This window comes from Microtus pennsylvanicus, chromosome 4 (genome assembly GCF_037038515.1).
Source record: "Microtus pennsylvanicus isolate mMicPen1 chromosome 4, mMicPen1.hap1, whole genome shotgun sequence".
In the NCBI taxonomy this organism is placed as follows: domain Eukaryota; kingdom Metazoa; phylum Chordata; class Mammalia; order Rodentia; family Cricetidae; genus Microtus; species Microtus pennsylvanicus.
Window position 1 is genome coordinate 21,577,815 of NC_134582.1, and position 576,716 is coordinate 22,154,530.

Sequence of the window (576,716 nt, forward strand, 5' to 3'; positions counted from 1 at the left end):
TACATGTGGCGTCATGCACTGCACCCGCCATGAGTAGAGTTGTGAGTGTCATTCACACTGTTGCCTCATGCAGAACTCGTTCATGTTCTTTGCAAGATGAATGCTCACTATGTTATGAATAGCTCTTATTTTGACCATGAAGGCATGTCTTGTGGTGAGTGGGTTAAGCAACTGAAAGCATCCGGTTTCTTGAGGGGAAGAAAAATCTCTTTGTTAAGTAGAAGGTGTTGTGCCTTTAAAGGCAGGCAGATCTTTGTGAGTTAGAGACCAGCCTGGTCTACAAGAGCTAGTTCCAGGACAGGCTCCAAAACCACAGAGAAACCCTGTCTCGAAAAACCAAATAAAATAAAATAAAATAAACAGTACAAGTCTGAATCTCTTGGATGATGAGATTGGCCCCTGTCCCTGTGATGAACTGTGGGTTTAGCACCAGAGTCTGACCTATATTCTATTTTTTTTTTGATTTTTCGAGACAGGGTTTCTCCGTAGCTTTTGGTTCTTGTCCTGGAACTAGCTCTTGTAGACCAGGCTGGCTCTAACTCACAGAGATCCACATACCTCTGCCTCCGCGTGCTGGGATTAAAGGCGTGCGCCACCACCACCGGCTCTATATTCTATTCTTGAGCAAGGGAAGTAGCAGTGCCATTAAGGTAGGGGGAGGTTGATTATGAAGAGTGCTTTTGTTACCTCTTATAATTTATTTTATTTCTCTGTGCCTCACTGTTTAAATCTGAAAATGGTGACATATATATTTTGTTTGTCTTGTTGAGAAACCAAAAAAAGGGATAAAGCTAATGAGAGAATTCTGAGAGATTTATCATGTAAATGCAATTTTCTTTGTTAGAAGTTGTAGTAGTCAAGATTCTCTAAAAGACCAGAACTTTTTAAAAATTATTATTTATTTATTTATTAAAGATTTCTGTCTTCTCCCTGCCACCGCCTCCCATTCCCCCCCCCTTCCCCTCCCTCATCAGCCCGCAGAACAGTCAGGGTTCCCTGCCCTGTGGGGAGTCCGAGGACCTCCTCCCACCTCCTTCCAGGTCTAGTAAGGTGAGCATCCAAACAGCCTAGGCTCCCACACAGCTAGTACGTGCAGTAGGATCAAAACCCAGTGCCATTGTTCTTGAGTTCTCAGCAGTCCTCATTGTCCGCTATGTTCAGCGAGTCCGGTTTTATCCCATGCTTTTTCAGACCTAGTCCAGCTGGCCTTGGTGAGTTCCGGATAGAACATCCCCATTGTTCTATTGGGAAGACCAGAACTTATAGACTAAATCTGTCTTCTTTCTAAAGAAGACTTACAGGCTATGGTTCAACTAGTGCAACAATGACTGCCTACCAATGGAAGATTCAAGAGGTTCAGTTCATGAGGCTGAATGTCTTCAGTATACACTGGACTCTTGAAGAAGTAGGCTGTAAGGCAAGTGAAGGAATGAACTTGCTAGTGAGAGCAAGAGCAGGCAGAGGCAAGAGCGAGAGTGAGATAGAAAAAGCTTAGATAGATAGATGGATGGATGGATGGATGGATGAATAGATGGATGGATGGATGGATGAATAGATGGATGGATGGATGGATGGATGGATGGATGGATGGACAGACAGACAGATAGCGCTCTCTCCTTCCTTGTCCTTTATATAGGCTGCAATAAGAAGGTGTGGTCAAGATTGAAAGTGGATCTTCCTACCTCAAAGGTCCAGAATAGAAGTGAATGCTCCCACATCAAATGATTTAATTAAGATAAAACACAGGTATGTCTGGCCATTTAGGTTTTAGCTTGTGATAGGTATAGTCAGGTTGATAACCAAGAATAGCCATCACAGTTGTATAAAAACCATAATTTAAGTAGGCAATAAATTGCTTCGAAGACTCCAGAGAACAACAGTTTTACACTGTAGTGTATCAGGAATGAGTGATAGCATCCTGACTCTGTGCACTTGCCAATTATACACATTCTGTCATCAAGACTATTGGTATGGAGAAACGCAAACAGGGGACAATTGGCAGCGCGCCTACACCGTGAAGCACACTGTATGAAATTCTAATTCCTTTTATTGAAAACCACCAATATTTTCATTTTTATTAAGAGCTTCATAAGAATTAGGAAAGTTGGATAAGGAGCAGTTTAGATGAGATCCACCATGTTTAGGATAATATCTTTTTGAGTCAGTGTCCAAAAGGGGCCATAGATCTCCAAATACCATGTTATTATTCATTTTCCACAACCTGTCCTATTGCTAAAGACACAAGTTGCTTATGTCATCAAACATGGAGAAATTGAACTGGTGTTCAACTAGCAGTTTTATCCCCCACTGAGTAGCATTTAAAGTGCTGGAAGGTACTTTTTACATTACCAGAGGAGAAAATAATTATCAGTTTCACCTAGCTACAAACCCCGTGACCTACAACAGAGACCTGTCTACCAGATATGTTGGTGCAACAGTGGCGCAAAGTTATGGGAACTCCGATCACTTTTTAAAACTGGATTTAAAATTTACTTTATAATATGGAGCCCACTCCTGACACTATTAAGCGGCTAAGAACCAGAGACTGGACAGGTAATAGACCTAAGGGAAAATCTACTGCTATTATTTTGCTTAAGGAACAAAACAATAAAATAACTCCTAATGGCATTGCCATACCCATAGATTAGTCCATCATTCAACCTTCCTCAGAGATACTTCTTGCAGTAGATGAGAACCGACACAGAGAACCGCAACTGAACAATGAAGACAGTGAGAAACTTTGGAGCACTCCGCCATACGTGGGATGTGTTCCCTAAAGTTCACGGATCTGTGCAGAAGAGGAAGCAGAATGATTGCAAGAACCAGAGGCTCTAGGTGACTCCAAAGAACCCGTGTTTTCCAAACACAGCAAGGCTGATACACATATGAACTCAGGAACTGTGCAGCACACAAGAGCCCTGCACAGGTTCCACACTGACAAAATCCCAGCTCTGAAAGGAGAAGTGATCACAAAGTTCCACCTCTAACCAAGAATATTCCTAATTGATACCCTCTGGGCAGAAAACAAGTTTTCTTCAATGGAGTGACAATGGATATGTCAACTACACTCCAGGGTAGGCCCTAAGCTGCAAGAGCATTTGGCCAATACAAAATGGACTCTATATTTGTGTGTGTGTGTGTGTGTGTGTACTTTTGGGTTTTGCTCTTGGCGTTTTTTGTATCATTGTATCTCTTTAGTTTATCTGATTTGATTTTTGATTTTTGTTGTTACTATTGTTCTTTGTTTTCAAGAGAGAGAAAAGACATGAAGTTGAGTTGGTAGGGAGATGCAAGGGATCTGGAAGAAGCTGGAGAGGGGAACATATGATCAAAATGTATTGTATTATATATAATATACTTCATAATATTATATATATATTCTTGAAAAGCAATCTAGAATAGAACAGATATAAGAAAGAATTTCCTAAGTATGACACCTCATCTCTCATTCATTTTAAACCTGGGGGTATGGACAAGTCACCCAAAGTTTGAGTGCTGGATTGAAACTATTGTTTTTTACAGTGGAATCCATATCCCCTTGGTACACTTTAGTCACCTACATGCCAATAGCTTCCTCCTGCGGGTAAGTGTGATTGAGGCTTTCTCTGTGGTTATATTGACTTTCCAAAGAGCCCTGCTTAACCCAGGCTGAAAGGGAGCTGTGCTAATGACCCAGCCTCCTCATGCCTCAAAGCACAACCTGTGAAGGTATATTCTCCACAGCATCTTACATCGTCAAAGGCACTGAGCTTTTGGTTTCCTGGCAACCCCATTATGAAAATAACTCATTGGTCCTGTCACCTCCATGTCTCAGTTCCTTACTTTTTCCCCTAAGAACACTTCTTAAGTAAACCATGTGTACCAAGCTCTTCTCTTGTCCCACAGTAAGTACAGAACTTTTGGTTGTTTCTTCAGGGGGCAGGGTAGCTTAAAATCTTTTGTTGCTTTTAAAATCTTTTATTGTTAAGTATGTATTTCTATTCCTGAAATATAAGAAATGAAAATAGAAGAAAAAATGTCTCAAGGCTTTTTTCAGAGTTAAACAATGGAAAAGCCTTCGAATTTGCATAGGCACACATCAAAAAACTGTCTAGAAAAGTTACAGGATCAGATAGCACCAAGTTTGGATGCATCATGAAGCATGCTTATGTTGACACTTTGGTGTGGGAAGTCCTTCTGTATATGTGTTACTTTTATTGGTTAATAAAGAAGCTGTTTTCAGCCAATGGCTTAATAGAATATAGCCAGGCCTGGAAAAAAATGTATATAGAGAGAGTAGGCAGAGTCAGGGAGAAGCCATGTAGCTGCCGCCAAAGACAGACACACCAAAACCTTGCCTGTAAGCCACAGCCACATGGCAATACACAGATTAATAGATATGGGTTAACTTAAGATATAAGTGTTAGCCAGAAAAATACTGAAGCTATTGTCCAAAGAGTATTGCAAATGATATAGTTTCTATATGATTATTTCGGGTCAGGGCAGCCAGGAATGAATAAGCAGCCTCCGCCAACAACAATTTAGTTCAGAGAATTACAAAAATGATTTCTATGACGAGAAATTCTGACTGCCCCTTATAAAGAAAATAATCAACCACCAGAATTCTGAAAATCCCCGTAGTGAATCCCAACACAGATTCCAGAGTGAAGCCTACTGCTCGCTTTACGCCCATGGCATTAACGTGACATTATAATGGTAGTTGTTTTTTGTTTGATCTGTGAGCCAAGCACTGGGCTGTCTCCCTTGAATATCACATGTCCTCTAATTCCGACAGCAGCTTGTGAGGCAAGCTTATTTTGCTATCTACACTTTGCACAAGGCAAGTCTCTGCTGAGAATTTAAGGAGCTTGCCAAGACCGCATACTTACTTGCTTTGCAACTGAAATTCAGGCTCTGATGTTTTAACCTTCTGTCTTTCTGAAGAACCATGTGTTCAGTTGATTTCTTTCTTAGTGAAACTTGCCAAATGTGGTTCTTTTCAAAGGTTGGATTTTTATTTTATTAATTATAACTTTTTTTGTAAAAGTTGTACTTCCGCTTTCTACTTTCTTAGAATTATTTTATTACTTTTCTCATTTGAGAGTTCAGTTAATTTCATTTCAGTTTGCACTCGAGTCCATGTGTGAGTGTGTGTGTGAGTGTGTGTGAGTGTGAGTTGTGTGTGTACTGCGAGTGTGAATGGGTATAAGTGTGTATGTGAGTGTGTGTGAGTCTGAGTAAGTGTGTGTGTGTGTGTGTGTGTGTATGTGTGAGTGTATGTGGGTGAGTGTGTGCTGGTATGCTGTTAGGGTTTTGTGTTGTCCATTGACTTCTGAGAACCACCTTGACTTCATCCCACAACTGCTTTTGTTGAGTAATACATGGTTTGTGATTTGCTTGTGTTTCTTCTCAAGCTTGCCCTAAGAGCCCATTGAAAATCTATCTGAAAGATTTCAGGTATAGATTTATTTTGTCTTTTTGTTTCAGATTTCCATGGGTATCGCATGGTTACCAGTAAATCTATCCTACATAATATCCTCCTTGTCCTCATAGAATGTGGGAGGTTCTAGAACTTCCATCTGGATTGGAAGAAATGTTCCACCTCTATTGTCCACAGACCTTTAATAGGAAAAGAATACTTGCTGTGATGGATAATCTTGGTTGTCAACTTGACTACAACTGGAACCAACCAAAATCCCAAGCAGTGGGGCATGCATGCAAGGGAGTTCTTCAGTGGATCGTTTAAGGCAGGAAGACCCACCCTAACTCTGGACCACAAGTTCTGGTGGCAGCCTATATTAAAGGACACAAAAGGAAGGTTTTGCTTTTTGTCTGCTTGCCCTCAATTCTCCCTAGAAAGCTCATCTGCCCCATTGCTGAGGCACTCCTTTACTGGTATTAGGACCCACCTCTTCCAGATGCAATGGAGATGGAAGACCAGCTACTCTCTAGGAATCCTTTTGGATGCACTTTGGAGTGCGACTGCTGTGACCGTCATTCTCATGGACTGAACAACTACCTTTCCATTGGGAGACAGTCATTGTTGGACCACAGTCTCGAAGTCATTCTAATAGAGCCACGTTTAATAATAAGCAAATATATGTTCACTATATCTGTTTTGTTCCTTTAGGTTAGCATACCCATTAATCATTTGTGTTAAAGACTGGAAGATTAGATAGTGTGGCCCACACCTAAAGTTGTAGCACTTGGGAGGCTAAGGCAGGAGGATGACAAGTTTGAGGATTGCCTGGGCAACATAGTATGATACTGTAGAACAAAACCAAAATAGAAAACATAATCCAATAGAAAACAAAAAAATCCAAAATAAAACAGAAGTACAGGAGGTACTCTTGCCATTAATACAGATCATTAAAATCAATCTTCAGATACATTATCCAGCATTAGTTACACCCAGTTTGGTGGTATGTTCAAAATACATCATATGTGTGTATGTGTGTGTGTATGTATATATATATGCATGTATATAATATATATTGCATTTATAGTTATGCCCTTAATAAAATAATTAGCACCATGTTTTAGTGTGGAACTGCCAGCTATGAAAGTAAGAAGAATTAGAGCTAAAACAGTGGTAGTCACATGTCACTAAGCACCACAAGGAAGGAAAGGAAGCTTGATGAGGTCCCCGTGGAATGAATGTGGAAAGTTAGAGTGGAGTTGCCGAGGAGGAGGGAAGTGATGTCCGTCTGTAAGTAGTCAGGGTGAGCAAAATCCATTCATTTGCATTAGGGTAGAAACATGGCAGGTAGAATTTGACTACAGAATATAATTCAGACTCTAATTTGGGAAGAAATTAGCAGATGGGACCAGCATGGTTAGGGTTAATAGTATAAGAAAAGAACTTTGGTTTTACACAGGAAGTGAGCGTCTCTGTTGTTGAGGTTCAGTGAGTGTGCTAAGGAGGCTCGTTCTTCAGTGATGAGCCAAGGCGCTAGAAAAGAGAGAATAGAGTGGCAACAAAGGGATGGTATAAGCCTGCGGGATATTTGGAAGAAAGAATCAGTGGCGCCTGGAGACTAGCTGCATGTGTGGGTTTAGACTAGGAAGGGCTCAGAGGATTCCTGGATCCCAATCCGGGGGCAATGAGAAGTGGTATTCAAGCAAGAGAAGTGTGGGCCTGAAGAGAGGACCCCAGTGTGGTTCTACATATGTTTCAGAGAATTACAAGAGGAGAGGTGTGAATAGCTCCAACTGAATAAGACAGGGGTAGTAGAAGGGTTTCAGAGAAATCTACAGAAGGCAGGAAGAGAGAATTTCCAAGAAGTGTGGGTGTGGGTATGGAGGGGGGGGTCGTTGTGTGACATGAGGGTGGGAGGGAGTTGTCAAATGTGTCAAATGCTGTAGAAAAATGTGGGCAGGGAGGTTAGCTAAAGCACTTGAGGTATGACCTTAAGGAATCCTGTGTCAATTAGTGTGACGGTGACAGACAGCCACGATGACTGAGCAGAGTACGAAGCTTTAGTGGGCAGAAAAGGCAGCAAAGATGAGGAGCTACTGGCCCAAAGGACATGAGCAATGTCACTTTACCCAGCCACCCTTCCCTTTCCTTTATCTGAAATCTCTAAACAAAGATCTAAGAAGTGGAAGTGGCCTTGGAGAGGAAGGCACTTCGAGGAGTTATGCCAGCCTGGTGCCCCAGAAACTAAAATTGTGCTTCAAACCTTCCGGGTGGGACTCACTGATAGGATGGCAGGTGACAAGGGGCGGAGTTAGAAAAGAAATGTCAGTCTTGACTAAGATGGTTGGAAAATGGGTCATATCCATAGTGAAGGGCACAAAGAAACCAAGATGATCGAACTATGGACAAATGGCTTTGAGTGCTGGGGCAGGGTTAGAAAAACTGGCAGGTTCAGGGGCAAACTCTTCTTTGGAGAAGCTGAAGGAAGAAGGTAAGATGACTTTGCACCAGTGCTCATAACTTTGGGGGCATTTGGGGGGTTTCCATGGTGACCATAAGCCGCTACTCATGCCTCTATAAATTCCACTCAAAGGTTTGCTTGGAGAACACTATTGCCACATCACGATCAGGGGAAGGAAAAGCTTCTTGTTTTGATGGGCCCGAGAGTTCAAACTCTTTTTCTTCCAGGTCAAAGTCAGCCCAGGACCGAAACTTCATTAGCTGTCCTCCAGCTCTGAGAAGAATCCCCGGAGGACTCAATATTTATAGCTCGGAATGCATAGAGCTTCTCCAGAGGGAACGCACTGGGTAATTTCAAGTCTCTGAGGCCTTTCTCCTTTCTGTCAGGCCACTAGAACACAGTGAAACTTGTCAGTGACACATGATGATGTGTACTGCGGACAAATATGCCTATCTGAGCAGAGGAGAGCTTGGGTTTATACCAAGTGCGTTCGGTAAAGTCACTTGTGCTCTCTGGCTTCTGCTTGCCTTCGCTGTAGATCACGGACATAGTACTGGTGGAGAAAAATAAATTATCTGTGATTTTTGAAACCAAATTCTCTTTGACTCCAAGAAGAAGAGAGTGTCATCAAGAGACAGGGAAATTAAAGCATTTTGTATCTATTTTGGGGGAGGGTCTTTTCATGCCTCGGGGACATGGGGTCTAGTAACAAATATTACAATCAAAATTCTGACTCAAAAATCATTGGTATAGGACTGGGGTCGCTGCTCAGTTGATAAAGTGCCTGTCTCACAAATGGGGGGCGGGTCTGAGTTTGAGTTTCAGAACCTACATTAAAAAGGCCAGTCGTGGTGATGCATGTTTGTATACCCAAAGCTTTGGAGGTTCTATGATGATATGCAAGATATTCGTCAGTATTGCTATAGGCTAGGGTCATTTCAGGTTCCCTATCCTCAGCTGCCCAAGGAACTAACTGGGGACCTCGGCTTGGGCTCCTGGGAGCCACTCTAGGTTCAAGTCTCTTGCCAACCCTAGGTGAAAACAGGTAGATCCCTGAGGGTCACTCAGCCTGTCTTACTTAGGAATCTGTAAACTATTGGCACCTGAGGAATGACAGTTGGGGATTTCTTCTGCCATCCATATGTGCATGCACACACATGAACACATACACGCACATGCACACACACATGCATATGAACAGACATGAAATAATTGGTGCAAAGTACCACCTAAAATTGACTGTAGGATTTCTGCCCCCAAGAAACAGAAAATGCAGATGTAGGAGGCTGGTGATCAGTCTTCAGATTTCGTGGGATGGATGGATGGATCAACGACACTCAGGGTTAGTTCACAGACAGGCCATACATGCTCCTCTCTCAGGGTCAGATGGCTTTCCATTGTAGTGTCAGCCCCCCACAGAGTCTGTAAAATACATGCAATCCACTGTAAAATTGAATAACCTTCCTTTTCTATTCGAGCTAGTTAATTGATACTATACTCTAGAAAACTCTATGAGCATTGTGTTGGTGGGGTGTACACGCCTATGATCAGAGACCAAACACAGATGTTGGTTCTCACTTCCCACCTTATTAGAGGCAGGTTCTCTTCATTGTTTGCTGCTGATTAGCATCCATTAGCTGCAGGGGATGCTCCTGTTTTTACCTCCCTTATTGCCAAAGGAATACCGGGATTACAGGTGAACTATCCGCCCAACTTTTACACAGGCTTTGGAAACTGAAACTTGAATTTTCATATTTACACAGCAAACTCTCTACCTATATTGAGGCATCTTTTATCCCCGAGTTAGTAGTTTTTTGATCAAGAGAGTTCAGCCTACAGAGTTAGGAAAAAGTCAGGCCTCACTTTGAAGGGGACTATACCCTCTACACTAGTTGCAGGGAGAAAGCATGTGCCTGTAAAAAGGAAGGCATCTCAGGATGGTTTGCAAGAAAAAAGTATGCAAAACAACAGCTCATGCTCTATTACAGAAGAGGTAACCATCTGATCCAGAGAGACCCTGGAGTCCTTCCCTTTGCATGGAGACACAGATTAGTCAGAAATAGAACTTACATTCTGTAGGATTCTATCACGAATTAACAGCATCATCAAACACATGTGAACAGCACATCTGAAAGCTACTTAGCAGATCCAACCAATATCACAAGTGAAGTTTGATGCTGCCTGCTTGAAAATTGCTCCTTTTAATCATATTCTGGAAGCATCAAAATGTAAGAAAAGTAATTCTTGTCTAAAATTAATTAGGATTCTCTATGGTTGAATGCTTTCTCAATAAAAGAAATGGAAAAATATTTAATGCCACATAAAAGATGATGTGGAATAGGGTTGTATATGGGTATAACGACTGTTTCAACTAATTGATGCCTGAAAACTATCCAAAGCTTTCTTTGGGAACACTTATAATAGGGTCCCATTGGGGAAGAAGATTCCTTTTCTTCTTGAGCTGGCACTATGAAAGCCATTTAGAAGGCAAAAGAGCACACAGAAGCTACAGATTCAAGTTTTTCCAAAGGTTGACTGTTGGGAAGAAAACCGTCTCAAGGCAAACTTGAGCCAGTGGAAGCTCCTAGCATCAGCATCTTCCAGGATGTCCTTCTGCCGTATCCTGTGTTTACACACATCCCATACTAACCTCCAAGCATCGTGGTCCCATCCTCTGATATTATTCACTTTTGGCCAAGTCTCACGTTTTCTTTCAGCCTTCTTCCCTACATCACATCCCACCCTCTCAAGACCCTTATCACTGTGAGTTGTGTGTGTTATCATTTTGCTCACCTTCCCTGTTACCTGGGTACCCTGTCCCTTTAAGAGACAAGCTTTGCCCATCCCAAATTTCCCCCACCTAGGCAAGTTGATATCTCCTTATCTGTGCTCTCTCTTCCAAAGAGGTAACTATTGCCACCTCACTTCCCCCGCTCTATTTATCATTTCACTTCATAATCCCCTCACCCATTAAATAAACTCTATACCCAAGTTCTCTCTGCACGGTCTATCTGTCTGTCTCTCTCCTGATCACATGATCTCCCACCCAGCAGTCAGGGGACCTGCCATGGTTGCACTGCCATGAATCTTTCTGTGTGAGCTATGTTACTTCTCGCTTTATTAACTGAAAAGCAACCTTCTACAGAGAACAATGCAAGGTTAAGAGTGGCTTACAGGGAGGAATTACAACTGCTCAACAAGCAGTTCTCTGTGATCACAGCATGCTCAATGTTGGGCATTAGAGTTTTCATGGTCTCATGTTGGAAGTTCTACCACCACCTTCCCAAGAGCTTTTGGGAATGTTGCTTAACCTCTTTGAATAACCATTTATTTTCATTTATGAATGATAAATTGGGATCTGTACTGCTCAGGATTGAAGAGAATAAGAAACAGTGAATGCCATGGTCTCAGTCTTGTGCCTAGAATGAAGTAGATGCTTCTTAGACCTAAATTGTGGCTGCATAGGTCACTCATCCTGCCAATAGACATGCCATTTTTATAAAGTCATCAGATTTGCTTGAAATAGTAGCAGAGATGAAATGACTGAAGAGGATGATGGAGCCCATGTGGTATAAGAGTGAAGGAAGAGTACTAAGGATGGGAATGTTTAAGTGGGGATAAGGGAGTGGAGTGGTGTGGGAGGTCCTTCTGTCTATGTGTTGCTTTTATTGGTTAATGAATAAAGAAACTGCCTTGGCCTGTTGATAGGGCAGAACTTAGGTAGGCAGGGAAAACTGGACTGAATGCTGGAAGAAGGAATGCAGAGAAAGAGAAGCCATGGAGCCACCAAAGTCAGACATGCCGAAACTTTGCCAGTAAGCCACTGCAATGTGGCGATACACAGATTAATAGAAATGGGTTAAATTCATATGTAAGAGTTAGCCAATAAGAAGCTAGAGTTAATGGACCAAGCAGTGATTTAATTAATACAATTTCTGTGTGATTATTTTGGGTCTAAGCTAGCCAGGCAGCCAGGACCAACAAGTGACCCCTCCTCACACTACAGATTGGTGCCCAACGTGGGACTACCCTCCTCCTCCAATGGAGAGATAAGGGGGAGGATGAAAGGGCTAAGCAAGTCAAAGGATGTGCGAAAAAGACATAAGGAAACCTGATATTTTGCAAGCTAAAAGAAAAAGAAATTCAAAGTTTGAAAAAAGGACAAAACCAAAAACCCCTAAATCTTGATTGTTTCTCTACCAGTCAATCACAGGTCCATACCCTGGCTGTGTTTCCATACCAGTCCAAAAAAGATGATCTCAATACACAAAGATCCTTCAAAACACATGTAGATATTCTAGTCATCAGAATATCCACTAGCCCAGGAGTTAGACCCACTATTATTAGTGTGCTCCATCCTAAATTGTCTGATCTAGAATGTTAGATTTAACTTGAGAATTAAATAAGCAGCTCTTGTGGAAGTCTCTGAAATACACATTTCTATTTAAGTGTTGGCTGTGAGGGATATCATGTCCAGGTCAGCCTCTCATGTGTTGAGGGAAGCTAGATCTTCAAATCTGCCCAACTTCATAAAAAGCCCCAGAAGCAGAGGATCTGGGAGATGCTTGTGTAGGATTGTCTGGGGGGACTTGTTTCCAGGAGACTTTCCAGAGTGTTTCCACATCACCGTTATGTAAAGACATTCCCATTTCCTGAAGATGCCTCAAATTCTTCTGAGGAAGTCTTAGGAGGTGAAACATGGAATTTTCCTTCCTTCCTGAGTAACGTAGAAAGCCTGCATCTTAGATGCTGACTCCTTCATCTAGGGCAATACTTCCTTCCATAGACGTGAAGGTGGGAAGGCTGGGTTTTAAAACAGAGCCTCTCAGCCCTCCGTGGAAATCTCATTATTTTAGTATTTCCCCATCAGCTTTGGATACTCATCAAGATTCTGGGACAACAGAAGGAACCTTGCCTCATTGTGACACAGCGTGATTGCAAGAGGATGGTGATGATGACCCTGACATTTGCTTCAGCAGAGAAGCTCAGTGATGTAATTTAATTCGTCACCTACCAAACTGCTGACTCAGCACAAGTCAGGGACCAAGATGAGAGGGAGCTCAGTGATAGCACATACCACTGAGATACCTTTAAACATTTTTAGAAAGTCTTTCTTGTTTTATTGTATATTTAGCAGATATTCACTATCTGCTTGAGCTTGGCAGAGGGGCTAAAGAGACATGATGTTATCCAGGGATTCCTTAGAGAAAGCAGGCTTGCAGTGATGAGAACACTGGACCTGATAGAAGGTGTGTGAACTCTGGGTGGGATCTGCAGTACTGCAGGAGTGCAGAGAGGGAGGAACAGCTACCTCAGAGAGGCAATCTGGAGAAGCTCCATCAAGACGCAGAGGGTGAGACGGGTGGAACGTGGAGCGGGTGGGAAGGGACGACCTGACCTGGGCTAATGATGTCACATGGAACTGCATGGAAAGAACTGGAGACAGACATGGGACGTGGCCATCTTCTAAGGCTGGAACTGCAGATTGGTAGAGCAGAGGAGGAAATGGGGCTGAAGACACTGCAGAAGGCAGGGTTTAGAGGAAGGAAGTGCCTGTGATAAATGGAAGTACCCTTAAACAAGAACCTGTTTGCTCACAACTGCTTTCAAAACCCAGTGAGCACCTGGAACATGGTAACATCTAATAAATATTTGATAAATACCAGATGTGGGAAAGCTTCCGAAGGAAATAACATGGGTTTTATTATTAGAGATTTATAAAGAAACTGTTGAAGTAAAGGCTTGACAGAACACTAGGGGTTTCCAAGGTAGGGTGTTACTGTTAGTTTCCCAGAGCATCCCTTCTTGTCTGGCCACAGATCTACTTCTTGAGCAGTACCTAGTCATTTTGTTTCAGACATCCACATCTCTGACCACTAAGATGCAGTAGAGTTTGGAATATGCCTCAGGCTAAGCCAATGAGAACCAAGGGCTTTTCTGACAGGGATGTGTGTACTTCAACCGATTTCTGCTCAGATTGTTCAGTAAGGGGTCAACTTGGAGTGATCAGCAACAGCCGTGAACAGTGTAACAAGCAGACAGGACAGGAAGAACTGACAAGTGGAGAAATGGAGCTGTAACTATGTCCCTGGCTGTCTTGGTTGTGCCTGAAACTCCCACAAGTCTCCATTATGCAAATTAACGCATCTCTCCTTTAGCTTAAGTCACTTGGGGGTAGTCTTTGAACAGTGCTATGCCAGCCTTGAGGAGTACAATCAATTAAGAGCCAATTTCAGGAGTTTTAATGACTATTACAAGCTGACAGCAAGATAAGCAAGACTTTGACCTGCACTGCAGAGGCACCTGGATGGGCATTGTCTGTCTTACCCAAAGGCATAATAAATGTAAAGATATTGTTATTCATATCACATATGCTGTGTATTCTTGCTTTGTCTGCTTCTAGAGGAACTCAGCACACCGATGGCCTTGTGAGAAGAAAAGGAATGTTTTTGTGGAAGGCCATTGTCATTCTTAAAATTTCTTAACTATAGTCATTGTTTTCTTGTTCCATAATAAATCTCCTTTAATTTTAAACTTCCCAAGGGAGTTTTGGTTGTGGGCTTAGCAGTGTCTCCTCCTATCCCACTCCCATGCCATGTTTACCCAGAGAAGGAAGTAGAAACTTCTGAGTTGAAAGAGGGGAGAAGTTAGTAAGAAAGAAGAGAAGACTTTCATTCTATTTCCTTTTTTGAGCTTCTGCTAAGGTCTGGAAATCTGAGGGTGGGTAGAGACTTCTGTCTCTCACTTGACAGGCAAAGTCCTGGAACTCAGGGTCATAAATAAATCCTTCCAGTTGCAGAGTAGCAATGACATGAGATGAAGTGAGAGGAGAAGAGAAAAGTAAGCAAGTTTCTGGGTTTCTGGGGGCCTGTGAGAGCGGGATGGACAAGCTAAAACCAGTGACCACCTGGTCACCTGGAGGGGAGTGATGGCATCAGGGAAGCAGAGGACAAAAGAACCCAAAAGAGTCACCCTCTTTGGCTCCCAGGACAAGTCATAGCCACATTGCATCTGGATTTCCAGGGAGGTTCCGGAACATACAAACAACTCATTCTAATTCTCTTGTGAGATTAGCTCTAAAGGCAAGCTGAAAGTTTTTAATGGGGTGGGGGGGATCGTTCAAAGGGTATGATTTTCTAGAAATTGACAGCAACTACGAGAAGGAAAAAAAAGAAGTGCCTGGAATAGACATGACATCTTAATCACTGGTACCAAGAAGCCATAATGCCAGACTATAGAAAGCTTAAATAAAACTGTAGCTCTTTTTTTCTTTTATTAAAGAAAGAAAGCCCAGGAGTACAATACCAGAACAAGAACTAATTTGGGAAGCTCGCTGGTGTTACACTGTCAGTCACACCAGCCATATGGATAAAAGGTTTTAGCACATGAATAATTTCAGAGAAAGGGCTGCATTGCTTTCTGTTTGCGGGACATTTACAGGAAAATAAACATGCTGGTATACATTATAGATGGAGTCAAAACCAGCAGGTGAAAGGGAAGACCCTGGGACCCAGTTACCAGGACAGACAGGGTTGCTTAGCAACTGGGCAACTGGAGAATTCTCTCTCCCTTTCTTTTGTTTTTCAATTGTTGTAACCTTTGATCAATTTTGACTCTGTAAGAAAAGCCTTGGATATTTGGAGAGAAGGGCATCTGCTAATTTGTAGTAGCAAGGATATAGAGATATGATAACAATTCAGAGATATGATAACAATTCATGTCTCTGATTTCATGTTAAACATGAACATCTAAACAAAACAATCTAAAATTCCCTTTGAAGTCTTACTTCGGATGGCTGGGTCTCTGATGAATCAGAAGATACACGATAATTGCTTCAGATAACGTTTGCTGTCTGTTGGTTACTCTTGATTTTTCTGTTGTTGACCAGCTTTGGAACCCTTGTTTTTGGTTCTGAATCAAATCCCCAAATCCTGATGCCTTGGGAGTTTTTTTTATGCATGTTTTAAATGACCCTGGAATCAGGGTATGCCAATATGGAAAGGGTTTATATGTACCATCTCTTCTGATTCCTTTCTTTATGGTCTAAATTTAAATTTTTTGTATGTGTGTACATATGTGTATGCGTGTGGTGGATGGTGCCTGTGAATGGAGGTCAGAGTTCAACCTTTGACATCGTTCCTCAGGATGCCACTCACCTTGTTTGTTTATTTGATATTTATTTATTTGCTTACTTTTTAAGATAGGCTCTCTCATTGGTCTGGCCTTCACCTCTTCATCTAGACTGGCTAACCAGCAAACTCCAGTGTGCTACCTGTCTCTACTTCCCCATAGCTAGGATTACAAGCATAGGTTCCAATAACCGGGTTTTTCGTGAGGATTCTGGGGACTGAATTCAGTTTGCTTGTGTGGCAATCACTTAATTAACTGGGCCAGAGCCTCAGCCCCCTCATTCAAATTCTTATATGCCAATGTGCCAGTGTCGACAGGATCAGCTACATGCCAATGTCCACAGGTTTAGCTACATGCCAGTGTCCCCACAGGTTCAGCTACCAAGCAAGCGAGTTTATACTTTTTTCTTCCCTCAAGGACCTTGGAAGCTGTGAGGACAGACCTGATCAGATTCATATGCCCAGGATGCAAGGAAAACATGGCACAGTCTGCATTCAGCTTGTTGATACAGGCTATGCACTATAATTTCCCCAGGATCCAGCTACCAATAGCTGAACTGCAGAGGTCAAGCCCATTTCCATGAGATGAACTTTCCTGAATCAATCAGTCAAGGACTCCTAATAAATTAATGGTGCCTAGTTTGTCTTAGGTTGAAAGAAATAAGCATGAGAGATGGTTTTGAAGGAGGTAGCAAGGGAGGAACGAAAGCTGGGAAACTTGGGGATCCTTGCTTTCTGAACTCTGGCTCCCCCTCCTCGGGGTCATCTGCCACAGATATATGGCGGAGTGAAGAGTGTGGTTCCTGGGTTCATTAAAATGAAAAGAGATGAGCAACGATGTTTGGAGGCACAGCCTCGGAATGTGTATTTCTCACAGAAGTTGAGGCTCAGTAAGTGAATTGTGCACGGCTCAGTTTATCTGAGAAATTTCTTTCCATAGGTAGGGCCCTGGCCTGGGTGGGTTGTGTCAGAGTGATGGTGGGATGTCATTCTTTCACTTTCTTTAAATGTCTCAGTATGGTACCATCCCATAATGCTTAAAGGCAAGTCATTATTCCAAACCAGCCCACTGCATGTGATAGGGGCAAGAGGAGGGGTGCCTGCCCCCACTTCACTTTTCCCTCTGAATCCATGTTCAGACACGTGGTCACCCCACTGTTTATTAAGAACACACAGCAGCTCTTTGCTGGGGAGAGGATATGCACTGTCCTCCCGCCCCCACGGCTGCCCTCCCCCAGCTCAGCCTGACCTAGTTAGGCAGGTACCTGACACCTGGCACAATTGCTGCTACCGGAGCAACTGTTGGGGCGGGGTAGCACTTTGGACTCCAAATATCTTGATGTTTGCACTAAAAGTTGAGCCTTAACTGTGGCCTCCCCACCCATTTCTGCATTCCAGGGGACTTCTGCAAACTCTCCCAGGACTCATTGAGAGCCCGGAGAATCCCTAGGAGACCAGTCTCAGATTCAGGGGCACAGAAAGAGGAAGCAGCCCTTCTGTTTCCTATGGGCTGCCACTGACTCCCTGCGCCCAGGAGCAGACGAACATTAAATGAAATTGCTTCATTACTGCTTCTTTTTCAGGAAGGATTTGGTCTGAACACCCTAGGATCTGAGACACTGTTCCTTCCCTTACTACCAAAGGAGCCAAACCCCAGAAATAAATAGGTCAATGGAACAGCTGAGCTGTTAAAAGCCCTACCAACTCCAAGCAGTCGCAGAAGGGCACGATTTCGAATGGTTGGGTTAAACGTTTTACAGCTGGGACTGTTCCATCCTGAGGTCTGATAACGTCTGGGTGAACCTAACCCAGTTATGGACAAGAACTCCTCCTAATGTACTCTTCATGCCCCGGTTGATGCTAGAGCCGGGCAATTCCGTGTGAGGTCAATTTAATTTAGTAAACCATATCAACAAAGCTGGTAATTCTGTGATGCAGAGCAAAGCAGAGGCCTGGCAGGCGCAAGCTGTGGTTTCATTTCAACTCGAGTTAGACTCATGCAGGGGCCATGTGTAAGACCCCTATCTTCAACTTCACTTATGAACTGGGAACTTGTGGAAGAAATAAGGAATTTGGTACCATGGCATTTTGAGAAAAATGCATCATAGAGAAAACAACAAAGATATATATTCTCAAGTTTATAAACTTGGAAATATGTATTTTTAAAAAGGCATTGATGGGTGCATCTCTCAGCCCTCATCAGAAAGCCTCCTGCAAAAGATGACAATTAGCACGGGAGCTACAGGGGGTCAAGGTGCAGGGAGCAGGAGGAAACTGTGGAAAGCCCTAGATGGGCTGCCTGCATCTTCCTCCTCCTCTTAAGGCTCCAGGATCATGGTGTGTGTGTGTGTGGGGGGGGAGGACTGTAAATTACAACAAGGAAATAGCGTTTTCTGGAAACAACAAGGCAGCTGCACATAGGCACTCAAAATGGTTGTGACAGCATGCCAAAAGATATGCATAAGATCAAGCCAGATGTTATCCCGGCTTGGAGAGCAGAGCTAGGCACCAAGTCCTGCCCCTTAGCTGAGGAACTACTGGCATTTTATAGCTACTGGGAGAAAAGGAGATTTATTTATCTTTAAGGAGGTGAACCTGTAAGTTACCCAAGTTCCAGTGGATAGTTACATAGCCAAGAGTAAATGGGCAGCATATGTTAGACCCAGGAGGCTTTAGAATAAGACGACGACAAAGAAGGAGAAGGAGAAGGAGAAGGACACAAGTTGTGTGGGTAGGGGAGGGAGTGGAGGATCTGGGAGGAGTTGGGAGAGGAGTTAATATGATGAAGATACATTATATGAAATCTCCAAAGAACTGATAAAAATTAAAAATTTAGTTAAGTGTGAGTCAAGATCATGGTTGCTGTAATTTTAGCTTTATCACCTAATGGAGACAGTATTTATTTGCAACCCCCATAGAAACAATCATTTGGTTACAGAACACCTCTCTAATGTACTTCTTACCTTTTGGTCATAGACAGCTACACAAATTTGTATTTAGAAAATGCACACTTAACTAAAATGCCACCCGTAAAAGTTGAGTTTGATTTACCCAACCTCAACTACTTCCCCAAAAGCCTAGCCTCCTGAAACCACTTCACTGGGGGCTGGGATTTCAACATACAAATTTGGTGGGAACACACACATTAGGATGCTCCATTTTACAGTACAAGGGTCATGAACGGCAGCTTGCTCATCTCCCAGTTGATCAAGTCTGTTTTCATTTATGAAACAGGAAATTTCATCCTAGGCTTGCAGTCCATCTCCTTGAGTCCAAATCTTTCTTCGGTAAGTAAATTTGAGTCACTTAAACTTCTGGTGCCTCAGAGGTTACCATGAGGGGCAAGTGGGAGGCGCAGGTGCAGAACTGAAACCAGTTCCGTTCATAGTGAATTCTCAGCAGTTATGGTAGGATTGCCTTGTGATATTACATCATCTGCTCGTTCATGGCCATGGAAAGTGGGCTTTAAAGTGGGACCGTCAAATGAAGTAGAGAAGGATTCAGCTTCCTCTCACAGGACAACTGGACCAATGCTCCCTTTGGCTTCAGTTATTTTCACTCGTGATGAATAGCTCCATTTGTCCTTTAGGATCTGGTGATGTACTGAATGGCTCCATAGTGGTCAGATCACCTCTTCTAATATTAGTGGTGGGTTGGGACTAGAGAGGAGGCTTGGAAGTTCAGAGAACACATACTGCTTTTACAGAGGAGCAGGGTTTGGTTCCAAGCATCCACATCAGGGGAGGGGAGTGCCCACAACTCTAATTCCACACCTATGACTCCTACTTCTGGCCTCAGTAGACACCTGGTTCATGTGCACGTACTCACATACACACATACACAGGGTCACATAATGTAAAACTGAAACTAAAAATCTTGAAATTAGTCATAGAATATGAATTACAACAGAATCCAGTTGTAATCCTCTGGATTCTATTAAAGTAATTGTTGAGACTTTCAGGCCAGCTTGGTTTCAGCACTAAGTTCAAACAACTCCAGGGGCTGGCAAGGATGTCTGGAGTTCCCGGTGTCCACTACAAACATCCTGTGCTGACTGTCTGAAAGTGGGAATATAGAAGTCACTCTAGATGTGGAGCAGATAGATGAAGCCGGCTGGGTGCCACATACTGGGAATGCACAGAACCCAGCGATAAGTGTAGTACACATTGAGGACACCCATTCATACGAACACTTGAAGTATTTAAAGTTTCCCGGGCCTCTAAGCCTTCTCTAGACTTGGAAAAGTCTAGCCTGTGGCCAGAATTAAATCTTGACCAAGGAACCACATTTAGAACCTAAGAAGTTTTGTTTTTAGGCTAAGCCTCCAGTCGCACAGGCACAGACACAGTTACTTTTCTGAGCCCAATTTGTAATACTGCGAGAATAATAAAACCTGCCCCAAATAGTTATTGTGTGGCTTCAATGTACTGGGCACGTGGTAATTATAAACTATTATAAACTCTACATTGTTTTATTTATGGGTGATATCTAGTTAGCTAAAGATTCTAATTAGGTATGGTCATTTGAATGCAGAGACCAGCTTGTGGGGAGCCCAATCCCAGTGGAAACATCTATATCACAGATCTTGAATCTATGGTTCATGGAGCACCATGGAATAGGGGGTGGAAAGATTATTAGAGTCAGGAAACCAGGAAGTCTGCTGTGAAAATCTGGGTTGCAAGATCTGAACAATGGCAATATCAGTAGACAAGCAAAGGCAGAAGTGGAAACCCTCACAGGGTCATGGCCTAGATAAGGAACTACAGGCAGCTGATGTCTGCGGAGAGATGGAGATGTAACCTCTCCCAGAGATGAGCTCCCAGTTGGTTCCTACACAAACGGGTCAGCCCTGAAACTGCATACACACAAACAACAAAAATGGGGTAGGAAGATCATATTTATGTATTTGTATACACATGCCACATGCAACAATGATAACTGGGGAAGAAAGGGCTATCAGTATGAGAGTTGGGGGTACATGGAAGGAGTTGAAAGATGAAGGGAGGGATTTTGGAAGGGCTGGAGAGAGGACAGGGAAAGAGGAAAGGGGTGCAATTACATTTTAATTAAAATATATACAAGAGACTGAAAAAATACCCGAATAGTATTGCCACATAGACTAGAAATTCCACCACTGAGTCTATATCCAAAGGAAAAAAAAACCAAATGTATACAAAAGAGATCTGCAGTGGAGCATTTATAGTAGGCAAGATACAAGGAGTCAGCCTAAGAGTTCCCAGTGTTATGTCTGTAGAACTGTCATGCATGGAATACTATTTGGAGTTTAGAAAGGGATATCTGTCATCTGCAGTAGTATCTATGAACCCAGGGGAATTGAATTCTGAATTCAGGGGAATAGCCAGGCATAAAAAGACAGTGTGCAATGGGATTCATGTGTGGAATCCAAGACTTGAACTCATAGAAGAAGAGAGAAGGAGAGTGGTTAATAAAATAAGTAAAATTTGGGGGATGTTGATCAAAAGATGTCAACTCAACATAAACAAGCTTGGGATGTGTTTATTGTACAGTGGCAACTGTGGCTAGTGACCTTGTACTGGAGTCTAGTAACCACGCACTTTGGATAGTGATCTGTACTTTTGAAAAGTGACTGAGCACGTGAATCTTGCTGAAAGAGTAGACTGTAAACATTCCTGACCTAAAATAAATGACGAGCAGATGAAACTTTTTTTTATCAATGTAAGGAATATCCTGGCATCAAAGACTGTACCTAGGTGGATTCTGGCTAATTGAAATGACTTCATATCATATAATAGGCAAGTCTTTTAAATAAAGAGATCTGGTTTTCACTGTTCAGGAAAGACAGCACACTGTATCGTCAGCCTTCAAAGTGTCAAGCATTTAAACATTTGCCCTGATTTTCCTTTTGTTGAGCGAGGCTTAAGTCCAATAAGAGCTGTTGGCCACCATTAAGGTAACCAATCTCCACATAAGCAAACCACTCTGATTACTGAAAAAAGAGGCCCTGAATTTTAAAGAGGGCAATGAGGGGTATAGAGAATCTGAAAGGAGAGAACGGAAGGGAGACATGATGTAATCACATTATAATTTCAAACAAATAAAAGAATTATTAAAAAAAAGTTTGCCCTGGTGTTTCCAGAGGTGTCACACCCACAGAAGGGTGCCCCAAGTCCTGACTGGCTGGCGAGAGATGGGGAAGCCTTCCTCCTCCTGCAGTGGTTACCTGACGCTCTCAGGCTCAGTCGCCAAGGCCAGCTACACCACAACAGGTAATTTCCCCTGGGCTTTTGCTGAGTTCTACAAAGGATCGCTCTTTTGCAGTGAGAGCAAGGTTCCAAGGATTGCTTTACAGGCTGCAACGCTCGCTCTCCGAGTCTGTTGGGGGTGTCAGCGTTCTTATTATGAGATAGCTTATCCCAGCAGGAAAAGATTGGAACTCCAGGAACTGGAATTGAAGTTTTAGTTACTGGGGCAAGATAAGAACTGCTGAGGGCCCATCAGGTCATGGGATTGTCGGGGGCAGGGAGGGTATTTTATCCAGTGCCCAGAATCAACATGGCTGCCGTCCAACTCCATTAGCTGTTATTGGAGGGGACACAAAAAGCGAGCGACTAATGTGTGGTTACTCTAGATGCCCTTTTCCGTGTCATTCTTATTATGATTGTGATATATGATACATTCTGACCTGTTCATAATTGTCCTAAATGTCATCCTTCAGACACTTAAGTAAAGAAATAAATTTCCAATTAAAAAAAATTGGCACTTGGTAAAAGGAATTTAATGCAGAACAAATTCTTAGGGAAGTAAGTTGGATGGAGACAGTCACAGGTCCATGTGCCTCCCCCGTCTCCCCCGTCTCCCCCTTCCCTTCTGGTATAGACTGTAGAGAATTCAGAGAGGCGAGGATTTAGAAAGTCTCCCTTTCTTGTGTTTGTCTTTCTCTTCTCTGAGTGTAAAGGTGGAGTAGAAGTTTACATTCTCTATATTGCTGGAAGTAAACATATTTCAAGATATGTTGCAGTGTGTTGGCAACCAGCTATTCTTGTGTAGTGACAGCTACCACCACGGAACCTTCCTGTTGCTTCTTTTCTCTTCAAAGAGGAAAAAGCAGCAAACCCGTGTAGGAAACAGAACTCCCAGTAATTAGCACACCCTGGCCTTCTACTCCTTAGAAACTCATTTATCAGGTGTGCTCCTAGTTTAGCCAGTTACTTGAAAAAGCAAACATTCTTTATCAGGCATGTCTCTATTTTAACCAATTACTTTATTGCATCTTTATTACAAGTCAAAGGTTAGGCAAAGTCAATGCTCGCCGTCTACCTGGCTCTTAGTCACAGTAAACACTGCTGATCAAGGAAGTTTGGAACTAGGCTTCTTATTGTCTGAACTGTCATTAGTCCTCAAGTAATTATTATAAATGTCTTTTATATGTCAACCATTATGTTGAAAGTCTTCCCAAGTTCAAGCCCATGAGGGGAAGTCACCTCTCACTTGGATTTCTCTGATAGTCCTGAAAAGATTATTTCCTTAACCTTAAATGGATATGTATAAATCCAGTTTGTCCTTTATCCTTCCGAGATAAAGCTAATGTACTGACTGGCTATAAATGGAGGTGGGCAGAAATATAAGCATTAATTACATAGAATGTTCACTTGGGTCAAAATTTCAGTTTGCATATTATTTGAAGTTTGAAACCTATTTAGCTATTTGACTATTTGTGTTGGCTCAGTCCACCCCAACACCTGCACTTACAACGTATTTCATGAACACACATCCTCTGTGATGGGCAGAAGACAGAAGGAAAAGAAGCAAAAACGATTGAAATAGAAAAAAAAATAATGTAAGGGTTTGGAATAGTTCTAGTGTTCACGCAAAGGAATCCTGCTCCGTGTTTGAGTTTCCTTCTTAGTCTGTGCATTTCGTAAGAGAGACCGAGGTCTAGAATGAGACTTCTGGAAGTGGGCAGTCCTATGGGGCTCCAAACTGACCATCCCGAGTTAATGTCATCACTGTTTTGCTCAGATGACAGAGGTCTGCTGGACTTTCTGTAGACAGTGCTGGGACCTTGGGTAAATCACTACACCTTTTACAGCCTGAATGCTCTCATCTGCTGGGTGGAGGCCTCCAAGTGTGGCCTGTAAGCATTACCTAGTACTTACCAAAAACATGGACACTGGGGCTGGGAAAATAGCTCAGTTTGTAAAGTCCTTGCCACATAAGCATGTAATCTAAATTTGATCCCATATAGAACCCATATGCAAAAGATGAGCATGGTAACATGTCTTTTAATCCTAGCACCGAGAAGGTGGAGACAGGTGGGGCCTCAGGACTCTCTGGCCAGGTATCCTAGCTAAATTGGCAGGCTCCAGGTTTATTGAGAGGTCTCATCTCAAACCTTAAGGTGGACAGTAATTGAGGAAGACACCTCTCATCAATCTTTGGCCTTCATGTATACATGTATGTATACATACACATATAGAATATGCAATCACATCCATATACCCTCCACACCCCAACAATTTATCGCAGCCCCATGAATTTAGGGCTTATTTACTATCCCAAAGTACAAGTTGGCGAGTCAGCAATCTAGCGAACACACAAACAGATGCGATCTATTGATTGAAGATTGACCAACACAAAACTTGTAGTGCTGAGGAATGAGCTAAGTCATGCTGCAGCGTCAGCTTTGAATTGTTTGAGCAAGAGCTTCCACGCCGTTCACTACTCCAATGCGCAAAGTCTCATAGCTCTCTATCACACTATGTTTGCCAGTACTCGACTCCTCACTAGATTGTGAGCTCTCTGAGGTGGGCGAGGTATCTTCCTCAGCCTCATGTGTCCAACGCTGAACCATGAACCTGGTGCACAGTAATCCAACATAGTACTGTGTAAGAGCAGCTACAACTAAGTACCAAGGTCTATTCAGCTTAAACACCAGACATTAATTGTCGTATCATAAGGGAATTCTGCAGCCAAAGATCAAGCTGTCAGCAGGGCTGGTGTCTTCTTAGGTCTCTCTCTCTGGCTTGTGAGATGAGGCAATCCCATCCCCGTGTCTTCCTGTCATCTCCACTCTATACACATCCATCCTGATCTCCTCTTTTAAGGACTGCAGTCTTATTGAATTAGGGATTAGCTAAATGGCCTCATTCATTTAACGATCACTTTAAAGGTCCTATCTTCAAACGTAGTCGTATTATGGGATACTTCCTGTTGCTTAATATTTGAGTGTATGAATTTCTGAGGATACGATCTAGCCTATAATATCCACCAACAAATGTTCGGCCGAGGTCTAAATGGATGAGATAGTAAGAACAACCTGTATCTATGTTTTAGTTACAAACAAATCCTGTGTTCCTTGTCCCTTCCAGACCCATATAAACAGGTATGGAAGATTTATTGGACAACAAACAAATAGGAAGACACATTTTAACAATAAGGTCAGGCTCCTGATGGCTAAACCTGTATTTGAAGACTCCTCAGAAGGTCCAGCGATGGCACAGGCTGCAGTTGGATTTTTTACCTTCCTACAGTCCCGAGCTCTGTCAGGCTTAGAAGTGGCCCTTTGGCAAAGGAAAGATTTTTCAGGAGAGATAAGATTTTGCTCTCCACTACATTTTCCATACAAACGCCCATCTCCCATTCCTAAGTGCACGTACACTTGAATGAGTGTCTGTTGAAAGCCTGCACCTCGGTGGAGCTAGGAAGTCAAAGAGAAAATGACAGAGATGGCCATTTGTGTTCCCTTCCACAGATGAGGAGACATCAGCCTAGCTTCCCTGGTCTGCACTTTTCCTTTCCTGTCATTTCCTCTCCGGGGCACATAATTCAGCGGTCACTGTACAGAACCTTCCCTCTCTTCATCCTGCATCGTTTGTCCTCCCTGGCCATCAGCTTTGCCCCCGTGTGAGCCTTTGTACCTGCACCTAAGAGGTGCTCAGTCATCTTGCTGAACTAACCCCCGTATCTCACATAGCCTGCTGTCCACTGAACTGTGACCGTGCGCTGGCCACTGTGCCCTTCCACACATGTCGTCTCCCTTCATTCTGTGCCTCTGTATACTTTTCGCCTGCTTTCAACATCACAGAAAACCAAGGCCCTGTTTGCATGATCAGAGGACTGGCCCCAGACCATAAAGAGGGATTCTAAGTGATAAAACCAAGATCCAAAGCTGAGCAGATTGGCTGGCTCGGGTCCTGGTTGTGCTTCGTGATTGCCCTACATGGAATGGTGCTTACACAGACGCTGAAAACAAACCAGACTCGATTCCAGGTTTCCTCGCTCAGTAGTTGCTTCCCGGAGCTCCCAGGAAGGCAATGAGCATCCTTTAAAACCATCTACCCACACTAAACAGCTCGCATTCCTGAATGCCTTGCCTTTGGTTCATTTTAGGTATTTGTGTTAGAACTGCATCCCTCCCAAACTTCCCTATCCCCCCACCAACTTCAGTCATTACAAGAATTCAGCACTTTCAAACCATGTCCTTTCTAAGGCCACAGAGGCAGCCCATGATGTCATGTCTAAAAGACTCTTCAAGGTACACAGTTGAAGTTGAGTACACCTTTCCCTTGGTAGACGGCAAAGAGTTTCACCCCAGTGAGCAGTTCCTCTCTAGATATCTCTCTGTCATGGTAGAATTTACTGCCAGCCCTGATTCTCAAAGCGTACTTTAGAAATCCTCGCCATACTGAATATTTTCGTTCACGTCGACCCTTTCTCTCTGTAGGAAGTGCTGATTACCCCTGTGAGGAATTTCATCCCTTTCAGCTGGCCAACAAAATCCTGTGCTTGGGTGTGCGTCTCTATCCCACGCCTCTGGGAGTCAGGTGTGTTCTTCGGCTGGCTGAATGTGGCTGTAAATTACGCCCTACTTTCTGTCAGCTCCCTGACACTGAAATCATATTTGCTGTCAGAGGCGACAGGGGCCACGATGATGATGTATTTGAAGCGTTCCAGAGTGACTAGGGAACAGGCAGGGCAGGCTCCTTTTGGATGCCTGCTGTCACCTTGTGTGTGGCCTACGTAGTCTAGTCACATTTCCCCTGGGAGAGCAATACAAGAACTTCTACCTCATCCCAGGCTGGCGAGCATGGCCATCTTCCATTGAGGTCCCTTAATAGGCTTCAGATGTTGCCTGGATTCTACCTCTTAATTGTATTGTGTGACAAAATGCAAAATCCATCTCCCAATTACTTCCAAGCCCTGGGTTCTAAAGCATTCTGACTGCATTCAAGTGGCTAATTTGAGCTCACAGACAACAGGCTTTATTTTCTCCAGGTGACTGATCACTTCTTGCCATTGTCCCTGCTGCCTTCCCTCACCTTCCACCAGATGTCTCTTTCCCTTTTCCTCTTTAGGAACTCAGGTGAAGAAGCACCCGACAGGTAAGATGCTCAACTTTGCAGCCTCGTGGCTGCCAGAAGCTCACTTTGCTGTGGCCCTGCCCAGCCCTTAGCAAGCAGTCTGTGTAGCCCTTCTTCTGCGTTTCTCTAAACTCCTCTCCTTTTTCTGGAGTCCTCCTCTGTAGGTACTGGCTTCTAAGACACCGTTGTTGGAAACACATCTGTCTTTCACTTCACTGGCATTAGTGCGTGCTTCTTAGGGACTCTGGTACACACTGAAGACCAACTGAGACATACAGTCCTGTGGACTCAAAAACTACCAGGCAGACAGTCATTGTTGAACTAGTTGGACCACAGTCTGTGAGTCATTGTAATAAGTCCTCCCGTATAGGTTTGTTCGTCCTATAAGTTCTGTTTCTCTAGAGAACCCTGACAAATACACACAGGTTAGCCTTGAACTTGCTATAATCCTCCTCCTTCAGTCTTCTGAGTGTTAAGGGGTTTGAAAAGTACCTCCAACCAACTCCTTCCTTAGGCATCGAGTTTAGGACCCCATCCTGATGAAACTGCAGACTTCAGTGTGTCGTGTCCTCCAGCTCAATATTTACCGCCAAATTTAGAGGGAACAATTCCTTCCTGAAGAGAGGATGGCAGACCTGGGATTCATCCATTGAACCTACATGACCCCAAAATCTCTACCCTGATGCCCATAATTTGCCTTTGGTCCAAGGAGGAAGCATTGTCTGACCCCAGTCACTAGGCCTAAGTTCCTGGAGTCTGGGACAGGCTGGAGTAGGATCCAGAGTAATGTTTCCCCACCAGTAGGAGAGTATTTATCTCCCCTCCACCCCGACTCCTGAGGGGTTAGTTATATAGGGCCTCAGATTACCCTCTTGGGTTTTAGAAATGCCCAAAAGGCAGAGGATATTACCTGATTTCCCAGAGAGTAACTTTGACAGGATTCTTGGGAACGCTGGTTTCTTCTAGGATCTGGTCTAGGCAGAAGTTCCTATGAACCCCAATATTTCTAAACTTGTGCTAATGTTCAACAGTGCCAAGGAGAGAAAGCTGTTTAAATGAGGTTGAGAGAGAAGACAGATGGGAGGTATCATGTTTGGGCCAAACAAAAACTACGCATCAAGAAGAGTTAAGCCAAGAGGAAGAAGGTGAATAGCTGGGATCTATCAAATAGCAAGTATTAAGATGTTTATTTCAAGGTCAAGTTCTCTTTCTTAATATCCACTGCGTTTCCCTATGTAATGAATGTGTTTAAATGTGAACACAGTTACTTCATTTCTTACCATTATTTCCATTTTATCTCACATTCACGAACAATTCATAGGCGTGCCCATCTGAGCACAGATTCCAAATTTATGTGAATGATGAGGCAACAGCTCATACCCAAATAACAGCCATTTACCGAGCCCCCTCATCCATTCCAACCCCTCTGGAGTCCACAGGGCTCATCTTGCATCTGTAATACCTTTTCAACATACGTGCTTTGAATTCAAAAGAAACAGAATTGGCAGAGGATTGATTTCTTACCTTTTGAAAACTAGAAGAGAGGAAACCCAGGAGTGTCTGACTGAGCAGGCTGGACAAGAATCTATCAGGCTAGTCCTAGCCAGAGGCAAACATTAGCCATAAAAAACTAGTTTCCCTTCAGAACAACCCCATTTGTGGCTGCAGAGATGGCTCAAAGATTAAGAGCACATACTAGTCTTGCTGAGGACTTGACTTTGGTTTGCAGTACCCATGCATAGCAGTTTGTAACTATCTGTAATCCCAGCTCTAAGGGATCTGATGCACTCTTCTGGTCTTCATGAGAGCCCTTGACATGTGGCAATCACACACACACACACACACACACACACACACACACACACACACACACACACACAGCGTGTGCACATGTGCATGCACGCACACATGCATGCAGACAGGCACACACACACACTCTCGGGAAAAATAAATAATAAATCTTAAGGAAAAGAGCAGCCCTACTGCTTTTTCCACTTGTCCATCATTCTCTGTGTCTGAAAATGCTGAAGGCTGCTCCTTTGCCTTGTTTCTCATCTTCCTTCTATGGAATGAGGTCATCAGTAAGCACCAGGGTAGAAGCAGGATGAAACTTTGGCTTTAATGTCAGAAAACCTTGAATCCACTGCTCAGATATTTGGCCTTAGACCTGGTTTCCTCTTTTCATGCATGTGGACAGTCAGTCGTAACCCCTTCAGCATGGTTGTGAGAATGGAATGAAAATAAAAATGCATGCATAATTCTTTGTCCATCATTCAGGTTGATTAGATCAAGCTCGCTGAAGCGATGGTGATAACGATGGCCAGTTGGGGCCAGTGCTTTTGGTTGAGTTTTGCATTGAAGGTAACTCCAGATCTCAAGTGTGAGAATCCCCTTGGGTAGGCCAAAGTGAATGCAAAGCGACGGGATATCCTTGGCCTTAAACTGGCCATTGTTGGTCCTTGATCAGATTGGAAAGTGCTGGCCCTCTGACAAAGGACTTTTAGAGTCAGGAAGTGCACAGAACAGGGAGGAATCGCCTGTGCAGTTCGGTGTTCTCCCAGTCTTAGAGGCTGTGGTGAAGTGTGTCTATCCACCGTCCACCCTGCACACAACTGTGATAACAAAGCCATCCCGTCTTTCTGGAGGAAGGCGAGTGCTGCAGACACAATGTCCCCAGACACTGGTCTTGCGAGCAGGTTCCATGGAGAATTCCAGAACTGGATTTGACTGGCTCCTTCCTGTGACGTCTGAATCAGCAAGTAAGTTGCACGTATCACACAAAGTTTTAAAGACAGCTGTACCTAAGTGGGTGACAGGGCGCCTGTGGCCCACTTGGAGATAGCACTTCTCTGCCACACTTTATCCCGGAGCCTGTTTTCCTTTCCCCGCCCCCTTCCCTGGTCAACATGAGGGAGTAACTAAGCTAAAGGACAGGGAAGGGGAAGAGGCAGAAGGTATCTGGGATTGTATCTGCTGTGATGGCCCCCTCACCTCCCAGCTCCCCCACCCCCTCCCAAGGGATAGACAGGGACTTTCAACACTCTGGGAGATTTGAGAGTGGTTCATGCTCATAGAAGCAATCAAGTCATCCCAAGGAGGGGACACAAAACTGGGAGACAGGTGACAGGAAGGCAGAAGGGAGGCAACCATGCAGCACCATGAATTCCTAGGGCTCAGTGACAAATTGGATAAATTGCCTGTGGGTAGCAGACATGATGAGAAACAGCTGGATTTTAGTTGCCATTCCCACCTAGAGGCAGGAGCCAACTGGGGATGGTGATCAAGTTAAAGAACCCATTTCTCTCATCCCAGAATCCCCCCAGTGGCTCCTGCATTCACCCACTGTGGTGTGTCACATGAGGTGTGAGTGGTGAATCTGTGCTAGCGGAGAGAAGACTGACAGACAGCTCCTGGTGACTCCGTGCAGCAGAAGATCCAGGGGGAGGGATCGGAAGGGCAGATGAAAGACTGACTTTACCAGAAAGGAACTAAGAGTCAAAATAGCCTCCAGTCCAAGACCAAGATACTCAGGCTGAGGGGAGGGGAGAGTGGAATGCATTAGCTACGACAGTCAACTCTTGACCTGGATTGACAAAGAGTTGATGAGACTTCTTAAGCCACTGTGTCCCAGTTAGGGTTACTATTGCTGCAATAAAACATCATAACCAAAGCAACTTGGGGAAGAAAGGGCATGTCTTTTTCTTACAAATCTCAAGTTTGCACTCAATCCCAGCGGACAAGTCAGGGCAAAACTTAAGACAGGAACCTGGAGTCAAGAACTAAGCAGAGGCCATGGAGGAATGGTGCTTCCTGGCTTGCTTCTCGTGGTTTGCTCAGCCTGCTTTCTTATATACCCCCGCCCCCAGAACCATCTGCTCAGAAGTGGCACCACTCAAAGTGGGCCAGACACCTTCTCACTATTCAAGAAAATGCCCATAGGCTAATCTGATGGGGGCATCTTTTCCATTAAGATTGCCTTTCCTCAGATTGCTCTAGCACGTGTCAATTCGGCAAAAACAAACCAAAAAAGCAAACAATGACAAAACACCACCAATAATAAATGCGAAAGATGCCTCCTCCCCCCAAACCCTTCACATACTGGAAGGCTCTATTTGGGGGTTAATATCTACAAGAGAGTGATGGAAGGGGATGAGCAAGACCGAGACGTGGGAAGAGAAACGCCTGGGCATAGCTGGTATTGTGGGGTAGATTATATACCCTGGCATTCATATGCTGGAACTCTAATCCCCAGGACCTTAGAACATAGCTGTTTGGAAACTGGATTGTTTCACATGGGCTTAGTTAACATGAGTCCATTTTGGATTAGAGTGCCCAATTCAGTGTGAGTCATGACCTTTATAAAAGGAGCATCCATATCTGACGAATATGAGAATTATGTTTATCCAAACCCAATTATGGTAAACAAAAGTCAAGAAACAAATCATGAAGGTCTTTCCTAACACCTTCAGGGGGATGGGGATCCTGTGGATAGTTTGATTTTAGATTGCTGGCCTTTAGGAATGTTGGATAATGAATTCTGTAGTTCCAAGTTACTGAGTGTTTCCTAAGTTATGGTGTGAAGGGCTTTGCGCCTGGGATGCTCTCCAAGGACTTCCCTGTTGAATCCATAGCCAGGCTATCGACTTCTCCCACTCATATGCTTTCACCTCCTACTTGGCTAGTTTACATGGCATAGGGGCTCCCATCTGAAGCACACCCACTAAGGCCGACCTCTCCGGCTATTGGTATTCCTGGAAGGTGAAAACTGTCAGCCATCAGCCGCCAACATTTCCTGCCAACGGTGAGAAAGGGGGAGAGAAATGAAATGCTCACCCCAAAATACAATATTCCAGAGGGTTCTAGGTCTCAGCACTCAAAATAAATAACTTTAGGATGGAAAGTTACAAACCTCAAAATTAATCTGTAGCCCCTTGTGTTGACAGGTATCTCTCAACATTGTCCACACGTGAGATTTGTAATACGGATGCTTTCAACTGATGGTGGCTACTGTGCATCCCATCATGGCCTGGCTTTCGGCTACTGGAGACAAGAGTGTTCTGGTCCCACAGTGACCATATGGGTCCCATATCAGAGTGCCCGCCACACTGAGGAAGAAGGGAGTTACATATAAGGCTTGGTGGTCAGACCCTGCATCCTAGATGTTTACCCCCTGTCCTCTATTTCCTAGAGGAAGTCAGAGGAAGTATTTCCAGGGCAAGAAATGATACAAGCAACAGAGGAGTTCATCGGTAGAGTGGACAGTGTTTGGACAAGGCCTGTGATGCAAAATTAAATCTATTTGCCCTGCATTGCCTTGTAACTGCCAACTGGGCTTCAAATAGCTGGAATCAGCACAGTGTTCTTGAATCTGTGTCTACGGGCGTGCAGCTGCTTCTGGACCTGGGTCAGGAGAGAAAGAATCTGCCTGGGCTGTTGAACAAGTTTATTGTGCCACCACTGGTACAGTCTAATCAAGGTCATACTATCCACAGATGGAGGGGCTTGCTTGTTCTTTCTTTCCCAGCAACCTTGCCTTTTGAGTGATATAGAGCTCGTGCATTGGATGTTACCAATTGTTTTAATGACAAATATTGTAGGTTTTATGTCCCTGGTGCTGAATCTTTGAACTCAAGGCCAACAGGCTCTAGGCTAGGACGGATGGATGGATGGGCTCTTAACATTGCCCTCTGGCCTTCATCCAAAAGCCAGCCTCTCCAAGGCCACCTGAGTAATTCCCTCCTCTCCTTTTCAGGCCTTGATTTCTGCACCTCCCCTATCTGTTGACAGAACTTGAAACAAGAGACAATCTTTCTTCAGCAAGCTGTGACAATTTCGTAGCTTCACGGATTCCAGGTGATGGCCTTGGCTTGTCTTTGCAAATGAGGGTCCTCATGAGTGACAGATGGCTCCACGCACTGGACATTTTATCTAAGTGGAAGCATGTCCTGTAACTGTTTGACCGCACTGTTTTGCAGGCAATGCCTTGGGATGGCACTGCCCCTGGGTGGAGCATTTCTGACAGATGAGAGTCACTAGCAAAGGCCTAGTTCCTCCCTCCCTTCTGCTGAATGATTGAGTCTGCATGTTGGCTTTGAGCTCCAAGAGTCCCTGGCCTTCTCAATAAACATAGCAACGGAGGCTATCTGCTCTTCTTCCCAGCAAGCCGAAATTTGGCAATATTAGCATATGGATTTTTTTTTAAAAAAGTATACTTTGTCATCACAAACAATGTCAGATATTTTTTTTTCCCGGAGAGCTGTCCATTCCCACTCCTTTCCACGTCAAAGTTGTCAGACCCATAATTTATTCATACTTTTGACCTCCAGGGAGGACAATATCCGAAGGGTCAGGGAGCGTTATTGGATGTCAGGAGGCAAATTCACTGCCCCAGCTCCCTTTACAATGTTACATTTAATCAGGCTCACATGAATGTGGCCGAGGCCTCCCTGCTGTAATTACCCCTGAAGGGTTCCCCCTCCTCATTAGTGATTATGCAATATTTATACATTTCCCAAAGTCCTCGACATGGAAGACGGCCGGAGCTTGCTGGGTTTTCTCTGTAAGCAGGTAGAAGTCCTGTCTTTTGTTTCTTTGTTTGAATCTCCATCATGACCTCCCCTGAGTAGCAGCACTGTCAAGATGGGGGTGAAAGATCCAGGAAGCATCCAACTGTGGATTGGTTCATGTCGCCTGCGTGGGTGCTTTCACGGCCACTCACACGTGGGTTATTCTTCAAAGGCTCATAATAAAGCTCCTTTACTCCGAATGTCAAGGCACAGGCAAACTCGAAGTATAACGATTTTTTGAGAACTGTGTGGAGAGGTCTTAGGGGGCTGGAGGAACAATTAATCAATGCTAAATAATAACAATAGTTGCTCTGACTCGTGGGCAGAATAAATCCTTCATTTCTGACCTCCATCAGGCATAGCTCAGATGCATACAGCCAAGCTTGGATGCTCATTAGAATTCTTACCAAGTGTGTCCGGCATATTTTCCAATGTGTTCTATTTTTACAGTCATTTTTAGACAGCCTGGATAGAATTCTGGAAAATCCTCCTATGTGGTGATTGTGTTTTCTTCCCATTTTCTATGGCTGCCCAGGTCTTGATTCATTCAGACAAGGAACAAGAGTCCGATCCGGGCTTTAGAATCAGGCAGACCCGTGCCTGCGTACTGGCCCTTCCCTTTGGTAACCTTAATTACATCATATAACCTCTTAAAGCCTTAATTTCCTCTTTCACAAAATAGGAAGAAGAATTGTGACTCCTCCTAGGGCTGTTGAGAAGACGTGATTCTGAATATATCTGAGACAAAGACCATTTGCTCTTCCGAGCCGCTGCGAGACAGAGCCAGTGATGAGGAGCGAATGCTTGATGAGGTCTCCTGGGCTGAGATCAGGGCTTGGGTCCCTGTGTTCAGGGCAGAGGCTTCCCCAGAAAGGACAGGAGAGACACTGACAACTGGGGTTGGGGAGGGGGCAGGGATAGAAGAAAAAAAGTCAAGCAAAATGAGGAGTGGGTGGGCAAAGCCTCCTTCCTAGAGTCCTTCCTTTAAAATTTCCCATGGTCTGAAATACTGAAGAGTGTTTCGTGTACCCAGACCCTTTATGAATCCCAACGAAGAGCCCTGGATCCCAGAGATGGCAGGAGGCAAAGATTTGGGCTTTAAAACGTGGTAACTGGTAATAGAGAAAAGCCATTGGCAGTGCCATGGCCCCTCAGTTAGTGTTTCAAACAGTGCAGTTTCTATGGTGTAGAGTAGACATCTTAGCCCGTATGAGATGCACAGGAGTCTGATTCCCATCAAACCAGGACTGCAGGAGCACTGTGCCCTTGGGGAGGAACTGACAGTTCAGAGGTGTTGGTGTTTCCTGAGAGAGGGACCACTGAGAGACAGACCCCGCAGAGATTCCTCATATCCTCTTATCATGCCATGACTTGGGCAGTCTTATGTATCTTGTACGTGCATTAGTGTAAGTCTTGGCATTAAGTTTACTTTTTAAATTAAAATGTACCCGATATTGCTTCTAGCAGCCTGAGGATGGGAGAGCTGCTCCCCTTTGATGTTTTGTATCTAGTGGGCACAGCAAAAGGCTTTCCTTCCTACCTCCATCTTTACAAAGCTCTTCCCTCTGCTCCAAAGATCTGAACCTCACCTGACACTCCGGGACTGACTCAGGTGATATTCCTGATATTAAAAGCCGTGGCCAAAGGGCCATTATTGGTTCCACATGCCCACTGCAGCTGGAGATGCCCCCTTTTGTGGCATATGACATTTTCCTCAAGGAACAATGACAACAGAGTAGACCTGTGGTGATCGCAAAGGATGTGCCTCCGCCCTTCACAGGTGCCTACCTCACAATTCCCATTCAGCACCATGGATGATAACTTCTGGGCCACCACAAAATACTGTTCAAAAAATATCCTGGCTTCCTTTTCTCTTCCCTTCCCTGTCCAAACACTTGTTTTCCATTGGAAATCGTTTTTCCAAAGCAACGACATTTTCTCCCTGTACTTGAACTACTGTAATAACCAGCACCGTCGACAGAGTTTCCTGTAGTGGCAAGAACCATGCCAGTTGCGGCGTCCAAGTGCTGCAGTTGTTGGGGACTACCTACAAGTGGCTAGAGCAACTGAAGTTCTGACTTTATAATATTACCTAATTTTGATTCCTTAACTTGTAACTACCATCCCCACATCTTAGGCACAGACAATGGCAAGCAGAAGGTCCTACATCTGGGTGAGATGTATCACTCTTGGCTACACAGCCTGTTTCTGTAGACATAACCTTAGTGGTCACAGGACTGAACATACACAGCTCACCAGAGTTCCAACTTACCTCACAGAGAGGAAAGGAGGCAGAAATCTTGACGTGCCAAAAGTAAGGCTTTTGTTTGTTTGTTTAGTTTTTTTTGTTCTCAGTTCCATTCCTTTGGGTGAACACATTCTAAATTTTCTGAAGCCCCCAACAATCTTAGGAGAGATAGTGTTTTTTAAAGAATGTGTGGGTAAGTAATATTGGAAGAAGAAATAGGTGGGGTCTTTGTGAAACTAAGCAACAGTTTCCAGACACTTTGAATTCTAAAAACTGGTGGCAATTGGGGTGAGGACATCAGGAGATCGGGAAGAATTCATTCAGTAGACATACACCAAAGTAGATGCTCTAAGTCTCTTCTCCCTTACAGCACAAAATTCTGGAAGCTTTTTTGAGAGACAACGGGGGATATTATCCACGTTGTCTGGTTTTATGGTTTGCATTGTGTCCCCTCAAGAGATCTATAGAAATCCTAAGCCTCAGCATTTTGAGATACAGTTTACTTGGCTGTCATCCCAAAGACAATTAGTTTGGATGAAGTCTTCCTGGCAGAGGATGCCCTGTGGTGCTGTGCCCCCAAAGGAGATCGTCCAAAACTCCTTACTTTCTACTGAAGACTTGGTGTCTAACGCAATATAGATGCTCAGGGTTTGCTAGGATGAGGAATTAGTAAGTCAAGGCAGAGAGTTTCCTGAGATCCCTCTGCTCCATGGGGATCGCTAGGCCATTAAAAGCTTCCAGGGAAGGACTCACATTTTTCTCAAACGATGCAAGCCACTGGCAAGGTTTCCATGCTCCTAAACATAACCTCTCACCCATGCCTCTAAACAGCCCTAGCGAAAATCACTGGGACTCATGCACGTATAAACACACACACACACACACACACACACACACACACACACACACACCAAACATACAAGTTAAAGGAGGACTAGCTGGAGAGAGGAAGGAAACCAGAAGGACTGAGAAGAGGACAATAACAGGTAATGGGGGAATACGACCAAAACATATCTTATATGTACATAAGTATGTAAAAGAAAGAATAGTGAATCAGGGCTGTGAATGGAGCTGGTGAATGGAGGGCTGAATCCAGGCTCTGTTGCCTATGTGCGCCCAGTGTTTATTGTGGGCCCGTATTCGTGAAGTACCTGAGCATTCTCTTTTTTTCTTTTTCTTTTCTTCTTTTTTATTTGTTTGCTTGCTTGATTGTTTTTGGAGACAGAGTTCCACTGTCTTGGAACTTACTCTGTAGACCAGGGTGGCTTTGAAATCACAGAGACCCAACTACCTCTGCCTTCTGAATGCTGGGATAAAAGGCGCATGTGCCATCAATGCTCAGCTGAGCTCTTTATCCATATTGTTTTTATCCTTTGCATTTCATATGGATGAGGGAGAAATCAAAAGAGACCAAGTTGGGCTGGGACCACTGGGATCTGCTCCTGACTTAAGGGCCCCGAGTCTCCATTTTCCATTTGCTGGCTGGTAGGACAAACAAGTCAAAGCATGTTTTAAGGGTGATGGCATACTTATTGCTCTAAAGACGGCATGGAATATGGGGAGACTTGGTATTTCTGGTTGCTACTGCCTAGAGAAAGTCTAAGCTAATGAGTTGGAGTTGAAAATAACCTAATCAAATGCCAGGCAGGCAACAACTCCACCGAGAACAGTAATCCCTCAACAAAACAAACAAGCAGCAAAATCCATCTCCTCTTAACAGGATGGTCCTCGACCCATCCTCACCTTCTGTCCCCTTTCAAACAAAACAGATGAAAAATCTTCCATGTGACACCAGACTTGACTGGGATGTTTTTGATCAAATTTGAGCAGGTCTGCCTAGCGTAGTTTTACTGTTCACCCTTGTCAAGGTCTCCAACTTGACCAATCATTATTTCCTTGGTTGAGCATCTCAGGGGAGAGGGATGGTGCTTGGGATTCCTTCACCAAGAAACAAGGCTGGCAAAGGAGATGATTACTCCAGGCTGCCCTCAGCCTCCTACAGCCCCCACAGAAACGGTAACTTTAGTTTAACCCGGACACCAGACTGCAAAGCTGCTCATTTGTCCTCTCCTCCCCATGGCCTCCTGCTCCTGAGCCCTGGCACTCTGTGGATGTGAAGCAAGCAACTCCCTTTCTTGAGTTCATCCTCACTGAGAATAAAACAGGCTCTATGAGAAAGAGCTGTTGCCTTCCTCTGCCTCCAAAGGAATATTTATGGATCCAATTTCTACAATTTACATCTTTCACTTAATATTCTAGTTTTCTTTCCCCAAGGCTTGCAGTACTATTCATGTCAGAAGGGATGTCTTATTTCCCAAATGTCTTTTGCGTTATTAGTTTCATTTATTATTTTTATGCTTTCTATTGAGTCTACATACATATTATTTCCCTCGGATAACCTGAGCAGCCTACAATGAGCTGGTGGCTAGCATCTTTCAGCACTGGTTGTGTGTGGAAAACTCAGCCCCATTAACTCATCTGCCATCCCTAAAATGTCCGTGGAGATGCTGTCAAGCTTTCAACTTTGATTCTTGTCTGTTCCGGACAGTGGAGGACTTAAAAGGGCAAAGCTGAAGTTCTGCTTTCTCAGAGAGCTGCAGGGCCCTTCTGTCACTTCCGTTTGGAGCCGAGAAGCATGGCAGCATAAAGACAGCAGCAGGTATAAATGTACACAGTTGTGTCTGGCAGTGCTGTTCAGAACATCCAAGTCATGGGATCAACCCAGGTTGTCCATAAACAGAGGGACAGATAAAGAAAATACAATAAATGTGATACACATGTACACATACATTTCATTCATCCATGAAGGAGGATGACATTACATTACTTTCAGGAAAGTGGATTCAGCTAGAGATTATCAAATTAAGTGTATTAAATCATACTTGGAAAGGCAAATAGGTTTTTTTCATCTACAAATCCTAGGTTTTGTATGTCATATATATGTATATATACACATGTATGCCTACAGATACATATATACATACACATATGTATACATAGACACATGTATGTTACATGAAAGTAGAAGCAAAGGTGTCTAGAAGCAGAAAGAGGATGATGGGTGGTGGGAAGGGAGAAAGGGGGGAGGGGAGTGAGGTATTGGGATTGAATGTGGTCAAAGTACATCATATACTGGGATGAAGCTGCTGTCATGAAATCACAATGAAGAGATGCAAACGAAAATAAATTGTAGCTGTTTTAAGGTAGAACAGAAATCCGTTTTCAATTGGCCCTTTAAATCCAGGAAAGGTACAAAAGAAGTGAAACCCCAGAGTATCCGTGGATGCTACAAAACCAAGAGGACGGTTTGCAAGGTCACACTTTACAGTGACAGTCATTGGATGTGCCCTGTCACTTCTGAATAGGCACAAGTCTCAAAGCTCCTTTCTGTGCTTGCATTGGCCAGACAAACTGATCCATCGTGGGAGCAAATCAACCCTCACTTTGGGTTGAAAGGCACTGTGTTTTGAAGGGATTTTGATTTGGGGCAAGAAGATTGTGGAGGGCACGTGTTGTGGTGACTGGGAATGGAGCTACTTGTTTGGCCCTTGGGCAGTCCTGGGTGCATCATGTGACTCTATCAGCAGTTGCTGGGCTGTGAGCTCTTGCCTCTGTCCAGTCCCCTGACTCACCCTGTGTCTTGTGTTAAGGAGCTACCCAGCCTGCATCTATATCACCCCTCCATCTCTCCTGCTTTTTAAAGAGCAATAAGCTGTTGGTAAAGGTGGCACATTGAGCCTGAGTGGGCAGGGTACTCCTGAGTTGGGAACATATGTGCACCGTATGCTTCGTTGCTAGACCTCCTGCTACTTGGCTTGTGGGGTGACAAAGTATTGAGGAAGCCATGTATGAAGTCCAACTTGCAACGGACACCCTGGCTCATCTGAGGTGATTCCGTCTCATATTCATCTTGGAGTTGGCTCAGTTCCATGGCCCACAACACTCCAAAGGCTACTGATGCTAACATACCCCAGAAGATTTAGATCATATGACTGAATCTGTATCTTGCAGACACTTCGTGCTTAGTAAGGTTTACAAAGTCCTTGAGAAAAAGTTCTTAAATACAAACGGACAGCCCCTGTCTTCCACTTCCACACTGTGGTCCATCATTGAAGGAAGTCAGGACAGGAACTCAAACAGGGCAAGAACTGGGAGACAGGAACGGATAGGGAGGCCATGGAGGGGTGCTGCTTACTGGCTTGCTCGGTCTGCTTTCTTAGAGAGCCCAGGACCATCAAGGGTGGTTCATGGGTGGCAGCACCTACAAGGGCTAGGCCCTCCCCCATTAATCACTAATTAAGAAAATTTCCTACATCCAGATCTTGTGGAAGCATTTTCTTCCTTTTTCTTTTTTTTTAATTGTTTTTATTGAGCTCTACATTTTTCTCTGCTCCCCTCCCTGCTTCTCCTCTCCCCACTTGAACCCTCCCCCAAGGTTCCAATGCTCTCAATTTACTCAGGAGATCTGTCGTTTTCCACTTTCTACTTCCCATGTAGATTAGATTTATGTAAGTCTCTGCCTAAGTTCTCTGGGATTGTGGTTTATAGGCTGGCTTTCTTTGGGAAAGCTTTCTTTTCTTAATGGAGGTTCCCCCTTTTCAGATAACTGTAGCTTGTGTGAGGTTGACATAAAACTATCCAGCACACACCACATGCTTTCTCATTCAGCCTTTTTAAAAGGCTTAGTCAAAAAGGACGGATTTTCTGTTTTATATGTCATCTTTTCAGAGAAGATTCTTGGAAATTAATTATTTTTCTATTATGAAAATGAAAATAACGAAAACCTGCCTGTTATTTGGGGGTGGTTTAACTGAATACCCAACTTGGGCCAGACACATTAACAGATCAGAATTGCTAGCAATTGGGCCAACACCCTATGTTCATTTCCCGAGTAATAGTAAATTAGTAATAACTGAAAGGAGGAGGTGGATTTTTTAAAGTATACATTTGCTTGAAAAAATTCTATGCATGACTTTTTAAGCTCCTTGTAGACCTAGGTTTCTGTTGAAGCATAGCAGTATGTTTGCATGTCTATTTCCTCACCCTCAATGAATAAGTAAGTCTCTGAAACTCACGTCCTGTCATGTTATTATCACTCGGTCTGCTGTGGGGTCTTGCAGTCATTTTTTCAATTAAAAAATGCCCAGTGCTCTATTAACCTTTTGCCTGCCACTCCATCCTTCACAGCACCATTGCCCGAGACGGCTAGCCACTTATTAGAAAAGGGCAGATGGTGCTGTGAGCCGCCCCAAGTCCTCTGCAGATGGACTCTTTATAGTCTTTTCATTAAAAAATATGAGACGGTTTGTCATACTCACAGACACTTGAACTTCCTGAAACAGCTTTGTTCTGAGAGATGAGATGTAACTCCCAACACACAACATCCTCCAGCCAACTGAGAAATTCTCTCTCTTGGGCAGGGCTTCCTGTGGGAAGAGGAACTCTAGGCTGAGTGTATGTGCTCGGCTCTCTTACATGATGTCACACCTTAGAGGAAGCTTTCTGGCATGGACAGTCAGTCACGCTACCAATGTTCACGTCAACTCAGAAGATGGCAAATTTAGGATGTCCGAAACCCAGCCCCATGGTTAACTTTGTAGTACTAAGTGAGAACCAATGGCTTGGCTTTGACTTTCCAGAACACTTAAGAATTCCTTTTATTTTCCATTCCAAAGTAAACACAAGGGAGAAGTACCAAGGGCAAGTCTTTGGAAATCTGTCTTGTGACAGTGATTTGGGTATAGGGCTAGGTTGGGCTAAACTCTCTATCAAGCTGCACCTGATAGAGATCTATGGAGCCTTCTTTTCCTTCCAGTCAACTATAGGTGGGGCCTGATCCAGTAAAAGAATGAAAGGTCCTAGTTTTCCTGTTCTGTGTCTCCCTTGCCTTTCCACCCTGTGAGTCTCAGGGCCCTCCTAACCCCTCCCCATTAGGTTTCCCAGGGCCCTCCTAGCCCCTCCCTACTTACGAGTCCCTCCTAACCCCTTCCTACCCACGAGTTCCAGGGGCCTCTTAACCCCTCCCCGTGTAAAAGTCCCAGGTCTTTTATAATGCCTCTCCACCTGAATCCTAGGACCCTTGTAATTCCTCCCTCCATACCCCTCCCCACCTGAGTCCCAGGACCACTGAGTGCTGTGAAGTGATTTTTTTCACTCACATCTGATTGGACGCAGCTGCTGGGCTATTCATTCAGCTTTTCCAAACTCTGCTCTTTCCTGGTGGAAGAGACAACACTACCAGGCCATTCACTCCCATGTGTCAGATGTTGTAGGATGCAGTTTGGTGCAGCGGTTGATAGGATATCATACTGCTTAAGTTCTGGTTCTGTGGAATACCACTAGCTCTACACACTTGGAAACGTTATCTGATGTTTGAGGTGAGTTTCTCATCTGTTAAGTTGGATATAACAGAATTCACTTCATAAAGAAGGAGGTTAGGGAGAATGGCAGAGGACAAGAGAGAGTAGCAGCGTTTGAATATGATTTGGAAATCTATTATACAATGTCATAATGAAAGTCATGTATAATGAATATATGCTAATTAAAAGACCTCATCTCATGAAGTTGCTGAATAAACTTAATGAGATTATTGTGGAAATGCTCAGTCTGTTCCTATCATGTACTTACACTCAGTAGAGAGCAGCTCCTATCAGTTTTTGTTGCTATGATCATCTATCTGCCTATTTAACACTTTGACACTCCCTCAAAGTAGATCTTGAATGATTTGTTAACAATGGAGCTGCAGTTTGGTGGGAAAGCTGTGGCGCTATGGCGCTCACACGCACATCTCTGGCTTTCGCAGTGCACTCTGCACCGTCTATTCTCTTTCCTTCCCACTCCTGCCTAGATGCTCAGCCGATGGCGAGTGAGTCTCAGTTCCTGAAGCACACACTTCACTTCCTCCATGTTTGATCTTCCTTCATCTCTACTCCATTCCAAATTGCTCAATATGCGAATTATCCCGTCCTTCTCAGCTTGCAGCCATTGCACTATAGTTTTGTAAAAATGTTTGTTTATTCATTCATTCATTTCTTTGCTTGTTGTTTTAAGATGGAATTTCATTACACAGCCCAGGTACTATGTAGTCCAGCCTGGCTTTGAACACATAATATTCCTGCCTCAGCCTGAGTGCTATGATTGCATGTATGTGTTCCCACGCCAAGCTATTTCATCATATTATCTCCTTGTATAGTCCATCTCTGCTTCTCCATTTGCTTAGCATCAATGAAAAAAATTCCCTAATTTTTATATCCACATAAATTTTAATATCCATACTCATTAGCGTCCTGCCCAGTGACATGATAGGATGAACTCTTACCAGGTCACAAGGGCTAATTGTTCCAGTTTCAGGAAAAGTTTAAGACAGTTGACATCACACTGATAGTTTCAAATCAGTTGTTGTAGAAATATTTGCCCTCTGCACATCCCCAAATCCCAGAAATAAGAACACAACTTCTGCTTCAGGAGAGTACATTGTGATATATAACACAACATTGCAAGCCCCACATTCCCAGCCAATTTCTTCTCCCCTTTGAAACCAAAGTTCTTGAGAAGGAGATACACTTCTCCATCTCCCTGCCCACTTCCACCCAAAACAAAATGAAAAAATATATACTTATTTCCACTCTTCACCAAGGTCAGCAGTGGTCTCAGTCCATCTGAGCTCAGTCACTGGCCTTATCTTCTTCTGCATAAACATGCTTCTGGCTGCTGCCACCTTCTGCCTCTCTGGTCACTCACTGTCACTTCTCTGGATTCTGAGGTCCAGTCCTTGCGCTGCTTTAGATTCCCATAGCAGATGCTATCTGTGCTTCATTGCCTCGTCCCTGTCACACTGAGATCCAGCTGTCTACTGAGATAACTAAACACACCCTCTATATTGACTTCTCTGTATTCTGTCTGTCTGTCTGTCTGTCTGTGCCCTCTTTTTCACTCTGCTTCTCGGCATTACCCCTAGCTAAGCTGCCTGCAGCAGGTCTTATGTTTCAGATGCTTTGGGGAGGAGATAGGTGACAGAGCAGAATACTTGAGTTGAACTTTTAAAGTTAGACTTGTCACATCGGATTCTAGACCTGTGCCATGTAAAGACACCACATCTTATTATCCCAGAACAATGTCACATACACAGCCATAGACAAATGTCATCTAAGGAGCAACACACTCATGAACCTAATCTATTGCCTTCTGCATCTGTTCTTGCTTCTCTGAATGAGTATGGACAGACACACACTAGCATAAGCCATTCCTGGTCCAAGCTGGAAGCCTTCAAATTTCTGTCTTCTACTTTAGCTACCCAATCAAATTGTTCAAGTCATCTAACTTTAAAATGGCTCTCAAGTCAGCCCTTTGCTTTTAGGATAAACTGATAAAAATTCACGAAAGAACTTTTTTTTTCCTGCAAAGAAACCATTCAAGCTCCTTTGTAAGCTTTCCTTTTACACACGCACACACACACGCACACACACACTGGCCTGGTGGGGTCTTGGGCACAGACACTCTGAAAACATTGAGAAAGTGCTCTTCCTCTGTAAGCACTGGCACCGTGACTACACGAAAGAAAAATTTCTTTTCTCGGGAAGCAGCTACTGTGTCATAAGGCAAAATCTCCAGAATCATGATTCAGTTAGATAAAATTTGTTTTAAAATGCCAACCAATTAAAGAAATGGTAATTAAATATGACAACATCTGTAGCCCAGCAAATGAGCTTTGTTCCCTTAGTTTTTGACTCTGGACCCAGTTTATCACATTTGGGGTCCTTTGAGGCGGGCAACAAGTAGATGCTTGCTTCTGACGTTCCAGAGCCTCTGGTCTCAGAGCACTTCTCTGTCTTCATGACTGCGCAATAGAAAATGTCCCCCAATGAAAACATTACCAGGGAAGAATGACACACGTACCTCCTGAGACAACCATATTCCTTCTTCCAAGAATTTGAGAGACATTCAGAAATATTTTTCTGCTACCCAGATTGGCTCTAATGTAAAACTGTTGGCGGATGTAAATTGCCTTGGTTTTTGAAGCAATGGCTCTGAGTAGCATCAGTAAAGCTAGTTAGTCTGTGCTGGGTGTGGCAGTCCACACTCGGGAAAACAGTACCCTGCAAGGGGAAGCAGAAGGAGTCTGGTAGGGGCCCGCACGATGAGATCCTGTCTTTAGAAAAGGGATTCATGTGAAGAAAGATGCGGGGGGTGGGAATGCAAGTGAAACCGCTATTCTGGGCTGTGATGAGTTTAGTCGTTTGACACCGGAAACTGCCCCAATGTACAGCCTCTCACATCCATATCCTTCTACATCTAGGAACCAGTTCCCACGACACATTTCTACAGACAGACTCTCTGGTCCTGAGATTATTCACATGTTGAGGGTCTTTAATGCATGTTGACAAACGATTCTCAGAAAAGTGTGTCTCAATCTTTAATCCTGCTTAGTCTATGTCTGGTCCTTAAACTCTTGCAGTTTCTAGATGAACACACCTTCCACAGCATTCCTGTTTAATACATGGATTCACTTATAACAAGAGAAATGCAAATTAAAATTATCCTAAAGTTTTACCTTCCCTTCACCCATGGCTTAAATTCCAGGCATTTGATAAAGTACTGGTGCGAGTATATAGAGAAACAAGCACCCTCGTACGTGGGGTAAATTGGGAGGCAGCTTGGCAACAGTTTTCTGATGAAGAATGTACTGCTAGTCCCAGTGACTCCACTTTTTGGTGGCTATGTTTTAATTACTGCAGAATTTATTTTTATTTTCTGCATGAAGCCAGGACACAGCTTTTCTTTGTATCCAATGGCAATTAAGCCCCTCTAAACTCTCTGTTGACTAGGTCTTATGTGCCCAGTTACTGTCATAGAGCGTGCGATTCTTATTCTCAAGCCTGTTTCTAGACTTGGTGTTTTATGCTTCCATTTATCTGCCTGTCTAGACCTCAGCAGACCAGACCAACACACACTAAGAAACCTCGATGAGTTCAGAACCTTGGGTTTCCACCTAACCTCTGTCAGGACTCTGGGCGGGAACTGAAGTTCCCTTCTTGCATCCGTATCTCTTGCTTTATTGTGTGATCGCTTATGGACACTGCCGTTGTGTCTGAAGATCACATCATTTGTCTCTCATCTCCAAGCCCCTTGCATCAAAGCAGAGTCTTCCATTTTCCACACTTCTCCCTCGTGCCTAACATCAGCAAGAACGCATGGTATCAGCAACCAGTTCTGGAATGAAGGAAGAATCTGTTAAACTCCAGCTTGGCTGTTCCAACAGCGCTTTTGTATTCTCTTTGAAAAGCCCTGTCTGCTTTCACCCTTTTAGGTTATTTGCCACCAAGGTGAAGGTAATAATCCGGATGTCAAAAGACAGCATGAAAATTAAAGTAAAAGATACTCCTAAGCATTCCTGGTGCAGGTTTGCTATGTAGAAATACTTCGGTAAAAAGCTTCATTTGTGCATTCATTTACTCGCTCATTCAAGATTCATTTTAATCAGGTATATATAAAAGCTGTCATTGGCTCATTCTTCCATGATCATGAATGTACCTATGCAGAGCTAGCTTCTTCTATAGTGGCTTCTTGAGCTGGAGATTAGGTTTTCCTCCTAATGGGTTCCAGATGGCTTAGAGCAAGATAGAATCCAAAACTTCCTTAACTGGGAGTTTGGATGATGTTGCGGTGTGTGCAGTGAGAACAACCAGATGAAGAACACTGAGCTTAGAAAGTCCAGGGCTCTGGTACGTGTATGCGTATTCCCCCTCTCTCCCTCTTTCTCTCTCTGCGTATATATGCATGGGTGTCGGGACTAATTGAGTCCTGGCCTTCAGCTGCTCTTCCCTGCTAGAACCTTCTAATTGAAGTTACTAGAAGCTATGCCTAGCTTAGAGGATCAGAGGATGGGATTTTCACCTGTTGGCCATTGACTGCAGTGTATTTAAGCCTCCATGGTGCTATTAAAGATGGGCTTTTGGTACCAGGTCTGTGTGTCGGTCTGTCTCTGCGTGTGTATTCTCAACCTCCAGCCCCTTGCCTGAAGCTCGCGAACTGGGTTCTAGTGCTTAGAGCACAGAAGGGGGCCGCGATGCGTGGCACATGGGTGCCTAAGTTCACTTGTGTATATGTGTACATATATGTATATATTCATGTGTGTGTATTCTTTCCTTGTTTATTTCCAGAAGTAACCACAGAATGCATACTCTGGAGATCGAGAGAAAGAGAGTGTAGGGTGTGGCCCGGTAAGTGGTCCATGTCATCATCTCTCGCCATCCCACTGTCTTCTCCTACTTTCCTCTTCTCTCTTCCACACTTTCTTTCTCCAGAAGATTCAGAGTTGTTACCTCTCCCGGAGACTATTGTATCTGTCAGCTTCCAGAGATGGGAAGATGAGTCAAATTTCCCTTCTTTCTCCATAAGCATGGTGGACTCTATTAGCATAATAGGGGTAGAAGATACAACAGGGTAAGGAGTGTGAACGTGAGAATGGAGAGCTAGCTAGGGGAGAGCCTGCTCCCACATCAGACTTTCTCTGCCATTCTGCTCGGGGTCACCCCTTGATTCTATATGACTGTGTATCTGCATGTCCACTTTTTCTCTAGATAGTCACTTCTCCAAGGGAAAGCATTGATCATTTTCTATCTACAGGTATCTGGAATGTCATGGACACTCAGCAAACACTTGCTGTATATACATAAAAAAAATGAATGGATGCCATATGTGTTCTGTTGGCCAAGACGAGTTGAGTCTTCTACAATACTATATGTTCATATCGCTCAGCTCTTGTAGGAAATGGGTAAGAGTATGCTGAAGCCCTAAATATGTCTTGGGTATCAGCACAGGTGTAACTGGCTTCTCTTTCTTCTCTGAAACAGCTACATGGAGCATTTCATCCTGGCTTCTAGTACTCATGAAGAAGTTGTAGGTCTGTGATGGAGTATCCTCATTCCTGTTCCCTAGATGAAGAAACTTCCTTATCATGCTATTTATAGTACTTCAAAAATGGGGGGGGGGGGTATTTCAGGGTAAGTTCAATGGGGAGTAAGCCAAAGGAGATCGAGCCATGCTTCTTCTAGCCATGTGACTCTGTGCCACAATGTCACTGTTATTTAAGTTACCTTTAAAAGGAAGCAGAGACCCATTCCAAAGAATTCAAATATGTGGGATGTTAATAACAGTGTTGAGCATGCAGCTGATACTTGACGAAATTATCAGTAAACAACACCAAGTTGTGTGTCCATAGCTATGCTGGAGCAGATGAAAAAAAGGAGGGTAGCAGCTGAGGCCAATCCCTGGACTTCACCCTTCTCATTCTGGAAATCCCATCATTTTAAGAATGAGACCTTGCATAGGGCTGTCCAGACACTGAGGAAGTGGGGGTAATTCGATGCGCATGCTTCTTTTGCAAGTCGATAATCACAGCACGAACAAGTTCTCAACTCGATCAGTGAGTGAGAGAGCTTTGTGCCTTGTGTCTTTGGGATCTGAACGAGGTTCTGGCGATAGAATGATTTTCATATTGATTACACAGTGTACATTGATTAAACTCCTACTGTCTGCCAGGGGATCCGAAGAAGAATCACATATAAATCTGATCCCCCGAGGAGTGCCCAACCTACTTAAGCAAAGAACTCAAGAAAAGTTAAGTCTTGATCCAAGAATTGAGGGCTAGTTCAGCAGGTCCAGCATGGGGTTGTTTGTGAAACTTACCTTGTGAGCCACAATGACAAGAAGGGAAGAGAGAAGTCAGGTCTTTGAGCTGATAAGAGAAGGTGCCACAAAGCTGCTCAGGATGGAACCTGGACCCAAAGAAGAACAGGATCCTGGAAGAGTAGAGAAAAAAAGAATTTGTGTATTAGAACCAGAGTAGGCTTGCCTGGATAGAAATTTACGCAGTAGGGGAGAGGTGTGGTTTCACAGACCTAGCTCTGAATGCCAAGACAAGAAGGCTGGAGCAGATTCTAAACCACACGAAGCTTTTTAGCAGAGAAGTAACACCAGACACATTTCTAGAATCTTCCACTTCAGTCCTTTCTGTGGATATGAGATCACACTAAAATGCTAGCTGGACCTCAGTGGAGACTTCGGGTACTTTGCCTAGGCCCAAGTCAGGTTTTCTTCAGGTTGATTTCTTCAGATCTTTAGTGACAGAGTCTCTGGTCACAATAGGAGGTGGAAAACAAAGACCACATTAACATTTCTCATAAAGTTACTATCAGATCTCTGGGGCAGGGCTTGTTTCCTGACCACAGGGTTAGGACCGATCTAGAGATCAGAGTTCCCTCTGAGAGGGCAGGGTCCTCAATGTGGATACAGAAAGCTGGTGTGAGCCAAAGTATTTGCCTTGAAGGGCATTTGACGTAGTCTGTCAGAATAGATGCTATTTCCTCCAGTATTCATCTTTGAAATGGTTGACAGGCATTCAAATATGAAATAGTTCTTCAAGGCGTCATGAAAAGTTGCCTTTAACCTCTCCAAAGTGATAGACTGATGTTTGTCCGTGAACATCAGTGGGCTGGGCAGAGCTGACAAATGGCCACGGAGACTTTGATTGATAGACTCTTACCTAGTGAGTCAAATGGCAGAGGGGCGGAGTAATTGATGGAGTGAGCAGTCAACACAGACATAGCCATTTTAGCCCCGGCTTAGAAAAAAGCTCCCTTCGACCCCTTCAGGACCCATGTTGAGCCAGGCCTGGGGACTATCCAAAGAGCTAAATAAGAAAGATAGGGGATAGCAACCCAATCTGGCAATCCACAGACCAGACAAGATTAACCTTCAACTTCAAGGGAATTGACAAAAAGAGCAGAAGGAACCCTTAAATTTTCTTTCACATTCTGTCTCCCCCACTGATGAGTTGAAAAAAAAATATCTCTTCTGCAAAATATGTGGGCTCATAACGAACTCAGACTCAAGGAGAGTTTCTGCCATTTGATGAATCATCCCCTTTATTTAAAGTGACGAAAGAGAGAAAATGTTTTTCGAAGTGATATCATTTATCTCATGATAATCAATAAAAACGTCATGACCTAATATATTAAAGAAAACATTTAAGTTCAAACAGAGCAAAAAATGCAAGAGTCTTAGAAATATAGCAAGGCCGTGAGGAGAGTAAAGGGGCCTTCTCATTTGTTTAGGCAAAGTGTGTTTAGCCACCTTAACTTCCCTTACTCTCTTTCTTCCAAGATAGCCGAGGGCTACTGACGCACAAGGCTGTCTGAATTACACCCTGTTGCCTATCACTGACCTTCATCGCCGCCAACTGTGCAGCCTCCAGTTCTTACTTGTCCCAGGAAGGCAGTCCTGCAGGTTTGACTTCCTGGATTCCTAGGCCGGCGGACAAGGGGACCCTAGGCTCTAGCAGCTTCATCTTTCTTTTCCACTGCTCTGCGAGGGAAATATTGTTTACTCACGAGCTCCCATTTTGCTTGACAAGAGAGGAGGTGTAAAGGACGAGGCTCCCCTTCCGTTCTTCCACCTGCGCACCCCACTAGTGTGTGGGAGAGGCAGCCTCGTAGTCTGCCGGAGAATCGCTTTTGAGTACTTTTCCATTTCCCACACTTTCTGACCCAGTTTAGCAGGCATTGTCCCACATAGAGTGAGCGTGCATGGGTCCGCCTTTCCAAGAAGAGCGTTGAAACATTGAGAGGGAAATCTGGCATCCTTGTGGGCAGAGGAGCAGAGCTACCCTGCATTCTTTTAGAAATAGCAAGTCTTCAAGGGAGGTACAGCAGAGGAGCTAGTAGCTTTCTTTGTGACCTGAGAAGTTTGAAGCCTGACTTCCGCGAAGCATCTTACTTTCTAAGATGTCTGAGTGCCTGTCCCAGCTTTGTTCAGTGCATACTGGGTAAACAGTTCTCACTTTCTCTCCACCCCTTCATCCCTGTCTTTTTATTACCCCTTCTCTCTTTCTCCCTCCTTTATTTCTTTTCCTTTGTACTGTGTTCCCTTCTTTCTCTGTCTCTATCTCTCTCTGTCTCTTTCTATCTCTGACTCTCTGTCTCTGTATCTCTCTGTCTCTGCCTCTCTGTCTCTCTCTGTTTCTGTATCTCTGTTATTCTCCTTCCTCCCCCACCCCTATTCTGGTCCCTGAGCATCACCTCAGCATCTTCTCAGAAGAGACAAGCCTTCTGAAGGGCCACATTGCATCAGTACACCCCAATGAGATATAAGGCCCAGGATGGGCCTTGTTTGCCCACTAGAAAGTAAATTACACAAAAGAAGGAATTAGTAACAGTTTTCCCAGAACACAGTTCTCCAGACACAGTGGTAATTGCAAGGTATCTGTTAAATGCATGAATAAATGCCTCAGTACGCTCATATTGTGTTCGTTGCCAGGAGAAGCCAGACACACTTTAGAAAGAGTAATTAATATCTTCAAAGTCTTCCAGTGAAACGGTTGTAAATTCTGAGATCTAATTCAGGTCTGTGTGACTCCAGAGTCATGACCACACAGGAGAGCGCTCAGAGAGAACCTCAGAGATGAGCTGAGACTCCAGGTTTCCACTAGTTCCCATCTTGCCAACTCGACACCGAAAGCATTAGAACAAGTGGCTCATGCCCTCCCTCTTTAACGTGTGCCGCTCTCAACTACAGACCAGGCATTAGTTTAGCTTTATGATTGGATCACGGGAGATCTTGTAACTAACTAACTTACTCACCCATTTGATGTTGGAAATGCCTTGGAAATCAGGGAAAGCATCTTCAAAACAAATGTCATGTTGTCACTTTGGCTTCACCCTCTCACCCTTTTTCAGGTGAACTCTGTGTATTTTTGGCTTGAAGACAAGACTCCATACATTTTTACAAGGGATATTTTCATGGAAAACTCTGGAAGGGTTGTAGGAAAATTGGTCCCTCTTGGACTCTGTGCTGGCTGCATGGAGCTTCCTGCCTGCTTCGGCCAATAGCCAAAGGAGTTGGAACATTTGGATACTGTCTTTGTTAGGGTTTCTATTGCGGTGAAGAGACACCATAATTGTGGCAACTCTTAACAAAAGAAAGCATTTAATTGGGGCTGGCTTACGGTTCAGAGGATTAGTCCTTTTTCATCATGGTGGGAAGTATGGTGGCAGGCAGACATGATGCTAGAGAGTTCTACCTCTGGCAGCAGGAAGAGACTGAGCCAGAGGGCCTGACTTGAGCTTCTGACCACAGCTACTTCAACAAGGCCACATGTCCCAATCCTTTTGGATAAAACCACTCCCTATGAGCCTATAGGGGCCATTTTCATTCAAACCACCACAGATTCCTAGGTCAGTCCTGGGAGTCTGAGGGATTTATTTCTTTTCTCAGCTCCCTTTCTTGTCCTTCTTTTCTCCTTGCTCTTCTTCCTTTATTTTTCTTTGCCTTCTCCTTTTCTCCTTCTTTTTCTCTTTTATTTCTTCCTCCTATTTTTCAAGCCGGGGTTTCCTTAAACTGAGCAGCTGGCTGTGGTACCGTAAGGATGGTTGAGTGTGGGAGACTGTGGGAGAAGACTGCCTTTTTCCTTTTCTAAGCTACAGCCTCTGGCTGTTCGCTCTGTAGGAGGATCACGAAGAATCTGTTGGCCTAGAACACAGGATCTCTGTCAGTTTGTCACCTCCGAAATGGGGGTTGGATTATTCATCACTCTGCTGGGCTGAACACAACAAAGATAGGGTCTAATCACCAAGAGCTTGAAATGGTGATGGAGACACCATGGCACAGATGCAATCAAGAGGTATGCAAGGTACCATGGAATATGCAAAATTAGAATACCAGAGGGCATTTGCTCAGTGTTTTGAAGGTTCTTGAATATATGTTCTGCTCAGGAAGTTCCCTAAACACATTTGGCAAATGAGGGATCCCCTTTTGACTTCTTTCAGGTGTTGTCAAGTCATCGCTGACTGGATCCTTCCATTATTTTTGGGTCTCAAGGATCATGTCATGCATTGACGTAGGACATTAAGATGCCTGAATTATGTTACCATAAAATGAAAAGTGTTTTTAATTGCCAAGAGAATCAGCAATGCCTGCCTGACCTTGTTTGTAGACCAACACAAATAGTTCCAACCCTTCTAACCATTCATAGACTGTACCCACTGCAATGGAAATCTCCACTGCTTTCTGAAGTTTAATGTGGATAACGGAGTATGAGTAGATATACGGCAAAGAAATTGGCAAATTCTCAAAAGGCTTTGGGGATAAACAGCAGGAAGGTTGTGTTAGACATTCCAGAAAAAGACTCATGCCACCGACTTGGGAAATCTGGGAACAGAATTCCTTGTCTTCTGTTTCCCAGTTTTGGGTTGACAAATAAAATTCTCTGCCAGAGGATGAGAACGAGGGAAGAGAGTGAGGGCAGGGTGTTCACCCTCATTACCACCTCCTCCTCTCTTGGGTCACGGTCACTCTTTGTAGCACTAAGTCTAACAAAGAGCACACCTTTTATGGGGCAGCCTTTTGTTTTTTTTAACACAATAACAGCTGCTGCCCTCTCTGAGCTTTGAAGCCTGCTTTCTTGTTAACTATTTAGTCCTAAGAGCAGATTCCCTTTCTACCGCACTAACCCAGGCTTACTCATCATCTTTTGATGGTTTCCTTTAATCTTGTTCCGATTTGGAAAATGTGTCTTTGTCTCTATACCTGGATGGAGGGTGTCACCTCGGACCTGACCAGGCTGTTCCTGACACACACCTCTGCCTATCATGATGCTGCATGGATCTATAAAGTCAAAGAGATTCGTGCAGAATGAATGGCTTAGCATCACCATGTCTTAGTTCACCCTTACGAAAACCTAGGACAGAGGTGGAAGGGGCTGCAGGTGGCCAAGTTCCCCAGTTAATCAGTTCAGGGTGGCAGTTTTGATCTTACTAATTTCAGACCCTAAGGAAGGAAGGAATAACTCCCCTCTGGCTTGGGCTTCTCTCAGAGGCAGGGCCTTGCTTAGCGCAGGCCTCAGAGCTTTGGCTCCACCTGTTGCCGCCCCCCCCACTGTGCTTCAGAGTCGAAAATGCTGTGCCCAGTCAGCAGCAGCCTTCTCTCCCCTCTAATGAAGCATGTTCTGTGGGGACCTGGGGGTTCCATTTCGATTTTCAGGGCCTACAAATGAATAACACGCCACAGCACATTGTTTGCCAGAAATTACCGGGAGCTCTGCTCTTCTACGTGCATTCTGCCTTATACAGAAAGAGGCGGCGGCGGCAGCAATCAATGGGTTTTCCATGGTCCCTGACCATCTCCTAGCTCTTATTTTACTGGTTTGATTTTGCTTACACAGTCCCAGCTGTGATTATCAATATACGCATTGAAGCTACTCCCGGTGCTGGCTATAGCAACAATAATAAGATGGCGGGGGGGGGGGTAGAGAGGGTAATCCACCTGCCTCCAGCAAGGCTGTAATCATTGGGTTAAAGGGGATAGGTGAGAAAGCTGAAAGGAAAAAAGAGAAAGGGAGGAAAGGAGGGAGGGAGGGACAGAGAGAGAGAGAGAGAGAGAGAGAGAGAGAGAGAGAGAGAGAGAGAGAGAGAGAGAACACTCCAGGAGTAGGGACTGGAGGAGAGACAATAGAAACAAACTGGCCAGCTTGAGAACAGTCAGGCAGCCACGGCAGCCACGGCAGCCACGGCAGCCACATGCTCGTCTCTCTGTGTCGGCACACTCAGCGCATCCACCTGTCTGTGAAGGCAGAAGCCCGTTCACAGATTGAATACATCATTCCAGCTGTTCCCTGTCACCCCTTAAATCCTTTAAAGACAGACAGATAAAAACCAGCTAGTCGCAGGATAAATTAACATGCTCAGGCAATTATAGAGGCTTTTATGATAATTCAAGTACAAGAGGCTTAAACACTGGGTCTGGAAGAAGGGGAATGAACTTCGGGATCCCTGACTTTTTTTTTTTCCCTTGCCTTAAATTAAAAAAGGAAATGTTTTCCAAGTGAAGTTAGGATAAGGTAGACATTATATTACCAACTCACTTGTAGTTCCTAAGTTGTTCTGAAATGTCATTTCAAATCTATCAAATGCATTTTTTTACATATTTAAATTGTGTATGCCTTCTTGTCAACTCCTCTTCTAATGCCTCAAAGCATTTGGTTTATTAATATCTTAACTATAGACACTGTTGGCCACTAGACAGTCTTTGGATTTGAATGACCCTGAAGAACTGATGACTTGAATCCTATGAGATTTCAATCAGTTACTTCATTAATATCAATATAAGTTGCAGAGTCCTAATAGTGAAGAAGAAGAAGAAATAGAACAGAGTAGAAGGGAGTAGAAAATGAATTGCTGAGCCGCTGCTGCTCTATGTATAGTAGTTAGAAAATGGGATTCAGCCCAAATGTCCGTCAGCTGACGATCGGCAATGACATGGTGGTTCATTTGCACAATGGAAATTCAACTGCTAAGAAAAATAAAATTCATGGATAAATGGCTGGAACTGGAAACTATCATTCTGAGTGAGGCGACCCAGACCCAGCAAGACAAATGGCATGTGGTTGTTGTCCTTTATGGACCTTATCTTCACATTGAAACTTACATGTTTTCTGATCAGAGAGGTCAGAGAATTAGTAAAGGGTCATGGGAAAGAGACTTTCAAGGGAGGAAAAATATAATACAGCAGTATAAAGGGTTAAAGGGGAATAATGAGGTAGGAAGCATTAAGTGGAATGGGGGTACAGGAGGGTGAGGGAAGGACACTCTAATACTACAGACCCTTGGAAAAGGTAACATGGAAACCCGCTACCACAGAACCTTCTTAAAACACATGCACACACATGCTCACGCACACAAAGAATTTAAACAGAGTGACCCTATATTAGGGCAACAATGCCACAGGCTAACAAATACCACCCCCCCCCGCCCCGGCGTGACAACCATGCTCCAGTGTAGGGGCACACAAATTGGAGTCACTGGATTTTTAATAAATTGAGGACACAAAGTTGGGTGCATAGGGGAGGGGATATTTGAAAGGACAGGGCAGAGCTGGAAGGGGTTAATATAATCTTAATACCCTCTATTATTGTTACTTTCACAATGAAAATATACCAATACACATACATAATATGCATATGTGTAATATGTACAAATATATACATTGTATATATAGAATATATAAGATCATGACAGCAGCTATTATCTTTCTTATGTGTCAAGCATTTGATTAAGTAGGGTCTGATTGTATCTTACTCTAAATGGAAGAAACGAGTACTTTTGTTATTTCTATTTTACAGATGAGTAATTGGGATAAATTTGTGGTAGATCATATATGTGTATATATTCATATATTCAATGCTCTTCTCCACCCTATTGATGCCTGACTATCTTGGCCGTATAACTAGTTTAGTACAATAAATAAAATAGAGTGATGTAATGCACTTCCTGTGGGAAACTCTGAGTCACTGAAGATTTTGTGTTTATCTTTTAACTCTGTTCAGGGTCAGTGTGGCTCCGATAAGGACTCATTCCTTAACCTAGGTGCCAGAACGAGAAGCTGGAATGAGAAATGAAAGTTTTGTTCATCTGATAGCGCTACTGAGTTTTAGGTCAGTACTTTCACAATCTTGAAAATTAGCTCAGCGATTTGTTACCACATCACTATTTTCCCTCAGCTGATGGTCACACACCCAAAAGGCCAAGTTAGCCTAAATAACCTATTTATTAAATGGACAAACCAGCCATTTCTGGGATACCTGAAAGTGTCCCTTGACCTACCTTTGTTTATTCTGTTCTGCGCCTCTTTACTTACTCTCATAAATTTGGGTATCCAAGCAACAACCATGTAGCTTATAGGTCCAGAGTTTCATATATATATATATATGTATATATATGTATGTATGAATATAGATATTCTTTTGAGCAATGAGAAAGTTCACAATCTACCATTGGCGAATTGGAAGCTAATAAAGATGGCAGGGCCAAGAACATACATCAGTTGTAGAGAGTTTACTTAACGTGAGTGTAGTCCAAATTTCAATTTCCAACCCTTAATAAGAGAGAAAGGAAGAAAGACAGCTGTGTAATTTACTTCAAGTTCAAAAGGCCTGAGGATCTGGGATCCTGATAATACCGGTCTCATTACTGAGAACCAGAAGCCTTAGGTCAAAGGGCAGGAGAAGGGGAAAGTCTAGCTAAAGAAGTAAGAACATTTCCCCTTTTCTGCCTCTGTTTTATCCGGTATTTAAAGCATTGCACCCACCCTCAGCGAAGATGGCAAAGCTTCACTGAGTTGGTGATTCACAAGCCAACTGCACGTGGAAACACCCTCCTCCCAGACCCGGACAGAGATGGTTTCTCCAGCTCGGTAGGCATTCTCTAACCCAGCCAAGCGGGCACAGAGAACTAACCACCACTGCACAGATAGCAGCACATGGATTTTAGCAGAATCTTCACGAACCCAGCATCTTAGCACATGGCTATCCTGGTTTCGCTCCATTAGTTTAGAGATTCTGGGCGTTGGCTTAGGCTATCAAGTCTCAAGCCTGAAACAATTCAGAGAAATGGGAATCTCTTCTTTCTGTGAGATGTACAAAGTTGATAAGGAGAAGCAGTAAAGACTCGGAGTAGGCTCACCACTGGCTGATACTTTTACACAGAACCTCTATAAGACTCATGGAATATCAAGGAAGGGGGACAGAAAAATTCCAAGAGCCAGAGAACCAGGATGTCTGCTTCAAGATAGTGTCTTCTATACAGGACAGGGAGCTGCACCCATGAAATCACAAAAATAAGGTAACTTAAACAAGACCCAAACACTGACGACATGCCAGTCTGGACAGAGAAAATCTCCCAAGGCCCCATGCCTAAATGAAGAGCTACAGACAATTAATGGGGACTGAGACCAGAAAAATCAGTCTCTCCGGGGATAGGCCTTTGAGTTTATCCAATCTGAACACTCAGACCTAAGCACACATAGGAGCAACACTAAGTGGACTCAGCAGGGCGCATTTATAGGTGCATATGTACATATGCATATGTATATAGGCATATATAATTACAGAAGAAGAGGTCATAGATTTTAGAGGGAGTGGGGATATGGGAGGAGTTTGAGATGAGAGAAGTGAAATGATATAAATTTATATTCATGTATAAAATTCTAAAAATCCTCTAAAATCAAAAATATAACTGGAATGGAAGAAATGAAAGAATTTTCATCTTTGGGATTATATATGAAATTGATCAGAACACAGACATAACCCATTGGTAGTAGGTAATGTATCTCTGAAATAAGTCATTCTGTGTTTAGTCACTGTCCAATGAGAAGGTAGACATGAAAAGATGTTGTCAAAAATGTAATAGCTAGATCTTCTCCAGTTCTACCTTTTCTTGATATATTATCTGGCCATATCTTAGCCCCAGCTACTCATCCCTTCCTTTCAAGGCCACCCTTCATAATATACATGTGCGTATGTACACACACGTGCACGCACACACACACACATACACACAGGAGGGCTTTTTTATGTATTATAACCAATCTAGAAATATGTTTGGTATTAATTGCCTTTAAATGTGAGAGACAACTGTAGTCAGAATTGTGACATCGCAAGGATGGAAGACCTTGGTAGCCTCTTAGTCAAACCCTGTCAGTTTACAAATGATGGAATGGATGCTGCCTGGCTTGCGTCTGCTTGCTTTACTCACACACCTCAGACGCAAACTCCAAGCCCCACTCTCCAGAGCTCTTTTCAGCCTGCACCTCTACACGACTAGGTTAAAAATGATGGGTTTTCTTCCAAGATGCTAATGATTTGGAGAAAGATGTGGCAGATGTACAGCCATGAGCATCTCATTGCACGGCACTGAATTGCTTACTTTAAAATGGCTAGTTTGATATTAGGTGAATTTTACAGCAATGGAAAATTCTTAGAAAAAGAATACAACGAGAATCAATTAGATAAGAGCCCATCACTGTGTGTAAGAATAAGGCCACTTGAACAGCCCTAACCCCTAAGGCCAATGTTATTAATTCAATCCCCCATATCATGGTGGTCTGCCGTGCAATGCTGGGTAAATAGGTTCCATGTATTGGCTTTCATCTCCTTGGTTTTAAGACCAGCACTGCTGTTTCCACGGTACTATAATGTCGGGGAATTATATTTAAGCCGTCATTAACTCCTCCAGTCCGCATTGATCTTTTCCGTCTCTGAAACTCTGGCACTTATAGCCTGCACTCGATCATTTAGAAATTAATTAGGTTCCATCTTGTGCTGTTCTTTAATTGTTTGATGTAGGATAATCTTGCCTTGCAAAAGATTGTAAGCACTTTGAAGTTGCAGACTCTGTCTTGTGTTCACTTATTAATGCATTCAGGTATTCATTTATGCATGCATATGATAAATTCCTTTTACCACACAGTACATGTTAAGTGCTGGGGGACACAAAAATAGAGAAGATGGCCTGATGACAAGATGTATGTATGGGGGGGGGGACAGTATGCTTCCACTGCAGCAATGTCTAACACCATCGGACATTCTCAAATGTCCTTTCATGTCCAGAAGCCCATCCTCCTCCCTGGGTTCAGCTTACACATTGGTGGAAAACTGCCATTTCCCCATAGTTGTGTTGGAGGTCACTGAGATGCTCAAGGTCAGCATCCAGCTGTAGTGGGCATCATGAGAAGAGGGCAGGGGCATTTGTAAGAGCAGGGAGTAAGGTGGTGAGGAAACACCCAGATTGACCGGGGGTACTAAAGGGAGCAGTGGGCATTCCCTGCTGTCTGTGAGGATCAGCGGTGACTGTGCACCGCAGTACTGTGACACTTGATATGGATTTTTTTGGGGGGTCAGGAATCTAAGGAACCAACTCTTCTCCCCCCAACTCCCTGTCATGTATAAAGTATTGTAGAAGGCCACCTAGCAAGGTAGAGGGCTCCCCATGGGAATCAATAGTGATAGGCTATGAATTGTGATGAAAAACATTCAACAATCCTTCCCAGTACAGACCCTGAAGGGAAAGACTCAAGTGCTTGCTGGGCAGGAAACATGAGAGAGAAAAGGCCAGTGCCGAGAAAGGGCTGGCAAGCATTCCCGAATGGCCTGGTCAGGAAGATGAGTCATGTTCCCTTCGGCCCAGGCTGCAGGGAGAGCTTGACCCTTGGCCTCCTTGGTCCCTTAGCAGGGAGAGCTTCAGGAGAAACAGACTTCATCACCCAGCAAGCCCCGCTTGTTAATGCCTGTATTTTTCCTCTTCAGGTTATTTCCCATATCCTTTTTCTCTATATCAGGGCTATGAAGTGAAGAGTTTTTCCACTAAGGGACAGTTTTCAGGGAGGTACAGCTCCTGCAGCAGCAGATATATGTATGATGATATCCCCACTCCCCAGAAGTTTAGTTAAAGAGCAACCATGCATTTCACAGTTCCTCACTGTGGTTTCTTCAGCTCCCACAGTTTCCTGGCTCTACAGTGCTTTGGGAGGAGAGATCAATGGGTCTAGTGGAAATCTTATTCACCCTCCATGTACTTTCTTTGCTGCCACAGCCTCCCAGCTCTAAGGAGAATTCAGGAGTTAGCTGTAGTGGGAAGTGGGTGTGAGAAGAGTTACTCTCAGCATGAACCAGAAGGGTCTTCTCTCCTCTCTGCCAGCCCTCCACCGAATAATATGCCACAATGTGTCATTTTATACCAGCAGCATGTCAAAGCTCAATGGGCCACAGAGGTAGCTGGCAGGTGAGAGATGGGGAAACAATCTAAGAGCAGACATGGAAGCTTGCTTCGGACTCTCCAATAGCCAGGATTTTGTGCTTTAAATATTACTTATTCTATCACCATGACACAGGGAGACACACTTGTCTGTTCATTGTTTGCTCTCCCCCAGAAGATGGTAAACTTTTTGAGAGAAAAAGGATGAATGAATGAATGAATGAATGAATGAATGAATGAGATAATAGCAGGGAGAGATGTAGGCTTCAGAACGGCTCATTCCATGTTGAACAAAACAGAAATTATTTTATATTTACATGTATTCACCTGACAGTGCAATGCTTGCCAAAAAGAACACAGCACTGTCTATACACAACTATAAACCATTAAGACCATTAGTAGTTCAGTCTATCTTAGTCTGATTCGTAAGGACGTTGTAAATTTAGATGAATGGTTTCTGCATTCAAACTGACTGAAGTCGCTTTGTGTTTTGATCTTCTATAGATGTTGCTTCTATAGATCTTGCACAAGAACTCTTCATGATCAGAAAGAAACTCCGGCTGTCAATAATTTAAAGGAGAATCCTTGGAGGTGGCTCTGGCCTGCTGAAGTGTAGCTCGGGAAACGTCAAGGCACTACTTAGATTCCATACTGTTGTGGAGAATGTCACATCTGGCACAAAACATGACTGCCAGTCCTACCAGCCCACCGGCATGAGTCAGCCTCCAAGAGAGCGAACGATTGCCATGCACGATCTTCTGAGCTCTGCACAGTGGCCACACCATCTGTCCTCTTCTTCCAAACCAAGCCACCTGCTGGAGCGGCTCTCAGACATTGGACCCCACTCTGACAAATTATTTTCAGTATAGGCACATTACTTTTTCATGATTGGTCAGCTTCTTAGCATGGAGCACGCTGATGGGCTTGTGGCTTTCTCTTTTACAGGCTCTGTTCTTTCTCTGGAAAGGAACATTACAGCCTTTATGGGGACCCCTGAGTAAGAATATTCATTGTGACCTTTTGTGCCTGTCTAGTCTTTCAATCTGGCTCTTGTGCTACATCCTCCAGCCCTCACTTCTCTAGAGATGAGAAATAGCAAGATCCTGAGACATTGGCCCATACGGAACCATCAGCACAAAATCCAAAAGGTCCATTTCCCCTCTGTGTTGATCACAGACTAGATTTTCATATTGTAATTATAACTTCAGAGTGCTAAATTTGAGTCTACCATATGGCCCATTCATGTCTTACAGGAACCAGATCAACCATATGCCTTTCAAGTTAAAATACCTGAAGAGTAATGGGCATCAAGTTTAGACAAAGAAGACAGTAGGAAAGAGGCGTACCAAGATGAGACTGTAGGTCTGTGAGGTGTGTGTGTGTGTGTGTGTGTGTGTAGTGAGTGTTACTGGGCAAGAAGGCAACAGGTGCTACACTTTCCTCCTTTTGAGATGCCCAAAGCTTGCCTTGACATAGTCCATGTAAAACCAAGCTAGGGCTCAAAATTCTACAATCCCTACATCACTTGGAAAATTTCAAACCCAAAGGATTTTCCACTACAACTAAGAGTCTCCTACTGACTAGAATAGTGTCACCTCCCATCAGGAGATGATTCCTGGAGTCACCCCAGCATGACATAGGTGCCCCTTTTAAGTGCCAAGTATTATATCCCCTGCCTGTTCAAGTTCCTTCCTTTAGCCTTTAGGTCTGAGATTTATTGTTCTACAGCTACGGTGTTGAATTGCATTTGAAATCAATTAGCACAGGTATTCAAAGATGAATGCTGAGACTCCAAAGAAAGGTGATGAAAACATACCATTTAAATAGAAATCAATTTCCTTTCATGTATTTCTTCCTTGCCGCTGCCTAAAATTAATAGTTTTTAGATATGTGTGTAAAAGGGGAGAATTCTTTTACGTCAAATATTTCCATCACCCTCATGTATCTCTGGCCTACGTCATAGACGTAATCCTCAGTTTCCAATATTACCCCCAGAACTATCTCCATGGAGACCCATGGCTGTTAGAATAAATATGGCAGCCGAGAAACCACAGGGAAATGCTGTTGGGTTCTTGCTTGTATCAATAGTATTTCGATGGCGTGGGAGGAAGTCATTCAGCCCCCACAGTACCAAAAGCCATAGCTGCAGACAGCATTGTCCTCTTGATCCCCCTCATCTGTTCTCTGTCTTAGCCTTCATCAAAGACTCTGAGGGAGGCAATCAGATTTCTAATGAGGAGAGGCTGCCAAATAATAGAAAAGAAGGCAAGAATCAGATGCAGGCTTGAATTTCAAGTGTCAGGATCAGAGCCACTATAAAGAGAAAAAGTAGGAATAGGACAGCAATGGAGTCCAGAATGGAGCAACAGCTACATAAGGATGAGTCAGCTTGGACCTTTTCTAGAGCTGCTTCGTTCCTGTCCTACCCCCACCCCTTGCAGGATGCTGGAGCACTTACGTTAAGTATTTCTAAATTGATGATGTCATTCTCACTCTACAAATGAGGAAATGGGCAGGGAGAGATGAAGTGACTTTGGGTCAAGGCTGTAAAGGTTAATTTTACACGACAACATGACTGATGCCCAGATATTTAGTTATATATTATTCTGGGTGTGTCTATGGGTACCTTCAAAGAATAAAAGACATTTGACTCAGTAGATAAGATTGGAACAGGGTAGACATCACTCAATCTTTGAAGGCCTCAACAGATAGAAAAGTAAAGCCAGAGAGAGCGCATTCTATGCTTTAGTGCTCACACAAGCACATAGGTCTTCTCTTGGCTTCTGACTGATGGATCTTTCAGCCACGGGTCTTATTCATTCTCAAGTCTTTGCACTGTTTATTTTGTGACTTTTCAGCCTCCAAATCACCTGATCCAGGCCATTATACTACTGAGTGTCTCTTTGGAGAATCCTAATGTGAAAGTCATACATTTTAATCCCTAAAACTATGACTCTAGATGGATCCTTTAAAGTGTCTTCTTTATGCTTTAAAAATACACATCTCAGAAGAGCACATTAGGGACACTTGAGTTTTAGGGCATATTGTGTCTATACAAACCCCTCTAGATGTCTGGAATCTCAGGGAGGTTTATTTCTACACAGCATCAAGGCAGATTGCTGTTTAAAAGGCGCTGAGCAAGCACCCAGGAACCACTTAAAATTGTTTTAGATTTCTTTATTTTTGTGTATGAATGTTTTACATGCATGTATGTAGTGTACCACAGGTGTGTATGTGTCAAGAAATCAGAAGAGGGCATTGGATTCCCCAAAAACCAAGTTATGGACATTTGTAAACCATCATGGGGGTGCTGAGAACTGAACCCTGGTCTTCTGAAAGAGCAACAAGTGCTCTTAACCGCTGAGTCATCTCTCCAGCCCCTTAGGAGCCACTTTAACTTGATCTCTGCTTCCCATTCATAAGGCTGATGTGGCCTCGCCCCTTTGTGGAGTACAGAGGAAACACCAGGCTTTTGATTGGCTTTTGATTGGAAGACTGTATCTTCGTGGTGGAGCATCTAGACACTAACATGGGTGCACCAGCTCTCCCTGGGAGTGACTACTGCCCTCCTGGTGATCATCCTTCAAAACTAAATATTCAGCTACTATTACTCTCCAGACCTTCACTCTTTATTTTATTAATTTTATCAAAAGAAAAACTGTATTGAGATTCTTCAGTAGAATGGACCAGTCAGTGTTCCAGGCATTATATTTACTGAAGTATAAAGTTATAGAATTTAGGATGGAGAAGAATGCACTACATGGCAGATCTACATGCTCAAAGCCCTGACTGAACTTCAATTCATCTTCTTTGGTTGTCAATTAGAGGGGATATGGCAAACTTTGTTTCTCTTCTAGTGTCGTTGGCTTCCTTTAATGCTAGAGCTTTGAGCTTTAAGGGAAGCAGCTTGCTTCTGCCAGCTTTTGTTAGAGCATGATGGGCCTAGCATTTCTCTAATTTCACCATGGAATGGAATTATTGCTGGAGTGGTGTGAATAAACAGAACCCCCATAGGTTCATAGATTTGAATGCTTGGTCATCTGGGAATGGCAATACTTAGAATGTCTAGGCGGTATGACCTTGATGGACTAGGTATGGCCTTTTTGGAGGAAGTGTATCACTGGAGGTAGGCTTTGAGGCTTCAGAAGCAAAAGCCAGGCCCAGCGTTACTCTCCCTTTTGCCTGTGGATTCAGATGTAGAATTCCCATCTCCTCTAGCACCACGACATCTCGTGTGCCACCATGCTTCCTACCATGCTGATAAGGAACTGAATCTCTGAAATGGTAAGCAAACCCCAGCTGAATGTTTTCCTTTATCAGAATAGGCAGGGTCATGGTATCTCTTCACAGCATTAGAACACCGACTAAGAAAATTGTTCAGACAGACCAATGGGTACATCTGGTACATCTGGCCCTCATTTTCTTTCCTCACCTTCCTCATTAAAGCATATCACCGAATGAAAGAGTATGCATGAGTGGGAAGAGAAGCATCCTGCTAACCTTTCATCATCAGATGTGTTGGCAGGCCCAGGAGAGCCCAGGAGGCACCAGCTGGTGTTAGACTGTGGAATTAGATGACAAAGGGACCTAAAGATTTACCACTGAAAAGGGGTAAAGAACAAACTCATAAGACTCACCTGGCCTTGGCAGCTAGCGATTCTCGGATTTCTAGTGAAATCCAACAGTGTGCTTGGGCTTCAAAGAGCACTGTGACCCTGTAATCCATAAGGCCCATCTTGGAGCCAATCAGCATAACACAGGAGTTGTGCTGAATGTTCCACAGGCCCTTCTGGCTCTTTCTTCACAGACATAAACCATGATATAAAATCAAAACATAGCCCAAGTGACTGACATGTAAAACGTTGACAATACCAAACGTTGGCAATGATGAAGAGCAAATGGAGCACATCCGTCTTAATAGTGGATAAGCAAAATGGAATGGTCACTTTAGAAAAACAGTTTAACAATTGCTATTACGGTAAGTATATACTTACCATGAAACCACACACATAATTGTATTCTTAGGTATTTACTCAAGGTAAATGAAAACACATGTTCATAAATCATATATGCTTGTACATGAAAACTCACAACAATGCTATTAACAATAACCTCAGAATGGAACCATCCCAAATGTCCACCAGCAGATGACTGTATAGAAACAAGAGCGCCCTGGTGCAATGGTGCATTTAGAACATTAAAAGGGGGTAAGCTACGAATGCATGATAATGGATGAATTTCAATTTGAAATATTGCGTTGAATGTAAAACGTCCAACACTAAAGAGTACATGACTACACTTAGTAAACTTCAAGAAAGAGAGATCTAATTGACAGGGACAGGAAGTAGATCCGTGGTTACTGACTATCTGGAAGTAATACGTGACTGGAAAAGGCAGAGAGGAACTTGATAGGCAAGTCCTCTACTTTGAACTGTAACGGTATGAATATACAATTTTGTTGAAACTATACCAAAACATATTCGTTGGCACATTTTATTATATGTTGAACATATATAATAAACTTTATTGTACAAGTTTCCACTGAGGACTTCTGAGGGAAGGAGAATCAGTTTATTCAAAAAGATGGCTCCCAGTAAGCCAACCACACTCCAGTGGCTGACCCAGTGTCCGTAAATACATAAGCAGCACAAATTGCAATCAGCTAGTTATGAAAGAAAAACAAGGACACAAAGTTGGGAGGGGGTGGGAGGTACAGGGTGGATCCAGGAGGAGGGGGGTGGAGAATATAATCAAAATATTTTGTATGCAAGCACAAAATTCTTTTAAAAAATAACAAAAATAATCTACATATAAGCGATGAACCTCACCCTCTCTGAGGAATGGTTGGGGGATGGGGAGGGTAAATGGGAGAAGGGGATGGGAGGAGGGGAGGGAGAGGGAACTGGGATTGGTATGTAAAATGAAAAAAAGATAGTGTGTTTTCTTTTTTAAAAAAAGAAAAATAAAATAAATTTTAAAAATAGAGCTCAATTTAAAGGTAAATCCCGAGTCTTGTGGTCTTGGCACCAAAGTAAAAGATAGTAAATATAAAGTAGGCCTTAAAGTTCTGTAAGTTACCACAGTTAATGGAGATCAAAAGCCAGAGGGATTAAAATTTATTAGTTAAATAAAATTCTGAGGACAAAAAATTAACTTTAGGCACTAATAAAGCTAATTAATGGTTGCTACAGTGAGGCTTTATAAAGCATTCATTATTGCTAAATTAGTCCATTGTTTCATGAAAATACTTAAAACATTAGCTCCTAGACAATTATTCAAACACTCTCATGGAAAATGCATTTGAGTAAAATTCAGTCAAATCCTGATGAAGTAAATTCTTTATGGGTTTTTCACCTAAAAAAGATTCATTAAAAATAAATAAATTCGTAAACATATTGGTGGCTTTTTTCGAGAATTTTGAAATCGAGGCTCAATGCAATTTTTTTCTATTAAAAGATGATAATTAAATATCAACATCAGATGAATAAACTCCTACTCTTAAAACTAAATGAATCCCATACATAGGGCAGACCCCTACTCTCTTTCAGCTCTCTATTATCTAAAATGTTATAAGTAAAGTTTGGAATTCTAGATGGACTAAGTGTAGACAAATATTTAACCGATATAATCAATTACCTCTCTGACCAATCAAGAAGTAGATTCAATTACTAAGATTAATAAATGGTGTCAACAAAAAGTTTTATTTCAGAGTCAACAGTACCACGCAGTACTACAGCACATGATGTTTTGCCTGGGGGATTAAATGTCTGTGCATCTCTGTGTTCCGAGTTTGCAAAATTCTAAAGTAACTTGTAGACAGAGGCTGTATTTCATTTCCCAGCCATCCAGACCAGAATAATCACACAGAAACTATATTATTTACAACTCTGTTTGGCTGATGGCTCAGGCATATTTTAAGCTAGCTCTTACATCTTAAATTAACTCATTTCTATTCATCTATATATAGCCACAAGACTGTGGCTTACTGGTTAAGGGTTCGGCTTCTTTCTCCTTTGTCAGCTAGATGGCATCTCCATGACTCTGCCTTCTTTTCTCTATAGTTCTGTTCAGATTTCCTGACTGGCTATATTCTGTCCTGCCATAGGCCAAAGCAGCTTCTTTATTAACAAATAGTAATAAAACATATTCATAGCATGCAAAGTGGAATCCCACATCAGTAACTGATCCTGAAGAACATGCGTGTCCGTGGTTTACCTTCCTTCCGTCTAGAATGAGTCCGACATCCGGCAAACATGCCCAGGGCTCTCCATCTCTATCTCTGTTCTTTTAATTAATTAACTTTTTTTGAGACAGGGTTAGTTGTCCTGGAACTAGTTCTAGTTCTGTAGACCAGGCTGGCCTCAAACTCACAGAGATCTCCCTGTCTCTGCCTCCCAAGTCAGCTTCTCCAATTCCCTAGTTTTCCCTCTCACACAGTAGTGCTTACAGCCCCATACTTTTCTCTCCTTTCATTTTTAAAATAAAATATCCCTGAATGTTAATAAATAATATTAATATTAATAAATAATCCCTGAATAATAATAAATAATACTGAATGTTCAGTAGTTTCAACTGGTTCCCTAACTTGCAGTGTCGTCCTATTTGTAACAAGAGTCTCTGCAGCAGTGAGAGAGGAGTACCCTTAAGCACCGGTGTACTCGGAAGAGAAGCGGAGTCATGGAGTGTGGGCCTCTGCCTGTTTGGGGAATCATCTTCAGACCCTCTCTCCCCCCTTTCTTCATTCCTCCCACTGCCAAATATTCTGCAGATAGATGCTCAAGACGCAGCTTTCAGGCAAAACATCCTGGAATCACACCAGGAACTCTTCTTCCTCCTCACAAGTAAGTATAGATTTGACAAATTCTTGCAGCTAAGAATTCCTACATTACTATTTTAACTTGTATATTTACATGTAAAAGGGCAGGCGTCTGAACACCCAGCATTAGGTATGATGAGTAACCATGATATCCCCATGTCAAGGCGCACCATTGATCCAATGAGCATTTTATAAGGGAATATTTTTTCAGGACAGCATTCTAGATACTGAGAAAGCTACGGAAAAGAGGGATACCTTGTCCCTGGAGTAAATAGACCAACTATTCAGAAACGGTGCCTCAAAAGAGCAGAGCTAAGACTTACTAATGCATAGGAGTGTTTCTCCATCTTAGCTGTACAAAGAATTTACATGGGAGAACATTAAAAAAATACACACTTGAGTTGACTTGTAGCTGGTCTAAAATAATTTATTGGAATGGAAAACAATGCATTTGCAGATTTTACATTTCCTTAGGTATGTCTGCGTGTATCCTTGAACATACATCCCAGGGACAGAAACACTGAAACAGAAGAGTACAGTCAGGAACACACACCCCCCCCAACAGACACACCAAGTTACTCACTATGAAAAGTGAGACCAGGTCAGCACCTACTCTGACAAGGAAGTGGGCTTTCGAACCAGAGTTCGTCTTTTCCTCCCCCAAGTTTCTTTTCTTTATTGATTTTTATTGTGCTCTATATTTTTCTCTGCTCCCCTCCCTTTCCCTCTCCCAAGGTCCCCATGCTCCAAATTTACTCAGGAAATCTTGTCTTTTTCTACTTCCCATGTGGATTAGATCTATGTATGTCTCTCTTAGGGTCCTCATTGTTGTCTAGGTTCTCTGGGATTGTGATTTGTAGACTCGTTTTCTTTGCTTTATGTCTAAAAACCACTTATGAGTGAGTACATGTGATAATTGTCTTTCTGGGTCAATCAAAAATCAAAATGATGTTTTCTAGTTCCATCCATTTTCCTGCATAATTCAAGATGTTGTTATTTTTTTTCTGCTGTGTAGTACTCCACTGTGTAAATGTACCACATTTTCCTTATCCATTCTTCAGTCGAGGGGCATTTAGGTTGTTTCAAGGTTCTGGCTATGACAAACAATGCTGCTATGAACATAGCTGAGCACATGTCCTTGTGGCACAATTGAGCATCCTTTGGATATATACCTAAAAATGGTATTACTGGGTCTTGAGGAAAGTTGTTTCCTAATTTTCTCGGAAATCTCCATACTGATATCCAAAGGGGCTGTACCAGCTTGCACTCCCACCAGCAATGCAGGAGTGTTCCCTTTACCCCATAACCTCTCCAGCATAAGTTACAATCAGTGTTTTTGATCTTAGCCATTCTTACAGGTGTAAGATGGAATCTCAGAGTTGTTTTGATTTGCATTTCTCTGATGGCTAAGGATGCTAGGCATTTTCTTAAGTGTCTTTTAGTCATTTTATATTCCTCTGTTGAGAGTTCTCTGTTTAGGTCTATACTCCATTTTTTATTGGATTATTTGTTCTTTTGATGGCCAATTTCCTGAGCTCTTTGTATATTTTGGTCTTATTGACCATGTCCTTTGATTTACAGAAGCTTCTCAGTTCCAGGAGGTCCCATTTATTAATTGTTTCTCTCAGTATCTGTGCCATTGTGCCTCCCCCAAGTTTTAAAGAAAATTCTAGTTATCTTTCTCATCACCAGTTGCTCTATTAGTATTTCCAAGAGAATATTGAGATTCCAACATGTTCGTTAAAGGCTTTAGCGGGTGCCAGTAAACAGGATTAGAATTAGAAAAGAACTCCTTCCTTTGTCTGAAGAGGGAAGCAGATGACATTCACAACTCCGGAGGAGGGCTGCTCCCCTTAGGGGTGTCTAGGATGAATCCTTGCTCAGGAGATCATTGAGCCCACATTCTGCACGCGTTCCTTCCAGGTTATTCCTACCCTGTCCCTTGCACATTAGGCAACATTAATAATTTATTCCTATGGAAGGGAAATTCAGCTAAAGTTGCATTTGTCATGCCACTTCCTCCAGCCAGAACCAAGATTGGTAGAACAGCCTTTTGAGCTCTTAGCATCTGAAACTAGATATATTGGGGGGGGCAGTGTAGAGAGCCAGATGTGCTGTTATTCTTCACTCCAGTTACATCAACACCCTAAGACCACACTCCTCAACACCCTAAATCATCTACATCATGGTCATCTGAGAGACTTACCAAAAATAAAACCCTTTATGTAGCATCCCAAAGTCCCTTAGATCAGATACACCCTGGGGGTGCAGAGCTGAAATAAGCTCTTGGAATGATTCTTTTGCCCCTGTAAGTGTGATCACACCTAATGCAATGGAACAAATACCACTCTTGGCCCCAGCAGACCTCAGTTTGAGCTCTCAACCACTTACCAGCAGCAAGACATTGGCGACTCAGTCTCTCTGAACCACCATAAAATAGCTTCCAGGGTTAGAAAACAGCCTGGGGCACAGCTAGGTGTCTAGCTGAAGCTTCATGACATGAACTCAGCACAAAGTCAGCAGTAGACTATGATGATAGATCACCCCAAAGAGGAAGATACACTAAAGCAAGGAGGAGTCCCAGGAAGACATCACTGCCATCAGCAACTGCCTGAGCACCAGCTCTACACCCATTACAAGGAGAACCATCTTTTCCCTATTACAAAAATGTGCTAATGCTTTCAGCATAGCCGATGTACTTGTGCCTGCCAGATAAGTCAAAGGGTATCCCTTGGACACTGCACTAATTTAATAAAAGCCAGCAGAGCCCATTTTTCAACATTTTTAGATCATGTCCACCCTCCCCCCCCCACATCCTTTCTAATCAAGAGTAGATTTTTAAAAAAAAAAGCAAACACCTTTGTCTTTGTCCTCAGCTCAGACAGCGGCAGCTCCCTCAGTACGGGAAGCAAATTTCCCAGATTGGTGAGGAAATTTCAGTGTTGATGAGTTCATCCTCAACTTCACAGGTCCCACTTTTGTCTTCTAATTCCAACCTTAGCTTATCGCATTTGTGGCATTGAATTGAGTACCTGTTATGTGCAGCGAAGACAGGGAGATGGGCCCAGCATAGTTTCTGTCTATGAGTCTCTCACAAGACACACAGTCACACCCTTTCACATACAAACAGTTCAGGCTTGGAATAGAACCTTCTAAACTCTGCCTTCCTTGCTCTATTTGAAGCATAACTTCCCTCCCCGATTGCAGGGTCTTCCTCTATTCTGCACAAAAGGAAAAGGAGACATGGGTTCTTTCAGATGTCCTTGTCTCTCTGAGAGAAAGATCTGGATGTTTGGAAACATCGTCACTCTCCACTGACCGTTTTTGCCACTGGCCAGGTACTTTCTACTCACATTAGATTCATTACCCATTAATCTTCAGGTCTGGTTTCCAAGATAGCCAACTGAGATACAAAATGGCAAACAACCAACCTGAATGCCGAGATCTTATAGCCAGAAAGTGAATTCAAGTAGTTTCACAAGCTCCAGTCTTCTCTTAGAAATGAGACCTTGGCCTTTTTCTAGATAAAATTAGCTGGGTTTTTTTTTTTTCAGTCACCTGAGTGCCCTTGAATGCGGAGAGCTTGTCTTTTATTAGTAAAAACAAAGCCGCTTGAGGCCCGGGGTAGGTCCACCTAAAGTAGAAAAAGAGTCCCAAAGGCTTTATGTCTACTTTCTTCAGACGGGAGCCTACAGGCTGAGTTTGAGCCATTCATAGTATATATGTAAGGTCGTATTACTGATCAGCCCTCGTTATCACACACACAGACACACACACACAGACACACACACACACACACACAATGTGACACGGCTGTTCTGGTAGAGAGCAGTATAGAAGACAAGGCTCAGGGGTTAGAATAGAAAGAAGAAGAATGACAACCACAGGAGGGGAGACTCAGAAGCAAGGAACTAATCGAAGACCTAACTTTGTAAAGAGGCAAAGAACAAAGAAACCAAGCAGTAGATCAGCCCTTGATTGCTAGTCCCTGGGGCATTGGCCTGGGCACAGCTGTGGGTAACTGAGTAAAGGGTCTAGGGCCAAGGAATTTCACAGGGGTCCTAAGCTTTGGCTTCTTTACTTCAGGCTAAGAGCAACACACAGAGAGATGTTTGGTGTAGGGGCTGGACAAGATGGGGCAGGACTTGAGAGCTTTTCAAGTAAACACATCATGGGACTAAATAGTGAATCAAAAGCTTGAAGGTGACTGCAGGAAGTGGACAGAGAAAGTCAAAGGAGACTCTGAGAATCCCCGGGGCAGGGGAGATGCCTCAGAGGGTAAAGGTGTTTGCCACGGGAGACTGGAACCCATGGGAAAGTGGGAAGAGTGAACCGGCTCCCCCAAACTGACCTCTGACCTCCACATGAAAGAATGCATGCCCCATACACACAATTATAATAAGTGAATAACTTTAAAATTGAGAATGGGAATGTCTGGAATGCCTAACACAGGGCAAAACACCAAAGCGGGTCCATATAGTGCCATTTTTTGAAGCTATGAAAAATTATACTTTGGAAAGATATTTAATGACATGAAATGTTCCCATAAAATATCAAAAGGAAAGAAGCACAGAGAACTAGATGATATGATTCCAATTTCCTTGGAAATGTGTGCCTATTTGTACTGACAGGAAATACCCTAGAATGTGCAAGACTTTCAAACATTATCTTCTGTGTGTTCCAAAACTTCTGAAACAAGTGTTACTTTGATAATGATGGAAAGTAATGCGGGAGTCTGGCAGCTTTGATTAAATGATGAGTTAGTTGCACTGAGATCTTATTCCTTATCTTCCTATCAAGGAATCGGGAAGGAGGGACTTTCTCCTGAGGGCCCTGTTCCCAGGAGTCCCAACACAACTCATGCTATGTGGGAAGAAAGTGGGAAAATGTCAAGACTTACATGGAACCCAGGCGGTGGTGGCGCACGCCTTTAATCCCAGCACTTGGGAGGCAGAGGCAGGTGGATCTCTGTGAGTTCAAGGCCAGCCTGGTCTAAATAGTGGGTTCCAGGGCTACACAGAGAAACCCTGTCTTTAAAAGCAAAACAAAACAAAACAAAAGACCTAAATGGAGATTGGAATAAACATACAAGAAAAAGCAAATTCCTTGTAATGTAACTTTGGCCTTACCAGAGAGGGAGTCTGTGTACAAAGGCTACAATACGGATGTAAGGCTGAATTTAGACCTTGGTAAGGGGAAGGGTTTCAATGAAGGCCTGTTGCTTTGGGCTGGAGTCACAGATCACTGGCTCAAATCAGGGAAGCCAGAGATGTGCTAGTTCCAGAGGGAAAAGATGGTTTTGCCTAGCTCCTGTGGAGAAGCTTCAGAGGGTCCAAAAAAAAAAATGAGAAATCATCACCACAGCTTCTGTACTTTGTGGGTCACACAGTTCATAGCTTTCAAACCTCCTCTCTCTAGAAACTTGGGAGCAGGAACTAGAAGGCTTTCCATAGGGCTTGTAGATCCATATACTACTACTACTCACCGACTCCAGAGGAGCTACCAGTCTTGAGAGATGGAGAGAGAAAAAGAATAAAAATAGATTTCCGTGACTCCAAAGCTGGGGAGAGAGGGATGTGATTTGCTGCCAGACAGCCTGGCAATGCTACTTGTCCCATGAAAAGAGAGAGAGAAGGGTGGCCTAGACATGGCCACTTGGACCCCACAGAGTGTCTGTGCTCTGCAATCGTCACCTCGTTCAGTTTCTGATTTGTGAACTTCCTGTAATAAATGTGAATCTCTTTCCTGCCTGCTCTCCTGTGTTTCTGTGCAGTCTGCGTGCTCTGCCATCTTCTGACTGGGAATGGGGCTGCTGGGTCTCACCATAGGAGTCCACAGAGTGTCTACTAGATTCAGAGCATCTACTCTCAGTCAGACCCTGTAAAATGTGTTGGAAATGAAAAGGAGAACATGAAGGGATTGTTAGGAATAAGACGAGCCTCTCTGTAGATGCAAATAATTCCAATCAGATCAAATTAGACCAAATAAAAGATACCCATGTTTAATACATGGGGCACACCTCTCTGTGTTTTAGCAAGAAAATTAGAAAATAAAGTAATGAGCTACCAGTACCTTAAGTCATCAAATGTAATACCCGGCATCCATCTTTGGAAGGCCCTCCCCCTGGGAAAGCCCACCAAGCACTGACCCCTCTGCAGGGAGGGTCAGGACCACTCTCACAGGCTTTTTAGACTGCTGCCCAGAAAAGGAACACGTGGTCTTTGGGTTTTGCATGGTCTCCCCTGATTTCTCTTTCCTGCCATGCTTTCCCGCCACCTGGGAGCGCTGCATTAAACGTGGGCATCTTTTATTCGGTCTAATTTTTGAATTATTTGCGGTAGAGAGGCTCATCATATTCCTAACAGGGATCTTCGATGCTTTACGTTTTCCTCGGAGAATAGATGAACACATCTAAACCATAAATGTACAGTGGGGTGAGAACTTGATAAATACTTGCAATGGTTAATACTGATGGCCATCAAGATTTCCTAAGAGCATGTCTATGGGGGAGCATTTAGCCTGGATTAGCTGAGCTGGGAACCCCGCTAACTGGATTCCATGAGCTGGAATCCAGGACTGAATGTAAGGACAGAGGGAAGTGAGCACTATCACGCATCTTTCTGTCTTCCTCACCCCAGATGCAATGTGACCAGTTGCCTCAAGACTTCGCTTCTATGACATCACCACAATGGACTCCCCCTCAAACTGTGGGCCAAATACACCCTTCCTTCCTTACATGGCTTTTGCCACACATGTTGTTACAGCAATGAGAAAAGTAACTATTGCAATTTAGGAAAAACTTAGATGGGAAGAGAGAAAGGAGTGTGTGGGATTCATTTCTTCAGTTCCTAAACTTTTCTCACCAGGCAGCCCCAGCATCTTCAGTCAGGGGCTTCTAGTGCAAACATCAGGAGGTATAGACCTGAGACTCAGTGCTTACACAGAACCCATTCAGAGGATTATCCCAGAAACAGCCCTGTTGTGACAGAGGAAGGCTGGGCACATACTATGCCATGTGTTCATGAATTCAAAGGTCTGCTTTGCTTTTTGATGATACTCTCTCTCTCTCTCTCTCTCTCTCTCTCTCTCTCTCTCTCTCTCTCTCTCTCTCTCTCTCTGTGTGTGTGTGTGTGTGTCTCTCTCTCTCCTTCTCTCCTTGTTACTCTTCGCTCCCTCTCTCCTTCCTCCTCCCTCCTCTCTCTTCTCTCCTTTCCCTGCTCTGTGTGTGCATGTGCCCACACACGCACACGTGAACACACACACACACTCACACAGAAGTCAAAAGTTGATGAGTGTCTTCTTTGATTGCTCCTGTCCCTCCTTCTCACTGATTCAGCTAGGCTGACTGGCCAGCAAGGCCCAGAGATCTCTCTGCCTCCCTAGGGCTGGGAGTACTTTACAGACACAAGCCCTGCCTGCCTAGTGTTGAGGATAAATTCAGGTCTTCATGCAAGTATTTTACTGACCCATCCATCTCTCTGGCCTTTTTATGGTGTTTTGACATTTCTTTAAGCATTTTTTATATTAAAATGTATATATGTGTTTGGTCGGGAAAGACAAACTTTAATAATAAAATCTTGCACCTGATTTTTTCCCTACTCAGAGGAACAATGGAACGTGATGGCCTGTGCCCTGTTTACCAAGGGCATATTACCTACGCTCTCAATGACAGCGGTTACAACTGACACCGTCTCTTTAGAGGAGCTGCCTATATTTGCCCACCCACTGAGTCACCCCATCCTTTCCATCTTCTCATCCTGCTCCCCACAAGTGCAAAGTCTATAAAGTCTGTGCCTCGGGAAGAATGGCAGTTATCAATTCCTGGTGTCTTCTGCCACCTGGGGGTCTAGTGTGGCCTACATCTCAACATAGACCAACTACACCTGAATAGGTCAGTGTCCGTCTTGAACCTTGTTTCATGTGCTTATGGTTCTGGTCTGCTTCTTATGACTTATTCAAGTTTGCATTATTGAAACCCTGACATTCAAGGTGCTAGCCTCCATGGCTGCATAAGCACTGAGAAGCAAATTCTGCTTCTCATGTTGCACCTGCTTTTCCTCAGTTTGCTAAGAATACAAAAAAAAAAAACAAGTTTTGGGGGCTGGGAAGATAGCTCAGTTGTCACAAAGACCTGAGTTCCATCCTCTGAACACATCTAAAGATCCTCGTCTGCCGAAGTGTTCTTGTCATCCCAGCACTGAGGAGGCAGAGACAGGTGACTCTCTAGGGCTCGTGGTTCAGCCAAACCCATAATCTCTGGGACAGCGAAAGACCCTGCCTCAAAATCCAAGGTGGGTAACACTTGAACAAGACACTCGAGGTTGACCACTGGTCTACACACACCACACCACACACCCCGCACACAGTAGCATATTGAGACTTGGTTGGGCTCCCCTGCGTCAGTTCCCCTAACACTGGTAATTATAGCATAAGCATTTATTCAGTGTGTATGTATTAAGGGTCAGTGGTGCATATAACCAAGAGGCACAAACCAAATGTTTGCCAAATAGAACTGGGTGACTCTGAGCATCATCTTCTTGCAGTAAAGAGCAGACAGGGGGACTGTGTGACAGGAACCAGATCCCCCCACCATCTTGTGTAAGAACTCCTGGGCTGATGACCCCTGTCCTGAACTGTCGCAAGTGGGCTTGTCACTGAGCTGTCACGTGGGGCAGGAGCAAATGCCTCGCTGAGGTCTCGGGTCGATTACATCTATTGCTTGTATGTTATCTACATAGGCTGTCACTCTATCATAGAAGGAAATTAAATTGGCCCCAACTTGATTTACTTCTTGCAGCTACATGGGCCTTGCCCACTCTGGCTGACTACACATTGATTGCCTGGTGATTTGCTCTCGCGCCTTCTCCAGAAGCCCGGTTAAGCTCATGGGGTTATGAGGAATGTGGTCATCTTTTCTGCTTCCTAAGAGATGGGCAGCCTTATGGCTGCAAACTGTGACGCTTCCGAGGTAACACCCCCTCTCTGCAAATGCTCACAATAATTGCTGCTTCCTTCCCAGGGACTGCTGGCAATTCCCTGTGTCCATTCAACTGAACGTCACGAGTCCCTGTGGGTTTAATTTCAGGCAGCTTTTTGCAGAGGATGGTCTGGTCTATTTTCAGCATAGTAGCCCCAACCACATCGTGTGGTGTAGAACGGGGACTCCAGGGCTAGAAAATAAGCCTGGGAGTTAAACACAAAAAAAAAAAAAGGACAAAGAAATATCCAACTCCACCTAGCAGCAGCCTTGGGTGGGGCTGAAAGGGGATCAGAAATCAAGAGAATTACTGGGCACTGGTTCCCTGGGAGACAATATGTCGGCCTGTGGTTGCTTTCAGAGTGAAACCCACAGACCTTACATCAAAACATAATATGTTTTGGTAAAGACAGAAGTAAAAGTGGACATGAAAACCTCTGCTGTTTGAAATTCTTTTGTTATCCATTCACCCTGTTTGTCCACCGGGAGCAGTGCTGTCCTGACTCTTCTTTTGTGTGATGCAACTGGAAATACTGTTTGGACATTCTGCCCCGTGCCTGCATCATTTGGCCACCGTTTTGTTTCTCTGTGACGTACTCTTGCCTCTTCCCTCTTCTTCTCTTCCACCCTTCCACCAGATTTCACTCTTTTCCATGTAGTTCCCTGAATACACCCCTATCTTGTTGCTCTTCCTCCTGTGTTTCCAATCTACTTAGTCAAAGGGCACCTGCTTTGGTCCCATATCTCTGTACCTGTTTCTGATTTTTACATTCTATTGGGTGGAACAACCTTCTCAGGGACTCCCTGATTCTTAGAGTGTTCTTTCTGAGTCTCTATCTCCTTTTCCAACTTCTACTTAAGTAACAGTTCTGTGCTCACCTTTAAATCTCTACTTCTTCCCAAGTCATAAACCATGATATGCTAATATTGGATAGAAGGATTCTAATGTACCATTAGAATTCATCAATTCTTGTGAAGACACAATGCCTCTCCTTTCTAGAGGACATAGCATTGAGGAACCATCTTGGAGGTAGAGAGCAGCCCTCACCAGACAGCCATTCCCTTTTCCAATAGAGCCTTGGTCATGGACTTCACTGCTTTCAGAAATGTTGAAAAATGAACCCAATCCATGGCATTCTGCTATAGCAGTGCAAACAGACTAACTCCCATGTGAACACAGGGTAGAACATTTACCTTCCTGGAATGGCTTTATCTTTGGTGTCTAATTATTGAGGGAGTGAGACTAGGATGTTAGAAAGTGTTCCTGGAGGCACCGGTGTGAAGAAGTCTGTCCTTCTGTTCTTCTGTGTGGTAAGAAGCTGTTTGTTTTTTCCCAGCCATCCAGCCGCTCAGACCCGAAATAATCACACAGAAACTATATTATTTAAAACACTGCTCGGCCAATGACTCTGACATATTTCTGGATAACTCATATTTTAAATTAATCCATCTCCATTAATCTGTGTATCGCCAAGAGACAGTGGCTTACTGTGTAAAGTTTCAGCGTCTGTCTCTGGCAGGGCTACATGGCTTCTCCTGACTCTGCCTTCTTTTTCCCAGCATCCAGTTTAGTTTCCTATGCCTAGCTCTACTCAGCCCTATCAGGCCAAGGCAGTTTCTTTATTCGTTAACCAATAAGAGCAACACATAGACAGAAGGACCTCCCACACCACTCCTGAGATTCCTCTGTAGCATTTTCCCTTGACTCCTCAGACTTAGGAACCTACACAGGAAAGCAAGGTGAAGTTTAGCTCCCTCTGCTCAAGCCCCTGCACATCTGACCAAGCCAATGCTTTGCAGTTAGCTCAGTGGTTCCCAGCTATGGCTGCATACCAGAATCACCTGGGGAGCTTCTGAAACACCACCTCAAACCAGCATGAAACTAGACCCTCTGGGAGCAGAACACTCCAAAATGCTGCCAAGGCTGGGAATCGTAGCAGGCACTGACTTTTCTTATCTTCACCCCAGTGAATTGGCTTTGAGACTTCATTTCTATGGTAGTCAATGCTTATGTATTTGTGTCACACTAGTCCCCTTTCTCTTTTAGCGTCAGGGATTGAACCCGGGACCTTCCCCACGCTAAGCAAGGAGTCCCCCTCCCACTTACTGAACCACAAGTCTCACTTTTGAACCCTGAGATTTTGAGTGGCACACTTGATATGATTAAAATATTTGTATGACTAGTGATGTCCAGGCCATGAGTTCAGCACAGCTGGCACTGCTATTTTACATGTGACCTACAAAGGTGTCTCTACGCTGCTGCTATTACATACTGTTGAGTGGTGAACCGTTTCCTGCCTTGCTGGAATTCCTCGGCCACACCAAGGTATTCTATATGCACTCGAGGTAAGGTCCTTTTTGGCTCCAGTGAGCACTCCTCCCTCTAGCACCAAGTTGACCTTCTGCTGTGCATTTGACCTATTTGTCTCAGATAATAGTCAGTTCTACCCATGGTATAGAATACCATTTATTGATACCAATTTGTGGTGTACTTCTGGGAGACCAGGACATATAACCCAAGAAGATACATAGTTTAAAAAAATCTTTTTTAAAAAATATTTATTTAGTTATTTATTTATTATGTATACAATATTCTGTCTGTATGCCTGCAGGCTAGAAGAGGGCACCAGACCTCATTACATATGGTTGTGAGCCACCATGTGGTTGCTGGGAATTGAACTCAGGACCTTCGGAAGAGCAGGCAATGCTCTTAACCACTGAGCCATTTCTCCAGCCCCCTAAAAAAATCTTTTTAAGTACATTTATCTATGAGTGATACGGAAGTCATTAAGACCTTTGGTGCAAAATTGTCGCATCCAGTCTATCTGTATTTTCTACTGAAAATATGAGTTGCTCATAGGAGGTCTCAAGAAGAGCCTCCAATGTTATATACGTCTTAGTATTCATGCCCTGGTGCCTCCCCTGCCCCTTGAGTGTGGGTTGGATTTAGTCACTTGATTATAGAGAACAGAGTACAGTAGAGTTGATCAGATGATGCCTCCCAACTGGGGATGTAAATTGCCTATTTTTGCTTTTTCATGTGCTGTGAGGAAGACTCACTGCCACGTTATTATTTGCTCTGCATTGAAATCCCCACGGAAAAAAAAATAGAGGACCACTGGCCATCAGCCATCAATGACCTGAGAGGTCCCGGTCCAATAGCCCGCAAAGAACTGTATCTTGGCCTTGCCCTAGATGAACTTCAGGTGGGACCACAGCCCCAGTGGAGTTCTTGGCTTTAGTCTTGTGGGGCATCTCAAGCCTAACAACGTTCACCTGACCCACAGGATCCAGGAGAGACTTGTTTGCTGTGTCAAACTGCTTAGCTTTTGTTTAGCTTGCTATCCCTCACTAGAAACCAACCCACATATGTAGTGGTTTCTTTTTCTTTAGGAATTACGTTTTCAAAACTCCTAGGGACACACTTGACAGTGTACCACACTCAGCATTAACTTCTTATGCTCTACTTCCCTGTCCCTTGTGCCAAGTTATTTCTTCCTGATGCTGCCCCAACTGCCCAGATCCAAACAGCTGGATTCTGAGCATTGATGAGTCATACACCACTCCCGCTGTCTCTCCAGATTTCAGTTTCTTTTCCTTTCTGAATAGGAGTTAGGACAAACCCACCAAGGACTCGCTCAGTCCCTGCTTACATCAATCCCCCACTCTTTGGAAAGACCCCTGTCTGGCTTCTCATGGCTGAGTGCTTCATTGATCTGCCTGCATTTATTCTTGTTTTTTTCTCTGGTTCTCATTTCAGAAACAGGTTGCAAGAAGATGCCATTCGGAGCAGAAGAGATGGCTCAGCAGTGAAGATCACTGGCAGCTCTTCTAGAGCACCTGGCCTTGATTCCCAGGAGACCCTTTGTTACACTTAAGTGTCTGGAACTGTAATTCCAGGTCATCCCGTGACCTCTTCTGGCTTCTATGGTTACTACATGCACATGGTGCTACAGAGACATATATAGGCAAAATACCTACATGCATGGAAATGAAGGCTGTAATGTTCACATTCTGGAGAAAGAAAATATGAGAAAAACTAACCCGAGGAGCCGTGGGGAAAAATACGATCTGAAATTCACATTTGGGTGTAGTATCGGGTTATAGAGCTATTCGGCCATTGATCCACCTCCTTCAGCCAGTGCTACAACAGAAATAAGAATTTCACAACACACAGAGAGACACAGACAGACAGACACACATACACACACAAGGGAGTGGGGGAAGCAGAGAGGGAGAGTGGGAAAGAGGGGCAGAAAGAGGGAGAGGGAGCTCCTAGAGAGAGACTGACCTCAAACTCTGCAATGTAGCTCAGCTTGGCCTTAAACTCACAAACCTCTGGCTCAGCTTTTCAAATTCTGAAATTATAGGCATTTACCACCAGGTCCAAAGAAATAAATATTGGTTTAAAACATAACTCCCAGCATGAGCCATGCCCTGCACGATGTCTTTCCTACAAATTCTTGATCTGAAGGAATTCAGTAGCTTGGGCTCTGAGAAAATGCAGCCTTGCTTAAGACAAAGGCTAAGGCGAGCCTCTAGACTTCCGCAGATGCAGCTTTCCATCTGCCGAGACTCTCGCCAGCCTACCAGGCATAATGAGAAATTGGAATGATTCTTCAGGAGTCCAACCCCGCTGAATGCGCTGGGAGTATGCTTCTGTAATCATTAGTGGAGTTAGGCAGGTGGGGGAAGAGATCAAACAAACATCTCCAGCTTCCACTCTGCACCCCTAGAAAAGCAATCTTGTCAGGAGCCCCACGGGGAGGACAAAAGCCTCCGAACTCCCCTGTACCCCCAGATGAGAACCAGTCTGTTTCTCCCACTAGTGTGACTCGGGGCAAAGGCCAAGGAATGCCACTGAAAGTCTGAAATGCTGTACTTCGAGGGAGATTGAGCACTAAATGTTTGCACAGATTTGAGTGAGCTGAGCAAACACAGGATCATAATCCTTGCAGGAAACAGATTCCAGGCTAGACTCACATTTTAGTCAAGCTCCTTGGGCAGTTTGAAGCTAGACTTCAATAAACGCATAGGGAGACATCTACTCAGTCAGTTTCGGGCTCCTCCTACAACCATCTTTTTGCTCTCAGAGAGATTCTATTTCCCTGAGAGGCCGCGACTGCGTGACCATGAAGAGGACAGGAATAATAACAGATGGGCACTCCGTGCATGTCTTTGCTTTTCATCAAAGTGGAAGACGACTTAAAGAAAGAAAGCGCTACTTCAGCATGACTTCATAAGCGTCAGCCCACCATCTCTTGGCTTCGAAACTGTAGACGTGCGTTGAGGTGTGACGCCATGGTTACTCACTCCGTGATAGCCAGGGAGACAGATGAAGGCAGGAGGGGGGGAGATTTATTGACTGAGATTCAGATGTGGGGGGAGAAGAACAGAGGAGGGGAGAGAATGAACTGGAAAAAGAGCCATGCTTCCAAGTCATGCCCCAAATGCCACCAGTTACCTCCCAAGGGTAGTTTCTACCTCTTCCCAATAATCTTTTCAGATTATGATTCCTTGATGGAGTAATAATCCATTGATGATGGTCCAGTCACTTGCCCAAATCTTATATCTCTGAACCTTGCACTGGGGACAGTTATGGTCTGAATGTGAAATGTCCCCCACAGGCTCATGTATTTGAACAGTTGGTCCCCAGTCATTGGTGTTGTTTGGAAACAATTGAGCCTTTAGGAAATAGGTCACTGGGGCTGGCTTGAGGCTTGATAGTGTGGACTCACTTTCTATACTTTCCACTTCCGGACTCTCACTGTGGTAGTCTGAATGTAATTGGCCCCCATAATCTCAGAGGGATTGGCACTATTAAGAGGTGAGACATTGTTGGAGTAGGTATGTTGGAAGGAAGTTAGAGGGAACGTTCACTCTGAGGGCAGGCTTTGAGGGTTCCTATATTGGGAACACTGCCCAGTGAGTCAGTCGACTTTTTATTGCCTGTAAGATGTAGCCCTCTCAGCTCCAGCACCCCGTCTGCCTGCATGCCACCATGCATCATGAGGCTAATGGACTGAACCTCTGAAACTGCAAGCCACCCCAATTAAACGCTTTCTTTAGAAGAGTTGCTATGGTCATGGAATCTCTTCCCAGCAACAGAAAATCCTAACTAAGACACTCAGTGAGTCTGGGGTTCACCTGCTCAGCTGGACCAGATGGCAACAAGCCCCAGTATGCTCGCTGCCTCTGCCTATCCAGGACTGGGATTCCATGACCTGGGGAACAAACTCAAGACACCAGGCTTGCACAGCAAGTACTTGTCTCCCTGAGTCCCCTGTCCAGTCCCACAAATCTTTAAAAAAAGGTTCTGGTTGATTCTGACACAGCCCAACTCACACTGATCTTTTGCAACAACTGGTCTGAATGCCTTAAAATATTTTTCCAGACTTAAGAATGTCTTCTGGCAGAATGTCCCATCATCACTCGTCCTCTCTCTGAACCCGTGTTAATATATGTTACAAACCTGCCACATTCAAAGGGATATGTTGTAAATATTGTCTTCCCACCCTAACACCCAGCCGCTACCCAACTGGAAAGATAGGTCACAGAGTATACCATGTTTCTCAGCTGTAACCTATCATTCCCTCTGGGTCCTGTTTCTTACCCCAGGTGCCCTGAGAAACAGAGCCCCAGGCGTCTGTTCTGTGATCCAACCAACATTCTGGGTCCAGGATGCCCCTAAGGCTCGAGGCTTCAGGGAGGGGACTTCTCAGTGGGTCTGGGGACTTCTCAGGGGGTCCAACACGCCAACTCTCCCTCCCCTCAGTGAGTTCCCTCGCAGGCCCCTATCTCAGTCTATGAGACGCCAGAGACCTGCCAAGCCTTTTCTCTCTGGATAGACTGCTGTGGATGACATTCTAGGCCTAAATTTAAAGTCCGTGAGCATCTGTTCAAAGGCTAAGTGGCCTCTCAGGTTCTTTCTGTCCAACCTCTTTTTCTTTCCTACTTCACCTAAACTTAACACTTCATCTTTCTGTGGCCTGACGCATTGAAGCTTAATACCTACAGTTCACAGGAGGTGGACATACTCCTCAAATTATTCCCCACAATAGAAACAGAAGGAACATTGCCATCACGTGACGTTTTCCCTAGAGCCGTTCCATCCATTTTCTCCAGTTCACTCCTTGCCCTGAAAATGCTGACTCCTCAGAGTTTCCCTGAGGCTTTTTGCCTGGGTTCGCCTTCTGTATTTAACCAGGTTCTTTATTCCAGATTGTTTTCAAGTGTATATGTCTTGTTTTCTGTATTATTAGTTTTCTCACTGTCATAACCAGGTACCTAGCACTTAAGAGGGGAAAAGGGTATTTAAGGCTCAAGGTCTCAGGGCACAGTTTATCGTGGCAGGGAAGGCAGAGAAGAGTTCCTGGGGACTGGAGAGGGCGGCTGGGGCGCTTCACATTTCCGCAGACAAGGGAAGAGAAGGGAGGATAAGCGTGCTAGGCTCATTCCTCCTTTGTCCCTCTTTAGTCGCCCCAGAGGTCAGTCCACGGACGTTGCTGTCCACATTCAAGGTGACCTTGCTCCCTAAGTTAAACATCTATGGAAATACCCTTACAAACATACAGATGTGTATGTTTGACGTCCAGCCAAATTGACGGTGAAAAATCTTCCATTCCCTAAAAGTCTGCTGAGTTGGTCAGTGGCAAAGCTATCAGGGTTTAACTCTCCCCCCAGAGACGGATTCGTCCTCCCAAGGAACTTTCAGAGCTATTGTTGCTTCAACGGTGACACTTGGGGATGGAAGCTCTTACATCAAGGGTAGACTGGAGGTGGGAGATGCCAGGAAAGAGGGAACAGTTCATGGCAGAAGGGAAATGACCAAAAGGATACATGAAAAAAAATAGGAGCTGCAATCTCCACTTCTTACCTTGAAACTGAAGCTCCCTACTTCTCAGAATCCAAGTTCATTCAGAACACATTGTTCATAACGACGTTCAGGACAATTGCATTCTCTGAAAACGTGCTTTGCATCTAGAAAAGACTTGTTCAGGACTGTCACCCACCCACCGGTGAGTGTCTCACGGGACCCAGATTGCCCTGTTAAAAATGCCGAACTCTTTAATGGCAATCACTTAGAAAGAGAAGTGGAGAACTGGTCTATCCTCTTTGCCCCACTTTCTAGAGATGAAACTTATACTAAAATACTTGCGTAATCAATATTTTCCACCTTGCTTCAAACTCTAACTCCAATGCCTTAGATCTGCATAGGGAGTCATGGCCATTTTCAGCTACGTAGCAAGTCTGAGGGCCGCCTGAGATATTCAAGAGTCTGTCTCAAAAACCAAACAAGACAACTCCCCCAACAACTTCAAACTCATTTCTTTCCTTAAATTGATTTTATTGAGATATATATTTTTCTCTGCTCCCCTTCCTTCCTCTCCCCTCCCCTTCAACCCTCTCCCATGGTCCCCATGCTCCCAGTTTACTCAGAAGATCTTGTCTCTTTCTACTTCCCATGTAGATTAGATCCATGTATGTCTCTCTTAGGGTCCTCATTGTTCAAACTCATTTCTGTGTATGTGTGTATGTATGTGTAGGTGTGTATACATATTTAGCATATATATGTTAAAATTTTTGGCATTTAGATTTTGGTCATTATACATGTTGTGATTCTCTTTCCTACCATCCCTCTAGATTCTAGAGTCTGGAAAAGAATATTAGATTGGGAACATATATCGGGGTCATATGGTATTTTGTGTATTTGTCCACAGTTTTGTCAGCTGTAGTCTTCTAGTTTTTAGGGGGGGGGAGGAATGAGTTACCATTCAGACCTATTCAGTTGGAGAAATCTGTTAGACACCCAAGATTACGTCTTCCACTTTCAAATAGAAGCCTTTAAATCACATTTTCAAATAATGTGATCATCAACATCCTTATTGACTGTTCCCCTATGATGAGAAACACTCAGGATTTTCAAGATTCTTCTTGCTTGTAGCATCCAGAGTCAGAGTCCTGCAGATAATGGCTGGATAGCAGGATGGATGTACGTTCATTCTGTAATTCTTAGACGATGTCAGATATTACTGGTACTCATATCCCTTTGAGCCTCATCACACTGACGTCTGCCAGACTCCAGTTTGTGGGTACCTGTGTGTGCTATCCAAAGCCTGTCTTGTTCCCAGAGACCAGCAGACTTTCACTCCACAGGGAAGCCTTCAGCCAATAACTCAAGGGATTTCGAGTATAAAAGCCACCATGTCCGCACTCTGCACTGGACTGTATTACCCGCATGGTTATTGACATGATAGCGTCTACCACTCCTCCTTCACACACAGAAGGGGGTTTCTGGAGTCGTAATACAGATTAATTACTTATGCTGGAACTTTTATCTGCTACTGGAGGGTGAAGCAAGATAGATCTGATATTGCAATCAACTTCCTCATTCTGATGCTTCTTTTCTTAGGCTTCTAAGCATAAAAAGCTCCCAACAGCTTTTTTCAATATTAACTACAACCTAAACCACAGTCCCACAAGCCATGTCATTGTGATTGATTTTATTTAACTTAAACTCAGACATTATGTTTATTCCTGTTATACTCTTGGCTCATTTCCATATACCAAACTAACAGAATAACTTTGAATATTGATTTGTTCTTTTGCTGTGTTATCTATCTCTCACAGACATGAGTCATACTGAGAAATCTGATAACCATGTCTTCTTTTTTTTTTTTCGTTCACTTTTTCAGAAAAACTTTGAATAACACTGGTTGGAGGCAGAGTTGTAAACCCAACTTCGTCTTGTCTTAGCAGCCTAGATTCTTGCAGTAGGAAAGAATGCTCATTAATGATTGTCCAAAAGCAATGCACAAATTCAACTAATTAGAATAGCAGGCTGCAGTTGCTTTGTTGGGATGTAGATGGTCTGTCATTAAGACGTGCTTAGAGTCTAGAGCCCTATCAGGAAGATAATATGCTAAGTTGCTTTATTGTTAACAATGCTGTGCTGCCCACTAAGGAAAGCTGGATTCTTTAGCCTCTCTCTTGCTCCTCTATCTCTCTCTATTTCTTTGTTTTGTTTGTTTTATTGTTGTTTCCAAGACAGGGTCTCTGTGTAACCTTTGATGTCCTGGAATTGGCTGTGTAGACCTCCAACTCTTCCCCCAAGTTCTGGAATTAAAGGCATGCACCATTATGCCTGACCTACTGGATTCATCTCCAAAAACTTCCAGTCCTCCTTCTGGTAACTTGTTCTACAAATTTGCCAGGGACTTACTTATGTATGTTGGTGGCAGGAGCTGGTTGGCTGGCAGTTGAGGGAAACACTATATGTCTTTACTTGTGAATTTTGCCAAGACACTTTCTTATTCATATCTCTTCTTCCTTAACACAGGAAGCAGAACTTGTGAAAGCCCGATTTAAGAGCCCAGGGTGCCTTTTTCTTGAAGACATCAGTGACTTTCATATAACCTGAGCTACCTTTGTCCCTTCTGTGGAAAAGCTGATTCATTTCTGGAGAACCCAGTTTGACTCTATGGCCCCATCTCAAAGCTGGGCTTCTCTCTCCACGTTTATCTTCCTACACCAAATACAAGTGTCAAGCTTCTGATAGTTCATTGAACGGTTTGAAAACCCAGGCTTCTGTGGCCCCAGCCCCTTGAACCTTACCTGGGCAGAATTCTACCACAAACTGTGCAGTGAGCTCTTCTGGGAGACCCTACAGTTCTGCTCCTCCTTTGTCTCTCATTCTCTTCCTTTTCACTGGCCTCATTCACATCCCATAATCCCACTCACTCTGTGATCCCATTCATCACATCCACCCCATTCATCCCATCCATTTCTTCCTGTCCTTGTTCATGTGAAAAATCGTCTCCTCTTCAATGTGTCAGTCTGGAGTACTAGAGCTTAGGTGGCCATTTCTTGGTCTTGATCACTCCCTCCACACCCAGTTTTCCTCTGGAAGATGGCCCAGTTCTTCTAGAATTGTAAGAATAATGTTTCAATCCGGTGAAATCACCCTGAGGATCGGGATAGGTCTTTGTTCATGGTCATGCCCACACCAATTGGTCGACTCAAAGCAATCTCGGGATATTTGAGGGACGAAGTGACTAGATTCATCCTTTCCTTCATCCAGGATTGGGGTCCTTTGTCATAAATGTACTCTAGAATGTGTGTAGTGAGAGGCAGGGCTGGAGATGCTTCTGGGGAGTTGGAGAGCAAGAATCTGGTCTCTTAGTACAGGCTGCCTCACTCCTGAACAGCTTAGCCTTCCTCCACGGGAGGCCATGGAAATCCATCCAGCAGGAATGTCCACAGTCTGAATGTTCTTTGCTGAGTAGCTTAAGAGTAAAGGACACCAGCCTGGGCCATGGAAAAAGCACCTATAGCCCAGGGAGCTCTGACACACTCTGCTGAGTGAAGTTCTAACACACACCTGTTCCTGCCAGAGACAGCAAGAAGAGGGGGAAGCAGAGTAGGGAGCCGAGAGGAAGAGTCAGCCAAGATTCCTGTCTGTATTCCAAATCCCTTTGCATAGCCCGTTGCCAAAATCGATTTTAATAACTGAAAGATTTACCTGGGTCAAACATGGTTTTCAACTGGGTAGCAATTAATTAATTAGCTACCACTCACCTAAACATCACCCTGGGATGCTGTTTTGATGCTAGCACATATCAAAGAGGACAAGCCACATTCTCTTTTCCAAGCCATCAATTAATCAACCCAAAATGAAGGTCTAGACCCTTGCCTGTGCTTATAGACACTTCAGGGTGTCCTCTACCAGGGTGCCACATCCCTGAGTTAGGGCTGCAAAACCTGTTAAGCAGCTTGAGAAAGTTAGTCAGTGTTAACTCAGTATTCAAAAGAAAATCACAATAGTTAACATTAAGAAATCACAGAAACAGCTTCATAATTAATAAATGAAAAAATGTTCCATCAGTTAATCAATAAAGTTGTGAGAGAGAATTGATCGGATGGGGGAAACTCTTTTTGTGGGTACAATTTTTCACCTCCTTGGAACAGAAGACTCCCCAGAGAGCTGTCAACGTAACAGACACTAGGGAGTCTGACCCAAAAGTGGGGGGGAGGAAAGAAGGAGGATGATTAGTTAAAATCTCTGTGAGTGGCAGCTTTCATTCTGCAGGCACAAGCTGGGTTGGGTCCAGAAGAAGCAAATAAGAAACTTATGGAGATATCAGAGCAGCCCAAGTGGCTGGGCTTCACCCGTCTTGAGAGGCTTTCTCCTGACAGAATGGAATTGCATCCACTTTGGAAGCTAGGAGCTGGTCTGGCCCGTGGTGACCTCGGTGACTCTAGTTTATCAAGTGCACAGAAGCTACATTCCCCAGGTGTGATGTGTCAAATGTGTGGAGAGCTACTGAATCAAAACAGCATCTTGCAAATTATTTTGATGTTTGAAGGATTCAGCATGTTCAGGAGCAAAGAATTCGTGTTTCGCTAGGTACCCGATCTCAGAAATGTTGCCCAAATTTTTCAGTTTATACACATCTCCCGATCCAGAATCAGCGAGACTGGGGCCCAGAAATCCAGGTTTGTGAAGATGTGCCCTGAGATCTGTCTCTAGCTTCCATCAGAGTGTGGTCATCACAGAATTCGTCCGCTCCCCTCTCTCCCGGTATATGTTCTGGTAATGAGACGCATCTTTGCCCCTCTCTGTTATTTTTATTGGACAAGTGTTAAGTCACAATATTTACTGAGCCCATGCCATACGCCCAGAGTTGTAGGAGGTTCTTGCAAAGTGTATTAGTCACTTAAACCTCACAGCCTATTAATATAGCATGGCGACCATCACCTCACTGATGAGAAAGTGAAGTCTTGAAAAGATGGAGCTGTCTGCTAAAGTAAAGATTTGAACCTAGGCCTGTCCCCTTGCTAGGAAGACTCCTACTGTTGTGTTATGCTCCTGCAGAGAATGTGTCAGTTGGGAGGACACAAGGCAGTGTCCCTGGCTGCCAGCTGAGAACATTCCTTATGGGAAGGAAGTTCTTCTGCCTCTCACTTCCAGACACACAGAACTTTGGTTCATATGACTAAGGTTAGAGTATTGTTTTACTCCTCCTTGTAGAACGCTGGCTAGCAGTCTCTTTTAGGCTACAGAATGGTAAAAAAGTGGTAGAGAAGCAGATCTGAAGAATACCTGTGATTTCCCCAAAGCTTGCTTTCGTATTAGACTAATGTCTTAGCTGGAGTTCTATTGCTGTGAAGGAACACTATGACCAGAGCAGCTCTGATATGAGAAAGCATTTAATTGGAGCTGGCTTCAGTTTCTGAGGTTTAGTCCATTGTTACCAGGGAATTGAACATGGTGGCATGCAAGCAGACATGGTGCTAGAGAAGGAACTAACAGCTCTGCATCCAGATCCACAGACAACAGGAAGAGAGAGCCACTTGGTGTAATTGGGGACTGCTCGTTCATTTCCTGGCCACTCAGACCTGGAAAGTCACAAGGAAACTATATTAATTACAACACTGCTTGGCCGATGACTCAGGCGTATTTCTAGCTAGCTCTCGCATCTTAAATTAACTCTAGTCTATTAATCTATGTATCACCACAGGGCTGTGGCCTCCTGGTAAGGCTCAGTGTCTTCCTTCTTCAGCAGCTCTACATGGTGTCTCCTTGACTCCACCTACTCTCTCTATATATCTCCTCCAGCCTGGCTTTATTCTGCCCTGCCATAGGCCAAAAACAGTTTTTATTAACCAATGACAATAAAACATATTCACAGCATACAGAGGGGAATCCCACATCAACTGGGCCTAGCTTGGGCTTTTGAAAACCTCAAAGCCCACCTCCAGTGACACACTTCCTCCAAAAAGGCCACCCTTCTAATCTTTTCAAATAGCACCACTGTCTGGTGACCAAGCTGTCCTACTTATGGACCTATGGGGGCCGTTCTCATTCAGACAACTAGAAGTAAGTATTACTAAACAATGCCTCAAAAGGGCAGGTTCTAGAGCCTAAGATGGAATCGCTGAAACAATGAGGTAGTTTTTATTTTCAAGGCCTTTCAGGTCAAGTATGAGAATCACCAAGGTTGGGATTTCCTGGTAGCCGCATCTCCACCCCCAAGGAAATGTTGGTTGATTTTATAATTGGGAGTGTGCTGGACAGGGACTGGCCTAGTCATTTATTGCTGTTAACAAATCATGCCAAACCAGTGACTTGAAAGCACCATATATCCAAAAACAAACATTTATTCAGTTTATTAAGCTGTATCATAAGCCAGTCTTACAGAGAGGATGTTCCAGCACTCCCATCTAAGCCTAGGGTGCTGGTGAACCCAAGAATTCACTTCCAACATGGCGGAATCACATGGATGGTACATTGGTGCTGATGGGCTAGAAGCTTAGCGGGGTCTTCTCCTTGGGCAGGCCCGATTCCTTCCAGCATGATAGCTGGCTTCCAAGAGCATGAGCTGCAAGGGAAGAAAGTGGCAGCTGCCGAGATGTTAAAGCTGTGGGGCGAGAAGTTGCTATGGTGTCTGTTTTGCCATGTTTTATTAGTCAGTCAGTCATAGAACACAGACTCAAGGAGAGGAGGCAGGCTTTTTCCTCAGCTGAAAGAGCATCAGAGAACTTGAGGGCCATGTTTCTAAAACCACCACAGTAGAGATTTTCATCATGGGTGACTCTGCAGGAAGCTGTGTCTTCTGAAATGGGCGTCTCTGCCTTGATAGTTTTAGAGGTTTTTTTCTTTCTTTTTTTCTTTTTTTTTTGTTTATTTTTATTTAGTTGTTGAAATAAAAATTTCTGCCTCCTTCCCATTTCCCATTTCCCTCACCCTCCTCCCACACATTGCTCTCTCCCTTCCCCTCTCCTCCCCCTCTCCCCCCCCACTCCATTCCCCCTCCCTCTCGAGAATGAAGAGCAGTCCAGATTCCCTGCCCTGCGGGAAGTCCAAGGTCCTCCCACTTCTATCCAGGTCCAGGAGGGTGAGCATCTAGCCAGTTTTAGAGTTTTTGAAAACAAAATGAGGAAGTTGGACTGTGATCTTGCCTTAAGGACTCTGACCCTCCTTCACACATAGGTGAGAGGTAGGTGTGAAGAGAGTCCTCTGGAAGAGTTATCTCGGTTCCTTAAGGTTAACTCTAAACCAGGACTCTTGCAGACATGATTGAAATCCACATCCTTGCGGGGTTTGTTCAGCTCAGTGGTAATTTTAGTCTACTGTGGAATTCTTCCTGCCTCCAAAGAAGGCTGTGGAGATTATCTTATTAGGTCGCAAGCTTCATTATACTGCTGGCCCCTCCCTTTGGCTTACTCAGAGTCTAAAGGTCATTCTTCTGAACAGTGTGTGTTTTGCGTGGGGTTGAGGGGCATCAGACAGTGGCTAACGCTCTGTGGCTACTCCTTTTCCCCCTGGATCTGCCTGTGAGAGCACCGCACAGCCTCATGTTAAAAAGGAATAGAGGAATAGTCCAGTGTGTTACATATGGCCAGTTTAGTTCCTCCTTACACGACGTTGCTATTTCTCCCTCACTGTGCCAGAGGGACCAGGAAGAAGACCCAGATTGCTTGATTATGAAAATGCATGGAACCCAATGTGAGAAACTCATCCCAGGATTGCATGTGGTGTGTAAGCTGAGAAGGGGATACCCATCAAACCAAAATGATCAAGCTGAGGAGATGGATCAGTGTGGAAAGTGGTCACTGGGTATGCATGAAGACTTGAGTTTGGACCAACAGCACTCACGTAACACCTGGGCATAGCAGTATGTGCCGGTAACTCCAGTAATTGGTGGCATGGAGACAGACAGAACCAGGGAGTTCACTAGACAGCCAGTTTGACCACAAGCGTGTGATTCAGGCTCCTGCCCCCCCCCCAAATGTGGAGAGATGATTAAGGAAGACATGCAAAAGTCAGTCTCTCTGACCTCCACATACACCCCACACACAGACACACACACACAGAGAAAGAGAGAGAGAATGAATCAAATGGTTCAGTATGAAAAACGTGACACCCCAGCTCTGTATGGTAGATTACAATGTAATTATGATATAGCCACTAACAGAGTTATTTTTCATTTTTCCAAGGCATGGTTGAGGGCATTTCTCCAGTATCTCTTTTGGTTGCTGTTGAGTGACAGAAATTCAATTCATTCTGGCTTAAACAAAGAAAAGGGTGGGATAGATTTCGTGGTTACATGAAAGAAAGATGAATCTTCAATAACAAACTGATCAAGAGCTTCAAATAGTATCAAGACATCATCTCTCTCATTAACGAGTCTCATCTTAGAAGAGGCCCCTGACAGCATCCTCCCTGTTGTGATTTTAATATATGACTCTGAAGTTGTATGCAGCCCCTTCCATTGAGATTTGGGCTATATCTTCTGTCTTTGAATTTCTATTCTGCTCTAGCAGAATCTATATAACGGCAAAGACAGTCACAAGCAAAGGCCATCACAGATCAACTTAACAGCTGATTCCCAAGGATATTCTGCTATATTCTATGCATAGATTGGAGTCAAACATAACTGTCATCAGAAAGATTTCATCCAGCAACTGAAAGGAGCAGATGCAGAGACCCACAGCCAAAAATTAGGTGCAGCTCAGGGAATCCTGTGGAAGAGAGGGAGGAAGGATCATAGGAGACAGAGGGGTCAAGAACACCCTAAGAACACAGCCCACAGAATCAACCAAATGGGGCTTACAGGAATTGACAATCAGGGAGACTGTATAGGTTTGAACTAGGTCCTCCACCTATACATCAAGGTATATAGCTTGGTGTTCTTGTGAGACACCTAACAGTGGGAGTTGGCCCTGTCTCTTGACTCTTTTGCCTGCTTTTGGGACCCCCTTTCTCCTAATGGGTTACCTTGCCCAGCATTGATTTGAGGGTATGTACCTAGTCTTATTATAACTTGTTATGCCATGTTCAGTTGATACCCCTGGGAGGCCTACTCCTTTCTGAAGGGAAATTGAGAAAGAGTGGTTCTGGAGGAGATGGGATGTTGGGGGGAGAAACTGGGAGAGGAGGAAGGAAGGGAAACTGGTTGGTATGCAATATATAAGAGAAGAATAAATTAAAAAAAAAAGAAGGAGAAAAAAAAGACTGTGGAATGCTAAGCCCTAAACAGAACATCTACATCTCATTCCCTCCTCCCAAGACTCAGAGATCATTGCAGAAGAGGAGGCAGAAAAATCACAGAAGTCAGAAGTGTGGATGACCTGAAAACTGCTTTCCAGACACAGCAGGACAGTTTCACATTTGAATCCACACAAGACTTGTATAAGCTCAAGCCAGACAAAATCTTAGCATGAAGAGGGAAGCAGGCACACATTTCCACCCTCTAAGCTATTAGACCTTAATGTATGCTGCGAGAGGGAGAGTCTGACTCCTTTAACAGTCTTGTCCCAAGGGAAGTGGGCAGTTGGTTCAGTTAAGAGCACTGGTTGATCTTATCAGATCTCATCCCCAGCACCCACATGGTGACTCACAACCACCAGAGTAGCTCCAGTTCCAGGAGATTTGAACCTTCTTTTGACCTCAGGCACCAGGCATGCCCATGAAGCACATGTGTCCATACAGACAAAACACGTGTATATGCATTGTATAATAAATAAAGCTAAAAAATTAAATAAGGGTGTAGCCTTTGTAGGTCAACTACCACATATCCAAGGCTACATAATGAAGAATATATGGATAGCGCAAACCCAACTTGATGGACAGGACATAAAGGTGGGTGGGTAAAGAACGAGTGGAGGATCTGGGGAAAGCTGGGGTATAAGCAAATATTATCACAACCCACTGTACAAAATTCTTAAATAAATCATTTTTAAAAGAGGAGAAAATATTATCACAAGTGATCCTTTCAAAATTCTGGCAAAAATCAATATGCTGGTAGGGCCTTGGCTTTGAAGACTCTAGGAGAGGACACTTCCTTGCCTCCTTTAACTTCTGGAGGGTCCCTATATTCCTTGCCTAGGGGCAGCAGCAATTGATCCTTTGCCCTTCTCCATCTTCACATAGCTTCTTACCCTGCTTCCAAATAATTCAAGATTCTGATTGAACACAAATCTGGGAGAGACACTATTCAATCTATCATCTGTCTCACATGTACCTGAAAATTGCCACATTCTTTCTAGAGATTCCCAGTATCACTGAAGCCCACCAACAGATCCCAACAAGGAGTACAACCACAGTTGGAGACGTAGACTGGGGTTTCACAAACTCAGACTACATACAGATAGGCCAGATGAGACTTTATTGTAGGAGTTGTCCTGTACACTATAAGATACTTGGCAACCTTGTTCATCATTAGATACCAATAGTATGTCCTCCAACCGTGACAATCAAAATGTCTCCAGACATTGGCATATTTCCCCCAGGTGTGTGTAAGGAGGTTATCTCTTATTAGGAACCTGCGGTCTATATCAAATACGATCAAGAAAAACAGCCATTCTAGGATGAAGCAGTCTTGGGTAGACGAAGTCTCAGATGGCCACAGATACAAGGACACCCATCACAGTCTGTGTCAGTTGGAAACTGAGGTCCATTCTAAGTGCTTATCACTGTAGAAAATTAATAAAGTGTAGTCTTTCCAACATCAGTCATGTTATTAAACCAAGACTTCAAAGTACTTAAAGCTTCAACTTGGTACCTTGAAGCCAAAATTCCATAAGCAGGTTTGCTTGGCCCTTCCCTCAAGATTCACTGTTTCGTATTGTTTCTGAGTACCTTTCAAGACATCCATCTCTGTTTCCTTCTAAGATGCAGCTCAGTGTCTAACACTCAAACATCATTCAGTACGTTCTAAATCTATTAAATATATAATACTATTACCTAGAATTTATCTGTTAATTCTACATACAATATATTGGTATTGGTTAAGATCAAAACAAATGTTTAATTCTTAAGAAAATAATCTATTTTTAGAAAGCAAATATAATTTAACTTGGTTGCCTTGCATAAATAGGAAATCTGATTATTCCTTCGTCTTACTTTTCCTTTTTAAAATTTAATTCACAGAGAGATGACCAATTATGGATGACCCCTCAGTTTAATAACACATCTGTTAATGTTCTAGAAAAAAAAGAGCCAGTGAATTAAATTAAGTATTAATGGGGTTTGAATTGATTTGAGGAACTGAAACAAAGAAATATTGGACCTTGTGACCTAGTTCTATATATTTTTACTGAAAACTGATTTGAAGTTTGGAAATGAGAGGTAATCCTGACTTTGTGTCTTCACATGGATCATGGCAAAGCTTTCGACACTTGGTTAGGTATAGCAACAGTAAAAATAATAACCAAACTGTAAAGCATGGTTGATACATAATTCATCCATCCATCCATCCATCCATCCATATATACATCCATTCAATGACTATTCATAGTCACTACTGTGTTAGACAGTGTTATAAGTTTCAGGATTTAGAGACAAACATTAAATCATTCCTGAAGATACCAGCAAGGTGGCCCTTAGCTTTTGGGTCATTGTGTGAAGCTGGGCATTGACAGACTCCCAATAGTAGCCTAAGAAGATGAGAAGTAATGAGAGCTTTTGGAACCTCAGCCTGTGAAGGAGACCAGAGCAGGACCTGCTGGAACTAAGGTCCAATCCCTCTCACTAAGACACAGGAGAAGTCTGCCTTAACTCTGCACTCACATCTGAAACCCAAGACAAGCTTGGTGACCTTTAGTAGATGACATTCACTCAGTGTTTAATAGGTCATGGCTTGGGATTTCTGGAAGAATGAAATGAGTAGATGTTGATAGAATGACCCAGCTCAGAGATGCGACCACTGAGTAATAGATATCCTATTATTAGACTTTGTGGGAAAGACAGGGTGACAAACTTAACCCTTTCACCACTACACTAGAACACAGGCATGCTTATTCCAGAAGTGTTTCCTGAGCATCCCCAAGCCACAGGAGGCATGTTCTATACTCTTGTCTGTCTTTCTCTTCCTCTCTTTCTCTCTCTGTACGCCTGAGTGTGTCTAATGGGAGCTGGCCATGCAGGCCAGAAGGAGGCATCAGATTCCTTGGAGCTGGAGTTACAGGCAGTTGTGAACCATCTGATATGAGTGGTGATGTCTGAACTCTGGTCCTGATGGAGCAGTGGGCATTCTGAACTGCTGACCTGTCTCCTCCCCAGGCTTCTTTAACACAGGTTTTGGACATCAAACTTAGGTCCACATGCTCTGAAGGCATTAGCTTTACTGACAGAACCAGCTCCTCAGACCCCTCTCAATGTTTTTGTACATAAGCATTCTGAATCCTCACAGTAGCCCAGTGAGGTGGGTGACATGCTGAGCCTTTTACAGGCAAGGAAACTGAGGTAGGGAGAAGTGAAATGACTTGTCATCTAGAAGTCTCGGGGTGGGGGTTCTTGGAGTGTGTGGGGGAATGACCTAGGTAGCCCAGTGATTAAAGTCCCTGCTATCTACCCCAGACCTGAAGCAAATGATCCATGGGTTTAGCTGTGGGTCCCAGATATCACTTTGGGGGCACTAAGAGCTTTAGCAAAGACGGTGAGAACTGACATCATCAAGAATTGACTTTGGAGCCTGGGGAGGTGGTCCAGCAATTAAGTGTACCTGCTGCTCTCACAGAGAACTCAGGTTCAGTTCCCAGCATCCACATGATGGGCAACAGCTGTCCAGAGCTCCAGCTCCAGGGACTCTGTAGCCCTCTCTCTTGGCCTCCATGGACACTTAGCATGCATGAGCATACGCACAAGCAGGCAAACCATTCATGCACATAAAATAAAAATGAGTGTAAGAAAAGAAGGATTGACTTTTACATGGGAATGAATAGGCCTAAGCTGTCCCCTGCATCCCTTCCATAACATCCACACTTGCTCAAGCAAAGGGCTGAGGAGCAGGGCAGAGGCTGGACCGAGGAAGCAAGCCCTAATTACTCTGCCTGGAGCAATGCCCCTAGCCAGTCTTTTCTACTGACCATTATAAATATTCCAGAGCCAACTGCATTATTATTAATGCTTTAATGCAGATCAGTTGTGTCCAATTTCAGGAGGATTGTGAGGGGAAAAAACTCCAGAGCAAAGCTGGAAGGGAAGTGAAAATGGGGTTTCTGGTACATGCCCAAAGTCAAGCCTACTCTTCCTCACTGACAGAGCCACCTCATCCTGAACAACCTGGGTAGGGGTGGAGACGATGGCTATGGCCTCCCTGAGTCAAGGCTGAACCTCAGAAGCAAGCTGCCCACCCTGTCAGTGATGGGCCCAGTGGACTAGAAAGAACTGGCTTAATAAATGTTTTACTCTGGCATTTGGTGGAGGGCAGGCCCTGGCCTGGCCTCAGAGCTGCCAGGGAGTGCTGTGGGGCCTGCTGACACTTCTCTGCCCTTTCCATGGTGTTCTCATGACAGCTGCTACCTGGGGGCCACTAGGCGGGAGTGTCCGCTGTGCAAGGTGGTGACCTTCTAAATCCGCATCAGTTAATAAACTCGGCTGGCCCCAGAGCCCAGAGCCTGCCCGCCTCGGCGGCTTCTGCCGATTCCTCCTGTTGGTTTTCATTCCCCTCTTCCTCCTTCTCCGTCTTACCATTATGCCTGACATTTCTAAGGCCAAGTTTTGTTACAAGCAATTAGCCACGTCAGTGCTCTGAGAAGATAAACTGCACTGCAAGCCAAGACACGGGAAGAGCAGGAAACACCTGGGAGATCCTGATCCAGGAGCGGGTTGCCCAGAGGGTCCCTGTGTGGCGGCCCCGCAGAGCTCACTGCCCCCTACACTGACCATTGATGTCCCTGCTTTTTCTTCTTCTTTTGTGGGTATATATATGTGGGGAGCATCCGTGTTTATATGGGGGTGCACATTGTGGAGTACACGTGCATGTGTGTGTATACACGTGTCTTTCTTTCTTTTCGCATTCTTTTACTGAGGCAGGATCTCATGCTGTACCGGGAACCAGTCTGATGAACCACATCCCAAGTGATGGGATTGTGGGGGTGGGCACTGGTCCAGCTCTCCTGTGGGTGGTAGGAATCTGACCTTCCATCTTCATGCTCACACAGCAAGTATTTTATCTACTGAGCCATCTTCCCAGCCCCCAATTTTCTGATGTTAATTTGGAAATTCTCCCCCACCCCCACCTGAGCTTCTTAGGCCTTGGGAAGTGCCCAAAAAATGAAATCCACACCTATTTCCAGTGTTTGTAAACAGAAAAAGAAATTGCATATTAATCCATAATAAACTATATGATACAGGCGAACTTACTTAACTTTTTCCATGGACTTATCCACTCGATAGGGCTGTCTAGACACTCCGATTGCCAGTTTCGTATGCTGACTAATAGGAACTGAATCTCCCAAATTTCCATTCGGTCTACATTGTATCTGCATCCCTTGCAAGAGATATAAAAAGAGGGTCTGTGCGCTAGCCAAGACCTGGATATGCAGCAACAGTCCATTTCATTCCTAAAGCAAACAGTTACGACTAACCCACTGCAACCCTTCTGGGAGCCCCACCAGAAGGCCTGCCTTAGACATAAAGAGTGACAAATGAGTAAAGAAGAGGAAAGAGGGGTGAAAACAATCTTGGGAGGAGCTGAGACCAAAGAGAGCTAAGCTGCCCAGTGCTTCCCAGTGTTGTACACCGTGCGGTTGAAATACCCGGAACTCTTCCCCATAGGGCTGTCTCTCTTCCTAGTTGGAGGTGTGGGAAAATATTACTGGCAACCCTTCAGTGCTAAGCAATCCCCCACCTCCTGTCTCACCTTGGGGAAGACTGTGGCTACAGTCTGAGAGCAGAGACTGTTGGGACCCCGTGGGATAACCCCTTCCAATCATAATCCATACTATTCCTGGCACCAGCCAAAGAGGTTCACCTGCCTCCTAGTAACACCCCCCACAAGGTTGTTTCCTGTACTCTCTCTCCATCAGGGGCCAGAATAGCTCTGTCCATTTGCAATCCCAACAGGTGGTTTGGGAACATGCCATGGCATTTTAGACTAAAAGTTTTAGTACTAAAGACAGGAAAATGGCTCCTCCATGTTGTCCAAGAGGAAAGGATGTGGTGTTCAGCAGTCTACCTCCCGCCCGTAGAGTTTTCTGCTCCTTTGCCAAATACTCAACGACAGGAGATTCGACAGGAGATTCGAAGGCATGGCAGTAGAGCCTGCTGGGCTCTGGGAGGGCTTTCTGTCTGTAACATGGCTAAAGTAAATGCTTCACAGCAGAACATTTGTAAGAGGAAATAGCCACTGAATGATCTCAGAAGCCAGAGAAATTCAGGGACCAGGTTTGCCCTTTTTGGAATAAATCACCCTAATAAGAACTAACCAGGGTCCTGAAACAACTATGCCAAGCTAGGCCAGTGGCACACACCTTTAATGCCAGCATTCAAGAGACAGAGGCAGGAGGATCTGTGAGTTCAAGACTAACCTGGTCTACAGAGTGAGCTCCAGGACAGACAGAGCTACCCAGAGAAATCCTGTCTCAAACAAACAAAGAAAGAAACAAAAACCCACCAAAAAAGTAAAACTATGTCAATCCCTTCTGATGGTAGTGCCGCTGTTATTTAATTACCACCTATTAAAGATCCCATCACCAGCACACCCACACTGGGGTCTAAACTTCAGGCACGAACTCTTCAGGGACATGCTGAAGGCATAGCACATTGCGATAGCATCTGTTCAGTTTGAAGTAGTATGTTGGCCTGGTGGTAACGTCACAACCGTGATTAATTTTTAAAAATTAGATGCAGCAGCAAAAAACAAGGAAACGCCTCCCCCATGAGTGGTCAGCAGTCAACAACACAAGCTCCTCCCACAAAAGGGCTAAAGCTGAGTCTGGGATAGCTCTACTGGATAACTTCTGTCTTTCAAACGTAAGGGCCTTCTGGAAATATCCAGTGCTACTACAATGGATAACAGGTCTAAAGCTCTGATTCCAACAGAGTTCCGTCCTGCTCTTTCTGTCTGGAGTTCATTGAGTCTGAGGCCAAGACATAGAGAACTAGCAAAACCTGTTGAGTCCACTCTTTTAACAACGCTGCCCAGATCTGCCCCCATCCTGCGGGATTTTCATTGAAGGGACAAAGAATAGGGGGAAGGCTACTATGACTACCATTCCTACCGGATATTTGTAATTTGTGGTGGGTTTAGGGGAGGCTGAATTGGAGGTGGGAGTGAGAAAAACACGGAAATAATGAGACTGACTAGAGAGAAAAGAGAAACTAGAATTATCTTCCCTCTCCAGCCCATCCTACCTAACAAAACAAAACAGTGATGAGCTGATAGCTGATACCATCTGTTAGTTTTCATAAGAGACTGGAAAACAACCAGTTCTAGTAAGTGGAAAGCAAATGTGTCTGGTCCTCCTGTCAGTCCTAGCTACATGATCTAGAAATTGTAGCATAGCATCACCAGGAACCCAGCACAAACGTGTTCTCATGGTCTCGCAGTGCTCGAAGGTCTCGAGTGGTCCCGGGCCCAGCTCCCTACAGGTGCGTCCACTTCCTGAACCAAGGCTTACAAGGGCTTTATCATCCACTTCCTGCCTCCAGCATTTGCTGTTTATCTGAAATTCAAATTTACAGAGTCTTATGGTTTGAGTGCTACCCGAAGTTTCATGTCCTGGACACTTGTCCCTGTGTAACAAAGTGTGAAGGGATAGGGACATTAAGAGGCAGCCAAATGCATCTGCTGCAGGTGTTACTCTCTCAAAGGGATTAACCAGGCACTCATGGGAACCCAATTAGTTCTCCAGAAAGGTTTGTTATAAAAGGACAAGCCCCATCCTTCTTCTCCATCCTCTGGCTTCTTGTATTGCCACGTGACCTCATCCTCATGGACATAGCCCCACCATGGTGTGTTGGCTGTCCAATGGAATGGAGCCGAGGAGATTCTCAGCATAGGCTGACCCTATGTGGCTGTCTTTCAGAGGCATCATCCCTGCATTTATTTCCGCTTCCCGTATTTTTTTTCCAAAGTCCTCAAATTTATTTTCTTCCAAAGACCCTGAACTGCCCCTGCTCCAGGGTTTCAAAACTCATTTAGGAACATTCTCATCTTCAGTGTTCACAGTTAGTGCTGCTTCCCAAAACAGGTTAGAAGTGCTTTGAGGGAAACGGACTTGCCCTGAAAGGTACTATGTCTCCCAATCCATGCTTGCACATACCAGACAGGCTCTTATGATGGAGACTGTGCCACTCCTAGGTCTCGGGCCAGAAAGATTTTCCTTCAAGAAAAACCCCAAATCAGGTGTTTAAACCAGAAGGGTAAGCCAGGGCAGGACCGGGGTGGGAAGCGGTCATCACCGTGTTGTCTCAGAACTGTGCTACAGGCCAACTCCAGCCCGTGCACAGGCCCTCCCAGGGAACCCCCGCATGTCATTCCCCATGTGGATTAGAAGCTGATACGAAAGACAGAAGGCAGGGAGCTGGCACTGCTGTCAGGGTCTATGGAAGTCTCACAGATGACAGCTAAGCACTGGCTTGCTGTTGCTGCCCTGTAACCCAAAAAGAATCGATTTCAAACCCATGGCCGAATAGTGCCTCTGGGGGCCTCAGTACTCAGCCAGCTCTGAAAGCTGAAGTTGGGGAGGAAAGAGGGAACCAAAGGAGGGACCCCTTGCAGTCTAAAAGGGAAGATGCTCACGTACATACACACACACGCACACACACGCACACACACGCACACACACACACACACACACACACACACACCTACGTCTGTCTGTCTGTCTGTTGCCTCTGTCTCTCTGGCCCCACTGCTCTAGTTCTTCTCTGAAATTCTTTCCCCTCACCTTTGCGGAAGGGGATCACAGCTCAGGAAATCATTGTCCCTTTTGCTTCATGAAAGTTCAGCTATGACCCCAGTGACAGAGACCATAGACAGCACTTTCACCTGTGTGTAAGTCCCTCCAAAACATACATTTTCGTAAACATTTAAATTCCAGAAATTCTATCCGCTCATTCTGGACTACAAGAAAGGAACCATTCCTGAGAAAGTAGTGAACATGTCATCATGTGAGCATGTGTCACGTGCCTGGATGTCTCAAGTGACAGGATTCATTCATTTATTAGCGACTTACTGATTTCTAGAAGAGGGAGCTCCCATACAGGTTTGCATTTTTCCAGATTTCCAGATTCACATGGAAGAAACAAAAGCCCTTAGGTGAAGGCTGTCAGACCTGGCAAATTAAAGTACAAACAACCAGCAAATTTGAACTTTAAAACAACAAAAATTTTTAAAATATAAATATTTTCTAAAATTTGCATGGGGTTAGCATTTGCTGTTTATCTGAAATTCAAATTAACGGAGTCTCGTGGTTTTGAGTGGCACCCAAAGTATCATGTCCTGGAAGCTTGTCCCTGTGTAACAAAGTGTGAAGTGGTAGGGACGTTAAGAGGCAGCCAAATGCATCAGCTGTGGGTGTTATTCTCAAAGGGATTAACAAGGCACTCATGGGAAACCAATTAGTTCTCCAGAAAGGTTTGTTATAAAAGAACAAGCCCAATCCTTCCTCTCCATCCTCTGGTGTCTTGTATTGCCACATGGCCTCATCCTCATGGACATAGTCCCACCATGATCCTGTTGACTGTTCAATGGGGTGGAGCCAAGGAGACCTCAGCATAGGCTGACCCACTCCAGGTCAGCCCCAATTCTTGGACCTTTAGCAAAGCTGAGATAAATCAACCCTTTTCTTCATAAAGCACTAAGTCCTAGAGTTTTAATTTTTTCTTTATGTGTGTGTATAAATATACACACACATATGCACATGTATATATCTACATATGGAAGCCATAGGATAACCTCAGGCATTATTCTGCAGGAGCCATTCATTTTGTCTGTTTAGAATTATTTTGTTTATTAGATTTATTTTTATTTTTATTTATGTATGTGTGTAGCACATGACTTTGTGTACCCACAGGGGCCCGAAGAGGATGTTGGATCCCTTGGATTCCATGGAGCTGGAGTTACAAGCAGTTGTGAGTTAACTAATGTGTGTGCTTGGACTTGAACTCGGGCCCTCTGGAAAAGCAATCATTACCCTTAAGCTACGGGGCCATGTCTCCATCCCTTTCTTGCTGTATGAGGCAGGATTTCTCCCAGGGTTACCCTGGGATTCACTGGGATGGCCCGAGGACCCACCCATCTTTCACTGCTCTCCAGCACAAGTACAAGCATGGGTCACAAAGTCTGTTTTTCTTTGTTCTGTTTCTGCTTTGTTTTTCCTTTTGTTCTAAAATTCAAACTTGGATTTTTGTGCTTACAAAGCAAGCGCTGTATTGACTGAGCTCTGTCCACAGCCTTCAAGTCTCCAATATTTTGCTACAGAAATGGAAGTCAGAGGAGGATAATAAGTGTCCTATATTTTACCTGGCAACACAATCTCAGGGCAATTTAAGTGGAGAAGGAGGAAGGGGCACTTAGAGAAAAAAAAAAGAAAAACTTTAAAGTTTATGATGCTTTATCGCATTATTCTTAAAAGAACCCGAATCCAAAATGTCTCAAGCAATGCATTTCTTAAAAGCAGAAATTCTTCTGTGTGAGTGCAAAGGGGGAGGCCAAGCTGGTGTCTCCGATGGGGTGACTTTAAAATACCAGAAAGAGCTCAGCTGCCTCTGCAGAAGGGAAGTTGGCAAGTGATTGGTGCTCATGCGGCCCAGCTGCTCTTTTGTACTTTGAAAGAAACAATTAAAACGGCTCAGACATTAAACTTTAAAGAGCTGACTTGTTCATATTCAGAAGCTAATTTTCAAAAAGAGCCCAGTACCTAGAAAAGGGAGGGGTGTCTTATAAGAGGGCCTTCTGCCTCCAGACTCCCAGTTTTGTGAAATCATGTTAAACCACTTACAAGTACACACGCAGGGTTAAGAAAGTCCTTGTTTTGCTTGGACTTGTTGATACAAGATATGACATTGTTTTTCACCTTTTAAATTATAAAGGCAACAATTTGAGACATTAGGTAAATTCTGGAAAAGATAGATGTAGAACTAGCTTCTTTCTACAAAACGCTGAGCCCTTGTGAGCATGCATTGGGGTTAGGAAAGAAACAAAACTAATAAAACAAACTCCTACTCGGGCGGAAGGTTGCATTTGACCAGCATCAACAGATCTCTGGGCAGGGACAGCTTACTGTGACAAAATGATATGGTTAAAGCTTAGTGAAAAGGGCTGTTAAATGTGGGTTCCATGCTGGGGCACAGGCTCATGTGTTTGATTTCCACGGTCTCCATATGATAACAGAGGAGGGTACCTTCATTAGGTTGTGAAGATTAGCTATGGAAAATAAAGCTTGATACATTGCCCATCATGTGACAGGTGCTTCTGAAGACTTAGGGACTATAAGTGTCGGCATATCTTTGGGGACATATGGGAATAAAGTAGTAGAAGTCAGGAAGGGTGTGATGGGTGTCTAACCAGGGAGTAGGGTTAAAACTCAAAGTACAGAGGGCTTGTGGGGGGGGGGGGGGCTATAGAGAGCACAAGGTATCCAGGACAGCAGCAAGGAGAAGGGACAAAGGGATCTACCAAGAATGGAGTGTACCCCATAAAACACTCAATAAAGGCTGGATTTGATTGCTGTTAAGCATACCCAACATTGCTGATCTTCAAGAGGTTCACCGTCTGTTTGGAGATGGAAGACTGAACAAGGAAGGGCAATTAGGACCTGGACCCAGGCTCTGTGGATCATGGATGTAGCATGAGCATGGAGCATAGAAGTACTAGATGAAGTCCTAGTTCTGGGTGAAGGCAACACAAATACAGATGATGGGTGGATGGCTTGTCGTGTGTTGGAACCACTCAGAGGGTGGGAAGGTGTGGCAAGCAGGGAAAAATGTTTGCAAATGATTTGGGTCTGAACACAGATTATTTTGGTTCATTCTGTGTGTGTGCCCTTCAGATTGTGGAAGCCTTCTCTGTCTTAGACTGCAGTAGTCAATGTGAATAGGCAAATAGAAGGCAAGATCTATGGGATTTTCCAGGAGCTTTGTACCCTAGGGGAAATTTACCTAAGATAGTGGTTTTTCTTTTGTCCTCTTTTCCTCTGTGTATTAGTAGATTTTCTTTGGTTGTGATAAAAAACAAAACAACAACAAAAAAAAAATGACCTAGGCATCTTCTAGAGGAAGCGTTTGTGTGACTTATGATTGCAGAGGAGCCCATAATGGTGCTGGGGGAATGGAAGCAGGCACCCAGGGCAGGAAGAGGAGAGATCACATCTTCAACTGCAAACACAAAACAGAGAAAGAACTGGTAATAGGGGACAGGTTTTGAACACTCAAAGTCTGCCCCCAGTGAGTTTCTTCCTCTAGCAAGGCTTTTCCACCTCCCCTTAGCATCACTGCCAACTGGGGACCAAGCATTCAAATACCAGTGCCTATGAGGTGACAATCTCATCCAAACTACCCCTCTCCTCCTCTTCCTCCTGCTTATCTTCATCCTCAAGTCTCAAGTGACGTGCTGACATCTTCTCTCCTACTTACCCACTACATAGTATTTGTAATAACAGACATTAGGGTTACCATAATTATCTCATCACTTTTGTTGGGGTTGAGGGCACAGGACAGTTCCCACCGGCCCCCAACTACTCCTCCTGGTTGCTTGGCAAACTAGCAAGCCACTAGAGTAGCTTCACTGACCTCTAGCTGACCTGAGGGATCAATGGACAATTAATTACTATCAACTCACTCTGGGAAAGATAGCGCGCTGCCATTTCTCAATCACAACGGGAAGTGCCCCTTGGCTGACAGCTGCCTGGTGGATAAACTAAGCCTGCTACCGATTCTCAGCCACGCCTCCTACCCCCAATTTAGGCACACGTGCACGTGCACACAGCCTCAGACAGTACAGGTCTCCTGCTACGCTCCCTATTGGTCACATACCTGAGTGTCTGACCTAGTTACTTCACACCAGTGGTCTGTTGGCACTGTTTTTCCTGGTCTGTGATGAAGCACTTGGACCAGCACCATCTAAGGGCGGGGAGGCCAGCAGCAGAGGAGCAGCTCAGGAAGACTCTGCCTTCGCTTTGCTTCCTGTGCCATCTCTACAGATGCCGCCTTTTCTACAGTCAGCCTTTCTCCCCTAGTAATCCTAAGACTCCTCATCCTACATTTTCTATGGTCACCTGACCACATAGCTCACACATTTCCTACCCCTCCCTGTATGGGACTGCGGTCAGCGTATTTAATCTTCTCAGACTCAGTAAGTCTGTGCTGATCTCTTCAGCTGCCGCTCCTCCATATAATCAGCTACTTTAACCTTGAACTTCAGATGCTCTGCCCGAAGATAGTAGTGGGCTAGTTTCTGGCCACAGAAGTGCTGAGAATCTTATCTCATCAAGCGTGTTTCCTGCTTTATTTCGATGGACAATTGTCTAGAAACTGTTGATTTTGTTGTAAAGATCCTTAAGGGCTTTAGCCAAGAGTTTTTTGTTTGTTTGTTTGTTTTGTTTTTTTTTATTATACGCAGCAGAAGTCCAGCTCAAAAAGTGGAGGAGAGATAGACAGGCTTAACTTGGAAAGACAGATAGCTGAGGATGTGGGTATACACCTTTCATTCCAACACGTGGAAAGCAGAGGCAGGTGGATTTTTCTTTTATTCTCTCTCTCTCTCTCTCTCTCTCTCTCTCTCTCTCTCTCTCAAATGGTGATGATGTTTAATGTCCTCCTGCAATACCAAATATGCTATCAAGATTTAGCTCTCTTTGCAAAACAAACAAGCACCCCCAATGCCGTCACTGCACAATTTGCTCCTCTTTAATAAATGATAAAGTTGTATTTATACACCAATGAATCATTTTAAAGTTGCTTTCCTTATAAGATATAATGAGTAAATGTTTGATTTATATATTTCTATGCATTCAGGGCCAATCTGGTCTACATCATGAGTCCCAGGCCAGCCAGAGCTGCATGGCAAAACCCTGTCTCTAAACAAACAAAAATAACAACAAAAAGCCAGAAGAATGCCCGGCTTTGGTCCTATGGGAATGGGGTGATTGGACAAAGGCCTCGTAGTTTTCTATCTAGTTCCTCTGGATTGGCTTTTGTCCTAGACTGGATCTTGCCATTGGGCCTTCCCAACTGCACCCCCGTGAAATCAGCTAATAATTTCTGACAGAAAGGCAGCTCCTTCTGAGAAAGAGCAATTACTACACAAGACCCAAGATCACATCTGCTGGTAGAAAGAACATCAGTCTCCAAGCTGGAACCGAAGTTAATGGCCGGTTGCCTAGAATACAAAACCACAGCAAATTCTTCTCTTGCCCAGGTTCCTGATCCCTAACACTTAAGATGACCCAGCCTGTGGCCAGTCACAGTCTGTGCTTCCCACAGGGGGTATAAAGGACTCTGCTAACCCAAAGCTTGAATACGAGAGGCCAATGACTATTTAGAAAAACTGGCCAAACCATTGTTTCTGGACCTTTGTCAGGAAGCAAAGCATCCTTAGGTTGACAGTATACCACCACATGTGCCCTCCTGATCTGAGTGCCAGGTCTGTAAAAGGTACTGACAACATCGTGCCTACCTAAGTGACAAACACAAGGCCCTCCTCCTGATGTGTCTCCCTCACCCATTGCCCATCATGGAACAATACTGGAATAAACACCTCCCATCCCTTTTCATACTTACGTCACAGGCTGTTCCATCCAGAGGAACAATTCCCCCATTTGGTGACATTCAATAGAATAAAGCAATGCCACTGGCCACATGCACTGGGATCAGAGTCCCAGAATGCAACACGGATGCTTCTTGCGACTTCTCGCTTATCCCTGGCTTCCTCCATCTTTCCTTCGGCGCACCGATCATAAGGAAGGCTGTGGTCTCTAGGGTGTGAATTCAGACCCGAGAGCCAGTTAGAACTTGTCCAATTCTTCCAGATAACATCGCTAACTCTTTTAGGGCAATTTTCTCTAAATGGTTACATCTAAGAGAATTGGCGAGCACCTTTACAGACACAGCAATAGCAGCCATCATTATTGTTGTTATTATTATGATGAGGGCCTTTCTCACACTCGGAAGCAGCAGGAAGCCAGGCCAGTGGTGACTCTGGCCTCTCACTGTTCTTCCAAGAGAATCATCTATCTTGAGTGTCCCCTACTGGGGCTGAGGCTTGTCTTCAGAAGAGAATTCAAAATGAATTGGAAAGTCCCCTCTCCAGCCTGCAGGAGTTCACCAGTCCCCGGGGCTCAGACATTAAATCATACCGGAAGACCGTATATCTGCCTGCCGAAAGAGGAATCAATTGAAACCCAGTATTTAAAAGCAGCCCCAAATTTATCCTTCCTCTTGACAGCCTACCAAATGTTGGAGAATAGTTCCAAGCCTTTCTCTAGACAATAAAACAAAATCTATTGTCCAGAAATTGGTCCTGGGAAAGTGCCCTGTTCAGTCTCAGGTTATCTTCGCCCCGTGCCGCACAAAAAGGAAGGCCCAAACTTGAACTCCATTCACCAGGAAAGCAGAGTCTCTCAGATCTGAAAGCTGTTTTGGCTTGGGGAAATCTCCATGGAGATAAATCTCTCTCCACCATATCACTCCCCAACATGGCTCTAGGAAAGGCTTTAAGATCCAGACAGGTTGACTTGTTTCCATTCAGAAAACCTGCCTATTTATTGTTTGGAAAGCAACAACAAACTCAAAGGAAAAATCCAGGTTCCTTGAGCAAATACAGCACCCCCCCCCCACCTGACTTTGGAATTTGCTGGCCCCACGTCAAGCTGATTACTGAAATCCGGCAATCACTTATCACACCTTGTCTGAGGGCAAGTGAACCCCACCAAGGCCAGCTCCAAATCACCGCAGGGTTGCATCACCTACAATCATCTACAGCTCTCAGTGTAAAGAACCAAAGGGTGATGCATGGGCTGAGGGGGTGGGGGGAGCAATTACCCCACTCCCAGGCTTGCAGTAGTAGCTCACCCTGTGGGTAACAATTAACCTGATCTCAGAGACCCACATAAATCAATCACCACAAGAAAAAAAAAAAGGTTCCTGATTTCCAGTAGCAAATGTATAGACATGGTCAGTGACCTTGTTTGTAGTTTTGTTTTCTGCGGTGAGATTTTGGGGAGGAAGTTGCCAAGGGGGGGATTAGGGATGTTTCCAGAGACCTATGCTGGGCAGTCTGCCTGCCATGTTCTGCTTGGGTCTTCAGGCTTGTTTCTCAGATGGCATCTGATGCCTGCTTTCAGGCTTCTTGGGGCTTCTGGTTTTATAAATACAATTTCTGAAGGTTCACCCTGGCATACAGGACCCCTGGGCGGCCGTTATCTCTGACCACATATCTCTCCCGTCTTCCTCAGCCCACACCACCTCTTTCCTTCCCTTGCTAAACAGTGACTCCTTCACATCCAGACCACAGCCTCCTTGGTCCAGGACCTGAGCCCTCTTGGTCACAGTCTGCATTGGGAGGTCCTCCTTTCTTCTCCAGCAGAACTTTAAGCCTCTCTGCTGGTTGGCTTGGTGATAATTTGACAGAAGCTAGAGTTGAGACTTGGCACCGTGAAGAGAGCCTGTTGGTGACAGTGCAGCCCAGTTGCAGCAGAAGACCCCAGCATTTTGGAGATGCCAGGGGATAACCACCAAAAACAGTAGCAGCAGCTCAGTAGACCCAGTCGGGGCCTAGAAGACATGCCGTGTGCGCAGCAGAGGGCAGAGCCAGAGAAGCGACTCCTTCGCAGGAGTCCAGAAGCTCATGATAGATCCCAAAAAAATTGGACAGTGAGTTATTTATATTTTTGGAGTTTGGTTTCCTTTGGCTCAGATTGTGATGGTGCTCTGGTCCTTCCCTCTTGAACAAGATATTTAATTTTGATTTTTAAAGGAGCCCTCAGCTGAAAGAGCCTCTTCCAGCTGTTGTTGCAAAGGGCCACAGAGTAGTATCTTTAAAAATATAAATTTACTACTTATAATTCTGGGGAATAGAAATCCGAAATCAGGATCTTAGTCTCAAAGAGGCCTTGGATTGAAAACTGAGATGGAACATCTTGTTTAAGCATCTCTCCTCAGCTTGCGTGGAGTTGTATACTCTGAATACTAATTTTGTTTTATAAAGACAATGATCACATTGTATTGGGGTCACTCTAAGGCCCTCATTTTATTCTGAACAACTCTGTTAAGACTTGTCTCCAAACAAGGCCCCATTCTGATACAGATGGGTAGGATTTCACAGATGAATTTGGGGAGAACCGTACAGTCACAACGGGGACCTCATCACTCCACGTCTTCGTAAGCAGTTAGCCACCCTCCTCTTCCTCTCATCCACATCACTAGACACCCGACTTCTCCCTTTGCCCCCAGCATCTGGCATAAGATAATTCTCTCTATTAATGACTTCACATACCTTCTCCTCTCTTCCTTTGAAAAATGACTTTATGCTGTGTCTCATAACGCCTTTTGCTACTGACATCAAGAGCCGCAGGGTCACAAGGATTCCTGAGCCATCTCAGCATCTGGGGATGGGATGGGCAGGGGAGATGCTTGGAGCCAGGTTGCTGTTGGCAGCATTGTCATAATGACCCATCTGCCTCACCTCCAGGGAGCTGCCACCACTGGGGACGCGTGTCCCTGCTTGGCAGAGTGAGCATCAAGCTAATTTTCTGGCTCCGTTTTTGAATCTACTCGGCGGTTCCAGGAATCCAGCCATGTGCTCTAATGGGCCCTTGTCATTAGGGGCTTGGCAAATGTTCCCGCTCTGGGGCTTCTCAAAGCCCAGGAGAGCTGGCCAAGGCCTGAGAGGCACCAAGGCCATTTTCAAAAGCAAAAGGGCAACAGGATCACAGTCCGACATTTTTTTAAACCTGCATTTATTTAGTAAATAATGTATGTTAATGCAGCATGTGCTATATTATGCAATAATTATGGAAACAGCCCGAGCCTCCTATCCCAGACCTCACTTGTCTAATACAGCTACTCAGCAGGGCTCATGCAGACCCCTCCAACCAGCAAGTGTTCAAGTCCAGGAAAAGACAGTCAATGTCAGAGGTCAGCCCCTGGCCACCCAACCCCACTGGGCTTCCTGTCCTCTGTTCTCCCACAAAACCACTGTTATCACCTTTCACAGATACTCCCCAAGGCATAAGACCTCCCCAACCCTGTTGGCCTGTGCCGATCTCCAGACTTGCCAATGCATCCCTTACCTTTTTGGTTCAGGATGACAAACAAAGGTATTGCAACTCAATCTTTTCCTGTTTGTCTCTAGAACTGACCACAGAGCTAAGAGCCAGCTTTTTATTCTTTATCTCTCAAGTCACTGGACAGTACATCAACCAGGCCAGAACCACTGACCTCACTGCCAGAAAGTCTACTGTGAAATCAGACCAATGCTAAGCACGCATATATGGAGCAGAAGCTTGGCTGAACCAGCACATGATGGAAGTTTTCCTATGTGTTGGAACTATTCTGATTCTTGCCTGAGGTTACCAGGATATGCACAGTTTTCTAAATCCACACAACTATAGAATTAAAATCCGCATCCTATGCCAGGTAAACCAGACTTCAATAAAATTGATCGAAGGGAAACAAAAGCCCAATGTCATCATACCACAAAATAGAACCAGGCTTCCCTCGTGTTCTGACAACAGTGACGTTCTAACCCCATCCTCATAGACGTCTCTCCTAACAAGCAATTATGGTGACATGCTTGCCCCGTGGTACTTGTTAGAACATGAGCCTGTCAGAGAGAGCACGGTGCAGGGGAATGGTTTAGCTCCTGTATTATCAGGAAAATTTTGTCTTAACAACAGTTTCTTTTTTTTTTAATTCACATAAGACTTTTTTTTTTTAATTCACATTAAATGGCCCAGAGTCCAGTACCAGGATTGTAGTTTTGTGTCTGACAACCCGTGGGAATTGTGGCAAGTTAATCTTACATCTGTTCCTTTAACTATCAAATGAGGCTCCAGACTGGCTAAATTTGTGACATTTCTTTTAACTTTGCAAGTTGATCATCAGAGTTCATGATTTCTGGGTGCTGATAAAGTCGTGGAGTGACTGACAGACGGGGACTGGTGACATCCATCGGACCCCGACACGCTCTGCCTTTCCACCAGCATTTCCTTACCTCCTGAATGTTCCCATCCGGTCATTTTCCTGGATTCTTTTCCAGTGGATATTCTTGCTTGCTTTTTATGCTGGCAGCTCATAAATATGAAGGTTTAAGGAAAAGAAAGTCACCAGCTTTTCAAGTAACCACCCCCTCCCTTTCCTTAAGGCTTCTATTGAACTGTCTTAGGGGCCAGAGGTAGACTAAAGCCCTTTTAAAACTCTGTACCATTTGATTTCCCCTGGGTAGTGTGTTTTATTGTTGTGCTTATTTTGCAAATAAAGAAAGTGAAACATCAAGTAGTTAAGGAGACTCCCTGAGCCCCGAGGTCATGTGTGGCCAGCAGAGATGTGAGAGGTTTGCTTGACAATGGCATAATTTCCTCAACTCCAAGGTAGTTCAATAAGATTGGAGACGCCACCTTCCTAAGAAAAGATCCGAGCTTAACGTGACCACAACATGGAAACACTTCACTACTACAAAAACAGATGGTACAAGGACTGCATCTATTTCTTTTAAAGACTTTGCCAGGAGTCTTATGGTTTCCATTGGCCTGAAAATGGCAAATGTACTAATCAAGAAACAGGTGATCCTCAGGCAAACTCACCCCTCTACCCTTCTGGTAGCTCCACAAATATCTCAATGGAGATCGAAAAACTTCAAGATAGATCAGCTTTAACTTGGAACATGTCCAAAATACAGTTGCCAAACCATATCCTTCCCAGGCCAACATTTTTGGAGACACTGACATATGTTCTTTGAAAGACAGTTCAAGCTCACAGGGGTTTAAGAAATCCAGTTCCATCTTACTGGAGTGAATGCTAACGCTTTTCTGACACCATGGGAAGTACAGCCGCATATTTCTTTGGAGCTCAGAAGGTTAGGATGGTGATGCACCATACTATGAATGCTGACAGTAATCAGGAGCTAAGACTGGCTTTTGTCAAGAACCTACTAATATTTTGAGGTAAACCACGGAATGACACTTGAAATATTGTCACAGAAATCAAAATGAAGATTCTCAGCGAATGTGATTGCCAATTTCCAATATGGCCTCCAACGTTGTTTCAGCTCTTAGCCTTCCCACATTTGTATAAGTCTTTCCTACACAAGGCTGAGCTGTGGGACCAAAAGAATATTACAAAAATAATGACCATAACAAATATTTGGGCTTCTTTCTTGTATTTACAGTGAAGGACTCTAGCTGGCGGGAAGATCTATGGGAAAATCCTAGTAGGGAAATGTTAGCAATTTCATTCTGATGTATTTTCTCATCCAGTTATTAGAGTAGAAATCTAGAAGACAGGAACCACTTCTTCCAACCTTGTCAATCAGTAAAATAAAATAAACAGCCAAAGCATTTCATTTGGAATATTTTTTCCTAAGTGAAAGGAAGATCAAAAGCGATTAGATTAAGCCCTAACATTGGATCCAAACTTTCATCCATATGAACTGGATGTTAAATGTTTTATTTCATCTAATACAAAGTAGCATGTTATATAACATTAATTGAGCTATGTAGCAAGAGCATAGGATGTCACCTAAAAGAACGTCTTGCCTGCCTTAGACTATAAGCCCACAGCTACAAGAATGATTCTAACTGGTACCTGAAATGGAAGTTCTCATTTTACTTACGAGTTGTGTTAAAGGAACAGCCAGCTGTGATACCCAGAGAACTACCGAGCCCACCCACCAGCTCTGATCCTGTTCCCTAAGAGCTGGCGAACCTGCTCTTAACATCCTATAATCAAGGAAATTGCAAAAGCTTAGCAAGAGGTCCTGTGCTACTGTTTACTCCTGTTTTGATACTTTGCTAATTTGGGGCTGTTGCCTAAAATAGGATGTGTCCTGAGTAAACAAGCTAGTTAAAGATTCAACATGGAGAGATGGTTTGGTGGTCAAGAGCACTTGCTGCTCTTGCAGAGGATCTGGGTTCAGGCCCAGCATCTGTACTGCAGCGCCCAATGGTCTGAAACTCTAGTCCCAGGGAATCTGGTGCCCTCTTCTGGCCTCACAAGGCAACAGGTATATGTGGGGGATGTATACACACATGTGGCAAACGCTCAAACACATAAACTAAAAACAAAATAAATATATTTTAAATCCAGTGTGGAAAGTTTCAAATACCAGTATTTGCCTAGTTTAAATCTTCTTACAAATAATAATTAAGACAGAGATGTCATAATAGATGACTATGCCCACCTACTTTCCCATTGGATAAGGGAGGGGACATTTTCCTGAGCATTAGAGCAAGTATAATAAAATACTGTTTTGTGGAGCCCCTTTCTTGGAAGGAACACTCATAAAACTTTATCATACACATATTTGCTTTACTAATGCCATCATTTAATCTCCCTTCTGCTTTTTAAAAAGACATCTTTATTACCATGTGGCAGAGACCCCAGACTAATTGTATTTACAGACAGTATCAAGCCATCTTCTGGAAAGGGCTGATTTTCTGAAGGAATTCACTGGTGGAAATCACATGATTTCCCCCTTTATCAAATACCACACTTAGGTTTTCATTAAGATTATAACCACTGTCCCTGTGAAGCAGCCAGCCTGCCCTGCTGATTAACCTTATCTGCCGTCTCCTTGTTCATTCTGGGTCACACAGGGACCATGGGAAAGCAAACATTACCGCTGGCATTACCTTTTCACCTCTTCCTAATCTTTCTGTAGGGCTCCTAGCAACTGTCCTGCCCAAGAACCCAAGGAAGAAAGAAGTGGAGGGGTGTGAAGTCAGACAGAGCAGCTAGGATGTTTGCCTAAGATCTGCTGGGAGGCTTCACTCTAGCATCTTCCTCAAGGAAGTCAAACTGATGTGCGGAGACACTGATGTGTCCCCTGTCAGGAAGACTCCTCACGGAAGTGCCGACAGCCTGTGCCTCGGTGGGTTCCAGATCCAGTCAGGCTGACAACCAAGGTGGGTCAACACACAGTTTCTCCTATGACACCTTCTGACAACCCAGCCCTGGAAACAACGGCTCCCTGAGTATATGCTCACCCTTCTTTCTTGCCTCATTGCCTCAGCTAGATCGTCAAGCGCTATTCCTGGGCCCACTTGTTTGTAGTGGTTTGCATGAGACGTTTCTGCCATAGGCTCATGTATTCGGACACTTTACCTTTAGCTGGTGGCGCTGTTTGGGGAGGCTATGGAACGTTCAGGGTGGAAAGCACTGCTGTAGGAATTGTGTCCCCAGGAGCAGGCTTCGGCAGCTTACAGCCTTGACCCCCTTCTAATTCCCTCCCTGCTTTCTTCATGGGGCTGATGGGATCTCTCAGCCTTGGCTGCAACCACTTGCTTCCATTCCTGCCTAACCATCATGGACTCTCCCCTCTGAAACCATAAATCAAAACTAACTACCATAAGTTGCTTTTGGTCATGGCGTTTTATCATAGGAATAAAAAGTAACTGATAAACTCTGAAGTAATCATGGCCACACAGAACACTCAGAGAGATTTGCTTGCATGACCAATTTTAAGTAAGTGGGTGTAGCACCCTTGAAAACGGTCTGACTGGAGGAGGTGCGTGTGTCATTTATCTCGAGGCAAAACCAAGAGCCCACCACCTGTCCTTTCTTTTCAAACCAATAACGAAGAGAAATCAAGAATCAGATAACGAGAGAATAATTGATGTGGGTGTCACCTGGGTTCCTGCTACTTCTGAGCACAGCCTTGGTAAGCAACCAACAAGGCTGGTTGTTCTTCTTGTCTGCGTGAAAAGAATTTCTTTTAATTACTTATTTTCTACGGCCATCCCCATCGTTCAGGTTGTATGACTCTCTCCTCTGGAATCAGTCAGCAAGCTAGGAACATACTGCAGTGGAAAAGAGCAATCCCCTCCGCAGGCCCATGGGAAGACCTAACTTTTAGTACTATGAGAGACCCTGTGGAGCTCTGTACCTTGGTCCCTGTGTGTGTGGTGGCGGGGCGGGGGGCATGCAGAGAGTCACTATGCTTTCAAGGTTCCTCTTTCTTCAGACAAGAGTGACGGAGGGCTAAATTTTCACGAAAAGCTGTAAACTTTGTTGCCTTCTATGTCTGGTTGTACCACAGTAAGTCCACTGGGTGGGAAGCCTAGCCTCCAGGGAGTGTAAGGGGCTTGCCATCTTGGTTGTTCCCACCAAAGAATGGATCCCTCAGTACCAGAACTTAAAGGTGTTCTTCTAGAAAATATTTTAAATCTTATTTCTATTTGAAACCTCCTGATATTTAAAAGGAAAACAAATGTGTTTGATGCTGGGGGCTGAACCCAGGGCCTTCCCTGTGCTAGACAAGTGTGATACCACTGAGTTGTAGCTCTCTGCCTTTTCAGTTCATTTATTCATTTTATTTTAAGATGGACTCTTAGGTTAAGGCTCAGTTGTAGAATATTTGCTTTGCGTGTGTTAGGCTCTGGGTTCAATCCCCAACACTAGAAAAAAAATTAAGCCAGTCTCCAGTCTCACTAAGTTACCCCAGCAGGCTCTGAATTCACTTTAGAACCCCCCCCAAAAAACAAAACTTTACATGTGACTCTCCTGTGTCCATGTTCCATGTAGTTGAGGTTGCAGGCATGCACCATGAAACCTGGCTCCAGGTATTTAAAGATTTACTGCAAATTCTACTTAAAACCAACAAGCCAAAGAGCAAACGACAAACAAAGATACGATTTTTAGAAAAGGGTAAGTCAAAAAAGACCTGCCAATCGTGGAGAACAAAACGGTCACTGCCCTCCAACCTCAGGATTTTGTGACTTTGAAATCTTGCTACCCTTGAACCTTTGCAGTGAAGTTGTGATTGCTTATTTCTCCTCCTGGTGTGTGGCTGCAACTACAGAAAGGACCAGAAGCAGGGGCTTCCTGCAGGGGATGCTGTGGAAGAGCAGGACCAAGGATTCACCTCCAGCTCCGCAGCCATAGTTAAACACATCTTTCACTACCATGAACGGACACTTCACACACCTCCCAGAGGCCTCCAGGCCAACGACCTTTGCCACACTCCAGTCCCTCCAGGTGTATAAATGAGCAGCTTTTCTCTCCTAACTGGATGCATGCAACGTACTGTGCTTGCATGTCGCGCAGCAGCTATGTTTAGGAAAGCCTTAGTTACAGAGGAACAAAGGTTTTGAAAGTATCTTAAAAATATGGATAGTATAAGGAGGTTCATCAGAGAGCCTCAGCGTTTACAGGATAGACTGCTCAGAGGACAACCTATAGTGTACTTTCCACAGAGACTCAAAGAGGGTATTGATTTATTTTAAGAGCAGAAGGGTTCAAAATTATATGCCTCACACAGCAGAAGCCACTGTTTCGCCACTCCAGACCTTTATGACAAAGAACAAAGCCAGGAAAAGGCCAAAAGACAGAACTGGGAAGGAGGAAGAAGAGAAGACCATTTGTCTGGTCTTCGCAAACCTCCATCTGGCTGCAGCACAAAGGGAATCTTTTTAACACAACCAACCTGGTTGCGCGTAGTGGCTGCTGTAGTTGACAGCCATCCCCAGGGACGCCCGCTCTGTGTCACCGTAATGGAGGGCTGTGGCCTGATGGCGCTGGCCACCAAGGATTTCCCAGGTTGATTTGGCAGGCCCTGAAAGTCCTGAAATGCCGGAAGACATGAGGCATTTCCATAGTCAAGAGGGACGGCAGTGGAGCCGGCTTCGCAACGTCCTGATGGCAGGCTCCTCCTGACCCGAATGCAGATGCCCGATGGTGTCTCTTGCTCCAAGAAGTCAGGCAAATGGCAGGGAAAGTTCTGTGCAGTTGGAGAAGGTGACCCAGCACCAACATTGACCACGAGAGTCTGGGAGGGATCCCTAAAATGGAGAGAAGGTGTCCCTAAAAATGGAGTAGGATTTCCAAATCAGAGGTCATTTTCCTGTGTCTGCATCTACAAGGACGATTAGAATGGGTTAAACATAAAAGAAGCACACAAGTCATGGCATCTTTTTCTTGCCATTTAATGGGAGTGAAGAGTCCCTGTTTTCTCCCTTCCACATCTGGCCCCATTGATAACTGAAGAAGGACGCTTAAAAGAAAATCCCACACTAGCTCAGAATTGAGAAATGCATGGTTATTTATTTAGGGGTAGACTCACAAATCAGAATCCTTTGCTGGAACAGAGCACAGAAACCGAATCCCACAGCCAGAAAAGAGAGGTTGGATACATGCTCTATATAGGCATAAATACTACAAGTGGGCGGATAACTACTCTCTGTAGGGCTTCCTACAGCAGATAACTGGACCAAATTTGCAGAAAGAACAATCTTTAGCTAACAACCTCAAATCGAAGGTGTTGGAAAGGCTGACTTGTCCAGAGAGTTCTGCAAGTCATCTTTCCTACCACTCCAATCTGAACTGTCATTCTCAAGCTTGCATGGAGAAAGAAACTGGAAAAGGAAATTCTATAGTTGAGAGACCCAGATAGATGGCTTATGTTGCCCGGGTCTCAGTGGAGTAGATCTGCCTTAGGAAAACCTGGCCCAAAGAGACTTCACCTGATTCCAACAAACATTTCCTTGGGTAGACTATGATTCTAATACTGCTCCACCACATGGAAACAGAAAGAAGAGAGAGATAAAAAATTCTCTGACCCCTCACAGACTCCTAATGGGTGGTAGCCAGGCTATTTGAGAGGCATGGACTGATATAAGAAGGTCTAAGCTATTCAGTAGACTGCCTTGAAACAAATCTGGATCATCTACCCAGTTCGCACCTGTCCAGTAACCAGGTGTGGCTGCCGAGCACAAGGGCATGGGAAGGAGGGTCTAGGGAAATGAAAAACAACCAACAGGAATGAGAAAACAGACAAGGGGGCAGCCCCGACTTCACAGAGAACTGTCACAGGCTCCTTTGAAAGCCATCGTGGGATCCCTTCCACAACTTTTCCGAAAGATTCGGTCTCCAAGGTTGATATTAGGATAAAGGGCAGATGTGGGTACGATGAAGCCGTTGTTCTGCAGGAGAGTCCAACACTAGCATTGTTTGAAAACTGTTCAAGACAGCCAGGAGCCATGGAGTTTGTGACCACAGAACAAGCAAAGCAACAAGGAAGGGGATGAGGAAGACAATTAAGGTCATTGACAAAATCCAGCATATTCGGGGGTGGAGTAGACTGTTGAGATCACAAAATCAAAGTTTCTAGAGAAGGATGGAAATCAATCAGGTAAGAAAGTTCTGGAAGTAAGAAGGCTCAGGCTTCATGTGATGCCTTCAGAGGAAAATAATCTCACCCCAAATAGCAAATCTCCCCAACACTGAGTTCCTAACCATGTTCAACCATGGCTTCAAAAAGTAAGACCAGGCACCTAGAGGCCAGTCCTTCAGTATTTAATCTAGATGAGGTCTGACATGATGGCAGCCATATTCCCAACAGCCAAGGTCAAGTCCTAGAGCAGTGCTGTGCCTTGGATGGTTTTGAGATAGAGGGAGCCCTAATTCAAGCAACCAGCTGGGTTCTTGTCCCATGTTAGAGTTCTGTGAGAGAACATTCTGCCTGGGATGAACTTCACTTAGGAAAGCTAGAACAGCCATGAGGGCAGGGATGGAATGAGTCTCAGGTCATATGCAGGACTCCTCCTCAGTGAGGTAAAACACTTGGACACCATAGAAAAGTCTATAGCTTCACGCCTCTCTCCTTAGGGCAGTACCAGTCATTCATCCCCCTTGCCAAGACTCCTCCCCTTCTCCTTTCACACATCCCTCTATCCTTCCCTTGGGAATCACTTTAGGCTCAAGCCTGAATTTGAGCTAAAGTATTTATAAAAAGGAACTATTAACAAAATTCATTAATTACGGTAATCTTATAATTCTGTTACCAACAACAGTAAGTTCATCTTTCATTAACTTCATTCTCCTTCCTTTGCCACTAATCGGCCATGCCAGTCACTGACAGACAAAGGACTTCCGGTTGCTCTCAGGGTCACTGTGACTCGGGAAAGCTCATCTGCCACAACAGCACCCCAAAGTAAACCTAACGGGCCTTTAACATATGGAAATTCACCTAGGGGTTATTAATCTAGCCTACGACCTTCCCAAACAAAGACAGACCTCAGGAAGGAAGCCTCTAGGGGACCGAAGTGTAAAAACTAAATGCGGTATGGTACATATTTGCTAGTTGTCCCCCTTATCTCCCTCACTAGAACGTGAGCTGACCTATTGGGACTCGGCTTTATCATGCCTCCCTCCTCCCTGGCCAAACTGTGGCTGCTGCAAGGAGGCATCCTGTAGATATTTACTGGACATTGAGTAGTAATAATAATAATGATGATGATATATTGTTTATGGTGATGTCAGGGGTGCCATCATAGATGACTCCTCTGGGTGGAGTCAGGAGGTGATTCTCCTCGTCTATAATGGTTCATGTCTTTTAAAAGTGACTGGAAGTCTAATGGGCAATATGAACATTTGTCACATGTGGGCGGTGGCTACATGGAGTGGCACCATGTTTTCTGTGTTCTCTTAAGTGTTGGTGGCATTTTGCGGTTTAAACACAACTCAATGAAAGAAGGTGTTTGCCGTGTAAATGGGGCCTCAGGTCACACCACAAGGCTGTAGGCCACCCTGGCCACCTCTACGTAGCCACCATAGGCTGCTTTAGGACAGCAGCCCTGGCTGAGTGCTCAATTGCATTCAGACTTTTGGGTCTCAGAGGAGGGGCCAGATGGGACCTTGCTCAGAGAACCACTCTGGTTGAGCTACTGGCCCCAGAGTGTTCCTGGGCCTCAGTGTGCCCTGAGGCAGGGAGTTTGTTTCCAGACCCATGTTACGATGTATAAGCACAATACCTTACAGAGCGCTGCAGAAATGCAGGCCTTCCAGGAAAGACTGCCAGCAGCAGGTTCAGGACTTCTCTCAGGGAAGAGAGAATCCCTGAGGGAGGCCGAGGCTGCTCATCCAAGTTCTGTCCTGGGAAGGCTCACCCATAATGGGAGCCTCACTTAGACTGGGTCACCCCAGGGTGAGGGCTGAAATACTCTCCCGGCCAAATGACCACTCAAAACCCATCCAGATGTGCTGGCAGCAGAGGGCTTGGGGAGTAGGGCTTACATGGTCTCTGTCCCCACATTTGGGGAGGATAGGCAGAACCTAATCTCATTTACCTTGACCACAAAGGACCCATGCAGCTCCGTAGCAGACATCAGGCAAGAGGGAGCCCTTCTGTGTTGGAGCCTATTGGTTGTAGGGACTCCTGGGCCTTAACGGAATCTGTTGTTTTCCTTTTATGGGAAACCAGGCTGCTGCACAAACAGCACAGTTTCTTAGTTAATCACCTGGGAGAGTGGAGGTTAGAAAGGGAACTGCAAGCCACAGAGGCCGGGTGCCTGTGAGATGGTTCAGGTGTAAAGGTGCTGATTATAACAAGCTGTCTTCTGACCACCACATGCATGCGCACTGGGCCTGATTCTGCTACATGTCCTATGAGTTTTGACAGATATCCAGATGTGTTACGGTTGTAGCATCATTTGGGGTTTTCGCACACAGCAGCTCCTGTGCCCTGCCTGCTTCTCTCGTCTTCATCCTCTCCTCACAGTTTGCCTTTTCCAGAACTTGTAGAACTGGATCCGGACAGTTTGCAATCTTTTCAGACTGATGTCTCTCAGCAACACACATCTCGGGTTCTTCCATGTCTTTTCTTTGTATGTTAGGCAGGCATGGTGGCTCCAGACTGCAATCCTGGAACTCAAAAGGCTAAGACAGGAAACTAGACCTGAGCTTGAGTCCGGTCTGGGTAATGTAGTAAGACCATGTTTCAAAAACAATAACAACAGCAATAGTATTCTGGGGTATGAGTATATTCCAAGCCTGTTTTTTTTAAACTACCCACCTATTAAAGAACATTTTGATTGTGGAATTAATTAATAATAACATTGTTTTCTCTTAGATATATTCTAAACAATATCTCAATATGCAACAATATTTTACTCTTACTGAAATATTTTCATTAATTTCATACTAAATCTTCAAATTCCAGTGTGTGTCTTATATTAGTAGTCAACAGTTTTTTTCTTTTTTTCTCATTGTGTGTAGACATTAAAATAAGGGTGATCATTTTTAAAATTGTGACCAGATCACTTTTGTCTGTTTCTAAGATCCTAGTGTTGGCCTTAGAGTTTTATAACTATGCCATATTTTTATTATCTGAAGTCAACAGGAAAAACTGGCTATTGAAAGGAAAAACAGGAAGCCCTGTTGCCAGATTTGGTCTGAGAAGCTGATAGCTGTTTATATATGATGCAGATGATGTTACAAGTGTTCTCAGCATCAGCATCACCTAAACAAGGTGAAACAAGGAGCTCAGACCCAACTGTTTTCACTTCACTAAATGCCTTTACCCTATCCTCTTAGCTTACATGCCTCGAGGCAGCCAATGCTCCTAAGCCCCAGCTGTGACTAGGATCTAACCTCATCTTAGCATTACATGACCTTCTCAGTTCTCGCCTCAACCTTCTCAGCCTTACCCTCTCAATTCTGCCTTTTTCATCAGGCAATTGGAGAAAAGTCTTCTTAGGATCCTGCATTGACTGCAAGTGAATTTGTCAAGATATCAATAATAAGGGTATCTTTGAGAATGCCGTGTGCAAAGTCAACACTACAGCATGCAGAGAATTCCTAAAAAGCAACAAAAATTCTTGCACTAAAAAAAAAATTATTTCACCACAATTTCAAATTGACCACCATCCTTTAAATGGCTGCATGCAATAAAAAAAAAAAAGGAAAATGTCGTGAGGGAGGAACAGAAAACAGGAAGAAGGCAGAGAGTGAAGGTAAATTTAGAAAGAAAGATTGGTTCCCTTAACTCAGAATCCAATCTTGTCATCTCCTTGACAACTGGCCCTGCTGAGGGACAAAGGGGCAGAGGTCAGGTCCCAGGGGTTCACCTGCCTCAGCAGAAATACAGGCATGGGGCCCCGCTGCCTGGCAAACTGGAAAACCTGAAATGGGACGCTCTCAGCCAGTCTGTCTGCTGCTCACTGCTTTCACTCTCTAGTGTGACCGTGAAGGAACAAGTCAGCGACACACAGGGAGGTGGGAGGTGACACTCATGGCCAGGCCATGCAGGGCCAACCTCCAGCCAGGCAGGCACAAAACATGACCAAGATTACAGGAGGGTCGGGATGCATGCAGCATTTGGAAAAACCTTCAAATCTCTGCTTTTAGAGAGCCCCCGACATACAAACACTCAGGAACAATGTCACATGGTTCCTGTGGCGTCATCAGCAGTAGATTTGGTAACCAACAAATGTCAAGTTCAAATCAGATCGCAGTATGTTAGTCAGGGTTTCTATTGCTGTATTGAAACACCATGACCAAAACCAACTTCTATTTCATCTTAGAGCCTGTCCATCATCCGGGGAAGGTGGGGCAGGAACTCAAGGCAGGAACTAGAGAAAGGAACTGATACAGAAGCCATGGCATGAGGTGCTACTTACCGGCTTTCTCGCCCTGGCTTGCTCAGCTTGCCTTTGTATAGTATTCAGGACCACTAGGCCGGAGGCGGCGCTGTCTGCATCAGTTATCAATGAAGAAAATGCACAACAGACTTGTCCATAGGCCCACTGGTGGGCAGCATTTTCTCAACAGAGGCTCCCTTTTCACAAATGATTCTCATTTTTGTCAAGTTGACATAAAAACTCTAGCCACCCCAACAGGGAATATTGGTATAATCACAGGCCAGCCTCAGTAACTTTGGATTCCTCAAGCAACTTTCACGTCCCGAGTATGTTAACAAGAGCCACAAGCTTGTATTTAGTTTAGTTTTAATGATGCGTTGTGAACACTGATGCCCATCCTGCCCCGAATGAATGTTTTCACTTTATCCTCAGAGTGACAGAATTAAGAGGTGATTAAGTCATGAGGGATTAGGTCTAGATCAGGAGGATCGGGATAAAGGAAGGTTGGATAGGGGAGCACGGAACCACAATTCTTAGTTAAGGGACCCACTTTAGGGTGGGCAGGAGACTTGACCCTAGAGGGGCTCCCAGGTGCCCAAGCTGAGGTCCCCAGTTAGTTCCCTGGGCAGCTGAGGATAGGGAACCTGAAATGACCCTACCCTAGAGCAATACTGACGAATATATTGCATATCATCCTAGAACTTGCATCTGGCGATGGATGGAGATAGAGACAGAGACCCACACTGGAGCACTGGACTGAGCTCCCAAGGTCCCAATGAGGAGCAGAAGGAGTGAGAACATGAGCAAAGATGTCGGGACCACGAGAGTGCACCCACCCACTGAGACAGTGGAGATGATCTACTGGGAGCTCACCAAGGCCAGCTGGACTGTTACCAAAAAAAGCATGGGATAAAACTGGACTCTCGGAACATGGCGAACAATGAGGGCTGATGAGACGCCAAGGACAATGGCACGCGGTTTTGATCCTACGCAATGTGCTGGCTTGGTGGGAGCCTAGCCAGTCTGGATGTTCACCTTCCTAGATATGGATGGAGGGGGGAGGACCTAGGACTTACCACAGGGCAGGGAACCCTGACAGCTCTTTGGACTGGAATGGAAGGGGGAGAGGAGTGGGGGGAAGGGGAGAGGGGTGGGAGGAGGGGGAGAAGAGTGGGAGGAGGGGGAGAGAAAGGGGAGGCTGGTGGGAGGAGGTGGAAATTTGTTTTTTTTCTTTTCTTTATTCTCCTTTTATCAATAAAAAAATTAAAAATAAATAAATAAATAAATAAAAATATATAAAAAAAAGAATTTGAAGGCGGCTGCTTAACCCTTGTCACCAGATGAGGACATAGCAATAAGGCACCATTTGTAAAGAATAAAACCTTGACAGACACTGAATCTGTTGGCACTGTCACCTTGGACTTACCAGTGTTCAGAACTGTAAGCAATAATCTCCATTATTAATACATTGCTTAGATTCATGTGTTTTCTTATAGCAACCCTAAAGTGCTATGGTGAATGTACTCATTTTGAGATGAAACACACAGTTGTGGAAGAAGACATAAGGCCTCTGTCTATGCTCCTGACTTCAGCCCTTCCTCTTTGTAGAACAAGGTCTGGCTTTCCTCCTGTCCCCTCTGAGACCTACACATGGCTTCTACTCCCATCAATCCCCTCCCTTTGGTTTGAAGGAAAACTATGCAGATCTCAACAGACTTAGGTCATAAACCACAAGGATTGGCTACACAATGGATCCCAAGCCTGCTTCAGGTCAGACATTTTCCAAAGTCCACACTTTCGAGAGAACAGCTCAGAACATGGGCCAGCCTGCCTCGGGGTCTGAGCCACTGCGATGGTCCTGATGAAGAAGTTGGTCGAGGGGACAACGGTGGAACCTTACTGTAAGACTCCTCTTCTAACAGTTCTAGACTTCTGTTTCATTCCAAGTAAAACATTTCCAAGCGTTTATGCTATAGAGTAGACGGAATTTACATCAACTTTAAAAATAAAAATCACTTTATGATAAAGAATTTGCAAATACAAACATCATGTAGATAGGTTAATATAGTCACTCAAATCACCTCTTGCCCAGACCAAAAGTCTATACATCTCAGTGAACTCCAATGCTGTTAGAAGAACCATTCCGATGACATAGGGCTTCACATTGGATTTTCACCTTCACTATCAATTTTTATTCATTTATCCACTGTACAAAATCCATGATTGTTAAAAGTAGAAAAATATTAGCTTTGTAATATTTTCTACGACTCACGTATTCTCTTATTTTCCCGTTATCGTTCTCCTTTCTACGTGTTGTACTGAAGCCACATGTACATTTGTTTACACTACACACTAGGACCAGCATATGTCTCCCTGAGAATGGGTGTGCTCACTTAGTGTGACACAGTCCAAGTCCATTCATTTTCTGCAGTTATTTTATTTTGTTTTTCTTTAGACTGAATACTATTCCATTTTATATTTGTGCTAGATTTTCACCATCCGTTCGTGTTTTAATGAGCATCTAGATTGGTTTCGTTTTCTTGCTATAGTGAATAGGGCAGCAATAAACATGGATATATATATATATATGTATGTATATAAATGTACATGTGCATACATATACATATATAGGATATAGGTTTCTCTGTGTATATGGCCAAGAGTGAAGCCACTAGATCATATGGTGGTTGAATCTTTAAGTTTTTGAGAAACCTCCACACTGATTTCCATAATGATTGTATTAATTTACACCCACACCAACAGTAAATAAGGGCTCCTCTTTCTCCATATTCTCTCCAATATTTGTTGTCTGGTTTTTTTCAGACTAGGGTGAGGTGGTATCTCAAAGTAGTTTTAATTTATGTCTCCCTGGCGGTTGCTAGAACACTTTGTTTTTTTTTCCTTTTTTTCTCGTTTATTTATTTATTAAAGATTTCTGTCTCTTCCCCGCCACCACCTCCCATTTCCCTCCCCCTCCCCCAATCAAGTTCCCCTCCCTTGTCAGCCCATAGAGCTATCAGGGTTTCCTGCCCTATGAGAAGTCCAAGGACCACCCACCTCCATCCAGGTCTAGTAAGGTGAACATCCAAACTGCCTAGGCTCTTACAAAGCCGGTACGTGCAGTAGGATCAAAAACCCATTGCCATTGTTCTCAGTAGTCCTCATTGTCCGCTATGTTCAGCTAGTCCGGTTTTATCCCAGGTTTTTTCAGACCCAGACCAGCTGGCCTTGGTGAGTTCCCGATAGAACATCCCCATTGTCTCAGTGTGTGGGTGCACCCCTCGCGGTCCTGAGTTCCATGCTCGTACTCTCTCTCCTTCTGCTCCTGATTTGGGCCTTGAGATTTCTGTCCGGTGCTCCAAAGTGGGTCTCTGTCTCTGTCTCCTTTCATGGGGGCACATGACCTCTAGGTGATGTGGCCAGTCACTTCACTGCTGTAAGACCTGTCTGGATTTTGACAAGGTTAGGACGGCAGAGCTTAGTCTTCAGAGTTGCTGTGTTGACCTAGTAGGCACTCAGTGGATTATGTTATTGTTTTTTGGTAGCATAAGTTAAGGGGCTCTGGATTCTTGCTATTCCCAAACATTGCTCCACACGTACTATTCACAAATCCGTCAGACTTACATTCAGTGTGCCCTAGCCTGCTGGGTCTGCCCCCACCTCCACTGCAAAGAGAAAGCAGGCAGTGGGAGGAAGACAGCCTGATCAGGCAGCCTGAAACCTGTTCCCAAGACTAACCATGGACAAGAAATGGCCCACCTGAGCCAGGAACTTCACCCAAATCAGGAAGGTTAGGTGCCTGGGTCCAGAGGCCACTGGGTTTTATGTAGCCCCCACTTACCCCTGCACCAGATTTTATGTGGCCCCTCTTCCCCCAACACGGGGTTTAATGTGACCCCCACTATCTCTTACATACGCACAGGGTTTTAGGTGACCCCCACTTTTCCCTCCATCAGATTTTTGCGGCCCCTCCACCCACACAGGGTTTTATATGGCCCCGACTTACCTCTCCACTGGGTTTAGGGCCCCCACATTCCCCCCACATAGACACAGGGTTTTGTGTGGTTCCTGCTTACTCTTCCACTTTATGTGGCCCCGCCCTGGAGCCTCTGCCAGGAGCTAATTATAGCCCTTCCAATTCTCCCTCCCCTTCTTATGCAGAGACCAATTTTTCACCCATCCGGAATCCACTGCAGCATTTTAATGTCTACGTCTCCATTTCAGCCCACGGAAGAAAAATGGCTTCATTTCTCCAGCCAATAGATTTTTGCCCCCCTGATCCTTCAGACAGTAGAAAAAGACTCGGGAAAATCAGCGGCTGGACTATCCACAGACATTTTATGATGACCATAAAGAGGGTTGGGGTGGCTGACATGCCAGGCAGCATCCTGAACAGGGGGCCTTAACACTGCTATCATCAACCGCCTACAAAGTGAGAGCCTGACAGGCGGGTAGACGCGTGGATGTGCGGATGGACAGACAGATAGGTAAGCAGAATGTCAGCTGGCTAAGGGCTGTGGTTTCCTCGCCATGTTTGGAGAATGTCATCATCCCCCCCCCCTGCATTTTCTCTGTACACACATGAGACCAAATCAGTCTGTGCGCCCACCCACTACACCGAAGCAGATTTCATCAGGAGGAGAAAAATCTACTTAGGAAGGAAATTAGAGGCAGAATTGGGGTTAATCATTTTAGCTGTGTTTCCATTGTTCAGCTCCCAAGGCACAGATGGACACTGTTGGCCTACGCTGTCTGTGATTCTTCCTCACGACCGAAGATGGCCTAGTCTGGCTTGGGACAGATAGAGGCCAAGGACAAAAACAGACCAGACTCCCCCCAATTTATAAAAAATCTGGAATTTTGTTAGAAGAGTGTGATGTAGACTCTGGATAAAAACCGCCAGGGTTCAAATCCCAAATTTAGATTCATCACGTACTGACTTTGTGACTTCAACCACTCACCTCCCTATGCCTCAGTTACAAATGGAGATAATACTAGTATTTTTTTTTGCACAACTGTAATGAGGATTACTAAGCTATCATGTCTAAAGTACTTAGGACTGAGCCCACACTACTGACACAAGTCCCTGTCACAGAATCTCATTACACAAAGACCAGGCCCTACCCCCAACAAGAAGATAATCAAATTTAACTAACTCAGCCTTAGGTTTAAGGCCAAAGGTTTTGCTTAAGCATAACCCTCTTCCTTTATACTGTTTATTGATCTTCCTCAGGAACCCAAGCCACACTCATTCAGATCAATAGCCTACGGAGCTCAATGAGGAAGGTGTGAACTGTAAGCCCACAGTGGGAAGCCAAGCTCTCACTCCCAGGGCCTGATCTCGGAGTCAAAACTGTCTGCCTTCATCCTTTATGACCAGTGAGTAACCACCTGGTGAGCAAGATGTCCTCAGAAACCACGGCGAAGTTGGCAGGCTCCAGTGAACTGACTGCTGCATAATCAAAATGTCTCTATGTTTCTCAAGCATAGCAGAGAGGTTGCCCCCAAGGCCTGCATAATGCTAGCTGCCCTCAGTTAAATGTGCTTATTGATGTGAGGCTAGATTCGGTGCTGGGGACCTTTGAGGACATGAGGGTGACGAAAGCTGGAGGCTGGCGTGTGTTAATGTTGAACTTTCACCTTTGTTCCAGGGGCTGCCCCTGCCCACGTATTCACTTCTTAAACCACATCCAAAGAATGCTTAATTCCATACATACACTGTGTTTTTGTGCTTCTCATAGTGTAAGTCTATTGAGATGCCCCGTGCCATCTGGTTGTCATGACTACCAATCTGTATGGTGTAGTAGTATGGGTGGCGGGGCTGCGTCCCCAACACCCCAGCCACCTGCTCGGCTAGCTTTTGCCCCGAAATAACAACACACAAACTGTAAACTGCTTGGCTCATTTCTACCTAGCCTCTTCTAGGCTAACTCTCGCACCTGGACTAGCCCATTTCTTATCATCTGTATAGCATCGGTCTTACCTGGAAGATTCTAGCCTGAGTCCATCCTGGGTGGGAGCTTCATAGCGTGCATCTTCCCTGGAGCGGGGAGCATGGCATCTCTCTGAGGTGTCTGCTCCGGAGAGGAGAGCTGTCAAGTCTGACCTCACTTCCTCTTCCTCCCAGCGTTTTGTTCTGTTTACTCCTCCCACCTATCTCCTAACCAATGAGAGCCAAGCAGTTTCTTTTTATTTAACCAATGACCTTCCTCCATCAGTATGGAACTAGTACTTATCTATGGAAAGCAGGACATGAAATGAGATTGTGTTGACAGATGGAGTACTACATTGTCATAAAAAATGCTAAGTCTATGAATGGTGTCTTACTAAGGACTTCTATTGCTGTGAAGAAATGCCATGATCATGGCAACTCTTATAACGGAAAACACTTAATTGAGCTGGCTTACAGTTTCAGAGATTTAGGACACGGTGACATGCAGGCAGACATGGTGCTAGAGAAGGAGCTGAGAGTTCTGCATCTTCATCTGCAGACAGCAGAAGGAGACTGTGTGTGCCACAGTAGGTGTGGCTTGACCATAAGAAACTTCAAAGCCTGCCTCCACAGTGACACACTTCCTCCAACAAGTCCGCATCTCCTAATAATGCCACTCCCTTTGGGCAAGGTATTCAAACACCGGAGTCCATGAAGGCCATACCTATTCAGACCACTACAGATGGTGTCAGTATAGGGAAAGGAGTAGAGGAAACAATACTAAATGGCAGCAGGCAGAAAACCCAATGTTTTGCAGGTGCTCATTGCCACTCCACCAATAATTCTATCTGTATACGCATCAGCATGAATATACAGAATTACAAGCAAATTTAGGATGGTAAAACAGACAGCTGTTTGCTGGATTTTGTTTTTCTGTCACAGAATCTTATCTCTTTCTTTCTTTTATGAGAACAGGAAGTTTGGACTGATACCAACAGGAGAAGCATTTAGCTGCTGACACAATTGCTAGACAGGAAGAGGTATTTGAAGTGCTTGAAAAGCTGTGCCAGGGGAAGCTGCAAGCCTGAAAACACACTTGTCTTGATGAGCTCCGCAGACTTGGCCCCTCCCATGCTGGCCGCAGTCCTAGACTGAGTGGGGACTTCTCCCAGAAGGACACAGAAACAAGCTCGAGGATGCAAAATTCAAAAAAGGCTTCTGTCACAGGAGCCCTAGATTTTAGGAGGCCCCCAGACCTTAGCACAATAGACGCCATGATGGAAGTGCCATTCAGACCTTGGAACCCAGCACACAGGCTGCCAAAACGAGAACCAAAACCTAATCCATCAAAGTCCAGAGTTCTGGGAATGTCCCTTCGTGTAATAACCTTGCTTCTTAGCTTCTGTAGTTCCACTTCTGACCAACTCTTCTTGATAGCTGAGGTGTGCCCACATAGGTGTGTTTTTTTTTTTTTTTTTTTTTTTTTTTTTTTTTTTTTTTTTTTTTTTTTGCTAAAAGCTCACCCTGAGAAAGGCTTGGAACTGTGCTTGAACATACAGTGTTGTCACCGGCTGGCCAATAGAGACTTTCTCTTAGCTTGAACCCCTGTCCAAGTGGTCTTCTCTGGCAGATACCTCACAACATCTCGATAGACCCAAGATTCCCTTTCTGTTAAATTCACACACTGCCTTGATATATGTGCCCACATTGTTCCGGTTTCTCCAAGTGCATCCTTGGTTGTCCTAGTGTAATTGTTAATGATATCCCCTTTTATCTCAAAAGTGTTCCTGCTAAGACACTGGAGAACACAGTCCTCTTAATAAAGAAACTACTGCAACCCCAGCAGGATTCCTAGGAATGTAACAATTGTGCCCAAAGACTCTAAAAGACTCATACGCAGACTCCCCATTCTGAACTGACAGAAACCAGGGGATCAGGATGGCATTTCTGTGCTCAATCCTTAAAGGACATCTTTCTGTGAATGTGCTGGGACTGCTGCTCTTGCTCTGCTGGAGCTCCCAGGATCAGCACATCTGGAACATCTGGCACAGCCCACCTCCACAACTAATGACATTATAGGGCAGCTTGAAATTAGTGTTGATGGAATGTTTTCACCGTGGGAATCAGGAAATGCTACAGATTTTTTTTTCTTACCCAGGGAATGGATTATAAAATATTTCCCAGAGATGCAGATATGGCCTGCACTGGCTGAGCAAGCGTGAAGAGCTGAGTTCAGGTGTCAGCATCCACCGAAAAAGCCAGCTGGGTGCTCTGGCGATGCACACCTGTGACCCCAGTGCTAAGAAGGAGAGAGGAGATGAGGATCGCAGAACCTCGCCTTACCAGACTGGCCAGCCAGCTGGCAAGCTCCAGCTTCAGTGAGAGACCCTGTCTCAAAAATCAGGTGTGGGCAAGATCGTTGGCTTCAAATCCCTGTTGGTGCCTGAGCTTCCTTTCTGGGTATGTTACTACCTCACCCCACTGCCATCTACATACCCACAGGCCTGGTTCCAGACCCATAGCACACAAACCCTCTTTGTGTGAGAACCACCTTGCTTAGGCAGGTTGCTTCTTTCCTTTGCCTTCCCTCTCTCCAGCCTACTGCCATCTACAAACCCACAAGCCTCGTTCCAGACATGCGGCCATGAACCCTCTTCATTTATGAACCCTCCTTGCCCTAGCTTTAGACCCGTGGATTGGAAGCCATGTTTCCATGGTCCAATTAAATAGTTCACCAATCAGCTTTACCCAGCCTAGCTCAGGTCAGGCATCTCCTCTACCGGCCCAATCTAAGGAAGGCCATATTATTACATCAGATCCAAAACCAAAGAAAGAACCTCACATGCCCATGTCAAATTACAGAAACAAAACCATCATGAATGGTGAAAATATCGTGTCTCCCATTAAATGCACTAGCCCTACAGAAGTGTTCTCTAATAAGAACTACCTAGATGGTGCTGGCATAACTGGATGTCAACAAGTAGAAGAATGAAAATAGACCCATATCTATTCCCATGCACAAAAACTCAAGTCCAAATGGATCAAAGACCTCAACATAAAGCCAACCACACTGAACATCATAGAAGAGAAAGTGGGAAGTACACTTGAATGCACTGGCACAGGAGACCACTTCCTAAATATAACCCAGCAGCACAGACACTGAGAGAAACAATTAATAAATAGGATTTCCTGAAACTGAAAAGTTTCTGTAAAGCAAAGGACATGGTCAACAAGACAAAATGACAGCCTACAGAATGGGAAAAGATCTTCACCAACCCCATATCAGACAGGGGGCTGATCTTCAAAATTACAAAGAACTCAAGAAATTAGTCTTGAATAAATAATCCAATAAAAAATGGGGTATAGACCTCAGAGAACTCTCAACAGATGACTATCAAATGCTGAAAGACACTTAAGGAAGTGTTCAACATCCTTAGCCATGAGAGAAATACAAATCAAAACAACTCTAGGATTCTATCTTATACCTCTAAGAATGGACAAGATCAAAAACATTGATGACAGGTGAGAACAATGATGTTCATTGCTGCCCTATTCACAATAGCCAGGAAATGGAAATGAGTTAAATTCCCTTCATCAGATGAATGGATAATGGGAATGTGGGGCATGCACACAATGGAATACTATTCAGCTGCAAAGAAAAATGAAACCATGAAACTTGCAGATAAATGGGAAGAACTTGATAAGACTATATTGAGTGAGGCAACCCAGACTAGAAAGGAAAATATCCATGTTCTCTTTCATCTCTGGTTCCTAGCTCCAAATCCTTAGGCATAAGTATATAATGTGGGGTAAACACAGAACCCAAGATCGTAATAAGGACCATAGGTAGGGACAGCTTGTGAGATAAATAGCAGGACACAGTGGATATGAATAAGGAAACAGAACAATATGGAGAGAGTGAGGGAAATCAAACAGAAGGAGAAAGACAAAACGGCACATACTTATGCACAAAATATTTCTGAGCACATATGAACTGTTGAAATTGGATGGTAAATCACCAACTAGTGCTGTCATATTAGACAGGTCCTCTCTGAGCTCTCAGCCAAAGCTCCCAGCCTCACTTCACACAGCCCTCACACCAAAGTGTCCACGACACTGGAGGAAAGAGCTGTCTCTTCCAGGTGGAGGAAGTACAGAAGCATCTCCTTTACATTCCACTCCTGTCGGAGACAAAATGGGATGCAAGCACAAATCAGCTCAATTGTCTGAGAGTATGGCTGCCTGATTCACAGCCCAGCTCCTCCAATACCTGACGAAGTTGTTTGCATCCCATTACGGGAAATAAGCAGTGTGCCATTGATGGAGTGCCAAGTAGTCCCCCATGACAGCTTTTAAATTATAACCATTTCCCCATCATATGAGTCATCCAAAACCCTGCCCAAATGACACCATTACATGAGTGCCACTCTACAAACTGGGCTATTCTTTGATACCAGCAACATCTTGCTAATTTCTTTCTTCACCACCCACACCTCACTCAGCATTAACTCAGTAGAGCCCTCAGTGGAAGACATATTTTATGATATTTTATGATCATGGAGAATCCATCACTTCTTGTCACATGCTCTTCACTTTCATCTCCCTTTTGGATGCATGGCAAGAGAGTAATCAGCTTCTAAAGCTTTTAGCTGGGTTCTTCAAGGTGAGAACAAATGGTTTTTTTAAAAACAAAAACATGTATTATTGGTATTTTGGCAATAAAATGGATGTAGTTACTCAAAGAAGGATGATGTGGGAGGTCCTTTTAGATATGTGTTGCTTTTATTGGTTGATGAATAAAGCTGTTTCAGTCGATGGCTTAGCAGAGTAAAACCAGGCATGAAATAGAGAGAGAGTAGGTGGAGTCAGGGGTCACTATGTAGCTGCCAAAGGAGACAGACACCTGACAGAAACTTTCCAGTAAGCCACAGCCTCATGGCAATACATAGGCTAATAGAAATAAGTTAATTTAAGATGTAAGAGCTAGCAAGGAATGTGACTAAGCTATTAGCCAAATAGTATTGTAATTAATATAGTTTCCATGTGATTATTCAGGTCTGAGCAGTAGGAAAAGAAAATAACAGTCTCCGTCTACAGAAGAAAGGTTGGACTCCAATTATACAAAATGACAAACCACATGCTCACCCTAGATTTCTGTCTGCTCATGTCAGTCAACTGTAAATGGGATGAATATTTAAAGGAAACTTTGTACATTTTGTATAACACTTATATCCATAAGTCAGTCAATGGCATTAGGGCTCTATCCTCCAGATGTTTGTCTCTATCCTTTGGCACAGCTGGACTTTACCCTCTACACAGACTTGGATGCTGGGAAAGGCATCTTTAGGGCTCTCCAGGAAGCCCTTGAGTACCTGCTGACTGCTCAGAACAGCAGTTAGGTCAGACATCAGCAGTCCTGAACTCAAACCTTGACTGACAGGGCACTTGAGTCCAACTTAAAGTTGGTTCACAGGCATGGCGATGACTCTTGAAAGAAGGAGCTCACCCTGCACAGCTCCCCTCATACCTAAATGCTTTGATGGGAATGTGATGTGTGAACTCCAATAGCATTTTCTGAAATCCAGCTTGGCCTTTTTACTAATTCTGGGAAATAATTGACCAGTTTTTATGACTCATGATTCACTAATCTTCCAGTTCTTAAGAAACCTCTATTTAGACAGCTCCTCACTAAAATAAGTACTTAGGCTGAGTGTCACAACCATGCCCTTCTTCCACTGTATACCTGCAGAAACCTCCGACTTTAAACGTTGGCATTCATGTGATGTTCAGTCTCCAAATAAACAAAGAAGTAGAGAACTAACTTCTCAACAAGGGCAGGACACTTAGGAGCAAGCTAAGCCCTCAGTATGAGCACCAATCCTCAGGACTAATGATCAGCTGGGTACAGCCCTAGGTCACGCACTTTTATTTTTCTCTCCAAGAACCTATCTGTGTTTACTATCACAAAATATGAGGGCCAAACTTTATCGATCTCGATTTAATTCCTATTCCAGTCAAAGAATTCTCCTCACCAGCTTCCAACTCAGCGTCTCTAAAGGTCTATGCAGATTTTCATGCCTTGTACAATTTACTCTATAGTCACACAGCTAGAGGGTAGGAACTGCAGGGTTATATTCCAATTCCATTATTTCACAGATAAGAACACTTTGTCTTAGGAAGAATAAGTAGTCTGACTACTATCACTTGGCAAGTTGGTGGCAGGGTATGACCCATCTGGTACCCGGCTCACACCTGCGCAGGACCTAAAATGCCCCGCTGCTACTGTCACATCCTCCCACTTCCTATGACTTCTATCTCCTGACAATCTATTTTGGTCATATAAAACATCAGCTTTGACTGTTGGAACCCAACCCCAGGGTGCCTCATCTTTCAAGGACCCTAAAAGTTAGCATAATATCCCATCATCATGGATTAATTGCTGTCTTCTCATTTTCCAACCCTTTGGTAAATGCCAAATGCTAAACTTTCTGTTGATGTCCTAATTGCAATCTTCCTGTGCCTTTGCTGGTGCTGTCCATGGTGCTGATACCAGTCACAGCTGTGACTATGAGAAACCAACACCATGAAGACCAGACAGAGCCTTCCCAGAAACGGAACTTCCAGACACCTTGTTCTTGCGCTTCCAGGTCTCCAGAATATTTTTGTTATGTTACCTGAGCAAAACAATGCATTAAGGAAAATAGTTACACATCCTTCATAGCACACCTAATGCTGTTAGTGGGAAAGAAAACAAAGATTCCAATGCATTGCAGTATCCATGACATAAATAGCACTAATACAAATCTGTCTCCATGTAACCATGAGATGATGTGAACTTTCATAGACAGTCAGCTGGTGCAAGTTGCCTTCCGAGTGTTTCAACATTAAATCTCAAGCTACTCCAAGTGGGCTGGGCCCAAGGTATAAAGTAGCAAGATGGATCAAAACAAAAACATCTGGAAGAGAAGCATTTCTGGGTCAGGTCCTTAGATAATGTCTATAAAGACAAGGCAAATATATGATATAGCATATGTGTATGTTTGTGCATGTGTATGTATGTCTGTGCACATGTGTGCACATGCATGTACACAGCATATGTGTGTGCGCAGGTTGTCAAAAGGGAAATGTGATAGGTGTCATGGGAGATGATTGTTAAAAGTCAGAGTGGGCTAGGATAGGTAAGTGCTAAGTACTGTAAAAGGGGGTAATTCTCTCTTCCATGCAGATCCACAGGCAGCAGGAAGAGAGTTTGCCTTGAGCATTTGAAACCCCAACGTCCATCCCCAGTGACACATTCCCTCCAACAATCCCACACCTCCTAATACCTGTCATGTAGCCACTCCTTAATAACAACGCTTTCAAATATATGAACCTATGGGGTCCATTCTCAGTAAAACCACTACAATCAATATAGAAGGGGATATTGTTCAATCATAAAAAGGTAAAATTATGTCATTTTCAGAAATACAGATAAAACTGGATGATATTATGTTAAGTGAAATAATTCAGGAAGTCAAATAATACATTTTTACCTATATTTGGAAGGTAAAAGGTTTATCTCAAAGAAGTAGGGGACAGAATAGTGTCCCCAAAGCATGGGAATAATCTAGAAGGTGGAATGAACACATGTCAGAATATAGATATAGAAATGCCATTATATGGAGGAATCACACTTCTCATATTTCTGTAGCACGTGAGGATAGTCATGACTGGCAACAATTTACCTAACATTTCAAAGTAGCCACTAAAGATGACTGGACACTCCAAGCACAAAGAAATGAGAAGTGTGGGTCAGAGAGGTGGCTTGGCACATAAAAGCCTTGCGGTCATTCCTGATGAACTCAGTATGATTTCCAGCACCCACATAGTGGAAAGAGAGAACTGATTCCCACAAGGTATCCTTTGGCTTCTATATGTACACGTTGGCATGCATGCACCTACACACAGAAGGAGGTAAATAAACACATGAGCGAATAAATGTAAAAATAATATTATTTAGTTAAAAAGAATAAATGATGTATGTGATCCAGTCACTGTGATTGGATCACAGCATGCTGTACCTGTATAAAAATGACTTATGTAACTTATAAATATGTACGATTGCATTACATCTTAATTAAAAATTAAAATATTTTTTAAATAGAGATCTGTTCTTCCACATGAAGTAATATTTTTCTCCTTGGTACAACTAGCTATTTTCAGCATAATAGGAGCCCATGAAACCATGTGCTAGCATAGAAGCTTACTAGGCAAACAAGACATTTGGCAGAATGTCTGGCAGGCACCTCTCTCACGCAATATCTCAACTCTACAACAGCACGGTGCAGAACATATTGTTGCAGATTGTTTGTTTACACTGTGAAGACGTGCCTGTGATTTGCCTCACCTGCCTAAGACACCTGATTCGTTTAACAAAGAGCTGAACAGCCAATAGCTAGGCAGGAGAGGATAGGCTGGACCTCTGGGGAGAGAGAGGAACTGTGGGATGAAGAGAGACGGAATCCACCAGCCAGACACGGAGGGAGTCGGGCGTACAGAATGGAGGAGAGATAAAGAGCCACACGGCAGAACGTGGATTAACGGAAATGGGTTAATTTAAGTTTTAGGAGCTAATTGAGGACAAGCCTAGGCTAAGACCAAGCTTTTATAATTAATAATAAGTGTCTGTGTAATTATTTGAAGTCTAGCAGTCCAAAGAAAGTCCAACAAGAAAGACCAACTACAACGTATCACCCTTGTCTCTGCTTTTCAGATAGGAACTGAGTCTGGAAAGATGAGGAAGTAATGCCACAGCTTGACTGGAATTCAAACCACTGCACTGTGCCATTTCCTGGAGAGGGCATTTCTGTGCTGTCAGGAACAGTAGAAAACAACTGCTCTCAACGACTTTGAACTCAGTTGGCTTCATGCATTGGTGAGTAAAGAGATTACCCCTACCATAAGACCTAAGAAGTTAAGAAAAAGACTCCAGCTGACGAAGTATTTTCCAGCTGGTGTCAACAACACTGCTCCTGATGACTTCATCCCTTGCAGGAATGATACACTGAGTTCCAAGGACCTCACAGGAATAGCAACTTTACCAGGCCTAATGCCATTGCCAAACGAAGTCACAAATGCTTATGGGAGGAAATAAATAAATAAGTAAATAAATCTAAAAGAAGCAGAAAAGCAAGGTAGAAAGCAAAGACCAACCGTGCGGGCTTCTCGTCCTGATTAACTCCCACATGGAATTCTTCTGACCACTGTGGATGTCAGGGGAAAAAAATTATTCTTAATATAAAGCACAAGTAAGAACTGGTTCTTTGCCGGGCAGTGGCGGTGCACACCTTTAATCACAGCACTTAGGAGGCAGAGGCAGGCGGATCTCTGTGAGTTCGAGGCCAGCCTGGTCTACAAGAGCTAGTTCAGGACAAGCTCCAAAAGCTACAGAGAAACCCTGTCTCAAAAAAACCTCAAAAAATAAAATAAAATAAAAAATAAAAAGATCTGGTTCCTCAAGAAATGCATTTTGAATATTTTTATTATATTCTCAAACAATATGTCCATATTGTGAGCTTCCCCCACCACAAACCAGCCTCCCTGCCATACAGCTCAGGTCCCAGATCCTCTAGTGTGATGTGATCAGAAGGACAAATAAATGTGCCCACTTCCTGAAGTCTTATTGATCATTTTCCTTTGGCTTCCACAGCCTGTACATCTGGTTTTGTTCCTTCTTTGGCTGCAGCCACTAGGCTTCCTTCCACCCCCTAAGCCCCGCCCCCATCCTGTGAATCACCCTCTCACTCCCCACTGTTTGGCTTCTGAGCCTTTGTAGCCTCTGCCTTTCCACTTTGCTCTCCACAGGAAACCACAGCCTCAGTTTCACTTCAGACTGAAGCCTGAAGTCTTTTCATTGCACTTGAGAGCATCTAAGAACCTTGTAGAAAGGAGTTCCACCAGTGAACTCTCCTGTTAGCTGCCTTCCAGCATCCCGGGATGGCAAATGCCTCAGAACCTCCCCAGAAAGGCAGAACAGTGTGTGTGAGGTGAATCATTCCAAGCTGTACCTCACCAACTACGAGGGTTGCGTGTGTGTGATGTGGGGATTTCCCCCCACCCCAGAGCTCTGCCTTTGTCTAACTGACTGGGGTCAGCACATCTCTTTGCTACTTGATACAAGACACCTCACTTTTGAAGAAAATTATTCTTTGCCTTTTCACAGCCCAAAAATTTAGGCTAGGAGAAGGAATATGAAATGAGTTCATTGGAAATGAGACAGTAAGAGTCAAATTTTGATTTTGCTAGGCCATGTGTCTTAGTGAGCTTTCTATTGCTGTAGGGAACACCATAACCGAAGCAACTTGGGGTGGGGAAAGGGTTTATCGCAACTTGTGTTTTCTTGTCACAATCCGTCATTGAGGAAAGGCATGTCAGAGTCACATGATCAGGGATGGAAGCAGCAATGGTAGAAGGACATCATTTTACTGGCTTGCTGTCCATGGCTTGCTCAACCATCTTTCCAGGTGTGGGATTGCTCTCCCCTCCCACATCAATCACTAATCAGGAAAATATCCTACAGGCCAATCGATGGAGGCATTTTCTCAGCTGAAATTCCTTCTTCAGGCCCGTGTTTTTAGGATGTTGACAAAAAAAAAAAACCATGAAAACAAAGCAAACCAAACAAACAGAGTTAACCAGGACACTAGGTGCCTATGTTCTGCTACTCCACGTCATAGAAGCTGGCATTAAAAGGACCTAGAATTTAGGAAAATGCTGCTACGGTTGCCAAGGAAGCCGGTAGCAAGCTTCATCTCTGACTCTGAGGTACCCCTTTCTGCTTCCCTTGCCAATTTCTCCTTTTGAGAATCAGGGAGAATCTAGCCCCTACTATAAACTTTCCAGACTTGGAAATTGCTCTAGTTTCTTTCCCATCACTGTGGTAAAAACGCCCTGCCACAAGCAACTCATAGGAGAAGGTTCATTTTGGCTCCCAACTCCAGGTTGTGGGGAAGTCGAGGCAGGAACTTAAAACAGCTAATGACATCGAGTCCGGGTGAAAGCAGAGAGAAATAAATACATGAGTGCTTCCTTGCTTGCCTGCACTCAACTTGATTTCTCTACTCACACTGTTCAGGACTTTCTACCCACAGAATGTTACTGTCCACAGTGGGCTGCTTCCTCTCACATCAACTAACTTAAGACAATCATCCCCTTGTCCCAGTAAAAAAGCTAAACGTCACAGTGGTTGTCTTAGTTTGGGTTTTCATTGCTCTGAAGAGACACCATGACCACAAGGACTCTTTTAAAGAAAACATTTCCTTGGCGTGGCTAGCTTATAGTTTCAGAGGTTCAGTCCGTTATTATCATGGTGGGGAGCATGACAGCATGCAGGCAGATGTGGTGCTGGAGGAATAGCTGAGAGTCCTACGCCTTGCAGGCAACAGGAAGTCGACAGACACACTAGGCAATATCCTGAGCATAGGAAACCTCAAAGCCCACCCCCACGGTAATGCACTTCCTCCAAGGCCAGGCCCACTCTAATAAAGCCACACCTCCAAATAGTACCAATCCCTATGAGACTATAGAAACCAATTACATCTGTATCCCAGGGCACTAGATTAACCAGAACTCTAAGACTCTGGGTACATGCCAGGGATTGTATTGGATGATATGAAAAGCTAGGTGCTATCTAGAGATTACAACTTTGACCCCAGATCTGGGGAAGACAAGGAAGGATTCTGACAAGGGAAGATTATACGCAGTAGGGGGAGGGATGAGATAGGCAGCTAGATCAAGAAGAAACAGAAGCATCTCTACGGTGAGGGATGCATCCTTGAAAGAGGAAAGGGCGCATAGTGAGAACTACCCCAGGCTCTCCAAAGAAGACTAGAGCTGCTGCTGCTGCTGAGGCCACGTTCCTGCTGGAGAAAAAGGAGGTGATCAGAGAGTTCCCTAGAGGAGAGGGAGTCTGAGATGAGCCTGGGGCTTTGCAAAGGCCAATGTAGCTGAGAGAGCATAAAGTGAGGGCTGAAAAGACAAGGATAAAGTTGTGAGGGAAGCAGGCTGTGCAGAAAGCAGGCTGTGCAACCCCAGAGCTCTGCAAGCGGGTGGCTGGTTCAGGATATTTGAGGCCAAGACTCACGTCTACACCTCCTGGTGAAATAGTTGCATTCATCCCGCCTCTTCTTTCTCCCCTTCCTTCTCATCCTCCTCCTCCTCTCCCTTGTCTCTGCCCCCTCTCTCTGTTGGCTTTTTCTCAATTTCTCTCCTCTCTCCTTTTCCTCTTTCCCTATCTACCACCTCCCTCTTCCACAGCATTCATTTGGTGAAAGCCATTAATCTGACATTTGTTCCATCTGACGTCCACAGAACCAGCATTTAAATTCATCTCTTGCACATTAAAGTGATTGTATTCCCTCAAACACATACAAATGGGCAAAAGAATCTTCTCTTTCACAGGGAACAATCTTTGTGAAAATTTCTGCACAAGGTTTTCTGTGCCTGATATTTGTTCATGCATGCATGTGTGTGTGTGTGTGTGTGTGTGTGTGTGTGTGTGTGTGTGTGCGCGTGCGCGTGCGCGCGCGCACACACTAATGTGGATCACTTTGCCAGACTTGCCTTAGGGCAGACTTAGTTTCCCCCTTCTCCTTCTCTCTCAACTCTGGTCTTAACAAGAGTATCTCACTCAGGAGATTTTCACTCTCTGCTCCGCCCCTGGACTCCGACATGGGATGGTGAGCATGAGGCTCTGTGTTCAGAGGGTGCACTCATTGGCTTGTGTGTTGCCTCTACTGACCCTACACAGTCACTTGGCTCTTGACAACCTTTCAGTGGCCTCCTTCACTCAGTTGTTAGTGTCAGTCCCTAACAAGGTTCTGAAAGAAGAGGGCCTTGGGGTGTGGAAAGCACTCTAAAGTCAGAAATAAGGTCATGGCTGTGGCAGGGCAGGGGTGTCTGGGAACTGGCAGATGACACAGGGCAGAGAAGACTAGGATTCCCTTAGTACCAAGTGTGGAAAGGAACTAGTAAAAGGAATCTATACATACTTTGACACAATTCCTGGGCCTAGCCTGGCATATGACAAAGTCACAGATATTTCCAAATCAGTGCCCGGTTTCCCTCAGAGGGGACCGCTGTTTCCTTTGCCATTGCTGTCATAGTCAGGAGCAAATGTTTACAGCTCAAGCACCCATGGAAGCTTAAATCACTCTTCAATCTGGAGAGAATACCACAAGTCAGAGGAGGCTAAGTTCGGCCTTGAGAATGTCACAGACCTGGCATCTGACCTATCTGTCAACTTGAGTGACAGAGCCACCATTTTCTCATCTGTACGTGAGGACAATCAAGCTCACTTCTCAGTCCTTCCTGAAGGCTGTAGGCCCTTTAAGAATATAGGGTCTCCATCAGTGTTCTGAGACCCCTCTCTTCCCAAGCTCTAAGGCAAGACAGGCTTACAAATGTACTGAGTGCTGATTATTCAGACATTAATAGAGCTTCAGAAGCATTAATGTGAGGAACATAATAAGTTCACCCTAGCCTTTTGTGCTTAAAGTTATATGCTTGGTCAAGAGGCAGCCCCAGGAGTGGATCACAGTGCGGGATCAGAGGGGACTCACAGGGGTACTGCATTTGCCGCTCTCCCTCCACATCTGAGTGAGATTATCTTCACAGGGCAACTCTGAGGATGCTCAGGTGGATATATCCCTCGGAAATTCCTCCCCTTGCCATGGGAGTTATCTTAGTTAATAAAAGCTGATCCTTTCACTACCCAGAATTTCCCTGGTCATGGTGATCATTTCAGGGTGATCCAATTAGCCTAGGCCCCAGAATTCATACTTTTATGTTGGTGGATACCCAGTTGCTAGACTTGACCTGTTGCCAATTGCTGTCGGATAATTTGAGGGAAACCAACCTAAATATAGCATCAACCCAAATGGGAGAGAAGGAGGATCCAAGACCCCAGGTCCCTGCTTCCACACCTCCACAATTCTGGAACCCTACTAAATGTAGGATCTTGATACTGCATTGGTTCCCAACCTGTGGGCCAGATATTAGATATCAGATATCCTGAGGATATTTACATTCCAATTCATAATGGTAGCAAAATTGCAGTTTTGAAGTAGCAATGAACAGGTTTTATCGTTGGTATAGTCACCACAACCTGAGGAACTGTGTTAAGGGGTTGTAGTATTAAGAAGATTGAGTACCACTGCTCTAGGGACTCAGAATTCCATATTCTTCATTACTTATACATTTTGTGGATTTCTATTTTCTGAAACTCAACATATTCTACATTTGATTCTGAGCACACAGGGACCATCTGGACTTCTGGCTCAGATGCTGTCTTTCCTGTGATGTCCAGGATATGTGATGTTCCAGGCATGTGTTCCTCTCAGGCTAATTTCTCTCTTGATGAGCTTGGGTTTCACCAGATCCAGGTCTCAACGTTTAAACTTGGACTTGGTAATATCAGTCATAGACCTCCCTCATTCATCCACTCAGGGAATTTTTATGAAATCTTTCTTGTGTACCAGTGAGCACTAGAAACAGGCAGGAAACAAATCATAAATATCATCTCTAAATCACATCCCAGAGTCATCTGTACTTTCTGTGTCTAATGCATCCCATCTCTGTCAACCACATCGGTGTCTCATTGCTATGCAGTTCTTACCTCAAGTTCTCAGAATTTCATGAGAATCCTGAATTCCATTTGGCTGGAAGGCAAGAGATTCCAGTTTCCAGAGTCCCTTCTTCAGGAAGTTTGTATGGAGTTGGGAAGGTAGCGGTGATACACAACATTGCTTCCACAGCTAGGCAGGACTGTATAATTAACTCCAGTTAAAAATCCATCTACTCGCTGAGCCCAGTGGTCTAGAAAGGGAGTCGGGGAGGCCCCATTCCCCAGGTGAGTTTCTTAGTGGCCCTCCATCTTCTATATAAGAATGCATCCAGCAATCTCAGAAGCTCAAAGATAATTAGAGAATTCTAACCTTGGAGTCAAGGTTCTTGTGCACAGACATCAGAGAGTGGAGGAGCAGGCAACCTAACATGCATGGGATTGTGGTTTTACAATGTGGCCAATATCCAATCTGTCTAGCCCCTCTGCTTTGCTTACAGGTAGCTGCCTGAAACTCTCTGTTAGCACTTCCACAGCCCATCTAGTCGAACAGCTGCCTACCCATTTCTTTCCCACCTGTCTGACCTTGACGGACACGGAAGAAAAGAGGCAAAGAGCAGCTCTGGCAAATAAGGACATTACATTTACCTAGGCACAGTGCACACATTTAACTAACCTCCATGACAGTCCTGTAGAACTATTTCATTATCCCCATTTCAAAGTTATGTAAACTGAGGTGCTAAAAATTGAAAGTATCTTAGCTGTAGGTCTTGGTATGCTTTGGGTGTCTATAGTGTACAAAGTAGCAGTTGGCTTCATTTTGAGATCTTTGCATGTGGACACTACTACATGTCCAACAATCATGAGAATAAATAAATAGCTTATTCAAGCAAGTAAACTGAAGCAGACTGGGAACACACGGGCATGTGGGCATATTCAAACTATATCAGAAAAAAAAACAGGCTCAAGAACTTATCAAGGACACCAGACCAATGAAGGACACAACACTCTTACCTGGACATCAGAATACAAAAGATACATAATGTTATGATGGCGACGGCCCCACTGACCTGCCATCTGACTACTGGGTACACGCATCAAGGGGCAGATGGGCAAAGAGCTGCATGTTGACCTTGAGGTTCAGCTCAGCGTGATCCCCATTGCACGGTGTAGCCCATTCCAACTGTCATGCATGCAGCTGTCAGCCCATCTGTGTGGACTGGTCCTGCACCTCCCATCCACAGCTCTAAGAGTCTATACCCTTGCAGCTCAGCCCTGCTATCCTGCAACTCAACAGCTCTGCAGCAGTGCTGCTACTATTTCGTATAGACACCCACACTGATTCTCTGTACATTGGTATAACGGTGTGCCTCTGATTCCAGTAAGGCCTCTGGGAGCACGGCTGTGTGCTCTTTAACCCATTTGTAGCCATTTGGTAAGACAGACAGACGGCTGGCTGGCTGGCTGGCTGACTGATGTGTAGACAGATAAAGATAATTAGTGTGTGAAGATGTAATATGTGATTTGGAAGTTAATACTCGTAATTAAGATTGGAATAGAGGAACCTGTGATTACTAATGGTCAGTTATCAAGGTAAATTAAGTTGGCAGCAAAGAAGAAGGAGGAAGAGGAGAAGGCTAGCACTCTTGATATAATTTATGAATTCACCGTTAATTCTGACACAAACGTTTTTGTTTCCAACGTAGTGGGCCTTTGACAATTTTATTTTTAAGATCCAAGTGAATAAAACAATACAAACAAGAGGAACACAATGGCAGGACAGAATGACAAGGACTCCAAATCCTTCGCAAAATGATTCTGAATTCCGCAGATTCCTCGAACTCTGAAGTTCTTCTCTTCTTTCTACTGGGCTTAGAATCAGCTTCCACCAGCAAATTCAAGGTACTCTTCTGTCTTCCATATTATTAGATGTGTGTCTTGACACTTTGGGAAGAAGTCACATAGGAAAGAAAGAGAAGGGGTTGGATGCTATTTTGCCAACAGGGCTCTACACTATACTCTTAGAATCAAGGGGCCAGTGCCAGCAAGGGATGAGGGTGAGCCCCAGGAAGCTCGGAAACGCCATTTAGGGAAGATGGCTTCTCTAAGCTCAGAGAAATCTTGGAGAACTGGCTTGATCCTGTGGTTACTGAGCCCTTGGTACAGGTTTTCTGATGCTTCTCTTGGAATCAGTTCCTCTGCTGACTGGATTTGGTCTTGGATTTCTTATAGTACCCACTTCAGGGTTTCTCATGAAGTAGAAGCACCTGGTGCTACTAGAGGTCTGTGGCAAATAAAAAAAATACTTTGAACTAATCTAGATGCCCTAACTTCCTTAAGCAAATCTGGGTGCCCCTATATCTGTGTAATTTTTAACTGGCTCACTGCACAATGGCTCTAACTCCTTTATACATCCCTCAATCTTCCCTTCTATGACTTTGCTGCCACATCACACCCCAGCCCTGCAACCTTCTCCAAGGTAGAGTGGTGGGACCACACACTGCCATGCCTTGATTTAAACTCTTTGTGCTTTACTTCATTTGATGGGACTTTTCTCGTGGCATCTTTAATATAGAGTTAGATCCTTGTTGCCTGGAACATGGGCAGTGTTTCATTTGGCTTAACTCTACTTGGTCAAATTCAACAAGTGTCCTCTGTTTGTCTTTGTTTTCCATGATAGGAATCCAGGCCATGCCTCTGTCAGCCTTTTCCCATCTTTCCCGTATCATTTGCACTGACTCATGTGTCTTTCCTAAAACTCATGACCGTCTCCTTTTTCCAATATCAACAGATTCCACTTCTTTCTTTCTTTCTTTCTTTCTTTCTTTCTTTCTTTCTTTCTTTCTTTCTTTCTTTCTTTCCTTTCTTCCTTCCTTCCTTCCTTCCTTTCTTTCTTTCTTTTGCATTCTGACCAGTTTCTACTCTCTCCTCTCTCCTCCAGCTCCCTCCCCCCACCTCCCTTCTAGCCCATCCACTCCTCCTCTGTCTTCATTCAGAAAGGGGCAGGCCTTCCCTGGGAGTCAACAAAGCATGGCACATTAAGTGGAAGCAGGACCAAGCTCCTCCCCCTGCATCAAGGTGGAGCACAGGGAGCATGTTCCCAAAAGCCAGCTCAAGCACTAGGAACAGGTCCTGATCACACTGCTAGGGGCCCCACAAACAGACCAAGAGACACAGCTGTCATCCACACCCAGAGCAGATTCCATTTCTGAGGGGGGCAGCCCACTCAACAGCCAGGAGGCCCAGGGGGAATGGTGTTTCAGTGTCCTGAGCTCTGGAACTGGAATTGCAGATAGGTGAAAATGAATGTAGGAAGGCAAAAAAAAAAAGAAAGAAAGAAAAGAAATAGACAACAGACAGCAGTTTCCTTCTTTACTGGTCCTATTAAAGTTATTTTAGTAAGTTCAGGAAACAACTCAAAAAGTAGGACCCTGTTAGGGACAGGTACCATGTGGTTACAGTGTCTAGAGGCTGAAACAGCCCCATTTTTTGTTATTTATCCTGAGGGCTGAAGTCTGACGAGGGTAATTACCACCTCCCCACTCATGGTTTTGTCTCACACTTCACACATGCTTTCTTTTCTCCTTCCCCATGTTCTCTGCTTTCCTATGTGGATCAAGGAGACAGTCAAGGACACAGTTTTACACGTGTGTGGCCCAGAGGCTAACAGAGGCTTCAGAAATCCAATCCCAACTATGCGGAACAAGTTCTCAAGTGTCCTGGTTTCTACTTCCCGCAGCCTAGCTTGAGCACGGAATCTCTTAGCAGTGGGAGACAGGCTGTCAGATCTCAAAAGGTCCACGGCACCTCTTCAAATCAAAAGCTCAGACAGGCACTCATTCCCCTCTTCTGGACATTTCTAGGATATCCACTTCCTTCCCTACCTCGTCTTTTCTGTTGATTGTCTTCATCCTGGTTTTTTTTTTTTTTTGTTCTTTTCTCTTCCTTCTCAGGACACAAGATAGATATATACTTAGAGGTAGGTGATGTCATGCCCAACATCACCCCTTGACAATATTCTGCATCTAAGTAGAAATATTGAGCACCCACAGTTCCATTACGGAATTCACAGTAGGCTCCCAGCTGGCTATGACAGGAGACTCTCCTGCCCCTCTTTGTTCTTTGGAGTTCTGCACTCGCGGCTGGAGTTCATATTAATATTCCTGAATGAAAGCGGTCACTGAGAGGTTCTTCTAGGGTGGTTAAGACAGGTTAATGATTGTCCTGCCGCCATGCGCGAGCATTCGCTGATGAACGTGGAACGGAGAGGAATGCAAGGCAATCAATGTTTTCCATTTTCCAGTGCATCCGTTCATCCCCTGTCTCAATCTTCCAGTTGAACAGTCAATTCTCTGACATTCTAGTGGTTTTCGCTTTTCATTTTCTTGCTCTCTCGTTCATGCTGTATAGTGAAGTAATAAAACACTGAGAGGGAAAAATTAATATAATGAACCACACACAAATGAATCAGGAGAGAGAAGCATGTGGCGGGAACAAAGATAAAAATTTAGATGACACTGGAGGAAATTAGAAGCCCAAGTATGACTAGAAGCAAGTATGTAAACATTAGGCATTCCAGCAGATATCAGTTATTTGGTGAGTGGAAGAACAGATTTCATGTTGATGTATGTCAACTGTCTTTCCTGTATGCCAGTAACGGCCAGTTACACAATCTTCAGTCACAGTCAGTATTGGGCACTGGCTCACACACAAATGTCTAGAATCGATGAAGAACCACGTGTAAGTTCTTCAGAGTGGCTGGTGATCCACTGGTCAGGGTCCCCTGGTTGTCTGCTGACCCTGGCTTACACTATCCAGTCACTGCGCCTATAGTGCGGCAGGAGGAGCTCAGATTCAAAGGGCAGACGGATGGCTGTGGGGAAAGGTGGAGAAGTGGGTCACTGCTGCAGTCACCCGTGTCTGGCAGAAGTCCAAGAGCAACTTCTGGATCAGCACTTACTACGATGATGAGTCGGTTTCTCCCATCCTGACCCTGGATCAGGCCTGAGAACATGGTCGTTATCCACAGCCATGCTGGTACAGACACACTGAGTGGTTGGGGGATTTCAGTTTCAATCAGCAATGTCAGCATTGTGTGGACTGCGGGAGAAGCAGCATACACATCAGGATGATATGTGTTTGTCTGTTTTGTGTTCCTAGAACAGAAAGGTGGAGACGGGAGGAGTTTGATAGAACAAAACTGATTTCCTCTCGGTTCTAAAGACTGGGAAGTCTAGTGTCAAGGGGTTGGTATCTGGAAAGAGTGTCTGCTTCTTATCCATTGTAGATGAAGACAGGCTGTGGGAAGTCCTTAGAACAAAAAAGGGGGGCCAAACATCCATTCATAACAAACCCATTTTTGTAATAATGACACCAGTAATCCATTCATGAGACAGAGGCCTCACTTAATGACCTCCACCCAACACTGTTGCCTTAGGGATTAAGTCTATAGGGCATGGCCCTATTGGAAAGCATTCTAACACAGCCCCATGGCTTTGCTTTTCCTATAACTCAGGTTTGTGTGTCAGTGCCCCAAAGACTCTCTCTGTCCAGACTCTTCCCATCCACTACACTGAGCCATGTTTCCTCTGGGACAGATAAAATCATGGTCAGCCGATCAGTCCTGAGAGAGTGAATGACAAATATTGAAACAAATATGTTTTGCTACCTTTTGTGAATAAGCAATCTTAAAAAATATTTGTGAAACATGGTAGTAGGGGCCTGAGAGGTGGCTCAACAAGGATGACTCCAGCTAAGACCCTAAGTAATAGTGGAGAGGGTACCTGAACTGGCCTTGTCCTGTAGTCAGATTGATGACTTAATGTCACTATAAAACCTACATCCAGCAACTGATGGAAGCAGATGCAGAGATCCACAGCGGAGAACTAGAATGAATTTACAAAGTCCAGTTGAAGAGGGGGAGGAGTGAGAATATGAACAAAGAAGTCAAAACCATGATGGGGACACGCAGTGAAACAGCTTACCTGAGCGAATAGGAACCTAGCAACTCCGACCTGACAGCGAGGGAACCAGCATAGGACCAAACTAGTCCCTCTGAATGTGGGCTGGGGCAGACTGTGGGGCCACTGGCAGTGAGACCACAATTTGTCCCTACTGCTTGTTCTGGCTTTTTGGAACCCATTCTCTCTGAAGGGATGCCTTGATCAGCCTAGATAGAGGGGGAAGGGCCTTGGTCCTGCTTCAAAGTGATATACTAGGCTTTGTTGACTCCACCTGGGAAACTTTAACCTCTCTGTGGAGTGGATGGGAGGTGGTGGTTGGTGGGGTAAAATACAGAGGGAGTGGGAGGAGGGGAGAGAGTAGGAGCTAGATTTGTCAGGTAAAAAGAGAAAAGATAGTTTTTTAAAATATAAATTAAAAAAACAATACACTTAAAAAAAAAGAAAAGCAAGCAATCAAGCAGTGGGCTGGGTTTATTCACACGGTGAGCTCCAGAGGGGCATCCTGGACTTCACAGTGCTCAGCAGCCATGACTATTGTGTTCAAGGTACATGCCTGACTGGGAAATGTTTTTCTTTTGTGTTAGGGGTTTTTATATTTCCACGCTGAATCTGGTAAGGATGGAGCCTCTCATTTGACCAGAGCTAAAGAGTGACCGTTTGGAGGTAAAACCACTATTTGGTCCCAGCCAGCACTTTCCCAGGGTCTCACCTGGATGTGCAGAGCCGTGGGCCTCCCAGTTGATCTATAGGCCTCTCGGGTCTTCTTCTTTTGCCTGCATCTGTTTTCCTGGCTGAAACTGAGGGGGAGACGCAGAGAGGAGGACTCTGCCTTCGGAAGCATGCACAATGAGAATGGCCTCAGTTGGAGGAAGGAAGGACTGGACAGACCGATTGTCCATTAGTAGCTTCAGAGCCGGTTTCCAGGTTTACATTCTCAGTTCATAAAGGTTTAAAAACTACGGGTATTCATTTTGTTTGTTGTACCTGTGACTTTGGCAAGCCCCCTCCAGGTGTAGGGCATCAACAGCAAGCAGCTGGGCCCTCACAGGAAAATGTAGCTTCTCCACAGTCAAGATGGGTACCTGGGGAGAAGGGACATTAAACGGATCGGCTAGCGCAAATCAATCAGGCCTCGCCTTTCAATGCCACTGACCGCGGCTGCTCGGTCAGACCTTTCACGTGTTAGGGTTCACGCCGTGTGTAGGGAAAATGAGGGGGTGGAAATTTCTAGAAAGAACCAGAGCTTCCAGTCCTAACCAGGGCCTGAGGAAGCAGGCCCAAGCTCTACATTGCCAAAAAGCAGCAAGTCCGCAGGAACGTGATGAGTACTTTCAGTCTTCCTTGCCCAGCCCCAAGTTCATAGGCTGTTAACTGTACTCAGCCCTTCGCTACCCTACCAGACTCGGCTGAGAAGGGCCACACAGCACAGTACAGCAAGCCGAATCTGGAGACGTCTGCTCTTTCATCCCACATCATCCCCTACTGATCTGTTCATGGGCAGCCTCCATCCCCGTTCACATCTGTCCTGGCCCATCCCCTGTCCTGTCCATGCATGCACGCTTGCTTTGACACTGGCCGTTTCTGAAGGCTGTAAAGAGAGACCGAGCCGTTTTGGCTCAGCGCTTCTTTCAGCTACAAGCAGATCAGGATCATAGAGCGTAAGGCTGCTATGACCACAGTTCGGGTTGAAACACCTGCACGGATACAGAAAGGCAGAGGCGAGGGGGAGGCAGGAGGGACACCCCTACCTGCCCGCCACCCGAAGTCCTGCACAATTTCCAACAGCATGTGCTCACAGACTAACATGCATAGCACTAAATATTTCAGCACGTAAATGATTTCGGAGGCGTGGGGAGCAGGCTAGAATAATGATTTATAGGATTTAGAAACCACGATTCCTTCAGAGTACTTCACGGCAGGCCTGTCACACACAGAGAGATAGCGATTCACGGTTGACCCTTTCAGAAAGAAGAAAGGGAGGCTGAGAGCTCTTTATGCTTCCTTTCTGGAGCACTTGGAAGACGTGTTCAGGTATGTTCACACATTCGCACACACACTCACACACACACACACACACACACACACACACAGCTTCTTGTAACAACTAATGTTGATCCCTCACCCTCCACTCTTGACCAAAGAGTGACCAGACGAGGCCTCTCAAGACATCCCCAGAACTGGCTTCAGCCTGAGCATCTTCTAAGAGATGTCTTCCCTGGATGGCTGCTCCCAGAATCTAGCAATCTACAGCCCTGGGTGGAGAAGTTCCCTGTTTGGGGTCTCCCTCCCTCGGCAAATAAGCCAACATCAGGGTAGTCCAGGTAGCCTGAACAACATACCAGGCAGTGTTACAAAGGAGCCCTGGATCTGGGGTGACCCTAGGATGAAGTACTCCCACCCCCATAGCCTTTACACTGGCAGCTTCAGTACCTCCAGAGAGGGCCACCCTTTGTGTAGGTGATAAACTTCAGCTGAAAGGGTGAGAGGACAATTGAGTGGGGACAGCCACTGACAAACCCCCCTCCCCCTCAGGACTAGGCAGTGCCTTGGTGTTAGAGAAAGGCGTCTTGCAGGGAGAATGAGGAGGAAGAAAGGAATGGCAGCTGCCCAGAACAGGCAGCGAGAGCTTTCGTGTTTGGGGAACAATTAATTATCCAAAGCTCCTGATTTGAAAAGGGAATGTTTAATCTCCTGTTTCCCCCAGGGTCTTAGCCCTTTGACCCTGCTTCTTGACCTTTGCTCTTCCACCTTGCCTTATTCCCTGGAGGCCTGGAATCTGTAGAGCAGTTTTATTTAGTAAACACAGCTCAAATTGGAGAGGTTAAAGACTAGACTCTACAGTGGCACCTTCAGGTGGAGCCACACTTTCCCCGGGGCAATGTTTCAGGCTGAGAAGGGGCTGGGCATGGGAGATCAGACCTCCTCAGATTCTAACCCAATTCCCCACACAAAGGTTCATGGTGGATAATGAGAAAAGCGAATGTTGCCTTAAGTCAGGCACTGGTATCTCTGTTCTTGTGCTAAGCACTTTATGTAGAGAGGTAGCCAGTTGCATTGGTGGGCAGAGCTGCAGCAGATGCAATAAAAGCATCCCCAGAGGAAGTAGGGCCAACATGAGAACCCAGGTCTTGGGCTAATAGAGCCGCTGATGTCTCTAAGTTCTAAGGGGGAAGGAGAGAGGTAAAAGGAAAGGTATGTTTACAATCTTAGTCTTGCTTCAAATTAGCCCTTTGGCCTCTGGCAAATTCTTTAACCTCTCTGCCTCAGTTTCTTCATCTACGAAAGAAAAAAAAAGCATTCACTGGAGAGCTGACTCAGCAGTTAAAAGCTGTTGCTCTTACAGAGGACCCAGGTTCATTTGCCAGAGCCTACACAGTGACTGGGGTACATTCTTAACGCTAGTTCCACGGGATCCAGCACCTTCTTCTGACCTGTGTGAACCAGACACCAACGTGGCACACATACACACAGGCAAAACACTCACACACATATGAAACAGACTAGAAGAAAGAAGAAGCAGGGAAGGACCCCTCGTGGGGGGGGGTCTACTGTGAAGATTAAATTAGTTCATGGGAGGGAAGTGTTGGGCTGCTGGGAGATCTTCATCAGGGCTTCCTAACTTGATTATTTCTTGTCTGGCTAGAAGTTCTCCTCTTCTGCCCAGCCTTTTTGCAAACCCCGCACACTTTGCTCCCCTGGAATACTACTCTAGGATCTGAAGCAGGTGTGGGCATTTTTGGTGGTTGATACTTGGGTAAAGGTTGCTATTGGCATCTGCTAGGTAAAGGCCAATAGTGATAAACCTGAGTGGGCCGGGGCACAGCACAACTCCCCACCACTCCTCATGACAAAGACGTACACAGCCCTTACTGCCAACGCTGGAGCCTGCCTACTGACTGCCTATTTCCTGGCCTGTGCGAATGTAGCTGCTGCCCAACCTCAAATGAGGAGGCTCGGGGGCTGGGGTTCAGTCTGAGGAGGATTTTCATTCTTCCACATTTCCCTCAAGAGTTCCCGGCAACAAAAGCAACCCTTTGACACAAATTATGTATCCTGAGACACCGGCTACAATATGCATTCATGTAAATCAATGAACAAAAACCAATTGCTGTGGTACCAATTGCTAAACAAAGCCCTGGAACTAATGCCTGTAATTTGAGGTGTTCGTGAAAGTGATAAGCATCTCCTGCCTGCTGCGTCCTCCTCTGTCTCGTGGTGACACATCCAGTCTTTCAGCTGTCACTCAGCCCTGGCAGATGTGAGGAGAGGGAGTCTGTACCGCTGGTCATTCAGGTCCCCTCTGGGGTTAACCCGTGCTGAGCAGCCATCCTCTGACAGAGAAGGGTCCATTCTGCTGAGGCTCTGGTTACCTTGGTTACAGCGAGAGAGTAGCCATTAAAGAGGCAGGGGCAAGGGTAGAGCAAAGAAGGCTTGAGGAGAGGTTGCCCTTGAAATTCCTAGAGCCTCCATAATTCTTCCATGAAAATGGAGATTCAGCAAAAACTTACTTCTTGGAGGCCCCTTTGGCTCCTATAGTGATTTCTTGGTCTGCAGCGGGATGCTAAATTATTCCTGTAGATGTTGACATTGGCATAAACAGCACACCCGGCATCAAATCAAATCCCCATGTTATGTAAATTACAAAATTATACAGAGGAGAAGTACTGAACAGGTAAGCCAACAATGCACCATGCTACCCGTGTCTTTCTGGGTGATCACCACAATTTGTGAAAGTTGACCAACCCCAACCATGTAGAATACAACACCAGAGGAAAAAGGAATTCTGTCTTCACCTTGATGTTGTATGCAAAGTTTATGACAGCTAATTGAAATCTTAATTCATTTCTTTTAACCTCTAAAGTAGTGAAAATAATTATTTTGAGCATCATTTTTCTTTCGGTGACTGGTGATTTAGTATGCTGTATTAGTGTGTTATACCACAGGCTCAGTTGCGGTGCCTACTTTCAAATGTCTGTGAGGTTTGACCCAGACACTGCCAACCATTGAGGAAACAGGATTCATTTGTAGAAGCAGAGCAACCCTGCCTCCAGCCTGAGCTTTCTAAGGAGCTCGGGTATAAACACCATCAGGATTCACACTGCAATAGCCAGTGCTCTGAACCCTGAATAGACACCAGGCAGACCTTACAAACATAGAACAAGTGTAATTTGGTTTGCTAAACACTTTACAATTTGACCACTGGGAATCCCGAGTTGTGGGTAGGTGTATCCTTAAATTACATCACCTCCCTGAGTAGGAACGCCCTCAACCAGCCAATTGCGGGTAATAATAGTACTTACTTGCTGAAGACTGTCAGAGTTAAGTAGATGATGACAGCAGAGTCTTCGGCAGATCACTTTGTAGATCTTTACTGTTTGTTGGATTACAGTCGATTGTGCAACGGAAGTACAAGTGATCCCTTAGATGTACGGGTTGAAGAAATTTCCAAGGTCCTTTCTGCTTAATTTCAGCATTAGGAGCCGCTGTCCAGCCCATCTGATAGAAAAAAGAACTGCAAGATAGATTTAAATCCTACCAGGTCCTAAGCGTGCAGACCATGGTACCTGTTAGGAACGGCAGAACTGTCTGCCAATCGCTTGCCCTGAGTTAAAATTTAAGACATTTTAGTGGATGCTAACATCAGCTCCTTTATTCAGGGGGTTTCCAAGCTCCTCTCTAAACTGAGGTCCTGTTATTTCAGGACCCAGTCTGTGGACCCAATGTAGTGAGTGGTAACGTCCCTGAACGTTTCTGTCACCTGAGACAGGGATATATTTGTTTCAATGAATCTGCTATAGCGTGCAAACCAGAGTTTTTCCAAGCTCAACAGATATCTGCCGATTGATCCATTGGTCAGATCCCAGCTCTCGTGACCCACAGCACCTTGCTCTTTTAATTTCAAAAAGGTCAGTCAACCAACTGATATATTCTCTGCAGCACCGCAGTGCTGCTGCACAGTTTAGGAAGCTTTTCATAAACAAAATAGCGTCCCTATCTCAGTCCAACAAGTATATAAAATTTCACTCATACACTCACACATGAACACAGGGCACACACGCACACACTTGTGCGCACACACATGCGTATCCATGCGATACACCCCTATCTGTGAACACGTACATTCACCCATATGCATGCTCCCACACTTTAGAGGATGTGGTGACTCAGCCATAAAACAGGACCCCCATTTCTAGAAGACACCTCATGAGATATATTCTTTCACTGGGGGATTTTTCTGGAGACATTTCACTTAAGGTTGAATATTTGCCGAAAATCCACCCAACTAGAACACATGACTGGAGAGGTGCAGGAACTGCATCCGCCTGTGCTTTTCAACCATATGCCTAGATACTTCAGCAGAAGCAACTATACCCGAGTGTACCATGAAAGAGCCTGGTTGTTGGGAAGGTGGGCAGCAGAAAGCATCCACCTAAGTAACAGGGGTGGAATAATCAGCTTCTTAGAACTCTAGAACTCTAGCTCTCCCCAGTCCCTAGAGAGCTCAGAGCCTGACCCTCAACGTTTCCAGCTTCCTGTGGCGTACCCTTCAGCAGGGGAGAGCAGCGGACCGGTGCTCCTCACACAGCCCCTGCTGCTGCCTACGTAGAGTCTGAGTTTGCTTTCGAGCCACTGGGATTCATTCTTCACCCACAGGAGATCTTATAGAAGCTGCGTAGGGTTGGCGCTCCACCACGCCTTCCCTCCTCGGGCCTCTCCCGCCCCACAACCCCAAGGTGGAGCAGAGAGCCACTGTTCCTCTCTGAAGTTAATGGCGCTTAGGAGATTTCATTTTGCTATATCGCCTTCAGTCCCAATATTTTATATCTGCCTCTGACAAACTAGGAGCCCTGGAATCATCGTTCAGGAAACAAAGCTTCACCGGGAGCTCTGAAGAATTTTTTTTTAGTTTTTTTTTTCTCTCTCTCTTTTTTTTCCTTTTGGTTTTAGCAGGCTAGTAAAAATCAATAATGCCGTGTTCCCATCTGTAGACCACCTGACATCTCATAAATGGGCAATGGTGCCTGTGAGGCTCCTGTGAGAGACAGGGCCAATCTGGCCAAGAGCTAAGCCCTGCATTCTTTTTCTGCTAATTTAAAAGCCGCTCTCACCCTTGGGATAGTCCTGGGGGCTCCTTTTGGGGAAAGTTGGGTCTTCCTGGTTAGAGTTTTGCAAGGCCAAATTGAGGCAGGAAAATGGTAGTGGTGGGCAAGGGAAAATGCACTCAGCGTTCTGAAATGATCAAACCTTTTGTCCCTCAAAGGATTCATTAAATAGTACAAGGCCGGAATGGAGATTTGAAGGGCATTATTCCAGGGCAATTAGGCATGAGCGCCAAGATTTAAGAAGCTGTCACTGGGTCCAGGCTCGTGCCAGAGGATTTGGGTCTCAAATCTCAAATGTCTGAGGCTCACAGTTGAAGCAGAGGCAAAACCATCCCGGGCAGCCAACACGCTCCTGCCTCTTGGGACTCTCTGTAGCTGCCCAGAGGCATCAAAACTTGCCACGCTGGAACAGCTCTGAACACAAAGTGGCCTTGCAGAAGCACAGGCACAGGAAGCCAGTGTGACTTTCAAACAATGGAACCAAAGTTCGGGAGCTGCGGGGTCCGCAAGACACAAGAAAGGCACCAACCCAGGCGGGAGGGGGCGGGGCTCTGACACTGCCACTCCCTTCGCCCCACCCAGAGGCCTTTTCAAAGCCACAGACAGAACCATATTGTCCTTCCCAGGCCAAGTTTAACTTCTAAAGAAATCTTTTCAAGATGTTCAAAGCAAGCGAGTGCAGTTTGGCTCTGAGCGGTACCATCTGCTGCCGCACGCAGACCAGTAATCCTGGCTGGGACAGAGGCCCTGCAGCAAGTCGCCTGCTGTGCCCACTGGAGAATGCACACAGGCTGCTGGAGACAAAGGGCCGTGCTCCTGGGCAGTGACACTGGGAGTGCTGGGGCGGGAGAGGGGGCGGGGGTGGGGTGTGTGTGTGACGGGGAGGGCTGGACAGAGCCCGGAGAGCCGCTGTTAATGCAATCAGCTGTGCAGACACAGAGCATGCCCAAGCCCGGGCTCAATAGAGGTCCTCACAACCTGTGTGACCTCATCTCGTGGTCACAGGGAGCGAGCAGGAAGGCGGACTCAGTCTGCCAGAGAGGCCTGGAATTCCGAGGTCTTGAGAATGTCAGGTACCAATGGGAACACATCTGAACAGAATCCTGCCTCCTTTGCCTCGTTCTCTTATGCTCGTGTTTTTTGTTTGTTTGGTTGGTTGGTTTTTTGTTTGTTTGTTTGTTTCCTTTCTCTAAAAAATGCTATCAGGAGTTAGCAAGCAACTTGTTTAGTATTCTTGTTGGTGGTGTATCATCAGGCCTGCCAAATCCCCTCACATGTCCGGTGTTGGGCTAATTCAAGACAGACCAGGAACCCAACCAGGGTGCGTGATGTGGACTCACAATCCCGAAAAGGGAAAGGAGTGCAGGCCCAAATATGGCAGAAGAGGGGAAGGCTCAGGGTGAGCTCAGGGACCCAGAGGCCTGTGTTGGACCCTTTGGTTTCTTCCTGGGCTGATCAGAGCCTTCCTCTCCTCCATGGCTACATTCTCACTTATAGAGGAAGGCATCTTGACCAACGTCTCTCTGAGAACATCACTGGACTGGCTTTCTAACTTCACTGCCATAGGGAGGAGGTTTCCCTCCCTTCAGCTACCCTGAGTCTGCCCTCCTGAGGAAGCATCTCTGCTTCACCCCCAACTCTTACTATATCCTAGGCACTCACTTGGACCTCCCCCCCCCCGCCCCCAGACTGGACAGCACACTTCGCCCTTACCAAGAGCAGTTGCCATTTCAGATTTTTTTTTTAAAAAAACCACACACTTGAATGTTAAGTCACCAAGACAACAATATTCTTTGTTTGTATCTATGTGATGACATCCATTTGAAGAGAGTTGGTGGTTCAGAGATGAAGACTACATGCCGCTCTGGCAGAGACTTGATTTGGTCTTGCTACTCCTCCTGGGTGATTCACAACCACCGGTAACTTCAGCCTTAGGGAATTTGATGTCAGTTTCAAGCATCTGGTGCTACCTTCTGGCCTCTGCAGGCACCTGTACCCAGCACACACCCCACTCAGACATATACATATAATTAAAAAAATAAAATGCATCTTTGAACAGACTTGTTCCTTCTTTTCCTAACTGAACTACTTCATTATGAATGAATTCCCTGTTAGATTTCTCTTATAGGGAATGCTATTGATTGCCATTGTGTAGACAGGCAGGTTATATTATTTCTGGATGCACTATTAAGATAATAAGGACACCATTATCAAATATTTGTCATGCGAGGAGACTAGGGTTGACAATGCTGAAAACTCCCTGAGGAAATGAAGCTCCCATGGGCCCTGGGCCATGGATGAGTTGGAGCGTGGTAAATATTACACTGGTCTCTGTGTTTATTTTCCTCTCCGTGGAATACAGGGACTCAATGAGATGACCCTGGAGACACTGCTAGTCTGAAGTTTAATTGACAGGAATGTGGCCTGCTTTAGATTGTCTGACTTTCCACCAAGATGCTTCCTCTATTAAGGAAATCCTCCGAAGATGGGCAGGTAGCGAGAGGATGCTCCCTTGAGTTAGATTCTACTCTCAAGTCAGGACACACCACAAATACTGGTGGCTATCATCACCACCTACCTGCCCATGAGGCTGATGCCTGTAGAGCTATGAAGTCAGCCCCACGCTGGGTCCCAGGTGTCCTTTGGCTTTGTCTAATATGCTGTGTCACGTATCCAGGATTGCAACTGCCTATGACCATTGCCCCATTCCTGTCTCTGTCCCTCCAGAAAATTATCCCTGACTCTGCTCCAGGAATGAGCTTTCTGGGAGCAGGGAACTGCATTAGGTCATTGCCCTTGAGCCTCCCTCAACCGAGGCATGTGTTTTATGCACCTTCAGTTACCAAATTACAGTTTCTAGGTTGTATTCATAGAGAAAGGAATGAAGTTCTGATGCATGCTACTACCTGGAAGTTCTAGGTCCGTTGAAGTATTTAGAGTGGGCAGGTCCAAAGAGATTGGTAGTTATCACAGGCTGGGTACAGGGAGAGAAAAACAAGAGAGTCAGTTATTAACAGGTACAGGTTTGGAGGTGGATAGAAACATTACTCAGCTAAATAGTGACATCTATCAAAACTTTGTGCATATATCAAAACTCATTGACTTATATACACTCTAAAATGGTGGGACTTTTGGGTTACATTTTATCCAATTAAAACAAGCCACAGCTGGGGATACTGCTCAGTAGTATTTGGCTAACCAAGTAGAAGGTTCTGGGTTCAAATTCTCAGTACTGCCGAAAGAAAAAAGAATAAAAAAAAGCAAATGCAAACAATAGCAGCTCCATGTTTCCCATGCCCCTCTGCACCTGCTTCTGGCCACCCCTAAGTCTTCTGTAATGGCACCTTCGGTCTCTTGGATTTGAGGAGTGGCATGGTCAGGTCTCAGGTCAGGTCTTCCTGTCCTCATTCCATCCCAAGCCGCCTTTAGCCAGGCACCCAGGTCTGTCAGCTCCCCTCTCACCTCGTCTGCCTTGCTTGCTTGTACACCTCTGGCAGGTACTTAGTCTTGGCTCCCCGAGGAGGACCACTCTGCTTACTCCCCTAGGTGGTTCCTCACTGCCTAACAGAATTCCCTCCCATACTGACCCCGTCAACATCTTCTCGCAACCCATCCCTTCTTACGGCCGAGTTTTGTGCAACGTGCTAGAAAGGACTGGCAGCATAAAAGCAGCAGGCTGCAGAAGCGCTACTCATTTCATTTTAAATTCCATGTAACAGGAAGGAAAGTCTAGTCAGAGGTGACATGCGCATTTGGTACAAAGGTGGTAGAATTCCTTAAAGACCTAGAAAACATCGCCTGCTTACTACAACAGAGACTCAGCTGGGACAAAGTCGGGAGGTTGGTTAGACGCCTGCTCAAGACTTGGGTTCCAAGAATCCTGCCGTAAGGCACATGCCTGTGATGGTGGCACTTGAGAGGTGGCAATAGGAGGATCAGGATCCTTGGTTACATAGTTTGAGGACAGCCTGAGATCCAGGAGGTCTTGACTGCAAAAACAAACAAGGAAACAAAGTTACTCAGCTATCAATGAGAAAGTCAGAAGGCACCTGCATTCTCTAACATTGCTATACCAGCCCTCCTTACCCCTCCTCCCCCCCTCCCCCAGGCTCAGGAGAGAAAGACCAGGTGAAGCTGGTCTCTGGGCAAGGCATTCTCTGGTTTGGACGTTAGCAGTGGCAAGAAAAATGTCCCAGGGAAGAAAGTTCAAAATATGACAAACCCCTCAGGATAGGAAGTCCCACTTTGAGCAGAATGATTGAGTCCCTTCTGTATTAGGTGTATCTCCCTCTCTTCAGTTCCTAAACATCACCCCTCTCACAAGCATCCAGAGAGGAGAGAACCATTAATGGGAACCCCATTTTCGTAGGAGAGGCAAGAAGGCCTCCCTCACAAAGAGGAAGCCTCTTTTTCTGAACTCCCTAAACCTTCTTACTGAGCTCCCCAGATCTTCAACATGCTATTGCCTTTGTGGGGAGGACTTAGGGAAAGCCACTGTTTCTCCTACTATTACCTGATAAGGGAAAACCAAACATAGTCAGGGGGGATCATGAGACAGCAGGTCTCTGAGGAGCTGGAAAAGTTGAAGACCTCTTTGGAGTCAGTGAGGGAATACTTTAGCACAGAGGGTCTTAACTGGTGACTTGTGACCCTTGGGGTCGAATGATCCTTCCACCAGGGTTGCATATCAGATAAAGATGTCCCGAGACTTCTTCATTTCAGAGGCCAGGGAATTTAGGTAATTCCCTTGGAAGAAGCCTGGTCAGAGGCCCAAGGCCCCAGGCCCCAGGTCCCTGCAGAGTCCCAAGGCCTTTACAAAGTCCCAGGGCTCTCAACAGGGTTAAAGAGTGGGAATTCTACATGCAGTGGGGCTTTGGGGAAGCTTAGGTTTGTTAATGTGTCTCCAGAGTTGTGATTAAAAAACAAGCCCAACCAAACAACAACAGCAAAACAAACAACAACAACAACCACCACCATTATCTGCACACAGAATCTGTAGCTCTGCTAGGCCAAGGTATTGCCCTTATAAAGCCTGGCTTGCAAAGTGTAGACCGCGCCATGCACCTTGGAGCCACCATCTTGTATTTGGGGACCTCAGATTTGGGGGACTTTGCTGTCTCCAAAGAAGAGCAGGGACTGTTAAATGAAGATTAACTCCCACTTGAAGCATTTCCTAGGCCATTTCAGATGTCCCAAAGTGTAGGTGACAGACCAGCCTCACAGAATTAAAAGGGGGAAACCACTGTTTCAAATACAGATTTCTGAGCCTCACTGTCCCTCTGAATGGGACCCCCTGGGATGATGCTTCCTACAGGCTTCTGCAGATTTGCGCATACTCCAGTTGGAGGGCTTTCTCCTGTGACAGCCCTGCTGCAGAGGTTAAAGGCCAGGGAATCAATTTTATTGACTTCTGGAGCTGAGGGAGTCCAGAGGCCCCAGGCCAGCTCACAAGGCCCAGTACAGCACATTGAATGTTCTGAAGGAGTCCAGGGGCCCCAGGACAGCTCACATGGCCCAATGGGGAACACTGAATGTGCTTAAGGAATTCAGAGGCCCCAGGTCAGCGAAAGGGTCAGCGAATGTGTTCCCCTTCCTTCTTGTCTGTTCTCTTCCATCACCTGGCATACAGGGAAGGGTCTAGATAAGATCCTTCTTCTCAAGGGGGTTGTTGTGTCATGATGGTGTCTTACATTTAAATAACACTTGACTTAATAAACATGATCATATCACAGTCTGGCAGGCTATGGTTTTATACACATTTTATAGATGAAAAGAGAGAACAGACCTTGGGAGGGAGTGATTTTTGTCCTGTCAGCCTGAACAGTCTTGCCGTACCTCAAAACAGTGTTTCTCAAATCTGGTACCTGCCCCACTTCCCCAGAATACTCTAGCAGTGCCTAGAGACATTTTTTGGTTGTTACAACTGAAGGTGTTAGTGGCACCTAGTAGGTAGAAGCAGGACATATAACTTAGCATTCTATAAAATGCTCAACAGAGAATTGTCTAGCCAACATGTCAACAATATCTTTGCTGTGGACAGAAGCAGGGTAGTGATACAAACTCGAGGGGCTGCCAGAGACAGCATCTGATACATTAACCTGAAAATTTGTTTCTTTCTTTTTTCTTTTACTTTTTATTGATCTATATACTTTTCTCCACTCCCCTACATTTTTCTCTGCTCCCTTCCCTGCTTCTCCCCTCCGCTTTGCTCCTAATTTACTCAAGAGAGCTTGTCTTTTTTCTACTTCCCATGTAGACTAGATCCATATATGTCTCTCTTAGGGTCCTCTTTGCTATTAAGGTTCTCTGGGATTGTGAATGGTAGGTTGGCTTTCTTTGCTTTAGGTCTAAAATCCACTTATGAGTGAGTACATATGATATATGTCTTTCTGGGTCTGGGTTACCTCACTTAATATGATGTATTCTAGATCCAACCATTCGCCTGCAAATTTGAAGATGTCATCATTTTTTTTCTGCTGTGTAGTATTCTGTGGTGTAAATTTACCAATTTGCCTTATCCATTCTTTAGTCGAGGGGCATTTAGGTTGTTTCCAGGTTCTGGTTATGACAAACAAAGCTGCTATGAACATAGTTGAGCACATGTGCTTGTGGCAAGATGGAGCATCCTTTGGATCTATACCCAAAAGTGGTATTGTTGGGTCTTGAGGAAGGTTGTTTCCTAATTTTCTGAGAAATTGCCACACTGATATCCAAAGGGGATGCACCAGCTTGCATTCCTACCAGCAATGCAGAGGTGTTCCCTTTTCCCTACAACCTCTCCAGCATAAGCTGTCATCAGTGTTTTTAATTTTGGCCATTCTTATAGGTGTAAGATGGAATTTCAGAGTTGTTTTGATTTGCATTTCTCTGATGACTAAGGATGTTGAGCATTTCCTTAAGAGTCTTTCAGCCATTTGATATTCATCTGTTGAGAGTTCTCTGGGATTTATACTCCATTTTATTTGTTCTTTTGATGACCAATTTCTTGAATTCTTTGTATATTTTGGAGATCAGCCCTCAATTTGATGTGGGGTTGGTGAAGATCTTTTCCCGTTCTGTAGGCTGCCATTTTGTCTTGTTGACCATGTACTTTGCTTTACAGAAGGATTTCAGTTTCAGGAGGTCCCATTTATCAATTGTTTCTCTCAGTGTCTGTGTTACTGGGGTTATATTTAGGAAGTGGTCTCCTGTGCCAATGCATTCAAGTGTACTTCCCACTTTCTCTTCTATGAGATTCAGTGTGGCTGGCTTTATGTTGAGGTCTTTGATCCATCTGGACTTGAGTTTTGTGCATGGTGATAGATATGGGTCTATTTTCATTCTTCTACATGTTGATATCCAGTTATGCCAGCACAATTTGTTGAATATGCATTTTCCTTTTTTTTTTTTGCTTCTTTCAAAAATCAGGTGTTTGTAGGTGTGTCAACTGATATTCATGTCTTTGATTCAGTTCCATTGGTCCTCCTGTCTGTTTTTATGTCAATACCAGGCTGTTCTCAGTACTGTAGCTCTGTAGTAGAGTTTGAAGTCAGGGATTGTGATACCTCCAGAAGTTCCTTTATTGTACAGGATTGTTTCAGCAACCTGAAAATTTCCAAATACACTGAGATAAATAAATAAAGCAAGGAAGTAATAAAGTAAACAGTAAGTGTCCTTATTCTTAGCATTCAAAAATAAACATAGATAACTCTTTTAATGGAAAGAAAAGAAAATAACAGCAAAATAACCTTGAAAATATTTTTTTTCCTTTTGGTATGTTTGGATTTTACAAGAACCAATCTCATTTGATCAAAAGCATCAACGGAAATGCTTTTCTTCAAGCTAGGGTTGGTCGTTGGTACTCGGTGAGCTAGCCACAGTAGCTCACCTGCAGTCGTCACGTCATCCCTGCCTCCACTGGGTCCATGATGAAGGAAACCTCCCGACCTCCTTTCCCAGCTTTCCTGCTAAAGAGCTTCCCAGAGTCCAACAGCTTCCCTCAATGAACCCCTTCCCAGGAAGTGGGGACTAAGGAAGACCCTCCTTTTCCTCAGAAGGATGGTATAGGGCAGGATGTGGGGTCAAATGGGATTACCCTCTGGATACTGTGAGTGTGTTTTATTGCCATTGGTTAATAAAGAAGCTGCCTTCTGCCAATGGCTTAATAGAGTAAAGCCAGGCGGAAAATCTGAGCAGAGATGGAGAGAATAGGCGGAGTCAGAGAAATGCCATGTAGCTGCTGAAGGAGTAACATGCCTGCACCGGTAAGCCACAGCCTAGTGGCGATACATAGATTAATAGAAATGGGTTAATTCAAGATGTAAGAGCTAGCTAGAAATACCCTAGAGTCATTGGCCAAGCAGTGTTGTAATTAGTAAAGTTTTTGTTGATTTTTCTGGTCTGGGCAGCTGGGAATGAATAAGCTGTCTCCGCCTACAGTGGGGCACCACAGATGTCTTCCCAGTTAGAGGTGGTGGAGTTGGACACATCTAGTGGCCATGTGGCTGCTTCTGTTTGTTGGTATGACTTCAGAGGGTTTTCTCCTAGGTAAATGTTTTGATCCTGATGTGTGTTGGATGGCTGGCCCAACACCCGAGACCTAGGGGCAGGGTGGGAATGGCATTTGTGAGTGTGAAACAGCTGATTCCCTGGAAAATCCCCTCCATCGAGGCAAATGGTGAAGTCAGGGGTAAAAAGGAAGAGGGGTGGGAAGTGGAGAGGCCATCAGAGAACACTTTGCAAGAACCTATCATCTGTCTGTGTGTCCCCTCCAAGGTGGGGACTTGTGTCACCAGGCCTCTCGTCATTGTCACCTTAGGTGGACTCTGAGTGGGCATCAAGTGCCACTTCAGGACATATTTATCTGCTACCCAGGGCAAGACTTCCCAGTGCCCCTGAAGAGCATTTCAGAAGGGAATCAGCCCTAGGCTTGGGGAGTAGGAGGCATAAAATAGTCGGAAGACCAAGAGAGAGGCTCAGAGACAGCATCTACCTGTGCAATCAGGGCTGGCGCTTTCGGACACAGGCCTGGCACGGTAAGACTGCCCCAGCCATCCGCAAGGTCAGGAAAGTTGACAAATCAGAAATGCAAACTGTGAAAGCTGGCAGTTGCTTCCCTGTTTAAACCTCCTTTTGTCACACGCTTGGCCAGAGTTCAGTCGAAGAGGCTGGACCGCTGGGAGTGATGGAGGATAAAGAACTTACAATCTAGATCTGACCTCACACTGCTAGGGAGTCTTCTTGGTCAGGCTTGTTTCATCTTCAAGGAGAGCAGTGGGGAGGTCCCACTGGGATCTACCACCCCTGTGAGGCCGCTGCAGCTTCTAGGCAGGGCAGGGGTGACAACAGAGAGCCTGTGGGTACCTAAGCGCGGGCTAGTTTCTCTGCTGCTTTGTTTGCCTTGTCCAGGTCTCACCCAAAAACACCCAAAAGGGAATTTGGTACATTTTTTAAGTTTGCTTTTCCTGTATCTAGACATTTGTTCCTCTGTCTCAAGTCCTTGCACACCCCCACCTGAGTGTGTTTGCATATGTGTGTATAGATATAACATATGTACATATGTATGTACATACGTATGTATGTATGTATACTCCCCCTAAATTGAACACATCTCTGCTATTTTTCTCTGACCTTTGAGAATCCCTTTAAATTCTGACAGAAAAACAAGCGCCATAGCAGAAAACCTACTAGTAGAATGTGCTTGTGTGTGTCCGTGTGTGTCCACGTGTCTGTGTGTTCAAGATGTGTGTGACTTCACCTACGTTCTGTTTCCACACGTACTTTGTGTTGACGTGGGAAGAGGAGAGGAAAGAGTCAACAACAGAAACAGTGCAAAGCTGCAAACCAGGCCCTGGGAAGCCTGTGTCCTTTCTCCCACAAACCAGCTGCAATCCCAATCAATTCAATCAATGGGCAATGTTTGCTGGTCATAAAAATAGCCCAGAGGTTGCTGGTCAGCGGCTCTAAGATGGATGACCAGTGGCCCTGGAGGTCCCAAAGGTCAAAGACAGCTACCACCTTAAAATGTAATCTGCATTGGCCCTTGGCCGGAGGCCTGGTGGGTGGGACAGGCATTGCGGGCCCTCTGCAGCCTGGTTTCCAAACCAGACAGCTCTCAGCTCAAAGTGGTTAGGGTTAGATCTTAGGAGTCTCATGGTCTGTCTGTCCATATTCCTCACCCCTGGCTCGGTGCCACCCCCCATCATGGATTTCTCTACTCAAGGGGTCTCAACATGACATCCCACAGAGATTGCAAAAGAGCTAGAGGCTGCTTCCCTCATGACCCCTCTGCCCCCATTCACTAACAAGCCTTCCCTTCATCCGCTTGCAGAGGCTGCTACAGGTATTGCGGTGTCATCAGGCTCCATCAGAAGCGACAATGGCAGCCATACCTGTGTTCTCCCATCATGCACCACATGACAGATGACTACCTTCACTCTCCTCCACTCTGTCCCTAATGGCTGTGGGCTCTCTCCAGCCATTTGGAAGGCAAGCTTCACACTCATTTTAGAATTCTTTCCGGTTTCTTCTCTCCAGACAAGTTTGTGCTTTCTGCTCTTGGTAAGTCAAGGAGGACCTCAGCATTCCAGCCTTCAGCAGCTTTTCATTTCCCTGCCCCTTGTCTGATGAGCGCCCTGTTCATCATTCTTGTTACAGGCCTGTGGTTCCGTAAATGTTCTCGGCAGACTGTGCTAAAAGATAAGACACTCGAGAAAGCTCTTTTCGCTGTGCAGGATGGGCCTGAGCTACACACACAGCTGCATCAAATTGCTCATTGCTGAATCATCTCCTGGTGCTGCGTCCATGGCTGAAGGCTAGTACTGGTGCAGGATTGCTGAATCCACCAGCAGGGTCTGGCTCCTGGAAATCAACTTCCTCCCACAAATCATTGCAGTTTGGGTCTTTAATGATCGGCATGTCACACAAAGATGCAGTATTTCCCAAAAGTCAGGAAGGAAATAAATTATTACAGTTTAAAAATGAATCTATTTATTGATCTTCTTTTACACTATTAATGCTAATTGTTTTTCATGGTGCATGCATTTGTGATTCATCAAAATGAATTCTTAACGAATTTCCAAACACAGAAATTATAGCAAGATAACGGTAGAGCCAAATCGTCCCTCCATTTTTCAAAGACTTTGCTCTGAAAGGCTCAGTAATATGATATGAATCACAGATATCTGCCGGTAAGATTTGAGAAATTGCTGCGAGCATCAATAGATGGGGAGGTGGACATTACAACCACACAGTTTGAGTGCCAACTATACCTTAGGCCTCAGCCAGGGTTGTTTGCCAATGCTGTTTCACTGACAGCTCACAGGATCACCCCAGATCCAGGTCATTTTCACTTTAATAAGAAATGAAGCCACAGAGGTCGCCACACAACTCTCAAATGGAAGAGCCAGGACCCAGGTCAGTTCTACTTGGCTCTGCCTACATACCCCTTCCATTTGGCCACTGTACTGGAGTTGATGTCAGTTGGCTGAATCAGGCTGTCCACCTGTCTCTCTCAGAGTTGACCTAAATCCACAGCAAGACGTGGATTTGTTCCTTTGCATCAGTTAAGTCTGACAGAAGTTGCTACGCCCACTTGCCTGTTTTGGTGGGGCCACTTCTGATCCTTTCCACTTTTTCCTTAATGGCATTTTAGCTAGACAAGTGGTTCCAGTCAAAGACTACACTTCCCATCATCCTTGAGCTGGATATGGCTATGTAATTAACAGGTTATGAGTTGACCTGATGCAAGTCAAATAGAGGTTTTGCAATCTTCTTCCTTGGCTTCTTCCTGCTGTCTGGAATTCAGATGTGACAGTGGTGTGGAAGTAGCTACATCAGACCATAAGAAAGATTTGCAGTGAGATTAGAGACACAAGATTTAAAAAAATGTTTAAAAAGCTTGATGTGGTGGTGCCAAATTGTGATCCCAATACTTGGAAGGCAGAGACAAGAGGAACAGGAGATCAAGGTCATCCTCGGCTACAGAGCAAACCTGGAGGCTCTGTCTTCACCCCAACCTAGCCCCCTTCCCCACACAAATCAGGGAAGAAAATAAAAGATTGAAAGAACAGAGCCAGGGAGGTGGCTCATGGGCAAAATACTTGCTGGTAAACCTCATAACCTGAGTTCAGTCCCCAGGTCTAATACGGAGACAACCAACTTCTCAAAGTTATTCTCTAACCTCCGCTCAAATTATACAAATGTCATAACATGCATGTACATGGACACACATGAGAGAGAGAGAGAGAGAGAGAGAGAGAGAGAGAGAGAGAGAGAGAGAGAGAGAGAGATTGAGAGAGATTGAATGAAAAATATCCTTGAGCCGGCTCTCAGGATGGAGGAGAGCATTATGGTCCTGAACTGCATGTGGCAGAGAATTAGATCCATACTTCATATTTAAGCCACTGTGAATTTTTATCCTCTGTTTCAGCAGTGTTTTGGTGTTTTGTTTTTGTTTTTTGTCTTTTTGTTTTTTGTCAAAGTAACACAAGGTAGCGTTATCTGCAAAGAAAGCCTCAACTGGGAAAATGCATCCATCATATTGGCCTGAAGGCAAGGCCGTGGGAATATTCTCGATAAATAGTTGATGTGGGAGGCCTTAGCTCATGCTGGGTTGGTGCCTGGACTGGTGGTCCTGGCTTGTTTAAAAAATACAGGCTGAACATAATGGGGAGAAAGCCAGTCAATACTGTTCTGTAGTTTCTGCTGCAGTTCCTGTCTCCGGTTCCTGTCTTGAGTTCCATCCCTGACTTTTCTCAATGATGTAGTTTAATCTGGATGTCTAAGGCAAATAAATGCTTCTTTCCCAGTTGCTTTTGACCATGGTGTCATTATCACAGCACTAGAAAGTAAACTATGTCTAAACTGCAAGCCCAAGACAGCATGAGGCCCAACATGAACTCCCACTGAGTTCCTCAGATGACTCTCTGATACCTGACATGAGAAATGGGATCGTGTCTGTGTGTGTTTGTACATGTACATACATGTGCACATATATGTACCGATGCAATGTGGAAAGCAGGTCAAAATCTGTGTCTTCCTTGGTTGCTCTCCACTTTATATTTTTTGAGTAGGGTCTCTTGCTAACCTGGAACCCATTGATTTGGTTTACTGGCTAGCCAATATGCTTCAGAGATCAGCCTGTCTCTTCCTCCCCATTCTGAGATCACAGAGATTCACAGCCATGCCTGACTTTTATGTGGATTCTGGAGAACAAGAAGTCATGCTGGAGCAACAAGCATTTTACCAGTTGAATCATTTCCCCAGGCCCAGAAAAGGGATCCTTGTAGATGTATGCAATTTAACAGTCTCGGGATTATCTTGAGTTGTCTCGGTGGGGGTGGGTACGCTGTAAGCCCATGAGTTCTTATAACAGCAAATCCAGCTCTGTGGCAAGAAAGCCGCATGGAAACAGAAGCAGTGGTAGAGAAGAGATGCTATGAGACTCAATTTGAAGATTAGGAAAGGGGTTGTGAACCAAATAATATAGGGAGTCTCCGGACCTGGGAAAGGTAAGGGAGAGGTCCTGCCCTATGGCCTCTGAAGGGAAAAGGCCACCGGACACTATGACTCTAGCTCAGGGAGGGTGATTTGGGTTTATGCAGAACAATGAAATCATCACTTTGTGTTGTCCTAGGCTGTTGCATCGAGGTGATTTGGGGCAGCAGCAAAAGGAAATGGCCATAATGGGAGATCCTGAGGAAATAATCCAGGTCCTGAAGGAAAGAGCAAGTTCTGGGGAAGTAATAATGCCCTTCTACCTGCCCCTCATCCCAGCAGGGACACTCTCACCCTACAAGGGCTAACAGCATGCCCTGGAAGTCATTATGGTTCTCACCCAGTAACTGGCTCCCGTGTTGATCTGGGAAGAAGTACTACATACTGACATAGGAAGATGTGGAACAGGAAAGTCCTGTTAATCTGATACCTGGCACAAGTGACCTTGGTCAGGCAAATGCCCTGGCCCAGTGGCCACTATCTATGTAAGTCACAGTGCTTTGAAGCCTCAGACATTCACAGAAATAAAGTGTTCCAATAAGAGGGAAGAGGTGGCTAGGCAGAACCCCTGCTAGCAAGACCTCAGAGGCTCAGCATGCAGGCACTGCTGTTTATATGACTCTCATCTGCTGAGAAAGCATGACCTCTGACCCTAATCCTAATCACACAGTGTCCCACAAAATGATAACCAACCATTGTAACTTTCCCTTTCTTCCCTATTGTTTGATAAAGAGGGCAATAATTCCAACAACTTCACCAACAGAAAAATCTCCAGTTGTGAGGGGACCATCGCTATAAGGAACTCAATAGAGTTTCATCCAGGCGCTGAGATTTAGCAGACGAAAGAATGATAGACAGACACAGTATCTTTGGATTGTCTCAGGGCACCTCTCCCAAAAATGCTCATTACACTGACTGTGAAATCACGGTTTGTTTGCCTGGTTTACAGGCAACACCTCATCCAAGGGATCCAAGTGAGAGCCACAGGGAAAGACCTCACAGATACACCACAGATTTCCTGCCATAGGACAGCTAGGAGAACGTGTGTGTTCACGTTTAAGTGGGAGAGGACATGATCTTGGCTGCCAGTTCTTTCCTTCCATTGTATCTGAGGCAGGGTCTCTCGTTTATCACTACATACTCAGGCTAGCTAACCAGTGAGCTTCAGAGACTGTCTCCTCTCCACCTCCCAGCTCACTGAAGCCCTGGAATCACTGATACATGTGACTTCTGGAGACCCAAACTCTAATCCTTATGCTTACACAGTAAACACTTTACCTATGGACCCATTTTTCTAGCCCCCTATGGCTCCAATCTCCTTGCAAAAGTGTATACCCTGTACCTAGTCACAGGAAACATCAGACAAACTCATACATGATAGAAAACATCACCCTAGTCAACAAAACGACTGGGCTCTATATAGATTAACCTGCATTCTTTCAAAGTGTCAAACTCCCAAGTGACAAAGGAGGACTAAGTTCCCATTGGGGATTGGAAGGGTTTCTCTGTGCAACAGTCCTGGCTGTCCTGAAACTCTCTTTGTAGACCAAGCTGGCCTCGAACTCACAGAGATCCAGCTGCCTCTGCTTCCTGAGTGCTGGGATTAAAGGCATGCACCACCATTGCCCGGCCACTTTTCCTTTGAATAAAGACTCAGAAGACAAATTCTAGAAAGAGACAAAAAAAAGGAGAAACGGAATTATAGGTGTTCAGAATTCTTAGCTGGAGTCTAGGAAAAGCCTGAAGCATGTGTGGAAATTGAGTCCTGGGTCACTGGGGAGAATGCCTGGGGTCCATGCACACTGCTTTGACAATATTGACTGAGTTCAGTCATGAGAAATGTGTGTGTGCGTGTGCGCACGCGCGTGCACGCACATGCATATGCAATATGTATAATGGGCTTTATGAAATGCGCCACATTAGCTAGATAGATTTTGAGATGCATAAATGATGTGAGTACTTGGGCTGTATTAATTTAGCCCATCTAGAAATGCCTGGAAAATAATAGGCATTCAATAAGTCACTGTGTAATAAATAAATGAAGAATGGATTTTGAAGTCCTCGTTGTTGTTTTTATTGAGGTCAATATAAAAATAAACCACGTCTCTTCAGGTACTATAACACTGCCCTTGAAGACCCCGTCCATCAGTGAGAGGAAAGAGTACTTTGAATTTAATCTTAGCTCTACCACTTAGCCACCCGTGTGACCTCAGGGCAGTTACTTAACCTGCCAGTGTAGTAGTTCTCCAAACTAGAGAATATAGTTTAACTCATAGGATTATTGAGAGGTCTGAGTGAAATGACATTTATCAAATCTACCAAATGGCTAACTTAGTCTTAAAGCACTCCTGGACCCTCGGGGGCCTCCTTGACTTGTTAGGAAGGCGACATGGGAATTGTTTGTCACAGGGGCATGAGACACGCTGCAGTCCCAAAGTTGGGGCTACGAGATAGACATATGGGGCCGTGTGCTTTTGTTTTTAGGAACTTCTGGTATATTCTAGTATTTCCCAGCATGAGATGACCATGGGTAGGGGCACGAAGTGACATAAACCTACCACGTGACAGGAGATGCTGCAGTGGCCTCATCCCGGCAGGATACTCTGATGAACATAGGCTGTTGGGTTCAAGAGGCTATGTTTGAATACCAGGGAGACAAGGAGTAGACTTGAGGTGGTTAATCTGCATTTATCAACTTGGTGGATTTAAAATCACCTTGCTGAAAAAATTCTGGGTGTGGGCTGGAAAGTTTCTGGAGGCGGGGAACTTACTCTGAATGTGGTTGGCCACCTTTCTTGGGGCTGTGGGCTCACACACAGTGAATTAAAAGGAAACATATGAGTACTATTGTTCTCTCCTTGCTTCCTGACTGGGGACACAATGTGACTGTCTGCCTCATGCCCGTGATGCCCCCTCTAGAATCACTCTCAGCACCATGCTTTCATTGACACACTATTCTACACCCTTAAATTATAAGCCAAAATGGACCTTTAGGAATTTGGTCATCATAGCAATAGGGCAGTAACTTATAGACTGGCTAAGGGGAGTTAAGTCTTGTGACACTTTCGTGCAAGTGGGAGCTCAAGTTATGGTGGGGGGACTCCAAAAGGGGGAGACCTCCAAAGCTGGTTTCTAATTCCATTTCAAAAATGCAGGTTTCTAGGTATCTTTCATATTAGCCAATAAATTTAAACATATATATATGTTTAAATATATATATATTTAAAAAACCTTCCCTATGGAGAAAAGTATCCATGGGAAGAGGCAGTATCAGCAAAAAGTAACCAGGAGAAGCAGAGGGACAGACATGGCTACGCAAGGGGGAAGGAAGATCTACTCCATGGGACAGGCCAGCAGTACCACATGCTGTTAGGTCATCAGTAAAACCCAGGGCTAAAGGCTGTGACTCTGATTCTGCCCCTAAAGATATCCATTTCTTAAGAGAAAAATCCTAGCTCTTCAAGTATACTAAGTAAAACCAATCTATGGACTACAGTACTTAAAAAAAACCCCACCTTGTCTCTGTGCCTCTGTGTGTGCTTTGGGGTGGCCGTGGGGTTAGGGTTAGTGTGCACACGGCACAAGAATGGACATGAGAAGTCACCCTTTGCCATCCTCCATGACCCAGTCTTTTGCTGTTTGCCACTGCATAGGTTACATTATCTGACCCTCAGGCTTCTGGGGATTTTCATATCTTCACCTTCAAACCTCACCACGAGAGCAGTGGGATTTACAGCTGCACATTGCCGTGTCTGGCTTTCTGAAAACAAAGGTTCCGGGGATCCGAACTTGGGTTTATGGAGTTATCTCTCCAGCCCATGAGTTAGTTCGTTTCAACACTCACCTTTTTAACTCTACTGTTTCATGGTAAATATAGTCCTATTATTTGTAAGTAAAAATCAATGTAGCTTGAGCCATTTAAATATTTGACCCCATGTTTATAATTGCAAAGAGAAAGAACAATGTCTGCAAAGACTCCAAGTCTTTTGTTGTGCCTATCCTCTATGCCAAGTAACTCCAATCTTTGGGCATTCAGCCACATGTCTTTGCAAAAGAATTATCCCATCTCAATTTATTGATTGTTGACATCCTCTTATAGAGGGAGGAGAGAACCTTAGGACTCTTCCCAAAACATCCAGCCAATCATTATCTGTTATGCATAAATTTGCCTTAATGCGTGTGGCCCCTGAAGAATAGGGAGTGAGGAGGCTCCATCTATGCGGCTTTAAAGACTTTCCAGGTGTGTCCTGTGAGGGGAAGCATTGGAAGTAATCTGTTGCCTATACTATATAAAAAAGCCCAATAAACTCCTCAGTTCCCCAGAGTGATCATTGGCAGAAACATGCTTTGGTTTGTCATCGGGGCCTTAGGAGAAGGGGTAAATGCTGCTTCTATCTCCCCACAGGAAGGAATTTTAGCAACAGTTGTTTCTGTTTAACAACATTTCCTTCATCTCTCTAGAGGATTTGGCCGTTGTTGTCCCTCACCTGAGCAGCTGCCATCAGCAGGTGAGCATTGTTAAATAGCACTAATAAACACGTCCTTGCCTTACTTGATATTGTGTCTTCTCGGGATCCCCCATATACGCTGTTATTTTCACCAGTTCTCCCAGGTACCTGTTGGTGAGGTCTCATAGCTCCTTTGCGATCTAGCTCTTTCCCAGTCAGCAGACCCAGCCTTTCAGCGGCTGGGTGATAGTGTGACTTACCTGGTCAGCTGGTGTGATGGGGGGGAGAGGAGGTAGGGACATGCACTATTAGCCTCGGGAGACGGAAAAGGACACCAAGGAAGCACTAAGGAGCAGGGTCCACTGGAAGCGGGTGATTAAAGATTGTTATAGGACATCAACCTGTGTCTTTGCCCGTGTTCTATTGCTGTGATGAGATACATGACCGTGGCAACTCTTACAAAGGAAAACATTTAATTGGGACTGGCTTACAGTTGCAGAGTAGTTCATTGTCATCATGGTGAGACATGGTGGCAGGCAGACATGGTGCTGGAGAAGGAGCTGGGAGTCCTACATCTTGATCCGCAGGCAGCAGGAGTCTGTGTCCCACTGGCCAGAATTGAGCTTATAAGACCTCAAAGCACACTTTCGCAGTGACACATGTCCTCCAACAAGGCCACACCTATTCCACAAGGTCTACTCCCTATGGACAAAGCATTCAAATACACAAACTCTTGGGAACTATACCTTTTCAAAACACCACAAACAGAAAAGCCCTTTCTGTTTCAACCAGGGCTTTGTTTTGGGGCAGTAGACTGTGAGGTCACTAGTTCCACCTGTCCTGGAACTCCACATCCCAGGTGAGTACTGGGCCTGATGCACTTCTTGCCTGTGGCTGTAGAAAAGGCCTTCTTTGATGCTGCCACAAAGTTCTCTGGCTCTCATGTTTAGTTTTGAATTGGTGGCTAGTCACCCTTAGCCCTGCATTGTCTCCCTTCGGAGCACTAGAATAGCCATCTAAACTTATTTTTTTGTTGTTTTTTGTTTTTTGAGACAGAGTTTCTCTGTAGCTTTGGAGCCTGTCCTGGAACTAGCTCTTGTAGACCAGGCTGGTCTCGAACTCACAGAGATCCGCCTGCCTCTCTCTCTCTCAAGTGCTGGGATTAAAGGCATGCACCACCACTGCCTGGCCTGATTGCTGTTTTAAACAAACTATATATTTATTTAATGTGCTTTGAGCATTGTTTTCCCACATCTATGTATGTGCACCATGTGTGTGAGTGGTGCTTGCAGAGGCCAGAAAAGGGATTTGGGTCCCCTGGAATTGAAGTTACTGCTAGTTGTGAGCCACCATGTGGGTGCTGAGAATCAAACCCCGGTCCTTTGCAAGAGTAGCCAGGGCACTTAGCCTTGGAGTCATCTCTTCCACATTATCTATGCCTGCTAGGGTGGTTCTTCTAATGCCACCCTCTATGGGAGCCTCCGTTCAGAGCCATCATCAGTGAGTTTTAACAACTCTACATCTCCAGTGTGCTGGAGACTATGTTTGCCTTTTACTTCTTGTGGGTCAATGGTTCCAAATCCTGTTCTAGAATGCTTTCTTTGGATACTCCTGGTACCAACTGTCATAGGCTGGGCTCTTTGGGATGCAGACTGAGAGAAGCAGGAAGTAGGAAGGGGAGGAGGTAAAGAGGGAGAGACACTGGATATAGAACATTTTGGTATAGTAGTCTCAGGCTCAAGGCTGCAGAGGAAACGTAAGTCAAACAAAGGGAGGGTTTGATTGTGTTGCTGTGAATGAAGGCTCCAGCTAACCTCCAGTGCAGTTCTGGAGCTGTGAAGACATATGGTCTCACATTTCTTCACATCTAAAGGTTTTGGTGAGAAACAAGGTCACTATCGCACCTGGCAGAGAGGCTGGCGAACACTAGAATCTTGGCGCTCTATCATGCTCAGAACTACCCTAGAGTGAAGGCATTGGAAGGGATGTTCAGAGTGAGGCTAGAAAGGAAATCTGACAACAGATCACCCTGCACTTTCCAAAAGGCATGGCCAATCATTTTTGTTCGTGCTCAATAAATTCTAAGTGTCTGCTAAAAATGTTCACTTACATTTATGGAACACTTAGCGGATATTGCTTTTTAACGGTGTAATCTCGCAGATTTAACAGTGCAGCATCCGCTTACTTGATACCGTAGATGGCAAACCAGGCATGGTATTGCAGGCTTTCGCTGGGGATTCCCAGATTATCCAGCAGTCTTGGATATCTGCCTTCTTACTTTGCAATAACCCAACTGAACATCTCCGGCTGGACTTACCTCCTCTGAACAGAGAGTGTTTACTAATGAGAGGGAAGGTGGGCAAGTTGAGGCTGTACTTCAGTAATCTTTTTGGCAAGCCTGATGAGAATCAGCTATGAGCACTACCCTATTCTTAGGATTCCTTTGTCCTTCTGAGCTTGTCTGGAAGGTCTGGCAACATAGACATCCTTGCCTTCTTACCTGTAGGAAAACAATCCACGTCTGTACATGCATGTATGAATACACAGAATAAACCCAGATCTTGCTGGCAAGAACGGCCTGAGTTGCTTTTCCTCTTTTCACAAAGGTGCAAAGCCTCTCATTTAGAAGGGTCTGGTTAGGGCTCCCAAATGATATGCTTACCAGGATTTGGGAAACTAGAAACCATTTCAGCTCTAAAGGTACATGAATCCCTTTCCTATGCAAAGGGTTAACCAAATGAGAAAACAAGTCTAAGTCATGGTCAGAATCGACACAAACTGCAAAATGTTCTAGAAATAAGGAGTGTGAATACCTGTTATCCTGATATATTCATACTTTTGACTTTACAAAATTTAAAAAAGGTGATACCCTCAAATACCCAATGGCAGGCTCTGATCATTTAAATAACAATTGCAAACACAAGCCCCTCAATAGGTCGTCTCTCTTCAGTTTGTAAACAGCGGAAAGAACTGGAACATCTAATTTTTGAAATTCTTCTGGCTTCTCTGTTTGACCTTTGGTATTTGTATGTATTGACGATCTCTAAACCCTTGTACAAAAACACCTTGAAGTGTCAAGCTTTAAAAATGAGTCTTTTCTTTCTCCTGTGCAGCTTGTATTATCTTGGCCTTGTCAAAATATATTCTCTAGTTAGAGGGTGGAAATATTTCCCTCCTGGCTCTGAAGTATTGATTTTCTCCACCACTCAGTTCTGTCAGTCAGGCGGAGGGGTGAAAGGTGAAAGTTCAGCCAGCATTGCTTGTCTTTACCTTCCTATTAATGTCATGCCCTTTCCGCATTTGATCAGTTTATGTGATTGCCAACCACACAGAACTGTTACTGCTCTTATTTTCCTACAAGGCCACATTTAAGTCATTGTTGTCTAATTCCTGGGGATGCTATACATGTCCGACGAGTCCAGCTGCTCCGTGAAAGGCACGAGAAGTACGGCCGGTATTCACTTGCAATGCTCTGTAGGTGACGAGAATTTTTGTTATTCTTACCTCAATGATTCAAATTCAACTTCAAACCGAAGAGTAAATGAATTTAATGATCTCAGTCTGGCTCCCAGGCAGCAAACCCGGGCCACGAGGTCTGACAAGGTTCAATCTGGTACAGTGTCGATCTGTTTAGGTACAAGTGAGGCTGGAGATAAAACAACATGCATGCAATTGCCCTGCCCAAGCCACAGAGGGCGCTGTTGAGTTTCTCCATCTGGTCTCAAGCTTCTGATGGGTAAGAGCTCTACCGTCCTCTGAGGAAGTAGTTGCCTTGTCTGAAACTTGCTCTCCAATGAAATGAAGAGCTAGAAACATGAGGGCAAGAGGAGCATATGGTTTCAACAGAGCATGTTTAAGAGGAACCACAGTAAACAGTAAAAATGGGACAAATGCAATTTTCAGTACAATTCTGTTTATTTAACACAAGTATGTACACATCAATCTTAAACACATAGAGAGGCTATCAAGTGGAGCCATCTAGAGATGTCTTAGGAGACAGACATTTGCATTCACTCACTATATGCAGTTCAAACATGACGATTTTCACACCAGTGTACAAGAGGTCACTTTTGCTTGTAAATTACCAGGGAAGTCACATAGGCTTTATGCTTATAAGGACAGGTCCAAATGCTGTGTCAACAAAATCAATAGAACACTACAAGCGCACACTGGAATGACAACACCAAGTTTGCCCCGGTGTTGAGGAATATACACTGAGACGAAGCTGCGAGCTGTGGTTGTCAAACAGCCAAGGAGAGCATTATGTAAATGAGAATGTAAATGCACTTCTTCAGTTAGCCATTCTTCTAGCATGGAGCTTTACAGTTGGTGTGCTCTTCCGACTATACACACAGGGCACGGGAGAACTATCTCTGTGACCTCACTGCTTTGCACCCAACCTACGACAGGCACCATCTGCTGTTGCTCTCTAGTTCAACGCCTTCCTGAAGCATGGAACACTTTGCTTAACAGAATGTCTAAGATTGTGTTTGTCCCATCATTCCAGACGGTTGAACTCTTCCCTCTGAAGTTCGCAGAGTAAACCTGTGCTGGGCAGACAGCAGTCTCTGGAGCCCGCTGGACATTTCCCCATTCACATTAAATAGATCCACTTGCTCACCACAATCTACACTGTACAGCTCTTGATTTCCTTCTTGAAAGCTACATATATAATCATTATAAATATGATACACATGCGTGTGAAATAAAATAACTTTTGAAAGAGTCCCAACATCGAGACAAACCAAGGGACAGTATGGAGTTGCCATCAATGAAAAGAACATACATCGGTAGGCAAAGGACATTCTGAGATGTTAGCTTCTTCACATATTCCTTAAAGTACTGTAAACTATGCATTTATTCATGGGCCTTGAACCTACTTTCCTACATATTACACAAGTTTTGACAATCTATGAGTTTAAAACTAAATGCTCTCATTTTTATTTTAGCTCCCCTGTTAATATTACATATTTTCTCTGAATTCAATAACTTCTTTTTATTTTTGTATTTAATAAACAATCTTGGGTAAGTGTCCTTAATCAACCAACAAACAAATCACCCCCCTGCTGCTAATATATATCAAATTTTTTAGGAACAACTCATACAAAATACTGTGTTATGGATTTTTTCTTCCGTTACAATATGAGCAACATAATTGGACACAAGAAGAAAATGGAGTTAAAGCTCGTGTGGTAGCACAGTGGACACTTTCACTGTAGGGTCCACTCGGACACACTGGCAGTCTTCATGCTTTTCTGCTCACCAGAACAATGTGTCTACGCAGTTATCAGATTCTCAGGTGTGCACTTAAAGGAAATGCCTTCCTAGTGTTCTTCTATTAGCCGGAATTGGAAAGCGGGGTGGAAAGGACCACTGTAACATCATCGCCACACATGCGGGAGCTGCGGATTGTGAAGTTCCCGAGGAGGAGGCCTTTTCTGCACAGAAGAATCTATTGTGACACGGGGAGACCTCCACTGTACAAATGTGCTAAACTTGGTTCTTTGTTGAAAGGTTAACCCCTTAGAAGGTTAGCTATAGTCAGCACGTGGGGAGTAGGGATGATCTGTATTTTAAACTATGAGACACACTAACATCTGAGCAGGAAATGAGCATTTTAGAAAGCGAGCTATCTGGAAAACTATTTTCTAAGAGGAAAAATACATTTTTCCTCATTAATCTCAAATTGGGATTGGTGTTACTGAGAAGGTAGTGGCTAAATTCGAGGAAGTGGAACTGAGTAACTGCCTATCAACTGCTAGCAGAGAAAAACCAATGTAAACATGAAAAAGGTTTGGTAAACAACAGTAAGTGTGGGAAACCCAAAGGGAAGTCATTTCAATAATGAGGACTCGCATCGCCCTAGAATCCAGGTCAGAGCTGAGCTGCCAGGGCTGACAATGAGGATCAGGACTGGGGCGCAATCACAGTGGTTATTGATTTTCAGGCTTTCCTTACATCAAGCAACAAGAGCATCTCCGGGAACCATGAGCTCTCCCCTCCTTTCTCTGGCAGGGAAAAACTACCCAGTGACAGAATGGCCACATCCTGTTGAGTGGTATGTGTGCCTTTAAATCGATAGGTCGCCCGTGTGGAGTCTGCCCCCACGAAGCATGCGCAAGTGACACAGACCTGGCCGTGGCCCCTGGACGGCATGGAGGAGGGCAGGCAGCAAACAACAGTCCAGTACGAGTGAGGACAGAGCAGCGTCGGCCTAGACAGTATAGAACGAACAGGCAGCCAGGGCAGCACACAGCGGTATTAGACCATGAAGCGGTGCTCCTTCCCGTCATGGGCCATAAGGATAACATTCCGGTTGGAAGTCCAGATGAGGCGGGCCAGCCTGAGGGCGTTGTGGGAGCCAGGCGATGCTGGCTGTACTGGAGGAACCTGGTAGGTCTTGATGCAGCGCAGCTGAGGTGCCGAGTTCAGCATGCCAATGCTTCCCAGGAGTGATGTGTTCATCTGTAGGGACAGGGACACACATGTCGGTTTAGACAGCTTCCCTCTTCCTCCAAAGACAGTGACTTATTTCTTCTACCCACCGGCTCCTCCTGAATGGTAATTCACACAGAGTTTTGAGTTATTCTAATTCGAAATGGCCCCTCTCAGTAGATTTCAAATTGGCACGATGCCGTTTATGTGAACACATAAACCTTGAGAAATTTTACTCTGTGAGCAGAACCTGACAGTAGAGGGTCCATTGATCTTGAGGGAAAAAAGCTAAATTACGGCTGCTAAAAAAACAGTTCAAGTTAGACAATATGTGGTTTATAATTAGCTGAGGAAAGTCAAGTACAACCACGTTGTAGCTAGACTGAGAGCTGACTGGGCCACACCCTAAGCCCCATTCCCATCATCACCCTCATTGCTCCCATCTGCCTTTTCAAATGCTTTGGGAAAACATCCCATGCATGTAAGTATATTATTTCGTGTGTGCACGCACGTGGTTGGAGGTCAGAGGTTCATGTCAGGTGTCATCCGCAATCACTCTCCATCTTACAAATCGGGGCAACATCTCTCCCTGAACCTGGGCCTCACAAATTTAGCTTGTCTAGCTAACCCACTTGCCCAGGGGATCCCTTCCCCCCCAACCCTTTCTCTGCCTACTAATTTGCTGGATTTTCCACACCTGCCCAGCATATATGTAGGTGCTGGGAATCCAAACTCAGCTCTACAGTGTGCTGTGGGAGCTCCTTTCGCTCCTTCAGCCAGTAGCCTTTAAGATTCCAGTCCACTTGGGCGTGGTCTCTTATACTATAAATGAAGCTGTAAATCATGGGCTCGCTCTCTTGCTTCCAGCTCTTGCTTCTGGATGCTAGCCTCTGTTCCTGTTCCCCATTGTGCAGAAAACTGATTTAGGACAGTGATCTGGAAGTCTCCCCTAAATAAATAACCCTTTATTATTCACAATTCTGTACTAGTGTGGGATTATTATGTGACTTCTGCATCATCAGTGCTTTACCCACTGAACATCTCAGTCCTCAGCTCCTGCTCATTTCTAAGAGAGAACCCAAAAGCACTTTCACCCCACCCCTCTGCTGCCCTACTAAGGAGAGTATGTTTTCCATGTGTACTGACAACACCTTTTTATTGCTTGGACATTTTTGCCTTTTTGAGGATTTCCTAAATTTAATAAAATAATGTGATTTTTCTTAATCCATTCACAAAAATGAAGACAACATAAAAATTGTAGATCATGAGCAACTATGTAATTAGATGAAGGTGATGAATATAAAATGGTTGTTGTCTAAGTGGGCTGGTTTTGGAGCCACTGAATTTGAAGGCTTCTTGAAGTTCTAAATATTACTTCGATGACTTCAATATGCATTATTTGTGCTACCATAAATCACAGAGAGAACATTCTGAAAACTGGAAGGAAGCCTTGGAAATAATCTTCCTCTGAACTAATATTCACTTCCTATTCCTCTGGTGAATAAAGCTTCATCTACATGGATCACATGCTAGTTCTGTGGGCAAAACATGCCTATCATGACCCAGCTGCACGAGCAGCTGAAATCCTAGCAGATCTTGGGACCTTTAAGTTGTGTTATTGTGATACCATGCTCTGAATTTGGATCAGCACAAAATACAGGCCATTCCTTTTCCAGCCCTTCTCAGGAGCAGGATGGTGTCAGAGGGCGTAAATCATGGCATCTCTAGCAGGCCGCGTGCAGGCTCCACTGACATTTTCACAATTTAAATCATCTTGAGTAATAACCCTTTTAAGATGACTAATGTTACTGATTTTCCTGCATTAATAATAGTGCCGAGCACAACACAAGAGGTGAAAAAAAATCACTAGTGTACGAGGTCACATTTTAAAGCAAATGTACGGTCATGGTTAACTCTTTCTGCAAAAGTTCAGTTCAAGATAAGCAGTACCTCACCTGTCATCCCTCCAAGGTCTCTTTTCTGGTTTCCTTTTCTCTTTTTCCTGAAAAAAAACTTTACACTAGATAAAAATCTAAGCCTCACTGCCTCATGGAGGCGTCCCACTGTGGAACATGTCAGTCACAATGGTGAACCCGATTAGCTAGTATCACACCTACAAAACCTACCAGTATATAACTAGTCCTCTGATAAAACAGAGATAATTGAACTAGGAAATTGTTGGTTACAATTAACTGGCATTAATGGATGTACTGTGCTTTAAAAATATGAGTTCTCAGTTGATAAAGAGCTACAAAGTACTTTTCATTCCTTATGGATTTCTTTGAAAATATGTATGAAGCTTGCTATCGGCTGGTGGCTGAGGATGCAAAGGGCATATAATAGGTTCGGTATGTGTGCCTCAATGTAGCCATTAAAGGGAACGGACTGAGAGCTGATGGACGGGAGTATCCTGTAGAAAGGCCATAGATGGGCAAATTTTATGAAAAAAAATCACCGCTATATCTGGATGCGATAAGCTGAGTCATCCCTGCTCTGTTCAATGCCTCCACTGAACGGCCTTCCAACCTGGAACAGATATGCCGAGTTCTCGAAGGCAAACACTGTTAGAGCTGTGCTGATGAAGATCACTTGCTCACTGGTTTCATTTCTCTGCTGACCACACTTCCTACACCCATTCAAAGGAGGATTCCTGAGTTTCCAGGGTGAATGTTACTTCTCACTGAAGCAATGACCCATTCTGCTAGGCAATGTTATTTTTTAATTCATTGATGTCTACCTATAAACTATGCTAAACTCAAGGAAACTTAAACTTTGAATGAAAGCTACATGGAATTAGTTTTAGCAATATTAAGCATTTTCTCTAATTAGGGTATTATAAATATGACATATGAAAATTTAAATAAAATTATAAAAAAATAAAAGATCCTCCAAACCTTACTTTCTTGTGATAATCACTGCCAGCATTTTGATAAACAACCTGTGAATATCCCAGTTCACTCATATACCATGCATACACATGCACAACGCATGCACCCACACAAACTATTTATGCACACCAATCACACACACCTGGCACTAATATGCAAATTGCACACACAATTATACACACACACAATGAATGTATGTGCACACTGTGCACATACAAATCATATGTACTCTCAAGCAAGGAAGCACCCTGTTCTCACGTGCACACTGCATGCATATACTATGCACACATATCATATGCAAACTGTATACACACATAACACACACACACACATAGATCTAAGAAACAGGCTCACATTAAAAGGCACTTTTATAATCTGCGTTTTCAGTTCAACACATGTTAAGGAAATCATCGTGATAATGACAACAGATTTCCATCACTGTTTTTGGATGGCTGAGTGGCACTCTACCGCATGATGGAGTAAATATATAGAAACCCATCCCTATGCAATTTATTAACATTTTTGAAAAACAAGATTTACTTGTTAGGTGGTATTGGTAATATCTGCATGAGAGAATTAAGGATGTTTTTCATTACCAAACTTTTCTCTCTGGAATACCAAATAGATATACTGAAGTGGATATTCAAATTGTAGGAAAATGGTTTATTGCTGCCATATTTAACAGTTAATTATACAGAGTGACTAAACTCCAACAGCGGCTTCTCCCTTTCCTTCAGAAAGATGCATCACAACAGCAGTTATGTGAAGATTATTTTCTGAACAGAAAAACACACACAGACAGATATAATTCATCAAAACAGAAATGTTTTAATGCCTTCCCCAAAGTAAGCAGTGCTGCATACAAACCTTTTACCGAGTCTCACTTGAGTAATTACCCAACCAATATTTCTCATTAACACTCATTTCTCAGCAAAGATTTTACAGTTGATAGTTTTAGTAAGGCTCTGTATTAATAAGACTTCATTAAGTTTTCAAAATATATTATAGTACACTTCCTGGAACGATCAGAAGTCTTCTCAGACACCATTAGAACTGAGCGGCACGGATCTCTGTCAGCGCAGCAGCAGCAGATTTGCCCACTGCACTTAGACTCTCTTTAATTCCAACAGAAGCCACCACAATCCAGGAAGAGCTTGGATTTTCTCAGACAGACAGAATGGTCTTTTTTCTGCCTGCCATTTAAATTTGGACACTGGGTGGGGCACAACTTAAGCAATGCCGGAGCTGGGTGCACCTTCAGGTCTGATGCTGTTTGGAAGTGGCTGGGCTGTCTGGTGTCCTTGCACATGCAGATGGCACCAGGCAGCCTGTGAAGCAGCGGACTTGTGGAGCTGTGTTCACAGGCTCAGATGTTCTCGAAAAACCCAAAAATGTCAGGGAGCCAGCAGAGAGGGACCGGAAAAGGAGTGAGAAACATACAATCTAGTTCTAGTATATGGTCTAAGCCTCCAAAATATGAAAGAACATTAGATTAAAAAGTAGTAAAAGGTTCTGACAGGTTGGAAGGTGTCACATTTCAGTAGGATGTTGTTAATTAAACAATTTATTATATTCATTTTACATCCTATTAGCTATTGATTTTTTAAAACCATCATCAAGTTGTGTTGAAGACCTCAAAATTTTAATTAATTTTTCAGCTTTCAACGCAATATGCTGGTCTTATTAGTGCATTTGTATCTTCTGAAAATGAAGTTTTATTTTTCTAATTGTCAGGACTAAAGGGAGTTAAAAAGAGGAGGAAATGGTGGCAGTTAATAGTCTCCTATAAAAATTAGTTGCTCAAAATTAGTGTTTTGTTTAATCAAAACTAAATATGTATATATAATATTTAATTATATATTATAATTATAGTACACATTATAATTTATATAGAACATACTATATTATATGTGACATATAAGAAGATATTTAATTATATATTTATTTTGAATTATATTTAATTTTTATATTATATATAATATTTAATTTTATATATAAACATAATTAAATATGTGTATTTTTCTTCATGAAATGTCACATAAAGATATTCTTAGTCTTTTTTCTGAGACAAGGTTTCTCTGTAGCTTTGGTCCCTCTCCTGAAACTAGCTCTTGTAGACCAGGCTCGAACTCATAGAGATCAGCCTGCCTCTGCCTCCCGAGTGCTGGGATTAGAGGCATGCACCACCACCGCCCAGCTCAAGATACACTTAGTTTTTCTTAAAATGCTTTGTATATTTTAGAAATCCAGGATATTATGTGAGTACCAGGTCTGGCAGTACAAGCCTATAATCTCAGCACTGGAGAGGTAGAAGGATATTGAGTTTGAGGTAAGCCTGGGTTATAAGGTAAACAATTTCAAAAAAAAAAAAAAGGAAAAGAAAAAGAAAAGAAGCAAAGCAACAACAAAAAAAGAAAGAACAAACAACCTTCCACCAAAACAAAAACATGACAGAAATGAAAAAGGAGACAAGGGACAGGCATAAAATACCAGGACAACACCCAGTATCCTATGCTCCATTAAAGAAGATCCCAAGACCTTGTTAGAATGCTACCATAAACCTGATACAATGCTATTGCTTGACTGCGGCTTCCCGTGGACTCTGATCCAGCCAAGCTTCACCTATGTTCTTCCTCTACCTCGCATGGCTACGCCCAGATGTCCCTTGCTCTGAAGGCTTCCCACCATCTCATTCTCAGAGACTCTGGATTTTAACTGCTTGCATCTGTGCTTCCTTTAGAGCGAAGACTCGAGAGAGCTTGTGTTCCTTCTCTACGAGATTGTTAACTGTATTCCCAGCACCCTGCAGGTTGGCACTTTGCACATAATCAGTAATCTGAACACTTGACCTTTGTGTAAGGGAGGGTGGGCGGGCACAAAGGAAGAACGGCAGATAGGCCCAATAGGAAGCCCTTCCCACTAAAGCCCACCACGCAGTACATATTTAAGCCCTGCTTACCTGCCAGAAAGAAATGTGGCTGTCAGTGTTTGAGTAGGTGGCAAGATAACGCCCATCAGGAGCAAAGGACACTGCAGTGATTGGTCCCTTGTGCCCATGGATTGTCTGAAATGAAATTAATAGGACATTAGTGACATGCATTCTACAGACCTCTTACAAGTACTTCTATGAGCATGCTCAATGTTGAACAGGTAATACCATAGATATTGGATACTGAGAGCTATAACATTCTTTAGTTATAAAACCAGGTTATAAAAATGAAGGAAAGTAAAAATTCTTCATGTGTGTAAGGGAATCAATCTTGTTCTGAGGGGTGGGTCTGTCTTCCAGTTTGAAAGGCGTTATGAACCCAAAGAAAAAGTACGTATTAGTGGGCAAATCAGATCTTTAATTCTTTACATTACAGGGAAGGATTCTGCACTTCATTAGAAAGATGTGATGACTGTTCTTGCTTCTCAACTTGGGGATTAACTAAAAACCAAGTGGTTGGGCACACCTGTGAGGGAATTTCTTCTTAAGTAAATCTTTTTTACTTAAGAAACACTTTTAGTCCAGATCTTCTGAGGTAAGAAGATTCATTTTTAATCTGGGCTATCCCCTCTGCTAGCCGCTTATCTAAAGGACATGGAAGGAGGACGCATGCTCTCTTTAGCCAGTTGCTATCACAGTCCATTCCATGACTGGTATTAGAGACTTCTTCTTCGGGATTCGGGTGTATACCGAAGACCAGCTGAGACATTCAACTGGTGGACTGAACAGCTACTGAATCTTGGGCCTTTTGTTGGTAGACAGCGACTGTTGACGTATTTGCTGTATCACAGCCTGTAAGCTACTCTAACAAATCCCCTTTAGGTACAGATGGAGATTTACTCTATCAGTTCTGTCCCTCTAGTGAATCCCAACTAATATAAAAAGCAAAAAATAAATCAAAATTTACCCAAATTACCCAGAATCTTGCTTATCTGAAGTGAAAACTAGTCAAACCTATATTATAGCTTCCTTGCTCTGAAAGAAGTTAAAGATTAATTCCAACTCCTTAATAATTACACATTTTTCATGATTTATCCTTGACTTTCCACCAATAACACTGTGCTTAACTGCACATAGCTGCAATTAGTAAATTACTAAATTATATATATTTGCACTGGAAGTATGAGCACATCTAAATCAAACACTATTAAAAACATGGTAACAGGGACAGTCTTGAACCTTTGCCAATAGCTAATCATTGATTTAACAATGAGTAATGAAAAGGAAGCTCTTTTTAAAGTAGGTCTCTGACAAAAAGGTCGTCACTAATAGAACAATACATTCATCCAGTCATATTTGTAATTACTGAAAATAATCCGTTAAGGAAATTGGCATAATTCTGTAACCCATATTCAACCATTAAGCATCATACCTCCTCTATGTTAGTTAATGTCCAGAATTTTCCCTTTGTCTTTAGTGGATTGTGAAAACAGTCTCAGTGAACAACAGACCTGTAATGCCATTGGGGTCATACATGCAGTAAATTTTTATAAGAATTTTTACATAATGCATATCTGAAAACTCAAATGAGAAAGACTAGGGAGGACAGAGACATGAGCCAACCATGTCCTTAATGTCCTTTGCTCCCTTCTTTCCTGCCATGTGATTTGATGGCCAAGGTACTCAGAGAAAGAGTGTTATTCTGGTAATAGAGAGCCGGACTCTAGGCTCACTACATATGCACCGTGGAACCAGGGTCATATTATTTAACCTCAGAGTATCAATATCTATAACATAGGGATGATGATGTTCATAGTGATTATATGTGTGTCAAAGAGCTTTGTGAAAATTAAATGAGCTAATATACATGTTGTAACCTGCACATAATAAAAACTCAGCAAATACTATTGACATTTTTTGTTCCGCTTCCTTACCTAGGAATGACCACACAAACCTAACAATCACATAATTCAACTGTTTACTGTTTTTTTTTAAATAACCCCTCACCTACAAATTCCAAACCGTTTATGTGCAAATCAGTTTCACTTGGCATCTAGATTGCTTAGAAACAGACTTCAGACTTTACTCATTAAAAGAGACACCTGGGAGCTATCCATGGTGCTGGCAACAAGTGTGCTAAATAAAGCGATGGATACTGACTTGTGCTGAATAGCTAGTGAAGGAAAGCAGTGTAATCAAATGTCAACCATGCTAGGATGAAAATTATTCTAGCCAGGAGACGAATCTTTAAGAAATTAAAGGTCTAATGACACTTAATAGACCAGCTTAAAGAACTCAATGGAAAAACACATTCATTTTTAAAAATTAATATCCAGTTCTGGAAAGGCACAACAAAAAAAAACACCTGACTTCCTTTTGGCCAATCTGAATTTTTTTTTTGTTAAGATGATTTATCAGGAAGACCTTGGTTTATAATAGATGGTCATCAAAACCAATTATTATTATTATTATTATTATTATTAGTAGTAGTAGTAGTAGTAGTAGTAGTAATACTAATACTAGTGGATTGAAGCCAGGGCCTTGAAAATGATGCAGGCATCCTAGAACAATCCAAGCCCTGGACTATGGGTGTATTTTGTTGTCCTGAAAACTGTTTTTAAAAGGCTGGTGCCTTCATTTCCACATCAGAAGACATGGCTTCTTGTTAGCTGCTATCTCTAACAGATGCTGTAAATAAGTTCGTCCTGGAGATTTTATTTTAAATAAAGAAAATAGTTTGTTTACTAGACACATTTCTTTTTATGGTGTAAGAGTCATTACCTAATCCAATGGTATTTCCTTTACTGCCAGGAAGCTCAGAACTAAATTTATGCCCAGCCTGTGTCTATAAATACTGCCTACACATCCCGCTCATCTTCGCTCTGCTTTCATCTGAGTCATTTGAAGTCCAGATATACTCCAAGTTCAATTCTAAATTTTTTGGAAGGATGTTTTGGACAAACTGGGGTTCACCTTCAGAGCAGGTGAGAAGACATGCCAGCAGGTACCTGCACATACCCGTGAACACATGTGCACACATAAATACACAGGTACACACGTGATAAAATGCTTCTGGGTACGCCACAAAAATCCTTCTAAAGCAACCCCCAGAGGCTCCAGGAGCATGGCTGCAGCTGACACATGGGTCTGTGGATGAGGAAAGAGGACCGGGGCGGGGCAGTTCTTCTGCAATCCAATGTGGTCCAGCTGCTGGGTGCATCACTGCCTCAGCTCTGGAGGTACTCTGGCCCCCAGTATAACCAAATGATGCCATTGTCATTTGCTCAGATTCTCTGGACTTGAATACTGTTTAGAGATATCACCTGAACTGAATCAGACGCCAGTTGTGGAGGATCTCACTGAACTTAAGTGACTTGTGAGGTGCAAACCCAGTCTCAGATGCTAAAGGCCATTTTCAAAACAACAGGTGTCAAAAAGTAGTTTGACTCCCTTTTTGTTTGCATATGGGTATCAATGTCTTGTTATGCATCTTTTTTTAGGCAAAGATATTGCTATATTGAAAAGACAGAGAAGAATAAAATAATATAATTTGGAAGTGCTGGAGAAATAAGAGAAATTCTACAATTATCCCAGGCAAGAGACAGAAAACTAGATTGTTAAATACTCCAACCCATTGCCCAGTGCAAGAAAAGGACCCAAGGGACAGGACTAACATTGACCAGTGTTTATTTATATTGTATCGAGTAATAAATATTTCCCACCCATTTCTCTCTCTGTGGTTCCGTTCTCATCCATGTGGTTGAGACACAAACAAAATATTTGTTACTTTTAACAAAATTAGGAAAATTATAAACTTAGGTAAAGTTTTATAAAGAGAGAGTCCAGTATATGATTTGCATGCCTTTCCAGGGCCCCAGCACAGGAAGTCACAGATTTCATGGCAGGTTGTCAAGGAAGCAACTTTTCATAGTAGATAGGAAACAAAGACATAATTCTGATTGACAGTTTTGCTTGTTGGGTGAAGAAAAGGCTCATTCAAGCAGAGCTATTTCAGATGAGTTCAGAAGCTAATGTTCCCTGCTCCTTTCTTCCAAACAACTACTTTAGGAAAATTTCAGCAGATATTTAAGAGTCATCAGTTCAAGGAAACAAATGCTAAGTGCAGTAAATCACTAAGGCAGAATTAACCTTAAACCATTAAACAGTGATCATCTCACTACGGCTGCTCGTAAGGCTCGGATCATAACATCGTCAAAAAGTGGATTTAACTATGGTCAGTCACAAGACTCAAGTGAATGTAAATTATCATTGCATGGAGCCTGCTCAAGTGTTTCTGTGACGAACTCTTAAGACCTCATGATGTTGCCAAAAGGTTATCTTTTTTTATTTTTACCTTTTTTTGTTTGTTTGTTTCTTTGTTTTGTTTTTCGGGACAGGTCTCTCTGTAGCTTTGAAGTCTGTCCTGGAACTAGTTCTTGCAAACTAGGTTGGCCCCGAACTCACAGAGATCTGCCTGCCTCTTCCCCAGTGCTGGGATTAAAGGTGTACACCACCACCGTCTGGTTAAAAGGGTATCTTTTTAATTTTAAGCAATGAGACCTACTTTACTGACAACATATATCTTTAATTTTACCTTAGTCTTGATCTTTATAAGTCATCCAGTTATAATGTTTTACAAAAATAAATGCATAATAAATGCAAGACTTACCTAGTACAATTCAAAAAAGAAAAAAAAAACCCATACCGTTAGAAGTTAGAGAAGAGACTAAGAAACTGAAATGAACTTGGCTGTTTGCATATATACATACACATGTAGTTGGCTTTACTGTAATGTAAAGATTCTTTTACTAATGATTACTCTTACCAATTTTATTCACCAACTCATGGCTATAATGAATATAAGACATACTGGACACTTTGCTAATACTTCTAGCCATATACTGTATACTTAATCAACATTCCCTATAGATTTCTCTAAAAATTTCCCTTCAATGAAAAGTGAATTAAACACTCTATTAATGAGGTTAGCTATAGAGGAAGGGTGTATTTAATGTTCATAAAGTAGGTATGTTTAAACCTTTGTACCTTTAATGCAATCATATTGCCTAATAATGAGCAAAACTAAAGCCTGAAGTTATTAGCCAGCCTTACTACAAAGAAGACGGCCTCAACACTGGTTCTTCCTGTTCCTAAGCTGGTGAAATATATCCCCCACAGAAAAAATCAAAAGGCTGTATTGCTTAGTTCATAAGGATTATCAGTATGTAGATATTTAAACACTATTTAATCCATCAATGTCCGTTAGTTTATCCCCAAATGACATATAAATCACTGTTAGTGACTGCACATGGCCAAAAGTGCTATAGTTATTTTTCAAAGGAATAGAGTCCATTTACTTGGTTTCTATCTTATAATAAAACTTATGGTAGCTCACTTTGTTATATTTATCCTTAAGTCTATTCCCATTAAGATGTTACAATGATATCAAATATACTTGTCTTCTCCTCAAATGTATATTCGGTTCAATTAGACAGCGGTAGAAAATAATTCAATTCATTGACTATGTCCAGTGACTCTGTTAGAGAGAGATGCCATAGCAGGCTGACTCTGTTAGAGAGATGCCATAGCAGGCTGACTCTGTTAGAGAGATGCCATAGCAGGCTGACTCTGTTAGAGAGATGCCATAGCAGGCTGACTCTGTTAGAGAGATGCCATAGCAGGCTGACTCTGTTAGAGAGATGCCATAGCAGGTTGACTCTGTTAGAGAGAGGCCATAGCAGGCTGACTCTGTTAGAGAGATGCCCTAGCAGGCATCATCTCAGCCTTCCTTCAGAAAAGTAGCAAGAGAGAAAACAAACAAACAAAAACCCAATTTCCAACCCTTAAATCTCTTTCAAATCATTGTAAATCACCAACAGGCTTGTGTGTTGAGACAGTGGGAAAGAACAGAGCCATTGAGAAAAGCCGTGCTCCTTTGAAGACTATAGAGCCGCAGGCTTACAATGACCACATTCTTATTTTGCATATTTTGTGTCTCCAGCAAGAAAGAGGCAGGCTCTTAATTTTATAACCATTCTTTTTTTTTTTTTAAACTGCTGACTTTCTCTGCCTACAGAGGACACACAACTAGGTGAATCCATGAAAACCATCAGCCATAAGGACTGTAGAGGGCAGCTGCAGTAAAGACGGCAGTGTGCTCCTTTGTGGAGGGTTCTGGGAGCCAGCCCTACACCTTCCTCCATCCTGCGAAATGAAGAAACCATGGTAGCTCTGTGTTCAGAGGTTTAAGCTGCAGGAGAATCCAGGACAGGGGATCTGCTTCACTTATGGCTGCTCTCTGACCAGTAAGCCCTGTGTGTTGGTGCTAAATTCTGCATCTATTTGCCGCATCCTCCTGAATGCTTGCATTACAGGCATTTTCCACCATACCTGGATCTTTTATTTTCTTTGAAAACTATGAGTGGAAACACACACACACACACACACACACACACACACACACACACACACACACACACACAGAAAATCACTTCTAGTCTATTTGCTTTTTAGAAGTGCTTGTAAAAAAAGGAAGCACTCCTGATCAGATCCCATCCCTTTAGGAACTACCAGAAATCCCTAGATACGTTCTTCTAGGTTTACATTTAAGAGTTTATATTTGTTACCACGGCTTATGTCTGTATATGATATGTGTGTGTGTGTTGGGGGAGTGTGGCCATGAAGCCTGTGTGAAGGTGAGAGGACAACTTTGTGGAATTGGTTCTCTCTTTCTAACTTTTTCTTTTGTTTCCTTGCTTGCTTGTTTTAAGATAGGCAACTCATAGAAGAGAAAGTGGGAAGTACACTTGAACACATTGGTATAGGAGACCACTTCCTAAATATAACCCTAGCAGCACAGACACTGAGAGAAACAATTAATAAATGGGACCTCCTGAACCTATAAAGCTTCTGTAATGTAAAGGACATGGTCAACAAGACAAAATGACAGCTTACAGAATGGGAAAAGATCTTCACCAACCCCACATCAGACAGAGGTCTGATCTCCAAAATATACAAAGAACTCAAGAAATCAGTCATCAAAAGAACAAATAAAATGGGGTACAAATCCCAGAGAACTCTTAACAGATGAATATCAAATGGCCAAAAACCACTTAATGAAATGCTCAACGTCCTTATTCATCAGAGAAATGCAAATCAAAACAACTCTGAGATTCCTTCTTAGACTTGTAAGAATGGCCAAGATCAAAAACACCGATGACAACTTATGCTGGAGAGATTGTGGATAAAGGGAACACTCCTGCAATGCTGGTGGGAATGCAAGCTGGTACAGCCCTTTGGATATCAGTGTGGCAATTTCTCAGAAAATTGGGAAACAACCTACGTCAAGACCCAGCAGTACCACTTTTGGGTATATACCCAAAGGATGCTCAATCGTGCCACAAGGACATGTTCATAGCATCATTGTTTATCATAACCAGAACCTGGAAACAACCTAAATGCCCCTCAACCAAAGAATGGATAAGGAAAATGTAGTATATTTACACAATGAAGTACTACACAGCAGAAAAAAATAATGACATCTTGAAATTTGCAGGCAAATGGATGGAGCTAGAAAACATCATTTTGAGTGAGGTAACCCAGACCCAGAAAGACAATTATCATATGTACTCACTCATAAGTGGTTTTTAAACATAAAGCAAAGAAAACCAGCCTACAAATCACAATCCCAGAGAACCGAGACAACACTGAGGACACTAAGAGAGACATACATAGATCTAATACATGGGAAGTAGAAAAAGACAAAAGCTCCTAGGTAAATTGAGAGCATGGGGACCTTGGGAGAGGGTTGAAAGGGAGGGGAACAGAGAAAAATGTAGAGTTCAAAAAAAAAAATCCAATAAAAAAGACAGGTTCTCCCTATGTAGCCCCGCCTGTCCTAGAAATTACTATGTAGACCAGGCTGCCTCAAACTCATGAAGCTCTGCCTACCTCTTCCTCCCAAGCACTAGAATTAAAGATGTGTATCACCATGCCTTTCTGTCTTTTAAGATGAGTTCTAGGGACCAAATACCTTGCCAGGTTGGTGCAATGAATAACTTTACATGCTTACTAATCATCTCCCCAGCCCACTTTCCAGATTCTATGTTAGCTTGTCTATGAAATCGTAAAACTTGTCATTTTCCAGAATGATCAACTCTGAAGTTCTCTGTGCTAAGTTATTAATAGTGTGTTTGTTCAAGCTTCAATTGTAAGACTACGTAAAATATTAAAGTAGTAGGTTTAATATTACACAAAACATGCACAGTTTGGGGAATAAACACATTTTGTGTAATGTTAAACCTACTACAAGAGCAATAAAGAGACATTGTTTAGTATATGATATTAAGCTGCTTTTATAGCTGGGTTGGAGACTAGTTGTCCTGGTTTGCTTTCCATAGCTGTGATAAAACACAATGTGGAGAAGAAAGGGTTTAAAGGCTTATAGGCTACAGTCTACTATGAGGGGAAACAAGACAGGAACTCAAGGAAGGCACCTGCAGGCAGACACTGCAGCAGACACACGGAGGAATGCTGCTGCTCGCTTGCTCCTTATGACTCGCCCAGCTACTTTCCTTGTGTGGTCCAGGCCCACCTTCCCAGGGATGGCACTGCCCACATTGAGGTGGGTCCTCCCATATCAATCAACAAACAAGAAAATGTTCCATAGACCTGTCCACAGGCCAGTCCAAATCAGATCACCTCTACCCAGGTATGTCTAGGTTTGTCAAGTAGACAGAAACTCTGACACCAGTCATCTCTGTGAAACAATAAAGTGTATGTGGTATTTTAAAAGGGACAAGTCGTACAAATGGGAATACAGCCTTTTGTTAAATACAGGAGTATGATTGTTTAGTTTACATTAAATAAGAAGTTCTTTTTATATTTATCTTGTTTGGATTTCTGCAAATACACTGTCACTCAATATCCTGGTACACACAAATTGAACATTTATTTATTATCATACACTAGAGAAGTTTTTCTATGCAATATGTTACAGTGTTTCTATCCCTAAGTCTGTTTGGAACGCTGCACAGTTATTCACTGAAACAGTGTCATAGACAGTAATATGATTTCTAGGCCAGCTTCTAGAAGCTCATAGAATTCTTTTTTTTTTTTTTTTTTTTTTTTTGGTTTTTCGAGACAGGGTTTCTCTGTGGTTTTGGAGCCTGTCCTGGAACTAGCTCTTGTAGACCAGGCTGGTCTCGAACTCACAGAGATCCGCCTGCCTCTGCCTCCCAAGTGCTGGGATTAAAGGCGTGCGCCACCACCGCCCGGCTGCTCATAGAATTCTTAATGTTTGAGGAATTACAGTTCTATAGAAGCACTACTTCTAACAGTTTCCACAGGGGAAAGCATTCCAAGTTCAAGTCAGACAGTAGGAAACTAAAATCTGCTGTAGGAGCCAGAAACCAGCTGGCCTGGGTCTGAAAAAGCATGGGATAAAACCGGACTTGCTGAACATAGCGGACAATGAGGACTACTGAGAACTCAAGAACAATGGCAATGGGTTTTTGATCCTACTACACGTACTGGCTTTGGGGGAGCCTAGGCAGTTTGGATGCTCACCTTACTAAACCTGGATGGAGGTGGGCGGTCCTTGGACTTCCCACAGGTCAGGGAACCCTGATTGCTCTTCCAGCTGATGAGGGAGAGGGACTTGATTGCGGGAGGGGGAGGGAAATGGGAGGTGGTGGCGGGGAGGAGGCAGAAATCCTTAATAAATACATTAAAAAAATTAACATTTCTAGATATAGAATGGACATTTCCAGGTGTTGTCAAGCTGGCGGCAGTCTGTCTGGCATGTACACTAAAGAATAACATTAACTATCCTGCCTTTCTAGACCTTGGTTTTACCCCCAATTCTAAGCTAAAATCAGGGAGAAATTTTACCTTTTCCCATATACACTTTTGGGTAGAGATTAAATTATGGAATTACTGTAAGGGTAGGCAGAAAGCCTTTATACTTTTCTGATTATAAATGATTGTGTGTGTGTGTGTGTGTGTGTGTGTGTGTGTGTGTTGGGGGGGAGACACGCAGAGAGAAAACACATGCTGGAGAACACAGAGGGATTGCAGGACTGAAAGAGCACTCCCAGCAGACAAGCCAGTCTAGCCTAGGGAGAGTGGTGGCCCCACCACCCCCAGAATGGCTAGGACCTGTAGTTTATGGGCCGCAGTGATGACATTAGGAAGGATGGCAAATTAGGCTGAAGACAGCAGGAAAGGCTTGGGATTATTGCTGAGTGTGTGTTGTGAACCCAAATTGAGAAAACTTCTCTTAAACTGAATAAGGATGATGTCTTTAAAACTACTTACAGAAGACATTATTTTCCAAGCCATCATATTCTCCATATGATTTATACATCAAAATAAACTCAGTTAATTCTTAAACATTTTGCAATGTTTGGAGATTTATAAAACCATGTAATGACATGGTTTATTTCTCTCTCTCTCTCTCTCTCTCTCTCTCTCTCTCTCTCTCTCTCTCTCTCTGTGTGTGTGTGCGTGTGTGTGTGTGTGTGTGTGTGTCAAGTTGACATTGGGTAATTGGCTATCTTCTCCAGTTTTCTCTACCTTACTTTTTAAGACATGTTCTCTCTCTGCATCTAGCATGCACTGGCTGGAGACACTGGCAAGCCAACAAGCTCCAGGGATGCACCAATCTCTGCCCCCTGGCACTGGGGTTATAAGAGACCACCATGAGACCTAGCTTTTTATGCGTGGGCTGGGTATCTGAACTCAGATACTCATACTTACATGGTATACACTTTTACCAAGTAATCCATCTCCCTAGGCCCCACAACCAAGTTCTAGATGTTCATATTTGTGCAAGTACAGCTTATTTGAAAAAAAAAACCATGGTAGATAATTTGATCTTCTCATGGAGTACTTGTGAAGCTTAGAGTGCTAGGAAACACACCAAGAAGAATGCTGTGGTGGTTTGAGTGTGGGTGCCCCACACAAGCTTATGGAGAGCTGCACTATGAGGTGTGGCTTTGTTGGAGTAGTTGTGACCTTGTTGATGAAGTGTGTCACTGTGTGGATGGGTGCGACAGACAGACCACTTCTTGCTGCCTGCATATCAAGATGTAGCCAGTGCCATGTCTGCCGGCATGCTGCCGTGTCCCACCATGATGTCAATGGACTGAACCTCTGAACTGTGAGCCACTCTAATTAAATCCTTTCCTTTGTAAGAGATGCCGTGGTCATGGTGATTCTTCACAGCAATAGAAACCCCAACTAAGACAAATGCTTTTTAAGGATATAGGGAAAAAGTACAGAAATCTTACTTTCTATATTTTTAGTGTATACCTTATTTCAAACACACAGAAGTCTTGGCACAGGTATATAGCATATTCTTAGAAACCATGAAATGATCGGTTTGATTCTCAACAAACACAAAAAGAAAAAACTAAACACATACCAGTCTTAACAAGAAAATCCTTCTGCTTTGGAATTTTGCTTATAAGAATTTTCACAAATTTTAAATAGCACAGAAAGAACAAACAAACAAGTACTGAAGGGCGAATTCCCGAAGTCTGACTGTGTCCACGTTTTGCTTCTATGACTACCTTAGTGCGTTTGGATATGTTCGCCTGGCCAGTGTCTCATCAGTGCTTATCATTTCTTTGATCTCAAATCAAATTTAGACAGTGGCAAGATAAAGTTGCAGTGAAAACGTACACTTTACCTGCACAAATAAGATACAGACTGGCTGACATTTTAAAAAGTAAGGCTCCTTACACTGAGTATTAGGACTGTTTAGGATGTGATGGCAGTAATTCAAGGACCACAGTGAGTGACCCCGGCCGCAGCGTATGAAATACATTTATCACTGAGACTGCGTGCTGGCCGCCAGTCAATATGCGCCTCTCATCTGTTAGGAGCTCTCCTGCTGTGGCTCCCTCATTACAATTTGCTTTCACTTCCTGAGCAAATGACAACTAGAAAATGAGGCAGTTTCTTTCCTGACCAAACTTAATCCAGAAAAAAATTAGATGACAGCTGCGGTCACCCAAGTGTTACAGAGCACTTTACATGTGTTCGTTAGGTACCTGACACACCGGGTCACTAAACGTGACAGCCAACAAGTTAGTTCGCTTCCTTCAATCTAGTTCTACAGTGGGACGAAATGTTTCAGAGACAGAATTTTCTTTTTTGCTTATGTCTTAGAATATCCCATTTATTCAATTAAACAACTGTGTTAAAGGAGACCGATAAACTTTTGCTTTAGATACACACTGCAGAACATCTTGAATGCTTCAGAAAGAACATCCAGCTAAAGTCAGTCTGGGAAGGAAAGAGACTGCACTAGGTGCTTTGCTCAGGTAGGCTCTTTTCTACGAGAAAATCCGTGCAGCCACAAGCTTGGCTGTTTAATTTCTGGCCCAGTAATTTGTAGTGCTGGCTTGAGGTAATTCAGTGCTCAGTACATTATTACAAAAGCTGGGGAAGTATCACAAAAATGCTAAAAATATTTCCCACTTCAAAAAGTACAGATACTGAAGTATATCATAAGACATAGAAGGCAAAACAGTGAAAGCCCAAAGAAAACCAAAAAGGTAGGGAAATCAATCCAGAAATGACAACAGCTCCCACGATTGCTGTCTCTATACAGTGCCGTAAAAAGTTCTGCTCCAATGTAAATGAGACCATCTTTCCAGACAGTCAAATCTGCGACTCTATAGGTACAAGTTTAGTATCATTTATCAGTAAGGAAACAGACTGGAATATAGGTCCATAGGTGGATGTAAACATGCTGAGCTAAAGAATCCAGTCCCGTTCCACAGCTATACACACACAACTACACACAGCCATACACAGTCCCCCACACAGCCACACACAGACACACACACACATACAATACCGCATGTGATGGTGACAGAACTGAATGCACAAATATTATTCACCCACTACGTATTCACAACCAGTAAATTGAGTACAGTATATGATAATATCCCTCAAAGGCAGTTACACACATGTATGTACAGGAAAAGACATTAGAAAGAATAAATTGTGTGATGCTTCTGTTGCTGCTGCCTGGAAGTACTGAGAAATGGACTCACAAAGGCTAGCTATTTAGAACACGAGGCTAAAAGGCTGCTTCGTGGAATGCATTTTCTAGTTTTCATCAGGCCTCAATGGACAGTGCTCCCACCACCTCCCTCGGGGACCCTTAACCACAACTTACCATCTCTGCCAGGAAGGCTTTCCTGGAAATCGGCTACAAATGCTCTTTTCCTAGAACTGTATCTATCACTCTGTAGTAGATCTGAGCATGTCACAAGTGACAGCTCTTCCTTCCCAATAAGCCATACATTTTTGCTCAATTTATAATATTGCCTATTGATTCAGGATTGCTTAGCCTTTTCGTTTTCCAGTTCTAAATCTAAAATTCTGTCTTATTGTCTGCTCCCATTTCTAGTCAAGTAAAAAGGTAAAAGACATAGAAAGTATTTAGACAAATTCCAGAATCTGTAGGTTTAAACTTCTATACATGGTAGACCAGAAATTTACTATGATCTCCATGAAATAAACAGCACGGTGACGGGATGAACCATAAGCGTTTTCTCTGAAGCAAACCTCTGGGTACTTTCTAACACAAACAGAACTCAAGAAAACGCTAAAGCTGCCCCGCTCGAGCCTAGAGTGCACTGTTGGTTCTAGAAGAGTCTTTTTTGTCTTTTCATGTTTGTGAATAGTGGTTCGGTGAGGTATGGCGATGTGAGCTTTCTGGTCCTCAACAAGCCAATCCTCTTTAAAACAAGAAGTTTACAAAATCACCAAAAAACAAAACGAGCAGGACCTGGGGGGGAAAACCAATCTGCTTACAGATGAATATGGCATTACTTTTAATTAATGCAACATTCAATATTTGGATTTGAAAATAAAAATGAATATCCAATAAAGGAATAAAGCAGGGTTTTGCTGTCATTCTTAATCAATACCTTCCTTATTAAGAAAATTGTCAAAAGAGATTCTATAAGATCAGCGAAATCAGATATGAAAAACACAGCATTATTACTTAGTAAGTCTTTTCTTCCCCATGGTCACGGAATAATTCTGTTTTATGATAGTCTTTAAAAAACTATAAATGTAATTCTGGTTTATTAAATATAAATACTAATAGATCTCTAAAACTATTTCAGAGAGGCAAGAATTAGATAGGCAGGGTTTTAGTTCAAGGACACACACCTTAAGCCTTTCTGCACGTGTACGTCCCAATGTGGTTACCAGCCTAGTTTCCCTATGTCTACTGTGAGAGGAGAGCTCAGGAATTGGTCACAGTCAATTTTGCCTGAGAGACACCTGAAATATAGATGGTGGAGCGACAGCAGCTAACAGAAGTCACAAGAAAACAGAACTCCTTTCAGTTCCCAGGACTGCCTTACTTAACAAACCAGGGCCTCCTCTCTTGGAGAGAGCCCAGTTTCTGAAGTACGTGGTATCTGCTAGTTCACTCTTTTTTCCTTCCTTCCTTCCCTCCCTCCCTCCCTCTCTCCCTTCCTTCCTCCCTCCCTCCTTCTTTTCTCCCCATCTCTCTTTCTTGTGTGTGTACATGTGTGTACGTAGGTCAGAGGACACTGTGTTCTTTTCTATACCTCCCACCTTATTTTTCAAGACAAGGTCTTTTATTCAATGTAGAATAGGGCTGGTGGAGATCCTCTTATCCAAGGGGAGGCGGATAATCCTGCATCTCCCAGCATGGGATTACAGGTGTGCATGGCCATTCCCAGCTTTTCATGATTTGAACTCAGACCTCACACTTGCACAAGCTACCGAGACATCTCTCTAGTCCCTGTATCTTTACTCTTCTATTTTTACTTGCTATCCTTCTTTCTATGCCTTTGGCATAATTTAACTTGTTGCATAAGATGTTGGTAGAAAGCATTAGCTTGCCATTGGTCTTACTTAATTATTCCGATAGCTTTTTTCTACCATAATAGAACTATCTCTTCTTGGCTTTCCCTAGAAAATCCTTCCTAATTGGTTCTACACTATTTTTTGTTTCTGACCAGTTTTTCTTTCTTCTGAGCCATTTTTTCGATAATCTTTCAAGGTCTTAGATGGCTAGCATGAATACAGGAGCTGCCTCCATGGGGGAGCAGTGGAAAGAGACTCTCCTTTCCTATTACTGTTGCCACTTCAGAAGAGGGGTCTTAAGTGTCCTATAGTTTCTCTTTTGCCCAAACCTTTGTTTAATACATAATCTATTATTATTATTTAAGATATGCCGTTTCTTAATGATTGTTTGTTAAGTAAAATACTTATTTCTAATATATCTACCCAAGAATCACTTTTCTGTATTTCTGTGCTAAAAACATCTTGTTTGCAATCCTAAAGTCTTCACTGGGTTTATTCTCCTCTACAAGAAAGCAAAAGAACAGGCAGATTCTACAGCACTTAGAAGATGTGGAATTTGCTATTATTTTCTATGAAGTTTCAAGTCAAGCAAAGAATTTTGTCTTACTGAAATTTTCTGTAAATACCTTTATATGTTTCCTAAAATAGAGCCTTATGAATATTCTTAGGGATAACTTACATGGAGGACAGCTTCAGACACTGGAAAGCATGAGCTGAGTTATGCCTTCTGTATGATACACCCTTCACACTGCTAGGTGGGAAATCACTGCCAAAGGCTTACTTTCTTCAGTTACTAAGTTCTGTAATATACTACCAAGAACATGGAACAATAAATAAATAAGTCCTGTAATTTCTCAAATATTTAATATGTCTAAATATTTTAAGGCACTGTATTAATTTAGAAACAGGATATTCCCATTTATTTTGCTGTTATAAATGACCATTTATTTAAATGACATTCAAATCCACAAAATACTATTCCTTAAGTAAGATGTCTGGGCAAATAGTTTTGAAATTTTTATGTTTTATTCTTTATAAAGATTTTCACAGTTACTATTAGACATCCTTGGATGTCTAACGGACTAAAACAGATCTCATTTCTCCAAGCAACCATTCCTCAAAAGGATTCCATGTATGAGGTGCTATAAAAGATGACAGCATAGTAGAAGACACAGATGCCCAGTGACAAGGCAATTAAGCTCTTTCCTGGAGACTATCAGGGACATTCCCACTTTGATGATTCAGGAGGGGCCTTCTGATTCAATTTTACTAAATGAAACCCATTAAAACCCAACCTAAATAATGCCCTCAATTGCACTGTCAGTTTGCATGTAGAGAGATGGCAGCAGTTGGCTTTTACTGCCCTGAGAGAAAATTCATGCTGCCCAAATGTGCACTTGACTTGACTTCACTCCTTTCTTGCTCCACTCTCCGTACAGCACAAGGAGTACTACGTGCGTGCCTGGTGCTCACGGAGGCCAGGAGAAGGTATTGGATCACTTGGAACTGGATGGAGTCAACAGATGGTTTTGTACGGCCATGTGGGTGCTGGGAATTGAACCTGGATTCTCAGAAGAGCAGTCAGTGTTCTTAACTGCTGAGCCATTTCTCCAGCCCTACCAATTCTTATTCTTTTTTTTTTAATTTATTTATTTATTAAAGATTTCTGTCTCTTCCCCGCCACCGCCTCCCATTTCCCTCCCCCTCTCCCAATTAAGTCCCCCCCCCCTCAGCCCAAAAAACAATCAGGGTTCCCTGTCCTGTGGGAAGTCCAAGGAACCCCCACCTCCATCCAGGTCTAGTAAGTTGAGCATCCAAACTGCCTAGGCTCCCACAAAGCCAGTGCGTGCAGTAGGATCAGAAACCCATTGCCATTGTTCTTGAGTTCTCAGTAGTCCTCATTGTCCGCTATAAGAAGACAATAAGTGAGCATCCAAACAGGCTAGGCTCCCACAAAGCCAGTACATGCAGAAGAATCAAAACCCAGTGCCATTGTCCTTGGCTTCTCAGCAGCCCTCATTGTCCACCATTTTCAGAGAGTCCGGTTTTATCCCATGCTTTTTCAGTCCCAGGGAGCCTAGCCTGTTTGGATGCTCACCTTCCTAGACCTGGATGGAGGGAGAAGGACCTTGGACTACCCACAGGGCAGGGAACCCTGACTGCTTTTTGGACTGGAAAGGGAGGGGGAGGGGAGTGGGACATGGGCAGTGGGGGAAGGGGGAGGGAAAAGGGAGGCAGGGATGAGGCGGAAATTTTTAATAAAATAAAAACAAAAAAATTATTTTTTTTAAAAAGAAGACAATAAGTCATGCATAATGATCTAAAAACTAACAGAACATAGAAATGAAGGTGCTTAGCACTGCTGCAGTCAGAGGAGGACTTGGGTGTCCGTGAGTTTTCAGTTCCACAGACATGCATACAGAGGGCAGTGCAAATGTCCCTTTAAACAATCATGGGTGAAGAGTCAGAACTGTTTTAACCAACAGCATGAAATTCACGCTGTATTAGCAAAGGAGAGTCTGGGTCCCCCAGTATTTAGCATACACTGACAACAACTTATCTGCCTGACTCTTGTAGAATACGTATCCAGTAATGAAAGAGCATCCGGGGAGATGACTGATCACTTTACAGGAAAACAGCATTTTATGAAAGGGTTTCCTATAAATTCGCGTGCACAGGAAAACGAGACAGAAGCTCCCTTTGACAGCCTGGGCTAAAGTGCTCTGCTAACACAAGAACCATCACAGAGCTGAAAGCTCAAACAGCCCATCTAGGGAGACCTGGGCAAATCAGATACATTTCTGCACTTCTTTTTGATACAAATTCAATTTTCAAGAGCCTTCACCCAGACGCAAAGTCATTTTCCAACTGTAGTGCTGGGGGATGCAGCCTCCGAGCCTGCTCAGCACTTCCTGCTTTTCCAGGCAGCCTGGTCTCAGAGAAAACGCTTCATTCCCAAGGAAGAGAGCTAGTGGAAAAACCTAAATTGATGACTATGCCAACACTGGTGTGTGTGTGTGAGTGTGTGTGTGTGTGTGTGTGTGTGTGTGTGTGTGTGTGTGTGAGAGAGAGAGAGAGAGAGAGAGAGAGAGAGAGAGAGAGAGAGAGAGAGAGAGAGAGCTTGTTTTGAGACAGGGCCTCACTATGTTGCTTTGGCAAGCCCAGAATTCTTTAGATAGACCAGGCCTGCCTCTACTGGGATTCACAACCTGGGCAACCACACAAGGCCCAAACCACTTTTTTTTGAGAAAAGCTAAATATTAGGTATAAACTTCAGAAAACTATTTTGTTTTCTGGATGCCAAGTTCTTGATGTCAGATACGCTTCCTGATGTCCTTTGGAATTTATACAATGAGTCCGGCTATTCTAAATGACCTCAGATGACTTCTCCACTTTTCCTCTTAGCAGGTCAAGTGATTAGTCTAGTCATAGAGTTGCTGTTCTCACACACCCCGTTATGTCATTTCATTCAGCCTATTTCACATGTGCAAGAGACAGACTACAGTGTCACCCACTTCTAATATCAGCACACTATAGCTTTGACTCTGGGATGCACAGAATAGTTTCAGGAATTGCTGGTCATTGGCATAGTGAGCTAACCTGCATGGAAGCCAGCGTACAGTTCATGAGTCTCCATCACTGACGGCTCTGGCCAAAGTTTAGACTTCTTCCTTCATAGCCAAATTCAGGGCATACAGCTAATATAGCCACAGGGTGTCCTTTACCAAAAACCTGGGCCTGGACCATCCTGCCTCTGAACTTGAGTTCATGGAGTACTTGTAAAGCAACAGTCAGCCACAGGGCAGGAGAAGGAGGAGGAGACAGGGTACAAGAAGTCTGTCCTACTTCAGCATTGTCTAATGAAATACACTGTTCTCCCAGGGGGCTCTAGCTAGGACTCAGGGAGGTCCTCCATCACCATCCCTGGCCCACAGAACTCTAACCTTAAATGTCTAGTTCTTACTCCAAATTAGTATTTAAGAATTTTAAAGAGTTTATTATGAGTGTTAGAAATGCAGGATTTCCTATTTTTAGACAAAATTCAAGCCTTTTTCTAATAGAAAAACTAGCATAAAAACCCATTCCCTTGGTTTTTACTTGCAATAAGACTCCACTAAATTCTGTCTTGATCCTGATTCAATCACTTCTAGGATGCTTAGCTGCTAAGAAGCACTCTATGTAGACAGTTCTTCTCTACAGAGATATTCTATAGTTCCCTTACATGACAGCTGTTAACGTGCAGGAAGCTGAAGCGCTATGTACAGTTAAGAGTCCACACACAGCTCGGCACCCTGCCCTGCTTCTCAGCTCTAAAGCACTGCCCAGTGTGACTTGTCTAACCTGGAGTGGATTCTCGGGCTGGGGAATGTTAGAGAAAACCAACTGTTTTCATGGAGACAGGAGAGAGGAAAGATGTTTAATCAGCTGAATTACCCTTCCCACTGCAAGTGCTTCAGACATGCAAATGGCACGGGCTGGAGGTTACAGTAGACTGAGCTTGTACTGCCTTTGCAATTTCAACTGAATAATGGAGAAATCAGAAAAAAAATTTTAAAAATTGGGCAACATGTTTATGACAAAACAAATGATATATCTGAAAGGTCTGAGTACTCCTAACATGAAGCCATAGTGAGAAACTTAACCGCAAGTTAGGATCCTACTCCCCTGATGGCTCCTGCCTCTCAAGAGACCCCTGGATACATTTTAAAGCAGAGCTCTGGCATTTTCATTTTAACTAACATCCTGTGTCACCAGTGAACCATTTCAAAAGAGAGCAAGTTACTACAAACTTAGCAAAGTTCTTTTTCATTATAAGCAGTTGTGACCCTGTCCTCATTCACAGGGCCTTGAGATCCAAAAGCTCACTTGGTTTAGTGCACTCTACAGTTTTCAGTGCCGTCTCCACCCATGCCCTGTGGGGTGTGCGTGTGTGTGTGTTGGCACGCTCCAGTCTGGTTTCACACGGTTGCTCACCTTCTTCGAGATTATTCCAAGCTCATTTGCTCAGTTTCCCCTCACTACGTATAAAGCTGCAGCAGTGAGTAAGAGGCAGGGCACTCTTCATTCTCTGTGCGAAACCTGGGAAGTCATGTGCCTTGGTTTTAGCGAGGAGAACGGGAAGTAACACAAGCAGACCTGAACTACAATCCAAAGCGGGATAAGAGTCCATGCAGTGCTCAACAGTAGTTCAGCTGGGACACCAGCGTGGTGCTAGGCTACTGTTGGCTTATCAGCAGATGAGGACAGCAGTTAGTTTAGCTAAGAAAGTGGGTAGGCGACGAGAGGTAGAAAGACATCAATTAAGGAAGTAGTACGAGCAAAGACCTTAAGATCAGGGAGAAGGACTGATTGTTGTAAACAAAAACTAAGTCAATCAGTCTGGCTTCAGAGGCCACCAGATCAGCCAGCAGGTTGAAGTAGAAAAACCTGGCATAAGCAAGTTTACTTCATAAGTATTATGAAATACTATTTATATTACAAAGTGTAGCAACCATTATGGCATCAATACTTCTATTAATCCAGTACTTATAGATTTGTATTTAAAAACTATTATGGGAAGTTTCAAATTATATCAAGGTAAATAGCACAGAACTGAAAGTATCAATCATGATTACTTTATTAATTATGATTAATCATAATCGCTTTATCTTAATCTACCTTCTTTCTCTTCCTGAACCGATTTGAAGTAAATCTTTTTCTTTGTGTGGTGTGTGTGTGTGTGTGTGTGTTTTTTTTAGACAGGTTTTCTCTGTGTTGTCCTAACTGTCCTGGAACTAGCTATGTAGACCAGTCTGGCTTCAAACTCAGAGATCCGCCTGCCTCTGCCTCTTAGTGCTGGGATTAAAGGTGTGCGCATCACCACCTGGCCTGAAGTAGGAAATCTGCTGTGAACTGACTTCAGGTGGTTGAGAGAAAAGGGCCCGCAGTTAGTGAAAAGACACCACACTACTTCTGGAGACTTAGAGAAGCACAGGATTTCCACTGCTCTGGTTCACAGCTCAAAGTGTCACTTCCCTCTCGGTGGCCTTGTGGCAGCTTCTGCTATTCCTCAGCCATATTTAGAATTTTACTATATCACGATCTGCCAAAGTGATGTTCTTGGGTGAGGAGAGTTATTGATCTTCACATTGCCTACCTCTTGGGGTCAAAGATTTCATACAAAATTCTATGCTATTTTATATCAGAAATTCTGTTTAGCATCCTGCTTAGATGGCCTAATGTTATTAAGAAACAAAATTAATGTAAACACCAAGCAGTCACAGCTTAATAACGACGCTGTTTACTTTCCATATGCAGAAGGACTTTAGTCTTACTGGGTTCTGCCAACTCATTTACAGGACATTTATTACATACTTGAGTGTGAGAAGATTTTAGATTAAAATCAAATGCTGTTTAAGAATGAACAAACTTGGCCATATAAGCAATGGAGTCTGTGTGAGCCAGCAGAGAGTTCAAGATTTAAATATTCTTGACCTTTACCAGGAAGGGAGCAGTGACTACAGAAATTAAGGGAAGCGTGACTAGATTTAATAAGAAAACAGTATTTTCTATGAGAGAAATAACATTGAATGACCAAATATTATAAGTCATTTAATAGGAAGTAGGTACCAGAGTCCCCAGTTTTGGTTTGATAATAATTTTTCCTTAAAATGATAGTACTTTGCCAGGAAAATTATTATTTTAACTTATACCTAAATTCATAGTTTCCACATGTTTCAAATACCTGTTTCATGATAGGGACTTCTAAAAACCCAATTCACGTGTTGGAAAACACTAAAACTTCAACAGGGAATTAAGACATCTTCTAAAATGAATACTTTTAGATCTAACATAAATATCAAAAGATAAAGCCATAACACTATCGAATTACTTGCTTAAGCCACAAACTCTTGAGAAAAATTAACTTACAAGAATATGTTTTTCTTTAGAAACAAGCTATTAGTTACTAGCCATCTAGTTACTTGAGAGTAAATTCACTAGATTAAAACTGAAATACCTAAAAACTTACTTCATCAGTCTCAAGAACTACATATATGCAGCTGGATTCTTCTATATCAGAAAGTAAAGATACAGAACATTTTATCATCAAAAATTCTCAAAGTAGTTGTGTTTCAGAAGACTGCATTAGCTTGAATTCATGCTGAAACTTTCAAAAGCTAGCCTCAGTATTTTCATTACTTCTTTTTAAGTCACACACATGTGCATGTGCACACACACACACACACACACACGCCTGTGAAATATGTCCTTTAAAATGTGGTCTCTTCACTGACAGTCAGAACAAATATACAAGCAATAATTCAAATTTTTTTAAATAACAAGCTAGAGTCAATATAGGGAATAATACAAATTTTTCTTCTAAAACCTTAATCAAACAGAATATAGCAAATAGTAATCCCCCCTTTCACACTAGGCTATAAAAAGCTTCCCAATATAAAAATCCAGTTACTATTTCCTAGAGAACTTTCAAGAGCATGCAAACATCATCAGCCTGAAAGCATGCATAATTCTGAGTTCATAAGAATGCCTAACTTTTGCCACTCATTAAATGGGCTTCTGGAAAACCCCATACTGGAAAATATAGTTGCTTTCTCTGAGACACACCTTCTAAGGAAGCTTAACCTTTAAAATATAGAGAGGTTATTAATTTTTCTTTAGATGTGTACTTGTAAGTTCTACTGTTACCATCTAAACAAATCAAAGAAGAGGCTTGCGGATTTAAACTGTTAAGAGTTGAGCCAATAACTTTATAAAGTCAGCCATTGGGTGAGCAAGTAAGCAAGAAAATGTCAATTTCACCTTCACTCCGACGGTGTGCATGCATCAGTGGTATCAATGAGCAGCAATGTGGCATGTTTATCACGAGATAATCACACCCGGAGAGGCTTAGAAGCGCTCAGCTGAACCTTGTGACTCACAACACACTTGGGGCGTCATTATCTCACGATAACCACACTCCCTGTCAGGCCTCATTGCTTAATTAGGGGTTATGAAGGTGATAAGACTAAAGGAAACTGGATGAACAGTACCAGAGATGAATGATACCTTAATCAACCTAAACCTAGGGCTGAAGGAAGCACGCCGAACATATGCAGTGTGTTCCGTGGTGTTTGCAGAAATACCGGTTAATAATGAATGAGGAGAAACCCTATCTGCATTCATGGATTATTTCAACTGCATTTTCCAGGAGACATGGTTTCATGATCAATAATTTGAATTGTGTTTTCACACAATATGTAAAAACATCCCCAAAATTAGTGGTAACAGAATTTAACTGTGACTCGTGATATCCAGGCTATACATGACCAAACATGAGATTTAGGTATTAAGTCTGCAAGGGATCTGATCAGTAACAGCCATGTTGTGTAAAATTTGAACAAATTAATCTGAAACCAATTTTTAAAATAATGTGATCAAAAATAATCAAATAGGAAAGGAAGGAAAAATTGTAGTACTAAAAGTCTCTAATAGTCCATTCACAAATATTTAACTTTTATTCTTTTGTTCTATTTTTATAAACAACTGCCATATTTGCAGGAAGAACACGGCTCCAGATACAGTGTGCTTGGAGCTGCTTTTCAATTCACTGTGAAACATCAATTATCTTTATCAAATAACAGCATCTCATCTCAGTCCATTATCAAGATGGAGTCTTATTTCAGCTGGACCACAGCCCTATCTGTATATCAGGGCTGGCCACAGTGGCAGAGCATGAGTGAAAGGCTGTGAAATAATCAATAATAATCATCAAATTGTGGTTGAAAGGTTGTGAGGATGGAAGTTTTTGATGAAACCTCACTTTTTTTTTATTTTGGTGCAGATGATAAGGCTTAACCTTTGCAATACCTGATACCTAAGAATGTTAGAGGAAGTCTCCTGTACACTAAAACGTGGTTCTGAATACCCAAGACAAAGGGGCATCCTTATATTTAAGTGGTACATGAACCTTATACTACCAGAATCATCAGCATGAAGAACTCAAAATAACTGTAAATGAGGTTCCTGAAAACCAGATGCTCTGTTCATATACAGTGCCCAGACCCTGACTGGCTGTGGGTGCTGGGTCCATGCAGGTGAAAGTCAGCAACAGCCAGACAAGTTTTCAGGACAATGAGTGAAATCGCTTTTATCAGAAGTCATGGCACCTAGAATTGCAAAGACCTCTTCTTGAGGCAAGAGCCTCATTATTGGTGAAACTGTGCTGTGTGTCAGTACCACATTCAATAAATATACATGAATAAAATGTTTTAAAAAGGATTTTAATGATTATAATGAAAACATTGGAGAGACTTAATTTCATTTAAAAGGGTGGAGGAAATATGCTAGTTTGAGAGAAGGAGTTGTTGCAAAGCTTTTTCTCTGATGCCTTTGGTTTTTGTGTTTTGGTTTTTTGAAACAGGGTTTTCTTCATATAGCTCAGACTGGCCTTGAACTCTCTGTAGCCTATGCTGGCCTCAAGCCCACGGCCCACCTGCTTCAAGTGGCCATGCCTGGGTTCCTGAGCAAACCTGAAGAGGCAGCACACGGAGGCTGCACTATATCACGCCAGCCCCTACAACAACATTTCCTAAAAGCTTCCACTGGTGAGTTCTTAGTTTAAAATGGATTGATATCTTTAAAAGCAGTTATTTACAAAAGTATGTTATCTCTCAAACCTAAAACCAATCCTTTCAAATCTGGCAAAACAGGAAGATGTGAACAGTAAATCTATAAACCAATAAAAAGAAATTGTTATTTCAAAATGTGAAAAATTATTTGTGATTTGATGATATGAAGCTTAAAGGCCAAGATCCTTTTCCTGTCTATCCTTTTAACGGTGAAGCTCACAGATACTTTACAAAGTAAAGTATGTAATGGACAGAAACGAGCTTCATTATAGTTCTCGGAGGCTAGCTTTATCGAAACAAGGTTTGTTCGAGTATTTTTCATTATCTCTGACTAACGGAAACATTCAAATTAACTTCATCAAAAAGTAATCATGATATTAGTAACCTCACCTGTAATTCACTTTCTCTGAATTTTCCACAAAAATATCTGGTTGAAAACTCAAATATTCTCTGTCTTTGTTGCTATATTACCTTGTATACAATAATAGTAGTTACAGATATTAGAAGTCAGTCTAGGAAACACCTATGTTGTTCTCTTTTCTAGGAAAATAAATTCTGCTTTTCCAGGTCTCTAAGCTTTAAGAAACACATGTGGCACAGAGGAATTGTTAATGGTGATTCTGGATTGGGAAACAGGTAGGTAGTAGCAACATCTAAAATATTCTCATATTAGTACAAGATAGAAAACCCTAATATCGACAAAAAGATCTATGCTTAAAGAAAGCATTTAAATATATCTTCTAGTGAAAGTAAATCTTTCAAAATAGCCAAGAAAGATTTTACTCAAAATGCTAACATACCTAGGACATCCAGACAAGGATAACCTTAAAATAAGTACAATCCTAAATTGTACACTTCTAGAAACCATATTATCTACTGTAATAAGCAAATTTGGTAGTAAATCATAGAACATTCATTGCATGTATTAGAAAACTCAATGTGTCAAACTTAATTAATGCCAGATATTCCTGGTTAATGAGCCTATTGTTTCAGAATTAATTTTGTATATGTCATTTCAAATTTCATGTTAACAGATACAAAACCAGCACTGACTTCTTAATGTACATCAGAATGTACACTGTGTGTATGCTCTTGCTACAGGGGGGGGGGCTACTAAAAGCACACATCACAGAGCCCTAAAATTGCTCCCCTTTATCCCACATATAATAAATGTTCTCCCGAAACATTGCGGTGTTCGGAGGCTGAATCCATTGACTCCCAGAACTGAGAAGCAATAAGATAGTATGTTTTATTATGAGTGTCATGGAGACGGTGTGAAAAATCAAGAGCCACAGGCAGTCAGCGGCAATGGGTCAATACAGCTCCCAGAGACACTGTGGAGATAATCAACAACAAGGCCTGAGGTTCTCTGCACTGCACACAGCTGAAGGGCAAATCGATAGAGCCAGGGGAAGGCCACTGCCCTGCTCTACTTCCCACAATACACCGTGGCGACTTGAGGAAAACACTCCCAAATGAAAATAAAGCCAATGCTGTGTAGAAGGAGCTGCGGGCTTGCTTTTCGTCCCGCCCGGTACGGTAGCTAACAACCCACTAGCCTCTCAATTCTGTCATACATTGTTCATCTCAGCTCCCCAAAAATCCAAGCAGATTTCAATATACAGTCTGCCTAAAAAAATGACACCACAGCACAGGAAAACAAAAAAGATGCTTTCCTAATGGGACCAGGACAAAACTAGGAAAACATAAACAGGACAAATGCAGTCTCCTGGAACAGTGCAGTGGGTCATCCTAAGACTAAAATTCAAGCAAAATTTTGGGAATACAAGAAATCTATTTGGGGATTGTTCTATCTTGGCTTTGGGGTCTACTATTGATAATATCCAGGCCGTGCCACGCTCACTGCAGAAGGACACAACAGTAGAAGCATGACCAATTTTAGGAACTGTAAATTACATTTGAATCACGTTCTAAAAAAAATAAGGCAAAGTTCCACTGTAATGTAGTTCACTGGTTCTGAGAGCAACGTTTTGACAACAGTGTTTGTATCTGACACCTCGTTAAATATACGGTGCTAATATTTCATGCTTTTCAGTAAAAATGTCTGAGTAGAAATATGTTGATTTATGATTTCTCAAGAAAAGGGTGATCTGTCACATCCATCATGAGGAGTTAATCACTAGGAGTTATTTCTAAGTTCCTATGCAGACCAGCTTCCTTGAAACAAGAAAAAATGTGCCGAAGGAAAAAAAGAACCTGGGAAATATTTTAGGGTTTTTATTTGTTATTCAAATTTAAAAATTTTTAACTCATGATTCCATGAAGTATTCAAATGTGCTCTAGATAAAGCCCTGAGTAACTCTAAATGTTTTTCCAAAAAATGTTCCAGGGTTATGTGCAATATGTGCCTATTGTGCCCAAATCAAAAGCATCTTAAACAAAGAAAACTGCCATGCGTAGAATGGCATGTGAATGAATGTGGGAAGCAGAGCAGCTATCTCCTCCAGCATTTTAAAAGCATAGCATCTTATTTGCCCAGCCCCGTAGCAAGAAAATTCCTTGTCTGCCTCTCTGTCTCTGCTCTGTTTGCTGACTGTTACTTTCAGGTACTGAGGAAATGACTCTCTGCCATTTAGTGAGATGTGGAAATGCTTCTGTGAAAATACTCCAAACTTGTGTTTTGCAACTACGAAGATCATGAATTAAAAAAAAAAAACTTACTTGTTGATGTTTATTATATTTTAGTGTCTCAGAGGACGATAGAACTTTCTCTGTAGGCTCAATTATTGGAATCTGATGTGTATAAAGTAAATTTTAGACTTTAGGTCATGATGAGAGTACATATAAATCATCCACTCTGAGCTGTTCTTGGTGTAATAAAGTTAAAAGCGGGTTTCCATTTTTGAAAAGTTATATTACATTATCTGGTTTCTATGACAACAAAATTGCAGTATAATATCAAACTACAGAAAAATCATGGCTTTTTTTTTAAAGGGAAGTTGACCTCTTAAAGTAGTTTAAAGCTTTAAAATATTTACTTAGGTAGAACTAATGTAAAAAGTAATCAGGGAAATGCAGGAGCAACTTCATTATCCCCTCCGACAGTTCAGACTTAGATAGGTCTAACGGCATGAAGAGAGACCATGGTCTAGTGCTAGGTTCCCTCCCTGTCCCCCCACACTGCCTGCTCGTCGAGACTTTGTGTTGAACTATTTAGCTGTGCGTCAGCTCTCCTTGTAATCAGCTTGCCTCAATCCTGCTGCTGGCCTGCAACAGAGGCAATGTATGATCAGACAGCAGTTGGATCTGCATGCTCCCCTCTCATTGGCTGAGGAAGGTGTTCTGCAATGACACACTTCAAGACACACATGGATTTCAGATGTTTGCTTCCAAAGCCAGGAACATTTTGCACGGAGCACCCAAGAGAGCCCCGGACACTGTGGCATCATGGCAGCACCGATTCTTCATGTAACCCAAATTAAGAATAACTGGCAATTCATTTCTATGGCTATTATGTTAGCAGATTAAAAAGTCCTGGGTTCCAATTGTGTTTGGTGGGATATTTTAAAGTTCCACAACCACTTGATCAATCCAGGTGATTTAAAATCAATGCCAAAGCCAGACAAGGGCTGCTGTAAACAGCTCTGTATTTGCTTTATGGAAATGGCGGGAAGCCGGAGAACAGCTCTTCCTGAGTTGAGATGCAGAATCATGCAGAGTCTGTGAGGTTACTTGTGTTACTTGTGTAGAAATTCATAAAGTGAATAGAAAGGAAGAGGAGTGGATGCAGGGTGTCTGTGTGTGGGAGGGATTGGAGAATGTGGCAAGGAGGAAAGGAGGGAGGGGAAACTGATTATGTTGGGAAAATTAATTAATTAATTAATTAACTAATTAATTAAGAAATAAAAAAGCCAGGCTTTCTTTATCCTCTAGTCTTTATGGCTAAGCTCCTTCAAAGAGTGGCTCATACAGCCTGCCTCCCACTGGCTCCTCTGCTGCCAGACTTTCCATCATCCCTGGTCCAAGTTTCCTCTGTCAAGAGTGGTAACCACCTCCCTTAGAGCTGTTCTTGACATGCCTTTCACAACACTTCCCCTCTACACACTTCTGTGGATCTGAGACCCATCTGATTTCCTCCACGTTCTCAGACCACCCAGTCCCACGGTTTCTCTCCTACCCACCTTAGATGCTGAAGGTTTTCATGAAGAGAAGGCGATAATGTTCTATGTTCATGTGTCATGCTCTAAGCACACAAACTCCATTTTGAGTTAAAGGCTATTTCTTCAGGAAGGTCTGATGTCATCCTCTCTGACCTCCTTGTTTATTGTTCTCTGCTAGCAATACCACAACTGCTGGAAGGATAATGAGTGTCTACCAGAGGCTTACACATGGGAACAACAGCAGCTTAAGGGAGGCCATTACAAGATGCCTTTTCATACAGAAGTGGTTGAGTGAGGGGCTGGGACGCTCAGAAACTTGTAACAGTCTCCAGTTCTGTAATGGAATGACCATGGAACAAGCCCGAAGCCTCTCCACATCTCATAAGGATCTCAAGCCTGAGAAGTGCTCTCTGTAGAGACAAGTCCCCTCTAGTCCTCTGTCATGACGGCTTAGTAGAGAAGCCTCAACAGAGAGCTGTGAATGCTAGCAGGGCAGAGCCCTGGCTGTTGGCTGAGAAGGGCCTCCAGTTGGTGATTCTCTTTCAAAATCTTGGTGCACAGTATCTTTTACAAGATTAAGGATATGCTAAGAAACTAAATGCTTACATCCTGGCAGTGTCATTGGCTTCAGAACTTCAATGAGCACAGCCACAACTACTCTACCCTAGTTTTCTCTCTGGAGAGAGTACGAGTTGTTTCTTCCCATGCAGCCAGCACTAGTACAGTGGTAAACAGCTTGAAAAAGGATCCCGCCAGGGGAGAGACAAACAGAGCCTCAATTCTACACTTTATCTGTATTCTGCAAAAAGTCCCAATTAGAGGCAGAACTACAACAGGCTAAGCAGATGGATATGACTCTTCATATGTTTTCTATTAGTGATTTTATCTGCTAGAGGTTCAGAAAGAACTGAAAGAGCATCAGCAGGGAAACTGGTAAGAAAAGAAAGCTCGGAGTTTCCCAGCATGCCTGGCTTCAGGCTCTGGTGAGCAAGTCGGTACAATGGAAGGGGAATATACTTAGGTGCAAAAGGAGCCTAGAGATGGTAGAGCCAGATGAGCTTGAGCAAAGAGAGAAATATCTGGACAGAAAGGAATAACCAAGACCTTAACTATAACCTAAAATTTCAAGAGGTTTAGGTAACATTTTAAAGACTTAATCAGGGTATGTAGCCCATGATTTCAAATGTTATTTACCTTGTGAGTAATTTTTTTTTCCTAGGGGAGCACTGGGCTCCATGTAAACCTTCCGTGCTGTTGCTACATTATTTTTTCAATACTAAAACATACCTCAAATTCCAGTCATCCTAAGCTCCATTTTAGTCTATATGATTCCAGCTAGAAGTCATTTTTTCTAATTCCTGAAATTACTTGATTTCCATAGACCCTGAGGACTGAAATATGAGCTCAATAACTCCCATGCTAGTTCACCCACACCATATCCTACTTTTTATTCAGTATAAACAGAGTTTCTAACCTCAAGCCTGCCACAGATTTCCCTAGAGGTATTCTACAAGATGTAGATGCCGTGCATCTCGGCCTTGCGGGTTCGGAATCGGGTTTGGAAAGAACAATGCTGAATCTCAGTGCCTAGACAATTAATGGGAAATGAACTCTTAAATGGCCAGACACACTGTGCTAATCACATATACATCCCTACATAAAGGAGACAGTGGCTTTATTTTATAACATGATTATTTTCTCTTAAGTGGTCTTTGTAATTCTCAAAAGTACTTTCACACATTTGTGCGATGCACCTGAATTTTCTGGCCCCATTTATTTATTTATTTGTTTGTTTATTTATTTATAAAAATAAGGATGTTGGATGAAATGATTTCATTCTCTAGAAAGATTGTTTTGTGCCTGACATACAGTTGGCACTCAAGATATGCTGAATGACTGCATTTCATACCTGATTACTGCACAAAAGCGGCCTCAGTTAGTATTGCAACTCTACAAACAGGATTTTAGATCTAGTAACTTCAGGCTCAGAAAATTAAGTAGCAAGTTAATGAGTGGGCTTAAGAGTGAATTTCCTGGGTCCTCCTTGGTGTTGCAATGCGGGATTAGATTGTAGATTAAAGGACATGCTTGTATTTCGCATTCCTCAACACTCCCAAAGAATGACAAACTGCTGTCTATGTATAATGGCATATAAACTGCTACCTTTTTTAACCTCCAACTATTGAAGAGGCAGTAATTCCAGAAGCTTGATATACGTTTCTATAAGCAGTATATCTGTGTGAGTTATAGCTGTGTCCTGGTAGATTTAGTGCTGTAAGTTTTAATTCATCTCTGACAAGACATTTACATAAATTTCAGCAACATAGTAACAGTGCCATATGCTGGGTGTTCACCCATGGAACTGCAAAGGGGCTTGTGGAAGCTGGTCCTCTCGCTCCAAAGGACCACGTTCAATAAACATGAGGAAGGAGCATCGGGTTTGCTGTGATGACCATTCCACTGAGGGGTCTTTGCTTCTCTCATTCTTTGGAGTAGATGATGCTTAGACTACCTTGCTCTGAATAGTAAGCATTCTAGATTAGGACAGTCACCTCACAGGACAGCAGAAATAAGCTTCAAAGTGTGGCCATACAGCTGGGTGGAGGGAGAGGCGACTGAAGGCTCACAGGGCAGGCCTGAGCCTTCTCACTAGCCATTGGCCAGGACTCTGAGTGAATAACTAAAGGGGAGGAGCCAAGTCTCCAGTATACACCCTGAACTCTGCCCTCAGTGCATTCTTTCTGTGTGCCTAAGAGGAAACTTCTGCTATGTTTATTATTAATGTCTACTTAATCTTAACATGTTTCCTATGGACATGTTCTTTGATTTAATAACTGCCTAAACAAGAGTCAAGCAAGAAAGACACCAATAGACATGCCAAAGTGGACCAGGGAAAGTCCATAAGGTCTCAACCCAATACAAAGAACTATGGGCAACTAAGGAATACTGAGAATGAAATAGTCTTCCTTAGGGAAGGGCACACCAATTGGCCAGCTGTGAAAACATACACACACAAGCAACATTATGCAGAGGACTGGGCTATATTTAGTAACACACACACATGCACACTATTGATCCTGAAGTGCACATCATGATCCCACCCTCCTGCCATCAGCCTTCTTCCCCTCCTCCTCTAGCATGCTCAGACACTCCTACATCCCAAAATCCCGACAGCTTATGTGATGCATCATAAGCTAAATGATGCTTCCAAGCTTCTGCTGATATTTCATCGTCTGTCTGCAATGAATGTCCTTCCTCCCAGGAAGCCGCACGAGGAACACCTCCTCATGGATCAGCTCCGACCACGCGGCCTTCAGAAGTTTCTTCCTGCTCTTGTTCCTTCGCTGAGCCTGCCCTCGCGACCTATGACGTTCACAGCAGCGCAGGACATTTTCACTCTGTCAGGCCTACCCGACTGTAAACACAGATGCCTGCCAAATAAGCCAGTGCTTTCTGTGTGCTGGAACACCACTTTACCCTCCTCGCCATCACGTGCTGCCAGCAGAAGGACAGACGGAATTGCTTCATTAACTTTAGCAGTAGTGAGGCTCTCAGCCCTGCTTCCGCCAGCCTAACTGGACCACCTATGAGGCATGCCAGGTACTGGAAGGGTTCTGTCTGTTAAGTCCATTCACTGGGGCTCCTTTCTTCCAAATACCCTGCCTGAGAGCTAAAGTCAATGCTAGTTGAGTTTGCCTATGTAACTTATGTAGTTGTAGTAAACACAGAAAAATCATACAGTAAGCAAGAGAAGAGGGCTTTTTAAGGACACAGGTTTAAAACATAAAATTTGCTTTAAATGAGATGACTGTAAAAGATCAGGGCAAAGTATGAACATCTACGATTATACTGATGCTGCTTTGCATTTTTAATCATATTTTATTTATTTACTTTGGATACAGAAGTAGCATGCTATTGCAGGCATGTGGTGGTCAGAGAAGATTTGCAGGCGTCACTTCTCTCTTTCTACCTTGTGGGTCCTGGGGACTGAACTCAAGTAATCAGGCTTACTGGTAGGTTCCTTTACCCACTAAGTTATCTTGCCAACCTGTTCTGTAAGTGCTTTTAATTTCTTAGCTCACTCTAAGAAAAGAACCCAGTTTGACTTAGCTAGAAATTCATTTTAAGAACACAAACCAGTAGGTCTATATAGAAAGAAAAGTCCTTGGTCATGTATTAGAAGACAGGAGAAATCAAATTATATATGACACTAAATTAAAATGCAATGTTTAAAATTTGTATCAGTTTATATGATTCTATGCTTGAGCAGTAGTTTTTGATTGATGGAGCAGTCTCTGGACTGGCAAATGGACCCAGGGTTTTAGACACCTGTGTGCCTTGTCTCTAACTATACCAGAGCCCCATTAGGAGTTACCAATTCTTGACAAAACTCCTCTAACAACTCCTACAACCTATCATGAACAACTGCTAAGCTAGACCTTATTTTAATATCCTTACGAACAGGAGTAGATATAAGGAATATACGGCAGCGAATCCTGAATACACACAATGGGCAGGTGGCCTCTGTATCTGCAGGCTCTGTACTCACGGATTAGACCAGTTCGGGGATAAAGATAATCTAAAAGCTAAGACACCACATCTGTGTTCCATGGGATGGTAGACTTTTTCATTATTCCTTTCTCAATACAGTCTACCAACTATTTACACAGTGTTCACAGTCTACATGATAGTATGAATAATACAGAGATGCCCTAAGTATAGGAGATGATATGCATCTGCTGAATGCAAATGCTATACCATTTCACATATAATAGACTGCAGAATCTGGGGATCCTGGACCATGAGGGAAAACTGCACTATGGATCAATTATTTTAAGATTATTTATACAAGGAAAATTTGATACACACATGTACATTTCTACTTTAAAATATTAATTCTTCTTTATGTGTTTGAGTGTTTACATATAAGTATAGGTACTATATCTGTACAGCACCCATGGAGGTCAGACAAGGGCATTAGATCCCTGGTAACTGGAATTGCAAACTAGTTGTGAATCACTTCATGGCTGCTGGGAATCAAACCCAGGTCCTCTCAAAGAACAGCAAGTGCTCTTAACCACTGAACCATCTCTCCATTCTTAATTTTATATTTATATATGGAAATGGAGGAAGAAATGGCAACGTGGGGACTTGAATGTTAGTTACTAAGAATTGGGAATGGAATGATGAGAATACTCAGAATTGAAAGAAATTTTAAGCCAGATGCCTGTAATCATAGCACTTGGAAGGCTGGGGCAGGAGGACTTCTGTGAGTTCAAGGCCATCCTAATCTACATAATGAGCTCCAGATCAGCCTGGGTTGTACAGTTAGGCTGTCTCAAAAATAAAAAAAAATACCAAAAAATAAAAACAAACAAACAAACAAAAAAAAACAAACACAAAAAAACCCCAAACTTAAGAAAAAAGAAAGAAAAAGACTTTAGCCTACTCAATATTTTTTCAAGGAATTTGAAAAAAATTTTTTGCAACCACTGGGTTTGTCAAGAGCAAGGTATTGCTAAGGATTTAATTTTCTCTATCTGTGCAAAGTTATTGGTTCACTAACATTCCGAGCCTGGTGCTGATGTGAGAAGTAGGGTAAGAAAAACAATCGCCCTATATAGTCACTTAGAAATATTATGTTAGGATATTGAAAGTTTCAGAACAGAGTCTAAAATCCAGCTCTGTTTGGGGGAATGTTTCTTTTCTTAGAGGTTCTTCTCTAAATAGCATTTCACGGTTGGAACAGGAAGCCTACTAGGTAATTCTTCAAGGGTGTCAGCAGCCATTGTGTTCTCCAGCCATTCATCTTATTATCGCCCTGATGCTACATTGCTGGTTGTTGCTCCGGAATGTCACAGGAAGCACCTGCCATAAAAGCAGCTCTGAGAGAGCAAGGAGGAAATACCTAAAATGTCAACTATAAGCATTAAAGAAGCATCAATCTCACCATCCCGTAAGGTCCATTGCTTCTCCTAACCAGAAGTCAAACTGTTGTTATCCTCACAGACAATTTAGTGTCTTCTGAACGTCTGTCCTGTAGGTGTGCCAGCTAGCCTGTCTGTCCAGACTTGGGTATCAGCTTCCTTTTGAAATCTACTACTTCAGAGTGCTTGCAATAATTAAGTGTATTTTAGAAAACTCATAAGGGCTTATTTTCATAAAACACTTTAAATCCCACACCGAAAACACACAGCAAGCTCACCAAATCCCCCATTCTTATAAATACCATTTTAGTTAATGGAAAATGCCAGTAGTCAGCTATCTTCTTAGAACGTAGCTAACGTTATACAACTCATTAACAAAACTATGCCGAATAAGCATTTAATAAGTCACAGGTAAGAGGTGTCTCCCCTTGTGCACTGGAACCACGCTTATCACACGTTCAACTTCTAGTGTAATGCCCCAGTCAGTACTGCTATAACATGGACCACTTCCATGTGTGCAAGAGAGCATAGGGGAGATTTCTGATGAGCAGGCCTTCTCTATGTATCCTAAACTTCTGGGCTCGTACATGTCACATCTGCAGGGAATACAGTCTCTGTTACTCTCCCTCCTTTGCCTGAGTCCTCACTGTTCAGGGTTCTCTGTTCATACATCCTCCCTCAAAGGAAGTTTTTCCTGTGCAGGTCTCCTAAGATCCTGCATAAATTTAAGTTAGTGTTCCTCCATGCTGTATGGGCCCCTCCTTTAAAGGCTCATCACTACGCTTTCACCACCAGTTGTTCCTTGATGGACAGACTCATTTACTTTGTGATTTCTTGCATGTAATATGCTGTCTAGCACAGTGGTGAACTATTTTAATTTTTTAAAAAATAAATAGAGCAAATGATAAATTACAAACTGATGAATAAATAGTCTATTATCTAAGATGACAAACACTGGAAGCAAAACAGGCTAATTGTGGAGCCAGGGATGGTTCAGTGAACAAAAATGCTACCGCACAGGTCGGATGACTCTGAGGTTGATCCCCAGAACCCACATAGCCAGATGCAGTGGTGGGCCTCAGTAATCTCAACACTCCTATAGCGACATAGGAGGTGGAGAGAGGAGAAAGGGCTAGAGTCTCAACAGTCAGCTACTGTGTGGCATAGCAGCAGAAACAGTAAGAAATGTTTCAAAACCTGGGAGAAGAGACAACTCTTGAAAATAATGTTTTCTGGGTTCTATGTGTTTCCCTCTCTCTGTCTCCATCATTCACTACATCAAACAAATTAAGAGAAAATCAGGTCAAGTGTGAAGTTTCATTTTTTAATGAGAATTTATGTGTTCAGAAGTCATGTTGTAATTCACAAAAAAAATGTTGAATTTAGGGGTCAGGTCCAGTCACCAGTTCTTAATATGCTCATAAAAAGAGCCAAGTTAATAGTAGAAACCAGAGAAAGGAGATTTATTCAAAGTGGCCACATTGAGAAGAGATACAAAGAGACCCAGAGAACCCCTCAAGCCTATCAGAGATTCTGAAGTGAGACCAGAGTTCAGAGGGCCAAGTGTAAGCATATCTAAGTAGTCCTGGTCAAGGTGTGGTCCCAACCACCATTGACTCGTCATTTTCTGGGTTTCCATCTCATCCTGTAAGATTGTCTGACAAGTTTCTTTGCAGGAGAGAAGTTCCCCTTTCCTTCTCCAAGCATGGGATTCCTGGCGGGGGGGGGGGGGATTCTCATTTCTTTGGGGTTCATAGTTTCCAAAGTCTGATAGTCAGTTTGAGAGACACGGGTGTCTCCGTGGAACATGCTCACTTCCTTTACTGGGGAAGCCATGGAGAAAGTACTACTCATATACATGTGTGGGAAAACAGCGTCAAATGTTCTGGTAACCAAATGCACACATTTTATGACTTAGTAATGTATATCCAGGAACAGTTACTTAAGATAATAAAATATGCATAAAAGTTACAAGGATGAAGATTTTTAGGCTGTGAAACCCCTCTGTATGTCACAACCATGGTAGAAATAGCCTAGGTGCATTTGTTCAAACCTGTCAATACAGAACAGCAGGAGATGACCCAATGCAAACTAGTGATTGTGAAAAAGTCAAGCATAGGTTTATCAATTATAATTGTTGGGGCTTAGAAAAGATGTCCCCCTCCCCATATGCTGCTTTGGATGTAGATCAAAAATTTCAGAGAAGGTTTTCCTAAAAGTTCCTTCATCTACCCAAATAACAGATCCATCAGCAAACATATGGCCTTCAAAGTCTGTAGTCTCAAGGAAGACCCAAACTATGTCACCGAAGGAACAGTGAGCACCAATACTACACCCATAGTCCAGAGGAATATTGTCCTGACTGTTGTCTGTGCTATAGATCATTCTCCATCCCCAATCAGTTACTCCCATTCATCCTCCTATTTCTTTCTCTATTACAAAGATAAAGTAGCCCCAGTCATCTAGGCTGTCTGCAAGTTTTATGTTTTATATGACTTTCATATTTGTGTTCATGGTAATAAGTGGGCAAGTGTTGTCTCTCGCATCTACTGCCAATTTGTTTCAGAAGCTGCAACCACAAAACCCGTGAGGAAGGTCTGGTCTTCTCTACAATACCAGTGGACCACTATGGCGGAGGAGATGGCTAGGATGGAGCCATGCACTGTGAGAGAGCAGTGGACGCATAGCAAACATCTCTACCTTTCATTTCATTTTGCCGCAAATCTAAAACTGTTTGAAAAGTCTACTACTGGCAGTATAGTTTCACAGTCTACCCTGCACTACACTGCCTTCTCTAGCAAACAAAAGGAAACAGATGCTCAACAGCTGAATTAACAAGGACTGCGGTGAGTAAGAAAGGCGGGCAGAGATGGGCAAGGAGCCTGGCAACTGCGTGACGTACGGATGAGTACAGGGTTAGAAGGACCAATGAATTCTAATAGAACAGGTCTAAAGGGAGAGCTAGCCACCATCAGCTCAGTGTGGCCGTCCTCAGCGTTCTTACTAGCCAGAAGTGCTTTACTGATGAGTGAGTGGCCCATGAGGTGACCTCCCTGAGTTAAGCTGCTTTGAACAATCTCAGTAAATAAAGCAAAGGCACACTTCCTAAAACCCAACTGTGATTATGACCACTCATGCAACAGATACTTTGAAAGACTCCTACACAATCCGGGAGAGGACCAAGACGTGGTAGAAAAAGATGGCTACTAAATGAGACAAAGCTCAGGAGAGGAATGATACGTGTGATGGCCAGAACAGGAAGGCTGGAAAGCTCAAAGAACAAACCTGAGGGTGTAGTTTATGGTGCTGGAAGAGAAGACCCCAGGTCCCCAGGTCTGCAAAGAAAAAGTTACTGCATGTAGCTGGGTGACTGTAGGGTCATCACATTATGCCAGAAACAGGAAAAAATCAGCTGGATGCTGTTAGGAAGCAAGAGCTAAAGGTATTCCTGAGGAAGTTACACAGACCAAGTCTTAGGCTGGGGCCTGGCTGTGGACCTGATCTGTCTCACAGGGGATCCTCAAGCAGCAATAATGTGCAAATTCTCAGTTCTGAAGAAGTTTGCAGGATACCACTACCTTTCCTTTCCTCCCTCCCCTCTATCTTTAACCCTGTACATGTTTGTGCTTCTTTCAAACTTGCTCTTTAGTAACATACTCCAATTCTAGTAACATACTCCAATTCTAGTAACATACTCCAATTTTAGTAACATATTCCAATTTTAGTAACATACTCCAATTTTCAAACTGTGGTGACCTGAGACGGGATGGGTGGAGTTGGGCAGGAAATGTTCAGAGCTTACTACGTTAAAAAGAAGTGAGAAGCAGCTGGGCGATGGTGGCACATGCCTTTAATCCCAGCACTGGAGAGGCAGAGGCAGGCGGATCTCTGTGAGTTCAAGGCCAGCCTGGGCTTCAAAAGCTAGTTCCAGGACAGGCTCCAAAGCTACAGAGAAACCCTGTCTCGAAAAAACAAAAAAAAGGTACTTTGTATACCTGTGTTAACTATAGAACAGTTCAATGGACACTTGAAAATATTACAAGATTTTGAATGCTTTCATTATAAAGAAATGATCAACTTTTGAAGACCCAGAAATATTTGATCTGATTTAAATATTGTACAATGTATATATATGAACCAAAACATGACATGGTATCCCACTGATATATAAAGTTATATTTTTTATGTATGTTCAAAACTAAATTAGATTGAAACCTGGCATGGTGCCACGTGTCTTCAATGCCAGCACTAGAAGCAGAGGTAAGTGGATCTCACTGAGTCTGAGGCTAGCTAGCCCGGCCTAAACAGTGAGTTCCAGGCCAGCCAGAGATACTTAGTGAGATCTGTTTCCAATAAATAAACACAGAAACAAACAAAATAAGAAAGTTCTTAGAAGATATCCTGGGGCGGGCATATGGCTCAAGGGGCAAGGCCCTCGCTGCCAAGACTGACAGCCTATGTTTGACCCTCAGAACCCACACTGTGAGAGGAGAGAATCGACTCCCTCAGATTTCCTCTGACCTCAACACATGTGCTATGCCCTCCGCTCCCACACAAAACAAATTAAGGTTTTTTAAAAAAAAAAGACATTTTGGAAATGCTCTTTGAAGAATCCTTTTTGAAAGAATCATATAAAAACACAAAACTTAATCTTTAAACAAGCTTCAGAGTGATTTCATTGTCTTCAATGAGAGCCAAGAGGGAAGCAGTATGGTAACAGAGTAGACTGAAGAAAAAAGACCAATTAGAGTGCTCGACCATTAGGCCATGGTGTATGCTCTACGCACAATGGCCACTCTCAGAGGCATCCACAGAGAAATGCATTTTGCATTCAAACAGCACCCTTTACACTTGTCTGAAACCTGACACTTTTACCTCTAGCACTTGCTCTCCTGTCTCACGATTACTTCATGGCAGCTTAGCAAGGAGACTTTGAGGGGGCATTAGATTAGCAGTGCATTACATGGAAGAGATAATCGACACTGTTAGACACCCCTACAGTTTTCTTCTATTCCCTCTGCACAGCGTGAAACCAGCAATACTAAATGTTATACTGAAACAGGGGAAGGTACGACATGGCACTTTCTCGGTGAGCATCAAGCACCCTGGTAAACGAGGACCTTGGTAGAATTTAGCCCTGGCTTTGCTGTCAGCCAATGCGTGACTCTGGAATAGGGTGATTAAAGGCACTGAGTTTCAGTTTCCTTCATGCCCAAAATGGGAACATACCTGCCCCTTCTCTCCACTGGATATATCCGGAAAATCAGGTAAACAAGATCAAAGCCAAGAAATAATTTTCATGAACAATAAAATGTTATAAAGTCATAAAAGGTAGTATGAAAGTCAGGGAAATGACACATTATTATTGAAAACTGAGTATCCATTTTGCAGAGTTGTATTAAATGCTATTGTGGTTGTATGAACTCTGACTAGATTACTGTCACAGAATTGTTAAGTATCTCATTTTTCTTACACAGAAAATTAATTTTTGCTCAGTCATCACATCCTTACATGTAGCATCAAAGTTTTTTCAGGAAACATGTCAGAAGTAGGAAAGCCAGACAATACTGGACAAAGAAGAGATATATTGTAAAATCAATCATGAGAAGTGTCTTCTCATTCCAGGCTCCACTGCGATCCCATCATGGCAACCTCCAATCCTGGGGACTCAAGACAGTGGGGCTCTATATTCTCTGAGTCCTTCATTAAACTATTGATCTCTTACACATTATCCATAATGCTCCAGCAGCTCAGTCCATCACCTGGTGAAGCGCTGGTCTCTCGCTCCCTTCAATAACTTCAGGAAGAGGAAGTCACAATGATTTATTTACCTGACATTTTCCAGTCCGGATGTCATACAGGGCCACTGAACCATGGCGTGCTCCAACGGCAATTCTGTGACTCCGTTCATAATAGCTGACCATGTAGAACCTGAATGGAACATTTTCACAACAACAACAAAAACAAAAGCCAGGTGAGATTGCCTGCATATGGAAGACAGAAACCAATACACTCAAAGATGAATACATATGCATGTATATGTATATAAAAGCCTTTATTTCTTTATTATTTCTAAATAAATATGTCTGTAATCAATATATGGAGATTTTATAAATATGTTTCCCTTTAGTACTGAGTACTTTTGAAAAATCAAGTAAGACGGAACCGACGGAGACCACCAGCCTGTTGATGAATTGTCGGCCAGCTCTAGCGGCTCACTCTATAAATCCAGCACTTGGAAGGCTGAGGCAAGAGGGCTGAGGTGAGTTCAGGTTGGTGTAGGCTACAGTGTAAATTCCAGGCCAGCCCAGCAAGGACTACAGAGTAAGACCATGCCTTTCAAAATTATTTTATTTATTTATTTATTTATTTATTAAAGATTTCTGTCTCTTCCCCGCCACTGCCTCCCATTTCCTTCCCCCTCCCCCAATCAAGTCCCCCTCCCTCATCAGCCCAAAGAGCAATCAGGGTTCCCTGCCCTGTGGGAAGTCCAAGGACCACCCATCTCCATCCAGGTCTAGTAAGGTGAGCATTCAAACTGCCTAGGCTCCCACAAAGCCAGTACGTGCAGTAGGATCAAAAACCCATTGCCATTGTTCTTAAGTTCTCAGTAGTCCTCATTGTCCGCTATGTTCAGCGAGTCTGGTTTTATCCCAGGCTTTTTCAGACCCAGGCCAGCTGGCCTTGGTGAGTTCCCGATAGAACATCCCCATTGTCTTTTGAAAACAAATAATTTTTTGCCACACACTGAGACAATGGGGATGTTCTATCGGGAACTCACCAAGGCCAGCTGGCCTGGGTCTGAAAAAGCATGGGATAAATCCGGACTGGCTGAATATAGAGGACAATGAGGAATACTGAGAACTCAAGAACAATCGCAGAGGGTTTTTGATCCTACTGCACGTACTGGCTTTGGGGGAGCCTAGGCAGTTTGGATGCTCACCTTAGGAGACCTGGATAGAGGTGGGCAGTCCTTGGGCTTCCCACAGGTCAGGGAACCCTGATTGCTCTTCGAGCAGATTAGGGAGGGTGACTTGATCGGGGGAGGGGGAGGGAAATGGGAGGCGGTTGCGGGGAGGAGGCAGAAATCCTTAATAAATAAATAAAAAAAAGAAAAAAAAAAAAAAAAAAGAAAAATTAAGAGCTATTTACCATCAATGCTATAACTTTGGTCACTTTAAGGAAATGATTTGCATTACTGGGGTTAAAAAAAAAAAAAAAAAAAAGAAAAGAAAACAAATAATTTTATAATCATAAATACACTTGGCAATAATTATTTTTGTTAGCAAACATTTATAATCATAAGTATACTTGAGAGTTTGAGGCATGAAGGGATAAAGGCCGAAACACTAAATGTGAAAATCCAGGGGTTTTTTTTATTTTTTATTTTTGGATTTTCGAGACAGGGTTTCTCCGTAGCTTTTTGGTGCCTATCCTGGAACTAGCTCTTGTAGACCAGGCTGGCCTCGAACTCACAGAGATCCGCCTGCCTCTGCCTCCCGAGTGCTGGGATTAAAGGCGTGCGCCACCACCGCACGGCTGAAAAATCCAGTTTTATAACATGTGTACACATTTCTACTTGAGCAGAAGCGAGAAGGGGTTTGAAAGATTCACATATCCAATTTAATTATCCTCCTATGGCTTGTTACCAAACTAATGAATATACATTATTACAGAATATAAAAATCTACATGATGGCAGGTCTCTTGAATTCTCATCATTAATTTAAAATAACCTTAGAATGCTATTTACTAGAAAAAAAATCATGAAAATTTGTGAAATCTTGTACACTTCCCAGATTTACTAACTTGGTTAGCTAACCACGGTGATGGCAATATGAATAAGCACATTTGTTATTTTTGTTCCATTGAATACAAGAATTCTAGGGTAGATGGTATGAAGGCTGGAAGATGTTGACTTGTTTTCATTACTTTCTGGGTTAGTTTTCAGGAGTGGACTAAGTATTTGAATTTCTGGCATACTGATTTCCAGTCCATATGGCTGGATCTACAGGCGAGGATAGTATTGGAAGGGTAAATCGGGTATGATTTCTATAGTCACAAAAACTTTTAAGTAGACTTTCTATTTCACATGATCTCAGTGAGTTGTCCAGGAGATGAGGGCTACACTAAATATTCTATTTGAAAATATTTTTTCTCAATCATATTATTTGCTGTGTCCTTCTCTGTGTCCATAAACTTTCTGTGTTGTTTAGTTTTATATCAACTAGGGTCATTTTGGAAGCACTCTCAGCTGAGAAGATGCTTCCATAAGAATGGCCTGTAGGCAAGCCTATAGAGCATTTTCTTGATTACTGAATGATACGGAAGGGGCCTGTGGTCCCGAGTCAAAGAAGAAAGCAGGCTGAGAAAGCCAGGGAACCTTTCTAATGTAAAGTCAAATGCAATAAACCTTCTGGTGCTGCTTAGTTGTCACCAGCTGTATAAAACTGGCGTCACCTGGGAAAGGAGAGTCTCAACTGAGGAACTGCCTCCATTGGATTGTCCTTTGAGCTATGTTCTCGATTGATGACTGATACGGGAGGGACCAGCTCACTGTAGGTGGTGCCACCCTAGGCAGGTGGTCCCAGGTTGTATAAGAAAACAGACTGAGTAAGCAGCATCCCTCTGTGGTCTTCTGTTCCTTTCCTCAAATGTCTGCCTTGACTTCCCTGGATGATAGAGCACAAGCTGGAAGATGAAACAAACCCTTCCCTCACCACGTTGTTTATGGTCAGGGTTTTATCACGGCCACAGAAACCTTAAGGCAATTTTTACTTTTTCAAGGGAGATAAATTGGGAAGAAAAGTTTCTATGTATTTTTGAGGTAAGATACAGAACAATTGTGTAATTCTAGGAAGAGAGGCTGAGAGAGACAAATATGAATGCTATCAGCAGGGGTTTTGAGGAAGGCCAGGGCCTCGTTTTCAGTATTATGGAAGGTAGACACTACTTGGTCATAGTGTTCATGGAAAGTAGCTTATTATTCTACTTCAATAAACAATAGGAATCTATATTCAAAATCTAATGTTCTTCTAATTGAAAATTAATATGCTTTAGAAGAGTTTTTAAGCAGTTGCTGTTTTGCTATTAGTAACTATAGCTGTCTGAGTACTGGGTGTCATTGTATCTACATCTGTATTAATATCGATATCCATCTCTGCACACATATGCCCATGTCTAATTTATATCTCCTTATAGTAATATGAACCTTAGTATCTCACATGTTATAACAAACATTTATTCTTTGGAGTTAATGACTATAGAAAAATAAAGTTTACAGTGATATTTTATCAATTATTTGCAAAAATTTAATAGCTACACTGCCAAAATCCTACTGCAAAACAATATTATCACCTTTGAAATAAATTTTTTCAAAACCAAACATATTGGGATGACAGAATCTTAAACTAAAGGTTTTGCTACATTACCTAATCTTTATGCTTTGGATATCAACCCCATCCTTCTATATCATCTACAAACACCATTATTTATGCGATAAAAAGATTAAATCTATTCTTGGAATCAAGTCTTTGGTCTGCCTGAAAGCACCTATATTACAGCTCTAGCGTTTTTCACTCTCTGTAATTTACTACTTGACTGACATGTCTAAAAAACACTTTAAAGATTTCTGGGCAGTGACAGTCTCATGGCCTGGTTTTTGGCTCAGAGTTTTGTATTAAAATTTCCTTCCTGGTTCTTATAAGAGTAATAAAAATCTTATATATGTCAGTCTGCTGCTGCAGGAAGATACCAACTGCTGAGGCCTTTGGGGTCCCCCAAACTCTAGACTGCTTTCTTTGGGAAGCAATTCTGCATGTGAGCACTGTCAGTCCAAGGGATGGAGAGAGATGTATTTTCTGTCCCCACCTCTGATGATATCAAGGGGTTGAGGCAGAAGTACATTATAGTTTTTAATATTGTTCTTGCCTTCATCCATCCTCAGAGAAGTCACAAGTTTTTCTAGAACTGGCATCTGAGTTTTCAGGTCACTGTGATGGTACCAAGACACTGAGGTGGCAATTAGTAATCTGGCAAGAACCATTTTGTTAAGTATTCTAAGGTACTAGTTTCATTTGTGATTTACCCTGGCAAAAACCAACTTAGAGGAGAAAGAGTTCACTGTCGCCCACAGTTCCAAGTCACAGTCCATCACAGTCTGGAAGTCAGGTGGCAGCAACTTCAAAGAGCTAGCTACAAAAATTCACAGTTAGAGCAGAGAGAGATGAATAAATGCATGGTTATTGTTCAGCTCCCTTTCTCCGCTCTTATACCGGCTGGTGACCAAGTCTAGGGAATGGTGTCATCCATAGTTAAACCCGGTCTTCCATCGGTTACTGTGATCAAGACAATCCCACATAGACACGCCAGAGCAAACATGTTCTAGATGATTCCTCACTGAGATTCTCTTCCATGGTGACTCTAGACTGTGTCAAGTTGACAGAAGTACCACATCAAGTTATCCTAGTATTTATTACCTACCAGATGGGCTCAAAGGAAACTGCCCAATCAGAGCCATAATTAGCAAGGGAACAGATCTGGGTATTGATGGAAAAGGCATTTGTTGCTGGGGTAAAGGTGGTATTATCCAAACTGTTTAAAGACACTGCTCCAGACTTTGGATATAGTCCTCGTGCAGCTTATGATTCTTGTCAACTGTGAATTACATCACACTGCTTTTTGTTCACAGCTGTCCTTCAGAGCCCTGCCCCACTGGGACCTCACCTTGGGTTCCTTTTGCTTATTCTGCTCTAGGAATGGCCATCCCCTTGCACAGACTTGGATATGCTCACAGTGCTCCCCTTTCTAAGTCTTACTACTCCTGGTACCTAGAAAATCTCAATGGCCCATTATCTCAGCTACTCATGCACCTACTTCACTAAGGCCCCAATCTGAGGTTATCTTGAGAAAATTATCTCCATGAACCACCGTGTTTGATACAGCAACCCTTCCCTATTGCTCTTTAATCCAACATCCTATCTTAAAACTTTATCAAGCATGCAAGATGCAATAGTAAAAAGTTTAACATGGCTAAGATCCAGACACAGTGCTTACCCTCTAATGAATGGCATGTGAACTACATTAAATATTAATTTTTAAGAATTAATGTTCCATGGGGTCTAGAATAACAATTTAAGTAGATATAGTAGAAATACAAATGGCCTCCAAAAGTCAAGCGGAGATTGAGAATTATGCTTTCTTTCTGCCTAGTGGTCCTATAAAAATTTCATTTTTCATGAGGATAAACAGTGGCAGATTTACAATGTTATCTGCTAAGGCCCTGAGCCAGGGTTTCTTAGCAAACACTGACAATTATAGCTTAACCATCTTTTGAGACTAGAAATAATTGCATAGGTTGAAATTTTAAAAGATGAACATAAGTAGTCTAGTTAATCATATGTATAATGAAACGTAGTTTTCATTTTCCACCTTTAGTACAATAGCATCATCCATGGTCCCCTGCAGGGCTGTGTCTGCTCCTGGGTTGTAGGGATGTACTCCTCTATCAGTGACCTGGGTCACAGGTCATCTTCCTCACCTCTACTGCATTCAGTGGGCATGCTGTCCACTACGTAGTCATCCTTTTTCTGACGGACATATAGGCTACATAATATCATGGGTCTTTGTACACTAGGTGAAGATATTTGCTGGACAGGTAAATTAAAGTAAGATCAAATAATAGGCATACTTAAATTTAGATAGGCAATGCCAAGTTCCTAAGATGCTCACCAAACGTCACGCTCATTTGGAATCATCAAAATTATTGGGTTTTTTTTTTTTTTGCCAACAGGAGGGAAAATAAATGGCACTGCACTTTTGTTCTAATTTGTATGCAATATTTTTAAAATTGATCCCCATGCTTATACTCTGCAGGATAAGCATATGCAAGCTTTATAATGAAAGGAAAATCTCCTTAAAATTTAACTCATAGAACATTGTAGCCCTTTGTTTGACATGAATAGTGACTAGGATTGAGACATTCATGATGTGTCCTCCATAAACCATAAGGGATGATTTAATTCCCAACATAGGTACTGAATCTCCAGGAAAAAATGACAGCTATTTTGCAGTGGAGCAAGCATGGGTCACTCTCACTTGCACAAGAAGTCCAAGTGACAAGCCACTGCCCATGCCTCTTGGCTGGACCCATGTAATGGAGCTCTTCTGAGCGCCGCGTGCTATGCACTCTCAAGTCTGAAAGAGGCAGGAGTAGGTCTTCAGACCGCCAGTCACAGCGGCACGACAGCTGCGATGAAGACAACGCTGTCTGCGATTTTACAAACCTTTGCATGTGCCCCATTAACTCCACACCTATAAACTGTGCACATGCTGGAAATATTTATACACGAGAAATGGCTGCAGTGAGGGCACCCTTCACAGGGGCTGAGGTGTAGGTTTTGGGACATACACATGAGTAAGTATTTTCTAAGTGCTTAATTCTAGTGGAAAGCATCGTCTCAAAAGACAAAACAGAAGATGCCCTAGACTGTGATGGTCGTGCTGGAGAATTCTGCTTGAGAGTCACTATTTCCCAGTCAGGGTCTTACATATTTGAGTAGTTAATGAATACTTCTTGCTGAGCGACTGATGAGTAAGTTACGCTCCTCCTTGGGGGAAAGAAGTACTATAGTATGCCACGCACTGCGCCCCCGTGTCTGCACTCTGTGCGCTGGCACCCAGTTACCGAGCTTCGGGCAAGGGGCTGGAGGTTAAAATACACAGACACACACAGACAGAGAGACAGCGACACGGGTCATCCTTGAATTCCCCAAGAATGCCCCCTTTATTGTGTTCAGGGGCAGATTATATAGAGATAGCCACGCCCCAGGCAAACCCACCAGAAACCACTCTCCTGCCATCAGGAACTCCTGAAGGTCTCATGCTCAGAGCAGCTGTAGGCACTCAGATCAGGGGATTACAAGAAATTCAGGATCTGGGGTCTCACTGCTCCCAACAATAGTATAGCCTACTATGGCTAGGGTGGTAAAAAAAAAGATAGGAAATGCTTCTGGGGCTGCGCATATGGCATAATACTTGAAAAAAAATTACTAGGCACGTCTTGGTATTATGTAATGGTTGACAAATGGGAACCTCATTGTTTGGTTCTATACTTACTAATAGTATAACCATGGCAAATTATTTAAATTATTATTCATTAGTGTCTTCATCTGAAAAATGGAAATAATATTTACTATAGTTGTACAAAATAGAAATGAATTGATACTAATAAAGTGCTTAGCATCATCATCATCATCTGTACTATTCAATGTGCTAGTGATGACAAACAAGGTTAGTAGGTATGGCAATAAGTGGTGACTAAAGTTATTCTATTGAATATGAAAATGAATGCTTAGTCCGAATTTATATATTTTTAAAGAATTAATGCTTTGCAAGTATAAACTTATATTAATTACAAATTATTTTAGTTTTTTCCAAACTGTGCTAACTAAAATAAAACATATTGTGGGCCCTTTTTGTTGTTTTGACTTTTGAGAGACAATCTCACGTAACCTGGGCTGGCTTAGAACTCATTATCTACCCAAGGATTGGCTTTAATTCCTTATTCTCATGGCTTTACCTTTCAAGTGCTGGCATTACAGGTATGGACCACAATACCCAGCTTAAAGTTTCATACTTTATATTATTTTAAACAAACTTAAAATCAACTTCTCCTTTTGTACTACAAAATATAGGTAGACAGCCCAGAGTTATAATATCCGTGAGTCTACTTGATAATATGAAACCCGGGAGTCACACATGTAAGTTGTTCTACAACTGAATGCACCCAGGTCCTATTTTGGTTTATTTTAACATGAAAAGTTTTAGTACCTCAAGAGAACCTGCTAAGCAGATTTTTAGGTGTGAGGAACAGGAATAAAGTAGTGGGAGGTATTGCTACTAGTAGGGGTACGAGCAGCATCTTTAATCATCTGGTATCAAATTACAGTATAAAATAACTACTAATTTAAGGATTTTACTAGAAGTTATGGTAGAAGCTGTTCTATGTTGTATCGCTGTTCTCACTGAACAGGCTAAGAACAAGCCACAAGTTTAGAGGAGTCACTTGAACATGAGCTCATTCAGTGCTGAAGTAGACAGTGTGCAATTTTTCACTAGAGTTTAAGTGCCCATTTAGGGTGAAATGAGCTGATTCAGCTTTTTACTTGAAAAGGAAAATCAATCAGTCTGTCTACATAATAACATAGTTTAAGAAAAGCCAAATCATTTCTGAAAATATAAACTTTTAACTCTTCTAAAATAATTTTTTATTTTACTAAAAAGTATAAGTACTTATTTTACAATGAAAATCTACATCTTATCTATGATTATAGCTTTAATGTTTGTTTAAACTTTTCTAACTCTCCATTGCTTATTAAATAAGGTCAAAGTCTTCTGTGGGGAACTCAGAGCCCTGGCTTGGCTCTATACTTTTTTTAAAAAAAAAATTTTATTTAAAAGTTTTTTCATTTTACATATCAACCACAGTTCCCCCTCCCGCCCCTCCTCCTCCTACCCCTCCCCATCCTGCTCCCATGGGGAGTCAACAAAGTCTGACATATCAAGTTGAGGCAGGATCAAGCTCCCCTCCTCCATCTAGGCTGACCAAGGTATTCCTTCATAGCGAATGGGCTCCAAAAAACTAGTTTATGCACTGGGAATAAATCTTGGTCTCACTGCCAATGGCCCCACAGATTGCCCAAGCCACAGAACTGTCACCCACATTTAGAGGGTCTAGTTCAGTCCTATGCAGGTTCCCCTGCTATCAGTCCAGAGTCAGTGAGCTCCCACTAGCTTGGGTCAGCTGGCTCTATGGGTTTTCTCATCATGATCCTGTCCCCTTTGCTCATATAATCTCTCTTCCCTGTCTTCTGACTGGACTCCAGGAGTTTGGCCCAGTGCTTAGCTGTGGATATCTGTATCTATTTCCATCAGTTACTGGATGAAGGTTCATAGTGGGGTGGTTAGAATACAGGCTTCACATAGAAGGATAGAGCCTATTTATGGTTCTACAACAGAAAGATAAACAGGCTCTATCCTTCTATGCAAAGTCTATATCCTAACCACCCTACTACATGGCATGGCCAAACTTACTGTATCCTTCTACAGCTGGAAACACTTAGCAGTCTGGTTCTCACTCTGCCTTTCAGGACACTACACACCTTTTCCTTTCACAAAGGCCGCGTGGTCAGCTCTCTGGAACGTTCCTACGACCCACTACTGCTCCTCCAATCATCACTCCAGTTCTCCCAGAGCACAGATCCCTTTGTTTACCTGGCAGACATTTTCATGATGGCATTTTTAATAGACACCATTATTCTTCTACATTCTCCCTTTGAAATTTCTTATATTCCATATACTAAAATGACCATTGTATTTCTGCCCAACTCTGCCCCTGGTAGGACGCCTACCAGGCATACTACACAGTCCAAAGAACCAATGCAATCTCCTCCCCATCAGTCACTGTCATCCTGGAGCACAGAGTTTCCTAGTCTATCATTACTTCCCCAGAGAATAGCTACATGACACAAAGTTTGTGTTCAATAAGATACTATTAAATCATTAAACAACATGCAATTGCTTTTTGGTAAATCAGAGGGGAAAAACATGTACACATAGTGTTCAGTAAGAACAAATCTGCTAGGTATCTCAGCATTCTCTTTCTAGGATGACTAAGTCAACAGACATGGTTGTCAGCAGAAACAGTAACCTAAAGAGGTGCTTGAGGGGAAACAGATTCCTTGGTGAACAGCTTTTGCACTGAACTCCAGGAAGCTAATTTACATAACAGTGGCTAGTGCTTTAAGAACTCCACAAGCTCTCAATGAGTTAAGTCCCAGTACAACCACTCTCTTAGCATCTCCACTTAGCAGCAGACCAGCGGTGTCCATTTTCATCTGGGCATCTCTTTAAAAGAGCATCGGCAGGGAAATAACAACTAGGTGCAGTCAGAATCAGTTAATGACACAAAAGAGCCAACGCTAAAAAATAACTGCATCCTAATTTAATCTTGCTCACATTTTAACATCTAGGTGGCAGAATCAAACTGCAAAATGAGAGAACAGTGTATAAGTTCTACTGAATATAAGAAAAATACAGATACAGAGAAAAACAAAGCATAAGCCATTCAGCACGCTAGTTGCAAAAATGTTAGGAAGCGACCAGAGAAGTGGCACGCAGACACGCCACTGTCCTCAGGAATCTTTCTGCGGACTACTGCTTATACTACATTGTATTTAGAGGAATAAGCAAAGAGAAGGAGGCTGTCACTGAACTTGCCTTACAAGCAAAAGAATTACATCTAATTTTGAGTAGCTGAGTGCTCTGAGAAAAATTACCTATGGCAGATTCAAGTACTATTTCTACAGACAACATAAAAAAAACCCAAAGTGCTCCAAACTATAAACATTTTAGAACCAATTAAAAATTGGTTAATCTCAAAACTCAGGAGGCAGAGGCAGGTGGGTCTCTGAGTTTGAGGCCAGCCTGGACTACAGAGTGAGTTCCAGGACAGCCAGTGCTGTTACACAGAGAAACACTATCACGAAAAACAAAAGAAAACAAGACAAAAACTATGTATGAATTATAATGATTACTACAATGACGACGATGACAATGATTATGTGTGTAAGTTAGAGAACAATTTGTAGAAGTTAGTTTTCTCACTCAGCCATGCGGGTCCCAAGGAACGAACTCAGGTGGTCAGGCTCATGGGACAAGAACCTTTACCCAAAAATTTAATTAAAGAGATAAACACAGTGTACTCTATTTCGATGCAAAAGCGATCTTCATTCCATGTTATATAAATGTATGTGATATTTAACACAGAACTTCTAAGTTAAATTTATTCATTTAGTACCATTCACAAGGTTTTAGTTTTCTTGCCCTCTTTCCCTGCTTCTTCACAGGGGAAATAGACTCGCATTAAGAGGACGCAGTGAAAAGACTCCCATCATTCTCAAAATATACTGCAACTTGATATGCCACCTTTTACTGATATTCACGGGGGACCTGCCCTTCCTGGAAGGAAAAGGAGAGGAGGAAATTGGGGGGTTGGAGTGGGGCCAGCGAGGTGGGGATAGGGACTGGGAGGAAGGATGGGGGCAGGTTGTGGACAGGATGCAAAATAAATAGATAAATAAAATAATTTACTAGTGAAAAGGTGGCCTACTGATTTCTGTTGCTGGAAAGTATGTTTTTTCCTAAGTCAGCAGTGTTCTAAGTATTTTGTAACATAAAAAACAGTCTGAGTAGACTGAGAGGACAGACATATGCAATGTACTTTTAAGTCGTCTGCAAAATGTCTTTATGAACTCATTAAATAACTAGTTCTATTATTTCTGTGTTCTTATCACAAAACTGCAGAATTTTTCTAGAAAGTAATCAAATGATGATTAATACCTGGTTTTCTCATTTACCTCACTAAAATGTTAATTATTTGTTACTGAAAGTCAGTTACTTTGCATGTTGTTGAAGGTTTCATTACCTGCAGATAGCTGGAAAACATTCCTGAAGACCCTTCTTTTTAACTAAAGATCCTTCAAGACAGTACATGATGATGTCCATGACCTTTGAGAGGAAAGACAAAGCGAAAGTTAACTTCAAATGCTTCGTTTTTAAAAATTTTAACACACCTCCATTGCACCTCATTTTGTCAATGCAAATCCATATAGTTTGATTAGTATTTACCTTAAAAAGAATAAAAGCTATTTTAAGCCTATGGATGCTACTGTTAACTTTGGTCTTGTCTGTAGAAACTCACTGTGCTCATGTGCACAGTAGGGTTACTACTCAAGCACACAGTGGAAGTGGCTTTAGTTACAATGGATGTTGGTGACAACAAAGTCTTTCAAATATTCTAATACATATCAATTCCATGTGAATGGTCAATGAATGGCTACAGCAATCAATGTTAGTTTTGAGGAAATGGATTTAAGGCTTATTGCAATAGCACAGAAGTAACTAATCTCAGTTATGTGACACATTCCCTCTCCCCTCCTCCCTCTGGTCTTCCCTTCTTCCTCCCTTATTTTTAACCTCTTATTTATTAAATTTAAATTTATTAAATATTTGTTTTTAAGTATTTAATGCAGGCACAGGTGTGCTGGAAGCTAGCTATTCTCACCTCCACAAGAAGATCCACAACATCGGTAGGCATTTTTTCAATGAGAATTTCAATGACTCTCAAGATTTCCCCTTTAGCTCGTGCCAAGGTTGTTGTGTGTATACTCTGCTGGGACTGGGTATTTGCTGCAAGGGCTGTGTGTCTGTGTACCTACGAAAGAATTGCAACACTGTAGATGAAATTGCTGCTCTACACAGATTTATATTTTTAGGCACTGGTTTATTTTTCACTTATTATAGAAAAAAGAAATAAAAAATCAATCAGAACTGTAAAAACAAATCACTCAGGGTAAGGAATTGTTTTTTGATCACAAATAAGCATTATGTATAACGCAAACTAAGTAAGTATGGTCCAATAAAATCTACAACTTCCTAGTACACAATTATTATTATTATTAATTTTGAGACAGGGTCTCATGTGGTTCAGGCTGAGCTTAAACTCTATGTAGTTAAAGAAATGTTTGAAATGTTTCTCTTGCCTCCATTCAAATTTTTTCCCCCAATGGAATGTTTCAGTATGAATATCCTAACATTTCATTAAAAAATGTTACTATGTAAATAATACAAATAAAGTTCAGAAATATAAGTAATATAAAGACCTCTTGGACTAATGTAAAACTTCCTCAAGATAATAAATATTACATATGCATAGGAAAAACTGGCTACAAATTTCCAAGAAAAATAAACCTCAACGTAAAGATTTGCTATAAGTGTAAAACAAGGAAGGCTGTGTGTACTAAACACGGTGAAAGCTTATTATCACTAGGCCTGTAGTCCAAAACTTTACTTCAGATATGAATTCACAGGTCCACTGCTTCATAACCGACCATACAGACTACTGCCAAGACCATCTTCCCTCTCTTCTGGCTACTTTCACATTGTGCCTATTAGGAAGGCTCTGGAGCAGGGGCGGGCCCAGTAGGCTTCAGTTATCAGAGGTATGTATTTACTATTTTAAAAGTTCATCATAGCTATAGGAAAAGCAATTCAGACAGAGCCCACACCTTACAGACACTGCGCTGCACAGTACTAAGGCCAAAATAGAACAAACCTTTAAAAATGTTTAGGAACTTCTCCTCTCTCACTACTAAGATGTATAGGAAAGAACATAAAATCGGCTCGTTGTTCTTTACTAGTTTGTCAGTGGATGTGGGCAATTAGTTAGAACACCAGGAATGCGGGAATCAATGAACTTTCTGGTCTTTGTAGTGAAACAGAACAAAAAAAGCAATCAGCAGTTTGATGGCTTACATTGTTGTGTACAGTTGGAAAGCCATCGCTAAATAAGTGTAATTTTGATTACAAGTATTTGCTTACACTTGAGAAATGTAAATACCTTTATACCTTTTAATTTGGATAGATAGACCTATTACATTTAATATTGAAAGTACTGTCAAATATACAAGTGTGCTCATTCTGAGAACAGAAAAAACATGAAAGCCCAAGGCCTGAACGCACAGCGGTGGAACTCAGTGCCCGTGTAGACGTGATACAATCATTTCGGCACAACGCTATTAACTTGCTTTGTTTCATAACTGTGGGTCTGACCCTGGAGTTACAGTACAGAGGCATTCCGCTGAAAGGGAAGATGCGGCACGTGAAGGCGGCTGCTCACCTCCTTAGCTATGGTGGTGATGAAGGCGGGTGGTCTGGCAGTGGCAATGAGAGAAAGGGCATGCCGTGCAGAGCGGGCAGAGTCAGCTGCGGGGCTCAGAGGCAGCCCCATTGTGATGCTAAACAGGGATCAGAAAAAAAGGAAAAAGAAAAGAAGCATTAGAAATATAGACTCAAAAGATTAGACACAGCTTATAATGTCAGTTCAAGGTCAATGGGAGCACTCAAACAGTTAGAAGATAATAGACTTGGAACAATGAGCAGTGATTAAGAGTCAGGGTGTTCCAGCATCAAATACAAAATCGAATTATTAACCATGAAGATTGAAAACAGTATGTGCATCTGTCCGAAAGGTTAAAAATGCCTTGTTAACAAATTATCAAGAACTACTACTGAATACACATCACAAAGCTAAGGTAGGGATGCAGACTGTGCTGGGTGCTTTACAGTTATGCGAAAGATAATTTGTTCATAAGAACAGGTTAAAAACTATAATTGAGGCACTTTTGAGAAAGGAAGCAAAACTCATTCCTGTTTGCGGCTAGGAAAAGAACTGAGAACGACAAAACTGCTTTCAGTTAGCTATTGTTTTTAGTTTGAAATCTCTGAGCACCGCTGGCCCACTCTACACTCAGAATGGTCAGAGCCCACTGCTGAGTACCCGCACCACTGACACTCGTTTAGCATTTAAACAGAAAGTAAACCAGCTGGTATCAAATTTCCTAACAGAAACAAGAAACAGCAGACAGTCCCTTTAAAGTGAAGTAGGTAATGAAACAATCCTAGACTGTGAGAACTTGGGTCCTGATAGGGCAGTGCTAATAATACATTCCCACTCTAACTAACATATGAAAGCAGTCTTATCTACCACTAAACTCACTTGGTGCATGTGTGTGTATATACACACACACAAATCACTGTGAAAAATACTAAGACTTTTGACTAAACTCTAGCTAAGGAGCCATATATTAATTATACAGAGGAAGTATTTTATTGCATTCAGTTATAATTTTTCTAACTAAATAATTTTAACTTAAATGAACATGTGAAGATCCATTAAAATGTATTCCAAACAAGGCGATCTGTAAGTATAAGCTAGATTGTTTAATAAACATTCTCAAAAAGTTGGTTGGTCCCTCTATAATCAAGCTAAGAATAGTTGTCTTAATTTTTAGCTGAAAATCAAATGAGTTACATGGCTATTCTTAACCTCAAAGGAGGCAAATTGATGGCAGAAAATTTTGCTTTGCTATTTAGTGACTATTGTGCTTGAGAGCCAGTGGTCTCAACCTGTGGCCGTGACCCCTTTGGGGTTGAGCCTCAGATATTTACGTCACAATTCATAACAGTAGCAAAGTTACAATTATGAAGTTAGTAACAAAAATAATTTTATGGTTGGGAATCACTACAACATGAAGAACTGTGTTAAAGGGCCACAGCATTAGGAAGGCTGAGAACCACTGCTTAAAAGGATGGTAATATATCTAACTCTCCCATGTCTTTATCCAAATTGAGGGTAGCTACAAAGTAGGGACTCAGATAAGAAGAGTACATGCAGCATTTCTTTGATATTTAGAAAAAATAAGAAAATAAACTGAGCATTGAGAACAAGCACACATCCTGTACCAAATAAACATGGAAAGTGAGGGTTGCATGACCTTTGGCTCCTGGGTGCCAGGGGCTGGGAAGAGGCAGTATGCCAGCTACCTAGTCTCTCTCCTGTGTTAAATGCTACCAATTCAAACTGAGCAAAGAAATGTTTTCTACCTGAGGATGAGACTTAAGAGTGGATTGTTTACTATTTTGTAAATCCACATTTTAGGTTAACTTCCTTAAAAGCTCAAAAGCTAGTTAAATATTTTAGGTATTTACTGTTTCCTTTTATTTCCAACAAATCAAATGAATAGGAGCTGACGATATTGAAGGGGGGGTGACACAAATCAAAATGCAAGTTAACTGAATAATTCTGAACAAACCGACTTTTGTAAAATCACAAATTTTGTAAGACCAGTCACTGGGAAAAAGCAGCACCAGTTTCCTGGGGAGTCCACCCCACATCAGGAAAGCTACACAAAGAACTAGAGCCAGAACTCAGGGGCTGAGGTTAGAGCAGGCTTGCTTGTGTTCTGCTTCATGTCTTCTTAGATTTACCCCCAAACACCCCTACAAGGCGATACAGACATTTCACAAATGACAAGCCAGGTCAAGAAAAGCTAAGTGAGGAGCTAAGGTAGTGGCGCACCACAGTCCTTCCACGTTTGTTATCTGGGTTTCCTAAAGAGATTAAATGGAAAATTCCAGCACTAATCAATACATTCTAAAATGTATGAAATTTAGAGTAATGTGATAAAGTCTTAGGCTGCATTGTCTGGTATATGAATCATATCTCTGTCCTAAGTACACACGCAGTATATGCTGTCTGTGTGGTCACTTTGAAGGTATCAGCAATGCTTATGTGCAGGTGGCCCTCTGGAGATACCGAATACTGTATCACAATGCTTCTACACACAGTTCATCTTACCTGTCTCTTCATATACGTACCACCCAAACAACCAGAAAACATAGTATGGTTTGATATTTGATGGAGGGATCTATATTCATAAAACTTTTATTATACTATGTCGCTATGATTATTCAATTTTATTGTTTTTTAAAATATCTTACAGTGCATAAATTATAAATTCAGCTGTATTACAGATCTCTATGTAAAGGAAAAATACTACATATAAAAGGCTTTGGATTAGCATGGCTTCGTGAATTCACTGGGAGTGTTAGAATGTTCCCCATAGGTAACTGACCTTTACAGAAAGCAGAGAGTAGCGGGGCATGGTGACACTGAGGTGACCTACATTAATGAACTGATAACATGACTAAATTTAGTTGCTGTCGATGAAAGGCTACACTGCTTGCTTCCCTGAGAGAAGTTTGTGGGATTTGTTGAGATACTGAGGTTTCAGATCTTTTATTAAATAGTTTAAATGAAGAATAGCTTACACGTACCAGTTGGGTTTATCATAACATTTGAGACTGCCCACTTAGGAGTGAATAACCAACCTATGGGGGCTCACCTCTGGAGAAGACTAATCCTCCCTCTCTCAGCAGCAGGGTTTAGCTTCTGTGCTGCATCTGGAGATGACGTTATTGGCAGCAGGCATCCTAGTCCTCTGGTTCTTACTCTTTCTTTTTTTGGGGGGGGGGGGTTCATAGTCCAGAATTTTCTCTGAGCCTTAGTGAAGGAATTGTGATGCAGATGTAACAGTTAGGGACAGGTAGCCCACTGTCACTTATTTCCTGTGTTGTGACCAGTTGTAGGTCTTTCTAGCAATCTCTATCTGCTGCAAAAGAAGCACCTTTGAAGAAGCATGAGAACTACTCTCGTCTCTGTGTGTAAGCACAAATATTTACAATATAGTTAGAAATTACATTGGCTTAGGAAAATGGCAGAAGTGGGTCTATGTGATCACTCCAAGGACAGACAGTGGACTGGGTTTACAGTAGCAGACATGTATTCTCTCCTGTTGAGTCAGCCTTGATTCCAATTAGACAACTGGCGGTTATTGCCAAAATAAAAGCCACGACAGCACTATTGGGAATACCTGGCTAGGCTGCCCATTACTGTGGTTCCTAAGTGTCCCAGCTCGGAAAGGCCTAGGGTTCGCTTTTCTCCCTTGGCAGCTCGCATAGCACCTTTTCACACTGTGGAGTTCTCACTGTGATTGAATATCCCCCCCCAAAAGCAAGGATTATCCTCCAGACAAATAAGTCAAAAAAACCCAAACAAACCAAAAAAAAAAAAAGATAATCAAGAAAAATAACAATTTAAAAATGAGCTTTGAATCTTAATAAGAAGGAATGAAAATGGCTAAGAAATATCTTTATAAATGGTCAACATCCTGGGCAATTAGGGAAATGAAAATTAAAACTACTTTGAGAGTTCATCTTAGCCCAGTCAGAAGTCTAAGATCAAAAAAATAAAATAAGAGTAAATGCTGGTAAAGATGTGGGGCCAGAGGACCCTCATTCTCATTGGTGCAACTGTAGAGTGAAAGAGCCACTCTGGAAGTCAGTGTAGCGGATTCTCAGAAAGCTAAAAACAGATCTACAAAATGACCCAGCTATACCGTTCCTGGGCCAGTGTCCACAGGACTCATCTGCTTAGCCATGTTCCTGTGCTCTATTATTTGTGTGCTGTGCATTTTAATGTGAGATTCTATCTGAATGAGAAGCGTGGAGGGGAAGGGCTGTTTGTTTCTGGAACCTGTGTGTAAACCCAGCCTTACTCTATGCTCTTGATTCTGCTCATGGGCTGTTGTGTAGATCATTTGTTTTATAGATCTATGGGATAGGCCTTTGGGTTTAGTTTTTATTCTACAGAAATTGGATATCACAGACTATTTTACTAAGTACTTCCCTAAACACATATGCACGTGCATGCGCACTCATACACACACACCCCTATCCAATCAGAACCACCAGGGATGAATGCTGTTATAGATTAAAAATGTGGATGTAAACATAGTCTCCTTAGGCAGAGATCCTTCTTCTCATGACCGTTCATGAATCCAATTCTTTGGCTTGTTCCATTTTAGGAAAATCATTTTAAAATTTCCAAGAAGAACATTTTAGTAAAATGTTACCATCTAAGATTGTGAGACATCAACCTTTGTCAAATTAAGGAATACTCTATGTATACATTCCAGGAAAACATTAAGCTTTCTGCAAACAAGTCAGCAAATCTTAGACATTAGTAACAAGGCTTTGAAAACAGTCCATATCAAAAACAAAGAAAGCTAACACTGTTTTAAATACATTCTTACTACATGACTCCCAGGATTTCCAGTCCATGCGTTCTTGGAAACACTGGTTTGTTAATATTGGTTTCCAACATGACAAAGAATACACAACACCTCTGTGTCAAGTGAGAGCTTTACCTTTAAAATATTTAAAAATTTTAGTTAGTATTATTATTGTATATGTATACGCTTGTGGGGGTCAGAGGACAACTCTGTGGTCCTCTCCATCTCCTTTCGCGTGGGTTCTGGAAGGACACAGGTCATCAGGCTTGTATTGTTGGTCAGGGAGTGCCGTCACTCAGTGAGTCCTCTCATCAGTGCTGGGAGCTTCAGTGCATAACTCTAGGCAGTATTCATTTCCAACGCTCAAAGACAGAAAATTTTCCCTACTCTTTAGACATGTATCTTTTAGAAATATTTCCTGCAGTTGCATAGATTTATGGTAAATAAAAAATTATGCTGACCTGGTTTATGTAAAGAGCTTTGTTAGATTATAAACCCTTGTAGGTTAGTTTTTCATAATAGGAAAAATTGCCCAATGTACAATTCTAAAGAATGTTTGTATTTGTAGTGTATTTCTCTTGATCCCTCAAACTTACTAGAAATGGTTGAGTTTCAGTTAAAATACTCAGTTCTTCTCTTTACCCCTATATGGTTCAAAAGGAACCCTTCCAGTGTATGGTGCTTTTCTGTATCTCAAAGATTCTCGGCTTCCAGCAGCTCTGTTTCCCTGCCGGTGTTCGGTAAGCTGTGACAATACCTGAAAAGCAATAGGCTTTCTGAAATCCCCACGTCCTCAGCTGTGGTAGCAAATGACAAGCATGGCCCCTCAACAGCTGGGCTGCGCTCCACTGTTCTTCCACAATAAAGGCTACACCGTGACTTAGGCAAATAGAATCTGAATCCCAGGCCACACAAAGCTAGGAAGAGGCCAGTCTTTCAAGAGCACAGGAGTTTTCTGCTTGCCTATAGAGCAGAATTTGCCCAACATTTCTAATACTCTATCAGTATATAGAGACTCAGAGATCTTACTTTAAAAAGGACTTCTTAAAACAAACAAAAGCTGTGTTTCTATTTTTATCATAATTATGGGTAATTATGAGATTCAATTATTTCAGGAATGCACAGCTTCATTGTGTTATTATACAACCCACATTGAATAAATATACCATCTTGCCCCTTAAATCCTCATAAAAGCTGCTACCTCTAGATCGCTTACCAAACAAATAGCATACGCCTTAAGTACAAAGGTTAAGAAACAGGAGTCGAGAGTCCTGAGTGGCCCGATCCTGCGCATGCTGAGTGCACTGGGCCAGATTAAGTTAATGGAGACTGTCATCTCTAAAACACCATCAGAGAGGATTAGCATGCCCCTGTGTGAGGTTGGCAATTAAATTTGTGAAGTGTTCTACATTTCAAAAAAAATTTAGTGATATTTAAATAAAAAATTTAATTTCTATAAGGTACAAAATCCTTAATGAAAATTCAATTAAAAATCCAAAAGTACATTTAAAATTTTGCATTGACCATTTTTTAAATCTTTATTTAAGTTGCTTTGAATTTTATAGGTGTAAAGATTTTGAATAGTTTTATAGTCTTAGCTTTTGGAGTCAGCTAGAACTGAGATTAAACCTGTAGTTAGAGACTGATCGTTCATTTTCCCAGCAATAACCACACAGAAACTGTGTTATGTACAATACTGTTTGGCCAATAGCGTAAGCGTATTGCTACTAGCTCTTCTATCTTAGATTAACCCATTTCTATTAATCTACATATCGCCACGTGCTCATGTAGGTGGCTTTCGTATGGCTCAACAGACTCTGGGGAACCAAGCTGTTGAAGCTGTGCCCAACTCTTCCATGGCTAGCCTCCAAAGGACAGGACAGGCCCTGGAGAGCCAGGCTGGGGATGCTGTGTTCCCTCTCCCGTGACTAGCTTTGTAGAGCTGCAAAGGTCCTGGTGAGCCAGGTCAGGATAGCTACAATCCCTTTTCTGTGACTGGATTGAGTACCCTCTTGCATGACTACAAACCCATGGAAGCTGCATACCCTTTTCCACAGCTGGCCTCCCCAGGGCCTGCCACGACAGGGAAAGAGTCACCCCCTATTGCTGCTGACCTTTCTAGGACAGAACAAGCCCTGGGGTGCTAGGCCATGTGTTGGCAAAGGCTGTTCATTCGTTCCCTGCTACTTAGACCTGAAATAATTACACAGAAACTGTATTAATTAAATCACTGCTTGGCCAATCACTTAAGTGTATTGATAGCTAGCTCTTATATCTTAAATTAACCCATTTCTATTATTTTATATTTACCACGAGGCTTGTGATTTACCAGCAAGGAACAGCCCCAAGATCAGGCGGGACAGAAACCTTCGCCATCAAATGGTGCCAAAGTGGACAACTGCATCCACATAAAGCCTGAGAGAGCTCGGAAAGTAATTCTAGACACAAAAGAACAGAATCAAGCATGGCTTCTTGATAGCAGCATTTTCTCGGGTGGGCTCAGTTTGCAAGAGGCAAGCAGAGGCACAACTCCTTTAAGAGAGGCTTTATGACTCAGCTTTAGCTGCAAAAACCTCGCAGCCCTTTTAAGAGGCCCCATCACAAAGCACTTAATTGGTGTTTATGAACAGCTGACAGCATGCTTCTTGGTGGTGGCATGGACCTTGTAACTCCATAGGTTTTGACAATAAACATGGTTCTTGGCAGTACCTCCACCATGAAGCTAGACTCTCAGAAAGCCAAGGAATGTGGTGGATTCAGATGTCAAAGCCACAGCTTTAATCCTAGCCATACTGGTTAGCAAACTCATGTGGTCAGAAAAAGAGATAAACAGTAAAGATAAACTCGGACTAAAAAAATGAAACAAACCTCTAAATGATTTACAGTGTGCTTAAAAATATATTCAGGTTTGTTGGGGGGGGAGAATAAAGAATGAAGTTCTTAAAGACTGAGAGAGAGAGAGAAGTTGGGTGTGCTGGCACACACCTTTAATCCCAGAACTTGGAAAGACAGGTGGATCTCTGTGAGTTCAAGGACAGCCTGGTCTACAAAGTGAGTTCCAGGGCATCCAAAGATACACAGAGAAACACCATCTCAAAAAAACCAAAAATTAAAAATAAAAAAAAATACAGTTTAAAATAAAGGCACTTAAATATGGAAAATACACAGAGAATCTGGATACTGCATGTTATTGTGTCATCTTTGAATTGTTTGATGGCTGAGCAAGGAGCAACAGTTGCTAAAAGACATTTGGTTATAAATGCTGCTGGATTAATCCAACATATATATTTTGAACATGTCTTGAAGTCAAAATTTAAGTCAAAAGATACATTACTTTGGAAAAGAGGTTTTGCTTTTGTTTCTTCAGGAAATGGGGGCAGTGAATTCATTCTGGGTTATGAAAAATTAGGTTTGAACAAGGAAGAGCTCCTGAAACACCTCTGGTAAGAGCAGATGGCCGAGATGATCCAACATTTCAGAGGGCCTCAATTGGAGTTTCCTCTGAGTTCTACATCCAGAACAGCTTCAAGACTGTTGGCTGAGATGATCAAGACTCACAGAACAATCCAGTTAGGACTTGACCATAATCCTAAATTTTCTTTAGGTCCCCATAAGATTATCAGTGCCTGCAATCAGCAGGAAGTAGCCTGGAAGAAATGGATTATGGATGTTTTTCTTTGTTTAGTGTATTGGTTATAAGTTGTTATGGATAATGGTCAGAAGGAGATTAGATTCAGAGCTATTGTTTTGAAAAAAAGGGGGGAGGGGAAGTGCTCTGGGACAATGGTCTTCTACCCTGTAAAGATTTGTCACTTGTATTGGTCTAATAAAATGTTCACCGGCCAGTAGCAAGGCAGGAAGCATAAGTGGGGCAACCAGAATAGGAGAATTCTGGGAAAAGGAAAGGTTCAGTCTGCAGTTGTCACCCAGACACAGAGGTAGAAAGATGAGAGTGCCTTGCTGATAAAAGGTACCCAGCCACGTGGCTAACACAGACAACAATTATGGGTTAATTAAGATATAAGAGTTAATAAAAAGCCTGAGCTAACAGGCCAGCCAGTTTATGATTAATATAACCCTCTGTGTGCTTCTTTGGGATTGAATGGCTGCAAGACCAGGCAGGACAAAAACCTCTGTCAACATAAACCCAGTAATTTTTACCATCTAGAAAACAAGTGATAGCATCTCTCACAGATTCATACACTATATCTGTGTGTGTGCACTTGCAAAATGGGAAAGATCATGTTTACTGCCTTGGGCTTCTGTATACCTAAATGAATGTGTTTGCAATAAGCACAGCACATAAACTCCTGAGTAGCATTGTATATTGGTAGAGTAAGCAATAAAGGCTCAGACAGAGATAGAAATTAGGTAAGTAGTATAGGGTAAAAAGACTTCCAAGAAAAGAACCCAGTTTTATCTAGACAAAATCCCCAAATTCCCTTGAGCTCCTGGCTGCCTCATTGTCAGAGACACCAGAAATTTAGAGGGCTCTGATGTCTAATTTAGTTCCTAAATGATTTATGGTCACCTCTTCAGAGGTGGGTGTGTAGAGTAAGAATTAGGTTCAGTAAGGGAAACCTCATTCTTGTATGAGGACAGAACCTCTGGCCTGTGACCTAACGCTCCAGTTTGCCAAGGTCAATCACTTAGTTAAAGAACCACCCCTAGGAAGACAGTTTACAGTAAGTCATGGTAAGGAGGTGGGCAGAATGTATCTTTTAAAGGAATATTGTATTTTCCTTCTCAGAATATCCACCCCTAGCACTGTAGTTTACTGGTTTGCAGCCATGCAGCTTTGTACATCTGCCCACTTTTCTGAAATATTCAGATTAGTATATGTTCCCTTACTTTCTTCTAGGTCTTCTCTAAGCAGGCACTGTTTAACACTTTGGGACTCTGCAACATTTTAGGCTTTCTTACTTTTCCCCAAAGCTTCCTCCCAGTCATGTGGATGCTTGTCTGTCATGTGTCTGACCTTCATGACAGGACAGCTTAAACAGCATGACCCTACCCCCCACAACACATACACACTCCTATTCTCCTCCAGGAAGCTGCTGAGATTTACAGCTCACTTGCTGTGGGTTTTTTTCCTTTTAAACTCCAATAAAATTGTCCTTGAGCTTCCATTTGAGTCTGTTCTTAAATTATTTATTAATTACACTAAGAGCTCCGAGAGGTGAATCCCAATCTCCCCTGCATCAATTTGAGACTGCACTTGGAACCCGCAGATCTATCTCACATCAGTGCACACAGTAGGTGCTAACTACAAGTCAGGAACCTCCAGCTGCAACCAATCTTTGGCCTAACTGTTGTGTTTCTTAATGGGTGAATCCCAGTTTGCATCCTGCTGTTAGGTCAGAGGACATTTACTTTCAGTTGGCATTTGTTCAGAGACATGCCAGAGCCTGGCCTGGTGCTGTTGTGTGTCCCCGTTATTCTCCACAGCCTATTCTGATGTGAAAACCCAGGTACACCTGCTTACCCTGTTAATCATCCCAGAAGGCCTGTCAGCGCCTTTACCTCAATGTCTTGGCCATTGTGAGACAGTATCTTTGATTCCACCTGAAACTAGAAATATCTAACACTAATCCTTTCATAGGATTTGTTAATAAATAAATGCCTGCATGTTAGTAAGCACACCTTCAAGCACAATAACTGGGAAAAAAAAACTAGAAAAAAGTGCTGATGTTGTCTAGACAGAACTAGACATAAGTGGTAAGTCAGAATTCTACTGAAAGGTGTTATGAATTCTGGGGAAATGTTCTATTGACCTCAAGGCACCTTACAGGTCTGTGACAAAAACTCCAAGTTCCAGTTCTTACAAGGAATGCCAGTACTTGAAAGAGAGGGAGGGAGAACTCTTGGATGATACAAGAATGGGAATAAAGAGGGCAATAGTTGCTATGGTTGCTCTTTCCATAAATGTGAACTGAACTTTTAAGCACTTGGCATTATATTAACTTTTTCACACTGCGAGCTTAGCATCATGGACAGAATCAAGGCAGTTGAGCCCTGTTATTGTGTACATAGCAAATCAGCCACAGCAAGACAGGAGGAGTGGGGAGGCTAAGAGTCGTCTTTGAGCCCCTGAGTACACTGCTGTTTTACTTCCCTCATCTCAGTAAGTACTCTGTAGCATCTACCAAGTGTGTCATGGATGGAAGAGGCCATTTTCAATCTAAATCTTGTTAGAGATTAATAAGCAAACATTTTGTTGTTTATTATGCAATTTATCATGATGAAAAGTACATTGGACTCCTCAAGGCTAAATGCTGATACATTTGTTTATTCAGAGCTATGTAGAGAAAGTCATACTAATCTTTGTGAGAGAAAGGATGTAAAAGCAAGATTTAAATTACCTACTGAAAACTACAGAATTTATGTCTCTTGACACTCTCTGAAGATGTACATGTTTACTTTGTACATATTGCTAATATACGCTTGATGTAAACTTATTTTAAAAACAAAATTATAAAAACTAAAGCTAAAATGAAACCTACCATTCATTCCAGGAAACAAAACAGAATATAAACTTGTGAATTTGGGTTTGGACAGATCTGAAAACAAACCATTTTATTGACTAATTAAACATGCTACATGTTTCTCAAGTGCCTGCAGCCCATGCTGTGCTCTCCTGTAGGTACACAACGTCGAGTAAGGAGGAGACTAAAGATAGAAAATATGTTCTTAAGATTTTCGCAAAGACCAGCTGTCTTGTACTATTGGTGCAAATGTATGGGCCAACACCCCTCCTAACTCCAAAAGTTACCTGGGAAATATCTGCTGCCTTCCTTTATCAGAAACTGTTCTGGCCACTAATCTATAAAGCTGCTCGCTTGCCAGCCTGTAATCTGTTGAACACTGGGACCACCCCAACAGCATCTCCACTTACACAGCAACTGCCACGGTAACTCATCAGTCTCTTAATGCTCTGGTTGCCTCTATTTGACTGGGCTGTGGCATATCTGTGGGCCATCATCTTGATTGCTAACTGATGTAGAAGGACCCAGTTCACTGTGGGGAATACTAACCCTAGGTGGGCTGTTATAGGTACCTGTATGTGAAAGTTAGTTGAGGCCAGGGCATGAGCAATCAGCATTCCTCCATGATTTTGCCTTCAAAGTCCTTCCTTGACTTCTCTCAAGGATGGACTTTGACTTGGAAAGTGTAAGGGAAATAAAACTCCTTGCTGTCCTAAGTTGGGTTTTGACAAAATGTTTTATCACAGTAACGAGAAACAAATTTAAAATACTTAAAATGTTCTAACCACTCCTCTTAAGTTCTTTGCAATTATAAGCTCATTTTAGTTAGCATCGGCCTTTTGAAACAGACACTTTAATGTAGCTAGGGAGACCTAGAAGTGACATTAGAAAATATGGAGGTGTAACAAGAGGAATAAGAGGAAAGCAGCTGACTAGTGTTGTAGAATATTATTTTAAGGTGTGTTACATTTGTTTATGTTCTGCGATATTTAATGATGTAAAGAAGTGTTGCTTTTGCTTAGGCTGCATTTAACTCTGTGAAGCTGTGTTATTATGCCTGTCTAAAACACCTGAATGGTCTAATAAAGAGCTGAACAGCCAATAGCAAGGCAGGAGAAAGGATAGGCAGGACTAGCAGGTAGAGAGTATAAATAGAAGGAGAACTCTGAATAGAGAGGAGAAAGAATGAACAAGGAGAGGAAGATGTCAGGGTCCAGCTACCCTGCCACACCACCAGTCACAGAGTAAGAGTGAAAGTAACATAAGTTAAAAAGGGAAGAAGGCCAAAAGGGAAAGGCATATGGGATAATTGAAGTTAATTTAATTTAAGAAAAGCTGGCTAGAAACAAGCCAAGGCATTTATAAGCAATAATAGGTGTCTCCGTATGTGATTTATTTGTAAACTGGATAGTGAAACACCCCCCCCCAAAAAAAACAAAGACCAAAAGAGTAATAAAATCATTTTAGCACCCAACATGGGGCTGGAGTAAAAAAAATCCAACAATCTAGGTTTGCAGTGAATACCCTCCTACCAATTAAGGCGGGGGATAGGTTTCCACTTAGTGCACTTAGCACATCTAACTGAAGGACAGTAGGCCCCCAGCGTGCTGTAACTGGAGGGAACCGTGCATAAGGGAAAGCAGCCAGAAAGCAATGAGCAGATCATTTTAGTTCTAAAAAGGTCAACAATAACGACACTGGCATGTCAGTCATTTTTCCACAGAGATGTATCATGGAGCAGTCGAGGAATTTCTACCACTTTCTATTCACTAGAATGAGATACTTTAAAAAGTAGATGGAAAAATGCAAAGTTTGTTTGCACAGTGCTGCTGCTGATGAAAATCCAGCCACTATGAAAAACTGTTATGTGACTCCTGGAAAATTTAAACATGGAATTATAAGTTCTAGTAATTCCACTTTGAAAATGAAAATGAGTTCTCACATAACCACTTATACATGGATGTTCACAGTAGCTCTGCTCACAAGACCAAAAGGTAGAAAGTAGCACATGTCTATCAACAGATAGACAAGACAATGTCTAACCACAGGTAGGATGGAATTCAGCTAAAACACAAAATAAAACAGTCAAATACTACAATATGGATGGACTCTGTAAGAGGAATAAGTGAAAGAAGGGAATCATAAAAGAATATAGGAGCGTGGCTTCATTTCTGTGAACTACCTAGGACAGGGAAATTTCAGAAAGGCTGAAGATCATTGTTCCTAAGGCATGTAGGCAGTGCAATGGGGAGAAAGGCACCTACCCGGGGCTAGCACTATTGGGAACTAGGCAGTCGTGATGGCTGGACACTGTCAGCTTACTTTTGCTGACAATCACCAACTTTATGCCACTTGCACAAAACACCCTAGAGACAGCCATTTTCCTGGGTCAGGAGACTGGGTCCTAAGACAGCACCCTAGAGACAGCCATTTTCCTGGGTCAGGAGACGGGGTCCTAAGACAGCACCAATGCACATCTGCATACCACAACCCCTAGCCGGCTCATCAGCACACGTTCCCACTCAATCCAGGCTCTCAACTCTTTCTGTACATTTTCATCTTCTGTTGTTCTTAAAGTGATGATTATGTTAAAAAATTTAATGTATTTCATTTACTTAGTGAATGTGTGTGTATGCATACACACATGAGCACATGCAAATGAATTGTATCAGTGGAGGTCATAGGACAACTTGCAGGAGTTTGTTCTTTTCTTCCTATGTGGGGCCAAGAGATTGAACCTAAGATTGTCAGTCTTGGTGGCAAGTGTCTTTGCCCACTGAGCCAACCTACCTTCCCAACCCCAAATTGTCTAGTTCAATCTTCTATTATTAAAACAGTTTTGATCTAGGACCAATTATGTATATCATTTTCCCTATAAATATGTTTACACAATTATTAATCAGTAATGCCTTAAGGTGTAATAAACACAATTTGAAAATTATGTAATAGATCATTCATTATCTTAAGGCTTCATCTCAATTTTGTATTTTCTGCTGAGTTTATATTTTTTTTTGTGTGTGTTTATTTTTCAAGACACTGTATAGCCCTATCTGGCTTTGAACTTGCCGCAATCCTCCTGACTTGGCATCCTGAGTGCTGTGGCTACAAGCGTGGCCATCGTGCCAAGTAGATTTACTGCTGATTACACACACAGTTTCTAAAGTACAACCAACACCTCCAACAACAACACCTGAACCCACTGGGATCACACATACTTGGCAAGTTGTTTCTCAGCATCTGCACACAGCTCCAGAAGCCCCATCAGCACAGCGGACACATCCATGTAAGGCTCCCACACAGTGAACCCTCGCCCAATCAGGTCAATGGCAGTTCTCCGGATGGTGCTGTGAGGAGGAAGCTTGGGACTTGGTGGCTGTAGCAGAAGAAATGTCAGTGCCTTACCTAAAAAAAAAAAAAAAAAAAAAAATCAGAATATTAAGTGTACTTTGAAAATATAAATATACTTCAATTTTTCCCAAAAGGGTTTGAACAATAAACCCCTAAGAGATTTTAAGCTTATACTTTGTTTAGCCCTATATTTTCAAGAGGAAAACTTAGGCCACACACAACATTTTACAGTATATTAAGTGCTTAATTATATAACAATTATATATAAATATATACTTCTATATTTAAACATGAGTGACCTAGCTCCCGATGCTCTATTCAAATCAGAATCACAAATTAATGATGGTTCAAATAGTGTAACCTTTTTATTGTATCTAACACAGGTAATGGGCAAACATGCCCATCTTTAGATGGACTTGTCTTTAAAGGCGTTATCAGTGGAGGGGCTACGGAAGGCACCATGTGAGATTTGAGGTTTGAGACATTTCTTTCCACATTCTGGTACAGTTATAATACCATTCTTCACACAAGTTTATTATATAAATAATAGTAGCATAACAGAATTTCTAAGTCTGATGTAGCCATCTAGCTTTGGATCTGCATGTTCCCTTGTATACTGAAGGCTGAGCCTAGTGACAGGAAAGCTCAGTGGCCATTAACTACAAAGGACCATTGACTTTAAAAGGCACCTTGACACTCAAAAGGGGAACCACTAGAAATCATGGGGATTTAACTAATTAATATATTCATTCATTAGGGTTTTTGTTTGTTTGTTTATTTTTGTTTTTTTGACAGATTCTCTGTGTGAGGCCCTGACTGTCTAAGAACTCACCATGTAGACCAGGCTGGCCTCAAAGGCACAGACATCTGCCTCTCTGCCTCCCAGGTGACAGAATTAAAGGCATATGTCATCACCCGAGGCTAAGAAAACTAATTTTGAAGAGCTTCTTTTGTTTGTTCTCCGAAGGAGAAGTTACAAAGCCATTCTGGAATTGTAGCACAAGCAACCCGTTGAGACAGGGAACACTGGCATCAGGTACACTCTGAGGGAGAAGCAGGCTTTCCTAACCTTTAGAGACTGCCACTTCAGTTACTCACCGAGCCTCTGTATCCTTGTCTATGAAGAAGTGGCAATGATTGCTTTCTCCGATGAAAGGTACACATGTGTACTGTGCTTATGCTACAGAATGGATTCCCAGCGAACTACCCTAGTAAGTGCTCAAAACAAGGCATGCTGGGTTCATAAAGAACATGATCAGTTAGTACCCACTTTCCTTCCTTCCTTCCCTTATTACTTATTGTGTGTGTGGATAACATCAGAGACAACTTCTGGGAGATGGTTCTCTCCTATTATGAGAGTGCTGGGAAGCAAATTCAAGTGAGCAGGCTTGGAAGCAAGAGCCTTTCCTGCTGAGTCATCTCACTGACCCGATGCACCCATTTTCTTAAAAGTGTATACCTGACACAAAAATTAACTACTTATTCTTCAATAGTCAACTACTGAGTAGAATGGCTTGAAATGGAGGTGAAAAGGAAAAGTTCTATTAGACTGAGTCTACGGCTGCATTCTGTATATGGCGGTTCTGAACTTCTCAGTCACAGAACCTTTTAAATGAAATGCAAATACATGCAATGGAATTTTATTCAGTTATAAAGAAAAATAAGATCATACATTTGTAAGAAAATGAATGGAAATGGCAAGCACATTAAGTGAAATAACTCAAATTCAGAAAAAAAATACCACAAATTTCTCTTAGATTCTAATTTTTATACATGTTTCTAGGGGTGTGGGTGGAGCTCATAAAACTAGAAAAGGAAGCATCAAAGTAGAAAAAGATGTTCTTGGGAGGCAGGGAGAGTAACAGATCACCTGTGACTTAAAAGAGAAGGGAGGCTAGCTCCTGCCTATAAAGCTTGACAACCTCAGTTTGGCCCCTTGGCATAGGGAAGCTGTCCTGACACTGTCTGCATGCTGTGGCCTGGCAAGGCTCTGCTCCCATCCACACCACACCTCCACACAACAAACAAACAGCAGGGGCGCTATGGGGAAGGGAGGAAGACCAGCAGAGGGGAATTAGCAGGACAGAGGAAAGGAATGAGGCAAGAGCATCATCATCAACAACAACAAAAGAACACATGAAAGTACCACAACAAAATCAATACTTAAGAAAACTTGTTAAACAGACACACACACACACACACACACACACACACACACACACACACACACACACACACACACCTGGTATATACCAAATCATTTCCCCTAAAACACTACATACATAGACACAGCCATCAATTCTGTGTCAGAATGACAAAGCAGTCATGACCATGGGTTCACTACTCATACATAAAACTAAAAAAATAAAGTATACTCAGAAGGTCTCTGAGGGGAAAAAAAAAGAATCTCCCTGAAAATACTTCATAAGGGAGTCATGAATTTACCCATGTTCAACCACATCAATGAACTAGTAAACCTTTTATGCTTTGGTTTCAGAACAAAGAATTAACATATTCCTTTTTAAAAAGCAGTCTACTATTCTTTATACTCTGGCCATGTCTTTCAAACATGTCTGTGCCATTTCCTCTTTCTGTTAACTGTGCCAGTCTCTTGAGGGCAGGAATGGTATTTCTTGTTCCCGTCTGCATCTTCCAGCTTCCACAGCACAGCACACACTGGTGCCTACCGTGGATCTCGTATCTGCCTCTACTGCATGTGCATTCTGAAAGCAGTCCCTAATTACGTAAGTCAGAATGCTGGTACAAAATGACAAGAGAACTGTCACCTTCCTGTTTGTTTTCAGGAAGTTGTAGAAGCGGCAGAGAAACCCATTCTGCTGTTCTCTGCAGACTTCCTAAAGCAACAGCAGGAAAGACTTCCAGTCTCAGGGGGGCTCCCTTAGGGAGTAAGTTTCCTAGATACAATGTTTTAAGCATTTCAGTGGTCAGCCCCTCTTACTGCAGGCTGCCACATGTTTGCTGAAGTTTGTCTATGTTGTGGCCTGATGTCCAATCAGGCATTGGTTCGAGAGGTTGGTCGGAGAGGCAGGGTTCACATTCAGCTGGTGGGAATGGATCATAGAGTTCCCTAGCATACTTGAGAAAGAGTCCTGAAGGGAGAAGAGATAGAGTAGAAGGATTCATGGGCCTTTCTGAGCACAGAAGTAAACTGCGGCAGTGGGTGTTTCGTTGTCCTTTGTGATTACCTCAGGTTTTTAGCTTTCATACTTGTCACTGAATTTTATAATAGACGATAAATGAAATCACATTATATGGCACCCAATATGGGCCCCATTTGTAGGCAGAGTTTTTTCTGTCCTGCCAGTCAGCTCTATCCTACCAGTTGGCACACAAATAACCACATAGAGACTTCTTATTAATTATAAATGCTTGGCCGATAACTCAGGCTTATTACTAACTAGCTCTTACGTCTTAAATTAACCATATTTATCTATGGTCCACCACGCGGTGGTACCTCTTTCCAGCATGGCATGTCCATTTCCTGCTTCCTCTGCATTTGGCTGGTGATTCTGTCCTTCTTCCTCCCAAGGTTCTCTCAGTCTGGCTCTCCCTCCTATGTTCTTCCTTCCTAGCTATTGGCCAGTTGGCACTTTATTAAACCAATGAGGGTAATACATATTCACAGTGTACAAAAGGATTATTCCACAGCATTTTTCCCTTGTCTAAATAAAAAGGAAGGTTTTAACTTTAACACAGCAAAAGTATATATAACAAAAACAGTTATCAATTAAGAATTATAGTTACAATATCTAGTCTAATTGTATTTGGCAAAATTAGAGACAATACTCTACTATCTATCTTATCTTTGTCAGTCTGAAGTTTTATACCTAATTTACCTTTTATCATAACAAAAAACCTTTAATTTTTGTATTTAATCTTTAACTCCATAAAAGACCCCAGAACGGTATAATATTACCTAATGACAGGAACATCTGGCTGCCTAGACAGTTACCCAAAGTTAATTTAAGATGTAAGGGCTAATTATTAACAAATATAAGCTATCAGCTGAGCATTTATAGTTAATAAGTTCTGTGTGATTATTTGGGAGTTGCTTGGCAGGACAGAACTGACTGGTAGAAGAGAACTCCACCTATACATAAGAGTTCTAAGTGATGGACCGGGCTGCTCTCTAAGGGCCTCGATCTAGAGATGCTGAGGACAGCTTCCTCACAACTCAGACATATTCATTCTGAGAAAAACAACAACACAAACAAATAACAACAGCAAAACAATAAAAGACTGGCTACTTGGTATTTCCTATCACTGTTCTGGTGTGGTAGAAAGGGCAATCTGGAGGAGGTGACCACATGACCTTGAATGAAACGGCAGGGAGGAGAAACCAGCAAGGGTTTCTCAGAAGACTCTTATGCCCGCAGTGCACCATCAGAGTGCCTGTTCCTCTCATATGTGGTAGTGACCAGCCATGGATGGTAAAGATGGTGCCTAATGTGAAACACAAGATCTCTGAGCACCATTGCCCATGCATCAATCATTCAATGACCTTCTGCAGTTTAAACTGTAGTCTCCAGATAACAAAGATTTCAACCATTATGCCAGGGCAAGTTTCACAGATCTGGGAACCCATGTGGAAGGCATCAAAAGAGAAGAGAGAGAAATGGCTATCTCCACACATGGCTTTAAAGTCTATTAATAAGAAAATATTTTTTTGAATTTTTTTATGAGTTGTTTTAGAATTACAAAGACATACAAATGCCAAAATTCCACATCTGTACCAGAGAACTTATTCAAAACAACATACGTAAATCACAGACGTTACAAAGTTATACTGAATTAACTCTTCTGGTTTCAAGACACGTTGGTCAGTAAAGATGGTGAGAACTCTCCTGTGTACCAGGTTTTTTCTTTTGGACTACCAAACAGCTCCCAAAACATAACACAGAGACTTTTTATCAGTCATGAATGCTTGGTCTTAGTTTATGCTTGTTTCTGGCTAGCCTTTTTTATTTAACTTAAATTAACCTGTTTCTCTTCATCTACATTTGGCCTGGGGGCTTTCAACTTTCTTTCCTTCAGTATATATTACTTTCAGTACTTCTCATGTCTGTCTGGAAACTGCATGGCTTCTGGCCCCAGGCATCTCCCTCTCTTTCTTCCTTGTGCTCTTCTCCTTCTTCTCACACTCCCATTCTTTTCAAGCTACATTTCTCCTCCTATTTGTTCTCTCTGCATGACAGCCCCACATATCTTTTCTCTGCCTAGCTATTGGCCATTCAGCTTTTTGTTTTGCCAACCAGGTGCTTTAGGCAGTCAAGGTGAAACAAATGCAACATGAACGTAACACATTACACAGTTAAAGTAACATTTTGCAGTACAAACAAATGTAACACATCTTTGCCTAGTTAAAGTAATATTCCACAACACTCCACAATCTAAATAATGACATCAATGCCCTACAGGAAATTTAAGTAGGAATTAGCTAATCAGAGGCAAAGGTAAATGGAAGAAAACAGTCAAAGCAAAGCAAAACACAGAAAGATCTGGAAATTACATAGAATTTTGTATGACTCTGAACAGGAAAGTACTATAGGGTATGTAGCAAGCAATTTCTGCTACTCCTCCCTGCTTATCTTAGAATGAAATTCTTCCCTCTCTCCCTCCTTCCCTCTCTCTCCCTCTCATCCCCTCCAATACCCCCTCACCTTTCTTCATCCCTTTCTCCCACCCACCTCATGGTGCTAGGGACTGAAGGTAGGCATCACTCATGCTAAACAAATAGTATGCAGTGAGTCATAAACTAAGTATTTAACAAACAACATTCTGCCTTTCACTTATTCTAGCTTCCTTTTAGATTTGTTTTTATTCTTAATTATGTGCACAGGTGTGGTTGCCTAGAAGTCAGAACAGAGCATTGAATCCCCTCAAAGTGGAGTTAAAGGCAACTGTAAGTCTTCCCGTGTAGAGCTGGGATTCAAACTCAGGCCTGAGCCACATCTCCAGTCTCCAGGTCTCCAGACAAGCGTTTGATACCTCTTTCATGGTAATTTTTACTTGGTCATTTATTTCCAACCTGATCCATATCCAACACTCCCTTGGTCATGTGAAACGATAAAAAGGCCTTCCTTCCCTGGCATAGGCGTAGCACAGCGCGGCATTCACAGCTGCAGCTTGGCAAACCCTGCTTTAAGTTGTATGTGTGCAACACAGTCAGCCACCCTGATTTCCAAGAGTCACCTACAAACCTGTCTTAGCCCAAGGCCCGATTCCCAGGGTTCTAAGATTAAATGAGAAAAATATCAACAATAAGGTATCTATCTTAAAAGAAAAGTTATTAAATGAAAAAGAATGCTTATTTGAGGTGATAATGGGATTACTACTTTCTTGGTAGAATTACCTTCTTAACATCTTAATGGAATACAGACATTTTCAAAACCATTACATACAAAAGTATTTTCTAATGTTGGTATCAGACAAAAGAAAAAACTTGAAACAGTTCTAAATTTCCTCAAATGTAATTAGATATAATTCTATAAGTTTTACTGGTTTATGGTACTTCAAACACTGCAAACCACAGCCACTTAGAGAGATTTAATGTCGTGAGGAACTAAAAAGAAATGCTGTCTCTATGACTCACAAATACTAAGCCCTACTCCTGGGCACCGGCTCAGGACTGCACACGCCAAGGGGCTCTACCCCAACTCACCACAGACTAAAATTATACATTGCTTTGTGCAACCTGGAGCCACAACCAAAGTCAAATGACGGAATTCTTAGCTTTCCCTATCTGTAAGTGGTACGGACAGCGACAGCTTTACAGTGAGAATTCAGCACGCAGCTTGTCACCATCACCTCAGTGCAGCTGAGTGTACAAACACAATGCCAACTTCAGACAGAGACTCGGCCCGGGAGAACGAAATAAAAGCTGAACATACAGAAGCCCAGCACTGGATAAATCACAATTAACTCAGAGCCTCTGGCTGTTGAGAAAATTTTGTCAACATACAGCCAACAGTGATATCAATAGCTAATATTTTAGTGCAATTTTACCTTATTTCTTAGTGTTTGAAGGTATCAACTTTAATCTTAATCATTTTGAAAAGTGCTATAAAGGAGCAATGGTTCAAGAAAACGTTTATGCTTTGTTCTAACAGTAAAACACTAAAACTGAGGAAAGGGCTGAGACCAGAAAGCCAAGCAGAGCCCCTCTGTGCTGCGCTGAGAAGAGGCAGCAGGGCTCACTCACTGCCTTGTCACAAGGAATACTATTCAAGCAGAAACTGAACAGTATTCAATTCACTTCAATTCAATCAAAAATAAAAATCCCAAAACAACAACAAAAACAAAAAATAAATAAATAAAATCAATAGTGCTTATATTTTGTAGTTGTCTCCCTAGTTACAATGGCTTTTCAAAAATAAATATACAAATCATAGCTCACAGGCACACGAATGCCTTTGTGCTGTAATGATATTACAGAAATGCTTAATGAATTTGTATTCTGAAACATGTATTTATCACAAAACACAGACTCGATTTATTAAAGAATGTTATATATATAGTACATAAAAACGTTTCATTAGCTGAAAAGACATAGCTAAGCTATACACTTCTATGGGCATCAGGTATTCTTTTCATCATCGTTTCTTTAATAACATCCATATACTACTGTTTCGCTTTTGCCCACTGACTGAACCTCAGAGTGAGACCTTCCGTTCCACTCAGCACATCACAAACACAAGAGGCACGTAGAAAAGCCAGCTTGTTTAGTCCACATAGGATACACACACCCCACATAGCCACCTGCCTGCTACACACAATAGCACATCACCAGAGTGTATGTATTTATTTCCACAGCCAAGTTAGCAGATCCCACCAAGACACAAACTGAATTTTATAGTACTGGTCTGCTCAGTTTGTCACTAAACAAGAAAAGATCTTTGCAAAAGTGTGAAACCAGCGACATTCTGCCCAGGCTCTCATTTGTAATTTTTTCAACCCTTTCACGGTAATTTTGCCCAAGACTTATCATCCTTTCTTGTTTGAAACTGAAGAGCTCACAGGACTCCTGCGCTTACCTACACTGTGTCTAGCACTCACTGCCATAAGCATTCTAGCAGTCCGCACCCTGCCAGCAGGAGCCAGCTGCACTGGGTAACTATAGGCTGCAGAAGAAGGGAGGACAACGTAAGAGAGGGGAGGAGGCATCAAGATCAGAGCAGCTCTGGGTTTTATGGCAGAAGCTTCAGTTGTACGGCAACCAATGCTGATGGGAAAATATTAGCCAGAAAGAAAATATTTAAGAAATAAAAATTAAAACTGAAAACAGTATCAAATCAGACTTCAGCAAGGGAAAATTAAATGATATTTTCTTATTGGTTTAAAACATGATTAACACTTCACAGCATTTTTCTACATGGCTTCAGAGACCAAACCCTGCTACCATCATAGCTACTGGAAGGAGACATAATAATCTCTGCTCCGCTCACTCCCTTACTGGGCAACAGTCCTAGTTACAACAACCTCATTCAGCAGACTTGGACTCACGGATGAAGAAACAGCCACTAACTGTCCACTAACTGCAGAGAAGGAAAAGGGGTCATTTAAAAAAAAATACTTTAATTAATAGCTCAATTACAGGGAAATTCCTGAGGGAAGGAATATTATATACACTTTAAACCAAATGAATTTATTATGATTTATGCCATTACAATGAGTGCAAAATGAATAAATAATGATTAGCCACTTATTTCAAAGTGTAACCTAGTGAATGAAGCCTTTTCCCACTTGCTTTGCCCATCAAAGAACAGGGATGGCAGAGGGCCAACAGAGTTCTATTTCTTTGCTTCATACATTCTGGGGATTCCAACACATTGCATCACACAGGTACTTAATATGATTAAAAATGACACTAATATGTGTGATTTGTAAGTATGGAATAATTAGCAAACACTTTAATTACTAGTTGCTGGAGGCACAGGCCTTTAATACCAGACTTATGAAGCAGAGGCAGGAGGAGTTCTGTGAGTTCCCGGCCAGGGTTACATAACAAGACTTCGTCTCAAAAACAAACAAATAAGCCAGACAATAGACACACACTCTCAGGCAATCGTTTTGCTTTCTGTACAGTGTAAAAAATAAGTCTTCATTTCTTTTGATTAAAGGATTAAATGATCCATTTTGAAATAATTACTAGTTTCCTTTCTTACAATGAAGAGTATAAATTCAAGGTCTTTTGGATACAAAGTACAATTTTTTTCCTTGACTTACTGAATGTCAAATTAACAAAGCTATACCACATAGGGGAATTCAGTCTCGTTTTGCTTTGGTATAACTCATTTTGGACAACAGACTAAAACATGAGATAGTCTGGCCATCCTACCAACACAGGGGTACTGCCCAGTGCACATGGCCTTCTACCTAAGACAAGTAGAAAGGGCCAGTGGTTGAGAAGTTGTGGGCCGTCAATGAAGAACAGAAGTGGATGTTTACAAGATCAGAGGCCTGTTAAAAATCTATAATCTACTGAATGTTGGCCAATCCAAACTTTTCTTTATTCTCCTCTCAGCAGGTGAAGGGCTCCTGCAGGACTCATCGATGAGAGGGCAGGAAGGAGGTAGGGGAAGGGACCCCACTGATGAAGTGCTGGTTCATGCACTTCAGAGCTAATTATCTTTTCATAAGCAGTCTCACTGAGGGCCGGAAATGAGCCAGGTACTACTTTCAGTCCCAAATTTTAGGCTTCTACAATGCTTCGGTAAGAGCCAGATGACCCCACAGATACATCAAGTACTACAAGTGCTGGGCAGAAGAACAAAGCACAGCAGCCGAGGAAGTGAGGGAAAGAGCAGGGAAGAAGATGGCTCGGAGCTTGAGCAGAGTTAGAGAAATTCATGACTGCTTTAGGAGAAGCACAAAAGGTCTGAGGAAGGTGCCTGCCCAGGACACCTGGGACAGTGAAAACCTCAGTGTAGCTGCATGGCAGTGAACAAGGGGGAGGAGCAGCAGGACATGTGGGCACAGGAGAAGTCACACAACGGACTGTGCAGGGCTCTTCAAATGTGGGCTTTACTCTAAGTGCCATGAGGAACTCTGGGGGATATAGGGAGCAGAGTGGCCTTGTCTTGTTTCACAGTGGGAAAAAGCTGGTGCTGTGCACAGGACACATTATATATAGTTGGGGAAAAGGTGACATTAGGAAGGCCACATGGGAAGAGCTTCCAAAGACTCAAAAAAAGATAGCAGACCAGCAAGAACTGCAGTAGTTGTGGAGGTTCAAAGTTGTTTTAATGGCAGACCATAGAGGATTCATTTAGGGCTTAGCTATTTTCATGACAGAGAGGAAGCAGGAGTCCAAGGATTCTGGCACAAACAACCAATGTGAATGAGAGTTTACCAAATGCCATTTACCAAAAACAAGCTAACAGCAGAAAGAGCATTGTCTGCCTGCTGTTTATGCAGGGGACAGCGATCTAGTGTAGTTTTGGATATTTCTCTTTGCCTCTCTCCCTGTTACCCCTCTCTCTGTATATGTATGAATTGTTTATGTACATATATGTGCCATGACACACATGTGGAGGCCAAGGGACAACCATGGTGCTCACCTTCCACATTGTTTGGGACAAGGTCTCTTGTTTTTAACTGCAGACAGGGTTCCAAGGACTATTTCTGTCTTTGCCTTCCATCTCGACACAGCAGTGCTGGGGTTATAGGTGTGTGTCAGCAGGCCTGGCTTTTAGGTCCATCCTGGAAAGTCCAGCACACCATGCTGCAGGGCAAGTGCTAGCCATCCCCCTAGCCCAACTGTGGACACGTGAGGGTGTGTGAGGACCATGAGTGAAACCATTATGCGTGCCTTGGAATACTGTGATGGTTAGAAGGTATGTTCAGGAGCCAGTCGCACACAAAGCAACTCTACTATGACAAACTTAAGGCAGGCTCTAATACATTAATGAACCAGCCCTAAGCTGTAAGTCCTGAAGGTGCCCAAAGGTCAAGACAAGAACTAGAACTTTAGAGGCAGCCCAACCCCGTGCCTAAGACATGGCATCTCAAATCACTGCACTGATTTCCAGTGGCAACAGGGCTTTGAGACTGGCTTACTATAACACAGAATATTTGAAAGGCGATCGCATGTAGACATCTTAATTGCCAAGTGCCTTACAGCCGCTGGCTCTGCTCCTCACAGGGGGGGTTGTTAGCTGAATTCCTGGATATGTGGGTTTAGGTATAAAAACTAAGGCTAAATTTTAATCTGGAAAACAACCATTTATTTGCGTAAAGAATGAACATAAATGCAAGAGAACTTTTAAATACCAAAACAGTCAGTGGCCAAAGAGGCGAGAGAAGATGCTACCTCAGAAACCATGAGAAGGAAGTTTCAGGTTCCAACAGAGCTAGAACTGTCACGTGTGACAACAAACTGACAAAAAGGCTAAAATGTGATAATGGGATTTGCCACCTTGTAAGTTATAGGTGATATTAATTCGGTTTCAGTAGAGTGAAAGATAATACTTAATATATAGATACATATCTATATATTAAATATAATCTATTCAAATGAAAATATTTTTACTTCCTGTGCTGATGGATGATTCCCATGAGTACTGATAATAACTTGTTGACCACGCAGCCTACTACTGGTGGAGAAGGGTGAGTAAGTGCAAGCATTTGAGTTTATGTTCTATACACATGTTTATCAGCCATCTGTGGACCTCATCAGCTTTCAGGAGCAGTCAGAGTGAGGCTCTAGCCTTTAATGCAGAGAATAGCCTTTCCAAGACGGATTTCCCTCGTCCTTCCCACATTACCAAGGTCTGGGTGCCACAGGACTGCCCTTTGATCCTTTGTCATCCAGGTGCTATTAAACATCTGGTGGAGGGGACTTGTCTATTAAATCCCAGAGTTCTGAAGTTACTGCTCAATCTGAGGAACATACTCAGTTCTTTTGTCCATTTGCACAACTGTAATATATATAAGAACCCAACTATTAATTTTTTACCATTCCTTTCTTGTTTATTCCCAAGATCTCATATTCGTATCATATCACAATAAAAAGCATTTCAACTTTTAAGAGACACAGTTCTTAAAAATTCAAACTCTTTAAAAGTCGTCTTTTAAAAATACCTTGTCTTTTGTAACGCTGTAAGTCTCTCCAAAATATCCAAAATTACTTTAAAATTACAGGCGCTCAGTTGTGGTTTACACGAAATAAAAAACAAGTTAGAGATTTATTCTTTCAAAAAAGGAAGAGCCAGGACAGAGTTGCAGTCACATCAAAGCAAAACCAAAATCCAGTGGTGTAAAGGGCTCAAGGTGAGATATCTGTGATTTGCTCATGATCTTGTGAGCTCCAAAAGGTCTAGCCAGCTCCACTTCTCTGGCTCTGCTATCCAAAGCATACATGGTTTCCATCAGAGGCTCAAGCCAGCTCCCCACTCCACGCTTGATGCTGTCCTTGGTAGTTGTCCCATGCACTGGCATTTCCAAAATGCTGGGCTCTCCACTGCAACTTCACTCTACCCATGCCACGTAATACCAAAACTAAACTTCTCTCCATGACTCCTTTAATTCTGGGGATCAACCAAGGCTGAACCTTCGCCAATGGTTTCTCCTACCCTCTTACTGTGCCAAGCCTAGCCTGCTTCCCATGACTCCTTCAAGCCTTCCCAACCAATACCACCTGGGAAAATCTTACATATTAAGGAACCCAACTATTATTTAAAAGTACAAGAAACTAGGGGCTGGAGAGATGGTTCAGTGGATAAGAATTCTTGTTGGTCTTTTAGAGAATCCAGGTTTGATTCATAGACTCTACATGGTGACTCACTGCCATTATTAACTCCAGTTGCAAAGATCCAGGGGTTCCAAAACCCCTCTTGAGACCACCACAAACATTAAGCACATACAAGGTGCCCATACATATATTTGGGCGCAAATAGTCAAACATATAAAATAAAAAATCATATGAAACCAAACAATGATCATCTCTCATAAAACTACCATTAACCAAGAGGGAGGGAGAAATCCGCAAAAAAAAGAAAGGAAGAAAGAAAGAAAAAAGAGTGGGAAGGAGTAAAATACTCCATTATAACCTCACAACAATATCTTCTTTTAAACAGTTCATTCAAGATAATTAAGGAATCCGGGCGGTGGTGGCGCACACCTTTAATCCCAGCACTTGGGAGGCAGAGGCAGGCAGATCTCTGTGAGTTCGAGACCAGCCTGGTCTACAAGAGCTAGTTCCAGGACAGGCTCCAAAACCACAGAGAAACCCTGTCTCAAAAAACCAAAATAAATAAATAAATAAATAATTAAAAAAAGATAATTAAGGAAGTCATACTCTCATTGCAAGCTATCTTATGATGAGAGCATAAGTGAAGAATAAAGTCATATGGAAATTACTTGATCTCTTTTCTAACAACAGTAAATCCTGAGCTGGAACAAAGAGCTGCTGCAGGTTAACCTCTCACGGGTATATAGTGGAGACCACTAAGGCTGTACCCACAGCATTTGTTAAAGCCCAAGGAAGCTGTGGCACGCAGACTGAAGCCAGCATATAAGTCCGTTCAGAATTGGTCTAGGTACCGGGAAAAGGACAAACACCAACTTTCTCAATGCATGCACTTTAAACAGCTCCCTTTCTACACATTTATTTTACTGAATGTGAATAAGGATTGGGGAAGATGGGCAAACAAAAGTCACTTGGCTGCCCGTTTCTCAGTCTGGACATCTTTGTTTAAGCTTTGACTTGGCTTAAATGAACGAATTAATATTGACAAAAACATCAACTAAGCTAATGAGTTGTTAGTTAAAGCAATAAACATGTCACATTAGAGTCAGCGCAGTAAAGAGGTAATTAGCCCTGGGAAGGCCCTGCTGATTGGAGCTGTTGAAGTCCTCTGCTCTTAACCTTTGAGTCCATTATCTAACCCAGAAGTGGTGGCTATGTTAATGGGAACGCTCCAGTAAACACCAGCTCCCTACTCAAGTCTACCCACCGCTCTAGGATGCCAAGGGTGTCAGTGTGCTTACAAGAGCTCCGGAAAAATCTAAACGAGTCTTGGCTATTAGTGCTCAATTAGAGATGGTCAAATATATTTTTAAAATATCCCGGTTACTCTGTATTTTTTTTAATAGATGGAGTCCCAGCAATGTATCAAGTAACATAAGCTGTAACAAAGAAAAAGTCATGTCGATCTCAAAAATACCTGAAGCAACCAACATCACAGACTAAAAATCCTAGATGATTTACACGCGTTTAAGAAGAACTGCCCCACGCTGTTACTTCTGGAGAGTGCTGCTTACACAGACCACCTTAGAGCATTTCTCTAAGACGCTGCTGCTGGGCCCTTTCACTCGCTTTACGGAGTGAGCTTCAGGATGACTAAAACTAGTAGTTCAGCCTGGAAATCACAAGGAAGGATGAGAAATTTATACGGTTGTAAATCCAGAGCATATCCTGTGAATAAATTTCCTTCTCTGGTTTAGTGGCCCTGTCCTGAAAAAAAAGCAAGACCATGGGGAAAGCACAACTGGAATTTCACGATACTTATGTGAATTTCTAAAAATATTATCAAGCAGATGCAACATGTTGACATTGCTTCTCACAGAATATACAGGCAACTGTGAAGCAGACACTGTTACGTGTGCATATAAGCAGACTGATCAATCACTGTTGCGAGATGGGGGTTTGTCTTGGGAAACAGGGACCTTAAAAGTGAAGCTCACACTGCTGCTGCTGTCCACTTTGTGTGTCTAATGCCATTTCCTTTTACAGGGGATAAAGATATTTATTGCCTCCTTATTTGATGAAAGCAAGGGTTTGATGTGCAGTTCCCTGAAGTGTAGTATGTGAGTGGTGTGTGTGTGTGTGTTTTAGAGGAAAGAGACAATTGAACATTTACTATACAGTAAATCAATATGTGCTATCTTTTCAGGCTGAGTAATTTTGGAAGGGACAGGAAGCAATTAGATGCTTCATACTGTATTGGCTAATGTATAATTTTAACGTTAAAAACATTTTTTCAAATATAGCTTTTTTCACTAAATCTGCAAAACAGCAACAGATTAATTTGCATCAGTTAATTCTTCAACATAACAAAATATCACTATAATCCAGTCTTCATTTTTAATAGACAAGAAGGAAGTAGCAGTGTCAGTGAAACTAAGAAGTTTATTTTCTGTTATTTCACTATCGTTGACATCTAAGTAAAACCTTAAACAGGCTATAGTACTTGCTTGTTTTATACACACACACACACACACACACACAAATCCTTCTAAATCACCTGGGATCAGTAATAAAAAAATAAGACCACAAAATATTGCCAATGCTTTATACCATGATTTAATTTCATACCACCAAATCATGTGTTCATATATAGGAATGTATAACAGCAATAGTGCTGCATCATTTAATTGAATTTGTTCATATACTGGAATGTATAATAGAACAATAGCGCTTCATCATTCTTGCTATTCTCACAGACCTGAGAATAATATACAGCACCAAGCCATAGTTTAAAATGTCAGGGTGAAGGCATCACAATGGGGAGGAGGGGGGGACACAGGTCCATGAAAATCACAACGTACTTCAGAAAATTCAAGTATTTTCTCTCACTTTACACCTTTCTCCTCAGCCTGCTTCCAATTAGAAGGAAAATCCTACCTTCATCTCCCTACTGGCTAAAAAACTTTGGGTAAAGCAGAGAGCTCTAAGGTAACTGGAGGTGAGCCCTGGTATATAGATCTTCTCATCTATTAAGACACTTATCTGGATGAGACCTGTTTCTTGAGTTGACAGTAGTACTCAGTAAGATAATGCATGGCCTGCAAACAGAGGTCAGGCTTTTATAGGTCATACTCCTCTCCTTCCATCGCCTCATTTTCATCATTTAGACCATTTTTTAATTTTTTCAAACATAGAGAAATTCATTACAACTATTCTTATATTTCAAAGGGGATTTTTTTTTAAGTGCAGAACTTCTTGGACACTAATCCTTTTTAAGGCGCCACAGACCATTTCAGCAAACAATGAGGAAACAACCATAAACTGCAAGTCAGGACTGAAAGATGCACAAAAGAAATCTGTATTTGCTCCCTAAGAGCAGACACAGGCTGTGTATTGACATGTGCTATTTCATTTAATTCTGGAAATAGTTTTTTTGAGAAATATAATACTAGTTTCATTTGGGGGGGAGGGGGTGATAAAAAATTGTTGCCAGAAACTATACACAACACATTATCGGTACTGCCAGAATGAAGGAAATTTTCTGACTTGGAATCCTAAGTTCTGTTCAAATTAGGTATGCTGTTCACACAAAAACGTATTATCTAGGTTATATCTTACAATTTTGGATGCTATCTGCAAAGGGGTTTTATGTTTGAAACTTCAGATGAAATACACCTTGAAGTTCTCTCCTGACAGCAATATACTAGATCTTAACAGTCAGGTACAGACTCCTTCCCACATGTATGAAGAGTGGAAGCCTTCATCAGAACTCCTCCAGGATGTTGGAGGCTGTTCACCTGAAACCCCACTGTATTCACACATCCAAACAAGGCAGGAAAAGGCAGCAGTATCACAACAACTAGCTTGCCCTTATTAACTCTGGCCTAGTTAAAGTGAGCTAGCAATGCCATTTTTCTTCCTTTCAAAATCTGTAGAGGGTGAATAAAATGTGAAAACGAGATCAATTCTGCTCTGAGACAGTAAAGGGGCTCAGCACAAGCCCTGTTTCAGTTATGGAAAGAATCAAACTGTACCAGTCAAGTGCGCACTCATAAAACTGTTACAGAGGCAGGAAAAAGAATACGTGTGTCCCCCAAAGCAACAAGGAGAGTTCATGGTTACTAAGAGAAACGAAGACTCTGCAAACAGCATACTGTCCACTGTGTAGACACTACAGAGACAGCACACTGCCCACCTGCATACATACTACATAGATAGCACACTGCCCACCTGTGTAGATGTGCACAGAGCACACTGCCCACCTGTGTAGATGTGCACAGAGCACAAGCCCACCTGTGTAGATGTGCACAGAGCACACTGTCCACCTGTGTAGATGTGCACAGAGCACACTGTCCACCTGTGTAGATGTGCACAGAGCACACTGTCCACCTGTGTAGATGTGCACAGAGCACACTGTCCACCTGTGTAGATGTGCACAGAGCACACTGTCCACCTGTGTAGATGTGCACAGAGCACACTGTCCACCTGTGTAGATGTGCACAGAGCACACTGTCCACCTGTGTAGATGTGCACAGAGCACACTGTCCACCTGTGTAGATGTGCACAGAGCACACTGTCCACCTGTGTAGATGTGCACAGAGCACACTGTCCACCTGTGTAGATGTGCACAGAGCACACTGTCCACCTGTGTAGATGTGCACAGAGCACACTGTCCACCTGTGTAGATGTGCACAGAGCACACTGTCCACCTGTGTAGATGTGCACAGAGCACACTGTCCACCTGTGTAGATGTGCACACAGCACACTGTCCACCTGTGTAGATGTGCACACAGCACACTGTCCACCTGTGTAGATGTGCACAGAGCACACTGTCCACCTGTGTAGATGTGCACAGAGCACACTGTCCACCTGTGTAGATGTGCACAGAGCACAAGCCCACCTGTGTAGATGTGCACAGAGCACACTGTCCACCTGTGTAGATGTGCACAGAGCACACTGTCCACCTGTGTAGATGTGCACAGAGCACACTGTCCACCTGTGTAGATGTGCACAGAGCACACTGTCCACCTGTGTAGATGTGCACACAGCACACTGTCCACCTGTGTAGATGTGCACAGAGCACACTGTCCACCTGTGTAGATGTGCACAGAGCACACTGTCCACCTGTGTAGATGTGCACAGAGCACACTGTCCACCTGTGTAGATGTTGCACAGAGCACACCATTCACCTTTATAGATGGTGCAGAAACAACACGCTGTCCATCTCTGAAGATGCTACACAAACAGCACTTCTCCACCTAAGAAGATGCTATAATCCGAAAGTCTTTGTCCCATAGAGTTCCTATGCTGAAATCAAATACCCCAAGTAAAAGCATAAAGAATCCAAGACTTTGAAATGACTTTTATGTCATTACTACTAGTGTTATATAGACCTCAAATAACCTGTTCAACCTTTCTGTCATACGACGATGTTGAGCAGAAAGTGCCATCTACAAGGTACAAGTCCTCATAATATGGAAAGCCTTCTGGCACTTCGATGGTGAACTTCCTAGCTTCCAAAACTATGAGCAAAAAATTCATGTGACTTAAAAATGATCTACTCTTGGCCTCCTCTCTAGCACCTCGAGTTACTTTGCAACAAACCCCACTTATAAATATTTCATCATGTCTGTCTTAAAGATTGAGGCATTAAAAACAACCCACAAAACTATTATCACGTCTGGAATAACAATCAATTCTTTAACTTCGTTGCGTGTCAGAGCTACAGTTGTATCCATTTTTTCCTGTGCCCCTCCCTGCTGCCCCACCTCTGCTTCTCCTTTTCTTCATTCTTTCCTTCACTACTTACCTACACTAATTATAATATAAGCCCCTCTTACATATAAGTTTATAGTTTGTCCTCTACCTATGTCAATTCCCATCTATAGTGGAGTTTCCTTAAGTGTGGCTCTGATGGTCACATGCTTCCAACAGTTTTCCAATGCTCTGATCTCTGTATCCCCACAAAGCAGTTGAGCAGCTTCCACCTGGAGAATGATGCACTTCCAGCAGAAGTTAAGGACGCTGTCTGACTGTCTTAGGGTGGGGTTGAGAACTATAGCCCAGGTCTGTTAATTCATTGTGGGGGGAAAAAACCAAATTTTATCATTCCATCTTAATTTATTGACTAGAACACTATTCTAAAGAGTTTCTGGGCTAGGAGAGATGGCTCAGCACTTTTTGTTTTGGCAGAGGATCAGAGTTCAGGAGTTCAGTTCCCAGCACCACATTGGGCAGCTCACCTGTAATTCCAGCTTCTGGGGATCTGACACCTTCTTCTGGCTTCCACAGGTTGCTACGCATACACTTCCCTGTCTGTCTGTCTGTCTCTTTTTCACATATACTCACAAATTAATAACATTCTTAAATATTTTAAAGGCGTGACAGAATTTCCTCTCCCTGCCAACTGATTAAACCAAGGCACACTCCCATAGAACACAGAATAAATGTTTATTTCCACTTACTTGCTCATTTCCAAGGTAACAAGGTAATTCCTTAAATCGTTACTATAACGACATTGAAGTGTACATGTCCCCAGCAAGCCTGGTATCATTTTGAACTTGGGATCAAAGTGAATTTGATGTTTCTGCTTGACTTCACCGAAATGTTATTCATGTTTTTAAAGTAAACGAAGTATTCATGTTTTTAAAGTAAATAAGTAAATATAGCTTATACTGCTCATAGAAATTGATAAATTGCTTCTCCATTAAAAGTCATTGTGCATGGAATTATTTCCACATCAAATTACATTTTTAGCACTTATATGATTTTATATAACACAGAGACATGTTTCTTCACAATAACTATGAGTAAAATTCAACTAGGTATCATTGCTATTGAAAAAAGATTATATTCTTAACTTTTCAGTTGCCAACGAAGCACTATTACTTATTCTCTAGCTTTACCCAAATAAAGTAAAAAAAATATTTAATTAAAAAATAGATGAAATGCAGAACAATGCTTTCTAAAGCTTTCCTACCACCCAAAAAGGAACTCATATAATACACAAGTTTCACTACTGTTTGGAAAAATATACTTTAAAGTCTCAGCTTCATTTGGTGCTAAGTCTTTGCTTCACCAAATCTGTCTTCCACCTCCTGCCCAAGCAATAGACAGTTTTATAATACCATCTGTGTGCTTTCTTATTATAATATCTTAATAGTCCCATGTCAGTATTTTGTATTCAGTTAATATTTATTTCAACTTCCTTACTTTGTTCAATTCTCTTACTGTTGTATAAAACAAAACTTTACAGTGTTCTATTGTTGCATAGTCCATCCACAAAGAAAGACTCTTTTGAGGAAAGAAGCTTGAAAAGAATAACTGAAAGTGAAGCTTTCTCAGCCTGACAGGAAACTCAAGTATAATCACCTAAACAAGTCCCTTCAGCGAGGGCAAAACTCTGTTTCCTAGCTACGTCCCTTCTGTCAGGAAAGAGCCACATACCTTACCCCAGTTTTTAGGTGGAGAAAGTTAGAATGACTGCACTTGATTTCCACTTTGCACACGACATGAATGGTAAACACTTATAATGTCTCGTGTAGAATTACCCAGCATCTTCTGAATGAAGGCTAAAAAGACCCTGACCCTTTGTTGAGGAGCTAGTAGCAATTGGTAGCTGCTGGGAAAGGGAGAGTTAGTTTTCTTCAGGGGTGTGGTCCCTGAGAGACTACCCAAGTTCCAGCAGATGGCCTTATACCCATGCATATGACACTACATTCAGTGTGGGGCCAGGGTGGGGGGAGGAAGGAGGGAAGGTGGGAGAAAGGGAGGGAAGGAGAGGGAGAGAGAGAGAGAAATTAGGAGAGAGGAGTGGTGGTGGGATAGGGAAAAAATTGCAGGAGAGGGAACGGGGAGTGATCTTACTTATAACAAATTGTATGCATGTATGAAATTCTCAATAAATTATTTTTTAAAGAAAGGGCTATGGGAGACTTCACTGCACCAAAGTCACACTATTATTGTTATTAAGTTTAGAAGTAATTAAGTTGAAGTGCTAAAACACTTTAAATCCAAAGCTTCTCAAAAGACTGAAACTTTAAAATGCATACTATACTAGGGATTGAGAATTAGTATACAATTAAACTAATTACAATTTAAATAAAAGAACTCAAACACCACAAAGAAGTATTATCTTAAAAAAAAAAAGAGGATGATGGGAACCAAGGAGATGGCTCAGTGGCTGTGTGTTTGCTGCTCTTCTGGGACTACAGTTCCCAGCACCACATCAGGTATCTTACAATCAATCACCTGGAAGTCCAGCTCTACACAGATGTCAGACACTCACACAGAAACAAACACAGGGAGATACTCATAAAGGAAAAAACATCTTCAAGATTTAACAGGATTTAAGCTAGACCAATAAAAACTACACAATCTTCATGGCAGGTGAGACACTTTCTGTTATTATTTTAAGTAAGGCTTAAATTTGCCTTTTAAATTTACATTGAAAGCAAGCAACTACCATCTAAGGCATTAATAAATACATAAGACCGTCAATGACAATGATTTTAATACTTATACATCAGAAAAATAAACTGCTATTTCTATGCCAAGAGGGTAACTACATAAGAAAATCTGAAGAATTAAGCTACAAGGATTTATATAATTCTACCTATAAGACACTTGACTCACAGGGAATAATCTGCTGAGCAAAATACGTTCTGTTAATACAGTGATCAGCCTCATGCCACTGCGGCATGGATGGAGTCCTAATGACTCATGAGCTTTTCCCCCCCGAGAGCCAGTTCTGTTCGTTTGCTGCACAGACGTTAATCTGGGCGCAGGCTTATATGTAACTGATTTGGAACACTCCCCGACCATTGCACAACTGGTATGACATTGTTAGGTTGGGTCATGTAAACTGTCACCATTTGGGTCTTTGACTTTCAAGCTGGCAATTACATATAATACAAGCTAATACGTACCGCTTTTCCTAGCCCTTGCCTAGGTTTGGGAAACAGAATAGCGACATGGCTCTTCCATGTGTGTGCACTTAGATGACAGGTGTAAGGGAGATGCAAAACAGAAAAGTAGTTACTTTTCTATCTTAGTTTAGCACTAAAATTATTACATCTTTCGAACATCATATTATGTCTGTGTGAACTATATAAATATCAAAAAAGCAAGCTCTATAGTAACCCATATTACCTTGATGGACAATCTGTAGGTTCAGCATTATGACTTCTGGCATGGAAAAGAGTTAAAATGACTTTTTGCATAAAAGTATGCAATACCGCCGTACTTGGGGAGCAACCACATCAATATTTGAAGACTTGTGTTACTGCCCAGAACTCTGCTCTTCCCAGAAGCACAGTGGCCTGCTCAATCAAGCCAACTGCTGCATGAGGCAAAGGGAAGGTCACAGAACTGGCACAGGAGACATTGGGAGCAGACTGATCTCATAATATGATGGTCAGCCAGACAAAGCAGAATTTTAAATGGGTTTGGGTTTAATGCATTACCTTCTCTTGGCCAGAAACTCTTTCAGTGCTTAAGAGTCCAAAGAATTCTCTACCTGCCAATATTATTCCCTCTTTAGCACAAAAACATGAGTAAATCCTCTGCTTGCCGCTTTTATTTGTTCCCTGTTCCCAGAACGCTGTCCCAGTGAACTGACGACCACAGCTAAAATAGATGGCACCGCAACATTTTACAACATCTGTGCGAGAGAAAATACATCGTAATGTCCACTGGGGCCAGGGATAAGGGATTATAGGACCATTTCTCCAGCCTGATAAAATACCCCGTTAGCAGGCCATGGCAATTAAGAGGCAAATAAAAGTTAAATATAGAATTTGTATATCTATTGTACATCATAATCAAAGATTTAATCTTGTTAACAAATCACTAATTATTCCTTATCACTAACATTCTTCTGAAGCAATAGGTGAGGGCTAGGTCTTTGCTAAGGCATAGAGATGCAAAATGAGGATCAACGGTCACCTACCATCATTCATTCATCAGTAAATGCAAACAGGACTAGCTGTGCTTTCTATATAGTTTATTTTGTCATTGGCCTGGTTCTTTTCAGTTTAAATTTACTTCTTCCAGTAGCTATAAGAGTACTGTAGAGAAACATATGGAACTATGATAGGAACTTCTTAGAAACAGGGAGGAAACTGGAGAAACATTAAAGTTTTATTTATTTATTTATTTATTTATTTATTTATCATGGTGTGTGTGTGTGTGTGTGTGTGTGTGTGTGTGTGTGTGTGCCACAGCCTGGAGGTGGAGGTTAGAGAGTAACCCTAGGGTGCTGATTGTCTTCTTTCTGCTCTGCATGAACTACAGACTCTAACTAGGGTTGAAAGGGAAGCACCTTTCTCCACAGAACCATCTCATCTCACCATCCCTTCTCCCTCCAACCATTTTAACTCAAAACCCTTTTCTGCATGTGTGGCTTCCTGTTCCTAATGCGGTGAATGGACATATGTGGCGGATGTGTGGAGGACAAGGATCAATGTGAGGGGTCTTCTGTAATTGCTCTCTACCTTATTTTTTGAAACAGGGTCTTTCATTACAGCTGAACTCATCAATTAGGATAGACTCTTTGGTCAGTGAGCTCCACCCAGGGATTTGCTGGTCTCAGTCCCTTCGGTGCTGGAAATACAAACACAAAGTCCTACTCAGTTTTTACATAGGTTTTGAGGAGTCAAGCCAAGTCCTTCTGCTTGTATGGCAGATGCTTTGCATACTGAGCCATCTCTCCAGCCCCAAGAAAACATTTTTTGGTTGGTCTCTCAAATACAGACAATAACATAAACCCTTAATTCAAACCACTTTTATGGAAAATAACATTAGCATTCTAAGGGATCAAGCAGAGAAGGAAATTGTAAGGATGAGCAGTCCTCAGCTTTATGACTATATTTAGAATTGCAACCGTAAATTATTCCTCTTGGACCAGTTGACACTGTATATCATCTTGCAATGATCCTACAAAGAGAAAAGATGCTTCCCTCCAGGTGCAGCTCGCCAAAGCTTTGTGAGATGGCAGGTGGTTCCTATAGCGGCTTGACCAGCCTGTGCTGTTCAGCAACAGTGAGCTGCATCAAAACTGCTCCTGTTCCTACTTCTCCATGGGTGTCTGAGCCAGCTCCAAGTTTCTCATACTCAAGGACCACAGTATGGCACTTCAGTCTGTGCTCTCTGGCCACTTTCTTGATCATTCACAATCTGGGCACTCTCCTTGAACCCATGGCCTCTTTGAGAAGTCTACCCTACTGTGGTAGAGGGTCTATCCCTATTCTTTCTTCCTTTATTATTTATTTTCCCTTGGTCCTAGAAAGACAAAGGAGAAGCTGATACTTTGCACACACATCGTCTGGGTCCACGAGAGTCTATTTGAAGCCCAGGATAAAGAATGGGTTGTTTCTCTTTGAATTGTTGGCCAGCAGAGTCCCTTAGAGCCCCCAAAATTACAGGCTATAGCCACTGCTCTTGGGTACTCTGCAGAACTTGACAGTAAGACCCTATTGATGAAGGCATCACATACTTGGAGAAATCAAGTGGGAACAGACCTAGAAGCTTCATCTCTCCTGGCTGGCTTTTACAGAAGTAGAAGGTGCTGTGCACAGTACTGGAGAGGAAAAGATATCAATCTCACCTACATGTGAACCCTGGGAGCTACAGTAATGACTGGCCTTACAAGACACAGCCATTGGTATAACAGTGGCACAAATGTTACCAGAGTAGACAACCATTTTCACATTGGATCTGATGCCCACTTCATGAACTAGAACTTGCCCATCTTCATTATGGTTTGGCTGACTTTGTACTGCCTATTTACGGGACTGCCCTTATCACAAAGTCACATTCTCCTGGATCATCTGTAAAAAGGTTTAAATGTTTTGTCTTTTCCGTAAAAACTATTAAACTCCAGTGGATTGACTTGGGTGACAATGGGCATGAGAACCTTAATTTTTACTATGTTTTATGAACACTTAATGACCACTAATATGGTTTGACTCGTAAGTGTCCCTCATGGGCTCTTGTCCTGAAGGCTGCACACCCAGCACACAGCATAAGTATGAGAGCTCTAGCATCTAAAGGGTGTGGGCCTGATGAACAGAGTTAAGTCACTAGAGACTGGCCTTTAAAAATGAAACCTGAAGGGGACTCTAGAGAGTCTCCTCACAGGATCCCTTCACCTCGACTTCACCTGCTATGCTGGACTGAGACGCTCTCAATCAGGAGTTTTTCTAGCAGGTGTTTTGTCAGCACCATGAGAAGAGTATAAAATAAACTATCGTAAAATGAACCTTACTTATCTTAGTAATTTATTTTGGGGGTACTTTCCTAGCATGTACAGAGTTCTACATTTGATTTCCCAGACATACACATGTAAAGACACCCTGGATTTTATCATTCACTTCACTGATCTACAATCAATTTCTATGTATTTATAAAATTATTACTACATTGTTTTATGAGACTGTTGATCTCTCCTAAACTACTTACTGTGGATTTATAATAACTTCGATGTACAGACACAGAGTTGCCTGCTTTCCTGTTCTTTTTTGAGGAATGCCACAGCACCTTGTCTTATCTGATTCTGATTGCCTTATCATACAAATTTAAAAAACCACGGAGCCAAGAAAAGTAACCAAAACAACAGTGACAAAGATCCTATTTGTGGTTTGCTTTGGAAAGGCTAAATTTGCTTTTAGAAAAAGGAATAGAATTTATGTTCTCACAATATTATATACTCCTTCCTATTTAATTAGATCTTATCCTTTTTTCTACAATTTCCAATTTTTTAATATGAGTCTTCCAGAAGTCTGTTAGGATCATGCCAAAGTATTTTATATTTTATAGTAGTATACAGACTAACTTTTAAAATTATTTAGCTCCTACGGATTTAATGAGGATTTAATCAGTTAAGATCTGTAAGGTGCCTAAAACCTAACTAATATGTTGTCAGTACTATTAAGTATTTAATGAATAAAGCAAAATAAATCATGTATTCTGTTTATCTGTGTGCTATGTCCATTTTGTAAGTTTTACCTACATAACTGTGCTACTGAGATTTTGGCGGTATTACACAAAATGTACATTTTAACTGAGAACAGATATTTACCCTCTGGAATTGTTTTATTCACAAATGACCTACATGCTTTCTTTTCAGCTCAGATATCACATGGGATCAATAAAATACTGTGATTTCTTTGGTATTTCTGTCTGCTGTAATCGCTGACACCTTTTATGTTTCCGTTCTACTCCTGGGGATGGGACCCAAAGCCTTGTGACTGCTAGAACAGTGCCCGATTACTGACTAATCCCAACCTGGCATCTTGTTTGATATTTCTTAAATTTGAACAACTATCATTTTTACATGAAAATCCAGTTTTAAAAAAAAGCTGCTGTAAACAATACATAAATATATCTAGTAATCCTTCCTACCCCTAATTATTTGACGGTTTAGTAAGTGGAAACTATCTAACAACTGTGGTTCTTTAACAGTCTTTGAAGAAAAAAAAAGTTGTAATTTTCTTTCTGGTATTCTGGGTCTTGTTGGATGTATTCCAAAGTGACACTTCTGTATGATTTTCTATTATACTAACTAGTGTTGGCCACTTGGGTAATCTTGAATTTCCAAATACACAGCATAATCTTTGAATATTTATAATTTTATCTTTTATCTTGCTAAATTTGCTGTAACTAAATTATTATCTAAATAATAGTACTTGGATCAGTGAGCTGGTTCAATGGGTAAAGGTACTTGTCTCCAAGCCTGACAACCCAGGTTCAATCCCTGGGACCAGATGATGGAAGAAGACCAGCTCCTCAATGGTGTCCACTGATCTCCACGCATGTGCCATGCCATGTACATGTGATCACATAAATGTGTGCACACACAAACAAATAAGTATAATACATTGTAAAACAGCTGTGCAGAGTGGTAAATGTCTTTAACCTTAGCCCACAGGAGGCAAAGAGAAGTGGAGCTCTATGAATTTAAGGCCACCTTGGTCAATATCGCAAGTCCTATGTGTGTCCAACTACAAACTAAAACTCTGTCTCAAAATAAATAAATAATGAATGAACAAATGAAAAAACAAACAAATAAATAAATAGTTCTCATATAGCATTTGTTAGCCAGTATCTATTATGGCACAATTAAGAATAATATGGCTTTTAGATCTAGCTTAAACTCCCTAATTAGTTTTGTCAATTACTGAGAGTTCTTTTTATTTAATTATTTATTAAAGATTTCTGTCTCCTCCCTTCCACTGCCTCCCATTTCACTCCCCCTCCCCCAATCAATTCCCCCTCCCTCATCAGCCCAAAGAGCAGTCAGGGTTCCCTGCCCTGTGGGGAGTTCAAGGACCTCCCATCTCCTTCCAGGTCTAGTGAGGTGAACATCCAAAAGAACCCAAAGAAAAATATATAGTCATCCTCCTGGATATTAACCTTCATCAGGCAATGAAAGGAGACAGAGACAGAGTCCCACATTGGAGCACCAGACTGAAACCACAAGGTCCAAATCAGGAGCAAAAGGAGAGAGAGCACGAGCAAGGAACTCAGGACCGCGAGGGGTGCACCCACACACTGAGACAATGGGGATGTTCTATCAGGAACTCACCAAGGCCAGATGGACTGGGTCTGAATAAGCATGGGATAAAACCAGACTCGCTGAACATAGCGGACAATGAGGACTGCTGAGAAGTCAAGAACAATGGCACTGGGTTTTGATCCTACTGCACGTACTGGCTTTGTGGGAACCTAGGCTGTTTGGATGTTCACCTTACTAAGAGTTCTTATGCAGAAAAGATTCCAGACTTACATAATGTCATGTTTTGCTTATGTTGAAATCAACAGTAGGTTTTTCCCTTCTAGTCACATGTATATTTTTAAAATCAGATATATCATACCATAACAATCAATATTAATAGATTATAAAAAACCTTAAAAAAGACCAGCACAGTCATCTCAAATGTCACAGAAAAACGAAAGTTTAAATTAAGATAAAAACACTCTACTCTCACTCCTTCCATCAGCACTTAGTCACTGCTCAGTTGACAAAACAGACAATGATCCTTTCTTAGCAGAGCTTCACTGTTATAAGCAGGCAACTTTCATACTGTAGCAGACAACAGCAAGGACTTTGGAAAACACAAACTAACAGGGATTCGATATGAAACGGACAGTAATAGATTGAAGGATCAAACAACATTGTATGGACAGTCTAGGGGTGGGAGGAATCTACGCCGAGGCACAAAGGAAGTGAAGGGGTGAAGCCTGCAGGGATGAGGACAGGGGACAGACAGTTCCAGAAGAAGGAAAGTCCAGTTACTTTTGAGTAGGAGCAATGAAGGTGCAGGAAACAATGCTGGAAGTATTAGATCTCAATTCTCACAGGACGTTGGATTTTCAAATTAAATTGGACATGGTCAAACTTTCAGCAAGAAGTAAAAGAATAACTATCAAGGATGCTAAGCTAAAACTGCCTACAATGGTGATAAAAGTAGGAAGGCTTGCCAAATATATGAATGAGAAAATAAGGTAGCAAATTACACGTAATGAGAATAAAGGTGGTAAAAAAAAAACAACTGATGAATTCTGGGTATATTTCTAAAGTTCAGCCTAGAAGACTTCCTGATGTAACTGGTTAGAAAGAAAGATGAGGATTCACTATGAATTGGAGAAAATGAAGAAGCAAACAAAAAAAAAAAAGGAAATGCAGCTGTTCCTTCTGGATTGAGACTTTCTCTCCTGGGAGGAGAAGGAAGCCTAAGGATGCTGCAGGGACACTGCGCAGGGGACTCCAGTCAGGCAGATCTCAAGAATCACTGTCATCCCCCATCCTAGCACAATACTGACGAATATCTTGCATATCATCTTAGAACTTTCATCTGGTGATGGATGGAGATAGAGACAGAGACCCACACTGGAGCACTGGACGGAGCTCCCAAGGTCCCAATGAGGAGCAGAAGGAGGGAGAACATGAGCAAAGAAGTCGGGACCACGAGGGGTGCACCCACCCACTGAGACAGTGGAGCTGATCTACTGGGAGCTCACCAAGGCCAGCTGGACTATTACCAAAAAAAGCATGGGATAAAACTGAACTCTCTGATCATGACGAACAATGAGGGCTGATGAGACGCCAAGGACAATGGCACGCAGTTTTGATCCTACGCAATCTGCTGGCTTGGTGGGAGCCTAGCCAGTTTGGATGTTCACCTTCCTAGATATGGACGGAGGGGGGAGGACCTAGGACTTACCACAGGGCAGGGAACCCTGACTGCTCTTTGGACTGGAGAGGGAGGGGGAGAGGAGTGGGGGGAAGGGGAGAGGGGTGGGAGGAGGGGGAGAAGAGTGGGAGGAGGGGGAGAAGAGTGGGAGGAGGGGGAGGGAAAGGGGAGGCTGGGAGGAGGTGGAAATTTGTTTTTTTTTCCTTTATTCTTTTATCAATAAAAAAAAAATAATCAAAAAAAAAAAAGAACCACAGCAAAGCCTTGGAAATATATCTCTTAGTATAGAAAGGAAATGGGGAGGAGGAGGGAAACTCTGTTCATGCGAAAAGATCAAAACATGGCTACCACATTGCATACAAGCTGAACCTTGCTTAAATCGTATTTCCTTCTGCTGCAGTTTTTTCTCAAGACCAGGAAGTTAGGGCTTCAGGCTTCTTCAGCTTCCAGGTTCTGCCTCCTTGGTTCCTACATTCACTCTTACCTATAAAGTCCAGGCTTTTGCAGGCCTCCTGTTTATTTCCTCTTTGTTTACAGTTGTAGAACATGCACTTGCTGACTATAGAAAAGCCGTTCGCTCCTCCCAGAATCCTGGCAGTCATAGGACTCCCTTCTGCTATCTGTTCATTTGAATATTAAATAATCCCCCAACTGTGTTCTTTGGCTTTGGGAAGACTCATTTCATGGAAACACAAAACTCTCATGAGATTCTGTTTCTCTGAGAATTAAAATAATGGACTGGGAAAAAAAAAAAAAAAGAATCACTGTCATCCTGGGTGAAAAAGAACTTTTTGTTAAAGAAGTCACTCGTGCTCCTGAAAGTACCCCTCACTCACACTGCTATTAGTAACCCCTAAAATCCACTGCTTCACCCACCTATCTAGATGTGGTTGGAATTATTTCTTTGTTTTTTCAATGCCTAATCTTCAGTGAACAGATGTGCTTTTATATTCCCCTAAGAAAAATCATGTAACATCATTGATGGGGACAGATAAACTCATAAAGTAGAAGGGGTTTGCATGGAGGAAAAATCAGGAATGTTTATTACAATTGATATTTAAGGATGTGTAACTTGTAGTTTTCATATGTTAAATAAGGGGTGCTGCTCTTAGAAATTTCCTTTTGCAGATACACTGCGAATCCTGATCAAATCACGGCTATATTCCAAATCTTGTAACAAGAAGCTGTAATGTATTTTTTAGTTTACAGAAGTCCAATGTTAAGTGGCTTTGAATATTTACATATATTTTGGATATTTAAAAGAAACTAAATTTATACTATGTTTTATGCTGTGATAGTGATAAATGTAAGATCCTGGGGATAAGAAAGGAAAGGTTATGGTTTAATGGTAATGTATTGGTGTGTCAAATTCACAAAAGATCAATTGTCCTAGTTATTTTTTTGTCAATTTGACACAAGTTGTTTGGGAAAAGAAACTTCAGCAGAAAAAAAATGCATGCCATCACATTGCCTGTAGACAAATCTCTAGGGTATTCTCCTTACGAATAATTGACGTGGGAGGAACGGCTCACTAGGAAGAGTGCTACTCCTGGGCAGGGGCCCTGGACTGGATAATAAAGCAGGCTGAGCAAATCATAGGGAGCAAGCCAGAAAGCAACATTCCTCTGTGATCCTGCCTCAGTTCCTGCCTCTTGTTACTGCTTTCAAGTTCTGCCCTGACTTCTATAAAAATGGACTAAAATAATAATGACCTAAAAGCTAAATAAATCCTTTCCTCCCTAAAGGTTTTTAATTTCATACACACACACACACAAATTTATAAATGCATGTATATACACACATATATATGCATGTGAATGTATGTACATATCTCTAGTTATAATATATAGTTAATATAACTCTCTATATATAGATGTATTTATATATGTATATGTATGTATGTATTTTTTTTAACTAGGGATAGAGTTTCTAACCCAGGCTGACCTTGAGCTCCATATGCAACTAAGTCTGATCTTCAACTTCTTATCCTTTTCCTCCACCTCTGGAACACTGGGATCACAGGCTTGTGACACATACCTAGTTTATAAGGTGCTGAGGATTGAACCTGAGGGATTCATGCATGATAATCTGAGACACTTCGGACAACGTGACCATATTTGTAAAAAAGCTATTTCCTATCCTTATCTTACAAATATATCTAGAAACAATAACACCTAAAATTTTGAAAGAACTTTGTCTCGGGTTGTCTTTCAAAATGCTTTACATACGCTGGTTACTTCATCCTTGCAATAACTCTGAAAAATAGGTGTATTATATTTCCTAGTTAAGGAAACTAACCCAGAAATAACTTAAGGTCATGCAGCTACTAAGTGATTAGGAAAAGGTTCAAACTAAAGCAATTTAGTTTCAGAATGATTAATGTATAATAAAAATGGCTGAATTATCTAACTAATTAGCTCAAGTGGTAGTATAAGTGTCATTTATCCATCCTGATTAGTTTCCATTATCTCTTCTCTTTGAAAATCTAACAAAAACGTATAATCTTTACATTAAGGTAATTTAATGATCAGAAGAAGTACCATAAAACACTCAATTTAAAATAACTATAAAAGATTCCATATTTTATTGAGTTTTTCTAATCTGGCTATATACCAAAATTATCTATGATGACTTTAAAACTAACACAGGCAGCCAGATGTGGGTTACTCTTCAATAATCCCCAAACTCAGAAGTTAACAGGACAGACTGTAAATATGAGACTAGCTTGGGAAACAGGATAAAAAAAACTATATATTAAAAACACCCAGAAGAAAACAACACAGATACCCAAATCTCACTCTTCACTCTATGAGCAAGAGAAACTCCAGAAGGCCCCAAGAACTCCACTGTTAAAAGACCCTAGTTGTGACTTGAGTGCAGTGCCAGAGGGGAGAAGACCCATTGCTTACATTCAGACTAATGGCAATTAGAGCGACATCCAAAATTAGAGAAGGGAGGGAGGTGTTCAAAAGGTAAGGGATGAGAAGAGCTGGTAGGGTACATGGAATGCAGAGATACTGCATTAAGGAGGAAAAGAATGCACTGCAGCATGCATTAAAACCCAGAATTAAGGCGGGGGCGGGGATAAATATGATCTCTATGGCCAGAACAGTAGCCCAATAACACAAGCTAATGATTGAACAGTGAGAATATCCATCTTATGCCACTGTCTATCTTTGGGGATACATCTGTGCCTTTTTGTGACTATTGCTAATCTTTTTGTAACTTGCAAGAATCACTACTGACTTTGGCCTACTCTTGCTGATTCAGTATTTGAGATGGATGATTGCATGTGTAGCAGTGAGAGAATGCTTGTGCAGTCTCCAGCACCACAAATGTGTGTGCGCATGCATGTGCACACATGCACGCACGCACACGCGCACACACACACACACGCACGCACACACGCGCACACACACACACACACGAGTCAGAGATTTATTTGAGATTTGGCTTAGGATTCTTCTAATTTAAATATGTAATAACATTTAGGAAAGAGATTCATTATAAAATCAATCTTAATCCATATTAATACATTCATTTAATATACTCTTCAGGATTAGAAAGAACAGGGGGTATCTGGAGGATTATTTTCACAAAGGAGACTATAACAAAACAAATCAAGCATATGCAGCACCACGGCAATATAAAACTCTGGATACAGATTCACAAACTAAAACCATTCCTTTGCTAGCTAGCATCTAAGTTTTCACTTGGTAGTACTCTAGTTCATCAAGAGGGATGTAGTTCTATATGGTTTTTAAAAGTTATGGTAACTGAAAAACAATTATTTTATCCTCTCCACCCAGGTAGGTCCTGCACATCCTTCTCTAGGGCCTATCTAGGTGAGTATGCATGACCCTCCCCTCTGGAAACCCCCCTAACTCAACAGATCTAGCTCATGGCCCACATCCAGTGCTGCAGCCTATTGCGCCCATCCCTGCCTGCTCCACATCCAATCTCGAGGCTTCCACCAAGACAACCCTGCCTGTCTACAACAATCCTCCTCCCCACCATACCCATCCTCTATGCTCGGCCTGATCCACCCTAACACTCAAACTTAAATCAGGATGCACATTCTGCACACCAGCCCAAGCCCGTGTCCATCCAAATTCATAGTCATTTACACACTCCAGGCTCACCCTCCAGCAACCCTTTCTTCTGCCTCAACCTGCTTTGTGCATAATAGACACAGAATTAACAAAAAAGTACACATGTCAACTCTTATCACAAAAATACAAACCATATGAAATGTCAAAAGTGTCTTTCCTCCAAAAGCTACCAGTCATGTAGAAATAAATGTTAGACAATGAAAATAACCTAGATAAACTCCAGGACATAGCATTTAAAAGACCATCATAAACTTAAAAGAATTCAATATGTTTAAAGAAGGCACAAAGGTCCGGGCGGTAGTGGCGCACGCCTTTTATCCCAGCACTCAGGAGGCAGAGGCAGGCGGATCTCTGTGAGTTCGAGGCCAGCCTGGTCTACAAGAGCTAGTTCCAGGACAGGAACCAAAAGCTATGGAGAAACCCTATCTCAAAAAAATCCAAAAAAAAAAAATCCAAAAAAAAGAAGGCACAAAGGAACAATTCAGTAAAAAAGAAAGGAATTTAAGGAAAATAAATAAATGAGTGATGCCCAAGAAAACACAAACATGAGGTCGATGGAAATGGCAAACACAATCTAGAACTTAAAAACAAAATTCAATAAAGAGATACAAACATTAGAGAGGACTCAAGATGAAATGAAGATGGAATGAGAATTTCTATAACTCAACTAGAAAACTCAAAGAAAAGCCTTAGGAGTAGAAAGAACCAGACAGAAGACAGAATATCGGGTCTAGAAGATAAAGTATAGAACCTAGATAAAATAAGGAAAGAATATGAAAACAGGGAAAAAATAAAGGAAAGAAACATACCAAAAATGTAGGATATCATGAAAAGACAAAACCTTCAAATTGTAGGCATAGAAGAGGGAGAAGAATCCCAAGTTAATGGCATAGATCAGATCTTCAACGAAGTTATAAATAAAAGCTTCCACAACCCAAGGAAAGATGCACACACACACATATCTGAGAACATCAAACAGACAAGCCAAGAAAAGAAAATCCTCAATTTTTAATTGTATCAGTTAAAACACCAAGTATGAACAGCAACAATAACCCCCAAACCATGTGCCACATATAAAAGGAACCCATCAGAATAACAGTTGACTTCTTAATTGAAACTCTGAAAGTCAAAGGATACTGAATCAACATATTCAAATCCCAAAACACCATGATGCATGATGGCCAACCTAGACTAATAAACCCCATAAAACTATCTGCTATACGTGAAGGATATTTTAATTACTGTTCTATTACTGTGAAGAAATACCCATGACCAAAGCATCCTATGAACTAAAGCATTTAAATAGGGACTTGCTTACAACTTCAGAGGTTGAGTCCATTATTATCATGGTGGGGAGGATGGCAGCATGCAGCCAGCTGAGACCTATGTCCTGATCTTTGGCAGTGAAAAGGGGTTGGGGAGGGAGGACTTGGCCTGGGCTTGCCATGGACTTTTGACACCTCAAAGCCCAACCCCAATGACACATTTCCTTCAACAAGGTCACACTTAATCCAATAAGGCCACACCTCCTAATCCTTCTAATCCCTTTGAACAGTTCTACTCCCTGATAACCAAGCATTCAAATATATGAGTCTATGGGAACCATTCTTATTTAAACTACCACAAAGGACAAAGAAAAACTTTCCATAATGATATAAAAAGCCTGAAAATCTTCTAGCCAACAAGCAAACCTAAAAAAAAAAATACAGGAAGCAATCCTTGGGCTGAAGATATGAATAAACAAGATATTCTAGAATAAAAGCAAAGCCATACCAATAGCTCTCTGATTGGATATAAGAACTGCTCAATATGAGGAAAATCACAGCAGGTACTAGAAAGCTAGTCAACTAACTGGGGCTAGTGAAGTCAGGGATTTTGGAAGAGAACACACAACTGTCACTATACTAAACAAGCACAATCCCTAACTACAGTCTAAATATTTGTCCTCATACACACATAAGCAGATAAGGGTAGTCCTTACCCTTCAAACAGTAACAAAAACCCTCTCTGCAATTGTCAGAGACAATTACAGAAAATCATAACTAGCCAAAATGCAGAAATATAGAGTCCAGTACCAAAGGATATATCTACATTGGGGATTATTGTGGAAGAGGGGGCAGAAAGACTGTAAGAGCCAGAGGAACAGGGAGTTTGAAGTGAGATTGTGTCTCCTAGGAATGTTAGAAGCTACACCCATTAAGTCTCTCCCACATGACTACCTAAACACATACTGAACAAGGTCAAAAACAACAGGCATGCTAATGTGGACTGAAGAAAGCCCAGATGGACTCAACAAGACTCAAAGAACTATAGGCAACTAAGGAATGGAACTAAGGAATGCTGAGAGGAAGAGCCCACCAATTGATTATCTAAAACCAAAGGGTCAGCCCTGAAAACATGCATACAAGTAACATTATATAGATTAAACAAATTATATTTAGGGATATATATTTGTGTGTATGTATATAGCAACAATTAGTGACCAAACGTAGAGAAAAAAATGACTTTTCCTAATCTAACTTTTCAAAGCAAGGATAAAAGTCATTTTTAAGGTACATAGATGTGTGCAGGTTTTATATATTTCTGTATCCTATCAGTGCCAGCACCTCCCTAAGTGAGATTTAGGCAGCCTGGTATTCACTGAACGCCCTCAATTTTTGCACCAGCACATCTAAGTTTTGCTTATTCGTAACTGAGAAAAGCTGTGTGAAATGGAAAAAAGGCACCAAATTAGAACACAGGTGTTCTAGTCTGTTTGACATTTTAGTGTTGAAAGATTAACCCCCTATGGGAGGGAGGAAGGAGTAATTCCTCTCTCAGATATTATACATTATCATACAAAAAGCCCAGTGCCAGGTATGAGTCTGTGGTATCCTACAGACCCCTCCCCCAAATAGGCTATTACTATTTTTCCTACATTATCTTCCATAATCTAATGGTAAGACTCTATAACTGACAACACAAACTCAAATCATAAAACAGAGAATCAAGTGGGCATTCCCCTGAAAACTCTATGCATGCTACTGGGAAGAAAAGAAGCCAAAAGCGTTATCCAGCAGAGAGCTCTGCGAGCTATAATAACAACTGATCTGGCAAGATGTGCCTATTGGTGCAATTGTAGCACAGATGTTATGGACGTAACTAACTGCTTTCTGGTGAGATTTTAGTCCTACTCCACAAGACAGAATTCATACCTGGTACTACTAAGTGGGCCAAGAAACAATGACTGGGTAGGTCATAAGCCCTAGGGAAGAACCTGTTCCTATATTTTTGTTGTTATTTAATAGATGTAATATTAAAATGTTCCATAAAAGCTTGTCTTATACCCATATATTAATGTGGAACTCAACATTCGTAAGAAAAGCTTTTTTCTACAGTAGATGATGGATACAGAGACACGCAATTGGTCAACATGCAGAGACTAAGAGACTGCAGTGCCCAGCATTACATGGGAGGTCTACATGGCATCCCTCCTTGGAAGATTCAGGGTCCATAGGGGAAAAAGCATCAGAGAGATGATGAGTACGAGGGAGTAGAGGGATGCTGTGAACAGTGTTTACTAGACATGACATTGAATGAATTTAGGGACGCTTCACATACAAGACGTATACAAAATCAAGCCAGTCTAACCTTAGCATGGATGGGGGAGGGGTTCCCAAAGCTCCACCACTCCTAGCTGAGCAGTTATTGGCAACTGATGGCTGTTGGGGAGGTGCCCTTGAGAGGCTGCCCGTGTTTCAGGAGATGGTCCTACATCTATGCACTTGAAAGGATAACAGATTAAAGCAGCACATGCGTGGTGTGGAGCGAGACGCCCAGCAAACAGGAAGCACTCAGAATCCATCAGTAGGTAATGTGCTTCATACCATGTCAGTTGAGAATGAAAAATGCCTACCTTAAAGTACACCAAGAAATATTTATAGTGTTGGAATTAAAAGGTTCATTGCTCTAATCATTGCTGTTATTATAAAAAGGGAAACTAGAGTACATGCAAGACCATAATATAATGCAGTAGAATCTGGGAAAGCCATCCACCCCTGCTTCCAGGACTGAGGACTCACTCCTGCCAAGTGCTGAGGCTATTAGCAGTTCCCATGTCTTAGTTCCTCTGCAGGGTCTGCACCGAGGAGAGCAGCCTTATGTCACATCCTCTTCTCAGAGCACCTATGGTTCGGTGACTAAGTGGCATAAGTTACTAAAGTTGAGCCCTGTGCCATAGTAGAAGGATGTCTAAAGGGTCACCCAGTCCCAGGGTTCCCTAAGATCAGCAAAGGGTTTCTTTGCAACTGAAGCTCAGCTCGATGTCTCCCCTAGTCTATTCTCCTTCTTTCCCTCCCTCCAAGCTATTGATCTTGGGAATAGTCCTGGTCACAAATCAACTTCTGAGTCTGCCGCCTAGGGAAATGACTTATGACACCTGCCCAAAGTCAAGAATCCAATGAGAGATCAAAACGATTTACTACAAATGTGCCAGCATAATTCTACAATTACAAAATGAACAGAGGAGACCAAAAACAAATGGAGCAAAAACTCTACAAGGTAATACCATAAATAATATTCTAAAATAGTCTAAAGCCTCAGTTGTGAATGAGAGGAGGAGGAAGAAGAAGAGGAGGAGGAGAGAAGAAGAAAGAGAATGAGGAGGAGAAGATGGAGAAGGAGGAAGAAGGTTCTCCACTGAATTCATTTTATATAAAACAAGAGGGAATTCACCATCACAAGGAGAGGAGAGTAGGAGAAGATGGAGGTGAACTTTCAAGGATGCTTGATGCCTGGAAGCAGACTCATTGGGTCAAAGATGACATTAAAGTGAAACCAGGTCCCCTCACTTATTCTAAAGAGTATACTGCAACCAAGAAGGAACTAAATTGCTCAGGGGTATTAGGTAACAGTGTAACCTATGTAGGCCTCTTATTAATTTTAGAGTTATTCCAGCTTTTTTCAATGTTATTTCAATAAATCTATGAGGTATAAAGTCAAGATATGAGTTCTCATGCATACTGCTGTCACTGCCATTAAATACTCCAAATGTCTCAAAAACTAAGACAAAATAAAATGTTTCTTCTCTAAGTTACATTGGCTATGGTGTTTTATTACAGCAAAAGAAAATAACTAATACAATTAGCAATTAAAGTTTACCAAACATTGCATCCTAATGGCTTTTTCTTAAAATAACACTTATTACTCATTCAATAAGAGACCAAATAGAATAGATATTTAATGGTAGCAATGCATTCTAAATGCCAATATAACAAAAAAGCAACAGATAATAGGAAGAGAGCATTAAGTAGATTAATATTATGCATGACTGATTGAAAGAAGCTAAACAAGATACAGGATATTTAGACATCTGTTTCCAAACAGCAGAACAAGACTTAAAATGACAAATTTAATCAAGATCTCCAATTTGAAAAATAAAGGTCTCAAAAATCATTTGTTATTGTAGGCTAGTCCATCCCCCAATGAACACAAGAATAAAATATAGGGTCATGTTGTAGAAGATAAAAGCAAGTCTATGATTATTTTTATAATATTACATATTTGGGTTGGGAGGATAGCTCAGTTTGTAAATTGCTTGCTTTGCAAGCCTGAGGACCTGTTAAGGCTCCAGAATATGAATTCAAAAGAGCCAGACATGGAGATATGTGCTTATAATCCCAATTCTGGGGAGGTACAGATGAACAGCTATCCGTGGCTAAGTGGCACCAGCTCAGACTACCTGTTGAGTTCCAGGCCAGTGAAAGCCTTATCTCAAAAAAATTATTTAAATGTAGATATTCCCTGAGAAATGATACTCAACAATGTCTTCTAGATTTTATATGTATGCACAGACATATGTACATTGATCCACATACATGTACACCCACATGAAATGCAAGCACACACACAAATACTGCTAAGTTAAAATTATATAAGGTGAGTCTAATTTTAAAAAAATTAGGAAAAGCATTTTAGAGTCAGTTCTAAGTTGCATGATTTAATCTGACATAGAGCTTCTTGCTACAAAACTCTGAAAATCTATCATTTTCTGTTAATGCAATATTTATAATTACAAATGGCTAAAGAAACAGAATCTTTGTCTCTTTTGTTATCCAAAGTTGTCAGAGTAACCCTGGTCCTAAAACACTTAGATTGTTAAAACATCTAGGTAACTTTTATTTGCCATCCTAGGGTCCGAGAAGGACAGACACTGCAAACGTCCATACAACAGCAACTACAAATTATATTTGAGGGCAGTCTTGGGTACGTAAGATTCTATCTTAAGCCAGGCGGTGGTGGCGCATGCCTTTAATCCCAGCACTCGGGAGGCAGAGGCAGGCGGATCTCTGTGAGTTCGAGACCAGCCTGGTCTACAAGAGCTAGTTCCAGGACAGGCTCCAAAACCACAGAGAAACCCTGTCTCGAAAAACAAAACAAACAAAAAAAAAAGATAAATATATCTGATTATCCTGATTTACCTATTGTGAAGAGCAAGGAATTTAGTGACTTTATACATAACACTTTTTGACAATTTATGGGAAAATAATGATGCCAACTGGTTGCTTCTAGCATCTCTCAAAAGAATGAGCTCAGAAAGTAAGGGGAACTCTTCCACTTCTAGTAGGAGTGCAAACTTGTACAGTCACTTTGGAAATCAGTATGGTGGTGTCTCAGATAATTGGAAATCAATTTACCTTAATACCCAGCATTACCACTTTTGGCCATATATCCAAAGGATGCTCAATCATATCACAAAGACACTTGCTCAAATATTCTCATAGCAGCAATATTCGTAATAGCCAGAACCTGGAAACAACCTAGATGCACCTCAACTGAAGACTAGATAGAGAAAATATGAGATATATACATAATAAGTATTACTCCACTGTAAAAAACAATGACATCATGAAATTTGCAGGCAAATGGATGAACTAGGAAAAAACATCCTTGAGTGAGGTAACCCAGACCCAGACAGAGAAACGCACTCTGTACTCTAAGTGGATACTAGATGTAAAGTACAGGATAACCATGAGACAATCCACAGCCCCAGAGAAGCCAGGTACTAAGGAGGACCCTAAGAGAGATGCAAAGCTCACCCTGGGAAGGGAAAATAGATGAGACCTCCTGGGTAAATTAGGGGCGCTAGAGGGGAGGGGATGGGAGATGAAAACATGAGAAAACTGGATGGTCCAGTTGGGGAAAGGATGGAGTAGGAGAGAAATGAAAGAGATATATTGATTGAGGGAGCCATTGTGGGGTTAGGAAGAAACCTGGCATTAGGGAAATTCCCCAGGAATCCACATGGATGGCCCCAGCTAAGACTCCTAGCAATAGTGGAGAGGGTGTCTGAACTGGCCTTCTCCTGTACTGAGATTGGTGGCTACTCTAATTGTCACAATAGAACCTTCATCCAGTAATTGATGGAAGCAGATGCAGAGGTTCGCAGCTAAGCAGCGGGCCAAGCTCCTGAGTCCAGTCAAAGAGAGGGAGGAGGGACTATACGAGCAAGGGGGGGTCAAGACCATGATGGGGAAACCCACAGAAACAGCTGTGGTCCATGTGAGAGCTAATGGATTCTAGGCTGACAGCTGGGGAGCCTGAATACGACTCAACTAGGCAACTAGGTTTTCTACATGTGAGTTACAGTTACGTGGCTTGGCCTGTTTCTGGGGCCCCCGGTAGTGGTATGAGGTCCTATTTCTGGTGCATGAGCTGGCTTTTCGGAGCTCAGTCCCTATGGTGGGATGGCTTGATCAGCCTTGATGCAGGGAGGTGAAGGAAAGGAGCTTGGTCCTACCAGAACTTGATGTGCCAGGTTTCATTAACTCCCCATGGGAGGGCTTGCTCTTTCTGAGGGGTGGCTGGAGGGTAGGGGGAGAAAGTTAAGGGAAGCTGGAGGAGGGGAGGGAACTATGGCTAGTATGTAAAATGAAAAAAAAAATGAGCTCCACAATAAAATCAAGCACGGCTATACCACAGGATATATTGACAAAGGAAAAGAATGAACTCGGTGACACAAATGACAGGCTCCAGACATGCGGTCTAAAGGTTTCTAAGAATCTTGAGAGTCACAGAGCTCAGTTGACTAGGAGAAGACTAGGGGCCGGGTTACTGGTGATTCTGCCTACTGTGCAGGCAATACTCAGAGTAGAAAACTGCAGAAGTACAACTCCATTCTGGAAAAGCTACATTAAAGGCAGATGTGAAAGGCCATTGTTGGAATAGCCAGTTCACAGCATGCAAGCCATTCTAATAAATTTCTTTTTAATATACATTTTAACATATATTATATTAATTAGTCAATTCTTTCCTTCTTTCAGTTCTGTTCCTCTAAAGAACCCTGCCTAATAGAAACATCTTTTAAAATTCCTTCTTAAATCATCAAAGTTTCTTTGGGGAAAAAATGTCCATTTCTATTCCTCCACAACTTTTTAAGACCTCCCTTTCTCCATACTGTTCCTCTTTCCTAGTTAGAGTCCTACAGGTCACAACTGGTTTATTACATTTAAAGTAAGATGTGTGGAAGCAGATGCATGAATCCAAGAATTGTGTACTGACAAATCACAGGTGAAAAAGCAACATTGCATAGCAGTAGAAATTATGAAATTCTGAATAATGAGCTATAAATTAATCCATGGAGCAACTAACCAACGGGTTAGATGAAATCAATCGGCAATCCACTAACTAGTTCATGATGTGTCTGCACTGAGGTAGACATTCAGGCTGTGGGAAATGGTCAATACAAAGGGTTAGGAATGAGGAATTACAAAACATGTTGGACATAATTAGTCTCTTCTAAGCATGTAACCATGACAGCATGTTAAGAAATCCTAAGGGAGGTTTTAAATGATGGATATCTTGTTCTGGTTTGGTGTTTTGAGATAGGTTTTCTGTACAGAGACCAGGCTGTGTACAGAATGATTCCATAGTACAGTCAAGCCTTCAACTCAAGAACCCATTGCCTCAGCCAGTCCAGAGCAAATACTTTTAAGACATAAATAATCGTAATCATTTATAAACACTAAGTTTACCAATGATCTCCTATTCAAAAGCTGGGAGGCCCCAACAGGAGAAAACAGGTCTGCGTAAGGGTTTATGAATGGAAAGCAGGGCCCTCTAAGAACAATGCGCTCAATACAGAGTGAAAGCCAAGCAGGCTAGAACCGAGGGTGGAAGTATGCCGTGCTTTGCAGAGAGGTAACACAGTAGATCCAGGTGGAGAACAGAAAAGGCACAACATTACAAGAAGCTTGATTTCAGGTTTACTTCTCACTACTTTCTGGCTGAGCCACCATGAAGAAGTCTTAATTCTATTTAGAAGATCAAAGGAGGGTCGTAGGAAAAAAGAAACTTTTCTTTTTCTTAAGTGATACGACTATTACATGGTGCACGCTCATCATACAGCCCTCTTCTTCTGGGACCACATGATGGCCAAAGCATGCGCTCCAGGAACAATGAGCAGTGCTGAAATAAGAAATACTATTTGCTGAAGCTAACAAAGCCTGCCTGCATGTCCCTACCTCTGAGAAATGGAGGAGACAGAGGTGTCGAGTTACAGGATGAATTATGAGGACTAAGTTTATGAACATAAAAAAAACCTAAAAAGTACCAATGAGTTGCTTTATTGGGGATGGTATGGTTTCTCTCTAATCTCAGTGTCAATAGGAGTCGAGAAGTTATCAGCAGTCAGTATCTGTTTGTTGAATTAGAAATCTTGAAGAAAGGTGTAGAGTTGCAGCTAAGTCTATAGACCAGGTTCCCAATGACAGCAATGGATGTGGCATTTCAGTGGTACAACAAAAGTAGGAAGCAAAGTTCCAGTGAAGCTCTCCACTGTGGTGATTATCAAAGTACCATCTATCTTTTTCCTCTGCATAAAGGTCAAACTCCCATGGTGTTTAATCTTGTGGAGGCTGGGGAGATGATGGCTCAGTGGTTAAGAGCACTGCTATTCTACCAGAGGAACTGAGTTTGGTTCCCAGCATCCACATCCGGGCCTCACAACTGCTCCAGGGGACCCAATACCCTTTCTTGCTTCAACGGGAACTTCTCACTCACATATATATACATACACGCACAAATACACATATATACATGAATTAAAAATAAATGAACAGGGCTGGAGAGATGGCTCAGTGATTAAGAGTGTTTGCTGCTCCATCAGAGAAACTGAGTTTGGTTCCCAGCACCCAGACCAGGTAGTTCCCCCACCACCTCTAATTCCAGCCCCAGGAGTATCTGATGCCTCTTGCCTCCACGGGCACTGCCACCCCCCACACACACACACAGGCACTGCACCCCCCCACACACGGGCACTGCCACCCCCCACACACACAGGCACTGCCACCCCACACACACACACACAGGCACTGCCACCCCCCACACACACACACAGGCACTGCACCCCCCCACACACGGGCACTGCCACCCCCCACACACACAGGCACTGCCACCCCACACACACACACAGGCACTGCCACCCCCCACACACACACAGGCACTGCCACCCCCCACACACACAGGCACTGCACCCCACACACACAGGCACTGCCACCCCACACACACACACAGGCACTGCCACCCCACACACACAGGCACTGCACCCCACACACACAGGCACTGCCACCCCACACACACACACAGGCACTGCCACCCCACACACACAGGCACTGCCACCCCACACACACACACAGGCACTGCCACCCCACACACAGGCACTGCACCCCACACACACAGGCACTGCCACCCCCCACACACAGGCACTGCACCCCACACACACACACAGGCACTGCCACCCCACACACACACACAGGCACTGCCACCCCACACACACAGGCACTGCACCCCCCACACACACAGGCACTGCACCCCACACACAGGCACTGCCACCCCACACACACACAGGCACTGCCACCCCACACACACACACAGGCACTGCCACCCCACACACACACACAGGCACTGCCACCCCACACACACACACAGGCACTGCCACCCCACACACACACACAGGCACTGCCACCCCACACACACAGGCACTGCACCCCCCACACACACAGGCACTGCACCCCACACACAGGCACTGCCACCCCACACACACACAGGCACTGCCACCCCACACACACACACAGGCACTGCACCCCACACACACACACAGGCACTGCCACCCCACACACACAGGCACTGCCACCCCACACACAGGCACTGCACCCCACACACACAGGCACTGCCACCCCACACACACAGGCACTGCCACCCCACACACACACACAGGCACTGCACCCCACACACACACACAGGCACTGCACCCCACACACACAGGCACTGCCACCCCACACACACACACACAGGCACTGCCACCCCCCACACACACACACAGGCACTGCCACCCCCCACACACACAGGCACTGCCACCCCACACACACACAGGCACTGCCACCCCACACACACACACAGGCACTGCCACCCCACACACACACAGGCACTGCACCCCACACACACACAGGCACTGCCACCCCACACACACACAGGCACTGCCACCCCACACACACACAGGCACTGCACCCCACACACACACACAGGCACTGCCACCCCACACACACACAGGCACTGCACCCCACACACACACACAGGCACTGCACCCCACACACACACACAGGCACTGCACCCCACACACACAGGCACTGCACCCCACACACACAGGCACTGCCACCCCACACACAGGCACAGGCACTGCCACCCCACACACACACACAGGCACTGCCACCTCACACACACACACAGGCACTGCCACCCCACACACACACACAGGCACTGCACCCCACACACACAGGCACTGCACCCCACACACACAGGCACTGCCACCCCACACACAGGCACAGGCACTGCCACCCCACACACACACACAGGCACTGCCACCCCACACACACACAGGCACTGCCACCCCACACACACACAGGCACTGCACCCCACACACACACACAGGCACTGCACCCCACACACACACACAGGCACTGCACCCCACACACACACACAGGCACTGCACCCCACACACACAGGCACTGCACCCCACACACACAGGCACTGCCACCCCACACACACACACAGGCACTGCCACCTCACACACACACACAGGCACTGCCACCCCACACACACACACAGGCACTGCCACCCCACACACAGGCACAGGCACTGCCACCCCACACACACACACAGGCACTGCCACCCCACACACAGGCACTGCCACCCCACACACACACAGGCACTGCCACCCCACACACACACAGGCACTGCACCCCACACACACACACAGGCACTGCCACCCCCCACACACACAGGCACTGCCACCCCACACACACACACAGGCACTGCCACCCCACACACAGGCACAGGCACTGCCACCCCACACACAGGCACTGCCACCCCACACACACAGGCACTGCCACCCCACACACACAGGTGCACATTGCCTTACCTGTCACACATACACGTATTTAAAAGTAACTGACGTTTAAAAATAAGTCTTTTAAAAGAAGAACATATAATATGATCAGTAGGATTATATGTTTGCCTTAATTTAGAAGGGGTTGATGACAAACTCTTTAGCCCCAGCAGATCTTTATAAGTTCCAGGCTAGCCAGGGTTACATAGTAAGACCTTATTTCAATAAATACGATAAATAAAAAGACGTCCCAACTCATTAAAACTGCTTTTTTGACAAGGTAAGAATATTCTGGTCTTATCTGAAGGACTTCCAACATCAAATACCAAAGTACAAAACACCTTAGATCAGTCCTTGTTGCCCCAGCACTCAGAGGTGGAGGCAGCTGTGCAATGCAAGACCCATGAGAGCTAACTCCAATACTGACATAGTTTTAAACTGTTGCTGGATTTTTTTTTTAATTACAGAGAACATTCATGTTTTTTTTTTTCCATTCTGTATTCTACCCTATCTCCAACTTTTCAATCCTATCCTACGCCAGTGCCATTGTTTTTCAGAAATTATTGAGACTAGCTTTTGTGAACCGGGAAGCTTGGTAACAGCTGTGTCTGAGAACGCTGATCTACTGCCTAGAAGTGCATTGGCATCTAGAGGCTAGGATGGTGCAGACCCAGAGGCTGGTTATCTTATTTTGAGCTAGCTTCAGCTCCCTAAATAGCCATTCCTAGCCCACCTCGATGTCAGACCAAACACACTGTGACTAAGGAAGGTTCTCAACCTTCCTAACGTTGTGATCCTATAATACAGTTCTTCAAGTTGCAGTGACCCCAAACCACAAAATTATTTCTGTGGCTATTTCTTAACTGTATTTTTGTTGCTGCTGTTACCGTTAAATATTTTTGGTGGTAGAGGTTTTGCCAGAGGGACTCCACCCACATGTTAAGAACCACTGAACTAAGAGATTAAAAACCTTGTGGAGTCTATTAACTGACCAGATCACTAGCTTCCATCAACCCCGAGCTAAGGTTTCATCAGCCAGCCTCTGAGGACTGTACAATTTAACTGCTGATCTTGCCAACAATTTCCTCAACTTAGTACTTTTTTCATTCTGTTACTGAAAAACTTCATGAAACCACTTCCGTAGAAGAACATGGAACCTGTGGTAACCTAGCTCCGTGTTCTCTAGGCCATGATCACTCAAATCTGGCTACAGAAAAACTACTCCCTTTGAGTGGGTGCTGTAGTATATGCGTGTGCATGTGTGTGTACGAGTGTGGGCATGTGTGTATGTGTGTGCACGAGTGTGGGCATGTGTGTGTATGTGTGTGCACGAGTGTGAGCATGTGTGTATGTGTGTGCACGAGTGTGGGCATGTGTGTGTATGTGTGTGCACGAGTGTGGGCATGTGTGTGTATGTGTGTTGGCATGTGTGTGTATGTGTGTGTATGTGTGTGGGCATGTGTGTGTATGTGTGTTGGCATGTGTGTGTATGTGTGTGCACGAGTGTGGGCATGTGTGTGTATGTGTGTGTATGTGTGGGCATGTGTATGTGTGTGTATGTGTGTGGGCATGTGTGTGTATGTGTGTGTATGTGTGTGGGCATGTGTGTGTATGTGTGTTGGCATGTGTGTGTATGTGTGTGCACGAGTGTGGGCATGTGTGTGTATGTGTGTGTATGTGTGGGCATGTGTATGTGTGTGTATGTGTGTGGGCATGTGTGTGTATGTGTGTGTACGAGTGTGGGCATGTGTGTGTATGTGTGTGCACGAGTGTGGGCATGTGTGTGTATGTGTGTGTATGTGTGGGCATGTGTATGTGTGTGTATGTGTGTGGGCATGTGTGTGTATGTGTGTGTACGAGTGTGGGCATGTGTGTGTATGTGTGTGCACGAGTGTGGGCATGTGTGTGTATGTGTGTGTATGTGTGGGCATGTGTATGTGTGTGTATGTGTGTGGGCATGTGTGTGTATGTGTGTGTACGAGTGTGGGCATGTGTGTGTATGTGTGTGCACGAGTGTGGGCATGTGTGTGTATGTGTGTGTATGTGTGGGCATGTGTATGTGTGTGTATGTGTGTGGGCATGTGTGTGTATGTGTGTGTACGAGTGTGGGCATGTGTGTGTATGTGTGTGTATGTGTGGGCATGTGTATGTGTGTGTATGTGTGTGGGCATGTGTGTGTATGTGTGTGCACGAGTGTGGGCATGTGTGTGTATGTGTGTGTATGTGTGGGCATGTGTATGTGTGTGTATGTGTGTGGGCATGTGTGTGTATGTGTGTGCACGAGTGTGGGCATGTGTGTGTATGTGTGTGGGCATGTGTGTGTATGTGTGTGGGCATGTGTGTGTATGTGTGTGGGCATGTGTGTGTATGTGTGTGTATGTGTGTGGGCATGTGTGTGTATGTGTGTGGGCATGTGTGTGTATGTGTGTGGGCGTGTGTGTGTGTGTGCACGAGTGTGGGCATGTGTGTGTATGTGTGTGGGCATGTGTGTGTATGTGTGTGCACGAGTGTGGGCATGTGTGTGTATGTGTGTGCACGAGTGTGGGCATGTGTGTGTATGTGTGTGCACGAGTGTGGGCATGTGTGTGTATGTGTGTGCACGAGTGTGAGCATGTGTGTATGTGTGTGCACGAGTGTGGGCATGTGTGTGTATGTGTGTGCACGAGTGTGGGCATGTGTGTGCACGAGTGTGAGCATGTGTGTATGTGTGTGCACGAGTGTGGGCATGTGTGTGTATGTGTGTGCACGAGTGTGGGCATGTGTGTGTATGTGTGTGCACGAGTGTGGGCATGTGTGTGTATGTGTGTGCACGAGTGTGGGCATGTGTGTGCACGAGTGTGAGCATGTGTGTATGTGTGTGCACGAGTGTGGGCATGTGTGTGTATGTGTGTGCACGAGTGTGGGCATGTGTGTGTATGTGTGTGCACGAGTGTGGGCATGTGTGTGTATGTGTGTGCACGAGTGTGGGCATGTGTGTGTATGTGTGTGGGCATGTGTGGGCATGTGTGTGTATGTGTGTACACGAGTGTGGGCATGTGTGTGTATGTGTGTGGGCATGTGTGTGTATGTGTGTGCACGAGTGTGGGCATGTGTGTGTATGTGTGTGGGCATGTGTGTGTATGTGTGTGGGCATGTGTGTGTATGTGTGTGGGCATGTGTGTGTATGTGTGTGGGCATGTGTGTGTATGTGTGTGTATGTGTGTGGGCATGTGTGTGGGCATGTGTGTGTATGTGTGTGGGCATGTGTGTGTGTGTGCACGAGTGTGGGCATGTGTGTGTATGTGTGTGGGCATGTGTGTGTATGTGTGTGCACGAGTGTGGGCATGTGTGTGTATGTGTGTGGGCATGTGTGTGTATGTGTGTGGGCATGTGTGTGTATGTGTGTGGGCATGTGTGTGTGTGTGTGTGTATGTGTGTGGGCATGTGTGTGTATGTGTGTGGGCATGTGTGTGTATGTGTGTGGGCGTGTGTGTGTGTGTGCACGAGTGTGGGCATGTGTGTGTATGTGTGTGGGCATGTGTGTGTATGTGTGTGCACGAGTGTGGGCATGTGTGTGTATGTGTGTGGGCATGTGTGTGTATGTGTGTGGGCATGTGTGTGTATGTGTGTGGGCATGTGTGTGTATGTGTGTGTATGTGTGTGGGCATGTGTGTGTATGTGTGTGGGCATGTGTGTGTATGTGTGTGGGCGTGTGTGTGTGTGTGCACGAGTGTGGGCATGTGTGTGTATGTGTGTGGGCATGTGTGTGTATGTGTGTGTATGTGTGTGGGCATGTGTGTGTATGTGTGTGGGCATGTGTGTGTATGTGTGTGGGCGTGTGTGTGTGTGTGCACGAGTGTGGGCATGTGTGTGTATGTGTGTGGGCATGTGTGTGTATGTGTGTGCACGAGTGTGGGCATGTGTGTGGGCATGTGTGTGTATGTGTGTGGGCATGTGTGTGTATGTGTGTGCACGAGTGTGGGCATGTGTGTGTATGTGTGTGGGCATGTGTGTGTATGTGTGTGTATGTGTGTGGGCATGTGTGTGTATGTGTGTGGGCATGTGTGTGTATGTGTGTGGGCGTGTGTGTGTGTGTGCACGAGTGTGGGCATGTGTGTGTATGTGTGTGGGCATGTGTGTGTATGTGTGTGCACGAGTGTGGGCATGTGTGTGGGCATGTGTGTGTATGTGTGTGGGCATGTGTGTGTATGTGTGTGGGCATGTGTGTGTATGTGTGTGTATGTGTGTGGGCATGTGTGTGTATGTGTGTGGGCATGTGTGTGTATGTGTGTGGGCGTGTGTGTGTGTGTGCACGAGTGTGGGCATGTGTGTGTATGTGTGTGGGCATGTGTGTGTATGTGTGTGCACGAGTGTGGGCATGTGTGTGTATGTGTGTGCACGAGTGTGGGCATGTGTGTGTATGTGTGTGCACGAGTGTGGGCATGTGTGTGTATGTGTGTGCACGAGTGTGGGCATGTGTGTGTATGTGTGTGCACGAGTGTGGGCATGTGTGTGTATGTGTGTGGGCATGTGTGGGCATGTGTGTGTATGTGTGTACACGAGTGTGGGCATGTGTGTGTATGTGTGTGGGCATGTGTGTGTATGTGTGTGCACGAGTGTGGGCATGTGTGTGTATGTGTGTGGGCATGTGTGTGTATGTGTGTGGGCATGTGTGTGTATGTGTGTGGGCATGTGTGTGTATGTGTGTGGGCATGTGTGTGTATGTGTGTGTATGTGTGTGGGCATGTGTGTGTATGTGTGTGGGCATGTGTGTGTATGTGTGTGGGCATGTGTGTGTGTGCACGAGTGTGGGCATGTGTGTGCATGAGTGTGTATGTGTGTGCACGAGTGTGAGCATGTGTGTGTATGTGTGTGCACGAGTGTGAGCATGTGTGTATGTGTGTGCACGAGTGTGAGCATGTGTGTGTATGTGTGTGCACGAGTGTGAGCATGTGTGTATGTGTGTGCACGAGTGTGAGCATGTGTGCTTGCTCACGTTTTCATAAACTTTGGAGATGACTCTTGATCAAAACTTCAAGAACACAAATCTCCTGTTCTCTTAGAGAAGCACTGACAACATGAAGTTTTAACTTTATACTCAAATCAGGAAATGATAACTGAAGAGCAATGGACCCAGAGGGGTGGCGTCTCCTCTCTTCACTTAGTGTTACAGATTAGCTGAAAATGCAAGACACATTCAATATTCTGACGTTCTGTGGGCAGAGTCTTACAAATCAAGGTGATTGGCATCAGAAATCTGAAAACTCACAAGTATGTCTGGCCAGTGAGTAGTTGGAGCCCCCGCTAGTCAAACCAAACCCTTCAGGAATCTGACTGGAACTCCGAGGTCTGGTCAGCAGTTTCGGTGGCTCAATTTCAGCTCCGAACTCCGCTCCGATCACTCCCAGGAGGACGATAGCAGTGGCCTGCTTCCTTCTTTCTTCGTAAGATGTGGAAATTTTTTTCATTTGTGGGACACTTGATAAGCAACCTGAAAACCAAAATATAGGAATGCAAGTTAAAAGAATATTGAAACAAAAAGTATGTGTGGTCAGAAGAACATTCAAGATTATACACTTCAGAAAGAATAGTTATTTTCAGAAAATGGCACTGGGGCACAAGGTGAGGCAATAAAAAATATGTCACCAAACCAAGAGATGGAAACACTTTGCTAATAGCCCTAACTCTTTAGAGGTTTATTCCTTAAAATATACCCAGACATTTTTTGTTATTTCCCCTTTTCCTACACTGTGTAATTATACCTGTTCATTTCAGATCATATATAGGCTGTTTTTATCGTGAGCCTCCCCCAGTGTTAGAAAATGACTTTGTAACTTCTAAGTCCATGAAAAAAAAATCACATCTCCTTTCTTGCATCTCCTATAAAAACTGCAGTCTTGGATGTTTAAAAATATTTAATACTAAGAAACATTTTCCGAACTATTCTATTACATACATTTCCCCACTTCACGGCAATTTTCTATTTTTAAAGACAGAAGGAATATTTATTAGAAATACTAACAGGTCCTAAAGCAGAAGAAAGAATGTATAAGCTTCACAGCACTCTTAAAGAGAAGAAACATCACTAGTCACTTCGTCTGTGTTTGAAAGGGCCATCATTCTAGACGTCATATTTAACAGTGTGATAACCTAGATCTCGGTGCATTCAATGAAAAATCACCCTTATTCACATACTTAGGGGACATGAGGAGTAAGGGCACATGAGACTGCATCTAGAATCCTCTTCTGTAGTACTGGATGCTTTACTCTTTACTCGGTGGTCTGGCAGAGGAAACAACCTGCTCCCCTCCCCCACGCTCAGCAGGAGCATGCTCCACAACAATAGTTCAAAGGAAAGCTCTATTCCGCAGTTGCACTGATTGTTCTGTCAGCTGACCTCTGCAGAAGGGAATTGCTAACTGCTGCCTTGCTCCTTAGCTGACAAATGAATGATCGCAGCTCCATCTATTTTCACTATGGCTGCCTCTAGCCCAGGTGCTCAGACAGAGAGCCCGGTGTGACATCTTAGATCAAGATGAATTGGCACAAACTCCTGATCCAAGATTGTTTTATACCATTTAATTTAGTTTCTTCCCCTGCTTGGATGAGCACAGCTCTGGTTATGGATTTCTATTCTAATGTACTGAAGCAGGCCCTGAAAGAAGCCGATGAAGCAGCTGCTAGAGCAAGGGACTGCAGGGATACTGATCAATAGGCAAGGCATTGACCCCAGCCGCTCAGCCTCGGCAGCACCAGGCTGGAGGGGGAGGGGCACAGCAGTACACATGGTCAGCTTCCAGGAGGAAATTAAACAAGGGGCACTCAGAGAGTTCCACTCTCACCCTGGCCCCCGCCTTCACTATGTTCCTTCTGTTTAATTGCCTCAATCTTGTCTTAACTCCCACCCCTAGGGAAGGAATTAAGACTTTACACTACTTCAATTTGGTACTTTCTATCAGTCACTTATGCATTTTATCCCTTAACTAATAGTAAGTATTGTAACAAGTGCCCTCTGCTAAATGGCCAAAATACAAAATTTTAATTACATCACTTGGTGTAATTTGAGTTTGGCATGTACCTGGGCTCACAGTAACATTGTCACACTACGGTGCTGAAATTTGATTATGATAAGCACCCAGATGTAAAAAGATAGATCTTTGTAAACAAGGAAATAAAAAAAGAAGAGACAGGAACTGATGAGTGATGGCAGAAGGTGCCAGATGCATCCCTGGAACTGCACTAAAAATAACAGCACGCCCTCATTTCGTTCCTCAGATTTGGAAACGTCTTTCCTTTATTGGCCTGACCTGGATTTTCTGGTAAAAAAGAAATAATGTGCTAATTAGCTGCAATACTGCCCTATAAGTAAAACTGTCAATCAATATGGAAATTTGAAGATATAAAAATAATTCTCTAAAAGTAAGTCTTCCTACAGTTTCATGAAAATCCAGTATTTTTTTTCCCCCACAGAGACATGGCTCCATTTAATCATGCTAACGGGTGACATAGAGATCCATTTTCTTGACAGGACGGTTGATCACCCTATCACAGTAAGAAAATTAATACCTTCAACTAGCTTGTACAGAAAATAGAAGGAACTGAATGGTGAGGGACATAAACGTCTTATATTGAAGTTGCGAACAGAAAGCACATTCTGCATGAACATGATGTTTCCTTAGGATTGGGTTACTCTGAACACAACATGAGGTTTTGATTTTATTAAAACAACCATTTAATTCATAGGGTTTCTGAAAGTACATAATTGTCTTTAGACTTAGCATAATTGAGTTCAGATTTACAGGAAGAGGAATAAACACTTTGCTTACAGCTTAACTAGAGCACAGGTAAAATATTTGAGAAGTTTAAGCTATTAAAAGGGCTGTGAGATATTGATTACTTCATTTAAAAAGCAGTCAGAGAGTGCAACTGAGAGGTCAAGATAAATTTAACAATTTGAAGCACTTTACTAAATAACTCTAAAGATCATGTTAATTGGCTTTGTGCAGTTCTGGGGTAAAATTAATTTTATCCTAGCTTACAATAAAAGGATTAAAAGACATATTAAGTTCTTCAGCTTTAACTGGAATAGGAATCAATGGACTTGAATTAAAGCTAAAGGCGGTTTTATGAGAGATGGACTACCAGCAGATACTTTATATCTGCAATTAGCCATATATTGATAGAAGGTTGTTATTGTATTCGGTATTAAAACCGTAGAGAAGTAGATACCACCAATTTACTACTCTGATAAAAATACTCTAAGAACTCTGTGGTTTGAGCAGAGAAAACTGTTTTTAAGTCATTGATCCTCTGTTTAGGACTGAACATCATAATGCTTTCTTAGTTGACTTTTATCTAAGTAAATTCTAGTTAAAATTAATGAACAATGTGTTTGAATTCAATGGGATTTCCTTTCAAATTGTAAACAATATGCAAAACAAGCTGCACTTCACAAACATATCACTTAGATTTTTAAAGCCAGTACATTAACACTGGGCACAGAACAGCAATTTTTGTCAGAAAACTCTGGTACACAAGAGTCCAAGTGATGCTCATACTAATATGAACATTCATAAATCTGGTATGAATTAAAATGTACTCAAAAGCTCACTTTGAAAATTCAGTAATATCTATTTGTTCATTGTAGATGGATATTAATTTTTTTACTTTTAATAATGTCTTAGAATCACATGCATGAAAATGTGATATCTAATAAAGTAAAAATAATCTGCACTTAATAAGATATATATCACTATATATCTTATCCAAAAAGATCGTTTTATAAAAAGAAGACCATGAGTTATATGATCTACCCATGGCAGCTGATGAAATTATTTTAATTAATTTGGATTAAGCTAGGAACTATTTTCTATTCTGGTTCCTGCGGGCTTATTTTATTTGCAATAAAGTTTATCTTGCTAATATTAGGCTTTAATAGTTAAGAGAAAAATGGTGAACTTTTTCCAATGTCTGTGTGAGGCTAGAATAGTCCTGACATGCCAGCCAAGGCTATGAGTTCCCAGAGCCACAACAGAGTCCTATTTCTGACTAATGAAAGATTCTAAAAATTTCATTTTATCTACTTCTAGTTTCTCAAGCCCGAAGACATTTGAAAACTCTGTGTGACAATATTAGCAAATACTGACCATAAAAAGGATATAAAATGGTACACTGGGTGAACTTGACCTGAAAATGATGCATGACAGTGAATCTGCTATCAAGAGGCTTTCAAATCAGATTTCAAAGCGTGGTCAAATGGTCCTGTGCATGTGCTTTAATCAAAACCATCTTCCTCTTGACTGACTCATATCTTAACTGATGGAGCTGGTGCCTAATGGAATATTAACAATTCATTTTTAATATATGCCCTTTCATCATCATTATATATTGCTAATCAAATTAACACTCTATATGTAGATACTCATATATGTGATTAAATCCCCACACATAAGTATATCACATTCCTAGTGAGGTTTTCAAGATATCATGCCTGAGAGAGCCACAAATATATTTTTGAGACTTTAAATTGTGTAGATCGCATTGTAGAATCGCATGTCAAAACAATGACTCTAAGAAGACTTCCCATCTACGCTATTTCTACCTAAGATTAAATAAATTTTTCTTTATGTGTTTGCTGTTCTTAGGGTTCCTTAAGATGGACAAAATACAACGTCACAAAAAATGTCAAACTTCACAAGATATGAAATAGAAATCTTCCAAATAGGCCTTTAAAAAGCTTTTTAATAATAGATATTAAAATCCTTAAAAGAAGCAAATATTTTAATATTAACTCACCTTTGAAACAATCTAGTTTTAAAGGAACTTATGATCATATTCTGCTAATTAAAATTTAGCTATCTAGTTTACCACTTCTTTCTTGAATATTTCAAAGTTGAATTTATTAAATAAAAAAGCCCTGGTCTATGACAACCCATGGTGAGAAAGGACTTAAAGACTCCAGGTTACTAGTGCTGAATCTGGCTTCGGAGGCTTTTGTGGAGGATCTGAGGAACCTTAGATTGTACATGCTACAATTTAGTTCCTTTTCTGAACCATGAGATTCAGTGAGAGTATTACATGTTATCTTCATTTGCTAGAATAACTTAGAGTGCTCCAGTTTATACAACACATCAAAAATCAGTAACAGTAGGAATATAAAATTTTATGTGAATTATTCCAAGTCATGCACAACTCATCCTGTGCAAATGAAGTAACACATTTTTGAAATGTTCTATATCTTTTCACCCCATTCAGAAAAAGAAAAAACTTAAAAATCAGCTAATTCAAAATAGCTGTCACACAGCACTTGCATCTATTTTCAAACTTTCACGGTATTTTTAAGGAGGTACATGTAGGGTGTGAGCAGCCTAGGAGTGCCTCCCATTGTCTTAAAAACAGTATAGCTGTTTTGTTTTGTGATTTAGCTGTCAACGTGCTCCTCGTCTGCTAGTGGGGTGGAGGGAATGTGCCCCTGCTCACAACGTGGCTTCTGCTTTTGTTGCAGCTGCTGCACCACTCCCCACTCAAAACAACTGAGTAAACAAACGTGCTATTAATTTGTATGCATGCACGATGGCCCCCTGCTGGAACACACTGGGTCCTGCAAATGCCTCTATCTCAGGCCACTCACTTATTAAGCCATTCTGAAGTAATGTCTCTGCAAAAAATGTGTATTATGTGAGTGCATTTAAAAATGCATGAAGGCATTTCCTGCCAAGATGAGATCAAGGAAAAATACCTGGCCATGTTAAAATTACTTTTAAACAATTAGTGTTATCGGTGTCCTGTGCTTATTATTCTGATAATTAGAAACCTTAAACCACTGGTACCTACTGCAGTAGGCGCATGCCAGGAGGCTATGCCCAAGAAAGCTTAACCACTAACAGCAATTTGCCTGCTTTTCCAGCAATTCAGGTCAATGTTTCACTTTCTTCACACAAGTACTAGTACGTTGGTTTCTCTGATCTGTATTATTCTACTTCCCCTTTATTAAGGAAACATCAAAAGGGTAATTGGTTTTCTTGTCTTTACTTTCACTGTAAACAGTCTCACTGTGAAAGACAGAATAAAACAAAAACAAATCATAAGGATTTAAAAACATCGTAAGTGGCTATCATATCTAGGTAATTAATTAAAAACTTGTAGACAATAATCCCAGCAAATGTTCTACTTTCGATTCCACTTACTTTGCAAAATTAAATATATAAGCAAGATTCTTTAAAAGCTTATATTTGAAAAATTGTAGCAATTTTTCTTGAGAAAAGAGAACTTTCAGAAATATGCTTATAAAAATTGTTCAGATTTGAATGCAGCAAACCATTTGTATAGATAATCTTTTCTCATACTTGTAGCTCTAAAACCCCAACTCCTATGATGAGACTCAGTTAAAAACAGAGTAGCATAGAAAAGCTTTGTTTCTGTAACATACTGAAGAGATTTGAAAACAATTCCCTGGATGGTCAGGTGTCTACAGAGATTTTATACCTGTTCATTACAGCACAGTAAAATAAACGGTTACACCTGGATCATTTTTATTCATAAAATGACAAAGCACTTAATGGATTCACATAAAAATTACATCAGTGGCATAAAATTGAGACCAAATGGGACACATGCTTTATACCACCTATGAGGTGTTAGCAAGGACATCTGTTTACATACGAAGTATTTGTAGTACTCTTTTTTTTTAATTACTAGACTTTTATTTCCAATAATGAAACAACGATATGTGACTAGAAGGCCCTGCTGTCAAAAGCTTGTGTGGAGGAAACTGGCATTTCCAAGGACTTTCTGCTGCCTCTGCGGTGGAGAAGTCAACACAGACCTCCCTCCCTCTGCTGCCAGTGCTCAGCAGGGGGAGGAAACAAAGTAAAGGAGAACACACACAACCAGAGGGACAGAGAGGGAGTTAGTAAAAGCTTTAATATACAGTATAATTACTGAGAACTGAATAAGAAAATCAAAGACCAAAAAAAAAAAAAAACCACTTAGGAGAAGTTAAATACAGAAAAAAAAAGGCTGTAAAAAATACAAAAGTCAAAGGCAACTTGGGAATTTTTGAAGAATCATGTTAATATAAATAAGTAGGAGTATAAACACTCGAGTTTCCAGAAAAAGGCCAGCCAAAATGAACAGTGTCCACGCTCACAGTCCAGAGTCACTGACAGAGTACTGACTATCTGATCTTCATGATCACACAAGCTTAGAAAGCCATTCCCTCGTGAGCTAAAGGAATACGCGTGTCGGCAAGTGGTCAGTTCTCATTTTTATCACACGTCTAAGGAGTTTCCGGCAGTATGAAGAACTGGGAAGTTTGACTCTAATACACAGTTACACAACGTTTTCATTTCTAATCTTTTCATATGTGTGAGGTTTCATCATTCTCTAACTGCATGTAGGAGGAAAATGATGTGCTATAAAATTATTGCATGTGGCTTTAATTTAAACTTTTTAAACTGTTTTACACACTCTCATTTTAAGGCATTGCTAATTAGATTATCAAATTCATTTCAGTTGTTATTTGGCATTGTTTTCAAGGACATTTAGTCCACAATTTTTCCTTTATTATCAACCTATGTTATTAACCAGAAGCGTGTACATATATTAAAACTGATTTTCTTCCACGCAGCTGTTATACCTGATTTCCCTTTTTAACTCCATCTACAATGTGGACCAGTTACCAATCTGCGGCCTCTGGGCCTTGATACTTTTCCCAGCCATTCCAAGCACATCTTAACTTGATGATGAGAGACACAGGAAGGGCTGAGTCCTTGAAGTACTGTGACTACAGATGTGGAAATCGGTCGTGTATGAAATAAATACTAACAGAAATGTTTAATGTCTCAACCTATATATGTATATAATGAAAGAAGTACTCAGGTTGATAGACAAGATGCTAGTTTAAAAGCAATCTATTTCTGTTATCGGCAAAAATAACAATTTATAAAAAATTCTTCCTGAGTAGTCATCAGGTGACCTAGGAGTTAAAAAAAAATAAAGAGTTCGCAGATGATCTCTTATCTTAAGCCTATACTATTATAATTCCCATATATAAAAAATTGTAAAATACATAAGAAGTAATGTTGGGAAACACATACCAAAAATAGTTAAACTATTTTTACTGAACTGAGAAACTATTTGGGGAAAAAAAAAAGAGTATCAAGTCAAGAGAAGATAAAAAGTACTGAGACCATGGGTATTAGCATCGTCCGTTCCCACACAAGGACTCAACACAGAGAAAAAGAATCCCAAGAAAGAAGTAAAGGTATAATTACAACTTCTCCAAACATAACTTATTTTTCTGTTAGCAAGAGAAAAGGTGATTTCTCTAATGTTTTATCCAATGTTTTTGATTTTTACAAAATCAATAATAAACACTATTTTCTTATGTAAGAAATCTGATGAATAAAATGAATTCCCCATTTAAAAAACCACTATCAAAGAAATTGAGTCTATCTCTAATTTTTTATAATGGATCTAAACAAATTCTACCTGTATTTAAGGTATATCAAACACCCACTAATGTTGTATTTGTTGTGATAATAAAATTATGAGCACATCACAATTAATTATATCCCAAACCCTTTAATAAAAAGATCAGTGCTATTAAAATTTGTAAAGGAAAGGAGAGAAAAGGAAGACTTAAGGAGGTTCAATGTTTGAGTGACAAGGCGAGGGTACAAAGAGTGGGCATAACCCAGACTGATATCTAGACTCCTCACTGGCCTAAATATTCATGCATAGAAATATTAATATTTAATATCCGAACCCATGTGAATGGGTTCTAATGTTACTGGGTATTTTCAACACTGTATAATTCTAACGTTCCTTATAATAAGTTCCTAAATAATAAGTAAACAAAAATAGTGATAAAAAAACTTAAGATAAATTTTCATCTATTGTACATAATAATGTTAATCTAAAAAATTGGGAAGGATGCTCTATCAAACATTTGAAGTAACTATAATGAGTCTTATATGGAAATTCAAAGGGAATATTATTAAAACACTAAAAATATAGCAAAGTACTTAGCATAAACATCATTACCATCAACAAACCAATGTAAGTGCTTTCACAGAAAGAGACTCAACAAGCCACCTACAGCATCATCACCTGCTACTGAACAAGGGTTTTCAAATACAATAAGGGCCACTAATTTAAAAATATAAATTTAAGTCTTTGTTACTTCTACATAAATCTTCCTGTCAATTGTTTGCTGTTAGAATACATCACATGTTTTCCAAAGTCATACACTAAACTCCAAGTATTGGAAATGATTCATAATCACTTCTGAAGCGCACAAGGTGATGCGAAAGAATTGCTGCGAGTCACCATAAGGGTTAGGACAATCATTTTCTACTGCATAGCAGTGCTATTCTAAGCCGATAGTGTGTTTAAATCCACACCAATGAAATCAATATGGCACTCTTCTATTCAAGGTGAGACCAAATAAACCTGTCTGAAGCTTTGAGAAATAGGCTTTGCAGTATACTTTGAGTGCTAAATGCCTCTCAGTCCAGAGATCTGTCATTAAATAATCATTAGCCATCATTCACTCTTCCTAAAAAGCTTAACATCTAAACTTGTTCAGCATCCTCTAAAGCATTAGTATAGACTAGCAAGTAAGTGCTCATCAGTATGTAGATGCTCCAGTGAGTCTCACACTGTATCCTCTCATCAAAATCCTGCCAAATATTAACACACACTTACTGTAGATTAGCATGCAAAGCTGACAAGTGATTGGTAAAGAGGACTTAATGTAATGATCAGTTTGGGGTGGAAACCAGACACAAACGCAGAAAGCTATAATCAAGTAGTCCCAGATTGTTCTATACATATAAAACCAGTGTCTTTCCTATCATTCAGGATCAAATGTTATTTAGCCCCCAAAAGAAATTAGACCCATCTTAATAGGGAATTTATTGGTCGGTAATCTTGGCTTTGATACTGAGTGTGTTTTTCAACAATGCTTTCTTTATCAGTATAATTATCATCTCAATTTCAATAAATATTCATCTCAGTTCCAGAATAAGTACTTTACCAGACCCATTATTATTATTTTAAATATTATGAAATTGAGAGAAAAAAATCAAGGTACACTTATTTTCTATTACCTAGAAGGTTAAATATATAACACAGAACCGTCTTAATGTCTACTGGTTATTATCTAACGTTATTAGATCATTTAATGGTGAAAATCATTTTCTCATGGTATGACACTAATCTCACCTTCAAGTTGACATTAATGAGAATATCATTTCACTGAGACATGATTTGTCCTTCATTTATAAAGTTCATATAGAAACATATAACCAGATACACTTTCATAACTTATCATTTTCAATTTATTTAATATAGACTTCATAGACCTCATCATAAATGAGAGTCATGGCACTATCTGAATAATAAGTGGATAAAATGTAATATTTTCCCAGGTGTATTTTAGACACTAGATTCAAATAAAAGAGCTCATATTGCTTGTTAGATGCTTCAAACCTCCAAGTATATACTATAGACATAAAACTCCTATTTGAAAATTTTCTAGTATTATAATTATTAGTTTTTATCTATTATTCTCATTTTTCTCTGATATAATCATAATAAGAAGAACCAAAATAAAGTTGCTAAGAAGTAAGTAGAGAATTACTTTGATATCTTGGTAATTATACTACATTGTAATTAACAAAAGATTTATGATTCAAAAAATTAAAGAAAAAAAGCCATTGTCAACCCAAATCATCTTTAGTGGTCCCTCGTCCTAGAATGGCATTAGTGGCAGCACTGAGGATTTTGGAATTCCATTAACACACTCAGAAGTATAAAATAGCCACACTTTTCCTTAGCAGATATACTGAACTGATCAAGGAATGAACTAACAACAAAGTACTAAACAAGTCATTATGAAAAGGAGAAACATTTGGAACATTTGAAGAAACGTAGCAATACTAAAACAACCCACACCACAGGAGAGAACAGTGAGCAGAGATGGCTATACACTGAGCTTCAAACTAGGCTGGGTGACAATAGAAGGCCTTGTCTCTAAAAGTCAAAGTAAATTAAAGAATTTGTACTGGTAAACCTCACTAATCACAGACTCAAAACTTACACCACCTGTCCTAAATTTCAAGGAATATTTTATGAGTATACTTATTTTAAGTTATTCCAAGTGATAATGATTTTTAGCCTATTCTCTAAATATTATTAACATCAGTGAAGAGAATTCCATTTGCTCTCTTTAAAAATGCAACTGATTTTTATATACTGAACAACTACACTATAAAAAAATAAAAATGCTGTTTTCAAAAGAATTCATGCCTTTACAAATATGTTAGATTAACTACAATTCAAATATTTATTGGTACAGACAACAACAGTGAATCTGCCTTAGTGATTATGTAAAACTAAAGTAAGGTAAAAAAAGATAGAAGCGCTTACCACAAGCATACTTAAATGTCAGAATTCAAAGCATATCAAAAATCTCAAAACTTGAAATATGAATGTGACTTACAAAACATCTTCGATACTTGTTATATGAAGAATTTAATTTTTTAATGATTAACTTAGTATCTGATCAATTTAAAAATAGAAATAAACATTCAATAGAAATAGATTCAATAATCATAAAATACGCTTTATGTAAAGGTATTGAAAGTCTACTAAAATCTAATGATTATTAGAGTACGTTACACCTGGGGCTACTAAGCATTTTTATCCTAGTCAAATGTTGAAATTGATCAAATTTAATATTAGTAAGAGGTAGCAATAGTATATTACTCATTTTTCTTTAAAATGTTTTCAAAACTCCTCAACCTGAGGACTTTGCTATTTTTTCTAAAGTGGCCAGTCAAAACTCCAGAAGGTTCCTGAAAAATGCCACCAGAGGCGAGAGGCCAGTATCATATATATATTTTTTTAATGAAAGCACAAATAAGAAACAGAATTACGGCAGCCCCACATCTCGCGGAAGCTCGATACTTGACTGCTCGGCTGCTGGAGCAGCTCCAGAGAGAGTTAACCTGGTGTGATAAAAGACTCGACAAAGCAATTCTGACTGTGCAGCAATGCTAAGTTGTGGACTAATACACGAACAGGAGGCCCAATCACTGTCTTTCACCATGCACAATTTACACATGGCTTTATCAATAGCCTGAGTGCTGAATACAGAACACACTCTATTTGGCTTTCAGTCAATTAAGCTTTAAGCTGTCAGCAAACAAGACTTTTAAGTTAATTTTGAATCACCACGAATCAAGTTGAAGGTTGTAAAAGGGCGGCTCACACGCTGGCATGAAAAAAGGCAGTTTAATTGCCTCTGAATAGCTATTACATGCTGCAATTGGCCTATTGAATCTTAGATGATCTATTTATCAAAGTACAACTATCAAAGATTAGTAAAACGGCAAATAATATACCTTGCATAAGAATCTGATATATTTGCAATAGTATTAAAAAATGAATATTTTAAAGAATATTTAACTTTTAGTGTAAAAATTTTGAGAAATGGGAAACCAGAAAAACAAAAGCTGGTAACAGAGAAAAGAATAAAATATTTCTAAGAAAATTAATACATATTTTAAAAGATATTTTGTACCATACAATATTTTAATGCAAAATGTAATGATTTAGAATACATGTGCTCCTTTATAAATGTTCAAGTTACAAATGTGTGAGAAATTAAAACGATAAAAAAGAAATTAAAAATTTGAATTAGGTTGAAGATTTTAAAATGTCTTAGTTTTGAATTTTTTATATTATATACGTTGACTGTGGAAAAGCAAAGAACAAAGACATCATTTTAATACCTTTAGAGGAAGATTAAGGATTTCTTAGAAGAATTAAAGAAATTTTTATAATACGGCACATCATCTCTTTAAGACTATGATTGGTTACAAAAGTAATCAGCTTTTTTCCTGGAATTAGTCATTTCAATTTCATGTACTCTGGATTATTATTACAGGGTTGCTCATGAGTGTTTGGTGTGTATATTGATTTTCTTTTATTTGAGGAGAGCAGTGAAGCATTAGGTCAGTGGGGGAGGAGGGGAATGGTTAGCTTTTGTAAACTGATGTAAATATAGATCAAATTTAGGGATGATAATTTTGCATTGGTGGAGACACACTACTTCTTTTGTATATTCTGAATGATTTTTACATTTTAATATCTCAATAGCTGAACTCCTTAAACTGTGCACTCATGGTTACATAGGGAAATCATAGGGAGATTAATGTCCTCAAAGTACTAATGACTTTAAGAATTTAAACAAACAGGTTCGCTTTACTGAATGAACCCACCCTGTGTTCTAGTCAAGAGGGTGTGTTGCTTGGGAAGGAGAACCATCCTCATTGCAGGAACTGCACGAACTTAGGGGCTACGACTCACACTGCCTCATCCTTCCTTTTCCAGGCCATCATAAAACATTGTACCTACATTTCTCTTCACAAAATACAATCATTTACCAGTCGCTTATCAAAAAGCAATGCTACTAAAACAATAAAGAGGAAGGCATCAAAGCAGACAGTGCTTATCTGACTTGTAAAGAAAACACAAAGGGAAGAAACAAATTCAAAGTCAGAGCCAGAGTAGTCAGGGTCAGGTAGATACTACATGGAAAAGAGGTGTTCTTTTCATCACTAAGAAATGTTAATAAAGACATCTTTAACTAAAATGACCATAAACATTCATTGCCTATCTCCTCTCATATTTCTTCATTTATATATTTCACGGAGGACACAGGTAATACCAACTTCACTCATACAAGCAAATATAACAGAAGAGGAAATAAGGCAGATATTAGCCTCTCCCTGTACTGACTCAAGGAAAGAATGCACACATGGCAACAAAGACAAAACTATACAAATATAGATGACAATAGGAAAGCAGACTAGAAAGCACAGCAGAAAACAGCTTTAGATAGAGGGACAAGATACAAATCCTGAGACATAATGGTTGAATGTGTTTCTTACTCTCACTGGTGGTAAGTGAAGGAGCCAAGGTATACACCTGATATTTGTAGTTTTCGATACTTTAAATTATCATCTTAAAGAATTAACAATAGGATCATATGAAAAGTTTTGCAATGCTTTTGGAGCTTAAAGGTTGTATTGTTTCTATTTCTATCACTGTGACAACTAAGAAATTAAGGAAGGAAGAATTGCTTTGGGATCACGGTTTTTATCCATGCCGTCTGGCCCCATTGTTAAGACCTGTGGTAAGGTAGAACATTATGGCGATGGGATCAGATCAGTCAGGGAGCACTGAGAAAGAACAAGCCTGTGCTTCAGGGTCTCCTCCTCCTCCTTCCACTTTTGTTTTATCCAGGCAAACATAAGCAAGTAGGTATTCTTTAGTCACTGTCCCCTAATAGCACTAATATCTGGAAACGCACTCAAAGATTACCCATAAATGTCTTCTACTAATCTCCTCTACATGCCTGGCTAATTTGATAAGAATAACTATCAGAAAAAAGTAACTCCAGCTTATACTATCCAAAGGCAGAGATCAAGAAGAAGTAAAAGAGGATCTTTGTGAATGGCAGATTAATGAAACTGACCTATAAACACAACAAAAAAACAGGTGAAGTCTTCAAAACCACACAGTGATTATTAGAACGATAAACTCAACAACTGTTCATTGGAGAGAATTGAGGCATAAAATTCAATAGCTTGGAGCAAGGGGACCAGCAGCAAAAATGGAAACAAGAGAGTTCATTAAAACCACTGTTTTGTGTTTATTATTTTATCTTATTTATTGGTGTGTATGTGTGTACACTCCCAGGCATACAAACGTGGAAGCCAGAGGAAGATAAGAGATACATTCCTCTATTTTTTTCCAACACATTTTTTGTTTGTTTTTAAACAGAGTCTCTCACTGAACTGAAGTTTCATGTTTTACCTATGTTTGCTGGCCAGCAAGCTCCCAGCATTTCCCTGTTTTTATCTCCTCCAGCCCCAAGGCTTACATGTAGTCATGTCTGTTTTTGTTTTGTTTTGTTCTGTTTGGGTTAGTTTTAGTTTGTTTTTGATATAAGTGCTAAGGAATGAAACTCAAGTTCTCATGTGTTCACAAGTGCTCTCACTCACTGGTCTGTCTCCCCAGCCACTATGTCTGTGTTTAAAGCAAAAGACACCAAAAAGGGAGAAGAATCAACCACACCATTAAGGGTTCATATCTGGGAAAATGAGTCATTGATAAAATGAAGATCAGATAAATATGACTGAATTTAAACACCCTTGGGACTCAGAAACTAAAAAGGCTGAGAAGTAGTCAGGGGGCGGGGAGGGCAGGCTCAGAGCAATGAGAGGAGGTAGGAAATAATTTCTGGCCAGATGACAAGTCACACTACAAGACAGGATAAATATACAATGGATTGGAGAAGATGGAAGAGAACTGTGAAAAAGAGGACCGGGAAAGCCTAATTGCATACCAAGCACTGCGGAGCAAAATGGAGGAAGAGAAGGCTCCACCTTTCTTCTTTCATCTGGCAAACTGACACAGGTCACAGTTCAAATGTCAGGTTACCACTGGAGAGATGGCTCCGTTGATAAAATGTTTGCTGGCCAAGCATGAAGACCAGAGTTTGAACCCCAGAAGGCATGTGAAAGGCCAGGCTTAGCAGTGCATGCATGTAATCCTGGCGCTGGGGAGAAAGAGGTCAGTCAGCCTAGCCTAATGACCAAGCCCCATGGTCCAGTAAGAAGCCCTGTGTCTAAAATAACAGTTGCTCAAGGAACAACATCTGAGGTGGATCTACAGGCACACCTGCATAGTGTACATACACCCCCCTACAGAAACATAAATGTGCGCGCACACACACACACATACACACACAACACAGTAAAATGTCAAGTCTGTTCCCACGCTGCTTAGTGTCCTTCAGAAGTAGGCACAGTCTGTTCTTGTGATTTGCTACTGCACATCTTTCCCCCGTCACTCTTTGAGCGTAAGCCAGAGTACTGCAAGGTAAGCGTGGGCATGCACACATGCACATACAGGTATGAGTATATATAATTTCACACAACCAGTGTGTACGTGTGTGTGTGTACATGTGAGTGTGCAAAGTTAATGTTGCCAATATGTTCTGTGTTCTGAGTGAGAAACACTAAATCAGAAACCACTATTTAGTATTTCCTTCCCTCTGTAGTATAAAAAAAAACCACAGTAAACAAAAACAAAACTCACCACCACCACCAACAAAAGGAGTCTTACAGGAAAATAATTACTTTGGAATTATATTGAGCCAATACAGAACTTAAGCATTATGGGCCACATGACCCATAGAATTTACATCTCATTTCTCTTGAGAGATTTGGTGCATTCTCACCAGCTCCCCAGTGCTACCTTCCACTAACAGAGAGAAAACCAGAGCTCTCCCACATGCTATAACAGACCTGCCTGCCTGGCTGGGAAATCAACTGTATATAGGAAGTGTACATTAGGTTAGCTGTGTACTCAGATGAGGCCAACTTCCTATAAATATACTCATGGAGACGGGAGTCAGGAAAGAAAACAGCATGAAGCTCATGCACCAGTCTAGTTTCCCTTAAAGAAATTTTATGAAGCTGTGAAAACTACTCAGTGCTCCCCTTCTGTAGCAAGTTAGAAGTCTAAGAATCTCTAGGAAAATAATCAAGGTAGTCACACTATAACAAGTCTTTTACGTCAAAGGTATTTCATTCTTATTTGAATTCATGATGGGAAAGTTACAGGCTCCTTAAAGTAGAAAGTTGAGGTAGCCCAAACAGACACGACCACCTGGGAGACAGAGCTCAGAATGCTGGACGTGCTGATGGCCCAGAGTCAGTCTGGGAACCTTAAGAACTGTTGGAGATTAATGTGGCCTTTCCACCCCACCTGTACTTTTCTTAGAGGGGATTTATCCTGAGAGTCCCTAGCTTCCTGGCTCACTCTGCCCAGAGTGCTCCCTGGAGTTACAATAGTGACTTTTCTGATGGATAAGGAAGGACAGGACAGGAATTTGTCATGAGCAGTTTACCCCCACCCCCACGCCCTGCTCAAGACGCATTTACTTGCAAAGAACAGCACTGCTCCCAAAGTCATACATTTCCAGAAGCAGGTGCACAGGGAAAGGCAGTGGTTTCCAGCAAAGCCTGTGATGAATTATTAATTTGACTGTACAATATATTATTGGAAGAACAAAGCTCTAAGAATAAGCAAGACATCTCTGAAGAGGAAAACAACAACAAAGAAAGAAAAACATGTTCTACAGAGTATGAACACTGATTGTAAGCTATAGTAATAAAAACAGCGTAGTCAGTACTGCAAAAGAGATATATAGAAATACAATAAAATAAGGAGAAAAACAAACAACAGCAATAAAACCAGAGTTCACACACACACTCATTGAAAACAATGTTTTTTGGTGGAGTTTTGTTTTTGTTTTTTGCTGTGTAAAATGAATCTATCACAAACAAAATCAACTATGAGCAAATTACTAACTTCTATGACTGTGGTCAAGCATTAACTTTTGAAGGAAAGTATAAATGATGGTATAAAGACTTTCTTGAGATCATAAAAGCACAAACCATGATAGGAGACATGATAAGATGACAACATAAAAGTTAAAACTTCTTTTCATAAAAATACATTAAAGAAAATTAAAGCCGGGCGGTGGTGGCGCACGCCTTTAATCCCAGCACTCAGGAGGCAGAGGCAGGCGGATCTCTGTGAGTTCGAGACCAGCCTAGTCTACAAGAGCTAGTTCCAGGACAGGCTCCAAAACTGCAGAGAAACCCTGTCTCAAAAAACCAAAAAAAAAAAAAAATTAAAATGCAAGGTACAGAGTGAAAGAAGCATTTAATGACTGATAAATTTCCAAGTGTACAAAGATCTTTTGCAGTTTAAAATGACAAACACCACAATGGAGAAATTGAAAAACCACCCTACACACACGCGCGCGCGCGCCAAAAACCCTAAAAAAAAGTTTTGAACATGCCTTTTACAAAAGAAGACAGACATACATTCAAACTCTTATACAGCTAAGAGTACATCCCTCCCCCATGAATTCATCAACTTTTCTATCTGAAAAGAGTGTTTTGTTTTAAGACAGGATATGGCTATGTTGTTCCTGAGCTCATAAAATTTTCCTGCCTCCACCTCCCCCAAAATGGATTTATGGTGCAAGCCATTATGCTTACTTCAATAGGAAACACTTTAAAAGAGCACGTGAAACTACATAATCTTATACACTGTGTGCATAAACTAAGCAACTCCAGTCTTAGGTATACAGTCAGAAGGAAAACTATATTTAAGTAGATAGATGATATGAGTAACATGTTCATAGCACTGAGATGTTTAATGTAGGGAAAATTCTAACAACCAAAATGCCTATTGCTAAAATAAAGAACAGACTTTAACTTATATAAATCATTGTACTACACATTTAAGTATAAAAATGATCTCTGATAGTTTACAAATGTTGTATCACCTTACAAAAATAAAACAAGACTAATGATAATATTGTTTAAGCATACTTATAGATGACTACTGGAGAGAGAAAAAGCAACTGTGATCTTATTAAAATAAATGTTTTCCTGTGAAAATGACTGTCAATAACAGGAACCAAAGCTATAGCCCAGACCACTTCAATATCTATGGAAATAAGTCTACTTGTTCAATTTTCTCAAATAAGCCAGGGGAGTGTCTGTCATCTCCTCAGGAAGCTGAAGCAGGGGAAATGCTTGAACACAGGAGCTCAAGGGTGCATGTGATATTTCCAGATCCACTGTAGAACAAATGGGGGAGAAGAGAAAAGAGAAAAAAGGAGGAAGGTCCTTAAACAAGAAAAAGGCATTATCTAATTTAAGCTATTTTTGTGAGTAAAAGACAAGGAGAAAAATATACCTATATAGTATTATGTTGTGGCTTAAAATATGTTAAACTCCAAAGGTGTATCAAGGGACCCTAACTGGTGACCATGAAAGTTACTGGAGAATTATTCCAAAGAATCCTAATTAAAGATTATCTTTCCAGAGAAACTGAATAGTCATACATCCTGACATTTTCTATACTGTCACAAGGGTTTGGGGACAACATCAAGCCTCAAGTTCAGAATTCTTCAACAAAGAGAATGCTACACCCCATATAAACCTGTTTGCTGAACAGTAATAGGCCAAAAACATAGCTTAAGATACAGAGATGTCTGGGCCTGGGGAGACAGCTCAATAGTTACGAGGACGTTCTTAACCAGGGTTAAGACTGCCAGCCGGGGAGTCTGGGTTTGACTCCCAGCCCTCACGTCAGGCAGATCATAACTGTCTGCAACTCCACTCAAAGGGCATCTCATAATCTGAATCTGACACCTCTGATCTGACCCATCTGGATCTGACATCTCTGGATTAGACACATCTGGATCCGACACCTCTGGACCTGACACCTCTGGATCCGATACCTCGGTCTACAACAGGTAAAAATGCTCATGTGCATATACCCAAGGGCAGACATACACAATATATAATTAAAACTAATAAAAATAAATTAAAAGGGAGATGAACAAATAAGTAGATAATTAGGGATATAATTAATCTATTAAGCTGGAGACAATCAAATGGTGAGAGGATTGCTTGGGAGGGTGCTGTTGGGCCAGATGGGAAATTCTTTACAGAAAGCATTTAAGACTTGAGTGTTATATGAGTAGAAGACAGGAGAGGTTTGAATAGGAAGATTCCATGAAGAGAATTATGTAAACAATTATGCAAAAAAAGAATGAAAAACTAACATATTTAGGTACTTAACAGGAAAGAAAGGAAAAGGGTTAAGAAAGGAAGCCATGGAGCATGAGAGTTATTTAATGACGGTCACAGAAACCACTCAAAGAAACATCTATGACAAACTTTACGTCAAAGACACACAGGACTCGTTGACACACCAAAGCACCAGAGTAAAGAACATGACTTCTGTCTTATTTGTAAAGATCCTTCTCACAGCAGAGAGGATTGGAAAGTGGTATGTCTCCATTGTTAACAGTGAATACCAAAGTTGTTGATGTGGGTGGACTGCAAGAGTGGACAGTAAGATTTAAGAGAGATGACTGACTAGATTGTTAACTGGATTTGGGAGCAGTGAGGAAGCAGCAATAGGCCACAGACAATTCTTAGGTTTCTAACTTGAACATATGGTAAATGAAAATATGTACCACAAGTCAAGGACATACGTCAAAGAAGTTGTTCAGGTATTAGAATTGATTAAACTTTGAAATGTTATATATTAAGATAATCTGTTTATAAATGGCCAATAAGCAACTGGCCATCCCACAAATAGTTTCCATTTTCTCTGGACTATAAAAAGATTCACTGCCATGGGTAGCAAATGACGACCGTCCTCTTCATATGACTTTTACTAAGAAAATAAGAAAGTAAACAAATAAGTGTAGATCATTATAGATTTTGGAAACAAAGTAAGATGTGGTATAGAAAGTGACTTCAGTGAAGGGTTCACTTCTGATTGGACCACTTGGGAAAATCACTGGTGAGACCTAAGGCATCAGCTGGACTTATTGAAGTTTGGGGAAAGAGAAAACTATATGCCAATTTCCCCAACAACCCTGAATTGTTCATAAACAAATAAGCGCTAAAGTAGTTGGCGTAAGAGAATTAACAAGAGAAGATAGCAGTGAGCAGACCTCGTGAGAAGAGTGAGGAATTCGAATCTAAGACTCCAATGGAACAGTCATTGGAACTGAAACAAGAGCGGCATTTTAAAAAGATCACTCGGTGTAGAAAATGGTTCACTGGGAGACATGAGCAGAAATTAGGACGAGAAAACTGAAGTCATTAGAAACGGAAGTGGTGTTAGGTAAGCTGATAACAATGGGTTTAAAGAGAGACGGAAAAGAGGGCTTGGAAATTTCTTTCAAAGCAGGAAAAGACAATAGGGGTTGATAAACAAGAGCTATGCTGGATATTCATTGATAAGTGGTTGAAGATGAGGACATTTAAAAAGTACCCCGGACCAAATCCCTCAGAATGATGAGTTTTAAGGAAATAAGGACCTGAGGTTTGAAAGATGCTCAGTGGTTAAAGGCTTATTCTCTTCTTCAGAGGATCCACACCCACTTGTGACTTCAGCTCCAGGGCAAAAGATGTCTTCTTTTAGCCTCTGGGGGCATAGGTGCTCAAGTGTGCTTATCCACCCCTACCCATAAACCCTCCATTTCCACACACAAGCACATAATTTTTAAAATTAAAGTTCAATTAAAAGTAAGAAATAATATAAAAAGAGAAGGCTCTAATAGGAACAGAGTAGGACACGAAAATCATAATAACCATGTCCTGGGAATAAAGGAAATTCTCCTCAGAAAGCAGTCAACAGGGTCAAGAATAAGAAATTCCTATCTGTCCACTAAGCTGAATAATGCTAAACTCAGTGCCCCAGTGATCAGGTTAAGGATTCGTGTACTGGAATGTTTGGCAGAAGGTCAGTTCACAGAGCGTTTGAAGGAATGGATAACTAATGAGAAAGCATATGCCTGGTTGGGAAAGAAAAGAATTTCTTAAAAAGGATTCATTGTACTTGGAGAAGACATCGCAATTTCAAAACTTGGAAAAGAGATATGAGACAAAGCTAAGAAACAAGCAAGATGCAAAAGAGAATATTTAATTATCCAGCAACCAATAGGAAACATGAAGATAACATCTGAGGGATGTTAGTGTACACAACTTATTTTGCAGGTCAATATCAATCGCTTCATATCTATTTGTGTGCCATATTCTCTTCAGCTTTTCAGACAGTACCTGGAACAAACTAGATTTTAGAAAGTATGTAGGAAAAGAGCAGTAAAAATCCAACAATTACTGCCCTTTATTAACATGAGTTATTGCAAAGTCAGTTTGGATGAGTCTTCGAAAAGTAAAACAGAAGATGACAAAAAAAAAGTTTGAACAGTAAACACTAGAAGCCACTTATATTGGGTACTGTATAGCCAGGCTGCTGAATATACACTTACCTAAAGTAGGTAGAAATCTTGCTAGTAATGGTATTATTATGTTCATATTCTGTCGGTGGGCATTCAAAAATGCTGAGAAAAACTATATCCCACTTCTTCATCCTGTTTGGTCCTCACACTAATCTATCTCAGTTCAGTTAGCCCAGCCAGTTCACACAGTACAGGCACTTATGAATCCCTGGATTATATACCCCCTTTCTGCTTAAAACAGGCCAAACAATCTGAATGAAAACCTAAGAAATTCTTTCAGAAATAAAGAGGTAAAAGGCAGAGGTTTAATGACATGTTCCTATGTTGACTGCGTTTTCATTTCTTTAGAATGAATTCAGACAAGCCCAGAGTTTTCTTCTGTATATAATCATCATAGCACAGCTTTTAAAATGTCCTTGTTTCTGTACATAATTCTATGTTATAACATGAAAATATTAAATAATCTCAGCATCTTGTCTGAATAAAACCAGACCTTTTTTCCTCTACTTTTTTATTGTTATATCAGTCCTAGACTAGTCACACGCCAATCTTTAATGTCTTTAATTTTTACAACCAAACAAAACTGTTCACTTGAATATTACTACCTTTGTTGGATGAATTTCATCTCAAATTTTCATTTTTCAAATAAAAAATCAAAATCCTCAATATGTAAAGTAGTCCTCTAGTTAATTTTTCACTGTGTTTCTCCTGAGTCCACTCAAAATAATTTGATAATATGGCATTTTAATACACTCATCAAAATTAGAGGCTATACTACTTGTTTCAAATTTTATAATAGCAAGTGTTAAACAGATTCAGCTTGTGACATTTTTACTTAAATCTGTTGGTGATTAGAGCTGATGAGAAACATTAATAAATCCAGTAACATTTTCTACACAGCTATTTTGAAATGTCAGTTATTGCTAATCAATGGACTTCTTTTCTGACTGATCAAATGACTCACAACACAGTTACAATGACTGATTTTTAGATCTCTTCACAGGTTATAGCCACAGAAGCCTTGATCCAAATAGTGACTAGCTCTGTGGATTCACATCTCTCCAAAGGGACAGGGGCAACTGTATTAATGGTAATAGTTCCATTTGTATTTCAAAAGCAAATGATTAAATGTGATCTCCTGTTTAGTTAACATCTTCAAATTAATTTACTTCTTAACTGCACTAACATCTGGTATTCAACCATGTTGCTCAAATAGTATCAACTCAAGGACAAGCTGTTTGTGTTATGACAGATGTCAATTGGTCAGTGAACCACAAATTTACTCTTAGATATAAAATTCTCAGAAAGTTTGGTGACTGCTGTGGTTAAAATCTAACAATGGGAAAAATACTGAACACAATATTAGGAATTATAACACTGTTAAAACCCCAGTTAAAATAGTCCCAATAAAAAGGCTATCATTTTAATTGGAAATTATATGCCAATAAAAGAATTCACACAGACAAACATGCTAAACCAATCCTCCAGAAGTGTTAGTTGAAAGGCTCCTTTCAAAAGATGGAAATTGTTACAAAGCATCAATTGCTTAAACTACAATGAGTCTTTCTGCTCCGACTGCTGCTCATATTATCCTCTTCACTCATGACTTTATGGGGAACATGACAAGAGTTACAGAAAGAATATTTTTATTTTAGCATTTGAAGGGGCTTCAGATTTCAAAAGACCACATACATATGTGGTTGTTTTTATACAATAGCTCCTGCTGGATATGGTGGATGGTTTCTCAAGGGGTAATTAAACGCAAATTAAAAGGTTCTTTGATCTCCATATGACTGGCTGGTGAGAGACTCACACTGCAAAATGTGTAGTGACAGGGTTTGCCCTAACCCTCTAAAATGAGACCCAGCAGGAGCCCTGTCCAGCGGCTGACTCATGGGGCCCAGCACTTCCCAACAGTGGGGAAGGCTGGTTGGCTGGGAGTGGCAGATGGTCTCATTTGTTGTGTGTCTTCACCCTTCACTTACACTGAGGTGAACCCTGCCACAGGTGAGAAGGGAGCACTATGTCTGCACCTGCCACTTGTACATCAGAAAGAACCAACGCTAGCTCACAAAGAATGTGGAGGGAAAAAGAATCTGTTCGGTTGGCTTAGTCTCTAAACAGTGTTCTAAGCAGACTGGGGCCACTTGGTTTATAAATATCAATGCTTTCCAACTAGCTTTCATATCTCCTACTCCTTAATTTTCCTTAACATTAAGCTCATTAATCTTTTAAAGCATCTCGCTAAAAAGTAGTTTCAGAAAGTATAAAGCATATTTATAAATGTGTATGCTCCTCCACTCGCTTGAAGAAATGGTATGAAAAGAATCAAGAGCAAGTATCTGAAAACCTAATAGAATTGAAATAATAATACCACAGTAAATTGGCTTCTTAGTTTTATATCACGAACCAAATTTTCTTAAACGAAAACTTAAAATTAAGACTGTTGAGGGCTCCAACAAGACCTACTTCACTTCACCGTTGTGCAACCTTCAAAAATAGAGAAACTCGAGGTTTAAATGTAAGCGAGCATGCCTATTTTCTCATAAGTATACAATGGGTATTCACCCTGATAATCAGAGTAGATACAGTCATCAGTGTTAGTTCCATATATAGTTGAAATATGGATAATTCCTGATACCCATAGACAGATAGTGCACATCAACTGATAACACAGACAAAACAAGTTACTTCTGAAACCCTGAAGTGACTACTGCTTTTGTTTGCTAATTTCAGATAAAACCTATACTACAACTCAAATATTTCAGGAAAAATTTTAAACCTCTTCATATGTATATAGCTTAGGCACAAGAGCATAAATGTAAAATCTGCTATTTTCTACCTACACTGTTCATAAAAATTAGATTTCAATAGGGTATCTGGAGCATTTTTTAGGAATACTCTTATGAACAAAATATATCTTTGAATTGACTGCCATTACAAACAAGAGGCTTTATGTGGACTTAACAATTGTAACAGAGATTTTGGAGTTGATGATTAAATAGAGTAGCTTCCTACCTAAGGGAGTTAGGTTTTCATTAACAGCATTGGCTTGGTGATCATATTCACAGAACTATAACAATAGGAGGAATAACTCATATACTGAACAGAAACGTAAGATTTCCAATCCAAATCATGAAGAAGAAAAACCAGTAAGTTATAAACCAAATTTGATGAATATCAAGTACTTTTCCTAACTCAGGAACACTGAAATGAACCACAATTTATGTAAAAAGTTGCAGTTAGGTAATTGCTATAGGTTAGCTTCTTTAGGAAAGAGATTTAATACTAGAATTATAATAGCCCGGTAAAATAAGAAACAGTCCTGTGTACCTCACGCATCACTGAGTGGTAGGCTGGTTGGTACTGAAGAATATCACTGATACACAGTAGCAGTTACAAATGCAAGAGGAAGGGGTCTGGAAACTGGCCCTATAGACTACCATTGAAGGACAGCAAGAAGACCTAGTGGGGAACCTCACTTTCTTCCTCTGGAGGTTCAGGACTTCTGGGTAATGAAAATTATTTGTTGAATAAAAGGTATCAGGTTTGTAATGAAGAATTTTTATTCTTTCAAATTTAACAATAATCTCTTTTAAAATGATAAACAGTGTAAGAAATAAAAATCAGCTACTTCCAAGATACCATACTGACCTAAGAATAAAGCCTCATCCTTCATTGCCAATCTGGCAACTTTGACAAAGTCGTCGCTCTTCTATATACAGGGCTGAACAATGTTTCTAAGTTAGTAAACTGTTTTATGTCAAAGCTTTCCCAGGTCTTTCCACCTCTAACACAAACAAAGGAACTTCTTACTTATTCCATCCTTAACTGGATCTAGTGGTCTAAACTACTTTATACGCTCATGTTTGTTGTATGGGAAGGTAGATATAAAATAGTGGCCTGTGTTTAAAATTAATTATCACCTTTTAACTACAGGAGGACTTTACAAGAAGGACTACAGAATGCATTACTACAAGGGAAAGTTTATGTGGAACTAAACAGATATTCTTGAAATTTCTTTTAAGTGATAATACACACACTGAAAAACAAAGATGTAGGGGACACAGAGAACCCCTGCAGCGAAATCAAATTCTCTTGAGTCCTTATAAATTAGATTTACTTCATGCAATTCACTAATTATTTTAAGACTATCACTAATTAAAAAAGAAAACTCGATTGATTTTCATACTATCTCAGTTAGTATTATCCTTTCTACAACAGTCCACAAGGAGAAAATATGCTTGGATTTATGATTATTTTCATTTCAAATAATTGCTAGCTTTCATTTGTGATTAAAAATTTAAATTAAGGGTTCAAACCTTTATGCCTGACAACTGATTTTCATCCAAGAAATTATGCTTCAGTCGTGCTAGCAAGTATAACTACCAAGTATCAGGGAAGACTCTTCAAAACACAACATACATTTGAAAACCTGTTCCTCCACGTTAACATGCCTTGCAGAGTAGAAGTATTACTCATGGCTGTGACATGAAGCCTGTGAGTTATGAGACACTGTTGTCATTCCTTTTGTGAATTATGACTTTTTGTCATATGGGTTTGATATCAATTATAAGGGTACTTCACCTAACATACAGATATATAATAGCGTGCCTCGATGAAATGCAATTCATTCTTATCTTAGAGGCATTATCACGCAGCTCACAAAGGACCAAGCTTAAGTTCATCTTGAAGGTTATTCACTTACAGGGAAAGAGTATTTTTCCCTTTAAGTGTTGCTCCTATATTCTTATTAAATTAAGAATGTCTGTGGGTTACCAAACTCAACAAAGGGAGTATATATGATTAAATGTACAAGTCAATCTTGTTTAAGCACTAGTGTGCTTATTCGTATAGTTTCATATTTATACAAAATAATTTTCTCTATTGAGTATCTGTGTTTATTAAACAGGAAGTCTTTTCTTTAAATTTAAAATATTTCTCATACTATATAATAAGGTAAACTCGATTATATTAAAGTGAAAAACTAAAATTTCTGTATCACACAAAAAGAAAATACATACCACGATATTTGCATTTTTCCTATTGTATGTTTTTAAAAAATAAAAATACAGGAGAACTAGTTTCAGGCAAATTCCTTCCAATCAAAAGTCTACAATATAGAGACAAGCATCCTACATTCAAATCTTAATTTCACCTTTTCTACTGCAATCAACTGTTCATTTTCTTCTACTATAAAGTGAAATGATAATGAAGATGTATCACATGAGCCGTTATAAGGGTTTTAAGAAGTCTAGACCACAGTCTGATATATATTAGGTATTAAATAAGCACTGGTGTGTTATGTTGTTATTAAGTCCCCATTTTAAAATGCATCAATATATGTGAGTTCGCTAAGATAACATTAATTACTACATATACTGGCCTAATACCTTTTAGAAGTGTTACAGCCAAATATCCTATACATGTACACTTAAAAATAACAGTGCTCTGTTTAGAAAATATCATTAAGAAAGATCTGGTGCCAAGGCAACCGTTGATTAAAGCAATTCATGATCCAGATCCTCTGATGCTTTATGATATTTAATTCACTTAAATGTACAAACACATTCTTGGGTAAAATACATCAATAATAAGTCAATTGTTCATTTATAATAGCATAAGATTTGTACAATGAGACACAGAACATATAAATGGCATTTAATAGCCATCCTTTCTCCTGGCTCACCCTTGTCTTTGTCTCTCAGACGTTTTCTCAAGCAAGCATTCTCAGGCCACTCTTTCAGAAAAATAACCCCAAATATCTGCATGTGATGAGTTACAGGCTTCAGCAGACAACAGAAATCACGTTTTCATAATGTTCCTAAGTGGAAGTACCCACTCACAGATGTACACTGGCATCTCACACACTCATCAGGCTTCCTGTAAAAGCTACGTTCTTCCTGGAGCCGTCCACTTTCTGGAGCCACACACCTCTTCCCACTACACAAACCACCTTGCTTCTGCAGTTGGCCTCCAATCCCCACATTAGACACCGGCTACTCTACTAACCTCTGGCTCCAAGAAAGCAACAAGAGAGTTTGTCTTTCTCCACCCAATGGCCATGTGGCAGTTACCATAGCAAAGGATGAGAGCATACAGAGTAGAGGGGAAGAGACAGCAAGTAAGCAGGGACTCACAGGCTGTCGTGAAAGCAGAACTGGCATCTCCACTGCAGACCACGTGGCAAGAGGACACTTGGAAATGTTTCTGATTCAGAACCTACAGTAGGGGCTCCACTTTCTACCCACATTAAGTTATAATGCACATAGACTCCAATCTTTTCCTGTTTTTTTTTCAATTAAATCCTGTATATCACACGCTATTCCTAATTTTGAAAACATGTCTTCCAAGAGGAGAAGACATACCATGAATGAAAGTCAACTGTGACTAGTTCAATAGAGCTATCTATATTCTTATGTGTGTTCAATAGAGCTATCTATATTCTTATGTGTGTCTCCAGCCTATTTCTTTATAGCAAGAGAGTGTCAGGAAATAGCCCATGATCCCTCACTATTTTTTTCAAACACTTTTTGAGTCATCAAACAGCAATTAAGAAGAAGGGAGTTAGTTAAAAGAGACATATGCCATGTAAGTAAAGGAAGAATACAGTGTCTATGAAGTTATTAAATACATAGCAAATGATAAGTGCTACCTGAAATAGAGGAAGCCTACAGATTCATTAATTCAATTAGTTAGTTATTAAACAATTGATTAAGGAGATGTCACATAACTAGGCATTGAGGTCATGGCATGTAACGCAAACAGGTTAAAATACATGCCTGTAAATGAGCCTCATAGGAAGTGACATGCTTAAACATAAACAGTGCATATTATTCTGCAAGGGTACAGGAAGCAGCGGAAGAGACTGTGGAACAGAGATTGAGAAGGACTGCATTAAGATGGCCGTGACTTAAGAGGGACTTAAAAGGAATCCTGGAACATCACCACCATATGGGAGAGGATAGCAGCCAGGCAGAGGGACTCAGGCAAAGAATGAACTGAGGTCACTCTGGGGGAAATAAAGTCTTGCAGTAGCTGATGGCTCTGGAGATGAGGGGAATCCATGAAGGGTCTAAATACCTAAGAAAAGACTTTGGAATCTCTGCTATACGAAGTGGACAGTTAGTTATTAGCAATTAATAAGAGCTCAAAGTGATGACAGGCTACTGAAATTCTCAGGATACTAGATGACTTCTATTGGAAAAGGGCAAGAGATAGAGTCAGGAAGGTAGCTGTAGAACAGAACAATATAAATAATTAAACGAAACAAAACAAAGAGTTTAGGCCTAGGATGCTTCTAAGGAATGAAATATTTAGGAGGAACATTTTACATAAATTAGTACCAACTACAGTTGGGCACTGTTGGAGATGACTAATTATGCCATTAGTGATGGCATTCAATTGAACATAAGTAGAAAAGGGGGGGTATGCTTTAGGAAGAAATAGCAAGCAGTTTCTTTTGGGCAAGGCTTTAGGTACCAGACATGGATTAGACTAGGCATGGAGCTTGCAGATGCAGATTTGTGCATCATTACTATATAACTGGAAGTTGAAATTTTAAAATTAAATAAGTGTCAAAAAACAGATATATGAGAAAAGAAGTCAGCTTCACATAACAGAATACTTGCTATGCTTTTGTCAGAATTTGTCAAATACCATGTTTAGAAACACTGTGTTTCCTCACTAATATACAACCAAGGCTGAACATTAAAAAAAATACTTTAATTTACATTTTCTTCCTCGAGTTAAAAAGTAAAACATAGAAAGAAAAATAATTAAGAAATTCTACTCAGAAAACTATAAAATCGCTACTTTTGTTGGTATCTGTTCTCAGAACACTTCATGGTTAATAACTAACAGCCTTAGTAACCTGCATAAGAGCTTGAACATGATATGTCTGTAGTATGGTAGCATTCTAAGTCAAAGAATGGGTAACAGCAGTTTACAAGGATTTAATCCTCACTCCTCATCAAGGAAACTTGTCTTTGTAAGAGAAGAAGACCATTACAGAAAACCACAACCAATCAAAATGCAGACTGGGAAAGCCAGTCTCAATGGATACATTTACAGAACACTACTTGACCTAAAGCTTAGGAAAAATTATGGAAGAGGGGGCAGAAAATTGTGAGAATGATAGGAATGGGAAATTTGTTGGGAGATTGTCTTTCCTAATATTGTCAGAAGCTCCACCCATAAACCCTTGCCAACATGGCTTCCTAAACATGACCTGAACAAGGATAATGCCAATAGGCGTGCCAAAGTGGGCAGGAGGTGGGGAGGGGCAGAGCATGAGGTCTCAACACTACACAAATACTACAGAAACTAAGGAATGGTCAGAGTGGGAGAAATGCTCTTCTCTGGAGGAGAGCACACTAGTTGGTTATCCTAAACCATACGATCACCCTGAAAACACACAAATCATCTTTTACAGATGGAGCAGGTTATATTTAGGGAGATATAGACATATATCTACCTCTAATAACAATTAATGAAAAAACAGAGGCCATAAATTGGAAAGAGAGAACAGAAAGACATATGGGAAGGTTCAGAGGGAGGAAAGGGAAAGGAGAAAGGAAGTAATTATATTGTGATCTCTAAAGTAAAAGGAAAAAGCAGGATGCAAGGTTAAGAACTGAAAGGAAAACGCTGTTTACAGGAAGTCACACACATCCGTGTGTGAGCCTTGCACTCCTCTTTCCACTGCCAATTATAAGTTTAAAAATGACAAAGGCAAAGGCCACAGGTATAACTCCCCCTAATTACAAAGTCTCTTTTCATGCTAGGAAAGCAATTTTGATCTCTGAATAAATAATGCACCTTTTTTTTCTAATGAAGCCTATCTAGACTTTAACATGGCAAATTTCCCATCTTTTAGTCAGAAAAAATGTAAGAATATGTCATGAATAGGGCCTTTAGAAAGTAGTCAAATGAGCAAATCAATATTTAGTCTCAGACCAGACATTCTTTCAAGCTTTATCTTAACAGACATGTTGAGACTTTAATACATGAATATTTGTTAAGGTGTCGGGTTTATAGTGACAACTTCAGAACAGCAGGCAGAACAATGAGCTTTCAATTTAACGTGTATATAATAAAAAAAAAGGCTGTAGCAACAACAAAAAATGTTTCTATTTGCAATCTTATAACAGTAGTCCTAAGTAATGCTGGGAATTTTAAAGAAGAAATGTGTGATGCCCCACCCCTACCAAAGCAGAGAGTATTTTGGCCTCACTTTGATTTTCTTATGGTGCTGGGAACTAAACCTGCACCTTTCAACATGCTGGGCAAGAACTCTACCATCGAGCTACATCACCAGGCCTTGCTTGTCTACCTTAATTATGAACACTGAGACAGGAAACTACCACACTGCTCATCTAATTCTGTAAGCATAGTGATAGGCTGTGATATCATCTTACTTTTTTAAAAAAGAAAAAATCCTCCAAAATCATTCCCTGAGAATGTAAGACATATAGGCTCGTAATTTGAAATCATGTGGGGCTCACGTAATGCTCTAAAGCTATTAGCAGTCAAGCACAAGGCCATGCAAATGTCCTCTGTGCAAGCTTGTTTCCTTGTTCACAGACCTAGTAAGAGTCATGTCCAATTCTTTATACATAAAGACTTTTAGCACAGTGATGCATCCCACTCTTCTCCACCTTTTCTCTTCTGTAGCGTATCTCAGCCTACAAGGTATACATTTAACTATTATTTTTACTGTCTGTTTCCACTACTAAAACGTACATTCCATGAGTTAATATATTGTGGCCTATTTTATCAATGACATATTTTAAAGAACACCAACACTAGTGTGAGCCAAAGTTATATACACAAAATTAATAAGACTGCCAGAGATTATTCAAAATAGAGCAAATATAGAAATACTACCTTTAATCATTGCTAGGTCTTTTTATGAAATCATAAAGAGACTCTTCTACCCAAATCAACACATAAGGCTGTATGACACCAGGTATTAATTACTTAAGTCTGTCATAAAGAAATGACTGGGTTTTTTTTTTAAAGAAAAAGGTAAAATAAAAATCTCTGATGTCATACCAAGAAAAAGGACTTTGATTCAATAATTAAAATGACATATATGCAAACTTATAGAAATATACATTACTTTATCAAAAATGGATTTCCTCCCAGATATACAAACTAAGTAAAACAAACATTAGTAAATAATTAGGCCTAAAATATATAGTTAAAAATGCAACTGAGATGGAGAGGTAGGCACAGACAGGTGCTCACAGCACTAGATTCACAGCAATAGAAAACCACGCAAGCAGCACTTGCATGTCAGTAATGGGGAGGGAGATACTTGTCTCTGAGGTGGGAACTAATAGCAGTCAGTTATAATTTTACAAAAAAAACCCCTAAAATGTACAAAGTTAATAGGCCCATTCCGATGTGTTTCTCACAGATGCTTGCTTCCATTTTGAGCAGCTGAACCTGTGAACAATCTTACCTGACAACGTTGGTGACTTTTGACACTTTCTCACTATTAAATGTTCGATTGTGTTCTGGTTATATTAAATAAGAGAGAAGACATTAAAGACAAATACAGCAATTTCCTTAAAGGGATACATGTGGGTTATTAACAAAGCCCTTCTAAAATATTTTTAGTTTGAAATTTTAAACAACTCATCACCCCATTCTCACTTAGAATGCCAGCTTTTCCATGAAGATACGGGATAAAGGAAAAGGATGCCACACAGAACGCATACTCAAGAATCAATCCTGCTTCATCTAAATTTTTTTCTATGGAGGTCAGTTAATGAGCTCTCTCTTATTAGTACAATAATGTCATATAAAATCATAATAATGCAACCTTTAAAAAAACTATAGTGATAAAATGACTCCTAGAGATATTCTCTAGACTGCCTTGCTCAGCCATCACCAGAGACGCCTCCTCCTGCAGTAGATGGCAACCAAATACAGAGACCACAGCCAGCATTATAAAAAGAACAAGAAACTTTGGAACCCCTGAATGGGTTGTCTCCATCAAATCCCTCCCCTCAGAGCTCAGGGAACCCCATGGAAGAAGAGGTGGAGAAAGCTAAAGAGACAGAAGGAATGGAGGACACCAGGAGAATAAGGTCCTCTAAATGAACATGATCAAAGCTCATATGAATAATAATAAACAAAACACACACATTATTAACAATATTGATTACATAGTATATCTACATAATATATACAGAGTATATATACATAGGTTATAATTCTAAGAAAAAGTATATGAACAAAAACAAACATACAGGTATAAAACAATTTAATCCAGAAATTGTAAATAATCTGGACATAATATTAATATTATATTATTGGGGAAAAAGATCTCAGATCTTAAATAAGCAGAATATTGGAAACACTGAGGTATTCTTTGAGAAAGAACATTTCCTATGTATACTATATGACATGAAACTCATAGAAAGTAAGATTTAATATTTATTATATAAAATGCTGACCTACCAAAATAAATGTGATCTATAACTTGAAGCACGTAATTAAAGGATGGTAAGTAAATCTGGGGTGTTCACGCGCACACAGCACCACACTGCAGCGCTGATCAATGGGTATCAGGTTGAAAAAGAAAGGTAGAAATAGCAGCAGCATATTGTTTAAACGACATGGTAAAGGTTTAAATCGTCTCAATCGGGACTCAATTTTTTTCCTTCCAGTTTTTCCAGCTGTTCTCTTCCAATTAAGTACTCTTCATTTCAAATACACTTAATTAGTTCCATTGATCAAAGCCCACACTTAGGAGGCTTTCTCCTGGCTGCCTCATGTCTGCAAGGAAACCACCAACAAAAGGAGCTGGATTCAGCTAAAATGTCTTAAGACATCACTCATCCCTCAGACATTCTCAGCCAAAATTATCATTTCAGAAACAATCATCCTTCCTTTAGCAAAAACAGGAAACTACATTTTGTATTTCAACTGGTAAATGGTCAAATTGCTTCTAAGAAAAGTATCAGATAACAACAAAAATAAAAATTAAACAGCTATCCACATTAACATAAATCCAACTCATTTTGTTGTGATATAATTTCTAGTTATTTTATGAAGAGATATTATTAACAATTGACTTAAAATAACCAAAACAAATGAATTGCATATTTTCCCCACAGGTTCTGGCAAAGCTGGCAGCCTTTCTTCCACTCTGCAGTGCTGGGACTCAACAATACTGCCCATCCCAAAATAAGACCGTGCTCAAAATGGGTTTTTCTTGATGCAGCTACCGTATTTTCCATAACGCAATTTATATAGGATTCTAGTCAATAAAAAGAAATATGGTTTTCTTCTAAACTGTCACAAAAATCTATATCACAGCTTAATCAAGCCGCACAGTCTAAAGGCAACCTGAACAATCAAGAGACGGCAGCGCGCTCACTGCTCTGACAACATGTTAACGAAGGCTTTTTTTTTGGTTATTTAAAGACTTTGGATATTGAACAATCTTGCTGCTAGTACCCATGGCATGAAGCGAATAAATCAACTGACAGAAGCCATTCGTCACACACATTTAGCCAAATTAAACAGATTAAAATACATGGTAGGCAGAATGAATTAATTCTCCAAATGAGACTTACATTAAAACGACATTAAACTTGAAAGGACACAATTGTGAGCTATAACACAATCTCATGTGTTTGTAATTGCATACTCTAAATTTTCAATTAATTTCTTAATGTTTACTTGAGTGCTCACAATGATCTTTATTCTGAATGTTCACCGATCTGTTTTACTACTGCAAAGGCAGACCCTCCTTTATAAGAAATTAAACAACTACTTTTTATAGAGGTCTTTACCTGTCTAGGGAATTAAGATAAAATACATCCATAGCACTGTTTAAAAAAAATAAAAACAGGAGCTAAAATGTATCTTCTTAAGAAACATCTACAAAGGAAAGATATGTTTTAGTAGTTATTGAAACAAATTGTACTAATTGTTAAATGGCAAAAGACTTCAGAAAATGTGGAGGTCCCTAAGCAGACATATTTAAATTAGATGCTATCCTCACCAGAAAACTTACATGTTAAAAAATAAACAAACAAACAAACAAAAGGCTGGTCATCCATTCCAAGTGTATAAGATACCCAAGATTATATACATACAGGTAACATTATACAGACTGAGAAGGTGATAGCTGTATATTTAGGAATATATATGTGTACATGCATGCTTGCATATATGTTACAACAGAGAAAAAGAGGCCATGAATTTGAAAGAGAGAAACTGGGAGAATCGAAGGAAGGAAGACAAAAAGGGAAAATGTTACAATTATAACTTCAAAAAGTAAAAATTATTATATTAAAAAATGTAACAACGAAACCACATCATCTCCTACTTAGGAAAAATGTATTCAAAGTCACTGCCTAAGAGTACAGTTCTTAGACATAAGTTTTGCAGTTATCTAAAGAAATCATTGAGCTCTTTCACCTTCTTCCCAGTGGGAAGAAGTCAAAGAAAGGCGTTCAGACGGTAACAGTAATAGACTTGTTACATTGCTAAGAAAGAAAACTCTATTTTTAATTTTTAGTTAAAATTTTTATTCTTTTCTTTGAAGAGAAAAGGGTTTATTTCAGCTCACAGCTTGCAGTCCATCATCTAGGGAAGTTGGAATAAGAACTCAAGGCAGGAACCTGGAGGCAGAAGCTGGCGTAGAAGCCATGGAGAAATGCTGGATGGATGCTACTTTCTGGCTTGCTCATCATGGTTTTCTCATCATGAATTCTTTTTTTAAAACTGTTTTTAATTGATCTAATTTTTTTTTCCTAGTCACCTTCCTTTTTCTCTTCTCTCCAAAATTTTATTCTTAAAGCTTTGTGGACTAAGGGGTGTATATACTGTGTGATTCACTGGGTCATACTATAGCTTCCATGCCAAGACTTTGTTTTATTTTGTTTTGGTTTTGGCAATACTTTTAAATTTTGTTTTATTTTGGTGGGGGAAGTCACAAGGGCAGAGGAAGGAGGCGAGTGGATGGAGAGGAGTATGATCAGGATTCATGACGTGAGACACACAAAGAATTAATAAAGAGCTAACAGAAAAATTGAGTTCTTATTTTCTGGTGATAGTTCTTTTAAAGTTGTGGGCGAATATTCACATTTCATAGAAATTAGAAATTTTGGTCACATTTTTAACTACTTTTAGCCATCTGGTCCTAAACAACAATAACAAAATCTTTAATCTCAATAAAACTATTCAGTATTTTATCCTCAGTACATTCAAAGAAATTGAGCACAATGAATGTAGAGATTCAGCCATTAAAATTAATCAAAATGATACAATGGCAGGCTAAATACGTCATATTTGAGCTTTGCAAAACTTGCTGTGTGTCTGGTTCCATGACAAGTAATACAAGTAAGAGATTCGATGCCCACTCCAAGCTAATACCTTTAAAAAGCAGCACTCAGTTCACTTCCTCGACTGCAGTATAAAGAACATGTGTACTTTTTCTTATGCAGTCTATACTATATATATATTGCCACTACAACTTAATTATTCTTGAATTCAATCTTGTAATTGCAGAGGCTTTCACAGCCTAATGGGCATGTATGTGCCTCTACATGTTCCAAGGCTTTAATAATGATTCTAGCTTCACAATTAAAAGGTTTTCCACAAAATCAAGTCACAGCTCACAGGCTCACTGTCACAGTGACATGTGTCACCCTGGACCAAATCGACAGTTCCACTTCGAGTCTCCAGCCATCCCTCAAAAGATGCAGCCCCAGTCCATGACTTAGCACATGGTAAACCGTGCTTACCAGTAGTGATGTCATCATCCACGAGGTCATGCTCCTCTTCCTGGACTTTGGCTTCCGGTCCTGAGGTATCTGGAGCTGCTGCCATAGTCTGCATGGCTTCTGTAGTGACTCCAGCTAAAACAGGCAAGAGCGACAAGATTTCACTTTACAGAATGGCAGAAACAGAGCGAAACTTGTAAAGCTGCTGTTTACTCCAAAGATAGTCTGACAAAGTATAGCATAGAGATAAATGACTAAAGCACTCATCTTTGTTTATTATTTATATGGAAGGATGTAAGTGGGTATATCCTGTATTTAAGTTTCAACCAACAACTGAGAAAATCAGACCCCAAATGGTGATGTAAATTATATGTTTTTGATTAATTTCACCAAGACTTTGGCTATACTTATGCTAACTTATGCTATCGTATCACCATATCACTTATGTTATCTTATCGTCAAGACTTTTGCTATATTTATGTTAAACAGAATTGCACAGCACTCAGGTGGAAAAAGTACTATGAGAGTGTGTTCATAACATGGGGCTGGCAGGAAGGTGAGCGCAACAGAAGGAGCTGCGCTCTGAGAATTGTACTGCCTCCAAAGAAAAACATGTCCCTCTGTGAAAGAATTAGAAGTAAGGAACATAATTATCATATCAAAAAAGTTTCCATTCTGCTAATTCACACAAATGTCTTTTTCCTGCAAGCTATCTTTACATTTCTGATAAAATATTCTGGTGTCAACTTGCATCTGCCATATTATTTCTAAGTTGGCAATGAGTAACAACAGGCTTCATAGTGCTTTTACATTATTATCACCAGTCCATCATAGCTACTATAGAAGTAGAAATTCAAAACACGTCTTTTAAAGAAGTAATTTAATATTTGTTTAAACAGAAGCCATCCAAATGTTTTACAAACTAAATGCTATATATACCGAAGGGTTTCTTTTCTTCTGAGGTATACTGAGATACACAATTGTTGGGAGCAGTGAGACCCCAGATCCTGAATTTCTTGTAATCCCCTGATCTGAGTGCCTACAGCTGCTCTGAGCACGAGACCTTCAGGAGTTCCTGATGGCAGGAGAGTGGTTTCTGGTGGGTTTGGCTGGGGCGTGGCTATCTCTATATAATCTGCCCCTGAACACAATAAAGGGGGCATTCTTGGGGAACTCAAGGATGACCCGTGTCGCTGTCTCTCTGTCTGTGTGTGTCTGTGTATTTTAACCTCCATCCCCCTTGCCAGAAGCTCGAGAACTGGGTGCCAGCGCACAGAGCGCAGACACGGGGGCGTGGTGTGCTGCACACAATTCCCCAAGCTTACCAAAGGCACCAAGAGAGAAAAAAGCCTTAATCCACTCCCCACCATCAGTGATGTCAATTTGGACCTATCAGTAGGTGACCACAAGACCTAAAGACTGAATGCGGAAAACAGAACTCCCCATGATAGTAGTATCATTTGCTTTAGGGGGTGGGAGGCTGGAGAGGCACAAAGGAGGTAAAGTACTAGGGGACAGAAAAGGGGAATAATAATCTCCAAATGTTCCCCAATGAAAAGAAAATGATGATATTACCACTCTACTGCAATATATTTATTGTTGGGTTCAAAAGATCAATTTTAACATGAAGGAAGGATTTATTAGAAAAGTACTAATTATTTAATCAACACAATCTACTTGGGAAATAATCACAGAGAAGGGGATAGAAAGAAAAGGATAAATACATTCCTAAAGGACATATTGTTCAAATAATTTTTAAAAATCAAAGCTCACTTTTCATATAGTCTAATTAAAATATAACCTTTGAAATCTCATTCTCATTCTTTGCTAACACACAGGAATTCTAAAAATGATCAGAGAAACTAGAATAAAGATATTAAAGAACAATGTGGACAGTAATGATCATTAGTATTTTCCTTTCCTTTGAAATATAGAGATTCGATGAAAGTGAATGTTGAGACTTATAGAAAAGCCATTTATATTCATCCTATTTGAGCAGAGAGACAAATTGCTCAACCTAACACTACTGCTAAGTTCCAAAGCCAGAGCTGAAATGCAGGTTTTCTTATCTGAAACCCCAAGTCATTACATCACAAGCTCTCAACCAGAGAGAGAGAGAGAGAGAGAGAGAAAGGGAGGGGGGCTGTAAATTAGAAGCTAGGCACCCCACATGACAGAGAATATGTAGTAGTTGCCATTATGAATCTAGTCAAATTTATTATCACTTAATATAATTTCTAGATCTATTCATTTCTTTAAAAATTACGTATTTTATTTTCTTACCAGTTTAATAAAATTTCACTGTGTATATGTCTTCTGGGGTACCAAGGACCTGGTGTTGGCATGTACTGGGTGAGGACCTCATGCTAAATGGTATACAGAATCGTCATAGCAAGAGTGTGAAAAGAAAGATCACATGATTGTACAAGAAGACAGAGCAAGCATGGAGTCCCATAAGAACTACCCCAATCACTTTCAGAGACTATCGCCAATAAGTGACCAAATCTCACTGAGCTCTCCCTTTGAGATGCTCCACCACCTCTCAGTATTGCCACACTGAAGATAAAGTTCTTACGTATGAATCAGCAGGAGGAAAGTACAACCCAACTCGAATACATATCTTTTACCAAATCAACTCCAAATGAATTATGGGCTTAAATATAAAATGTAAAACAATTAGAATTTTTAAATTAAAAAATTATTGAATTCTAATGTTAGACTTGACATTAAAACATAATCCATGCAAAGAAATACTGATTAGGTGGTCCTCATCAGGATTAAAATAACTTTTACTCTGCAAAAACCCTATTAAGAGGAAAAAAAGGCAAGGCACAGACCAGAGAAATTTTTTTAAATCACATATCCAACAAGAGACCAGTATCTAGAGTGTATGAGAAACTTCCAGATCTCACCAGTGAGTCATTTGGTGGAATACTATGCAGCAATCCAAGAAGATGGAACTCTTATCAGAGCTGATATTATTATATTATCCTGATATAAAGATATCAGGATAGATGCTGCAACATAAACACTAGAAACTTAAATAAAAGAAATTACCCCATCTTATGACACCAAACAGTCAAGGCAGTGAAATCTAATGAGACAGAAGCAGAGCAGCACATTGGCCTACAGATGAGAGGGGGCAGGGAACCAGGAAAGATGCTGGTGAGTATCGGGCTCACTTTCGAACATTTTTCCAAAGATGACTGTACTGATGGCTGCACAACTGTATGAATGAGCTAAAAGCTCTCTGAATTGTGTCTGCTTGGGGACACTGTAGTAAATAAATTATATCTCACTAAAGCTACCTATACATACTGGGCTTTCTAACATTCTGTACCAAACAAAGCACCCATGCCACTGTGTGTACACTGTGGGTAGTCCCTGATCCCCAAAAGTAGATGAAGAAAAAAAGAACAGGAAAGTATTTATGGAGGAGGAAATAAAATTCCCATGAGAATTTTCTTCTATAAGAAAGACATAACTTTCTCTTGTTTTGTTCTTGTTTTGAGGGAAACACAAAGGCCTCGCACAATCTATGCTGGCCAGGAATTTGCATCACAGCTGAGCATGACCTTGAACTTTTGTTCCTCTTGCCATTACCTCCTGCATGCTAGGACTGCTGACCTAGATGAGCACCCTAACAACTAAATGACATCATCAACCCAAAATTGCATGCATTAAAAAAATATTTAAGCTATGTTCCTGATTTTGCCTTAAGATAAAATTCGATCTTCCATGCTATTTAGTTACCAATTAGTAAAAAAGGAAGAGAACATCTTTTCCAAAAAGCTCTATGTCATAATTCCCATAATACTATGTAATGAGGGCAACCAATTCCCTAAAACTCTTTAAATGTTCTGGAAGAAAGCGAAGGCTAAAAGTGCTAAAGATAGAAAACCAAATCATAACATTCTCAAGTCCTTCAAAAAGCTAATTTTAGCAGTCTATTTTCAGGAAGTAACTTTAAAATTTCAAGCCATATAAAGATCTAATAGCATTTTAAAATAATGCTAAGCACTTTATTCTCTACCTATGAAAGAAGGCATCACAGCATTGTTATAAACCCTACGCCATAATGTGGCTATTTCTCATCTCCACAGTGTTTAGGTGTATGCTATGTACTGTCTTAAAGCAGACAGACATCACAGTATCAGTAGCTGATAGGGACTGAGAGTACAACAAAGGATTTGATAAAGCAACCTTTAAAAACAAACCTACTCGATATCCTGCTTGTAGTAGTATGTACAAAGACAAACACATTGTCCAAAACTTTGAGCCAAAATGATACATTTTACTGTATGTAAATTATATGTATATTTAACTACGTAAAAAATATACAATAAATAATACTATATCACAGTCAAAACAGAAATGAAGATTGTGACAAAATATTTTCTGTGTGTGTATGTGTATGTATGTGTGTAGCATGTATATGTGTGCAAAGGTGTGCTTGTCAACGCATGTATGTGTGAAGGCCTCGGTTCACAAGAAGTTTCTTCCTTTCTCTCTTTCCTCATCCACCCCCAGCATCTTATCTATTGACAAATGATTATTCTGATAGCTTGGAACTCCCTGATTGGCTGGGATGGGCTAGCAGGCCTGAGATGCACATGTTCTGCCTCCACCAATACTGGTTACACATTTGCTTTGCTCTATTGCTTTTACATGGTGACTATGTCCTTAGGTTCTTATGCTTTTTATATATTTAAATCTTGTGAGACATAAGTGACTGTATGAATGTGTGTATACCACACATGTTTCTGGAGCCCATGAAGATCAGACGAAGTTACCAGAAACCTGAAATTAGAATTCCATGTACTTTTGAGCTTCCTGGTGTGGGTGCTGGGAACTGAACCCTGGTCCTCTATAAGAACAGCATATGTACTTCACTACTAAACTCTGTCTCCAGCCTCCGATGCCTAAGGCTGTGCAATAAGTGCCTCACCTGCTCAACCATCTCCCTGACCTCTGTACTATTAGTTTCAAAGGAATACAAACAAGAGGAAATTACTGTTACTGATATAAAATGTGTAAGTCTTTCAAAGCAAAAATTACTTCCTTGTGATTATCAAAGAAAGATGAAATATTGTGGAAAATTATAAAAAAGATTCTTTAAAGATCTGTACATATAAACTTCTTGTTCATAAGCAAGGGTTTAAACTATTGACTATGTGATAATATGGTTTCTGCTTATATAAGTCATGTTAGTGAGCTGACTTGTCAAACTATATTAAAATAAACTAAAGTGTGCTATTTTGATAAATATACTCAAAGTACTGGGCAAAAAGTTCAGCAAACCTGGATTGACTAGAAAACCATGAAAATAACCTCAATCCAACAGCACAAATTATATTAACTAATTACTAGAAAATAATAATGATGATGTTTCAAGGAAAATAAAATATTACAAATATATAAAAATAGCAAGAAATCTAATAAAAATAGGTACAGTAAATGTAGTAAAGAGGAAGTATACAAATCCAGCTGTTACAAAATGAACAGTTTACCATTATGGATTTCCTATATAGCATTTATCCTGAGACTCAGGAAGGAAATGGGAAATAGGGGATGAAGCAGAAAACTGGTGAGTGGAAGTCTGGCTATGAGAATATGGGGTGGGGAGTGTTGTACTGAGCAGATGGGAGGAACGGACGTTTATGAGAAGGAAGTAGGAAGACCTTTATGAGACCTTATCCACTTCTGTAAAACAAGGTCATTTATTATTGTCAAAGACCTGAAATAATTCATCTTTCCAGTCATACATACATACATAATATGCATACATACATACATATAAAAGTTACTTGATAATGTCTTAAAATATATAGAGAAATATGGTCTTCAAAATCAATAGACTAAAACTATTCTAAAAATTCCACCAATAGGATCTGGAGATGGTTCAGCAGTTAGAGCATAAGCTGTACTTCCAGAGGTCCCAGGTTCAGCGCCCAGCACCCACACAGGCTTCCTAACCCTCTGTAAGACCAGTTCCAGAGGATCTGATGCTCTCTTCTGACCTCTGACAGCACCAGGCACAAACGTGCTGCAAAGTCCTACAAGCAAACAAAACATCTAGACACATAAAATACGTTTTTAATTTCAACAATAAAATACATTAGCTAAAAAGTATAAGCTTCATGTCTTCCATAGTATCTTTATAAACATTTTCACAGCCAGTTTACAATATCTAAGCAATGACAAACAAAATGAACTCAGAAGAATTCTATAGCGTCAGGTGACTAAGATGACAAGCAAAAGTAAAACAATAATTTAGTAAGGTTTTTAATGCAGCACATTGAGAAATATTGGGACATAAAATCAGTTCAGTTCACTGTCACTATTATTTTACTGACAATTAGATGAAAGGGATAATAGCGTTAGAGTGAAGAACAAAAACATACAAAATGTTAGTAAAATTATATTTCTCATTCTCATAAAATATAGATTTCCAGTGAGATTGAAAATACATCCAAAACAATAGCAGGTAGTTTTATTTCATCAGTTTCTCACAACTATGGCTTTCTAGTGATCTAATTAAAGTACACTGGAGGCAATGATTTGATATGAGCATTTACTTTGAATGAAGTAAATTCACAATAAGGGCGTGTGTGAATATCTCCAGTTGCATTTCAGGCAGAAGGCAGGAATTTATTGGAAGCAGATCTGTGCAGTGACTGACCAACACTGCCCCACGTTCCCCACAATCTCATGACAGACAGACGGCCTGCCTCACATTAATTCACTTCACACCACATGTATCGATCCGCAGCCGTTCCCTAGTCTCTCTGCACACACCGCCTGTCTGGCTGCCTACATTCACATCAGCACATACACACAAAGGCCACAGAAGATAACCTTTTGCTTTCCATTAAAGACACAGTATCTACTTTTCCTTCTCTAAGCATCAAAACTACAAATTATAACACTATAGATGTTGTCTTATAAAAAGATTTCACATAAAAAAATTTGAAGGTAGGTATGCCTTATTCTGAATAAAGATCATTTCAATTTTTCAGAAACAAGTTAAGCTTATTAAAGGCATAATGCAATTAGAGAAATAAAAACATAGTTAAAATAGTTTCTTTAAAATTAAATCAGAATAAGATAATTATTTTGTAAAAAGAGAATTGGTGTTTAATTACTGAAATGCATTTTCTACCTACTATTTTGAACTATTTATGAAACTACTCTCATAAAAATGTAATTATAAGCCATTCTAAAAGAAGCAAAACAAGCTGGAAAACACATAAGTCATAGCAACCACAAGTAAGTAGTGTGCTCGCTCTAAGGAGTATTACCGTGAGAACATAAAGGTTTATTCTTCTTTTCCAAACAGAACTGAGGTGTTCTATGATAATTTATAAAAATGATACCAAAAACTTTAAATTTACTGTAGGCACCTGTTTAAAGATTTGATTGATTTGCAAGCTACAAGTGAACTAAACGCATTTTTTGTTTGTTTGTTTGTCTCAGAAGACACAATGAAAGAAAGACTGATACGGTCTGACCTTCCAGGAGATATGAAACAAAGGCAAACGTATCCTGGCACACACTAACACTGAAATCAGACTGATTTGAAACCTCAGCTACAAACAGAATTATGCATCTTGCAACTGCTTACAAATTTGTCACTGAAACCCTTCAAAGATCCATATTCTTTCTGTATCTCTGCTTCCCCATCCATCTCTCTGCCTTTCTGCCTCTTCCTTCCTCTCTATACTAGCAATGGCTGGAAGGCAGGTAACCGAGCAGCACAAACAGTACACTGCACTGCATACACATATGAAGCATATACTGACAGTAACGGGTTTTAAGTCAAGGGAAGTGAAACTGATGGTGGCAGTGGAAGATAATGGCTTTAGCAATAAAGACACTCAATCTTGGCCTACATCTAAAGGATGGGCTACATCTAAATGAATCAGAGGACATAGCATTGCTCATACAATAAGGCAGGTGATTGTGCAAAGTGCTCTCATTTCCATAAAGACTGCGAGCACTCTTGCTACTGTTGAACAAGCCTTATCCAGGCAAGCTATGAGGTGAAATGAGATTCTCAGCTTCAGGTAATATGTGCTGGGGCTTGAGCAAGTAGCTACAAAAATGGGGATGTGATGTGGGATTCCCCTCTATATGCTATGGATATGTTTTATTACCATTGATTAATAAAGAAGCTGTTCCAGCCTATAGCAGGGCAGAATATAGCCAGGCTGGAAGAGCTATAGAGAGAAAGTAAGTGGAGTCAGAGACATGACATGTAGCCTCCAAAGGGAAAAGATGACCACTGTATCTTCACCAGTAAGCCACAGCCTTATGTTGATCCACAAATTAACAGAAATGGGTTAATTTAAGATGTAAAAGTTAGTTAACAAGAAGCCTGAGCTAATAGGCCAAATAGTGTTATAATTAACATGGTTTTTGTGCCATTATTCAGGTCTGAGCAGTTGGGAAATGTATGAGCAGTCTCCACTTACAGGGATGTGCAGAATACCTTCACCTGTGCTGAGATTAATACGAAGAAACATTTGTGAATGGATGTGATGATGAGCCAATAATTTTGAAATCATACTTTTTCCTAGCCAGAGATCCTCATTGTTACCTCATTAAGTGGTTGTGTAAGTGCATGAAGAAGCATATGCATAGTTTACAGAAGTTTTCATTTGAAATGCAAATACTTTTTTAAAAGTTAGAAAAATCACTTTTCTATATTGTTTTCTGAAAAGAGGCAATATAAAAGGCGAGAAAATTAATCCATTCATTTAATTCAATTTATAGGGGGGATACTGGCTTACTAAGCAAAGGGAACAAAATTAAAAAGAGAAATACGGAACTCTTTACAAGAGAACCTGATAGCCACAGTACTAATGAAGATTTATAAATGTGTAGAAACATGTGATTTATGTCTTGAACACTGAGTGAATAAAATTCACATGAGTGCAACATATGTAAATGTATCAGCGAAGGACACTGAGTGAAGAAAATTCACATTTGAGAAGGAAGGGTATATAAAACCTTCATGGAATGACCCTGAGTGAAGAAGACAGAGCAGCACAATAAAGACAACGGGGCAGCAGGAAGGTAATAATGGCGACAGGTGGAGAACGAAGCTAACAAGACACCAGATGTTGGAGCCCAAAAGAGAGTGAGAAATACGTTACTAACAGAAGATGGGAGGCAATGTGATGGCTAATCTTGGTTGTCAACCTAACTACCTCTGGAATCGCCTATAAGGTAAGCAGATGGGCACACCTGTGAGGGATTTTTTTCAATTGGATTAACTGAAGTTGAAAGAAGCAACCCTAAACCTGGATCACTGGTGGTCAGAAGACCCACATTAAATCTGGTCCACACCGCCAAGTGTCAGCACACAAAAAGGGCAAAGAAAGAAGACTTTGCTTTTTCCTTTCTAGCACTCACCTTCTTTGGCAAGTACATCTATCTGCTGCTGAGGAATTCCTTCACTGATATTAGGACCTACTTCTTCAGATTTGCAACATGTACTGAAGACTGACCGAGACATCTAGCCTCGTGGACTGAACAACTCTCAGATACTAAGCCTTTCTGCTGGGACACAGACATTGTTCAACTAGCCAGACCACAACATGTAAACCACTGTAATAAATCCCATTTTAATATACATATAGATTCACTGTATTAGTTCTGTTCCTCTTGAGAATTCTAACACAGTTAGAAAAGGAATAAACTTGCTTTCGCTGTTGTTTGCAGAATCTTACTATGTAGCCTTGGCTGGTCTGAAACTCACTATGTATTCCAAGAAGTCTTGAATTTATAGATAACCATTTCACTCTGCCTCCCAGTGCTGAGATTAAAGGCCTGTGCCATCATGACTACTATAAGTATAAGGCATCCACCTGACTCCAATGGAGTAAAAAGAGTAGGAGCATTAATACACATAATTGAAAAGGTGCTAAAGTTGGTAACTGTGCACTGACAGTAGACTCTTAAGAGCGTAATTCCTGAGATCAAATAGTAGGCCTCTCTTCTCTTTCTGGTTATCAGCAGAGTTCATGAATTCAGTTTGGGTTTATGGCCAGAAGCTACTTTGGGAAAACAAGTAGGAAGCCATAGAATTTTACCTAAAAGTCTCTGAGAAACAACCAATAAAACCAATGGTTTCTAGCAACCCAGAAAGACTGCTTTGTATCTTTGTGTCTAACCACTTAGAAACAAGATAAAGAACAGTAAGATGTTATACTACAGCCAAATATGAATGAAGGTACTGAGTTTATCACAGCGCTGAGGTTGGGATAATAGAAGGTTCATACGTAGTAGAAAGTGTAAAAAGGTGGGGAAGGTTCTCTATCAAACTTTGATTGCCGATACTAAAATATACTAATGGGTTGCACTCTAAAGATCTAAGGATGACTGAGTAAATTTTATTAAATAAATTGCTTAAAATGACGAATTAACCAGAATGCTAGGAAAATTAGGATAAAGTGTATACTCTTACAAATCTCTTTACATAAGATCACAGAAAAAAATGGAAACATAGAAGACACTGAACTAAGGACTCCAGAAATAGGCCAAAAGACTAGATAATACAAAAATACAGACCAAAATAAAACAATTGTACGCAAATACTGCACCCTAGTGTTAGCTGGTTTTCACAAAGTATACATTAAAAATTCTAAATTACATAAAGTCAACTAAGGTTGAGAAAAACAAGCAAATCTACCATAGATAATGAGAGACAGATTAGCCCTATTCAGAAAAAAAGAAACTATGAATAAGCAAAAGGAGAGGGCTAGAAAGAATCCTTGTGTGACTAAAAAAGGAAAACATTCACATGAAGTCAGGTTTATGTTAAGTAGGATAGCAAGGAGAGAGGAGAAAGAGGAAACGGGAGCAGAGGACAGATGGCAGGCAGACATAAAGAATGAGAATGGCAAGTTATGAAAAAAATGAGAATGAGCTATTAATGTTTCTCAATTCTGTCCACTGAGGAATCTATATAATCTGTGAACCCAGGAGCAGCAAGCACAGCACACCCAGACTGCTGTCTCCAGTAGCCCTACTAAAAGCTCTACTCTTGTGGAATATTAGTTGAAGATGTGTTACATTTATTTATGCTTGTTACTTTCCCTGTCTAAAACACCTGACTGGTCTAATAAAGAGCTGAATGGCCAATAGCTAGGCAGGGGAAAGATAGGGAGGGGTTTCCAGGAAGAGAGAATAAATAGAAGAAGAGAGAAGAAGAGGAAAATGTAGGAAACAGTCACCCAGTAACACAGTCAGCGTGGAGTAAGAAGAAAAGAAAGACATATAGAACAAAGGTAAAAGCCCAGAGGCAAAACATAGACGGAATAATTTAAGAAAGTCTAGGTAGAAACAAGCCAAGCTAAGGTTATGCACTCATAAGTAAGAGTAAGTGTCTGTGTACTTATTTGGGAGCTGGGGAGTGGGCCCCAAAGAGCTAAGAGTAAAATCAACCAACCACAATTAATAAAAACTCAGAGACAGATATTAGGGCTCAACCTGAAGACCAGAAAAGCAAAACAGCCAGACTCTGGCTCTTAACTCTACCTCAGTCTGAAATGGTGATCTTGCCTCTAGGAATCTCAGAATGAGACTGTGAGAGTTGTCTCATCCTGTCTTAAATATCTCTCTAGTGCTGAAATTAAGGGCGTGCACCAGTACTGCCCTGTTTCTATGGCAAACTCCTGTGGCTACTGGGATTAAAGGTGTGTGTCACCACAGCCTGATCAGTGCAGCTGTTTTACTCTCTGAACTTCAGGAAAGCTTAATTTATTAAAATACAGATAAAATATCACTATAAACTACACTGTACTGGGTCCCTTACAGACATGCTAACCCTAGGAGGAAGGTAGGAAGAACATAAAATGTATGCAGAGCATGTGCCACGAAACAGTAGAATGCTACTTTAATAAATGAGGCCAGGCCAAATGGACACCAGTGCCAAATGAATTGAGATACCTGGGCAAATGACAGAATGATAACAACAGAGCAACAAGGTCAATGACTTGGTGCCAGGTCATCTGGGGATAAAAAATACAATACCAAAACATATAATTTTTGTAAACAATGAATATAAGCTAATCAAGCAATATAAAAATTAAAATTGTGTCTTAGCCCCAAGAAGATATTATCAATGGAATACTTACGTGTATTTACTTGTATGAAGACTGAGTAGCTTCAGATCACAATGACAGAGATTATGTCATAAAACATAAATGCATCTTCTTAGATGGATATAAAGAAACTAGTAAAGTGGTAAGCCTCCGAGGAAGCGAACTAAAGATGTTTGTGAAATAGAGTTAACCCAGTCTGGAAGGATAACAGAGTGGACTCAAACGACTGCAGACATCAAACTCCTGCTCTGGAGCGAGCACAGGACAGCTATAGGAGCATGCTATTATTCTCCTACATTACACTAATTAAATCTCACAATTCATTTTAAAAGCTATTCATATCTAACGCATGATTTAGAGGAGAATGAAAAGTTAAATTAACTAAGGCAGCACTCATCGCTGCCTCTGGAGGAGCTCTTTAAGAATTAACTTGCAAAACAAAGTTATAAAAAGAATAATGATTGAGCAGACAAGCACTCTCATTACCAGGATACTTCAATAGAAAAAGAAGATGTAAAATTAATTTTTGATTTCCATTCTGCAAAGAAAAACAAAATATCTTTAAATTAGACAGCCACATATTTTTGTAATTTGTCTTAATTGTGTGTGTGTCTGTGCGCACGCACATGCATGAGTGTCAGTTATGTGGGCATGCATGCCACAACACACTGTGCAGATCAGAGACAACTCTGTGAAAATGGTTAATTTCTTCCTTAATTACATGTGTTTCTGTGCTTACACTTGGGTCTTCATGTATGACCAACAAGAGATTTACCTGCTGGGCCTTTTTGGGGCTGGCCATCACTTGTCCTCTTTAGCTCTATATGCTCATGAGCTCATAAGCAAAATAAAAAAATATCATAAACTAAATAATGTTTTAAACATAGGTACAGAAGTACTCAAAACTATTATAGAAAGAACTGGTACATAAGAACAAATTCATAAGGCTCAAATGAAAGCATACTGAGTTAATTCTTAACAAAAAATAAAAATGAAAAAAATACTATTTCATTTCTCATTTATCACAGATATGATTCTGAGAGTTTAAAAAAGTGTTCAGCTATAAAGCTGCCAGAAGACAAAGCCTCACATAGTCCACTGTTGAAAGTGCAAAGCAATCAAGCCAAAAGTTTCACTTATGGGAATATACTTAATATAGACTATCAAAAAATGAAAACATGAATGGGTCTATTTACTGCCATCTTATACATAATACCAAAGAATAATCAAAACCAGAATGCCATTCAACCAAAATGTCAATTTAAAAGGCCAAACATAACAAAAATATGTATCAAATACCAAATATATATAATGATGTTAAGTTAAAAGAGGTGTAGAAGACTGAATAGTTCACTTCAAAAAATATGCTTGGAAAACTAGATAGTATCTACAAGCAAGAGTTTAAGTTGAATTCTGAATTTATATCGCATATAAATTCAAATGACTCAAATATCTAAATACTAAGACCTAATACTATAAAGATTCAAGAAGAAAACAAGAGGAAAGCTTTATAGCATCAAATATGACAATGATTTCTTGGATATGATATTGAAAGAACATGCAATAAACCACAAATAGGTAACCTGTTTGTGTGATGCCTTTCTGTATTCTGTGAATATGTTTAATTACCATTGGTTAATAAAGAAGCTTATTTGGCCCATAACCAGGCAAAATAGAGTCATATGGGAAATCCAAGCAAAGATACAGGGAAAAAGAAGGCAGAGTCAGAGAGAGGCCAGCAGCCACTGGAGAAGCAAGATGTGAGATAACGTCATGGCCATGTGGCAATATAGAGATTAATAGAAATAGATTAATTTAAGATGTGAAAGCTGGTTAGTAATAAGCCTGAGCCATCGGCCAAATAGTCTGTAGTTAATATTAGGTCTCAGAGTGGATATTTAGGAACTGGCAAGCGGAGAGAAGCCTCCAGTTACAAACCACCTGTGCACTGACAGTCATGACTGAGAAAGGCATATATGAAAAGAGATAGACTATTTTTAATAATCTGATATAATTCTTAGATGAGTATTATGTGTGATGTGATCCCAGCAAAGGCAAAAGTATTACTGCAACTTCAAGGCCATCCAACTATATATAGAGTTCCAAGACAGCTAGAGCTACGTGTGTAAAACAATAATTGTTAAAATGCAACAGCAATAAACCAACAAAATTTAAAGTGAGTAATGAACACAAAAAATACTTTCAAAGAAGATATATAAGTGGCCAACAAATACAAGAAAAGATGTTCAACATGACTAGTACTTAGGAAAATAGAAATCAAAGCCTCAATAGCACTTTATGCCTCTTAAGACAAGTGATATTTAAAGGGAGGTGATCTAAAATGAAGAAATTAGTTTTCTGATCACTACTGGTAGGGATGTAAAATAGCATGGCTGTTACAGAAAATATAATGGTTTCTTTAAAAAAAATAAAAAACAGAATTAACCTTTAGTCCTGAAATTCTTTTCAATATACTTCCAAAATGATTAAAAGCAGGACTGGAGAGATAGTGAATACCTAGTTCATAGCAAAAATACATACGGTAGCAAGTACACACTTCTACTTGATGGAATCAAAGTAAATATTAATGAATGAATGAATGCAATGATTGTGTGCACATAATTATATACATACTCATCCAAAAGCCTGAACCATTCTACAACACAGGGGGATTTTGGATGATATTTCATTAAAGTAAAATAAGTCATTCAATAAAAGACAATGGCATTTTAATTGCTTTCCTTGAGGAGTCTCTGTTCAGATCCAAGTCCATCTTTCTAATTGAGCCAATTTCCCCCTTGTTTGTTGAATCCTTTGTCACATGTATAGCTGGCCTAGCATCCCTCCCACTATATGGGCTTCCTCTTGGTTCAGCTGTTCCCTTTGCTGTACAGATGGTTCTTAGCTTTTCACGTCACACTTGTCAAATTTGTCCTCAGTTCCTGGGCAGATGTGGTCCTCTTTTGAAAGGTCTTTTCTACACCTATGTTTTCTTCTAGAAGTTCTGCATTTCAGGTATCACATCAATGTCTTTGATCCATTTGGACTTAATTTTCCAATATGATGAAACATAGGGTTCTAATTTCATTCACCATTAGCTGAAGACACTGTCTTTTCTCTGATGCATGGTTTTGATGTCTTTGTCAAATACCAGATAGCTATAGCTACCTGCACTTATGTTTGGAACTTCTATTTTTTTCTATTGGCCGACATGGCAGTTTTTGTGCCGGCGCTATGGTTTTTTATTACTATATAGCTCAATAATCAATCTGGAATAACAATGCCTCCATTATTGCATGACAATCTGGGATAACAGATTCACTTGTGGTTCCTAATGAATTTTAGGATAGTTATTTTCTACATCTGTAAGGAGTAAGATGAGGATTTAGACTAGGATTGCACTGAATCTACAAAAAGCTTTAGATAAAATGGTTATTTCCACAATATTAATTTCACCAATCCATGAACATGGGAAATGTATTTTCTAATGGCTTTCTCAACCTCTTTTTGTCAGAGAAAGTTTTTACTGGTTAAGTTTGTGACTGCAACGAATACATTTTATTTTCTTTGAGGCTGTTGTGAATAGGAGTATGTTCACAATCTCATGCTCACAATGTTTGTGTTAGTGTATAGAAAAGCTACTGATTTGTGTAAGTGGATTAGGTAACTTGATTCTGTTTGCTGAAACTGTTGGTCATTTTTAGAAGTTTTCTGGTAAAATATTTGTAATCTCTTCTATATACTATATGTATTCTGCAAACAGTAATAATTTCATTTGACTTTCCTCTTTTTTGCTTTAATTTCCTACTCTTGTCTTATGGTACTGGTTAGTGTTTCAGTGACTATTGTGAAAAGGAGTGGAGATAGTAGGAGTCCTGTTTTTAATAGAAATGCTTGGAGATCTCCATTCGGCAAGATATTGGTTACGGATTTATCATCTATAACCTTGGTTATGTTGAGGTGTGTTACCTCCAATCCTATTCTCTCTGGGAATTTTATCATGAAGGCATGTTGGATTTTTTTTATTTCTGCTTCTACCAAGATACTTGTGTGGTTTTTGTCTTTAATTCATATATACAATTTATTGCATTTACTGACTTACTATATGAACCATCACTTTATCTTTAGGTTAAGTCTACTTAATGCTGGTTAAAGATCCTTTTGATATATGCCTGTAACAAATATGCAACTATTATATTAAGGATTTCTGCATCTATGTTCATCAGGGATATTGACCTGTAGTTTTCTTTTTTGATGTTAGTGTCTTTACCTGACTTTAGTATTAGACTAATAATGACTTTGTAGAAAAGGATTCCTTTTTTGTGAAAATAGAAATTTTATTTTCTATTACATTTAATTTTCTATCTTAAATAGATCTGTGGGTCTTCTTTAAAAGTATGGTAGAGTTCTACTGTGAATCCATTTTGCCCTGGGCTCTCTTCTGGATATTTTTTTGTTTTATTTTAGTTGCTTATTACTTATTTGTTTGATCTCTTGATATTTTATTTTAGTTGGAAGGCTGCTTATTACTGTTTCATTTCTTGCTATTATTGTTTTGTTTTATTTTAGTTGAAAAACTGCTTACTACTGTTTGATCTCTACAGTTCCTGTGGGACTGTTAAGGCTGTCATTCTTTCCTTGGTTTAAATTCCATGGTTTGGATGAATCTAAAAATTTGTCCTTTTTTTGTTTGGTTTGGTTTTGTTTTTGTTTATCAAGACAGGGCTTCTCTGTATAACAGCCCTGGCAGGAACGTACCTTGTAGAGTAGATAAGGCTGGCCTCAAACTCAGATATCCACCTGCCTCTGCCTCCAGAGTGCTGGGATTAAAGGCGTGTGTCGCCACTGCCTGGCAATAACTGCTTTATAATATTCTGAATTTCTTTGACGTTTGTAATGTTTACCTGTTCATTCTGATTCTGCCAATTTGAGTCATCTTTTTTGCTTTTGGTTAGTTAAACCAAGGATCTTTTTATCTTCTCCAAGAATCAGCTCTTAGAATAATGATTCTTAATTATTTTGTTTCCATTTCACTAATCTGTAGCCTGATTTTTACTTCTTGCCACCTACTAGATTTAGGTTTGGTTTATTCTTTCTTTTCCAGATTCCTGAGTTGTTAAGTAAGTCATTTATTTGTTTTCTTCCTGACTTTTTAAAGCATGATTTTAGAGCTATAAATTTCCCTTAGGACCTCCTTTAATGTCTTCCACGGGCTTGGCTGCATTGTGTTTCCATTTTCTTCTCATTCCAAGAATTCTTTGATTTTTCCTACCATTATATTGTTCTGTTATGATGTTGTCTTAAATCCATGAGTTTATGTAATTACTAGAAACAGATTTTCTATTGATTTCATTGATTTCAAGTGTATTGCATTGTAATTAGATGGGCTTCACGGACCTATTTCAATTTTTCTGAATTTGTTAAGATTTCTTTTCTTTCCCAGAGAAGCTTTCATAGCCATCTGAGAAGAATGTATATTCTTCGGTGTTTGAGTAGAATAGTGTATAGATATTTTTAGGTCCATTTGATATATAATGTCCTTTAATTCTGATGTTTCTTTTTTTAGTGTTAGTCCAGACAAAATAGAAATGGCCAAGAAATATCTCAGAAAGTTTTCATGATATTGAGCAATTAGAGAAATATAAATAAGACAAATCTAATATTTCCTATTACCCCAGTGAGAAAATGGCCAAGATCAAGAGAACAAATGACAATAAATGCTGACGTTGTTTGGTTGTCAAGAGGACCTGAGTTTGATTCCTAGAACCCACATCTGATTGCCTGCAATTGTCTGAAACTCCAGCTACAGGGAATTCAATACCCTTTTCTGGACTCTTTTTTTTTTTTTTTTTGGTTTTTCGAGACAGGGTTTCTCTGTGGTTTTTGGAGCCTGTCCTGGAACTAGCTCTGTAGACCAGGCTGGCCTCGAACTCACAGAGATCCCCCTGCCTCTGCCTCCTGAGTGCTGGGATTAAAGGCGTGCGCCACCACCGCCCGGCCCTTTTCTGGACTCTTCAGGCACCTGACTTCACGTACATAACTACACACACACACACACACACACACACACACACACACACACACAGAAACAAATGAAGTTTAAAGTAAATAAAAAAGAGAATTCTTCAACAATAAACTTAATCCAAAACAAAGTCTATTAAATTTACTTTAAATACTTAATAGGCAAAATAATAACCAAAGTTCAAGCAATGTGCTTCTTAGAAACGCATACAAATCAACTTAATATATAGGGGGGAAAAAGAGAAAAAACCTTCTCTATACTTAACAAATCTTGGAGAAAGAGAAAGTTATACAAATGAACTGACTTAACCATCACCCAAACAACTAAGTCAAAGGAATAAAAAAGTGACTGTTATAGGAGTTTGTCAAACTTGATTATGGCTATTAAAAGATGACTATAGTTGAATTATAAAATCATAGTATTATATATTAGAAAAAAGCTTCAAAGCCAAGAATGGATAAACCATATCTGAAAGGTTGGCACACCTTAAATTAAAATAATGAAACATATATCAAACTATGTAGGACAGTCAAAAATGTTTTGTGTGTCCAGGAAACAGCTTTTCAGACTGCATGTCAAGCCCATGATGACAAGCCAAGCCAGTGGGTATAGACTACCATGCAGCTCTGTGAAGGGAGCTCTATTTGCTGGGTAAGAAGTAAGAATGTGGCCAGGAAGCTAAGGAGAAACCCTGTCTCGAAAGAAAAAAAAAAAAGAAGTAAGAACGTATTGCCCAAAAGATAGTACACAACCATAGCAGTCACAAAGGAACCAAAGTTAATCTGCACGACAACAAACTTCAGTAAGCAGGTGTCTACAAATAACAAGGTTTGTGCTGTCTCTACACCAGCACTCTCTTCTACACTGTCAGTATAAGCAAATACACTGCTGTGGCATGTGTGTGATGCAGAAAACCAACTCTTAAAACAAGATGGTATTAGTGAATAGAGCAAAACAGTTTCAGAAGGTGCTGCAGAAGCTAAAAGATTGGGTATTTGTTCTTCCTTCTCCTTCTAGAATGTCACAGGAATTGAGCTTAATTTTAAACACCCTAGACTGATCTTGTATTCAGAAATAATAAATGATTCTGCTTATCTGCTTATCTGTGTTTGGCCACCAACCCAATAGAATTTCTACTTAAAGAGCTCTATCTATTTAAAAGAATATCCCACCTATTTTTGAGGCATTATTTAATATTCTTGAGATTTTCCTTTTATATATTCAATAGTCTTGGGAGCAACAGTAGTAAAATGGCCAATTATTCGACTCAGTAATCTGGTCCTGCAAATTCAAACCCAACCTAAGTTAAGTCCTGTGAAAATGCCATTTTAATCCCAAGATATCATTATCTGCTTGGAAATTATAACGAAAAAGCAGACAAGTGACAGAGGATGAAATCAGGATGCCACTATCATCTTCCAAACTTCATCCTCCTGTCTCACCTTCCCTCTGAGAACCACCATGCTAGAGCATCCCTATTGCATATGAGTTCCATACTCTCATGAGAATGCTTGGGACACCTCAGACTCACAGGAGTTCTATCTTAAAAACAGGAGACACCTGGTCACCTGTGGGTGACCTTAAGTAGTTTATGAAAGTGGCCCTAAGAATATGAAAAGCCATGATAGCTTAAGACGATGAATGCTACATCATCTAGTTACCCCCCCCAGTTTACGTCATCCAGTCCCCCTCCAGTTTACGTCATCCAGTCACCCTCTAGTTTGTGTCTCTGATCATCACAGTATTTGTTTGAAAACAAAACCTTACTTAAGGGGAGACAATTTTTTAATTAAAGAAAAACTATTTTGGCTAGATAGAGTGACACGTGCCTTTAATCACACCACCGTGGAGAGCGGAGGGCAAAGGCAGGTGGATCTTGATGTGTTTGAGGTCAGACTGTTCTACATAGCAAATTAGAGGTTAGCAGGGGCTATTTAGTGCGAGTCTGTTTCAAAAAAATAAAAAGTTTTTAAAATCTTAGTAATCTATTCTAGACACATCCTACCAATGAGTAAGAAAGGCCTTCTTCATGTCTGAGATATTATAATAATTAAAAATAAGCTAATTTATATCTTTGCATCTACAAGCTATGCATAGTTATCTAATTACACTTAATTACTAAACAGATATCGATTTTAAGGGAATCCTTTATGAATTGTTTATTTTTTGTTGTTTTTAAGTATATGAGCATGTGTGAGTATGTGAGAGAGAAAGAACAAGATTTGCACAAATAAGTGAAGTGCCATGAAAAGGCAAGGGCATGGGAATTCCCTGGAGCTGGAGTTAGAGTTGTGACCTGATGTGGGTGATGGAAACCAAACTCCAGTCTCTTTATTAGCAACTAGAAGACTGGGTACTTTTAAATGGTTAAGTCATCTCCCCAGCCCCAAAGATGGAGTTTAATCATGTTTTAAATTATTAGAAATGTTTGGGAATGAAGAACCATCCACCTTCTTCCACATCTGTTCTTCAAGCTGGATGATCTTTAGTCTAAGAACATTTTAAATGTAAGTCTCACCATCTTTTGCAGCAAACTATAAAGTCCCTCCACAGTATTATAAAAGAGAAGCATGCCTACAGACTTGACATCGACTGTGGGACAAGTTTTTATGGGACAAGTTTTTAAAACAAACAATAGCAGGAGGTGATTGTGATTGTTTTCATCTCTTAATCAAGCAAACAAAATCTTTGAGGGGTAAGTTTTATAGAAGAAACAGAAAACATGTACAAGAAAATTACAAAAATCCTAAGTACTGTTACAGATGACTGGATTGGCATTTAACAGGCTGAAAGAAACCAGATCAATCTCAATCTCGCTGGGGTCAATTCGGGTGTTCAAACAAAGAGAAATTTTTTTCATTACATTTGTGTGCTAGAAGTGCTAAAAATATTTACAGTGTCTGCAAATGTCATGTACAATGAAGCTTTAATACATATTCATATCAAAACATGTTTAATAAATAAAGGCACCCAGTCAATAGAGCAACATCTCCAGAGAATAATAAAGGACAGAATACTGCATTTAAAAAGCAGCGGGAGAAGGATGGAAAGATTTTAGGAAAAGGTATTTAGAGTAATTGGAGAACTTTAATCCCACAATGTGTAAGTAATACTAGAACAAAAGCTGCCATTAGCTATTATAATAATCATGACAGAAAACAGGGCAGCAGGCATGATGCTGAAGAAGTAGCTGACAGCCATCCTCACAAGTAGGAGGCAGCCAGAGAGAACTAACTGAAATGGTGTTGACTTTTGAAAGCTCACAGCCCACTACCTGGGGCACACCTCCTTCCATAAGGTCATACCTCCTAATCCTTCCAAAAACAGTTCCACCAACTGGGGACCAAATATTCAGATATATGAACCTAAAGGGACCATTCTCCTTCAGAATTTATACTTGCTTTATTAGAAAAACATGTTCCAGTGTCCACAGGAAAGTCTTTATTTCCAACAGCATTATAAATTTTTGTCTTCTGCAAATGAGCAAGAAAATGATAAGACAAATCAATACCACCTTCTTTGTAGTGAGTGATATTAGCTCATTTATTATCACAAAGGCCACTAGAAACCCAGCCGAAGATATTACCAGGCATTTCCATTTAAATATCACTTTAAAAAAAAGAATGTATCAAAGGCTGAGCGAGTGGTTCTCTTTTATAAAATAGCCCCCACAGGCTTAAGTGCTTCCATGCTTACAGCCAGCAGTAAACATGCACACGTATCTCACAGAAAGTCAGGAACTCCTCCCAGGTGTCTGAATATAGACTGCAGATCTGGAAGAAATTTGGTTGCATTGCATTGAAGAAACAGAGACAATGGCAGACATGTGACAGACTTGTGAAAAAGAAAAAGAAGGAAATTACCAAAATTATTGTAAGCCCTTCGAGTCCAATAGCTCTACAGAAAAGGCCCGAATGGAGTGAGATAGAGACAGCCATGCAAGGAGGCCCACACTAGCGGGTGCTGTACACTGCTCTACACACTGCACTACAGGGATCCAAACACAGCCTGGACTCTTGGTGGCAGAGTGGACAGTGTTGATCCTCAGAAGCGTGCACTCACACAACTAACGCTGCCAAGTTCTCTGACCACATCACTGATTACACAGTTTCTCTTATATTGCTTCAACTAAGTCTGGATAACCAACCTACACAAAAATGCTTTCATTTTTAACTGGCTATTTTACTACTGTAGCTCCCAAGACTACTGAATACATAAAAGGAAAATCACAAAAATATTAAATAATGCCTAAAAAAATCATTTCAAATCAATGGGATATTCTTTTAGAAAGCTATAGCTCTTTAAGTAGAAATTCCATTGGGTTGGTGGCCAAACAAAGATAAGAAGAATCATTTATTGTTGCTAAATACAAGATCAATCTAGGGTGTTTAAAATTAAGCTCAACTCCTATGACATTCTAGAAGAAAAATGAGGAAAAAATATCCAATTCCCAAGGAAACACTGTGAGCAAATGCAATATAGTGTACTTTGAATAAATATAGTATATCTGAACATAAAAGATTTCTGCCTCCCAGTACATAAGAGGTGCTCATACATAAGAACTCAGTATACAATGACTACAGTTTCTTCAGATGGTCCTAAAAGAAGCATGCCCTTTAATCGCAAATGATTTATAAAACAGAAATTATAAGAGGTATTTAACCAAATAATTGTCCCTTTATTTCACTAATTTTAACTAGTATATTGTTGCTTAAAAAGAAAGGTGCCCAGAATGCCATAAAACAAACAAACAAAAAAATAACAACAATAACAACAAAAAAGGTGACCCCCAGCAGGCATAGAGTGAGAGCCCCACAAGGCGCTTACTCTAAAGCTCTGTCGGGTGCCTTGCCATCTGGCAGCTTTCATTCTTGGCCAACTCACTCTTACCGGATACTGAACTAGAATAAGCTAGATGACCTGGCTTCCTAATTTCCACAGTAGTGCAGATGCCAATCAGAAACCAGGAAGGAGGCCATTAGGAGTGAAACAAAACAGCTCAATAGCAATAAAAATTCAACACATTTACTAAACAACAACAACAAGACAAAGAAGGGAAAGTTCTAAGAAATAAAACATGAAATGTAAGAGGCACAACAACCTAGGGTGTCTTCATCAAGAGGTTGCCTGTGACAACAAGAAGGCAGTAGTCACTCCACAATATGGTCTAAAATGACAGCCTCTGCATAGAATAAATGTTTTTTAAACTATTTCAACCAAAACAGATTTATAAAAATATCCTGAGCATCTATTTAGTAATTTGGAGAATTTTTCAGTATCCAGAAAAATCATTCCCCTAATATGGTTATCTCTGAAATTTCCAAACATGGAATAAAAATGTAAAGGAAAGAGGGAAAATAGAAAGGAGAAAGGGAAGGAGAGGAAGGCCATGTAGTTTAACGCCCTTGAGAGCTGGAGCCAGATTCAATTAAATCACGTGTGTCAAACCCCTTTCTAGTCTCTCCTGCCTTCTTCCCACCACCAATTCTGGCATTATCTGCACACTGGAGAACACACTAGCATTAGGGACAGTTTACCAGCTACACTTTCTATGCATGTGGCACATACAGCACCCTCTTAGCTCAAGCCTACTGTTGGTTCATCCACATTTGTGCCCAGAGTGACTCTACTTTATAATACCAGAAATGAAACTTAGTTCCCGGTTAAGAAGAGATATTACAGTATGGTTTTTTGGAAGTCAAACCCAAACATTTTCTAACAGTGTCTTTTGTTGAACAAAGAAATCCTATTGTCTTCATGGTTGAGAAAAAGAGGAGCCTGATCCAGGCAATCTAACAAAAAGGAAGTTAAAAGGGCAGGGGCTCGAAAAGAACAAAGGATTGAGCTTTCTGATAATATCAATATGTATTAAACACAATATATTACACATTTTTCTATCAATACCGGAGAAGACAACCTTACAAATTAATAGTAGGTTGTCCAGAAGTGTCTAAAATCACAGCAGCTACACATCAGGAGAGATTTTTCATTTATGTGATAGTGAATTTTATATCTGATGTTTTTGAAGCTGGAAGAGATGAGCACTGTGAGGAAGCAGAATACAATGTAGGAGAAATAATTACGCCTGTGACCTAATGCCCCTTAAGGTCAAACTGTATTACAGGCCAGAAGAAATCAGGACCCATCAGCATTTACTTCAGAGAAGTCAGCGACTGGAATGGAGGACAAATGTGGGCATATTTCATAAACAGCAGGTGCTTGACCTCATAAAAAAGTCAATTATCAAAATGCTACATGTAGAATGTCACAAGTAAGAAATATGTAAAAGTAGGTTCTGATAAACATCTTTAATTCAGAATAGATCTCAGGCAACATTTATCTTTATCTACACCATGATTTAAAAGATTCAAAAAAATAAAATTAATCCCCTTTTAGTAAAATTATTAGAATTCTATATAGAAGCACTAGAACATAAAAAGTGATACCCAGCAAACCAATGATGACTCAGAAAAGCTGTACAATATTCCCATACGTCAGTGTTGCAGAATGTATGTTGTATTTAGTATTAGGATGGGAAACAGTGTAAGTATCCTTAAATTTCCTACCAAAAAGTCGGAAGCAGAACTTTACATATTTTTTGATATTTACAAAGGATGAAACAATGATTCCTGATTGGTTAAAGGCAAAACTATATCACCTACAACAAAAGTCTCATGCCATTCAAGAGCTGAGAACTTTGCGGTCTTATGAAAATGTGTGGCTATCGGTTAAGGCAGGCTGCTGATGCTTCTTCTTTCCCAGTGACTGCTAGTCTACTACCAGGATCCCCAGAAACAGAAATTTAAATGAGTGCTGAAGCAGCAGGATAGGGAAAGGAAAAGTACAGACAGGAGCTGGGATAGAAGGGCTGCCTGCCTGTGACCACCACTTGTATCCTCTACTGTAACGGGTGCTCTGCAGAAGCACCACTACTGCTCTCAGGAACCCCAAGAAGAGCACCAAGCCTAGCCCATCATTTCCTGCAAGAAGCTTTTTAGTGGTCTATTATACACCATACCTATATAAAATTCAGAGAGTATTATCAACACGGCCAGTTGGCATGGTTTTTATTCTCAGTCCAATCCCTTCCTGACAGGGAACTTAGCTGAAGCTGCTAGCTACTTAACCTGGATCTCAAAGATAAGAGGTTATCACAATCCAAGAGCTCTCCAAGAAGAACGCTTTCTGGATTTCAGAAAAATAATTAATAAAGGCATTCTTCTAAAATAACCAGGCATAACTTAGGCATTTGCAATATCGCTCGTGTAATTATTGCATATCTTTAAATACGTAGAATGGTTAAATTATAAGACAATTGCTGGTGCGTGGTGTACTTTCCAGATAGACTCTAACATGTTCTAGATTTCAGTGACTAAGATGCACATGCCAGGAACAGGTTCTGTTTGTCAAACACCCTTTAAACCCACAGTGGGGGTCACCTCCACAAACACTGGCAGCACTGGTGGAAGAGGCTTCACTACAAGCAGGTGGACAGCAGGTGTGGGCTGCCCACCAGCTGGCTCTGTAACCTTTGATCCCCTAGGACAGAAAATCTGTTCGCCAGCCCTATGTGGTCATTCCTCATTTGTTAAATGCTTTCTTCTCCTTTAATACGTCCAGAATCCCTATTCCTTTGGCTTGATTCCCTTTTATTAAAACAGAAAGCTCTCAATAAAAAAGTAAAACTAATTCGACACTCAGCATTAGAGTTCCAGAATTGATTAGCATATTGAATCAAAAGTTGATAATGTGTGGTGTTTCAGTTACATTTAGTAGAATGTATGTCTATTTATTCTTGCACACACACACACACAATCACAATAGGGGATAAAATTCAAATTTTAGGTAATCCAGCATTCACATAATTTTTGAGGTACTCAAATAGTATACTCAAGTAAAAAGGATTTAATTACAAAACAGGAAAAATTTAAACTTAATTAGGAGCAAATTACTCTATACTTAAACAATAATGAAAAATACCAGAGAGTACTTTTCTAACAGTTATTTTTCTGCTTCATTTTGTGCTACAGTTACACATGACTGGGAAAGACATCATTTTACAGCAGTAGCAGGCAAGCCAACTGACTAGTCTATTTATTCTTACTTATATACCCTCAGCTAAGATCTCAGGATGCTGGAGTAAGCCAGGTAGAATAAACAGAGGGTAAGAAAAGTGAGTTTTGTGGTCTAGCAGTCACTTAAGTGCCGGAAGGAACTTCAGACAAATTTTCAGATCCTTAGCCTATTACCTCATGTGAAAGAAAACAAACTGCAGGGTGTGGCAACAACAGTATCTACTTTACCAGGTTATCAGACTGGTTAAATTAAAGGCACAGACCTGAGCTGGAGGGATGGCTAGGGGTCAAGAGTACTGGCTGCTCTTACAAAAAACCCAGGTTCAATTTACAGCACCCACATGGCAGCTCACAACTGTCTGTAACTCTAGTTCCAGGGGATCCTACACTCTCACACAGATATACACGCAGGCAAAACAACAATATACGTAGAAATACAATTTTAAAAAAAAAAAGAAGAAGAAGAAGAAAAAAGTTGGATGGTGGTGGCACGTGTCTTTAATCCCAGCACTCAGGAAGCAGAGGCAGGTGCATCTTTGAGTTCAAGGCCAGCCTGGTCTACAGAGTGAGTTCCAGGATAGCTAGGACTATTTTACAGAGAAACCCTGCCTCAGACCAAAAAATAAAAAAAAAAATTAAAAAAATTTAAAAATCAACTCTGCAAGTACTAAGCAAAAATCTGATATAGAGAAAGTTTCTAAACAATTGTGATCATTAATACTCTTTGTTTACATTATCCTCCCTGGACCCACTAACAGATACCTCATGGCACATACATTTCTACCACTGCTCTGGGGAATAATTAGTGTCTATATTATACCTTTAATTTGTAGCAAAGCCATTCTCTTCTTTCTAGGAGCAAAATAAAATAGATATAACAAATAATGCTATCTCTTTTTCCAAACTGTCAATAGTACAACTCAGTACTAATTTTTAACATTTTTCTTAGTTGTTCTTTTTTTTTTACTTTATATCAGAATTTAATTTAATTTATCCTATGTGGATTTTTGGTAGAACTAAATATCAGTCTAGTAGTTTAACTATATGAATCAAAGTGTTTTGTTTAAACAGTGATTTATTGTAATTCTTTTTGTTGTTGTTATTTTTGGTTTTTTGAGACAGGGTTTCTCTGTAGCTTTGGAGCCTGTCCCGGAACTAGCTCTTGTAGGCCAGGCTGGCCTCGAACTCACAGAGATCCACCTACCTCTGCCTCTCGAGTGCTGGGATTAAAGGCATACACCACCACTACCTCGTGATTTATTGTAATTCTTGAGGTAAACAACAAATTCTAAAATTGTAACTCGAAACTAAGCATTTAAATTTCAGATGACAGAGCCGATAATAGGTAACATCTTCTTCAGCGTCATTAACAGTCTGATTTTAAAACACTAGCAATTTCCCGGCTATAGGGCTTAAAGACTCAGAAGGGATCTGTAGAGTGCCAATGGGCTGGTAGAAATGGCAGCTTGCCGTCCTGTAGGAAGATGTGACTCCCTACATTTCACTGTTTGCCTTTCTCCATCTGAGTCTCCCCCTCAAGACCAGAGCCTGTAATTTCCTATTGAAATGTTCTAGAAGATCTGTATTCTGTAGAATGAGCATGTATTAAAAACGTTTCACGAGGTCAGCTATACAATAAGAAAGAAGGTCACGTGTTTGGAATATTTTTGCATGTTTGCTTTGGTTTTCTTGCTTCACAGATCCCTTCTGGTTCTTTTCTTAGCTCTTTAAATGCAATCTCTTATCGGGCCTTGGAAACTTCTTTCGCTCGACTTGCCCACATTTATATCTGGTTTCCATTTCCCTTTTTGTGGCAGCTAAATAAAGATGTCTTGAAAAAGACGTTTCTGATTTATTTGCTTTTATATTTTTTAATGCAATTTTCCTCTTAAAAGAGTCTACAGTGACTTGCTATTGTGTAGAATGACCTTCAGGCTACTCTTGAGTACCTCACTCATAGTTTGTCCTCAATTGTGAAGATTGTTTTAAAAATTAATTATGTATATGAATATATATATATATACAAAATTACATAACTTTACATGTTTATTTATTTATAACTTATTTAAATTGTATATATAAATGTGTGTGGGCCCCTTTGCTGAGGGCAGAGAACAAAGAGAGGCATCTTCCTGAATGGATCTTCACATTATCTTTCTAACAAGCTTTCTCACTAAATATGGGGCTCACCGATTTGGTTGGTGCACCAAGGATGCCCTATTCCCTGCTTTTCCAGGGAGAGGATTACAATGGTACACCAGGTCCTCATGCTTGTATGGAAAGCGCTTAACCAACCAAGCCATCTTCCCAGACCCTTGAGGAAGTTTTATTCAGCAAGGTTTATGTCACAGTGAACCATCAGAATCTACTTTCTAATGTTAAGGCTCACATCAGGAACAAGGAGCATGTTTGAGATTACTTAGATTACTTATTCAAATATTCCAAAGGTGGGTTTTTTTTTTTGCTTTTCTTTTTTTTCTTTCTTTTTTTTTTCTTCCTTTCTTTTTTTTTTCTTTTCTTTTCTTCCTTTCTTTCTTTCTTGTTTGTATATTCTGGAAACTTACTTTTAAATTTTTTATTTTGTCCTTTTGTTAGGCAAGCACTCTACCATTAAACTACAGTCCCTAGGCCTAAATTTTTTATATAAAAATTGTCAAAAGAATTTTAAGCCTACTATCTTTAAAAAGTAAATGTATGTTAGAGGTTCTAAATTATTTTTTCTTAAGGAAGGAAAGTTTATTAGCTGCTGGCTTCAGGAATGCCAATCAGACATAGCAAGGAGGCATGGTGGAGCTGAGCTGCTCACACCACGGCAGACAGGAGGCAGAAAGGAAATTCTGAAATTAGGCTGAGTTCCTAGATTTGGAGGGTTTGCTTCTGTTGTTTGTTTTCATTTTTGCTATTGTTGATGTCGTTGCTTTGACTTAATCTACTTTTGTGTAAAATGTTTTACATTCACTCAGTAAATATCGAGGTACTCAGATGAGTTTTAATTAGAATTGTTATGCCCCTGATGTCATGTGAACGAGACCACACTTGTCTCAAGTATTTATTTACTCAACAAATCAATAGTGCTCACTGTGAGCTAGGTACCAATCTCAACAAGGGTCGGCTCACTCCATACCCATTACAACTCTATAAAACCTCTATCATCTTGATTTTTAACTGAAAAGATTGAGGCCAATAAACTCTAGCAGAGTCCCCCGGGTCACATGCCTAATTAAACAGCACAGGTCAACACGGGCTGATCTGGCAACCAAGTCAGCTTTAACAGTTAACAACGTTTAAGAATTCCTTTCGCCTCGCCTCTTCACCAGGGCATGTGCTGCTAGAATAACACGTGGGGTGGGCACGATGCGGGTAAGTACTTAACTACACCAACAACTGACAGTGGGGAAGACTGTAAACTCCGGGCCTAATTTCATAGTAAAACGTTTTTTAAAGTTTAACTAAGATTTTATGTTAAAAACTGAAGCTAGCTTATAACATAAATCAAAATAAAATTTTAATTAACATTTTTAGAAAAATGAATACTTTAGTAAACTGAAGACAAACATTTTTACCAGAGAGAAAAATTATGCTAACAAATACAACCTTTTTCCCAATGAATTTAACCTAATAGCATGAGTAAAAAGGCTGTATTTTCAACAGTTCCCAAAAAGACAATAATTTTCCCAATTTGTTCAAATCAAAGTTATTTGAAAGACTCACCTGCCACAATTCTTGCTAATTTTCTCTTTTCCCATTGTGCACAGGTGTAACTTTACTAAATCTCTGTTTTTTCAAGTATCAATGTAATGTTAAAAAGTGTCTGCACTTCATAACACAAGATCAATATGGACCAAGTAGAAACCACAAGGTCAACAAAACAACATGCAGAGGAAAGAGTTAGGGTTAAATAGAGTAGGGATTGCTTTTGTCAGTAGGGATTAGCATTACAAACAGTCAGGTCATTAGTGGATATTTTGATATTTGCTTTATCATGCTCATTTAAACTGTCATACTCTAAACTACCAAGACTCAAATCAGAAAGACTGGGGTTTAAGCATCCCTTCCTCTCACTTTTGTTCATGTCACAAAGCATGAACACTTCTGAGACTGGTACTCAGAATCCTCCCAAGTTTTCCAGAAAAGTATGAAAACTCTTACGTGATATGACATGGTCCATATATTGAGGTAAATAAGGAGCCCAGGTATCAATCGTTTCCTTTCGTCCTGCCTGCTCAATTCTTCTCAGCTCTGCTAGAAGCAGGGCCTGCGCCGCCTCTCTCACCTAAGAGAATCACAGAAATAAATGACAAAAAGCATGTCAGTTGGTGAAGTGACGGCCACAAACCAGAAAGTTTATAGTAATATAAAAATCAGAAAACACAGAAAGCATATTTATTTACATGAGAAAAAACGTACAAATCAAATAAGAAAGTGAGTAGCTTGGAACGATGAAATTAAATGATAGCATTTTACACATGATCCAAGATGCTTTCATTCAAAAATATTTTTAAACTAATGGAAAGATATCTAATCAACTTTATGTTTAAAATTTGATTTTCTAAAGTGTTCTTATACTATAAAACAGCATCTTTAATTATTAAATTTCCAAGTAACTATTATTGTTAAAGAAAATCAATGTTAGGAGCAGTAAATTGTTTTCCCCAATACCCCAAAGAAACTTAACCTTATCTAGTAAATTCTTTAAATATGACAATTTTGGTTGGAGCTAAGGGAAGGGGATGAAGGCAGCCAAATACATTAAAGCTATTCACGGGAAATAATGTTTGAGTCAACAGGCCAGAGAGATGACAGAGGTCTTCAAAATATTATTTCTTGATTTGAAATTTACATTTCACCAAGCCTTTTTACTATTTGTTATCTACTTTATCATATCAACATTGCCTCAAGCATTGATCTTTTATATAATCCAATAGGTATAAATCCACATGATTCACATATACCTAGACACAAACAAAATGGGTAAATAGATTCCTGTGTAACCTCTTTCAGGTTATATAGAAGGAGTCATTTTTCAAAATCATATCAATTTTTCTTTCAATTGGCTATGCAACCTTTGTATTTTGCGTTTTAATTTCAGGGTTTTTAACAAAAATACCACAGACATAAACCCAAAAACGCTAGTCTATTTTTAAGCAAAGTACTAATCAATTTATTCAATTTATTAACTATTTATGGCTTAAGGAAAAATTCAGCCTCATCTAAAGAAGAGTTTAAGTAAAACATTCTTTATAAATATACTGTCTTTTAAAGGGAACTAAAAAATTATTCAATGAAAACTTTACTATACTTCAGTTCTGTTTGAAGTTGAGTCAACAGATACCAGACCAAGCAAATATCTTAAAAGTATTATGATGCTTCAGCCAACAAAAAGCCAGAAATACAGCGGTCCTATCAAATCATATCTGAATGACATCACAGTAATTTATTGAGTATACAAATGTACAATCTATGATGTTCATGTAGCAAAACTGCCTAGCAACATGTATGTTCTCATAAGAATTACATTATTGTCTCTAAAATGTTTTCCAAATAGACTAAGCAAAGTATCCAGGGTCAAAAAGTTAGTAATTGTTTCACTAACATTTAACCCAACTCTTTTTAAATTCCAAAACTGTCTTGCTGCCAGGCGGTGGTGGTGCACACCTTTAATCCCAGCACTCGGGAGGCAGAGGCAGGCGGATCTCTGGGAGTTCGAGGCCAGCCTGGTCTACAAGAGCTAGTTCCAGGACAGGCACCAAAGCTACAGAGAAACACTGTCTCGAAAAAAACTAAAAACAAAAACAAAAAACAAAACTGTCTTGCTTTACCAGAACACAGGACTTTCTATTGGTCTCTGACTACTCACTTGGAATTTGTTGGAAGGGATTATTATACTAAATATGGATACATGTCTTTGTCATGTGGCTGCATTTTTCTATGGAAACCAATTCTTAAGACATAATTCTAAAAGGTATGTGGAACTTTTAATGAAACACTCAATAAATTTCTAAGAGTAAATAAATAAACAAGCTAGAAAGTTTACTGCTTACTATAGAAACAAAGGAGGAAAACCATGGAACTCTAGAATCCACATTTTCCACAATGGAATGAGTAAGTGATAGGACAAATGAGATAAGTATTACTTTTGTTTATTGAAGTATTTTTATTTTCCTTATAACTTCATCATTACCTCCAAGCATCGATCTTGCCATCTTCGAGCCAGCATCTCCAGAAGAGGAGGTCTGAATTTATCCAGTCCCAGCAGGTCTGGCAGCATAACGCAGTGCATGGCAGCTAACTGGCTCCATCCTACCAAAATGTGACGTACAGCAAAACTTTAGACATCTCGGTATTCTCCAGCAAATATAAAGCTTTATTAATGAATACTTATCAAAAACAAAAAGGGAAAATCTATAAAATGATGCTATAAATCATTTTAGTTTAATATTATTATGTATCAAAACATCATAAAATGTATTTCACCCCTAAATCATGTATTTGGTAACCTATAAGAACTGTGTAGATTTTAAAACCAATAAGAACAATTTTCCACACAAAGTTTTGCCAAATTTTCATTGAAAACATATTTTTAGAAATATTTTCTAAAATAAACATATTAGAAGATAGGAAAACATAGAAATAAATGCATGTGAGATACATTTAGACATATGAACTTGTTGTCATGAAAAGGACATTCTCAGATATTCATCATAGGTTCAGTCACTTGAGGCATGGTCATCTGTGAGCTGCCAACATACCAGCCAAAAGGGGAGCCTTCCCTTGTTAGGACCTTTAATTAAGATAGTTAATGAACCCCTCTCTTCCTAATGAATCAGAAACTTAGTCACAAAGCTAAAATTGCATAACGTTAATTTTTAATGAAAACATTACACACAAAAACTTGACAATTCAAAATTTACAGTCTTAAATATCACTTTCCAACTTAAAGAAAATATTTTTTTTCAAATTTCTGATTCTTGATAGGAAATCTAATTATTTGGTAAAGACATGTGTTACATACCACTATACTCATATACATATATTGTCTGTGAGCACAGAAATTTAACAGTTCTGTGCTTTGAAAGAATTAAAACTGTATTCTTCTAAGTTAATAATGAAACCCTATGATAAAATATAGAGTGATCTCTGAAACTGTTAAAAAAGAGAGAGGAGTCACCTAGTTAAGATTTATCCATTCAGTAAAGAAATTCTCATCAACAGGTAATAAATATGTGATTACATTAATTTAGATGATGAACATACATTTAATATTAAAATTTATAACATATAAGTAGATACACATATATCACTAATGTGTAATTTCTTAATATGTTTTAATGATTCACTACGTCTTAATGAACTACTTATGAGTCAACTTTAGCACATGATGATTCTTATAAAAGCCCTACAGCATATTTTAAATTAATGTTTCTTTTAAAATGGCTCAACAAATATTATTCTGATTATTCCAATCCAGCCTTCACATTCAAGCTCTAGCATAGTCCTCTGATAGAGAAACCAAAAGGACAATGATACTGTCATTTTAAGTTCCATTCTTTCTTCCCTGGGAGCACTACTTGTAACAGGGGCTCTGTGCTTCACACACAATCAACATCCCTTTGTCTTAATGGCCTTGCAATATTAACTTTGGTGAAGAGTCGGAATTATTTTCAGTGCTATTTTTGATTTTATAAAGTTCCTCCTTTTTATTTTACACAAACTAGGAAAGGTAGAGACCATACAGGAGAAAGTGGATATAACGCAGAGCCCACAAGTTCCAATACTTTTCAGGTTCAACGATGTTAAGAGAGTTCGAAACAGCCAATGTTTGCAGATTCCATTCTCAATTTCAAAGCTCCAAAATTACATTCCATTTGTGTAACTACACAACAAGAAGGATGTTAGGCCAACTGAACTCACAATCTGTGCCTCTGCCTGGAGCAGAAACAGTACAAGAATAGGTGAACTCTTATTGGCTTACGTAATCAGTCTGAAGACTTTTCAGTTGAGAATGTCAATTAACAGACTTACTCATCTTTGGCTAGTGTATACGGTTGTGTAAAGACAGCACATTGTGTCTCTCATACACTAATCGTACATATAAAATAAGTTTATTATTGTTAATGCCACAAATCAAATGGCAAAAACCACTCTGACAAGCAATTCACCTTATAAGCAAGCTTAGCATCCCTGCTCTCTGTAGCTGTGTGGGTGATGGCAGACAAGGTTCACTCTAGGAAGGAGGAACATCACATTTTCTACATTTGGCTCCTGGCACTGGGTTCAGCAAATAAAGTTACAAAATGGGAACCCCAGGACTCATATAAAATAAAGCAGATGGAGGTATAAATCAGATTTAAAAAAAAAAAGAATAAGTCTATCAGGCCAAAGCAGAGGCAGAAAGGAAGTTGATACAAAGAGAGAGAATACCTTCATTTACTAAGAAACAGGTATGTAAAGCGGTAGAGGCAGAGTCAGAGCCAGAGTGATCAGCGTCAGACCGAGCAGAAACGACAGGTGCAGCGACTTGCAGAGAAAAATAGGAGAAATAAAGAGGAAAGAATTGAGGGTCAGCAGTTTCTGAAAAAAAGCTTAGTATTAGTGAAGAATGAAAACAAAGTTAGCAAAATATAGTGAACATACAACTAAAAAATGATGTTTTATTTGGAAAGGAAGGCTCATTAGAAGCTCCACAGAGACAGAGCACCTCTTTGAATGGTGATCTCAAAGTAGTTCAACTTTCGCTCAAAGCTGAGACCTTTTTTACTATAAGTCCACAACAAAGAAAAATCTTATAAAAATATAACCACAAAACAAGAAAAACTACATTAAGAATAAACAGAAATGTAATTCAGTGTTTAAATATATAAGAGAAAACTTTATGAGGCCTTCATATTGCTGATCATGTTTTTAGAAGTTTATTCTCTAATATTATGTGTAAACTATTTTTAAAACTCTCAACAGAAAACTAAATGGCATTTTGACTGTCTATACTTACATAAGAACTCAATTTCAAGTATACCAACTTGTAGAAAACACACACAGTACACCATATTGAACTCTTCTTGGAAGACTCAATAGTTTCATTCACTTTAAAACTAGATGCACTAAAACCATCATGCACATTGTGATTCCTACACAAGGGATGAACCAACCCCTCTCCAACCCCAAAAGGTTGTACTCGTAGGAAAATGTTGCAGCTTAAATTAGCATATGAAAAAGCCAAAGGCCCTTAAGGCCTACACCTTCTACAACTAGAGGTCAATGGTAAAATTTAGATGTCATCATTTGTCATTTCCTTCCTATGAAGAAATTACCATATGTCATGCACTGGGCAGCAAAGGGTGTGTGCTCCTGAGTAGATCAGGCATGGTCTGCTAGATGACATGTTTGCTTTTCATGCCATGAGGCTCTTTTGTTATGATACGACTGCTGCAGAAAGACAACTTTTTTATAATTTTCACCAGAATGTCACTCAGGCACTTGGGAGGTGACCAGTCGAACTAAAAGAAGTCTGGGAACGAGCTCCATACTTCTCCCACACATGGAACGTCTATGTGGAAAACTGTACTGCTTTTTTATTAGGATAGACCTGAGTTTTGTTTATAATAGAGTTATGATTATCTTATGTTATATTTATTAATTATATGTCATATTATATAAAATTTCTACCATAATCTTTAAAAGGACACCAAATAGTTAATATCCTCCAATGAATACTTTTATTTTTAAAATTCTCTTTACCATTTAATTACAAATTCAGTTAAAATGACCTAGATAACATTTACTTCACTGTGCAAAAAGCTCATAAGCATGCAAAGGGGGATTCCCCCTGTGGCTGAACCTCATGCCACCAAAAGTACTGAGCAGCCTCCTCTAGCGAACCCCAACAGTAGAAACAGTAGTATTAAATGTGCTTACAGGAACTTTTTTATGTATATAATGCACTCTGCTGCGCTCCCACCTGACTAACCCTCCCTCACTACAAGTCCCCTCTCACAGCCTCTGAAAAAGATGTGTTCTGAAAAATCTGTGTTAATTCTGTTTGATTTCACCTTAATTCTACAGATGCACTAGAATGAAAAAATGAGAAAGTCCAAAATAAATGAATAAACAAGTAAGGGTTGAGTAGTAACTGATCAGTATCTGCTATGTTAAATAAGTGGAATTAAGCCTTGATATGTTCTCAATGAACTAGTATTCACAAAGCAGCAGCAGCAGGGCAGCTGGTGAAGCTGTTAAGGACCTGCGCTAGGACTTGGTATCAACACACTGAACTATTTACAAAAAAGAAAAACCCTTGGTATTCTAATTTTGGAGTCATTAACATTTTACACTTTAATAAATCCTATGGACGCTACAAACCAAGTAATAGAAATTAAGGACTCAGATTTATTAAGATTTAAAAATCTCTGGACCTACATAAAATTTACTCATGCTATCTTACAACTGAAATGTCAAACTCTAGAAACACAGTCACAGTTCACTGAGAAATTAAACTCTTGTCACAGCTTTTTATAACTATCCATATAGGAAACTCAGAAACTAGAAGAAAAAAGAGCACTCTCAAATGTTCAACGTTTAATAATAAATGTCAAACCCGAAAAGTTCTGTGATGGATACTGAAGATTTACGCATAAATCATATTTGCTCATCTTATTAAAGCAGGAAAGTTGCAGGGACACTTATGATTTTCTTTTTCTTACATAATTGAAAGAGATATAAGTCCCATTATTTTTCCAAGGAGGGTCCTTTAAGAAAGCATTATTGTAGTTCCCAGACTCATCAACTGCTACTGTCCCATGGAAAACTTGATCATTCTAACAAACTTGTATATGACGTGACTGTAAATACTGGCTCCAGCTTTTCATTAAATAGCATAAATGTGTTTTTCAATATTATAACGCCTATGTTTTTTATCCGAATAAACGGTTCTGTTTTCATTTGAAGCTTATCCTAAACTCCATCCACCCCCACTCCTATTGTGATAAGAGTAACACAGAGATTAACATTTTGAATGACAAAGGCTCTTTACGTACTGGTCTAAATCTCAAAAGTCTTCTAGTTTATCAGCACAAAGAGCCCTTACATTTCCACAAAGGGAAAAAGAATATCCAAAAATATAGGAAAATAAATGCAATGCTTAAGAAGTAAAGTTTTTCAGAGTTTCACACTGGAAACTCTGAAATGTTGAGTAGCCTTAACTACAATTCTAATGGTTATCATAATGAAGGGGAGAAGGAAGAGAAAGGGAAGAGAGAGAAAGGGGGATAAGGAAGAAAAGAAGAAGAGGGGAAAAAGAGGGAAGGGAAAGGAAAGGAAAGGAAAGGAAAGGAAAGGAAAGGAAAGGAAAGGAAAGGAAAGGAAAGGAAAGGAAAGGAAAGGAAAGGAAAGGAAAGGAAAGGAAAGGACCCTTAGAAAGCAGGAGCTCCTGTAGCATCAGCAACCATACACCTACCATGAGGATATTCTGCACCAGGTCTGCATTATTTTCCTTTTTACAATCTTCCTTTATATCTGTGCTTCTATATGTCTTATGTAAACGGGCAGTCTACTTATCTTTTAAATCAACATACAATATTTAAGATAAATCATTAATTTGGGCTGATCTCTTTTCCTAAGATCTATCTGGAGTACAAAACTAAATATAACTGGAAGTGGTGTTATAGGCCTGTAATTCCAGCACTCAGGAGAAGGAGGTAGAAGGATCAGTAGCTCAAGGTCATTCTTTTTTTTTTTTTTGGTCATTCTTGACTATCTTAAAATTTTAAGGAAGTCGTTATAAAACTGTGTGATGGAGGCGCATGCCTTTAATCCCAGCACTCGGGAGGCAGAGGCAGGCGGATCTCTGTGAGTTCGAGACCAGCCTGGTCTACAGAGCTAGTTCCAGGACAGGCTCCAAAGCCACAGAGAAACCCTGTCTTGAAAAAAAACAAAAACAAAAAAAAAACCTGTGTGACCAAATAAATCAGAAACAAAAACAAAGTCAAAATAAAATCAAATAATATAACATCCCATTTGACTGGTCAGACTACATGTTCAGTGTCAATGCTAAAGGCACAATTCACAGAGTAACTTTGTGATGGATGTGATAAAAAAAAAGTACATGAAAAATAAAACCTCTAAATTCTTTCTGATGCCTTTTGTCATGAAACATTCCCATTTAATGTGTTCTAGTGAGAAGAGATAATAGAAAGCCATACTCATTAGCCTATTATGAAGATTTGTACAGTAACCATGAAGGCACTATTGCAACATGGATCCCTAAATAATTTCCTGCTTGATTCAGATATAAACTCTGGTCAATCAGTGATTTTCCACAGACCAAGTTCACTGTCCTCTCTTATAAGATATGTAGCATGTCCAGAAATACTCTGCACCTGTCTGCTGAGTAGCTATCATCCTGAAACATCCAGTTACCCAGTTACCATGAAACAAATTCTTTCTTCATATTCTCAACAGATCCTAGCTTTCTAGGCTCTCTGTTATTTTGCTTTTGTTTAATCTTCTAATTTGACTATACATATCTTTCAATTATTTTGTGAGAATAAGTACACAAAAAACTAACTTCTGAAGATTAGAAATGTTTGAAAATGTTAGCGACCTAATTTTGTATTTTACTGAGAGTTTGGAACTGTGAGCGAAAACTCCTTAAAGAAGCTGTGTCTGTTCTGGTTTGCTTGTTTTTACTTTTATCTAATTTTAATTATTATTATTGTTGTTGTTCTTTAGATTTCTGCTTTCTAGTGAGAGAGAAAGAAGGGATATAGATTTTACAGATTTGGGTGGTAGGGGGTGGGAAGATCTAAGAGAAGTTGGGAGAAGAAAATATTGTATGAAAAAATCTATTTTCAACAAAAATTAATTAATTTAATTTTTAAAAACGAAGTTGATTAGAGTTTAGTACTGTGAGGAGTCTGGAATACTGCAAGCCAGAGGCTAGGTACCTTATCCTGGCCTGTGTCTAGCCCTTTGAATCACAGGTACCTTTTCAGGATCAGTAGTAGAAATCCAGGCTTGCAATGAAGTACTAGATGAATCAGAGAATCCCTTAAAATTTTGTGTTTGAAATTAACATTTTTTACATTTATTTATTTTTAAATAAACATTTTCTTTGATACATATGAAACAAAGTGAACACTATAATTGTCCTGTTTTATCATCTTGACAGAGCTCCTAAATCAAGACACAGGGAATCTAAACTCAATGAGTAGGGGACACAAAGCTGAAGGTCTTGGGAGAAGAGGACAGATTTTAAGGCTAGAGAAAAGAGTTAGGAGCCTGAATTGTGCAGAAGGTTGGCCTCGGGTTCCAGCAGAGAACCAATCAGAGCACTTCAGGAAACTAGCGAGGAAAGAAGAATGAGCCATCAGAAAGTCCAGAAAGAGTGCCTTCCTCCACCAGCCTGTGGGGACTCCTCAGATTCAGGAGCATTTGATGGAGTCCTAAGGAAAACCTTGCCTCAGTAATAGGGAGTCATTTACCTTGTTTAGAGCATTGCTCAAAAATCTACCTGTTCAAACTGCTTTCACAGAAGTCCATCTTAAAAGGAAGCTAAAGGTCTGTAAGAACACAAAATACCCGGTACCCCTCTGACAAAATGGCAAGCATGTGCCGTGTTACTCAAACATGACAATTTACAGAGGGAGGAAAGTATAAACGATAAGAAGAATAATTAAAAACAAACTCAGAACAAGCAATGATATGACAATAATTAGATAACTCCACACACTCAAATCAAAGTGAGTTAGGAAAGATATAAAAATCATTACCCAGGGAAAAAAAGATACATTAAAGTTCAGACTCTGATGAAAAATGACAAATTATACTGCAACTACTCAAAAGAAACTAAATAGAAATCTTAGAGGGGGCTCAAAAGAAGTCTGGTGAGAGGGTTCAGTGGGTAGAGACGGGTGCAGAAAAGATCTCCAGTAGTTACCCCACTGCACATGAGGACATGGAAATGGAGAGAGAGAGAGAGAGATTAATAAGTATTTACATAAATAAAATTTTAAAATTTAAGGCATCGTTAACAAATGAGGAAATTTTAAGTACCTAATATACATATGAGATCACTAGGAAAAAATATTTGAAGCACAATGTAAAATAATTCCAAAATTCCCCAAAAAATTATGAAGTAAGAAATAGACTCAAGGGCTGGAGAGATGGCTCAGAGGTTAAGAGCATTGCCTGCTCTTCCAAAGGTCCTGAGTTCAATTCCCAGCAACCACATGGTGGCTCACAACCATCTGGAATGAGGTCTGGTGCCCTCTTCTGGCCTGCGGCCATACACACAGACAGAATATTGTATACATAATAAATAAATAAATAAATAAATAAATAAATAAATAAATAAATAAATAAATAAATATTTTTTTTTTTAAAAAAAAGAAATAGACTCAAAGATACCTGGTAATCCAAAAGATGGCAAAAGAAAAAAAAAAAAACCACAAAGGACAGTAGGGCAAAAGAAAGACTCAAATCTAACTATTCAACAATAACATTAAATGTAAACAGCTAAAGACACTGTCTCAAAAACAAAACAACAAACCAAATTAAGTCACACTGGATAAAAGAGCAAGATGTAACTACATGATACCTACATGAAAATTGCCTAAATACAAAGTTCCAAATAGACAAAAGACAAAAAGATGGGAAAGTTATATGACTACAATAGTAACTAAAGATGCTAAATATTATGAATAGAATATATTTGACAAATAAGATATCAGGAAGCACAAAGATGATCATTTATAATAATAAATAAGCCAAATAATAAGAATATTGTTATTATTAAGTTATAAAAATTTATGTGCCTATTACAGGAGTTTTAAAAAACATGAAAACAATCTTCCAGAAGTGTAAGGAAGCATAAGCAAATGAATAGTTATGGTTTCGGGTTTCAATCATCTTATCTACTTAATAGACACAAGTAGGCAGAAAATGATCAACTGCACATTATTCCTGAGTTTCATGGAAAAACTTGACCTGACATTTTAAAATACTCTACCTAACACCAGACTAAACACTTCTTAACATACACACAGTATGTTCACCAAGGTAGACCATGTGAACACACGCACACACACAAACACACACACCACATATATATGGGTACACACTGGAAATGTAATATAAGAAATAGTTAGCTTGATCTAGTAATTCCAAAATAGATGAATATATTGAAACATCCATGCCACTAATATATATATATATTACTTTTTAATAAGTAAATACAGTAAAATGAAAAAATTCCAAAAGATTCCAATTATGGGAAAAACGTTATTTCACTATCAATGAGAACCCAGACAGACCTTTGGAAAATCTTGGTTTTTAAAGTAGAAATAATGAAATGGTGGTAATGATAAATCAAAGAATTGAAAGCAGAAAAACACAGAATTCAATTGAGCACTATTGATTCTTAGAGAAGATTCTAAACATTGTTTTCTACTAAACAAGCTGGATTTTGAAAACATATATAAGATGAATAATGGAAATTAAAAATGGAATTTTAAGAATTTCTAGAACCTTTTGCCTGATAAATCAGACAGAAAGTTCACTAAAGAAAATTATAAAACAAAAACAAAACAAGAACGCCGGGATATGCACAAAAAATTAAAATATATAGTTAAAAACCTTATAAAGAAAACTTCAGGCCTACAAGCTTTTATTTAATAAAGCTTTCACTCTTTCACAACCCAAATAAAGAGTAAATAATATCCATTTTACAATCCACCCTAAAAAGTCCAGAGAAAGGACCACTTTCACTCACTCTGTGAGGCCAGCACCCCATTATCAACTACAGAAAGTCATTACCAGAAGTGAAACTATACTCTAAAACACCATGGACACCATATGCCTTAAGCAAAATTTTACTAGTTGTAGTTAATAGTCTATAAGATGGATAAGTCATCAGGATGAAGAGTGACCCTTATGCCAAGTATTTTTCAAACAAAAAGCCAATATTCTTTATCTAAGGAATAAAATAAAAAAGAACAATCATAATTATTTCAACAGATGCAGAAAAAATCTGACTAAATTTAACACCTATTAATAGCAAAGTTAAAAATCTTAACAAATTAGGAATATAAAGTATCTCCTTGTCACAATATAGGGCATCTTGGAAGAAAATCTAAATAGTGAAAATATGTCTAAATTGTGGTCTCTATTCATTCAACAGAATGATACACAGCAAAAAATAACAAACTATAGTTCTAAAGCAGTAAAACTAATAAATTTGACAGTAGAGGTCAAACAGAATATATATATTATACAGTGAACTAAATTGTCAAGTAACTCTCAAAAAATACAAAGTATATCAAAAAGCTCATGAATAAAAATAGAAATGTGTGAAAGCAAAATAAATAAATAAATAAAGGAGAGGGGAGAGGTCACCAGAGAAGTTGTGATGGTGCTAACTGGGTCCCCTTTATTTGAAGCTTCAAAAGTATTTTACTGTCAGGATTGTTGCTTTCTCCAACTCTGGAGTAGTTGCACATCATGATGAGCTATCTTGCAGCTAAGTGCCAAGTCTAAATAGAGAATTCATCTATTCTATATACATCCTAATCTTCACCCTGGTCTTTAAACAGCTATAAAAGATACACTCCGGAACAACTGAGCATATTAATTTCACGGAAGTGTTTAGAATTAATTTCAAGAGGAGGAGAAAGTCAGCCTTTTCACTCTCCTATATCCTAATGAAAAACAAAGCTAAACAAAAATAAAATAAAACAAAACAAAATAAGTTATGGCATATTATTATTTATAAATAAAGAGTTTAATAGGCATTTCAACTTGTGAATAGCAATGTGGACGCCACTAGCAAACAGCAGAAGACTAACTACAGCATAAATCTGTGGTTTCAAACATTCCCAAGCAAAGTTAAAAATAGGTATAACTTTTAAACTTAAGATACACTCAGTAACTACTGTTGTCAAGTTAAGGTGGCCCTAATACATACAAATTAGGCCAAAGACCATATAATAAAATTATCTGAAATTTGCACAGTTATCAATTTCCAAATAAATCTGATTTATTTTTAACTGACATCTTAATTATCTGTATTTACATCTGGAATATAACAACTTTTCTCTCTTATAACAATCTGAGACAAACAAAATATTATGATTATACATTAGCAATGCCTTTTCAGTTTCTACAGCTGAAATGTCATGTCAATTACTTAGTAAGATTTAATTTTACCTTGTTTAATCTGTCCTTGCACAATATTACTGGAAGTTGGAGGGGAGCCCCTTGACTTAGAAAGGTCTGGGGTGCCTGGTCTAGGTGGCCTTTAAAAGAAGAAAAAAACATTGAACGTTTTCCTATCTCCAGAGCTGTTCAAAATATCACTCTAGATTGGAAAGAAACAGGCTCAGAACATTTCCAACTTGTATTTCAAAAAGAAGGTCATTTTCTAAGTTTGTACCTACTTATGTTGTCCATTTCAACTTCTGATAAAAAAAACTGCATGATTATGAAGTAGAAAATATAGTTTTTTGTAATAAAATTTTTACTTTCTGTTAGTCTTAACACATATTTTTGAACACTCAAATGAACTACAATTGATGAGTAAAAACCATTCTTTGTCTTCTCTTCTTTACTCTTACCATCCTGGGATTTCAGCCCACCCCATTACCATGAGCATCTCGGAATTCATGGAATAATACAATGATTTGAAAAGTATTTAGTAATATATATGGCAATAAAGCATAAAGAAATCTTGGAGTCTAAAGGTAAAGTGTCTCTTTTTTAACTTTGGCTCAAATACACCCTATATAAAAGTATTTGCAGGATTAAGGACACTGAATTTTGGTGGGGTAATTACAACAGAACATGGCAGAAAATAAATGCTATCTAAGTATTTCTTAGGTTTGAAAGAACGAATGTGGTTAACTTTAATAAAGCGTAGTAACAAGTTGTCTTTGTAATTTTGAGAAACAGCATTCAGGCTAAGTATTGTAAAAACATCAAAATAACATCTGTGTTTTAAGGCAGTCTGTTTTAAAAGTTGTTTTCTCCTCCCTATCACAAAGTCTGGACTGTATTCATTACCACACGCCAGAGTCAGTCACTGGACCCACCACTACTGCATACAGACCACAGCGAAAAGCTGTGAACAGATACACATTTGAACTGGACGTCAGCTCAGACTTCATGAGCTGTAAATTTAGGGTGATATTTATGGAGCTCTAAGACATGGCTCAGCAGGCGGTTAAGAGCATTGCTCCTGCAGAGGACTGGAGTCGTTCCCAGCACCCACACTGGGCAGCTCATAACCACCTGTAACTCCAGCTCCAGAGAGGTCACATCCTCTTCTATAAGCCACAGTGTCGAACATAATTTTAAAAAACGATGCCATTTGTGGTGGACTACACCTTTAATCAGGAGGCAGGTTAGGCCAGTCTCTGTGAGCTCAAGGCTGGTCTTGTCTATGCAGAGTTCCAGGCTACTCAGGGTTATCTCAGAAAAAGTAAACCACCCTAAATAAAAACCTTTAAAGATTTATTCAAGAGCTATCGTCTATGACCAACTCCTAAATTATAAAGCCATTTAAAATAGCTACCAAGTATGACTACATATATCAAATATTGTATAATTTTATGTATATATTTGTAGATTTTATGTATATAATTGTATACTAGGCATTTTAGAAATGTCTCTGTTTCACAGTTTAAATGGGAAGTCACTAAGGTGACACTAATGTGGAAATGTGTGCAGAGCCAAGACACAAATGTGCAATAAACAATAACAATAGAGTACGGCCATTTATCCCTTTTGAAAATGAAGAATAAAATTAAACTACATAGTCACACCTGGTCGGGCCCTTCTTCATGTGATCGCCAATAAAGGTTGCATTGGTCATACTCATTAAAGTATTTGCCAAAGAGATGATGGACAACAGATGCTGGGTGGTGACGGCTCGAGACACTGTGTAGGTTCCCTTTCCTACTCCCTCGGTTGTCGGCAGCTTCCTTCCTGTCTCTGCTTTCCCATGCGGTAGCTTCCCAGCAGCCTGATTATAACCAGGCAGCATCAACGACATATGACCTCCTCTCGACAAGAGACCAAAGGACACTGTGCAGTGTGGTTTGAGCATTCCGAGGCGATCAAGACAAACTTCATCCAGCACTTCATTCAAACCCCAGGCGTGAAGACAGGACATGAATAATTTTGCCGTGTCCATAGTTAGATTGTATTCTAGCAAGGTCAGCGGCTTGGACTTGCTGGCCCGGTATTCGGGATCACTCTCCTCCCTCCTCTGCCTCATTATCTCCTCGTCCTCGTCTTCCTCGTCAAGGAGATGCTCCTTTATGTTCTCTTTGATAGTTTCCTTCACTTGCTGGAAAAGAACTGCTGCTCGCTTTCCAGTTAGAAAGGAGCCCCCTTTGTCTGAACTGCCAGATGCTTTTTGCAAATTCTCTGGGGAAATAAGTGCAGTATTCGGCCTAGAGGCTTCTTCAGTCAGGAGTTGAATAATCAAAGCTTCCACATCAAAGAACAGCACATGGATGTCCGGGTCTGTTAGGTTTGTCTTTATTGCTTGAACCATCAGGGAGTTATGAGAATATTTAGGTAAATTCCCCTGTAACAAATATTTTTCAAAAATAGTTACAACTCAAAGTATTTAATCCCAACATTCATTAATGAACAACAAATAGCTGAATTAAAATGCTTATGAAGCTGTCTTTTTAGGGCTTCTAGATAATTAAAATATCTTCGTCAACCAGCAACATGTAAAAGATATGAGCTTATACCACGACTTTCCACTGATACAATTATTAAAATACCAATTAATTTAAAACCAAGTATACATTAATAGAAGCTTATTACTGACGTAGGAGTCAGAGACATTAGCAGACTATGAAAATGCACTGTGACTGCTCCGGTGAAGCTGTGTGTCCTTACGAAGCGCTGCACACTGGAACCCTTCCTTCGGCACTTACTCTTAGTCTTTCTCCCTCACCAAATTCCCTCCATAGGCACAATCAAGTCTTCTGGGTCTTACGTCATAACAGGAAGTTGATCCTGACCATGTTATTTCTATTTCTTTACTTACTGTCCATCTTAGCCAATACCATTGACAACGTAGAGCCTCGGCGACTCTTCAGGCCAGGCCCTTCACTCTTTTCTGTATCTGACATTGTCTTCTGGGGACAAGAGTATATACTACAGTTCCCTTATGTGATGCTTATATGTATGCATGTGTAAGTATAAAATCATGCATGTTATGCCAGAGTGTAAATAGCAATTATTTTTTTAACAAAAATCATAGAACATCTTGTTCAAATTTTGCATGTCTTAAATTACACATAATTAACACACGCTATTTTTTCAGAACAAGCAAATAAATCTAAATAATAAGATATAGACTCCATCAGTCCAAATTCAAGGCTCATTTATAAAACCCCCTTTCAGCTTTAACAAACAGGCTCTTGAACCATATCTGTGATTCCTAACAAACAAATCCTTTCCATTTTCCTTTTGTACGAATTTTCCATTATTCTCCTCTAAATCATCGTCTACATGGTCTACACGGCCCTAATTTTCAGTCACAATATAAATGCACATCAAATCAGTACAGCGAATGCCTTGAATATGTATATTCTACTTGTCAACTATATCTCATTCATGTTGAGGAGAGGACTCTGATCCTCCCAGGAAAAAGTGAGCCAAGAGTATAGTTAGTTCCCTAACATTTTACATCCCCCATGTATCATATATTTTGATATCTTAGAAACATTTATATGGTTAACGTTTAGTGACTTATAGCTTCCTAATTCTGAGGGGCAATTTCAAGACATGAAGACTATGCCTTACTCATTTTGTGCAACCAGAGAATCTAGCAAATGAACAAAGAACATTATAAAAACCTTACAAAATTTCTCAACAACTCTCCCTGTAATAAACCCCCTCACCTGGTCTCTCTTCTATCTCCATTTCCATCCTTCCTGACTATGCTGCTGGTTTCAGAGATTCTCAATAGCATTTTCTAATTTGAGAAGAAAATCCAGACTTCTTTGCAAAGCACAAAACATGCTCCAGAGTAAACTGTCGCTTGTGCCTTCATGTCATCTCTAGTCACCACCCTGTGACTTACATGAAGTCACGTGTCCTTTCCAGAAACAATTTCAAACGTTTGGTCCTTTGCACTTGTTCACCCTGGGACCACTTCTTCTCCATTTCCTGTATCATTTCCTGTATCATCATTCATAAAGCATCTCAAGTTGTTCCCATCCAAAAATTAACCAAAGGATTATTCAAGCAGATGCTGTCACTGCCTCCCTTATATAAACTTCTCTGAATTGAATAATGTTTAAAGGATGATATAACTTTTTCTATATTACAGTAAGCAACATAAAGAATATTCCTAATATGATAGTCATTGTATTTAAGAGTCAATACAAAATGAAAGGAATATGGTTGAGAAATTACCAATTCCATCTCAGGTGACCAGGGAGCTAACTTGAGCTAAAACCACTCATAGCCGAAAGAAAGAAGTGTAGACAGGGACAGTGAAAATGTAGACAGGGACGGTGAAAATGTAGACAGGGACGGTGAAACTGCAGACAGGGACGGTGAAACTGTAGACAGGGACAGTGAAAATGTAGACAGTGACAGTGAAAATGTAGACAGGGACGGTGAAAATGTAGACAGGGACGGTGAAAATGTAGACAGGGACGGTGAAAATGTAGACAGGGACAGTGAAAATGTAGACAGGGACGGTGGCAGTGAAAATGTAGACAGGGACGGTGAAAATGTAGACAGGGACGGTGAAAATGTAGACAGAGACAGTGAAAATGTAGACAGGGACGGTGAAAATGTAGACAGGGACGGTGGCAGTGAAAATGTAGACAGGGACGGTGAAAATGTAGACAGGGACGGTGAAAATGTAGACAGAGACAGTGAAAATGTAGACAGGGACGGTGAAAATGTAGACAGGGACAGTGAAAATGTAGACAGGGACGGTGAAAATGTAGACAGGGACGGTGAAAATGTAGACAGGGACAGTGAAAATGTAGACAGGGACGGTGAAACTGTAGACAGAGACAGTGAAAATGTAGACAGGGACGGTGAAAATGTAGACAGGGACGGTGAAAATGTAGACAGGGACAGTGAAAATGTAGACAGGGACGGTGAAAATGTAGACAGGGACAGTGAAAATGTAGACAGGGACGGTGGCAGTGAAAATCAGAGAGCAGGTGCTGAAGAACCATAGGTGATCAAGCTGAAGAACCAAGGCCACCGTTCACTAAGAGCTAACAAGACCACACACTGAGGCTTCAGAACTTTCTTTTGCAAAGCAGAGCGTCACTAAGGCAGACTCATCAGGTGGGTTGGGAAAATACAGATTCCTGGACCTGACCATCAGACCTGAATCAGCATGAGAAGGAATGTGTAAGAATCTGTCTACTTCATACAGCAATGAAGGGAGCCGCATGACCAGATGCAGTCCTGTTGGCCAAGGGAACAAGAGCTGGGTTATGAATATAAAGTGGGAGGTGGCAGAAACTACACAGATGATTGAGATAAAAGAGCAATAACCCGAAGGCTGTGAGAGATAGAACAGATGAAGAACGGGTGCTTGATTCTTTCATTTCTCCCAGCTCTGTGTCACGTTTTCCTTTGAAACACTGAACATGTAATATCACACACTACGCCTAGTGGACTTACCAGCACTAACTCAAGTGAATCATGTATGACCTTATACGTCTATTTATGCCTGATATAGTACTGATGTGAAAATTATAATTAATGATTGCAGCAGCACTATATTCTAAGCTGTTGCTGTAGCTCAGGAACTATTCTAGTTATTAGCACTGGCGATGTGACAAAAATAACAATTCTGGGAATGCAGCTCTGACGACAGGTATGAAGGAATGGGTAACATCGGGGAAAGGGGAAAGGTCTCCACATGCTCCTGAGGATGTTCTCTCCACAAAGTATCCGCAGCAGGGGGCTGGAGAGATGGCTCAGTGGTTAAGAGCACTGGCTGTTCTTCCAGAGTCCTGAGTTCAATTCCCAGCAATCATATAGTAGCTCACAACGATATGTGATAAGATCTAGTGCCCTCTTCTGGCCTGTGGGCAGAATACTGTATACATAATAAATAAAAAACTTTTTTTTTTAAAGTATCTGCTTCTTTCTTTTAGAAAGAAGAGGCTATTATCAGCCAAACAACATAAAATCAAACAAGTTTTGCTAAGAAATTACTGAACCCATGAGAAAGGCAAAAGGGAAAACAGAAGGTAGACAGACTTCAAACCGTCTCATCTAACGCCAGCCACACGTGTGCCCGTCAGCACCCCTGGCTCTCTGGGCGTCTCTATCTCCTTCTGAAGGTGTTCCAGCAGCCAGCCACATGCTCGCAACAGAAAGGTTATCTAATTAGTACCATGACTGTGTGTGACTATGTAAGATTCTTTTTATTACAACCTCTCAGCTACCAAATGTGCCCTGTGATTAAAAAAAAAAAGGTACCTAATAGCAATCTATACAAAAAGAATGCAAAAGATAAAGAAAACAGCATCACCAATGCAAACTATAACCGAGGAAAACACAGTAAGGTTGAAGGGAGAAGGAGAGGAGACGACTCATCATGATTTCAGTGGATGAGCAGTTTCTCACAACACAAGGTCTGACGACCAATTCTACTTACTTAGACAATCTGTCATAACAAAAGGTGGCTGCCCACCAAAGTTGTGAGGAGGTTATTTTTGCTAAAGGTAAAGAAATGACAGAGTTAATCACTCTCAGGTCTGGTTTTCTAGAATGCGATGCTAAGGTGAGCTGTAGGAAAGGAACAAAAACATCTAGCAAATTCCTATGCTTTCCTGGCTTAATGATAGAATACACAGGCCTCGGACAAGACTGCTTGATTCGGGTCCTCAGACAGTCACAATCTCAAAGGTGATTGGTGACGAAGTCCTGGACGGCCACTCTCACATTTATTAGAACCCTTGGAATGTGGGTACACAATTAGTTCACCTTACAGTTATCAAAAGCAGGATTAATTCAGCTCAACAAACATTTGTGGAGTGACCTACTGTGTTAACATGTGAAAACAAAATATTCATCCTTAAAGAAATAGTTGAAAATCTACCCAACAATGGCTAAAAAGGAAAATCACTGGGTCTCCACCTTGCTAGGAAATGCAGTTATAGGCATATCTACACTCAAATAACAGGCCAGTACACAGATTTGCTTTATGCTTAGTCTGAGTACCTGATTTATTGCACTTTTCATTTTAGAAAGTACATATTTAGCCATATGAGATTTCTTTTGTTTTGAGACAGGCTCTCTCTCTGTAGCCCTGGCTGTCCTGGGATTTACTGAGACCCACCTGCCTCTACATCCACAATACTGGGATTTTAACCACATCTGCCACCATGCCCAGCACCATTTAAAATCTTATGAAAAGGAAAAGTGACTTAAAATATAACACAAAAGAAAACACAGAGTGACAAAAAAATACTGGGCTGCTGGCACATACTGAATGTGGAGCTGTGGCAAGAGCATTAGATAAAATGGCATGGCAAGCAAAACCCAAAGAAAACAGAACTGTCATACTGCTTCAGGGCTCCTCCACGCATGCATGAATCCCCGCATACAAACACGTCAGATGTGGTGGACCCCACAAACAAAACCTAATAATCCAGAATGCTCAGAGAAATAATATTACCATGCACATGTAAAAGGCTTCAGCATTTTATATAAATGAATATATTCTAGATGAAATCGGGTCTGCTGGAACATCTGCTAACCTGGTCTCTGAATACCAAGATGCTTTAAGGGTCTTTAAGGGTTTAGGATTTTAAGAGCATTGCATTTTACCCACTGACTATAAGAATTTTTACTCTCTCACCACTCACTTCATTGATCCTGACTTGAAAGCTCACTTATTTTGAAATCATTGTTCAATAACCCAGTTTTCAATGCTATCTTTAAATAGTCTTGTGATTTATTATTCTTTCTGAATCCAATCTATAAAACCATTTGATATGGGTTTTACCTAAAAATAGAGTTGATTTGTACTATCAAGTATTATGTTAGTTGATCTTCATAATAAAATGCAAGGTGGAAATGTTGATTTGCACATGTCTGTGTGTGTGTATGTGCAACGTGCGAATGGTATTGGTTGTTGGGTATGTGTGTCTGCATGGCTGCATGCACATGCACGTGTAGACCCGAGGCTGATGTGAGCTGTTTGGTTTCCTGTACTTAGCGCTCACCAATTCAGCTCACCCTGTGCCACCTCTCCAGCACTGAGGTTATGTGCACTGCCATACCCGGCAGAGCATGGGCGCTAGACCCAGACCCAGGCAGGTCCAAATGCTTGGATAGCAGCCACTTTACCAACTGGGCTGTTCCCCTAGATGTTGGTCATGTATTTTTCAAATTAGAATTAGCTTTGAAATCAATGACTAAAGACCCTACGGATGGGTTAGAAAATGATACGCATAGACCCCTCTTTAAATATCAATACTAAATTCTAAGATAGATTACAAAAAATTTACCTAACAAATATTAATTTACTATTTTATAAAATGCATACTTTCATAGGTATCTTATTTATAATGAATGGTTTAAATAACTTATGCTTCCTACGTATAGTATAAAACTGATTTAATATCAAAAATCTTTTTGGCAGTAAAAAGAAACAAACATCCATTTTTCCTTTTGTTTTGTACATGAGATTTTATTGATGAAAGTGATTAAAAAGGATTTCTAAAGTTCTTATGCATAATAATAAATGTAAAAGGCACACTGAATAAAAACAGATATATTATTGTACTTTTAAAATAAAGCAGCTGAGGGAAATCCTCCTCACCTACTAGAAGTTAGTCACACCCTGGCTTCAATATTGACCATTTTAGATATTTAGAAAAAAAAAGGAAGGAGGAGAAAGAGAAAAGGGATTGGAGGAGGCACAAAACTAGCAGAAAAATTTGTCTGCCCAAAATGGCTATTTGGCGCCCTCTGCTGTTGTACTACTGTTTCTTCATGTTAGTTTAGGTTAACAAGAGTTCCTCAGAGAATTCAGTCACATTGGAATTAAACAATAGGGCCATGGCCATACCACAGGCCAATCTCTTCTGGAAATAGGCAAAACTATACTTATCTTAAAAAATCTGCTTTAGGATGGGATGAGAACCCTCTATCAGGTGTGGATGATAATATAGTAATACAGTTCCTGTCATTTTCTCTTTCCATGTGCTTCCATTAACAAGCACATAAGTAAGCACAAAGTAAAAAAAAACATTAAACATATGAAAGAGTAAAACACTTATATTTTACTGCAACTTATTTAACAAGACATAAATAATATGTAATTATAAATATTAAATGCAAACATCCATTATGCCTTACACAGAAAATATATTTTGAATGTATTTCTTCTCGAGATCATAGGCTATTATTACATGATTATTAAATATTAGAAACTGAAAAAGAGTCTTTACAATAGCAGCATGGGAAATCAACTTCCAAGTCCAGACAAAGAGCCAAGAAACCCAAACAGCAGGACCAGAAGTTCTCCGAAATAACACAGACTGTTATATGGGCAGCTGACTTCCCTACATCCAAACTGTCTTCCAAATAATGAAATGACTACCCACTTCAGGGGCTGAGAATGGCTAGGAGATAATACAAGTAGTAGTCCCCTCTCCGGGAGAAGGAAGATAACACGCCTCTGATTTTACATCAAGAGAGTGTGTCTAAGAGACACAACAAAAGAGTAAAACTAACTGCAGGGGTGTTGCGGAGGGGGAGGCTGTGGTAGGGAGAATGGCAGTGAGGCGGCCTGCAAACTCCGAACATCCCCTGCTGGAAACACACCTTTCTGTCAAAATTCTTGGTTTGTTTTTAAATGAAGGGTCCACAGTGAGATTCTGGGGGACGACTTGGTAAGAACTAAACTAAAATGAAAGGGAGAACACAAAACCCTGGATCAGCATGGTACATGATTCCTCATTTTAGAAACACAATTTAGCAGATTCTAACCTATTGGTTGAGCTGGAGAGCTGACTCAGCAGTTAACAGCACTGCCTGCTCTTCCAAAGGCCCTGAGTTCCATTCCCAACAACCACATCTGTAATGAGATCTGGTGTTCTCCAGAGGAAGCAACCTGGTTAGCCATCCTCATCAATTTAGACCTTGAAACCCAGTATGGACAAGTTCAACAGAACCGCCATATATGTTCTACCCACGCATGCTTCAGCATTGCCAGGGCAGAAATTTTATTTTTTCAATTTCAACCTATTAGTTGCTATTTTCTCTCATCACCGCCATGGTGGCCCACACCCACTGTTCCTAGTCACACTGACATCCCATTTGCTATGCTATCTCCCTGGGACTCTCTCCCAGTGGTACACACCTTACGTAGTCCGAGACTTACATTATGAACTGCACACTGGTTCCCAGGCCAGAACAGGAGCTGCTCAGTGGCAGCACCTGCTCCATGTGGGTATGGTTAAAGCACTCTCCAGCTGGTTCTAGCTCGGGACCTAGCTCATAGCATGTACTCAACATATGCTGAACAAATGCAGAAATCAATCAACAATCAAGTATTAAACCAGTGTGTAGTAAATACATATTGTGTTACTATTTAAAGCACATTGTAACATTTAACTTCATTATAACCCAATTATGCCCATTTTGAAGCTAAAGACAAAACTAAGCTAAAAGGTTCACCAGTCACTTTGGAGAACCGTAAATCCAAGGTGAAAGTGTAGGGGGAAATCGCTCTTTCTGCACCCACATGTAATTTCCCACGTGTCCTGAATCATACTAGTTCTGCAGAGACTCGAGAGAGGGAAGAGGTATAGTCAGGAAAGGAACCCTCAAATACTAGGCTACTCACACTGAGTCAAGGGAGAGCTGCGCAGATCACAGAGTCCTCTCTCCACATGCTTCTGTGCAGTCAATTCTAGCAGTGAATTTTGGAAATACTGGAAGGCACAGCTTTCCAACTGTGTTTGAGATGTCAGCTTTGTTTTGTTGTTTAAACTTGGAATGAGTATGTGGCTACAGCTCCCTACAAACATTCTGTACTCTAGTTAGACATGATACCGTAGCAAATGCAGAAACTGGCACAGCAAAGGACTCGCAGCACCCAGTGGGCAGAGTCTAGGCCCACTACTGCAGCAGGACAGAGCAAGGGCAATTTTCAGTCACTCACTCACTGGTACTGAGATTAACAACCGATGTAGAGAAAGAGAAATGGAAACAATCGTGCCCACTTGTTCACATGTCAGACAAAGGAATTAGGGCTAGGACAGAAACACAAGAAGCAGAGATCAGAGAGGAAGGAAGATCAGTGGACCCTGACGGCCTGACTTGGCGCTGCTGGCTGACAGTCCTGGACTCAGGCTCAGCTGAGGAGGAGTTAATACAAGGTGGTTCAATCCCAGGAAACATCAAGGGCTACATTTACAGAAATACACACAAACTGAGACCAGAAACCAATAATTTTTGGACCGTAAATACTAAACCCTGATTGATGCTGACAAAAGCCTTTCCTCTTGCCCTTGTCTTTCCCTTCCCAGCTCTTCCTCCTACCAGCCACTCACCTGAGACAAGATGCTCTGTCTGCAGCAAGCCTGAATGCTATTGAGTAAGAGTGTGCATGCATGTGTGCAGGAATAATGTGAGAAATAGGCAAAGATCTGCAAAATCCTGACTCCCTGTGATGACCAAATAATATATTTCCATCCACAGTTCATTTTAGGGTGTGCAACATAACCCATATATGGCACTATGAGTTCCACATTGGCAAAAAAAGATTAAAATTTCAAAAAGTCATTGTCACAAACCCTTTCTTTCATTCCAGGAAAATTCACCATACATGTAGATAAGTGATCTTCAACTTATTACCTGTGGCTATTGGTGGTTCAGGGACTCTCTTAAAGGTCAAAGAACAATTTCAAATAGGAAGGACCATAGGATATAATCACAAAATCATGTAGTAGCAAAGCAAATGACTAAGGTTAAAATTGCTTATTTTGCAAACAGTATCAGCTTTGTATTTCTTTACAGTCATGTTAGCATTTAGCCACAGGTTCAAGAGACTTGATATTTCAATTACAAGTTGTTCATGTGACGTGCCAAGCAATGGCACAAAGGTTTTATTATATATGAGCATACACCGAATCTGTAGGTGGGATGTTTAGTGTTTCACTACAACAAAAATGATGGACTTATGTCTGTCTTGCTCTTCAAATGCAATATCTAGTTTGTTCACAGGAATCCGAAGCTATTGTTTCACAGAACACTAGAAAAAGCATTTGAAAGTCCTATTCCTGAGCCATATTCTCCAGTCGTGTTTCTGCACAAAGCCTCTTGGATGGCATTGTTTCTTAATGTGAACCCTTCACCCTGAGAGAAACAGTAAGGTCTTAGAAAGCTCTTTTGCATCACCTAAAATTGAGAGCCACAGAGAGTCTCACAGGTCCCTGGCTGTCTCAACTCCAGTCGTCTTGCCTGCCCCACTGGTTCAGCTGGAGACTACAGGCCATGCTCACCAGGCAGCCGCCCCTCCCTGAGAAACCCTGAACATTCGTGCCCTAATTTCCTAGAATTCAAATCTCCACCACATCTGCTCTTCACGCTCAGAGCAGCGCTTCACAACCGCTGCACAGCAGGATGGCCGGGACCTCTGAAAACTCTCAGTGCACTGCTGCACCTGCGTACAAGCTGAATCAGGAAGTCTGTGGCAGGAACTGGGCGGCCTTTAGAGATTTGAGATCCCAAGTGATTTAACATGAAGCAGTCTCGTGACCGCCATCATAGGGGTGTTATGTCACTGGGTTCCACCACTCCTTCAAAGACACCAGTCTCAACCTCCCTCATCCAACTGCGATGCTATGCTAAACCACACCAATCATTCTTCTTTAATCTCTGAGTGGCAGGACTGCACTTGGCAACAGTTAAGGAAATGTACGCTCTGTTCCCCATGTGCCTTCACTCTAGCCCTTGACAACTGCACATTCAGTCCGGTTTCCTTGTTTTTAGCTTCCACTCTCTGCCCTGAACCTCCGTCACTCTCAGTTCCCTACTTGAGTGTCCTTGCTTCCCCTCATGGACTTCCCTTAAAAAGCAGAAGCTTTAGAATGGTTTGCCCTCATCCCCATGCACTAACCCCAGAACACACCCATTCAAACATCAGCCTCTCCTCAATCTTTTCAATTTCAGAAAATAAGGTTTCCTTCTTCCACAAAGCCGATGCTCTGCCCCTAAATTGAATTTCCTCATTTATCAATGGTCAATTTTCCCTTTCCCACCTTGAAGCTCCCTCTCTCTGGTGGCTCTTCACCTTCAGCCAAGGACATTCCCTACCGTCTCCAAAACTACACCTCCATCTAATGGCTCTCTTGCTCCTTCCATCTCCTCTCATACAATTCGCTTGCTACCTGTTTCCACTTTTCCTAGTCTCTCTTTAATCTTTACAGTCTACTTTCTCCTGGGAAGATGGTCTGAAGAAAGGATACTCTGTCTTGGCTAGCAAGCACATTAGGTCCTTGGAAGGTTTAACATTGATTGCACTTAACATAGTGATCTCTTCTGCCTTGCACCTCGAGTCCTACTTTGACTAGCACATTCTCCTGGTTTCCCTCATAGGTGTTCTATTTCTTCTACCCTAATTCTTCCCCATCCTGCTTCCTTTAGAGCTGTTCTTTCTAAGAGTCTGTATATGAATGATCTCCCTTACTTCCAAGGAACTAAGAACAAGACATATAGATCAAGGAGTCATCAATGTGTGGATCCTATTGCCCTATGACTCCCAACAAATATCCTAACATATGCAACACACGGGCACCTCAGGTTCACCATAAACCAAGCAAACAGCACTTTACTGTCCCTGTAAAACCTACTCGTACATTCAATATCACATTGATAGAGACACTTTCTACTCAATCAATCAGGGGACCTTTGAATAAACCTTCCTTATTACTCAACCCAATCAATCATCAGCTCCCACTGAACACAACTCAATTCAACTATTGAGTTTAAATTCTCCACTGTACTCCTTCTTATCAAATTTATTGACTGGCTTTCATGTAAAAATCCATGTGAGTAACAAAATCTAAAGTTTTTTTTTTAATTTTGAAAGACGCTAAAATAAAAGGTAAAAGATTGAGCATCCTCCCTTGGTCCAAGATGATCCACCTTTATTTCCCACTATTATTGGTCTTCAGTTGGATCTCTAACAACGTTGATGGAGCAGGGTCTCTCCACAACCCTCTATGCAGAGCATATTGCTGCCCTTTTCTCTCTAAATATATTCCACACATCCCTCCTCCAAACAGCCAATCCTGATCACTGCAGGCTAAGACAGACTTCTGCAAAATTTTCTGCATTTCTCACCATGCTATTGGCTACAGAGCTTTGCAATTTATCTGTTCACATTTCCTAAGAGGAAATCATGTCTTATTTATTTGGCTCTCCAGTGCCTAACTAATCAATAAATGGTTACTGAACTTGACTGAGTCAATTATTTTGTAGCAAAAATATAAAAGTCAAAAAGTTTCAAAATACATTACATATTCTAATAAAGAATAGAATTTTTCATAAATCCTAAAAGAACTTAATTCTTCAATTGCAAAAATATCAATAATTAGCTAAAAAAAACTTATATTCAACTCCTCAAAGTAAAATTAAAGATAAAGAATCACTTATGAGGTCATAGATTGACTCTACTGAGTGTTCCTTGGCAATCTATAATTAAATTAATATTGGATGATTAAAAAACCAGGCTGGTCTCGAACTCACAGAGATCCGCCTGCCTCTGCCTCCTGAGTGCTGGGATTAAAGGTGTACGCCACCATCGCCCGGCTCTTGTGTGACTTTTCTTTACGCTGCATCTGTTTAACTCTTTAAAACTGTGTTACTGTGCTTGTCTAAAACACCTGATGGTCCTAATAAAGAAATGAACGGCCAATAACAAGGCTAGGTGGGGCTAGCAGACAGAGAGTATAAATAGGAAATCTGGGAGGAGAGAGAACAAGGAACAAGAGAACAATGAGAGGAAGACACTAGGGGCCAGCCACTAAGCTATACAGCAAGCCACGGAGAAAGAAGTAAAGTAAGGCATACAGAAAAAGAGAAAGATAAAAGCCCAGAGGCAAAAGGTAGTTGGATTAACGTAAGAAAAGCTGGCAAGAAACAAGCCAAGTTACAGCCAAGCATTCATAACTAAGAATAAGCTTCCATGTATGATTTATTTGGGAGCTAGGTGGTAGGCCCCCCAAAAAGCCAAAGATATCACACAACAGAGAGGTCATGGGCCCTAGGGGAAAACCTACTACTATTATTCTGCTAAAAAAAAAAATATAGCGATAAAATGACTCCTAATGACATACTGCTATCTATACCCATAAATCAGTTCACTGCTAAGCCAACATCAGAAGCTTCTTCATTATATTATATCACAACTAACACAGAGACCTTCAAATGGACAATGTGAAAACAGTAAGAAACCTTGGAGATCTCAGTCCTAAAAGGAAAATTTTATCAAACCCCTTCCCTCAAGGCTTAGGGATCTATCTGGAATTAAAAAAAGAAAAAGCTTCTAGGAGCCAGAGGTAGTAGATGACTCCAAGGAAACAGCATCTTCTAGACACACACAGTGGATGCACATAGGAACTCACAGAGACTGTGACAGCACGCACAAACAGTTAAGAGAAATCCTTAATGGTACAGCCAACATACATTTTTCATGAAGTGATTATCCTGCAGCCTCAGCTTCCTCAGCCTTTTCCCTCTTCTATAACCGATTCCTGTGTAGGCAGGAATCTACAGCAGCTGTTTGCTGCTTTTACCACCAACTGCACTATAAAATATGCTAGTCAAAGAGGGGCGAGCAAGACTGTAAAGGCGCATAATGAACCAGACCACTCACGAAAGCCATTCGTAACTAGGACTATATACTGCATAGTTTTCTACAATTCTCCTGCTATATAATTATTTTCCTGTTTTGTATTTCTAGAAGTTATCATCAAGAAAAAGAATGTGTCTTTAACTTCTTAAATTTATCAACAAGGAAAACAAAAACAAAACAGAGACACATGCTTTCTTTAGTACCTTGTTTACACATACACACAGAATTAAGATCATGTCAAATCGTCTGAAACAATGACTTCGTAGGTAAAATATATGATTCTTTGAAACGAACGAAAAGCACAACAAACCCATCTAAGCTGTGATTTCTCCTCAAACTTTAGAGCCTGAACCTGAAAGCATGGAGCAAAGCCACAGAAGGGTTCCCCAAGTCTAACTAATGAAATATAAAATACAACAAAGCCGATAAAACATTAATGTCTGGGGAAACAAAAAAAAAGCTTGATCAAAGGGTGATATCAGTGCCAATTACTGGAGGATGTGTTTATGGAACAGTCTGCAGTATTTCATATACTGCCAGAATTCGCTGATTAATGGCTAATTATCAGTTTACGGGTGAGCCTTTCAACCCCTTCAGCATTTGTACACAAGTTTAACCATTAAAAAAAAATGGAAACGAAAACGACACAATGAACAAAGGGCTGAGCTTTGTAAAACAAAGGACGGGGACCAGATTAATGGCTTGGGACTGCTGGTGCAACCTTCTGCCGAATGGAGATTTAGCTAGTGTCTTGATGGTAAATGTCAGTTAGAAAAATCAGACTTAGTTCATTAAATATAGTTTTAAGATATTTGAACGGCAAAAAAAATAATTTACTTTGTTAAAATGTTTAGTATGGCAAACATTCCAAAGTTATGCTGGATACATCCAACTAAAAAAACCACAAGATTATTTTGCATCAGTGTTGCCTCTCAAAATTCAGAGACACAAAACCTAAATGACCTAAATGACCTCCCATGGAACCCACACACTGAAGCAACACACAAAGCTCACCTTATCAGAGGCCTCAGAAGCCAAGAGGTTAGTTGCAAGGGTTTGCAGCTTATGGTGGGCCATATTTTTAAGGGCAGCAAGACTACGTCTTGTCATGGCTTGTTTCAGGTTGACTGCGGGATGACTAAGAGAGTCTACTGCAGCAGGAACGGCCTCATCGCAAGCGTTCAGTATCTCCACGGCCGTTATCCCCATCGCACAGCGGTCCAGCGCACCTGGAAGGCAGCAGGGCCACACTTAGGTCACATTCCTATGAACTTGTGTTTGTCTGGGTACAGAAAGGGAAGGGCATAGTAGTTTCTGTAGGAATGTCTCATCAGTACTCACTCACAAACATTCCCTTGTGCTTCCTTTGTATACTCAGTCTCCATGTAGAGTCCACAATTATTCCTCTCCCTTAAGGCTTCGTACACCTTCCCAGCAAAAGCAATTCAAAGCCACGCTTTTCCCCTTGTTTCCCTGGATGGTGTTCTTGACTAGTCTGTCACTTCCACATCACTTACAAACACCAATGAGCTCACCTTTCTTGTAGTTGTCTATCGACATTAAACAACAACAAAACTATAAAATGGGTCCATTTTCTCCTTCAATCATTTCTGAAGCCTTTGTTTCTCTAAGGAGCATCCAATAACAGGAAGGAAAGGAAGTATTCTGTCTTCTCCATTTAGTCTTGCAAAAATTTCTTCTTCATTGCTGCTTATCAAGCCCAGGCCTCATACATGCTAGGCAGGAAGTGTCCTACAACTGTGCTACACCCCCTTTGAGAGTCTTAGTTTCACGAATTAAATGTTTCCTGTGTGTATGAAATAAGTACTATTTATACACAGAGCAACTTCAAGTACCTCCTCTTGCCTTCCCTTCCGTTTATCTCCATCTGCATACTTCTTAGGTTAGAACACAGACCTCCTCCTGCATAACCTGAGCTTCATTACCACCTTTCAGAATCCCAGATTATTTTAATTTCTTTTCTGTTTTAGTGTCTCCATAATTCTAATTACCAGCTCACCAACTGTATATTAAATGTTTTAAAGATAAAATTATTCTTATGGCTGTTTTGGCTGCATGCATGTGTGTGCACTGCACAAATGCTTGATGCCTGCAAAGCCTAGAAGAGGGAGTCAGAGCCTCTGAAAGTCGAGTTGCAGACAGTTGTGAGCTGCCATGCAGATACTGGGAACTGAACTTGAGTCTTCTGCAGTAGCAGTAAGTGCTCTTAACTGTGAAGACAGCTCTCTTACGTAAACTTTCACTTGCCTCTTCAAGCCCAGAACTATAAACTACACAAGAGCTAGTCAGTTGGGGGTGTTTTGTCACTCTAATATGCCTATGTGTAGCATTAACTACTAGTTGGCTAATTGCATATTTATTTGACAGCTTCAGATAGAGTTCTTGCAAATCCATGGTGGGGAAAAGGAAATAGATAGAAACACGGAAGCCAGATTTATTTTGTATTTCAACACTTTGTTTTTCCTCTTCTTGCTGTTCAAGCTGTAGCTAGTGATATAAAGGCCCCTGTAGAGTCAGGAAGGTACATCCTGAAGGTACTGACATTATTTATTTATTAAACTTATTTATTTATCATATCAATAAAAAATGAAGCTCTATAAATCAGATTCAGGCAGGATTTGATGTATGAAATGTATTTAAACTCTGAAAGCTACTTGAGCCATCAACATAGTGTCTGGGGAACCGGGGGCTCAAATGTGAACCTGCTCACACTGAGTGCTTTTCTGCTTGTTTAAAAATCACCTCTGCTGGTTGAGTTTAGGTTAGATACCCTCAAATATCTCTCTTACTCATTCATGTGTCATATTTCAGTTGCTGTTTTTCCTTTGCAAATGCAAAGGGATTGCTTGACGTTTTTTATCATTGAGGGATACTGGCTTTGGTTTTATAATCTATAGCCTTAATTATGTTAGAATATGTTCTCTCAAGCCCTACAAACTAGGCTTTTTTATTAAGAAGACATGCTGGCTTTTAACAAGGGATTTTCCTGCATCTTTTGACATGATCATGTAGTTTTTGTCTCTAAGCCAATGTATGTGGTTTATTACATTTACTGAACCATCCTTGCATCTCTGGGAAAAAGTCAACTTGGTGATGGTGAAAATCCTTTTGAGGTATGCCATTAACTGGTTTGTTATTGAGTTTTTTTTAATTATGTTAATTGGACAGGTTGGCCTATGGTTTCCTTTTTTTCCGTGTATTACCTGGTTTGGGTACTACAGTTAGGCACACTGGCTTCATAAATAGATTTTAAAAGTATTCCTTCTGCATCTATTTTTTTTTATTAATGTAAGCAGGATTAGCTATAGATCTTAGAAAGCCTGGTAAGATTCTGCTGTAAATCCATCTGGGCTGGCTGATTTTAATCAGAAGGCTTTTCTCTTCATTTATTGTGGCTCTGTTAGATTGTTGATTTCTTCTTGGTTTAAGTCTGGTGGTTTGGATGAACCTAGAAATTAATTCATTTCATTTATATTTTCCAATTTAATGGAGCACAAATTTTTAAATTATCCCTTTATGACAGTCTGAGTTTGTTTGGTATCTGAACAATCTGATAATCTATTTATCATATATTGGTTCTTTGTATTGTTTTGTTTGTTTCAATAATTTCTGCTCTGGTTTTTATTATTTCTTTTATGGTCTAGATTTTAGTATCATCAAGACAGTCATCTGGGTTCCTTCTAGCTTTTTAATGTAGGCACTTACAACTATAGTTCCACTTGCAGAGCTATTTTATAATGTGTCCCAGAGGTATCATTGTATTGTGTTTACATTGTCATTTAGTTCCGGAATTTTTCTATTCCTTTTATTTCATTGACCATTCAACATTCAGTGATTATTTGCTTCATTTCAATGAGCTTTTGTACTATATACAAGTCATGATTTGTTTGCTGTTAATTTTAAGCCTTGTAGCACTATGTTCAAATAGGATACACAGAACTATGAATAATATGCTGTAGGTCCTATCTTCTCAAGCCCTGTCTGCCTGATGTTCTGTGCTACTTGCATCTGTATGAGTGTGTCTTTTCCTTGATTTGAGGAGTTTTCTCTGAGGATGTTGTTAAAAATCTTATCTATGCCAATGACTTGCATTCTTCTCCTTCATCTATGTCTATAATTCAAATATTTGGCTTTTCATAATGTAACAAAGTTCTTCCAGGTTCCTTTCGTCTTTTTCATTTTTCATATTCTTTCCTGAGTGGTCCAATTCCTCTACTTTATCTTTGAGACATGATATTCTGTCTTATACTTGGTCCATTCTACCTTAAAGGTTTCCCCTGAATTTTCTAGCTGGGATATTAAAGTTTTCAATTCCATCTTGGTTTCAGCTTTATTTCTCTTCACTATTTCTACTTGTTTAATGATTTCGGTTTGCAAATCCTCTACAGTTGTTTTTATCTTTTTCTACTGTTTCTGAGCGTGAGACAAAACTAGCTCTTTCAACTTGCTTGGCAATTAATCCCATGAATAGCGTCGACATCACTGCAAATCTGTCGTCCTCTTCACATTCTCCTCAACTGCATGCCTTTAAGACTGCAAACCACTCTACAAGATCTACAGATTACTCCAAAAAGACGGATGCTACATAGGCCTTTATGGATAAAAATAATATGAGAACGGATAGTTATAAGAAGTATAACTACATTATTTTCATATAAAGAACTACGTTCAGGAAATCAAATACATCCTTTTAACTTCCTATCCCTTCTCCACGTTTATTCTTACCAGTGTCCATCTGCCAGACATACACAGAGCCGTCTGTGCATCCCACCACCAGGTAGTCATCCGACGGCCTCCACTTGATCACCTGAATAGGAAACAGGTGGCGCGATGCCAACATGATGCATTTTTTCTCCCGTAAACTTAGAAGTCCTACTGAGTGGTCACTGGCTACAGAACAGATGCAATGTTGAACTCTTGCCTAAAAAAAGGAAAAGAAACCTTCATTATATTTACATTAAAAATAGAGCTTGTCTCCCAATAACTTAAATGAAAATTACGTATATGTATGTTCCACTGAAAAACAACCACAATATTTAGGTATTTTGAACAATTTCTTCCTTGATGTTATAAATTAAAAGTTTGGGGTTCAAATGGATTTGCTTTTAAACTCATATAACGTAAAGGTTAAAACTGGAAGGCTGTCATTAAAATACGAAAAAGACTTCACAAAAGTGATTGCCTTATATATATGGGAAGGCAGAACAGGGCAGCAGGGAGGTAGGGGTCGGGTGATCTGTCAAGTGGTCTCGTCCCACAACCTGAACTAACTTTTGTTTCCTGAGAGAGAAGCTTTCTGTGGTGTATTTATCTTTCTGTCCAGGAGTCATTTAGGCCCATGCTCCTCCCTGCCCTTTTGTCCCAACATCATGACCTCACAGAGCTGCAAGAAAATCATTCCTTGAGGACCACAGCTACCACACATTATCTGCAGACTGACAATCCTGTCACCGTTGTGGTCTCTGCTTGTAATGGCAGAAGGTGCAGCACTTTACCTAACAAGAGCTGGCTGGACGGTCTTCAGTGTATTCCCTGCTCATCGCTAACCTCTGCCCATCTATTTCCCTTTAAAACAGTACCATTTACAAATAAGCAGAGAAAGATTTTCACTAGCAAGAAAGCCGAATCTACAGTACAGAAATTAAAATCTAAAGACTATGAATGTCTATAGGACAGTTTGTAAGCAATTTAAAACTTAACCATATGACACCTGAATTTATTATGACTACCGCTCTAGAAATAAGGCCCATAACACTGCACAGAATCTGCTTTATACACAGGGCCTGGAAGGGAAACCTACAAATACACAATGCTCTGCTTCTCCTGCCCAAACACCGCGCTGTGAGCTAAAAGCAACATTTCCCTACTTCTCCAGGAAAGAAATGTCAACAGTTGTCAGATGAAAGGGGCAGGAAGCAAGGGGGCAGCAAGTATGTAGGAGGAAAACTGGAGGTGCATAGCTCTTGTTTTATTGACACTGTTTTTGTGTTTGCTTTGCTTTGTTTTTGAGCCTAGTGTCTTGGTTTAGACCAAGCTGGATTTGGATTTATGATACGCCTGCCTCAACCAAGTACTGGAATTGGAGGCAAATACCACTCATCCTCAGTTCCAATTTTAACCACAGGATTTCCCAAAACCTCCACAATGCTGATGTGAACATAACTGTTCGACAAGGATGTGTAACATCATTCATCTCTAAACTTGTTTGGCCACGATCTTATTAAAGCACTCTCGGGAAGCTGCTGTGCTTGGGGCCTTTCCTGTTAAGAATGCTCAAAGCTCAAGACTAAGCTTTCTCTTGATCTCGGTGCAACATCCTGGGTATGCATCTGAATGTGGCTCTCACTGGTCCCACCTGCTCTGCCCACTCTCTCTTCACCATGAGTTTGCTATATTTTGACTCTGGTGAATATTTATAATTGCAAGCAATCATAAAGTTAAGAAAACTAAGTTCAGGGACACACTGCAAAATTTACTTAAAGCATTACACAGAATTGTCTTAGGTATTTATTAAGCTTGTTTATAAATATCCAATGACTTTTTTTCCTTAAAAAGACATACTATCAACTGAAAATAAGCAAATTTTCCAACACATACAAATTAATACAATTACCAATTAAATAAAAACTGACAAGCTAAAAAGCAATTTAAATTTAGCCACAACAGAATAAAACTGGGCAAATACACACATGATCGGGTCTCTACTTTCACCATCAATCAGTTGCACAAGACATATATTGCTAACTCAAGTTTAAAAGAATGGATGCCGTGCAAGTCCGCGAGTTGTTGTCAGCACTAACCTTGAACTTGTCAAATTACTCATTCACTTTCTAATTAGATGAGTGCAATATCAGTAGGCAATGAGTGTTTTCTATTTTGCACTACCCCTCACACATGCATACACACAACCACACACCACACCACCCCTCACACATGCATACACACATCAACCACACACAACACCCCTCACACATGCATACACACAACCACACACCACACCCCTCACACATGCATACACACAACCACACACAACACCCCTCACACATGCATACACACATCAACCACACACACCACCACCCCTCACAAATGCATACACACATCAACCACACACACCACCACCCCTCACAAATGCATACACACATCAACCACACACACCACCACCCCTCACAAATGCATACACACATCAACTACAACCCAGGTGGAGTTAATACTGGCAGGTCATCATAGCATATTGTCACCCCGGCACTAGGGATTACCTCTTTCATTAGACAGCATTTCACTGGGGGTGGGGGAGGTGTTGAAGAAGTTAGTAGCCAAAGTTAGTAGCCACTTAGGGCTACACAGTGAAACACTGTCTTTGAAAAGAAAAAAAAAAGCTAGTCCTTCATTAGTGCCTCAAGTACTCATGTGTAACTGTTGAATTTGTCACATTTAAAATATTGAGGAATATAGTCAGTATTGGTTCCTGTGTTGGTTAGAGCTAAGATTAGGATCTACTGTAGATGTCAACATCAGAGATACACAGCTACAGACAACCACTGAAAGTTGGTGCTGTTTGGGTAAGTTTAGGAGCTGTGGCCTTGCTGGAGGAAGCATGTCACTGGCAATAGGCTTTGTGATAGTTTAAATGAGAATGTCCCTCATAGGCTCATGTTTGTATTTTTGGTCCCCAGTTGGTAGAACTGTTTGAGAAGGGTTAGTTGTGACCTTGCTGGAGGAAATGTATCACTGGGGGTAGGCTTGAAAGTGTCAAAACCTCACACCATTCCCAGGATGCTTTCTGCTGTGTGCTTGTGGTTCAAGATGTGAGCTCTCAGCCACCATACATGAGGTTGTATCTGCCACCTCCCTGGAATGATGGGCTTTTAGCTCTCTGGAAGCCCAAGATAAATAGGTGACTCATTCTAAAATATGAAAAGAATGCAATCCATCTGCATAGGAATACTGAAAAGTGTTGTATCATATTGCTCTTATACAGAAGAAAAATAAGGGAAATACAGAACAAATATTAGGTAAGAGCATAGCACACGCTTTACAAGTAAACTATAGGACATTTAGGTTTTAAACATTGTTAGAATGTGGAGCTGGAGGAATGAAGCATTGGCTAACAGTGTTTGTTCTGGGATCATAAGGACAGGAATTAAAATCCCAGCACCTAAGCAACAAGCCAAGCAACACCAACATGCATTCCACAGCCCAGATGGGGCAGACACAGGAGGACCTTGGGGTCTCAACCCAGGCAAGATGCAAGCCCCACATTCAGGGAGAGATCCTGCCTCAAAGAAGCATATTGAGAGTGATAGAAGGACAATCAACATTCTCTTTTGACCTCCAATCCCAGCTCACATGCAAGTATGAATACCAGCGTGCACACACATGCACCTTCATACTCAAACACACATGTGTTTTAAAGTAAACTATAATGTCCCAAATCTTTATGGCCACCCAACACATCTTCTTAACACATAAATTTACCTAAATAGAAATTCACTATGTAGCCAAAGATGACCTTGAACTTCTGAATGTTTCTTGGACTGGCCTTAAACTCTTTATATAGATAAGAATGATGTTGAACCTATCATCCTGTCTCCAACAATCGAGTTTTGGAACTACAGTTCTATGTCATCACCAGGCCTGGCTTTCTGTGGTGTCAGAGAATAAACTCAGGCCTGGCTTTCTGTGGTGTCAGAGAATAAACTCAGGACATCACTCACGTTAGCTAAGCAGGCACTCTAAAAACAGGGCTACAGACCCAGTCCCCATGATTTGTCTTCTCTTACAATGCAATAATAATGAAGTTGGCAAGTATCCCACAAAATGTTGTTTGGTCATTTATAAAAATTACATACCATCTCTGAAAATAATAAAAGTATTTGGAGAATTAACCTTAGCTTTACTACAGCAAACACTCTTGAAATAACTAAAATAATCAAGAATGAAAACACACATAAAAAAAATCAATATTACTAAGATCAAGAAAGAATAGTTATTAGAGGTACTTAACTCATAAGAAAATATGGTCTTCTATTTTTAAATATAAATTAAAATATGCCTAATTTTCCTTCTTTCAAGAAAATGCTAGTCAAATTCATATAAAGAAAACTAGAATAGAGCAGAAATTACTCAGTATAGCAAAATATGATTAATTTTGATTCCACTAATTAATTCTGCATTGATGGCTACCTTTGAAGCCTGTATGAACAGAAAGAACAAAGCAAATACCTAACCTATTTAATGTAGAAGGAAAAGGCCATTTAAGGACTACTTTGGTATTAATTTTCCTTCAATGAACATAATTATGATAAATAATTCTTAGCTATCTATTAGATGAAAGCACTTAAAAGATTTGCTAAAACACAATTAACATGTTCTTATCTGTCCTCAGAATTATTAAAGAAGCACTTCCTAAAAATATTTAACGACTCACATTTCTTGACTTAGATCCAATTTCCATTATGAGTAAGTTCTAGAGATCATAGCACTAAACATCTACTTCATGTATAATGACTAATTCTATAACCTATTAACAGCACTCATTATTCCACTACTTCAGCATGGAATCACCAACTGAAGATGATTTAAAACAACAGCATTATAACAAGATCATGGATAAAACATTTTGATGGTGTAATTAAAATGATTATACAAATAAAGCATGGCGACTCATACTTGTAACCCCAGGGTTTGAGAAGCTGAGTCAACAGGAATATGAATAGCTCAAGACAAAGCTAGGCTACATAGAAAGTTCTAGGCTGACATGGTTACAGAGACACACATAACCAAGGTCACTCAATTACAAATGTAACACATTTTCACCAAAACTTATCAGGAAATAATCCAGCTCAAAATTCTTTTGATCATTTGCAGATTTAAAAATTTTGGTGTGAGGGTGTATAAATTATGTGTACCTCTGTGCATACATGTACATTATAAAACATACAAAACTTTTTAAAGACTAACTCAAGGTTTAAATTAACAAACTTAAAATGGGATTTTGAATTACTTACTAATGCTCATAATGACATTCAATTAGGCAACACCATAAGGCACAACAATTATCACTATAAGGTTTCAATGTTGATGATAGTGGATACTAATACTTTATGCAACTATGACCCTTGTCCATCTTTCCAATGTGTTTCAATGATCATTGCTCAAATCCAGTGTAGTTAATTAGAAGATCTATTTTTCATTGGAAATGACTTCCATGGCTCAGAGGATATGAGCATGTGTAGCTTTTGAAGATTTATTTCAGGTGCGGTTTCCGGCACCCACGTGGCACCTTACAATCATCTGTAATTTCAACTCTAAAGTATCCAACACCCTCTTCTGGCCTCTGAGCACATTTCACACTTGCCACTCACTCACTTACACACATGCAAATAAACACTTACAAACATAAAATAAAAATAATTAAATCTTTTTGAAACAATATCCCATGCTAGTGGATTAGAAGTATTAATAATAAAAAAAAAACGGCTTTTCTACCAAAAGCAACTGACAGGTTCAATGCAATCCTCAACAAATTTCCAACACAATTCTTCAAAAATCTTGAGAGGACAGTTTTTAGCTTCACATGGAAACACAAAAGATCAAGATAGCTAAATCAATCCTGAATAATAAAAGAACAATTGGAGTTATCACCATCCCTGCCTTCAAAATGTACTACAGGGGTATAGTAATAAAAACAGCACAGAATTGGAACAAAAACAGACACATTGATCAATAAAATCAAACTGAAGACCCAAACAAAAATCTACACACCTATGGACACCTGATTTTTAATAAAGAAGCCAAAAATGCACATTGGGGGAAAAAAACAGCATCTTCAACAAATGTGCTGATGAACTAGACAGCTACAAGCTGAAGAATCCAAACAGGCCCATGCTTATCACGCTGCACAAAACTCAATTCAAAATAGTTCAAAGACCTCAACATAAACACTGAATCTGAGAGACAAGAAACTGGGGAATAGCCTTGAACTCATTGGCACAGAAAAAAGACTTTCTGCAAAGAAAACAGTGGTGACAGCCATATTAGAAACTATACAATACAAGGCGAGGCAAGAGGATCATGAGTTCTCTGCCAGCCACAGCTACATAATGGGTTATTATTTCTAAAAAGAAAAAGTCCTGGAATGTAGCTCAGTGATAGTGCACTTGTCTAACATGCCTGAGACCTTAAGGTTAATGTTCAGCGCTGAAGTTTTGTTTTGCTGTTGTTATTATTATCCTATATATCATAACTTACAAATCCCTTATATAAACATTTTTAGATGCACATTTGTGAGAGAGCCTCTGGACACCTACCTCTCTGTGGCAACATGTACCACGATTTTTGAAATTAGTGATGGTACCATTACCCACCCATGTAAATGATCAGAAACTTACATTTACTAAGACTTAAAAGAACAAAGAAATAGAAGTTCTCGTATTTCTTCCCATAACCCAATTGAAAGCCTCACAATTTTAACCTCTGCAACCACTGTCCTCAACTGATCTCAAACTATCAATCCCATTAAAAAGTGTTTCATTGCTATAGCGAATCTGTGCTGCCTGGACTAAGCAGCCTATCACTGGCAGTATTTCATAGGTTATAATTCTTTACAATATTAATTATGTGTTAAAAGCAATATATAGCAATGGCCTCAAATGCTAGGTTAAAAGTAAAGGCTAACAACCAACAACAAGGTATTTAGTCAAAGTAAATTCTTTTTGGTGAAAAAATAAGATAGCTGGAATAAGGAGAAGTGGTAAAATATTAAATCAAAACATCAAGACAGATATTTAGTTTTCAAAGAAATCTAATCCTAATATTTAAAAATTTTCATTGAAATTGCCAGTTAATAATCCCCCCTTCTTCAGTGCATCAGTGCTGAGGAGCAGAATGCACGCGTTATCTCGGTGTCTGCGAGTCAGAACATACCACCGGGGTCATCCAGTCTGCCCTTACCCGTTTTAAAGCATTCCCAGAAAGCTCTCATGTAATGTGTTCTTAAGCAAGACTTACAGAAATTACAGGCAGCTGGTTTAGCCTACCCACTAGCTCCCTGGGGGATGATTCCATTTTCCAGTGGATTCCAGTGTAAATAATATTAATTCTCATTTTCTAGATTTGCTAGTTTGTTTCCTGACTAAGTTACTCCTTTATTGGCATATTTTAGGACCAGTCTTGTATTTTTCTGAATAATTTTCTCTTCATATAAATATCCTTGATTGTGTTACCTTTTAAATATACGCATCACTAGAAAGCCGTAAGTGACCAGCTGCTTTGGCTCAGGAATCAATCCCACTTGCCTCTTACTCATTACTTCTTGTACTTCCCAGAACTCTTTCTTTGGAACGTAAAAGTGCCTTTAACGTGTCATTTATCATTCTAAATATCCTACCTAAAAGTACAGTCTATGAAATTAAATATTAATTTCATTTACATACTTGCACAAAATGGCCTCAAAACAGAATTTTTTCAATATCAACTTTTATTAAAAAACAAGGGGGAACTGTTTGTTCATTATCTATTTTATAAGATTATATGAGCCAACCAAAATACTGACAAAAAACTACATGAATAACATTACCTCCAAGGATAACTTTAACATCCTCTTTTATTCATTACATATATAGATGGTAACTATATATTTATATTACTTAGTGTAAACAGATATATAGTGTAATTATATTTATTTACAGTAAAGATATAAGATGGGTAGACTCTACATTGTTATTCAAAAACAGCAAACAAATATGAATATTCTACACAAGATTCAGACAATGCCAGAGAAAAATTCATTTAAAAATATTATAGTGATTTTGTTATATTAGAAATGAGAAATTTTATTCTTTTCTCATCCTACAGTTATAAAAAAGTTTCATATTTGTTTTTAATTCAATCACTGCCTTACTCAAGCTTTATTGACCCTTTTAGCAGGGAGGGGATTCCAAGCTTCAAAAATGTAAAACTATACCAAAAAGAAAAGCTTCTCATAAACTAAGTTACATAAACTGAAATATATATAGATTAAAGAAAAGAAAGGTACTTAGGTGGGGATGGCACACACCTTTAACCTCAGCATTTTAGAGGCAGAGACAGGTGGATCTCTGAGTTCAAGGCCAGCCTGGTCTACAGAGTTCAGGACACCCAGGATTACACACATAAATCCTATCTTGAAAATCGCAAAACAAATCAAAGAAGAAGGAAGAGAAGAAGGGAGGGAGGGAAAAAGAAAGGGAGGGAAAGAAGAAAAAAACTCTAAGGAACCCATGCAAATTAGCCAGCCTTACGTCATGGCCTTATAATCTCGGCACCACAACTGCAGAGATCATATCCTTGAGGCTCTCCCGGTTCGGGAAGCTCCAGAATAATAAGAACTCCTGTCTCAGAAACAAGGTGGACAGCTTCTGAAGAATGACCTGAGATTGACTTCTGGCCTCCAATCTCAAGTACGCACATACATTATACAATTCTCACAGAAAATTAGTAATCAAATTAGTAACCAAAGAATCAAACAATAAGAGATTATTTTCACCTGCATATTTTGTCAAAGATAATAAAAACTAATACTGTAAAAGTTAATGACTTTTTACATTGCTGGGCTATATTCTAAATGTTTTACAATAATTCAGAAAAAACTCACAACCACCCTCTGAAGAGGATGTTATTCTTATTTCCATTAAATGGAATACGGACAGGTAAGCATGGAAGTGGTAGCAGGCAATGAAATAACTATTAGGGGTAGAAAACAATTTAGTAACCTTACAGACATTAACAGCCCATCATATAAAAATTTTGAGTTTCTAATACCAAGTGTGTGTGTGTGTGTGTGTGTGTGTGTGTGTGTAAAATCAATGTAAGAAAATATTTTCAACTGAGGTGGGAAAGATGGCTCAGAGATTAAGAGCACTTGGTGCTTTTGCATAGGATATGAGTTCATTTACCAGAACCCACAGGGCAGCTTACAACCTTCTATAACTCCAGTACCAAGATATCTGACACCTCTGGAGGTACCAGACATACAGGTCGTATACATACATACTGATAAACACATAAAATAAAATAAATGAATCTTTTGTAAAAAAAAAAATATAGACAAATGAAAGAACTTTTTTCACACAAAAATAATCAATATTGTATATTTACAAAACTAGAAACTGGTAACAACTATGTATATAAAGTAGAACTGTTAATATGGCATGACCACCCAATAAACAGTACACAGTTCTCAGTGATTACTCGTATGAGTAAATACAACTGGAGAAAAATTTATTAGAACATTAAATGAAGACACAGTATGTATAGATAACTATATCTACAGTAGAACCAAAGTATGTAACAAATGGTTTTTTATTTTTTAATATTTATTTCTTATATACACAGTATTCTGCCTGCATGTATGCTTGTAGGCCAGAAAAGGGGCATCAGATCTCACTGTAGATGGTTGTGAGCTACTATAGGGTTGCTGGGAATTGAACTCAGGAACTCTGGAAGATCAGTCAATGCTCTCTAACCTCTGAGCCATCTCTCCGGCCCCAGTAAATGAGTTTTTAAAGCCAGTTGGAAAATATATCAAAATAAATAAAATGCAGTATTCTTATATAGAAGGATAACAAACAGGTGAACTTTATATTTCTTATGACTAGTATTTTAAAAATCAGCATAAATCAGATTGTAGTTTAAAACCATGCCATATGCTTAAAGGAGAAAAAAAGAGAAATTAAAATGGAAAGATTCTATACCTGACTAAAAAAAAAGAAGAAAAACTGAAAGATAATTTATAGGAAAAGAGAGCAATCAACAGTCCTCGTAAAGAAATTAGAAATTGGGGCTGGAGAGATGGCTCAGTGGCATTGCCTACTCTTCTGAAGGTCCTGAGTTCAATTCCCAGCAACCACATGGTGGCTCACAACCATCTGTAATGAGGTCTGGTGCCCTCTTCTGGCCTGCAGACATACACATAGACAGAATAATGTATACATAATAAATAAATAAATTTTTTTTAAAAAAAGAAAAAAACAATTAGAAATTTAGGAAAGATGGTTGTTTTGCTTCAGAAGGTTAAAAACAATCTTCAATAATTTTAATTGATTGAATAAACCTATTGAAATTATATATACTTATATAAATCAATAACACAAAATACTAAAATAAAAAAATAGAGGAATAAAATTTTGAAGAACGACTAAATCTGCCAGGAGACACTATGCTTGTAAGCCAAGTTCATGTCATCCAATCAGATGACTTCAAATCAAATTTGAGTTCTGTGCCTCGCTATCTGTGCAGTGTGAATCAGAAATATGACTTCTCTGATTGCTATTTGTCTATGTAATGTGGCTAACAACGACAGCATCACGCAGATTTGCTCTTTAGATTATACGGAATGATGCATATGAACTACCGGAGTGACTATACTTATCCAACTACAAAAAAGGTCATATAATGCCTATACTATTATTACTATTATATCACTATGCAGCACAGCCTTCATCCTTCTGATGTGTAGTTAGGCCTATTCTGAGGCATGACTAGATGTGCCAATGCGGAGGTGTCCACCTAAACATTTCTAATTCCTCAAGCACCTTAGTTCCTTCTTTTCAGTACCATTTTCTTATATAAAAACCTGTGCTGAATAGTTTCATTTCATAACCACCAATATCTTAAAGTTATATTCACAAATTTTATAGCACTTCAAACAGTTTATATTCAATAAAAATTTCAACTGAACAACTCAATGATCACCTCCACTATACCTTGAACAGTTCTTTTATCTTTTCATCTACTGAATTTATTATTTTTTACTTCATGTCTAAAACAATAAAATGTTAACTTTCATTTCAATTATGTAGTCAATGGGCATTATGGACCAAGATAGCTAAATACTAAAACCCTGAAAATATTCTGTTCGGAGCAGTGAGACCCCAGATCCTGAATTCCTTGTAATCCCCTGATCTGAGTGCCTACAGCTGCTCTGAGCACGAGACCTTCAGGAGTTCCTGATGGCAGGAGAGTGGTTTCTGGTGGGTTTGGCTGGGGCGTGGCTATCTCTATATAATCTACCCCTGAACACAATAAAGGGGGCATTCTTGGGGAATTCAAGGATGACCTGTGTCGCTGTCTCTCTGTTTGTGAGTGTCTGTGTATTTTAACCTCCAGACCCCTTGCCCGAAGCTCGGTAACTGGGTGCCAGCGCACAGAACGCAGACACAGGGGCGCAGTGCACGACAATATTCTAATGTTTTTTTGGTGGTGGTGGTAGTGGTGTGAATTTGTTTTGTTTTAAGCAACTCAAAAGTGTCAATCAGTGCTAGACATGGTAACATGCACTTGGGTGGCTTAAGCAATAGAATCACATGTTTGAACCTAGTCTTGGCTACACAGTAAGAACCCAGATTAATCAATCAATCAATAAATAAATAAGTAAATTTTTGCATGCATGTGCACAAATATGCTTGCCTTCTCCGCTCTGCACTCCAACCAGCTCCCCACAGCTGAGCTATCAGCACACGCTGAAACCCAGCTGGCTATATACCGGAACAGCTTCAGTTTTTTGGCTCAACTGAGAACATGAATGCTAACAAACAACTGAAGTGTGGATTGTAATCTGCTTGCCTTACCTTATTTATAGCTGTACATTTCCTAGAGAACAACGACCTGCGTGTCTCTCATAGAAACAAAGATTTGCTTTCTCATGATTTAGATACCGTCCTCACTTTTCTAAGCTGGATATTCTGAAGGAAACCATGCCACTTTCCTAACAACATATTAAAGAAACCTATGCGCTAATTATATCTTTGTTTAAAAGAGACACTGGCTTGCAGTCTCAGTTGTATCAAGCACACAAAGAAGAGCACACTAGTAGGCAAGAGAGCAGTGACTGGTTTAATGTATGTCCAGAGGAAATCAATAGAAGGGGCAAAATTTCCCTCTCATGATGGGGAGGTTATCCTAAAGGCCCTGCAAAGGTAATAGCTGCTCCCCTCTGTGATCCACTCTGGGCCATCACAAAGAAATGAGGGCTTTTCAGGCAGTTGAAAACCCCAATTCCAGTCAATGAGCAGGGAGGCATAGTACAATTTAGGACTATTTTCTAAAAAATTAGGAGGAAATAAAACCTTTCATCCAATCTCTTCATATCTCAAAATTTCTATTTCATGTAATAAAAAGATGCTGAATTATTGAAATGCTTGGTAGTCCACCCAAAATGGACAATTACCATGTCAATTAAAGAATTATAAACAATAAATTCTTCCTCCCACCCTCTCTAAAAGTTTCAAAGTCAGATTTTTCTCTTGAAAACAGACTCATTCTTAGCTTGAACAAGTTCAAAACCACCCGCTATATCTGGGGTAGGGCACACAGGAGACAAAGCACAGTTATAAAAGCTCACTCCATACCACAAATGGGCAAAAATCTCCTCAGAATTAGGCTCCCTCTACCCCAAATTTACACAAGAAAAGACTAACACTAGCAATGGTTTAACTAGCTCCAGTGGTAGCAGAGAATTACAAACATGCGAAACCCAGGCCTTGTCTACTTCTTGTCTGTTTCTCTCTGGCCTAACTGCACACTGGCCATTTCAAGTCACAAGTGCCTACAGCTGACTGTTTTCTCCAACTTCCTTTCAAACTCTGAACCAATGGCCAAGTCTGGTTTTATATAGACTCCTTTTGCTGTTGTTGGTTGGGGGGGGGGGGTGCATTGTTTCAGTTTTTGTTTTGAGTCAGGGCTTCTATGTATAATCTGAACTATCTTGGAACTCTCCTGCCTCTGTCTCCAACTTTTGGGATTAAAGGCGGGTGCCACCATACCCAGTATAGAGGTTTGGTTTTTGTTTTGTTGCTGTTGTTTAGGGTTTTCTTTTCCTATTTCACATGTACAAGTGTTTTGTCTGCATGTATGTATGTGCACAGCATTTGTGCCTGCAGAGCCCAGAGAAGCACACCAGATCCCCATAACTAGTTGCAGATGTGGGAATTAGGAAGTGTATCTTTTTAAAGTGCCATTCCAACTGAATGTGGTTCTAGCCCTGGAACCCAGAGATCGGCCTGCCTCTGCCTCCTGAGCGCTGGGAATAAAGGCGTGCGACACCACACCTGGCTCACACACTCCTTTTTAACTCGCTGTCGTTGCACTTTAACTTCACTGCAGCAGGGTGTCTAGTCTTTCTCTAGACTGATTTAGTAGTTCACCTTCCTCTAGTTTCATATTTTATTATGTTCAGGTTTTTCTTCCAGTCATCCCTCCAAGGTAGAATAAAATAAAATATCTTACAATTCTCTCAAACAGCTAACTTGCACAGCATACAAAACATTTACTCTAAACTCTGCTGGTTAGTTTCAAAGTGATGCATATTATATCAACTTCATGCCCAAGTCCAAGCTTCTTATCTATTATAGACAATCTAGTACTGGTGCTAGAGGAAACTCAAGCACTCTACACTCCTCCATGGAGCAGTCACATGGCTAAGTGCTCTGCAAATCACTTATGATTTTATAAACACATACAAAATGAAGATGCCCCAGGAGAGCGGATACGGTCTTTCTTGGAAGTCTCCCGAAACTACCCAAAGCTGCTTTTCCTGGGAGTCCCTCCACTCTTGTATTTCCAGAGTACTTTGAGGGGAAAAAGCAAGCTTTCATGCTCCATCACTGCTGCTGCCTGCTAATCTGACTCTCTTACTAGATTACACTTAATCAAACAGGGATTATATCTTATCCACAATTATATCCTTGTCTCTGATTTAAAAAAAATCCATCCAATTGAATAGTAACCTGGCCTCCACAGGATGCACATATGCATCCCAATACACACACAAAGAGAGAATAAATAAATTCATGCCAATTGGAATCTTCTTTTGACTCAAAATATAAAAAAAATCACAAAAATAACAAAATTTCTTAAATGCTTGGTAGAAACTGCACAGTCAGAAGAATGAACCTGTCTTATTAGTGTAGAAGGGATCTTCACTGAAAATTCTTTGTATCGCACTGAATTTTTCAAAATCCTACATAAGAGTTAGGGCACATTACAAAACTTGAACATATAATATATAGCATGAAAAAAATAACATTTTATATAAATACAGTAACAAATGACCACAGATTAAAAAGCTACACAAAACCTGGCTGATGGCCACAATACCTGTACTCAGAAGCCAAAGTCAGGGAATTACAGGTTCCAGAGCCACCTAGGCTGCTTGAGGAGAATGTGGGATATGATCCCACACCACGAAGGAAAGACCAGAAAGCATAAAACTACACAAACTAGGCAAAATTTCTATCCTAATTCTTTTGGACTTACTGACTAAAGCTGGGAGCTTTACTTACGTAGACTCTCCGTGCATGCCTCCCCCAAAGTACTGAAGTTATAAAACTGAAAAGGATGGTGAAGAACTCTGTAACTACAATGGCAGCTAGATAATCCTATTTCTAAACTTATAAAGGGCAATATGGCGATATCAGTTTAAATACTTTGAAAAATTAATATGACAAAACAATTTCAAAACAAAACAAAAATTCCACAAAAAGGATGAAGTTTGTTTTGTATTGGCTAACTACTTCTGGGCATGGGGTAGATATACCTAGTGTGTGTTTTGATTTTAGTTTCTGTATTTCTGTGAATTTTTGTGAAACAGAGAGATAGAGAACATATAGTGGGGGGGGGGTAGGGAGGTTTTTCTTTTTTTAAAAGAGAGAGATAAAAAACATAAAATTAGAATGATCTGGGAGGAGTTAGGGAAGGAAAAAAGAATGATCAAGATGTATTATATGAAATATATATATATATATATATCAATTATTTATTTTTGTACACAAGTTTCAAGTTAAGAATCTATCTGAAGAAACTCTCAACCTACAAAATACACTCACTCATACTAATTATTATGTCCAGTTTTGGTAAGAGGAAACCAGTAAAAATAATTATCTTTTAAATCACTAAAAGCAATCTTGTAACAACATAGACAGATGAACAGGAAGCCAGGTATAGCCGTATATACCATTGATCTCAGCATTCAGAAGGCAGAAGCAGGAGGATCTCTGTTTAAATAGAGACCAGCCTGCTCTACATAGTGAGTTAAAACCAGCCAGAGTAAAAGTGAGAGTAAAAGGTGTATACATACGTGAAAATGAAGAGGCCAAGTCTTAAAATTATTTATATTAACTATTTCTCACCAAACTCCCCAGCCTTCCCTTCTAGAAAATCTCCTTGTGTTAACTGCAGATCCCCAGAAACCCTTTCTACAAGTGACTCCCACTGACCACCCTGGGCTGGAATCCAGAGAGGAGAGCTACTTCCCTTCCTTTCCTCCATACGTTCTCTCCAGAGTTATTTAATTTTTAATTTTTTTATTTCGCTTACGAAGGTATGAAAATATTCTCAAAATAAAATGAATATAAGAGGAAAAGGAAACATGATTACATTTTTAAGTTATTTATCTATATGAGTGCTTATACACACACACACACACCTCAGGTGCATGGAGAGTTTGATCAAGGAGGCCAGAAGTGCATCATAAACCCAGAAGCTGGTATTAGAGATAGCTGTTAACTACGATGTGGGTCCTGGAAACTGAAGCTGGATCCTCTGAAAGAGCAACAAATGCTCTTAATTGCCAAGCCATCTCTACAGCCCTGAAAATTTCATTTTAATAAACAGTACAGTTCTGCTTCCTAATTTTGCTTAATTTATATTAAGATGCTTATTTTGCTTGCTTAAGATATTATGTTAGGTTTATAAGCATTGCTTTGAAACATAACATTCAAATTCAATTAAAAATCAAAATTTAGACTCAAAAACGTGAGAACAGTGCTAATCAGGGGGAAAGTGTTGAGTCCTGTCTTTAGAAAAAGAAACACTATTAAAAAGGAAAGCTAAGACTCAGGGACAGCTGCAGAAGGAGGCAGAAGATTATCAAGCCAGAGGAACTGGATGCCTGCTGTAAACAGTCTTCTAGATACGCTGGGGAAACTGCATACAAGAGGTCTTGACAGACAGCTGCCAACATAACACCTGCATAATGACAACATAAGCTGACACGCCGGTATCGACAGGGAAAATCTCACAAGGTCCTACCCATAAATGGAAACCCCGCAGGCAATTAATGGCTGCTGAGAGAGAAGGAATCAATGTTTCCAGGAACAAACCTCCTGATAGGTTATATATTCCCAAATGTTCAGCCCTAAACATGTGTACATCCAACCAACACTAAATGGATTGCGTAAGGTAAAGAGGTGTGTGTGTGTCTGTGTGTGTGTGTGTGTGTGTGTGTGTATGTGTGTGTGTGTGTGTGAGAGAGAGAGAGAGAGAGAGAGAGAGAGAGAGAGAGAGAGAGAGAGAGAGAGAATTTAAAAAGAGGAGGTCATGAATTTGAAAAGGAGTAGGAGGAATAGGAAGCGTTGTGGGGGAAAAAGAGGAGTAGATATGATGTAAATATCTCACATCTAAAATTCTAAAAATAGAAATTAAATAAAAAGAAAATCTAATTAGTTAACTTCTCTTCCTGGCTATCAACATTTGTCAAGCTAGTACACACTTAGTCATATAAGCTATTCATAGTGTCAGAATTGTACCTCGGAAATAAAAATTAAACGGTAACGATCACACGAGAGACCTCTAAGGCTGTCTTCACAGACCCATGCTGCCCCCTTCTGGATCACTTTAGACATTATGTGACAACATAAGTTCCCTAACATATAATAAGTTTTATAAAAGGTTGTTCGCTCACATATTAAAGAAGTCGTGTCCACATGTAGAAGTATACCAGTGGCACTAATTATTTATTAGTTTTCCAGATAGTCTACTCTAAATGGATATACTAACAAAAAAGCAGTTACGACAATTTAATCATCCATTTAATAAGAAATATTAGGTTTATATTTACCAAAAACAAAACAAAATCTACATTTTAAAAAGCAACATTCTCAGCCAGATAGTGGTGGCACACACCTTTAATCCCAACACTCAGGAGCCAGAGACAGGCAGATCTCTGAGTTCAAGGCCAGCCTAGTCTACAAGAGCTAGTTCCAGGACAAGCACCAAAACTACACAGAGAAACCCTGTCTTGAAAAACAAAAAAAGGCACATTCTCTGTGGATGACAGTTGTGTGGCTTGGGCAATCTGTGGGGTCACTGGCAGTGAGACAAGGATTTATCCCTAGTGCATGAACTAGCTTTTTGAAGCCCATTCTCTATGGAGGGATACCTTGCTCATACTAGATACAGCGGGGAGGGCCTTGGTCCTGTCTCAAATTAATATGCCATACTTAGTTGACTTAAATGGGAAGCTTTATCCTCTCTGAGGAGTGGATGGAGGTGGGCAGGGGGTGGGGGGGAAGGTGAGGGGGCAGGAGGAGGAGAGGGAGTGGGAACTGGGACTGGTATGTAAAATGAGAAAAAGATTGTTTAAATAAATAATAGCCACATTCTTTGTTCTAATCCATATTTTCCCCTTTACTTCCAAAAGCAAACCATAGTCTAAACTTGGTACTTATCCTTTCATTTCAATTTTTATTCATGTACTATCGATCCATGTATCTGGATTATCCAAATACACAGTGTGGATTGAGCAAAAGTGTTAGCACACAATCATGTATAGAAACATTCTAAATTCAACAACCCCCTTCAACTGATAACCAACCAAGGAGACGTGGAAAGTACAAGCAAAGATATCTACTACTCAAGTAAGAAATATTCTACTGGGTTACTCGTGTTGTTAGCCTTGTAGCTTTATATTACTGCTAATGCTGTCCATATACTTTCTTAAGGGAAATGTTTTTATGAAGTACTCCTGGTATTTTAGAATTCTTTTGTTCTTTTCATATTTTTTCCAAAATCTAGTTCCTTTCAGTAACCTATGTGAGAACAAAAAGTTTCAGGTCTTGGTAAGTATGGATGCTGGAATTTACAAGAAAAAGAAGTCACTGAACAGCACAGGAGGCAAAGTAAGCTGATGGGGGGTATCAGAGCATTCTCAAGTGACCCACAGTCCTGATGAGAGAGGGCTAGAAGCCATCTTCCACCGCGACACCTGGGTATTAGTAAGAGCTGCCTTTCCTCTCCCCACTCCTCTCCCTCAGATTCCACAGACATCTAGAGCACCCTTGTGTTCCCTTCACCTAGATTTTAGATGTCAATAATTCACCCAAGTCAACCTTGGGCAGTTGCTCAAATCTGGAAAACATTCAATTGTTATTCATTCTGCATTGCTTAGATTTCTCAGTTGTCGAAAGAAAATGAATCTGAGACTCACAGCTCTAGAGCGTTAGAGCACAGCATTCAAAAGGGCTAGAAAGATGGCGCAGTGGGCAAGAGCACTTGCTGCACAATCCTGAGGACCCAAGTTTGGATTTTTGAAAAAAAGATATAAAAAAAATATAGCCCAAAATAAAGTAAGGAAAGAATGGAAAATGAATGCATCTTAACTGTCCGCCGAGACAAGTGCCAGTAAGGAAATGGTAGAGAGCTGTTAGACCTTGTTCCGTTATGATGGCGGCTGTCTCTCTGGCAAGTAGAACCTCGGAGTTCTTCATCCCTCTCTAAGCCTGAACACTTTGTTTAGTTCTTTATCATAGCAATGTTTCCTTTTCCCTGCTAATAATCACAGTTAAAATAAATTACATCAGTAAGTTCCTAAACACACTGCATCTACCAAGTGCATGCTCACTGTCATTCTGATTAGAGGGACTCAAAATTAATGGTATTAGAAAAAATCTTCTGGTATTTTTAAATTGCTCTGAAACAAAATTTTTCAATTCATTCACGCAGCACACTCCAAACTGCCACTGAGACATGTTATGAGAGTTTTGTTGACTCTTCTATTTCCTTTAAATCCCTGTGGATTCCATTTACATGCCTAATAGCAAAACCCCCCTCCACTGTAGAGAAATCATCTAAGAAAAAGCAACTTACACTACAGTTTTCAGGTGGGACCAGAAGTTGCGTGATCTCACCACCATGAACACAGAAGATATGTTTCATTTCTCCAGAAAATATGTCCCAAATTATGACGGAAAAATCCACACCTCCAGATATCAGGTATCTTTGGTCATAGCGAGCCGAGACCTGATGAGGGTACAGCAAACATGTAACTTTGTTCCGATGGCCACGGAGAGTTCTGTGAGGGGGCCAACCTGTGAAAGAGGTTGGGGATTCAAAATTGGAAGATTAAAGTCTCAGAACGCTTCAACCAGCAAGCATAAACACTGGAAGAGTCATACCTATACTTCTAGGACTAGTCTGTGAAGTTCAGTAGCTACTACTTACCCAAGACTAACTGGCCCTTAAAACAGAGCTAGTCTATGCCCAAATGTGCTACACATGTCAAATTGTCATAATAGTCTAAGGAATTATTACAAAAGAAAAATATAAAATAGTTCAATAAAATTACCACATTAATTAAAAGTACAAATGAAAATAATGTTGCTATATTGGGTTATATAACATATTATAGTAGTTAATTCCCCATGTCATAGTTAATATTTCATCAAATATACATTAAACTACCAACTAGACTAACAACTATACCAGTGGGTTTTATATTCTCAACATCACGGTTACAATGTCCTCAAAGCACAGTGGACAGAGCTAGACCCCCAGTATACCTCTTCGGAGCATGTGTTCCCCTTGCAACAGCTGCACTATAGCCGTTTGGGTGGCAGGCACAATAATTATGCTTCCGTCTTCCCGGCCACAAACAAGCCGTCCATGAGCTGGTATGTAGACGCTCGCAGTCACTTTAAGAGGTTCATTGCTGTTGGGAATCACACTTAGCTGATCTATGATCCCAGCAGGACAAGGCTTCAGTTTGTCAAATGCCTCTTGCAAACTAATACAAGTTGTTGATTTTAGTCCTGTAGAGGTTTGGTGTCATATAAAATAAATATATATATTAAAAAATAGCATTAAATACATAACATTAACTGATTCAGTAATGTAAAAGCTACTTTCATCAAATATAAATCTTAGAAAAGAATTATATTTTCAATTTTGTTATGATTCAAAATGTTACAATGAAAGAATTATGTATGTATGTATTTATTTATTTATTTTTGGTTTTTCGAGACAGGGTTTCTCTGTGGCTTTGGAGCCAAGAATTATGTATTTAATGCACAAGATTTACTATTACCTTCAGCACCTTCCTGTTTATCAGCTATGTCTGAAATGTTCCAAATATTTAACCGTCCAGAAGAATCGCCCTGAATTAATAGTTTATGCAAATATTCCTTGCATCCATAGAAGAACCGAGTAACAGGCGGACAAATTACCAACTGCCGGAAAAAAAAAATTCAAGTCTCTTTAGTTGTATTTAGAATCAAATATTTTGACATTAATGTGCTCAGAAAAAGGTATTCAATTATTTGATCCATATCCCAGTTCTGAAAGTGTTTACAGAATGATTATTCAATATATTTGCATGTAATTTAATAGCATCACTATTCATGTCACCTGCAGTACAGCATAAACAGAAAAGGAATGAAAAGCTGTATTTATAGCCTTTCTCTAAACTACTCTTTTTTTTTAAATTTATTGGTTTTATTTTAAATATTACAATTTCATTGAAACATTTTCCCTTTTTCTTTCCTCCCTCCAAACTCTCCCGTAAGCCACCTCCTGCTCTCCTTCACATTCATGGCCTCTTTGTTCACTAATTGTTATTGCATGTCTATATGTACAAATATATTTATATTCCTAAATATAATCTGCTCAGTTTTTTTATTTGTTTATTAAAGATTTCTGTCTCTTCCCTGCCACCACCTCCCATTTCCCTCCCCCTCCCCCTCCCCTAATCAAGTCCCCCTCCCTCCTCAGCCCAAAGAGCAATCAGGGTTCCCTGCCCTGTGGGAAGTCCAAGGAACCCCCACCTCCATCCAGGTCTAGTAAACTACTCTTGATAGTCTTTTATTCAACTTTATAAAAACTGGTTACCAACCACAGGGTAATTTACTTACTTATTTTTAAATAATTAATTTAGAAATTAGGTCATTCTTAATCAAAAAGAAGTCTCTACTTAAAAGATCAAAAACAAAGAGTTCTACACAAAAGCAACACAACATGAGCTCAGCAGATTGAATTTATACACGCATACATATGCAACAATGATAATTCAGGAAGAGGAAGTCATGAAGATAAGAAGGAGCAAAGGGACGTGGGAGACGCTGGAGGTGGGAAAGCGTGAGGTGGAAACGATGCAAATACAGTACTCATGCATAAAATTGTAAATATAATAAATATTAAAATAAAATATATCACTAAAAGAAAACAATTCACTAATCCTATCTTTCCTGCCCACTGCTACGTCACAAAGAATAATTGCATTTCTGTGCACCATATGAGTACCTGGTGCCTGTGGAGGCCAGAAAAGGGCACCAGATCCTTGGAACTAGAGTTACAGATGGTTGTGAGATGCCTGCATGGTGGTAAAAATCACATCCAGATCCTCTAAAGAGAAGCCAGTGCTCTAAAGAGCTAAGCTATTTCTCCAGACCACACATCTTACAAAATAAAAAGTCCGTAGCATTTAATTGGCCACATTTACATAACTAATTTTAGCAAACAGAATTTTAGCATAAAAATTATAATAAATAAAATTCAGTTTCAAAATTATAGTTAACAAATAATCTAGTTGTAGTATTTGATTGCATCATAAAAAGTACTAGACTCTAGAAACTAGTAATATTAAACACAGCCAAGTATTTAGCTTTATTTAAATATTAATAACTTTAATTAAAAACTACATGGTTAAAGGGAATTGCTACAGCAGCCATAACCACAAATATCACATTTTAGTGAATCAATGTCTCTCACCATATTATACACACATTTCAATTTAAAATACACTAGCATGCAGTAGAGAGGCGACACTTGAAGAAAACTTATTTGATGGTTAATGGTTATCAACTCAACAGGATCTAGACTCAGGAAAGATGGAGCCTCTGAACACATGGGCAAAGGATCTTCCAGATGGTTAGCTGAAGTGAGAAGACCCATCCTGAGTGTGGTCAGCACCCATGGGCTGGGTCAGGAGTGCATAAAGCCGAGGGCAAGCTATGCACCAGCATTTCTGGTCACAGAAGCAATGTAGCCAGCTGCCTTACATGACTGTCACTAAGATGTCCCATCATGATGGACGCATCCTCAAAATATAAGACAAAGTGAACTCTTCTTCCTTTTGTGAAGTATTTTGTCATAGCAACTATTTTGTTTTATTAATGTAGGCTTTTCATATACATCACTAGCACTTAGTTTAGCTGGAAGTGACTCACTGAGCTGGACAGTAGCAAGTAGGAGTTCAAGAAATAGAAAGCAAATAATTTATACAGCATATTAAAATACACCTAGATGTACAAATTCTATATTCAAAATATTCATAGAAAAAAATCCATTCCCTTCTCTTATCCTCTATTCTCCTTTGGTGGGTGGGACATAAGGTTCAAAATGATGAGCTCATCGTTCCTACAATCTCCATTGATGTGTGGGACATAAGGGTCAGAATGATAAAAATAGAACCCAGAACCAGAACAAAACCTTAGAAAGCTTATAGAAAACCTTCCTCCCCAAACAAAGCTTCTTTCTTACTACTTCCAGAGACCAGAGTGGAAAATTCAGTATAAGTGTGACTGCATTTCCTTTTTTTATGTTTATGAGTCTTTTGCCTGCATCTGAATTTGTGTACCACGTGCACGCCTGCTGCCCATAGAGACCAGGAAGGGGTACTGGTTCCCCGAGAACCACAGTTAGTTTCAGTTGGGAGCCACCCTGTGGGTCTCTGGAAGAGCAACAAATGACCTTAATCACTGAGCCATTGCTCCAATATAAACAGACAGTACAAAGGCTTTCTAAAAACAGTTTCTATTTTAATACAGAAAATATTCAGTTTTCAGCTTTAATATCCAGTTATTTGACGTACTAGTTGATTTTGGAGAGAGAGTAGCCAATGCATGACAAAGCATTAGTACAAAAGCATTAGTAAGTACTAGCACGTAATTATCCTTGCCCTTCAACAACTGTCTTCACCGTGTTTTAACTGTCAATATGAATTTTATAAAAAGCCAATTCCAATACATAATCAAGATAAGATCAGTTGTATTCTTAGATAAAGGCAGATACTATTTAACAGTTATATTACATAGTTTTAAAATCTGAAATTTTTGAAATGTGTTTACAATTGACCATACCAAAAGTTTTTGCAAATTTTATTGAATCTTTCCAATGTCTAGACACCATCGATATAACCATCAATTATAAATGATACCTGAAGAACTTTACCTCTTTATCTTTTTGATCCAAGAGACTATGCTGCACAGGAGGAATTAAATTTTCAACTGCCTTCCCCACATCACTGCGGAATGAATCACTAGCTGGAAGACAACTGAAAGAGGAAAAGAGGGTGTCCACTTAAAATGCTGATAGGAGGGCCAGGCCTTTAGTCCCAGCTCTTGGAGGCAGAGACAGGCAGATAAATGTGTTCAAGGACAGCCTCATCTACATAATGAGTCAAAACTACACAGTGAGACACTCTCTCTGTCTATCTCTCTCTCGCAGACACACATAAAATAAATTATGTGAAATATAAACACACACATAAAATAAATAAGAGTTTATTAGAATACAATAGAATGGTATTTTTAAGCTTAGTTTAACTTAATAACTTAAAACAATTCTTTGAGGGTTCATGAGATATCTCACAAGTAAGAGAGCTTGCTGGGAAGCCTGACAACCTGAGTTTGATCCTGGGAACCTACATATGGAAAGAGCAAACTGATGTCCATGAGCTTCTCTGTGACCTGCACACATGCACCGTGGTATACATGCATACACACATGTGCACACATGCATACAGTGAATAAATAAATGCAAAAAAAACCACTTGGCTTTTTGTGCCTAGAATTTAAATTGGGATTATATACAGACCTTAAGACATTCTGAAGTTAAATATTTACACTACATAAATATTCATTCTTTAGAGTTACAGCTCAAATTGTGAATTCTTTACATTTGACTAAACCTATATATTTCATACCTGGCAGGGAGTTTATAAATATAACTCTGCCCATTTTCAGTCCAGATGATCACTTTGTCTGCGGACACAAAGTCCCCTCCAGTCCATGTCTGTCCATTTTCACTAGGACCTGAACAAAGCAGGGAATAGTCTCCAGCATCAAACACCTAGGAGCAAAAGAAATTCACTTTTCAACTGACTCCAGTTGGTTACAATTTAAATGTGATAAAATAGCATTTAACCTGAAAGAAAACTTCTGCAAATATATTTAACAAACCTAGGCTTTTACAGTAAGACTCGGTAGGTGAGGACATTCTCTCAGTGAGATCTAGGGCAGTCATCTTCAACAGATCCCACCCATGGGTGACCTCTGGCTGTGGTGGAATAGCTGGCTCTGAGGTCCAGGGCCAGAGCTGCCCCTGCCCTCCACCACCTGCAGCACTCGGGAGAGTGGCCCCCTATACCTCACCTGGGCAACACAGCAGAGCTAAACCCTGAAGGTGTAGGTGTGGGAAAAATGATTCTGGGGATGCGAGTAGCCCTGCCCCTTGTTCACCACTGCCAGGGGTGAACTGGCCAGGGCAATACTGGAGAGCTTATAATGGTGGTGAGGGCAGGGTAGAGCTGGTGGGCTGAAACCACCCAGGCCCAGAACCAGGCTTATGTGTTTGCCCACCCCAACCAGAAAAAGTTCCAGTGAGGGCCTAACATCGACGGTATAGCAGAGACCAGGGGTCTCGAACCAGACCACTGATTCTTTGTGATAAACTCCTGCAGTAAAAATGTATGGATAAAGGGTTTACTGCATGACTCGCTGTGTCACACAGAAACTTCCATGATGAGATTTTCTCCTTCTTCCTTTTCTTTTTCCTCTTAAATTTTATTGGGGGGGGGGGGGGGCGGAAAGACAGGTGGAATCAGGAAGCATGATGTCAAACACACAAAGAACAAAATTTTTTAAAATGCACTGGATGCTCTTTCAGAGGACCTGAGTCCAATTCCCAGCACCCACATGACAGTTCATAACCATCTGTTAACTCCAGTTCTAAGTGATAAGGCACCTCCTTCTGACATCCATGAGCACCATGCATGCCCATGGTAGTTATACAGATATATGTGCAGCCAAAACATTCATATGCCAAAAAAAAAATACTTTTTTAAGTTAGGAAAAGCAACTGTTCCCACCATGGTACTCGGCTTCTTGGATGTGCCAACCTAACATCCTCCTCCCTTCAGACAGTTTCTAGGGGTTATTTTGTGTCCCTAGAATGCAGCTAAAAGCATGAGCCCTCAACTCTAAAATTGAGAGTGTCTTAAATTCCCTTTTCTTGCTCACTTACTGTGCGAGAAGCCTGCTAGCATGCTGGGAGCTACTCTGGTAGAAGAGACATCCTCCAAAGCTGAACTTGCAAATGAGATCCAAGTCCCAAAGGACACAGTGATGTCAGCCTGTGAAAGATGCTGAACCGGAAGTGCCCAACTAAGTTAGGCCCTGAATCCCCACCCACAAAACCGGGCAAGGATAATTTCTACTGTTTTAATGCAAGATTTGGGAAAATTTGTTAGACAGGTTTAAATACTAGCATACTTTTCTGATAGTAAACCAGAATAATCCCTAACTAAACTCTAAATATTTGTCCTTACCCTTCATCAAAGAAACTTCTCTTTACAACACAGAAAACCACTACCAATCAAAATGCAGTTATGGAGTCTAGTCCGAATGAAAACTCCCTCGTCTAAGGCTCGGGGATCATTGCAGAGGGGACTGGGTAGAGAGACTGTGAGAGCCAGAGGAAAGGGGAATTTGCTTTGAGATTGTGTTTCCTGGAAATGCAAAAAGCTACATCATAAAGTCTCACCAACATAACTGCTAAATATGACCTGACCAAAGACAAAAACAACAGACATGTTAACATGGGTGGAAAAAAGCCCACATGACCTCAACCCTACTCAAAGTACTACATGCACCTAAGGAGTGCGAGAGCTGGGAAACAAACGGTCTTCCCAGAGAAAGGCATACCCATTCACTATCCAATACCATGGTCAGCCCTGGACATATACATACAAGCAAGGTTATGCAGACTGAGCAGGCTGTGTTTGTGTCTTTAGGAATAGATATATAACAAAATATAACAAAAATTAATGAAAAAGGAGGCCATAAATGTAAAAGAAAGCACGGAGGAATATATGGGAAACTTTGGAGGGAGGAAAGGGAAGGGGATGATGTAATTTTATTAAAAAATCACAAAAAATAAACAATTTTTTAAAATACATGTAAAGCTTTGAAAAATTGCTAAGTCCAGAACAAAGCACAATGGCTCATTTTCTATTACTAAAGACAAGCAATGTAGAAGAAACCTCTTCCTCTCATTATTAGCTGTAAACTTTCAATTTGAAGAAGCCAGGTGATGGGGGCTGGAGAGATGGCTCAGCGGTTAAGAGCATTGCCTGCTCTTCCAAAGGTCCTGAGTTCAATTCCCAGCAACCACATGGTGGCTCACAACCATCTGTAATAGGGTCTGGTGCTCTCTTCTGGCCTTCAGACATACACACAGAAAGAATATTGTATACATAATAAATAAATATTTAAAAAAAAAGAAGCCAGGTGATAAATGTATTATTCAGGTTCAATAACACACTATGAAGATAAATATCCATTCTACAGAGACCTAATTACCACCAATAGCTGAAATAGTAACAAAAAGTAGAAATTAAGACCAACAAAACATAGTCCTTAAACCATTCATTGCAGGAGTAGAACAACAACAAAAAAACAACTACTTGGAATTAAGCCCCAATTCCTCCAAAAACATCAGAACCCAACAGGAGTTCCAAATGACTGTCAGTCTTGTGCCAAGTACATCCTTGGGGTAATCTCTGAAAATGTGGTACACGAGACTTTATAAGGAAGGATAAAAGGACAACTTCATATTTATCTACTCAACTTACCCTCCAGTATTTGGAGCACACAACCAAGAGTGACCTCTGTGTGAATGAACAGAAGGAGATGCTTTGGCAATTCTGACAATAAATTGGTTTTGATTCCTCCTCAAATATTGGCTCAGTATCCTGGAAAAAAATGATTCATAAAATCTTAAGAATAACATGTATTAAATAATTAAAGTCATCACAAAATGATGAAGGTATCACCAGGGAACAAGAGTAACATGTGATACATTCATCATTTTAGATCCTCAGAAAAAGCCCTGGCAGCAAAAGCTACAAAGATGTACTCTTAAAAACAGCTGGGCAGCCGGGTGGTGGTGGCGCTCGCCTTTAATCCCAGCACTCAGGAGGCAGAGGTAGGCGGATCTCTGTGAGTTAGAGGCCAGCCTGGTCTACAGAGTGAGTTCCAGGATACAGAATACTGTCTCGGAGAAAAAGAAAAAAAAAAGAGCTAGGCAAAAATGTCTTTTCTACAAAGCTACCAATATTTAAGCCCTGATGGTGAGTCAGAAAACATCTTCACTGGAAATGGCAGAGGATGAGATTCTGCAGCAATCCTATGGTTGTATATACTTGAATTAATAAGAAAAAAACAAAAGTGATCAATTCCTCCCCCAGTTTTCTCCAAGATCAAAAGCTAGTATTTCCCTAGCTGAAATGAATGGTACCAGTATTGTCAGAAAATTGACCTAGGCCACAGTACCATGAAATAAGACTAACAGATAGATTTATATGCTTTTTTGACAGTGTTGGTGTTTGAATATGAAACGCTCCACAGGGCTAGAGAGATGGCTCAGTGGTTAAGAGCATTGGCTGCTCTTCCAAAGGTCCTAAGTTCAATTCCCAGCAACCACATAGTGGCTCACAGCCATCTGTAGTGAGGTCTGGTGCCCTCTTCTGGCCTTCGGCATACACACAGATAGACTATTGTATACATAATAAATAATAAATAAATATTTAAAAAAAAAAAGCCGGGCGGTGGTGGCCGCACGCCTTTAATCCCAGCACTTGGGAGGCAGAGGCAGGCGGATCTCTGTGAGTTCGAGACCAGCCTGGTCTACAAGAGCTAGTTCCAGGACAGGCTCCAAAACCACAGAGAAACCCTGTCTTGAAAAACCAAAAAAAAAAAAAGAAAGAAAGAAACGGCTCCACAGGCTCAATGTTAAACCCTACTGCCCACCCTGTGCTGACATACTTGAAGGCTTTGGACACTTTAGGTGATGTGCATGGTTACAAAGTTGGTCACTGCAGGCATGCCTTTGGAAATACACTCTCTCCTAGCTGCCGTGAGCTGCTCAGGCTCCTCACCCGCGCACTCATGCGGTGACGCCGCTCACCATTGGCTGGTCATGCCAGGACTCCACTTAGACTAAAGTGGGTCCTTCTTCCCTCACAGTGCTTATGTCGGGCATTCTGTCACTAATTTGTCGGGGGTGGGGGTGCAAGAGTAACTAAAATGGGTGGTTTACTTATTTCATTCAAGAAAGCTACCTTCTAACTTTTAGTTTAAACAAAAGCAGGAGGAAAACACCTATTACATTTCTCTACTTCATATTCTGGATGATATGTTTCTATTATTTCAATTGAAACACTTTTTCCTTTAAAAAAACTAAGTTTAGGAATACCTGATTACTAAAGGTTTAAATTATACAGTAAGAAAGAAATAATCACTGTCCATCTCACCTGCATGCCACCAGTTTCAGAGGTGACAATCCACACCTTCAGGATGCCTGTCACAGAGAGTGCTACCACAGTGTCCTCTAAAACAGGAAGAGACAAGAAGCCCAAATTAATCATAGCATGCTCCCTTCTAGCATTAAACAGCCTGCTCCCACAAACTTAAAACAACAAGTAGGAAACATAATCCTCTGTGCTTGGTGTTGACATTATTGTTGTCTTCTGGAAAAAAAATATGCTTTGACTCAGTAATATTTACTGAGTATAACCACACAGTTACAGAAACTCATCAAATTTTATCTCCTCTCTTTTCATCCTCTTCCATGAGAAACGGTACCTCTCGACAAGAGACAAAGCCAGAATACAGACAAATACACTTGCAGCTACAGGTCTCATCACCACCACACTCCTGACCATACAAACTCACCCTCACTTAAGAAAACCATCCATACAAGCTACAGCATCCCAGAGTCTAGGGATCCATCACAGAGTGAAGATACTCTAATGCTGGTGAGCATAAATACTAATCCAGCTGAAACTACTTTGCGGGGCTAGTTCACAAATTATTGGAACAATACAGAATATAAGAATATAACCAAAACTGTTAACTTTGACAATCTGTAGAACTTCACAGTAAAGTAGACAGTAGTTGAGCTGCCAAAGGGCATATAGTACACTGACCTTGTGTCCGCTGAGGGCGGATAAGGCTCATGGAGCTAATCCAGTCTGGCGAGATCTTTGATACCAAAGAATACAGCACCTCAAGGCTGGTAGCATCCACAACGAGGATTTCAGGGTAATGTCCATGGCATAAAAGCCTTCCTTCTTGCTGATTTCCAACAGTGAATTGATAGAACTAGATTCAAATTTTAAAAAAATATTATTTGTTGATGTACTGCTTTAGTTCGGCTACTTGATTAATATGCATTCATTAAACATGATATTCCCCCAAACACTAAATTATTTTAGGAATTTTATATGGGTACATCCATGTCAGATTATACTAATCCTCTCTAATATTTAAGAAAAATATTCCTGGGGCTGGAGAGATGGCTCAGAGGTTAAGAGCATTGCCTGCTCTTCCAAAGGTCCTGAGTTCAATTCCCAGCAACCACATGGTGGCTCACAACCACCTATAATGAGATCTGGTGCCCTCTTCTGGCATGCAGGCAGGCATGGAAGGAATGTTGTATACATAATAAATAAATAAATATTTTAAAAAAATATTCCTTTCTTCATGTCACATACTCACTTTTGAACTCTCATGATGCAAAAATAAAAAATCATTTTCTTATCTTCATCTCTAGCATTCAAAGCAACTTTTATAATTTTCATGGGGATGTATGTGGCTCATTTTTATTTCATGTTTTGGCTTTGTTTGGTTGGGATTTTTTATTTGGTTGGTTATGGTGGTTGTTTGTTTGTTTGTTTGTTTTCAAGACAGGATTTCTCTGTAGCTTTGGAGCCTGTCCTGGAACTAGCTCTTGTACCCAGGCTCGCCTCAAACTCACAGAGATCCGCCTGCCTCTGCCTCCCGAGTGCTGGGATTAAAGGCGTGCACCACCACCTCCAGGCTGTTTGTTTTGTTTTTGATATGGGGTCAGAACACAGTGTAGTTCTGGCTGGCCTGGAACTCTGGACGTACAACATCTGACGTGGTGTCAAATTCACGGAGATCTACCTGTCTCTGCCACCACAGTACCAGGATCCAGCCCATCCTCCCCCTCATACAATCGGGAAAGTGGGGCTTTTTACTTAATTATTCAATACCTGTACAAGAAAGAGTACAACTTTTCAATGCATAAACATTATCAAAGGACAGCTTAACTAAGTGTGAAGGTTAAACCACAACTCTAAAGGTGAAGTCAGAGGCTAGTAGCAGGCAGACATCACAAGGGAGTGCCTCCAGCTCCTAGAAGGTTGATCAAAAACAAATGAAGTACACAAAGGAAGGTTCCTGGACCACTTGACACTTGTGTATACAGGGCTGGGGGGGATGTCATGTAGAAAGAGAGTTCAGAGAACATTGCCAGAGAAGAGAACTTTCCTGACAGCAGGAATATTTCATTAGAATTGCCTGGCAAAAGACCTCCACCCTTTATGCAATGTTATATTCCCAAACAATTTTCTGAATACTAATTTAGTATTTAAGACACTTTGATATTGGGAAGGAGGGTGTCTAAAATTACATCCTGAAGTTTTTTGAGCATTAAAAAAAGATGTCTCTAGTATTCCCTGGACATGATACAGACGTTGTGTTCATGAACGCTCAGCAACTGTGGTTGCCTGTACAGAACCTGCATAAGGCCATACCATCCAACATTCCAGCATGATTGGATGAAGGATTCACAGGGCCCCACACCAACTGATGGGGAGCTACGGAGGGAGGGTGAGCTAGTTTTCTCCAGTGACTAGGCCTCTGACAGGCTGTCAAGGCCCAAGTAGTCAGCCCTATGCCCATGCACATATAGCAACACTAACTGGATTCGGTAGAAACAATAATAATTACGGAACAAGAATATAAGAGGTGGGTGGGGAAGGGAACACAAGAGAACTTGGGAGTGGAGAAGTATGATGAAAATGGATTAAACTCATGTATGAAATTCTCAAAATATATTAAAATGAAATGTTATAATAATCACTTAGCAATATTTCCTGTGATTACAGTAAGTTCAGAAAGTGCAAATGTCAGCAAGGGTTATCTCTGTATACATAAAAACAGTCCTTGCCAATGTAATGCCACACACCTTTAATGCCAGTACTTGAGAGGCAAAGGCAGTTTGCCTGTAAGTTTGTGGCCAACTGGGTCTACATAGTGAATTCCAGAAAAGTCAGGGCTATGTAGAGAGATCCTGTCTCAATACTCACAATAAATAGCCCTTTTCTGGATCTGAGTAGGGAGCACAGAATAAACTGTTCCACCACTCACTCCCCATTACTGCAACCAGCATCCTGCAACGTGGACTGGAAACTCTTAAACAATGAGCCAAAAGAAACCTGGTCTCTTTCAAGGTAGTTTGACTGAGGAACTTCCACTGGACAGCTGTCTTATACAAGCTCTCCCTTGAGTAACCAGGAGAGCCCAAACCACAGAGGCAGCAGTGATAACTGGCTGGTCTCATCCTTCTCCATTGGTCTCGTCCATGCCACGCCTCTTCCCATCTCTCCCATCTTCTGAGGAGTACTTACCATTATAAATATCTCATATTTCTTCTCTCCAAGATTTTTCATATAAAAATACAGGCTGAATGCTCTAAAGCATGTTTTAATGATGTACTTGTGATAAACAGTGTTGACTCAGCCAAAGAAATAGATACAAACCTGTATGCCGGTGTGGGTGCAGGCTAACTTTGTAAATTCAATACATCTGCCGTCATTCACGTCCCAGAGGCACATCTCTCTAGAAAACAAAACGATTGCTCACTCGGAATCTAATATATAAAAGTACAGTGGCCCAGAGTTACGCTTCCATTGAAACTAATATATTACAGGAAGGAAAGTAGCTAATATTCATTATTGCTATTGATCAAATTTTCCATTCCTCTTGCTCACTATCTAATCCCATTTCCAATCTGTCAACACCCCACCTGTGTCTCTATCCTTTTTATAGTAGAAATATATTCCTAGCTCCTCACTGATTGCGAAAGACTTGTGAGTAGTTCTGGGAAGACCTGTGAGGCTCTCTAGAATGTTCCAACTCCTTCACAGAGGTTCCTGATAGTGGCTGCTTCAGCTAGCAGTTGTTCCCTCGTCCTGAAGCTCAAAGCAAGGATAAGGAAGCAGAGCCAGCCTTCGAGCGAGCGCCACACAATGGAAGAGATAGCGGTATCTAAACTGCCCTCCTGTGTTATCAGTGCACCGTGCACTTGCAGCCTTGCAGAACACCGATCGGCTAACGTCAACAGAAACCCAAACGTCAGCACACCTCTACAGCTCTTATTCATGTTAGTTTTATTCCACGAATACCAAAATACCCTAAAAATACACTGAAAATTGGACATACTGATATGCCTTGACTTTTAAAGAAATAAGGTATATTTAACAGAAAATATTAATAAAATGTAATGATACTTACTGGAGTTTTTCATTTTGATATCATTGCTACATCTCAAATGATATAAAAATATTTGTGTTGTTTGGTGGTTGGTTTTTGAGACAGAATCTTACTACGTAGCCCTGGTTGGCCTGGAATTTACTATGTAGTAGAGGTCATGCTGGTCTCTATCTTGCAGCAATCCTCCTGCCTCTCCTCCTGTAGTGCTTACAGGTATGCCAGGCATACACCACCACGCCTTGCTAAAACAGTTTTCTATCAACATTCTCATTAAACCAAGTATTCCTTTAATTGACAACAAATTTTAATTGAAAATTATCCTTTAATCGACAACAAAAGTACTACATTTTACTTGTTATTTCTTCCTGTTCCAAAAGATAAATTCCAACCCAAAAATTATATAAATTTCTACAGTTCTCCAACTTGTTTCAAAAAACCCAAAAATGTTTTTTACAGTTATTCCCCTCTGGGCCCCACAGACACTGTTCAGTGGCATGCCTCTCCACCACAGGGGCCATTCTGAGACAGGGCAGAACGAGCTTCAGCGGCATGACAAGGGCAAAGACTTGGCAGAGCTCCGCCTCCCTCCTGTGATAGCCTGGCATCACTGAGTTTTTTAAGCCCCAAAGATGCCTGCTGATTCAGTAATGCCATGCAAACTACTGTGTGCTTTTACTTTCATCATATTCTGAATTCCTCAAAAAGCAAAGAAAAGCAATAAAGTATTACAGAAAACCAGTTGTGGAAAAATAGATATCTTTGAACAAGCCAAACGTGGCAGCACATGCCTTTAATATCAGCACTCAGGAGGCAGAGGCAGTTCCAAGACAGCCAGGGCTATGTGGAGAAATCCTGTCTCGAAAAAACAAAAACACAAACAAAACAAAACCCTGTAATTCAAACACCCTCCTTCAGTTTTAGACAGTGCAAGAAAATATTGCAATAGAAAAAAAAACTCTCCCTAAACTAGTGCAAGTTATAAAGTACAAAAACAGAAAAGTCAGATGGCAATCTATAAACATGACTTTAATGTATATTTTTTACCTATATGTTTATGTGTGGTGTGCCATATGCATGTGGGTGCCCGTAGAGGCAAGAGGATCCCCTCAAGCAGAATTTAAAGATTGTGAGTCGCCTGACATGGATTCTGAGAACTAAATCCAGGTCCTCCGGAAGAGCAGTAAGTGTTATTTAACGCTGCCCTTATAAACACAATTTGTAAGTGTCAAATACATAATACATCCTTTTATTGGGACGGGATCTCATTATGTAGCCCTGGCAAGCCTTGAGTTTTCTTTGTAAACCAGGTTGGTTGTATACTCATAGAGATCTACCTGACCCTGTGACCTAAATGATGGGATTAAAAGTGTACACTACCATACTCAGCCAAAAATCTACATTTTTTAAAGACATAGAAAATTTAGGGGGGAAAGGAAAAGCCTGACCAAACATCTGAAAATAAAAAACAAAATATTGTGGGATGGTGGTGGTGCACACCTTTAATCCCAACACTTGGGGGACAGAGGCAGGCAGATCTGTGAGTTCAAGGCCAGCTTAATCTACTGGGAGAGCACCAGGACAGCCAGGGCTACACAGAGAACCCTGACCCAGAATACAACTTACCCATTTGCAGATGCGCTCACAGTGTACTGTTTGTCCCCAGAAGCACAAGCTTTTGATAAACAAGTGATCGATGCTGTGTGACCAAATAACAGTGCTCGGGGATTAACCTAGAAAGGAAAAAAAAACGCTGCTATAAATAGCAAATTAAAAATTAAACATGGGGCTGGAGAGATGGGGCAGTGATAAAAAGCACATGCCGTTCTTTCAGATGACCAGAGACTGGCTCACAACCAAATGCCTGTAACTTCAGTTTCCGATCTCTGTGAATATTAACAGCACGTGCACATACACATATACTCCTAAATCATCCAACAGCACATGCACATACACACAGAAAGTCACACATATACACATGAATAAATAATTTTTTTAAAGTTAACCTTTCAATTAGTAATCATGTTAAGTACTCAATATCAATATAAAGACACAGATTGAAAAAATAATGCCCAGAACACTGTAAAGTGCGGGAGAATAAGGACCTGCGCAATGTGGCAGTACTTTCTGACATATTTCAGTATATAGCAAACACTCCAACACTCACTTCCAGGTCTACTGAAAGGTCCCAGAGACAGATCTGTCCATCATGGCATCCAGTTACAATTGTGGCCCCGTCATCCGTTAGCAGTATTGATGAAATGCAATGGGTAGGGGCTTTGCGGCCCCAAAGGACAATGGGCAAAACTAGACTGTTTCCTGCCATTGCGTTTTCAAACCTGAAAATGTAAATAGAATAATGTCAGATATCATATTCTCTCTCAAACACATTATATTCCTTTATTATAAAGTCAACTTGCACAATTTGAAAATTATATTTTCCAAATATCAAATTTTAACCACTTAAAATCTTCTCAATTAAAAATGGCTAATTTATCATAATCACTCCCAAATTAAGAGCTTTAAAAAATAGGCAAAAGTATTTACTGGAGGCATTCACAATTTTTCATTTTACTAATGAAAGGCTAATAATTTTAATACACATTTATTTATCATGAGTGTGCAGAGCAATTTTAAGTTCACATTTTTTTAAACTTTTTATTTAATAATTTTTAAATAAAAAAATACCAATCCAAATTCCCACTCCCTCTGCTCCTCCCAGTCCCCTCCCACTCCCTCCACTCACCCTCCCACAATTTTCTTACAAGTTCTAAAACAGTCTTCTCAGGTTAGAAGACAAGAAAACGAGGCTTAAGCATTGCCAGCCGAGGCAGAGAACTAGCAAGCCATGATGCTCGAATCCAAATCTGGACTGTCTGGTCCCAAGTTATCTTCCACGAGTAAAACAATCATTACAAAATTGTACTCAGAAAATGCAGTATATGCCACCTCCCGACGACAGTACACACCTTTAATCCCAGCACTTTGGAGGCAGGGGCAGGAGGATCCCTGAATCAAGGCCAGCCTGGCCTACAGAACGAGGTCCAGGACAGCCAGGACTATACAAAGAAACCCTGCCTTCAAAAACAAAAAAAGAAAGAAAAAAGAAAAGAAAACGGAGTACACAAAAGACTGTGGACAAAGACTGTAAAGAACTTCCAAATGTCTGAGACTCCTTCTAAGCATTGTGTTGTGTAAACACATTTATTTACTCTCAGTCATTCCTGGCATTCCATAAGTTAAGTACTCTCTCTGCACAGACACCGAGGCAGTCCTGAAGCAGCAACTGACCCCAGAGCAGCTGACTCCAGAATCTAGGTCTTCCTTACTCTCTTCCACTGTGAGTAAGTGAGGTCTCAAACCTCAGTACATTTCCAAAGTAGTGCAAAATAAAAATTCCCTCCCAAAGCAAACAAACAGAAAGGTCTATTTCACTGTGTGCTAAACACTGAATGAATGTGCTTAATGGGAAATTCACTTAACCACATTTACTCCGAAGGTCAAATAGGTTCTTCCTTGCGATGAAACCCAGAGGAAAAATAATTTCCTTTAACCCACTGCATCCCAATCAAAGTCTGTTTCTGATGCGGAGGTTTAAATTAGAAATGATAAGTAAACAGTGTATATCTTTTGCAGGAAATCATGAACATAAGAAATCATTGTTTCATATAACAAAATTAAAAAGTATTTGGTAAATACTTATAATTGTGTAGTCAAAGACCTAAATAAATATGAGTTCAGAGAGTCTAGACTAAAGAGAACTCTGGAGACCTAGGGAGTCACCTATAGCCTAACAGATTATCAACCAACAGAAATTATCTAAAAAGAAAATGAGGAAAGTAAAGAGGTGTGAGGGATATTAAAATGCCTACAATAAACAACCTATATTTTTTATTTTTTTACTGCAAAGTAGAATTACCAATTTGTTTCTCCAAAACATTTTTCTTGTTACAAAAAAGATATACATTTAAAGAAAAACTCAAAAGACACATTAATAAAGTCTGCTTGTGCCATATCAGTTTCACAAGCTATCACTTACAATTATTTCCATATTCTTATCAGATACTAGCAAGGAAAACTAAACTACAAACTGGTTGTAATAAATTCAGAACATTGTGTTCCTGGAAGCATGGCATTCTCAAGAAGGACTTTCTGGAAAAGAGTATTTGGAAGGTGTTCATTTTTCCATGGTGGCAACGTGTACTTTAAATCATATCACCAAAGAAGATTTCTCCCAAGCAAACAAACAAGCTCGAGGCATTGAACCCATCTGAGGATCTCTGGAAGAACACCTTTCCTCTAGATACTCCAGGACCCACTCAACATGGAACCTACATTAGAGGCAATGAAAACAGACCTAGGTCTACGGACACACTCGTAGTAAGTACCTCAAAACATTACTTTTCTAAGCCCTTAAAAGTCTAATAAAATAAAGCGAAACATTAGAAAAGCCACCAGAAGTACTAATGCAAAAACATAAACTAAAGGACAATGTGGCTTACAGCACTAAATCATATGAAATACTTCTATGGATACACCTATGGCTATTAACAATTAACAATGTGATTAACAATGTGAAATGAGCCAAGTGGTGGTGGTACACCACCCAGCACTTGGGAGGCAGAGGCAGGTGGATCTCTGTAAGGTGGAGGCCAGTCTGGTCTACAGAATAAGTTTCAGAATAGCCAGGACTGGTTCACAGAGAAACCGTGTCTCAGGAAAAAAAAAAGTGAAATGAGCAAATTAGCCCAGATTTAACTGGCTTGAATCATCAGATCACAAGATTGGGAATAGATTTACTCATCAGACCACAAGAATCTAATCTGAACAGATGAGCCAAGACACAAAATGCTATACCTCGGAATTATCTTAAATGGAAAAAGAAGCCATATAAATTTAGGGTGTGTTGTTCTTCAATCAATCACCAACATTCAACTAGTCAATTTAACTGTTAATACGCCATCCTCTACATAGCTAACATTATTATCTATTGCTTGAAAGGAATTATATTCCCAAAGATTTTTATAGCAAATCAAAATGAACCAAGCCTCAGGATCCATGGAAACCAAAAGAATTGTATATTCATGAAAAGGCCAAAAGCAAAACTATTACACTAATGAGTAAAATAATCTGTTAGTTTATTAAGTTTAATAGGAATGCTTGAAGAAACTATGTTACTAACTCTCCAAAGCATGTATGTATACTAACATTTTCTAACTAGTACTTTCAGGGGAAATATTTCAAACTATGGCATTATCTTAAAAATAGAAACAATTCAATTCTAGATGCTTCTATAAACAGAAAATACAGAGCGGGGGCGATGGTTCAGTGGAGAAGGCACTTGTACAAGTGTAAGGGTCTGGAAATGTAATGTACATTGCTTTGTCAAACTGTCACGTGCTGTTTGAGTTTCAAGGGAAGATGGCTCTGGGCTCTGGAAGCAGGATTGACCCTGTCTGTTATTTTAGATCCAAGTATGTTTGTCTTAAAGTATTCTCTAAGGCTGCTGTCCCTACTTCTGTGAAAAAGAGGGACTAAAACATAGTGCTCTTTAGAACTGCTCAGGAAGCCCTTTCCAACAGAGGTGACCGTTGTTCATCCCGTGATGTAAAAATGTGAAAATGGAGTCAAAAATTCAGCCATGAGAATTTCATTCATGGAAATAATGTTTAAATATTAGATAGTAACATATATGTATCATGAAAATTCACCCTAAATATTTTTAAATACAGAACTTAATAAATAAGAGTGTGGGATTTCCCCCTCTGTATGCTGTGATCAACATTAATGCATAAAGAAAACTGGCTTGGCCTGATAGGGTAGAATAGAGGTAGGCGGGGAAACCGAAACTGAATGCTGGGAGAAAGAAGGGCAGGCAGAGTCAGAGAGAAGCCGCGTAGCACCACCAGAACCAGATGGAAATTTTCCCGGCAAGCCACAGCCATCTGGTGATATGCAGATTAATAGAAATGGGTTAAATTAATATGTAAGGGTTAGCCAATAAGAAGCTAGAGCTAATGGGCCAAGCAGTGATTTAATTAATATAGTTTCTGTGTGATTATTTCAGAGCTGAGCAGCAGGACCAACAAGCAGCCTCCTCCAACATAAGAGTTTTCCTCTTCAGGGTAAACACAATACCGCCATCAGTCACCATTATCACACAGCACCAGCAATATAGTCCATATTTAAATTACATCAATAATTTGTCTATAAAATGTCTTTCATATTTTTACAAATTAGTACATAAAACACTCAGGTTTTATGCAGTGTATTTGCTTGTAGTGAACTCAAAGTACATGTCCTTCCAAAATCTTATGTGGAAGCCCCTGTCACCAGTGACTGCAAAGACAGGATCTATAAGAAGGATATGTTTTGTGAGGTCATAGGAAATGTCTCATGTGAGCAGGTTACTGAAAAGAAGACACAGCAGTGCTTCTGCTCCTTCTCCCTCACTTTAAGAACAAAGTGAAGCTGCAAACCAAGAGGACAGCCCTCAAGAAAAAGAAGCATCGCCAGGCGGTGGTGGTGCATGCCTTTAATCCCAGTACTCGGGAGGCAGAGGCAGGCGGATCTCTGTGAGTTCGAGGCCAGCCTGTTCTTCTGATCCTCAGCACCAAGGTGGACAAACATACACGCAAGTAAAAGACACATACAGATACTTTTTAAATCAGGTAAAAGAATGCTAATTTCAGTCGGGCGGTGGTGGCGCACGCCTTTAATCCCAGCACTCGAGAGGCAGAGGCAGGCGGATCTCTGTGAGTTCGAGACCAGCCTGGTCTACAGAGCTAGTTCCAGGACAGGCTCCAAAGCTATAGAGAAACTCTGTCTCGAAAAACCAAAAAAAAAAAAAGAATGCTAATTTCAGCCAGGTGGTGGTAGCACATACCTTTTATTCCAACACTAAGGAGGCAGAAGCAGGCAGTTCTTTGGTGAGTTCAAGGCCAGCCTGCTCCACAGCGTGAGTTCCAGGACAGGCTACACAAGAAACCCTGTCTCAAAAAACAAACAAACAAAAAAAGAATGCTAATTTCTCTATACTATTGTTGTAAAATTTTTTATTGTGTAGACAGTGTTCTGACTGCAAGAATGCCTGCATGCCAGAAGAGGTCACCAGCTCTCATTCTAGATGGTTGTGAGTCACCATATGGTTGCTGGGAATTTTACTCAGAACCTCCGAAAGAGCATGTAGCAAGAATAATGAAAAGCCAGAGATGGATATTGGGGTTCAACCTGAAAATCAGAAAAGCAAAACAGCCAGTCACTGGCTCTTATCTCTACCTCAGACCAAAAATGGACAATCGTGCCTCCACGAATCCTCAGATTGAGACTGAACTGAGACCTGTCTCCTCCCATTTCATACTCCTCTCTAGTGTACACCACCACCGCCCGGCCTCTCTGGCTAACTAGTGTGGCTACTGGGATTAAAGGTGTGTGCCACCACTGCCTGGCCTGTGTGGCTGGCTAGTGTACCTGCTTTGCACTGACCTTCAGGCAAGCTTGACTTATTAAAATACAAATAATATACCAGTATAAGAGCAGCCAATGCTCATCCTTTCAACCCTTTTTCCTGTAACTTTCAAATGCAAAACAAGATGCATTTCTATCTTAGGAAAATGGGCATTTCCACAAAGGCGTCGATATCTTCTCGGTCTGGGTACTTTTTGTGCACCAGATGGGCCTCCTGTTACTCACAAACAAAGACTCAAATTCCCCCATGAGAATGCACATGTGTGAACTAGGGCGGAATACAGAAAGCAGGGACTAAACTCCTCAGAGCTAAATGTACTTGCCAGAGCAATAGTGAAAACAAGAAGTCTGCAAAGGTGTACTTGGATCTGCAGAGGGCATTCCTACATTATTTGTCAAAAGAGCATGTCCAAGTCAAGATCACTGTATGGTATCATCAACAAAGTGACCACCAAAATTATGAATTTTTGAGCCAGACGTGGTGGCACATGCCAGCCTGGTCATCACAGTGAATTCCAAGATTGCCAAAGCTACACAGTGAGACTACCTTAAGAAAACAAAAAATAAAACTAGAAGAAAACGAGTTTTCCTTATGCCTGTGCCCTTCCTACCAATTTATTAAAGACTTGGAAAACCTGAGGCAGACAGTGAATGGTGCGGGATAATTGTCTGTATTCTGTCAATCATGTTTTAAATAAATGCTGATTGGCCAGGCAGGAAGTATAGGTGGGTCAACCAGACAGGAAGTAGAGGCAGGGGGATAAGAACAGGAGAATGCTAGGAAGGAGGGAGCCCATTCCTCCCACTCCTGCCCAGACTTGGAAGAAGCAACATGTGATCTGCCCTGCTGTGAAAGGTACTGAGCCACATGGCTAACATAGATCAGAATAATGGGTTAATATACGTGATAAGAGCTAATAAGTAACCTGAGCTAATGGGCCAATCAGTTTATAAGTTATGTAGACCTGTGTTTAATTTTCTTTGGGGCTTGCCGGCTGTGGGGTACTGGGCGGGACAGAAACCCCAACAAGCAAGCCCCCTCATGTTACAAGTGAAGAGAGAGCTAGGTCAGGAAACACAGAGAAGCATCCCAGTACTCAGCTGCTTCCCTAAAAAAGCACTTCGGGAATGTGGGAGCTGTGAGGGACACCTTCTTCCCACAGCACACAGCTGACAAGACCGTCCTTTCCTATTTGGATGGCAGGGAACAATACTGTCGATGAACATGACACTTTGGGGGTTGCTATGGTGAAAGAAGTTCCAGTACTCAAGAGTGTGTGGAATGAGCAGATGGTAACACGCAACACACTCATCTCTTATTACTGAAACAGCCCTAAATGCATGAGTGAGGCGTTTTGAAGACCTGCGTGGCTATCCTCTCAGAAATAAACCACAATTTTAAAAGGCATTCACAGATTTTGAAGCACAATAATCATGTTTTAAAAGTCTGGGCTGCCATTAACTGTCCAAGCATCTCACTGATACTCCATCCATCACCCGTCGGCAACAACTGTAGTAGTTACTGATTTGCCAAAAGCAGAACATGCCTGCCAGCTCTTACTCTCCAGCAGAAATAGATTCTACTTAGTAGAAGGAACTTGTTTTCTTCCCTTGCCTCTCACCTTCTCTGCATCTCCAATCATTTCTACTATTTCTCTCCTAGTATCCTCAAACTCTAAATTGAGCCCTAAAACTTTACCACATATAAACTAAATTGCGCAGAAAAACAACCCTGGTAGAGGTTAAAATGTCTCAGTAAATCAGAAGATCAGTAAAATATGCTGTGTAAGTGGGAAGGAATGAGAGTCACCTTGGCTGGAGAAGCAGCAGCTCTCCCATTGGCTGGCTCTAAACTCTGAGGATATAGGTAACCTAAGTTACAGCATTCAGATTTACATTACCTTCCTCCTTAGAGACCACAGACAAGGGCTCTGCCTAGCTACAAACTGCTCTGGCTAGGCCACCAATGGCCTCCCAAGCTAAGCAAAGCTCTCGTTTTGTTCTTTATCTTAACTAATCTACCAGCAGCATTTGACATGGCTCACACAGCCACCTTGAAAGACTCTTTACCTGGCCTCCACGTCTGCATACTCTCATGATTTTTATTCTATTTTTCTACCCTAGTTCCCATTCCTCCTCCTTAAATACATGTGTGCATGCATGTTATGTATGTATTGTGCATGCATGCATGTATGTATAAAATCTAGCCCTTGCCTGGTGGCAAAGGTGCAGCAATGTGATCCTGGGTCATGGTGCTGAAAGTGGCATGCGGCGCTCATGGGACCCATTCTGCTGGTGGTGTGTAAACTGACAATGTGAATGGATAGCAACAGAGAATGGGACATGGAACTGTGGGAATCAGCAACTATGCACAGGAAGCTTTGGGGGATTCTGATTGCTGAGGTCTACCTGAAGACAGGCCAAAATTTAAAGCAAGATGAACTGCAATGCTTTAAAGAGTGTGAAGGCCGCAGTGAACTCTACAATCCTGTAGGAGAGGCAACTGAAGTCAATGAGGCACTCTGCAGAAAACCCGAGCTCATCAACGAACCAATCCTCTTATGCAGATGTCTGGGTGATCATGACACTGAGCAATCCTTCAGAACTGAATGAACTAATGAGTGACGAAATGTGTGAGAAATATGTGAAACCCACTAAGGAGTGAGCATGGCACACATACACACACACACACATACACACACAGAGAGAGAGAGAGAGAGAGAGAGAGAGAGAGAGAGAGAGAGAGAGAGAGAGAGAACAAATAAAACAGCGTGACATAACTGACCTCAACACGATTGTCTTAAATTAATGCTGTATAAAAGACTTGAAATAGTTTGTAGCAAAAACGATGGAAAAGAAACTATTCTCAACAGTGCTATTAAAGAACCCAACTTCCTAATGTGTGCAGATAAACACAATGTGCACTGCATCTTTTTATAATACCCTAGCCTACGTATTTAGACTAGGGGATAAAATCTGGGGTTTAGAATTCATGAGATTATCTATATTAAATAATGGTTATGAAGCTGGGTGTAGTGGTGCACCAACCTTTATTTCTAACACTCAGCAGGCAGATCTCTGTGAGTTCGAGACCAACCTAGTCTACATAGCAAGTACCAGGCCAGCCAAGATACATGGTGAGCCCCTACTCTCTTGGCTAGGATTTCGACTGCTATGACAAAACACCATGACCATAAACAACTTTCGTAGGACAGGGTTTATTTCACTTATATTTCCATATTACAGTCTATCACCAAAGAAGTCAGGGCAGGGACCTGAAAGCAGGAACTGATGCAGAGGCCATGGAGGGGAGCTGCTTATGGGCTTGCTCCTCGTGGTTTGCTCAGCCTGCTTTCTTATAGCACCCAGGACCACCAGTCCAGAAGTGGCACTGCCCCAAAATAAGCTGAGCCCTCCCACATCAATTATCAGTCATGAAAATTCCCCACAGGCCAATCTGGGGGGTGGGGAATTTTGTCAGTTGATGTTCCCTCTTCCCAACTGATGCTAGCTTGTGTCAAGTGAACGTAAAATAGCCGGCATTCTACTGGGGTGGAAGGGTGGTTATAAAAGTTCCATACTTCAGGACTTTGGTTAATTGGAAAGCCCTGGGAACACAGAAAGTGTGTGTTACACAGCGTCAGACGAAGGGCAGTCTTCCTTAACTTTACCATGCGCTGCACTGGCTGCTGCTGCTTTTACAAAAAGAAACAGCAGCTCTGCAGCACAGCGGAAACAAATGAAACATTCATCCTCTTCAAAAGAAAGTATCGTCTATACAACGGCTGTTCTCCCACTCGTTTAGGGCTGGCTTCTGAACTCCAAACTCCTGGGCAGAACTAAGTTTCTGAGAGTTAACATGCCCTAAAGTGAAACCCTAATATTCTCCCTCTGAAACCCTTCCTTGCAATTCCTCCACAACTATGAACCTCCTGCAACTCCAAGAGCCCAGGGATCATCTGCCCTCTCTGGCATCCACTCTCATACATATCGCATTCCCTCACACAAACATACACACTACAGAAATAAAAGTGAGAAAAGTAAGCTGGGTGTGGTATCACCAGCCATGAATCCTAGCACTCGGGAGACAGAAGCCAGCCTGGTCTACAAAGAATCTCAGGTCATCGTAATAATAATTCTTAAAGGGCAGAGAAAGAGAGAGCATAGCATCAGAGCAGGCGCAGAAAAATAAACTACAGGAACAAGATCCAGTGTTGGAATAAATGTCAGAGGGTAGCATGAAGTAAGTGTGGCACTATTATTGGGGGGGGGGGGAGATGCACACAGGAAAATTGACACTTTGTATGGAAAAGAAACTGGATCACAACCTGTGACATACAAATGAGCAGAGAACGGGTATCCTGAGGATCTATAAATTTGAAAGAAAACTATGAAATCAGTAAAGTGTAACAATGAGGAATAACTGAAAGATTCGAGAAAAACTTCAGAAATGAAACTATAACCACAAACTAGATGCAGGGGAGAATCTATTCTGTTGAAACTGAAAGTGCCTGTTCAGCGAAGTGCATCACAGGAAAGTTACTAATGAATGGCATACTGGGAAGAGATACGTTTGCAATACTTACAGGACTGGTGTCTAGGAAACACCAGTCATGTTCACATGAACAAGTTCAGATGGACCACACACATCTGTGCTAGGATCTGGATACAGACAGAGTAGATCTACCAGGGTTTAGTGCTGAAACTTAATCCCCATTGTAAAGCGGTGGAAACTAATCCATGCTATTTAGAGGTGAGGCCCCTGGGAAATGATTGTGATTGGCTGATGTCCTCATGAATGGAGCCAGTTAACTAAACATGAGTAGTTTTATAAAAGCAGGGAGGCCAGAAGATACACAGGCACACAATATGCATTTCCTGTCTCTGTCTGGATGATGCATGTGCTGTCTCCACACCTATGCACACATATGTGCACTTCCTGTCTCTGGCTAGATGATACATGTGCCTCCTCCACACATTACACACACGTGCACTTCCTATTTCTGGCTGGACGATGCATGTGCTGTCTCCACACATATGCACATACATGTGCATTCCCTGTCTGACTAGTTGATACATGTGTTGCCTCAGTACCAGCTAAGAAGGCTGTTATCGCAAAAGGCCCCTCAAAGTTGGACCTCCAGGACACCCACCGAGCAAAAATAACGCACTTCATAATACGGGGGGGGGGGAATCCGTGAAGTTGTGTTACTGGCAACAGACTAAGACAGAAACCTCAAAATAAAAATGGATGAACAGATGAATAGGCAAGTTTACAGAAAGAAAAGCCAGAAGATGATAAAAAGCTTATCAGAAAATGCTTGGTTTCAGGGTTGGGAAGACAGCATGTGGCAGAGTACTTGCCCAGCATGTTTGAGAGCCTGAGTTCAATCCCAGTACCACAAAGAAAAAAATTAAAGCTCAAATTCATTGTAAATTGACATTTAATTTTATATTTAATCGTCTGGAAAAAGAGATGGGGTTCTGAGTATCTCTAAGCACCAGTGCACGAACAGGATATGGGAACCCCAAGAACTACCCTGCAGGAGCATAGACCTCTCCAGCTTACCCTACAACATAATCTGACAGAGCACCAATAAACATATGAATGCTGCATAATCAGGAAATGTGTCTTTTACATGTCTCACAGACAACTAAAAGGTGTGTTGGAATACTATAGTGTTAGAAAAATTAAGATGCTGTGGATAGCCACAAATGAAGCAGGCAGATGAACCACAGCAAATGTACACTCTAAAATACCGCAGGGAGAGGCTAGTTTAAGAGCACTTGCTGTTCTTCCAACAACCAGAGTTCAGTTCCCAGCATCTACATTAGGTAGCTCACAACCTCCTGCCACCTTCAACTCCAGGAGATCTAATACCCACTCCTGGCCTCAGCAGGCTTGCATACGCATATGGCATACAGGCAAACAAATAAAAATAAATCTTTTTTTTGGGGGGGGGGTTCAAGACAAAAGATTCTCTGTGCAGCCCTGGCTGTCCAGGAACTAGCTTTGTAGTTTCAAGGCTGGCCTTGAACTCAAGGATCTCCCTGCCTCTGCTTCCCAGGTGCTGAGATTAAAGGCGTGCCCCACCACCACCCAGCAAAAATAATCTTTTTAAATAAAATAAAGAAATAAAGTAGCTTTCAGAAATTAGAAGCAATAGTCAATTTAGGGGAAAAAAGGAAAGAAACAGTGCATAGCATGACATAAGCTCTGGGAATTAAAAATTTAGGCACTCCCAACAGTATGCATGTAGTAACACAGGCAAAAGGAGGTACCTTGCATGCATTATACTAGGTGTCACTGGGTGAATAAGCAGGAAAATGGGAGTAAGAGTTGGAATAATAGGATAGAATATGAACGAGCATATAGAACCACCACAGTGATGAGTACTGAACTCAGCCATCTCTACCTGACGTTCAAAATAAACTTTAAAGGTTCACCTCTTAACAGACAGCACACCACTAAAGCCCAAGGCCAGCCTACTTCTCTTGAGGTAGGTACCTTGAGGTTTGGAGATAGACACAGAAATAGCTTACTTTTTTTTTTAAGACCGGTCTATCTGTAGTCTGGGCTCTACTGGAATTCAGGTTGGCCTCCAACTCAGAGACCCGTCAGCCTCTGCCCCTCCCTCTCGAACCTCAGGACTAAAGGTGTGAGTCACCAAACCCTGCCTAACTCCCTTACTTAATGCTGAACTCTCACATGGAAAAACTGCAGTCATGATACAAGAAAATGTCCAGATTATAAGGCTTTGTACCCCAAATTTTAAGTTCCCCTGGGTAGGACTAAGTCTCTGATTCATCCAGTCCCCCAAATCTTTTGTCCTTCTAGGAAAGTAGAGTTCTGGAGAATTTCTAAATAGAAATTTTGACAAATTAACTTCCCTACATAATTTTTCATTAACATTTGACAATAGGACATTTCTTTGTAGTGATGCTAGTTTGTCTCTTGACTTGAAGCACCAGAGATCTATCTACTGTTTTGAGTAAAAAACAAAGTAGATTTTCATTCTTTATAATAAAGTCAATTTCAATGCAAGATTTTCATTTCAGATCTGCCAACTACCTCCATATAGTCATAGGTTGCTTATAAAATGAAAAGCTGAAACAAACTAGAAATTTTATGCAACAAAATAGCAACAACTCAGTTTCTTTCATATAACATTTGATGGTTGCAATCTTGTGAAGAAAGCCCTAAGAAATAAAAGTCATTGAAAAGAATCATAGCCAAACATGGTGGTGTGTGCCTTTAGTCTCGGCACTCAGGAAGCAGACCTCAGGCCAATCTCTGAGACTTTGAGACCAGCCTGTATTATAGTGAGTTCTAGGACAGCCAAAGGTATACAAGGAGAGACTTCCTCTCAAAAAAAGCAAAAATAGGCAAATAAAAAAAGAAAAGTTGGGTGATGGTGGCACACACCCTTAATCCCAGCACTCAGGAGGCAGAGGTAGGTGGATCTCTGCAAATTCAAGTCCAGCCTGGTCTACAGCCCCAGTCCCAGGGCAACCAAGGTTACTCAGGAAAACCCTGTCACAAGGAAAAAAAGAAAGGAAGGAAGGAAGGGAAATAATTTTAAAAAGTAGTTTACCTTTTTTGTCCCGGGATAAATATTACGAGGTAAGGACTATATAGCTGGTACTAAGTACTAAAGTCAGCCACATGAACACAGGCATATATCCTGTGACCAACCTCAACCTGCAAGAGTTGCAGAATATAAGAACTAGGGAATTCTGCATAGAACTTAAGGTGCAGCCATTGAAGGTGGATCAAAAACAATATCATTTTAAAATCAAAGGCAGGAGCCGGGGGATGGTGGCGCACGCCTTTAATCCCAGCACTCGGGAGGCAGAGGCAGGCGAATCTCTGTGAGTTCGAGACCAGCCTGGTTTTCTACAAGAGCTAGTTCCAGGACAGACTCAAAAAAAAAAAAAACAGAGAAACCCTGTCTCGAAAAAAAGAAAAAGAAAAATAGCAAACATCCTGTCAAAGCAAGTCCTAAAAAAAAGGGGCAATCAAGCGCCAGCTCCAAGATGTACCTCTTACAGGCATTGTTGCCGTTAGCCAATAATGCCAACTGAAGAGTAGTACCAACAAGGAAAGGTAGATCCGAACATAGGCATCCCAAAGCAAGAACGCTGCCCCCAAAACACCGCCAATAAACACCCACAAGCATTGCAAGTCACCCGACCCAGTTCAGAGTATCCCTGGGAGCCAAGCAGTCCACGTCAAGACTAGGGCCACTCTCACAAGCAATAAATGTCACCAGTCTAGGGGCCCTAAAGACACCCTGATGAGCTCCAACGCTCCTGAGAAAAGGCTCCTGCAGGTGGCCTGAAGCACCACACAGAGCAATCAACCATAACAATCTGACAGCAGGAACGGTCCCCAGCCCAGCAGGGCTCGTGACCCTTGACCTCTGCCCCTGCCTTCCAAGGCTAAGTTTTAGAGCTAGGCTTTCTCTGAGAGGCTTCAGAGCTCCTACCTGTCAAAGCTTCACCTCAGGCGATAACCATGTCTGTTGGAGATGCTTTAGGCGCCTCCGCAAAGATGGCAAAGGCGTGGGCTTACGCGAGGAAAACCAGGCGGCCGTGAGTCCGGGTGGACGAACCCGGGGAGCCGCACGCCCAGGCAGCCACCGTCACCCTGCCTGGGTTGCAAGGTGCCACCGCCGCTGCCAATGCCGCTGCCGCTGCCCCTGCTGCTGCTGCAGTAAATCAGCTGACACCGGCCTCACTTGCCGTAAGTCAGCAGACACCGGCCTCGACTGCCGTGAAGTGCCCTGCAACTGTCGCAAAAACGAGGCGGAGTGGAAAGGGCTCACGGTTTCTCAGCACGCCCAGCCGAAGTAGGCGTAGTCTGGTTACTATAGCGACTGGAACCCCCTGTAAGTGCGCCTCCGCCATGTTGGTTACTGTGCATCTAGTCTAAGGTCCCTTCTCACTTTCAAATCCTTTGTAAGGTGACGGAATAGCATACGAGGATGGAATGGTCATTCTAGGAAATCAGGTCTTCCCTGGACCAGGACACAGACACACTCTACCCTGGGAAACATCCAGGTCTTCTTAACTAAACGCTGTGATGACTCTAGCCAGCTCACCAAGCTTACTTCTTATTTCTTGCCCTCATATCTCCAGCATTTTTGGTCAGTTATTTTTGACATTTCGGACTGAGGTAAGATGAACTCTCAAAGTTTTGATTTCCTTAATTGCTGAGGACAATGAACATTTTTTAGCTGTTTCTTCGCTGTGTGTTTTGTTTTTTCTTTATGTTAAGTACAGTACAGAAGCTGGCTGCTATAGCTTATGAGGAAACATCGGGATACTGGTGCTTCTCGTATATTTCTGGAGTGAAGATGTCCAGACTTGGAATAAAGTAAAGAAAAAGTTTGTAATTATCAGAAATAACAATTTTTTGATAGGAAGCCTTTTACCCACACCAAACTTCAGCATGCTTTTGGACAAATTAGTGAGGGAATTATACTGTCTGAAAGAACTGATTCTGCTCTGCTCAAGAACCTTAAGGTCCCATGCTCTAGGTTAAGACCAATTATGATGTTGCTACTCAGTGTGTTCCTTGAGGTCACATCCCCAAAAGCCAAAGTTTACCTCAGACCTATTGATTCTGAAGCTTAATAAGAAAATTCTTAAGTGCATTCTTTATGCAGTAGCTTTCCAGGACTGCAAAATTCTCACCTACCTGGAAACCTACAGAGCTTATAAAGATGAAAAAATACAAAACATGAAATGAATATTTTTCCTATCTTTTTAACAAAACCAGCCAGTTGCAACAAATGCATTAATCTCCTTGGCTTCCTTCCATTCATTCATTCGTAATAACCAACATTTGGGAGGAAGATGGACAAACCTAAGCTATTGATTGAGCTTGTTTTAACTTCCAAGACATCAAAGAGGTTATACTCATAACTGAGAGGAGAGAACAGAAGCAGCACTGAGGTGGGGGAAGTTTGACCAGTGTTCTTCTCTTCCAGCCCTGAGGACTTACCCGTTCTCTCTTCTCCATAGGAGCATTGCACAAAAGCAGGCTTCCTCTACTCATGGAGTTCACTAATTTCTCTGTCTGGTTCTGTGTTGTGGGTAAGAAATTACTCCATTCACTCTGGAAATCAGTGTTGAGAATTCTCAAAAAGAAAAAAGTAAATCTAGCATATGACCCAGCTGTACCACACTTTGACATATGCCCAAAGACTTGAAAACCTACTCCAGTGTTATTTTTTTCATTCATGTCCTTTGCTTCTCTGTCCACAATTGCAGGGAAATGCAAACCTAAATGGTCCATTCAACCAATGAATTTAAACTGATGAAGGAATAATGAAAATGTGGTATGTATACAGCTATTTTTTTTAAAAAAATGAAATTTTCAGGAAAGTGGATGGAACTAGAAAAAGTCAAATTGAGTGAGGTAACCCAGACCAAATAATAGTGAAGTGTGGGTGTGAGAAGTTTCAATTGAGGGTACTGCTGACTGTAGAGCCCACAGAAAATTGACTCTCAACACCCATATGAAATGAGGAAGGAATGGGCACTGGGCGTGGTATGCATCACGCTAGAAATCTCTGAAAATGTTTCCCTGAGGAGTGGTGAGACTTATCCACATCCATTTGAGAATACAGTCTTTTTAATATTTATTTATTTAATTCTATTTATTATGTATACAATATTCTGTCTGCGTGTATGTTGGTCAGAAGAGGGCACCAGACCTCATTACAGGTGGTTGTGAGCCACCATGTGGTTGCTGGGAATTGAACTCAGGACCTTAGGAAGAAGAACAGGCAATGCTCTTAACCGCTGAGCCATCTCTCCAGTCCCGAGAATACAGTCTTAAATTATCCTCATGTGGGGTTTGAGTCTAGTGGATTCTTCTCAAATTTTCTTGGAAATTCTAGGAAATATGAAACCAAAAGGCTTATGTAAATTGATAGAAAAATGATGACATGTTTTTGAAAAGTTCACCCATCAAAGCTTATGCTGCTTAGATAAATGATGGATTATTTGATACAGAAAGCCTAATTACTTGTTAATATAATCTTTGTTTCAGCTGTCTGGATTTCTTTTTATAATTCTCATGCATATCTTGGTTTGCATATTTATTATTGTATATAATACTTGTAGTTATGAAGACATTCAGGCAAGAAAGGGGTAAGTTAGAAAAGCTAAGGTTCCATGAACATGTTATGTTGGTTTCTGTGTAACCCAGAGTGTAGCCCATAGAGAAATACACAGATGCAAGTTTATCTGTCGGGTTTTTTTCAACAATAAAATAAATAGACATAACAACCATTCTGCTTGCCTTTGTGGTTTGTTGTAAGGGGTGCTCACAATAGTTCACCTCCTATAAGATAGGAATATGCAATGAGCTTTTACTTCGGAAGCTTCAAGCTCTAACGAATTCACTTTGAATGGTAAGCTGATTCTACTTATAATTCATTGAATTGCATTGATTGTTTGCATGACAGTCTATTAAAACCTCACTATTTTCAAGGGTGTTTCTCAGTCTTCATATTTTTGGTCTCTGGCCCTTGACTTTTATCATGTTCCAATTTCCTCTTTCTTTCTTAATGCCCCTTGTTTTTACTCCATGTATAATTGTCCTTAACTTCCCATTATAACCTTTTCTACTTATTGATTAGATCACCAACATTCATAATTTCAACTGTGACTTCTATCCTGGAAATTTTCATATATCTTTATCTGCAAAATTCTTTCTAATCTTCCAGACTCCAAATGGTATTTACAGATTTAAATTTCTTTAATGTAAGGCAGAGTTGAAAAATAAAACAAAATACCACACCAAAAATGAGTGACTGTGTATGGAAAGATGGATCAATGGATGGGGTGCTTGCCTCCAAGCTTGCTGCTCTGAGTTTGATCCCTGGAACTTGTCCATATGGAGGAAGGAGAGAGTTGACTTCTACTATATGTTCTCTGGACTTTACAGACACGCTGTGGAACATGGGCTTCCATATATACACACAAAATTAATAAATAAATATGATTTTTATTTATTTTTTTTAAACTTTTATTTATTTATTTAACTTTATTATGTTCGTTGGTGTGAAGGTGTCAGATCTCATGGAACTGCATTTTCAGACAGTTGTGAGCTGCCATGTGGGTGCTGGGAATCGAACCCGGGTCCTCTGGAAGAGCAGTCAGTGCTCTTAACCGCTGAGCCATCTCTCCAGCCCCTAAATATGATTTTTAAAAACCCAAGTGGGCCAGACAGTGGTGGCTCTTGCTTTTTATCTCAGTATTCAGGAGGCAAAGGCAGGCAGATCTCTGAGTGGAAGGTCAGCTTCAGGACAGTCAGGGCTATGGAGAAAACCCCTGTTTCAAAACTTTCAAGAGGACTCAGGGTAGCACACTTCTGGTCTCTGTGGGAGTGATAATAGGGGAAAAGAAAAGTAGCCCTGATTTTTAAAACTAAACGACCTCTATTTGTAGTAGGAAAGTGAGTCTTTGAGCTCACTAGCTAGCTATAGTATTTGTGCTTACCAGTTGTGTTAGTGCTAAGCAGTTCAGTGGTGCATTCTAGAGGCATAATGGGTCCCCTAAGGAATCATACTGTCCAAGTCCCCCCTCTCCCTGTAGGCATCTGTTGACACTCTACTGAGCAGAAAGTCTCTAATGTGAATATGAGATGTCCAATTCCGTATTCTCTCATCTAGACACATTGCACTTCTACCAGCAAGCCTGGTGTCCAGGCCAGTGTTTCTCCCAGTACTGTTGACAGCCAGGAGTTATAACTATTCCTAGCTAGGAAAAGGCAAAGGGCCGGGTGATAGTGGCACTTGCCTTTAATCCCAGCACTCAGAGAGGCAGAGTTAGGCTGACCTCTGTGAGTTCAAGGACACCCTGGACTACAGGGGGAGTTCCAAGATAGCCAAAGATTCACAGAGAAACCCTGTCTCAAAAAAAAAAGTCAAAAAAGAAAGAAGAAAAGGCAAGGGAAGAGAAGGACATGAATTAGAAAATGGTATAACATAAGTTGTTTGGAGGTCACAGAACCTGTGGCAGCACTCTCTGTTTCTCCTATTAAGAACTCCATGTTTAGATCTCTCTAGCCCATTCTATAATTGGGTCATTGATTTCCTTGCGTTGTATATTGAGCTTTGTGTATCTGGATATTGATCTTCTGATTGATGTATAAACCAGCAAATTCTGTAGATTTCTTCATTCGATTGGTTGTTTCTTTTGATGAACATAAGCTTTTTAGTTTTGAGCCCAGTTTTTGATTGTTGACCTTAATTCCTTAGCAAATGGTACCCAATTCAGAATGTCCTTTCCTACACCTGTATCTCAGAGAAGACCTGTCTGTTTTCTTCTAGCACTTTTAGTATTTCAAGTTTTGAATTGAAAGTCTTTGACTAATTTGGGATAATTTTTATGTAGGAAAGTCAATTGTGCATGGGTCTACTTTCATTCTTCTTCAGGTGAATATTCCCTTTTCCTATCAGCATTTGTTAAAGATGCTGTCTTATCTTCAGTGTATACCTTTTGCCTCCAGTAAAATGCCCATGCTTGAGTCTTGTATTTTGTTTCTTTGGTGTACATGTGTATTTTTGTGCCAATATCATATTGTTTTTTGATTATATATCTTGACATCTGGAAATCCTCTAGTATTCTTCTTTTTGCTCAGTTTGCTCAATCTGTGGTGTTTTTGACTTTATATGAATTTTACAATTTTTTCAGATTTCTGTGAAGAATGTTGTGGATATTTTGATTCGGATTGCATTGGGCCTGAAAATTGTAGGGTGGTCATTTTTATGTATTAATTCCTCTGACCCATGAACCCAGGATACTGTCCCACATTTTAGTGTATTTTTCAATGTCTTTTCTCAGAGATTTTTGGTTTTTATTGTAGAGGTCTTTCACCTCCTTGGCTATGTTTACATAAAGATATTTTGCTGTCTAAAATGCTATTGGAAATGGGAGTGTGCCCATGATGTCTTCTCCGCGTGTTTGTTGGTGGTGTCATTGCATGGCTTTAACAATCTGGTGTGTGAAGTGTCTTAGAAAGGGGGTCGTTATTTGATCTGTGGCCTAGTCACTTATTTCAAAAACACCTGGGTATTAGCCAGTGATAGACTCAAGACAAAAGGAGGGAGGGTTTTCCTTCTCATACCCCTCCCCTTTCATAATTAGCCATCCTGTCTTAACTTAATAAAACTGGTATCTTTCTAAGAAAAGGAACAGATGAGCCTGTATTGTGCATATGTGAATCAACAATGCAAAGGAAGTCACCTAAAAATAAACAGGACCCCAGGAAATTAATTCTTGCAGCCCCCCCCCCTTCTGTCACATTGGTTTCTACCAGTTCCCTCTCTTCTGGACTTCTAGTTTCTAGGCCCATGAGAGTTGTACGTTGTGTAAGCCACTTGTTCTGTGGTATTTTGTTAACACAGCTCCAGCTGACTGTATTAACTAACTATTGTATAGCGGGCTTGAACATCCCTCCCACTCCAAACCCTCTGGCATCCTCCTCCCACTTCCCCGCTCCACTTCATATCCCCCCCCCCCCTTTTTAAACCCACGGACTCTACAAGATTGAATTCTGAAGTGACATTTCATCCTTTACTTTCTGTCACAAGTTCATCTTGTTTCCAACTTTCCTATTTAAATTCATCTATGCTGTTTGTCACTAGACTCCAGCTTCCTGAAGAAATGCCAGTGTCTCGTTTTTGTCATATTTGGATACATAATACTTTCTGAATGACCGCTCAAAGGGCACCCCTATGTAATGAAATCCGTAAAGAAACGTTTCTAACATCAATTTTGTGCGTGGGGAATTGGCCAGAATACAAGACAGGATCACTGTCAAAATTCTTGCAAAAGGTTGCCTTATGGCCTTAGGCAGCAACCATGGGCCCACGATGGAAAAAGGGGGAGGGAGTCCCTTCGCCGCCCAGTCTCCCCGAGTCCATCCTCAGTAAAATAACAACAACAACAACAAAAATAATAATAATAATACAAAACCAAACATCAGGTCAGCGAAGCTAGGGCATCAATTTCAAAACGGCAGCGGCACCGCCCACTCTCACAGCCTGTGCTTGTGTATGCGCCCGCGCCTGCGCCATTCCGGTAGCGCAAGGCTCAGCTGAGCAAGCAAACGGAAGGCGCGGAAATGACGTCGAACACTCCAGCGCCGAGGCTCCCTCCGCGCGGTGGCTGCTGGGTGCTGCGCGCCTTGTCCCTCTCGCTCCCCTCCCTGCCCGTCTCCTCCCCCTCGGCTCGTCTGCTCCCTGGCGTGACTCGGCACTCCGCGCTCCGGGGACGACACGTCGTGGTCGTCGCTCCGGTCCAGGCCCCGGCCTCCCGCAGCCCTTCTGGGCCTCTCTCGGCCTTTCTTTTTAAGTTTTGAAGCCGGAAGCGTCGCGGCCGCCCTGCCGGGCTCTCTGTGAGGATGGTGGGAGTGAAGCCGGTCGGCAGCGATCCAGATTTCCAGCCGGAGCTGAGTGGGGCGGGCTCCCGACTTGCTGTGGTCAAGTTCACCATGAGAGGGTGAGGCTGAGTCTGGGCCCTGTTGGCATTCCTCTGTGGGTCCCTTTCCCCCACCCCCGCCTCGTTTTCCGGGTCCCTGTTCTCCTGTCGGCTTCTGCTCTGGAATGTCCGGCGGTGACCACAGCCCAGGCCGCTGCCGGGCCTAGGCCTCGGCTCTAGGGAGCGGGTCTCAGATGTGCATCCGGGACGTCCGGGCGGGCGCAGGGACCATTCTGCTGGGTCTTGCAGGCTCAGGACATGCCAACCCGCCGACTTGAAATTCGCAGATGTGCTCTGCTCTTGGGGGCTGCCCGCGACTTCTTCCAGCTTGTGGGAGTCCCAGCCTCTGCTGCCTGCGCCGGTTCCTGTCTTTCGGAAGAGACGGCGATCGCTTGCATTTTCGTATCTCTCAAGGCTTAATTTTCCAAACGCTTTGCTTTCTCTTCGCCTGCGTTTCTGCAAAGCCTTTGGAAGATGCATCTGTGGATGCCCATCTAGTCCGAATAATGTAGTCTTAAGGCGTAGTTGGTGCCTTTTGAATTAAGTTAATGGGACATAATGTTTTTTCATGTGCATAACATGTTTGTACCATGCTTGGTATTGTCAGGCTCCTTTGTATATGCAGATAACAGACACAGAATACAGTGTATACATGTTCCCGGTTGGACAGGCCTCTGTGGTGACCAAATTACCTTTTTCCCCCTTTGGTTTTTCGAGACAGGGTTTCTCTGCAGCTTTGGAGCCTGTCCTGGAACTAGCCCTTGTAGGCCAGGCTGGCCTCGAACTCACAGAGGTCCACCTGCCTCGGCCTCCCAAATACTGGAATTAAAGGTGTGCGCCATCACCTCCTGACCCAAATTACCTTTTTACCTTAATGATTTTAGGTGATAGAGATCTGAAAAGATGTTAATTGTCTTTGGATAAAGTCACAGTGTAAAGGACACAAAACTGGTGGATCGCTTATCGGGTGTGTAATAATGTTCTTATATGTACACAGGAAGTAGGCCCTAAGAGCGAAAATTCAGCGTGCATTTTTTTTCTTTTTCTTTTTTTTTTTTTTTTTTTTGGTTTTTCGAGACAGGGTTTCTCTGTAGCTTTGTTGCTGGTCCCGGAACTAGGTCTTGTAGACCAGGCTGGCCTCAAACTCACAGAGATCCGCCTGCCTCTGCCTCCCAAGTGCTGGGATTAAAGGCGTGTGCCCCCACCGCCCGGCGCAATTCAGCGTGTATTTACGGAGCTCTTGTATGTAAGCGGTATGTAGTTAGGAAGTTTAGAGATCTTTGAGCACCTGGCAGTTTTTACGCATATACCAACTTGAAGTAATCTAGTCCCAGTACTGCTGTTTATGTAACAGGTTTTCTTGTGCGTGTTGTTAGTTGTGTTGTTTTTTAATCCCGGAGGAAACATACAAATGTAGATAGCGTCAGGCGATTGGGGTACAAATAGACATGAAAACAGCTAAGAGGGGTTCTGTTGGTGTTTGTTTTGAGCCGGTCTTCCCGAGAACTGGAAAGGGGCAAAAAATTAACAGAGGGAAATAGAGTACCCACATGACATGATACTTTTACATTTACTAAATGGAAGAGCTTGGGCCATGGCATATATATTAATACAAGTCTCAAGGGAATGTCGGAACTCTAGAAACGTGTCTGAGCTTTAGCGATGTTGTCGCGTTTTGTAGCTTCTGTACTAGGAGAGTACCTGCACATTTGTTGGCTAGACTACAGCAGAGGAGAGGACGATGGCTTCAAGGCCTCTCATTTTTAGTCCGTCCTTCTAATCTTGGTCAGTTGGAGCTTTTGCGCTTTTGTGGTTCAGTGGTTTGTCCCCCTCACCGTACCAGGGGCAGAGTAATGAGCAGCTAGATTGACGTGAGGAAGGTGGGGGACATGGCTGCTGCTGCAACTCCTGTTAGCAGGCTGCAGCGTGGTTAACACACGCATGGGGATTGAGCTAGATTATACTTACTGTTAAGTGACTCGGTGCAATAAAAACAATTTTGTGAAAACTGAAGGCAAGTTAGTGCTTACATTTAGATCGCATTTTTAGTTTAAAAGAGTATTGAAGTAACATTTATGAATCTAGTAAGGTTGTATTTACCCTTAACATTCTTTCTTACTTTTAAAATATCAAATATCCTTCACGTTTTTTAAACATGGCCAGTCCTAGCATTCATCCCACCCTGAGCTCATTGGCAGCGTAACTGGCTTTATTTATACTGGACTTGCAAATAACCATGTCCAGTAAAGTCTGTCCAAACTGCTCAGGGAAAGCTAATGTTACCTCATTTTAGGTTAAGGGCATAATTTTTTCTAATATCTGATTTTTCACTTCAATGATGTACTTTAAGCTAAATTGCACATGGCTTATCAACCATTGGTCTAAATTAATTTTCCTCAAGCAGTGTATAGATTGCTTTGTTCAAGAAATTTTCAAGAACTCTTCAGTGTTTGTGCAGGGTCTTTGAACATACTAGGCAGGCACTCTATCACTAAGTTACACCCCAAGCCCCATTTTTCTTTTTAGAGTAAAATGTATAGGGCATAACATTGATTTTACTTTTCTTTTTCTTTTTGAGGCTCAGACTAGCCTCTTGTGATCCTCCTGCCATAGCTTTCTGAATGCTGGAATTATGGCTGTTCACCTCCATATGCAGTCACTTCAGCAGTTTGAAAGAGTGTAACGTAGTGGTATTATGTACACTCACAGTAGTACGTCGTCATCACCATTATTTCCTAAAATGGCTTTATCATCCCAAGTAGAAGCCGAACCGGTTAAGTAGTAACTCCCCATCCTCACTTCTCCAGAAGAGCAAACCTGTGAGACCTCACCTTCCCCAGACCCACCTACTTCCCTGGTAGCCTTCACTGCACTTTCTGTCTCTGGGAATTGGCCAATTTAGCCATCTTATGTGAGTGCAACCATAACAATGTATGCTTCTTGGTCATTTCACTTAGCATGCATTCAAGGTGCATCTGTAGCATAGCATGCATCAGGATTGCAAATATATCCCATTGTGTGTATGTACCATTTTATCCATTTGTCTGTGGGTGGACACTTGTGCTTGCTTATTAAAAATAATGAAAACTACTGTGGACATTGGCATATTACATCTTTTTCAATCTCTGCTTTAATTCATTTTAAATACAGATTGCTCTGAACAAATTAACTACAATTCTGTCTGCATTATAATCTTAACATTATAACCCAACAACAGTCCAGTTTATTCTCTTATATTTTCCTGACAAGATGAGACTAAATTGACCTATTTGTACTGTTAAGAGAATTAATTCTATATGTTAGTATCTATTCTGGGGACTGGAAAAATGGCTTAGCAGTTAAGAGCATGGTCTGTTCATTCAAAGGACCCTGGTTCAATTCCTAGCTCCCACATTGGTAGCTCATAACCACCTTTAACTCCAGCTCCAGGGGATATGATGCCCTCTTCTGGCCTCAAAGTCCATCAGACATCAGTGTGATACATGCAGGCAAAACACACAAAATAAATCTTTAAAAAGGCATTTTAAAAACTTCCTATTCTGATAAGATTTTCAAAATACTGTCTCTAAATAGTTGCTTCTTAAATATGGCCAGAATAATTATCAACAGTGCTGTTCTATTGTTTTGGTTACTAACCTAAAAGAACGTATGGTTTCTCCCCCATTTGTATAATAGGAATGATTTTTATCTCGAAATTGTGAGTATATCACTTTTTTCCCCAGTAAGTCAGATCTTCCTGTTATAGACAGTTTACCCTGTATTTTGTTTTCTTATAGAGGGCCTTATTTTGTAAGTGGTTAGGTATCAGTTACCATTCAGGAAGGGTGCTAGTGGTGTTTGTTTGTTTTTTTGATGATTAACATTCAAAAGTACACTAACTACTAAAATATGTACCTGTATAAGTTTTTCAAGGGACCTCATCTTTATAACCAACACTAAGTATAAGAAGTACATCATCATTAACAGTCCCAGGTTCTTGCATCCTTGGGCTCCTTCCCATCACTTTTGGATTCTAACACTGTTAGTTTTGCCTTAACTTAAACTATATGAAAATCAAATTGTATTTTGTAGTCTTACTCTTTTCAAAAGTCTATTGTTTCTTGAAGAGCATGTAGTAGAGCCATTGCTTTATAAAGAACAGCAACTAAACGCTGGAGATCTGTTGTGGACTTTTGAAAATGGTTAAAGAGTTAGAGTCTAGGACGTTATTCTTTGGAGTTTTTATTTTTTGGCTGGGGATTGACCCCAGGGCCAAACGATCTGCTACTGAGCTTTCCCCTAGCCCTGTACTTGGCAGGTGTAAAATGTTAAATGGGGTGACCAGAATTAACGTTTTTGTGAATTGTGAAATGTCACAAGTGGCCAAAGTATATTATCTTATTAATAACGTTTATTAAAATAAACGTGATTTACAGAACCAGTTATGGACATAGCTGTGTTTTAGTAACAACAATACATTCAGAAATGGCCTGTATGAAAGTTACCCTCTCTGGAAAAACAAGCCTTCCGAAATGAGACTTTACAGGGTGCATTCATTTTCTTTATCCATGTTTGTATATATGTTTACACAAGCTTTACTGAAGATAAGAGCAGTGGCTATTGTAGAAGGCAGGGAAGAAGTTAACAGGTTTATGAATATCATTTAATATTAGAGCTGCAAGGAAATTTTTATTAATAAAAACTCAGTAACTCTTTTAAAAGAACTGGGATTGGATTGGATTTATAAATTGCCCTACCTGTGGCCGGCTGTTTTGCTAACTAGAATGTTGGATTTTGAACAGTTTACTTAACTTTTGACCTTCAGTTCTGTTTGTATGTTTTTTGAGATGGGTCTCTCCGTTATGTAGCTGAGGATGCCCTAGAACTTGCTTTGTAGACCATGCTGCCTTCCAGTTTGCAGAGATCAGCCTCCCTCTGCCTCCCCAGTGCTGGAATGGAAAGTGTGCACCACCACACTTAGTCATAATTGTTTTATTTTCTTTTTAAAAAAACTTACTTGCCTATTTTATGTACATGAGTGCTCTGTCCTCATGCACACTAGAAGAGGGCAGCAGATTGCATTACATATGGTGGTGGGTTTTTTGGTGTGTGTGATTTTTCAAGACAAGGTTTCTCTGTAGCTTTGGAACCTGTCCTAGAACTAGTTCTAGTAGACCAGGCTGGCCTTGAACTCATCCACCTGCCTCTGCCCCCGAGTGCTGAAATTAAAGACTGCCTGGCATGCATTACAGATGGTTGTGAGCCATCATGTGGGTGCTGGGAATTGAATTCAGGACCTCTGGAAGAGCAGCCAGTGCTCTCTTAACCACTGTACCATCTCTCCAGCCTGGGTTTTTTTTTTGGGGGGGGGACGGGGGTTCACAATCACTTTTATTTGCAGAGTCTGCTACAGTTGGTTAACAATGCTAGCTATGCTGGCACAATCCAAAGAGCCATTCTCCTTTATAGCATTCAACTAACAGAATCTCTACAAACCAGACCAGGGACCAGCTGGGACATATTTCAACACCAGGGAAGAGGTTGCCCATTCCCTGTTTCCATATATTTTCCAACAAGATTTGTTTTATAGCCAAATGAGAATCAAACTCATAACAAAGCTACTAGCCATCTTCAATATCACTGATTCCCTCCCCACCCCCAGAATAGAAAGCAGAAGGGGGACTTTCCCTAAGAAAAACCTGTTCAGCCAGTTTTTTTAAGTTATTTACTTATGTTAGTGGTATAATTAGAGTTGGTCTGTTTGCTATATTCTTTATTGCCCCACTTGCCTTTATTCTTTTTCTTTTGCTCAATCTTTGATTATACTTATTTTATAATTTTTTACAAAATTTGAGATTATTTTACATAGTGTTTCAAATATCTTCATTTTCAGTAGTTTCATATATATATTAGACTGCTTAAAATTGCCTCATATGTTAGTGATGCCTGAGTTTCTGTGTAGACAGTCTAGTCTGGAATTCACCTACCTCTGCCTCCCAAGTGCTGGGATTAATGGTGTGCACTGGCACACTGAGCTTTGTGCTTTAGTTCTGAGATGGTGGTTGATGGTGTTAGGTTACGAGTGTTTCACCCTTCAGAGTGTGTTACGGCTTGGGATAGTTAACATACACAGACTCTACTAGGAAAATGGCTCAAATCTGAACATTTGAATTTTTTTTTTTTTTTTTTTTTTTTTGGTTTTTCGAGACAGGGTTTCTCTGTGGCTTTGGAGCCTGTCCTGGAACTAGCTCTGTAGACCAGGATGGTCTCGAACTCACAGAGATCCGCCTACCTCTGCCTCCCGAGTGCTGGGATTAAAGACGTGCGCCACCATCGCCCGGCCTTGAACATTTGAAATTTTTGAATGCTCTGTTATCTACACTTTTTGAGGGCTGATATAATATCCAGTTTTGGGGTTTAGGGTCATTTTGAATTCTAAAAGTTTTCAAATAACATGTTCAACCTAATTCATTGTGTGCTGTTAATTAGTAAAGCTTTATGATAGGCCTTTCTTAATTTTTTTTTAAAGCTTTTAACCTCAGGTTAGGTTGTCCTTGTTGTTCCCCATAAATGTTAGAGTATAAATTTGTTAGTTTCATTTTAAAAATTTTGGGATTGTATATTAATCCTAGTCAAGGAGGATTGATTTCTTGACAACACTGACTATTTTTTTTCAGTTTATAGACATGTCTCTTTGTTTTCCTTTGTATTCTTTTGTTGTTGTTTATTAGTTTTGATTTTTTTTTTTTTTTTTGGTTTTTCGAGACAGGGTTTCTCTGTGGCTTTGGAGCCTGTCCTGGAACTAGCTCTGTAGACCAGGCTGGCCTTGAACTCACAGAGATCCGCCTGTCTCTGCCTCCCGAGTGCTGGGACTAAAGCTGTACACCACTGCCCAGCTATATTCTTTCAATGAGAACAAAACAGAAAGATTTTACAGTCTTAAGCCTGAGACCTAATATTGTTTCTGTACTCATTAAAGCGATATTGGTGTTTATCAGTATTATAAATGACCCAGATGGATATATTAGAGTGCCAAGAATATCAGTTTGCCTTATTTTATTTAACCTGATAAATGCTTTTATAGCATAAGTTAGTACAGTGTTTATATTATTTTTCTGAATATAGCTCTGTCTTTCTCACAGGTGTGGACCGTGTTTGAGGATTGCTCCAGCATTCAGTTCTATGAGTAATAAGTATCCACAGGCAGTTTTCTTGGAAGTAGATGTACATCAGTGCCAGGTAAGGCAGAAGAGCCTTTTGTCACTCTGTTTTTCATGAAATAGATCAAAATCCAACATGAAAGTGTTTTATTTCAAGTTTTTTAAAAAATATGAGGTGAAATTAATGCAGTGTTGTTAAAGTAGCAGGTTATCTGGCAGTTCTGTATCTGCTGAGGCATTGGCTTATTAATCATAAAGTTATAGTGGAGAGTTTTTGATAATAGTTAGATTTAATTTCATCACTTATAATCTTATCTTTAAAGTATGTCCCTACCCTCTCCTCAAAGTGGTTATACTCTGCATTGTTGAGAACAGTATATGATAGAAAGCTCAGTTCCTCGTCATCCTAAATACTGTTTTTGGTTTACCTGTTGCAGTAAAAGTAGCTTCAATTTGCATTTCCTTGATTTCCCCATTAACTAATTTTCATCTTAAGAACCTTATTTGTTAAGTTACCTATTCCAAGAGGTTTTCTTTTGGATGTCTTACTTTTTTTGGTAAGTGTTTACTGTGTGTTAGAGGTAAAAGTACTTTGTGTAGTATATTCTGCAAATATTTTTGCACAATCTGAATTGTCTTAAACTTTTCTAATGGTAGGGGAAACCTGACATTGCACACTTTAGTTTTGTTTTCCTACATTAAATGTTAATAGGTAGTATCACTGTCCTTATTTTAGGTATATTAGTTTACGAAAGAAAATTGTTTCATTATCTTTATATTTAATATGTTGAAAATGTACATATCGACTTCACTAAAATATATTGACTTTATTTACCTTAGTTTTTTTAATTATTATACATACTAGGAAATTTACGATCACATGTATGGCTCATATTTCTGTCTCTCTTATTTTTTTTTTAAGGTAGCATTATTCTAGTAGGTCACCTGTGATATTTAGAGAAGATATCCCTTGGTTACCTTTATGCTTTTTTTCTTTGAATGATATATATTCTGTACCTCTTCATACAATCTACATATGTGAGAGGACAGACTTGCTCTGTTGGTTTTTAAGTCTTATCATGAAAAGTTTAAATAGGGTGCTCTGGTTATTATTAATTTCCATTCAGTATTAAAGGGTAGAACTAGAGCAAAACTTAAAAGGATAGCTATTATTTTAATGATGACCCGAAATCAGTTCTGTAAGAGTAGAAAATGGATGAGCGCGCCCCTTTTCCAAGACAGAAAACATTACCATGTCCCTTTCTTTGACAGGTGGTATAGATTGGCTCTTCTTTTTCTAAGCAGCAGTGGTTTGTTTTGACTCATCATTACCTTCCTTATTTTTGTTTTCTTTTGAGACAGTCTTATTTAGCCCTGGCTGACCTGATTTCTCTGTGTAGGACCAGAGGACTCAAACTCAAGAGATCTGCCTGCCTCTGTCTCCCAAGTGCTGGGGTTAAAGGCACCTCCATGCTCAGCCTTTGGTTATTTCTTTTAGGAAAATTCATACTGTGAAATTATAAGAAAGCTGCTTACCATAAAGCACAATTTCTGCTATTATTAGAAGGTAGCTCTTCTGTGGGTAAAGTATATGACAGTAGAACTAATGTCTGAAGAGATAAAGGCAGCTGTTTTCTATGTGGGTGTATGGGTAATGTGGCTGTGTCTCTGTAGAAACTCCCTTATAGGGCTGCCTTTAAATTTTTTTTTTCATTTGTCATGCCTGACTGAGTAATGTGTGCCTGGGTCCTACAGAGTCCAGAAGAGGAAATTGAATCTCCTGGAACTGGAGTCATATAGGTGGTTGTGAGCTGCCATATAGATGCTAGAAATTGAACTCCCATCCTCTGGAAGAACCACCTTCTCTGCAGCCCAGTCTGTTCTTTCTTAAATAATAATTAGGAGTACATTGTTTTACGTTTCTGGTTAGGACTTGTGCTATTTTAATTTGCTTAAAGTTGTAGAATGAAAAATCAAAATGGTATAAGATTTGTTTTTAATTTTTTCACTGTTTAATTTTCCTATTGTAGGGAACAGCTGCCACGAACAATATCTCAGCAACACCTACATTTTTGTTTTTTCGAAACAAAGTGAGAATCGATCAGTATCAAGGAGCAGATGCTGTGGGACTAGAAGAGAAAATCAAGCAGCATCTAGAAAATGATCCTGGAAGCAACGAAGACACAGACATTCCGAAGGGCTATGTATGTCATCAGAAGAGCAAGATCAGTATCTTAAATTTGGTGTTACTTGGTTGAATTGAAATTTACTGTTTTCTTATTAATTCAAAATTTTTTCAAACTAAAGTGGGCTATTGAGTTTTGTTGGTCTGTTATAACCATAAATCTACATTGTAAATCACATTCCCCTAAATTTCTTTTGCTAGATTCTTTGTCACTCGAAATTGATTTCTAAACTATTAAATAAGTCTAGTGCGTGCCTCCCTTCCGTGAGTGGAGAACATGGCATTGAAAACACTTCTCATTTTTATAGTTATGTAAAATGTCCCTTATACCTAACCTCCTATAGTCATTTTTGTTTGGCTTAGAATCAAATGTAACTTTAGTATTAAATGTATTTTAACAATACTTTTTAAATGTTTATGGAGGCTGAAGAACTCAAAGGATAATATTTCTAATCTACATAGAATAGTTCTAGTGCAGTTTTGCATGGTTTGAGATTATTCGGGGAGGAAGCAGAGTTTAGAAATAGTATTTTATGGTATACACTTGTTTCTCAAGTTGAAGTTACTACATTAAAAAGTTTATATTTGGTACAGTAAAGTAAACCAGTGTATCTGTAAACCCTTTAAATTCAAGCTGAAAAACTAGTCAGGTAAACATGACAGCTTGTTTTTGTGTGCATGTTGTGTGTGGGAATCTTTATTTTCTGTTAGCCTATATCATTAGTATTTATTTAAAATAGCACCCAATTAAAAAGTGTAAATTTTTTGAGTTGGGGTTGATAATTACTGAACTAGGTCATTGATACCTATTCTTCTGGTGTGCTAAAGCAAGTTTTGAGAAAGATAAAGTTTATTTACAAGTCAGCCAAGCATAAAGATTAGAAGACAGGTTTCTAATTTGGCCCCTGAGGATGCTTTTGGGATAAAGTAGTTCTAACACTTGGGAAATGGGTTGGAGGAAAGAGGAGGTGGAGTAAGTGGTGTTTTCTGCAGTGTAGTTACTTTGTGTGGGTTCATGGTGCTTGTGTTCAGAAATGATTAGATAAAGAAGTTCCATGGGCACATTTGTCCAGACTCGACTGCAGTGTTAGTGCTTTTAATTGGTTTGACCTAAAGCAAAGCAACCTCTAAATTCCTAAAACATTACTTACGATCTTGTGCTCTATGATCTGCTTTGAGGGGGTTTTATCTATAGCTAAGCTAGTAAGAGTCTACTAATGTGGTAATTTCATGATCACCTTTGATTTTAGTCCTTTTAGTACCAGGACCTGAGTACCAGGAACTGAGGTTGTGTGTGTCTGCCCACCTGGGGATCATCCCTGGGTCAGATTTTAAGTATCTCACAGGAAGCCATATACTCTGTAAAACACTTAAACACAGTTAAGAATAAGGAAAGCATAGGAAAATACTATAAGAACCCTGCTCTTACCTGGATGTCATGAAAGGAGGAGGGGCCCATAAGGGCTCATACAGAGTACTGTTTAGGGCGAATGGGATTAGGTTGTTGATGCTTGCTAGCTTGTCCTTGTCGCTTAGGATTTGCCCTCTCATGAAGTCCTGGAGACAGAGATCATCTTTTGATGATCGGATTTGTTGGTGTTGTTAGCTTCTTTTGGTTTGGTGGGGTTTTTTTTGGTTGTTGTTGTTGTTTTTGGTGTTGTTTTTGGTGTACATTTATTTTTGCTGTGTATGGTTTGGTTTTATTTGAGATGGGGTCTCATGTAGGTTGACCTCAGACTCAATGTGTGCCCAAGGTGGAGCCTCAGCCCTGTGTTTCTTACAGCTGCTTCCCAAGTGCTGGGTTACAAGTGTCCTGGGTCCCCTTGAGAGGCTTCTGGGATACACAAAATATATACTTACAATTCATAAGTTCCTTGTAGTAAGTGTCCTGGGAAATACTGAGACCTAAAAGTTAGATTTCTAATACTTTACCATATAGGGTAAGCCTAGATTTTGCTTTAATAATTAGTGATAGATTTCAGTCAGAAATTCAAAGGAAAAGACCATTATAAAAATTTCAGTAACTGTTTTAAAACAAACATTTTCTTCAAAATTGCTAAATCTAGAAAGAATCATAGATCTGAGTCTTTATAATTTTTATGCTAAAGCTAAGTGCTTTGCCTAAGTTTTTTATTTCTTTTGTTTCAGATGGATTTAATGCCTTTTATTAACAAAGCTGGTTGTGAATGTCTTAATGAAAGTGATGAGCATGGCTTTGACAACTGTTTACGAAAAGACATGTCCTTCTTGGAATCTGACTGTGATGAGCAGGTAATTGGGCGCCTATGTTAAAGCTAGTAGGCACTGTCATTCTCCGTGCTCGTTTCTCTGTAGTGTTCTCCTTATGACTACATCCCGCTGACTCCTATCCCATCTCCTTTCTGTGTGAGGTGCCCTGTGCTCTGAAGAACATTGCAGCGCTCATGATTGGCCCCACCGCTGCTTAGATTACCACCATCACTTGGTTGTTTTTTAAGAACTGCTTTCTGTGTTTTTCCTATCCAGATAGTTTGTGTCTGAGCAATAGCGATTGTCTAGGTAAGCCTTCCCGTAGAAGACTGTCTGCTTAGTCCCAGATAAAAACACTGTTTTCTTCTTTCCCCTGTGTTGCTTTTGCCACGGAGAAAGAAGGGTAAACACCTATCATGTCATCTTTATCTTCTGGGTGTTGCTTTCCTTAATTTACTCCCTATTCCACTGTGTGGGAAATTTTTCTCTTCTACTCGGTCACCAAAGTTTATAAAGTCTGAAGTCTGCATGTTTGTTGCATCTTCTTGTAAGAGTTAATGACTCTTTGCTGTCATCTTTCGGATGTCTTGCTGACCTGCTCTTTCTAGCTTTCCCTCACCTGCTTTTTCCCAGCATTTCAGCTCCTTGCACATGTCATGCTTGCTGTTTGGACCCATTATTAATAAGTCAAGTATAAAAAGTAAGTTGAGTAACCAAAGGAAATAGTCTAGCTGTTTTCTTAGACCTTAGTATAGTTTTGAAATAAGTCTAAACCCTTTCTTCTATCTAGGGTTACTTCAGAACTATGATTCATACTGTATTCCTGTGTATAGTGGCCTAAAAACATGGCAGTGTAGACTGTAGCATTGTCTACAGCTTTGCTGAAATCTTATGTTAAGGGAAGTCTTTCTTACAGGGTAGGAGTTTAGCAGTAAACAGTTTTGGATGGAAAGAAACTTTATGGATAACTTAGAGCTTCTGAGAGAATCTAGACAGCATTGGTGTCTTAGTTCCTTATGTGGCCTTCTAGAGAAATTCAGAATGAAGTTTGTGGAGGCCTTTCTTCCTTCCACCACTTCAGAGCATTGTGTACACTGAGCCACATTCCTGGTCCCAAGAGTCCTGCTTTGTGAATTTTAGGTCACAGTTCATGTGAGGGTCCATCTTTCTGCATGACTGCATTACCTTTCAGTAGTCACGTGATATGACTAAGTATTTGACACACTAGAAAAATGTGTTACATATTAAAATTTAAGAACTACATTTATTTTATTTAAGAATTTTGTTTCATTTGTGGGAATGTATGTTACTTGCCAGTTTTTAGGTCACAAGATCTTAGTTTTTTTTTTAAATACTTATCTTTGTATCACATTATGCCTGGTGCCCTTGGAGGTGCAAGAAGAGGGTGTTGGATCCCCGGGACTGGAGTTACAAATGCCTGTGAGCAACTGTGTGGGTGTGAGAATTGAATGCTGGTCGTCTGGAGAAGCAGTCAGTGCTCTCTCCAGCCCCAGATCTAGATCTTAAGTTCCTTTACCTAAATTACTTTTTTCTGCCATTCTTTACATAAGTAATTGATAGTGGCTGTTCTTAACTGTCAAACTAATGAAGTTAATTTCAGCATACAGAATCTCTTTATTGCAATGGTTTTGTTAGATGAACTAGATTTGTGCCACCTTTATGTTAGCTCCCCTTAGCCTTTTTTTTCTTTTTAATTCATGGTGTTGACAAGTCATTTTGTGCTGAAACTGTTTCCCTCACAGCTACTTATTACTGTGGCATTCAACCAACCTGTTAAGCTGTATTCCATGAAATTTCAAGGACCAGATAATGGTGAGTAAAGGACGGTTAATTAAAAACTGACTTTCTATTTTGTTAAGCCTGTTAGCTTACATTTAAAACTTTTTTAAAAAATATTTATTTATTTATTATTTATACAATATTCTGTCTGTGTGTATGCCTGCAGGCCAGAAGAGGGTACCAAACCTCATTACAGATGGTTGTGAGCCACCATGTGGTTGCTGGGAACTGAAAAATAGAGGTCGTTCTTCCATGTGTTCATTGAAGATTATAAATAGCCAAGTAATGTGGAATTATTAAGAATTAAAGTAAAAAAAATTTTTTCCCCTTAATTTACAGAGTACGGATTCTTCCTCTCATTTCTAGATATTTAACAATATTTTTTTTAGAATCAAAAATAATGATTGGCCAGGCCTCTTGAGTGCTGGGATTAAAGGTGGCGTATGCCTCCATGCCTGGCCAAGGGTTTGTTTAATAATGTCTACTTGTTTGTTTTTATATACTTTCTTATGTTAATAAGTTTTCAATAATAAAATTTTATGAAGTACTTGGTAGATAAATTCTATGGAAATTAGTATGATTAAATCAGCCACATATCTGAGTTTTAAGTCATATACTGGCAGTGAAGGAGTTAAGTGGTGTAAAATGGGCATATTTCTTATCTAATATCTAAGAAAAGATATACTAATTTATGATTAATTTCTTTTTGGATAAGTGTTAATGCTAATGATGTTTTCCTCGTGGGTAACAAAATATGCCAGTTGATGGCAACCATAAAACTTAGTATATTGTTTATTTTATAAAAGGTTGTTCACCTGCATATACTATCAAAATCCATTGCCACCTTCCATGTAGCTCCTCACTGATAATGTTGTATTTATTATAGTGTAACTTGTCTTTCTGTTTTAAGACAGAATCTCACCATGTAGCCCTAGCTGACCTGGAGCTTGCTATGTACATCTGCCTGCCTATGCCTCCCAAGTGCAGGGATTAATGGCGTACCACACCACACCAGCTCCTAGTGTGGCTTTTGGCACTGAAGGCAGAAACTTGTTTCTGTGTATACTCATATGTATACTCGTGTGTGTGTGTGTGTGTGTGTGTTTATTTCTAATATTTAGCAGATATTCTAATGTAGAATGAAACTGGGCTAAGAAGATACCAGCAAATGAGTATTAGAAGAAAAAGATTGACTGTCAATATTCAGATTTTTAGAACTTTTAGTAGAGGGTTTTGAAGTTGTGTATGTTGTTATGTGTCAATATATATGTGGCCCTACACAGGTTCTGTATAAGATGCATTGATGATATAGGAAAATATAGTGTGTTTGTAGTTTTAGCACTTCAATTCTTTCTCTAAACCATTTTATAGGTCAAGGTCCTAAATATGTAAAAATTTTTATCAACCTACCCCGATCTATGGATTTTGAGGAGGCAGAAAGGAGTGAGCCAACTCAAGCTCTGGAACTGACAGAAGATGACATTAAAGAAGATGGCATTGTCCCTCTTCGTTATGTTAAATTTCAGAATGTTAACAGTGTAACTGTGAGTTCATTTCCTTACTGTATCTTCTATAGTTGGTGAGCAGCAGGGCTGTCTTCTGTGTCCTCGGTGATTCTAAGTGATTGTTTAAAGTAAGTTTGTCCGGTAAATTTGAGGACTGGAGGATGATTCATGGGATTTGTTTAATTTTTCAAATTGTAGTCTTTCAGTGTAGTTACTATAGTATTACTAAAGCTGGCTTTTTTTTTTTTTTTTTTTTTTTTGGTTTTTCGAGACAGGGTTTCTCTGCGGCTTTGGAGCCTGTCCTGGAACTCGCTCTGTAGACCAGGCCGGATCACAGAGATCCGCCTGCCTCTGCCTCCCAAGTGCTGGGATTAAAGGCGTGCACCACCATCGCCCGGCTTAAAGCTGGCTTTTAAAAAAGGATTTTTTGTTGTTGTTGTTTTGGTTTGGGTTTTTTTTTGTTTGTTTGTTTTTGTTTTTGAAACAGAATCTCACTCTAGCCTACTTTGGCCTGAAATGTACTATATAGCCTGCGCTGGCTTGGAACTCACAACAGTCCTTCTGTCTCAACCTTCCAAGTTCTAAAATTGTAGGCATGAGTCACTATGTCCAGCTAAAAATGACCTTTTGCAAAGATGGTCTTACATTTTAAGACACAGCTAAGGTGTATCTGGATGTTGGATACTGCCAGAGATGGTTTTGAGTGGAATGAAAGGAGAGCTCAGCCAGAGAGCTCTGACTCAAGCCGTGCTAGAATGATGCGATGCCTTAGTATCGAGGGATAATCAGAGAACACTCTTAAGTTCTTTTCAGGAGGGTTCAATGGACATGGGCAGTTTCTGTGATTGTTTAAAGCTGTGTGAACAAGCTGAGCTTTAATTACCTGAGACATTTTGTCTAAATGAAGTTTAAGACAAAGGTCACATAATAGTAGAACACTGTTGCTCAAGACACTATGCGTTATATCCAGACATCTAGTCAGTGATCTAAGTAAAAACAAATAAGACATACCTATTACTTTTGTGATGATGAACATTGAATTAAAGTAATAGTTTTGATCAGTTTAATCAAAGAAAGATTTTAAAAATAAGTATAAACACAATAAACAGGAGTGTTTGCATTTAAAAGTAAACTGGGGACTGATTTAATATTGTACTTATATTTAAATTGATTAGATAAACTCTGAAAGGAGTCTAGGATTGCCTATGAAAACAATAAAATTGATAAGCAATGTCTTAGAAGTAATAACATTTGTTATCCAAGTGAAGAGAGACAGCATTTTTTCCTGTTATTGAAAATATTTTTTTTCCTTATACAGTATATCCCGATTACAGTTTCCCCTCCCTCTGCTCCTCACAGTTCCTTCCCACCTCCCTCTTACCTGGATCCTCTCCCTTTCTGTCTCTCATTAGAAAAGAACAGGCTTCTAAGAGATAACAACAAAACATAACAAAATAGAATATAATAAGGTAAAACAAAAACCATCATGTCTAAATTGTTTAGGCACCAGGCAGTGCCTTTAATCCCAGCACTTGGGAGGCAGAGGTAGGCAGATCTCTGTGAGTTCAAGGCGAGCCTTGTCTACAAAGTGAGTTTCAGGACAGTTAGGGCTACACAGGGAAACCTTGTCTCAAAAAAAAAAAACAAACAAACAGAAAAAAACAAACAAAGTTGAACAGGACAAATCAACAGAAGGAAAAGAACCCGAGAAAAGGCATAAGTATTAGACCCACTTGTTCACTCACTCACCCATAAAAACACTAAACCTCAGCTATGATACATAATGCAGAGAACCTAGTGCAGATTCATGCAGGCCCTGTGCTTGCTGTCCAGTGAGAGACAATATTTTTTTAAAATATTTATTTATTATGTATACAATATTCTGTCTGCGTGTATGCCTGCAGGTCAGAAGAGGGCATCAGACCTCATTACAGATGGTTGTGAGCCACCATGTGGTTGCCGGGAATTGAACTCAGGACCTTTGGAAGAGCAGGCAATGCTCTTAACCACTGAGCCATCTCTCCAGCCCGATAGACAATATTTTTAAACAGAGAACATTTTTACATTATCGTATTTTTTTAATGGAGGACTCTTTTTTGCTTCTATTCTTTATATACTGAGGGAAATTTTAAAATAAAAGAGTTTAGAGTCAGGCTTTCAAACACATCAAAGGCCAGAGCATAGCCTTAGGAACAGATTTCCACTATCATTTCTTCTCGTATTCAAGGAAATAGAATGGGTGCATGAATATTAGAAAGAATACAACTACAGAGATTTTCCATAGTTGAAAGACTGATTTTAATAAAATTATCAACAGCAGTCTACCCATTGTAATCATGAATTTCACACTTTTTCAGTGTTCTCTGTAAAGAATTTAATTATGACTTCTCTATACCATCATATTAAACTGCTGTGAACTTCCGTATGTGGGCGTCTTGCCAGGGCATTTCTAGAGAAAGTGAGATCTGCAGGATAGACAGGGAATGGGCAATTTTTTAGGAACACTAGTGTGTTATGAAGTCTTGATTAATTCTTACAAAGGTGGAAGGTATTTTTATTAAGAAAACAAATTAAATCTAAAGCATGCTCATTAAAAATAGATTGTAATTAAAAATTATAAATGTGATTTGTTTTTTTGTAGTTATTCGTTCAGTCTAATCAAGGTGAAGAAGAGACAACGAGAATTTCGTATTTTACTTTCATTGGTACTCCAGTGCAGGCAACAAATATGAATGACTTCAAACGAGTAAGTTTGTTCAAATGATAATTAAGGAAAATACAAATACAGTTTAAAAGGAATAATTCCTTATATTTTATTTGTCATTGTTTTTAAACATAAAGATTCAAAACTATCTCATGGAAGGTTAAGTGAATGCTACATGTTGAGATATTTAACTAAAAGAAATCTTCAGTAAATATAACTCTAAATTGATAGAATAAATGTTAATGAATGATATCTGAGTAAAAATAATAGTCTGATTACAAAAATGCTTAGGTATAATAGGGAAATTATAATTAAATTATTGCTTGAAAGGCATAGTAAGATGTTTAAGGATTCAGCTGACAAAAAATGAAAATGTATTTACAATGACTTGAGTAACTTTAACATATGGATATGTTATAATTTTCCAAGCATTGTATGTGTCTTAAAATGACACATTACAGACAGGCAGTAGTGGCGCACGCCTTTAATCCCAGCACTTGGGAGGCAGAGGCAGGCAGATCTGAGTGAGTTGGAGGCCAGCCTGGTCTACATAGTGAGTTCCAGGACAGCTAAGACAATTACACAGAGAAACCCTGTCTTGAAAACAAAACAAAGCAAAACAAAAAAAAAAGGACACATTTTAGCAAATATATTTAAAGTAATTATGTGTAATGTGTAGCCCTGAAGGTTTCCATGGAACTTACCAGGTATCCAGGACTTTGGGGAACAAGGTCAGCCTGTTCTCGTGCTTTCTGGGGCAGCTTCTTATTAGTAGCAGTTGTGTGGGTGGTGCTTAAATACACAAAACAAGATCATGAGGTGCTCCTAAAATCTGTCTTCATGCCAACCTACAGCAGTATACAGCCTACAGCAGTATACAACCTACAGCAGTATACAACCTACAGCAGTATACAACCTACAGCGGTATATGAGATGTGTGACCGCACAGGAAACATTGGCCACATGAGAATGGCTGACTGCACTTGGCCAGTGGTTTAGGACTTGAGCTGATTAGCAGGGATGAGTTTCCTTAGAGCTGCCAGTTCATGGAGGAGGAAGTTCCCAGCATACTTTATACAAGGAATTGTTTTATGGAATTAGAAGATCCTAAAAACTTTCTCTTTTTGATGATATCTGCAGACCTGATTTAATTATAGAAAATTAGTTAAATTGTTTAACAGTGGTTGGTTCTATGAGGTACATGTTGGGTTAAAAAAAAAAGGAAAGCTTGGATAACACATACTTTTGCTGGTTAATTTTTAGTCACTCTTACTATCTCATAGCATATTAAGTTCTGGGAGCTGTAGGAATGATGATGTACCCAGGTGTTTAGTATGTGCATAATGCTTGGTCAGAAGAAGCAGGTATCAAGCAGCTTTATTTTTACCCTATAGGATTTATTTTCCAGTGAAAATGTGTGGGCAACAGAGATGGTCTGGCTGTCTGCTTTTCTGGCTTGAATGGAATTCCATTGGCATTGGTTTTAACTGTTTGTTGCAGTTTGTTACCAGCTTAATTCTTTTGTAAGATTTGTTACTGTAAGCCAGGTTAATGTCTTCCTGTCATTAAGTGTTTTGTGTCAATATCCTATTGTACTTTCAGCTTATGCTTATTCAACTTGTTTTAACGGAAGTAACATTCGCTTCTGCATTTTTACCAGTCAGCTATTCAGTTGTAATCTTTCTGGTTTGCCTTATTAACTGACTTAAGTATTTGTCTCACATCCATCTAGTCACTTGGTCTGTTCTCATTGACTGCCAAAGCTGCTTTTAGGAGGTGCACTTGCTTAGGAATATTTGTTTTATATTATTTGTTTACTTTTTTTTAAAAAGATTTATTTATTTATTATGTATACAACATTCCTTCCATGTATGCTTACATGCCAGAAGAGGGCACCAGATCTCATTACAGATGGCTGTGAGCCACCATGTGGTTGCTGGGAATTGAACTCAGGACCTCTGGAAGAGCAGTCAGTGCTCTTAACCTCTGAGCCATCTCTCCAGCCCCCATTATTTGTTTACTTTACCTTTTCCACCTTATTTAAATCATGGAAAAAGTAGCAGTTCTTTTTTAATTTATTTTTTAAATTCATTTTACATTAAAAGTAGCAGTTCTTAAACTTCTCAGTATCAGGTATCATTTAAAATATGAAAGGTGATTGAGGATCAAGAAGAGTTTTATTAAAATTTATTTAATCAAAATTGACCTGAGAATCCTGGTAGAGTGAATCATAATTGTTATTTCAGCTCTTGGAAAGTTGAGGTACTATGGTTGCTATCAAGTTTGAGGCCTCCTAGGTTTAAGAGTGAGATTCAGAAAGAAAAAGTGGAATTGGAACAATTTTAAATTACAATTAATAAGTCTATTATATATTAGCAACAATATTTTTAATGTTTTTAAGTAAAAGAGAATTATATCAATATCTTGGCTCCTTCAGTCCCCTCCTATTTTTAAGTCCATTAGCAAAATACCCTCCCTCAGGCTTCTACACACACTCAATCTCAATTTTATAGCCTCTTTTATTATTATTTATTATTACATACTCATATTATTACTATTTGTTTTACAACCAGCTGTACTGTTTTTGTTCTTTTCATGTATATGGTTTTAAACCTGACTATTCAGCATGGAACAGCCAACTCATCTGTGGGAGAGGCCAAGTTTTCTTCTGCGAGAAGTCAATAGTTCCCTGTAGTGCTTTGTCTGTAAGATGGATACTTCAACATTAAAAGGCCCATTGATTTTTGCTATTGTTCCTGTCTTGTTTATACAGCCGTTTCTAGGATACTGTTTTACAGCTGACTTGCAACAGTGTCTCTTAGACTCTTTCTTTCCCCCCTCTTCCACATTGTTCCCTCAACCGGAGATTCAGGAGCTCTTATGTAGACATATCCACTGGAGCAGGCTCCCCATGATCTCTGCATTGAGTTCGTTTTCTTTTTATGTAAGGAAAAGCTTTGGTGAGATATGGTGGCCACACTTACATGAGGATGTAAGGATAAGATTTAGAATGTGGGAAGGATTATGCTGGTCTAACAAAATGTCAGTAATAGATTGTTTTCTAAGATCTAGCCCTGGGAAGCTGACAGTTCTTGGTTGCAACCAACATGTGAATGCCACTTCTTGCACTTGTATGCATTTCTTGCTGTGTGGTACTTGTTGTGGTTCATAGGTGTTGCAGCTAAATAGGGCTAATTAATTGCTTCCTTCCTCTGATAGTTTTTATAGTATTTTCTGGAATCATGAATGTTAGACCACAGGAAGAGGCTTTCAGGTCAGATCCAGCTCAAGTCATTTGAGTCATGTATCCTCAATGTTTGGTTTTCAGCAATAGGGTCTTAACTTCAACCCCTGAGAGACAACCAAGGGCCACATGGTAATCTGGTTTTGGTAGTCATTTGGACTACACTGACCAAGAAAAGGTTTCTTGAGTCCGATACTGAGATTTTTGTTAGTCTGTGGTTCTTGTTGGGAGCATTGTTAGTGCAAGTAGCTTAACTTCTTTTATGATGTGTGTGTATGCTAATATACATTTTGTATAATTGTAGGCAAATATAAAATATGATTCCTTGATTATCAAACCACATTGGAATTGGTCTCCCGCTTCTCTGTTTGGAGTCCCTTGCCATTTGCCACTTCATATCACCTATCCTGCTCTTCCCCTCAGACCCCACCTCCACCCCATGGTCCCTTTATACTTGTTTCTGTGACACTCCATGTTGTACACTCACATCTGAAGATCGGTGTAGGAACCACAGGTGAGAGAGAGCAGGCAGCGCAGTGTGTGTCTTTCTGGATCTGGGTTACTTCACTCAGAATCTTTTCTAGGTCCAACCGCTTTCCTGCAAGCTTGGTTGAGAGAGGGTGATTGCTACCAGTATGGGACCTTAACAAAAATAAACTGGGAATTTTAAAAAAAACTATAATTAATAAATTCATTATAAATTAGGAGTGATATTTCTAATGAAATGTACACTCTCCATGACGCGGAAAGGCAGTTTAGTAGTTAAGAGCACTTGTTGCTCTCATAAAGGACCCAGATTCGATTTGGTGGCTGTAGTAATATGGAGCGGCGGTGGGGTTGCGTCCCCAAACACCCCAGCCGCCTGCCCGGCTCGGCTAGCTTTACCCGAAATAATTACACAGACACTGTATTCATTTAAACACTGCTTTGGCCCATTTCTATCTAGCCTCTTCTAGGCTAATTCTCACATATTAATTTAGCCCATTTCTAATCATCTGTGTAGCGCCCCTAGGTGCGCTTACCGGGAAGATTCTAGCCTATGTCCATCCTGGGTCGGAGCTTCATAGCGTGCATCTTCCCTGGAGCGGGCAGCATGGTGTCTCTCTGAAGGCGTCTGCTCTGGAGAGGAGAGCTGTCGAGTCTGACCTCACTTCCTCTTCCTCCCAGCGTTCTGTTCTGTTTACTCCTCCCACCTAAGGGTGGGCCTATCAAATGGGCCTAGCAGTTTCTTTATTGCTTAACCAATGAAATCAACAGATTGATACATGACACTCCCCCATCAGGTGGCTCACCTGTCTGGAACTCAGTTTCAGGGTTTCAGACATCCTCTTCTGATCTCTGCTGGCACCAGGCACACACACCTTCCACCTATATACATAGAGGCAAAACGCTTATACACTTAAAATAAAATTTAAAAACTCAATCCCTTTTCGAAATGAAAAAACACTTAATAAGAGAAGTGCAGCTTTATGTTTTTATGAATTTCTTTACTAGCCTAATAGAGTTATGGTAATATCTGTTTTTGTACTCAGCCCATGTTTCCATTGAAAACAAAATATGTATTTGAAAAAGAAAGAGAATTTAACAAGTAAATAAATGCTTAGTATTATGCCGTAGGTGTCTTCAATGAGCAGCTTTAGGGTCCCTAGCAGCACTGTTGGAACTGCTATAAGAATTTAAGAACAGGACTCGGAGTCCTTTGATTTCAAAATTGAAATTTTAATTGGTTGAATGCTTTCCTTGGCTATATTAAGCATTTTAATATTACATTGCTTCTTTAGTTCTGGTTTAGATTTATTCTGGGGCTGGAGAGATGGCTCAGCGGTTAAGAGCATTGCCTGCTCTTCCAAAGGTTCTGAGTTCAATTCCCAGCAACCACATGGTGGCTCACAACCATCTGTAATGAGATCTGGCGCCCTCTTCTGGCTTGCAGACATACACACAGACAGAATATTGTATACATAATAAATAAATAAATATTTAAAAAAAAAAGATTTATTCTGCTTGCAGTCACTCATTTTCTTTTAGGGTTATTTTTATATTTAAGAAACAATAATTTGAATGCAGAAAAGCATAGGAGGATTTATGTGAGATTGGCTTATTTGGTCCTTTTACAGAGTTTGTCACTAACTTTCGATGAGTTTTGGATTCTAAGTTTGGAACAGTAATGCATTTGACTTTCCTACTCCTGTATTACCATGTCACGGCAGTCATTCTCCCTGTTTGTAACTGGATTGTGTTCTTTCAGGGCAATATAAGCGTAACACACAGTTACAGTAGTCTCATGTTTCCAGCCAGTGATGTTTTTTCCTTCACAACCATCTTTCCTTTGACAGTTTAATCTGAAATTAAAAGGATCTATGTTATGATTTTTAAATTTTCAAAGTATATTTGGTGTGTATCCTATATTCAGTGAAGATAGGTTTGATAACTTTTCTACAGTGAGGAGAGAGATCTATGTAAAATGATTTAATGGATCGTGAAATAGAAAGTTTTAAGTATTTTCAGTGTATATCTTCTGTGTGTGAGTTCTTTGTAGATGATTTTAGTTTTCAGCATGTCACTGACCTCCCTTTACATCACTAAGTTGACAGAAGCGAAGGTAATATGGATACATCTTGGTTGTGGATAGCTACGTTAGATGACTTTGCATGTTGTTACAGCTTTGTAAGTTCACTTTAGATTTGCTAGAATAGAAAACACCCTCTATTTGTCTGTTTTGGCCCTCAAAGGCATCATGCATACTTGGCTATTTGCTGTAAATGCATTCTTCATGGTACAGCATGAAAAGCTTGCAATTTTAATTAAGAGTAAATATTTTCTTTGCTAAAGTAGGCTTTTTACGTAGATTGCTTTATATTAAAATACTGGTGTGCAAAAGTGACAAAATTGGGGCTTTTGCTTCTTAGGTAACAAGGTGCATGTGAAAAGTAGATCACGTTTTTATCACTTTTTATAAAGTAGATTTTTCTAAACTGGCCATTTACCACATACGCTATTTTTATAATATTTCTATTTGTTTATTTTTCAGCTTTTTTAATACAACTCAATGAACTAAAACTGGAAGATTTTCCTTTTTAATGAAGTAATATAAAGATAGACTTTGTCTCCTTGTACCCCTTCCTTGCTTCATTACTCATCTGTCACCTACCTACTCTCACCCTCCCCATGTCCTCAATTGTTGCTGCGAGATTTCTTCAGCTTCAGCATCTGGATCAGCCTTCTTGTTACCTAGATTGCCTCAACCACCTCTTCCTTCAGATTTCATCCCACTCATGACTCTCAGTTGGCCCTTTATTTTGCTTGCAATTATAGGTGCCTTAATTTTCTTACCATATTATGTTGCTCATAAGGCAGTTTTATTTTTGTTTTTTTTAACCTTCTGATGTTTCCTATTTAATTTTGTTCAATATTTTAAGAAATAATTTTGGAGTAAAACTTATGTTAAAAGTGCTTTCAAGCGTAATTAGTTGAGTAATATTTTTATCCATTTTAGAGTTTTATATTTTAGGAACAGGAGAATTGTTTTGGAAAGTAAATATAACTTTTTTGTTCTTTTTTTTTCTAACTAGAGCAGTGTTACATACTTTTTGGTTTTAGTTGCAAATTGTGAATTTTCTTATTGGAACATTTGCCACAAAATCTTTTTGTGGTTGTATTCTCTCGTGCTTACCCATGTGAGCTCAAGTCCAGTTGAAGAATGTATGGACTAAACAGGCTGGGTTAAAACTCTAATGTGGAAGACCAATGGATTCTTTAGTGAATGAAAGTTTTTAACATCTAATTTTGATGTACCTAGACTTTGTTTATCTGAGATGTAACATAAAGACTTAAAACAGAATGAAAGAGCTTTATGTTTGGGGTAAGAATCCGCATGGAATGCTGAATTTCTTCTTTTTTTACAGAGAATACATATTGGCAAGTTGAGAGTTGTCACCCTGTGAAACAGTATGCAGACTTGCATCTTCTGCTGTATCACATCTTCTAAAATTTTGTTATGATATTAATTGTTTTCTTTTGCTTAATCTAATAGCTCTGTGTTTTGCATTTCCTAAGTAATATAGTGGTCAATAATGCTGTTATTGTCTGTCAGCTAAAATTCACTTATGGTACAGGTGGTACCATCTCCCTTGCATTCTGGTGTATTTTAAAGCCCCGTTTTTCTTACTCTTGTCCACTTTTCTCTTTTTGACACTATTGTCCCTTGGACTTCTGAACTAGTTTACCATAGTTTGCATGGACCAAAGAGGAATTTCTTGAAACGTTTTCCCTGGTTGAGGGAAAAAACAAACTACAACAAAAATTAAAAACATTACTTTCTGTGGTTAATAATTCTCAATGGAAATAGTTTTTAAGTATTTTTTTCATGAATGGCATTGACCTAGCTATTTTCTGTTATAGACCAGACATGTATTAGTGACCTGTAGACATTACCATTAAGAACAGAATCACTTTTATTAATGCATGTGTATGTATGTGTGTATGTATAGTATGTAGTACATTATAGAGGGATTTATTGAGATATTTATGCTGTGAAGATATATTAACTAATGATAAACTCTGTTCTTTAGATAAATTACTCTACCACAGAACCAACAGAGAACCTGTTTTCATGACTTACTAGTAGACACTAGGTTCTTTTTGCTTTGTTATTCATTTATTTATTTTTGGGCACTACATTTATAGGAATCAGGTATTTTTACAGACTTCAGGACTTTTTTTAATCACTCAGATGCACAGTTTATTTTTTACATTTCTTACAGTCTATTTCTAGCAACCAGGTTTTTTTAAAAGCTAGAAAGAATTCATCATTTTCATTCTGTTTTCATTTCATGTTTACATATTGAAGGAAATGCCTAGAAACCCATCAGTTGATATGAAGACATGAATTTAATGTATTCTTTTAAATACAGATTTTGTTATTGACATTTGATTTCTAATTGCTTAAAACTAGTACACTAAGAATGTTTTGCTGATAGCATCTTTTATTATTATTATTATTAACTTCTCTAAACTGTCAACCTGGTTTGGAAAAATTATATTACTTAAAACAGAATGGGAAACCGGAAATAGCTTGCATGTGTTTAATTCCTTGTGTTTAGAGGGAGGGGCGTCACAGTTTGCTGCCACAATACAAGCACAGTGCATGCAGAAAAGGTTCAAGGATTAAAAAGTAATACCAAGACAAAAGGACTAAAGTCATTTGAAATTATTACCATGTTAGTATTATTTTAAAACATAATTTAGAATCATTAAATTGTACATAATTTTTTTATTTTTGTTTTTCTAGGTAGTTGGCAAAAAAGGAGAAAGTCATTAGGGTACAAAAGACACTGGAAGACTTAACTGCAGTCAGATTTGCAGCTCCTGGATAATTGCTTGATTCTCTTCGGAAACTGTTAATCTATTATTTGTTGCCATTACCAATAAATCATTGCTTTTGTTCAGATGGTATCACTAGTGTTTCTGTTGTAATCTTGATACATGCAGTTGTAAATAATAAAAGTCAGTACTTTTGCCAAGCTTAAATTTTGTCATTCTATATAAATGCATTCTCTCTCTTGTTCTTATTTGAATATTGGCTAACTTTTTGTTTTAGAAGAGCTGTGTCTGAAATCCCATTGGCTACAAGCTAGTCTGTCTCTAGAGGAATAGAATGTTAGAGGAATTCAGAGTACTGTCTGCACATGTAGAGTGTTTTGATACATGGATTTGAAATGTGTCTACACATGTGGAATGTTTTGATGCATGGATTTGGAATAACCATGTTTGAGTGAGTATTGACTTTGTATTTTATCAAAAGATATTTGGGCATATCTAGGCTTTATAAATTTCCTCAAATTATAAACAGCCACTAATCTTATCTATCACTGGTAGTTAACAGGTCTACAAATGCTCTGTTTTTAGGGGAGAGTCTTGCTATATAGCATAGGCTAGCCTCATCATTTATACCCTTTTGTGCCTACCTCCCAAAGGCTGGGATTGTAGGCATGTACCACCAAACCTGGTCTCATGTCAAGATTTTAACTCTTTTTGTATAAACCTAAAACTTAGAGTCAGATATTTTCTTTAATAATAAAGGTATTAATATTGAATTCAAACAGTTGGCAAAATATAATACAGTGAACTTATGGAAAAATGGGAATTTAGTATCTAATCTAATATTTATTAATTAAACTCTCCAAACATTCACTATAAATGCATAGGTACAATATACAATTTAAGGTTGAAAGTGAGTCATCCTAACTGGTTTTAACGATCTTTTACAAAAAACTGGCTAAACAAAATATTTGTTCTTATGTGCTTTTTTAACCTTACAATTGAACATAGACTAAAATATTGGAAAATTTAATGTTTTTTTATTTCATGTGTGCAAAATGTGTTTGGCCTCCTCTGTGTGTGTATATTCATGTATATGTAGACTGGAAGAGCATCAAAACCTCAAGGATAGGTGTGACAGATGCTTGGGAACTGAATGTAGGCCTCTACAGGGCTGCTGCTCCAGCCCTATGAATTTATCTTTTAATTCAGTATTTTAAAAGCATATGTAAGATTATAGCTTGTAATTCAGTTAATGCATTTGAGGACATTTTTATCTAGAAATAGTGCCGAGATTTGCCCTTTCAATACTAATGTATTTACACACAGTTGTGATAAAGCTGTGGAAGTTTTAGTGTTGAAGTAGCCCTCTTCTGAAACTTGTGTTGTCAGGTAATGTTCAGTTCATTTGTTTGTGAGCACAGTAACTGATCTGTGATGTTTGTATCCTATGTATTTCACAGTCTTGTTGACTTAGAACAAAAGGAAGACAAAAAATAAAAGTTTATAATGCAAACCATCTGAAGTTAATCACACCTGAATGAAGAACAAGATTAACATCAAGAGTTTTAGTTTATACTTGCCCTTTTTGGGTAATCATTGAAGTGCCTCATCTCAAGTGTAAATGAAAAACCAAGTAGAAGTAGCTTCACATTTGCAAAGGTTCAGACATCAGATTTTTGTTGTCATATGACTTCTGTAACTTTATTGCAGCATACAGATATTCTGTCATTCAAGTTGTAAATTGTGAGGAATGCTAGTAGGAAGCCTATATGTGTCACAAGTTTTCTTTGTGCAAAAAAATAAAAACACTTAGTTGACATGTAAAACATCAAGCTAAAATGCTTCTGTTAAACTAAACAGTACATAGTTACCTGTAAATATATGTATACACACATATAAAATATTTACATGTAACAGTTTTCCAGAAAAGAACATGAGGAATATGTAACCTTGGTTATTTTAACATTAGTGTTTTCTAGAAAACAAATATTAGTTTGTTTTGTCAAGCTATATTTTGTCAAACTATATTTGTCTAAAAACAATCTATTTGTATGCATCTTGTTTTTCTTATCAAGACATATAGTGAAATACTTTGTCAGCAGAAACAGTGCCATAGGAAGGTTTTGTCAGAGGAAACCTAAGAATGAGACTAGCACTTGTTACTGTACTGTTGTGTTCGTATTGGTCCTTTATAAAAGTGCTTTGACTGTCTGGCTGTCAGGGACTAAGTGCCCCCTCTTGTATATGAATGTATTGGATGGAGGTAGTCACTTAGCTGTCTACCAGCCATGTTTGTCTAAATGATTAAAGATGTATAAGGCTTTTTTGTGGTATTCATAGTTTTTGCTATGAGTGTACATTTAATCCAAACATTTTATTCATGGCTATCATTAGTTCTTATGTTTATATTGAGAGTCTGGGGACCACAACGTAGGCCAGGAGATGCAGTCGTCTATATATGATAGAGTTACACCCATCAGATCTTAACAATATGGTAACATGAACAAGACCTGTACCAGTTGGCATGCCAAAAGGAGGTGAGGAAATTTTGTAAGGCCCCATATCTAAAAGAAAAGCTACTAAGAATTAATCTTATTCAGGGAAAAGCCTTTTTTTGGTGTTTATATGTGTTTAGGATTGACCACTTAGGATTGGTCAATCCCAATAACACAATCCCAAGTGGTCAACCCTTAAATACATAATCTGAGCAACACTAAATGGGCTTGGCAGGTTGTATTTTAGATATACATACATGTATATGTGTATGCGTCTTAGTTACCTATCTATTGCTGTGAATATTCCTGGCCAAGGGTGTTATAGAAGAGTTCATTGGGGCTTAACAGTTTCAGAGAATGAGTTTGTGACCTTTATGTTGGGGAGCATGGCAGCAAGCAAGCATGTTCTGGAGCAGTAGTGGAATGCCTGGTTACATCTGATCTGGAAGTAAGAGGTAGAGTTAACTGGAACTGGTGTGGGCTTTTGAGATTGTATGAATTTTCACCAGGAAGAACAAAGGATTAGTTTTATCTAATAATTTAACTATAAGGTTGCTGGTATGTTCCTTATTTGAATCAATATCAATCAATACCTTTGGTTTCTTTATTACACCAAAGAAAATTACTCTATTGTCTGGGGTTTCTTAAGTCCTTACTTATGAACATTTCAATGTCTTAATTGTCTATTTACCTCATTTGGTTATCATGTTTGAGAAATACTGAACCAGCGGGAATTGGAATTCCTCTTGACGTTTTTAGTGTCGTTAATAAAATACATTTTTAATATTTATATTTGTTTGTTTATTTATTTGAGACAGGGTCTCACTAAGTAAGGCTGTCCTGCAACTTAACTATGTAGACCAGGCTGGCCTCAGACACAAAGAGATCCTGCTTCTGCCTCCCGAGTGCTGGGTTTAAAGGCATGCACAAACACCTCTGGCATAAAATACATTTTGTAAAGGAAGTAAGAGGTAGTTGATTTTGGAGATACTTCTTTAGTGACCATGGCCTAGGAACACATTTAAGTTTCCTCAAACTCTGTTTCTATGCAGATGCTTTTTTTATTTTTCATGAAGTTTTACAGAGCAAAGTCATAAATCATGGCAAGTTTGAAATATGTTGGTGGTTTCATTAACAAGAGAATTTAAGAATGGCCTCAATTTTATGCTTAAGGACAATTTTATTAGAATTTAGAACAAGCCCAGGACAGTGAATTCACTAACTACTTACTAGAGAGTAGAGCATTAGAACAGCTGTGCAGAATGATGTGGAGGTCAGACACAAGCAGCTGTGTGTGTGGTGGTGGGGGCTTTAGAGAAAGTAAGGGTGCCAGAAATGTTTGGGGACACAAAGTATTAAAGCATGCTTAGAAAGGATACAGAAAGAAGAAAAAAAAAATTTTCTCCCCAAGATGGTTTCTCTGGCTGTCCTGGAGCTCTTGGAGCTCTAGGAGACCCAGGTTGGCCTTGAACTCACAGAGATCCTCCTACCTCTGCCTCCCAAGTGCTGGGATTTAAGACATGCACCCCCACCGTTTGGGCGAAAAGTTCATTTTCTGAATGATTCAGAAGCATAGACTAAAATGGAAAATGTCAGTGCTCACTAAGTGACACCATTTATTCCTTTTATCTCCAGAGTTTTTGTCCATGCCCTTCCTGGGTGGGATGCCTGAGTGAGCATGGCACCCGCAGGCTCATGCATTCGAATGCTTCCTCCCTAGCTGGTGAACTGTTTGGGAAGGATTAGGAGGTGTGGCCTTATTGGAGGAGGAATGTCTCTGGGGGTGGGTTTTCAAGAGCACTTGCCGGGCCATCTGCCTCTGGTTTGTGGGACAGTTACCGTTACATGATATATAGAATGGAAGTTTGAATGCACGTGAATGAATTTAATTTGACCTAAAGAATCAAGAGTGAGTCTTGGCTTAACTCAAGTCTGGGGTTAAGTTCAATAACTTGAAAGAATGTCAATAGAATTTAGGGGTGTTGTGGTTTAGAAGGTAATAATTGGAATAGATCTTTGGGTTTTCTTGTTTACAGAAATTTGTAATAAAGGCAATCTTGTTATCTTAATTTTTAGTGATAAGTATAGAGAACAAATTAAAGTAGATCATTAAAGCTTAAAAAAAAAGAAGCTCTCAGCTGCTGCTCCAATACCATGCCTGCCTGCCTGCCTTTTGCATGCTCCCCACCTTGATATTCATGGATTCACCCCCTGAAACTGAGCAAGTCCCCAGTTAAATGGTTTCTCTTAAGTTGCTTTGGTCATGGTATCTTTTACAATAGAAAAGGTAACTATTGCCCAATGACAGCATTGGTACACAGCACAGGTGCACAAAGGTGTGTAGTGGGGAAAGGCACATGCGTGTCACCAGGTAGCATCTCTGGGATGTGTCAGTCACAAAGTGTGCATCTGTGCCATCACAGGGCAGCACTACACGGCAGATAAGCGAACAGGTGTGTCATGCCACAGGGCTGGTACGTTGCAAGAATGGGAACATGCAACCATATGGCAACACTGGTGTATGGCAGGCACATGAATAAGTGCCCATACCATCACACTGTGGTGCTGGGACACGAGCAGGGATGCTGTACCATGGTGTGGTGGTTCTGGGACTCAAACATGCATACCTGCACCTTCACATATGTGGATAGCAGGTATGTCAACAGACATGGCCATCCTACCATTTGGTGACACTGACGTGGCAAGCACTGGGACAGACCTAACCCTACTGCAGGAGAAAAGGAACTTGCTCTCTTTCAGTTTGAAGATTTTGAAGAGGTAAGAGCTCTCTAGTGGCTTGGCTGCTTTTGCTTTTCTGATCTTCAGGTTGAACCCCAGTATCTGTCTCTGGGTTTTTACTATTTGTGCTCCACCACAGGATTCCCAGGAGGAAAGCCAGCACCACCATGTGGCGGCACTGGAAGACTGCATGGGTACAAGCCGGTGTGGGTGCAGCGCCATGTGCCACTCCAGACTTCACACCCATGTAGACAGGTCTGCCCACGTGTGGGTGCTGGAACACGGTGGGTGCAAAAGTAGGCATACTGTGGCATTGGGTGGTGGCACTGGGGTGCAGCAGCTACTAGCAAGCATTCAGGCCACCGTGTGGCGACACTCGGACGCAGCAGGCACACAAGCCGGCGTGCCTACAATGCCACTTGACAGTCTCGGCAGCCTGTGAAACGGCAGGCACAGGAGCAGGAGTGTCCTGCCACCACATGTTGACACTGGACCAGGGCATGTGCTTGAATGTGGATGCCCACACTACTACACGGTGCCACTGGGATGTAGCAGATGTGCAAACATGTGTTCCAGCATCGCAGCACGGCAGTAGTGGAACATGGTGTGTTTGCTAGCAGGCATTCCTACCCCGCTATGTGGTAGCTCTAGGGAACGGGAAACACCTAACATGCGTGATCTGGCCAGAGGCTCAGGGGCGTAGATAGCAAGGAAACAGGTGCACTGTGCTGCCATACAGTGGCACTGTGACCCTGCAGGCATGCAAACAGATGTGCCTCTGCCACCAGGGTGCCCTGGACATGGCAGGCGAGCTGCATTCCCACACCGTGGTGCTGGGACTAGCAGGCCTGGGACAAGGGTATCCACACAGCTGCCTGCAGGCACTGGATACATCTGTCATGCATGGAAACCGGCATGGCCATGTTGTTGCATGGTGGCACTGGGACACAGCAAGTCCACATAGAGTTATGCCTGTGTTGCCACAGTATGGGACACAGTGTGGGTAAGGGCAGGTAGGGGTTCCTGTGTCATCAGAAGGCAGTGCTGGGGAGTCAAAGGCTTTGTGACAGGTGAGTAGTCGTCGCCCCATGGCAGCACTGACTGAGAGATGGAACCAATGGGAGCATGTGTGGTTTTGCTGGCACATGGCAGCTCCAGATTGGCAGAAGTGTAACCAGGCCTGCTGGTGACACCATAAGTCATACTGGGACTCAGCATGTGCATGAACAAGCATCCTGTGCCACCAGGTGGAGACACAGCAGGCACAAACACCAGCTTTTATGCTGCCAGACGGCTTTGCCTGCAAAGTACCTTCAAGCCTGCACAGTCATGTGATGGTCACTAGACGTAGCAATAATGCCACATTTCAGCCCTGGGACACAGCAGGTGTGCAAAGAGATGTGATGCACTGCCAAGCAGCAGTGCAGGGATACGGCAGCCATGAACACACACGCGCAGCCTGCAATTTGGTGGCTCTAGGTCTGAGGAGGTATGTAAGCATGTATGCTCGGACCAGCACACGGGGCCACTGGGACACGGCAGATGCACGAACAGGAGAGCCTTGCCGCCATGTGGTGGCCTGGGACCTGGCAGGATTATCTGAACTGTCACATGGCAAACGTGTGAATGGGTGTGCCCACTCCAGCACTTGACTGTCCTAGAACCAGAAGACATGCACACGTTCACGAATGTGCCATGATGCGGAAGTACTGGAGTGCCACAGGTGTGTTAAATTGCATGCATGTGCCACTGTGTGTGAGCCCCTGGACACAGTGTGGGTGTGAACAAGTGTCCCTGTGCACTGTAGCACTGGCAGGCACAGACATGCATACCTATGCCGCCATGTTATGATGTGGAGACACGGCGGGTATGTAAATAGGCATGCCCACACTACCACATGGCAGCCTTGGGGAACGACAGGCTAACAGAACATAGAGCCATGCAGCCATGTGGTGGCGCTTGGACATCACTGTTGTGACAACAGGCTTGCCGGGGCTGCTGTATGTCAGCTGTTACATGGCAGGGTCATCAATAGGTGTGCCTGCACCAGTGTGCGGTGGCACTGGTGCAAATAGGGCACCCCATGCCACCAGGCAACAGCGTTGACACATAGAATGCGTAGGAGCAATCCCGGAACAAGGCAGGCACGAGAACAGTTCTGCCTGTGCCACCAGGTGGCGGTGCTGGGACACAGAATGCCTAAAAGCAGGTGTGCCCATGCAGTCGGGAGTGGGGGCTCAGAAACAGCAGGTGTGTGTTAACAGGAATGCCGTGCCGTCAGAAGGTGGCACTGGGGCATGGCATGCTTGTAACCAGAGGTGCACACGCCCTCATGTCGTGATGCTGGCACATGGTAGGTAGCCTTGAACATGCATGCCCATGCTGACGTGTGTTGATGGGACACAGCAGGGATGAGAACAGGTGGACACGTGATGCCAGAGGTTGGCACTGAGACTAGGCTTGTAAACAGGTGGTCCAGCATGGCCAAGTGTGTCACTGAAAGATGGAACAGTCTTAAATAGGTCTGGCCGTATGACTACATTGTGACTCTATATTCAGAAGATGTGTGAACAGGCCCACTCCTGGTGCCACATGGTGCTGGGACACAGAAGGTGTGTTAACAGGCTCGTCCACACTGCTACTTAGTGGATTTGGGACATGTCAGGTGTGCCAAGCTGCCACGTGGTGGTACTGGGGCATGACAGGTAAGGAAATAGCATAGCCCATGTCACCAGGTGAAGCTGGGAAGCGGCAGGTGAGAGAACAGGCCTGCAGCAGGTGATGCCAATGCTGGTCCTAGACCACAACAGGCACATGAACGAACATGCCACCACATTTCATTTCAATATTAGGGCACACCAGGTTCATGATCCAGGCCTCCACATTTCAAGTCATCCTTAGCACCACTGTTTTCCGTGTCTATTAAGCCCAGATTAAAGCATTCCACTGTTTTCATAATCTAAAGTCCCCAAAGCCATAGCGCTCCAAACAAAGGCATGGACAGGCATATCACAGCGATACCCCATCCCTGAGTCTTAGTTATGGTTTCTAATGCTGTGAAGACACACCATAATCACAGCAACTCTTTTTTTTTAAAATACTTATTTATTTATTATGTATACGGTATACAATATTCTGTCTGTACGTATGTCTGCAGACCAGAAGAGGGCAGCAGACCTCATTACAGATGGTTGTGAGCCACCATGTGGTTGCCGGGAATTGAACTCATGACCTTTGGAAGAGCAGGCAATGCTCTTAACCGCTGAGCCATCTCTCCAGCCCCGACAGCAACTCTTATAAAGGAAAACATTTAATTGGGGCTGGTACATGCAGGCATGTGAAGATGGGTTGCTTTGGGTAATATAACCCATCTTTACAATATTAATTCTCAACTGGGTGGTGGTGGCACACACCTTTAAACTCAGCACTCAGGAGGCAGAGACAGATTTCTGCGAGTTTGAGGTCAGCCTGGTCTACAGAGTGAGTTCCAGGAGAGAAACCTTGTCTCAAAAAACCAAAAACTCAAACAAACCCCAAACAAACAAAAACAATATTGATTTTGCCAATCCATGAGCGTGGGAACTTACTGTCTTCTGTTCTCTTGTAATAAACCTTTCTTCAGAGCTTTAAATCTTCTCATTTTAGAAGGCTGTCTAGTTATGGAAATTAGACAAGAAATTGAACTAAAATGTTCTATTAGAATGTTTTAAAAAACTATCTTTATTTACAAATTATATTATCTGTCTGTCTGTCTGTCTACTTCTCTCCATACCTACATCTATCTACAAAAAAGCTTAAAGAATCAATGACCATTCAAACTCATCTGAAAACAATAAGCAAAATCAGTCATGTTATAAATGGTATATGAGATTAGTATACAAAATTAGTTGTATTTTTTAAAAGATTTTATTTATTAAGTATAGTGTTTTGCCTGCATGTACACCTGCAGGCCAGAAGAGGGCACCAGATTTCACAGATGGTTGTGAGCCATCATGTGGTTGCTGGGACTTGAACTCAGGACTCCTGGAAGAGCAATCAGTGCTCTTAACCTCTGAGCCATCTCTCCAGCCCAGTTGTATTTTTTTATAGTGAAGAGGAAAGGTCCCAAAATTAAAGTTAGAAAAATCTCATTCATTATAGCACCCACAATAATTATTAAGAGTAAACTAAAGAAATACATTATTTGTCTACAGAAAATTACAGAGCATTATTGAGAGGAATGTGGGGAACTGACCTAATGTCTTGTACACATCTGGAACATTTCTTATTAAAATTCAGAACTCTTGTATCCATGTCTTTTCTGTTGTCCTTGACCGATGTGGGATGTCCTGTGTATGTGTTGCTTTATTGGTTGATGAATAAAGCTGCTTTGGCCTATGGCAAGGCAAAATAAACCCAGGTGGTAAATCTGAACAGAGGAATAGGGAGAGATTAGGTGAGTCAGAGAGATGCCATGTAACTGCCAAAGGAGACAGATGCCCTGGAACCTTTACCAGTAGCCACAGTCTCATGGTGATAAGCAGATTAATAGAAATGGGTTAATTTAAGATGTAAGAGTTAGCGAATAAGAAGCCTGAGATACTAGGCTAATCAGTGTTGTAATTAATACAGTTTCTGTGTGATTATTTGGGTCTGAGTGGTCAGGAAAGGAAAAAGAAGTCTCTGCCTACACTTCACATCACTAGACTCTTTAAAATTAAGCCTCGGGCTGGAGATAGATGACTCAGTGGTTTAGAAGACACGATCCTCATGCCAGGCAGTGGTGGCGCACGCCTTCAATCCCAGCTCTTGGGAGGCAGAGGCAGGCGGATCTTTATGAGTTCGAGGCCAGCCTGGTCTACAAGAGATAGTTCCAGGACAGGCATCAAAGCTACACAGAGAAATCCTGTCTCAAAAACAAAAACAAAACAAAAAACAAAAAAAAAGAAAAGAAAAGAAAAAAGAAGAAGGCATGATTCTCTTGCAAGGACTCCAGTTCAATCCCCAGCATCCATTTTCTACAGAAAATCCAGTTCTATGTACACACACACAGTTAAAAAAAATAACACAAATCTTTAAAAATAAAGATTAAAATTTTCTTTTAAAAATTTTTATTATTTAAAAGAAATTTTAACTTTAAATATATATTTTGAAAATATTATTTCCTCTCCCCAAGTGCTTTCTACCCAACTTTGAGTTCTTTCTCAAAAAACAAGCAAAAATCAATCCAACAATAAGACCTCGAAGCCAAGTAAAATAAAATGAAATCATACTTAAAAACAAAACCAAAAGCAACCACCAAACTATCATCAAATAAAAGCACTCACAAGAAGATTGTGGAGTCTGTTATATGTTGATCATCTACTCCTGAATGTCAGGCTTGTCCTGGTACTCCAGGACAAGTTACTCCGTGTCACACTATTGGAGAAAACTGAGCTTCCCTTTCCCAGCAGGTATAAGCGGCAGTCCAGTTGTTACCCTTTACCCTAGTGGCTAGGTTTTCATTAATTAATTAACTCAGGGGCTGGAGAAATGGCTCAGTGGTTGAGAGCACTGCCTGCTCTTCCAGAGGTCCTGAGTTCAATTCCTGGCAACCACATGGTGGCTAACAACCATCTGTAATGAGGTCTGGTGCCCTCTTCTGGCCTGCAGGCATACATGCAGACAGAATATTGTATACATAATAAATAAAAAAAAAGTAATTAATTAACTCAGTAATTAATTAATTAATCTATCCACTCATTAATTTCAGAGAATTCTCTTCATTCTTTTGCATAAGTATTAATTTAAAAAATTAGCGTACATGCTCGCCAGTGATGGTATTAATTTAAAAAATTAGTGTACATGATGGTCAGTGATCCCAGCACTTGGGAAGCTAGTACTATATAGATAAACCTTGTCTCAGAATAAACAACAACAAAAAAATCCCCCCAAATTGGCATACAAAGTAATGGGTTTTATCATGGTACTGTTTATACTTTTCCTCTGCATTTATTTTGTGTGCATGTGTATGGTATGTGTGTCTACATGTGTGAGTGTGTGAGATTGTACATGTGTGGTCATCAGAGGACAGTTTCTGGGATTGCCCCTCACCTGCCTTGTTTGAGACAGGACCTCTCTTCACACCTTATCTCTCCCGCTCTTTCCTCCACTGTTGCAAATGCTGGACTGCTTTTGCAAGCTTCAAGGGGTTCTCCTATGTCTCTGTTCTCTATCTCACCATAGAAACTCTGGGTTTACGTACACACACTATCGCACCCAACTTTTACATGCGTTCTGGGGATCTGAACTCAGGTCCTCATGTTTGTGTGGCAAATGCTTTTCCTGCTGAGCCATCTCCCCAGCCCTCCTTGTGGTATTACCATACAGACTTGGCTCTTACTGGTACCTTCTCCCCCCTCTCCTGCTGCCCCCCAGTAACCTCTCTTTTGCTTTCATGTCACGTGTGTTCTATTACTCCCTCCTTGAAATGTCGTCTTCCTCTCTCATGATAGCCTTTCTAGTTTCTTCTCACCCCCACATACATATACATACAACACCAATTAAAATCTAGGATTTCTAAGAGATAAAGAGATACGAGAAAGCATGTATTATTTTTCTTTTTGATTGTTTTTGTATTTTTTGCTTAACGCACTCTAAAGCTCTTTCCATTTTCTTGAAAAAGATCATAATTTCATTCTTTACAGGTGAGTAAAATTCACTGTTCATATGAATCACATTTTACTTATTCATTCGCCAGTTATGAACCCCTTAGGCCCAAAGACAGTTTTCTGCAGAAACCATCCCTGAAGTAGGGAGGGTTAAGACTCTTGGAGAAAGAGAGATTAACAATCTATTTTGACAATACTGCTTCCGAGTATCTGACCCCTGATGATCATCCCTAGGTGGCTTCTCCCAGCATCCTCCTTTGCTTCTCCCTCTACAGTGTGCTCCCACGATTTGGAGCATGCTTGTTTGTTTTGTTTGTTTGTTTTTAATAGAAATGAACTAGGCAAGCGCCATTCATTTGCAAGGAATTCGCTCGGGACCAGTTTGCAAACAAAAGATGTACCCATGTGGATTTTTGGGATCAGATTCTCCAAGGTGTTCTGCCATGCACAGTCCAGGTGCTTACTATTTGGAAAGGACACCACAGACAAAACTCCAAGTTATGTGTGTATTTAATACTACAGTGGAGCAACATTACATCCCCCAATGGCTTCTCCAGTGTCAGCTGGTGGTGCATAACTTTCCCCAGTGTACACAAAACAAAGTTATACACTAAAAGATTTGATGGACAGCCGGAAAGACACTCCCACTTTCCTCTTAGATGAACCCTGCAAAGATCTCTCATCAAATTCAGTAATCGATGTTTCCATATGCTGCCTGGTTTGTGGGTAAGAAACTCAAGCCCCTAAGACACAAAGGGCTGAATAAGGACAAGTTCCCCTGCGATGTCACACAGGGGAACAGACTGGTGTCCACCACTTGTCAACAACACAAAAAGAGTTGGAAGGTTGTACAATTTACAGTAAAATAAAGATGTTCTCAAATATGCAGCCTGGGTAATTTATGCACTTGGGTTGTCCTGGGTAGCGATCCCCATTCCACCCCCAGTTCATAAATCTCAGCAGGTAGTTAGACTCACCTTTCTTCTCTTGCACATGAATGAACGCTTACCTTCTTCAGTTCTGGCAATTACCAATACTAAAGTACCAGCGTGTTTGTAGTGCCTTCATTTAGACTGAATGTAAATCCTACTTGTAAATGGCTAATGTAATAAAGGGGATAAGAAAAGGAGAAGGAAGACGAAGATCCCTCTCTCTGGGTCACTTGGAAGTAAATGTGGTGGTCAGATTTGTGTTGAATCTGAATTTCTAAGGACAAGGACTGACAGAAAGACAAGTTCGTGGCTTCAGAGTCTCTGATAGGCTGATGCCTGAACAAAAGCTTAGTAAGACACAGTGATAAGGTACTTCAGGTGAAAAAGAACGCATTTGTCACGGAGTGAGAAGTTCATCCCCTAGAGTTAAACTGTGTATATTTCTCTTTAGCATTGCAGGGTATTGTGGGTAGAAATGTTTACCCAACCCAGGACTCTCTGAGTACCCAGGTGTGGTCAATGGAGGCACCAGCAAGGCTCAGCTTGAGCACAGAAACTGTTAGATTCAGGAAGACTTGCACTTACAGAGGTCATGCTGTATCTTGGCCCTAGCTCTTGCTGAGTGGGGAAAGACCCCACAGAAGGGAAGTGGGACTAGGAATGGCGGGTCCTGTGGAAGGAGGTGAGTGGCTCACGGGAGTCACTGAGGACTGTGCCCGTCTATGTTGCTCAACTACTATTGATCTTAGGAAGAAGTGATTGTTACAAACGAGATTCTTTTCGTTGGTATCGGGCCCTGTCAACAGTTTTCTTTAGTATCCACTTAGAAAACAACTCTGGAGATAAACTAGCCCTTGGCTGGTATTGGGGACCTGGCAAACCTCACAGGCAGCGGGAAGACCTTTTGTGTGAGGGGCAGAGTGAAATGAGTCAGCACCCATCTTTGCGGGCACTGGGTCAAGACTTCCAGAGTCTGACCTCGTGGTTTATTCTTCTTACACATCGAGGCATAGTAGTTCCACATGGCAATTATCATGACAAGGCTTTAGGCATAGCTAGATAGAAACTCCCTGCAAGTCAGCAAAGCGCCTGCGACCTCTGCAATAAGAATGAGTTCTATTGGCTGAGGATCAGAGCTCGGACTAGGGCCCAGAGGAAGGAATAGTGAGAAGCATAAGGATGGAATCTATTAGTGGGGGATACAAAGTACATGGTATCTCTTTCAAAGGGATGGGTTCTATACACCGAGCGTAGGGTTAGGGACAGCAGGATACTGGAGGGATCCAGGTGGAGACTGCCTCCTGACAGAATAGCCAAGGATCATGAGGTTGTCGGACCCCTTTCACTGTGGTGTTCCAGGTGACCAGGCTTCATTCATTTTCTTCTTTTTAAGAAAATAGGCCCACGTGATTATCAGTCCTGGTTTTCTCCAATGCTTACTGTAAGCTGTGCTTCCTGCAGATTGGGATGGTCAAGTTTGGACATTTAATGATCCTTGTTACCTTGGCAAAGATTTCTTTTCATATATTTAAATTGATTTTCTTTTGGGGGGGGGGATTCGCAAGAGAGTTTCTCTGTATAGCTTTGGAGCCTGTCCTAGAATTCGCCCAGTAGACCAGGATGGCTTCGAACTCACATAGATTCACCTGTTTCTGCCTCCTGAGTGCTGGGATCAAAGGTGTATGCCACCACTGCCGAGCTTTAAAATGATTTTTTAACATGTCCATGTTGCCAGGTAAGGCTTTATCCTGTCCCTCCCTGTCCCTAGGTGGCCAACCCTCTCCCAAACCTTTCTTAGGGCTGATATTGCCAGTGGGTAGGACTCTTTCCTTCCTCCTACCTTTCTTGGGATCTGGTACAGAGAGTACTGCTATATGGGACTCTCCTTTCTCCCCTCTTGTCTGCCTCAAATCTACTTGCCTTCACCAGGACCCCATTATCTTCACCAGGATGCCATACCAAATGTACCATAAGGTACATACCCAGGTGGGTACTGATCCCAGGAGACAGAGCTCTGATCCAGCTTCACACATAGGTCTGTTCTCTCCTACCCAGACTCCTTTTAGACTACCAACCAATGTTTCTGTCCCCATCCAGAGATCTGCTTCCCTCAGTCCCGACTCAGACTCCCTTTAGGCTACTCAGTTCACCATTACACCTCAGAATCCTCCTCAGCTCCCTATGCCACCCAATAAGTTGCCTGCTTCCCTTTGCTCAGTCCCTTTGGGATTCTTGCCACCTGGTCTACTACTTCACCTTGGGAATTCCTCTAGCACCCATGCACCCTGGTAAGAGACCCACTCCTCTCAGCTGTCTCTGCTTAGGACTTTCCCAAACCATCCAGCTGCCTTCCCACTTAGGGACTGTAACATGGTTGGCTAACATTCACACCAAAGACACAACCAACAACTCTAATTACATATGGTTGTGAGCAACCAAGTGGTTGCTGGGAATTGAACTCAGGACCTCTGGAAGAGCAGCCAGTCATCTCTGAATCATCTCTCCAGCCCCAAAACACAATTATTTAATACACATCTCATTGGCTTCCCAAGCTAGATTTGGGTAGAATTATTTCTTTGGTTTGCTGTTTGTGCCCTATCGGGGGTGAATAGACATTTGTCAACTTCCTAATACCTCATCCTAACACGAGGTTTCCCTTTTACCTTTATAAACTGACATTTGCCTATGTGGTATGTCTGTCTCCTCTCTATCCAGAGACAGTTCTTATTCCCCCCTGGGACAAATGTCCTCCCATCTCCCCACTCTTCCTTGTTCCTTTCCTCCTTCTCCCTGTTCTCTATCTTCCGTCTTTGGCTCTTATTCCCTGCCTTCTGCCTCTCTGGGACAAATAAACCTTCTTTGTGTTTAGAGCTTGACCTTGGAGTGTCTTGTGCTGATACCAGTCCCTTCACAGTCTGTGGTGACACCAGATCATGGCGATAAATTACTCTTCCAAAAGAGTTTTATACATTGTTTTCTTGCTAGGGACCTGAAAATTATCACCCAAACTTCTGTTTCCAGTGAAATTGGATGTAAGACAGAAAACAATGATTTTATGATATGGGACACAGAAAGCTTTGGGTTTAAGGCTGATAATTAATTGCAAAGAACTTTTGTTTTCTTTTTCGAGACAGGGTTTCTTTGTATAGCCCTGGTTGTTCTGGAACTCACCTAGTAAACCAGGCTGGCCTCAAACTCACCTGCCTCTGTTTCCTGAGTGCTAAGATTAAAGGCGTGAGCTACCACCAACCAGTTCACAGAGAATTTTAAGAACAAGTAAGCAGTAACAGTATAAGATACCAGTTTCTAAGCCGGGCGGTGGTGGCACACGCCTTTAATCCCAGCACTCGGGAGGCAGAGGCAGGCGGATCTCTGTGAGTTCGAGACCAGCCTGGTCTACAAGAGCTAGTTCCATTGCAGGCTCCAAAACCACAGAGAAACCCTGTCTCAAAAAAACCAAAAAAAAAAAGATACCAGTTTCTGTCCAGTAGACCATTTCCAGATCACTAGTTTAAAGAAAGCACTGGATAAATTGGGTTAAACACAGTACTTCATTAAGCACACACACACACACACACACACACACACACACACACACCCCACAAGCCACCTCCAGCTTTGTAAATCCCAGGTTACTCTTTGTTCCAGTGAAAATTATGCTTTGGTTGGGAGTTAAGTGCTCATCCCTAGCTATTAAGCACCGAGGAGAGAGGCTGCCAGGCACCTATTACTGATAGGAGCATTCAATTAAGAGCTTTTGGGAAAACCAAATTCTTTTATGAGAGTATGAGTCAAGCCACCTCTCTTTCAGGCATTGGTGGTTTGAGCAATGATTAATTACAGGACTTGTATCTTGTTCCAGAAAAAAAGAATTACCTTAAATTTATGGACCTGTGTGTGCTCTCCATTCTGTGAGAATCCATGGAGAAAGAAGTTCCTCTCACTACTAAGAGTTGAGAGTGATGTCAGCGTGAGAGCAGAGGATGGAGTAGCAAGCCACGGAGCCATGAGCTCAGCTTTTCAAGGGGATCAAATTTATTGATCCCTGCCTAGTGTTGGTGGCCCATGTCTTTAATCCCATCACTTAGAAGGCTTCAGCAGGCAGATAAGTGTGAATTAGGGGCCTGGTCTACAGAGTGAGTTCCAGGATATCAGGATATCCAGGACTATATGGAGAAATCCTGTCTTAAAAAACAGAGAGAGACGGGGGGAGTATTGAAGGTCAGTAATCCTTGAGAGGGTTCTTTTAGGCTGGCACATCCCAGTGTTCTAGGTCAAGTCCAAGCTAATTACAAGGTCATCTCATGGCCTATGAGTATCTTACTGTCCAGTAGTCTCTTGAACATTCAGAAAAAAGTCTCTTTCCCCTCAAACTTCTGATTAAAAGCTATTGTCCTCTTCCTCAACCCCTCTCTTAGGTATCCCTCCTGTTGGCCACTGAAGTCTTTGAGTCCACCATTATTGGATGGATGAGATAAAAGGGAGTTTCTTTTTCTTATTGAAGTCAGGATATTCTATAGCCCTATCACATCTTCTTGCATTTAGATAGCCACATGAAACAGTTCACCTCAGAACTTCTTTGGACACCACCAAAACCTGTAGATAGCACCTTCTGTTACCATCCTGTGTTTGCTTAAAAAAATCTGTAGGCACTAAACAGGTCCCTAACTCTTATGGTTCAGACATGTCCTTAAATGTCCATTTGTTGAAGGCCTCATTCCCTACCATCTAATAGATCCGACTGAACAGTGGTTTTCAACCTGTGGGTCAAAATCCCTTTAGTATGTGAATGACCATTTTATAGGGGTCACATATCATATATTCTGCATATCAGATATTTACATTATGATTCATAGCAATATCAATTACAATTATGAAGTAGCAACAAAAATAATTTTATGGTTGGTGGTCATCATAACATGAGTAACTGTATTAAAGTTTCACAGCATTAGGAAGATTGAGAATCACTGATCTAGAAGATGGGACATAGTGTGTGGTCTTAGACCACTGGAGATATTCTGAGAAGGGTGTGGAATATTCCTTTACACTGTGTGAATATATATCACTGTGATTGACTGAGCTGACTGAGGAATAGCTGAACAGGATCATGTTAGGCAGGGGAATCAGACTAAAGACACTGGGAAGAAGGAGAGCAGAGTTAGAGGAGTCACCAGCCAGATGGGAAGGAAGCAGGGCATGCAGGAGAGGGAAAAGCCATGAGCCTTGGGGCAGTACATAGATTAATAGAAATGGGTTGATTTAAGTTGTAAGAGCTAGTTAGTAGTAGACCTGAGCTATCGGCCAAGCATTCATAACTAATAATAAGTCTCTGAGTGGTTATTTGGGAAGCAGTTGGTGGAGCAGCACTCATCATTGTCTTCCTACAAAAGGGAATATTGAGAACCAGTCCCTTTTCAATGGTAGGCAGGTTTCCTTAATGTTAAGCATCTTGTGAATGGTTTTACTGCATGCTGCCACCATGATCTTCCCTGGAACATATTTGAGAGCAATGCAGTTGATGAAATATGAACCTGAAATGTGGACACCCCAAAACTGTGGGCCATTTCTGTTTATAATTAGTTTATCCCAGGCATCAGTTACCATCGTAGAAGTCTGACTAACAATTAGTAGCCCAGTGTAGCTTTGCTTGGGTCATAGTCAAAGGAAGACATCCACCTCCCAAGGGCCACAAGTCATACTTATTTCTAAAATGGGCCTCTGATCCCTACATGACTGTATCATTTTAGTTTTTATTGCTGTAATAAAAAATACCACAACCAAGTCAATTTTCTGAGAGAAGGGTTTTATTTGGGCTTACAGTTCCAGAGGAATAATATTCATTCACTATCATGGGAGAGAAGTATGGCAGTAGGCAGGCATGGCACCCTGAGCAGTAAGCTGGGAGCTCACATCTTAATCCACAAAGGTGGAGCAAAGAGAGAACACAAATGGCTTGAAACTCTCCAGGACCTTCTCTAGCTACACACTTCCTCTAACAAGGCCACATCTTCTAAGTCTTCCCAAACAGAACCACCAACTTAGGACCAAGCATTCAAATCCAAGCCTTTGGGGTGTATTCCTCATTCAAACCACCACAATGGCTTTTGGTAAGTGCCCCAAGTTTTGGTTGAAATGAATTGTTTTTATTTCCTAAAATCCTGTCCCACTTATCACAGTCTCTGCTCAGGTTGCATAGAATGGGAGAGGCCCTCTACCAGGGACCGACAGCCTTCTACGGCAGTGTTTTAGGAGGAAGCACAACTTGCAGTCATGGTTCATGGTTGAAGCTTATAAAGTTAATAAAGAGAGATATCCATGCTTTCATATTAGTTACATGCTGTTGCAAAATATCCCGACAAGAGCCAGCAAAGGAAGGGAGGGTTTGTTTTGGTGCAGAGTTCCAGGGTACAATACATCATCTTTGAAAAGCATGGTGACAGGGCTTGAGGAAATTGGTCACATTGCATCTATAGCCAAGAAGCAGAGAGAAAAAGAGGGAGAGAGAGAGAGAGAGAGAGAGAGAGAGAGAGAGAGAGAGAGAATATGATGGTGCTCAACTATCTTTCTCCTTTTTAATGTGTCCCAGGACATAAGCCTAAGGAATGGTACCACCCACTATAGGATGAGTCTTCCCACCTCAGTTAACCTAAGCAAGATAATTCGTCACAGGTATGACCAGAGGTTTATCTTCCAGGTTATTCTAGATCCTGTTAACTTGATAATATTAACTATCATAGTTTGCTCACTACAAATACCAAGAAAAAAAATGCCTTTTCAAGGATGAATTGTGGTGTGTGTGTGTGAAGACATGATGCTGCATGGTCTAGGTAGATGCAGGATACATACTGATAGGAGTTTATGGCCTCCAGGTAAGAGACAGGAATTTTTTTCATTCTCTTCTTATTGTCAAGTTTGACTTCAATCCCCCAACAAAAGACAAAATGGGTGTAACATCATGCTCCTATAGCCCCAGCACTGGGGAGATGGAGACAGAAAGTTCCCTGAGGCTTTCTGGCCAGCCTACTTGGAGAGCTCTATGCCAGTGAGAAAACATATTAGTGACTTTTTTTTGAGGTTGCAACAAAATACCATGACCAAGACAACTTACAGAAGGGAAAGCTGGTCTGAGATTTTCATTCCAGAGGGAAAAGAGTCCATGTGGGAAGATGGGGCAGCAAGCAGGCGTGGCAACTGGAGCAAGAAGCTGAAAGATCATGTTCTCAGCCACAAACACAAAATAGAGAGAATGAGCAAGGAATACGGAAAGACTATAATCTCAAAGCCTGCTTCCAATGACATACTTTCTTCAGTAAGACAGTACTACCAAAACTTCCCCATCAACTGAGAACCAAATGTTCAACTATCAGAGCCTGCAGGGATATTTCTCATTCAAAATACCGCATAGACTCTGTCTCAAATACAAGGTGATGGTACTTGAGGAATGACACCTGAGGTCAACTTTTGTTTCACCATGCACATGTGCATACACATCCACATGAGCATACAACACATGGGCACTCACATGAAAACACACACACACAAAATTTAGATGCTTGCATGGTAGTCATGTAGCTTTGTTTATAGTGATCTGATTGTGGTGAAAGAGAGCTTTCCTATGTTAAAACTTTGAAATGAGCCTGCATGGAATCCTAAGAGTGCAGTCGATTGCCTCGTTTCCTTTAGACAAAATGGTCGGTTAGAAAAGGAGGATTTGCTAAGCCAAAAGTATCTAAATTTGACCAAATGCAACAGAGAAAACCACTTGGACTTGGTTCCTTCTAAAACCCGTTCTTCCTTTGTGGGATGGAACCAGCACAGCCGTCGTCTAGAATGTAATATAGCCTGGAAGGTGTTCTGGCATGACAAGCCCTTAAGGGAATGTGTTTTGATGCCAGTCCTTGGAAGGCTATGTGATAGTTAAAGTTCTACAATCTCAGTCATTTTTCTGAGATGGGAACGCTGGTAAAGGATACTGCTTTGGTCGTGGACTTAGCCAGTGTGCATCTGGGCATCTTAACCACCCCCATCCAGTGAGAATTGGTTCAAGCTGTGGTTACTCCACTGACTGCTTTCCCTGTCATTAGCTTCAATGTGGTATATAGCGAGGCAAAGTAATGAGAATACGTCATATACATCCTGTCAGTCTGTCAGCCCGTCCGTCTGTCAGTGTCTCTGCCCTCATTGTTATTGTTTCTTTATGTCTAATGCTTTTAGGTTTGGATTGTTCTGGATTTTCTAAGACCTTGAGGTGTATCCAGTTATTTGTCTGAGATCTGTCTTTCCTTCCTTCCTTCCTTCCTTCCTTCTTCCCTCCCTCCCTCCCTCCCTCCCTCCCTCCCTCCCTCCCTCCCTCTCTCCCTCCCTCCCTCCCTCCCTCCTGAGTGCTGGAATTAAAGGCGTGAACCACCACTTCCCAGTCTGTCTGACTTTTAGAATGCACACACCCATGGCTATGAATTTTTCTTTCAGAACTGCCTTTGCTGTATTTCAAAGGTTATGATAAGTTGGGCTATCATTTTTACTTGTTTTTAAGAAGTTTTAAATTTATTTCATCATTTTACTGATAATCCGCTGGCCAAAGTTTTGTTAGTCGATCTCCAAGTAACTGTGTAGTTTCTATGGCTTCTTGATGTTGATTTCTATGGCCTGATGAGACTAAAGAAAATTCCTAAGTTCTTTTCTATTTGCTAAGACTAGCTTTATGACTTAGGATGTGATCTATTTTAGATAAAGTTTCATGGATGCCCGAGAAGAATGTGCATTCCAAAGCTGTTGGACTCAGTAAATGTCTGTTAGATTCATGTATTCTATAGTGATTTACTCTGAAGTTTCCTTATTGATTTTCAGTCCTGGAGATCTATCTATTAATGTGAATATGGCACTGAGGTCACCAAATATTACTGTGTCAGGAGACAGTTTTTACTTTATGTTAACATGTGTTCTGTGAAATGAAGAACCCTATATCGCAGTGTATGTTCAATTTCCGGCAACCAAAAAATGTTTCTAGCCCAGGATGTCCAACAACAGAGAAATGAATAAAACATAATGGAATTTTATTCAGATGTATAAAGATGAAGTTATGAACATTTTAGGAAAATGAGTGAAATGGAAAACACATTCAACAAAGGTAACTCTAGGTCAGGGAGACAAATACTGAACATTTTCTCTCATATACAGATTCTGCTCTGTGTGTCCAGGTAGAAAGAAATATGGGCAAATCCTAAGAAACTTGAAAGGGCCCATGAGTCAGGAAAGAAGGGCTTTAGGAGAAGGACGTGGGGAAGACATAGGAACAAAGCAGAAAAATGCTAGGATAAAGAGGATGTGGGGAACTGGGGGGCAGGGAGGCAAGAAAAGAGACACTTGGGGTAGGGGACCAGTCCCAAATCAAATACATATGAAATTCTCATAATTTATTTTGTAAACTAATTAAAAACTAAAAACTAATACCTACAACAGCAACACAGTTTTTAAAGTTCAATTTTGCTACAGTATTCAGCTCACCAAGCATCTACTCATGGTAGCTTAAGACTCCTGGGAGGTGAACAGAGAAACCTATCAAACCAGGACCGATGCTCTTCCAGGCTATATCACTCCTGAAAACTCAGAGTTTTCATTATTGGCCATATCATAACTTCTATTGATAAAAATATAGGAACTGAAAGGGGAAAGCTAGAGTTTATTCTTCAGATCTCTGTACAGATTTTTGTGAGAAACCACTTTAGCTCAATTTTGTAATCAGGAACCATTTTGATGCTCTAGTTCAGTAAGGTTTCTGTCCACTTGTAAAACATAAGTTTCTGTTTCTCAGAACTGGGCTTTGCCCCACCACTGTAACCATTGAATGTTCTGTAACAAATGTTTCAGGAAGATTTCCTTGACTTCTGGTCTCTCCTCTGTAACCACGCTTGGTCACAAAATCCCCTCCCCTATGTGTTTGCCCTTGAGAAATTAGCTCAGGTTGTTCTCCTGAACCCTGCATTGGGTGAGACAGCCGGCCAACTCTCTGGTATGCACAGTAAAGCTTGCTTTGATTTGGCCATAATTTGTGGTCAGTGGTCTTTATCTTCATTTGGTGAGATTGACATGTATATAGAGGTTACTTTGAGGATGCGATTCAACTCTATGGTCACAAGCTGACCATTCTTTCTGAACTCTGTAGAAGTTATGCCAAAAGCAAAACAAAACAAACAAAACAAAAAGCTTGATTAGTTTTTGTCTAAAGGGACATGATTTTTCATGTCTGCTAGAGGGCCAAGCGATTTACTATTAAAATGATTTCCTGTTTCAGAGAAGAGCACAGATCTGCTCTTCCGCTTTGAGGAAGAGCAGGACCGGAGTCCTTACCTAGACATTTAACAGTGTCCTTCAAATCTTAGTTTGACCCGTAATCAAGTGACACCAATAAAATAAGAGAGGAAATTTTAACGTAGATCTAGGAGTACGCCTGAAAAGAGGGCTCTACGTTTTTGCTATTTTTCTCTGCTCTGCTTCAGGACTGCTAGTATGCTCGGAAGCTTTGTATCTGTGCTGTTTTTTTTTTTTTGTTGTTGTTGTTAGTTTGACACAATTTAGCATCATCTGGGAAGATGAGACTTTAATTGAAAAGACTTCACATTGATCTACAGATAAGCCTTGGAATATTTTCTTGATTGATACTTGATGTGAGAGGTCCTGTCTCTCTATGGGCTATCCTGGAGTATGAATGAGAGCAAACTGAGTAAACCCATGAAGAGCATGCCAATAAACAGTGTTCCTCTATGCTGCTGGCTCTTAACCTGTGGCTTGTGATCCCTTTGTGAGCTACATGACCCTTTTACAGGGGTCACTTAAGACCAACTGAAAATACAGGTATTTACATCGTGATTCATAACAGTAACAAAATTGTAGTTATGAAGTAGTAAAGAAAACAACTTTATGATTGGGAGTTGCCATAACATGAGGAACTGTATTAAATAGTCACAGCAGAAGGCTGAGAACCACATTCCATGCCATAGTCTATGACCTCTGCTTCAGTTCCTGTCCCCCGGTTCCTGCCCTGCTTGAGTTCCTGCATTGGCGTCCCTCAATGAATGGTTGTGATTGGGACGTGTAAGCCAAGCAAACTTCCTCCTCAAGTTGCTCTTGGTTGTGGTGCTTTATCCTAACAACAGAAAGCAAACTAAGCTCCATGCTTGTGACCAAATAACCAAGATAACCACTTAAAGCAAAACAATTGTATTGGGTTTCCTGACTTAGGAGATTTTAGCCCATGGCCACCTGGCTTTATAGTTCCTGACCAGGGAGGCTGAAGATCCTTGCAGAAACGTGTAGTGTAGCAGAGCTGCTCATAGCAGCCAAAAAGCAGACAGGGTGTAGGGCAAGGCCTGGAAACTATGAATCACTACTAGGAAACACCCCTAGACTCTTACTTGCTTCAACTAGGCCCTCAATTCAAAAGTCTCAATTGCCTCCTATTAATCACACCAGGTTATTAATCCATTAAGACAGACATGGCAACACTCACCTGCAATCCCAGCACTTAGGTACAGGCAGATGGAGTGTGAGTTCAAAGCCAGCCTAGGCTTAATATTGAGATTCTCTGTCAAAAAAAAAGTAATTGTGGCTATATTACTGGATCAACCTATTGTATTAGTGATAGCCTTGTGATCTAATCCCATCTTAATCTGGGAACCAAGCTTTCAATATATGAACCTTTGTGGGGGGAAATGATATAAATTTAATTTCCAGAATTATAATTGGTTTTTGGTACTTTCAGGACCAAGTTGACGTTGAGTTATTTTATGAACAACACACTGGGCACAGTGGGGTCTAAATGAGCTGTTCCTACAATGACACCAGAATAAAAACAACCCAAGGAGTGGTAGTTCATATTGCTTCTCTGGCGAACGCAGACATCAGTTTGTAGCAGGGAACATGGTTACAACTCTGTAACACCCAGGGTGAGCATAAAATCCAAAGCTGTGCCTCCAACACGGTCACTTGTTTCTCAGGTCTGTGATTACTATAAAATGAATTCATCTGTCGTAGGTTTAGTCTTCTTACCCTCTGCTGGTCTAATCTATACACAAAGAGCAGACATCATGTGAAGTGAATTCTGCAAACACAAGATCAAATTATTTAACTAGGCTAGAGCGAGTTAGCTGCATGTCCGAGGCAGGTTGAGAAAGTAGTCTTTTTTTTTTTTTACTGTGTTGTTCTGTTGTTATGCCTTTATATTCTTTCAAAAATAGCTCAGATCTCATTTTCTGGACTATGGACGTGGTTTTCCGAGCACTGGTTATCCCTTTGACCCAGAGACAGACATTTCTAGTGTTTGTAGTTTTGAGGTTAACATCAAGAAGTCCCAGGCAGATGATTTTTGAAGCACAGCTGTCTTAGTTAGAGTTTCTCTTGCTGTGACAAAACACTAGGACCAAAAAGCAAGTTGGGGAGGAGAGGGTTTTCACTTCATCATTGCTGTGCCTCTCTGAAGGAAGTCAGGACAGGAACTCAAGCAGGGCAGGAGCCTGGAGGCAGGAGCTGATGCAGAGGTTGTGGAGGAGGGCTGCTTACTGACTTACTTCCTACGGTTTGCTCAGCCCACCTTCTTATAGAACCCAGGACCAGCTGCCCAGGGAGGATACCACTCACCATGGGCTGTATTCTTCCCCATTGATCACTAATTGAGAAAGTGCCTTACAGCTGGAGCTCATGGAGATATTCCCTCAGTTGAGCTGAGGCTCCTTCCTTTCTGATGACTCCAGCTTGTGTCAAGTGGACATACAAAACCGACCAATACAATAGCCATTCTGAAAAATGACTATTATAATAAATATTAATAATGGACGTTATTGTTTAAAAAATTGGTACAGCTGGGTTTCCCCCACCCTCCTCCTCTTCCCTCGTGAGTCATGCCTTTAGCAGATGGTTCCTCTGAGAGCTGGGGACCAGCTCAGGGTGGAGAAGGGATTGGGTGAGAGCTGCTCAACCTTCCTGCTCAGGTTCCAGTTGGAAAATTCTGGGTGAGGAAAAGAGACCCCGGTCATCAGAGAAGAGAGGCAAGGATGTGAGCACCTGCATGGAGTGTCCTGGGGTTCCTAAAGGTCCCCAAAAGGCTCCTGTGGAATCCACAGGCTCCAACTCAGCTATGCAGATGAATCACAGTTTGTTCAAGGAGGAACAGCCCGAGACTGAAGCCCTAGACACTCTGGCAGCCAGAGCACATTATGCTTCCAGCCGTTGTTAGGTGCTGGTGTGGGTCCGCTTGTGCTCTTCATCCCCCACTGGTGTGTGTGTTGGGTGGGTTTCTCGTGGTTCTGAGGTAAATAACACAGCGGGGGTCTCTTCACAGTCTCTACAGTCTTCCTGATAACATCGCCTCCCCTTTACAGGTAGCATCTACATTTTGGCCAAATATTAGGAATTTAATATTTAATGTTAAAAGAAAAACTGTTTAGAGTGTATAGGATGCACTCATGTGCCTTGTGGCAATTATGAGGTCCCTGGGCCCCTTTAAACAAAGAGCTTTGTTCTTTTAAAGCGGTTACCAGAAGTAAAAAAAATACAATAATGCCAGGAAACTTTACGGAGGCACATCTACAGGTTATGACTGTATAACCCAGGAACCTGGCCATCTAGGGTGCAAGCCCCTTGTCTCTGTGGTCCTTCCTCCTGTGATGCCCAGTGGAGGTCGGTTCAGATTTGCCCTTGGTGGACGCTCTTACGTGTTTGGATAGAAAGCATGATACTGTGGCTCCAGAACATCCTCCCAGATGCAAAAGTTTGGCTCCCAGTTTGCTGGCATTAGTAGCAAGCTGTAATTAGATTAGCCAAGTGAGGAGATCAATAAAAATGATTTAAGATTTTCAGAAGTTTATCCAAGTTCCCCTTCCTTGATGGGAAAGAAAGCTCACTTCCTGGCATCGACACACGGGCCATCGGCTCCACTCTGCCTTCTGTTTCACCTATACTGGAGTCCTCAGTTCACTTGCGTCTGCCAGCGCTCACCCAGGAGTGCACAGCCTTCTCCTTCCTTGTCTTGCTCTGGGTGCTAGACCTGACTTTCCCACATGGCTGTCATCTTACTTTATGCCGGAGGCTTTAGGTTCCTATTAAAGACTGTAAAGATGGTGAAGGAAGGACCACAAAACTGGTCACTGTTGCCAGAAACTAAGTGCTAATTCTACCTCCGGACTTCTCTGGGATGTTTCCCTCCCAGCAGCAGATTCCCTCTTTCTCCTATTGCATGCTCCCTGCTAACACCACGTCGTTCTCTAGCAGTGTTCTGCACTCATGCCATCCCTGCCTGGGCCCTGCAGAGAATGTCCTCAAATAACACAGAGAGCTGAACTTTCTCAAAGCTGAGACCAGGGAAAATGGCCTTGGTATGATGAGTAGGCCAACTCTCTTGAAGTCAGACTTTTAATTCTCTCATTTATAAGTGGGCACAATAATGTGAATTTTATTTGGCTATTGTTTTAATTGAGAATCAAGGCTTAATTAGAACATACTGGTGCATGCCTATAACTTCAGGCTAGTTTAGGCTGCATAGTGAGATCCTTTCTTAAAACACCACCACCACCACCATCACCACCACCACCATCACCACCATTATCACCACTTCTACCACCACCACCAACAAAAACAACAATAACATCACCACCACCACTACCACCACCACCACCACTATCAACACCACCACCACCACTACCGCCACCACCACCAGCAAGGCCATTACCTCCACTACCACCACCACCACCAACAACAAAATGAGATCTAGGCTTAAAAGTGTGCTTTAGCCAGGACAGACAGTCAGCGAGTATCCCTTATCATCAAACTAAGCCTCAGGGATTTCTCTCAGTTCAGAGGCACCAGGGAGTGGTGAAGATGGTGTGGCTGTGGGCACCTGCTATACTAACTAACACACTGTGCTTCCTCCCAGTAAATCTGACCCAGAATTACTGAAGTGATAAATCTGTATAATTATCTACTGAGTAGATAAACCCTATGCTCCTTTTTACTGAAAACCACTGTGAGCTCATTAGGACTCGGAAGACAGAAATGCTTTGGTCAAACACTAGGTTGCTCGTAGGGGGTGGCTCAGCAGTAGAAAGAGTCCTTCACAGGTGTGGGTCCCTGTGTTCCCATTCCCAGCCCTGGAGAAAGAAAAATTTCTTTAAAAAGTAAGCATCTCAAGAATATTTCTGAAGCAAATAAATGTTCTATGTAAAATATACATTACTAAATGGGAAGAAATGGATGATTTAAAAATAACCTGACTTTGTTCAAAGAAATGTCATCCCAATTAAAACTCCCATAAGTTTCTATATTTTCATAGTCTTTGCTTTAATTTTGAAATTATAAAATCAGCACATTATAAATTACAAAATGGCACATTTCAGTAAGTACAGAAGCCATTGGCAATACCCTGATGTTATCCTTGCTTCTGTTCCCGGTCCCTAAGATGAATATGTTTGTATTCTTCTGTGTGTTCCTCCAGCTCAGAGGTCATCATAATTGTTTTACAAAAACTGTATATATGTGTAATTTGTTTATTTGCATATTATTTTTTATTAAAAATTTCCACCTCTTCCCCTCCTCCCATTTCCCTCCCTCTCTTTAATAATCCATTATTTCAGTTTCTATTGAATGGATTCCTACTGAAGATGATTATATGTATTATTAACAAACTTGAATATTTTGCACACACATATACATACATATCATTGAAAATAATCACTAAAAAACTCCACTAAATCAATCCTCCAGCCATTAGCTTAGGAGCACAGATTGTTGTTTTTTTATGACAGTGATTAGTGATGGAACAGGATATTTTTTTGAGCATAATTTTGATCAGAAGCTATGTACACTTTCTTACTCAGACTTGCCTCATATTATTTGATGTGCTTTTTCATGGTTTACTGCTCTTCATAGTTGCACCTGATGAGTAGGGAGAGGTGAAGGACCTTCTGGGGAAAGGTCTCTTCATTTGACCTTTGGTTTCATACCTGTGTACATGTGATAGGAAAAAAAAAACCTGACCCCACATGCTCTTATGCTAACACAGAGCCTTGAAAACCAGTTCTGTAGTTTTCTGAGTACAAGATTTTGGAAGTTTGGAGCATGTTGTACTAGTACAAAATATTAGGCCTTTCAGTGTGTAAATGGAACTGGATTCACTTTGCATTAACAAAAGTCCTAGTACCCCTCAATTCTCCAGTCTGGGAACCCATAGTGTACTAGTGAGCACTGTGTTGGACTAGCCCCCCCACCCCCCCATGGCATTTCTTTTTGCAGACAGAATTCATGGGATTTGGGGTAAAGACTAGTCAGTAAGTCACCAAAAGGTTACAAAGAGCATTGCTTGGAGTTGAATTTCTCACTAATAAGAATAATTCTATTATTTTCTGTTTCTTATCAAATAACCTTGCCATTAAAAATATACATGCACAAATACCAGAAGAATAAAGTTTGCTTTCTTGGCACCAGATTTTCTCTTTGACTATCATCCTTAGAGAGCCAAGAAGCACCAATCAATGCTGATTTCACTGCATGTGCCATGGAAGGTTTTAATATTGGAGGGTTTGCCTTTATTTCTGAAGTTCATTTTCCAAAGCCAATATGGTGAAATTGAAGTTGTACATGTTACTTGTTCAGAAGGCACTGGAATAAATTTTGTAAAACACAGTCCTTGGCCTAACATCTTTACATTTTAAGGGGTATCTTGGTTATTTCTGTGTTCTAGAATTAGGTGACTGACAGACCTTACTAGGTCTTCAGGGCAAACCATGTGCCAGATACTGTTTTACATGCTCCCCATGTGTGATCCCCCTCAAAGTGTAGAGGGATTGGTCGCTGTCCTTTTACACCATGTTGCAACCAAAGTAACAGAGGCTTAAGGTAGCCTTGGGACATGTTATGGTCACACAGCAGATGATCACTGGGCGTGGAAACATGGACATCCTGGCCTGAGAATTCACATCCCCTAGCACCATAGTGCCTTTATGCTTTATTCTATATTCTTTATGCTCTGAGAACCACTAAAGACAACAATGTACTTCTTAGAGTACCACCTTGTCTGCCATGAAATGAGTATATGTGTATCTAAGGTGTAAAACCAATAATGATAACACCAAGCTCTGAGAATGCAGCGAAGCCCTACAGGCTACAAAGGACATCGGAACTGATGCAGTGGTCCACGGTAGCTATTTTCATTCATGGACAGCTCTCAGTGTGGGGATGATGATGGCGATCGCAGAGTGTTACTTTGTGCTCTTTCATGGCATGCTTTCTGAGGTGGCTTCTGTGTCAAACGATTTCACTGTGGCTGGAAAAGTTGGATTCTTACAATTCTTTGAAAGTATCTTTTTACATTTTCATCAAAAATTATTTTCTTCTTAAAAAAAATGACCCTGAAGAAATACTGTTCTTGGAAGACTCAAACACTTACGTGTTGCCTGATTTAAACACGAGAATCTATATACCAGCAAACAAATGTGCCATTCTTTGTTTATCATGAGAACCTGGTGACCTGATCCCCTTGGAAAGCACCTGAATGCCCACAGGCCTTCACTTGTTACCCTGGCAAAGTAACTGGACACAAGTCTAGCGTCATGGCTTTTTTTGCTCTTCAGAGGATCAAGAGTTACTTGTTTTTAAAAATTGAAAAGTCGAAGTGACTAATCTATCCCTTTAAATTTAAGAGCAGAAACCCAATTCAACAAATTTATTGCCTGTTGCTAAGGATGGATGTGACAATGTGACCTTTTATTAGCTATTTGGCCAAGAATTTGAATCCCTGTAACCACTTGGTCTTTCCACCTTCGGGAGTGATTCACACCAAGTCCCAAAGCAAGTAGCCCTCAGTGCAGCTGTGCCGTATATTCTTAGTGAGTTGTGTTTGCAATTCACTTCCATTAACCCCTAAGGCATTTGAGTGATGGGAATTGACTAGACTCACAAGATGACTTTTGCTAAGCGTATCAATATCTTCTCTAGAAAAACGTCTCCTGTATGATAAGGAAGCAGGCAAAGTGAACAGCAGACACGGATGTTAGCTGGATGAGGATGGTGGCCAAAACCTGGACTAAGAGGTACTAACATTGTCCCTTCTGAGTCAGAGGTGATAGGGAGGCAGGGATACAAGATTGTTTCCTAGGTTTCAAAGTTCTTCAGATGTTTGATGGAGGCAGCACTTAATCTTTGTAAATGTGTACAGGTAAAGTATTCCTTTTTGTTATCCTAGTGGACATAGCTAGGAAGCAGTAGGCTGTGGGTACTTAGTGTTAAGTCTCCATAGAGTAACTGAAATTGTGTCTAGGAATCTGGGATGCGTTGTACGTCTATGGGTCCTGAGAGAGTGTGAAATTTATGAACCATAGTGAACTTGGAGAAATTACATTTCATGGTTGGGAAGAGGAGGATGATCCAGCAAATAAGATGGTAAGAAAAACATGGGAGGAAAACCCAGAGAATGTTCTTTCCTGGAAACTGAAGGAAGGTGGTATTTTAAAATGAACTTAACAGTCAATGTGCCAGGTGCCACAGATGGTCAGAGGGAAGCAGAATGAACAAATTCCACTGATTTAGCAGCCTGGAGAGTCTCACTCACTCCAGAAAATTAACTACAGAAGCTGAAGTAAAATCCAAGCACAGGAAAATATAGCAGTATTTTTAGGAAACAGATTCTAAATCACAGATACATATACTTTCTTTCCAGGCTGCCATAGGAAATTTTTGGGAAGATTTGTAGCTTTCTGGGCAAACAGTGAGGTGAGGGAGCAAATCCAAGTGTGGAAAAAATGGTCATCAGAAGACTGCCATGAATATGGCTTTAGTCACGGGTAATAGATATTTAGCAGGTTTGACTGCCTCTCTGAACTCTCACATCTTGAGGGTTGGAGCCCTTAATGTATCAGTACTGTGGATTCTGTCCTAAGAACGTAGAAGGATAGGAGGACAGGATCCAGCTATTCTAGTTTCAGCACAGAAACACACTGACTCTGGAATAATAGGAACTGGAAGACTTATGCATCAACAGGAGTAAGGAATGAGAAGAAAACCATAGTCCCTTTGTATATTGTTAGTGGGATAATTAATAACACAGCCATTAAAGATTAGCCGGATGATAAGAGACAATAAATTAGTTTGAATGAGGTATTTGAATTAAAAATTATATTGCGATGACGGTAGATTAGGGAACTTTTAACAAGTTAATTCACTGACCCTGTTACAGAAATGTAGCCTGTAGTTCCAGCTACTCTGTAAGTTGAGGTAGGGAGATCTTGTACGCCCATCACTTTGACTGGGCAATACAGTGGCAGAAAACAAAGCAAAGCAGAAAACCCAAATAACTTGAAAAACCTTATACACTGGTGGATTGTGTATAAAGTATATCTTCCTCACCAAGGAAACATTTCAAGAAACTCTGGGCATCTTTCTGCAAGTCATGAGCACCTTCTGTCATGGATGTAACGACTGGGCAGAAATGCTGGCTGAGAAAGTGTGAGGACCTGAGTTCAGATTCCTGACACACATGTACAAGTAGGGCCAGAGGAGATAGGCTAATCCCTGGAGCCCACTGGCCAGCCAATACAACTAATTAGTGAACTGGGTTCAGTGGGAGACCTGGTCTCTAAATGCAAAGTGGAAAGCAAAAGTTAACCTGTGTCCTCCCCATACACACACATACATTCACACACACACACATGTGCACGCACACACAGAATCTATTGTAAGCTGAATGTCTTCCCTCAAGCATAATGTGTATTCCCACAAAAGCTAAGTTTATTGCCCCAAACTAACTGGGCCCAGCTAGGGGTTATCTGATAGCAGCAGAGCAGAGATGCAGTTATGATTTCAAGTGGTCCTGGTTGTGGTGGGTCTAGCGCTGCCTGGGTAGTGATGGTGAGAGTGTAATTACTGGGTGATACATCTTCCAGTGACACGTACGGGTTAGGGAAGACAGAGGGTAGGCATCAGTAAAAACTCCACAGAAGAGAGCAGAGACCAGAGAAAGTTGTACTTTGATGGTTTGAACGAAAATGGCCCCCAAAGGCTCATAGGGTGTAGGGCTCATGGGTCTACCCCTGCTCCCTGGTTTCATCTTGAGGACAATTTCTGGCCAGCCAGCTAAAACATCCTGTTTGTTCCTGTGCTCCCTCTGTCCCCCTGGTGATTAGCTATAGGGTCCTTGTTTACTCCACCTTGGGCATGGTAATTTCCCACCTGCCTGGGTGGGGGTATTCCATGGTGCAGCAGCTAAGCCAGGCCCAGTAGCACTCCTTCTTCTGGGTGCCTGTTGATCTCAGCTACTTCTTCAGCACCATGCCTGCCAACATGCCACCATGCTTCCTCACTATGACAATAGTGGGCTAAACCTCTGAACATGTAAGCTAATCTTACTAATGTTTTCCTTCGTAAGAGTTACTGTGGTCACAGTGTCTCTTCAGGGCAATAGAAACCCTGACTAAGACACATGCCCAGTAACTATGGTGTCAGCTCTATGGGTTTGGGTGTCTGCTGCTGTAGGTTGCTTAAGGTGTTGCTTGTGCTGGATTCATACAGTGAAACAAATCTCCACTGCTCTACCAGGTCTGTGTATGTAACGTAAGAGACATCATGATAGGTCCTCTTCGTCATTGTCATAGACCTATCCTATATCTGAGGTTGTGTATCTCAAAATTTCTATCAAGGCACCCCATCCTTTGGTAGCAGTCTGTGGGAGCCTGGGAGGTCTAGAAATCCAGCCCAGAGCTTCCCACAAGCAAGTCAGCAATTCTCACATTTTAATGACCTCGCAAATTGACTTGGTTTTCCTGTTAAATCTGTATAAGTCTTTTTATACAGGAAGATTGTTGTCCAGATCCAATATGAAAACGCACTGCCGCTTGTACACTGCCATTGATTTCTATAACTTGGCATATCTCTGTTCTTCACAAATGAGTGAGATGACTTCACTCTTTCCGAGAAACAAGAGATAGTCAGTTGTTGCCTCTCTTGAAGACTGGAAGAAGGCCCATGAGCCAAGGGCAGGTGCCTACTGCGGCAGGCCCTGGGATCCTAATTAGCAATCAGCCATCACTGTGTCCTCTTTTATTGGCTGTTCAGAATATCCCCTGACACCTGCTCTTCTGCCAGTCTACAGTGTTTGACTGATGAGCTTTCAGTTCTTCCTTGCCTTGGTCTTACAGGCACGTGGCTGAAGGCCTTGTTGCTCACAGGCGTTCTGGAGCACGGGGGCACAAAAGCTGTGGATTTGGGGGATCGGGGGATGGTGGAGTCACATACTGACAAGTTCAGTCTCACGGTGACTTTCACACTCCACGATATCTTCTCCCTAGGCATTTGTTGCAACAGCAGAAAGCCGATTAATACACAATGTGATGCCATCCTATAGAGATTGGTGAACATCTGTAGGGACTCAGAAGAGAGTTTCTAGATAGAATGGCAGGTCAGGAGAATATTTTTCTTAATTCTTAGACTTTGTTCCTCTCAGTCCTCAGAGATGAATTGTTGACTTTGTTCTCTGGTTTGTTTCTTGGTCATGGTTATACCTACCACAACCTCATCTCATTTGGAATGCCTTTATGGCTCCATTACAACTGACCTTCTCACTATCTCTCTAAAGTTGTGCAGGCTGGCAGAGGTCAGGGTGACAGGGTAGAAAGCAGGAGCGGGCAGTTCTAATACAGATTCTAGCTGTTGTGTAGCTGTGGTTAAACTACTTCATGTCACTAAGCATCAGTTTTCTCTGTACAAATTGGCCACCATAGTACTTAGCCTTCAAGCATCTCAGTGAGAGGTAGATGAGAGAAATTAATGGGAAGCCCTTTGACTTGAACTTAGCCATAAGTAGAGGCATCCAGCAATGTTAATGTCTCTTTCTCCAGGATTCTTCCTATGCCTAGCCTTATTGCAGACATTATTACAATACATAATAGCCAGGAACTTCAGCACTACGCTGGTACTTCCTTTTGCCAAAATAAGGTGTCAAGAGTTCACTATGGAAGAAAATAATGAGGAAGAAAATGAAGCCTAAAGAGTAATTCCAACCTGGCCAGATGTTTCTCATCTTCTCAAAGAGCCCATTGTTCACGATTCTCATGATACTGTCATGTCATCCCTGTACCTAAGACAGGCAGCTGCAGAGAAGAGTCAGTGTTCCCGCAGGAAGGCATGGCAGCAGCTTGGCTGCCCTCAGAGCGGAATGAACGTGCTGCAGAGAATGTCACAGCAGGGCTCAGGCAGAACATGTACTCCAGACGGGGTTGTCCCCCAGAGTTTGGCAAGTGCTTGAAAAATTGGCCAGAAAAGACAAATGTAGTACAACTTGGGAGACCATCTTCTAAAATCTCAAGTGATGGTTTAGAAAAACCCAATCTGTGCATTTAACTCACAGAGCAGAGTATCAACATCTGGAAGGGACTTAGTACAAACAGGTACATTTGTACCCTGTATAGACATCACATCTGGTCAATGAGCATTTTCATTTCTTCAGGCATTATCTATTTCTCTGTGTTGAGCAATTTCAGTCTCTTTTAGTCACAGATTATTACAGGCCACTGCTACCCACTGCCCCACTGTATTCATTAAAAACATGTATCTATGAGGGAGGGCGCCTCTTACTGGATCCAAGCACCTGGTACTGCTCTTACAGGATCAAATCTGTATTCTGCATGGATGGTCTGGCTTTGCACAGATGGAGCTGCTGAGGCTAATCTTACCTGCTCCACAGCCCTGGGCCAGTGATTAACGAGGAACATAACTGTGTTTTCTTGCATGAAGACTGAGCAGGCACTGTGATTCAGAAAACCCCATGGGTCAGACTGAAGCCAGATTCATGGAACCACATCCTTCCTTCCTTTGATTTGCTTCCCTCCATGAATGGCTCCCCCAAGGTCCCACAGTTTTCCACTGAGAGCACTCCATTCATAAGCTGATTGCCCAAACACCTTCATCTTGGAATAATGTAAGTCAGTTATCCTTTATGCAACAAGTGCATGGGGCAAATGTAGTTCAGGTCTCAAAATATTTACATGAATGCAATGTCATAACTGCGTGTGACTGGTCTAACCATCAGCTTCGTTTGGGTTCCAAACATACCTTATCCATAGGGAAAAGACAATTTTACACAATATTTTTTATTGTACCTACAATCTAACCATCGTCGATCACCTGGGATCATATGTTGGATTTTCTACTTGTCCTCATGCTGGTACTCAAAAATTATAGAATTCAAAGCATTTGCATTTCCATATTACTGTGTCCTAGTTTCTGTTCTGTTGCTTTGACAACACAGCCTGACCAAAAAGCAACGTAGGAGTGAATATTTACAAAGATTAACTAAGTCTGTACAATTAGGAGAGACAAACCCTGAAGCTAGATGTGTACTCCTTGGATTTGAAAATGCCAACTTAGAATGTAAGAAGATCCTCAGGCATAAAGGTTAGATCAACACCCATAGATGAATGGATCTTGCATATAATGACTTTAAAAACATTTGACTGAAGCTTGGGTAGGAGAAGTGATTTCCAATGGTATGAGGAGATACCAAAATGCCAAATGTTTTAATTGCGGAAGAATAGGACATCTAAGAAGGGAATGTAGACAAGGAATTCCTAAGAATAATGTCTCTTCTAGGAATGGCAAGAATAGGAGGACTCAAACGTCTGGTATATGTAGGGGACGTGGCAAAGGCCAACATTGAACTAATGAATATAGTTCAAGAAGACAGAGACAAGGCAACCTGATACCACTGGGAAACTCCTCGGAGTACCTCTCTCAGGCACTGATGTCAAATAAGGTCTAGTCATTCCCAGTCTCCCAGTGGAGAACATGTCTCACCAGGAAAATTAAACAATCCAGTGCCTATTGTAAAAAACCATACTGTTCTGTATGTCCAATATGTTCATAATATTCTGTATGCCCAGTAGGAAATAGGAAACATATATTTTGGCAGACTTCCATAAATGATCAAAGATCAAAACTAAGAGTGCATATAAATGACATTGCAATTGAGGGTTTACTAGACACAGGTGTGGATGTGAGTATCATTACTCCAAAATCTTGGCATCCATATTTGCCTCTTCAAGAGGCAGATATTAAATTCCTAGTAATTGGAAGCCTAGCTCAAGTGAAACAAAGCACGAGGTGGGTTGAATGCATAAGGCCAGAAGGACAGGAAGAAAAACTGAGGCCATATGTAGCTAATATTGCAGTGAATTTATGGGGCCATGACCTATTGCAGCAATGGAATATCCAGGTTAACATTCCTGCAGTCCCAAAAACTCATGTTTCTGGGAAGGATATTATAAACAAAGATCACCAGCCATTCAGGCACTATAAGAACACAAAACAACTAGCAAGTCTTTAGAGGCACTAATGGCCTTGCCTTTAAACTGGTTAACCGAGAAACCCATGTGGGTTAAACAATGGCCTTTAATGGAAGACAAACTATAGGCTCCTATTTCTGTTTATAATATTTGTACACCTATACAAAGTTATTTTGTCAGATTGTATGCATGCATGTTTCTACCTCTGTTTAAGACATTCTGTTATTGATACAATTTTAGGATATATATCACATTGCATTATTTATTTCTACCTCTGATCAAGATATTTATACATTGTTTACAGTTTTGAGGTCATTGTCCTCCTTTACTGCACAGTTGTTTAAAGTTGTTTAATATTCTGATATGAAGTCTTAATCTTTAAGTTATATAAGTAGTAAATATTATAGGTCAGTGATCATTCTTGTTTTTTATACTTTTAGTCAGACTAATTAGGTTCTTTAGATACATAGAGATTGTATTCTGCATAGATAGGTAACCTTCAACCATTTTGAAGATCTGTAGAGCATGGCATTTAAATAACTTAGGATTCTTTTGACAGGAGACATGATTGCTCCTGGCAGCACTGATCTATTCCTAAGAGAGTGTTGTATCTTCTGCCATCAGTAGCAGGAACTTGATGCAGCTTGTTACATCATATCCACGGTCTAGAGCAGAGAAAGGAGTGTATACATGCTTGCTCTCCAGTCTACTTTGTCCACTCATACACAGCCTGGGGTGCAAATATAATCCAATATGGGCATCTACAAACATGTATTCCTCAAAAATCACTGGACAATGAAATAAGAGGTCTGATTCCCAGGAAACATGATACACTGCTATTAAGCAAGATACTTAACTCTCAGGGTGGCAGGCTTCTTGATGCAATCTCTCTGCTGCGCCACTACCAATATGCTTTTTTAAAAAAATGAATTTCAGATGTTTGACATCAAGTGCTAGAATCTTTATAAGCACAGGGAACTAAAGTTTGTCTTAGAATGGTAATATGGCAATAAGGTGGAGTCTTTGTTTTATCAGGATTACTGTGAAACTAAAAGGCACCAAACCTGAATGTATCAAACACAACCCTTTTGGAGCTTGAGAGATGGCTCAGTAGTTAAGAATACTGGCTGTTCTGCCAGAGGACCCAGCTTCAGTCCAGAACATACGACACATATACATATGACGGCTTACAATTATCTGTAGCTCCAAGTCCAAGGGCTCCTATGCCATCTCTTGTACAGTTTAGGCATTACATTATGTGGTACAGAGATACCATGGAGAACACTCATACTCATAAAATAAAAATTAAACAAGCACTCTTTGATATCCTCATGGATCTTGTGGATGAAGAACTTGGATAGGTATGGCTTGGTTTAACTGTTTTCTAATGTTTGGCCTCCCTTCTGATAAAAGGATCAAAGCCTATGATTAGAAAGGCCTCTAAGCACTGGAATCCTGTCCGTGGTATTGTGTGTTGATGCTGTTGTCAGTATAGCCTTGTAAGAGGATATAGTTAGGACATGTACGAGTTTCTCCATATGGCTTGGACTTTTTTTTAATTTTTTTTTTTAATTATTATTTTTGAGACAGGGTTTCTCTGTAGCTTTTGGTTCCTGTCCTGGAACTAGCTCTTCTAGACCAGGCTGGCCTCGAACTCACAGAGATCCGCCTGCCTCTGCCTCGCGAGTGCTGGGATTAAAGGCATGCACCACCACTGCCCGGCATGGCTTGGACTTTTATAAAACAAGGTGGCCTCAGAATGGCCAGATTCTGACATTGTAGGCCAGGACTCTCAAAGCAAAAGCCCAGCTAAGTGGGTGTTTCTGGTCTAGCTTTAAGGTGGTGGCACTTTTACTACCATACTGTACTCTCTTGATTATAAAAGTCACCAGCCTAACCAGACTCAAGGGAAGGAATATCTGATCTTAACCTTCCGTGAACAAGTAGAGAGTCAACATTCAGAAAAGTCCACTGTTTGGGCCACTTTTAGAAAACAATCGGCAGCTTCTCCATGACACTGGAAAACCATGCAAAAACTGTGAGGTTCTAGAGCAATTTCCTTCTTCACATGTATTTCAGCCCTCTCTTTTTCCATCCTTAGCCTACTGAGAGGCCGAGAGAAGAAGATGTTAGTTCAGAGTCTTTGCTACTGTTCTTTAAAGCGGGGACAGTGATTCTTCATAAGGTTTTTCTCTTGTTGAGAATTAATGATACTATCTAGTTAGAGGAGGCTAACGCGGGAAACTGAAGAGAATAGTTCCAAAATGTCCGTGATGCTTATCCAACTTTTCAAAGATGGGTCCAGGTCCTCCTTAGCTGACTTGTTTGACTTGAGACCAGGATAGCAGACTTGCACATAAACTCAGAGCCTCCCCTCAGACCAGGTGGCCCTGAAAGAGAGCTTACCATGTTTCTTCCACCAGTTTATTTCTCCCACCTTGTTTTAAAACTAACATCAGACTCAGTTTTCATTCTCCCATTGAAAGCACGCACCCTCCTAGAAGTCCCCAAGCACCGTTTCAATTAGCAAAGCTCCTGTGAATAAAGAGTGAATGAAACTCACCAGACTTACACCAAGACAGCAGCGTTGCTTTAGCTAAGGACTTTATGGGCATCCACTTATTTTTATCATTTTACCATTTCATTTGGCAAGCATAGAGCAAATCTAGAGTTGGCAAATGCCTCATTTTTCATTGCATGACATTTTCTTAAAGGTCATTTTTAATGTTTTGAGATTAATATAATTACATGAGCTCTCTCTCCTTTTTTCCCTCTAAAGCATTCTCATGACCCCCTGCCTTCATATTCATGGCCTCGCTTTCTTAAATTGTTCTTGCATACACAGATTTTATATATATATATATAGATATGTTTTATCATATAATATATAGATAATATGTAGATATTTATAACATCCATGCTATAAATGAATATTAGAAACACACACAAACACATATGTATAACATACATGTTATATGTGCTATTATATAACATATAATATATAAAATGCACATGCATATGTATTTAATATACATTCCTAGCATGATGTGTGGATTTATGTGTGACTATACATCTTTCATTCCCAAGGGCTCAGAATCTTTGGTCTTATTTGGGTGGGCAATATTCATCAGTTTTTGTACTTATTATCTAACCCAGTTTTAAGTCAGCTATAAACTGACATCACAGATTTCATTGTTGACAATTATGGTACAAGACAAAATCTACATGGGTAGGGAATTTTGTTTTATTTATTGTTGTGTCTGCGTCTTAGTCTTTGTCAACTTGACACAAAGTGGAGTCACTTGGGAAGAAGGAACATTCACAGAGGAATTATTTCCATGAAATTAGCTTACTGGCATGTCTTGGGGATTGGTATTTCCTTGATGTTTAATTGATAGAGGAGGGTCCATCCCACTGTCGATGGTACCATCCTTAGGCAGGTAAGCCTGGTAGCTGAACAGGTCAGAAGAAGCAAGACAGTAAGCAGAGTTCCTACATGGTCTTTGTTTCATTTCCTGTCTCCAGGTTTCTGCTTGAGTTCCTGCTCTGAAATGATTTACCTCAATAGTAGAGTGTGATCTGGGAATTGTAGATGAATATACACTTTCCTCCCCAAATTCTTCTTGGTTCAGAGTGTTTACCATAGCAACATAAAAGCAAATTAGGGTACCATGTCAACAACATGCAGTCTGTAACAACTACAGCAGTCCTAACAGATAGTGGAAGCCCAATGAGTGTTTGCCTGATGTGAAATGCATGTGCAGTTGTACATGCTAAACATCAAGGGACACTTGGGTTTTCATGCTCAACAGTTAAAAGCTTAGCAGAATAATCAAGGAGGTTAACAATGATAAGCTTAGTTAGAGATGTTCCTGGAGTTAGAAACCCTTGAGTAGGAAGTTGCTTTTGTACCTTAATCCCACCTTAATACAAGCTAATCACCCTTTCTCTATTTATATTCTTGGTTTACTGTCCTTGCAAGACCTACAGTAGGAGGGTCTCAGAATCTGGTAGTTTATGGAGATGGGGGACCAGGGACCCACCTGCATACTCATGTGTGGAAAACAGTCTTGCTTTGTTTTTTTTCCTGAGCTGTTACAGGCTTTGCCATCAAGAAGGACCTAGTTTATATGGCCGCTTGTTGTCTTCAGCTTTCTTTCTGCCTCCAATGAAGACACCTTACAAATAGAAATTCAAGGATGTGTGGTCATGTGATGTGATTAAGGCTTTGGGTATTGAAATTGACTACAGTGTAAATAACATAGTTCTATCAAGACCCAAAACTGTTATGATCCACCCTGAGAGGTGTCCTGGGAGACAAAGTACTGTCTGAGCACTGAGCCAGTGTTCAGAGCCAAACTCCAGAACTTTACTGGTGGTATCTCTGGACAAGGATGAGTAGAGCTGATGAGGGATTTCCCTCTGTGTGCTATGAATATGTTTTATTACTATTGGTTAATAAAGAGGCTGCTTCTGTTTATAGCAGGGCAGAATATAGCCAGGCTGGAAGAGATATATAGAGAGTAGGTGGAGACAGGGAGATGTCATGTAGCTTCCGATGGAGAGAGACACCCCGAAACCTTACCAGTAAACCATGAGCCTCATCATAAAACATAAAATAATAGGAATGGGTTCATTTAAGGTGTAAGAGTTAGTTAATAAGAAGCCTAAGCTATTGGCCAAGCAGTGTTGTAGTTAATATAATTTCTGTGTGATAATTCAGGTCTCGGTAGCTGGAAACAAATAGCCTCTGCCACGGAGCCACAGAGCCACAGAACCACAGCACCTTCAAGGGACAGATTTCTGAATTCCTGGAATTCATATCCAGACTAGAAGATGGTATGCAGAGTTGTTGACACTAGTACTAATATTATCAGGGAAGAATAATTATTGTTTATTTTAACATTTATTCTATTATTTCCATTTACATTATCAAATTGATTTCTTAGGTATTTATTTAGAGAATAATGTTTTCCAAGCTTTTCCCTATAAATCACACATCTACATAATACTCCCCCAACACTCTATTGCAGGGAGGCCAGCTACTTGTCTGTTTCCCTTTATTTGTTTCTTGTACTGGGAACTGAACTCACACTTACTAAGCATGCACTCTACCACAGAGTTTCAGCCAATGTCTTCGCTATTTTGAAAGGCTCAGGCCCTTAGATCATGTGGTTAGAATATATCAGTCTTCCTCTGGCCATGATTGCTGTTGCTGCCATCATTTATTGAGTCTTTATTGGGAGTGGATTAGATCCTGGGCCAGATATATATATATATATATATATATTCATCCGTGCATCTTTATGTTCCACTCAGGAAAGAATGAGACTTTATTTGATCAATAAAGAAACTGGGGTTCGTGGAGGCCAAACAATTTGCCCCCAAGTTTATGTGAATGCAAGTCTGTCTGCCTACCATAGCTTTAGCTATGTAACATTGTTTTGTAAGCAATGCATTTTTTTCATAACTCCAGACAGCCCATCAGTAGATGAAGTGGCTCTTTCTCTCTGCTTAGGATGAGTAATGTTTTCCTCTCAGCGTCTCTTAATGCACTTCCGTGCAGTGAGGAGTTCTGCTTGCATGTGCCGCAGTGTTGTGAGTGAGAAGGCAACAGAGTGATGGATTATGCATAAGCTCTTAAATAATGGATCACAAGCCGAGCACTAAAAGCTGGTGTGTTTAGCTGCTGATGTGGGCATGAGAAAAGGGATGGGGCTGCGATGAGAAGAGAGAAGTCCCTAACAAATGTCTCTGTGAACTTGTGGCGCAGCAAGCCTGAAGAAAGTGCTTCATTATGTCTCATGACTGTCGGCTTGCACTACCCTCCTTCAGCCTGGCCCACTGATCCAGCCTCCTGCTGGTGCCTGCAAAGCATCTTGGCATTCTTTTTGTTTTGTTTTTCAAGACCAGGTTTCTCTGTTTAACAGTCCTGACTGTCCTGGAAATTGCTTTGTAGACTAGGCTGGCCTTAAACTCACGGAGATCCGCCTGCCTCTGCCTCCCCAGTACTGGGATTAAAAGCCTGCACCACTACCACCCGGTGCATCTTGGCATTCTTTAGGCATTTCTGTTGATGCTGTACTTAAACCAGGTTTGCATTTCTGCAGGCTATTAGTACTGTGTATCAGTTTTCTAGGTGCTGGCATATTTGAGGGTTCGGTGCAAGCATGGAACATTTGATGGCATCGGAGTAATTACATTCTTTTCAAAATGGAATATGACGTTAGTCAGTTTCTTTTTTTTTGTAAAAGTTTTTATTTATTTCTTTATTTATTTACATGTATGTATGTGTTTCCATGTGAGTTTATTTCCATCACATGTGTGTGGAGGTGCCTGAGGAGGCTGGATCCCCTGGAATTGGAGTCACACGCAGTTGTGTGCAACCTGATGTGATTGGAAGGAACTGGAACCGAATCCCCTGCAAGAGCAGCTAAGTACTTTCTTAACCCCAGAGCCCCAGTACCCGCCTTACATCACAAAGATTAAGTTCAAATTTCTCTGGGCTCCTCTGAATTACATTTAATACAAACTATCTATTTAAAATTCCTGTGCATTGGGGTTGGAGTGATGGCTCAGCAGTTAAGAACACTGGCTGCTCTTCTAGAGAACCCAAGTTCGATTCCCAGTACTCACACAGTGGCTCACAACTGTCAATAACGCCAACTCCAGGGGATCTGATCCATCTTCTGGTCTCTGTGGGTACCAGGGATGCACATGTTATAGAGACATACACACAGACAGAACACCCACACACATGAAATAAAGTATAACTTCAACAGAAATCTATAATTTTTATGACACTGGTGATAAAAGTGATTGACGAGGGCGCAGTCATGTGTTGCATGATTTCCTCTTCCTGAATGTTTTTATGAACTGCAATTGTAATTGGCACCTAGGTCTATCTACAGCTGAGGCTCAAAGGGAAGGCTCTGTCTAATTGGTCAACCTATAGACTGTAATATAATGTGTCTTTTATGGTCATCTTTAAATTAACTCACAAAGATAATAAAGATAAAGAAGAAAAGTTACTTAAAATGCATCGTTAGAGAAATTGGAGCTAGGCAGAGCTTCATATGCAACTTCATGTTCACAAAAAACATTTGTGAGTGTTTTCCTGGTCTCATAAAGAACTTATTGGTATTGGAAAGGGGTCAAACTCACTGTTCTAGTTCTAATTCTGTAATTTAAGTTTGCTCAAACTTTTATAGAAACACATGGTCTCAGTTATTTTCTTGAAGTCACATGGTAATTTTGCACAATTGCAAGAAATGAGTCATCTGGGCAATCGTAGGTGACCTGTCAGTCAATCTCTCAAGTACTGTGACAATGGTGTCAGCACACACCTTGTACAGTCAGACATGTGTGTTCCTCTTCTCCATGGTGGCTGCTGTTTTCCTTTTCAGCCAAAGTGCTCGGTGGGGATTTCGCGTTATATGAAAAAAGATATCCATTCACGGGTTAAGGTTTAATGGAATTCAAACTTCTACTTGTTTATCTAAAACCTTCTTAAAATAAATATTTTTAAAAACTTTGAGTGTCTGATGGTGAAGAATACAAAGAGTGCCCCTGCAATTTTGTTCGACTGCACCTGTTTGTGCTAAGTACAAATATTAACACAGCGAGAAAGGGTAATTATGTCTCAGTGGTATCCTAAAAAAATTACAAAATAAAATTATTCCATGATTTACATGCTTAGACTTTATGTTCTGAGGCTGCTAAAAGGGTTAATTATTTAATGTAAATAGCATGTATAGTACAATGGATATAGAAGGCAAAGGGAGTCTTAGAATAGCAATAGTAATTTTTTTTAAACATTGGGGCAGCAACAAAGAGTCCTCAAGCTCTCAGGAGCGCTGTGAGTTCGAGGCCAGCCTGGTCTAGAAGAGCTAGTTCCAGGACAGGAACCAAAAAAGCTACGGAGAAACCCTGTCTCGAAAATAAAAATAAATAAATAAATAATAAAAAAATTAAAAAAAATAAAGAAAGCATTTAATTGAGATGCCTTGCTTACAGTTTCACAGGTCCAGTCCGTTATCATGATGGGGAGCATGGCAGCATGCAGGCAGACATAGTGCTGGATAAATCTTGACCAGAGGGCAGGAAAAAGTCAACTGACAGTCACATTGAGGAAGCTTGAGCAAAAAGAGACCTCAAAGCCAGGTCCCACAGTGACACACTTCCTCCAACAAGGCCACACCTCCTAATAGTGCTTTGCTTTCCCTAAGTGAGCCGCAGAGCTCTTGGAAATCCTTTGATTAGTGGAACTTCTGATTTGAAAGTAGCCTTTCTTTCCCTGCTAATCACTGAACTGACTGATCAGTGCCCTTCACTGCTTCAATAGATACCACACATTACTTGGGATTCCTACCCCCCATCTCTTACAGTTTGGTAGTTTCTCATTCATCCCTTTTTTCCCCTGTGACTTGACAGTTTTGAGGAACATCAAAAGGTGCTTTGTGTAATGCTGCACAGTTTGGGGCTCACATGCTGTTTTTCCCCCTTCACATTATACTAGGGACAAAGAATTCTGGAAAGAACACTGAAGGATCTCTTTTTTTTTCTGAAGAATCTTTTGAAGTAAAGTAAATGTCCGATATTTTATTGTGGTATAACAATATTTGATAATTGTTACTTGTATTATAAAATGAAAGCATTTTGCTATGTGCAGATCATACCTCTGTGAAATTTTTGAAAATAGTTATTTCATGTTTATTTTTATATATACATACACTTACCTAAATACAACAATTAATCACATACTAACACATAGTATGTAGTGTTCAATTGGCTCTTTACTACTCAGAAACTTTGAGATGCTCCATATATTGTTTCCAGGGTATCATTTCCAAACTTTCTAGACCATGAGAGATCTTTATTTATTCTTTACTTCTAGTACCTCAGAATCTGGGACACAGATTGAGAAATGCTAGTTTCAGTAAATCATATTTACTTGCGTCAGAAAGATAAAAATACTTAATTTTTACTAGTATGGCCGGTCAAGGATTAAAAAGATGTTTTTGTTCACTGAAGTAGAAATATCTTTCAGGTTTAGTATACCGTTGTTAATATGTCTGTGAATGTGAAGATGTCATAAGATCTGAGACTTGTAATTTTTTGTTTAGTCTAATAGTTATTTGTTGTTCTAGTTTGATTTCTATTTATGTGATAAACACGAGGACCAAAATCAGCTTGAGGAGGACAGGGTTTATTTCATCCTCCACTCTCACATGGCACTCCATCACTGAGGGAGTCAGGACAGGTGCTTCAGCCATGAACCTGGAGGCAGGAACTGAAGCAAAAGCCACAGATGAACTCTGCTAACTTGCTTGCTCCTCTTGCCTCGTTTGGCTGGGTTTTATTTTTATTTTTTTTTTTACACTATCAGCAATCATCTGCCCAGAGTTGGAACCACCCAGAGCCTGGGCCCTCCCACACCAAGCATTAAACCAGAAAATGCTCCACGGGTATGCCCACAGGCCAATCTGAGAGAGGCAATTCTTAATTGACGTTCCTCTTCCCAAGTGACTCTAGTTTATGGCACGTGTATGAAAGCAGCCAGCACATTTGTGTGCTTGCTTTATTGCCACAAAGCATCTCAGAACTGACAAGGAAACAGTAAGGCGAGGATGTCAGTGGATGGCTTGCAGATTTTCCAACCTGCTGGGAAAGTTGGGCCTTCTTTACTAGGAGGTGTTTCTTAGTATTAGACCTCTGAATCTAGATGGATGTTGGAGGGTTCTCACATCGCTGGGGTCAGTTGCTGAGGGCCTGAGAGACTGGACATGACCTCAGAAGGGGCAAAGATAAAATGTGGTGATGATGAGATCGAGAGGAGGTGACCCTACCCCTAAGATAACTCTATAGTCATGCAGCGAACAAGTGGCTTGTCAGGTACCAAAAACTTTATCCTTTCACCCAATAAAGTCCTGTGTCTTTGAGTTCAAACAATTCCTTCTTTAGACACTGACTTGATGCTTTTTACCTCCTGCTGTGTTTTGATGCTTGATAATACTTACTAGTAGTATGTATTGTAAGTAAGTAAAATTATGATGTATTTTGCATGATTCATGTGTCATGTTTGCATTTATATTGGTAAAAGAAGCATTCCTTGCCTCCGAAGTTCCATTATGTACTGAAATATAGAGGGAGTATTGAATGCTTTCAGGTTTTTCTGAGCAGGCCCCAGACCCGAAGTCTATGCCAAAACTGATCTACAGTGTTTGGACAGGTTATACAAGAATTTGAAAGTATTATGTCTATTAGAAATTTTGATGCTTTCATCCTGGCCGGCGCTGCATCTTGATAGAAAGTCAAACACAGCCGAGGAAACTGGCATGCTGGGGCCATCTGGCGGACGGCCAGAACCTGCAAGTGAAGTTATTGACTTGGTGAGGCAGGTAGACAGGTGGCGGACATCAGGTTTTATGAGCGGGCAGGCAGGTGCACCATGCAGTCCGACTTGAAGGGCGCTGGAGGCTCTGTGTAACAGCTGAAGAGAGACTGTGTAGTAAAACCAAGGGTGTCCCTGAAGAAGACAGCCACAGAGTCCCAAGAGCTGGAGTTTTAGGAGTTTGTGAACTGCCTGATATAGATGCTCGGGAACTCAGGTCCTGTGAAGAACAGCAAGTACTTTAACCACTAAGCAATATCTCCAGCCCCTAGATAGCCCCTTACAAATGTGTCTAGGGCCCTCCCTCCCTCCCTGTTGATTCTAGACCCTGTCGAATCGGCAACATTACCACAGAGAGCTAGCCAGATGAAGGATTGCATAGTAGGTGTGGTAGTTTGAATGTAATTGGCCCCCATTAGCTCAGAGAGTGGTACTATTAGGAGGTGGAGCTTTGTTGGAGTGGGCATGGCCTTGTCTGAGGAAGTGTGTCACTGTGGGGGTGGACTTTGAGGTGTCCTATGCTCAGTCTACTTCCTGCTGCCTGCAAGATGTAGGACTCTCAGCTACGTCTCCAGCGCTGTGTCTGCCAGCACGCCGCCAGGCTCCTCCCCATGATGATAATGGACTGAACCTCTGAAACTGTAAGCAAGCCACCCCAATGATATGTTTCCTTTATAAGAGCTGCCTTGGTCATGGTGTCTCTTACAGCAATAGAAACACTAACTAAGACAGTGGGCCCATCTTTAGTTTTTTGAGGGGCCCTTCTACTGTTCTCCATTTGGCTGTATTAACCTATAGTCACACTAGCAATGTGTCAGAGTTCACTTTTTTCCACATTGTCACCAGCATTTTTTAAATTTTTTTTTGTTCTCTGTGTATTCATGTGTGTGTGTATATACATGCACATATGTGCACATGCATGTGGGGGCCAGAGGTCAATGTCATGGGTCTTCCTTAAACACTTTCTATATTATTATTATCATTATCATCATCATCATCATCATCATCATCATCATCATCATCATCATCATCATCATCATCAGGGTCTTTTATTTAACCTAAAGTCTGATGAGTTGGCTTACTTGCTGGCCAGCAGAGCTCTTTGTCTTTGTCTCCTCTGTGTTGGCACTTATGTGACTTCTAGGGGTCTTGTGTGAATGTATTGTTGGAATCCAGGCTTTTGGGGGCCTTTTCTCACAGACACTGATAGGCAGCCTGCTGTGACACTATCTATGAGTCTTCAGCTGGGACACTTGGTCATTTAACCTGGAAGCCATATCTTGCTCCCAACTCCCTTCCCTGCTTCTTGCCTGGGCTTCAGAGAACCTAGCTGCACAGTCCTTCAGTGACACCCATTCTTTTTGTAGAATATTTGTTTAACTAGGTAAAGGTGTGTTACATTTGTTTATGCTGCATTTGTTTAACGATGTAAAGATGTGTTTGTTGCTTTGCCTGCCTAAGGTCTAATAAAAAGCCAAATGGCCAATAGCTAGGCACTAGAGGGATAGGTGGGGCTGACGGGCAGATAGAATAAGTGGGAGGAGGATTCTAGGCTGGAAAGAAGAGAGAACAAGGAAAAAAGAGAGGGGGACACCCAGGACCAGTCTGCCAGGTAGGCATGGGAGAAGTAGGAAAAGTAGGACCTATGTACAGTGATGTGGGAGTGTCATATATCAATCTGTTGATTTCATTGGTTAAGCAATAAAGAAACTGCTTGGCCCTCATAGGTTAAAACATAGGTGGGTGGAGTAAACAGAACAGAATGCTGGGAGGAAGAGGAAGTGAGCTCAGACTTGACAGCTCTGCTCTCTGGAGCAGAGACGCCATGCTCCCCTCTCCTGGGAAGACGTGATAGCTCTGCTCTCTGAGACGCACGCAATGAAGCAAGCCGCCAGGTCAGACATGCTGAATCTTTCCCGGTAAGACCAGTGCTACAGTTTATTAGAGATGGGTTGATCGGGATATCAGAATTAGCCAGTAAGGGCTAGAACTAATGGGCCAAGCAGTGTTTAAAAGAATAGAGTGTCCATGTAATTATTTTGGGGCATAAGCTAGCAGGTGGCCGGGGTGCTGGGGACGCAGCCCCACCACAAATATTACTACAATACAGAATAAAAGAAAGGTGAAAAACCCTAGGCAAAATGTAGATGAAGAGATATGGGCTAATATAATATAATATAACTTATAATATAATATAAGTTATAAGAACTGGTGGGACAAGCCTAAACTAAGGTTGAGCATTCATTACTAATAAGTCTCCATGTCATTATTTGGGGGCCAGAGGCCCAAGAAAGTCTCCTACATCCTCCCGTTCTGTAATGATCTCAAAAGAGGTTCCCTCACCTAAATAGAGGATCTGGTTCTCTTCAGAGGCCTAGCCTCTCTGTGTCTGGTGCTGGAGTCTGAACTCTCCTTGGAGTCCCTGCCACGCTGCTGCCTCTCTTCTCTGTCTGTTCTTGGCTTTAGTAATTCTTCTAGCAGACTTCTTAGTCCCCAGTAACTCATCTCAGTGTCTCCTTTACTGCCTCCTCTATCCAAAGCCTAATGGTTGTGGTCTTCAGTTAAGCCTAACGTGACCGAATCACCTCCCAGCCCCTTGTTTCATCTTTTTTTAAATAACCATCCTGGCTAAGCCTGATGCTACATCTTTCAGTTCTGCGCTTGAGTTTAGCTGTAGTCTCCTTCACAAGGAAGTACTCAGTGAGTTCTTTGCAGAAAGCCAGTATTTGGGTTGCTCTGGCTGAGTTACACGTTCTAAGATCCAGAAGTGGAAAGAGCACAGAGACCTGAAGAGATCAGTGGCTATCGGCACATTCATTGTGTTTCATACATACACAGCCTGAATCTATTTGTCATGTGGGTAGCCAGGAAAATTAGAATTTTTATCAGTATTAAAGTTCATAAAGCAAAGGTGAAAACTACTGGGTCCCATTGCTGCTTGTTCCCCAGTATCTTGCTCTTCCTTCTGGGGGGAGCAATGAATGGCTCAGTGGGAACCCCACAATGGCAGGGAGTGCTCAGATGATAAGACAAGATCCCCTGGCAGAGAGGAGTTTGTTTACGCTCTCCTTCCACTGCTTACTGAAGGCCAACTTTCCACTTTAGGAGATCAATAGTCTTACATTGTGGACTCTTTAGAAGCCTGAAGGAAGGGGACCCTTGTTAAGCTAATGTGAGCCCCCTCACCATTACAGGAGAGCAAAACTCTCTTCCCCGTTATCTTAGCTCTCCCCTACCTTAGAAAAAAAGAAGGGCAATCTCCCAGGAGTCTGTAACGGGTTAGCCTTAGCCTTAGCAGGATAACCAGATCTTTTCCCCTAAAAAAATAGAAACAGAGTCTTGATCTCCTGAGGGCACCAGAAGCATGAAGTAAATGTTGAGAAGTCTTTGTTGGAGTTTTTCCAAGACAAGCTTTCTCTGTGTAACTGTTATGGCTGTCCTGGAACTTGCTTTGTAGACTAGCCTGTCCTCAAACTCAAAAAGGTCCACCTGTGTCTGCCTCTTGAGTGCTGGGATTAAAGGCGTGTACCACCACACCTTGCTGAACGTTGAGAATTCTAAGGCCTCTGTGTGTGTGTGTGTGTGTGTGTGTGTGTGTGTGTCCTTCAGCCACTGGGCCTTAGATAAACCATCCCAAACTCTGTAGTCTCAAGATTGAAGCTTATGTATCATCTCCTTGGAGGTTGGAGTTGGGGATGGGGAGACCCTTTCTGACTCAAAGAGCAGGCCTTTCAAGAGGTGCTTGTAACTCTTCTATAATTCTTCAATTCCTGTTATATTGCTAATATCTATGTGATTTCCTGCTTTCTTGATTACACTATAAACTCAATGTACACAGACACTATGTCTGTCTAGTGTTCAAGAACAAAGTTGGTTTCAAGGCGAGTCACCTAAAAGATGGTATTTTGCAGGACTGAGTGAAAGACATTAGTCAATTTCCCACTGTGTCTGATGTTATTGAAACCTGTGTGGGCAACTGGCTTAGCACATTTTGTATCACTTGATAGAAATCATTCAACTTAAGAGACAAGACTTAGTCGGGCTCACGGTTTCAGTTCATGATGGCTTGGCCCTTTGACCTTTGGACCCGTGGTGAGGCAGCACACCTCAGGAGGTTCTGTGGCAGAGGAAAGTGTTTGTCTTATGGGAGCGAGAAAGAGAGAGCAAGAGCACGCACGCATGTGCAAGAGAGAGAAAGAAGAGAGAGAGAGAGAGAGAGAGAGAGAGAGAGAGAGAGAGAGAGAGAGAGAGAGAGAGAGAGAGTGTCTAGGGAACCAAAATTCCTATCAAGGACATGGCCTTAATGATCTATAATCCTCCTACTAGGCCCTGTCTGCTAGCAGTTCTACCACCTTACAGGAGTGTTCAAGACTTGGGAACCAGCACTTTGACACTAGGGCTTTGGGAGAGCATTTAAGATCCAAACTACAGCAGCACCACTACCCCCTTCTCCACCACGGCTCAAATGGAAGTTTAGAAGCAACAACATTTCCCATGAGCGCATCACAAGAATCACTAGGTTAGTACCAATTTCTGACCTGAGTCTGATCATTACCCAACTCTACTCTCCACTGTGAGATATGGTTTTTAACATACCTCAAACTCTCAACAGTTGCAGAGGCAGGTGACAGGAAAAATGTCCCCCAGTGAAAGACGGGTTAAGGTTTCTTCATTTACCTTCAGTTAAGACCAGGCTCATGCCAGAAAGGACTCTTGACATGGGGAAGAAACAGAGTATGGTTTACAAAGCCAAAGCCACAATTAACGTCATACCAGGGTTGGCCTGGCAGCAGTCATTTCTATTCTGTTGATAAAAAATTTGTTTTATGTTGTGCAACAATTTGTTTTATGTTGTAAGACAAAGGACCCTCATCCTAAAGTTGTAGGTGTGACTGCATGAGATTGCTCTGCTCAGCAGGATGTGCTCAGGGGGTGTTGGGGAGCAACAGAGGGGAAGCGGAACACAAGATGGAGTTAGCTAAAATCATGACAGTGGCCACTGTACTGCAATTGTCCATATTGCATCAGCTTTCAAAGGGGGAGCTGGCTGAGCCAGTTTTTCTAATCTCAGCCCCGCATGTTTTCAGTTGCTGTGTCGAGTGATGTTTCTGTCACGTCCGGTGGGCCCAAGGATTTGACATAAGACACTCCCACTTGGCCAGCATGCGAGATTATAATTTATTCAAATGGCAGGTGATCTGAGGAAGTGTTTGGGGTGAGCATGCTCTGAGTGATTAAATGACTGTATGTACATGATGCTGGTCATGGTGGGCTTTGGCTCAGGGCAGTGCTTGAGTATTACTCTATAGTCATTGTCACTTCGCTGGTTACAGCTTCAAGCAAGAAGATGATATAGCTTGCTTCAATGTGCATACTTAGTTGGTTGCTATGGAGGGTATAGCAGAAAGGAAAGAATGAGGGACCTGCTTAGAGAACATTGAGTGATTCATATTAGATGGCAGAAGGTGGGGATAGGACAGCAGCGATGAAGGAAGATAGCGGCTCTTTAAAGATGAAAGGACTTAGGAAAGTGGAAGACAATCAGGATGTTTGGGACTTTAGAAGTCTGAGGGAAAGAGATGGTAGAGGGAAGAGCATAGCAGCTCTGTTAGGCACATAGTGACTGAAGGACCTATTAGGTGTTAGGGTACTATATTAAGGGGCATACATATGATACATTTCTTCTGGTGTTCTTCACAGCAGCTAATAGTGTTAGAAACAACAAAAAAAAGGGGGGATGTTAAATGGCCGTGTAGCGGCACGCACTTAGGTAGGGGCATAAAGTAAAGGGAATTGCTGGACCTGAAATGCTTGTATGACATTGGGACTCTGGAACACCGTGCAAAGTGCCACAGGAACAGTGAGTGTAGAAGGCGTTTTTACCCCCTTGTAAAATGGCAGGTGGATATGTTGAGTTTAGCCAGAGTTCTGGATACAAATGAAGAATTACACCTGAGAATTTGTAACCACAGGCCTGTTCTTGTGTGGTTTGTGGTTGGCATATATATTGCCTATTTGATCTGGTAAACCAAAAACCTGTAAGCCAATTAATATTTAAACATAGTTCCTGAAGTTCCAAGTCCAAAAATAGTGGAATCCTTTTTTGTCAAACTATGGATAAAATACTTGTCTAACCACAACTGTTAGAGTCTCCTGAGCAATGAACAGCAGTGGGCTCAAGCTAAGGGAAAGATGATTGATTGACCATTGAAAGGAAAAAAAAAGGCATTTGCCCTACCCTCTGGCAATGCAATATTATGAAAATATCTCTCACTTTCTAAGAGACTAGAAATTTGGCTGGACCACACGGCCAGGGTTAACACACCTTAGGATCACTTAAAACTTAAGACTGCTATCCTACTATGTACCCAGCCTGTCTGTTTAACTTGACTTTAAGAGAACAATCTAATAATTAATCTCATTTTTCTTGGATTTCCCATGTAACCAACTTTCATTAACAACCTAAGTTAATGCATAGCTGCAGTCTTAAGCTGTGAACTCTTCTATGCCACTGACCCAGATGATGTGTGTGTGTCACTTGCTGGATGCAGCAAATACAGAAGTAGAAAACAACTTGCTAAAGTCTACCATAAAGGTTGACAGCAAACATATATGGATATTGACTGATAAACAGTGATGCTTGTTATCTGGGTCAGTTGGGATCAGTTGGAGCCAGTAACTTGTAAAGGTGAGAAAGGAGTTGTGATAGTTAAATTCAGTTGTCAAACCCGATGCTGTCTATGATGACCTTGAAGATGGGCTTCTGGGAATGACTATGAGGGATTATTTTGGTTAAGTTAATAGAGCTATAAGGACCAACCCACTGTGATTGGTACCATTCCTTGCATTCTCTGGGCTGGGATCCTGGGCTATATACAAAGGAGACAACTGAGGACAAGTATTCATTGCTATCTGTCTCCTGCCTACCTACCTTCCTTCCTTCCTTTCTTCCTTCCTTCCTTCCTTCCTTCCTTCCTTCCTTCCTTCCTTCCTTCCTTTTTCTTTTTTTGTCTTTCTTGTTGTCTTTTTTTTTCTTTCTGGAGTTGAGGACCAAACCGATGGCCTTGTACTTGTACTAGCTCCTTCACTGAGCTAAATCCACAACCCTGCTATTTGCCTCTTGACTACAGATACAAAATTCTACTATCTGCTTCAACGCCTGCCACTGTGACTCACCCATCATAATGGACCATAAGCTCACACTGTGAGCCAGAATGGGCTCTTCCTTTCTGGAGTTGCTTTTGTTGGTTATTCTATCACCACAACAGGAAAAAGACAGACGTCCAGAATAAATCCAAGCAGGATTTTTATTTTTATTTATTTATTTTTTTGAGACTGGTTTTACTATGTAGGTCTGACTGCCCAGCCTGGCCTCAAATTTACAGAGATCCGAGTGCCTCTCTTTGTCTCTCTGGTGCTGGGATTAAGAGCATGTGCCACCACACCCAGCCAACTTCTTTGAAGTTGAATCTAGTTAGAGTGGTTTTGCCTTTCCACTGAAATCCTGGAGAGTCTATTACTAAAGAAAAATTAGTTGTGTCTGAACAATAATGATGGCTTAACTAAAAGAAGCCTGCTGACTTTCTGGTCCCCAGTGAGCTGAAAATCGAGCCTCTGCTTGTAAAAAGTAAACAGCAACCTGATCAACTGCTCAAGAACAAAAGTAAACAGTGTTTAGGATTCACCAATGTAATCAAGAACTTTGGGGCAGTATCATCCACAGAGCCTAATATGCCTAAATCCCTAGGCATGGGACAATTGACAAAATGTAACAGTCACTAGAAAAAAAAATATGCTAAAAAAAAAAGACTTCCAAACTCTCTTGAAGTTGGAGTTAACAAATGCATTTATTTCTATTACTGTTTTTAAAAGACACAGAATGATAGCAATTTTTGACACTGGAGAATTTATTGTGAGAGACATGTTTGAAGAACCGAAAGCAAATGTTGTAGAAAAATGAAGAAAGCCTCTAGTATTTGCACAGTGACACTGAGAAACTTAACACAGAGTTAGATGATATTTTGTTGCTGTTATAAAAATCTATGAGGAAACTGACCTAAAGGGAGGAAGGTTTATTTTTAGCTTGTGGCATCACGGTCCATGGTTGCTCAGCTCTCTTGCTCTGGGGGTGTAATAAGGCAGAGCATCATGGCAAAGAGGGCATAGAGGAGTAGAGTCACCCACTTTATGTGGGTGGGTAGGGACAAGGTACATCTACATGTGTAGACACACAGGGATCTTCAGCTAAGCTGGACCTCCTAGCTTCCGTGACTTCTAATAATACTATTAGCTCAATAAATGAATTAGTCCATTGGTATGATCACAGTCCTCACGATCCAATCAATTCCCGAAAGCTCCATCTATCAACATCGCATTAGAGAACAAACCTCCAATACATGAATTTTGGGGTGACATTCCATATACAAAAGTGGAGGTTCAAGAGAGAGAAACAACAGCTGCTGAAATACTCAAACTTAGTGAAACTCTTTAACTCACAGAAGCAGCAGCTCAGAAAATTCTAAAGAAATACAAGAAGGCAGGTTAAGTATATCGTAATAAAATTATTCAAAGTAAAAAAGTCAAGAAACCAGGCAAAAATGTGGAATAAAGCAAGAAAACGATATATTACAAACAGGCAAGCAATGAGTTTACTAGTTGACACCAGTGCAATAGAAATAAAGGCAGACAGAAGATATTAAAATGTCACATTCAAAGGATTTCAAACAGGGACTGAAGAAAAGGCTCACTGGTTAAAAGGGCTTGCTCTTCTTACAGAGGGCCAGAGTTCAATTACCAGCATCCATACCCGTAGCTCACAACCTCCTGTAACTCCAGCTCCAAGGGATCCAATGTCCTCTTCTGGCCTCACCTGGCACCTGTATACACACACACACACACACACACACACACACACAGAGAGAGAGAGAGAGAGACAGACAGACAGACAGACAGACAGACAGACAGAGACACACACAGAGATGAGAGAAAGAGAGAGACACAAAGAGAGACAGAGAGATGGAGAGAAAGAGACAGAGAGAGAGACAGAGAGAGAGAGACAGAGAGAACAAAAACAAGCCACTACAAATAATAACTCTATGTCCATAGAAACTGTCTTTCAAAGTTGAAGTATTATATTAGGACATTCCCATATGAACAGCAGATTTCATTGAGTACCAACATTTATTTCAAGATGTGTGGAAGGAAATCTTTCACAATTCAGAATATTACGCACTGTAATTTTATTTCAGACTGAAATAAAATGGTATAACAGAGGCTCAGTGGTACAACAAAGAAACAAAACCAGCACATACGGCGAATGTATAAACATAAATGAGTGTACAGAGGTGTTTGCATTTATCTCCAATTTTTATCCACTTTGGTTGAAGTTTCAACTTTTATCCAAAGTAATTAAAAATTAACTTCAAGCAGATTATGATAAATTAAAGATGCCTGTTGCAATCCCTAAAGCAATTCCTAAAAATAACTCAAATAAATGATGTAAAAAATGTCAGCAGCATGTATTTATGCTGACTTGATGCTTGACAAAAGCCCTTGATTGCCCATGAGTGATGGCTTCTCAATATTTAATATTAGGAAATTGTCTGCGATGGCTGCCAGATAAATTCTTTTTGAGAAACTACTATTATCCTGTTATTGATCACCAAAAGTATATCTATTACTAAATGACACAAACCATTTGTGACCTGGAATGCTTTAAATGTGGTTCGAATATGTCATAAAACTGCTGTACTTGCAAGTTAAGGGCCTAGAACATGTTTTAGGGGAGCGCCCTGGAGGGGCCCATTACAGACACCAGTGGGTGGCTGCCATGGCTTCTGTCCCTAGACAAATCTTAAAGAGTTGGCTAACCCCACAGTGGGTTGGTATCCTCATATGGTTAATAATGAAGATCACCAGTAGGCAGTAACTCTAGCATGGTAGAAGGCCATCTGAAGGGCATTTGCTCTGTGATCCACAGTTGTCTGGATGATGGCAAAGAGAGCGTCTGTCCACTCACTGGACAGACTTCAGGATGGTATGCAAGAAGGTACGAGGGAAACTGACTTGTGTACTCCTGATTTGTTTTAGGGATGGTTTATGTGCCCAATAGACATGGCATGGCCACTCTTTCTTGTGTGACTCACTCTGCACTGTGGTAGGGAGACCTATTTATAGGCAATCTGGTATAAAATAGGAACTATGTTAATGATATTGGAAGTAGACTTATTAGGCACCGTAACCATGCCAGCAGGCAACCACAACCATAATAGACAGCTTTTCCATTACTCCATGGAGAGACTCAAAACTTAGTCCTAAACTAGGTTGCCACTGCATCATACTATGCAAGATCACCAAGACCAGGACATGCAAGCCTGGGATCACAGCTGCTTGTGAAGCTGAGGAAGTAGGATTATAAGTTTGAGGGTTTCTCAGGTGACAAAGTCTAGCTTGGACAACTTCGTGTGACCCTGTATCAAAATTAGAACGACAAGGAAAGGGCTCAGGGATTTATGTCAGTGATGGAATACTTGCCCAGAATTCATGACTCTGTAGGTTTGAAAGAAAGAAATTATGCTAGATAACGAGAATCTATATTTTAACATTCGATTAATTATGCCACAGAAACAGTCACTTTATTCTCAGTAGCTACACTGGCTGAGTCTGGGCAGAAACATCCGTGAAAAATGATGTTTTTCTCCACAACTGAGGCTGACAAAAAGAATAATCTATGGGCACAAACACAAGTGTTTAGAAGTAAATGTAACAGGCGTGCCATATCCACTTAGCAAATGTAACAGGTGTGCCATATCCATTTAGCAAATTAGCAGCAGTAGCTTTCTCCACAAATGCCCATGACCTCCCCAGACAAAGCTAATTTTCCTTACAATTTCCTTCTTACAAAGATCCTTTCCTGTGGAAGAGGCCTTAAGTAAACTGGAAAATAGTTAATAGCGCCTATAACATCAGTGCCACTATTACACCAACAGACATATCTTGCCTGGCGTGCCGATAGGGTTAGTGTGTTGTGTTTATAATCAGGGTCATTGGTAACAATTCCTCACCAGATCTGATTAGAACCTTCTGTCACTGTGAATGCTAGGCAACAGGAAGCGTGCCTCCAATACAGCTTCGGCGTTATATCTTCATGTCCTGTAACCAAAAGGTATGGATTGTCAGTTACAGGGTTTTACCATATAGTTATGGCATGCAACCAACAGCAAGGACAATTGCCTGTCATGTTAGCCTTAGGGTTTCCCTGACCTACATCTCATGGAAGGTAGCCAACTCTTGGCACTGGGGTTTTCTTTCAGTAACCATATGAGCCAGTGGGGCTGGCTGATGAGATGGAGGGATACACGCAGATGCTCTGAGGAGCATTTCTGGGTGGAGGCAGTGGCATGGATCTTGAATATGGCTCTAGTTACAGTATAAAACTCATTGGCCTAAACCCATTGGTCAGACTCTGAAGTTGCTGGGCTTCAGTGAAGTTGCCTAAAGCAGAGAAGTGAGTGAAGTTTCTGACAATGGACATATTAAATATTAAAACTTGTGAGCTGCAACTATAGTGACCTTTCCACAATTTTTTGCATATATTCAAATGATTATACTCCTTAAAAAAAGTGAGTGTGGATTCTGGGCCCATTAGCCCACTTGTCACATCATCACAGAGAAAGACAGGGAGATTATCCCTCACAGAGCAGGGTAGCAATCAGCTATAGGTAGCTCTGAGCACTTAGCTCACTGAGATGGTGGGGTTGAGATCTTTGCTCCTTCTTATGCCTGTGTTTTCAGAAGCCGTGATAGTTAACCAGTTCACATAGCAGCTCCATTCTTCTTATGAGTTCCTCTGAGGGACAAACTCTATATCTGAACTTATAGTGGCCACACACACACACACACACACACACACACACAGAGAGAGAGAGAGAGAGAGAGAGAGAGAGAGAGAGAGAGAGAGAGAGAGAGAGAGAAAGAGAGAGGAATCATCAAGGCAACCCTTAACATGGTGATTTTGGGTTAGATAACTAACCACTTAGATCCTTTCCTGCTGAAAGTTTCTATATACTAAATACCTTCCCTACAAGGATGCATCTTAAATGCACTTTGTTGCATCTTCATCAGGACGAATGCATGTCTGCACCCACACATGTCCTTTCCATCAATGTGATCTGTCTCAAGGGAGTGTCATAAAAAGTTGGGGAAACAAATTGGTCAGTTAATTAAATGTAACACCTTTACACTCAGTCAACACTGCAAACAGCAAAGAGGCTTGAAGAGACAGGATGCAGCCTGCTCCTTGTGTGCAAACTCAGACACGCTCAGATCCCGTGAGCCTGATCCAGTGAAATTACCGAGGCCTCAGAGAACAGAAAAATAAAACATACGGACAGCGAGGAGGAGGGCTCTTAGGCTCCAAAACTCACTGCCATTTGGAAAGTTCAATTTGAAATATAAAATAAAACTATGTTCCACTTGTAACTGACTGATTAATGGTTTCAGCCCACATGAACTGGGCAGGCAGCCGAAATGAGCATCTGTCACAAATCTCCAATTGCTCTCAGTAAAACACCCCATGGAAATTGACATAGATTTACAGATGGCCTTTCCTCTAGACCATCTCACTATCCACATTACCTTGCCTCTCAGCGTGCCGAGATATCTAGCTAATACTTTTCCAACAGCGTGACCACATTTTCCTGTCAAATAATCATGACTTTTTTTCCTAGGACTAAATGCTCGTGGAGTGGTCTCTAAAACCTGCCTGGAAGTGGCTTTAAGTTGAAGGTCCTTAACCTCTCTTCTTGGTGTGGTCCATTACGCAGGCAAATCCAGTTGATCTTAAGAGGCCACAAACTCTCTTTTTGTAAACTTCTAAATAAGTAAGAGAAGTGGGGATGAAGATTCCTGATGGTCTCTGTCAAAATAATAATGGGAACCTGAAGAAGTTTTTGCCTTTTTAAAATCAATGTAATTTGAAAGAAAAAAAGGTCTTGGTTTCATGTCTAAGTGTTGTTGTGTAATGAAAAAATAAATGTAAAAAAATATACATTCTAGCCTCCATCTTCTTCTTCCAATAACCTATGACTTCAAAACATTACTATAATTTAAATTCTAGAATGTCATTCATATAACTGGAGGGTGAGTTATGTTCCACTTTGGGGTACTGTTTGGAAACCTTTAGAAAGGGGGCCTTACTGGAGAATACAGGTTGGTGGGCTAGATCTTATTGATTGAAGCCCCGTCCAGGTTCTGGCCCAGGCCCCTTGTCTTCTCACTGGCCACTGAAACAAGGACAAGCCCTTTTGCAAGCCTATCACCATGAAGAGGAGCTGTCCTTGCCATAGTCAGAAGGACCTTTTCTGCCATGAAAATGTGAACTGAAGGAAATCCTTCTCCTAACTTCTTCAGTCAGGCATCTTGTCCCATCAGCAAGAAAACTAGGCTCGAGTGCACAGGCTGCAAGCAATTAGTCAGTCTCTTATTTTTTTGTGTGCCTCTTCCTTTCCATGGTTGTGAATATAACCCGCTTGGGGTGAGTAGTGAGTTCTGAAAGGCTTTGGGTACAAGCAGCTACCCAGCTAAGTAGGATCACACTGAACATTATGTAAGAGCTGCAAGATTAAACTCCTTACTTTTTCTTGTATGGCACCTAATGTCTAGCACATGGTTAGCACCTCCAGTTCGGACAACAAGGATTTGCTAACAGAATTCAGGAAGGGGCCGCAGAGGTGGCTCAGTGGTTAAGACCATTGGCGGCTCTACAAAGGACCCAGGTTAGTTCCCATCCTTCACAAGGCAACTTAACTACCACCAGTAACTCCAGTTTCTGGGAGAGGGTGTCCTCTTGTGGTCTTTGAAGGCACCAGACACACACAGAGTGCACTTGCACACATGCAGGCCAAACACTCATACAAATAAAGATGAATAAACCCAAGGGAAAAAAATTTTAAAAAATTAAGAAAGAAATAATCAAAATACAGACATTAAGAAAGTGTGCTTAACCTAAGAAATCTTAACAGTATGGTTGCCTCAACAAGACTTGCACAGTGCCAACAACAGTAGCCACCCCGCCATCAGTGATGGGGAAAAATCTCCCAAGACTTCACCCTTAGATGATGAGCTATAGGTAATTGATGAGTCCTAAGAGGAAATCAGTCTTCTCCAGGGATAACCCCCCTGATAGGTTATCCAGTAACAAACACATGTACATATGAGCAACACTGAGTGGATTCAGAAGGCTGGTTTCATATCTATATCTATTATATATACATATATATATACACATAGATATATAACAATGAAAAAAAGGTATGAATTTGAGGAGTAGTTGGGGAAAAGAGGGAGGTGTGGAAATGATGGAAACACAGAAAATGTATGTTATTCTAAAAACTAAAATGAATGTGAAGAAATAAGTGTGCTTGGACAACTAAATTAAAAATAAGCTGGTTTGACCTCTTAATTGCTGTTTTTATCTATGTTATTCTTTTACCACTAAAGACATGGAAGCCAGATATGGCGGCGAAAACCTGATAAATCAAAAGAGCAGAGAAGAAGTGCCCTGTTTACCTTCCCCTTTTCACCAGAGACCCAGCAAGGGTCTCTCTCTCTGCACAGCCCAGATGGAAGGGCGTGTGAAATCTCCAAGTTCCTCCCTATTCCTTTCTGTCCATATCCTGGCTTCTCTAGTTAATTCCAGTCAGGCTAGTCGCTGGCATGGTCCCCTGATTCAAGGTTAACTTTATGGGCACAGTTTGCAGGTGTCACAGTGCTATCAAATATCCCACAACAGCATACAGAATCTTCATTAAGGTATTCCCACTGTGTGTGTCTGTAGAACAATTAATGACCCTGAGCATGGGCTGCCTGCAGTACCGCAGAGGCAGGCCTGCTGAAGACAGACACAGGGGGGTTCATTTTTGTTCAGAATTTCAGAACACCATAGTCCTCAAAATGGAATATTTCCCAGAAATCCCAAGCCTGGAGGGAAAACCTCACTCCTTTAGCTGAGGTGAATGAGGTCTCCCTGTCTATGACAGGGCTGAAGAGCTGTGGTGACTACAGACACAGCCTCTCCAAGGGTACATGGGGGCTGTGTCTGCTGATGGCCGCAGCATAGCTGATGGTCTGACAATGCATTTGTCATGGGCTGACTGTGGAACGAGGCAGACTGTGCTGACACTGTCCACAGCTGACTGATACTAGCAGGGAAGTTTTCTCTTTAAATCTCTAGACAATCATCAGAAAGCCATTACAGGCTTTAGATATATTAATTTAATTTAGAGCGACTTTGAGTGATGTTCTCAGTTGGGTTGGCCTAAGCTTTTTTGGTCCTTTCTCTAAAATTGCTTGAGTCTACTTAGGATGGCTGTATGTGTTTTGGCAGAGAGCAGCATTGTGGTTTATTTCTCTCTTGCATTTCTTGGGAAATAGCAAGGGGTGAATCTTTGAGTGTTGGAGCTCACTTCTCTGGTGGCTTTCAGGGACATGGAATCGCTCCTGGTTTTGACCTGGTTTAGGAACGCATTGTATGTTCTTATGAGGAGGCTGATATGAAGAAGGGGATAATAGATGATCCAGCCACTTTCAGAGCCTTACAACGAAGCCAGCAGAGCCCATGATAGTTTTGAAGGTGACCCATCTACTGCCTCTCAGACCTGAGGCACCACTGATTTGAATATGTTTGCCCTATGTTTGGCCTGACCATGACTGACTTGCATTTCATGAGTGGTGTGTGCTGTTGGCCCCATATGGCTTTCCTTGCTCTTGACAAATTTAAGCCCAGGTCAGGTCTAACAACTGTTTGCATCTCTTTGCTGTCCTGTGTAGCCAAACAAGTTCACCTGCAGTGAACTTAAAGAATGTGGTCTTTGGTCATTGATAAGAATTGGTCTATAAGCACCCTGGCTGAAAAGTCATAGCTTTAAGTCCATTATCAGCTCCCACAATTCCCCAGGGTCCTGGCTGACAATGAGTGGATAATGAGCAGGTACCCGATAACTCCACTGGCTTATCCAGTGTCCCTATTCTCCTAGCAGTGGTCTTGTGTTCCACCTCAATAAGTGATGTGTGCACCCATCCCTCTTCAAAGACCACTCCCAAGGGAACACAAACCAAGTTTGCACAAGTCAAATAACTTCTATCAGGTAACCAGCCTGGAGCTAGCGTTTACAGAGTGAACTCTAGGGAGGTTTCCATTCTGTCACAGACTTGTGTTTGATGCTGTGGATGGTCCAGCCTGCTGTGCTCACTGTGTGGTCATTACAAACTGCAACAAGGCCTTTCTGGATTCAGTTTAACCATGCATCTGGGCCCCCTCACTCCAAATGCTCTTTCTCGGTCTTCAAGAGCGTCACAGATAGAAGGTTGGGGTCCGATCCTTCTACATGAATTAAAGTTGAGCTTAAGAGGTGGCGTACACAGCAGGATCAGTCCTAAAGGATTTGGGTCGATTTAACATAGCACCATGTGAAAGTGAGTCCACCTCTGTGGTCTTTTACATTTTTTTTTTAAATTGGAATCCCAGGATCATGTTGTATATCAGGTGAAAATTCACAGCTTAGCATGATGTCTTTTCTGACTTTTGATGTTTTTCTCATTGACTGAGCGAACAAAAATTCATTCAATACTTGTTTTGATTAAGTCTGCAACAGACTCCACTGATCTGTGTATAAGTATTCAGGGAAAAGATAAAACTCAATATACTGGCTAGTTTTATATCAACTTGACACAAGCTAGAATCATCAGAGAGGAGGGAGCCTCTCTTGAGAAAATGCCTCCAGAAGATCAGTCTGTGCGCAAGCCTGTAGGAAATTTTCTTAATTAGTGGTTGGTAGGGGAGGACCCAGACCATTTTTGGGTGGGGCCGTCTCTGGGCGTGTTGTCTTGGGTTCTATAAGGAAGCAGACTGAGCAAGCCATGAGGAGGAAGGCAGGAAGCAGCACTCTTCCATGGCCTCTGCTTCTGCTCTTGCCTCCAGGTTTCTGTGCTGTTTGAGTTCCTGCCCTGACTTCCATTAATGACGAACTGTGATATGGAAGCATAAGCCAAAGAAACCCTTACCTCCCCAAATTGCTTTGGTCATGGTGTCTCTTCATAGCAATAGGCAGTAACTAAATCACTCAAATAGATTTTATTTTAGTGTTTGAAGATGGGGGTCCCAAACCCATGGCCTTGTCCTCACTAGGCAAGCTCTCTGTTGCCAAGCAAAAGTCTAATTCGCTTTGAACATCTTTCAAATTTTGTCAACTATTTAAATCCATATGTTTTGGAGGAAGATGTTTTCTCTGTCTCAAACATTTTAGCTGTGCCTTTCAAATACAACTTGCGTTTAGTTTGCAGATTACTTTTGGACAGTGTTCTGTAAGGAGCCTTTGCTAGATTACACTCTCCCTGATAGAGAAGAAAGGGGGCATCAGCTTCATGTCTCTTACACTGTTTAAAACACACTCAATGTAATAAAACAGCCACACAAATGTTTCTTTTATGATGTTCAGATAATGTGGCTCATAAAACTTAAATTGCTCATAATGAGACTTCTTTGCCTCCTTCATAGCCACTCATAGCTTAGGGAAATCATCTTGGGCTTATTTTTTCATTACTCAGACATTCATTATTTAGAGAAACAAAATTGCCTGAGACAACTGGATATTGTCTTCCTTTAGGAGATTTCCCCACTAACTTACTGGGAGGGGCCCAAGATGGGTCTCCGCTCTGAAGTCATCTGCAGGCAGATGGTCAGAAGGTATCCTCCCCAGGTGAAGGTCTTCTAAATTAGTTAGTATTAGTAGCTGAGCAAGGGCACTGAGAGAGATGCTTCTTCCCACACAAAAACCAACACATCCCATTCTATCACATCCCATATGCTATCTCAGCGGCCATAAAAACATCTCCAAATCATGGGTCCATCCAGATAATTCTGCTAAATATCTAATGTCATCGCCAGTGTAGAGTTTAACTCCTTAAGCCCCATGGAATTCGGTGACATTTAACAGCTAACAGGATAAACTACTGTACTTTATGGATGTCTTGAGGAGATTGCGATCATTTTGTTCATCTGGATTTTTAAAATATTTTGAATCTGGGAATCAGTCAGGGTAAGGCAGCCTTGAGATAAATGGCAAGAGTATGAATGGTGGACCATCTTTATTACACATATTTGTCATATTTCTCCCAACATTGGTATTTGGATTCATGGCAGCCAGGGCAATTCTCACATAAGCAAGAAAATTGCCGGGTTGCTATCTCCAGTTGTCATCTGTGGTGATTCCTCCTAGCTTGGCCTCGAGGTCTGCCTGTAGAATATCCAGCCTCAGTAGCTGCTTTCTGTGAGAGCCGGATGAAGAGCAGGTCAGGTTCAGGTGTGTGTGTTGTGGTGCGAGACAGAGCTGAGGACATAACAAAACAACAACAGAAAGGTTGCTTTCCTTACAGTTTGGGCAAAAGAAGGGGAGCTGTAGGGCCAACAGAAAGCCCGAAGGTAGCAGGATGCAGAGAAGGGGGATGGTCAAACTATGGTTTACTGGTGCCCACAATTATTGTTCTCAACTTTCCCATAGAAGTGGAGGGTTGACAAGCCTACGGAAAACGAGTGGGAAGTGGAGACCACTGTCATCTGATTCTAGTATTGGCATTAGGCTTTGCTATAGTGGAAGCTGTGGGCTATACTGGGCTTTATGTAATTGGATGAAGGACATTTAGGCTATATCATAAATCGCCTTATGAGGGTGGGTGGGAGAGATTTTGAATAGTCTAGAAGTGATGGGGTATGGACAACTGGCTTCCAAAGGACTTGTTCAGACTGAAGAGGATGCCAAGACAACATAAAAAGAAGGCAAGAACTCATTATGTGTGGTACTCTCACCTTTTTCTAAAATCTCAGAAACAAGAGAATGCTATTTCCAGTCAGGAAAATGGAGTGGGAAAGTATTAGGTCTGTCTTGAGGTGGGAAAATAGAGGCCGAGGTGGGCGGGTGGCTGGGGGAGGGCTTCATTTGCAGGGGGTATTTTCACTTCAAGTGAAATGTCTATGGTGCCTCCCTTGTTGCATTCAGCTTCCCATGGCCACAACACAATCCATCACATTCTGGAGAAAATTATTTAAGGATGCCTCCTTTTGAGGAGCCAACCTAGTTAGAGTCTCAGTGTCTGCCACGGGGCTGGGGGAGCTTGCCACCACTGTGGGTTTTAATGGGTGGTGGCCAGCGGGCAGTTATTGCGCTAGGGCCCGGCTGATCCATCTCTGTTGCTTCTGTGGCTGCCAGGGTAGTAGGCTCTCTGGAGGCCTGGGAGGCCTTGATGGTTAATGTGCAGTTTGTAAATGCACTTGCATTCACAAACATCGAATCAAGATACATTATTAATGCTGGATCGAGAAGAATAGCAAGGGGCTCTTGTGGTTTATGCAGTAAACTGAGTTTTCACTTAAGAGTGGAATATAGTAAATACAAATTGATGATACAGGCAATAATTATCATAAAACCACAACACAGGCAGGCTGACAAGGGAGGGCCGGAGCGAATTTTCAGCTAATTTGTTGGGAAATGTTTCCCTGTAAAAAGTTTCTTGCCTGGATAAATGGGTGTTCACAAACACTAGTCACAAAGAATTCTGTGCTGCCTTAGTCTAGAAAAGACATTTTGTCTTTCAGATATAGTTTGTCCTATTATCTTATTTAATAGTTATTATTTTGGGACCACAAGTGGCGTTTTTGTTCCTAAGTACTATAATTAAACGATTATACATTGAAACGAAAATTATTTCAGTGTTTTCAGCAATAGAAAGACACTTGTTTTATCCAGACGATGGATAGTCTCTTGCTCTCCTAAAAGATCTGGATAGGGTAAAAACTAGATGGTTTCGGCAAATGAAAACTATCCCATGTTCAGGAAGAGACAGCTCGGACTGGCCAGCCCTAGTTCACTGATCCTTGAGGAATGAACCACCGGAGAGCATGTGCTGACTTTTCTGGCTGCCCCCTCCTTGCTGTGTCCCCAGTTAAAGGAGATGCTACTCTGAGTCATCAACATTTAGAGGCATCTCTTACCCAATGTGTGTGTGGGTGTGGGGGAAGTGGGCGGGGTGGGCAGGGCTTAATAGCAAGCACCCAGGAGAGAAGAGGGTAAGGGGAGAGTGCAGTCCATTCCTGGCGGGCAGCTATCCTCAGTGCAAATGCACTTCTCCATGCCGGCCACCTGCGTGCTATTACCCACTTACTGCAGAAGAGTGTCTCCCTGTGAAGTCCCTGAAAGAATGCTTCAGGTCAGGTCATGGAAAGCTGCATAGTGATTCCCATACAGTTCTTAAAACACGGTAGCCATTTCTCGCTGGGTGGTATCACCTTCCAGCTGTGTCTGTCCTTCAGAAGCGCAGCACTATGGACGGGATATTCACAAATTATTTCTCCCATACTCATATAATGCTCCATGATCTTTAGAGAGAAAAGACATACACGCATTCAAAAATTCCACCTTCATCGGACTGCAGGAATTATTAACTTACAAACTGGGAAAAGACGACGTGTTCTTAAAGCTGAGGGGGCGGGAAAATGGTGTATGTATTTCAAGTCAAATGCAGCAGATTTTACAGTACAGCTATAACTTTTCAGAGAAAACACAGCCAGATTTTGTACTGTTATTGCTTATTTTTGTTTGCTTATTTATTATTTTATTTATTTTTTAGAAGAGCCTTCTAAAGCTTTTTGGATTTTCAGATTTATTTATTAATTTTATGTACAAGAAGGTTTTGTCTGTATGTGTATGTATCTGTGCACCACGTGCAGGCTGAGTGCCTGAGGAAATCAGAAGAGGGGGTCAGATCCCTTGCAACTGGAGCAACTGGAATTACGAAGGGAGTCACCCACCGTGTGACTGTTGGGCACCGAACCCAGGTCCTTTGCAAGAGCAGCAAGTGCTCTTAGCCACTGAGCCATCTCTTCAGTCCCTTTTCACTCAGTTTAAAATTATACATTGCTTCTAATTCCATAAAAACAGAAGATGTTTAGAACTCTGGGCAATTCTCCATAGACAGGGCAAACTACACGCTTCAAGCAGTTTTGAGATACAGCAGCAGGACCAGCTTGCCGCATACCGCGCCCCCATGTCTGCGCTCTGTGCGCTGGCACCCAGTTCGCGAGCTTCAGGCAAGGGAGCTGGAGGTTAAAATATACAGACACACACAGACAGAGAGATGGCAACACGGGTCATCCTTGAATTCCCCAAAAATGCCCCCTTTATTGTGTTCAGGGGCAGATTATATAGAGATAGCCACGCCCCAGCCAAACCCACCAGAAACCACTCTCTCCTGCCATCAGGAACTCCTGAAGGTCTCGTGCTCAGAGCAGCTGTAGGCACTCAGATCAGGGGAAAACAAGAAATTCAGGATCTGGGGTCTCGCTGCTCCCAACACCAGCTGGCTTCAGACGGCCTTGTGATGTGCACAGAGCATTTCTATCATGTTCACCTCTCTGTCTCTTTCTCTGAGATTCTCACTCGGGTAGCATCGCTAGGAGCTCTGTTGTAGGCACTGTCTGATACAGACGTTTACAATCTCTTCTCTTTTTCACAGATAATGGAGGAGGACGAAGAATGACAGTCACATATTTTGTTTTGTTGCCGTGGTTCAGGGAACACGGTAGTGGCAGGTACTGCTGCTTTCCGAGGAGAGGTGACAGTTTAGAACCAAAGAACACAGTCCTTCATGTTAGATTATAGCATTCCTCACTTTGCTATGGAATTTGCTGCCCAGCAGATTGATCGCATGGTGTTTCAAGATTAGGCCCAGGTGCACACGCACAATGCAAAACTTCAGAGGGACAGGTGTAGCAATGGTGTGGGATTTTCAGGCAAGTTAGGACATTTCTGGCTCTCGAGAACGACTATGAACTGGATGTTATATATCAAGGTAGCTTCGTACACATTTGTCCTCTTTCAGTATAGCTGTGTTGTATAGCTGAAAAATCATCAAATATTGGTAGGTTTAGTCTAGTGTCCCACCTGGTCCCGTAGCTATTCTGTCCCAAAGAAACATATAGAGGCTTATATTAATTATGAACTGACTGGCCAGTAGTCAGGTAGGAAGTATAGGTTCCCGCCCAGCTCCACAGCAGCGGGCTGCATCCAGCCACCTGGCTAGCTTTATACCCGAAATAATTACACAGAAACAGTATTCTTTTAAACACTGCCTGGCCCATTAGTTCCAGCCTCTTATTGGCTAGCTCTTACATATTGATCTAACCCATTTCTAATAATCTGTGTAGCCCACGAAGTGGCTTACCAGGAAAGATCTTAACCTGCATCTGTCTGGAGTGGGAGAATCATGGCGACTCCCTGACTCGGCTTCTTTCTTCCAGCATTCTGTTCTGTTTACTCCACCCACCTAAGGGTTGGCCTATCAAATGGGCCTAGGCAGTTTCTTTATTAATTAACCAATGAAAGCAACAGATTAGAAAGAAGTCACTCCCACATCAAACCAAAATAGGAAAATTCTTGGAAGAGGAAAGGCAGAGAGTCAGTCACCAAGCCAGATGTAGAGGAAGCAAGATGAGAATGCCTTACTGAGAAAAGGTACCAAGCCACATGGCTAAACATAGATAAGAATTATGGGTAAATTTAAGTTGTAAGAGGTAGTTAATAATAAGCCTGAGCAATAGGCCAAACAGTTTATAAATTAATATATCTTCTGAGCACTAAAGACAGATTCAGATGAAAAAACACGAAAAAAATGACGACAAAAAACACAGCAAAGATACGCATGCCCGTTCTGACACACGTGTCCATTCGAACACGCACGCTCGGTTTTCACGACCCGACATGCGTGTCAGATCGGCCATGCGTGCCAGGTCAAACACACACGTCAGATCGAACATGCGCGTCGGTCAAAATCAAACACACGTGCCAGACCGGACACGTGTGTCGGATCACGCGTGCCAGTCAAAATCGAACACGCATGAACACGTGTGTGGGGTCGATCACGCGTGAACATGCCTGAACATGCCTGTGGGTCAAGCACGCATGAACACACGTGAACACGCCTGTGGGTCGAGCACGTGTGAACACGCGTGAACTGAGACACACATGTCAGATTGGCCAGCGCGTGTCGGCCAAAATCAGGCATGCGTGTCATATCGGGCATATGTTGCGTCTGGTAGTGTGTCGAATCGGGCACGCATATGCCTGTCGCGTGTGTCATGTTTGTCACATGTGTCGTGTTTGTTGAGCGAATCCTGTTTGTCTTGTAAGTCATATTTGGCCAGTCTTGAACAGCTTAGACTGGACCAGACCGTTTAGACGGGACCAGACGGGTTCAGGCCAGCTCATGCCGGTTTAGACCAGACCAGACAGGTTAAGACCAGTTTTCACTGGTTCAGACTGGTTCAGACTGGCCTGGGATGGTGGCTTCTGTTCCCAGAAGACACTGTGGAACAACACAATAATGCTCACGTGTACCAACCACATGTGTACCAACATTAGTGGATTTTCTTAGCCAGGAGACCTACAGAATATTTAAGCCAATTCCTGTTGAGTGGACTGTGGATTTTAGGCCTCTCCTACCCTGGGGAGAATAAAGCTGTTTCTTTCTCTCTTTCCTCAACACAGCCTCTATTTTTCCTTGGTGTCCTATTCTTTCTCCATACCAGCAAATGAATCTGGCAATTCTCTGGATGATGATCAGAATCCTGTTACTTACAAGTTTTTCATTGGCATTCTAGGGTGAGGGGATACTTGCCCATGTGGGGATGACTCAAAAGTGTCACCCTGCATGGAAAAGTCGACCCCACCCAGGTGATGACTCAGGGGAGCTGCAGCCCCTGGGGTCTCTGCACAGCTTGAGGGCTGCTCCACAGTCAGAGAATCCCTTCCCTCTGCTTCTGCACATCAGTTTCTCTAAGCAGCCATTCACTCCTGGTCCCAAACCCAAAGTTTCCTCTTAAGATGGAAGTCCTCTGATTTGCAGAGGAATTTGAGCAACTATTTAACTGTGAGTCTCTGGGAAATAATAAAACAAATTATATATTCAAATATACAGTGGCAGAGAATAAACATGAACATTTCAAAAGAGATGAGTGGGATCCCAGCAAGGAAAGGGTAGATCAAAGCAAAGAAAACGAAACTATGAGGTAAACAAACGGTGCAGCTCTGTCTGGCATCTTGGGCTTTGGTGGCAGCATCTGGGCTCCCCCAGCCTTGGGTAGCTCCGCCAGTTCATCTGCGGCAGGCATAGCCTCTCTCTTGGGCTGGCTTGACTGTGTGCCTGCAGCTTTCCTTGGTGGATGTTCCATGGTGGATCACCAACATTCTGAGGTTTCCATATCATCTTGAGCTTCATATTTAAGGCATCATGCAATAGCCACCTTGCAGAGACTCCATCCCTGACATTTGCTAAGTGCTCTTAGCAGCTTCCTGTAACCCCGGTGCAAACCTCTATGAAAATCTGCATAACCTCCAGGGTCCCTTACACTTCCATTTGTACACCTGCAAACCCAGCACCCTATGGAGAACAGGACCCAGTCTGTAGAGTGTAGAAAATAGGATAAACCGTGCATGGTTACATTTGAGTATTTAATAAAAGAGACTCCCTTACCCAGGCCCTCGGTAGATTATAACTGTTGCCCCCCTCCCATGCCATCTTCTATAGAAAGGAATCATTAGAGAAAATCAGTTCCTATGACTACAGACCTGGGTCAGAACACAGAGAGTGAGCTTTTCGGAGAAAGGAGAAGATAATGTTTGCTCTCCTACTTTGGGGGAGCCTCCTCTTGCTAGAAGTACTGAGTGCTGAGCACATGGCGATGACATGGCAGAGCAGGGCCCCGATTTCACTCCCTCCATATCAGTGGTGTGGAGTCAAAAACACCGAGATGTAACTTAGATAAGAGTTTAAAAAAGAATGCTCTTTTACTGAGGTGATTTATGGCCCTTTTGGAGAGGAAATATGAAAGGAAGGGCCAACCTGAGTTGTGTGCATTATTCATGGCTTGATTGTACCTGCGGAAGTCTCCAGACCTCTCCGGCTTGGAGATGCTTTCGGTAATGCTTAAGGGAATAAATTTTAAAAACCCTCCCGATAATGGAGATGCAGTCCCTAGGTTGTTAACTGAAAACATTATTCATGCTCATCAAAGTGGCTCGCGGAGCTCCGTTAATGTAGTTGTCTCTTCAGTTGAAAGTACGCCGGCTTTATTGATGGCCGCTGCTAATGCAGAGAGAACCAGCAGCCACAGGTGATTCGTACCCTCCCTTCTCCGTTTCTGGTCTTCATCTTCGCGTCGAGTTTCCCATCCTCTCATCTGATAGGGGATACTTAGCATTGAACCCCAAGACAGTCCCTGCCAATGAAAATGTTTCCTTTCCAGAACTCAGACGCACTCCAAAGATAAACACCTATACCCTCACTGGTCCAAGGTTCAGTGGATCAGAAGTGAGTTAAAAAGGTGTTGCCTGTGTCTGATAGGGCCGTTTATATGCTTCTAGCTCCCCTCCTGGCATGGTCTTCCTACAGTTGCTTACTTTACAAATGATTGGTGTGAACCAAATCAGCTTGCACACTTGCTGTTTCCGTGATCAGTGTAAATGTGTAAAATCCTGCCTGAATTATAGGTTTTTTCTTATCAACTCCTTTGATTCTGGCCCTTAGCACAGACATTCCTATGAATGAATGTATTTGCTTATGAGTGAAGGGAGTGGTGTGGGGGGGGGGGAGAGGGGGAAAGAACCTAGAAAGATTTAGGACCTGCAATGCTGTGGTTCAATACATGTAACTATCTCTCCCCATGGAGGGCTTTTTTTTCTTGATTTTGTTTATGTTGGCTGCCCATATGGTGTCACACATTTCCCTTAGTGTTTGGGAGAAACCAAAGTGTCTTTTTAGTCCCCATGCTTGCTGAAATGGGTCACTGTGCTACCTCTGCAGTGGTAGAGTTTTCCTGCTGGCTTCTTTTTCTTTTTCCCACTGATGCCCCTCAGCCTTCAGGAGAACTTTTACCATTGAGACTGCTGTTATCGACAGAGCAGCCACTGTGTCATGGAGTGCATTGGTCACTCTCTGTCCTTAGCTGTTCCCCTACCTCTAAAATCTCTTCCTGCCCCCTTTTCTGAGTCCTTTTCTTGGCAATGACTCTTGTATCCTCTGTCCTCCTAAATGAAGCCGCATGCCCTGGGCTCCATACTCTCAGGCCTCATTGTTAGGGTATCCTTATCTGAAATCCAACCAACACACTGCTTTTATCAAAAACCATTTTGCATTTCGGATCTTTGGATGATCAGATCCAAAGACTAACTAATGGGAATAATAAACATTCAGAGGTAAACGTGGGCTGGGGATAATCCAGGTGCCATGGGTTTCTACTGAAGGCTACCAACTGGATCTAAGATAACTATGGATTGCAATTTGTCAGAATTTAGGAAAAACCTGGTCACGGTAACATTAAACTTGTTAAAAAAATGTCAGGAACTATATCCTAAAAAAGAAAATAAAACTATTTCTATGGTGATTTTGTACGGTTGAGTTTCCAGTTTCTAGCTGAGTTTCCATGCTTCCAGTCAGGCACTTAGGACTTGTGTCTGTGGGGTTGGTTTAGCCAAATGCTTCAAATGGGAAAGACGGCTGGGCAAAAGAAGTGACATCTTCATGAGCATCCTTGGCAAGCCCTGCCTTCCTCTTGCTGGATCATGGTCCTGCGGGGAGTACATGATAGGGTTTTGAGAATGGAAAGATATTAGGCAGCCTTTTCTCAGTTAATAAAACTGTAAAGGAACACATCGTTTTATTGACGTATACTTGACATACGCAAGTCAGCTGTGGTCATTGAAAGTGTATAAATTGGACGGGCTGCTGAGATGGTTCAGCAGTTGGGGGTGGTTTCCACTAAGCCTGATGACCTTAGTGTGACCTCCAGAACCCACATGGTAGAAGTTGTTCTCTGATCCCATCCACACTGTAGCATGAGCATGCTCTCTTTCTCTCTTTCTCCTCTCTCTCTCTCCCCTCTATCTGTCTCTCTCTCTGACACCACACACACACATGCACACACACACTAAATATTTAATATAGTTGCATTACCCATGACTCTCAAATATAATAGAGTCATGAGAATAAATACATATGTTAAAGCAGTACTTGCACGGGTACTCGACCAATGCCATGCTTAAAGGGCTCAGACTCTGGTAGTTGTTCAGGACATGAGGTTGGATGTCTAAGAAGAGCTGATCTGGTGCTGGAGTCCTAGACAACTGCTGATCCTCACTCTACACTGGCCCCCCAAAGAAGCTAGTTCTAACACTATTGAAAGAGTACAGAAGCAACAGGATAAATGAACTTGACAGCGAGGGCGAGGGCGAGCAGGCACAACGTAAAGTTTCCTTCTTTCATGTCCTTTATTTTGGGTTGCCATCAGAGTCTAATGTGGGTCTTCTTGCTTCAGATAATTTGTTTAAGTAGTATCTAACTGCTTAGACTTCGGTTGATTTCAAACCGTCAAACTGACAACCAAGATTAGCCATCCCAAAGCATACAGATTTGAGTTATGTACACCCAGGAAGTTCGTAATTAAATAATATAACCCTTACCTGCCACAATATCCTGCCACCTCTCTTTCAGGCATCTAAAGATCTGATTTTTATCTTCATACACAATATTGCATTTTCCAGAAGTTCACGGTTTGTGACATGGATGTTAAATTGTATGTGCTTTCCCCCTTTGATCTGGCTTCTTTTACTTAGCCTCAGTGTGTGGTGATTCACCTCTATTGTCTGTATTTACTCCACTCCATGTGTCTCTTTATCTGGTAGGCACTATGCTCCCCTGAGCCTGCATTCTGCAGTCACAGTGGCACTAAGTGTTGTGCCCGACCAGTTTTGCTACATCTATTTTTTTTTAACTGGGTCTGTATCTACTGATTGATAATTGTCTTTGATACTGGGTTGCTTTGCTTCTTTCTGGTCATTTTTGACCAGATGTTCCAATATTTGATTTTATGATGTTAATTCTTAGCATGTGGGTGTGATATTCCTGTCAATATTTATGAGTTACTTTCTAGAACACAGCTCTGGTCCTTTGGAAAATCTTGGTTTTTTACTTTTTAGGTGATAGCAGTGTAGTGCTTGTTGGAAGATTGATTTGAAGCAATGCCCTTCAGGGAACTCATCCCAATGCCCTGTCTCCTGCCAAGTCCCAGCCCATTCTACCCAGCTTGAGTGGCATTGGGAAGAGCTTTTGATTTGGAAATTCATCTTGCCTAGGCCCCAGGCAGCTCCATCATCGTGGTACAAAGTGAAATTTTGTTTGCTTCCTTTTTAAAAACATGGGATCCTCTGAACTGTTGTGCCGGCTATAATGTCATGTATCCAGAAACTCTTCCTCTGCTCCCAGCCTATGTGACAAACTTGGGACAGGAAGAACATCACTGATTATGAAGGCCCATGGGGAAAATGAGTTAAAATTGGAAATAAGATAGAAAGTGAGTTCATTTCAGGGTCCAGGGACTTAAAAGACTTTCAGGATGACTTAATGTCCCAGGAAAAGCAGAAGAATCATAGCTCTTGACTTTATGGTAATTCCTTTGGGCTATGTGGGTTTCCCTTGACTCTGTCTACTCTCAATGGTCACAGTCAATGAAGTCCCAAGACAGACCTGGTAGAGAAGCTCCAGGAAATGAACTACAGGAATTGCCTCCATGTTTCACTTACATTTCTGGTAGCAATGGAAGACATACACAATTGTGTGGCCTTGTGGTCAGATATGAAAGGCTGTCCCTGTGGCATCTAAATACATATGGTAGAATCCCAGGACTAGTAACTATGCCTGGGGTTAGAGGGTGATTCCAGAGAGAGAGAGAGAGAGAGAGAGAGAGAGAGAGAGAGAGAGAGAGAGAGAGAGAGAGTTTATACATAAGTACTCAAGGAGCCACATAGTCCTCAGGTCAAGATGGAGAGTCATCTTGATTACACCGAGAACCGCAGGAACAAACCCCATTCCCCATTAGCTAAACCAAACTGGGATCCAATTGGCTAAATCCACCAACTGGACACATTTACACAGCAGACACACTCCAATTACTAACAGAATATCTTGGAAGGCAAATAGGTTATCTCTGCCAGTCTTTTTGTTCTTTGCAGAAATTCTAGAAAATCATTGCTCACCCAAAAACAGAGGATGAAGATTTCCATAAACAACTAGTTTGGTCCATGTCATTTCGACCTTTCCAGCTACATAGATGTAATGAATACTAATAGTTGTACATACACATGTACCTATCATGTCTGCATGCAGTGATTCCATGAATGTGTGGCTGTATGCTGGTGTTGTCCTGTGTCACTTTCTGTAATCAGTGTTATAATTGATCACAGGTTCAAGTATTGTTTGGCTCACGGTTTATTTGTTGGCAATACTGCAAGACTTCCTTATAGAAAGAAACATGGTTTCCTTTTTTTTTCTGCTTTAACTTGAAGTCACACAACATTAAAAAACCGCAGAACCTGGGCTTTGAATTTTGCCTAACGTGAGATAATTCATCTTAATATCTTATTTTAAATATTGAAGCTCTAGATCAAATAACAAATAAAGCAATAGCAATATGTAAATATTACATATGACATAGACAGTAATTTAGTACAGACGACATTAAAACTGCAAACCAGCGTCAAGTACTTCTCACTGTGATAGAGTGGCTGAGGGTGGGAACATTCCTGACTGCAAAGGTCTTCCATTTGCTCTGTTGATGAATTCCCTACTGCAAGCTAACCATCCTTGATCATCCTACTTTGTTGGTCTTGTTTGTTTTGAATTTGTTTGATTTGGGAGGGGCAGAGAGAGGGGGAGAGACCATCTGATGCCTTTTAAGGACCAACTCAACACGACAGACGTGAAAATTTCTATACCTGACCGCACATGACAATATTACATATATTTAGTTTCCCCATGAAACTAAAATTCGACAAGAACTTTTGTTTTTGATGTAGAAGTTTACAGAATACCCACTTTTTAGGTAAACCCTTAGGAAGATTCCAGAGGTTCAGCCGAGCTCCCTATTGCGAGCAGCACAGGAACAGTGAGGAGATACATCGGTCTTTTCACCTTTAGGACTAAGCACATGTAAACATCTCTTATTTGTATTGCTTGAGACCAGAAGTGTTTTCAGATTTTGGAAGATTTTCACTTGCATGTTGAGATAGTTTAGAGAGAGAACCTCAAACTAAACATGACATTCATTTTCATATCTCAAGAGCCTTACTTTACCTGAAGGAAATAGATTTAAAATTTCATTATTTTAAACCCTTTTCTTTTTTGCTTTTTCAAGACACGATTTCTCTGTATAGCCCTGGCTGTCCTGGAACTTGTTCTGTAGTACAAACTGACCTCGAATTCAGAGATCACCTGTCCCTTGCCTCCTGAATGCAGGGATTAAAGGCATGAGCCACCATTGCCTGGCTTCATTACTTAAACTCTTGACTGCCATGGTCCTGTAAAAGGGCAGCTACTATTGCTTTACAGAATAATAGTAACAACTCCCACATGTAACCGACAGTCCCCAGGGTGGAAGAGTTAGTAGAAACCTCAGTAATAGGAAGTATCTGCCTGCATCTTGATGCAATCTGTCATGTGCGGTCAGGTATAGAAATTTTCACGTCTGTCGTGTTGAGTTGGTCCTTAAAAGGCATCAGATGGTCTCTCCCCCTCTCTCTGCCCCTCCCAAATCAAACAAATTCAAAACAAACAAGACCAACAAAGTAGGATGATCAAGGATGGTTAGCTTGCAGTAGGGAATTCATCAACAGAGCAAATGGAAGACCTTTGCAGTCAGGAATGTTCCCACCCTCAGCCACTCTATCACAGTGAGAAGTACTTGACACTGGTTTGCAGTTTTAATGTCGTCTGTACTAAGGTACTGTCTATGTCATCTCTCTCAGCTTCAGTTTGATGTACTAAAATCAAACTGCTTTTTATCAGCTTTAGTTGATGTACTAAAATCCCATGATAACATCAACAACAAAAAAAGTCAGTGTCAAACAATAAAAATGTTCATGGTTTGCCCTGAGAGTCAAGGGAAAATCAACTTGCCCACTCGAGGAGAGCAGCGCTTTGATTTCCTTGTTGAAAACAGGTGTTTTACTGTATCTTTAAGATTTATCTCTTCTAGGGAGTGGAGATTTGGCTAAATTATAATGAGCACTTATCATTCTTACGAAGGGCCTAGGTTTCATTCCCAGCACCCACATGGAGGCTCATCACCTCCTCAGGCACCAGGCGTGCATGTGGTGCATAGACACACATGCAGGCAAAACACTCATACACATGAAATGATAAAAATAAATTTCTCGTGTGTGTGTGTGCACATGCGCGTGCATGCGTGCATGCACGCATAAGACAGAAAGAGAGAGAATTTATATGTATCATGTATACACATCTGCCCACAGAGACCGGAAGGGGATGTCGTTGGATCTGCTAGAGTGATGGGCAGTTGAAAGCAGCTGCAGCTTCAGGTGGGAGCTCGGAACAAAGCAGGAGAGCAGTTACCTGCTTCTGACCGCTGAGTCATCTCTCCAGGCCCTGATGGAGATATGTGTAGAATTCAAATATTTAGATTATCTTGTTTAAAAGCTAAATCACTCTTATCATCCTTATTCTAATCCCTATGCTTGCTGAAGATGAAAAGGGATTGAGGAGATAAATGTGGGGCTGCAAACCCATGATAGAACTCTAGTGGATGAGGCAGGAGGATTCTGAAGTCAAATCCAGGCTGGTTTCCAGAGGGAGACACTGGCAAAAGAAAATCCAAATTGGTTTATTTTTCATAATTCATGCCTCTCTTTGCTCAGAGTAAACTGAGCCGTGCCTTAGATGACCATACTTGAGGTGAATCTCCAGCAGGGCTTTGGTTTGGCTTTTGTTGGCCTTCAGTGAGATGAGCTTCCCCAGCAGCGAGGGAGTCCACCCTGTTTTGGTGCCGGCAGAGTTGGGGCGGAAACTCCAGTCCTCTCTGGAATTCTGGCTCCAAAGACTCTCGACTTTCTGTTTATCCATTAGCACAGAGCCGTTCGTCCACACTCTGAGGGGCCCTGCCAGATTTTTCCCTGAGCTTGGAAATTTCCTGTTTTTGGCTTTCAACTCCAAGTTCCCCAGGGACACTCAAAATTATAGTTCTTGAAAAGTAGAGCTTTTTCTTTTTTCTATTAAAATATGAGGCCCTTCCAAACAGTTTTTTTTTATCAAACTGAACAAAATTGCTGTTATTTCTGGGAGGAAAAAAAATTAATACCAAAAGTTCAAAGTTCACTGCTTATGAAAAATAGTTGACTGATTTCCCTTTTCCTGAGCTGGGTACTGATTTCTTTTTTAATACTGTGCCAAATTTTGAAAACAAGCGCCATGGCCCAATCTGTCTTTAGTCCATGAACGGACACAGGCCTAGAAATCTTTTCTGTGCAGGGTCAGTGTTTCCCTTACAACTCTGTGTATGTGAAGCAAGAGTTCAATTAAAGCAATTAAAGACTGCTGCTAATGCAGGTGGAAAGAAGAAATGCCCCGGGAATCTGGCAGCACTCGTGTTATAGTTTACGTGTGATCTTGGAAGCAAATTAAATCGATGGGGATGAAGGTAGGCACCGGAATCCGTGAACTAAAAGCCTGTGACATGGATTGCCTGCTGCAAACACTTCCCCCACTCCTGCTAAGACTTGCTTTGAGTAGACACTTGGCATTCTTGGAGATGGTCTTTTATTTAAAATTGTTTTTATTGAGCTATATATTTTTCTCCGACCTCCTCCCTACCTTTCCCCTTCCCTTCTACCCTCTCCCATGATTCCCATGCTCCCCATTTATGCAGGAGATCTTGTCTTTTTCTATTTCCCATGCAGATTAGATCCATGTATGTCTCTCTTAGGGTGGAGGTGTTCTTACATTATTTTTCTTTTCTGGTCTTACTAATTGTAGTTTGTTTACTGTGACCTCGATGAATCCATTTACGCTCTGCAGCTAGTGTTCCTATGTCACCACCGCTCACCTCAGGACCCTCTCCAGCTTCACGTACCCCCTCACTTGTTTTCTGAGGTGTAGTATTACACCGTCCAGAAGGCAGCAGACCAAAATGTGTTTGTTGGCCAGGCAAGTCCTTACTGCGTCTGTCATGGGTCAGTGCACAAAGGATTCCAGGTCCTGAGACCCTGCTAAGACAACGATGTGCAGTGTGTCTGTCCTTAAAGAATCAACTTCTTGCTGGGTGGTGGTGGCGCCCCCCTTTAGTCCCAGCCCTCAGGAGGCGGTGGTAGGTGGATCTCTTGAGTTTGAGGTCAGCCTGGTCTGCAGAAAGAGTTCCAGGATAGCCAAGGACAGCCAGGGCTACACAGAGAAACCCTGTCTTGAGAAACAAAACAAACAAAAACAAAAGAAAAATCAACTTCTAGTTATACATTTTCCTTTTTTAAGCATTGTGGGTGGTCCCCAGGACCTTGGGTGTTTGTTCTGTCTAGTTTTCTACCTTGAAACTAGCCACAAATGACTAATTTTAGTTTTAGATTCTTTTTTTTTTGAGACAGAGTTTTTCTATGTAGCTTTGGGACCTATCCTGGAACTAGCTCTTGTAGACCAGGCTGGCCTCAAACTCACAGAGATCCACCTGCCTCTGCCTCCCAAGTGCTGGGATTAACGGCGCACCACTGGGATTCTTTACCAGGTGAGTTCCGTGATGTGTGCAGTGCCATTTGCCCCCTTTGTCCCTTCAGCCTGGAAAGTGTCTATCACAGAGGGGTTGAGAAATAAAAGCTCCAGTTAGTGATGGAGCGAACCCTTGCTCTCGGGGTTCAGGATTGCTTCCCATCATGTGGGCAGCGGGTAGAAGTGGGGGCGAGGCGGGTTTGATTTAAACAGATCTCAAGCAGCTCTTATTATTGCGCACATGAACGAATCCATGGCCCAGCCTCAGTTCAGCTCCCATCTATCCTGGATCTGCTGCCAGTGCGGCTGCCCCTCAGGATCAGAAGTCTTTCTTTAAGCCCACCCTGGTGCTTAGGACAGTGCCAGCAAGGATCGCCTCCTGTGATACGATGCCCATTTGGATGTTAGGGTGACGTCCACTCTTGCATGCTCTACATTACCGTTGCCATTGCCAGTCTGTCTATGGAAGCATGGTCCTAGGGTTGGGCCTACCTGTTGAATCCTCTGCTGTGAGTCGCCATGCCTACCAGGTCTAGGATGTTTGCAGCATAGACATCCCCCAACCCCAGCCTAAAGCCCTCCCGATTCACTGAGGCACTCCCAATTCGATCAACGCTCAGAAAGTTGGACCAATTGCTGGCCGAGCGTGATGGATGTGATGCATGAATTCCATCTACCCCACTCAGAACTTTCCCACCCTCTGCCTGTCCTATGCCCCAGAGACTGATAATGCCACGTATAACTGGGCTACTGGGGACAATGACATCTGAATTGCTCACTGCTTCCTCTGACTTTCTTAAACCATGCGGTGGTGGTCAGTGTAGTGCCCTCCAGGGGGCTCCCCAGTCAGTGCCAGTGTGGATTGGAACTTCTTGGGGTCACACTTTTTTTGGAGAAATAAATAGTTCCTCTTGAAGACAGGGTAATTTACATTCCACTTACTCATGCCAAATAGTCTTCTTAAGGAGAAAAACATAGCTTTTAAAAAAAATTATTATTTTCAAATTTCTCCCAGAAGTTTGGCTGTCTGAGCTAGCCTGGAACCACACCTCCATGCTTGGGTATTTTCCAGATTAGCCAGAGGCTTCATGACAGCAAATGGGAGCTCTCGACAGGAGCAAAGCAGCAATGGATTTTGCTGATGCACAGCGTCTCCCGGTCAGGTCACAGTCTCTGCGACAGCAAACTGCATGAGCAGCCCCCTCCATGGGAGCCAGCCCCCGGAGTTTGCAATGCCGCCTGGCTGGCTTGTGTAGGAGAATGTATGTCTCTAGTGTCTTACCTCTTGGCTGTCCTACACTTTGCCTGACTGTCCAGAGGACTTTCTGAGGTCATTGGGTGTCTTCACTGTCATTTCACCAGTATTCAGGTGAACTAAAGGACACATGCCTTTTCCTTTGGTTTAGAAAGGAGCCACCTCCCCCCACTCCCCACCGTGCGCCGGCCCCAACCTGCTGAAAGCGGCATATGGGCAGTGTGGCTGCCTGCCTGCCAGGTGTTTTCAGATGTCCCTGAACTGTTGTCCTGAAGGGGTGCTGTAGTCAGGCAGTCTTCCTGGCTCTCCTTCCCCAGCGTGTGTGCAGGGAGACACTGAATGTCCCTTCCTGGCCCTTCCTCATTGCGCCACCCGCCCGCAAGAACTCAATCTTCTTTCGCTCTCAAGAACTCTGTCCTTGCCGGCTCACATAGCACTTCGGGGGGTTATCTGAAGGCACTGCCAGTGGCTCTGAGTAGAGCGCCCTGGAACCAGCACAACTGCTTTCCCAGCCCTTGCTTATGGCTGAACTATTCCTGCATTTTTGGCGCGCTCTTCATAGAAATGCTCTCACCGCGTGACCAGTCCTTCAACGGCACCTGCAGCTCCCACCAGATACTGGCACAGCCCCGTGTGTGGAGGTGGGTTTAGAAACCACAGCAGTGTCACCCAGTTCTCTGTGATGCCCAGGACTCCACCTGGCTTGTGGCACTGTGCACATAGTGCCAACCTTCCTGTTACAGCTTACCTTGTCCACACTGCGCTGGGCTCTCTGATCAAGGGCCTTGGCCAGTGTAGAAAGAGGAGAGTGTGATTAGCAGCTGTCCTCACTCTACCTGGTTAGTGGCCTTTCCTCAGGGTCCCAGCTTCCCTATAGCCTTTGAGTCTGAGGCCTCTGACTCATCTTCAGGATTTCTTAGGCCCCTTTTCACACCTCCCAAACGCCTTTTTGGGAAGTTGTAATTAAAGGCCTCAGGTGACCTCTCTAGCTGGTCAGATGCTGCACATCTTCTCCAGGGTCTGGCCCAGTGGGTCTGGCTGAGCTTCCCCTTCATGGATCCTCCCAAACCGGCCAGATCTAGCTTGGACCCCCATAGTTTGAGCCACCCCTGACTGCCCTGCAACAGACCCTTAGGATTCTGCCAGGACCCTTCTTGCCTTCCTCTCCTAATTAAGGAGCTAAGGAGCAAGGCCATGAAAGTTAATGAGGTCCAGATGTCTCTGAAGACATCCTGCCCTTGCAGATACCTTGTCAATTACTTATGGTTCTTTATTGGGATTTCAAACCCCAAAACTGACCAATGGTGTCAGAATCTTCTTATCTGTATTCCCCCTGCCTAATCCTGAGTTGCCAAGACATGGATTCCCTTAACTGTAGCATTTCCCCTTTAAAAGCTCTCCTTTCTCCAGGCTGGGGCAGCACTCTCTCCTCACCCACTAAGTTAGGGTGTTGGAAGTTTGTGGTCTGAACTTAAGCTTACTAAACAAAGACTCTCATGTCATTTGCATCAGAAACTGGCTCCGTGGATTCATTCAGGGTTCAGTAACATGGGCTCCCTGGTGAACATTTCTATAGGACTGGTAAGTTTTGCAGGGGAGATACTGGCTTGATCTTTCATATTGGTACTTTTGCAATAAGATCTGAGTGAGTGGAATTTTATTAAGTTCTGTGTCTGATACAGACAGTACAGGTTGGAGCAAAAGAAAATATCTTTTGTCTGATATTATCTGATCGGGCCTGCAGGTTGAAAATGGTTTTGGTGGACAGAGGAGACTAAACTGATGTGCGGCTTTTATATCCTTGTCCAAAATTGTAGTGTTGGGGTAGAACTGTGTGTGTGGGTGGAAAGGTTAGAATTATCGTGGGAGGTGGCTTTAGGAGAGTAATAAAAGACCTTCCAACTAAAAAGTTCAGGAACAGATGGATTCATAGCATAATTCTATTAGACTTCAGAGAAGATCTATACAGCCAATTCATTCATTCTTTCTTTCTTCCTTCCTTTCTTTCTTTTCTTCTTTTCTTCCTTCCTCCCTTCCCCCTCTCTCTTTTTCTCTTTCTTTCTTTTTTAACATATGAAGCTGTCTAATGAGGTTGTTAGTAATTTAGAAAACCAATTTGCGAGGATACATCCCATTTGTCAGAGAGAAATGAGATTGTAGGTAGCCCCGGAGCTGAGGAACAGCTTTGATTTTTGGCAAATCTGTAAGGACACAATTTTCTGATCAGCCTTGCTTGGCTCTGTAATCTCGTATTTCTCCTTCCCTGTGTCAAAGATCTTGTCCTCCTGGTGCCTGGGCTTGCACAGCTGCTGCTTCTTGAAGTAAGCATCAGTCAGGTGTTTGGGGACATTAACCTTGTCGATATCAATATATTAATTTTCTTAGTGTAATAGTTCAAAACCATTGTGACTCAGAACAAGTTTTTACTTTAACCTATTTGTGCAGTGACATTTGCAAGCACAGAACAAACAGCCATCTTTATTGCCTTCCATATCAGAGATGAAAATCTTTTTGAAGAGTTATGAGCAAGTGGGCGCAGCTGTTGGAAGACTGTGGCTGCAGGCCAGCCTAGCCACAGGCAGCACAGCTCTCTAGAGACAGGTCGCTAACCATCCACACGAGACAGAGATACAGGGTTGGACTTCTCTGTCATGCCATAGATGCATGGAGACAGAATCTGCGTTTGTTTGCATCTGGACATATATGACACATGAGCAAACTGGAGGGTCGCGCGACTCTCAAAGCTTGATCCAAGGTTCAGTGTCCGAATAGAAGTGAAATCTAGACATCGGAGCAAGAAGGAAAGGATCAGAAGGTTGAGCCAATCTCCAAAGCTTTGAGGAGAAATTCCTCAAATGAAATAAAAATGACTGTTATTTCAATTGTCTTAAACTTTTCCCAACGATATTTGCAGCACCTATTTTAAAATGAACTAAAGCCGGAAAGGGTAGCATAGACAACTGTATCTCACTATCACTCTTAAAGACTGATGATTAGTATATATAGTGTTAACAACTAGAATGGGATACCTCAACAGAATAGCTCATAGGGTAGTAATGGCCACAGGAGAGAAAAGAATTCATAGTCCACAGGACAGACGGAAGCGGGGGGAATGACAGAGGGAAAGAGTATCTACACAGAAGCTAAAGCTTCTTAACTCTTAGGAAAACTTCATGCTGATGACATAAAAACGCATGGCAGTCTGAACCTTTCTACCTCCTGCTTAGTCACAGCTGACTCAGGCAAACTTGATCATGGGATGCGGGAAGTGGCAGGCAAGATTTTGATGAGCAAAAGATTCTGAAGTTTCCACATCCATCTACCCTGTAGGCAAGTAATTAATTATGAAGGAGAAAGGGACCATTTAACCTGCTAGACTTCCTGGCAACGAAGTTTCTGTAAATGTATCATGCCTTTGTTTTCCTAATTTTCATCAAATAACCTGATACAAAGTACTTCATATAGAGAAAAGGTTTCCTTAGCTTTAATTTCTAGAGGTTAGTTCAAAGTCTGTGAACCTTGTGGTTTGGTTCTGATGGATGAAATCAGAAGGGCAGGAAATGAGATGGGGAGCTAGCAGGAAAAGTCAGAAAGCCCGAAGGGGAGGGAGGGAGGAAGGGAGGGAGAGAGAGAGAGAGAGAGAGAGAGAGAGAGAGAGAGAGAGTCCTAGAACAGAACATAAGGTAATTAAGGTCTTTAAACTGAAAAGCTTATATTTTACCTTGTGACAGTACCTACCAAAAATGATTAAAATGAAGAAAATGATAAAAATGTCTTACTAAAGAACATAAATGAGGATAGCATTAATTGAGCAATATACTTAGCTGTTAAGGAGATAATTTTTACAGAAAAGTATCATTCCTGAAGTTAATATATTCTG

General features: G+C 41.3%; 2 protein-coding genes and 1 long non-coding RNA gene across 9 annotated transcripts; 2 read left to right on the forward strand and 1 right to left on the reverse strand.

The window, feature by feature from the left end:
- Positions 1-180,239: 180,239 nt before the first annotated feature.
- On the reverse strand, positions 180,240-457,561 carry Wdr7 (WD repeat domain 7). Of its 3 annotated transcripts, none has more exons than XM_075968485.1 (28): positions 457,295-457,561; positions 443,506-443,677; positions 442,965-443,071; positions 440,609-440,687; positions 437,969-438,143; positions 437,294-437,370; positions 435,614-435,733; positions 432,686-432,831; positions 431,932-432,034; positions 428,792-428,933; positions 428,268-428,516; positions 427,576-427,796; positions 408,400-408,595; positions 404,668-404,882; positions 389,591-390,360; positions 387,978-388,066; positions 379,203-379,298; positions 376,963-377,081; positions 374,931-375,054; positions 344,596-344,709; positions 308,165-308,386; positions 257,349-257,535; positions 242,854-242,971; positions 241,240-241,389; positions 240,601-240,683; positions 228,948-229,047; positions 188,626-188,730; positions 180,240-182,808 (listed from the first exon to the last, which is right to left on the reverse strand). In XM_075968485.1, exons 2-28 carry the CDS (start codon positions 443,662-443,664, stop codon positions 182,605-182,607), a joined length of 4,470 nt encoding a protein of 1,489 aa, XP_075824600.1. In that variant the 5' UTR covers positions 443,665-443,677; positions 457,295-457,561; the 3' UTR covers positions 180,240-182,604. The 3 variants fall into 3 exon arrangements, with proteins under 3 accessions (XP_075824600.1, XP_075824603.1, XP_075824601.1); XM_075968488.1 differs by having other exon boundaries at positions 457,381-457,515; XM_075968486.1 differs by lacking the exon at positions 379,203-379,298.
- A 105-nt stretch (positions 457,562-457,666) lies between these two features.
- LOC142847642 (uncharacterized) lies at positions 457,667-459,156 on the forward strand. The gene is made up of 3 exons (XR_012910270.1): positions 457,667-457,983; positions 458,835-458,906; positions 459,084-459,156. It is a non-coding gene; the product is annotated as an uncharacterized LOC142847642 (long non-coding RNA).
- A 4,806-nt stretch (positions 459,157-463,962) lies between these two features.
- Positions 463,963-492,758, forward strand: Txnl1 (thioredoxin like 1). 5 transcript variants are annotated; one of them, XR_012910272.1, is made up of 10 exons: positions 464,024-464,327; positions 471,428-471,524; positions 473,476-473,649; positions 475,779-475,901; positions 477,623-477,692; positions 479,031-479,203; positions 481,806-487,714; positions 488,144-488,427; positions 489,018-489,060; positions 490,403-492,758. XR_012910272.1 is itself a non-coding variant. In XM_075968489.1 (9 exons), exons 1-8 carry the CDS (start codon positions 464,230-464,232, stop codon positions 489,054-489,056), a joined length of 879 nt encoding a protein of 292 aa, XP_075824604.1. In that variant the 5' UTR covers positions 464,024-464,229; the 3' UTR covers positions 489,057-489,060; positions 490,403-492,758. The 5 variants fall into 5 exon arrangements, 2 of the variants coding, with proteins under 2 accessions (XP_075824605.1, XP_075824604.1); XR_012910273.1 differs by lacking the exon at positions 489,018-489,060 and having other exon boundaries at positions 463,963-464,327; positions 481,806-481,910; positions 488,144-488,974; XR_012910271.1 differs by lacking the exon at positions 489,018-489,060 and having other exon boundaries at positions 488,144-488,974.
- Positions 492,759-576,716: the final 83,958 nt, after the last annotated feature.

What these genes read in the sequence shown, in the direction of transcription:
- Wdr7 (XM_075968485.1), bottom strand. Translation starts at nt 443,664, where the DNA reads ATGGCAGGAAACAGTCTAGTTTTGCCCATTGTCCTTTGGGGCCGCAAA. An exon ending in CTGTTTCTTAGTAAATGAAG is followed by an intron (nt 377,082 to 379,202) that starts GTATTCTCTCTC and finishes ACATTTTGGTAG; the next exon opens with GATGGAGCCAGTTAGCTGCC. An exon ending in TCACCACCATAGCTAAGGAG is followed by an intron (nt 241,390 to 242,853) that starts GTGAGCAGCCGC and finishes ATTCTTTCGTAG; the next exon opens with GTACACAGACACACAGCCCT.
- Txnl1 (XM_075968489.1), top strand. Translation starts at nt 464,230, where the DNA reads ATGGTGGGAGTGAAGCCGGTCGGCAGCGATCCAGATTTCCAGCCGGAG. An exon ending in AATCTGACTGTGATGAGCAG is followed by an intron (nt 475,902 to 477,622) that starts GTAATTGGGCGC and finishes TTTCCCTCACAG; the next exon opens with CTACTTATTACTGTGGCATT. An exon ending in ATTTCAAGGACCAGATAATG is followed by an intron (nt 477,693 to 479,030) that starts GTGAGTAAAGGA and finishes ACCATTTTATAG; the next exon opens with GTCAAGGTCCTAAATATGTA.